The sequence below is a fragment of the Struthio camelus genome, chromosome 17 (assembly GCF_040807025.1).
Source record: "Struthio camelus isolate bStrCam1 chromosome 17, bStrCam1.hap1, whole genome shotgun sequence".
Lineage (NCBI taxonomy): Eukaryota > Metazoa > Chordata > Aves > Struthioniformes > Struthionidae > Struthio > Struthio camelus.
In genome coordinates, this window is record NC_090958.1 from 18,596,302 (window position 1) to 19,109,070 (window position 512,769).

At 52.2% G+C, this 512,769-nt stretch overlaps 17 protein-coding genes and 1 long non-coding RNA gene across 64 annotated transcripts; 9 read left to right on the forward strand and 9 right to left on the reverse strand.

The window, feature by feature from the left end:
• The first annotated feature begins 5,147 nt into the window (after nt 1-5,147).
• On the forward strand, nt 5,148-66,014 carry RPH3A (rabphilin 3A). 2 transcript variants are annotated; one of them, XM_068911105.1, is made up of 21 exons: nt 5,148-5,386; nt 34,740-34,835; nt 34,918-34,932; nt 37,921-38,064; nt 45,311-45,440; nt 45,661-45,747; nt 45,964-46,129; nt 46,318-46,359; nt 49,030-49,185; nt 53,000-53,068; nt 53,172-53,228; nt 53,302-53,508; nt 54,897-54,976; nt 56,674-56,748; nt 58,740-58,849; nt 59,502-59,628; nt 60,378-60,434; nt 60,673-60,824; nt 63,180-63,261; nt 64,120-64,216; nt 64,605-66,014. In XM_068911105.1, exons 1-21 carry the CDS (start codon nt 5,163-5,165, stop codon nt 64,733-64,735), a joined length of 2,304 nt encoding a protein of 767 aa, XP_068767206.1. In that variant the 5' UTR covers nt 5,148-5,162; the 3' UTR covers nt 64,736-66,014. The 2 variants fall into 2 exon arrangements, with proteins under 2 accessions (XP_068767206.1, XP_068767207.1); XM_068911106.1 differs by lacking the exon at nt 5,148-5,386 and adding an exon at nt 24,316-24,334.
• A 33,018-nt stretch (nt 66,015-99,032) lies between these two features.
• WSCD2 (WSC domain containing 2) lies at nt 99,033-125,669 on the forward strand. Of its 4 annotated transcripts, none has more exons than XM_068911154.1 (10): nt 99,033-99,090; nt 108,826-109,774; nt 114,259-114,373; nt 114,751-114,935; nt 115,787-115,908; nt 116,709-116,883; nt 118,808-118,972; nt 121,815-121,922; nt 122,507-122,657; nt 125,171-125,669. In XM_068911154.1, the coding sequence occupies exons 2-10, from the start codon at nt 109,402-109,404 to the stop codon at nt 125,637-125,639; spliced, it is 1,863 nt and encodes a 620-aa protein (XP_068767255.1). In that variant the 5' UTR covers nt 99,033-99,090; nt 108,826-109,401; the 3' UTR covers nt 125,640-125,669. The 4 variants fall into 4 exon arrangements, with proteins under 4 accessions (XP_068767255.1, XP_068767256.1, XP_068767257.1 ...); XM_068911155.1 differs by having other exon boundaries at nt 122,507-122,707; nt 125,171-125,649; XM_068911156.1 differs by lacking the exon at nt 121,815-121,922.
• A 9,925-nt stretch (nt 125,670-135,594) lies between these two features.
• CMKLR1 (chemerin chemokine-like receptor 1) lies at nt 135,595-216,504 on the reverse strand. 17 transcript variants are annotated; one of them, XM_068911047.1, is made up of 5 exons: nt 188,953-189,151; nt 188,025-188,099; nt 185,060-185,278; nt 138,197-138,287; nt 135,595-137,485 (listed from the first exon to the last, which is right to left on the reverse strand). In XM_068911047.1, the coding sequence occupies exon 5, from the start codon at nt 137,411-137,413 to the stop codon at nt 136,328-136,330; it is 1,086 nt and encodes a 361-aa protein (XP_068767148.1). In that variant the 5' UTR covers nt 137,414-137,485; nt 138,197-138,287; nt 185,060-185,278; nt 188,025-188,099; nt 188,953-189,151; the 3' UTR covers nt 135,595-136,327. The 17 variants fall into 17 exon arrangements, with proteins under 17 accessions (XP_068767148.1, XP_068767151.1, XP_068767149.1 ...); XM_068911050.1 differs by having other exon boundaries at nt 135,595-137,482; nt 188,860-189,105; XM_068911048.1 differs by having other exon boundaries at nt 188,860-189,086.
• Nucleotides 216,505-217,279: 775 nt separating this feature from the next.
• Nucleotides 217,280-222,498, forward strand: FICD (FIC domain protein adenylyltransferase). Of its 5 annotated transcripts, none has more exons than XM_068911417.1 (3): nt 217,280-217,332; nt 218,392-218,733; nt 219,757-222,498. In XM_068911417.1, exons 2-3 carry the CDS (start codon nt 218,442-218,444, stop codon nt 220,830-220,832), a joined length of 1,368 nt encoding a protein of 455 aa, XP_068767518.1. In that variant the 5' UTR covers nt 217,280-217,332; nt 218,392-218,441; the 3' UTR covers nt 220,833-222,498. The 5 variants fall into 5 exon arrangements, with proteins under 5 accessions (XP_068767518.1, XP_068767515.1, XP_068767519.1 ...); XM_068911414.1 differs by having other exon boundaries at nt 217,302-217,354; XM_068911418.1 differs by lacking the exon at nt 217,280-217,332 and adding an exon at nt 217,399-217,464.
• Nucleotides 222,499-223,423: 925 nt separating this feature from the next.
• Nucleotides 223,424-241,467, reverse strand: SART3 (spliceosome associated factor 3, U4/U6 recycling protein). 2 transcript variants are annotated; one of them, XM_068911413.1, is made up of 19 exons: nt 241,215-241,467; nt 240,077-240,203; nt 238,804-238,908; nt 237,152-237,336; nt 236,095-236,200; nt 235,191-235,315; nt 234,525-234,680; nt 233,296-233,434; nt 232,770-232,877; nt 232,318-232,395; nt 232,031-232,089; nt 230,714-230,823; nt 230,321-230,433; nt 229,762-229,838; nt 229,155-229,323; nt 227,932-228,380; nt 227,028-227,180; nt 225,119-225,306; nt 223,424-224,495 (listed from the first exon to the last, which is right to left on the reverse strand). In XM_068911413.1, exons 1-19 carry the CDS (start codon nt 241,404-241,406, stop codon nt 224,315-224,317), a joined length of 2,820 nt encoding a protein of 939 aa, XP_068767514.1. In that variant the 5' UTR covers nt 241,407-241,467; the 3' UTR covers nt 223,424-224,314. The 2 variants fall into 2 exon arrangements, with proteins under 2 accessions (XP_068767514.1, XP_068767513.1); XM_068911412.1 differs by having other exon boundaries at nt 227,932-228,383; nt 241,215-241,466.
• Nucleotides 241,468-242,357: 890 nt separating this feature from the next.
• ISCU (iron-sulfur cluster assembly enzyme) lies at nt 242,358-245,297 on the forward strand. The gene is made up of 5 exons (XM_068911419.1): nt 242,358-242,489; nt 242,581-242,694; nt 243,477-243,587; nt 244,262-244,340; nt 244,742-245,297. The coding sequence occupies exons 1-5, from the start codon at nt 242,406-242,408 to the stop codon at nt 244,837-244,839; spliced, it is 486 nt and encodes a 161-aa protein (XP_068767520.1). The 5' UTR covers nt 242,358-242,405; the 3' UTR covers nt 244,840-245,297.
• A 3,742-nt stretch (nt 245,298-249,039) lies between these two features.
• On the reverse strand, nt 249,040-252,180 carry TMEM119 (transmembrane protein 119). The gene is made up of 2 exons (XM_068911511.1): nt 251,929-252,180; nt 249,040-250,581 (listed from the first exon to the last, which is right to left on the reverse strand). The coding sequence occupies exons 1-2, from the start codon at nt 252,178-252,180 to the stop codon at nt 249,964-249,966; spliced, it is 870 nt and encodes a 289-aa protein (XP_068767612.1). The 3' UTR covers nt 249,040-249,963.
• Nucleotides 252,181-258,280: 6,100 nt separating this feature from the next.
• SELPLG (selectin P ligand) lies at nt 258,281-260,525 on the reverse strand. The gene is made up of 2 exons (XM_068911657.1): nt 260,198-260,525; nt 258,281-259,571 (listed from the first exon to the last, which is right to left on the reverse strand). The coding sequence occupies exons 1-2, from the start codon at nt 260,229-260,231 to the stop codon at nt 258,556-258,558; spliced, it is 1,050 nt and encodes a 349-aa protein (XP_068767758.1). The 5' UTR covers nt 260,232-260,525; the 3' UTR covers nt 258,281-258,555.
• LOC138061433 (uncharacterized) lies at nt 260,477-265,333 on the forward strand. The gene is made up of 2 exons (XR_011135185.1): nt 260,477-260,609; nt 261,331-265,333. It is a non-coding gene; the product is annotated as an uncharacterized lncRNA (long non-coding RNA).
• On the reverse strand, nt 262,652-328,793 carry CORO1C (coronin 1C). 4 transcript variants are annotated; one of them, XM_068911655.1, is made up of 11 exons: nt 315,783-315,956; nt 295,668-295,867; nt 281,830-281,952; nt 274,341-274,470; nt 271,601-271,782; nt 270,932-271,051; nt 270,161-270,265; nt 268,195-268,340; nt 266,853-266,910; nt 266,515-266,760; nt 262,652-265,614 (listed from the first exon to the last, which is right to left on the reverse strand). In XM_068911655.1, exons 2-11 carry the CDS (start codon nt 295,860-295,862, stop codon nt 265,495-265,497), a joined length of 1,425 nt encoding a protein of 474 aa, XP_068767756.1. In that variant the 5' UTR covers nt 295,863-295,867; nt 315,783-315,956; the 3' UTR covers nt 262,652-265,494. The 4 variants fall into 4 exon arrangements, with proteins under 4 accessions (XP_068767756.1, XP_009681283.1, XP_009681280.2 ...); XM_009682988.2 differs by lacking the exon at nt 315,783-315,956 and adding an exon at nt 328,705-328,793 and having other exon boundaries at nt 265,085-265,614; XM_009682985.2 differs by lacking the exon at nt 315,783-315,956 and adding an exon at nt 323,340-325,383 and having other exon boundaries at nt 265,085-265,614.
• A 3,475-nt stretch (nt 328,794-332,268) lies between these two features.
• SSH1 (slingshot protein phosphatase 1) lies at nt 332,269-375,789 on the reverse strand. Of its 7 annotated transcripts, XR_011134997.1 has the most exons (16): nt 375,607-375,774; nt 370,371-370,411; nt 353,156-353,259; nt 351,071-351,135; nt 350,289-350,410; nt 348,771-348,839; nt 348,266-348,331; nt 346,733-346,927; nt 346,372-346,465; nt 345,133-345,261; nt 343,518-343,564; nt 341,876-342,022; nt 340,938-341,138; nt 339,312-339,939; nt 339,108-339,235; nt 332,269-338,850 (listed from the first exon to the last, which is right to left on the reverse strand). XR_011134997.1 is itself a non-coding variant. In XM_068910746.1 (15 exons), the coding sequence occupies exons 1-15, from the start codon at nt 375,670-375,672 to the stop codon at nt 337,570-337,572; spliced, it is 3,255 nt and encodes a 1,084-aa protein (XP_068766847.1). In that variant the 5' UTR covers nt 375,673-375,789; the 3' UTR covers nt 332,269-337,569. The 7 variants fall into 7 exon arrangements, 6 of the variants coding, with proteins under 6 accessions (XP_068766847.1, XP_068766851.1, XP_068766852.1 ...); XM_068910746.1 differs by lacking the exon at nt 339,108-339,235 and having other exon boundaries at nt 375,607-375,789; XM_068910750.1 differs by lacking the exons at nt 339,108-339,235; nt 370,371-370,411; nt 375,607-375,774 and adding an exon at nt 356,155-356,746.
• Nucleotides 374,434-385,030, forward strand: DAO (D-amino acid oxidase). 5 transcript variants are annotated; one of them, XM_068910756.1, is made up of 13 exons: nt 374,434-374,583; nt 376,408-376,470; nt 377,050-377,168; nt 377,538-378,142; nt 378,496-378,610; nt 379,017-379,093; nt 379,238-379,303; nt 380,065-380,119; nt 381,017-381,121; nt 381,570-381,652; nt 382,960-383,077; nt 383,805-383,903; nt 384,793-385,030. In XM_068910756.1, exons 4-13 carry the CDS (start codon nt 377,676-377,678, stop codon nt 384,922-384,924), a joined length of 1,317 nt encoding a protein of 438 aa, XP_068766857.1. In that variant the 5' UTR covers nt 374,434-374,583; nt 376,408-376,470; nt 377,050-377,168; nt 377,538-377,675; the 3' UTR covers nt 384,925-385,030. The 5 variants fall into 5 exon arrangements, with proteins under 5 accessions (XP_068766857.1, XP_068766858.1, XP_068766859.1 ...); XM_068910757.1 differs by lacking the exon at nt 374,434-374,583 and adding an exon at nt 376,123-376,309 and having other exon boundaries at nt 377,050-377,492; nt 377,863-378,142; XM_068910758.1 differs by lacking the exon at nt 374,434-374,583 and having other exon boundaries at nt 376,343-376,470; nt 377,050-377,492; nt 377,863-378,142.
• A 4,140-nt stretch (nt 385,031-389,170) lies between these two features.
• Nucleotides 389,171-420,896, reverse strand: SVOP (SV2 related protein). 3 transcript variants are annotated; one of them, XM_068910753.1, is made up of 18 exons: nt 420,801-420,896; nt 420,552-420,658; nt 418,599-418,719; nt 411,335-411,495; nt 409,605-409,690; nt 408,385-408,483; nt 406,216-406,287; nt 405,537-405,661; nt 402,677-402,740; nt 401,349-401,474; nt 400,398-400,526; nt 399,095-399,168; nt 398,734-398,810; nt 397,529-397,636; nt 395,821-395,932; nt 394,450-394,531; nt 394,122-394,211; nt 389,171-393,114 (listed from the first exon to the last, which is right to left on the reverse strand). In XM_068910753.1, exons 3-18 carry the CDS (start codon nt 418,688-418,690, stop codon nt 392,908-392,910), a joined length of 1,704 nt encoding a protein of 567 aa, XP_068766854.1. In that variant the 5' UTR covers nt 418,691-418,719; nt 420,552-420,658; nt 420,801-420,896; the 3' UTR covers nt 389,171-392,907. The 3 variants fall into 3 exon arrangements, with proteins under 3 accessions (XP_068766854.1, XP_068766856.1, XP_068766855.1); XM_068910755.1 differs by lacking the exons at nt 420,552-420,658; nt 420,801-420,896 and adding an exon at nt 420,311-420,413; XM_068910754.1 differs by lacking the exons at nt 418,599-418,719; nt 420,552-420,658; nt 420,801-420,896 and adding an exon at nt 417,828-418,148.
• A 273-nt stretch (nt 420,897-421,169) lies between these two features.
• On the forward strand, nt 421,170-434,777 carry USP30 (ubiquitin specific peptidase 30). Of its 2 annotated transcripts, none has more exons than XM_068910855.1 (13): nt 421,170-421,261; nt 421,583-421,692; nt 422,717-422,899; nt 424,197-424,300; nt 425,170-425,268; nt 426,026-426,068; nt 426,334-426,428; nt 427,174-427,233; nt 428,348-428,434; nt 429,025-429,105; nt 430,147-430,366; nt 431,003-431,111; nt 431,781-434,777. In XM_068910855.1, the coding sequence occupies exons 1-13, from the start codon at nt 421,191-421,193 to the stop codon at nt 432,043-432,045; spliced, it is 1,527 nt and encodes a 508-aa protein (XP_068766956.1). In that variant the 5' UTR covers nt 421,170-421,190; the 3' UTR covers nt 432,046-434,777. The 2 variants fall into 2 exon arrangements, with proteins under 2 accessions (XP_068766956.1, XP_009681276.1); XM_009682981.2 differs by lacking the exon at nt 421,170-421,261 and adding an exon at nt 421,384-421,489.
• Nucleotides 434,778-435,876: 1,099 nt separating this feature from the next.
• On the reverse strand, nt 435,877-437,727 carry ALKBH2 (alkB homolog 2, alpha-ketoglutarate dependent dioxygenase). The gene is made up of 3 exons (XM_068910856.1): nt 437,418-437,727; nt 436,519-436,717; nt 435,877-436,372 (listed from the first exon to the last, which is right to left on the reverse strand). Exons 1-3 carry the CDS (start codon nt 437,671-437,673, stop codon nt 436,063-436,065), a joined length of 765 nt encoding a protein of 254 aa, XP_068766957.1. The 5' UTR covers nt 437,674-437,727; the 3' UTR covers nt 435,877-436,062.
• Nucleotides 437,728-437,813: 86 nt separating this feature from the next.
• On the forward strand, nt 437,814-443,237 carry UNG (uracil DNA glycosylase). Of its 2 annotated transcripts, XM_068910857.1 has the most exons (7): nt 437,814-438,027; nt 438,641-438,841; nt 438,921-439,016; nt 439,856-439,953; nt 440,551-440,639; nt 440,901-441,079; nt 441,630-443,237. In XM_068910857.1, the coding sequence occupies exons 1-7, from the start codon at nt 437,938-437,940 to the stop codon at nt 441,768-441,770; spliced, it is 894 nt and encodes a 297-aa protein (XP_068766958.1). In that variant the 5' UTR covers nt 437,814-437,937; the 3' UTR covers nt 441,771-443,237. The 2 variants fall into 2 exon arrangements, with proteins under 2 accessions (XP_068766958.1, XP_009681289.2); XM_009682994.2 differs by lacking the exon at nt 437,814-438,027 and having other exon boundaries at nt 438,505-438,841.
• A 1,456-nt stretch (nt 443,238-444,693) lies between these two features.
• ACACB (acetyl-CoA carboxylase beta) lies at nt 444,694-481,763 on the forward strand. Of its 5 annotated transcripts, none has more exons than XM_009682979.2 (53): nt 444,702-444,766; nt 447,569-448,212; nt 453,727-453,859; nt 454,926-455,064; nt 455,451-455,560; nt 455,758-455,839; nt 456,346-456,444; nt 456,807-456,916; nt 457,348-457,458; nt 457,712-457,921; nt 458,484-458,654; nt 458,980-459,141; nt 459,410-459,573; nt 460,357-460,507; nt 460,609-460,712; nt 461,564-461,645; nt 462,164-462,309; nt 462,414-462,564; nt 462,774-462,908; nt 463,503-463,649; nt 463,829-464,017; nt 464,190-464,290; nt 464,460-464,548; nt 464,640-464,764; nt 465,514-465,627; nt 465,704-465,817; nt 466,239-466,328; nt 466,506-466,624; nt 467,684-467,821; nt 468,355-468,454; nt 468,555-468,662; nt 468,850-468,906; nt 469,370-469,411; nt 469,523-469,738; nt 469,941-470,096; nt 470,805-471,008; nt 471,623-471,778; nt 472,230-472,352; nt 472,560-472,829; nt 473,198-473,295; nt 473,481-473,601; nt 473,847-473,957; nt 474,560-474,703; nt 474,803-474,923; nt 475,109-475,205; nt 475,453-475,549; nt 475,806-475,941; nt 476,446-476,623; nt 477,141-477,253; nt 478,192-478,346; nt 478,736-478,906; nt 479,776-479,912; nt 480,159-481,763. In XM_009682979.2, the coding sequence occupies exons 2-53, from the start codon at nt 447,578-447,580 to the stop codon at nt 480,283-480,285; spliced, it is 7,359 nt and encodes a 2,452-aa protein (XP_009681274.2). In that variant the 5' UTR covers nt 444,702-444,766; nt 447,569-447,577; the 3' UTR covers nt 480,286-481,763. The 5 variants fall into 5 exon arrangements, 4 of the variants coding, with proteins under 4 accessions (XP_068767189.1, XP_009681274.2, XP_068767187.1 ...); XM_068911086.1 differs by lacking the exon at nt 444,702-444,766 and adding an exon at nt 446,400-446,595; XR_011135060.1 differs by lacking the exon at nt 476,446-476,623 and having other exon boundaries at nt 444,694-444,766.
• An 838-nt stretch (nt 481,764-482,601) lies between these two features.
• FOXN4 (forkhead box N4) lies at nt 482,602-489,951 on the reverse strand. Its single transcript, XM_009682980.2, has 8 exons — nt 488,956-489,951; nt 487,997-488,112; nt 487,786-487,899; nt 487,519-487,646; nt 486,981-487,077; nt 486,680-486,887; nt 485,261-485,644; nt 482,602-484,608 (listed from the first exon to the last, which is right to left on the reverse strand). The coding sequence occupies exons 1-8, from the start codon at nt 489,014-489,016 to the stop codon at nt 484,358-484,360; spliced, it is 1,359 nt and encodes a 452-aa protein (XP_009681275.2). The 5' UTR covers nt 489,017-489,951; the 3' UTR covers nt 482,602-484,357.
• Between the last annotated feature and the right edge of the window lie 22,818 nt (nt 489,952-512,769).

Sequence of the window (512,769 nt, forward strand, 5' to 3'; positions counted from 1 at the left end):
ATTTTAGGTTTAAATCTCTCCTTAACTGGATGCTCTTCTAATAGTATTTTGTTGCTTAGTCTGTGCTGTCCAAGTGCAGACCTTATGGCTGGTATGCCTGTGCTGCCAAGGCATGCTGTCTGCTAGTGTGTTTTGTCAAACAAAAATTGCTCCCATGCAGGGATCTAGGTGTTTGTGCTGCAGTCTGTGCAACTGTCCTTGTCCCAAAGCTTTCAAGTGTTCTAGTGAAATGAAGCCAGCCTTAGTCGTAAAATTATTATGAAACAGGAAGAAAGTCCTGATGTTTCTCCTCTTTGGAGGTGGCTCACAGCACTCTGACGGTAGCGGATATTCATACAAACCGAGATGGTTGGTTTCGGTTAAGGTCATCTCTGCTCTTTGTTGAAATTTTGGCTGGCTTATTCTTAGTACAGACTCCAATGCAGTTAGTGATTAGGTTAGATGACTTCTGAAACATATCTTCTATTTTACAGGAAGATGTATGCACCACTCAGCTTTTCTGAGCCTGTAACAAGATGACACGTTTTCCTGCAGCTTTCCTGCTGCTTCTGGCATCCTTTGGCAGTGGCTGATCATACTCCTAGCACTGTGCTAATTTAGCGTAGCAGAGAGCTGTTGTAATTGGGATATCTTTTGTGTAGGCTTTTGTGTAAACACTAAACCTCTCTGGGACTTAGTCACACACGTGCTATGCTTTGCAAATCCGTGTCCTGTTCGTGGCCCCCCCTCCCCCCCCAAACCGTCAGGATGTGAGTTTCTATGTTCACTTATCTGCATTGCGATGCTGTAGGTTGTACCAGTTTGCTCTCTGCTTGTGCTCCTTTGATCTCTTGGAGGCCTTATGTTAAGCACAGGTGTCTGCAATGACTTGTGTTATTGTAATTAATGACCTTTTTGTACATTGCAGTCAATTCACATTTCTCATGGTTCATGACCTCAGGAATATGCAGTACTTGCAGAGCATCCAAGTTGGATTTCTTGGCACTGTTGTTCCGGGTGTCCTGAACTAACTTTCTCTTCCCTTCTCTTCAGCCTTGTCATTTATGCAATGCTGTGACTACTGTTGTCCTATAATAAAGAGATTTGACTAAATGTTGTATGAAATTTGAAATCAGTCTCTTAAGAGTTCTTGCACAAAGGTCTGTCTAAAAGTTAACGTGTTGATTCATAGCAGTTCATAATTGTACAAATCATCAGTGGATGTGCTGAATTTCTGTTGGTTTTGGTGTGTTTCCCAGGCTTAGATCTGCATGGTAATATCAGTGTCTGGACGATCTGTTCTTAAAATTCAGTTGAATCAATCAAAAGGCTGAGTTCGGTTGCAAAGTTGTGTTCCTATGTAACTTAGCTGCTGGGGGAAAAGCAGCAGACTCTGGTACTCAGGTTGCTCTTCTCAGGCATGGGTTGCTGAGTGGACTCCATCTGGATAGTGACGCCCTTGTGAGGGGCAGGAGAGGTATGAAGCTGCTCTCCCAAATACGCGAGACCTGCTGTTGATGAAAACTGGCCTCACCAAAGGATAGAGGCAGCCTGTTGTGATCCTAAAGAACAGGTAAGTGTTGTTTGCATGATTAGGTATGACAGTCTCTGCCTCTGTCCTTCCCAAATAAATACTTCTATGTAGATGATCAGGGTCCCGTTCCAGTTTGCTTTGTCTTGCCCTCAAAAGCATGAAGCTCTTTTGGATGGATTATGCAGTAACTGAATAGGGAGGGCTTAATGGGTAACGCAGCTTGGCAAATAAAAGAGTAGGGGGGAGCCCTTGTCTTGCCCGCTACCTAGGCTTGCCCTCAGTCAGCACCACTGTCTTAAGCAAACCTGAGGCTCGGAGGATCAAAGGAGGGCTGAACGTTTTGAGTGCAAGGCTGTTCCTCCCAGGGGCTTGGATCCTTTTTTCTGTTTCATGAAGGGACTTGAGACAAGAGCCTTGGTGGTGGTGGGATTCCTTCTGCGAGGCTTGCTGCCCTGCCTTTGGCCTGTCACTAAGTGTTTCTGACAGGCAGCGTGCTCAGGACTGTGGCACGGGGTCAGGAGCAGCAAGGTGAGGCTTTGTTCCCGTCCGTGCTGCAAACGGGCTGATTGCTGGAGCGTGAGCGCCTGGAGCGAAGAGGCGCTCGCGTAGCTTGGCTGTGGCAGCCTTTGTCTCTGTGCCGAACCCGTTCGGCCCCTCCGTGCTTTGGGGCGCTGGGCTGAGCTGAACGCGTTCGCCGGTAGGCGCCGGGTTCTCTGGTTTTGACCCTCTGAGATGCGGGGAGTAATAGACCGTGCTGACTTGTCAGGGTATATTGTGAAAATAAACACCGTGGAGCTCTCTGGCCTCTCAAATACTGCCCCAGTGGGAACCGTAAGTACCGAGCACGAGACGGACGCGTGCGCTTCACCTGGCGAGACTGCAGAGCTCGCGCCCCGAAAGCCCCTTTGCTGGAGGGAAAAGGTAGCTCTGCCCCTCTGCGGCGGAAAGTCTGGCTCTTCTGGGCTCTGGTGTTAATTATTGGTGTGCCAAACGGGCCAAAGCTTGGAGCATGGGCACTTGCTTTTTGTTGCTCAGCCTTATTGAACGCCACTGGCTTTTCAGCCCACGAGGCTTTATCTGGAGACTGTTGTGTCCGTGTTGTCCTCGGTGTTCAGCAGTGATGTGCAGGCACAAAAGGTAGCCAGTGTAGCATGAGTCTGGGGATAATACATGCTATCTCTGTTTTATTTCTATTAATAGTTATTTCCTCACTAAGCGTTTGCAGGCTTCCGTGCGCTTCGGGAAGGTTGCTTTCAGATTCTCTTCCCATCACTCACGATAAATGATGTGTCAGTTCCAGGATAAATAGGCAAGATGGGAAAAGTGTTGCCTTAGTAACGGAGGGATTTCAGTGATTGGTATCCATGGCAATCGTTGCTAAATTCCGAGCGATTTTAAAAATGCTTTATTTAAAACATAACGAGCGGGCGGCTGCCTGCGGTGCTGGGCGTGCTGGGGAGCGCGCGTGTATGCACACATGCGTGCACACGCACGCACGCTTTCAGGGGGAAGCTTAATCGTGCATAAGGAACGAGGGAAGTTATTTTAAGGCCGTTCAGATGCTGCGTAACGTGGTGGCAGGAGAGCGTCAACGGTCCTGTTCAAGCCTGCCTTAGCAGAGCCCTCGGCGGGCCTTGGCGCCCGGCTGCGCTGCGGCGGGGGAAAGCCGGGGTCGGGCCCCTCCGCAGGGGCTGCGAGTGACCCCCTGGGGCAGTCGTGGCTGCACGGTGCCCCGACGTTGGGATCGCAGGGATCGGCGGGGCCAGGAGCGTCCCTGGAGGTCTGCAGATACCCATAGCTCAGCTGCATCCCCCGGCCTTTTTGGCCGTTTCCTGCTGGCACCGGGCTCTCCGCCTGCCCTTGCTCCAGGCAGCCCGGTGCGGGCGGCCCGGCACGCGCCCGAGAGCGGAGAGGCGGCCGCGCCGCCGCAGGGAGCCCGGCTGGGCTCCGTCCCTGCAGGAGGGACACTCGGCTCCGCTGTTGCCACCAGCAAAGCAAGCCACTTTGTGCCCCTAAGGCGCCAGCGTGGATTAGCTGTCCTGGTGCCGAGCGGGGCTTTTTAGGCTCGGTTGCCTTGCCCTAGGGAAAAGAGGGATGCGATGCTGCTCTGTTTGGGAGGCGTGAACTCACTCCTGCGGCGCCTCGGCGTGGTGTCTCTTTTGGAGAAACAGTCTGGGTGGGAAGTCCCTCTCGGAAGTGAGAGGCTGGAAGGGGGCTCCGGGCCCCGTCCGGGTCCCTGCGGCACGCGGGCGAGAGCAGGGAGCGCTGCCGCTGCCGTCGGGCTCTGCTTCCCCTTCGGCGGGCCGAGGCTCGGAGCAGACGGCTCTGGCTCTCGGCGACGTGGCTCGGCCATCCCTCGTGGGCTCGGGGAGGGAAGTGCAACTGCCTTCGTTTGAGCCGTGCAAGGACGGCTGATTTGGAAGTAATTCGCTACTCCTGGGTTTTAAATCTCCCTCTAAGGGTCTGAGCCTCTTCCACAGCAGTTTGAGTAAGTTGCTGCTAAGGGCGAAGCCCATCCATCCTGCAAGGCTGAGGTTTGAGGAGGGCTGGCCCTCTGCATCGTTTGGTTTTGCCCGTTGGCGGATGGGACGTCGCACGCAGCCGGGCAGGCTTCGTCCCGCGGGCGCTGCGCGTTGCAAAGCGCCAGCGCCCCCGCGCTAGGACTGGAGTGCTGGGAAGGGAGCTGCAGGGGGCCGACCGGAGACCCCGCAGCCCGGTGGCAGCTGAGTGCTCGGCTCCGCACTGCCGGCCCCGACCCCGCGGCTCTTCGAAGCGGAGCAGCAGCAGCTGCCGGCTCTGTCATTGCACATCCCGTCCTAGCAGGGGGCTCGAGAGCTGCTGTAACAAGAGCCAATTAAATGTCTCTCTGAAACGATCCTGGACCAGCCAGGAATTGTATTTTATTAGCAGGCATGGAAGGCATCGGAAACTGCTTTCTCAGGGACCAGGCTGGTGGCAGTTTGGTGTGTTGTTTTGTTTTTTTTTCCCCCCCTCTGGCATGCAAACATGTAGCGTGCTCATTGAGAAAAGGTCTATGTAACTCAAACAAGGGCCAGGCGAGTCCAGCCAGCTGTGGTCTGCCGGGAGGCCTCGGCCCCCGGCTGCTCTGGCCGGCGGGCAGGCGTTTGCGCGTCCCCTGGGACTGCTCCCGCTGCCCGGCGGCGCGGCCCGGCCCTGGCGCCGCTCCGAGCTCGGAGCTGGTGCCGCGGCGGTGGCTGGCTCCGTGCTCCGTCGCCGCCGCTCGGAGCGAGTCCCTGAGCACCCGTTGGGTTTTTTTAGAAGCCGTTCAGGGAAGAGCCCCTGATGCATGTCCAAGTGATAAATGCCGCTTCGGTTTAATAAGCGCAACTTTTCTTTCCTCCATTGGTCCAAATACCCTCTTTCTGAGCCAAAAAAATTCCGCTGTTGTTTTTCTCTCCAGGCTTTTCCTTCTGTTGGACAAACATCTGCGACAGGCAGCAGCGAGAGGGAAGGCTGAGGTTTTTAATCAACTTTAGTTTGTGTAGCAGTTGCTCATGCAAATGCCTCAGTGTTTTTTTTTGGCAATGATGCAACTATCTCCTTCCTTTTTTGCATTTTTAGACGTGGAAGTAAGAAGCACTTTGTAGGTCCTATAAAATAACACCTTTATGCGATTACGCTTTAAGCCATGATCTTGCAAACACTTCCACATATGACAGATATTTCCAGTGTAGGAAGCTTTTTCCTTCCTGACACTTGTCTGTGTTGGGGGCGAGTCTGCGAACTGCTGAGAACGCCCAGGAGAAAATCTCCTTTCCTTCTCCATGTGGTTGTGCCAGAGATTCGAACACTAGCGCTGAAGTTTTCATTGGGGTCTGATGGCTTGATTTCGTTAGTCCTGCATGCTGCCTGGTACGTAATGTTGTATTTTGTGTGTCCAACCTCCTCTACCTTTGGTGTTTTGCCTTGTCCTGGCTCGTGGTCTAACGGGAAGGCTTTCTGCTGCGATCCATCGCTTCTGGGTCCGTATCAGTGGTGGCTTCAGATCAGGCTGATGCCTACAGCTGCCGCGCTAGAAAACCGCTCCTCCTCGCAGCCTGCTCGGCTCTCCGGGATGGTTAGACGACAACGGCGAACGCGGCGTATAAACAACGTAAATCTGGGCCCGAAAGGACGCGTTAGCGGCGCTTCGTCGGCCGCTGGTGTAACTGCGGGGGCAGTCAGCAGCAAGGGCAGTGGTTTTGTACCTGGCTGCGATATTTAATTAATTCATATTTCTGATGGAAATGTAACCTCAGTTTTACGTTTCAGCGCCCAAAGCAAATAGCGCTGAAGCACGTCAGCTGTTGAAAATGAAAAGGTCCGCCGTGTTTTTGGCCGGCCGGGCGCTGCCCGTGTTGGAGGGAAGGGGATCTCGGGCAGGCGGCGCGTGGCAGAGCGAAACGCGCCGAGCGCCTTCCCGGCACAGCTGCTTCCCCGTGGGAATAGCTCGGCTCGGGCACGTGCTGAGGGCCAGGCTTTCTTTTTTTGTCATCTGGTGCTGAAAAATGAAGTGTATCCTGGCAGTCGTTACCATCTTCACAGAGTTTGTTAAAGGATCTTTTTATTAACCAATTTGCACAACTCCATTTCCAGGCTGCTGGGCATGATAAAATACGGACGCTCAAGCCTGTCAAGGGTATAATTGGTTGGCATTATGAATCGTAAAAGTATGTTCCCCCTGAAATTTTATCTTGACATTTGATTTAATTTTTCTTGACATCACATCCATTATGTTGCGTTGGCTGGCTCTCGGTGTTTGAATTTGCATGCTTGGAATAAGGACCAACAGGTTATTTAAAAAGCAAAGCTGCTGCTAGCGGGGTGATTTGTCCTGTGCAGAGGAGCTCCTTCCTCCTCTTCCGAGGAAAGTTAGCACAAAGCGAAAACGTTTTAGCAGCGCCAGTGAGAGGGCAGGATCCTCCCATCCGCTTGAAACCTGCCAGCAGGAGAGGAGAAGGCTTTGCCTTCTGACAGGCACGCGGCGCGGTGGCTGTGTTTGAGCTGTGCCTGTGTCGCAGGAATGCACATTAATGGGGGTTGCTCCCTCCTGCCCGGGCTGTCGGGGAACCCCAGTAAGAGCCGGTTTCGGTATCCGAAGGGGGCAGAGGGGTCCCTGTCGTGTGGTGAGGGAAACCGAGGCGCAGGCTGTGTCCTGCCCCAGTCCGGCGGGGCAGGTCCCTCGGACTCGCTCTTGGCCGAAACGAGCGGCTTCTCAGCCCCGAAGGCCGCTGTGTTGCTCCCCTCGGAAGAGTTTCTCGCAGCATGCACGACCGCAGCGAGCGGCGGTGCGAAACACCCCAGTTGCAAAGCGTAACCATCCGGTTAGCGGCGTTCAGACGCAACGAGAGTGGCAGCGATTCGGAGGCAGGCGGTGGGACGCTGCATGCTGACCTTAATGGGGAAATCAATTTGGAGCTAGCAGGTTATCCCCTCGGGCAGAGCTCCGGATGAGAGCTTTTTATTCCCCCCCCCCCCCCGAATGTTTTTTCCAGCCTCACTCGCTATTTGGCTGCTTTAAGCAGTCACGAAGCAAGGAGACGGTGCAAATTCTGCCACCGAGGAAATGGAGCAGATGCGTCGCCCTCGATGCCCAGAGCTGTGCCCCAGGCCCTGGTGCCCTCGTTGCGCCCGTCGAAAGCCTCTGCGTGTGCACGGTGGGAGCTGAAGCCCGCGATACCTGGGGAAGATTGTGCTGGGCTTTGGAAGAGAATCAGCTCCTCCCCGGTTTAAGGCTCGTGCAATTCCAGTGCTGCGGAGCAGCCTGTCCGGGGACACGCGTGATGCATGCTCTGGCCTGCTGCAGATGTAATGAACTTCGTGCAAAGCAACAAAGTTGAGCAAGCCCTGCTCTAGCTTTAAAATCAGGATTTGGGACCTCCGGAGGCCCCTTCCCACTTAAATTTTGGCATGATCCCAGATGGGAAACCCTTGGGGAGGGGACCCTTGCAATAGGGCGCTGCGGTGGGGCTCCGGAGGCGGCCGCGATGCTGGATGCTGCCGTGTGCCGGTCGGTCCCTCCCGGCCGCTCCAGCGGACCCGCAGCCCCCGTCTCCCTGCCGGGGAGCCCCCTCTCCCGGCGCGTCTGCCTCGTGCAGGCTGCTAATTAGCGTGGGTGTGGGATCCTATTAATTGCAGCAATTGTGATGTTTAGATTTCTGGGTTAATTGGTAATATGTGGTGTAACATTTTTCCCTGAGGATATTTTTGATCACAGTAATTAACCCTCCCCGTTTGGGGGAACAGGCATTAATCATCTGACTTTTCAGCAGCCCTCCGCAAGGATCCTGGTGGGATCCGCCGCCGCCGGGCGCGCGGGAGCCGGGAGGCAGGTGGGGAGTGGAGACGTTGTCCCTCCGCGGTCCCTTCGCAAGCTCCTCTCTGGGGATTTCAGTTTTGCTTTTTGTCCTGCACCGGGGGGAAAAACACATCGTGTCCAGCGCTGGTGGCTGGTGCACGGCCCTTTCCTCCCCTCCGGGAGAGCGGTGGGACCCTGCTGCGCGCGAGCCGCGACGTGGGTTCGGGTTTCATCCGGGACGATGGACCCTGAGCACGGATGCCCGAGATCACGAATAGCCTGCTGGGCACGCGCCTCCAGCGGGGTGCCGAAGGTGCCAAGGCGCCGAGCTGCCCTGGCCCCGGGACCCGGAGCGCAGGTCCTGCCGCGGCCCCTGGGCGCCATCTCAGCGGCTTCCGCAGGACGCCTTCGGTTAAAGGGGGCTTCTGCCCCAAAGCGGTTTGCGCGAAGCTTTCAGAGCCGCTCTGAAAGTTTCCGGCCGCGGCCCGTCTCCCCGTCCCACCTGCGCAGCGTTCGTGAAAATCGCTCCCCTGCGCGGACGGAGGGGCCCGGGGCGGCCGGGGAGCGCCGCGGCGGAGGCGGCCCCGTCCCGGCGCCCGCGGGCCCCTTCCCGTTCCCGCGCCGGGGAATGGGGCAGCGCTCCCGCTCCCGTTGGCTCCCCACGAGGGGCGAGAGAGGGGCCTCTGCTTGCAGGGGGGGGGGTTATAGGTAAAACGCGTTTCGCCCAGCGGCGAATGCGCTCACGATCAGGCATCTGCAAATTCACCCGGTTGGGAAGACAACTGCTCTTAATCTGCCTCCTTACGGTCTCTTGATGGCGCATCAGGTTCCTCCCTGGAAGGAAAGATGAGGACAAAATGCTTTTTCTTTTACTGGAGAGTAATCCCAGCTCCCTCTGGGCAGGGATGAATGGTTGTGGAGCAAGTGGAAATATTTCTCGACTGTCGCAGTTATTGACTTTGCAATGATGCTGTGATTATTTCTGTTTTTTAGTTAGAGAAGAGAGAGAGGTTTGATCTGAGCTGACTACAGATTCGTGTTCTTCTAAGGGCCTATTTCCGAGCTGGCTTCAATCGTTCCAGGCATTAGGGCTTTGCATGTTCTCCCACTTTTCTTTCTTCCCCCCCCCCCCCCCCCCCCAGCAAAACTCCCCCCTCCACTTCAGTTAAGCTAAAATGATGTTGAAAATGTAATTGGTGAATGGCTAATTAATTGCACAGATTAATAGAGCATGCCGGAGGAAAGCCAGGCGGTGCCCTGGGTGCTGGGATGTCGCACGGCCGGGAGCGCAGCTCCTCCGCTCCCTCTCGCAGCCGGTTTCTGGCGTTTGCTCCTCCGCCGCAGCCTTCCCTCTCGGACTCGCTGGACCGCAGCGCTCAAGTCCAGTTCTCTCCTGGAGCATCCCTCGAATGAAAGCGGTGCCTGTAGACGCAGCGGTAAATCTGTGGAGGAGACACGAATAACCCATTCGCGGCTTCGCTGCAGTGAGAGCGCGCGGCAGCGCGTCCTTCAGCGTCAGCCCTCGGGTTCGTCTCGTTTTCCAGCTGCAAGGAAAACGAACCGGAGCCAGCAGCGTTTCCCCCCCGTTTGAGTTAACTGCTGCCTCCGGAAAGAAGAGCGGGGAAACGAGTGTGATTCCTCCTGAGGTTGTTCCCGTCCAGTTTAACGGAGTCTCTAATGGCTCCGTTCCCCTTTCTCTTGGGCTCCCCTTTGGAGAGCCCCTTGGGAGCCCCTTTCCCGTGGGCTCTGAAATCAAACGCGGGCGCCGCCTTGAGCTGCGGGAACGGCGGGCGTTTCGCGGCCGGCTGGATGCGGCCGTAGCGGTTCGGCCCGTTGCAAATTTGTTACCGGCAGCGGGTTTGCTCCCGAGCAGGTAGGAGGGAGGCAGCTTCGGGCTGCAGCTCGTGGGCTGCTTATTCCTCCGCGGCGAGCATCGCCCTCCGGCCTCGGGGCGGGTGGAGGGGATCTCGATCCGCGAAGGGGATCTTCGGTCCCGCCGAGCGGGGGCGGCTCCCGCGCCCCAAAGTCAAAGGCACCGGCTGAGCTTTCGGGAGCCGTGGAGCATCCTCGGCGTCCTCCTGGCAGCTCCTGCGCTTGGCCCCCGACCTGGAGGCTGAACCGCTGGTGGTTTTTAGCCCGGGGCTCTTGGGAAGGCTTCTTGTGCCCCCCTCCCAGAGCTTTGGAGGGGGTCTGGCCGTGCTCTTGTCCCTATCCTGCTGGTTTTCACCCCAAAGTCAGCCCCTCCCACGGCCGAGGGCTGCCGCCTGCTTCTCGCGCACGAAGGCGAGCGCTGACTTTCCTCTCCCCGGTGAAGGTTGTTAAAGAGACTTTGCAAGGGGAAAGAGGTGGCAGGCTGCCAGCGAGCAAGGCGTAGGGTGGGTGTCTCCTGATTTCGGCACGTCCTTCCTCTGGGCATGCTTTTGGAGGGGAGCAAAGGGTAGCACGTGTGCCGGAGGCACCTTGCAGCTACAGCCAGTCACCAGAGCAAGGACGTTTTCCGCCTGCACCAGTGACGGTTGGGGGCTTTGGTGGGTCCGTAGCTTGGGCAGGGGCCTCGGCGTCTGCAGCTCGAGGGAAGGGTCTCCCCCACCTCCCAGAGCCTCGCGGCCGTCGGAGAACCAACCTCCGCCTATGCAAAGCGAAGGAGGTTTAGTAACGCCTGCGGTTCGGGTCGGGTGGAAGTTGGCCCCGGTGCGGTGATGGGGCTCGGTGACTCCTGCGCCCTCGGCCCGGCGGCAAATCTTTCAGGACGAACGCTGTGCAGAGAAGCTGCTGGGGACCCTCGGAGCCCGGCTGCTCTCGGGTCCCCCAGGAGCCTGGGCTGGCTTTGGCCGTTGGGTTTTGCCGTCCGGGGGTCCCCGGCTGAATCCGATGCCCTGTCGCACCTGGAAACTCATTTTAGGCTCTCCTAGCGAAGATCAGGTTGGTTTAATGAAACCTGGTTTTTGGCCCGAATTAAACTGCGCTGCTTTATCAGCCGAGTCCTGCTGCAGCTATCCCGCTGCTTTGCCTGGCGCCAGTGTCAGACCACCAAGTCTAAAAACAACGTGGACTGGTTTAATGTACTTTTTTTTTCTTTTTTAAAACAAAGGGGTATTGTTAATTTTCCTCTACTTTCCTAAGATCTCTCTGGTCTTCCAAGACTTAATAAAAGTAAAAAATAATAAACTAGAACGAACTCCTTGGCCAGCTTTTTCTAAACTCGGATTCAGTTGCTGCAGATTCGGCTGATTTGTAAAAAGTTTGGTGTTAATGGTCTCTGTTTATTAGTTTCTTTTAGTTGGTGCTGCATTATGAAATGTTTTGTCATACTATCATATCAATACACCATCTAAGTCTTTCTTCCATATAAAATAAACTTCATTTCTGCATTATTTTTGGGAGTTACTGGACTGGCACTATTACTTGTTTTTTTTTTTTTAATATCTGACAGGTGACCATAGATTTCTTATGGACATCTTCTCTTTCTCTCGTGGCTTTTGTTCACTTTCTAATTGAGCTGCTAGCCACTGCTCAGTTTGATTTTTATTTTTTGTTTTGTTTTCTGGATCTTTTTGTCTTTTTTTGTTTTTGGGAGTTTTTTTGGCTGTTTTGGGGGTTTTTTGTTTGTTTTTTAGGTGGCTAGTAGATCGTTTTATTGGGGGTAGGGGGAAGACCATCTCTTTTGAGAGAACGTGCTGTGTTTCTTAAACCGTGCTCGGAGAGTTTTAAATGCGCTTTCAAAGGGATTTGCTCCGAGATGCCGCACTTGGCTCGTTCCCCTCCCAGTTTCTCTCTCCTTTTGGCATTAGGAAGAGAGGGGAGAGGAAACGCTGTGCTCTTTTTGGCGCAGACTGCTTTTCTCAGGGTTTCCTCGCGTCCGGGCAGGGATGCGGGTGCGGACGGGGCTGCCGGCACCGGGGCAGGAGGCCTCCCGGAGCCTGGCTTTGCTGCTCTGGGAAACGCCAGATGCTTCTGGCTGCTGGAGACTATCGTTAGCTGCAGTTTTGACGAAGGGGGTGTCCGGAACGAACGTGCCGGCGGGATGCTGGGCGCTCCGAGCAAGCGCCGGTGCCCGACCGCGCAGGGACCGAGCTGCCCTGCTCCCCGTCGCCCCTTGTCTGAAGGCAGCCGGCTCCACCTGGCCTCCATGGTCAGGGAGGGATCGTCCTCGTCCTCGTCCTCGTCCTCGGGTCGCGGCGGCAATAAGTAACGGCGCCTGCTGCCGGCGGCGAGCTCAGCCCCGGCGCAGCGCGGCAGCTGCTCGGCGCTGGTGCTTCCGGACAAAACGGCTGGGAGCACGTGCGGGACTGTATGTTTAATATAATAATAATAAAAGGGCGAACAGCAGAAGCACCCGGCTCGCTTTCCCCTCTCCCGCTGACCGCAATGCCTGTCCCACCTGCTGGCCCCTTCTTTCCCGCTCCTTGTTCTGAGCAGCTTCTGGAGCGCGTTTCTGCAGTCGCTGGGAACCGGTGGTAAAAGAGGGGAAAAGTTACGCACACGGAGCGGCCGGCGAGGGTTTTGTCGCAGTGAAGCGTCCGAAAGGATAAACGCCAAAAGCAGCGGCGCGGAAAGAAAACACAGCGAGATGTTTTGACTGCACCGGAGCTTATTTCTGAGAGTTCATTCGAAACCTTAGAGCATCTCTTTCCGTCCCCCTTTCGCTGCGAAAAGGCTCTTGGCGAGCACGGAGGCAGCCGGGGGCTGCGCAGGCGCTGCAGCCCTCGCCGTGCCGCCCAGCAGCCCCGCGGCCTCTGCTCGCCTCCTGCGTTGCAGCCGGCGGCCCCGGTGCCCGTCCCGCCGCGCGCTCCGTCCCCCCAGGGCTTCGCTCCGGCTCCTCCTCGGCCGCGGGAGAGCAGCGCCGGCGCCGCCCGTGGAGGGGTCGCTGCGTCGCCGCGTCCTGGTTTACTACCGCCCGGCTCCCGCGCCGCCGAGCAGATGGAAACAGATGGGCCTTCTGCTCCCCTTGCAGCTCCGCAAACGCCCTTTTTTTTTTTTTTTTTGCCTTAAATCCTTCCGAGTGGGGAAGCTTCAATGCATTTTAAACAACCTCTTGAAGCGGTGCATTAAAACCTAACGAGCCAGAGCATCAATCACGCCAACATGAACGAGGAGCAGCTCCGTGGGCGGAAGTGGCGTTGCCTCGGCCTGGCGCGGGCGCCCTAAGGAGCGGGCGCCGGCTGAGCGACGGGGGCAGCGTTACAGCTGCTTTGCCGCCCCGATAACCGGAGGAGCCGAGGGTTTTGGCGCGGCGGAGGATGCTCCGCTCTTGCTTCCGGCTCTGCGGCGCGAGCGGAGGCCTCGCTCGAGCGTCGTCGCTCGCGCCGCCCTGGGCCCCCGCGCTCGCCGCTTTGTCCCTCCCGCGGCTCCATCCCCGAGCGCCCCGGTGCGTGCCGGCTCCGGGGAGCAGAGCCGGCTGGGCAGCCGCCCCGCAGACCGGCGCGCCGCGGTCGTTATCCGCCCTGCAGCGTCCCCGTCTCCTCTGGCTCCTTCCCGTCAGCTCTGATTAGAAAAGCGGAGCCACCGATTTCCCTTATGAAGCTCCTGCCTCTGGCTGACTCGATGGGGGCTGTTCACGTTGTGTTTGTCCTGGCCGTTTAGAAATGGAAGAGCACTTAGTCCTAAATTTCATCTTCTTAACTGCTCGGCGTATTGTTTTCGTTCCAGCTAGATTTCCCCTCTATTAAGTTAATAGCGCCTGCTGTTTTCTTTAATGTAGCAATTAAAAAAACCTGCATGCAAATGCCGATGGGGGTTGGTCGGCAGTCAGGAAGAGCACGGCGACGGCGGGGCTCTTGCCCGCGCGCCGCCGGCCGGAGGGGGGCAGCCGGGCAGGATTTTTGCCGTCACCCCGTCCCGGAGAGGGGTCCGCGCCTGCCGCCCCCTTGTCCTGCCCCGAGAGTAACGCAAAGGAAGGGCTGAATCTCAGCCGGCGCCGGCGCCTTCGTTAATCCCTCGGCCGACGCGGCGATGGTTCGTGCTCGGCCTGGTACCCGTGCCGTAGAGGAACGCGGGGATGGAGGATGGAGATGGGCGTACGCGGGGATGGAGGAGGAAGCTCTCCCTCGCTGGCGGGGCGCACGCGCGCTTGTCTCCCGTGCCTAATTTGCCTGGCACCCGAGGGCTGGCTTTTGGTTTCACGATGAGACCCTGAGGAGGGTCCCGTCTTCTGATCGAAACGTGCTGCGCAGCTGGGCGTCCGGCCGCTCACAGCCCACACGTCGACGCAGCCTTACCGGCTGCGGAGGGTAATTAGGTTCCTGCAAGCTTGGCACACGCAAGCGGAGGGAAAAGCGCTTCCATCGAGAGCTGTTGGCAGAGGAGCACAGTCCGTATTAGACACTAGAGAACCCCCCCCGAAACACCCCTCAGCGGAGGGGGGCGAATCCGCCGGGGGAGCCGCGCCGGGGCCGCCGGGCACAGCCAGGCTGCCGGGAGGGTGGGAAACACGGGAGGAAGCGGAGAGACGCAGCGTCGGCGCTCGGCACCGGCCGGGGAAGAGCCGGAGCCGACCGACCCCGTGAGCAGGAACGAGTTTGATCCGGAGAGCGAAACGTGGGCTCGGGAAGCGCTGCCGGGGGGAAAGGGGGCCGCGGGCGGGCGCGCTGCCGCTCCCAGAGGCTGCTCCAAAACTGCCCTTTCCCACGCCTCCCGAACTCCTGTATTTTTAATCCCAACGGCGGACTCTGCAGCAGATGAACCCAGGGCACGTTTGCAAACGCTGCACCGCCGGCAGCCGAAAGCGCCGCCAAGCAGCGGGAAGCAGAGAAGGCTCCGTGTCGGGGTTTGCAGCCCCGGGAACAGACGAGGCTGCAGCAACGGCTCGGGCGGTCGGGGAAGGTGCCAGCCCTGTCACCGGCTTTTCTCGCGGCGGCAGCCGGAGGGAAGGGGGATGACGAGAGAGCGCTCGGGGCGGCGCGGCCGGGCGGCAGCTTGCTGACACCCCTCGCCCCCCCGAGCCCACGCGAGCTGGATTTGCGGAAGCAGCTTTGCTCCGATCAGACAATCACGTGCCCTATTGCTTCTTTTTTTTCCCCCCTAATTTTTTTTTTTTTCCCCCCAATTTTTTTCTAGCGGGTAGCTTTTATCCAGACCAGCTCCCCGCCGGAGCAGCCGCTGTCTCACGGGAGCCGGCGCGCGCCCGGTGCCGCAAGCATCACCCCAGGTGGCTCCGGGAGCCGCGTGGCTTTCTCGGGGCTGAGCCCCCACCCGCGGATCTGCTGGGGGGACGCTTCTCCCCGCCGGCAGCATCTGGGCTTTCCCCAGCCAGCGCATACGGAAAGTTTCCCTGGCCGCTCTTTCTACCCTGGGCTGGAAGTTGGAGAAACAGAAGGGCACAAAGATATCCAGAGAAGGGGGCGAACTGCGCGGCGGGGGGAGAGAGCAGAGCACCGGGCAGGAGTGCGGCCGGTCCCCGGTTCGGCGCCCGGAGCCTGCTGCTAGCTGGGAGCTGCGTCCCGACCTGCCGCGAGCTGTTTTGTCCCGCGGCGCAGGGCCGACTCGCTGTTTTCTGGTCGGGGTTCGGCACGTCTAATTTATTTCGCTGCAAAGGCGCATAACGACGCAGCCAAAAGTGACGGATTCGGTCGTGCCGGCAGCAGCCGCCGCGTGCGGTCGAGGCGCTCGGGCCCTGCCGCCTCCCGGCGCCGCTCCGCCGCAACGCTCTGCCCCGACAAAACGTGCCCGGGTCCGCGCGGGGGCGTCCGCCGGAGCAGCCTGCCGACAGCCACGTGCAAGCTCGGCCAGGGCCTCGGGGGACGCGCGTCCCCCGCTGGGACCCCCCGTCCAGGGCTGGCGACGCGCACAGAGGCGGGGATGCAGGGATGCAGCACGCCGCCGAGCCGCTGGGCCCCAGACCCGTTCAGCGAGGCTTTTAACTCTCTTTCGCGAAGCGGAGAAGGCGCCTCCCGCCCGGGGCCGCCGCGGTCGGGGCCAAGCGGCGGCCGCCTCCGGCCGCGAGCAGGATTCCCGCTCTGCCCCCCGCAGCGGCTTTGGAGGCGGCTGCCCGGAGCGCTCTTGCCAACCAGGTCGCTGCAGTCCGTTCCTGGGGGAAGAGGCAGTTTTAACCCCCGTTTCTGCAAGCAGCAGGCGCGGGAACCGGCACATTGCAGGGGACCGGCGCGTCCGTCCGTCCGTCCGTCCGTCCCGCCGCGCCGGCTGCCTGCCCAAAGGGAGCGCCTCGGCGCCGCTGCCCCTCGCCGGGGCCGCGAGCCCGCGGCAGCGCTTTCGCTTCCCTAGCGAGCCTGCGAGCTACCGCTACCGCTGACCGCGCTTGGCCCGGCCATGGGTAACTTGTATTTATTGGTCTGTTTTGGGTGACTTTCGTTGCCCTTCTGCTGCTTCTCCTGGAAGACAAATCGCACGAGTGTCTCCGGCGAGGATGCTCAGTATAAACCTTGCGTTTTTCACTAGGGCCCTTTTTAATCCTGGTTAACAGAGCTGCGCACACGAATGCAGAGTTAACAACTCGGGACTGTTCCTCAGCCTGCTGTCTCCTCCGAGCGTTCGTGTATCAAAAATATCAAAGCCGTTGGGTTTTGTTTTTTTCCCCCTCTCTTTAAGTAGCGGCGATAAGACTCTGCAGCGCTAGAGATCAAAGCGTCCAGCCCTGGCGCGTCTCGGGGACGCTCCCCGCGGGCCCGAAGCGGGTGTTGGCGGCAGCAGCCACGGTGCCAAGCGTAACCCTTGGCCGGAGCTTGGGCCGGGCAGCGCTGGGGGGATTTCGGCAGGTTCCTCTTAGCGCCGTTAGCTCCGTGGCCGGTGCCCTGGGTGGGCTGAGGAGGACGGCCGTTCTCCTCCCCACGCCGGCTGCAGCGAGGGCAGCAGTGACCGGACCCGTAGCGTGTCCCGGGGGCGCGGGCTGAGCCCCGAGGTTCCCTGCAAACGGTTTCTTGTGAGGAAGGCCCGCTTCTGCCCGCGAAGGGGATGCTCAGCTCGCGAGTTGGAGCCCGCCGAAGCCGCTGAGCGACCTGCCCGCGTGCCAGCGGCGCGGGAAACGCGGCGGCTGCTTTAACTTCTGCAAGCAAACCGTTAGCCCGCGGCGCGGCGGCCTGAATAACGAGCATCCCGCGTCCTGCGGGCTTTGCTGGGAAAAACCCCAGCTGTTGGCGCCCTCCCTGCGCTTCCGGGCGGTCGCTCGTGGCTTCGGGGCAGTCGGCTCGGGGCCGCCGCCGCCTCCGTCCCGCTTGGGCTTTGCCCGCGGGAGCAGCGGCAGCGAATCGCGCCGCGCTGGGGAGCTTGGCACCGCAAGCCCTTTGCGGCGGCTGCCCGCTCGCGCCGTCGCTCGGACAGGACTCGACGGCAACGCTGATTTCGAGGCTTGTTAAACGAGCTGCGCTCGCAGGTCCCGGCCCGCGCGGCGGTTTAATTGCGGTGGGGAGGACGGGGCTTTGGGGCAGCGGGACTTACGGCCGTCCCAAACTGCCGTCCGGCAGAGGGAGAAGGTAGGACGCGGCGCGAGGTCTCCCCGAAACGTGCGGCGAGCGCGCAGGGGCTCAGCCCGGGGCCTCGGCATCGCCGGCTGCTTCGGTCCGCGAGGCGCCGGCGCGCTGAGATCGGCCCGGGCAGGCGCCGCCGGCAGGGCGCTCCTGCAGTCGCTCCACTCTCGCAGGCTGGTGGTGTATTGCACGGATTTGATTTTTCTTTTTCTTTCACGATCACGCCCTGCCTATTTTAGAGACGTTTTGGTCCCCGCGTTAAGTTTAAGCGTCAGGGCTCCCGCTCTTCCTGCCCGCCGGCCGCCGCTCCTGCGTCGCTGCGTGGAGCGCGAGAGGGATGCCCCGGTGCGAATGTTTGACTCCCTCGAGTTGAAAATACCGATAACGCACATATGGCCTGCTGCAGGGTCGCAGGCAGCCTCGGGATTTCCAGCGTCCCGGTTCAGCGTCTCGTTGACCCGGCGGCGTCCCGGGCGCTCGCCGCGCTTCGGGTTTGCACCCCGACGTCTCGCGGGCGGCTCCCGCGGCCATGCCGAAGGGACGAAGCCGGGCCGGACTCCCCTGGCCGGAGCAGGGGAGGGACGAGCATCCCGCTCCGCCGGGCAAACCCGCGGCCTCGGGGCAGTAACGCAACTGAAAATGCAGTTTTGAAGCTGCCGGGGAACAAGATAAGACTGGCGTGTTTTTTTTTTTTTTTTAATTCGAAGCGGAGCAGCCTGCCTTTCCGCCGGAGGCCGTCCCCGACGCCTGCGGACGGCGGCAGCGTTTGCTGCCGGTTAATTATCGCGGGTCGAACAAGGATCGCCGCCGCAGGCTGCGCCTCCCAGGCCGAGCCCTGCGGCTCGGCGTTGCTCTGGATTACGTGGTTTGCACGAGGTCCCGGCACGAGGCAGCGGCGGTGCCCCGGCCCCTAGCCCACCGCCGCGGGAAACGGCGCAGAGAAGCCGCTCTATTTTAATGCGCCGTTGTGGGCTGGTGACCTAGAAAGCCGGCTGGGAGGGAGACGGGAGCGCGAAGTCCAAGCTGCCCCGCGCCAGGCGTCATTGCCGCCGGGCGCGCGCGCTGCCCTACATAGGCAGCCTGGGTGCAGGCGCCGCCCTGCGCTCCCCACGGGCGAAGCGGGTCCGGGCCGACGGTCAAAAGCGTCGCCAGCAGCAAAAACGGGTTTTATCACTCTGTACCGCCGCTGCCGTAGTCAAGCCGGCGCTACGTGCAACGGCCGGGAGGGAGACGAGGCTCCTTCCTCCCCCTCCCCACCATGCTCACTCACAACCAGCAAGTTTCCGAAATGCTGCATTCAGCCAAGTAGAAGATACGCCGATTCATTAAATCAGTAAATAAGTTATACTAATCCCATTAACAAAAGAGGAGCCGGAGATTAAATCTTTTATGGCACTTATTTAAAAATTAATGCAGGCCGTCTTTTAGGAAATGTATTCTTCCCCTCACCTCGCCAAGGATAATCGTGCAGTTATGTAGGACGGAGCGTTATCAGAAATGAAAAATGGATGTAAAACCAGCCCATATCTTATTAAAAGTGTGTAATGAACTGACTGGCGCGTCTACGCGACGGGATCAGGCTGCGCGCTGCTGCCGGGGCGGCGGGCTGGGACCCCGCGTGCGGGGCTGCCGGAAGGACGCGGGGGCCGGCGAGGAGGGTTTCCCCTTGGGCTGCAGCAGGTGGGACGGGATGCTGAGCTCCCCTGGCTGAGCCGCCGGTTTCGGTCCTTTACCAACCTCATCCAAGCCTTTTCCTCCTCTTTCCCCAGCCGTCGCTCTTACCTGTCTCATTTGGGGCTGCTTCAGCGAAGACAGAGCAGAGCAGCCGGGCTGGAGGCTTGTTCTGCATTGGCTCCTTTTCTTCGCTTCTCTTTTCGTCCCTGGCTGCAGCTCGGCAGGAGCGACGCTCCTCACTCACCGCTCCTCCAGCGGCGATAAATCAGGCTTAAAGAGGCGGCTAAGAGCGGAGCCGGGTAGAGCCGGCTGCGGGGCGCCGAGCCAGGCAGGGCTGCTGGCGTCCCGCCAGACGGGGCCGGGGGACAGCGGCTGTCCGTCCCAGCCGCAGCCCGCCCGCGAGGCTGCTGGGGCGAGAGCTGACGCCGGCGCGCTACCTCCGCAACTCGGCAGCCCGTTTGCTCCACGGCGTTAAGCCTTGGCGCGGCCGCGCTGACTCGGCGGCAAAGGCGAACGGGCGGCAGTGAAATCGGGTGCTTTCCTTCTGAGGAAGAGCATCCCGGGGGCGCTGAGCGCCGCCGCACGCCTCTCTCTGCCTTTGCAGCTTGCTGGAGCCAAGGCGCAGGTAGAGCCGCCGGGGCGAGCCGGCCCCCGTTTCGCTCTCCGGCGGATGCCAGCTCCTCCCGTGCCCGCGCCTGCCTCGCGGAGTCGGCCGAAAGCCCGTGTTTCCTTGGAAAGGCGCCTCGCCTCGCTCCTCAGAAGACGCGCTCGCCTCTCTCGGACGTCGTTACGGAGGTTTCTCGGCTTCTGCACCGTCTGCCCAGGGTGGCCGAAGCCCCTCCGCGGCGGCGGTGGCGGGCCGGGCGGCTCCGCCGGCGGCAGGGGAGGGCAACGGGCCGGCGCGGCGGCGCGGGATCCCTGGCCGGCGCTGGGCATTCAGCGTCCCACCTGGCGCTGAATTTAATAAGGAGAGAAGCTGCCTTCTGCGTTTTCGTGCGTCCTCCCACCGGCCGCTTTTTGGAGGCGTTCACAGCGCCCCGGCTGCCGGCTCCGAGCTGCCTTGCGCGGGGCTCGCCTGTCTCCTCCGGCCCGCGGCCGACCCGCTGTTTTCTGTGCCAGCGGGAGGCCGGGCTGCAGCGGGGACGAGGCGTTAACTAAAGGGCTGGACGGTGCCAGGTCCCGCGCAGGTCCGCTGGCCGGAGCGCGGGGCCGCCCGCGCCGACGGCCACCGCAACGGGGACGCGGCGGGCCGGGGGAAGCGAGCCGCCCCGCTTCTCAGCGAGAAAAACCGCTCTCGTGGGCCACCGAGCTGAGCTCAATCATTTTAATTTAACCGCTGCAACCGTGTGTGCGCTTGCAGCTGCAAGGGGAGGGCTTGGCGCCAGCGTCGCCTGTTTTCCCCGGTAACGAGTGAGCTACAGCTGCTGCTATTCATCCCTGAGCTCTCGCGCTCTGAGAGTTTAGGCATTTCCATTCGGTCCCCTGAAACGCTTTTAATCCTAATTAGGAACATTGAAGAGAAAATGTCTCGTAAAGCTAACGCTCATGTTGCTTTGCCTGCGGGGCTGCCTTTGCAGCCAGCGCCGTTGCTCCAAGCCCGCGGGCGCTCCGGAGGCGCCGGAGCGGAGCGGGGAGGCAGCCCAGGCCGGTGACAGCAACGTGCTGGGGTCTGAAGGCAGCCGAGCGCCAGGGAGGCACGGGGGGGACCGGCCGGCCGCGCTGCATCCTCTTTGCTCAGGGACTCTGGCAAGGGGGATTTTTCCGAGCCCCTTCTCCGTCGGCGATCGTCCCGGCCCGCGAGAGCGGGGTGCCCGGGGACCCTGCTCGGCTCCGTCCCGCCGCGGACGCCTCCGCTCTGCCCCGCGCCGGCTGCTCTCCAATTCCCTCCGCCGCCTGGCATTTGCAGAACTTGCAGTTAAACACAGTAAGGTGTTTTGGGGAGAGTCTACGACTAATGGTTTCGCTCCAGGCCGGCAAGCGCTGCTGGGCTTCAGGCGAGCGCGGGCCGGTGGCGGGAAGAGCTCTGCCACGGCACCGCGAAACCGGCCGTGCCGCCGCCGGCTTTCAGGGCGCGTAGCTGAAGCTCCTCGGAGCGCATCGGCGGCACGTCGCGCGGTGGGCATTGCACTTTCGGTACCTTAACTTGCCGGTACGGCTGTATTTTCAGCAGGAAAACACCGCCGGGCAGCCTGGGCACGGTGCCGGGGGGGCGGCGCACGTGCGGCCGAGCTGCAGCCGCCCGGGCACGGCGCCGGGTCGCGGCTCCTCGCGGCCGAGGACGGGAGACGCCTGAGGGCCCCGACCTGCAGCCTCGGCGGCTGCTTCGCTGCCCGTTCCAGGCCTGGGGCCGCCTGCAGTCGAGCGCTTGATTTTACTCCCCGATTAGCCCCGCTGAAATCAGTCTCACCCGAGACCTTAGCTGTCTGCAGCATCAAGGCTTGCTTCAGGCGATGGTGCCCGCAGGTGCTTCCAGCCTGCGTTTGCTGACCTAGAGGAGGGAAACGTTGCGTTGCTCTAATAACCTCCAGGATTTTTGCCTCGGCGCTTGGCCGTGTCCATCCAGGTTGGAGCAGAGTCGTGCCCTGGCTGAGCGCCGTCGACAAGCTTCACCCGAACCTCCGGGCAGCGCCGGGGCTGGGCTCGAGCTGCGAGCGCTTTGCTGCATGCTCAGTTGGGTCATAAGGTGGAAAATAACGAACCCTTGGCAATTACAGCGCCTGAGAACGGAAAAAATAAACCGAAGAGGCAATAAAAAGTAAAACTCTCATGCTTTGATCTGCTGTATGAGATGCCAGACTGCCAAAATGTATTTATAACGCAACAAGAATCAAGCTGGCTCGTGTATTTTTAGAACACAGGCTGTCTTGGCGTCCCGGGGAACGAAAGCGCCGGGTAGTTCGAACACATAATTGCAGGTGCTCCTTTGCTTTTCGGAAAGCGGGTTTTAGGTCTGATTTTCAAATTTCTGCACATGGTTTTTCTTTTCCTAATCTTCACGGAGAGTGTCAAGACGTATCGACTTTAAAGTGCTGTGCTCATCTCTCCAACTGCTGTGCGTCAGGGAGGCGTTCTTTCTCTAAATAAAAATACAGAGTTGAGCCTGGACGGAAGAAAATGTCCATCAAGCATTTTTATGGATGCCAATCAAGATTCAGCCGAGAACTGTAAAATAATTTCCTTACTGAAGGCAGAAAGATGATCCATCCTTCTGCTCTTCTGTCTCTCCAAGGATTTATTTTTAAAGGCAAAAAAGTAGAATTTTCTTCAAAGAATTGCTTCCAAATGGTTGAAAACTGTTCACAGGTAAATGGTGAAATCCAGCCATAGCAATCAGAAACTTCCTTTCCTGCCCTGACTCAGACATCACCCTCCGACCCCTCTCGAGGCCGCTGCCGTCGGTGGGTGAGTTTGCCCACACCACCCTTTTTTCGGCCAAGGAATCTCCTTTTACCTACCTCGTATTATCACCTTTCCCTTCGGTCTCTCCCAGCGGCTCCGATTGCCTCGGCAGCCCCCAGGGGCCGAGGCATCAGGCGGCGCCGGTGTCGGCCCCCTCCGTGCCGGTTCGCCTGGCCCGGCGGTGCAGGAGCAGCGGGACCGAGAGCTCCTCGAGAGTCATTCGGAGCCGCTCGCGCTGCCGTTCCCCGCTGAAACGTCACGAGCGGGAAAAGCAGAGCCGACGAAGCTGGGGAACTTGGCGCTCAACCGTTGTTGCGGTCGAGGCTCCTTCTCGGCCCGTCTCCAGCTCGTTCCGGGCTGTGAACCGAGTCACTTTGCCCTCCGAGCCCGCTTCCCGCTGCGGAGGGGAGGGAGGGTCGAAGCGCTCCAGTGTGGGCAAGAGAAAAAGCAGAGGGCAAAGCAGGCCGTGTCCTGGGGACGTCGGCCAGGAGATGGGGAGGGAGGAGACTTCAGGGACGATGAAGAATTAGACAAAACAAGCTTGGATCCCCAGGCAGGAGATATATCCGTTGTCTTCTCCTTGGGTCCAGGACCTTCCCCCTCGTCTGGGACAGAGGGGAAACCTCCGTACAGCCCCAAGGCTGGTGGCAAAGCTGACGTTCTCCAGGGCAGCTCTGATCCCTGGGACGGTTTGTGCCGCAGGGAGCTGCGACCTGCTGCGGTAGCTCTGCCAGGCTCAGTCCGGGCAGCAAGAGCAACGGAAGTGCAGCAGGGCAGCATTCAATGCGTTATCCACCTAATTCCCTCCTCGGCCAAGTACCGGGAGCCCTGCTGCACCTGCAGGGCTGCTCTCACCGAGGCCCAGGTGGGCTGTGACCTCCTCGCGCCGCCACGTAGATGAACCCCCTACGTTCATCATACTGTTGCCCATCATACTGTCGCCTTTGGTTGTACTTCTAATGGAGCTGGTGCCTTAGGGCAGTTTTGGATCCTGGCCCTTTTTGGTTTCATAAAGTCGTGGAACATGGTTCTCTGTGTTTTAAATCATCTGCTTTCATAGCTCTCTACAGTAATTGTCTCTGCCAGCAGGACCTGCTGCTCCTCGGAAGGTGTGCGCAGCACTAATCCACGCAGAGCTCGGTCCAGAGAGAGTGTGTGTTCCTCGCTTCCTCTGTGTCTTTCCGGGGCTGCTCAGGCCCTGTGTGACTGAGTGCCGGGAGCTAAAGGGCACAACAAGCACCTCCCAGGACACCTTGTGCATGTAGCTCAGGTTGGTCTTTAGGGTTAACGTGGGCAAGGCCAGTCCTTGCTCGGGGAACCCCAAGGTGTGGGGTGCAGGAGGGTGTCCGGTTGGCCGCGTCTCGCGGGGGAGCACGCTGCATGCTGCATGCACGTGTGTGGGTGTTGCAGCATTGGCGCGTGCCATCGGGGACCCCTGGCGCAGAGGGCTGCTTGCACACGCAGCAGAGCGCACCCCCTTGCTCGGGGCCTGCGGGACCCTCGGGGAAGAAAGCAGCTGGAAGGAAACACAGCCGGGAGAAACTGCCCTGCCAAGGTGCGTTGGCCGGCGCCTCCCAATTTAAGAGCCAGCAGCAGGGAGAGCCCAGCGGCACGGACTCGCCTGGTCTCGGCAGGGCGACGTGCGCTCCAGCCCCGCGCTAGGCACCCAGGAAAGACGCGGGTCCCTTGGGATGTCTTCTGCTAAGCAGCGCGGAGGGGACGCGGGGCAAAGGGGCGTCCGCGGGCGGGGAGCCCCGAGCCCCCCCGGCGGTGGGGGTGCCGGCGTGTGCGGGGGAAGGCTTGCGGCGAGCCGCCGCGCTGGGGGCCGGCGTGAGGGGCGGGGGGGGGGGGGCAGACAGCAGCCCCCAGCGCGGCTCCCGCTCGCAGGGGCGGGGAGGCGCCCGCCCCCGGCCCGCCCCCTCGAGCCGCGCTGCCGCCGCCGGAGCCGGAGCCGGAGCCGCGGGGCGGGAGGGCGCCGGGCTCCGGCAGCCGCTGCGGAGCGCTGCGGCGCCGCTCCGGCCCCGCTGCCAGGTAAGGGCGCGCCCGGCCCCGGGCATCGCGGCGGCCCCGGGGGAGCGGGAGCAGGAGCAGCCCCGGCGCTGGGCTCGCTGGCGGCGGGGAGCTGCGGGGTCCGGCGCCGAGCAGGGCAGGGCGGTGCGGTGCGGGTGGCTGCGAGCCTGGCAGGAAGCCGGGCTTGAAGCTTTTCCCTCTTCACCTTCCTCCCCTGCACGCCGGGAGCCCCCCGGTCGGCCGGCCGGCCACGTAGGGAAAGTTTCCCGAGAGCGCTGCTGGGTCGCGTCCGCCCCGGCAGCTGCTCCCCCGCGGGCCGAGGGGTCGGGGCGGCCGCGGGGGTCCCGGCCCGGTCCAGCCCTGCTCGGGCCCGGGGACGCTGGGGCCGACCGAGGGCTGCTCTGGTCGTGCGCGGTGGCTTGCTTTGTACTTGGCCATGTGCAGGCAACTTTTGAGCATGCTAGGCTTTTTATTATTATTATTATTTATCTATTTAACCCCCCCCCCCCCCCGAAATCCTCTCTCGCCCCTTTCGCTGGAGCGTGAGCAGCGAGAGCTGTCATGGCACCGCCGGGAGCTGCGCTCGGTTCCCGAGCGTGCGGCGGCTGGGGACGCAGAGCCGCCTTCGCTGGCTGCAAAGATGCTCTCTGGGTTTTCTGCTCCCCCTTGGGGCTCGGAAGGGGGAAGGGGCATCGCTTCCCAGCTCAGAGCTGCTCCCGGGGTTTTAGCGGGTGCCTCTGACCTGAGAAATCAGCAAAGAAATCTTGTAAAGGGCATTAACGGCTAGTTGGAGTTGTGATCTGGTTCCTCCTGTAGGCAAAACCCAGCTGCCTCGGAAAGTAGGTTGAGCCTGGTAATGTTTTTGTTCCCAGCGCAGGACCAGGTCATTTTGAAAAGGGGGCTCTGGTTATCTTTCTTGCCTGTGCCTTTTTATTAATCCTGATCTCAGACAAGCATAAACTAGAGCAGCAAAAAGTCTTTGAGCAATTAACGCTTCCCTACCTTACTCGACAGCTCAAAGCGAGGTGGCTGCGCTGAGCTTGGCTCTGCTTTGGGCTTGGTCCATGCTATTGCTGCCAGAACTGTGTGTGGATCGGACTGATCCCTGCTTCTTGGGCAGCTGTTTAAAAATAATAATAATAATAAAAGGCTTCAAAACATGGAGAGTTGGCTCCTGGGATGCAAAGAGGATAACAGATGAGCCATTTGCTTTAATTGCTGCTATCAAAAGCCCAAGCTGTAGCTTAGCCTGAAAATAAATATTGTTAATGTTATGATACTGGGGTTTATTTGATGATGCATCGTTCATCTGGTAGGGATTTGTCGAGCTGCTGGCTTTTGCTGTAAGGGCTGGTTACGAGATCTGCGCTCAGCCCCCTTCCTGCGGGGATCAGCCTGGGGCGAGCGAAGAGCTGCGGGCCCGAGCCCCGCGTGGGGGATCGGGGTGGCCGTGGCCCTGCCCGCAGGAGGCCCGGCGGCCGTGCCCAGCGCTGGCACCGCGGGCGGCAGCGGCAGGGGAGAGCCCAGGGGCTCTCGTCCCGGCTGGCGTCCCCGGGGGATGCAGCCCCCAGGCCGCAGAGGTGCCGAGGGGCCTCGGTGCAATATGGCCAGGAGCTGTGTCCCCTCACTTGCGTTCACGCGTGTGTCTGTGCACCGTCGGGAGACACGTTTGCAGCGAGGCTGGCTTTGAACAGAGCTCCCGACCCCGTTAGGCGCAGCCCCGTTGGGTACAAAGCCCCCCACCCCCGCCCGTGCTTTGCACTCGCTCAAGCAGGCTGCTTTGCTCTTTGTCCTCCTTCATAATCCTGTTTTTTGTGCTGCCTGTTTAAAACTCCCCAGGAAAGTGGAGAAGCGTGCTGAATTTGGAGAAAAGCATAGTGGTGTTTTTTTTTTTTTCTTTTGCTAAGTACCCTTTTCAGTGGGGTGAAACCCGAGAGCCCTTTGCTGGACACCGCTGCCCCTCTGGCGGTGAGTATGTGCGTGCTGGCATCCGAAGACCGTTTAAGCTCTTCCCCCTTACTGAAAAGGGAATCGCTCAGCAAAGATATGGGGCAGATTTACAGATCCAGGCGTGCGGAGTTTCTTTCTGCGCCTAACTTTTGAGGGCCTTTCCCTGGGAACTGCCGAGCCTGGCGGGGCTCTTTGCCGAGTCCCCCTCCCCGCCTTCCTGGCGGCCTCGGCCGAGCACCCGCCTCCTCCTGACAGACAGGTATTCTTCTCGGAGACAATGTCACTGCAGTTGTTGCCAATTAGCGATAATAATTAATTAATCGCTCCGGGCGGTCTCAGCAAAGAGCTGCGGGTCTGAGCGGGTAGGATGCCCCGGCGCGCTCTCCTCCCGGTGGCAATGCCTCTGCCGCCGGCTTGATTAATTGCTGCGCTCCTCATTAAGCTGGAGAGTGGGGTGTGGCCGGGGCTAACGACCGTGATGGTTTATCATGTTTATGGGCCAGAAAATGACTCGGCTCCTGCCGGGCCCCGTCTGCGCCCTGGGAGCGTCGGAGGAACAGCGCTCCTGCCCGCGGTGCTGCTGAGCTCTGGGTGCGGCGGCCCAAAACGAGCCGTTTAACGAGGTTATGTAGCAGCAAAGAGGAGATGCGTGCAAGGACCGAGGGGCTGGAGACCCCAGCCGGCCGCTCGCAGGGGGTGCGGAGTGGGGCAGCCGGTGGGGGCTCGGTGCTGGCGGCCCCCGCAGCCGGGCTCTCGCGAGCGCCGGCGCAGCTCCATCGCGTGGGTCCGAGCGCCCGTGGCCGGTTCGGCTCGGCGTTTCCCACCCGCCCGGGGGGTGCAGCATCCCTTGGCCCTGGCTGGGGATCCCGCTTGGGGCAGAGGTCCGCAGCCACGAGCATCCTCCGCCGGGGCGGCCCCCGCGCGGGCTGGGCCACGCGCCCCGCTTCGGCCCATGCCGCCGCGATGCAGCGCGGAGGCGGCGCGTTCGCGTCTTCTGCGCTTGCTCTTCATCCGGCGTCGGGGAAACTTTCCTGGGTTGTTTCACCAGGCAGCACGGCTGCAAGCAGGGCACCCCCGTGCAGGGGGGAGCTGCGTTCCCCTCCTGCCACCCCCCCCCCCCCCACCCACCCAGCGCGACTTGCCTCCCCGGGTCCCGCTCGGCACAAGCCGGAGGCACGGGCAGTTCTCGAAGTTTCCCTGCTGCTAAACTTCCCGGCTGCTATCGCTGCGTCGTGGCACGCGCGTCCTTGTGCCGCCGGCGAGCCCGGGGCCCGGCGGGCTGCGGCGGTGCCCGAGCCGTTGCTAAGCAGCGCTCCGGAGCCGGCACCGCCGCAGCCGCGGTTGCAACGCTGCCGCTGCATTCAGTGGGGTAGCGTAGGCTGGCGGTAACGCGCGGCCGCTGCCTCGCTGGCGATGCTGAGAGCCGGGGATAAGTAATACAAACGGAGGAGTGATTTTTTTTTTCTTTTCTTTTCCTCGTTGTTGCCCGCAATTAATCAACGGGAGTAAATCCTCCTGACGGGCTCCGAGCAGCGTTGGGTTTGTGAAGGAGCTGTCTGAAGAAATGTCACTGCGCTGCTTAAATAAAATGGACTGCGCGCTGCTGCCGTTGGATATATCGTCGTCTAGAGAGCGGCAGGGAATCAAGGGGGAGGAGGGGAGAAAGGCATTTTTCAGCGCGTTATGTGGATTTACAGGGAGCAGCGGCATCAGCCCGGCCCCAGGCGCCGAGAGGGCTGGCAGTCCCGCTGCTCCGGGGGGGCTGGCCGGAGCGCGGGGCCCCGGCTGCGCAGCGCTCCCGGGAGCGGACCCGATCGGGGCAGGCGTGCGAGCGATGCGTTTTTGGTCGATGCCTTTTCTCCTGGTTTAGGAAACGGCTGGCGGTGGGCGGCGAGGGGCCGACCCTGTCGGACGTGGGGGTGGCCCGGAAGGATGCCGCGTTGCCTTTCCCGTGGTCTGTGGGTCGCTCTCACCTGTGGATTGCAGGTGTCACCATCGTTTATCTGCAGGCCATGTTTCACCTTAATTAACCAGCTAATGCTGAGCTGGCCCATGAAATCATGGGCCAGTGTTTTCCAGGGAAACATCTTTCCAAGGGTTTGGCATGCAGACGGAGGAGGAAATGACTGTGGGTTGAGGGCTCCCGGTTTCTGGGTGCTTTCCCAAAAGCCGAACTTCCCAGAGCCCTGGGCGCAAGCGGGACAAGAGCTGGGTCCTGCAGGAGACGTGCAGACCCGGCAGGGGAGGACGTGGCCAAAGCTCTGCTCCTTCTGGTCCAGTTTTCATCCCTCTACCTCCCAACCGCTCTCCCCTGCGCTGGGAAGCAGACGCGGATGGAGCAGAGAGCAGCTTCTCCTCGGAGCCGCGTCTCTCCCGGGGCTGGAGCCGTGTGTCCGGCAGGACAAGCTGGGTGTTTGTGTGGCCGGGGGGGCTTCGGACCTGCCTCCCGCTCCCCAGTGCTGCGGTGCTGGACCTGTCCGGGTGTCCGCGGGTGCTCCAGGCCGGCCAAGCTCAGTCCACCGCTTACACAGAAACACGCTGCCCGAGATCTCTCTCTTCTGTTCTTTAGTGTGGGCCGTTTCCTGAAGTGCGATGCATAAAGCAGCTTGTCTAGTTCTGCCCGAACTTTCTAAAATGATTTGCATCCGAGACGAGACAAAGCGTGAATAATTTCCGCCCTGGAGGACTTTGCAGTTTGAGGCGGTTGTGATGGAAAGGAAAAGCGGAGCGCGAGGCCGGCGGCTCCAGCCGCGCCGCTCGCAGGCCCTGGATCGGCTTCTCGGCCGCTTGCTAGCTCGTTCCTGGGGGGTAGCTCGCTGGCAGGTCCCCCTGATTTTGGTCTCCTGCGTTGCACGGCTCCGGCCCGCGAGGCCGGGTGTCGTGGTTGTCGCTTCAGCTTTCGGTCTTCCCGCTGCTTGGCTGGGGCAGGTTTGCCAAGGTGGGAGTTTCTGCCTCGATCGCTGTCAGCCTGAAACGCGCACCCGAGTATCCCTGGGTGGGGTGGGAGCTGGGCAGCCCGGCTCAGCGAGCGCGTGCTTGAACCGTACTTCCCTTCCCGTCTCCAGCTGCTGTACGGCTGGGGATGCAAACCCTCACGCGTTCCCGAGCTGGCTTTAAAAACCCCATCAGCCTGACACGAGATGGTGTTTTGGATCCGTTCGAGTTCAAAACCTCCTGTTTGGTGATGACATGCAGCAATAACCTCTTCCTTGGCATCCCAGCGGCAGTTTGGGCTATTTGTTTGGGGTCTGGTTGCTGGCGATGAAAAATAACCTGCCACCGGTGCTCTGTTTGCAAGTGTGTTTCCACGAATGAGTGGACTGGCATTAAAACCTGCTCTTTCAAACCAGATTAATCGCGTTAGGCTTTGTCAATGCAAAAATTACCTCATCATTGGCACTGGCAGGTGGTGTAGAGCAGCAGACTTATTCAATATTTAAGAAAGCTGCATTGCAGAGCTGAGCAGGCTGGAGAAATAGGTTGCCTGTGTCAGTGTCTTTGCTGGTGGTGAAGATCTCTGCAGGCGCTGTGAAGTGCGAAACGTTGAGCCCACCGCAAAAGCTTTGATTATTGCACTAGGAGTCTTTAAAATATTGAATTTGCTGTTTTTAACCCTGATAGAGTAGATTTCTGGATTGTTACGCCAGCGTTTCTGGCCAGCCCCGTGACAACTTCCCTTTGCAGATGCCCGCGGGACGGGGATGGTGCAGTGCATCTGCTGCACGCGGCTGTTGTTCCCGGCCTCCTCTGGCGCTCGGGCTCCTGGCAGGCGTCCGTCCATCCTGGGGACGGATGCTCTGGCGCGAGTTTGCAATTTGGGGCTTGTGGGACTGGGCTATGTGGGCATCGTGGGGCTCCCAGTGGCTTCGTTTCCCTGCTCTGCCCAGGGAAGCGAAAGGGACCTGAAATCCCGGAGGCCAGCGAAGCCTTCGACGTGGCCCAGCTGGGGGGATAAATGGGGACAGGCTTGGTTCCCGCGGGAATCCAGGCGGAGAAAGTGGGTCGGATGCGCTCAGGCTGCGGAGCGGAGGTGCCAGCCCGCCTCTTCGCCCCCGAGCCCTGGAGCAAGGGGCGTCTGCGCGGGGGCGCTGGCGCCGGCTGCTCGGCGGCCCTCGGGGAGAGGCCGAGTGATTCCTGGCGACTCGCAGCTCCTTTTTATTAAGGCATGATGAGATTCACGGGCTCTGTCATACCGAAGTAATGGAGCAGCGCGACTGCAGCGCGTGCTCCTTCCTCCAGGCCAGAAATGAAGACCTCGAGTCTATTCGTGGCTCTGCCCGGAGCCTGTCGCCTCCCTCTTCCCGGACTTCCTCTGCCTGCAGACCTGGAAGCTCCTGCACGGAGCGGCCAGGGCGCCGCGGGGGCGAAGGGGGCACACCGCGGCCAGCGGCTCCTTGGGGACAGCTGGGGCACGATGCTGGCACTGCCACGGGAGCCGGTGGGTGCACCAAGCTTTGCAGTGCTCGGAGACCTTTGAGCTGACGGTGCTGCCAAAGCCGTGAGCTCCAGCAGGGATTTCTGGAGGAAGGTAGAAAAGCTCCTCCAGGAGAAACTGGCTCTTCCCCCCCAGATCGGGAGCTGCTGTAGTGCCCTGGTTTTGCAGGAACAGCTCCATCCCGTAAACCTATCCGAAATCCCAAAGCACCGTGGCCAGGAGCGACGGCGCTCGCCCGGCGGGAGGAGCAGAGCCCTGGACGCGTGTAGGGCTTGGTTGTCGCCCAAGGCTGAGTTTTGGCCTGATTAAGAAGCCTGGCTGGGTTGTGCCAGTGATTTTCACCACCTCTTTGGACTCCCGAGCGCTTGGCTGGGAGATCACCCCGAACCTTCCCGTTTAAGGAACCAGCAAACGCTGAAAGGCTTTTCCAAGGGGGGCCTTCCTCTACTGAAGGAGCTGAGAAGTTAGGAGAGGGGCAGGCGGTGGGGCTGGAGGCAGGGCACAGGCCGCGGGGCGGCGAGGGCCGTGGGCGCGCAGCGCCGTGGTGGGACCTGCAGGGCCAGCACCGGTCCCCGTCGCCGCAGAGCCCGCGTGCGCGATGGGGCCGGCCCCGTCCCGGAGGGCAAAGCTGCTCCTTGGAAAGCGCCCCGTCCGTCCTGCCGCTGTGGAAGATCTCAGCAACTCGAGACTGAATATTTCCATTTCATTAACTAAATGTTTCTGGCTCCCATCGGTCACGGCTTGGGACTCGATCTGCCAGGTGCTTTTGCTTGTGGGCAAAGCTTTGGGGGGGAAAAGCCCCCAGGAGCCGTGGTGTTCTTCACCGCGAGCTCCAAGGGCATAACCAAGCGTTAGGAGACGCGAGAGTAGTTGCTGGAAGTAATGCAAAGTAGATCTTTGAAATCCATTATTTATTTGTGGAGAGAAAGGCTCGGGTGGTCCGTCCGGACGGCGCTCGGGCTCTCCCGCGTCCACAGAGCGAACCACCCCGGCTCTCCGCTCTGGGGGTTTTCCTCGCTGCCGAGACGCTGGTTACCTCCGTGCCCTCTTAGCTAGGAAAATCCGGGAGTTTAGGGGTTTTGGCTCTCCTTTTGCTGGGCCTGATGTGGAGGGCGAGGAAGCCCGGGGCGCCCGGGGTCCGAGGCTGGGGAGCCGGCTCCTGCTCCGCTGCGGGCTTCCCGCCTGCCCTTGGGCAAGTCCCTTAGCCTGGCCGCGACGGCGATGATGGCGGTGGCGCTGCCCTTCCTCCCGGGGGTACCCTGTGAGTCAGCGCTGGAGAGGTTTACGAGGCAATCGGAGACCAAAGTATCCGAGGATCATATAAATATGCCACGTTAGATGAAGCACCGCAGAGGTAAATAGCCTGCCTGCTTATCATAGATTTTTAATTTACGGAGCCTTCTAGAAAGGGGTTGTATTTTCATTAAATATGCGCGTGGCGTTTGACCCGGCGAGGCCCCGCTCCCGCCTCCGCGGCCGTAAATCGCCGGGAGGAGTTGGTTGCTGCAGTGCAGATTCTGGAGGTGGCTTTGGGGAGTTAAATGAACAAGTGGCTTATTTAGCCGTCCTTGTCAATCAGCGCCTTCTGTTTTGGCAAAAGAAGAATCGCTGTATGAAACCAGCAGAGCACTAATTACCCCACGTGCTTCGCTTTTTTTTTTCCCCCCTCCCTGTTTGTTTCTTGAAGTTGTCAGTGCAACGACGACGATCCTCAAATCTCTGCACGCTCTTCGGGGAGGGTCATCGGGGACTGACGGAAAACCCCCCGCAGTAACGCGGAGCGGAAAGCAGGGCATGGGGATTTATTCCTTCCCCCCTTCCGGGAAAGTTGCGCACTTTTCTCATGTCTCGCAGTTTGTGCTTTCCACGGGGCAGTTTTGCAAGCTTTGCTTTTCCAGGCTCTCCCCGGTGCAGCAGAGCAACCTGCTCAGGGTCCCCAGCTGGATGTTGGTAATAGCGGGAGCTCCTTTTTACCCTTAAAAAGGAGGTAGGTGAGAGATGCCAGATGCATTCAAAGGGGGAGTTGTGCCGCTCCGCGGGGCCCCTGCCATCGCGGCCGCGCTGTGCCGTGCCGGCCCCGCCGCAGCGAGCCCGGCTCCCTCGGGACGATGGCGCGAGGTCCCGCGGGAGGCAGCGGTGCTGTGGGCACGTCCTCACGCCGCGTTTGGGCTGCGCTTTGGTCCCGCCGGCTGGCCGAGCGTTGCCAGCCCTTCGCTTCCCCCCCTCCCCGATGCCTCCGTCCTCCTCCTCCCCAAGGCAATGAGTCTGGTTTGATTCCTCCTCTCGCGCCTGGCGCAGGCGGTGTCCCCCAACGCGCCCCTGTCGGGTTCAACCCGGCCTCGCTCCTACCTGAATTGAGCTGGCCAGGCTAAAAACCAGCGTAATTGCTTTTTTTGACCAGCTCTGCTGGGAATTTGGGGCTGTTGCTGTCCGGCGGGCGGCCTGCTGCAGCCATTAGTGCTGTCAGCAGCGATCCCGGCCGCGGGATCGATGCCGCCAGCGAGGCCGTCTCGCCGGGGCTGCCGTGCCGTGGGCCGGCCCCGCTCCGCGCCGCGGAGGGCAGCGGTGGGGCTCGGTCGTCCCGGCGGAGGCGGGCGGCGCGGATGCCGAGATCGCTCCCGCGGCTCGCGTGAGCCGTCCCGAGCCTCTGTGCGGTTGTACCGCCCGGCGCGTGGTTTAGGGAGGGGATCTGGCGCGTGAGAGAAGGTAAAGCAGCCGGGCGAGCCAGGCTCTTCGTGGTTTGCTTTGCGGAGCAGCTTTGGCCCTCGTTCAGGCCTTGCGCGGCTCTCGCCGGCGGCTGCCGCAAGACGCCCGGCCGCTATTCGCCTTTGCCACCGAAAGCAACGGCAGCAGCCCCTCTCCTGCCGCCCGGCCGCCAAGTCGGGACGCGGCACCGAAACCCCGTCGAGCTAACGGGGAGGCAACGCGTCGGTGGCGGAGAAGAGGACCCAGGCGTCCGGCTCCCCGGGGAGCATCCCCCCTCGCAGCAGCGCTCCTGGCTGCGTCGTGTCCCGTTCAGCTGGTTTTGGGCCCCGTCTCCTTCGGCGCTGCCGTTTGCAGCCCCGGGGCGCAGCGGGTCGAGCGGGACGCGGGTGGTGGCGGCACGCAGGGAGCTGCCGGGTCCCTGCTGAGGGGACTTTGTGTTTAGTGTCTTCCTAGATAAGCAGGTTTGGGAAGGTTAACGGTGTCTTTGCAGCCCGGCCGGGCTCTGCAGCGGCGTTTGGGGTTTTTTCAGCTCTGCTGCAGCCAGGAAAAGGCAATTCAAATGCAAGTGCTGCGAGCAATGCAGGCGCCGGCGGGGAAGGCGAGCCCCGCGGGTGCCCCGTGGGGAGGGGACGGATACGGGGGGGGGGAAAAAACCCTCCGATGGGGGATATTCGAGCTTGCAAAAACTTCTGGAAGGCGCGGGGGCCCGTGGGGCGGCCTGGCGAAGGGACCGGTCGCCTCGGTGCCTCGGGGTCTCGCCGGCGCGGGGCTGGAAAGCTGCCGGCGGGGAGCCAGCCTTGGGGCTGAGCGCGCGGTGCTGCGAAGCCCGCAGGCGGCCCGCGCGGCGCGGCGCTTTGCTTTGCAAGGGGAGCTGTCGGCGGAGCGCGGAGGCGTCGAGCGGGTGCCGCTCGCGGAGACGAGCAGAGAGCGCGTAGCGTTCGGCTCCCGGCGCCGCGTCCTCCTTTAGCATCGCTCGGTGTTTCCGTTCGGAAAGACTCTAGCAAACAAACACGAGAAGGGAGGAGTTTGATTCGAAAGGAAACGTTGGCGGGGAGGATGGGGAGACGTGCTATTTTTTGGAAAGTTTCCTAGTTTGTAGATTTTTCTCTCTTTTTTTTTCCTCTGCACTGGAAACGTCCACTTTGCTCCCAGCTCCAAAGCTGCACAATTACCGTGAGGTCGGGCGTCTCGTTAACCGCGCGCTGTGCTGCGCGGCCCCGGCAGGACGCGTCCCGAGTTAGGACGGCCTGGCTGCGCCCAGAGGCCGGGAGGGCGGGCGCGTGCGTTCCTCTCCCCCTGCGATACGTGGCTCAGCGGCGCTCTCTCTCCCCGCAGGTGCCCGCGGCGGCGAGCGATGACCGACACGGTGCTGGGCAGCGGCGCGGGCCGGTGGCTGTGCCCGAGCGAGCGCACCATGTCCCTGCGAGCCAGGTAAGAGGAGCGGCGCGCCGCCGGGCCGCCGCCGCCGCCTTCGCCCGCTAACCCCTCTGCCTCTCTCTCCCCACGCTGCCAGCGGCGAGAAGGAGCCGTGAGTATCTCGCGCGGGTTTCGGCCCCTCGCGCTTTGCCCGGTCTTGACGAGGGGGGAAAACTTGCTGCGCGTGTAACGCGGGCCGTCGCTTTTGGCGGGGGGGGGGGCGTCGCTCAGGGGTTTTATCGAATTTCAGGTTTTCTTCTTTTCTCTCCCCAAAAACTCTGCCGCTTTGGTGCTCCCCTGCTTGTGGCCGCGGCGCCCCGCGAGCCACCGTTTCGGTCCGTCCGGGGCCGACGGGCGCTTTCCCGCGCCGGGGGCTGCCGGGGGGGCGGCTGCTGGCCGGGGTCGCCCCGGGGCTCGGCCGCGAGGCCTTGGCTGCGCCGCCGCGAAACGGCTCGGGACGCCGGCGCCTTCTCCAAAGGAGCATCCGAAACGGTGTCGGGAAAGGCAAAGTCCCGCGGGTAGCGAACCGTCCGCGGGCGAACGGCTGGGGCCGCCGGGGCCGCGCGCGGGCAAGAGCGGAGCGGGAAACGCGGCCGAGTCAGTCAGTCGCTTAACTTGAAAACGATGAAAATATTTTTGAAAGGGAAATTGGGAAGTTGCTTTTCTCTTTGTGAAACAGGTTTCTCTCGCTTTCTCTCTCTCTCCTCTCTTTTATTTTATGTTTTTTGCAAGTGTTCATCTTGCCTGGCTATAAATGAGCTGTCACCCGCTCAGCGCCGCTGTATTTGCTTTTTGCGCTATGCAAGCTGCAGTTGAAGGAGCTGCTAATGTAAAACCGTGACCTTCCGCGAGCAGCTCCCGGCGGCGGCTGCAAGAGGCGCAGCCGTTCGCACGATGCCCGCGCGGCCTGCAATACGTTCTGCCCAAAGACACTATTATAAACTGGGAATTAAGGGCAAGGCCTGCGTGGCCGTGGCGCGGCGCCTCCCCTCCCGGCCCGGAGCCGGCGCAGGCGAGCGGCCGCGGTTTTGGCGGCGGGGGTGCGGGTGCCTGGGCTTCCTGGGGGAGCCCCAAATTTGCAGCGTTTTTGGCCGCGCGCTGCAGCCCTGTTTTCCGCAACGGGCCGCGGGTCGCCGGCTCTGCAGGAGGGGTCCCGACGGGCCGGTGAGGTTTTTATACAGTGTTTCCTATGCGTGTTTTAAACGGCTCTTCCCGCCGTCATCGGATGGCGATGGAGCGCCTGGGCGCTGGCGGCCCGGCGCGCGGGACCAGTTTGCCTGGGAGCATCAGCTTCGCTTTTCGTAAGCACGGAGGACGGGAAGGACGGACATCCTGGGCAAAGCCCGACCTCCAGCCGTTGCCGTCGCTGAGAAATATAATCCCGTTTGCAAAATCCGTAAGCTCCAGCTGAAAAGCAGTCCGGTTCCCTGGCCTCGTCAGACCTGCGGGGAAGCTGCTCCCGGACCTGCCGGCTGCGGCTGGCAAACCCCTCGTTTCCGGCCCGCGCGAACTCGCCGCCGGTTTATCCCTGTTACTCCTTGCATCGGCACGGCGATCTCTGTTCGCCGGTCCCGTCCTTCCCCAGTGCGCATCCGTCCTCCTGCATCCGGCCCCGGCTCGGGTTTACGGACGGCGACGTGCCCCCGCTCTGCGCTGTCCCGCCTCGTCCCGAAACCTCCCATATCCCCCGGTCCTGGGTGTCCTCAGGCTGGCGGCGGCCGGCCCACGCTTTGGTACGTCTTGCTAAGCACCCGCTTAGCAAACCCCGCGCAGAAACCGGTGCGTGTCCGAAATTCCCGGGGAGGGGAAGGGAGGGGGCCGAGCTCTGCTGCGAGGGTCGCTCGCTGCAAACGCGAGCCGCCGTTAAAGAGCAGGCTCGTCCCGGCGGGGGGTTCGGCTGAGAGGAGCGGGCAGGAGGAGGCGCCCCGTGCTCCCGCTCCGGTGAGATGCTGCCGGGGTCGGGAGGCTCCTGCCCCGCTGTCCCCGACTGCGACTTCCCTGTATTTCTGACGCCGCCGGGCTCTGGCCGTCGCTCTCTCATTAACGTCCCCCCCCCAAGGGCCAGCAACGGCGGGACGCAGCGGGAGCCCCCTGCGAAACAGCCTTTGGTCTTGGAGCATCTGCATCTCCTTCCTCGTGCGGCGAAGGAGGAGTACCCGGGGGAGACGGGGCGGGAAAGCAGCCAGCAGTAATCCTGAAGTTTCCCGAAATGGGCAGCGTGGCAGCGTTTCGAAGCTCCTGGTGGCTGTGAAGCAGCTGCAGGCAGGAGGAGGGGAAATACTTGGTTGCAAAACAGCTTGGAGGCAAAGCGGCACGTTTCTGCTCGGCCGGAGGGCCCGGAGCCCGGCTGGGCGGGAGCTGGCGCGGGGCCGGGGGCGCAGGGGGGCCGGGGCCGTTCCCGCTCTGGGGGTGCTCTCCGGGGTGGAAGCGAGAGATGCCGATGGGTCGCGCTGCGACTGGTGTTGGCTGGATGCGGTTTAGTCCACAGCAAAAAAAAATCGGTTGAATGCTTTTAAAAAAGTGTAAAAAGTCAGGGCCGCGGCGCGTCGCGCGTCTAAAGAGGAGAGGGTCGGGCTCGGCGGCCGCCGCCGCTCCCGGCGGCGGGTCCTCGAGGAGCGCGAGACCCGCGGCGTCCCGCGTCCTGGTGCTGCTACCAATCGCTCCCCTGGTTTGGCGGCCTCGCGGCTGAGAGCGATAGGCGGTGACGGCGAAGGGGGGACGGCGGCGGGCCCGAGCTGGGGGATGAGCCGCGGCCCCCCGCGCCGGGAGCCGAGACCCCGGGCGCTCGCGTGGGGGATGAGGGAGCCCCAGAGTGGGAAAAGCAGGTACCGTACAGCGCGACCCCGGGAACAGCGGAGACGCTCGCTTGTGCCCTGCTGGGACAGGGAGGGAGGATGGCGAGGTAACGTACCGATTTTTCCCAACGCTCGGGAGTTCGGTGCCCGGCGGTCGCCCCGGGGGAGCACGCGTGCAGGCACGCGGACGCGCGCTCAACGGGAACCTGAGCGCCGCGCTCCCCTGCGGGCGCCGCTCGCCCCGTCCTGCCGGGGCAGGTCCTCCTTGCCCCCCCGCGCCCCTCACCGCCGCCTGTCGCCCGCAGGCTCCCCGCGGGATGGGCGGTCCGGGGCGCCCAGCCCGACCGGCAGCGGAAGAACGAAGAGCTGACGGATGAGGAGAAGGAGATCATCAACCGGGTGATCGCTCGAGCCGAGAAGATGGAGGAGATGGAGCAGGAGCGCATCGGGTAAGGCGACGTCCCCGCGACGTGGCCGGGGTCGAGGCAGCGCCCGGCGCTCTGCGCGGGGACCCCCCGGCCGCAGCCTCCGACCTCTCTGCGCCTCCGACGGGAGAAGGGGTTGGGATGCGCCCGGGCTCACGGCGCTTCCGAGGAGGCGCCTGGCCGAGGCTGGGGCGGCGCATCGACCGGGCCGCCCGGGGTCGCGGCGCAGGGTGGCTCCTCACGGGGAGGAGAGCGGCGCTGGCCTGTCCTCGCCGGGCGCTCCTCCGTGCTCGCCACCGAGGAGGTGGGACGCATCCGCTCGGCGACGCGGGCAGATCCATCGCTCCCTCCAGCCGCTCGTCGCAGCGGTTAGCCGCTCCTGCAACCCGAAAGACGAGCCCCCCGCTGCCGGAGCGGGCGCTGCCGGGGTTCTCGGCGCGGGGGGCCCCCAGACCTCCCCGGCTTCAGGGGCTGCCAGCCCGGGATGGGGGTTCGAGGAAGCGCGGAGGCGGGATGCGACGCTGCGCGGGGTGTCCCAGGGCGGGTGGCGGAGCGCCAGAAGCAGCCCCGTTTGCTTTTCATGTGTTCCTGCCTTGCCTGGACAAAAGTACTGGGGAAAATTATAATTAGGTATCGACTTGCTCCGCTGGGGGCGGTTTAACGGCGGGGAGCTCCATAATCCTGCTTGTCAAACGTCACACCGGGTTTCATTACAGAGCATCGCTTTATTCTTGCTGGGCTCGGACAGCCGCAATCGTTTCCCTGCAGGGAACGTGCTCCGGCGCCAGCCAGTGTGGGGGGCGCAGCGAAGGCTGGATCTCCAACAGGGATATCGTTGCGTGTGCTAGGACGTTATTGTATGCGGTTGCTGGTTAATCACACGCCGCGGTAGCGGCGATGCTCTGGTGGAGCGCGGCCCCGTGGTGCTCCGGCGGTAGCGCGCCGTTTCGTGCCGTAGCTGCAGCCCCTTCCCTCTCTGGAGTGGTTGATTTATTTACGTATGTCTAGAAATTTGTTTGTTGGAACGGGTCTGCAAGTAGCTTTGCCAGCTAGATATCATCTCGAAGCCCCGTCCCCAGTTATTTGAGCTGACCGGTGCCCAGCATGTTTTGGGTGAGGCTGCCGGGCTCGTTAACACGCTGCTCGTTTGGGCTCAGAGTGGCTTCCAAGCTGAAGATGATTGTGCCAAAGCTACAAGCGGATGCTTGCATTAAAACGTGCAATGCTTCCAGCTTTCGCCCGGAAATTGGTTTAAAGCAACTGTGAATGGCAAAAAGAGATCTGTGGTGGTTTGTTCTCAAAAAGTGCTTACAAACAGTATTTGCCCAGCTTTGCGCATTTCCAGCCCAGTAAGACCTCCTCTCAGACGTGATGCTTTTTGGATTATGCTTAAGTGAACTTTCGCGGTGGATGTTTTCTTCCTGTTTAGGAGCTACTGGGGCATTATCTGGAGTAGCTCCTTATACTACAAAATAATCCGGGTTTGCCAGGGTGGCCTCTTTTGGGGATGCATCGGTTGTAAGCATATCGCTTGGGCTGACACGGGGCTGCAGACGCCTGCTCGGTGCCCGGCAGCCTGCTGTGCGCGGACCACCGGGGATTTCCTATCCTAACCAAAAAAGGAAGACCCATTAAAAGACTGATTTTGGTTAATACAAAGAATAGCTTAAATGAAGCAACTGCTTTCCGAAGGGGGAACGCGCGGTAAATATTTGGAGTTGTCTTCATAAATGGCAGTGGATGTATTCGAGCTTCACAGATAACACTTGAGCGATCGTGCAGGCGTCAGCTGCAAATGGACCTCCTTGCTCCTTGAAGTCCTTCCTGACTTAGCCTCATCCGTCTCTTCCTTCCTTCTCCCACCCTCTTCCTTCCCCTTGCCCGCCTTCGCCCCGTGAAGCGCTGACTTTGCCGGCCATTGCGGCACAGAAGCAAATCGATGATGTTTGTTGAGAGGGTGTTGGTGGAGTGGGGCTTCGTGTCAAATCCAGCTCAAATTAATCTAGCCAAAGATTATTTTTAGCACTAGTGTGGACGGCTGCCTGCAGGAGATGTGATCTGGATGCTTATTAGAGTTGTAGGACAGGGACAATTTTCCTTGTTTTTTTGCTGGGTCATTGTCTCACAGCATGGAGAGACCGAGAGGACAACGGCAGCCGAAACTCATCCTAAGCAGCAATACACCTTGCGTGCGTTGGGCTCGCGTTTTTGAAAGTCTTCACAGCTGCCGGGGGATTGGGGTAGTCCTTAGGCTGGTGAGGGGCAAAGGAGCTGAAAGTCTGCAGGCCGATGGGTGGGTGGACGTGGTGCAGGGCGAAGTGCTGGGGGGGACGTGGCTGGGTGCCGCCAGCGGTCTCCTGCGTCCCCTCTGCTGCGTGCCGAGGGCGGTTGTGCCCCCAAGGGAGAGCCAGCCTCAAGCAAAAACTCTTGAGCCGCCCGAGCATCACCGAGACATCGCCGTCGTGGGTGACCGCATTGCACCGCAGAGCGGGTTCTCGCCGGAGGGGATGCAGCGCCCCGCGCGCGGGTCTTGCCCGGAGGCCGCTGAGCTCCCTTTTCTCTGGGTTTCTGCTGGTGACTCTGGTTATTCTCTTTTCTTTCAATCCCCTCCGAAAGCGAGCTGCTTCGGCTCTCCCCATGGGTCACAGCCCCTCACCTTTCCTCAGAAAGCACCAGCTATCAAGCAGGATTGCATTTTAATTTGGCCGTTTATTGCCTGGATGACACGTGCGTAACGCTGGAACAGATGGCCAAAATCACGGGGGATTAAGTCATTAACCTCCGTGACCAGCAGCGGAGATGCTCTTTGGGGACCGCAGTCTTGTGTTTTCTTCCTTGTGTTCAGACAACACAAAAATAAAAATGGGGCAGGGAAGGGCAGGTCGTTGCCGGCGGCAGACAGGAACGTCTCCTGAGATGGCAGCTTCGAGAGGAGGCGAGGTTAATTCATGGCCAGAGACAACTCACGTTCTTCTTGAATTTGGGGTTTGGGTTTTTTTTTTTTGGTCTGTCTGTTTTTCCAAAAACCTGCTGTCTTGTTTCTGAGACCTGGATGAACCTGCAAAATAACAAACCTACTGTGAGGCAGCCCAGGGGGCAACAAGCACCTGGGACGATGCACCAGCATGAAGCAGGAACCCCCCAAGCATCTCAGATGCCCTCCCACCCTAGGGGAGGGCTTTGAAAGCAGACCTGGAAAAGCTCAAACGATGCTTTACCTTCAGTTACCTGTGCACATGTCAGGGAAAAAAAATGGCTTCTAAATTTTTATCCTGATTTTAATTATGTTTTTTTTAATCTGTAGCTCGGCTTTTTTCCTTGTCTTTTTATACTGTTAAAATTAACTTTAATTTAATATTCAGACCTTTAAGGCACATGATTTCCCCATGGAAGCAAGTCATTGCTTAATTCCAAACTCAGCTTCTGACCTCTTTTGTGTTTTAATTTCTCTTTCCATATAAACTGTGGCTTAATCCCCTCCCAGGCTCGTTCCCGCGTCAGCGCGGCGAGGCTTTGCCTTGCAAAAGTCAGGTCCTTCGCCCTGCCGTCCCGTTTATGGTGTGCGCTGCCCAACGCCGGTTAAAAGCCTCGAGGTTTGTCTTTAGCCGTTAATCTTTGCATAGCGGCAATGAATATTTAAGCACAGCCGCCTCTTTCTTGCCTGCTCCAGCGTTACGGCTGGTGCCGCAGGATCGGCAGCGCTTCACAACAGCCCTTCCCTGTCCCTCTCCGGATTATTGTTGTCCGAAAGCAGACCACAGTGACGCTGTTACGCTGTGGTTTCTTGGCCGCGTGCCGCCCCGGCCCACCGGACCTCGGTTGCTTCCCTGGAGCATCTAAACGTGTTTAATAGCCTGTCGGCTGTCGCTGCGGAGAGCTGCGTGTGCCCGGCGGCGTCGGGGTTGGTGCCGAGGGTGCCAAAAGTCGCCGGCGGGAGGGGAGGTTTCCTGCAGCCTTGCTGCCTCCGGGGCCGCGCTCGCTGCTGCTCCTCCGGACTGAGCCCCGCGTCTTCGTAGAGCCGGGCGGATACTGTATTAGCAGGGGGCTGTTTTATTGCTGTTATCGTCTCAGGTGCGCGTTAGGAGTTCGGGATATAGCGTGTTGCCTGGTTCTTATCTGTCGCTCCGCTCGGCGACTGACGCCCGTTTCTCTGGCAGGCGGCGGGGCTGTCCCGGCGGAGAGGGGACGCCGGGCTCGGAGCCCCGGCTTCGATGCCCCTCGTCCTCCTGGTTCAATAGCCTGGAAAATGCTTCTCCTGCCGTTGGAGGCTAGCGTTGCGGAGGCCACGCGGGTGGGCGCTTCGGCCCGTGCGCAACGGTCGCGAAAACGCGGCTGGAGTCCCAGAGAGGTGTAATGGAAAGCGATGAGTTAGACGGTTAATTCCTACGTGGACCAGAAGGATGGACAAATGGCACCTGGGGGAGAGGGAGGGAAAGCCTTGGGAAAGGCAGAAAGCTTGTTGCTAGCTGCAGACAAAAAGGAGGTGGTTGCTCCCCAGGCAGGAACGGGCGAGAGCAAGGGAGTCCTGCAGCGGCTCTGGGGTCCGCGGCCGAGCAGGGGACACCAGCAGGACGCCGTGGAGGAAGCGAGATGATCTTGCTTTAAACGCTATAAATCCCCTTAGCTGCGTGCGAGCAGCAGGGGAACCGCCTATTTGCATGGGCTCCGACACACGTGCAACGTGTCGCTTAATGAACTCGCCGCGAGAAACCCCGGGCTCTTTGCTCCCAGCGGTCGTTTTAATCAAGAGCTTCCCAGGGCCTGGGGCTGGTGTCTGTCTGGACCCGACAGCCTGCTCCTCCGGTGCGTGGCCGTGGGCTCCTTCTCCAGGTTCACGCCAGGACTTGAATATTGACTCCTTGTGCGCTTCTTTCATGAAAGCACTGCAGTCAGAGAAAAGCCCAATTTCTTTACCTTGAATGGATGTTGTAATTCGGCACGTGCACTTCGTTTTAAGCCAGTCGCAGGTGTGGGCATGGGCTTGCTGAAGTTCCTCCATTAGTTAGAAGCCAAAACGGTCTGTGCTCTTTGCTGAGGAGCTGCTTGTGGTAAACGAGGGACTGGGAAAGATTTTACAGCTAAATAATGAAGCACTTGAAATGCAAAGGCTGCTTTTTTCTTTTCTTTTTTTTTTTTGCTTTGATTGTGCCATTTGTTCTAGTTTCTATAATAAGTTTGTTTGGGCTTGCAGATTTCCAACTGGAAGCTGCCTCGCTTTGGAGCAGAGCTCTTGCAGCACGGGGGAAAAAAAGGCAAAAGACGCAGACCTGTACATGTGCTTGGTTGCTAGGAAAATAAAGGATTTTGCCCCCCCCTCCAAAAAAAAGTTTCCCCTGGCCAGGTGGGTCTGGGTGGTGCCCGCGATGGACGATGTGGCGTTCGGACGGTGTCCCCGGGTCGGGAGCTGGCACAGCTCTCCGGCAGCAGCGGTTGATTTAATTTCGTTTAAATACGAAGTGTCGCGGGAGCGGCCAACGTCCTGGTTTAAACCGGCTCTCTTGGAGGTCGCGGGGCCGGCTGGCGTTGGCGGTGCCGGGTGCTCGTGGCTCTGCCCGGCCGACTCGCCGCCTGGAAGGAGCGGGCGCTCGGGGCAGGGCTGGGCGGCCGCGGAAGCAGCGCCGTCGTGGAGAGCTCTGCCAGAAAACAGCTCCCAGGTGGGGAGCGAAGCGGGAGGGCGTTACAGCACCGCGGTGCGCTCAGAGCGCGCTGTTTTTCAGCAGGCACCGTTTTCTTTGGAAAGCCCGTGTCGAGGCTGAGAAGCGGGCTCGCTCTGTTTGGAGCAGCCGTAGTCGCGTCGCTGCCAGGACTTTGGGCAGCGTAGAGCTGAAAGGATGCACGAGCTCTGGCCCATCTGCTGTCTGTTGGCGCCGTCGCTGCAAAACTAGACGCTTTGCTCTTGCTGCTGGCTGGGTCCAGCCCCGCGCGCGGCGGCGGCGGCGGCAGCTCCCCGGCCGGCGCCAGCGCCGCTTGCCTGCCTGCCCTGCGGGGAACGGCTCGTGCGTGCGTGGACGGCCGCGGGGAGAAGCTTCCTCCCGGGCCGGGCACGGCGGAGCGCTGCGGGGGCACGGGCGCGCGGCGGGTTTGGCCCTGAGGTTTCGGCAAGGCCAGTGGCGTGCGCCGAAACGAGGCGGCGCGGTAGCGCGGGTTTGCTCCGATAACCTCCGCTCGGACCCGCCGCGACGTGCCGGTGGCGTGGGCTCGATGCAAGCGGCGCCGAAGCGACGGGGGAGACTGTGGTCACCGCAGCGGCTTTCCGCTGGGGCGTTTTATGGGCTTCAGCGCGGGACGCCGGCTGGGCGCTGTCCTGCGGGCAGCGGGCGCCCGGCGCGCGGAGGGGCTGCCGAGGCCCCAGCAGCGTTCGCCTCGGGTAGGCGAAGGCTCCTCTAAGACGATCCAAAGGTGCTGGCAGCAGAGCCTTCGTGCGTCTGAAGCTGTCGGAAGACATGTGGGAAAACGTCTTTTAAATGCCTTGGTTTTTTTTGAAACGCGTGCCGTGTTAGCAGCCTTGTCAGATTTGGGTCACGCCGCAACGGGAGCGGATAAAAGCCCCCCGCAGGCAAGATTTTCTGCGATCCTCTCCCGGGTGGTTGTCTCTTTTTCCTTCTTTCCTTTCTTCCTTTCCTTCTCCTTCCTTTTTGAATATAATAAATAATGCATTTTTTTTTTTTTCCATTCTAGTGCTATTCTTAGGGCGAGGATTTTGGGCTAACTGCCTGTGTAATTCGCCACCAGATCTCCTGTGCTTGGCAAGCGGGCTGCTTGCTCCGGATGGGCTTTGCAAGCTGCTTCTGCTGCTCTCTCAGAAGTTGCTTTAACTAGTTTTTGTGGTTTTTTTTTTAACCTTCATAGTAAACAGATGTGTTTGTGTAGTTTGTTCTCTGGTGGGCTTTTTGCGTTTTCCTCAAGGCGCTAAGAATTTCCATCAAGTAAACCATGTTTTTTTTTTTTTTTTTTCCTTAGAAAATGAGAAAAACAATTAATTCATTCAGTCCTCTCCTCAGGACCCATCCGAGATCTCTTCTCCCGTATCTTTTTGTGGGCAGTAACGAGAATTGGGTGAAAAGAGCCGTTTCATTGATGTCAAAGCGCTCTGCAGGAAAGGTGCCGACCCCGAGCGTCGGCGCGCGCCCAGAGCCCGAGGCGCCAGCGCCGCCCGTCGGGTTTGCTCGTCGGGCCGGCCCCCGTTAGCGCAATACCCCACGCGGGGGTCTCGCCGGGGCGCGGGGGGGGCCGTGCCCTGCCTGACGCCCCGCTGCTCCCTCCGTGCCAGGCGCCTCATGACCCGCCTGGAGGACATGCGCCGGAGCGTGGCGGGGGACGGCGTGAGCCGCTGCATCCTCTGCGGGGAGCAGCTGGGGCTGCTGGGCTCCGCCAGCGTCGTCTGCGAGGACTGCAAAAAGGTGAGGGGGCTGCGCGGGGGCAAGAAACGCATCCGGCTCGGTGCCTTGGTGCAGCAGAAGCGGCTGCGCCTGCAGCATCCTTCTCCCCCCAAAGGGGAGTTTTGCCGGGGGTTTGGGCCATCGCTGACGTTTGCGCGGGGAGAGCTGGGCTTAACCCAGCTCCCGAGGCGGGGGACGGCTGTCCCGCGGGCGGCCACGCGGCGCTTTGCTCTGTCCGCAGAACGTGTGCACCAAGTGCGGCGTGGAGACCACCAACAGCCGGCCCCACTCCATCTGGCTGTGCAAGATCTGCAGCGAGCAGCGGGAGGTGAGCGAGCGCGGCCGGCGCCGGGAGCCTTCCCGAGCCCTGGCTCGCTGCGAGGCCTTCCCGAGCCCGCCTGCGCCTCTCTGCTCTCCCCCAGCCCCTCAGCACCGGTGAAAGCGCAGCGAGCGGCCGGGCCCTTTTGCAGGCTTTGCAGCCAGCTCCGCTGGCGGGCTGCGGGGCCCCGGCGAGCCCGGCACCCATGCCCTGCCGCCTCCGCAGGTGTGGAAGCGCTCCGGCGCCTGGTTTTTCAAGGGTTTGCCCAAGCAAATGCTGCCCCAGCCGATGCCCGTCAGCAAGAGCAAGGTGCCGCAAGCGCCGAGCGAGCCGGCCCCGGCGGAGCCCCCCGCTCAGGACCCGAAGCTCCCGGCCCGCGCGCCGAGCCGAGGTGGGTGAGCGCGGGGCCGACGTGACGGTTTGCGGGGGCGAAGCCCCGGCGGGGAGCGTCCCGGAGCAGTCCCGCTCGGGGCGGCGGGTTTTGTGCAAGGGCGCGTCGACGGCGGGCGATGCTCGCGCCCCGCTGCCGGCCTCGGGCTGACGTTTCGCTGCCTGTCGCTTTGTGTTTGCGTTCCCCAGGCCAGGCAGGTGCTGGACCCCCGGCCGAGCCGGACTCCGACGGTAAGGACCGACGCTTGATCGCTGCCCCGTGCCGCTGCCCCGTCGCTGCCTGTGCCGCGTGCCCTGCCTGCGAGCTCCTGGGGCCGTGCACCAGCCCGCGCGTCCCCCTCGTGTCCTCCCGCTCGCCACCGCCCCCGGTGCGCGGATGCTGCTCCCCGTCGTTTCCCCCTTGGCTGTTTTTGGTGCGATCCCTGTGCAAGGGCAGTTGCTGGCGGGGATGGGGACAGCGTGCAGTCCCAGGGGCGTGTGGGATCTGCAGAGATGCTGCCATCACCCAGGCTTGGGGCTCGCTGGAGGATGCCCAGAGCTGATCCCTGGCGAGGCAGGGACCTCCCCGGCTGGATTTGGAGGCAACCACAGGAGAGGAGCTTTCCTGCTCCTCAACCCTGCTGCAGGCACCCTGGGAGCGGGCCGTACCCCCGGGAGCAGAGGGTCGGAGCGCTGCCGGCTCCTCCGGTGCTGCCCCGCCGCTGCGGACGTTCGGACCAGGGCGCCTGGGGTAACGCGGTCGCAGGGACTCGTCGTCCCTCTGCCCTCGTCGTCCTCCTGGTTCAGGTGGGGAAATCCCCGCGCGGCACTTGCTGCTGGAAGGAGGCAGCGTCCTTTCCCTGCGGTATTTTTATCCAGGGGTTCCTGCTGCCTCTTCCGCCTGGGAGGAGGGCTGCGGAGCAGGACAGCTTTCCGCTGATGCCACCCACCTCGCGGGGACCGAGTTATTCTGGGCCTTTCCCACCTACTGCGCGCTCCTCAGCTGAAACGCTGTAATTTCAAGCGCTGAGAGCAGAATTGTCTCCGTAGGTGTTATTTCCTGATGCCGATTTACATGTTCTTCACTGTATTTTTCTGGTTATTTAATGGAAGTCCTTAGAAAACCTCCCTTGGAAACTTTAGGAGGTCGGCGGGTAGCCTCCGACCGCGGGCCTGCGGTTTCCACCGCCAAAGGTCCCGGGTGCAAGTGCCAGGCGTGCGAGCCCCGTCGGCCGCTGCTGCCCGGTTGCACCCGGAGCTTCGTTAGGAGCAATGGCCCCCGTTATGCCATTCAGCGCCGGAGCAGCGAGGCGAGGAGAGGACCCAACCCCGCTCCGGCGGCAGCTGCTCTCTCAGGCCGAGGCCATCGGCGCTGCGAGCGTCCGGGGCGCTGGAGCAGCAGCTGGTGAGCCGGCGCGGAGGCCTTCCTCCCCGCGGCTGCAAACCCTCCTCTTCCTCTTCCCTTTGCCCCAGAGGGAGGAGGCAGCAGTGGGTGGAAAAGCAGGTTTGTCTCCAGACCGCGTCGCTCCGGAAGAGTCCCCTCCATCCCGTCGCCCGTTCATCCGGGCGGCTGTCAAACCGCCGTCGACGCCGTTTGAGGGGGCTTTAATGGTTCGTGCTGAGGCCGTGAGCCAGGTCGCAGCCCGGCCGGGGGGCTCTGCCGAGCGCGGCGGCGTGCAGCAGCGCGTCGCCCGGCCAGGCCGAGACGGCCCCGGCACCGAGCCGTCGGGCAGCTCCGTGTCTCCGCCGGCCGAGGCGTCAGGCCGGCGCAGTCGCGGGGCTCGCGGACGGGGTCTGCGCCGCGCCGTCCCTCCGACGGCTTGCAGCCCGGCTGCACCGAGGGACGATCGTTATCCTCCTGCACAGCAGTAGCTGGGGAAACCACTTAATTAAGATTTTTTTTTTAAATGCAGTGGTAGCTCGTGCTGTTCAGCTTTGCGGGCTTTAAGCAGCCTGCTGTTGTTAAGCCGCTGGCTGGCCTGCGAGTCGGGGAGGGTTGATCGCGGCTCTGCGGGGCCGCTCCTGGTGATCAGCGTGCTCATAACATGCCAGTGATTTTCCTAAGGCTCCCTTGGAAAATTATTTATTGCATTGCTGTTTTGAGTGACAGGGCTCCTGGTTTTCAGAGCTTGTTTCCCTTCCTCCCTCGTGTTTAGCACCATGGCGTTTTTATCCCTCCCCCCCCCATCCGCAATCTGTTGCATTTTGCTTTCTTCTTGTGCCCGGTGACCCTGAGAGCTCAGTCAAGGATAAACATCCCATTCATGTCACGGCAAAGATTTATACCTGCTGTCTCTGGCACGCGCCAGGTGAGCGCTGAGACCTTTCGCATCGCATCTGTGGGTTGCAATTTATCAACAAGAAGTGGGCATCAGCATCCTCGCGTGTGTGGCTGTGATTTATCCGTTCAGACCGCCGGTGCGAGATGGATGTAAATGAAAGACAGAGGCAGCTGTCATAGTTGTCTCTCTAATAAATAGAAGATGATAGGGACAAAAAAAATATGTGGCCCTGTCCTGGGGCCTGTGCGGGTTTAATGCCATGCGGGTTTGATGAGCGCTATGGACCAGCTTGCTGATGCCTCTGTCCTTGCTTTTCCCTGGTGCTCTCGTGTTAGTCCTCTCGCCTTCCCTTTGGTTTGCCTTGCCCTCTGGACTTTGCACATCGTCCTGCGCGGGCTCAACGGTGCGGAGACGCTTCTCTGCCTGGCTAGGTGCTGCCCCACGTGCATTGAATGGCTTGAAACGTGTGATGCTGCAAAGCTTCCTCTGCCTTCTCCTTCCTCCTCCCGCCGGTCACACCAAGGCCAGGCACCGTCCGAGCAGCTCTTCTTGCAGCCAGTTTTGGGGTGCACGAGCAGGAGGTGGGGACGGTTGCGCGAGGCAAGCGAGCCTCACTGGTGTTTTATTGCTCTCCCTGCAGGCCCCGAGGCGACAGCCGCCGCTGCCCAGGGGAGCTACCCGGCGCCCAGCCGCAAGCCGGCCGAGGCCCGGATGGGGCCGTGCGGCAGCGAGCACGCTGGCGGCGACGCCGAGAACCGCGACTTCTCCGCCGAGAGCGCCGTCAGCAGGAGCCCCGGTGAGAGCCGTGCCGGGCGGCGCTCGCGGTCGCGTGGCGTGCCCAGCCTAGCCGGCATCTCCCCTCCCGGCATCGGTCTGGCTGCCCCCCCTGCCCCGGCACTTTCTCCTGCAAGAGTCGTCAAATCCTTTCACAATGCAGCAGGGCAAAGCTTTTTTTGGGGCTTAGCCGGTCCCTCGACCCCAAACCAGGGCCTTTGCGCGGCAGCCGCGCGCAGGGCTGGGGCAAGGAGCTGCCATACGGCACGAGGGGAGGCTGCGGCGGCTGTCTGTGCTCCGGCGCCCGCCGCAGCGGGCAAGGAGAGGGCAGGGGAGCGCGAAGCCGGCAGCCGTAACGCCGGGTCTGCGCACGCTCGCAGCGCGCCGCAGAGCGACCCTGAGCGACTGCACGTTGCAGAGTCCTGGCGCCCGCTTTTCTGGCGGGTCGCCTGCTGTTTCGTGCGAGCTGTGAGCAGCCGCTCTGCAGGGTTTCCTGCAGGGAGGAGCCCAGGATGCTTGCGGGATCCAGGGGACGTGGTGGAGGAACGTCCCGGTCCCCAAGGCGGGGGGACGGCTGAGGAGGGGGGCTTTGAGTTTGCACTCAAAGTGAGGGGCTTCTTGCCCACAAGCTCCCTCTCTGAGCTCCCCTCCTCTGAGCTTTGGGCAAAGATGCACCCTGAATCGCAGCCCCGTTCACGGAAATGGGAGGTGGGTAATGCTGGGGCCTGAGCCGCAGCGGTCGCGTGCAGGCTGCAAGGCACGGGGATGGGCTGCTTGCATCGCAGGTGGCCCCAGAAATGCCCGGCCGGTGCCAAGCAATGGCGTACCCTGTCTCTCCGAAGTGATGGGTATTTTGCAGTCTTGTCTGCGAAGGGTTTGGAGAGATGCTCACTCCCGGAACAGGACGTGGCTGAGCCTGTGTCTTGGGATGGAGACAACTCGGTCTGTTCTCCGCTCTGCAATAGATTGAAATAGGCCTCAAGGTCTTTGGTGACAAATAGCTTATTCCGCCTTCAGGGAGGAGGGCAGGATCCTGCTGCGCGTGCTAAGCTTTCCTCTGCGAGGGGGTCTATTACAGCCCGTAAAAGGGCACAAAATTGAAAAGCCCTGTGTGTGATGCAAGAGCTCCAGGTGAAAAGAGGAGTGGGCTCAGCTACTTACCAGGCTAATTTTAACCAGAAATGAAACGCAACAGAGTTGGGCCTGTAAGCCAATGTGTTTTTCATGCTGCTTTGCCTCCTCCTCATCTGCTGAGGTGGGCATGTGCCAAGCAAGGCCCTGCTTAATGAGCAAGCGTGGGCCAGCCCCCTCCGTGCGGGAATCTCAGCACTTCACTTTTGGAGGCCTGGCTGTTGATGCTGCTCAGTGTCATTTCTTGTTTCATGAAAATTTAATGTGCTCCGAGCTATTGTAAATTGTTATGATATGAGCGGATGACTGACAGCATATGCCAGCGCCTGTCAAGGCCTGAATCCTCCCTAGGTGGTTCTGTAAGTTGAAAGGCAGTTTCAGAGACCGCTTCTCATCTAGGAGCTGAGCTTGCAAATGTATTTGGTAAAGCTAAAAGTGTCTGGAAAATGTCCAAGTCCTCTTTAATTCCTTGAGTAAGAAAGGAATCTTTAATTGCAGAATAGTTAATAGCTGGAGAGAGGCGTTTTGTGCTGCCCTGGTTTCTGCCGGCAGGAGTCTGTGTTTTGCTTTGTGCTGGGGTGGATAACAGCCACCGGAGCGGAGGGACCCGGAGGAGGCAGGCAGGCAGGCTCCTTACGCAGTGCACCACAACAGCCTCGGTCTCCCCTGTTGCCCTTGTAGCAATTACTCCAAACTCTTCCTGCGGGCAGTGAGGATTGCAGCAAGAGTTGCCGGGAGCTGGGGCTGGCGAGCGTGCAGAAAGCTGCACGGGGCATAGTGCTCGACCCGGTGTTTGTCCAAGCTTTGCTCCAGACTGCAGCTTCAGATACCGGCAAGCCTGATGCAGCTGTGGGATAGCTCTGGTGGGGGCTGTGTGGATGCTCTTAGTGTGCTTCAACCGAGAGGCGTGATTTCCCCATGTAGGCATGCCCTTGCTCTCAGTGTAATGGGTCTGCTCGCGGACATTGCTATTTTTAGGCAGGAGGCCAGGGAGGTTGTGACTGGTGAGGATGCATCCTTGCCTCAACACATGCATGCACACCTGAGGCTGGGTGAATACTATGTAAGTTGTCCTGAGGATACCAAGACAGGTTTGGAGATGGATTTCAGTATGGCCTTGTTTTGAATAGCTGCTTAAATCTATCCTGATGTGAAGAAGCACCCTAGACCTTACGCATGTGCTTACGTTCAGGCGTGTGTTCGAATGCCTCTCTGAGGAGGGATGCTGTCCTGACACGTGCAGCCAGTTGGGGAGCAGAAATGCCACCAACATGACTGGTTGCTCCAAGCTGATATAAGGAGGGAAGGAGATCAGTCCTGAATTTTCCTTGAATGCCGCCTGGGGGCTGAAAATAAAAAAAAGGAAAAATAATGCTTCCTTTTTAAAAAAAAAAAAAAAAAAAAAGGTAAGAGACTGAATCAGTTGGGCCTTGCTCAGGGACAGTGCTCGGAGCAGGGCCAGTGGTCATACTTGGCCAGTGAGTTATTGCTTTCATTGCACTCGCTCTGCTTGAGCTCCTGCGTCCTGGCAAGGGAGACGAGGACGGTTGAGGGCTGCGTCGCGCAGAGGGAGCGGGGACGATGTGCGAAGCGTGGCTGAGAGCAGCGCGGATGCAGAGGCTGCCAGCCCGAATTAGGCTCTGGGTCGGTGCTGCTGCTGCTGCATTGCACGCGTGGCAGCGCCTGGCAGCAGGTGCCTGGCAGCCGAAAGCATCCTGCCCGTCTCCGAGCCCCAGGCCAGCTTGCCGAGGCCGGCGCGCGTCCGTAGAGGCGACCCATGCTGCCGTCTTGATCTGATGGGAGACGAGCACCCGCGTGCCGGCGGACGGCAGCGCTACCTGCTCCTGCTGCGCTCCTGCCAGCTCGTTTGGTCAGCACGGGCTCGGTGTTTGCCCCTTTTATCCGACTCCGGGGCACGCGCTTTTCCGCACCCCCTGGGTTGGGTACCGCATCCCGTGGCAGCGCGGCTCCGGCTGCGCTGCACGAAGGAGCCGCCTTTCACCGCTCGGGAGGCTGGGCAGCGCCTGTCCCCCGGCTCCCTGCCCGCCGGGGCGACTTCCCCGGGCCCCGGCGGAGAGTGCCGCGAGCCTCTGCCCGGCCCTCTCCTCCGCGGAGGCTGGAGAAGGGCGACCGTGGGCTGGTCTTTCCTGGCCGGGTGGACAGGTCTGCGGGCAGGTCCCTGCAGCCGTGATGCCCCATGTCCTCCAGCCTTATTCCACCTCTTCTCAGCTCCTCTCGCCCTGGTCTCTCCTCTCCACGGGAAACCTGCTTTCCCCTTCCCTCCTGCCCGGCCTGGGCAGAACATCTCCGCTGGAGGATTCGGGCTCTTTCGCAGCCAGATCGGTGCAGCAAGGCCTCCCCCTAGCGAAGCGTCCGTGGCGAGAGCCCACGCCGGACCCTCTCTGTGCCTTGCGGGCCCCCAAAGCCCGCAGGGGACCCCGCAGCCGGCAGGGGCTGAGCGGCCGCCTCGGCGCCGACCGCGGCCGCCCGTCGGCCCGTCCGTCCTCTCCGCCGGGAAGGGGCGGCGGCGGGAGCTCCCGGCGGCGGCGTCCGCCAGCTCCGGGGCCGTCGGGCTGGCGGAGGCGTTTGCTTTTGGCGTGGCGTCGGACCCCTTGCGCTGCCCCGGGGCCGTGCCGAGGGTCCCGGCCCCTCCACGCCGCTTTCCCGGCGGCCTGTGCCTGCCTGATGCTCCCGTCTCCTTGCAGGCGTGCGGCGGACCGGCTCCGTCCAAGCGCCGCAGCCGCCCCCGCCGGCCGGTCCGACGGCACCCCCAGGTAGGCAGCCGCGGCGGCCTGCAGGCCCGACATGGCGGCGCCCGGGGTGGGGATGGGAGGAGGGGGGGGAACGATGGTGGCTAACGCCCCCTCTGTCCCCCAGCTCCGGCGGTGGCCAGGCCGGGCCCCGGGGCGGCCGGACGCTTCCCGGAGAGACAAGGTAAAAGGCGGGTGGGTGCGAGGGGGCCGGGGGCAGGCGAGGGGGCCGGGCTCTGATGGCGGCTCTCCCGCAGCGAGCCCGCCGCCGGGACCCCCGGAGCCGGCCCGCGCCGCCACCGCCAGGGACGAGCGAGGAGGGGGCTACGCCGTGCCCGCCGCCAGGGACGAGCGGCCGCCGCGGCAGCCCCCGGCCTTCCCGCCGGCGCCCGCGGCCCCGCTGCGGCAGCCGCCCCCCGAGGAGGAGGAGGAGGACGCCAACAGCTACGACTCTGACGAAGGCAGTACGTACCCGGGGCTGGAGGGCGGGTGGTGGTCACGGGCAGGGTGCCCCGCTCCTCCGCCGTGGCACGTTTTCTTGGGGTAAACCCCAGTGTTTTGGTGTTTTTGGGACAGTGACTCGAAGGGTAAGGTCGCGGGTTTCCGGCAGGGAGCGTCCTGCTGGAATCGCTCTTTCCTCCTCCTCAATGTTTTGTACCCGAACCGGCGTCCTTTCGAAGTAAATGACTGCAGCGTTGGTCTTCTGGCTCCTTCGAGTTCCTGGAGCGCTTTTAGTGCCTGGCGAATAAGTAACTGGGAGAGGATTGGGCTGTTTTGTGACTGTTTTTCACTACGTGACAACAGCAAACCCTCCGCAAAAATCCAGCCTCCGATGCTTTGAGCAAATCGGCGCCGAGGAAGGAGCGCAAAGGCTGAGAGGGGTCTTCAGCCCTCCAACGCTGGGAGTCGGCGCAGCTCGGCGAGGGCGACGGCTGGGTCTCGCAGGCCTCCTCCAGCCTCGTTCCCGCCATGCAACTTGCAGGATCGGGTCTTCAGTCACTTTTGCACCAAATTATTCAGCTCTGACGCATGCTGCTTTGGGCTGTGTGCTAACATGACCTTCCCACCTCAGAAGATTTCCGAGGGTGGTTGCCTTTTTCTCTCAAAGCATCCTTAGCTGCCAGGAGAGGCCCCTGGATCCATCTCTATCAAAGGCGCGTTGGTTTGGCTCATTCATTTGCTCCCCTAACGAGTGAGTTAGCTGAGTGAGGGTGAGTGTCTGTGAAAACAGCAGCGCTTCACATTACCAGCCTATTTTTACCGAGGAAGGGAAGAGCTGTTCAAAGACAGGAGAGGGTGCAGAAATCTTGCTCAAATAGGAGGGAACGTACTTAGCTGAGGTTCTGTGTTAACCGTTCGTCCCTTTCATCCTCTTCGGATGAGCACGCAAAGACAAGTGAGAGCTGGTTTCCAGCAGCTCAAAGCTTGGGCCAAGCGCTGATCTCTAAGCCCTGGGAGATGTCCACCAGAGCTGATACACTTTTGCAAGGTGGAGCTGGATGTGAGGGAGGGTAGCTGCCTGAGCTACAGCCACAGAAGGCTTTGTTTATACTGTTGCATCCTTCCTTGCCTGCTGAATATTAAAGGCAGCTAAAAAGCCACTAGCTGCCCTTCCAGTATCCTGGGCTATTCTGCCTTTGTAGTGATTTGATGACCAGAGCTCATGAATTTGGCTAGATTAATGTGTGGCAGTTTAGTTGATGCCAGTACAGTCTCGCGTGCTCTAAATGGCTTTTTAATTTGAACAGCAAATCTTTCTAATTGTTACTAATCAGGGCTGATTATTGAAGTCTCAGCCAATATCTGTATTTAAAGTCATATCCTGTATTCTCTCTCTTCTCTCCATCCTTAGCTACGTTGGGAGCACTGGAGTTCAGCCTACTGTATGACCAGGAAAACAGCTCTCTGCATTGCACACTCATCAAAGCCAAAGTAAGTGCATGCTTTGGGGAGAAGATGCCTTTCTGCCCGCTGTTCAGAGGAGAGTCTTGTCACCCTGCACGCTTGTAATTATCTGCTAGATAGTCCCCCTCTTTCCTTTCTTTTACAGACCTAAGCCTGTCTGGTTCCCAGCTCCCCAAGTACAATAGGATTGACAGCAGAGTGGCTGCTTGCAGAGACTGCCCTGCTGGGTGCCTCAGCCCAGCACTGCTAACAGTGACGGGTGGTCTGTATTTCTCTAATCGTTAGGCGCCGGAAGGGCCCATTCTCTGCAGTTCTCAAAAAACCTGGGATGGATTGGTTGCTGGGGACCTTGCTGAAATCTCCCAGTTTTGTAGCCTTAGAGGTTGTGGAAGCCTAATGGATAAATGGATCTGAAAAGTGCTAGAATTCCTTACTCTTTCAGGCCACGCACACGTGGGAGAAGATGTTTATTCCTGGCATCAGAGCCTGAGCTGTCTTCAGAGGTGCCATATGCCAGGCACTGACACTACGTGTTTGACTCCTGCCTGAGACAGTCTGTGCTTGGGCTGGCAGATCTCTGCGCCAAACAGGAGTGCAGCAGAGACCCCCTGTACGCTGTAATTGACCCACCGGTGTGCTGAGGCATAACCGGCTTCCCACAACTGTCCTGTGGGGCTGCCAAGATAATGTCTGCCCAGGTGCAAAGGGTGGATTATAGATTCCATAGCCCTAACAGTTACTTAAGCTCCTCTGCAAATCACTGTGGCCATTAACTTTATCTCCTCTATCTATCTGCAGTAGGCATTAGTACAGAGCCAGTGTCTGCCACCTGCAGAGTGGGGTAGGACCTTGGCACTAGAATTCCAGGGATCTGCTGCAATGTTTCCCATGACCTACCTGGCTTTTGTGTGGAGCACAAAGGGAAGAAAGCGCAAGCCACAGCTGCTATTCTGTGCACAGTTCCTCTGCTTTGCAGTCACACGTGTGCTGGCAGAGCGGCAGGAGGTCAGAGAGCCCGCTGCCTGCTGGAGGCTCATCTCTGCTGTCTCTGCTGCTCCCAGATATTGACTGACCACTTCTGAAAGGCCTCCAGTGATGGGGATGCTGTTCCCCCCCAGCACGATGCTTTGTCCTGTTTCCCCTGGACACAGAGAACAAAGGATTTGCTTCAGCTTTGCAGCAGTCTGATGTGGAAAGGCTGTAGTGTGTCTTTCTCCTCCTGTCCCCAATTTTTTTCGTAGGCTAAGGAACCCCAGTTAGGCCCTGTCTGTTAATTGCTTTTGGAAGAGCTCCTTCGGGCTGTTTCTCTAGAGGGCTGCCCCAGGTGCATGTGAGACGTTCGGCCTCGAGGTGTTGTGGGGAAGCTCAGCTCTCACAGAGCATTGTGTGCAGATGTTTGCGTCTTGGAGGTGCTTGCACTGCTCAGGGTCTGCCCATCAAGGGTGGCTCCTTTTGTGGGGTCCCATGTGATTCCTGGAGAATGTGAGCAAGTCTAGGGTAGAAAGGACTGTTCTGGATTACTTTTTCTAGAGCTGGTTTGATTTTTCAAATGCATCTTGGCACCCACACTTATTCAGGGACTAGAACGAGGCTTTTTGCTTTCAAAACACGTTTTCTGTTCTCTTTACTAAGTTGTTTCATAATAACCAGTGGATAGTTTTTCCCTCTCCCCTGGCTCTGCTTAAAGATGATTCACACCCTGTTTTTCCTTTATTATCTTTTAGGGCTTAAAACCAATGGACTCAAATGGCCTGGCTGATCCCTATGTAAAACTGCACCTCTTGCCTGGAGCCAGTAAGGTAATTCTTTACCTGATGTGGATGCGTTTGACAGTGGGGTCTGAAAGTGGGACGGAGGTTTTTAAAAGACCTCTGAGATGCCCAGAAATGAATGGAGAGTTGGGAGAAGATCACTGAAGAGCTTTGGGAATCTCAGTTCACCTGGAGTGCTGTGGCTAGCGTGAGTTTGTATGGGTGGGGGGGTAGCTGAAATTGCAGTTGTGTGGGAGGACAGGGACAAATTCAGTGCAGTACAAAGAGAGCAGGTCTGGCCTATTCAGAAGCTTACGCTTTCTCCCCTTGATTTCTCTGTGCAGTTGCTTACTGCTTATTTTTTTATTTATTATATTTTTATTTGAAAGTCTGGAAGCAGGCAGCCTTCATGGTATCTCTGAAAACAGATAATACTTGCAGACCCTTTCACATAAACCGGAGAGGTAAAGTGCCCAAGCTACAGTAGTTCATCTGAGGTACACAAAGCAAAATGCTCTGCTTTTCTCTGGAAGACGGGCACAGATGGGCTAGTTTGCTGCCAACAGCTATTCAGCAACATGTACAGGATAAATACTTCATGACTTGCCTCATTGAAAGAGTAGGTCTTTTCCTGTATACCTATCTGTAGAGATACCATATGAGCTTCGTTTGGGAGGGATGTGAACCTGGAGGCAGGTGAATACAGAGCGCAGAAGTTCACTTCAGTGGCCTTTGTGACGGTATACGAGCCTTTTCTGACTGTTCTGTGATTCTTCCTGTGCCACAGACGTGGTGAAGAAATGAATGTGGCACAGTTCATCTCGAGAGACAGGAATCTAGTTAATGAGTACAGAGGAACTTCAGAAAAGGTGACACTGTTAATGCATTGCAAAACATCTGACACAAAATCTAATTATTACTGAAGTTTGAAAGATCGGTTTACTTTGAAGTTGCAGCATGCTCTAATTAGAGCTGTGAAGAAATAACCATTAAATGAGTAAATGCTGCTTTCCCCCTCCCCCCCCTCATCAAAGAAAGCTTTATAAATCTCACTGCCCAACCCAGCGAAATTAAACTCAGTGGAGAAATCTTTTAGGGAGAAATGAACAATGCCGGCCCAGTGCCTAAGGAATGCTGTCCTTTTGCTCTGGGGATGCCAAGCTCTCTCCTATAGCTGAGTTTTGCTCAAATGAAGCAAGTGCAAAATGAGGGAAAATGAATATTAAAATCATTGAATTGAGATTTACTGGTTTACTTTGTACGTGGAGACTTTTTGGTCACCTTGTCTCATAGACAGTAAGTCAAGAAGTCAAGATCTTGGGAATTGCTTTGATTTCTATTACTTTTTTGTTTGCTAGGGTTCCCCCCCACCCCACCTGCTAAAGATGCTCATAAAAGACATATGAATAAATGATAGTCACCCAGAAGTCCCATTTCACTGGCTGTTTTCTTACTTCAGGCCACAAGGGCTGTTATCCAAGCTCTGCTCAGCCTGCCCTGGTACTGTGGGTTGCATCTCTGGTGGGAAGCACAAGCAAACACAGTCAGATCAAAGAATAAAAAAAGAATTTGAATCTCAGGTGACATTTTAGTCCGAATGCAATTCATTTACTAAAAATAGGTTAAGTTCTTTCTTAGACAAGTCTCTTTGGGTGAGTAGACCCCAGACAGTCAAAAAAGCCAGGAGGCTAAGGCTCCTGGCCACTGCAGGCACCCAAGTCCCCTGGGTTTGTATAAGGTCTACCTTGTCTCCCTGGATACTCATCTAGTGTTTGAACCTCACTGATATGATGGCGTTAGCAGGTAGCAGTGAAGTCTTACAAAGTCCTCCCATGAGTGTGAAATATATGTCTCTAGGGGACACTAGCCTTTCTAAGAGAATCCCCAGTCAAATCAGCTCTTTTTCCCATGCTGCTTTGTAGTGAGCCAAAAGTGACGGAGCTTCTGATTTATACCCCTCTGTTAGAAGCCTAAATTTAGACGTGGAGGAATTCAGGCCACTCTGTGTAATTATGCTGTGTTTTATTTTCTTGCAACAGTCAAATAAATTGAGAACAAAGACTCTGCGCAACACCCGTAACCCTGTGTGGAACGAGACCCTGGTGTATCATGGCATCACAGACGAGGACATGCAAAGGAAAACACTCAGGCACGTAGAGGAGATGTGGTATCCCACGGTGTGTTGAGGTGGGACAGGGTCTGTGTGTCTCCTCTGCACAGGAGAAGATTTCAGCTCTCTGTGCGGAGCATTTCAAACTAGTCCTCCTCACAAACACTGGAAGAGGGCACTGGCAGCAAAGCACAGGTTTTTGACAGGGCATCTGGAAGTGCAGAAGTTTGGGTCAAAACAAAAGCCTTCACATGAATATGTTGATTTTAATAGTCCTTTTAAAAAGGAAAAGGAAAGTCATTTTGACACTCTCACTTAATATTGAATTATTGGCGTTACTATTATTCTTATCAGTATGTAGATTTATATATCCCACATATGTGTATTTCTGTGCCTATGATTTGACAGTATCCCAGCAAAATATTTAGATGTTTCTAAAAATGTTCAGTATTTCCTTTCTCTAGGCAATATCAAAATGTTGATTTTTATAGCAAACTGGAGGTCCTGTTTTCTGAATGGCTTTGCTTAGAGGAGAGCCAGATGCCTGGAGACTTAGATGTTACATTGCTTTGTCCACCCCCCCGAGCAGTGATCTCATAAGAGTGTTTTCTACATAGATGCGTATGTACTCCAAAATCAGGTGTTGCTCCATCCTGTTTGATGTTCACTCTCTCTTTCTTGTTCCCTTCAGGATCTCTGTGTGTGATGAAGACAAATTTGGCCACAATGAGTTTATTGGAGAAACTAGAGTTTCCTTGAAAAAACTGAAACCCAATCAGAAAAAGAACTTCAACATTTGCTTAGAGAGAGTAATACCGGTGAGTTTTTAAGAAACTCTCCTGTTACCGTTAGTTCTGAGCTTGCTAACAAGTGGCATGGGAGGGAGCTAGTGGTGAGTTTGAAACTGGTACAGTCCGAGACATCTCCATGCCTAACTTTCATTGACATCTTTGGGAGCTGGGCTCCCACCCACATCTCAAGGTCTGGGCTGATGTGACATATTAAGGCCAGGAGACAGGCATGAGGTGGGAATCCAGGGACCTGTTTCCTGATCTCGGTCAAAATAGTATGAATCTGAAACAAGGAGGTCAGCAGTCCCTTGGATCCAGTGACGGAGGCAAAAAGCAGAACTTTGCTCTTAGAGAAGTATCCTAGATTAGAAAAAGCAAATGGAAGAATCTGACCTTCTTGAATTTAGAGCGATTAATAGTTAATGTGAAGAGCTCATTTCAGAAAGTGACTCAGCCCTTTGGGGAGCTCTGTGGTGGCTGCAAATCTTCTGACATTTGCCAGCCTGTGCTGATTTGTGTCGCTGTAGAGGAGAGGGCAGCTTGTTCCCTGTGTGTGCTTTGCTCCCTGATGCCCCGGGTGATGTGTTAATTCTGCTGATGTGAAAGTTATTAGAGTAAAAGAATCTTGGTCTGAGCCCCCTTCCACTCCTGAGGTCAGTGAAAGAGCTTAGCAGGGCTCCCGACCTCCACGCAGGAGTGTTCCTGCCATAGGGCAATGCTTCTCTTCAGCCGCAGTTACTCATGGAAGTCTCCCTTTGTTCCCTTCCTAACCCAAGATGAAGCGTGCTGGAACGACCGGCTCATCTCGCGGGATGGCACTGTATGAGGAGGAGGTAAGAGGCTGCCCTGTCCTCGGTTTTCTGCACGTTTCACCAGTCATCTCTCATGTGTGAGCCGCCTTTGTCTCCTCATGAAGGTTCTGCAGGTCTCTTGCAAGTTTTCGTCTTACTGTTTCCTCTTGTCTGCTCTGCAGAGATGACTGGCTCTTGCTGCTGTATTTCCAGAGCTGTACTCCTGGGTGCCCTCGCTTCGGGCCTGTGTCCTGACACCTCCCTTTGCTTCCTCTTGCAGGTAGATCGTGGCGGGGATGTGGAAGAGCGTGGGAAGATCCTTGTGTCCCTCATGTACAGCACCCAGCAAGGCGGCTTGATTGTAGGCATTGTACGCTGTGTTCATTTAGCAGCAATGGATGCCAACGGATACTCAGACCCTTTTGTTAAACTGTAAGTGAAAGCCGGGAATGGCTTGATGTCATAACTCGTGGTCGTGGAGTCACCTGCTATCCTTAGGCATAAGCTGATGCTCTGTTGCTGAAACCTTCTTCCAAAATCACGCAAGAGAGGGGTGCGTTTCCGAGGATGCAAGATCTGAGTCCTCAGCAGAGAGAAATGGGTTGCCCTCTGGTGGTGTCTGTCTGGGATGACAAAGCTCCTGCCTCAGACTCTGCGCGGTGGCTGAGGTTAGGTGAGACAAACTCAGGCCTTACACGCATCTCTACCCTGTGTATTCACAAGTGCACCAAGGCAAACAGCTGCCCTGCAGCTGCAGAGCGGGGGGACAAGAGAGATCCTTCTCCTTTGCTCGAACCCAGCCTGGCTGCAGGGTGGGGGCAGCTTGACTTCCCTCGGCGCGTGACAAGGAGCACGTGCCCCACTTGCTGCCCCTGTGAGTCTGTGTGCGGTGCTGTAACTGGAGAGCCCTGGGATGGCACTGCTGTGTCTGTAGGCTCAAGGAGTACCTTCAGCATGCTGGCGAGGTGGCTGAACCCGCCGGCCCTGGGGTACAGTAGTGAGCTGCCTCCAGCGCCGTGGGGCTCAGCCCCGCCGCAGTGCATGCAGCTTGCACTGAGCTTCCTGCTGATATAGCAAAGTTGCCACCCACGCTGACTACTTAAAAATGTAAAAGGTGCCTGTCTTTATCCATTGCTCTGTGGTCACTGCTGTGACAATAACCAGACAGACTGACAGGCAGTGCCTGTGGGTTTTTGGGGTACCTGTGCCAAAAGCATGCCAACGCCAGGGTCTGACAGCTTTGGAGGCAGGAAGGGGGGAAACCTGACCCCCCCCCCCCAGGCAGTTCCATCAAAGCGCACTTGGTGCCAGGCAGTCACTGCGCTGGCTGGGGGACAGCGCCAGGCTGCCAGGCAACCTGCTGTCCCGTCTGCGGCTAGCGGGATCCAGCCCACGCTCTCTGCTGCAAACGAATCAGCTTAGTTGATGCAGACACTGGTGGCTGCTGCACTTTGTGATGGCAGTGCCTTGCTGCAGCGTGGAGCATGTCTCCTTGAACAGTAACTCACCTGTCAGGGGTTGAGAGAGTCACAAAGGCTGTTGCAGGCAACAGGTAGATGAGCACTCGTCGTCACTTGGCTCGTGAGAACACAGTGGACTGAGGACATCTTAATTTGAAGCTCATAAACTGCAATACATACAGGACCCTGCAGTCATTCCAGATTACAGTTGCAGGACATGGTGGCTAAAGATGGGTTTTCCTTGCTGTTTTCAGAAGAAAACTTCTTTTCTCCCTAAAAGTCCAGTAAGACTCTTGATAGTTTTTGTACATCTTTTTGCTGTTGAGTGGAACTGAGTGTTTTTCCTCCTTAGTCTCTGGGTTTTTTTTTTTTTTTGTTTTCCTTCCCCACAAATAGAAAATGGTGGTTTTCCATATTTGAATCAACTTCCAACAAGGATCTAATTAATGCCAACTGTACAAGTTAGTTTTGGGTCTGCAGCCAGACTGCAAAGCATGAGCCGCTAATTTTTTCCATATTTTCTAGGTTAAAATACCTTGGTTCAGCATACGAATCTGCACTTTGTTAAAGGCTAATGGACTATTTTTAGCATTTTTTTCATAAATCTCTTCATCTCTGTATGTGTTCACACATTCTTCGTTGACTTTTCCAGCAGCCAAGGCTCAGTGTTTAGAAACGTGGCTTGCCTTTGTGTATCGACAACTAACCTGTCTGCTCATTTTCCATTTCCTGACTATTTCAGCTATTCCACGCTGCTGGCCTCAGGAGTGCCGATGTAGTTCCTTTTGACCTAAATGCATAGTTCAACTTTGCCCTCTTTCCATTGGTAAAAATCCTATAATCATTTTACATGAGCATGGCTTTGGAAAAAAAAAAAACAAAAAACTAGCGTGCTTTTTGAAAGGAAATGTAAGAGTGCAAATGCCATACAGCAAAAACTGAGGCCGAGGCCCTGGATGGCAGGCTCTCTGCTTCCTAGTTTCTAAACGTTACCTAGTTGCTCTGAGCAAGAGACACGGTCCCCGCAGAAATGTTTCTCCTGCGGTCAGCATTCAGTGTAAAGCAGGTCTTTATGGATTCCCACGTGTAGTCTGGCAATCTGGAAAAAAAAAAAAAAAAAGGAAAAAGAAAAGAATATTTGGGATTTTACTCACTTTACGTTCGTTTTAGATAATTTTAGAAGGTGGGAAGGGTGACTGGCTAACCCATTTCTTTTCCTTAAATACCTTTAGTTATTTTTTTCCAGTTCAAAAACTCACTTTTTTTTAGCTTACAAGCTCATGCTGTTCTTTCACTTGAGTTTAGAGCTGTTTTCTATTGCCCCCAGTTGGCTGAAACCTGACATGGGAAAAAAGGCCAAGCATAAGACACAGATTAAAAAGAAAACATTGAATCCTGAGTTTAATGAGGTAAGGATGGATCTAATTTATGTATTATTAAATCAACCTAACTATTATTAGATTATGTGAATGAAACTGAAGACAAGCTCGCCAAGGTTTGGTTCCTCTCTCAGGCTCCTTTTCACCTTCTGTATTCAGGAATATTTTAGAAACAAATGAGAAGGGTGTTAATGAAAGCCGTGAGGGCAGCCTAATTGAACCGTTCGCGTTTCTGGCCTTATCTCCCGCGTAAGAGGGAAATATTCACGCTCAACTGATCTCAGTAAATCAGTATCTGCCTCGACAGATCTCGGCAATTCATTATCACGTAGTACCGTTGCACACTGAAACCTCTCTGCTGACTGTGTTGCAAATTGTGTGTAACCCTAAATAATGTGGTGTGGTCTGAGCGAGCACCTGGAGGGGGTCCTGTGGCTTGGCCCGGAGGACACGACTCCCCTGCGCTGAAATCCCCACTCTCTCTCCGCTGCCCTGCCTTTCAGGTGTGCCATGTTCAAAGATCAAATTGGCTTCAGCAATCAACCCTGTGAGAAACTCTTGCCAGGCTCTTCTTGTGTCTTTCGGATGGGAAGTGCCATATTTAGAGGCTTTGTGATTTAGATGCTGCCTCGACAGAATACTTGCAAAACGCTGAGTTAGATATAAGGAGTGAAGTTGGCTTATGTGTTTGTGAAGTACACTGGGAGAAGAGGTACTACAAGAGAACAGCATTTACTCTTCATTAGTGTATTTGAAATATCCTCTCATTTGATTTTGAATTCAGGTGGTGCAGAGAGAATAGCTGCAGTTCCTTAAGGGCAGAATTGTCCTTCTGTCTTCCTTGAAAGCTGAAATCCTCGGGGTGACATGAATTTTCTCCTTTTCCAGGAGTTCTTCTATGATATAAAACACAGTGATCTGGCCAAGAAATCACTGGACATATCCGTCTGGGATTACGACATTGGAAAATCTAATGATTACATTGGTGAGTGAAAGTCTCTGTGCTCTGGGATGTGGTTTTGATGCTATACACAGTGCTAGTTGTATGGGAGGGATAAATTAGTCACCTGCTCTGTGAAGATCATCTCCAGGCTGAGCTTTGAAGTGGGACTCTGCAAGTTGGCTGGGAGCTTGTGTCCAGCCATCAAATAGACGATCCAGCGCAGGGGCCCACCACACGCCCCTTTCCCAGCATCCCGGAGGGTCTCTTGTGTGGGCAGAGCAGCTCTAGCTGCTGCCTTGAGATTTAAAATATGGGGGGGGAGGAGAGAGAAAAGTGCTGCAAACTTGGACCTGTCCCCATGGAGATGGGTTACTGAACACCAGCATCATCTCTGAATATAATAATCTCCTATCTCTTTCCTTTCTTCCAGGTGGATGTCAGCTTGGCATTACTGCTAAGGGCGAGCGCTTGAAACACTGGTACGAATGTTTGAAGAACAAGGACAAGAAGATTGAGCGCTGGCACACCCTCCAAAACGAGAACCATGTTGCCAGTGATTAAAGGGAGCCACTGCCCAAACCTCCCCAATCGGCACATCCTCTGCCGATTCCCTGTAGATTTCTGATGTCTTGTCTTCCAGTGCAGTCACGCCTTGTGCTACCCGCCTTTGATCCCAGGGCAGCAATGCTGTTCTGTCTCCTCTCCAAGCATCCTCTCTGTTCCCTGCTCTCACCTCCAAGTGAAACCTAACCCAGATCTTTTGTATTCACCTCCTTTTTTTATTTTGTCCCATTCTCCCCCCCGCCCCGAGTTATCCTGGTGTGTAATTTTGTCAAGCAGTAGTTACCCTTTGACAGTTTCATTTGTCTCTTCCTCAGTAGCCTCACGCAGGTCATAATAGCATTGCTGTTCTGTTGTGTGTGTGGCGGTATGTATTCTTCCGCTTTTCACTCATGTGGCTCACCCCATCCTCACCAGCTCATTGCTCCTTTAACTTCTAACTGGATGCACGGTCACTGGACCTACTGTGTTCTCATTGGAGCATGGGGGGTTGAGCGTTGGTGTCAGAGCATCGAACAGTCCTGTTTGTTTGATATCGATACCTCAGTTGCAATAATGAAAAAGCTGTTTAGCTTTGATGTGGGTTATGAACATAACTTGGTATCTGCGTTGTCATGATTAGGCTAAAGCCTGTGTCACAGATGTAATCCTGCGAGTACTGCTTTGGCTTTTTTTTTTTTTTTTGAGTCTGGTACGTTTAAGCAATGTTGTGGTATGTGCCTCTGAGTTTCTGCTGAGAAGATCCACTGATAACGCAGCATTCAAATAGATAACTAGAAATAAGGAGCTACTCTGCATGCTCGCAGGGAAGCAAGAGATTTAAGTTGGTACACGTTTGTTTCCCGTTGCAGTTCATTTTAGTTCTAGGAACATGCCCACTCCACTAATATAGGAACACACCCATATTTAAAGCTTGTGACTACCTCCTCTTCACTTTGTAGCTGCGTAGTAGTGAATAGATGAACTTTGAGGGCAGTTTGTTAGGCCCTCATGAGACTATACCTTCTGTTACTCTCTGTGGTCCGTTTACCATAGCACTTGCAGGAGGGAAGCCGATGGAGAAGATACTTCCCACCAACCAGTTGATATGTTCAAGGATTATTGCTTTAAAATACTACAGATAATGAAATTAGCTGGTTAGAGGTCTTCCAACATTTTTTTTTTCTTTGCAAGTCTGCATAAGAACCATTGTCTTCAACCTGTGCTTTAATTATTGTCTGGAGGTGTTTTATTTGTTATCGATAAAAGGAGAGTCAAGAAGCTCTCAAACTGATATTGATCTTTTTGGGTACCTTTCTGATTCATCTGCTGTCTCTGGACGACCTCAAGCGTAGCAGTGTCAATATTAGCACAATAAGCGCTACTGGAATATGTTGTCGGTTAGCCACCAATTAGGCATGTTGTATGAAACCAAAACCCCACACCGCTGTGGTTCACGCTGCTGCCCCATGACTTCTCTTGCAGCTCGCTGCTCTCGTTGCTGCTGGTGTGGTATTGTGTGGTGTGCTCTGAGTTCAGCTGTGCCTCAGAGGAGGTTTTTTTGGGTTTATTTTCCTCTTCTCCATCTCTCTTCCCCAGCCCCTCTCCCTCCAGCAGAGTTCGCTCTGACTAGTTATTTGCAACGAGCATCTTTACAAGGCTGCGACTGCTGCAGCTAGAGGGGGCTTTCTGCCGCATGGGGGTTTGCAGTGAGCTCCCCCCTGCCGCGCTCCGCAGCGGGCTCTGCTCAGCACCCTTGGCCTAGCACCTCTCCGGCACCGATCGCTTCCTTTCCTCCTGCGTTTTCTTTTTTTTTAAGAGCCCCGTGGCTGCGGGGGGCAGTCCCTGAACACGAAGGAGGTGCATCACTCGCCTGAAAAAGCCTTGGCCGGTAAATGTCACAAGGCTGCGGGCCCCGTGCATGGCGTCTTTGAGCCGCTGTTTGTGAAGTGCTCCTTGTCCTCTCGTGTAGCGCGATCCTTTCCTGCTTTTAGGACATAGGTGCATATCGTAACCGGGAGCATTCACGCCTTTGTTCCTTTAACTGCCTGCGGGATAAAATCTAGACGAGTATTCCTGTGCGCGCTCTCGCTTTCCCTCCCCACCGTTAGTTAATGTAATGCTGCTTGCGTCGCTCTGACGAGCGCCCCGGAGGCTGGCTGCCGCCGGCCCCCTCTCTGCGCCGAGAGGTGCGAACGCCCCGGAGCAGCAGGTCCCCAGCGCCCGCCACGGCGCGGGTCCTGCGCTCCGCGGCCGCCTGCGGACCCGAGGGCCTTCCCGCTCCGTCCCGGCTGCGCGTTGCCGGCGCGTCACCCGGCTCTCCACAAGGAGCCACCCTTGGACCGCGGATGCAGAATGGAAACCTAGACGTGCTCCCTGCATCCTTCCCGCTCAAGCTAGGGCAGCTCCTCTGTCACCCTCACCGCTCGTCCGTGCTGTAGCACCACCAGCTAGTTACCCCTTCAAGAAACAGGGGGTGGTTACATGAAGCAGCTCGGGATCTGATGCCCCTAAAAGCATAATGGGAAAAGATGCTTTTAAAAAGGCCTTATCTTCCTTTCGTGCGGTTCTCGACTCGGCACTAGTTAGTGCGATGTCCTGGAGGCCCAGGGCTGGTCTGTCCGTACAGTGGGCTGTGCAGAGGACCCGTATGAAGCTGGCCTGGTTCTTCTGGACCGTTTCCGACATGCGCCTGGTGCCACCTCGGGCTGGCGGTCCTGCTAGAGGATGCGGTCCTGCTAGAGGATGCTAGAGGTTGTAGGATACTGCCGTAACCCGTTCCAGCACGGTGAACCTGACCAAAACCTTTGCGCACTGCTTTTCTGTCTCTCCCTGGTGTTGTTTAGTCATGACACACATCCGAGCCGTGATGGGGAGATGTTTGACTGGCAATGAAATTACCTTTTAAAAAAAAAAAAATTTCTAAGCAATTTCTTCATTTGTTCCACACCCGCAGCAGCCAAGCCTCCTTTATGTGTGCAGAACAATTAAATTCAGCTTGCCGTTACCTAGGTAGCTTCTTCCCATGTCCTGTAGTGACATTCTCTGCTCAGTCTGCTTTCCTTTCAGCGAAGCTGTACTCAAGTCATCTCTTTGCACCCATACAAATTAAAAAGTGCCACTTGCCAGTCCCACCCTCTGTACTGTGTAAATCACAGTCCTTGTCTCCATTTGCCATCCTCTTCTGAGTTTTTCTGATGGTAATTTCTGCCCTGAACAACTTCCTTCCTTTGTAAATAAAGCATGCACATATGGATTGGGAGTGGTGCAAAAAAAAAAAAAAAAAAGCCTCTTCTACTGCTGTTTGCATTCAAACTTGCATGCAGTGATTTTACAACAAAATACCAGTTTACAAATATTAAGAGAAAAAGGAAAAATGTTACACAAACTAGAAGTACTCCAGTCTTCCGCTGCATGCAGCACAACATCCTCTCTCTTTATGTGATATCTAATAAAGTGAGACTATTGTAAAAGAAAAGAAGTTTCTTGGCTTCTTTATTCCTCAAGGGAGCACAAGCGCCGGCATGCGCGGACACAGGCAGGCCGGCTTCCTGGCCGTGGAAATTCAGTGTGTTGGAGAGTGTGCAAAAGTTATGTTGGGTTAAAGGAGCTGAGGCGGCGTTTGGCAGGGCAAGTTGCGTTTGCCTCCTCTGCAGGGCGAGGAGGTCAGTGCGTTTCAGAGGTTGGGTTTGGGTTTTTTTTTCCCCTTTTTCCCTGGTGAATAACGTGGTTTTTGTGAATAATCTGGGTTAAAATCCTAGGTGCTCTGTGGGAATCGATCCTCCACGCACAGGTGAGAAAGCAAGGGGCTCACGCAGCTCCTGGAGAAAAATGCCCTCTCGGGGTCTCATTTGCCGGCGCGGCATCGCAGTCCCTTGACGGCACGTGTCCCCGTGGGCACGCATTGGCTCCTCGGCTGCTCTTGGGGGGCTCAAGGAGGATTTTTCCATCCTGGACGAGGCAGAGCAGCCTGCAGGGTGGGGATGCATCCGGAAAGGCAACGTCGTCGGCAGGGCTTGCTGATGCCCCAGGGCCGTCCTGCCCTTCCTCGGCAGCCAGGGTGCCGCGGCCCCCGCTGAGGCTGCTGCGCTGCCTGAGCAATTGTTCTCGCTGCTATTGTTGGGTGGTAGTTTGGGGCATGATTTCCAGCTGCCCGTCAGGTGCAGGCACCAAGGAAGGGCACGGCGTTGTGCTCAGCACCCGGCTCGCGCCCCGGGGCAGCAGTGGGGATGCAGCAGGGCAGCCTTGTGTCTCCGGTCCCCTCTGGGTTTCTGGGGGACGGGGACACCCCACAGAGGATGGCTGTGCACTGGCGCCAACGCCCGGAGACAGCAACGGATGTCACTGACACGGCAGGTATGGAGGGGGCTGGAAGGACACCCGCCACCTGGGGCTGTGTCCCCCCTGGCTGCTCCGCAGGTTTAATGTGCCTGCTTGTGCTCTCCATGAGGTCAGGCCAGCGATGGCTCTCCAGGAGGGGTTTACAGGCAGTTAAATCTCCCTAAGCATTTGCACTGAGGAGGCACCATCACGCTGTGATGGTGCATTGCAGTAATTCCCAATAAGAATTGCACAGAAGAGGACTTTCGCCTTGCAAAACTGCAGGCTTCCTGGCCACCCCAGGAAGCATCTGTGGCCCTCTCCTTCATGCAGCCTTCCTCTCAAGGAAGGTGACTGCCTCTCATGGTACCACGGGGCAAGATAACGGAAGCACAGAAATGCTAGGAGCCTCCACGGCTCTGAACGGAGGCCAGGGGCACCTTCCCCCCAGACGCACTGGCAGTCAGGTGGACTGACCTTGACGCAAAAGGGTCAAATGTGTCCCTGGCAAGTTAGCTACCTATTCGTCGAAGTTAGGTCTTGATGTCTAAGAGCCAGCCGCAATGATTGGTAAAGAAAATCTCAAGGGTATTTAAAATTGTCTTGTGATGCTGACTGTATGTACTGGGTCTGCTTATGTTTGCCTGCTGGATGAGCATCCTAAATTCTCCCACCAGCCAGGAGAAGGCCTCCTGTTCTGATGCACCCTGGTAGGGGGTGCGACCAAAGGTTAATTATGCACGGCAGCAGCTTGAGCTATCCAAGGAGGTCTCCCCTTTGGAGGAGGGCTCGAAGTAATCGGGAAGAACGATGTTTGTGAGCTGCAGGATGTGTTATCGTTTATTTAAAGGAAAAGGAGAGAGACAGCTTGGGAGGACAACGATCACGAAGCTTCCCAGTTATGTCACGCTACCCACTGGATGCTAAAAGGCTGGGGCAAAGAAAATGGGTCATTTCCAGAGATGGCAAAGCTGTAAGCGTGCTTGCTGGCGGTAACTGCCAGTGGTGGTATTTTAGGTGCAGTGGATGGAAGAAAGAGCAAGGCGCTGTCTCGGTAATTACTGAGGGAGCTAAAGAACAGCGGGACCAATTGAATTCTCCTTTTTCTGTTGATAAAGCTTGTTCTCTTCCAAACCTTTAGTAGCAGGAAATAGTTGGGTCTTTGTCCTCTGAAAAATAGCAGCCTTGAAATTGAGTTTTAACTTCCTTTTTTTTTTTTTATTTTTTCAGCATGAGAGCTTCGCATTGATTTTTCTTTTCTGCTGTTGCTTGGCATTTGCACTCCAAGTGGTCAGACGAGAGCTCCCAGCCAAGAGGCCACCCAGCTCCTGCAACAGGGCTTCCACCTTGGCTGAGCGCTCAAGTAAGAACTCCCTGTATCCCATGTGATTAAGATGCCGCTTTGTTTAATTGCGGGAGAGGCAGCACCAGCTGTGGTTGACTGTGAAGTCCTGAATGGAAAGTGCTTCAAAAGAGAGAAAGAAGCATTTTGAGAGAACCCATGGGGACAAAAGAAGGTCCTTTGTTCCACTGATTGATATTTCTGCTCCTATTTTCTGCTCAGCCTCTCTGAAAAGGAAGCCCTTGGATTGCAAATTACGCTTGATCAGGACCATTATTTGCATGTTCTGCTTTTGTAGGTAGTTTTACCGTTTTAATTACATCTCAGAACATCTGAATTGTTCTGCGGTTCCAATGAGTTTCCTTTCGTGCTAATTAGATTTAGACCTTCGGTGCAATCAATAGATTCTCATCTCCGTACTGGCCAAGCCAGTCATGACCAGTAATTTACAGCTCTAGTTGTTCAGAAATCAATACAGGTTTGCTCTTCATTGAGAGGGCTGTAAAACACGAGTGACAGCAGGCACGCTAAGCAGTTGACATGGAAGCAGATCCCTCGCTGGCCTTGGAGAATGGCCAGTACAGTTAGACAGGAACCACTACAGAAACAGCGAGGCGAGTAAAGCAGACCTCTCCAGTTGAACAAGTGCTGGGCTGAAGACATTGACAAAGCGTTCAGCTCTTGCCCCGTTCCTGGAGCAGGAGATGAGTAATACAGCTTATGGCCAACTGAGAGCCTGCAACACTCAAGGAAGCAGGCGCAGCAGGTTTGCTGAAGCAAGTGCTTTTCCAAGAGGAGACAGCACATGCTGACTTGCACTGCAAACCGTGACCTTCTCTGGAATGGAAGCAGCAGAGACAAGGCTGGTGCCTTGCCTGCAGGGGACAGCTTTCCTATCAGCTGTTTCCTCTTCAGAATGCATTTTGCCCCAAAAGGTCACAGCAGGACCCAATGACCCAACCCATGCCATTGTCTTCTACTACCCTCTTCTAACATCTCTCCTTAAAATTTATAAAAAGAACATGTTTATTGTAACGGAGCTCGCATCTCCAGCCCTGCATCTCAGAGAGCCCTTTTCGTGTCTCAGCATTGTTTTCTCAGGGACTGAAGAGCAGCGAGTGATGAAGAAGCGGTGAGAGATGTGTAAGGATGAGGGACGCCCACACAGTGGAGCCTTGCATCCCACAAGTTCTCCTGGAAAGTGCTTGGAGCAATTTGCAGAGTAAGGTCCCGAGGATCTCCGCAAGTCTTGTTCCAGTGCAATTCCTAGTCACTTCAGTTCAGCTTTCTTCAGTTCTAGCACACTGCAGCTGCACTCCTCCGAGAGAAAATACAGTGCCAGCATTGCTACAGATTGCTTATCATCTGGGACTGCCCGTGTCCTTGGCTGGAGGTAAACAATGCCACTGTGTTGAGCTGCAAAGGAAGGGAGAGCCAGCCAGAGGTGAGACCCTCGTGCTGCTCCATGAGCTCCCTGTGTTGGTTAGGAGGCCAGCACAAGAGAAGCAGTCTCAGCGACTCAGGACGAAATAAATCCAGGCCTCTGCAGTCAGTGAGAGGCTATTCTAATAGCTGATTCCTATTCTGCTTTTTCTCAGTTCCTGATATTTCTCAGACCAGACCTGTGATTTATGCTTTTGTCAAAACAAAAGGAAAGACCCAAGCACCTGGCTAGGGCCTCACTGCAGTGGCTGAAGACAGCGGGGGCGGCCCTGGGCCTCAGGTGTTTTAAGGAGATGAGGAGGAAGTTCACACATCTATATGGTGGACGGAGATAGGCCTGAGATCCTCTTGCCACGTCCCCAACCTGGTCAGGGCTGAGTTGCACCATTCATCTGCCCTAGCAAGGCGCTGTGCCTGAGCTATGAGCTCCGCTGTAGCTCTGTCCAGTGTTTTGGGTGGCATCCCCAAGGGATGCCCAGTGCAGTGGGGTGGGTTGAGCAGGGCTGGGAGGGGTAAAAGGACCACACAGAATAATGCAGGCAGAGTGCCTTCTTGCTGGCTGGATGGCACCTGCCTTCCCTTGCATTTCCTGGCAGAAGCTGAGTTGAGCTACCATCGGCCGGTTGGTTGCAAGGGAAAACGTAGCCGTCTGCACAGAAGTAGCAGAAACAGCCCTTCCCGGCCATCCTAGCAGGAGCTGTTGGGATGCCCAGACCAGTGAAAACTTTAGGGGCTTTTTTTGGCCTGTCTTCCGGGCAGACACACGTCCATGTGGAGTGTAGCAGCACCAGCCCCAGGGCCCGTAGGGAGTGTGCTGGCTCAGAAGGCAAGTCACAGCCATGCTCCCGTGCACACTGTGCTGGACTGGGCAGGAGAAAAACCTTCTACGGCTTTGGGTCTTCTTCAAGAAAAGAAAATAAATAAAAGCAAAGCTTTACTATTTAACATTTCATTTAAAAAGTAGAGAAGCTCAAATAAATAAATCTCTCTTCTATCCGCTTTCAGGCTTGGCTTTTCAAAAAGCCTGCAGCTAGAAATCTCTTTATCTCACAGGGCACAGATAACGATGTAATTATGAGCTCAGATCAATGGTTTTCATGCAGTTGGTGCCCAGTCTAAAAATAAACTATTATTCTTTCACTTGGATGCAAAGAGCTGGGGCTAGCATCTCTGCTGAGCTGCTGGCCCAGTGCAGAACCATTTATGAGTGGCTGTGGGGGCTGGACACAGTCTGAAGAAGGGTTCAAAAAGCCTAGAAAGTCTGCAGTGAAGGACAAGCTTTTCCCTCTTCCAGGCCTCCAAGACAGTTCTGCCCAAGAGGCCGTCAGCAGCCAGGCCCCATGCAGGATTTTTCCCTGGAGCGCAGGTACCAACGGGAGCTGCCCACAGCACTGTCTGCTCCGTGTGTCTTCAGAGACATGTCAGGGTGACTTCGATTAGCTCAGAAACACGGGCACAGTCACTGGTGTGTCGTGTCCAAAATGACTACTGAGCAGCACCGAAGCAGTGGAGATATTTGTGCGTGCTGGGGAGAAAATGCCAGATCGGGAAGGAAACCTTGTGTAAGAACTGTCATTTTTAGTGTCTTAAATTTAACTCCATTATAGATGTCTTTAATAATGGATTAAACTCTGCCCTGCTGCTCAGCCTGGATTTTGCCTGGGCCCAGCACTGCAAGCTTGGGAGACAATCTGGGCTACAGGAAAAGCATTAACATGCTGGTGAGCCGACTGCTGCTCCTTATGTAGAGATTGATGCTGATGGTTTCGGCTTGTCTCGTTTCTGCAGGGTTGCACTTGGATGCTGATCTAGAGAGACCAGTGAGGATCCCCCCGTGATGCTCACCTCCTCCTGACCACCTCGCAGGCTGTCAGGTGCCACTTCCATATTCCCGCAGTGCCGTCAGCTGCAGTGACATTGCCTGTGAAATACGGAACCACCTTTTAGCCGCTGTGTGAGTTTCTCAGAGTTTCTTGGGAAAGAAAAATCCAAAGAATAAATATCAGCCTTTTTTATTGCGTGCTGCATAATAGGAATATAACTTATTGCCATTGGAGAGCTGAGCGTTTGGCAGCTACCATAAATCCCCAATTCCAATTGACTCTGTGTGCACTTAAACAAAAGTAAAGGACATACAGCCAAACAGCAAGTGTAATTGGAATAGGGAATGGAGTACTTTGATTAATCACAGTTTGAATATTAACTGGGCATAATGCTGATTTTATTGTAAATATAGTCAGAAGCCCCAGCATGTGTACCTGTCTCCAGCTTACAGCATGTGAATAACGAATGGGCTAAATGCTGCAGTATTTGTAATAGTCTGGGACTGAACCTAAGGTGGCTGGCTCTGCTTCTCACCCCTCAGTGGAGGGCAGCGCTCCCACCCCAGGCAGTGGTACAGACCACAGCTGACCGGCTCAGAGAGGCTACGTGGGCAAACACCTCTTCTCTGCACAGCTGTGCATTCTGTTGCAGATGCAACGGGTGGTCACGGGTGCTTGGGAGCACTGTTTCCGGCTGGGCGGTGGAAGGCAGCAGCCCCTGAGGTTTCTCCCCCAGCACCCGCGGGAACCCTGTGCGTTGGGGTTCGGGAACCCTCTGCACTGCCATGCATGCGGGGCAGCACCTCCTCCCCAGGCGGGCCCCGTCTCCCACAGCTTCCCAACCGGATACGTTCCAGGCTCCGCCATAATAAAATCATGCAACCTGCTAATTATGCACCTAGCCTATCCGCCCGCACTGGCAATCGCAACATTACCGAATTGTCAGGCGGAAACGGCATTTAATTAGAAACATGCAAGCAGGTCTGATCTTCTTCACTGTGCTGTTCTTTGATAGGATATAATCTCAGCCAAACAGCAGCTCTGTGATACCATCCAGCCCAGAGGCTTGTAGCTTTTGCAGGACGGAGGCTTGTTTGCTATCATCACGCAGTTGAAAGCACGGGAACCAAGGAAGAGAAAAAGCAAGTGGAGTTGGAGAGAAGCAAGCCCCTAAACAGGCAGAAACTGCCTCAAAGCCGAAGGGTCTGGTGCCCATGGGGACCTTGCTGAGGTCTGGTGTTCTCCTTCACCCATTGGAAGGAAAGGAAAATCAGACTCAGATATCAGCACCTTCCTCAGCACCCGGCCCTTTCAGTGAGGGAAGCGTTGGCCCCTGAGGCTCACGAGCTGCTCAATCTCCGTCACTCCGTCAGACGGTGTCAGGTCAATGACTTTGCATTTTTCAGACCAAAATCGTTTGGTCAAAAGCTCTCGCTCTGCTGTCACGCTGAGCTCATCTCAGCCACCAAAAGCTAGGTCCCCCTGGGGACTGGGTTTCCAACGAGCAGCGTTTTGTGTGTGTTTGAAAGGCTGCTCTGCTCTGGCAAAGCAGGAACACTGGAGCGTTCGGGAAGAATTTGGCAGGAGGCACGAAGAGGAGTCCTCCAGCTCAGCTCAGCTCCGTGGCACCTCTGAGCAGCAAACCGCTTAATGGCCCGTGAGGTTCGTTTCCCCTCCGGCTGTGACGAAGCTCAACAGCACAGCCAGGCACTGGGGACTGGGATGGTTGCGTACCTATACGAGCCTGCTACATCCCAAAGGAAGAGGCAAACGCACGTGCATGTGATGATGCCTGAAATGAGACGACTGGTTCCAGCTCATCTTTCCTAAAAGCATCATCTGGAAGGATCAAGGTGAACTCTCTTTGTTGTTTGTCTTGGTGAAACTTCTGTGAACAGTCAGCTGAAGGTCCTGAAGGAGTGAGTGAAAATCATACCAGGATGTGTGGGCTTGGCTCCATGGTTATTGGTGAAAAGCTCTAATAATTTTCACGGAGAAAACAGGGCTGAGGGAAGAGGCAAAAAATCTATTGAAGGCCTGAAAAACTAAAACTTGAACTGATAAGTTTCTGCAGTCCCAAACACTTTTGGTATGGCCAACCTTTTAAAGAGCTCAGATGAAAACACTCTAAACTAGGAACAGATTTGGATTAAAACATACAGTTGTAAGTGGGCCTGACTTTGCAGAAAGCAAGCGAAGGAAGAAGGGAAAATACTGACTGTGAATCCTTTGCAAGACTAAAACTGAGTCCCAGGCACAAGAGCAGCCCAGAGCCACGGCGGGGTGGTGGGAACACGAATCGCCCCCACCCGCCGAGCACCTACAGGAAGGTGCCACGCTGAAAGCCCTGCTCAAGTCGTGCAACCGCTTGCAGCTGCACTGAGTCAGAGGTGGAAAATTGCACCTTGTTGTAATCCTGATGGAGCTAATATCAGCTGCGAACAGATTATTACAGATCCAGGGCCTTGCAGGAAGGTTGACGGGAGCTGAAAAACAGCAGGACTTCCTAGAGGCTTAGTCAAGATTTCATTACTACAGAGATTAAGGCGAACATGTTTTTGCATCCTTAACCCAAGATGTAGGCAGCACACACAGGGCACCTTTTGGGTTTTGTTCCCTGTTGGTTACAAGTGCCACTGGCTGGGGGATTATACTATTTTCCTAGGTGGAAGCATCCAGACATTCAGCCCTTGGTGCCAGGCTCCAGTCAAAGACAGACCTGGGCTCGTGGGAAGGCGGATTATTTGGGGACTCTAGGAAATGAATTGAGGCCTCTCATCCAGCGTCACGTGGAGAGCCGGCTCCATTCGGCGCTGCCTCCCCGGCTGAGAGAGCAGGCAGAGAGCCGGCCGAAGCTCTCCGCCGGCGGCAGCAGCAGGGCGCGATGATGACGGTGGAGCGAGGCAGAAGAGCTGCCCTGATGCACTAAGCAGATCAAACAGCGGGGGCCCAGCGCTTGCCTTGAGAGCTGAATTAAATAGCCGGAGCCAAGATGGTAACTGAAGTTCCCTGTCGTTAGCGAGCTGAGCAGGTTTCCTGAATCCACGAGGGTTGCAGAGATAACTGATTTCTCAGTTTTTCTGGCAGGGCAGTTAAAAATCTCAACAAACTGTCTCCTTCCAAAAACTATCAAAGCAAAAAAGGCTTGTTTTGACCGAATCAAAACTGAAAAGCTGAAAAGATTTGCTGTTGGGTCAAACGGAGTTGCCATTTAGATGAAACATTCAGGGTGTTTTTAAGCACAAGATAGGCTGTATTTTCCTGTGATTTCATCTTTGGGTGGATCCCAAGCGCTTTGCTTTGTTTTGTGCTATGCAGCTTCCCAGAAATGTGCAGAAAATGAGTTAAAAATGAAACAACGTTAAGTTTCAAAGCTTCCTTTTGCCTAAAAACCCCCGAATGCATTTATTCAACATATCAGAGCAACGTGTTACTGCTGAAAGTCCTTTCTCTTCCATTGCAATGCAGATGTTTCACTGCAACCAGCCCTAACTACTGTAATGTTTCAGTTGAGACAAACGCACAGGTTTTTGACAAAACGGTGTTTTCGATGGTAGTGAGCAGTCCCTGATCAGGAGCGGTCAGGACTCGCGTGTCGCTGGGGCAGGGAGCAGAAGCGGGGGCTGGAGCAGGACTGCTCAATGCAGCCCCTCCGTCGCCCCCGGTGTGGACTGCACCTGCACGGCTGCTGGGCGCAGAGGGGACAACACTGGCCCTGAAGGCCTTTCCCTCACAATCCTGTTGTCAAAACGTAGCAAATTTGTCTTCAGAACAGGAAGGACCGGGAGGCCAACTTCAAAGCACCTTCTAAAATCCAGGCAAAGAGAGAAATTAAACCTGAGTCTCAGCTTCAGAGAAAGAGCCTAAGGAAGTCACGGGTGTCTCTATCACTCGTCTTTGCTCCCTGGAAGAGGTAATTATTAATTAAAGGCCAGGTAGGCAGAGCTGAATGGCTGATTGTTATCTACCTGATAAGAGTCCTGCCATGGAAACCCCTGATTATTTTAGAAAAGATCTCAATAGCCTCAGCAAATCACTTTGGGATTTTTTTTTTTTTAAGCATGCTAATAAAGACTATTTTCCTTTTAAAATCTAAATGATTCAGATATGCAAGATAACTCCTACGTGGTTTTGAAAGGTAAGCACCAAGCAGCTATATGCCTTATCTCCAGAGCTCTGCCTGTCCCTAAGGACAAGCTGTTAAATGCTAGAGCCCCAGGGAACTGTGTCCTCACCTTGCTGACGTTCAAGCGTAGGCTTCGTTTTCATCCTGAGCTGTTTGCTGGAGTCAGAGCCCAGTGGTCTCGGTGTATATTGAATGACTTGGCCTTGCAAACTTGCTGTGATCATGCGGTTGGAAAGTTCTCAGAGAAACAGGTCTTCTGAGAGAACTATCCAGGCTGCTGAGGCTCTGGGAAACGTCCAGCCCATTCAGCGTGGAGCTGTGCATCCCCATCGCAAACCCGCACAGCAGCCCCCGCCAGCTAGCGATGCCCTGTCTGTGCCCGGCCCTACTGCACTGGCCAGACTGGTGGGCAAATGGCTTTGAGACCATGCGGCTGAGGTGTTTGAGGTGCTGGCTGGCATCTTTCCCTCTCTGCCCGTGCACCAGCCCCTCCGCTTGGCCCCAGGCCTACAAGGAGAAAGCAAGAACAGCTGCTTAGGAGATGCAGTGCCTTGCAGGAGGGGCTCCTAGTCTTTGTCTGAGGAGTGTAAGGCAATAAACAACCGAGTCCCTTAATCGGAGAGCACCTCCGGGAGAGTATCACTCCTGAGCCCTGAAAGGCTGGTCTTACCAACGGGCAGGTTCCCTCTGAGCGGTGCAGAGATGCCAGGAAGCCTGGAGCCTGAGGCTGAAACAGCAGGGCCGCGCACAGGGATTGCTACAGAGCAAGGCTCAGCAAGAAATCTGGAGCGTGAGAGGTCTCCGACGAAGGCTGCCTCAACCCTGGCACTTGCCGTTGGAAGGAGTCTGGAGCAGAGGAGAACGTGCTGCGTGGCGGTCGGGAGGCAAAGAGCGCACCGCTGTGATTTACCCCGTGCAGGGCTCTTCCCCTCCGCAGCCAGGCAGCTGCTGCTGGAGCAACCTGCAGCCTAAGGAAAAGCTATTCTGCCTGTCAAGAGAAAAGAAAAGTTGATCAAAACATACTCTCTATATGGAATATACAGTATTTATACCTAAGGCCCCCGAATCCAATCTGCTCCATGCAGTCACTTTCAGCAAGTAGTGAAACACGAGTCTGTTTTCCACCCGTTTTCATAGGTGCGGCAGTTTTAATCTATGAGCTGCTGCATCACAGTCAGGAGGCTTGGAGTTACCCAGAAGTAATCATTTCCTCAAGAGCTGCTAGTAAACCTCCTGCCAGTGTGCTACGCAGTCTCTGCTGCCCAAATAAATCAGTTCGTCGTGGAGATATTATACTGAGCGACGCAGGGGAGTCTGGGATGTTGCAGTGAAGCCACCCAGCTGGCTGGGCAGCAGCAGGAGCAGGGACACGTGCCGGCCCGTCTCAGGAGGGGGAAACCTCTCCTCTAGGGCTGGGAAGATGCAGGGATGCCTGCGTCATGTCTTCCCTGCCAAGGAAGCTTCATGGCAGGTAAAGGCTTGGCCTTGCTGTCCTCCTGAAGACTAGGACTTCACTCCAGGCTTGGACCATAGATGGGCTTGAAGTGGTTTCAGGATATGGGGACCTTATTCCTCCTGCTGCCCTGTTTTGCCTGACAGGGCTTGGACCACCCTCCTTTCCCAGGACGGCACACAGCCAGGCTCTCGCAGAGGCCAGGTTTTGCCAGGCTGAGTTTGCAGGGATGCTCTTGAGATGCTCTTAGCTGGCCGACCTGGGCAGCTGCGTTCGTTAGCGCCCTGGGGTTCTGGCTGAGCACGTCGTCGGCCGTCTACCACAGCAGGGCTGTGCGTTAACCAGGATAAAAGCCGAGTTTGTTAGCACAGACCCAAGTGGAGTTCATGAGCCGTTGGAAGGCAACGGGGCCCAGGACACGCTTCCTACGCTGTGGACTGGTCCTCTGGCCAGAAAGCCAAGGCTCACTCGCGTGGGGGTGATGCCACCGACCGCGTGTGCCCTGCACATGACGTACGTGCTGGGCAGAAGGTGTTCCCCATGTCCTGGACCCCCTTCCTCGGCCCTCCTCTTCCTCTCTCCATCCGTCTGTGCTAACTGGGCAAAGGAAAGAAAAATACAAAAGCATCAACTTATTCTTTGGTGAATGACTTGAGCAGAATTGTCTGGAACAATGTCTGGAAAAAAAGGAACAACGTTTCCCACAACAGCAGCTTTTTAATATTAGTGAAAATAGAGCCAAGTGTGAATAATTCATTCAGAGAGACATGAGCTCAGTTTTCTTATGCAATGGATAGACAAACAGTTGAATTTTTGTGGCCGCGTTTGTTCAAAACAGCATGCAACGAGCAGCCTTTACGCAGGTCCCAGGCAACCTCTGGCTTGCTTTCAGCATATGACGTTGGAGCACTGCTGCTTGCCTTTGGCTGGATTGTCCAAATAATGGGATTTTTTTTTTTCCCCCCGTCACCTTAAGGAAACAGCTTTCCTCTCAGTCACAGGAGCTGGAAACCCAGCTTTCTCCCTACCATCATCTTGAACCCTGGACTGCTCCGATCTGCAGACATGCTGGTTGTGGCTCTCATGAGAAAGCAGAATCAGCAAGAAAAGTGCATTAACCGGGTGTCAAATTAACAGCGAAGCAAAAGGAAAAACAGCAGCCTACAAAACCGCTCTCTCAGAAGGCCCTAAATCCAGAAATGCACGGCTGAATGCTGGCTGTGGAGCCAGGCTTGCTCGGGTAGCGTGTTTCAGCGCACGTGAAAATAATTCTGGATTGGAACGTCTCTCCCAGAGTAACAAGAGATATATCGTTATTGATTGCTTTTGTTTTTACAGCCGTCGTTTATGTGATAATATTTGGCAGCAGCATTAACACTGAAATATGAGCTGCACTTGGGTCTCTTTATATTTAATCATTTGAAAAATGATGCAGGGAAGACATTCGCGACCTCGCAATCTGCATAATTGTCAGATGCTGCTGCCGGCGCCGTGGGGAGAGGCCGTGTGCTCAGCGTGGCCGCGAGGGCCGCCCCGCGCCGGGGAGCCCGCGGGCGCAGCGTCGGCCGCCCCGCGCCGGGTGCCTCCCTTTGCCTGCCCGACAGCCGGGAGACGCGGGGCGAGCAGCAGAGTTGCAAGGTGGAAGGCAATCGCCGACAGATGGGGGAACTCGGCTGCCAGGACTTGCCAAGCGGGGAGGCGTTAGTGTCTGCTCTTGCAAGGCCTCGTAGCTCTGCGGGCTTCTCCGGCTCTGAAACACAGCATGCGGCAAACCTCTGATCTCTTCCCCTTTCCGAGTCTGTAGCTTTTAGACGAGACCCCCCACGAGAAGAGATTCCTCTTTCCTCTATCCGTGGCATCCCACGTGGTTGCAGCTCGAGTGCAAAATTAACAGCGCCGATGCTTTGCCAGGGAGAAGCAGAAAACCCTCCAAGCTGGAGGCCACAACTGCTGTCCTTGACACGGAGTGTGACGGGGATGGAGTCACCCTGGGCAGCAGCAGGCTGCGGTAGGAGCAGCCAAAACGTGGCCCAAGGCACGTCGGCGACGCCTGCCCGGTGCTTTTTGTGTAGCGACAGCGGCTAAAGCCGGTGGTGGGACAGCGGCGCCGAGCGGAGGCAGCTCCATCACTGGCTGCCCGCGGCCGCCCCATCCCCTGGCTGCCCGCTTGTCCGTCCCAGTTTATCTTCCGTGTCTTCCCGTCCCAATCAACTCGCAACACTTGTCAGCATCCTACGCGGGGAGGGCGGGAGAGGGAGAGCATGAAGGAGGAGGTGGAGTGCACTGATCGTTTAATTCAGACGAGGACTCAGGCTGAAGCAGAGTTAAAAATTGCTACCTCGGCACCAGCCAAAGCGCAGGGAAGAGCATGGGAGCGCCGCGGTCGGAGGAGGGCTGGCTCAGCTGCAGCGCCTGGAAAGGGAGGCGTGGGGCTGCGGGGGCAAGCCGGGCTCTGTGGACCTGCCCCCCGTGCATCCCCGGCGTGCGCGGGGACGTTTGCCCCGGGGGTTCAGCCCGGTCCAGGCAGCGCCTGCCCTCCCCGGAGCCGCTGCAGCTGCCTGCCGGCGGGGAGTCGCCGGTGCCTTCGGCCAGCGGCCGCCAGCATCGTTATCCTGGCAGCGTCGTTGCAGGAGCCGGCCCCGGCTGCCCGGATCAGCGCGGTCTTGCCATCTGGCTCCTGCTGTTGCTGGAGAAACTCCTCTTTTGGAAAAACAGAAGTACAAGACCTTTCGGCTTTTTTTGTAGCACTCTGGGTCCTGCTAATGCCTCCCCGTGAGACCGCGCTAATGCTGGGGGCTGCAGGCAGCAGAGGGATGGGCTTCCCTTGCTCCGGAGGTTTCCTGCCCGGAAAGGGCCCGCGCAGCCCCTGTGCCACGCGGCGAGGGGGCCGGGACCCCGCGGCTGGCGCCTGCTTTTGGGATCGCGGCCAGAGGCGATGGGAGGGAGCAGGGGAGCCGGCATAAGCGTTTTTGTACAGGTCTGGCCAAAAGGTTAATAAAAAGCACCACGCGTGTTGCCTTGCCTGGGCCTGGAGGACCAGGGCGGACGTGCTCCGTGGAGCTTGCCCGGGGGATGGCACGGGCCAGGGTGCTGCCCAGAGCCTGTGGCTGTTTTGGGCTGCAAGACACCCACTGTGTGCCTGCTTGAGTGCTTCGTTGGAGGGGGGCCAGCATCTCTCAGCACCGAGCAGGATGGAGCTTTGAAAGCTGCTGGCAGTAGGTTCATTTAATCACTAAATTGCGGGAGAGAAGAGGCATGACAGGTCACCTTGACCACTTGGCTGCCTCTTGCAAGGCCTTCCTCCATACTCAGCCTGATCAGACTGCAATGGTCCGTCTTGCACCATCGCTGCATCACCCCCTGCTTGCCCTCCTCCCCCAAGGTGTCCAGAGAAGGTCTCCTCTCATTCCATCACCCCTGTTTAACCTCCCGACTTGACAACTCTCTTTAGCCTCAATGGTCAATGATGCTTGAAGAGCAGTTCCCTCCACCCACTCCATCTTTTATTTGCCCCTGAGATGTCCAATTCATGGTGGTTTTATTATGTTTGTTTGAAAAAGTCTCGTAGCATAAATCAGAATCCACCAGGCCGGTCTTTTATTGCTCTCCACTGAATTCCCTGCGGTTGCTCAGCAGTGTCCTAATAGCAGGAGGGCTGCAAACAGCTATGTAAGAAACGCACTCCTGCTCCCAGCAGCTGAGAGATGTGCCGGGCCAAGACGTGGTCTGTCTGCGGCTGCTGCTGGCTCTGCCTCGCGTGGCTGGCTGCAGAGCAGAGCACCCAGCATGCCCCAAACCCTGAGGTGTCCTGTCTTCCTACAGGGCCTCCAGCAGAAGGAAAGAAGAGCCCGGACCTTCGCCGTGCCTGCCATGGGCTGGAGGTGGCTCCAGAGACCTGCCCACGGGAGACGGCTTGGCCCGCTCGCAAGAACGGTGCGGTTGCTTCCGAAGAGCGTCAAAGACCAGCTCAGCCTTCCCTTGGGCACTCTGCCCCCTCCGGGTAGACCCTCCCCAGCAAAGTCTTCCTCCCAGCTGTCGTGCCCTCATGGTTTCAAGCCATGACGTGGCTGCGTTTCTGGAGGGCTGAGGGAGGGAGGGAGCTCGGCGGCGCCCCCCGCCACCATGCACCTTTGTGCGTGTTTAACCTTAGCTCTGCCCATGCGGAGATTAAAAATAGCAACAGCCTTTCGTATCGCCCCAGTTTTGGCTGAATGCAGCAAAGCGTAAACAGCCAGGAGGGTGTGAGATGAGGTCGTGCTGGGGAAGGGGCAAGCTCTCCTGCGTGCACTTGTTCGCCGCTGCTTGGAAGAAGGTTTTGCACGCCTGCGAGCGCGCTCGGCTCTCCTGGTGTTCGCGATTACCCTGCGTCCCAGCACCAAAGCAGAGGCGTGACCTCGAGGGCTGCCGGGCAGGGCTGGGGGGTCGCAGCTTGACTGCAGGAGAGCAGCCATCTCTTTTGCAGCAAGATTGGCTTTTAATGCACTTGCCAAGTTAAAACCTCGGCGGGTTCCCAGGGAGCCTCGAGCTCCACAAAGCCTCGAGCAGACGGTGGGTGAAAGGAGGCAATATGCGTGTCCTGGCACGGGCTCCCCGGGTTATAAGCACAACCCACAAGCCTGAAGACAGCAGAAATCTATTGCTTGGGCTGGTATTTATTTAGAAGCCTAATTATTTGGAGGGGTTTGATGTGGGGTGGGTGGAGGCACAGCGTTTCTCCAGCATCGCGTGGGGTTTTAGGCGCAGTCCTGGTGGGCTGCCCCCTTAGCAGCCTGTCCCCAGCGGTGCCGCAGAGGGGACTGCATCCCCAGGGCGACAGCGGAGGTGACAAAGGCAAAGCCACAGATTTAGGGCTTGGAAGGATCTGTGCAAGAGGCAGACCTTCCACAAGTGCAAAACCAGGAGCCTTCAACATCCGTTCAAAGGAGAGGACTAAAACAAACCAGACTGAAGCCTGCGAGATTTTCCTGGGCGCGACGGGCAAGGCTGCCGGAGGCGTATGCTGGGGAACTGTTCCCACCTGCAAGCCAGCATTTGCTAGCTCTCCCCAGGGACTCGGGAGCAACCAGGGTGAGCGGACAGAGAGCTTTTCCTATGGGGCTGTGGATTTTATCCGGCTCCCATTTTCCTCCCAAAGTCGGGCAGAACGCTTGCTGTGACAGCGAATGCTGGCAAGCCGGGTTGTGCTCGGAGGCTGGCGTCTTTCCCCTTTCCAGGCGCTTTAATAGCGTTAGGCTGACAAAAATTGTTCTAAAAGCCACTCTTTTCAGCTGCAGCATTTCCATCTCCATCAAGTTGGAGTGACGTTAGCCCAGCACTTAAGTGATTTGGTGAATTAGCAGTTCAGGCTGGACCCTGGCAGATGCTTGTCTAGGTTGATTTTCAACCCTTCTGTGCCATCTATCATGGATGCATCCCAATAAATCCTTGTGGACAGCTGTGATCGGTGCTAGCAGCTTTGGGGCTTGGCAATGCAGTCCATATTGAGATGTCACCAAGGCCACCTTGAACTTATTGATTGCCACTTGAAATGTCATAGCAATGGCAGGGAGACAAGACAGGTCCTTCTCCTGGGGGAAGGAGCAGGTTTTGGCTGCCGGGGCTGAAGCTGGGCTGGGGTTCAGTGCAGGGCTTGGTCCACTCTGGTCACGGATATTGCTCCTGGGTTCACCACTGTGGGCCCAGATGCAGGCCTGGCCCCAGGTGATGGGAACTCGGGGCTGGGTGCTGATGTCCAAACCGGGCATTTTCCAGGAGTCTGCTGCTTTTGGCAGTGCTGGGAATAAGCCTTCATTTCTGTATGTTATCTCAGGAGTGGCCAAGACACGGGACCTCTCAGAGCCTCTCCCAGAGTCAGAGAGAACAGAAGCTCTCCAGACACCAAGAGACGAGACCCGGGACAGTGTGGAAACTCATGGCACTGCTTTAGCTTACAGAAAGGTCAGTTTTTGCCTGATGGGGAATGTAGTGACCTAAAATGCACTTTTAAAAAATGCTAATGAATTTGTGAAATTAGCTAAGGTGCAGAGCAAGGAAGACATGTGCCGAGGGTGACTTTTTAAGCATCAGCGTGAAAAGGAATGTTTTTAAATGCAGCAATTTATTTATGTATTTTTCCTCCCAGATTTTTATTGGTTTATTTTAGACAGATGCTTTCCAGGGTGAGGTGCAACTGTTGCTCTGGTTCTATTACTGTTGATAGTAGCATGTGGCTGGCGGCTTTGGTGTTTCTCCTGTGCAGTGCTGGTGCCATGAACCGGATCAAAAGCTAGAGAAACCGACGTTTGCTCGCTGTGGGTGGGACAGGGGCAAGCTGGACCCCGAGCTGCGGCTGAGCCTGTGCCTGTTTCCAGGTATCGATCAGGAAAAGGTTCTTGGCCTGGCATGTTCAGTTGAAAAAGTGCCTCTCAAAAAGCAGTATCCAGATAGAGAGGCCAAAGCTAATTGGATTTTAAGTGATTAAAAGCCAGAATCTTAAAGAATGAACTAGGGCGAGTGCAGCCGGTGGTGGTGTGCTCCTCTGGGGGCGGGAAGTCAGGGCACGGCGCTGAGAGCTCGCTCGACGGAAAGTGCACGGTTTTACGCCACCAATGCAGACGGCTTCAGCAGAGCGCGCAGCCCAGCGTGTCCTGCTCTGGCACGACCACAAGTCCTTGCTTGCTCCATCAGCAAACGGGCACTTCTTGAGTGGAATAATTCAGTGCTTTGCAGCGGCTCCCGGTCCCACCGAGCGTGCAGCACTGCCGGAGAATGCCAACGAGTCGGGTGCTGCGGAGCAACATCACCCAGCTGCAGTTTGGGGCCAGAAAGCTGAAAATCTGAATTCTTCCTACTCACCCAACTGATGCCACCCCGACTGCTGGGGCATGTCCCCTTTCCAGAGGAACAGAACTGCATTTTGAAACTTTGGGAGCCAAGCTGCGCAGTTCAGGACATGGTGCCAGCACAGTAAATCTGCTCCTTGCTGCCTCCCCACGAGGTCTCCGGGGAGATGCAATTCGTGTCGCGACCTCGGGGCCACAAGCAACCGGGTGAGGCTGGTTCAAGACAAGGAGTGCCCAGAAGGGCTGGCAGGCAGGAAGAGCTCGTCGCACGGTGCCGGGCGCTGAGGTCCGCTCTGAGGCCGGCGGAGAGCCGGGGCTGCCCCGGGTGCTCCCCGCACCAGCCCAGCCTCTTGCCTCCCGTTGCTCGGCCCCAGCTTCTCCAGGGCTGTGGCTTCGACAGCTCTCCAGGGCAGCCTCCATCCCTCCCTGCCCTGCTCGGGGCAAGGGAGAGCAGCCGTGGACACCGACACACGGGTACGTGGTGGAAGCCAGCCAGGTTTATCGATTCAAGGTCACCCCGTGCAGCTGTTTCAGCCAGCAAACGCGTGATTCGCGCCGGCACCTCCTGTGCACGGGACGGGCACGTGGCCGGCCTCGCGTCCCGCTCTCGCAGTGGCTCCGCGTGCCAGGAGGACACCGGGGACACCGACGGAGCTGGTCCACAGCCGGGGCAGGAGGAGCACGGAGGCTACGTCTGACGGAAAGCAGCTTCGTGCCCCCATTTTGCAGTGCCCCCCCCCTCCATTTTGCAGGGGGGGCGGAGGGCTCCCAAGCACCCGTTGTCAGCTCCAGGAGACCTTGCAGCTTTAAGCAAAACCAGTTGCTTCCGAGACAGATGAGGAAGTCGTGCGCCAGAATTAAATGCAAAATAACAGACTGGAATGGAAGGAGACAGAAATCATCCATATTCTTTAGCGGGCCTATTCCTGCACGCCTGCGAAGCGCAGGGGGAGCAGGGAGCGGGGTCCGGAGCAGAGCCGGGAACGTCTCGCATCAGGGCTTCATGCCGCTGAATGCTCCCGGATTCGGGAGCTGTACCTCCCGCGCGTCGTGCTGGCTGCGGGCTCCGCGTACTGGCGCTGACTGATCTGTCAGCATTAATGCTCCATTTTCTGGATTAACCGGGTTGTGTATGAAATAATTTACTGAGAATCATTAACCTAATGATAGAGGCTTTCTATAAGCTGCTTAGCCTGGCTGCGGGGAAAATGGGCTTAATGGCTCTGGAGAAACACACACACACACACACAGAGGCACAAATCCTGATCGGCTCGTGAAGGGCACCGTTTGCAAACCCACTGGGGGTTTCTGCAGGCGGACACGCAGGGGATGAGGTGTCGTCCGGCTCCCTGGGAAAGGCTGAGACCTGCCCGTCCTGCGAATTTGCATTTGAAGTCCTTCAGCCTCATCCTGTATTGCCTTCTCCTCGGGCCTGGAGAAGGGAGAGAAGTGGAAATGAGGCATGAGCAAAAATACAGCCTATCTTTGCACCAGAAGCCTGCTAAGCTGTAGGATTCATGGATGAAATACCAGCACCGTATCGCAGCACTGCTCAAGGGCCTCTGTGGCTCTAAAGGGCTTATCTACCCCCAGGAGTTTTGCGGTAACAGCTAGTTTCCAATCGCTCCCATCTGTGGACAGTCCATGTGTTAAGATGGTCTCTGCCAGCACATCATTACCAAGCGATAAAATGTGCGTGTTTCTCTGCAGATAGCAGCGAGACCTGGTTGCAAGTCCCGTTCCGGCTCTCCTCCAGGCGTAGCTGGTGTTGGGAGGGGAGCGCTTGAGCGAGGGCTTGGTGGGGATCCCGGGCGGCTGCTGCAAGCACAGAGCAAAAGAAAACGAACTGAAAACATAAAGGTCCTGGCAGAAAACGTCCCGGAGGTCCGAGCAGGCAGGAGCTCTGCAAAGGAACAGCGCCAAGGTAGCAGCTTGAAGGTGAGCCTCGAAAGGGGCTTTATAATGCCCTACCATAGACGTGTGGCGAAAGCCAAACTAAAAAGCAGCTTCAGGGCTGCAAGTATTGGACGAGACTTTCTGCCAGAGAAAACATGGACGTTTTCTTTTGACAGAGCTGAAATATTTTCACAACAGTGTTTCCTCTTGGCCTGAGAGCCAGGTTTGCTTGCAGATTGGATGGAGCAGTCACAAAAAGACTGAATCGCCCTCAAAATCAGTGCTGGGGCCTGGGGCAGCCAAACTGCTGCAGGTTACCTGTTGTTTTGCTCTCTCCCTTTGCCTCATTCTCGTTGCTCTCTTCCCTCCCAGTTTTATCGGGACATGGCTGAGCTGCGGGGTCCTCTGCTGCCTCCACGGCTCTGCGAGGAGGCAAGGCAGGCGAGATCCCTGTCGCCGCGACCCCGCGCCGAGGAGCAGGGGCAAAGCTTTCCCAGCTGCTGCCTGCGTTTCCAGGCTGCCTCATCCATATCCTGCTTTTCCGATGACCAAATGCCCTGATATTTTCCAAGGAGACGGTAGCTTTTCGTGGAGCCAGGGAGAGGAGAGGTTCCTGGAGCGAGGAGAGAAGGCCAGGAGGATAAATCATCTGGTACCCGCCCTGCGGGTAGAGGAGTTTCCAGGACCGTGGTAGTCGTGCTGCTGCAAGTGCGCGGCGAGGACCTGGAGGAGCAACGAGCTGCTCCTGCACTCCCATTAATCAGCCCTGCTGCGGCTGGAGAGTGAGAAGGTGTTTAGACCTGTCCTGAGGGCGGTCTCAGGATTGCTGCTATATGGATGCTCTACAGTTGGAGCAACTAGGTCCATTTCCCATCCAAGGCTGTCTGAAGGTAAGCGCAGGACTCCTGGGCCCCCTTGCAAAGTGTACAGAGGTGGGAGCTCTGGTCTCTCAGACCCAGGGGAACGTCTCCCCTTCCTAGGCCAACCGCCTAGCTGAGGAGCAGCTCCCGCCCGCCCCAGCGGCTGCTCGGGGCAGGCCGGCAGGAACGGCACGGGAAGAAGCTGTCCTGGTGCCTGCCACAGCCTATTTATCATGTGCTCTGCCAGAGCCCTTCGCAGACTGCAGTTCAGCAATGACGGATCACCCCTTGCCTCCCAGGTAAGAAACGGCCTGATTTAAATGGACGGATCGTTTGCACGTTTCACTGGTTGGTTGGGAAATGCAAACAAGGCAATTTGCTCAATGGCTCTTTTGGTATCAGAGGAGGTCAATGATGAATCATTTCTGCGCTTTATGATGGCCCATAATAAGGCCATACGTCTGCCTATTTTACGGGAATTGTAATCCGTGGAAGGGATCCTGATTAGTCCGGTCAGCAGTGATTTACGTGGGTGACAGGATTTATTTGTGCCTTTCATTGCTCAGATCGGATTGACCCTGGAGATGAGTCCCAACCGGCAGCGGTGGGAGCAAGGACCAAATCTGGCAGCGCCCCGGATGCTGGCCCCCGCCACCCACCCTGCTGCGCCCCGAGGCCGAGCAGGAGCTTCGGTCCCTTCCCCTCTCCCTTTTCCTGAATAAACTGACCTGAAGCCAGGGCCATGGTGACATCCTTAATGACATTACAGACAGGGCTGAAGCCGGGTGCAAGTGGAGATGTGCATGAAGCGTGAATCAACCTCTGTTGTTGCATATGCTATTGACACTACAATGGGGTTTTCTTCTCCCCCCCATTTTTTAAACCTATCTCATGATGACAAGATGAGACTTATTTAGGCCTGATCACACTAAATGTGCTTCAGAAAAAGGGCATCACAAGCACTGCTTGGAAGGATGGGATGCCAGTGAGGACGCGAGTGTTAATTGCAAGGGCGACAAGGAAGGACAATCGGGTAGATCCCAGCAGAACACGCAGCCCGCCCAGTCGCTCGGTGCCATCCTGCGCCCCGTCTTGCAGACCCCGCTCAGCAGCGGCAGCCGGGGAAAGAGGCTCCAGGTAAACCATGGCTCTCCTGCCCGGCGTCCGGTTAAAACCATAACCCACGAGGGCAACGGTAAGAAAACCTGCCGCAGGCGGCAGCGGATGCAGTTGGCCGCGGGCCGGCGGCGGGCCGGGGGCTCGTGCTGCCCCCGCAGCGGCACGGTGGCACGCGCGCCCCGTGCTCCAAGCATCGCCTGACCCGGCAGCCGGGTTCGCAGCCGGCTCCTGCGCCGCGGCAGCCAGAGCCTGCCTCGGGGAGGCCGTTTGTGGCTCGAAAGCGGCGTTTTTCTGGGAAACGGTGACATTTCAGAAATTTGCTTTCGTTCGGATTTGCAGTGAAAACACATAAAAACTGCCTGGTGAAAGAAATGCCGGAAAATGTTTGCTCAGCGGCTGCAGCAAGAGCTCCGCGGGCGCTTCCCAGAGCAGAGCTGCCCGCAGCAGGGGCCGGCGGGAGGCCCAGGGACGTCCCCAGCGCGGCCCCCGCGGTGGCACCCGCCCCGGGACCCCGGCCGCCAGTGGGGCGAAGGAGGCTGGCATCCGACGGCACCCTTGCCCTGCAGAAACCGCTGGAAGGTCCCTCAAGAGCAGCTGCTTCTGCCGGGCGCCCTTCTGTCGACGCTTCGGCATTTGCCGGCGAGCTGCCGGAAAGGCTGCCGAGCGGCCCCTTCTAGAGGTTCCCGTGCGGACGCGCGCCCCGAGCGGGGAAAGCCGGCGCTCGAAGGAGGGCGTCGAGCAATGCGGCCGCCTGGCCGGAAGCGAGGCGTGCGTCCGGCCGTGGCGGTTCCTCCGGCTCGTGCAGCCGCGCTCGCCGGCGGCAGCGTTTGGGCCCCGGCGCCCCGAGCGGCTGCAGAAAGCCCAGCGATGCCGCAGGCAGCTGCAGTAACTCCGTTGTATGAATCAGCGCCAGGCAGGAGTAAGTTTGGGGAGAAGTATTCCCATTTATGTACAGAAATTGTGCCAGACAAGCAGGTTTTGACAAGGAGCTGTGAACACGCAGCGGGAAGAGAAATGCCATTGGCTTTCCTGTTTATGTCTTTTTGCAGTTTTTATGTCTGACTGGGAATTAGCTCCTGAGCTGGAAAAGCACTAACCTCTGATAATGAAGCCCAAAATGCATTGGTCTCAACATCAGGTGTCACCCACCCACCCACGTTTAGTCCCCAGCCCTATTATTTTAAATTGATGCAATTATTCATCTTACGGAGTAATATATTTTTGCTCTCTGGTGCCCAGTAGACCTTAAAGCAGAACAAATGCTCTAATAAAATGGAGACGGTGCATCCTGGAAGCCAGAACGTTGTATTATTAAGAATTGCAGCGAGGCAAACAGGTTTGGGAATCTTTAATAAATTATTGCCTAATATTTCTTTCTTGCAACATACCTATATGATTAGTAAATGTTTTCTGTTCACTGATTAACTTTGTTTATTTCTTAATTAGGTTTAGCATCATCTGTCTTGTGGTTACGAAATAATTGTTAGATTAATGCGCCTGAATTTACATTTTCATTAAGCCCCTGAATCAGCTCTGTACCAATTAGCCGCAACGTCACATGCAGATCTGGGACGTGAGGATTACAATTTTAGCCCATTAAGTAATAACTGCCGTATTGATCGGTGACCATGGAGCACAGAGAGTGAACGCACCCCGGGCTGCGATAGCGCGCCGGCCGCAGGCTCGGGCGCTCTGCCGGCCGCCGCTCGCCCCTCGGGCAGCCGTGCCCCCGCTCCGCCGCCCGGCTCCTCTCTGTCAGCCGAGAGCAATTAAGTGGCTTTAATTGATTCTCCCCGTTTGGGCTTCCCGCGGGAGGACGCTGGGTTTAGAGGTGGCGGATCGGTTTCGGAGGGACGGGGCGATGCTCGCAGCCCGGCGGGCGGCGCGGGTCAGACCTGCAGCGGGGGCGCGCAGCCCGCCGGCACCCCCCTCCGCCAGACTCTTAATCAGCGATTAGTACAGACGCCGAGATTAGCGCTTGCCTTGCGATAGCGAGGAGCTGCCGGCCCCCGCCGCAGCTCTACAGCCCCGCTCGTCTCCTGCTCCCCGCCGGGGCGCTGGGTGCACGCGCCGGCCGCCAGCCCGGGGCACCGCCAGCCGCCGGGCCCCCCTTTCTCGCGCCCTCCTGTTTCTTAAGCCGGTGATTCATTTCCTCTTACCGGAGGGGAGAAACTAGTCCGGACGACAGCGCGCTCTCGGCTCGTCTGTAATACATAAATGAGAAAGCGTAAACAGCAGGAAGAAATAACAGAGGCGGCTTCTGCGGCCGTCGGCAGCCCCGGCGCTTAGGGATGCTGCAAGATGATTGTCGCCGCCTGATAAAAACTGTTAGGTGAGCTGCTTGGAGCAGTCGCCTTATTAAACCGCACCTAAGTGCAGCTGTAGGGTAGTCAGCAGCACTATCAACGTGCGCTCCAGGCGCTGCCGGGGGGAGCGGGCCAGCGGGTCCGCAGCCCGCCCAGCCTCCGACACAAACACGTTGACTGCGTCCGCCGGGCCGGCCCGCTGAGAAGCGCCAAGTCGCCCGCGGAGCGACGCGCTCCCGGCGGCGGGCTGCTTTGCAGCCCGCGTTGCTGCCTCCCGCCGCTCCGTGCGCGTCCCTCCCTCGCCCGCTGCCCCATCGGCCCTGCTCGTCCCAAGGCCGACCTCAGCCCGGCCATGCCCGGGGGCCCTTTTGGCGCTCGCCCAGGCGAGCTGGGCGTTTTAGGGGCGCTAGCTGCAAGTGGCACCCAAAGAGAATAAAGTTGGGTGGGAGGAAGAGGCTGGTCTTAAACCCGGGCGCGGAAGAGCTGCCTCGCCGGCGCCAGCGGCTCTGGAGCCGGCGGGAGCTTCCCGCGGGAAAGCGCAGGGCGCTTTGCCAGGCCCCGCAAGCCCCGGTGCCGCGGCGCCGCCGAGCATCCCTCCCGCCGCGCGGGGGGAAATCCCTGCCCGTCGCCCCAGCAGGGGAAACGGGGGCCGGCGTTTTGGCAGCGGCTCTCCGGCCCCGAGCGACGTCCCCGGCCCCAGCGCCCCGGCGAAGAGGAGCGGGGCCGGCAACGGCGGCAGGGCATCGCACCCCCCCCGCCCCGGATTTCCTTCCCCGTGGGAAGAAGGGAACCTGCAGTCGTTTCGGGGGGGGGACGGTTTTGCTATTCCCGTTGAAAAAACCGGCTCCTTCGTGTTTTTACCAAGCGGAAAATTTTACTGGCTGCTAATTTGCGAGGTACCTGCAGGCCTTCGTCGGGCCGGAGGGCGCCTGAAATATCCGTTCTCTTCAACACGGGAACAAGCGGGCCCAGACTTTATGGGCTTTATTATCCTTCCAATGCATTAACATCAGCAGGAATTATCCGCAGAAGTCTCCCGGGCGTCATTTGGAGGAGGGCAGCTCTCGCCGAGCGCTGCGGCAGGGCCTGCTGCTCCCGGCCAAGTGCCGAATAATAATAATAATAATAATAATAATAATAATAATAATAATAATAATAATAATAATAATAATAATACAATGCTTGCCTTGTGGATAAGGGCGATGGGCCTGGCCGGAGCCGGGCTGCAGCTGCCTCCCGCCTGGAGGAATTTGGCTCCGATGGGCAGCAGCTTTGGGGCTGGGGCGCAGACGCGGTGGCGGGGCGAAGGCGTCCGCGCCAACGAGCCTTGCGCCTTCCTCCCGGAGGCTTTCGCTCGGCCTTGTGACGGAAAAAGGAGTCAGAGCAAATCCCGGACCTCGGCCTCGGAGGAGCCTCCCGCGCTTTGGGAGCTGCCGGGGGGGGCGGCAGGGCGAGCGGCGGCTCCCGGTCCCGCCGCTCAGCCGCAGGCGCTCGGCCCGGGGCAGCGGCCGCTCGCCGGCCGGCGCTGAACGAAGATGCTGAAACCCCGCAGCGGAGCCAAGCTAAACGATGTAGCCCGGAGCTCCAGCATCGGGCCGACCCGTTCCCTCGCCAGGGTCACAGCCACGGCACAGCGGCAACTGGCTGCCCCGGGAGGCCACCCCTGCCACGTCCGCAGCGCCACGGCAAGAAGATTAATGCTTTTCTAAAGCTAAACAGTTTTATTGCAAAGCATCCAGCCGCGGGGAATTGCGAGGGGGTGCGAAGGGTTCGAGGGGGGGCCAAGCCGGGGCGGCACGGCCAGCTCCCATCGCGGGAAGCGATGCCAACGCCCCGGGGGGTTGCTCCGCTCAGGACACCCGCCGGGCTGCACCGTCGGCACCTGCGGAGCGCTGACTCGTGATAACGTGTGCCCTGCTCCCCGGGGACCTGCTGGCAAGTGAGGTGTTGTGCGGCAGGAGTTTATCCCCGGGGGGACAAACAAGCAAACAGAGAAACAGAAACCTCATGAATTTCGTAAAGAGCTTACCAAAATCTTTCCCCCCCCCACCCAAAGCAAAATGGCTAAAAGGGGACATATCTCCTAGATCTGCATTCCCTGCACTTCTCTCCCCTTTAATCTCTTAATCCTCTCGCTCCCAGCGTTAATCCACGCGGTCGCCTCTTTCTTGACCGTTTTGGGTTTTGTTTTTATCCCCCCCCCTTCCCCAAATAACCACAAAGGCCCGCCGGCCCGCGCAAGACCCCCGTGAGCTGCATCGCCCCCGCCGGCGTCGTAAAGCCTTGCTTAAGGAAAAGGAGGGCGAGAGAGGTGGAAGGCAAGAGGCGGCCCGCGGGAGACGAGGGCGTCCGCGGCGCGGGGCCCGCGGCCGCTTCCCGGGCGCCGGCAGCTGAGCCGCTCGGAAGAGGCAGGCGCCGCGGCGGAGGCGCCGGGAAAGCCCCGGGCGCAGCCGCCCCGCGCTTGCCGCCGGCCGTGCGCTGGGCCCTGCCGCCGGCCCCGGGCACCCGCGAGCCGGTGGAAGCCGCACCGATGTGGCACGTCCCCGGGGGTGGCACGTCCCCCGGGGGGCTCTGGGCGCCCCGGCACCTGCGCCGTTTTGCCCAATTTGCCCTCGGCTGGCAGGAGGAGCAGTGGGTCCGTGGCGGGGGCGCAGGAGGCTGCGCCCGTGCCCCGGCGGGTGCCGAGCGCGCCCGTGCAAGCGCTGAGCGCCCGGCAGGGCGAACCCGCCTCGCTCCCGTTTCGGCTCCTTCTGCTCGTTCGCGCCGAAGCTGCACCGGCACAAAGCGGCGATCGGAAAGAAGACGAAGGAGGGAACTCGCGCTGCCAACAAAAGCGCGTTCGCGTGCCGCGCTTGGTATTTCTGAGCTCCCTCTCGCTCCTTTCTGGCCCACGTAAATCCCCTCGGCCGAAGGGGAGGCAAGCACCCCAAGCACGAGATTTGCTGAATATTGGCTTGTAACCAGCCCCGGGCACCCCGGCTTCAGGCGCCCAAACCCTCCGGGAAAGCCGCGATTTCAGACACCTCCACCTGCCCGTGCTCTCGTTTCGGGGCCCGAGGAGCTATTTTTTGCCCTCTTACTGCCTGTCCTGGCCAAGGCACCGCTGCGGCATCGCTCGTCCGGCAGCTGGGGCGGCTCGCGGGGACGGGACCGCGGCTCGGCCGCAAGGTCGCCCGCCGTTGGGTGCCCCCCCGCCGGTTTCGGCCTCCCACTTGGGGGCTGCTGGGCCCCCGGCCAGCCGCTCCTCGAGCCGCCGGGCTGCGGTGGGAGCAGCGAGGAGCCGGGGGCCCCCCAACGCTTCAGGCTCCCCCCCCCCATAAAATTTTGCTGCTCAAAAGTTGACGGTTCGAATCACAAAAGGGCTGACCAGTTGCTTCAAAAACAAACTTATTTTTACCCAGCCAGGCTCATTAGTGGCACATAGCAAGAAAGCAGCAAGCCACCCATTTAAATTGTAGATTCTGACCTTTATGCTTAAGATCCTTTCAGACATCCTGTTTACAGCTTTTTTGTGCTGGCACTTCATAATCCTCAAAATGAGATTTTTATGCAGTCTTTTTTTACTATTATAATGCGCCGCATCCTCTTTTTCCCCCCTTGACGAGCCCTCCTGAGACAGCCCTGGTAATTAGAAGTTTTTGAAAAGACCCATAAATTAGCGCTGCAGCTAGCTGCCTTGGCAGCGGCGGGGGGGCCGGCTGCCGCTCTCCTCGCCCGCGGCGTCCCGGCGAGCGGGGCGCCCCCGGCCCCGCGGGGCTCTCTCCCGGGACAGGCTCCCCGTCCCCACCTTGCTTCGCACCCAGCACCTAGGTGGAAGTCACCTTGGTGCCAGGCCACAAAACGGCAAGGGTGCTTGCTCCGCCTGATAAGGCTGTTCAAAGAAACCTTAGCGGTCGCTTTTGTCTCAAAACCCCATATCCTTGACGTGGTAATTTATTTGGTGACGTTGGTACTTGGGGACATTTAAGGGCAAGGGCAGAAGTCCCCAAGCAATGGCCTGTAGGCCCATAGGGTGAAGAACACCCCTAAATCCCTCCTGAACGGGGCCTTTCTGCTAAAGCAAAACTGGGACCGGCTCAGGGTCCCGAGGGGGTGGCTGTGATTTGAGGTCACATCGTTTGCATCACGTTCAATAAATTGCAACAAATATATTTGATGTTTCTGGACTTTCCAGATCAGGAGGATCCCTGATTGCTCCCAGTGCAGGCCTAGCCCAGAAAAAGCAAAATAATATATTCGCTGGAAGTTATTTTTGCAAGTGCTATTTTAAATCAAAGACTCTAAATTTTCCCACACACCAGTCAAAATGGCTGGGAGCGGCTCATCCATCAGAGCTGGCCAAATTCTTGCTTCTCTGGTTTGTGTGTGCTGCAAAAACCCACAAGCATGTGCTTGCATTTTTAAGCTGATTTCCCTTGCCGCTGCCCCTTCCCTGACTCCAAGCGTCCCGTGCTCCCGCCATGAATATTCCAGCCCGTTCGCTCGCTGATGGTGCAAAAAGAGGGTTTTAAAGAGAAGACAGTTAGATGTTTGCAGGAAGCAAACTTTCTCTTAAACGATGACCAGCCAGGCGGGGAAACGCAGTGTGCATCCAATTAGGAGACCATGAATTGCAAATACCCCCCTACGGGAGAGGGGAGCTGCAGGAGAGACATCCTGGTTGTTACAAAATGCAAGGCCGCGTTGCTGTTTCTCTTGGGGAGAACAGGACTGTTGGCAACCGGGGAAACCAGTGTGGCCTGACGCTGCTCCTGCCCCCAGGTGATGGAAAACGTCGTCTCCCTGAGGTCCCCCCAAACCCCTGGGTTCCCCAAGCGGCGATTTCTGATGGCAGCAAGGGGGAGACATGGCCTCTGGGGCTGTTCCCTGCTTGGGCACCCGGTGCCACCCCAGGGGACCGTCCTGGGGACTTGGTGCTGGGTGCACAGGGAGGGACACACGAGCGCAGCCTGGGGGACGGTGCCGCTGGTCCCGGCGGACACTGCGGCGCAGCACCGGCTGGGGGGAACCGCTGCCGGGGCGTTTGCACAGCCGAGTCGGAGAAACCTTCTAGTACCAGGAAGATAAAAATAGTACAAACACCTCTTCAGCTCTCAGCCTCAAGTTCAGCCAACGCTTTTCTAGCCTGGTTTCCTATGGAAACAAGCCTCACGCGGGCTCGTGGGCTGCGTGTCGGTCTGGCTGCACGCCTGCCTCGGGGTGCTTTCTGCCGGCTCCCTCGCACACGGCTGCTCCAGCATCCGGTGAGGATGGCGCTGAGCCTGCAGGTTTCCCTCTGCAGGGCCGTGAGCGGCGTCAGCGGCTCCCCTCAGCCGGCATCTCCCTGAAACTTGCGGGGAGCTGGCACCCCAGGGCCCCAGATTTCTACTTTCATCACTTTTTTAATCATTTCCTGACCTGGAGGTGTTCTGCGGCTCGGGTTTTTCCAGGAGACCTGTCCTGGCGGGATGTGAAGCACCCGACTGTTCCCGCAGCGGCGCGCACAGCTCTGCAGCCCCCACGTCCCGGGTGCCGACGGGGTCCCGCGGGCAGCGGGAGCAGAAAGCGCGTGCAGCTGGTGACTTCTGATTTTTATTTCCTTCTTTGTGGCCTATTAGGGCAGATTATGTAGACTAGGAAATAGCCCCCTGCAAAGACTGGCTTACGCAGCTCCCCCGCGGCAGGGGCCAAGCTCAGCCCGGTGCGCGGCGGCAGAGGGGCAGGTAGCCGGGTGCGTGCCCGCTGCGGCGGGTGCTGGAAACACCAGCGGGCAACGGGTTTCCCGGCTGCAGCTGCCAAGAGCAGCCCCTGAGAAAACCCCACCCGACCACCGGCAATTTTTAAAGTTGCCAATAGAGGGGGGAAAAAACCCTCTCACTTCAACCACTTTAAAAATCATAATTTTCCTGCTCCCAGGGTCCTGAAGTTTTCAAGCTCATCTGTTTTTTCAATTGATCTGGGCACAAATACAGGAGCAAACGTGTTCCTTTCCTGCTACCGCTGCTCCACACACTGTCTATAGGCATAACTCAGGCGTCGCTCCAGCCAACATATCTGCCAAGGGTTAACGCGTGCAAACGCAGGGGAACGGGTGGAAGCAGGATGCGCTGGAGTCGCGGGGCACCGCACAGCCGGTGCGGAGGCAGTGCAGGGGACCGGCCGGTCTCCTCGAGCAGCCTTCGGGGCGGGGGGCAGCGAGGCCGGAGAGCGAGGCTCTGGGACCGCCCAGTCTCTCCGAGCAGGGTTCAGGGGTGCAGCGAGGCTGAGGAAGGGGACAGGTCCACCTCCCCGAGCGGGGCTCGGGGCACGCAGAGAGGCTGGGGAAGCCGGGCCTGGCACCAGCATCGCTTTCAGCTCCATGAGCAGGGTCAGGGGCCCAGCACCTGGCAGTGCAGGGGGGTGCACCACGCAGCGCCTCCGTGGATGAGGCTTTTCAGAAAACCCCTTTTCGACTGCTGAAAAAGCACCATTTCCAAAAAAAAAAGAAAATAAAATAAAAGAAAGAAAGAAAAAAGAAAAAAAGGAGAAGGCTTGAAAGTGCCTTAAAAGCCGGAGCCGGGGCCGGGCGGCAGTTAAGGAGTTAAGCGGTAGGCAGTGCTGTAGGCCCGTGAATAGCGCGGAGCCGCCGCGGGAGCGAGCTGGATAGAGATGTTAAGTAACAGCGCTCAGACGCGGCTCCCCGCGCTGCGGAGCGGCACCGGCAGCCGGAGCCGCCCGGCCGCGCTGCGCCCTGCGGCGCCCGGGCGGCACCGGCACCGGCACCGGCACCGGCACGGGCGGCGGAGCGGAGCGGGCCGGGCCGGGCCGGGCCGGGCGCGGCGCCGCCGCCGCAGGCAGCGCTCGGCGGGATCGGCGCGGGGAGCCGGAGCCGGAGCGGCCGCGGCGCAGGTAGGAAGCGGGGGCCGCGGGCGCAGGCACGGCGGTTGCCTGGCAAAGTTTTGCTGCCGGGGAAATGGGTTTTGGGGGGCGGCTGGTGCTGCAGGAGGGGTTAAACCCCCCCCCCAAAAAAAAATAGGGCGGCGGGGGGGGGGGGAAGCGCACCCAATGCAGCTGCGATGCCCGGCGGCTGCTTCCACCCGCGGCGTGGGAAGCCCCGGCCCCAGCCCCAGCCCCAGCCCCAGCCGCAGCCCCAGCCGGCCGCGCGTTGCGGCTCTGCGGGGGAGCGCAGATGGCATTAATGGTCGCGTTGTTCAATATGCGTGGTAAGACCGGCGCTGCGTGCGCTTGGAAGTTACAGGAGGACACGTGAGAGCCTCCCAGCTCCCAAAGGGTTAAAGATGCTTCGCAGGAGCTGTTAATAATTCCAGCCTTGGCAATGATTTTTCGCTCTGTATGCTGCTGCTGGAGAAAGGGCTTCTTGATTCGGAGATGAGGGAGAGACAGGCAGCCAGAGAGCTCTCGCCCCCTCCTTAGACTTTGTGCAAGAACATTCACGGCGAGGGATGTTGGAAAAGATGGTAATCCTTTCAAATAAACTTTCCCTATTCATTTTCTTTTCTTGGCATCCACCCTAGCAAGTTATTAGAATATTTTAAGATAGAGTTTTAAAAAATGTGCATGCAGGAAAGAGCGGGATGCAGTTAAAGAACCGTGTGAAGGTTACCTTGAGCCTAGCATTACAAGAAGAGAGTCCCTGTTTATTCGAGGAAGGCAGGATTAAATAAAGTTTCTCGGCAATCCGCCACTGGGAGAGCTGGGGGAGGAAACTTTGCTGGGGGGAAGCTGGTGCAGGGATGCTTCGGGGTACCTGCCAGGGCCGGCCTGCTGCTCCTCGTGCTGCCGGGCCCGGTCTGCATGAGCATAACGACGCCTGGGACCGGGGGGATCCCCTCGCAGCCGCCAGCCCCGGGACCCTGCTCTGCAGCCCGCTCACCTTCCCCTCCGAGCTGTGCTGTGCAGGAGTTTTGCCGAGTTCCCCTTTTTAATGGGCTGCCCCTTTTGTGTGCTTGGGCTGAAAACCGCTGGGCTGGCTGAATTGCGAATGACGGGCTGGCCCTCGTTGCATCTGCTACCGTTAAGCATAAGGGGCTCATGTGAGCCTGGGTTTTCATTAGCAGTTATTATTATTTATTGTTCATGCGGCTTGCCCTTGGGTGGCAGGAGGGGACGTGGCGTGGGACCGGAGGGGGCGTGATGTGGGTCCAGAGGGGGCGAGTGGCGTGTTGCAAAGGCAGATTCGCTGCTCGGTTTTGCTCAGGGCACTTCGGGTGTTTATCGGCGCCTCGGAGCCGTGTCCAGCCGCAGCCTCCAGGGTGCTGGGGCTGCCAGCGCTGGGGTGCAGCACGGCTGTCCTCTGCCTGGATTTCCCATCTGGCTTTGGGGTCCTCAATGTGCCGGGTCCCCGGCCGGCGTGGCAGGTCCCGGGGAAGCCCCATGCGCCCTCTCCCTCCTCTCAGCCCAGCCAGGGAATGAGGCTATTTCCCCTCATCCCCAAGACAAAAATGTCTCATCCTTATCCCAGAGGCCTTTTCCATCACCCCAGCAGAGATGCGGGTGCCTTGGGGCCGCAGCGCTACAGCGAGCTGCCCTTGCTCTCACCCTGGCAGTGACTCTAACCCTTGGCTGCTGGCCCGCTGGCTCTGGCCAGCTGGGGACAGGGGTTACCCGATCCCTGGTTTCCAGCTGCACCGAGCTCTGCGGTTTCCTTCTCCACTATTTCCGCTCGGTGCTTGCTGCAGACCTACGCTGGGGCAAAGCGTCTGCCCCACTTTGGGCAGCCTGTGGCCTCTGCCCGGGAACCCGCAGGCCGGGCTTGGCTGGGTCCCCGCGGCCATCCCGGGGCATCCCCGGCCCTCCTGCCTCCCTGGGCTCCTTCCAAAGTCAGGCTTTCCAGGGTGAGGCAGGATCCTCTTTCTTCCAGCTTTGCTCCTGTGTGGGATACAGATTCCCATCGTTTTAGCATCTCTCCCACGCAGCCAATTCCCTTCCCCGCTCCGTTCCTCCCAGCTAGCAAACCCCAGGAAGAGCTTTGTTTTTTCCAGCTGCAGCTCTCTTATCCCAGGCGAGTCTCCTGAGCAGCCTTGGGTGGGTTCCCCCCGGGGTTGTCCTGGAGCTGGCTTTGCTCCCGAGCCAGGATGCTCCAGGGAATAGAAATCCCTGTTCTTTGGGACCTCCTTTGCTGCATGCTGGCTGCCCCAGAGCCCGGAGTGCAGCCTGGGGCGGGGGGAGTGAGCACAGGGAGGGTGACCCGCTGCCCACGTGTCCCAGCTGTCCGTGCATCTCTGGGAAGTGAGCGTGGGAAAGGCAACTCGCTATCCGTGCCTCCCAGCTGTCCATGTGTCCCCAGGGAGCGAGCAAGGGGAAGGCGACCCGCTGTCCATGCGTCCCTGCTGTCCGTGCATCCCTGGGGAGTGAGCATGGGGCTGTCTGTGTGTCTCCGCTGTCTGTGCATCCCTGGGGAGTGAGCATGGGGAAGGGCAACCACTGTCTGTGTGTCCCTGCTGTCCATGCATCCCTGGGGAGCGAGCACGGGGAAGGGTGACCGCTGCCCCTGCGTCCCTGCTGTCCGTGCATCCCTGGGGAGCGAGCACGGGGAAGGGTGACCGCTGCCCCTGCGTCCCTGCTGTCCGTGCATCCCTGGGGAGCGAGCACGGGGAAGGGTGACCGCTGTCCGTGTGCCTCCGCTGTCTGTGCGTCCCCGCTTGTTGCAGTGCACGTTTCAGCCTGCAGCCCCGGCTCTCCCAGCCCCTCAGCCGCGAGGCCTGAGGATGCTCCCGCGCTGCCCTGTTCGCCAGCCACCATCACAGCTCCTCGCGCCGACCACGTAAAATCACAGCTGCTGGCCAGCGAGGAGCGAAACGTCCATCCCTGCATCCCAGGATTTCAGTCTCCCTGAGCAGCAGCTCAGGGATGGAGAGCTCTGCGAGTCCACGGGGAGCAGGGGTTGGCTCTACCTAGCATGATACTAGGCAATTTTGGGGGGGGGCCTATGGGAATATATCAGAGGTTTGGGGCGCAACCCATGGAGCTGACTTCTCCACGGGAGCTCGGATGCGTAAAGGCTGCCGAGAGCAGCCGGCAGGGCCAGGCTCTCTGTGCATTTGCATTGCTTTCCGGGTGCATCCTCTGAAGTAAATAATCCGCGCGGGCAGCGCTGATTGCTTTCTGCAGGGCTGCAAGGGACGGCGCCCCTGAAGTGGCAGGACCTGGGTTTTTTCCGTCTCCTCAGCTAGTTAAATTTGGAAAGCGCTCCACTGTGACTCTCCGAAAAAGAGCCTGTGATGTGCTGCGCGCTCGCCCGCTCCCGCCTGTCAGCCACCCTCTCGCAGAGCCTTCTGCAAGTGGCCTCGATTTAGCAGGAGCTGCTGAATAAACTCGCAGCTACAAAGAGCTCAGGCAGAATTTGGCCAAGGGCGGCCCAACGGGGGCAGCCCGAGGTGCAACGCAGCGTTCTGGCGCGGCAGGTTCGCCCTCGCTTCGTTTCTGAACAAACACCTCCTCCCTTGCCCTGCTGGGTCGCGCTGCTCGTGCGCTGCCGAGCGCCGTAAGGGATTTTTATCCCCGCCGTGTCTCTGACGGTCTCCCCGAAGCTCCGCGTCGCTGCAGAGACGGTCGCCTGCCAGCCCGGGCGAAAAGCCGCGTGGGGCTGGCGGCGAGAGACCGCCAGGAGAGGCCCCCGCTCCTCGGGAGACCACCCTTGAAACGGACGGCTGCAAGAAATGATCTTGCTCCTTATATTAATTTAAATCACTGCAGAAGGTATTGTCTGCGGCTTGAAAAGCTGTTTTTGCTAATTGCCCCAGGGCTGTGCATAATCCCAGATTACTGAAGGCTGAGAAAAGGCTCCGTGGCAGAGACCTGGAGGAGATGAGCGTGGGCTTCGCAGCGAAATTACTTTTGTCTCTTTGCCGCTGGGGAGACTCGGGGGGGATTCATCGCGGAGCGAACTTGCCCGGCCTTCCTGCAGCGCTGGGGTTCAGCGGTGCCGCCGGGGCCGAGCGAACCTCGGGGTCGTGTGCCGCCCGAGGATGGGGTCCTGGCCCCGGCGGCGCCCGGACACGGCCGCGGGCCTCGGCGTGCTCCTTAACGCCCTGACGGCCATGGATGTGTCCCGAGCGGATTTGGTCCCGCGGGTTTTGCTGCCGGGAAAGATGCTCCGGGCTGCAGGCGCGGGGCTCCCGGGCGCCTCCGTGTGCATCGCTCCCATGCCGAATTTTTTCAGGCTCCGAGAGGCATTTTGTGCAAACGGGCGCCGGGTGCTGAGGAAGCTCCCGTGTCCGACAGGACGCGGCCGTGGCCACTGAGCTCCCGGGGAGACCGTGGGACGAGCAACCCCAACCCGGCACCGCTTCCTAAGGCTCCAGGAGCTCCTCGGGGCGCTTTGACTGGGAGAAGCAGGATCCGCAGGGAATGGCTCCGCTCGGAGCTGATGCGGATTGAAGGGGTTAATTCCGCACCAACATCGTAGCTGCGTTTGCTGCCGGCTGGGAACGCGCTGGCCTGGACGGCGCGTCCCCGGCTCGCGGCGCGGGCAGGTCTCCGCAAAGCCTTGTCCGCGAGGCCGCTTGCCAGGCGGGTGCCGCAGCCGGGCTCGGTGCCGGAGCCCGGCGCGCCGGGCCGGGTCCCTGCGTGAGGCGTCGGGAGCCGCCGTCCTCGGGGGTGAAAGCGCACCGGCTGCAGCCAGCTGCTTCGGGTGGCTTTTCTGAACCCAAGGGTCCCGCTGGATGGCAAGCGGCCGCGGCTCCGTCGGGGCGTTTCGCCTTCCTCCCGCCCTCCTCTTCGTCGGCTGGCCTGCGCGTGCGCTGCCCCTCGCTAAGGCTGGCTGAAAACCCTAACTGGATTTTGCACATGGGGCATAAAATACCTAGAGCGTAATACGTATTAAAACTCATTAGGTTAAGCCAATTTCCGGATACCCGGTGTCGCCTGAATGAAATTAAATCACCTTCTTCGCGGGGCTTAAACGTTGCGGCGGTGCCCCGGGCGAGGAGGGCTCCCCGCGGCTCGGGGAGAGGGTGGGAGCCGCGGCGGCCGGCGCGACCGGAGCCCCTCCAGGCCTTCGCCGAACCGGGCTCGCCAAGCCGCCGCTGTCGGGCCGAAGCAACCTGGAGCGGCGGCGGCCGGCGAGGGTCTGCCGGCCGGCGAGGAGCGGCGCGCCGAAGCGCGGCCAGAATAAGATAACGCTGATGGAAAAAGTCAGCTAGCGGGCGCGCGCGCTGGCCGCGGGGTCGCTGACGTGCTACTGCGGTAGGACGCGGGTGCGTTTCGGGGGGGCCGTGCCCGTCCGGCGCCCCTGGGCTCCCGGCGGCGCTCGCCTCCCCGAGCTGCTCCGCGGCGACCGCTTTCTGCCCGCGTCCCTGCAGTACGCGGCTGTTTGCCTGCTCTGCCCTGGGCACCGCCGCTTGCGCTTTTGAAGCGACTCGTGGCTTCGAGCGCCTTGCTTTGCGAGCCGCTTCCCCGCTTGCCAGGGGAAGGGACGGGCGCGGAGGCCGGGGACCCTGGCGCGGTGCGTGCGGTGCCGCCTGGAGGCAGCGGCGCCTTCCTCCGCTGTTAGCGGTGGCCGCGCGAGCGAGCTGTTCGCGTGGGGCCGCGCTGCCGCCTTCCTCGGCCCCAGATCCAAATGCACGGCGGGCGTTTGCTCCTGCGCAGCAAACGCCGGGGGATATAAAGCTTGGTTAAGTGTGGTTAAATCAGTGCGGTTAAATACAAGAGCGCTGAGGGGGTGCGCGGCGGGCTGCGCTGGCCGGACGCCGCGTCCTATCTCAGCCCTTGCAGAAACACGGCTGTTGCGAAGAGGTTTAGCCCTCCGGAGGGGAAGAGGAAGCGCTAATAAGCGGCCGTGCAATTACTACGGCACCATTTCTGGGGCTCTCCGGGACTTTTTTAAAATCAGTTAGTTCGGGGCTGGCTCGTCCCTGGCGGGGAAAGGAAAACAGCGAGCGTCGCGCCCGCGCCGTGTCGCCCACGCGCCGCGGCGCCCGGCTGGGCTCCTGGTAGCCCCCCCCGGCCTCGGATAAGCACTAAGAGCATCAGTAAAATCTTCTGCAGAATATTTAAAAATCAGCTCCTCCCCACGAGCGAGAAAGTCAGCCGCCTAATTTCCGGCTAAAACCCTCCATCGATTGCCGGCGAGGAGGAAGGTTTGCAAACCTGCAAGCGTGTTTGGAGGTCCTGTGAAAAAAATCCATCAGCAGACGGCCAGATCCTGCTCTGCGTTTACAAATCAGACTAATAAATCCCAAACAAGAGGTTTCTTTCCCGTTACATATCTTTCTGACTTGGCCTACAGAGGGGATTTAACTCCCGCCCGGCGGTTTCGGAGCCTGTCTCAGTGGGGTTCGCTTTCCAGGCGTCGCTTCCCTGCAAACGGCTGGAGGAAGAGATTTTGCAGCCGCCGCCGCTGGCAGCCCCGAGGGCCGGGGGCTCGAGGGAGCGAGTGAGCGAGCATTGGCTGCTCTGCAGCCTGCCCCGCTGCGCCTGAGCGGAAACCTTAATTTTTAATGGCCCAGTTTTGCTGAGTTTCTTTCCTAGCAGTAATGCTATTTAAATTTAATCAAACGCACCTCATTTTCTGGCTCTGTTTCGAAGAGCGAGAAGGGGTAAGAATACATTTTCGTGGCAAGTGCAGAAGATGGAAGATTTACCTGGGAGCCCGAGTTGCCCAGCTGCTGCACGGGGGCAAGGCCGAGCCCCCACGGGCGTACGCTCCCGCGGGTCCCTTCCAAAGGCAGGAGAGAGGGAACGCTGAAGGGCTCGCGGGTGTGAAGCGAGGGCACCGATACCCCTGTGTTTCAGTGCATGCCCGGCCGGCAGCTCTGCAGAGCGGGACCGGTGCATCGTCCGCTGCCCGGAGCAGGGCAGGGCCACGCGCTGCCAGCGCCGGGGAGGCTCGAGGGTGTGAAATTGCAGGAGCCGCTCTGCAACGGCAGCAGTCGGCCGTCACCGGCACCCAGGGAGCTGAGGGCTGGCTGGGGGAGAGTGGAGGGACGCGGGGCTTTCTGAGAAGGGACTTGGTCCCTCACCAAACTGTGGGGCTTTGGTGTGGCACCAGGTCCAGGGAGCACAGCGTGCATTGGATATTGCACAATATGTACTGGGTATTGTGCATGATGCACTGCATCCTGCGCAGCGTGCACTGGATAGTGCACGTGATGCATTGCATCCTGCCCAGCATGCACTGGATATTGCACACTGTGCGCTGGATCCTGCACGCTGTGCTCTGGATGCTGCACAGCGTGCACTGGATACTGCACGTGATGCACTGCATCCTGCCCAGCATGCACTGGATATTGCACAGCGTGCGCTGCATCCTGCACACTGTTGCCCTGGATGCTGCACAGCGTGCACTGCATACTGCACGTGATGCACTGCATCCTGCCCAGCATGCACTGGATATTGCACAGCGTGCGCTGGATCCTGCACACCGTGCGCTGGATCCTGCACGCTGTGCACTGGATACTGCACACCGTGCCCTGGCTCCTGCGCTCCGTGCGCTGGTGTCTCCCAGGCAGATCGTCTGGCCCCTTTTTGGACTCTAGACTCCATCCTGTCCTTCTGTATTTTAAAGACCTATTCTTCCTCTGTCTCTCTGATAAGAAATGCTAATGATGTGGTGAAATTGGATAGTTCAGTCGCCTTCTCCTCCTAATGGAACTCTTGTGTTCGTTAATTTGCTGTTTTTAATGGGCTGATTGTTCTCCTGTGCTCGGGGAGCCACGTGAGCACTTCAGTGTGTTTTGCAGTGGTCAGATGTGAGGTGGTGCTTGAAGGCAACTGAACCTTGTTGCTCAATAATTGCAGAGCAATTTGGAGACACGACTGAAATGTATAATTTATCGGCGCTTCGTTCATCCTGGTCACAAGCAGCTGCCGAGAGGCTCCCGCAGCGCGGAAGAGCCCCGCCAGGGCCGGTGGCCACCGGAAGGAAGATAAACCTTGACGATTAACGGGGATTTGTTCTGCCCCATAGCGAATAACTCCGCAGCGCCGGCCTCCGCGGGGGCGAAGCTCGCTCGCTCGCTCGCTCGCTGCCTCGCTGCGTTGGTCGCGCCGCCGCGGAGGGAGCCGCGCTGGGCGCGGAGCGATGCTGCCTGCGGGGTCCCGCCGGCAGCCGCGGAGGTGGCCGAGGAGCCGCTCCCGGGCTCCGGCAGCGCCCCGCCGGCGGGCACGGCGGGTAATAACCCAGCGAGGGCAGGGAATAAATCACTTCCGTCACGGCGCTCGTCCCCGGGCGGGAGCAGCAGCTTGCAACCCGGCGCGACCGCCCCGACGGGAGCCGCTGCTCCCGCCGTCGAGTTTCAGCCCGTCGCCCCGAAACGCCTGATGAACGTGCCCGGTGGCGTCGTTATTTTGGCTGGGCAAGCGTGTCCCAAGCGTCACTCGCTCCGCGTGCGGCTAGGAGGGTCCCCGCCGAGCCGCGGGCGCACCCCGAGGGCTGCCGTCCCCCCGGCAGCCCCCCGCCGGCGCCGCTTCCCGCCCGCGCTGTCTGCAAGCACCGGCCGGGGACGACGCGCCGAGCGCGCCGGCTCCTGCAGGCGATTAGCCGAAGTATTAACGGCGTGTATGCAAACGCGCCGTGATTGACCTGCGGCTCGGCCGCGCCGGAGGGGGAAGGCTGCGCTCGCAGATGGCTTAACGACAGTAACTGCCGCCCCGTCTGCGTATGCCGCAGCCTGGCGGAGAGGCGCCAGGGCGGGCAGGGGGCCGCGCGGCCCCCGGCGCTCCGAGCCCCTAGGAGGTCTCCGCGAGCCGTTGCGCAGCGCAGAGCGGCAGCTCGCCGGACCCCGGAGCGGCCGGTTCCCGCGGGTGCCGGCCGGCGAGCGCGGGACCGCAGCCGAGCGCGGGGCAGGGGGGCCCGGCCGGGGCATCCCACCGCCTGCCTCGCGCGGGGCGCGGGTCCTGGGATAACCACCCTGGGCAGCCGAATTAAAATATCGATGTGTATAATTCATGCCATATGTTCCACCGATATTTTTTTTATTTAATCGACTGAAGACAGATGGCGGAAGCATAGAGGCCGTTAAACTAATGGCACTTTGTCTTCCCGTTTATTTTTGTCTCCTTCCCTGAAAGCAGAGGAGCGCGCGACGGGCAGTGCGCCCCGGGTGGCGGTGGGGGGCCGGGGGCGCGCAGCAGCCCTGCCCGCGCCGCCCGCTCCGAGGCCGTGCCGCCGGCGCGGGCTTAGGGCTCGCCTCCCTTTGCAGAAGGGAAACGGGGCAAAACGACGCAAAGAAGCATCTTCCAAAAGCCCCGGGGCAAGGCGGCAGGCCAAGCAGCGCCCGCTGGGGGCCGGGCGGCGTTGGCACGCGCCGGCCCCCGGCTCTGTTTGCATGCACGGTGGCGGCGAGTCGCAGTTGGAGCAACGGCTCTGCGAGGTGCTAAAATCAGCTCCGCGCCGGGCCGTTCCCGGCAGCGTCGGGCCCCGCAGACCCTCGCCCGTAGCCGTCCCTCTCGACTCGAGCTGCAGGGACCCGCGGGTTTTGCAGGCGGCCGCGTCCCCCTGCACCGCCGTCCCTCGCCCGGGCTCCCCGGGGCCGTCATCGATGCCGCAGCGAGAGCGCTCCCGGCTGTCCTAGATTTCCTAAAACAGAGGGTGTCTTATCTCGCCCGCGACCTGGCGCTTGGAGCGGGTCCGGAAAGCTGCCGAGCGCCTCTCTGACGGGTCCCTCTCTCTCTGGCTTGCAGGTGGAGATCTCCGGCCCCGGCACTGCGGCCAAGGGCGGGCGTTGAGCAGAGCGGCGCCGCGAGCTGCGGACGCCTCCGGGGCCCCGGCATCCGGCGCCGGGCCGGCCGACGGCGCGCTCCCGCCGCAGAGGGGCTGGCCAGAGGCCGCGCCGCGGAGCTGAGAGCCGAGAAGAGCGGCGGCAGCTGATGGGCTTTCAAATCGCCCTTCCGGCCCTGGGTTTTCTGAGCACGATCCGTCCGTCAGCGGGGCACGCCGCAGGGGCTTTGCCGGGAGAAGGATAAACGGGAGCCACGCGGGAGCAGCCGTCACAGCGTGGGAAAAAGACGCCTCCTGGCCGCGCGTGCGCTGCCGTTGCCTCCTGCGGCCCGCTGGCCCTTTACGGAGATCGGCGATATCGGTAGACGGCTTCCCTCTGCGGCGCCCCGGGCGCCTTGGCGGCTCCTTTCTGACCGCCGAATAACGGCAGCCGCCTTCAGCCGGCGCGGCCCCGCTTTCCCGCGCGGCCTGCCGCCGGGCTGGGGGACGGAGAGCAGCTGCGGCGCCCTTCCCGCCCCCCGGGGCGGCATGACGGCGACATGGCCAAACTCCTGGTGAAGCTCCAGCGGTATTTCCGGCGCAAACCCGTGCGCTTCTTCACGCTGCTGGCGCTCTACCTGGCGGCGGGCAGCCTGCTGTTCCTGCACGCCGCCTTCGCCGGCGAGCCGGGCAGTGCGCCCGTTCCCCTTCCCGGCGCCGGCGACGCGCCCGAGCTGCCCTCCCTGGGCGCCGTGCCGCCGGCCCGCGGCTTGCCGGCGCCCGCCGCGTCGCTCGCCGGCGCCCGCCGCTACGGCCCGTGGTTGAAAAGCGCCTCCAAGGAGCCGGCGGAGCGGAGCAAGGCGGGGGACGGCGGCGGGGCGCGGGGCCGGGCACCCGGAGGCAGGGCCACCCGCGAGAAGGAGGAGGACAGAGGTGAGGCTCTCGCGGGGCGCCCGGAAAGCCTTCCCCCCCCCCCCCCCCCAACCCCGGTACCTTCTCCATCCTCGATACCTTCTCCATCCTCCTGGGCAAACCGGGCCAGCCCGGAGCGCGTTCCCCGACCGACCCGCTGCTCCCTTCCTCCTCGCCCGCTGCTTTTTTCTTCCGTTCTCGCTTGCTTCGGCGCTTCGGGGCTCCCGGTCGTGGCAGGCGACGGGGCTCGAGCCCCCCGGCTGGACGCGGCAGGCTGAGCGCTGGCTGCCGGCTGGGGGGGGGGGTTCCCCCTTGCGGCCCCCCCGCTCCCGCCGCCCGCCACCGCCGGGATCGCTGCGGCCCCGGCGGGCTGCCGCCCCCCAAGGCGCGCGGGGCGCCGGCCGGTCGGAGCCTCCGTCACGAGCAGCGGTAAGCGAACGGGGTGCTTCTCCTGCATTTTTTTAAATGTCGTCTATTTATGCCGAAGGCAGCCGTAGGCAGACAGAGCTGCAGGCTCACGGAGATGCTTTCCGTGTGCGTGTCGCCCTGCCTTCCTCCCTGAGCCAGCGCGGCGCCGAGCCAAAGCCCGTCCTGGGGCTTCCCCAGAGGGTTCCCCGGGGGGTTCGCCCCGGGCATCTGCAGCCGCGCGGGACGCCCCGGTGCAAGGCAGTGAGCGTCTGCCCGGGGTCGGGGTGCCCGGGGGTGAAGGTGCACGGCTTAGTCCGTGTGCAAGGCAGCCAGAGCGCTCGCGATTCGCTGCCGTTAATAAAGCGGCCTGGCGAGAAGGAGCAGCAGAGCGGGCTGCTGCGCTGCAGCGCGCCGTGGCAGCAGCGTGATGGATCGCCTTGGCTTTTAGGGAAGCAGCTGCAGCGTTATCTGTTATAGGAAAGCCGGAGCCGCGGGCAGGCGGCCTGGGAGGTCCCCCCGCGCCCGGGAACGGCAGCCCACCCTCAGCTCGGCGAGTAACCGGGGGAGCGTTTAATTCGGCACAGAGGTACCCTTGAGTGGAAACGCTCTGCCCTGGAGCTGGGGATGGGGTGCACCGAGAGAGGAAAGAAAAAAAAAACCCACCAAAACGCCGAACCCAGCAAGCAGCAAATGCACCAACCTCCCCCGGCAAAGCACGATCGCGCAGCCGCCGGCACGCTGCCGCTGCAGGTTGCACCCCGAGACGCTGGCTCTCCGCGGCCCGGCTGCGGGCAAGCTGGGCCAGACGCCTTTCTGGAGGAGGAGAAAACATTGCTTGCGGTGTTGGAGGGACTTTCCCATCCGCTAAAATGAGACCGAAGAGAAGCCGCCACCATCAACAAGTCGCCTCCTCTCCGCTCCTTCCCCGTCATGTTCTTGCACCTGGGTGCGTTTGGGGGGGGGGGGGGGGACCCGTTTCCGAAACGCGCGTGGCCGTGCGATTAGATTAACGCGAACTGACGTTTAGAGCATCTTCAGCAGATGGTTAGCGAGAGTAAACTGTCCGTCACCGGGAAAAACCCAAGCAGCGCTCCTGCTCGCGGCCGTATGCGCCGCGTCCGCAGCGATTCCCCTCCGCTGACGGGAATCGCCCGCGCCGGGCCGGGGGGCGCGTGCTGCCGGCTGCCCCGGAGCCGCCCCGATCGGAAGAGAAAGACGTTAGGGGAACGTACCGGGTGTTTGCTGGGGGGAGCGCGTGGCTCGGTTCACACCTGCGCTTCCAGCATGGTCCAAACGTCCTCTGGGCCCAGTGAGAGCGGCGCGTTGGGCCGCGTCTGAATTTGCCTGCTCGGGTCATTTATGTAGCAGCATCCCGTCGTTATCGCTGGATTTGTCGCTCCGGCCGGACCGGGCCGCGCTTCCTCCAGCACGTCTGCCTCGTTCGCTCCTCGTTCGCTTGCTGTCCTTGCATCTTCCTAATTATTCCGGTTGCCTTCCTAATGAGTTGCAGTACACATATGTCAAGAGCGACGGATTGAATGTAATGCACATCAGCCACTGGCGCTGTGAAAATTACTGGAGTAATCCCGCGCTGGTTAGATCTATCACGAACAAAACTAGCTGACCTTCGGAAACCTGCTCAGCGCTGTGGAAGCGCCGCGTTACGCTGAGATTAATTGGGAGCAATGAGTTATGACTATTTGGTGGTTAAAGCCAGCAGACCCATTTCTCTCAATCTTCCTCCTCTTCCAGAAGTCTTCTGGCTTGGGAATAGAGTTTGCAGTGCCGTGCCAAGAGGTAGTGATGGGTGCAGCTGGATGGATTTTCAGTGTGGAGGGCACAGCTGGAGGGCTGTTTGGTGTGGAGGGCACAGCTGGAGGGCTGTTTGGTGCCGTGGGCACAGCTGGAGGGCTGTTTGGTGCCGTGGGCACAGCTGGAGGGTTGTTTGGTGTGGAGGGCACAGCTGGAGGGCTGTTTGGTGCCGTGGGCACAGCTGGAGGGCTGTTTGGTGTGGAGGGCACAGCTGGAGGGCTGTTTGGTGCAGTGGATGCAGCTGGAGGGCTGTTTGGTGGCATAGGAACAGCTGGAGGGCTGTTTGGTGCCATGGACACAGCTGGAGGGTTGTTTGGTGCCGTGGGCACAGCTGGAGGGTTGTTTGGTGTGGAGGGCACAGCTGGAGGGCTGTTTGGTGGCATGGTCACAGCTGGAGGGCTGTTTGGTGTGGAGGGCACAGCTGGAGGGCTGTTTGGTGCCGTGGGCACAGCTGGAGGGCTGTTTGGTGTGGAGGGCACAGCTGGAGGGCTGTTTGGAGCCATGGACACAGCTGGAGGGCTGTTTGGTGTGGAGGGCACAGCTGGAGGGCTGTTTGGTGCCATGGACACAGCTGGAGGGCTGTTTGGTGCCGTGGGCACAGCTGGAGGGTTGTTTGGTGTGGAGGGCACAGCTGGAGGGCTGTTTGGTGCCGTGGGCACAGCTGGAGGGCTGTTTGGTGTGGAGGGCACAGCTGGAGGGCTGTTTGGTGCAGTGGATGCAGCTGGAGGGCTGTTTGGTGGCATAGGAACAGCTGGAGGGCTGTTTGGTGCCATGGACACAGCTGGAGGGCTGTTTGGTGCCATGGGCACAGCTGGAGGGCTGTTTGGTGCCATGGGCACAGCTGGATGGATTTTTGGTGCCATGGGCACAGCTGGATGGCTGTTTGGTGCCATGGACACAGCTGGATGGCTGTTTGGTGCCATGGGCACAGCTGGAGGGCTGTTTGGTGCTGGGAAACCCCCTCCGCAGGGCTCTGTGGGGCTCCGCTGCTCCAGGGGCCCCGAATGGGCACGAGACTCTCCTTTCGCGTCCCCATCTTGGGACTTCGCAGCAGCAGGGCTGTAGTTCGAAGCTCAGATAGGTGAAGGACCCACGCCAGCGGGGATGGCACAAGGTCTCCAGGCTTCCTCCAGGGGAGGCTCACCCCCTGCCAGCCTCCTGCGGAGGGCGACCCAAAAGCAGAGAGTTAATTCTGAAAAGCTCTGCCGTTTGCCCCAGGAACCGGCTGTCCGGATAACCGCGGCCAAGCTGGGCGCCCGCGTGTTCGGCAGCGAGCCGGGGTGCATTCGGCCCCGCGTGGCCCCAGGCGGTGCCCGTCCTGAGCGCCGAGCCGCGCAGCCTCCGCCGGGGCTCGCTACCAGGCATCCCGCTCGCTGGTCCTGCCCGCCCCGCTCCCCGAAACCACCGCCTTTCTCCTCCTGCTCGGAGGGACCTCGGAAGGAGCCTGCTGAGCTTCCCGAGCAAACGGCGCCGCCGACTTGCCATAGGTTTTTCCAGCGGGACGTGCGTTTTGCACCGGGGTGGCACCGCGCGGCTCGGCGCCTGCCTCTCGCTGCCGACCCCACGGCAGCGCTGCACGCGCAGAAGGCACCCGAGGAGACCGCTGTTTGCTTTCCCGATATTGGAACAGGCTGCGTCTGTCCAGTAAAAGATGTCGTCGGCGTCATTTACTCAGCTCTGTCCCCTGTCTCCCGGCGTCTCCGTTTGCGCTCGGCGCAGGCATCAGCCTTTGCTTGGCCAGGCGTTAACGCTGGGCAAAGATCTCCTGCCGGGGTCAGGTCGGGGCCGGGCTGGGAAAACGAGCCGCTTGTGCAAAACTGAACTCCGTCGCAGCTTTGCTCGCTTTCACAGCGGGCAGAGTTAAGGGGATCGCTCCTTCTACTGCTTCTCGAGCCACTTAGCTGGTCTCTTTTCGGGGCTACTTTGCTCACTTTTAAGACCGAGCAGATGGAAGAGGATGCAGGGGGTATCGCAGCCTCCGCTCTTGCCTGGCGCGAGGTCTCCTCCGGCCCGCGCCAGCCCGGCCGCTCCAAGGGACAAACCCATCGGGCCGCAGGGACCCGGACAGGAGCCGGTGGGAAGGACCCCTCTCTGCACGCCGCCGCCAGGGCTGCAGTTTCCTCCCTTTCCTCGCTCGCCTTGCATTTCCAGAGCAGCTGAGCTCGTTCGTGTTGAAAAGAGTGAAAAGGAAAAAAAAAAGCCTCTGCAGGGGTTAGGCGGGGGCCGCGGCTCGGGAGGGAGAGGCGGGCGGCTGCCTCTCCCCCTCCTCTCTTGTCTCTCCTCAGCAAAGTACGTCGGCTGCTACGTGGACAACACGCGCCGGCGGGCGCTCCGCGGCGTCTCCTTCTTCGACTACAAGAAGATGACAGTCTTCCGTTGCCAGGACAACTGCGCCGAACGGTAGGGCGGTGAACGGGCACCGCCGCGCACCGGCAGCGCCGCGGCTCCCCGGCCCGGCTGCTCCTCGCCGGCGCCTTTAGTTTTCTTTAGATGTTTGCACTGCTGAGCTGTTTTTATTTTTTCCCCTTCCCTGGGTCTTCGCCACTTGTTTTTCTCCCCGGGATGGGAAGCTCGGCTCGTTTTCGGCCGGCCTGGCCGGGGTCGGGGTTGCACCTGGGTGAGCGCTGGGTGCGGGTTGCATCGCGGGGGTCCCTGCGAAACGCGTCCCGTCCCCCCCGCCGGCTGCCGTTCGAGGGGCAGAGCCGGGTGCCGGCCGGCTGCCGGGGCGGCCCCGAGGCCGGCGGGCGGCTGCGAGCCCCGCGCCGCTCTCTCCCTAGGGGCTACCTGTACGCCGGGCTGGAGTTCGGCGCCGAGTGCTACTGCGGCCACAAAATCCAGGCGGCGAACGCGAGCGAGGCCGAGTGCAACATGGAGTGCAAGGGCGAGCGGGGCAACGCGTGCGGCGGCGCCAACCGCCTCTCCGTCTACCGCCTGGAGCTGGCGCAGGAGTCGGCCAGGAGGTGTAAGCGCGCGCGGCGGGTCGCGGGGGGGCCGCGCTGACGGGTTGCGCCCCGCTCGCCTCCGCTCTGCCGGCGGCCGCCGCAGTCACTTGGGAGGGAAAAAATCAGCCGGAAGATGCCTCAAATGGAGAGTTGCTGCCCGGCCGCCTGGAGACGAGACGGGAACGGGTGTAACCGGCTGCGTTACACCCAGGGCTTTCGCTCTCCCTTTAAACTTGACTTCGTCTATCGGGAAAGGTTATCCCGTGGGAGCGGTGACCTGACGGCCGGCAGCGGAGGCCGTCGCGCTCCGCTGGCCGCTGGCGCGTCTCCAAGCCGCCGGCTTGCCTGCGCTCCGGCGCTCCTCGCGACGGGCCGGGAGCAAAGCGGACCGGCCCTGCCCGCGGCTCCGAGCCGAGCGAGCAGGGAGAGCACCCACGGGTGCTGCCCGCCGGGTGACGGGAGCTAGCGACCAAACGGGGTAAAAGCAATGGCTTTTACCGATTTTTTTCCCGTTTGCGGGCGAGCAAACTCGCCGGATGGTCTCTGGGCGGCGGGCGGGCGAGCGATGCTCGGCCTGCGCAGCGTCGGGGCTGCTTTTCCGCCGCGGCCCCGCGCTCGGGCGCCTTGCGGGACCGGGGCTTTGGAGGCCGGAGAGGACCCGCGTCACCCCATGAGCCCCTCCGGGTGACCCTGCCCAAATCACCCCTGTCGCTGGCGTCACCCCGAGAGGAGCGGCAGCCCGGCGCCTGCTGCTGCGCCCTGGGGGAAGCGGGCTCTCTTTAGGGCACAAACCTGCTGTTTCGGCTTTCGGTGCCAACGCGGTGGCTTTCGGCGCCGGTTTTAGCGCTGACTCAGCACCTCTCGCCCGCAGACGGCAGCGCGATATTCCGGGGGTGCTTCCGCCGGCCCGACAACGTCTCCATCGCCCTGCCCGCGAGCCAGACGATGCTCAACATGTCCGTGGACAAGTGCGTCGACTTCTGCACTGAAAAGGTACCCGGGGGGGGGCGTTGGGGACGTGCCAGCCCGGCCGGGGCACGGGGCAGCTCCGGGACCTGCTGCGCCGCGAGCCCTCCCTGTGCCCCGCGCTCGCTTCAAAATGTTAATCAGCAAAAAGAGGTCACCCTAGATAAATTGTGACCCAATTTAGTGCAATAATTGCATGCATCCAAGCTGATCAAATTTGCAGCCGCTGGAGTCCTGGGAGACCCTGTCCCCCCCCCCCTCCATGCCAAGGTGCCCCCGGCTTCAACCATGCTGGGAGCTTGTTTTCTTGCAACCGAGCGGTTTCCGTTTTCTTGCAACCGAGCAGATTTTTCCCGGCGGACGCCAGCAGGAGGCCGGCGGGCCGGGGCCGGCGCTGCCCCGGCGGGGGCCGTTGCCTGCCGGCCGCCACGCTCCAGCCCTGCGTGAAGGAGATCTCCTTCCCTTCACCCGCCCGAGGCGCTTTGCCCGGGATAATCGGCGTCCCCGTCGGAAGGGATGCGGAGGGCGCAGGGAAAAGCTTGTCCCTTTTCCGCTGAGGCTTTGCTGACACCGCCAGCTCTGGCAGCTCTTTGAGCAGCCAGATTTTTGTACCCCCTTGCCAAAGGCACGTCGTTGCATGGCCGGGACCTTGGCGTGGGCTCCCGGCCCCCGCCAGCCGCTCGGCACCTCGGTGCTCCCCGGGCCGATGCACGCGGCTGCGGGCAAGGTCTGCGGGCAAGATGAGCAGCCGGGCATGTTATACCCAGGGCGCGCGGGGCGGGTGGCGCGGCGGTGCAGCCGGCGGCGCGCTGACGCCCCGGCCGCAGGAGTACCCGCTGTCGGCCCTGGCCGGGACCGCGTGCCGCTGCGGCTTCCCCACGACGCTCTTCCCCCTGCACGAGCGCGAGGACGAGCAGCTCTGCGCCCAGAGGTGCGCCGGCGAGGAGTACGAGAGCTGCGGCACCGCCGACTACTTCCTCGTCTACCAGACCCAGGTGCAAGGTGAGGGCGGCGCGGCCCCGCGCGGCGGCGGCGGCCGGCGGCGCTGTCCCTGCCTTCGCCCCGGCGGCGGGACGCGGACCCCCCCACCCTCCCGGGTTCGGGCCCCGCGTTCCCCACCGTCCCGTGCCCCTTCCCGGAGGAGCGGAGGTGCCGGCCCCCTGCCACCCTGCAGAAAGTGACAGGCGGCTTGACGTATCTATTCGGCTTTCATTAAAAATTACCATTTATTTTAATTGCCCAGGAAATAAATCCTCCCCTGAACAAACAGCTTTAATTACTGCTTAAATCAGATGCGAGAAATAACAGTTTGCCATCTGCCTCCAGCAGGCTCCTTCCTCCTGCTCTTTTCTCTCCTTGTCACCGTTAATAACCCGCGAGTCGGAGCGCGCAGCCGGCAGGTGAACCTGCGCCGCCCGCGCCGCTTCTGCCAGCCGGTCCCTGCTGCTTGCAACTCGGGGCAGGCGGCGGCGGGCGGAAGCACGGCCCTCTGCTGCCGCCGGCAGAGACCCCGAGGCAGGCCGTGTGGCTGAGTCCCGACAGCTCGTTACACTGGTAGCACTGCGAGTAGCCACGAGCGTTCTCCCAGGGGACTGGGAGAGAGTTAGAAACGAGTGAAGTTCACAGTGCGAGGAGTTTTATTGCAGAAGGACGTACCGGCTTGGGCTCGAGGGCCCTCCTCAAAGCGCCTGCGCCTTAGTTAAGCCACGTCAAAGAGCAGCAGCCCTGCCGGGGCAGCAACACGCGCCGGGCGCCCTCTCCCCATGCTGCATGCCCGGCAGCCGCAGCCGCGCGGCGTCCCCAGCACTGGAGGGTGCAGCCACCCGGGGATCTGCGTCCCGCCGGGAAAACGGCATGCCCTGGTGCAGCCGCCCGGGGATCTGCATCCCGCCGGGAAAACGGCATGCCCTGGTGCAGCCGCCTGGGGATCTGCATCCCGCCGGGAAAACGGCATGCCCTGGTGCAGCCGCCCGGGGATCTGCGTCCCGCCTGGAAAACGGCATGCCCTGGTGCAGCTGCCCGGGGATCTGCATCCCGCCGGGAAAACGGCATGCCCTGGTGCAGCCGCCTGGGGATCTGTGTCCCGCCGGGAGAACGGCATGCCCTGGTGCAGCCGCCTGGGGATCTGCGTCCCGCCGGGAAAACGGCATGCCCTGGTGCAGCCGCCCGGGGATCTGCGTCCCGCCGGGAAAACGGCATGCCCTGGTGCAGCCGCCTGGGGATCTGCATCCCGCCGGGAAAACGGCATGCCCTGGTGCAGCCGCCTGGGGATCTGCGTCCCACCGGGAAAACGGCATGCCCTGGTGCAGCCGCCTGGGGATCTGCATCCCACCGGGAAAACGGCATGCCCTGGTGCAGCCGCCCGGGGATCTGCATCCCACCGGGAAAACGGCGTGCCCTGGTGCAGCCGCCCGGGGATCTGCATCCCACCGGGAAAACGGCATGCCCTGGTGCAGCCGCCTGGGGATCTGCATCCCACCGGGAAAACGGCATGCCCTGGTGCAGCCGCCCGGGGATCTGCATCCCACCGGGAAAACGGCATGCCCTGGTGCAGCCGCCTGGGGATCTGCATCCCACCGGGAAAACGGCATGCCCTGGTGCAGCCGCCTGGGGATCTGCATCCCGCCGGGAAAACGGCGTGCCCTGGTGCAGCTGCCCGGGGATCTGCATCCCACCGGGAAAACGGCATGCCCTGGTGCAGCGCCAAGCCAGCACTCCCAAGCCCCCCGAAGCCTGGCAGCAAGGAAGCAGCAGCCGCTTTGTGCCCTGAGCCCCGGCTGGGGCGGCGGGGCCGGGTCCGGGCTGCAGGTCGGGACGGGGGGGAGGCGGGAAGCCCCGGCCCTGCCCCAACCCCGGCCCCGGCCCGACGCGCTGCGGATGAGCAGCGTTTCGCCCCGCCGCAGCCCGCCACCCCTTCTCCTTGCAGACAACCGCTGCATGGACCGCAGGTTTCTGCCGGCTCGGTCCCGGCCGTTCGTCGCGCTGGCCAGCTTCCCCGGGGCCGGCAACACGTGGGCCCGGCACCTCATCGAGCTCGCCACCGGCTTCTACACCGGCAGCTACTACTTCGACGGCTCCCTCTACAACAAAGGTGAGCGGCCGGGCTGCTGCCCGTTTCGTGCCGTTCCCGGGCGGCGGGGAGCAGGACCGCGGCCGTCCCTGCGTCTCCCGGCGGCCTGGGGAAGGAGATGGTTTGCGCCAGGCATTTTCCCGACTCAAAGGGTGAGGGAGGGAGCGAGCGCCCTGGGCTCGAGCGCACGCGCGCCTTGCCCTGCAACCGCCCCCGTCAGCCTCTGCAAGGAGCCTTTTGGGGTAGAACTGGTGTTTTTCCTTTGCACTGATCCTTTTGAACCCATGAGGGGGTTGAAACTTTCTGGATCAGGAGCCAGAGCGGCTCCATCCTGCTCAAACGTGGGAATTCTTGCGTTTTTTTCCATCAACAAGAAGACTGGGTCTTGAGCAGGTTTAGGGAAAAAAAAAAAAACAAAAAACCCATCTTTCGGTGATGTCTATGAAAATCTTTCAACTCCACTGTCCCCAGCCCAGGGCTGGCGGTTTCCTGCCCTCGGCGCTCGTGCCTTGCTCGCGGCCGCCAGCCGGCCGGGGGGCCCTGGAAAGAGCCAGCTCACCCTGTCGATTCATGTTTAATTAGTGTTTTAAGCGAGCTCACCAAAACCAGCCTAGTGGAGAAAGCTCTTTGCAGCCGTCCGGCCCCGTAACCTCCCCGGCGCAGATGCCAGAGCCTTGCGCCAGCCTGGACCCAAACGCTGGAGCTGCCAAAGCGGCCCGCGGTTTTGCAGAAAGGAGGGCTTGTGGGGTGAGAGCGTATGTGGCCCGAAGAATCGAAGATGAGCTGGTGCTCTGAAGCTTGTCTGTTATTTTCCAGCTGCATCAGTCCAGGTAGCCAGGGATATTACCCCTACCTGCGTGCCTTGGCCGTTCCCGTGGCCGGGGACCACCACGGCGGCAGCAGCGGCGCCGCGCCGCGGCCAGGGGATCGCCACCGGCTTGGCAGGGTTAAACGCAGCCTTTGAGCATCAGCGTTGGGAAGCGGCTCCCGCTCGTGAGAAACAAAGCCCCAGTTTGGTGGGATACGGGTGGCCCCACGCTGGTCCTGGCTGGACCCGTGTAGAGCTGGCCCCAGAGAGCCCTCCAAGCCCTCCAACTGGGCTTTCAGGTCCTACCAGCATACGTGTAAAAGTCCTGACCGTGTCAGGGAAATGCTGATATTCCTGTTAATGCAGGTTAGCAATTGAAGAAAAGGGCTGTTGAGCTCACGGGTCTCTGGAAACGGGAGCTGATCTCCTTTGCAGCATTGTTCACACGTGATCAGTTGATTCACGTCATATCATTAAGATCAGCTTCTTGTCTGGGCAATGTCCAAAAAAGGAGATAATCTGAAAACAAATTATCCACTTCATCCACCCCCATCACCTCTCATCTCAGCAAACTGTTTTCCTGCAGATTGAGGGTTGAGCGCAGATTCAGCTCAATTTGCCCGCGACTGGGTGCAAGCTGCGCTAATCTTACCGTGGCACCGGCCCTTCCGGAGAGCTCGGTCTCCTCCAAACAGCACTACATCTGCTTTCTAACCGCAGCAAATCCCCCTGCCCTGTGCTGCGAGAGGCCAACCTCTCCATTACAAATGAGACTTTTTCCAAGCCGGTGGTGTTGCTCGGGGCACGCACGGGAGCTTAGCCGAATTAGCTGCCAGCTCCCGGGGAGACGCGGTGCAGTCGGCTGGCGGCTGCCCGCTGACTCGGCGCACGTTCTCCTTGGGCTGAGCCGTTCCCTGGGCGTCTGTCTGCCGTGCTTTTCGCGGAATATACTGACTGAGTAAATATTTCGGAGAAAGGGCAGTTTTGCTCCCGCCGCCGCGGCCTCAGGACCTCTAGGCAGAAGAGCAGCATCGCCTCCGTCGTACACATGTCGACGGCGCGGCCGGGCTGGAGCGGGAACGGCAGCGGCCCCGGCACCGCGGCAGAGCCGCCGGAGCCCCAGTGAGGCTGCGGGCTTTTGGGCAAGAGCAACTGCGTCCTCAGTGGAAGAGCAAGGATAAATTGCAAAAGCCTGGGGCAGGCATGAAGCTTTTTTCCAGCCAAAGCCAGCTTCCCTGGCAGCTCCTCCTAACAGCACCTGTTGGTGCAACGGAGGGCGTGGGGAAAAGACCCCAATTTATCCCATTTTTATAGCCCTTCACATTAGCTTTATTTGCAGACCTTGGAGGTTTCTCTTGCTTTTTCTCTCTCTTCGGCGACTCTGAGGCGTAATCCCGGCTCCGTCGGGAGCTGGGCCGGCAGCGCAGGCTGCAGGTCGGCGCGCGGGGATTCGTACCCCGAACGGCCCCCGAAGCCCTGCTCGCCGCGAGAACTGAGGCAACAACATTTTTCCCCTCCTTCCCCCCTGCCTTTTTTTTTTTTTTTGGAGATTTACCAATTTCAGCCTTTTAAATGCGGCGATGCTTTCCACCGAGTGAGCAGATCCCAGACCGTACCTGCGGGCACCGCCGGGAGCCGCTCCGGGTCACCGGCATTGCCCGTGCTGCAAACGCCCGAGACGTGGGCTTCATCCCACTGCATACCCGCTCCGGGTTTTTTCCGGGCTCTCCGCTCATCGGAGTAGGCCAGGAGGTATCCAGGCAACTGGTAGATTAGCCGCCCTGTCGCTGTGTCGTGCGGCGTTAACTGCGGAAAGCCAATTACACATCTCTAATTGATGTACTGCAGCTCCTTCCATCCGATCTCCGGCCTGGGCCCGGCTCCGCCGCGGGTTTCCCCGTGGGCTGCGGCGCGCGGGCGCTGCCGGACGCCGGGCCGGCGGGTCGGGCTGCGGGCGGAGAGGGGAGAGCCGGCGCCGCGTCCCCGTGCCGGGGAGCCGCCGCTCCGGAGGGGGCCTAGCCCTTTCCCCTGGGTTTGGGTTGTCACCTTTAACAGCCCGGCGAGGGAAACCCATTTACGAGCAGCAGCGAAGACCAAGGCTGTTAACGCCGACGAACGCCCTCCGCGCGCCCCGAGAGCTGCCCGCCGGCGCTCGGCTGCAGGGTGGGATTTTTTTCCCCTTCCTAATTTATTGGGAGAGTTTAAACGCCGTGGCCAGGGAGGTTATCGCTTTAAAAACGTGTTCTTGACCGTCCAACTCAAGCGCAAGCTCGGGTGGGTCGGCCAACGCAGTACGCAGCCGGCGGCGGTTATTTAATGCCTGCGCGTTGTGCCTCGGAGGCCCTCCAGGAAAGCCGGGATTTGAGGAGCGGGGCTGCTGGGGAGCGCGTTGCTGACCGCAGCGGGCTGCGAAACGAGCCCGGCCGCGAAACGCCACCATCTCCGCCCGGCTCCGTGCCCGCAGCGCCTCCGGCCGGCCCACGCCATTCCCACGCGCTGTCGACCCCGTGGTGCATGCGTTTTGCATGAGCGCCTGAGTCGGATCGCAAGCAAATAGATTATTTCCATCTGGGAGAGGGATGCAAATACTATCACAGCACCAGCTGCTCTCCTCCAACCGTGTTTTGCAACCTGATATCCCCCCTGTTGTTTCCTTCCATGGTTTTTTTTTTTTTCCCCTCTCTTTAAATGCCGGCACCGACCGGCTCTCACCTCTCGGCTCGCTCCATCCCGTCCTGTCCCGGCAGGGTTCAAGGGCGAGCGGGACCACTGGCGAAGCGGGAGGACCATCTGCATCAAAACGCACGAGAGCGGCCAGAAGGAGATCGAGTCCTTCGACGCGGCCATCCTGCTCATCCGCAACCCCTACAAGGCGCTGATGGCCGAGTTCAACCGCAAGTACGGCGGGCACATCGGCTTCGCCTCCCACGCGCACTGGAAGGGCAAAGGTAGGCGGCCGCCCGCGGGGCCGCGGCGCCGGCGGGCTGGGAGCAGCGCGGCGGGCCGAGAATAAACCCGGCGAGCCGCAAAGCCCTGCCGCCGCCGCGACGCTGCCGGCAGCCCAAGCTCTTCCCCTTCGGGCCAGGTCGGCGGCAGCGTTTTACTGCCGCGCGCCCAGCTGCTCCCAGGAAAGCACCTTTCCCACGCGCAGGCACGTGCTGGAGGCTTGTTAATTATAGCAATTTACAAATTGCTGTTGTGCGATTGACTTCATTCGAAAGAGTTAAAATATTTAGCTTGATTGAACATCTGCTACCCTTAATTCAGAGTTTATTTAAGGGGCTCTTTTTCCGCCGTTGCGGTTATGTGCCTGGGGTTCGTTATCGCGCTCGCGCTCCCTGCACCCGGCCGAGCCCGGCTCCCGCCGCCGCGGTCCCGGCGCCGCATCCGACCTGCGTTTCCCCCCAGGCGGGTCCTGCCTGCCAGCCCGCACCGCTCCGCTGGGATATGGCAAGCAGCTGCTCTCACTTTTTTCCCAGGTTTTTCCCCAGATTTTTGGCTGCTGCTATTCAGCGACACCCATGTTTTTGCAGAGATGACGCCCCTGGGACGCTGCAGCAGCCGTGGTCCCTGGAGAGGGCGGGCGGCTGGGACCGTGCCGCCGCCATCCCGACATCCCAGAGAGGGCACAATTTTCCATCGCTTGAGCATTTTAAACCGAGTTTGGGTGTTCGCTGCGGGCTGTAGTTCACTCGGAGAGGGGGGTCAGGGAACGCTGGGTTTGCCGTCGGGCTGCCGCACGGGAGGTCGGCTCGGCGCGTCCCTGCTCGCCTCGGGTCCGCAGAGCTCTGCCGTCCCTCCGTCCCCGCCGGCGCTCGCTCCCCGGCTGCCCTGCTCTTGGGCGCAGCTGCACCACCGGGATTTGTGTTTTTGGTCCTTCCTTCTATTTGCAACTGTGCTTCCAGGAAGCCGAGGCTGAAGGCTCTGTAAAATCAGTATTTTGTTCCATGACATTAATTTTATGATATCCCTGGAGTGGGTCCAAAGCAAAGTTTTATGTGATATGATTACACAAGGTGAATTGTCCTGTATCTGTTTAATGAAACAGATACTGTGTTTAATGATTCTTTGGGGAATTAAATACAGTTAAGCTATTAATCAGGCATTGGTTTCTCAAGGAGGACAAGATGAAGAAGCAGATACCCAGAGCTTTTATGCGTCATAAGATACACGTATATTCCACTTTCAGGAGAGTCATTGCTTATTATTGATGTTTCATTATCCTTTTTATCACCTGATTTTTGTGTGAGGATCAATTAGCTAGAAACCTTGGGGATAATTGAAAGATGTTAGTAGGGAGCTCAAGTGGTTGCCCTAGGAATCTGCTGGCAAACGGGTCTCGCTCGGGGGTTTATTAATCTCCGAGCCAAGAGCTGTGCTGACCATGTGCAACGTGCAATGGCAGTGTGCAATGTGCAATCACTGTGGGCACTGTACAGTGGCAGTGTGCAATGTGCAAAGCCAGTGTGCAATGTGCAATCACAGTGTGCAGTGTACAGTGGCAGTGTGCAGTGTACAGTGGCAGTGTGCAATGTGCAATGGCAGTGTGCACTGTACAGTGGCAGTGTGCAAGGTACAGTGACAGTGTGCAATGTGCAGTGCCAGTGTGCAATGTGCAATCACAGTGTGCAATGTACAGTGGCAGTGTGCAGTGTACAGTGGCAGTGTGCAATGTGCAATGGCAGTGTGCACTGTACAGTGGCAGTGTGCAAGGTACAGTGGCAGTGTGCAATGTGCAGTGCCAGTGTGCAATGTGCAATCACAGTGTGCAATGTACAGTGGCAGTGTGCAGTGTACAGTGGCAGTGTGCAATGTGCAATGGCAGTGTGCACTGTACAGTGGCAGTGTGCAAGGTACAGTGGCAGTGTGCAATGTGCAGTGCCAGTGTGCAATGTGCAATCACAGTGTGCAATGTACAGTGGCAGTGTGCAGTGTACAGTGGCAGTGTGCAAGGTACAGTGGCAGTGTGCAATGTGCAATCACAGTGTGCAGTGTACAGTGGCAGTGTGCAGTGTACAGTGGCAGTGTGCAATGTGCAATGGCAGTGTGCACTGTACAGTGGCAGTGTGCAAGGTACAGTGGCAGTGTGCAATGTGCAATGGCAGTGTGCAAGGTACAGTGGCAGTGTGCAATGTGCAATCACAGCGTGCAATGTACAGTGACAGTGTGCACTGCAGCTGTGCAAGGTGCAGCGTGCAAGGTGCAATGGCAGTGGGCCTTAAGAAACCTGGGGAAAAAAATCAGCACGGTTAGATGGCACACGTGTCTCTGGTCATGCTTAGCACAAAATGCCTCGTCTTTGGAAAGCTGCCGTGGGGCCGGGAGCCAGCAGCCCCAGGGCGACTCGCGGGGCGGCCGGCGCGCGCGGGCACCGGGGGACGGCTGCTAACGGGGCGCCGTGCCTCTTTCAGAGTGGCCGGAGTTCGTGCGGACCTACGCGCCGTGGTGGGCCACCCACACCCTCGACTGGCTGCGCTTCGGCAGGAACGTGCTGGTGGTGCACTTCGAGGACCTGAAGCGGGACCTCTTCGTGCAGCTGAAGCGCATGGTCGGCCTCCTGGGCATCGCCGTCTTCGAGGACCGGCTGCTCTGCGTCGAGGGCCAGAAGGACGGCAACTTCAAGCGCTCCGGCCTGCGGAAACTGGAGTACGACCCCTACACGCCCGAGATGCGCAAGATGATCAGCGGCTACATCAAGACGGTGGACGCGGCTCTGAAGCTGCGAAACCTGTCCGGGGTCCCGGACGACTACTACCCGAGGTGATGGCGGCGACGGGGGGGACCGGCTCCGCTCGCCAAGGAGAGGCTCGGTTTGCCCAGCCTCCACCTCCTTCCACCCCGCGGGTGGCTTTCTTTTCATTTCCCATCTGCTGCTATTAGCTGTGATCGATTCCCTGCATGAGAAACGGAGGGCGGCCGGTCGCGGCGGAGGAGCTGGCTCGGCGGACGTGCCCACGGAGCCGAGCGCGCCGGGGGTGACGGCGCCGCGAAGCGGGGGCCGGCGAAACGCCGTCCCCGCCGTGGCCGGCCCGGGTCCCCTTCGAGGGAGCCCTCCGGCAATGCAACTATTTATGTCTCCACGTCCCGCAGGGTTCGGTGGCCTGGATGCTGCATCGCTTCTGCTGAGCCTAATGCGCCCGCTCGGTGCTGGCCCGGGGCTGCATTACTGAGCTCACCTGAGCGGGAATCGCCCCAAAATCTGGCTGCTCTTTGCCCATCCCTCGAGGGCTCGCTCTGCTCTCCGGCTGGAGCCGCTCCTCCTTCCCGGGCAGTGAGCGATGCCTCGCGCCCCCGTGCCCGGCTTGCAGGGCGCCGTCCCCCTCGCCGGCCACCCGGGCACGTCCGTTCCTGCGCCCGGAGCGATCCCACTGCCTCCGGGGATCCCTGTGCTGCTGCCTGCGTTTCCCGGCCCCGGTGCCGGCACCCCCCCCCCCCACCCTGGGGTGCTCCCGGGGCCGTCGGGGCGCTGCAGGCGCTCGCTTGCAGTGCTGCAAGGAGGGAGACGGGTGCCCCGAGGGGAGCGTGCAGGGGCTGCAAAAGCTTCGCTCCCTCATTTCCCCAGCCGGGGAGCCCCAAAAGCCCGGGGGGGGGGGGGGAGCTGTTTGGGAGCGCGGCGGGGAGGCGTGCTGCGGCGCGGGGGCATCCCGACGGGGCGGGCGGCAGGGCAGCTCGCAGCCCCCGGCGCGCCGTGGGCCGGCCGGCGCCCGCCACGTGGCCCTGCGTTAGCCGAGTCCGATGCAAAAACCTCGCGGCGGACCGAGCGGTCGCGCGGCGGCCGGTCTGCTGGGCTCGTCCCCGCCATCCCTGCCGCTTCCCCCCGCCGCTGCTTCGCCGGGAGCTTCGGGGAGCGGAAACCCTCCTGCTCGGCGGGCGTCCGGAGACGGCCGCTTGTGCAGCCCGGCAAGTCCCCGGCCGCCGGCCCCGCCACGGCTTCGCTGCCACCCTCCTTCCAGCCTGCGAGTCCCCTTCGGACGTGGGTGCAAAAGCCATATGTCGTGCGCCGCCTTTTCTATCGCTAGACATTTGAGGATTGGCTTTTAGCTCTTGGGTCTTGATGGAAATACACGCGCGGTTCTGAATTGCAGAGCGCTCGCTGTACTCCAGGAGAGAGAAGAAAACTCCACTGAGAAAAGGAGAATTTAAATAAAATATATTTTTCTAGCGCGCGTGGGAAACGCCGTCGGCTAGCGGGCCGCCGCGCACGGAGGCGCCGGGGGCTGCCGGGAGCTGCCGGGAGCCTGAGCTCGTCGCTGAATGTATTTCGCACGGCGTAGCGACCGTGTTTTTAAACTCTTCCTTTGACAAAGCCTTCGAGGTTTTTCTAGGTGGCCAGACGAACCCTCTCCCACTGGAGGAAAACACACACACACACACAAAAAAATAGAAAAAAAGAAAAAAAAAAACATCTGATTTTGCTCTCTTCTGGTTGCGGCGGTCCCGGGACCGCCAGCCTCTGTCCCAGCGAAGCCTCAAGTCGAGCCGGCTATTAAACGCGCGTTTTGTTGCTCTCCTGCCTCGGCGTGTGTTTGTGGAGCGGGTGGCCCGCGGCGCCGGCGTCCCCGCGGAAAGCGGCCGCGCGAGGTCTAGGGCGGCCAGCGGCGAAGACCCGGCAGCCGGAGCGGAGGGGGGGGGCAATGGTTTTTGCTGGCAAATCGCGGCCGCGGTGCCTGCCGCCGCCGGGCTGGACCGGGCGCGGGAAACCGAGCCTGAGCCAAGGGACTTGCACGTCGCGGCCCCTCCGCCCCTTCCCCAGCATTAATCAGTGATATTATTCCTGGGTCTGAACCGCTGCGGATGGCAAGACTTAAAACGCCACCAAAGCGGCTCCTTCGTGGGTGTTTTACCAGCTTTGCAGGGTCCCCAAAGAAAGGGCTCGGCGGCGGTGGCGTGCAAGCTGAGTCGTGCTTGCCGCTGCCACCGCCGCCGCTGCCACCGCCGCTCACTTTATTCCGGGTCCCTTTGCCAAGCGCCCGCGTACCCGGACTTTTGGAAATACTTTTTTTTTGCTCAGCTCGCCTTTGCGGCAATACAATGCCTGCTTTGCTCCGGGATGCGCACACATCCTGCACGGTGCTGGGGGGGGTCTGAGGTGGTTGCCTTAGCAACGGGGTCGACTCCGAAACTCCCTGCTTTTCCCCCAGTTGGGCTGCGGGCCGGGGAGGAGGAGGCGGGAGCGCAGTGGGAGCGCTCCCCGCTTTCCCGCGGCTCGGGGGGCTCCGTCCCGCCCGGGGTGGGGGGGGTCCCGACCCGGCGCCTCCTGCCAGCTCCTGGCACCTGCCTCCTCGTCGCGCCCCCGAGGGGTGGCGGGGGGCTGCGCCCCGAGCCGGGTCGCCGCGCGCCCGCAGCCCCGGCACGGCCCCGGCTCCCGCCCGCAGCTGCCTGCGGACGGGGAAAAGCGCCGGCGGTGCCGACCCTGCGGAGCAAAAGTGGGAGCAAGAGGGTCCCTCCGGCTCCCAAATCGAATGGTGCACCCGGTGCATCACCCTAGGTAAATTAAGGGGGGGGGGGAAATCTTAGCAGCATAATAGAGAAGCCTGTGACAGCACCTTTACAAAAGCCATAAAACGTATGGGAGATGAGAGCTATAAATCTGAGCAGCAGTAATATTCATCCCCTACAAAAGAAACATGTTTATTTATCGTTTTCACTATTTTCCGTAAAATTTACTGTTGACAATCTGCCTGAATGCGGCAGAGGTAATTTAAACGTGGCCCCAACCAGGCTGGCATTGAGGGAAGAGAAATGATAAAATATTTATTCTTTTTTTTTCTTAAAGCCAATTCCAAATAAAGGGCGTGATTTATCGGAGATGCAAAGCACAGCTTTATTTCGGGGCTGTGACAGCTAATTGAAAAAGAGCAGTCATTAAGGGCTGCAATGTGCTCCACAGAAATGATTTTTGGATCTTCTAGAGGAATTTCCCAAACACTCGTGTGAAATGAAACCCGACCCAAAGTCACCAGGTCTCGGCGAACGGCTTGTAATTACAGCGAGAGCAACAGCAGCACGCTCGGGGACAAATTACCGGGGAGCGGGCACGCTGCGGCGGCCGCATGATGGGACCGTGCCCGTGGCGAGCTCCTGGCACGCGGCGGGGCCAGGTCAGCCCAGGGCCCGTTGGTGCTGAGCTGGTGCTCAGGGGGTCCAGAGCTGCGGCAGCTCCAGGGCTGGGGACGGGGTCCTGGGGCTGGGGACATGGTCTGGGAGCTGGGGGACATGGTCCTGGGGCTGGGGACATGGTCTAGGAGCTGGGGGACATGGTCCTGGGGCTGGGGACATGGTCCTGGGGCTGAGGTACATGGTCCTGGGGCTGGGAGACATGGTCCGGGGCTGGGGATATGGTCTAGGAGCTGGGGGACATGGCTCTGGGGCTGGGGGACATGGTCCTGGGGCTGGGGATATGGTCTAGGAGCTGGGGGACATGGTCCTGGGGCTGGGGACATGGTCCTGGGGCTGAGGTACATGGTCCTGGGGCTGGGAGACATGGTCCGGGGCTGGGGATATGGTCTAGGAGCTGGGGGACATGGCTCTGGGGCTGGGGACATGGTCCTGGGGCTGGGGATATGGTCTAGGAGCTGGGGGACATGGCTCTGGGGCTGGGGACATGGTCTCAGAGCTGGGAGACATGGTCTCACAGCTGGAAGATGTGATCCTGGGGCTGGAGACAGGGTCCTGGGGTTGGAAGGCATGGTCTGGGGGTTGGAGACAGGGTCCTGGGCCTGGGGGACATGATCTCAGAGCTGGGAGACGTGGTCCTGGGGCTGGAGTTGAGGTCCAGGGGCTGCGGACAGGGTCCTGGGCCTGGGGCACATGATCTCAGAGCTGGGAGACGTGGTCCTGGGGCTGGAGTTGGGGTCCAGGAGCTGGGGACAGGGTCCCGGGGCCTGAGGGACGTGGTCTCAGATCTGGGAGATATCGACTTGGGGCTGGGATAGGGGTCCAGAGGCTGAGGAACATGGTCCTGGGGCTGGACAGGGGTCCCGGGGCTGGGGGACATGGTCCTGGGGCTGGGGACATGGTCTCAGAGCTGGGAGACATGGTCTTGGGGTTGGGGGTCCCAAGGCTGGGAACATGATCCTGGGCTGGGGACGGGGTCCTGGGGTGCCAGCTCCCAGGGCAGCTGCTCTTCTCTCTGCACTGCCCCAAAACCTTGACCTCAAGTTCAGCCTTAGCTAAGCTAAGCACAGCGCTTAATTGCGCAGAGGGGAACTCGGTGCTGAGTCCCACGAACCCGGAGCTGCTTTGCTGCTCAGAAAACGTCACCGCTTTCCCTGGACGCTCGCCCAACCGGGCTGCAGCCGGGGCACGGCGGCGCCCCGCTCGCTGCCCGCCGTCCTGCGGCCGCAGCGAGGAAAGACGCTCCCGCGGCGTTTTTTTTTTTTTGCACGTTGAGCTCAGGTTTCTCACGGTCTCGTTAACCTGCTCGACATGATTTATTCAAAAGGACGGAAATAATTCACAGCGAAGGCCATCTCGCAGCTTGAGAGTGGGGCTGTGCATCACCGCGACACGCGGGAGCAGGGCAGACCCGGGGTCGGCGGGACCCTCCGGAGACCCCCGACTCCAGGCACCGGCCCCGGGGACCAGAGCGCCGCAGGACGAGCTTCCCCGCGTGACCGAACCCACCGATTTTTGCAGAGCGAAATCTCTGCCGCTGTTAAAGCCGGGTGAGCCCGGCAGGACACCGGAGGGGGGGTTCAAGCATGGAAAAGCATTCCCTTGGAAAAGGCCTGTGTTTGAGGCACAGTTTGGCTGTATCTCTTTGCTGCTCTGCCAAAAAGCAAACCTCTGCATTAAAAAGCACCTAGGCAGCGAGTAGCTCTGCCGCTGAGGTCTCCTTGTTAATGTTTCTGCCCTTTTCTGTTTTGTATGCCTGCGTTTTTAATGCTCTCTGCAGGCTCTGCTTGCCGCCCACCAGCGCGCCCCGGGGATGCTCAGGGAGCGGCGCGGGGACACAGCTCGGCTTTCCTTCGCTTCCCCCGGCTCGCCCGAAACGCGGCCGGGCCAGGACAAAGCGGCGCGGCAGGAGGGGAGCAGGCGCTTCGCCTGGGCGCAGAGAGCAGCCCAGCCGGGCGGCTCGCAGCCCTTGAGGAGCAGCCCCAAAGGCCAAAGCAGAGGAACTCAGCAACTCGCTTTCCCTGAAGTTACCGTTTGGTTAAAAAGAAGGGAAGCAGGCGGGAAAGCAGCGCTGGCGGCCGGGCTGGCAGCCGAACGGGCGGCCCGGCCGCCGCGGCTCCCGGCGCTCCCGAGCCCGGCAGCAGCATCGCCCGGCAAGGGCGCTCGGCGGCGGCCGCCGGGAGAGCGGCTCCTCGCAGCCGGGCAGGACGGCGCCGGAGCACAGCGAGATGCACATTGCTCCCGAGCAGATACCGATCTCGGTGCTGTCATTAATAATTGTTTTTTTCCAAATAAGTGTAACAGAGCATTTGCCAGATCGTATCCGACAGCGAACACGCCGCGCTGACGGCGACCCAGAGGGAGACGCTGTCGGCTGCTCGCTGCCCCGATTAGCAAATTAGGCAAAGGGAGCGGGGGACCATGCAGACCATGCTGCCTAATTATTCGGCAACCTGCAGCCGAAGGCAGCTTTGAAGGATGGCCCTTAGCGAGAGGGAGAGGTTTGCAGGCGTCTCGCAGCTTTTGCCCGCGCGCCTCCTGGCCGGCGCACGAAGCACTGCCCCGAAACAGCCGAAAGCCCAGGCGAAAGGCTCTGCGAGGAGCCGAGGCAGCGCGAGCGGAGGGACGGCCGGAGCGGCGGCAGCTCGGCTTTCCCCGCTGCGGCAGAGCGGGCTGCGGCGCCGGCGGACGCCTTCCCCGGCAGAGCCAGACGCGGAGGCCGTCCCCGTCGGAGGACGCACGTTCACGCGCTCAACCAAACGCTCAGGAGCTTTTTCTCCTTGTCCAGAAACAGGATCCCGGCTCTGCTCCAGGTGCTGGCAATACCGAGACAACTCGGCAGAAAACTATAACCCGGAAGAGCGATGCTGCAGCGCAACGCGGCTTCGCTGGCTGGTGACACGGGACGTCGCCGTCCCCCGCCGTATTTTTGGCTGTTGCCAGCGGTCCCGCGCTGGGAGCTCGAGGCGGCACCGGGCAGCCCGAGTCCTCCCTTCTCCGCTTAGTCTGGGGTCACGAATTCACACACTGGCGCGCTGGGAAGCGAGCGCTTGATGAAAAGCCCCGGGAAGCCTCCCCGCTCCGCGCGCCGAGCTGTAGCACGCATGGGTGCATCTGTATGTAAAACAGGTTTTATATTAAATAGGCAAACAGCTACAAAGACGAGCTCAAATATTAGGTTTCCAAAGCTGTCATTATAATGATGATTTAACCCAAGGTTATGTACCAAGCCATCACTTTTTGGAAAAGCTGTTTGCAGTAATAATAGACGGGCTGATGAAATCCAGCCACCGACGTTAGCCAGGCGCGTGCCCGGTTCAGCGCCGCCCGGGAGGGTCGGGCTGCCGGCGGCCGGACCCGCGGGAGCCGCTCACAGCACGGCCCAGCGCCCCCGGGGCTCGCCTGCCGCCCCTCGCCCCGGCCCATGCGCCATCGCCAGCCGCAGCCCGCCCTGCCGCAGGGGACGGCAAAGCCCTGCAGGTTTGCACCGTCAGCCCCCCGACCCCTTAAGAGCGCGGCCCGTTGAGGGACAGAGAGAGAGACAGGCGGAGAGTCATGCATCAGGCGCGCGAGCTGTGCGCAAGGGCCCGGGTGTTTGCTGCGACCGCGCGACGTGCCGGGAGCGACCCACCGGCGTCCTCGGAGCGGTTCTCCCCAGCGAGCCGGGATCCAGCGGGGTCAGGGCCGCGTTTCTCCCCAGTCAGCTGCACTGTTGGAATTACTGCTTTTCTCCTGCAGAAGGGGCTGCTCGCTGGGCTCTTCCACCCAGCACGTTGCCAGATACTGCCCGGGCGCTGCTCCCTGCCCTGGGCGCTGCAGGGCTGGGGCCGGAGCCGGACGCCCAGCGTCTCACCCCAATCTGCAGGGGAAATGCAGCGGGAGCCCGGGCCCCATTGCTGCCCCGACCTCCCTCTGCCCAGGCTTCCTCCCTCTGCATCGTGGGGGTGCACGGAGCGAAGGGCCCCAGCGTTCCCACGCAGGAGAGCTGCCTGCCGCGGGGGGCACCCGCCGGCTCCCGGAGGAGCCCTGCCGGCTCGGCCCCCCAGCACCTCGCCGGCGGGTGCCCCCCGGCCCGGCGGCCGCCCGTGCTATGGAGAGCAGCACCCAACAGGTGGCAGTCACCAATCTGCTATTCATTTCCCTTATCATCCCCACCATCCCGCTGCGCCGCCCTTCTCGGCTCAGGCTGAACGCATGCTGTTTGCGGGTCCCAAGCCTTGCCCACATCCACCCCATTTTTACCAGATCGGACTCGTGGGCTCCTGTCTTAAATCTGCTCTGCAAAGGCAGCCCCAGCAAGGCCGGGCACCTCTCTGCCAGCGGCGCGCCGGGGGTCTCCTGCCCGGCCGCGTGCTGGCGAGGGCGGCGGACGAAGCGAGGACACGGGGCGCTGCAAAATCATCCCCCTAGCCTGCCGGGGCGGGAGACGGAGGGCAGACTGGGAAGGTGCAGACCCTCGGGGGCGATCTCAGACCCTTCCTGGTCCTTTGGGAGCCGAAAGGGCGAGTGCTGCCGGCTGGGCCGTGCCACGGGGCTTGCAGCACGGCTCATGTCTTGCTATAACGCAAGCATTTAACGGCAAGCCCAGAAAAAACAGCCAAGTCTCCATCCCCTAAAAGACAGGAAATAAAGGAGCACAAGACAGACAGCTCTGTTTAAGGGCTGAGTTAAGGAGAGCTTGCCCGAGCAGGAGCAGAGCCTGCCCCTCACCGAGGCGAGCGAGCCCAGCCTTGCCGCGAGCGAGCACCAGCCTCCCCCGGGAAAGGCTGCATGTGGCACCCTGGCAAACGCGGAAAGCGTCGAGAGCTGGACACCAGCCCCCAGCATCAGCCCAAAAGATCCCCCCCCCCATGCACAAGCCCAGGGGAGCAGCCCCAAGACGTTCCCCAACCCAGAGCACCCCAAAGCCTTCAGCCCTGCCCCTGGCAGCCTGGGCAGGGGGCTGCCAAACCGCAGCGGTGCCAGGACACGGTGTTTCCCCTCCTGCCGGGACCCCCGTCGTGTTTCAGCTCCGTCCAGCCCCGGGAGCGCGGTCCGGGGCTTGTGGCACAGGCCCTGCGGGGTTTTGCCGGGGCCGGGGGGCCAGGGCTGACCGCTGCAGTGCACCCGCAGGGGAAGCCTCCGACAGGCTGCTTGAAGGCCAGCTCGCTTCGCCGTGCTCGGCGTGAGCTGAGCAGTTCCTGCCGCTCCTCGCTGCGGCTCCATCGCCGGCCTTTGTGAACCCCTTCAGAGCTGTGTCTAGCTCCAGCTTCTGCTGATAGGAACCCGTAAATAGCTTAGTGTCTTTTTCTGGGAGCTTGCCTATTCGCTTTTTGTTTTCCCCCTCCCATTTTTGCATTTAACAAACAAATACATAAATAGCTTGGGCTTTGCAGGTGCCTGTGAGCAGACTCTCAAGGACTGCAAGGGCGGCCGCCGTGCACCAGCCACTGCCCGCCGGGGCGCCCCGAGACGTCGCCAGCGCTGGCGCGGCCGGCCGGACCCAGCACCTCTGAGCCGCCCGGCTGCAGCCCTGCTCCGGCCTCGAGCGCTGGCACCGAAGGACTCGACCTTTCCTCGCCTTCCCCCTTCCCGTGGGAAGGACAGGAGAAGCCAGCACATAAATAAGCATGACGCTGGGGTCCACTTGCTCGCCGCAGCCAAGAAGCCCAAATCATGAGTTATCTCCCAAATTAACTGTGCGTGAAATTGGATAGAGCCCCTGGCTCAGCCTCTCCTTCAGAAGAGACCTGTCCGCGGGCGGCGCGGTCTCGCTGGAAGCGGCCACCCGCCAAGGGCGTCTTGCTTGATGGCTGATAAGAAAGAGAAGAAAAACCTTCCGCTGGGACTGATGCATTGCGAACTCCAAGCCCCGGGCCAAACTCGGACCAAACCCGCAGCAAGTAAAATGAAGTGGCTGAAATCCCAGATCCCCCGAGGGCAACGCGGGCTGAGCTGCTAAGTGCAGGAGGACCTGGGTTTTTCACCCACCGCTGTTAGCAGAAAACAGGAGGTTTTGGACACAGTTTGGGAGTCCCAAAGGAGCAGAGGAGCTGGGGAGGCCCCGAAGCAAGGCGCTGTCGTTGCTCCTGGGACGGTTTGGGTGGCCGCTAGCCTCCCCGGCCCCTCCGCCGCCGCCGTCCCGGGAAGCTGGGGCACCGGGAGGGCTGGCCGGGCACGGCGCCCCGGGCACGCGTCCCAGCGCCCCGGGCTAACTCCAGCCCGCGGCATGGGCTGCAGAGCACCTGGCCTAGGGCTCGGTGCCCGCAGCGGCCCCGAAATGCGGGGGCTCGGCACGCTGCTGCAAAGTGGGTTTTGTCCAACAGAAACTTCGAATGGGTCTTTCCTCCTTTTCTTCCCCCCCCCAATTCATCAGTTTGCCATTTTGGTGACGCTGTGCACAAGGCCAACCTCCCGCCCTGCGCAGGCGGCCGCAGGTTCGGGCTGCCGAAGAGAAAAGCTAAATTTCCAGGTTCAGCAGGGTTGGGATCTGCAAACCCTTCTTACGGAGACGCTCTGCAGGGGCTCGGTCCCCTCCACGCCGGCTTGCTGGGAGCGAGCCAGGACGACGCTGGGAGCGACCCAGCGGGGCGGGCTGGGATGCTCTCTGCCCCACCGGCTCCAAAGCGAAACCCCTCGTGAGCCCCGCGCGGGACCCCCAGGCAGCTTGGGCCAGCCCTCTTGTCCCAGATCAGTTTGTCTTTGACAACTTGCCTGGCACAGAGGGTTCACAACACGGTTAAAAATAGCTTGGGCTAGTACCAATATATTTAAGGACTTAAAAATACCAGTTAAGTGGCTATACGCGTACATAGGAGATAAGAAGAGTGCGAGCGTTTTGGCCGCTGCAGGCGGCGGGTGCCCCGCCAGCCCCGGCTCACGGGCGGCCGGCAGCAGACGTGCCTCCTCAGGCACGTCCTCTGTCCACCCTCGCTGTCTTAATGAGCGATGCACCAGCTTTTCCCCCTTTTGGTGGTTCTCCCTTTGCCATGAGCGTCTCTGGCACGTGGGGTCCTCACGGACCTCCGCGTAACTCATGCACAGCACAGGCTCTCATCTGCACGTGTGTTAAAACCGCTGCGCAACACAGTTCCTCTAAGGGGGCAAATGTCTCTGGAAGCCGCAGGAGCGCCCTTATCACAGCATATAGGCCAGACGATGCATAGGTTATATAGGAATGTCAGGAAATGTTTTCTTAAATAGTTGGAGAGCGCTGGGACAGCTCAGTGCAACCGTCTTTCCAATTGCCAAGAAAAGCTAAGGGCAGTTTTGTTTTCTCCGTATGCACAAAGCAGTGGTCTCCAACTTCTGCCAGCCCCCAGGCAGCAAAGCCAGTCAAAGAATATGCTGCAGGACAGCATCAGACTGTGCCCTCCCCTGCACCAGTGGCCACAGCCAGGGTGGCCACCGTTTTAGCAGTGGGCATGGGTAACACCGGAGGACTGTGACTGCCACAGGCATCCAGGCTGAGTTTACAGTACCGTTGTCTCCTTCTCAGTCATTGAAGACATCTTGGAGAAGCTCCTGTGAACAATGCTGGAGTGGCCCGTCTCCTCGCTGAGGGCATTGACCAGTCTGGAAAAGATGGCAACCTTGAACTTCTTGAAGTCCTGGCCCATGAAGACATAGAGGACAGGGTTCATGCAGCTGTTGGAGGCAGCGAGTGCCGTGGTTATAGGAATGCCGATCTCAAACACGGAGAATGGGACTGTGTGAGGCTCTGTTTCCAGGAGGTTCAGCAGGTGGTAGGGGCTCCAGCAAAGGAAGAAGGTGATTATAATGGTGACGATGATCTTGAAGGGCTTTTTGGATTTGGCAAGGCGGTTTCGTCGTAGGTTGAAGACGATGGCGATGTAGCAGAAGGTGATGATGGTTATGGGAAGGATGTACCCAGCGAGGAACCTGGTGATGGTCACTGTTCTGTGTCTTGCTAAGGCCAGCGGTAGATAAGATTTATTGCTGGATAGGGAAAAATTGCTAAAACAAATCACGGAGCTGGAGGCTTGCGCCGTGTCTCGGAAGATGAGAGAAGGGCAGCTCATAATGATGCCGATGGTCCAGATAATCAAGCAAACTAAATATGCTAGGTTGGTTGATCGATGGTTTTGAGACCAGACAGGAAAAACCACCGACACATAGCGATCGAAACTGATGGTGGTGAGCAGAAGGACGCTGGTGTACATGTTAAGGATGAGAAGGAAGGAGTTTAACTTGCACATGACTTTCCCAAAGATCCAGTGGTACCTCATGGCAGTGTAAGCAATATTTATGGGCAGGAAGATGTTGAAGAGGAAGTCAGCAACAGCCAGGTTGAGAAACCAGATGGCATTGACTGACTTCTTCATCTTTAGAGTTATGATTGCAATGACGAGGCCATTCCCTAGTAACCCCAACACGCAGGACACACTGTAAATGACAACGGAGAGGATCCTAGCAATGTCTTTTCCATCGTGGGATGGGTTTGTCTTCAGGCTGTCAAACTCATCATAGGTATAATCTGAATCGTCATTATAGTTATGAATATATTCAGAGTAATCAGAAAAATTATGCAGGCCCATTGTCTGTAAACAGATCACAGTCTTGTCAGTACCGGGGGAGTCTCTGACCGATGATGCCTCTGCTTATTTCTGCTGTGCAAACATATGAAGTTAAATGAGACAATACAGACATTGGGGAAGCACCAAAGCCTGCTCCAGAGGAGGGAGCCCCCCACAAAAGCTGCGTGGGCACAACAGGGCCTGGGAAGAGCCAGCTCGGTATGTGAAGCTAACAGCAGCACCTGAGCAGGTGAGCCGGGGCCCAGGGGAAGAAACACAGCCAGAGATACAAGCGCTGATGTCAACTCCAAAATGACCGTGGGGCAAGTTCCCAGGCGCCTGGTGGCTTTTTGCCACCTGCTGTTTGTGTGCGCTGGGTGTGGGCGGGCTGGAAGCTTGCAAACCCCCAGGCAGAAGCTGTTCTCACGGCTCCTCTGCTTGGATTTACAGCCCTCTTACCAAGACAGAAATCAGATCTCTGAGCCACAGGACATGATTCAGAGTCATTTGTCATCACTAGGATGTGGTTGTAGCCTCATCCTGCAAAATAGGTTTATTACCCACCTACCTCCAGGGGAAAAATCAGCATTATGCTCATTAACAGCTCCTTAATAGCTTCAAGATCCTCCTGCCACTGCAAAACATCATGGCCCTTCTCTTTTTTCTCCCGAGCGCTTAGCAAATTGCAAGCTTCTGATTAAATGCTGCATGCAGTTGAACATGCACCTCCGCTGCTGCCAGGCTGGGCACAGCACGCAGCCGGGGCTAGCATCTGGCCCTGGAAAAACCAGCGTTAAATCTCACCTTTTCTCTCCTGTATGATGGCTGTATTTTCAGCTCTGCTCCTAACGTCCCTGCAGCAGGGCTTTATCCGCACGCTCAGCAGCTGGAAACCCTGAAACAGCAGGAGGAAACGCAGGCGGTTTAGTATCCCAAGGCAGCCAAACAAAGGGAGCTCCTTCCTTACGGAAGCATGTTTATGTACGGAGCCGTAATATTAAGGCTCAGATCAAACAAAGGCCATTCACCCTTGGAGGCTGGGGTTAAGGGAGGAAACAGATACTCGGGCTAAAAACGAGCAGTAGCTGCTGTGATTTAACCCTATGCATATGCCATGGAGAAGCCTTTGCCAGCATGCCAGCACCCTCGGGGCCGGCGATTCGGAGGGCCAGGCCCTCGCCAGTAGCCCTCCCGCGAAGGAACGGCTGGAGCCCGCGGCGCCGGCAACGTGCAGCCTCACGGGGGCCAGGATGCTCTTCTAGGATACACAGACCAAGCGCTGGGTTGCAGCATCCCCCGTACCCCCACTCTGGCTGGCCTTTCGCAACAGCTCACGAGCGCCCGAGCCCCTGGCTTTCCCCTCCGGAGAGCTGCAGAGGCTCCTCCAGCAACTGGGAAAGGCCACCGCGGTTCCAGGGAGCTTTTGGGAAACCCCAGTGGAGAAATCCTCCTGCTGCCGCTTTCCAGCCGTGGGGCATCGATCTTCCCGCTGCAGCTGCAACGCACCTCCCAGCCCACGGTACGCTTGGAGCACGTAATAAGCTAAAAAAGGCTGGCGAGAGCCAGCATCGGTATGTACATACAAAGAACCCCACGTTCAAGCCGATAGTAACATTATTATAAATAATTAAAGCCATAAATATCCGTGAGGTGCCTGGAATCCAGCACGGTCCTTTCTCTGATTAAATAGGTGCCCTGCGTGTTTTAAAATTTTAATTGTGGTAACTAACAGTGCCATTTGCCATAACCAAAAGCCCCTCTCCACCCGGCACTTAGAGCCCCTGCTTAAACGGGTTCAACAACTCCCTTGCTAATACTCACGGTGGGTTCAAGCCAAGAGCCACCGAAGGCAATCAGCAAAGCCCGATCGCGCCGGAGCCAGCAGCGGCGTGTGAGCCGCTCGGTGCCACGGCGCAGAGGGTGGTCGGTGTCTGTCCCCACGGGGCGGGCGACCCCGAGGTGCGCGGGTGCCCCATGCTTTGGGACCCGCTCGCTCGAGCCAAGCAGTGCCTGGAGGCACCGGGATTCACTGAGACGCACTGGGAGACACCGGGAGGCACCAGGATGCACCGGGATGCACTGGGAGACACCGGGAGGCACCAGGATGCACCGGGATGCACTGGGAGGTACCGGGAGGCACTGGGAGGCACCAGGAGGCACTGGGAGGTACTGGGATGCACTGGGAGGCACCAGGAGGCACCGGGAGGTTTGGGCAAATAGCACCCTGGTGCCAGGCTGCACTGAGCCCGGCCGCCGTGAAGGCTCCTGTTCCTCCAGGAAGGATGCGGCTCTCGGCTTTGCCCCGAGCACTGGCCTGGCACTCGCGGACAGGCTGGACCCTGCTGTTTTCCGTGAGTTTTAGCTCAAAGTTCACACCGCACCGAGCACCATCTTCCCTGGCAGCGCCGCTTTGAAAGTCCATCCTGGCTGGACTTTAACCTGTTGTTTCTCCCTGAGCTTTTCCTTCTGCTCCTTCCGGCACGGGACCCCCCCGCTCCTCTGCCCCTTCCCGCAATGGCGGTGGCCACTGTCGTGGCGCGGCCTCGTCGTGGACGGCCAGGGAAGGCGCCCGTCGGGCCAGCGGTTGGTTTCTCCAAGCAGGTTTCTGCAAACCCTGCTCAGGCGGAGCCGAGCAGCCCTGACTGCCGGGGAGGGAGGCTGCGGGCTCCCGGCTCCGCTGCTCTTTCGGGACCGGAGCCCGCGGTGCTGCAAGGAGGAGCGGCTTTCGGGGGGCAGCTGCCCGACCGCCAGTCCCGGCTCTGCGCTGCGGCACGAGCGTCGGGCACGCTCACCCCTGCGGCGCGGAGTCTCCTCTCTCCAGCTGCACTTGCACTTCTTCCACAGATAAGCGGCTTCACGGAGTTTGAGGCCAAGAGGGCGCTTAAATCATCTCGCCTGCCCGTGAAATCACTGACCCCTCACTTCCCCTCCTGCCCTCGCACCGAGCTCATCTTTGACCCTCCGTGGCGGCGTCCAGTGGACAGCCTGGAGACCTCAAGAGATGGAGACTCCACCGCTTCCATTGATATTTAATTCCTTGCTGTCAAAAATGCCCAGTTTGGGTCTGCCCGGCTCCGGTATCCAAGCCCTGGCTTGCACAAGCTTTCGGCACGGCCGAGAGCGCCGCAGCTTTCACGCTTACGCCCCCGCCGGGAAACGTCGCGCTGGCGAGGACCGAAGCCCCGGCGCCTTCGGCATCCCTCCTCCCGGCGCCTCCCCTGCCCGTGAGCAGACGCGGCCCCCGCGGTGCCCCCGTCCCGGCGGCTCCCTCCCGTCTCCCCGCGCCCCATGCCCGCGCCGTCCCCGGCCCCAGGCCCAGGCGCCCGCAGGAGGTACGCGCCGCGGGGTCTGCCCTGCCCAGGTGGGACCAGCCGGGCCGGGCCAGGCCAGGGCACGGCGCTGCTCTCTCGGCCTTGTTCCCGGCCTTGGTCCACGGAGACAAAAGCGGCCAAAATAAATAAGGTTTTAGGACAAAGCTTGTAAATTAGCTTGAGCTGGAAGAAGGCCTTGCCCCAGCGAAACCTCGAGCACCGAAAGGATGAATTAAAGTTGATGATGCAGTGGAAGTAACGGGATCAGCAGAAGCGGGTGCTGCACTGCTGACTATTCATGTCCGTGGGTAATGAGCCGTTCCGGCTGTTCCCTCCATGGACCGGCGCTTTTCACATTGTCACCTTCCGAAAGGCGAAGCCACCGATGGGCGCGAGGCCGGCCAGCACGGCACGGTCCCCCGCGCGTTTCCCGCGGGGCCGCGCGTCCAGCCGGAGCCGCCGCGGGGCTCCCGCTCTGCCGCCGCCCGGGAAGCCCGGACGAAGCCCGTCCGCGCGTTTTCCCACCCCGGTTTCACCGCTCCGAATTGCAGAGGGCTCCGGAGGAGGCGTTTGTGAGTGACTCAACGCCGTGAGCCGACCGGCCCGGACCCTGCCACGTCCCTCCCGGGGACGGCGAACCGCTCACGCCGCCCGCCGCCGAGGCCCCGGCAGCTGCCAGCCCGTGCAAGATCGGTCAGAAACGGGGCAGGCTGCGTTTTTCGTGCTGCTCGGAGCCGGCAGCGGGAGCAGGCTCTCGTGCCCCGGCCGGCGCGGGAAAGGCACTTCTGCGGTGCTGCAGCCGCGTCCCAGCTCTGCCCGCTCATACATCTTCAATGTAAAATCTCCTCCTTTTGTTTTCAATCACTGCGCCCAGCGCACGCGATGACATTCAGCTTGACATTTCAGAGGGCTGTTTAATGGATTATTTACTTGACTTGCCTGTTTACTTTGTTCTTCCCCCCCCACACACTATTTTTATATTGGGATTTAACATTTGCACTTCAGAGGGCGAACGGACGAGCCGGCTGCCGGAGGCGAAGCCCCCGGACCTCGGCCGGGCCGGGCGGCGGGAGCGGGCCCTGCACGAACCCCCCCAGCGGCGGCCGGGGCGAGCGCGGCGGCACCGGGAGCCCGCCGGCCTCGGCGTGCGGCAGCAGCAAGGACGGCGCCCGAGGAGCAGCCGGGATGCGGGAGCAGCCCGCGGCCGCATCCAGCCCGGGGCTGGCCAACCCGGCATCCCAGCGAGCGCCCGGAGACAGCCCAAAGCCGCCGGCCACCGGCCAGCAAGACCTCACCTGCCCTCCCGCCCCGAAGGGGAAGCCGGGGGGGGGGTCTTTCCCAGCCTCTTCCAAATGAAACATCCTCCTTTTTCAACTGCAAAAAAACCCAAGTTTTCCCCTGAAAAACCTGCATAACTGCGAGAGCGTTTCGATATTCCACTCCAAAAATATTTCCCTTGAGCCAAAGCCATTTTATTCCTTGCCTGGTCTAATTCATCTCTGTCCTCCCGCCTCCGCCGAAACGGCGGCAGGAGCCACCCGAGACGGCGATCAGCATTTCTTCAGCCAGGCGGGTGGAGGCCGCTGCGTCGCACAGCGGTGCCCACCTCTCCGGCGACCCGAGGAGCTGCCCTCGCCCAGCTGCTTCGCATTTCTGCTCGAGGGTTTTTTCCCCTCCCACCCCCCGAAAAGAGCAGCTTCCGAGGCCCCCGCTGCATCCCCTCTCCTGAACCCGCTTCCTCCGACATCTGCGAGCCGAAGCCGCTGCCGGCAGCCTGGGAAGGCTGCCCACGCCGCCCGGCCCCGTCCCGCGCTGGGAACACAATTGCAGGCAGATGTTTGGGAACGTGCGGTTGCTCGTCTGAGCCGTCCCGGCCTCCCGCCGCCGCCGCTGCCGTCGCTGGGTCGGGCAGCGCCTGAAAAGAGCTCGGGGCTGGGGCAGGTCCTCTCGCCTCCGCCCCGGCCGGGTCCTCGGTTCCCGCGGCTCCGTCTGCCGCCCCGGCAGCAACGCCGCTCCTCCGCGAGGGTGCAGCGGGTTCAAAACACGACCCCTGCGCGCGCGCTGGCCAGGGGCGCCCCTCGGGAGGGGTGTCCTCGCTCGGCGCCGGAGGGCACCAAACCCGACCCCCTGCGTCAGTTTTTCCAGTTCACCCGCTTTTGTCCCGGGGGGGCTCAGGGAGCCGGGGGCACCGGCCGGGAGCGTCCCCTGCTGCCGCGGGCCGGGTCCTGAACGCAGCAAGCGCCCGGCGCTGTCGGGGGGAGCACGCCCCAGCTAGGACGGACGGACAGACGGACGGACATTGCATCAAAGCCGTCACCCGAGGCTGCTCCATCCGCCCCGCTGTCACCGGTGCTTTCTAAGTGTGCAGCTTCTCCAGCCGCGGGTGACACGCGGTGACCCGACGGGAGGGCAGCAAGAAAACACAAGGAAAGGGGCAAGCAGCTGCCGGTACCCAGCTCCGGCTCGCCCTGATTTTAGCCGGCGGTCGCCATGGTAACGGCTCCTGCAGGGCCGCGGCGATGCCCCGGTCCCCGAGGACGCCCCCGGGCGGGAGGCAGCTCGGCAGCCCCGGCGCCCCGGTGGGGACGTGGGAGCGGGGAGAGCCGCGACCTGCTCGTCCCCCGGCGCTGGCAGCAGAGCGGGGCGAGCCCGACCCCCCCGAGCGGATCCGTCCCCATCAGCGGGGCTCCTTGGCTGCTAACGAACCTCGTTTGTCCCCGTTGTGCACCGTGCAACACATGCAGGTCCCTCCCAGGCGCCTTCCACCCCCCCGTCCCTCCGGCTCACGGTCAGAGTCCCCGACCGGGCCCCGTGCAAGGCCCCGAGGCAGAGCGAGCGGGGCAAAGCCAGTCCCCAGAGGGGAAACTGAGGCAGCGGGCGCTGCCCGGAGGCTGGCTGCACCACAAAGGGGGTGTCCCGGACTCACAGCCCCCCGGCGTCCCCCTCGCCCGCGGAGGCTCAAGGCAAAGCATCACCGTGGGGGAGCCCGCTTCTTACCTGCCTGCACGGTGCTGGGGCACATCCGCGCTTCCTCGCCGCTGCCGGAGAGAGCCCGGGGCCCCGCGCCGCCCGTGCGCGGCCGGCACCCGCAGCCCCTCGTCCTCAGCCCACGTGAGCCGGGGAAGGGAAAAAAAAGAAATAACTGGAAAAGGCAGCCTTAAAAAAAGCCCGCTTTGCCCAGGGTGGAACAGAATAACAGCATGAGTCAGTGTTTATCTGGGCAGAGCTGGCCGCGGCCGCGGGACGCTCCGGTCTCCGCGAGCCGCCGCCGCCGCCTCTCCTCCCGGCGCAGGTCGCGCAAAGCTCTCCGCCGGGCGAAACCGCTGCAGGAGGCGCGCGAGGTGCGCAGCGCCCCGGGGGCCACGGGCCGCCCAGGCCGCCCGGCTCCCCACCTCCCGCGTCCTCTCTGCTCCTGCAGGAGGTTTAGTACTAAAGAAGGGGAAAATCCTGGGATTTTGCACCTTCAAAGGCAAAGGTTTTCTTTAAAAGGGCAGTTTATGTTTCTGCCTTGCTTGAAATGACTCGAGCTGCTTCTGAGATAAGAAAAGTTCTTTTATCTTCTATTCTTTTTTCTTTTTATAGAGGTCACTATTAATTTTAGACTCTCTTGGCATTTTGCAGGCAATAAAAAGGCCCATAAAAACCCCCCTTTTCCTGCAAACAGTGCCTCGCCAAGATCCTCCTCTCCCGCCAGCCCTGCCGCCTGCAGAAGGCACCGCGCGGCGCACCGCCGCGACTTCGAGGATGCTAAAGGGAGCCAAAGCGAAAAGAGGAGGCGCGTCTGTCCCTGCTGCCACCGCCGAGGGACGGCGCGGCTGCGCCCGAGGGGAGGCTCGGCCCCCGCTCCCGCCGCGGCAGCGCAGCAGCCCCCCGGCAGCCCCTCCTCTCCCGCGGAGAGGGAAAAGGGCAAAAGGAAAAGGAGGAAGCGGGTGGTGAAAGGGGAAGGTCGGAGGCGGCGGCGGCTGAAGCCCAGCCCGCGCCGCCGGCCCAGGGGAGCGCCACGAGCTGCAACGCCGCTCCACTGCGGCGGGTCCCAGCGCTCCCGCCAGCCGGCACGCTGGTGCCGCTGTCACCTCCGGCGTCCCCAGGCCGTGGACCAAACCCCCCCACCCCGAAGCGCTTTGCAACGACATGGGGGAGAAAAGCCCCCGGCGCGGGCTGGCTCCCTTGGGCACGGCGCTAGACCACCTGCCGGGCACCTCCGCGGGATCCAGCGCACATAACGCGGCGGGGAGAGTTATCGGGGCCCGCGGGGCCGCCTGCTGCGGCGCCTCCGCCGGATGAATCCCTGCATCCCGCGGGAAGGGAGCCGGCGCGACCCGCGACCCGCCGCGACGTCATCGCTGCCCCCCGGCCGAGCAGGCTCCGCCGGCGATGCCCCGACCCTTCTCCTTCGGAGAAGGATGTGCGCGCGTGGTCGAGGCGAGAACAATGAAACCGCAGCGTTTGGCACCAAAAAAAGGCTCTGGGCTGGTGCAGAGACCGCCCCGGCCTCGAGACGAGGAAGTGACACTCGGCGGCAGGACGTGCCGACCCTGACCCTGGTTTCACTGCGCTTTCCTGCAGCGTTAGGCTGGATGCGGCGGGCCGGGGGAGGCCGGGCATCCTGGCACCCGGCGCCCCTCGGGCAGGACGAGGCCGGGCATCCCGCCCGGCTCGGGGGAATTTCGGCCGTGCCAACGCGGCACCGGTCCGGGAGCTGCCCGGGCAGGGGGAGGGCAGCCGAAGGACCCCCCCTCCCCGAGAGCTGGGACATCCTCGCGTGCTGCTGCACGTCCAGCCGGGTTCGCTCTCGCCGCCCGGCCGCTGTCCGAGCCTCCGCTCGCCCCCGCGCCGGCGCCTGCCCAGCGCCGCGGCCCTCGCGGCCCAGCTGCTCCTCTGGCTTCGGATGCAGAGCGGGAGAGAGAAGCCGCCGGGAGGAAACCATCTGCCCTCCGGCCATCACCCGCGAGCGCAGCCCAGGGGCGCAGGGGAGGCAGCAGGACGCCTGCCCAGCTGCCTCCGCTCCCGGGGCCTCGGAGGATTTGCAGGGAGCCACGAGGCCGCCCAGCGCGGGGCAGCGGGGACCGCTGCTGCCGGCCGGGCGCAGGAACGGCCTCCCCGCTGGGACGCCACCAGGGACGGCGGAGAAAACCCCGAGCGTCCCCGAGCCGCTTGAGCGACGCAGCACCCGCCTCGGGAACCCGGGCACGCGCACCTCGGCCTCGAGGGCGCCCGCCGCGGCGCTGGCGGTCCCGCGGCCGCTGCCCAGGCGCCAGCTGCCCCTTGGCTTTCCGCCCCCTTGCCGCGCCGTGCCGTGGCCCCCCCCGCCGGCCCCGACGCTCTCGCGACGTCGCTCTGGCCTGGCCGTCCCCAGCTGTTCCTCCAGCTGTGCCCAGCGAGCCCCGGGGCGGGTTTGGATGCTGCAGCGGATTCCCAGGGATGAGCCAGCCTGGCCCCGGCTCGGACCGGGATCCTAAGCGATACGATGCCCGGGGGCAGCCTTCGCTCGGCGCGCGCCAGCCCGCGACTCCCAGGCCCGCGCCGCGCTCGCCCCTGGCCCCGTGCAGCCGGGACGCCGCAGGGCTCTGCCGCCGGCCAGGGAGAACGGCTCCCTGCACGCCTGCGCAGAAGGACGGCCGCGGTTAACAGACGGCACGCGCGCCGGGCCGAGATCCTGCCCCCCGCACGCCAGCCAGGAGCATCACGCACCAGTGCGCTGCTGCTGCTCGGCCTCAGCCCCGCAGCAGGAAGAGATGCCGGTTTGCTCGGAGCAGGTTGCGCGACGGCCGCCGCGATGTCCCGGCTGACGCTGAGCCTCTTGGCTGGGGACGCGCTCCCGCGCGCGGAGGGGCAGGACGGCCGCGGCGCCGCGGTCCCCAGCCCCGCGCGGAGCCGGCTTGCGCCAGCCCGGGCTGGGCAGAGGAAGGCCAAAGCTGAAAAACAGGAATTGGACCCCCGATACGAGCCCTGTCTTTGCATAACGGCATGTTACAAAATCACCCAAAGGTCGAATCATGAGAAAATTTGCTGACGCGCCGCGTTCGGAGGGAGCCGGGCCGGGGGAAAGGAGAAGAGGCTCCTCCACTTCTGCTGCGAGGCGGCAGGGAAGCGCAAAGCCGGACGCCTGCACGAAGCAGCGATCCGCCAGCCCGGGCGGCCCGCGGCCGTCACGGCAGCGCGCGACGGGACCGGCCGCGCCGCTCGGCTCGGCTGAGACAGCCCTTGCCCCCGCGCGGCCGAGCCCTTTCCAAACCCGGACGGGCGCAGAGACCCTGACTGCGAGACGGGCCGGCACGGGCTGCAGCCGGCTGCCGTCGATTTTGCTCCTGGGAGGAGCGGGAGAAAAGGAGCAGCAGGTTTTGCCTGGGGAAGGAAAAATTTAAAAAAAAAAACAACAAAAGAAAACCCCTGAACCAGGGCAAAAAGTGTTGCAGAAAAAAGCTGGGTGGGCAGGGGGGCAAGGGCGGCTCAGCCCCCCTTGCTCCCGCCTCCTGCCCCTTTCCCACCCTTTCCATAGGGAAAATACCTGCTGCCTCGGGCGGTCCCGCACCTCCGCCCGGAGCCGCCGCCGCCGCGCTGCGCCAGCAGGGATGAAGTCCGGGGTCCCCGGCCGCCCCGGTGGGCTCAGCCGGGGAGGAAGAGGAGCTGCTCCGCACAGGAGGAAGGCTTAAAGCAAGGCTGGTGCCTCCCGTGCGCCGCCGAGCCCTTCCCGGAGAGCAAACACGCTCTCATATCCTAGCAGACACCCGTGTCCAGGGAGACACGCGCGCGCGCAGCGCCTCACCCAGCGGGTTTTAAGGGAAAGGGGAGGGGGAAGGAGCCACCGCGGCATCGCTTGGGGTTTCTTGGCACTTCGCTCCGCGAGCAACAGCTGGGAGAGGGTGTAACGTCGCGAGCTAGGAAAGCTGGCTGGGATCCTGCTGCGACCCACGGCGAGGACGGAACGGGCGGCTTCCCGCGCGGCCGCCGGGCCGGCCGGCCCCCAGCGCCCCGGGGCTGGCGGCTCCGCCGGCCGAGGGCTGCCGCGGGCCGCAGGGCTCGGGGCCGAGCGCCCGCGCGGTGCCATCGCCGGACGGGGCGCCGCAGCCCGCGCCGGAGCGGGTCGGCCCGCCGCTCGCCGCCGCGGGCTCCCCCTCGCCCGTCCTCCCACCGCCCCCAACTACTTCCAAGACGTTGACTCACTTCCCTTCTTGAAATCTGGCTTCCAAACGGCGCTTCTGCTCTTTCCGGGCTGTTTTCTCCGATGCCTTTTATTACCATCAGGAGCGAGCAGCTGTTTCGAAGCATCCTTCCCCCCCCCCGCCCCCCCCCCCGGCCGCAGCCCCGGCTCGCGGGAAGAGCCCGCGGCGGCCGCCGGCCCCGCTCGCACGTGCAGGGGTGCCGGCAGCAGGTGGGCGAGCGGGCGCTGCGGGGCCAGATTTCACGCCCGAGGCCGCGGGAACACAGCCCCAACGGGACAGGCGGCCCCGAAGTTTCCCCCGGGGGAGTCCCCGGTTTCTGGGTGTCGAACGGTGCAGCCTCCACCCACGCCGAACCGGAGGTTCGGATAAGCCAGGGTTTGATGTGGCGTGGAGAAACTCCCTTTTCCTCCCCCTGCCTTCCCCCAGCGCTCCCTAACTGCTGCCAAACCCCGCGCCCCGGGCCCGGCCTCCGCAGCAGCTCGGGGACCGCGACCGCGCAGCCGGGTGAGGAACACCAAAGGCGTTACAGAAGATAACGGGGACGGGGACGCACGCTCGCAGCCGCAGCCCGGCGCGAGGGACCCTCCCAGCGCCTCTCCAGGCCCAGGCCCAACATTTCCAGCGCTAAGAGCCATCGCTGCCGAAGGGTTTGGTTCCCCCCATTTTGGGTGCAAGGCCGCTGCCTTGGAAGGACAGGGAGCTTTGAGGGAGATGCCCCCCATTTTGCCTTCCTCCTGCTGGCAGGATGCAATGAGGGAGAGGAGCAGGAATCGCAGGAATTGTTGGTTCAGGACAAACCAGCACCGTCACCTAGTGCCGCCTCCTGCCACCAGGCTGGGATCCTTCCTGGAGAGGGACCCGGCCAAGCGCAGCGTGCACCCCGGCACCGAAGGACCAAACTTCTTCGCGCCACCCAACAGCCAGTTCAGAGCTGAGCTTGCAACATTGGCGATGTCCTCAACTCCCCTGTCTCCCGGTCCGTTCACCTCCATTTGGCTGACGGTGGTGGCACGTGAGGCGCGGCACAACCCCTCGCCCCAGCAGAAAGAAAGTTCATAAATCAAGGTACTGGGGACTGTTCTTTTCTTTAAAAGCAGTCACAAGCTCAGGGAGCAGGAATTGAAAAGAGAGCTGCCTCCCAGGCAGGCACGCATCAGCTCTCCCCAGGCCATACCCCAGCCAGCGTGTCGGCAAGCGCCTGCTCTACCCCCCAAATACTCCGTTTATTCATCGGCAACACGCACGCAATCTGCTGGAGACGTGTTTCTGGAAGCGACGAGGGAGCAGGTAGACCTCTGCCTGTTCGCTATGGACGGGGGCCAAGCCGCGTCGCAGGGGGAGCAGATCTTCTCGGCAAACTTCTAGGAAGGTGACAGGCCCTCAAAGAGTCCTGCGAGCCGAGGCAATGAAGTGGAGGGGAGGGGGAAAGGCAAGCTAACTTTCTCTCCTTCGATGCGCTCTGAGTCAAACAGCGCTACTGTGGACCGTCTCCTGGATCAGGCCCGAGCTCTCGGTGCCAGCTGAACTGTTTGACTGAGTTGTTGCTATCAGCAGGGAAATACATCTGGCAGCGCCTGGCCGAGCTGGCGGGGAGCCAGCCGCGGGCTCTGCCGACGCGGCGGGAGGACCGGAGGACGAGCGCGCTGTCCCGGCTTTGCTGCATCTCGCAGGACGTGAGGGAAGCATGCAAATCCTGGAAAGACTCAAACCCAGAAGGATGCGCGACCTTGGCAGTTCCCGCTCGCGGGACGGGACGGGACGGGACGGTGCGAGCCCGCCAGCCTCGCCGGAAAGCGCCGCCGGGGCGGCGTGGCGGGGCGCCGGGGGCACGCGCGGGGACGCTCGGCCGTGGACGGTCCCTGCCCGCGGCCGGCAAAGGCTGCTCTGGGAAGGTGAAGACATGCCGACTCGGGACAAAACGTTGCATCCCGAATGTTTGCCCAGAGATGCACACTACGCGATTTGGGGTTTTCACTCTAAGCAACGCAGCTGAGCGCCGCTCGGGCAGGGGACGGCTGCCAGCAGCAGCCAGCGAAGGCAGCGCGGCCACGGCCCGTGCCGGGACCGGCGACCTCGCAGAAAGGGCCCGGCGGTGGGCGACTCGGCGCGGCCGGCAGGGCTGAGCAGGAGGACAAAGCCGCGGGCGGACGCGGCACGCTCGCCTCCCGGCCCCGCGCTCCTGCTGACCCAGGCGCCCCGCTCGCCTGCCTCCCGGCCCTGCTTCGCGTCTCCAGACCCCGGGGCCGACCGGGCCGCGCGGCCCCAACGCCCCAAGCGCTCCCAAGGATGGAGATCAGCCAGCGGCGCCGCGGCAGCGCCCGAGCACCGCTCGCAACGGGGCGCAACAGGACGGTCAAACATCCCCGGGATTAAAAACTGGCGGGAGCGGGAGGAGGAGAGGGGACAAACACCCAAATCGGAGCCCCGCTGCACCCAGCACGGCAAGGCGCAGGTCGGGGCCGGGCAGGGACGCCCCCGGCTCCCTCCCGAAAACGCCGGCTGGAGGAGAGGGGGGGAAGGACAAAGCCCCGGCCCGAGGAGCGAGCGGGCTGCCCGCCGCGGTGACGCCCGCCGGCTTTCGGGCCAGCTCCTCTCCTGCGGCGTTGCACCAGGGCGGTTTGTCCCCGTTTCCTTCCCTCCTGCCGCGCGCCGGCGGTTCAGCGGCTCGCTGCGTCGCGGCTGCTGGCGAGGCTTTTTCGAAACCTCCCAGCGCCGCTGGGCCGGGGCGAGAGGCTGCGGCATCCCGCTTCGCGCCGGGCTGCGCGCCGCCGGCGCCCGCGGGCGCTCCCTCCCTCTCTCGGGTGAAAACCCGCCTGAGTCATCTTCAAGCAGACGTCACCCTCCTAACGTGGAAGAAAACGCAAGAGGTGCTTTTCCTTTTTTCGTCCCGCTGCTCCGCCGCCCCTCACAGGGTGACCGAGTCCGGCCTCTTCAGCGGCACCTCGGGCTCTGGGCGCTGCAGCTCCCGGCACCGCGTCCCTCCTCGCCGCGCACAGCCCCGGGAGGACCAAGCCGGGACGACCAGGGCCAAGAAAGGAGAAGCCCACGCGGCCCCGAAACGAGTCTTTTCTTTCCGTTACTGCAACGCGAAAGGGGCAGGTGAAGGCCAGGAGCAGGCAGGGACCGGTCTCGCCCCTCGGAGCCGGGACGTCAAGATGACACGCAGGCTGGACTGCTATCCCAGCACGGGTAAGCGGCCTCTTAACCGGCTTGCAACCATCTTCTGAGCTGACACGGCTCAGCCTGTGCTCTACATAGCTCAGCTCTGTAGTTTCTTCACCCACAGCACTCGGAGCTGCATTTTGGCTGAGCAGCATCACATCCGACCGGACGGACGCGGCCAGAGGAGCGGCATCATCCCAGCTGGAGATCCGGGCGTGAGAGTAGGCATCAAGCCAAGAAAGACAGACATAAATTACCCTTTTTTTAAGGCTTATAACAAAAGGCCGTCAGCCAACGCACAGACCACGCATGAGCCTAGGCCGCACGCGGGCGCCGTCGTTCGAGGCGCGCGGGGACAAGGGCGGCAGCGAGGCAGGACTCTGCGCGTGGCCTTGGAGCTGCAGGACCGTGGCCTTTTTGCATCTTCATGCCCTGAAGAGAGCCTCCCAAGACGCTCTGTGACCCCCTCGCATCCCTGCAGAGATCGGAGGCCGTTTCCCGCGTGCCGCACACGGGAGCGCATCCCCCGCGCTCTCCGCTTCACGGCCTGCTGCAGTAACAGGCTACGCGGCCCATTACCGCTTTGCGAGCCGAGTGGAAAGGAAAGATCATTGCAAAAATAAAAAGCCCACATACAGGATGTCAAAGAGACTGGTCGCTTTACATGTTTCGCTGATTTGATACAATCACGGAAAAAACAGTTCCAACCTTGTGCAACTCCTGCCTTATAAATAGCAACCAAACAAGGAAGCCGACACGGCGTCCGCGCAGCCACGGCCGGGCTCCGACGACGCTGCCAAAAGCCGCTCCAGTCCCACGCGCTGGGAACGGCGCTGCCGGCTGCAGCCGCCCGGGGCTGCCCGGCGCGCGCTGGGGACGCGCTGCCAGGGCGAGCGGCGCCGGTGCCGCCGGGGAGGGAGACGCTCCAAGGAGCGGGGCACCTCCGCATCCCGCTGCTGCCCCGGCGGCTCCGAGGAGCAGCAAGCGTCGCAATGCCCGAATGCAAATTTTACTCCAAAAGCGTTCGCCTTCAGGAGAGGCTCCCTCTTTTCCCGGGGTTTGCGTTGCTCCCTCCCCAAGCCTGGGAAAAGGGGCAAGGACGGGAGCCTCCCGGCTCGGCGCCCGGCGCGCCCCTGCCCTGCTCCGCTCCCCGCCGGAGCGCGGCTGCTGCTCCGAGGTTCCCTTTCGGCACCGACCCCCTCCCCGCTCCGGCGGCGCGCGGGCCGGGGCGCTGCCTCCGCTGCGGCTCCGGCGTTCGGGCGCCTTCCCCCTCCCTCCCTCCGCTCTCTGCCAGATGTCCTCAGTCCTGCGCCGTTTGTCTCTGCTCCCCGGCTCCCCCCCGCCAAGCTCTCGCACGGCCCGTTTTAACCCACCTTCCCGGGGGGCACGGGGCTCGGGCAGGAGAAGTTGGCAGCCTCGCGCACCTCCGCTTCCTCCTGCGAATTTTAAGCGTGTTGGACAATTTCAGACAAATTCGGCTCAGAGCCTCAAGGAGATGATTCCCTGCAGCCTCCTCGAGGAGCAAGCCGGGGAGAGAAGAGAGCGGGCCGGCGGCCGCACCATCGCTGCCGGGACGGCGACGGCCCGGTGAGACACGAGCTCCCCGGCCGCCCCCCGCACCCTTCCCTGGCCCCGAGAAGCCCAACATGAGCTTTCTAACTTTGCAAAAGCCTCAGCTTGAACGCAGGGAAGGCAGCGCCCGGGCAGCTCCTCGCCATCCCAACGCCTCGGCAGCGGCGCGTGCCCAGGCGAGCGCAGAGCCACCCCTCCGCGGTGGGATGGGACAGGACGAGCTGCCCCCAAACCCGCTCCCCAGCGCCCGTTTCCCCTCACAGGGCCTGCGGGCTCCTGCCAGCTGCTAACGAACAGGGCTGAAACGAAGCCCAACGACACAGCTGTGAGGACAGAGGGAACAAGCCTAATTAAACAGACTATTGCAGCACTGCTGCCCATGGCAGGTGTCTTCAGCTTTCACATCCCCTGCGTTTCTTGCTGAGAAACGAAGCAGAAAAGGGGATGTGGATGTTCGCTGCAAGGGCTCGGGTGAGGGAAGCTGGGTTTTGGCAGCCTCTGCTCTGCCATCCCCGGCAGAGCCCTGCGGGGAGGGGAGCCAGAAAGCAGGGGAGGGGGTCCCATGGGAGCAACAGGGAGCTACTGAGGCTCCCATCTCCAGACGAGCTGCCCAGCTCAAGCACAGCCATAAATCCCCACCCAGGGATGTTTCTTTGCTGTATGAGGCAGTGATTTTTGTGTTTCCCTGTGGGAACAGGGCTCAACTCATCATCCTCATTAGCAATTGCAGCCAACCATCACAGCAGGCTTAGCAGCTCAGCCCATTGCCGAGTTGCTTCACAGTCCAGCCAGGACCTCCAGGAGCAGGAGGGAAGGCTGGTCCCATCTCACGAGCAAAGGGAGAGGTGCTTCATTAACAATCCCTTCGGCTTGAGCAAAGGGATCAGGCCATGGTCAGAGGGTGAGCTCAGGGCACCCGCCACGTCCAGGATCTTGTCTCTCCAGGAGAAGCTGGAGAGACCCCAGAGTGATGGAAGAGCCCCACTGGCCACCCTCAGCTCGAGGACAGCCGGGGGAGAGGAGCCACCCACCAGGCTGGGCCGCCATGGCCTTTCCATGACTTCAGAGCTCCAACTCGGTGGGCGATGAACATTCCCAGCACCATGGGCCAAGCGAAGCTGGAATCACATCCCAGGGAAGAGAGTCGTTTCCCATAAATTGCTAGTTTTCTTCAGTCAGAAGAGGTTTGTGAAGGTTACTTAGGCTTTCACAGCATAGTTGACATGCAGAACTGGTCTCTGGCCAAGGTAAACGTCTGCAGCTGAAGACATGCGCGGCAGTGAAGAGTTATTTTGGTGCCTCTGCAGGGCCCACTGGCAAGCGGTGGCCTCGGGTGCCGGCACGGCCAGGAGCAGGGCCGGCGGTGGGCGCTGGGGCAGCAGGAACACACAGCCAGAACGGGTCAGGTCTAAGCCCCCTGTGCACAGCACCGGTGGTGAGGCCAGTAGCACAAGGCAGGGCTGCTGCAGGACTCGGACAAGAAGCACGGGACAAACTGCGGCCCAGCCAAGCCAGCCCGAGCATCCCTCTCCCATCACGCAGCCACCAAGAGGGATTTAGAGGGCACTGTAGCCAAGTCCTTGAAGCCTCCATCCCTTCATAGCTGTAATAAACCCCCCAGGTAAACGGGAGAGTGGGACAGCGTGGGAAAGGCCAGCCAAATATCGATGAGTTGGCCGTTGCTGCAAAGCCGCAGCATGGGGCAATTGCCAGAAGCTGGGAAAGGCTAACGAGGAAGGGGCAGGCTGGTGTCCTCCTGTGACAGCCATTCAGCACCAGAGAGTCACCCGACTTGCCATCCTGCCGCACGACAGGCACGAGCAGCCCCGGCCCGCAGGAAGCCTGGGCTCAGCACTGAGCTGCGGGAGGAGGTCAGCCCCACGGCAGGGAAACCTCCCTGGGGAGGCCCCGACACAAGGGGCAAATAAACCCCCCCAGCTTGGGGGGAGGATGAGCCCACCACTTCTTTCTGACCCGGTTCAGTGGGTCTTTTCTGTCCTGCTGTGTAATGAGTGACACCAAGGCCAGACCCCAATGCTGCTACAGAAAGCCACCCATGGGACTGGCCCTGGACAGACACTGCAAGTCCACGGCTTCCCACGCCACGGCCACGCAGCTGCAGGCTGCGTTGAGGGCGGCTGCCATGACATGCCGCTTCTCTCCTGTGGGACGCAAGGCAGATTAGTTTTAATTAGAACCAAATCCATCCAACCCTTTCCTTAGAGGCTGATTACACACATAATTAGCAGTTGATCTCGGTTGCCCGGCTTTCCCTCCTGGAGCCGGGCAGGCTCCCAGGTGACCCCTGCTATCTGGGAGCTGGCCCTGCTGCTCAGTGCAGCAGTCAGAGGGGCAGGCAGGGCCACCGCAAGGCAAAACCCCAAATTTACCCACAGACCTAAAGATGCTAAAGGCAGCAAAACACTAGAAGACTCAGTCCATCCTGCAAGGTAAAGTGCAGATCTGCACACAAGCTCATGCCAAGACCGGCATGCCTCCCATGCTGGTCGCTCCCCAGGTTTGGCCCAAGAGATGAGCTTCAGCAGGCTCCTGCCATCCTGTGCTACAACGGCCAGGAGGTTCTGCAGGAGGCTGAGCTCACACGTACGTACACAGCCAGTGCTCCTCCTGAGAACACATACTTGCATCCCGTGGGTGCATTTCCTTAGCAAGGGAAGGCTCCAGCCACCTCCAGGTGCTCCCTAGGGAGCAAAGAGCACCTTCCGCCTCAGGCTGAGCACATCTCCCCTGGAGTGAGAACAGCTCCTCTTGGCAAGGCCAGAGAGACTCACTTCAGTGACCAAGCCAAGGTTTCAATGCAGGTGGAAAGCCCTCCTGGAAGAGGAGATGGAGCCAAAGGCGCCCCTCTGCAGCCAAGCCTGCTGGCGGCTCATCTGTCCCAAAATAGCACTGGATCCCTCCAGCAGATGCTGATCAGACAGTCTGCACAGCCACCCATTCCTCCGCTAATTGCTCTCGAGATGGCTTTGGTACCAAGCAGAGCCCTCTGCCTCCTGCCTGGGTGTAAGCACAAAAATCAGTACTGGACATCCTATTCTAGGCAAATGTGCAGGTAGAAAAGAGGGATCAAAGCAAAAGCAGTGGAAATGAGACTGCAGACGCCACCACAATCATTTCGAACCAAAGCATTTCACTGGGGTCCAGTGCTAGATTGACTTTGCCATCCTGCAGTGCCAGGGGCCTGCAGATTGCAGCATGCTCCTCAAGGCCGGGAATGGGATGCTAGGCATCAGCTGGAAGATTTCACGCTAGCAGGTGTCCCTGCTACCCTTTGAAAGCATAGTGTTCCCTGTCCATGCTAGAGACTATTTGTATTTTCAAATCCAGGCTGAGATTTGGCAATAGCTTCAGAAACCCTTGACCCAGCCAGGAAAAGGCTAGGCTGAAATCAGTCTCTCTCCAGGGGAGAGGAGGATTTTCCGCCCTGTTGCGCTAACAATACCACCTCGGCCGTCACCGCACACTGGCTTTTATGGCAGGCAGTTAATTCAGCCTGCGCCGAATCTGCATCTGTAGTCAGGCTCCGTGCTGGCAGGGAACACTCCCATTAAGCAGGGGAGCCAGGGTCATAAATACAAGGTAAACACTCCTTTGGCCCACATTGGGCCTATAATGCCATGCAAAAGAGGGATCTTTAAAGCTAATATATCAACATTTGATTATATAGCACCTTTTGCATTCAAAGCATCCCCAAGGGCTCTACAGAGGAGCGAGTTAGGTACTCGAGACGCACTCAGAAACAAAACCGGCACACGCCAGGAGAGCGATGCACCTGACGGGCACAGCGCTGCCCAGCTCTGCCGCCAACGCAGTAATTCATCACCCTCGGTGCCCAAAGAGCTCTGCTTGCAAGTGAGGCCAGTGCGACACAGAAGTGACAGGTTGCAAACGCTCCCGGAGCGGGCAGCTCCCCACCAGTGTGGCCCTGGCGGGGCAGCACCAGCCTGCCCCGTCCCTGGCACCGCAGAGACCGCGGTGCGCCGGCTGCTGCCTGCCGCTTTCCACCCCAGAACAGGCTGGAGAGAGAGCGCAGGCGCTGCGGGTCGCATCCGGCCTCGAGCCCCGTCCTCACGTCCAGCGGAGCTGGGCCAGCGTGCGGCTCGGTGGAGCTGCTGCGGCACTGCCGGGCAGCCGCCCTCCCGCCCCGGGCACGGCCGCAGCGGCGATGCCGCGACTGCAGAGCGCCAGGGCTCCTTGTGCCAGGGCCTCGCGGCAAAGGTCTGCCACGATGCCAAATTAAAGCTCGGCTCCTCACGCGAGTTGCTCAGCTCACCTGCACCACGAGGACGACCGCGCGGCCGTGATCCACGCTCACACACCGGGTGATTTATTGGCCGTTTCCGATTTATGCGGGAGCTGTCAAGCGCCATTTGAAGTTCCGGGCACAGAGCATGAGGGATTGCCAGGCACGGGCAGTTTGTTTTATTTTAAAACCTCAGCACAGGACATCCTTTTCTGCATTATCAAGTAACTTGTTTCTTGCCTTCAAGCCCCCCCGGCGGATGACAGGCAGGACATCACCCTGCCGCAAATTTACGAGCGGAGGCTCTTCCTCTGCACCGTATCCCGGCGGAAGCCAGAGCTCGGTCTCCAACGGGCAGGGAGACCAGCGCTTAGGAGAGTCGGATCCAGCCGTGCTCCCTGGTGAGTCTCTCCCTCCTCCCTAGCTCCCAGGAGCCTCTTTCAGGGGCCAAGACGTTAAGGCAAGTTAAGGCAGGGCCCATGGGATGCTGAGCCCCCTTGGGGCTTCCTCGCCCCAACAGCGAGTCTGGGGTGGCACCAACACCCAGGGCCCGGCCGAGGGGGCACGGGGCTAAGCCAGCGTGCTCTGCAGCGGGCCGGCCTCCCTCCCCGCCTGCTCTGCCCCCAGCCCCGTGGCCCTGCAGGAAAGCAGACTTCCCTCCGCAGCGGGCCACGGTGCCGAGCCAGCCAGCCCCCAACACGACAGGCATTGCCAGCCCCGTCCTGCTGGCAAACGTCCCAGGGGAGCGTTTCCCAGTCCGATCTGCCCGCTTCCACATACACCCGCCGGGCAGCATCTGCCAAGGAGGCCAATTAGTCTGATAACGAGCCTGGCATCAAAACAGAAGCCAGGCTCACGTGATCTCCAACTGCTGGGGCAGAGTTAAGGGCTGTTGTATGTCCAAACTGTGCATTTACTAATTTTTAGTCCGGATTTCTTTTAAGCAAGGCTTAGTCCTAAATTCCTGCAGTTTGACTCAGCAGCCATTGCAAAGTGACTGGACTGTTTTTTTTTTTTTCCCAGGGTCCCCCACCCTTAAACACTGTGGCTGCCTGGACTTCAGTCTCACCACCGCGGTGAGCCCCGACCTCGGGAGCACACGCACAGGCAGGCGGAAGGCAGCGCTTCGCTCCCCGCAGCGGGGTCTGCGCTGGGGGCCGGGGCAGAGGCAGGCCTGGTGGGAGCCACGTGCCCAGCCCACGTGCTAGCTCCCACGGGTGGGTGACAGTAGGGCCACGCTGGCGGCACCAGGCTGGATGAAAGCATGTGCCCTCCTCTCAATCCCTGCTGCGAAGACACCAAGCTGCTCTCGTATTCCAGACAGGCATCGCTCTGAGCCATCCATCATCTATCATTTAATGAAATCTTGTGCTCCTTCGGCATCCACCCAGATCTGTGTTTGCCCCTTCTCTGCTAATACTGTGGGTGCTGCCTTTTTTGAAGGTATTAAAAAAAACCCAACCCTCTCTGCAATCAGTCACATGTTCAATAACCCTTTAGTGAGGGATCAGAAAGACAAACAGAGATCCTGGGGTTTGATATTCATGGATAGTCCTACTATTCCCAGGCTCATCTACCAGCCCAAACATGCAACAGATACCACACAGGCAAACTACAACTTCTGCACAGCACAGTGAGGCCCTAGGAAACACAGACAGCAGCAACACCAGATACCACCCTGGCCCTGGGACAAGGAAGAGAGGTCCCCTGGAGATCCATCCCCTGGGGATGAGCCCACAGCCTGGGGCAAGGCATTGCCAGCAGCACCTGCCCCCACCAAAGTACCTTCACACATGACCTCAAGCCACTCAACCTCACCCCATGGAAAGCTGCGCTAAGCCTGGGCTTGCAGCCCAGCCACAGGTTTGGGAGCCTTTAAGCAGAGCAGAAATCCTTGACCCAGCTCCATTTCAGGTCATCTTCACAGAGGGACGTTCACAGATGGTCTCTCCTACCTCATTCAAGCTTCACCCCTCCACGTGGCATCTCCAAGCTGCCTCCTGGCCCTTTGGCTGGGCAGGAACCACAGTAGCAGCAACATGCCATGAGCCCCCGCTGTCACAGCCCTGCAAGGCTGGCACAGCACCAGCCCTCTGCAAGAGCCTGCGCTGGCTGAGCACCAACTTCCCAACTAACTTCATTGCCAGGGACAACCACCAGTGCTTGGGAGAGACTACGCCCTCCTTATTAAGGTCTGCAGGGTTAATTAGCACATGCTGTGCCTTTCCAGGGAGATTAATTACTAAGGATACAAAAGGGTAAATTACTCACTAAAACACAGCTGATCTGTCAAGGGATTTTTGCTTTAAGCACTCCAGCCTGGGAAGAATAGAGTTATTTAGTGCATTTTAAATCTCGCACCTAAGCCCCTTACTCTTACAGGCTGATCACAGGTGGACCCCCCCCACCGCCCCACGGGGTGGTACGACGCCCAACTTCTGTGCCTTTCTCTTGGTGTGGCTGCTCGGCTGTCTAACGGGTTGGGGGGCTGAGCTCACGGGTCACCCTTTCCCGGCGGGGTGGCACTAGGGAGAGCCTTTCCCCTCCCTCCTCTCCCACCTACTTCCACACCTCGCTGGCGCTTGCTATCTTTGAGACCTCTTCGTCTTTGTCACGTGGGGTTCAACCGGCAAAAAGACTTAAAAGCTTGGTGGGAGGGAGAAAGTAAGAGGTGGATGCACGGATGCTGTGCCGGTGCACGCTCTTCATTTATTTAGGATAGCGGGCTAAAAACTGCCTCGTACCCTTACGCCTGTGCACGGGGGAGGACGCTGAAGAGCGGAGGTGGCAGAAAAGCCACCTTCAAGTCCGTGCTGGGAGGTCGTGTTGGATACGGCAGCGCCGGAGGATGGAGCGGGAAGGAGAAGGTGGAGGAGGCGCGCGGATGCCGCAGGCTCTAGCGAGGCGCCCAGAGGCCTCGGCCGGCGGGAGGTGCCGGCGAGGCGCCCCGCGCCCTCCGCTCGGGGACCCGCGCCCGGCCCCGCCGCTGCCGTGGCCCCGGGACGCCCGGAGCGGCCCGGCGGGAGCGGGGCGCTGCTGCTCTCCTGCTCGCCTCGGGCCGCCACCAGCGGACGGGCGCAGATCGGCCCCGGGAAGAAAATGCTTTTTATTTCTCTTCCAAGGACGGCATTTCCCCCAAAGGCTCGCTCTCTCTTTCTTGCCTCTCCCCCCGCCCCGGCGCGTTACCGCGAGGCAGAGAGAGCGCCGGTCGCCCGAGGCTGCAGGTCCCATCCCCAGGAGAAGGCGGCTGCGGCGCCGCCCCGGCGTCGGGGGACAGCTCGTTCCAGCCAGCGCCGTCATTTATATGCTCCATCATGTTTTTAATCTCTGGAAATTTAACGGCCCGGCCGCCAGCGGCAGTAAGGACACAGCTGATCCGCTGTCGGTAAATCACAGGCTCCGAGAGACGCTTCGGGATAAGCCTGCAGCGGAGGAGGCTGTAGGCTCGCCGTAAAGTTCAAGCACAGCACAGATGATAAATCTAGGTAAAGGCGCGCTGCGCCTGTCGCTCGTGTTCGCCCCCTTCGCCGGCCTAAGGGTATATTTGGGGAGAGGCACAGCAGAAGCGGGGATGGACCGGCCCAGCCTGGTGGGAGGTGCAGGGGCTGCAGCAAAAGGGGTTACGACGCTCGGGAAAAAAATCCCACCTCCCTGCCCGCCAGCCGTCACCCGGCGGCCGCGAGCGAGGAGGCGCCGCAGCCCGGTCTGAGCCCGCAACTCAGTCGCGGCGCCCGGGACGGTTCCCTTTTGCAGCCAGCTCCGGCCGCCGCCGCGCGGCACCGGGGCCCCCCGGGGCGGCCGCGTTTCGGGGCAGCGACGGCTGGGTCCGAGCGACGCGGCGGCGGCAGGGAGGGCGAGGACCCGCCGGCCGGGGTTTCCGGCTGCGCCGAGCCACGAGGCGCCGGGTCTTCCCTCCCGCCGGTCGCCTCCGCCTGCCCGATCCCGCGGCGGGCCGCAAGCAGCCTCACCAAACGCTCTCCTCCAAGGGCCCTGGGATGGCAAAGAGACTTTGCGGAGCAAAACAGCACGCGACCTCAGGCGAGGCTTCTTCTCCTCGGCCCTGGGGAGCGCGAGTTGCCGCCGGAGGGCCGGCAGTGAAAGAGGAGCTGGCGGGCAGAAGGCAAAACGCCGGGGAGGGCGGGCAGCGGCTTTAAGCTCCGGCCGCCCACGGGTGTCTGCAAAGCTCGAGGAGCCGGCGGGCCGAAGGCTCAGCTCCCAGGGCCCTCGCGAGGCAGGTCGTCCTGCTGGCCGGGAAACGACGCCTGCGCACCGCGGGGGCCCGTGCCGGGCAGGGGAAGCGGCTGCCTGAGCTCCCCTTCAGCGGAAAGGGCCCGTCCGAGCCCCGCTCGGCCGCCCTCGTCCCGGGCGCCAGGAACAAACGGTTAGTGGTTGTTTGCAGGCCTTTGGAGACGAGTACCGCCTGCTGGCGACCCGCCGGTGAACAACACGCGTTTTGAAGAAATAAGTACCGCCGCCAGAGCCAGCACCGGGGATGAGCTTGGCGCGGCTGCAGAGGGGCCGAGGGCGAGGGGGAGCCGTTTTCCTCCTTGAGCGCGGTCCCAAAGAGCGTGTCGTCCTCGCGTCGGTCCTGCTGGCCGAGGCAGCGGGGCCGGCTGCTTTCTGCGGCCAGGAGCGCCCCGGCTCGCCCCGGCTCTCTCCAGCCTCCGCCGGTTTGCGTTACCGGGCTCTTGCGGCCGCCGCTGGAGAGCCCCCGCGCCGGAGAGCCGGAAACGCGCTTCAACCGTGTTTATAAACCTCCACAGCTTCGCCCATGTCCTCCGTGTGCGGGTCCCGTAGAAACAGGTGACATCTGCATCATCAGGCACATCTGCAGGCTCGAGGTCTCAGCGGTTAGTGGTCTTAGTGGGTTGAAAGCATGAACAGCTTAGTATGGCATTTTTTTAGAAAAAAGGTTCTTTGAACTTCTCCTCAAAGTGTCCGGTCTTTTACAACACAGATGAAGCTAACAACAAAAATCCATGATTAAAAATGTTTACAGAAGAAGAAAATGCCTGTTTCAAAGAACAAAGAGATTCTGGTTCCGGTTGGATTTTTTGCTAATAAAGGGAAAATTAGTTTGTTTTTTTTCCCACCAAAGAAACAGAAAATCACAGCCACGATGATGACTTTCTGCAAATATTTCATTCGGATGAAAAAGTCATCTCCTCAGCTGCTGGCCCGTTAGGATGTGGTGGAGACGGAGAAACAAGGCATTTCTGGAACAAATGACTGTGAAAGGTGGGGTTTCGGGCAGAAGAGAAAGAGCTCTTGAGAAACAAGTCGTGGGAGACTTGGAAATACTTTCCTCATGTTTAACCTCAATTTTAGCGTAGCTGAAACCCTGGCAGCACCCTGCTCGGTGCCCTCTGACTCAGGACGGGGAACGCGCTCCTCTGCCAGGCTACGGGGGAGGTGACTGGCTCCTGTCCCCAGCCCCGTCCCCGTCCCCAGCAGCTCGGCCCTGTCCCCATCCCTGTCCCCATCTCCATCCCCAGTGGCTCAGCCCTGTCCCTGTCCCCATCTCCATCCCTGTCCCCAGCAGCTCAGCCCCATCCCTGTCCCTGTCCCCATTCCCATCCCCATCCCTGTCCCCATCCCCGTCCCCAGCAGCTCAGTCCCATCCCTGTCCCTGTCCCCATCCCCATCCCTGTCTCCAGCAGCTCAGCCTCATCCCTATCCCTGTCCCCATCCCCATCCCTGTCCCCATCCCTGTCCCCAGCAGCTCAGCCTCATCCCTGTCCCTGTCCCCATCCCCATCCCTGTCCCCATCCCCGTCCCCAGCAGCTCAGTCCCATCCCTGTCCCTGTCCCCATCCCCATCCCTGTCCCCAGCAGCTCAGCCCCATCCCTGTCCCTGTCCCCATCTCCATCCCTGTCCCCTGTCCCCAGCAGCTCAGCCCCATCCCTGTCCCTGTCCCCATCCCCATCCCTGTCCCCATCCCCGTCCCCAGTGGCTCAGCCCCATCCCCGTCCCTGTCCCCATCTCCATCCCTGTCCCCAGCAGCTCAGCCCCATCCCTGTCCCTGTCCCCATCCTGTCCCTGGCAGCACAGCCCCGTTCCTGTCCCCATCCCTGTCCCCTGTCCCCAGCAGCTCAGCCCCATCCCTGTCCCCCATCCTCGTCCCTGTCCCCATCGCCGTCCCCAGCAGCTCAGCCCCGTCCCCAGAGCGGGGTTTTAGAGGCCGGGAGCACACGTTACTGCCCGACGCGCGGCAGAGTAAAGGAAGAGAAGAGCATAACAGACTTCTGCTGCTCGCTGAGGGTTACGTATTAGTTCCTAATGCCGCTATCAATTAATTTGAATTCCCCACAGGATCCTCGCCATGTGTTTTGTTGTACAAGATTAATGGTGAATATAAAATTACTTTTTCACCTTGGGACATCACTATAAATCTGGAAAAAAAACATCTAGCAGTTTTCCATAAATATTCAGAGATTTAATGTATTGCCACGTCCTTTGTTACAGGAATTTACTATCATAAACATTTTTCCTCGGGCCGGTTTCACGGCTGGCGGAGCCCAGCGCAGAGAGTACCACTGCGCCGCGTAACACACTCTTCTTGGGTCTTCTCGTCTCGGAAGGTAATTTGAAAACGTGCCATAGCGGAGGGCCAGAAAGTCCAATATCCGACTTTAATGTCACGCCAAGGTCTGGAGCGGGACATGCAGCGCCCTCGCTGCCCGGCAGAGGCAGGAGGGGCAGGACGGTGCTCGAGGGCCCACGCGGCGCGGGCGCCGGTGCCTAGCAGAGCAGGGGGGCGCGTGCCAATAGACAGTTTTGATCCAGTCGTTCCTATCCTTCAAAAGCAGCTTCTTGGCCGGGCAGCTGGGTCTTCCCAGCCAGCAGCGCCTGTTGCTCCGCAAATCCAAACCTCCCTTCAAATTTTTCATTTTTCAGGACCTTGTGTTTTCGGCGGCGGGTCGGGACCCCGGCGGGCGGGCGGCTGCCGCGAGGCTGCTCCCGTCCGCTCCCGCCTGCAGCGGCCACGGCTCACCTACGGGGCAGCCCTTCCCCACGCTGCTTTGCCTTGCAACCTTTTCCTGTGGAAAATGTGACATTTGTCGCTTTTTCTCCAACCCAAAGTGTTTTTTCAATGCGAGAGTTTTTGTGGGAAACCATTTCCACTTTCAGGCCAGCTCGGCTTGTACGGGCATCTTAGAAAAAAAAGCAGCTCTGGGAATGAAAATAAGCAAATTCAGACATCTGTGATAGCGTACAGCTTACTGACTTCTCCGGCGCCTCGTGTGTTGGTGCTAGGACGCGGCTCAGCGCCGGCACCCCTGCCCTCTCCCAAGGTCCCCTCTGTTCGTTTGGTGACAAAATGGCCAAAATGCTCATTACACAAATCTCCAGCCCTGTGATGTGGGTAGGAGAGCGCGTGCTCCCCAGCGAAAGGCGCACAAAAGGAATGCACTCATACATCCTGCTAAAACGTTCAGAAATCCAGATGGAGCGGTTCTCTCCGGGGAGGGGACTGCAACCCTGACACGAACGGCTCGGCAAGGATTTCCTCGCTAAAAACAGTATAGCAGAGGAATTCAGAACAGATTAGAGAGAGTCCCTTCCAGGGTCAAGTATTTTGATGCTCATCAGACCTACCAAATAGCCAGATCACTCAGCAGATTGGAGGTGCAAAATTGGCCCGGGCTAGGCAGACCGCTACGTCCAAAAGCCAGTTTGGGGCAGTGAGATTAGATTTTTACATCTTGGCAGATATCCCTGCCTCCTCCACTACCCTGTTTCAGAAGTAGCGCAGCAAAAAGCAACCTTTCCTCTGACTGCACCCACCGCGGGGGCTTCCCTGCAGGAAGGAAAGGGTGTAAGGTGGGAGCAACATACTGCCCTGCCTGCAAACACCGAGAGCCTTACCCTTGGGGAGCTCTAGATCCATTACTTCAGCCCAGCCCGTGTGCACACGGGAGAATTATGATGCTGATTGCTCTTTAATGGCTTGTGTTGTCTACAAAATTGCTGAAGCTTAATATGTGCCTATCTTTTACGCTACACTTCAGAGTCCACCTAAAAATCAATAGGTTATGCTTCTTTCATAGACAATTTTCCATGTACCGAGGAAGAGAGCCTATTCTCTCTGCCTCTCGCTTCTGCGCGGAGACCTGCACACCTATAAACACAGCCGCATGTTGCTGAAAAGCACGCTTGCTTTCTCCTTCCCGGCCCGCAGAAAACCCGCGCTGATTTGGTTCCCGAGCGTTGCAGTAGCCCTCAGGCGCGGAGGAGAGGAGGCGAAGCCGAGCGTCCCTGCCCCGTGCAGAGCGGCTGCCACTGGGGGCCAAGAAAAGGAAACTCTCAGCTGCTGGTTCGGCTCTGCTGGACAGGGAAGCAAAGGGAAGCGCTGGGGCTGCTTTCGGCCGCTGGGGCCGCAGAGGCGGGCTGCCGTCCCCCTCGGGCGAGCGGGCGGCGAGGGCTTGTCGTGCGCGGGCTGCCGGAAGCAGGCTCGGCGGCGCGGCCGGGAGCTCGGCCAGGGCCGGTCCCAACCCGCTGGGACGCGGGTTCGGTGGAGGCGCAGCGGGCGCCGGTGACGGTCCGAGGCGCAGAGGGACTCTGGAGCCCCAGCCCTCGCTCCGAGCAAGGCGAGCGCCCACGGGGGCTGCAACATCCCGCGCCAGCGAGACCCCGCGCCCGCCCACCCGCCCGGTGCCCTTCTGCCCTGTGTGCAGCCGGAATCGCAGCCGGTGCCCGGCGCCTCCGAGAAGAGCCCGGCTCAGCCCTTGCCGTGACCCCGGGGAGGCAGCCGCCCTCCTGCTCCGGCCCCGCCGCCTCCGCGCTCTGCTGGCCTCCCGCCAGCGCCTCGATCCTTCTCGGCTCCTGGGAGACCCTGAGCCAGACCCTGCCAAATCCAGCTAGATATGTATATTTTTGTAATCTCGTTGCAAAAACAGAAACGTTGATGTGACACGGCTGGTGCCCTTCGAACCCTCAGCAAACGCACAATTACTTAAGCCACCAGCCAGATTGGTCATAAGAGCGGCAAGGGACTTGGATCGTCACCACCACCGGCGATAAAACCTGCTTTTTGCTTCAGTAAATTAAAAAGAAATCAATTTTTCCTTGCAATTAATTTCTGGGCAATTCACTTTCCGCTACAGGCTTATTTGCAACGCCAGTCGGGCCGAGGGCGAGCGCGGTGCAGAGGAGGCCGCTCCGCCGGCGCCACCGTTCCTACCCAAGGGCGTTTTATAGGTCGCTTGGGCGCTTTGCTTTGCTTCCGGGCTGCGCGCGGGGCTCCCCGGGCGCCCGTCCCCACCGCCGGGCACGTCCCGTCGGGCGGGAAGCGGGGGCCGCGGTTTATTTCGGGAAGCCTCAGCAGCCCTGACAGGTTTCAGCCGCTCCCGTCTGCTGGCTCCGCGCGAGCGATGCCGTTTTTAGCCTCATTTTTGGCCCGAGCAGGTTCATCAGCGCCCCATCGAAGGGAGCGGTGGGAGGTCGCCCAAGTCACCCCTTCCCACAGCCACCGCTAAATAAGAGCAACAAACGTCTTCTTTTCCGAGATATTTCGGGAGCTCTGAGCCGCCGCCGCCGCCTCGGGAGGCCGTGCCGGCGTGGAGCCGCGGGGACGGACCCGCGGGCGAACCCGGGCGCTCGGGCGGCCGCCGGAGCTGGGGAGCGCTGCTGGAGCAGCTCCAGGCAGCGCCGGCGGCGGCGGCCGAGCCCCGGCACGGCGGGAGCGGCGTGCCCCCCGAGGCCCTCCGAGCCGCTGCGGGCACGGGCAAAAGTCCTTCCCGGGGCCCGGCTGGGGGTCCCGGGGGCGAGGAGGCCCCGGCGCCCACGGAGGCGCCCCCCGCTCCCGGGCCGAAAGCGCCAGCCGGCTTACTCCGGTGGCGGAGCCGCTCGCCGGTTGGACGCCGGTCTCCCGCCCCTCGAGCGGCCTGACTCCCGGACCCGCCACGTGCCACGTCGGCGGCAGCAGCCCGGGCCCCCCGAAAGGCTCTGCCCCGGCGGCGGCCGCGCACCCTCCCCGGCCCCTTGCAGCTCCCGTCGGCAACGGTGGGAACCTCAGCCCTGCGCTGCAAGCCGTCCGCCCCCGGGCTGCCGTGACAGATGAAAGTCTGCTTCCTAACCGAACTCGTTCTCTGAAAGTTTTTCTTTTTTCTTCTTTTTTTTTTTTAAATGCTGGAATATACAGAAAAGGATTAATTAGCACTGTTGATGGAAGCCAGATCCAGAATTTGCCTTGGAAAGAAAACAAATCAGAGCCCAAAAGGGAACACAGGGAGCGAAAGCTGTGCTCGAGAGCTGTACGCAAATGTTGCGTGTCACATTATACAGAATTAATGCTTCGGCTTGTCTCCGCAGATGAAAAGGCTTTAACCTAAAGAATCAATTAAGTTTCCTTGCAGACAGTCTAATCTAACCCATGGGGAACTTTGGAGGGAGCAGATCCCCTTGCCTTTACTGAAGGCAACAGTAAATCTCTCCTCATTATGCCACAGATCTTCAACATACACATAGCGAGATGTTTGTTATAACTCTTATACGGTTTATAACAGATTACATCCATCTGGAAACCACTTAATTTAAAAAAAAAATCCATTATCTGTATTACCAACGAGCTTCGGGGTGAGAAGGAGGGAACGTGGGGTGGCAGCGGCTTCGCGCGGCGCGGGCTCCTTTTGTGCCGCCGGCCGCCTTGGCGCGCGGAAGGGGCTGCCGGAGGGGGCTGTTCGCTGCAGGAGGTCAGGACCAAACCTCAGTTTAAGATAACTCTGTAATTCCTTGGATTTGAGGGAGGGATGGTGAATTACTTGTCCCAAAGTTTCAACAAGAACGATTATGGCTTTTGCTTGTTTCTTTCCATCAAAATTTTGCCGTCATATTTTCCATGACATTTCAAACGCTCTGAACGACTGACTCTTTATAGCAACGTTACTGGGAAATTTCCTCCCAAGAAAACTTCTGACTGCAAGTTTTCAAACCAGCGGCAGACTCCCGCCTGCCGGCCTCGGCGCCGTAACACTGCCTATTCTCCGGCGTCATCGAGCGCTACCCCAATGCCCGCAACAGCTCTGCAGCCACCTCCGAAGCTCCCCAAGGCAGCAGGGCGCCCAGTCACACGCGCTCTCGCGCAGGCAGAGCCCGGATCGATGGACGTATGGGTCAATGCCCAGGGTTTAGCAGCCCGTTCAGTACCTGATACCGGATTCACCGCTTTGCAGCGGCACTGCTGAGCTTGGATGCTCCACGGCAAGGACGGACCTGGTCCACACTTGGCTGCCCCAAGTGGGGGCTACACGCCAGCAAACCAGCTGCACCACCGTGCCAGCACCTGCAGCAGCCGACACCGGCTTTGCACAGCCCAACATTCACACAGCTGGAAAAAAACCCTAGGAACTAACACATTACTAAAAGAAAAGGACTCACTGGTTTTCCACTGCAGGCTCCAGCCTGCGGCGCTGCGACGCAGCCTCGAGCGGCGCACGCTCCCCGCCGGGCCGCCCCGTGCTCCCGGCCAGGCCCGCCGGCGCGGCCCGACCAGCGCGGACCGCCGCAGGGTTTGGCTCTCCGTGACGCGATGCCAGGCAGCCCCCGCGAGCCGTCTGCACCGGACTTTGCAGAAGGGAACAAAACCTCCCTGGAAAGTTATTTCGGTTGAGAGGCGTTGTTCCAGCCGGGCTAGCAGTGTCCTGAAGTAACCTGCTTCTCGGCATCGCCAGCCAGGGAATTAATGGAGGCCAAGAACGTGCTCGCTTTCTGAAGTGAAGCAAAAAATCAGCTTGTCTCCTTGTAATAGGTCAGGGCCGGTAAAGGATGGGGCAGCCCGGCTCTCCCGAGGTGCCTCGGACCCGCGCGGAGTGGTCTTTCCTCCGCGGGGAGAGGAGAGGAGAGGAGAGGAGAGGAGAGGAGAGGAGAGGAGAGGAGAGGAGAGGAGAGGAGAGGAGAGGAGAGGAGAGGAGAGGAGAGGAGAGGAGAGGAGCCTGCCACAGCCGCCAATGCGCAGGACCCTTTGCGGTGTTTCCAGCAAGCTTCACTGTTTGCACTAAAGGATTTAATCATCTCGGTGAGATGACTGCCCTGCACCCACGGGCATGGTGAGAGACCGGGGGTTTGCTTCGGGGATGCTCCGCAGAGTGCTTGCAGTGGCTGTGCCCCCGGCTCCCCAGCCTCCCTTCCTCCTGCTCGGACCTTCCCAAGCAGAAACTCCCTGCCCAGTACGGGGACGAGGCCCATCCTGGCTCCGTTAGCATCCCTCTGCCTGGGCCGGCCGGCTGATGACAACCCCTCAGCTGAGCACTGCTCTATCTGACCAATTTGTGTTGTCTGCTGCATTTTAAAGTACATGGCAGAGAAAATGAGAGTGTGAGATTGGCTTGAAGCTAAGCAGTGCCGTGCACAGCCTGGGATAGTTTCGATGGGCCTGGAAGATCTGGCTGTCAGTGCCCTCTTCTGGTGGACCACACCGAACCTGCTCAGACATCAGCTGTCCATCCATCCGTCCGGACCACACCGAACCTGCTCAGATATCACCTGTCCATCCATCCATCTGGACCACACTGAACCTGCTCAGACATCATCTGTCCACCTGTCCGGCCGGACTGCTCTGAACCCCTTCTGACATTGCCTGTCCATCCATTTGGATCACACCGAACCCACTTAGACTTCATCCATCTATCCGTCTGGACCGCTCCAACTCCATCCACCATCTGGGGGAACAGAGCTGCTCCTCTGCCCATCGCTAGTCCTGTGCGCAGGCAATGGGCCCGGGACCCCTGCCAGCACTGTGCCGATGCCTGGCTGAATCCAACACAAGAGGACGCTCTAGATGCAGCAGCCCGGCGCCCCACAGACCCTCGTGTACCGGCACCGGGGGTTGGCACCGTCCTTTCCAGTTGTCAGATGGGTCCGTAATCGAGCTCTGACTCTTGCTCTTCCCTTTATTCCCAGGCGCAGCACAGAGGGCAGTGGGGCCGTGTCACCCATGCTTGGGAACAGGTCCTGACAGGCAGTGAGTGCCTGTCTCTGGGCTCACACCTCCCGTCTCCTCCTGGGAAGGGGCACCCATGGGCCGGGAGCATCCCCGAGGCACACAGGTCCTCCTGGGAAGGGGCAGTTTGAACGGGCCAGGAGACGGCAATGCAAAAGGTACCAGAGCCTCGTCCTCCACGGCCCCATGGCTCACATGGTCATTTATGGCCCAGCTGAAAAACACCACTCTTTCCTATTGCAGATTTGAATCCAGGGTGAAGGTTTGAAATATTGTTATGATTTAAAAGTGCTTCATCCTGCATGGAAGAAGCATCTTCAAGATTGCTCTGAACAGAATAATTCTATGGTGCCTATAAACCTGGCATATTAGTAAGAGACAAGAGCTCATACTCTGAAATTACAGCCTCAGTCTATAGCTGGTGCAAGGCCAGTACAGTTCATCTTGAATGCTGTCAAAATTGCTCTGTTTTTAAAAATGAGAAGCCACCACTGCAGATGAGATCTGAGGATGTGGGACAGGACTGCTGCAAGCAACAGGACACTGTGGGTACCACAGGCACATGCTTGCAGAGCAGGGGCAAATAATGAATAATGTATTTTTAATTATGGAAGAAATAACTTCAGCTTTGTTCCCAGGTGCACAGCTCCTCCTAAATATGAGAGGGGAACCAGCATGAGCAGTAAGTGCATGAGATTAGAAAATGTTACTGACAAACTGTGCTTTGGATTTTCAAGTGCCACACTGCAGGTTGCAGCACTGAAGTATTGAAGCAGGGAGTGATTCACCATTAGAGGACATGATAAAAACAACTGGCAACAGAGACAAATCCAGCTGGAGCTGCGCGCTGGCGAAGCCACTGGGTCAGCCCAGCCGCACCAGCCAGCGCCAAAGTTCGTCGGCTCCGGTTTGGGGACGGCAGCGGAAAGCGAAGGGGCGGCGCGGGCTTGCAGGGCTTCCCGGAGCAAGGACGGTGCTCCGCTCCGCCACCGCCTCCTGTGCGCAACCCTGGGCAAGTCCTTCAGCCGCGGGGCACCCGCTGCTCCCCGGGGAGCCCGAGCTGGACAGCAGGAGAGGGGCACGATGGCCTGCGTGCAGCCCCTCGCACCGCCGCGCCCCACGCATCGCTGACACCCTAGATGGCATCCCACACATTTCGGATTTAGGCAGGATTTAGGATTTAGGGAGGAGAGCCGCCCCTGCCGCCCGCCCTGCCGCGCGAGCCTCGGCAGCCGGGCTCATTCTTGCTGCGAACAGTTTGTTCCCGAGCAGCTCCGGAGCTGTCCTCCCAGCTCGCCGCCGCTCCCTGGGACACAGGGAATGAATTGCTCTTGTTTATTCAATGTTCCTTCCGAATAAATCGTATCACAGGCACATAAATATACAGAAAACATTTTAATGTGGGTGTTGAATAATAACAGACGCTCCCAGGGAGAATACGAAGCAGCTCTTGCCTGGAGACCGCCTGGTGCGGCAGCCAAGGTTCGCTCAATGATGCGCGGTGATGCCGAGCGGCACCCGGGGTGGCCGGGGCCGGGCTGGCCCCTCGCGCGGGCTCCCCGCGGCCGGGGCCAGGCACCCTGCGGCTGCGGGGCTGCGCGCCCAGCCGGCCCCACGGGGCTGCTGCCCCAAGGGCCGATGGGCGAGGTGGGACAAGGTGGGACCTGCCCTCGCTCCCAGCCGGCCGGGATGACGCCCCGCAAGGTGTGCGCTGGCCCTGGGGGTGCACGGAGCCACTGGTGGCACGTCACCAGGGACAGGGACGCTGCAAAAGGTGAGGAGATGCTGCAGAGATGCGGACAAGGATCTGAGAATTAATGTAGGCCAGGAAAAATCCTTAATTGTTCCATTTCCAGTGCTAAGCAGTGATACAACAGCAACGAGGGGAAGGCGAGCCTTGCACAGGCCAGGGCGCTCGGCGGCCCTGGCTGACACTGCGAGTCCTCCCTTGCGGGAGCCGGGCTGCTGCTTGCTTTTTAAATCACAGCCGTAAGTGCCAGTCTCGGCACGCACGGTGTGGGTGCCCCAGCGGCAGGGGGTCACCGGGAGGCAGCCGGGGGGACGGTCGCGCGGGCCAGCGCTGGCAGCGGGGCCCTGCACCGCCCCACAGCACCGCGCTGTGTCGCGGGAGAGCCCTGAGGCTGCGGTCCGGGAGGGCAGAGCCCGGATGCAGCCCGGGGAACGGAGAAGGGTCAGGGTGCGGAGCGGCTGGATGGAGGAGTTGCGAGCGTGACAAGGAGCCGGTCGAGGGAGCGGAGAGCGCTGCTGGCAGCACACTGAGCTGTGGGAACTAAATGATTCAGCTTTCCAGCTCGCATTAATTTAACTCCATCCAGCAGGCAATTATTTCATGGACTCAGCCAGAATATGTTCTGCAGAGATATTTCTGGGGCATGGTTAGCAGATCCGCAAGCTGCTTCTGGCTCCCAGGTGGCTTTGGAAGCCAGGAGGGACGGAGGGGCACTGCGGGCCGGCAGCGCCCTGCAACCAGGGCTGCCGCCTGCCTCCGCGCCACCTGCGTCCAATGAGCTTAGGGGGTCTCAGCTTGGACCCTCAAGTCCTGCATCTTCATCACGACAACCAAGTCAGAAGTGATGGGAGACAGCAGGGTTCTGGCAGCATCAGGGTCCAGCCCGGGCATCCTGGCACTGGCCTGTCCCCGTGTCCAGCACCGGCCCCGAGGGCCCAGCAGCAGCTTCACCTCTTCCCAGCTGATGTGAGCTGGGCAATGCTCTGGGCTTTGCCGTCCTTCCCTGGAAGGATCTCAGGATCGTTTCATCCCAACCCCACCAGGGATTTCTCTCCACATAAGAGACCAAGATGAGGGTGAAAGAACTCAGCTTTGACTTTAATAGAAGCAAACAAAAGCCTCTGCTAATTTTATCTCCAAGGCAGGTTACTATTAACATGTCATTACTCTTCAGAAAATTTTGATCCTGCCCAGCCCAAGATATATAAAGTCTCCATAAACTCTACTGCATGATTTATGGTTTGGCATCAGGAGAGAATAGCAAAGTAATTCAGGATTGTCACTTTTTGTTCCTATTTAAAGGCTTGCTGCAATTAATGTTTACCTGATATGAGACTTGCAGTCAAAATGGGATCTACTAGGTGGGAAAATCATAGTTTTCATTTGACAGAGATGAATTACTTGCAAACATTTTCCCCAGCTGAATCGGAAAACTACCTCCAAGACACAAGCAAGGATGTTTGTGCTTTTTCTACCTAGTCCTGCTGCAGTGCCCAGCATTTCCACTCTAAGTAAACCTGCAGGACTTTTCCAAGCTGCTGCAAATTCCCTGTACACTTTGGGCAGGAAAATTCATCTCTTAAATTCAGCTTGGAAGCTCTTGGCCTGGCTGCACAGTGCGGGGACCAGGCAGCTGAGTCAGCTTTATAAAAAAAGCAGATGCTCTAAGACAGGAAGGATGAAAGAAATGGAGCTTGTTATCCTCCCACTGCTTGGAGGAAAGGGCCCAAGGAGTCCTCCCACTTGCAGAGATGGCTGTGAACGACAGCCAGACCACGCTAACTGCTCCCATGTGCTTCGGGGACCAGGTCCTCGCCTGCCCTCACCTCCCAGCTAGTGCTCTCAGCGCCTCCTGCCCTTCCGTGTGGCTCACGACTGGGGCTTGCAGTGGAAACCTGGCCATGTTTGGGCACCGGCTAAGGCATGTGAATGCCCTTACTTGTCCTTTTTTTAGCTTGCTGGTCACGGGGAAGACAAATCAGTTCGACAGATGAAGATAATTTCCTTCTGCTTTTCACTCATACCAGAGAGACCTCCTCTGCGGGACAGACACGGGCGAGCAACGCTTGCAGCAAACCGTGCCGCGGAGCTACGCTGGACCCCCCTCGCTCAAACCCGATGCAGATCCGACACACGAGACACGAGCGGACTCCCCTGTTGCTTCTCAGGACTGTCAGTGCCTCTCTGCACATCATAAGCAGGTCTCTGGACCTGCGGACGGCAGACGGGCTGCAGCGCGGGCACGGGCTCGGCGAGGTGCGACGGGGTCTGCAGGAGCGCCCTGGCCACGTCGCAGCGTCACACCACCCCAAATGGACTTATGCGCTAGGGCACATCCCAAGATCAGGGCAAGAGCCAAGGGGATAAATGACACCATGTAGCTGTGCTGGCGCCTCGGGGACCTTGCAGGTCTCCTGTGCGGGGAAATGGAGAGCGCCACGTCCCCGCGTGTTTTAACGGGGACAATTGGGAAAAAAGCCTGCACAGACCTGCCCTTCACCGGCCCCCTCCATGTGGCATCGCCACCCAGGGAAAGGCTGGGGGCTTCCAACAAGAGCTTTTGTTTCTTTTTCCTCCTCTTTCTAATATATTTTTTGTTGAAGGAATCCAGGCCTTAGAGACAAGGGGCTCTTGATGTGTCAGTCAAGACAGCAAGAGAACAAGGGGGAGATGGGTCCCAGATGTAGGGCAGCTGTTAAACAACAGAGACTGGGACGCCACCACCCGTGCCTGATGTCAGCAGCCCCCAGCGAGGCCCAGGCACCTAACAAAGTGCTCAATGTCCCCCAAAGATGACCCCAACTCCCCCAGGCCCCAGCGCAGGGCGGTAGGTGTCTGAGAACAATTCAGGAGCCGCCAGCAGCGCGATGCAGCCTGATCCGGGCAGTGGGGAAAGGGCAGGCAGCTCCAACAGCATGTCCCAGAGCTCCTCCGGCACTCGGAAGCGACATTTGCATGGCTCTTCTCCCTGCAATTCCTTTCTTCTCCCTCCCTCCTGCTTACGACCTCCTGATGTGCCCAGGCAGCTAAGTAGCAGGATAAAAATATATGCGCGCTGAATTGGAGCCTCAGCTGCAGGCAAGGAATGGGGGGTCTGTCAGAGGGGTTTCTCCACTGCTGCTTGATTGCTGCTGTCTTCTTGTCGTATGCAAATTAAATTGGCTGCCACTAAGATAATTGCTTGCTTGCTTTGTCTTTCTCCCTCCCCCCCCCTTTATTAAATGAGAGCCAACTCAAAGTCGAGGGCAGCGGGGAGGGGAATCTGTTGACAGTGTCACCCAGATAATTGGGAGCAAGAGGGACAGCATCTTAAAAGTGCAATTTTAATCAGGCTAAATATGATTATAGGAAAAGTGCCCTGGCTGAAAGCAGAGCTTCCTCCTGTCAGAGAATAAATGAGGTTTGTGTGCTCCAGCCCAGGGTGTTTGCAAAAGGCTTTTCAGATCCACTCCTGCCTCTCCATCCCCGGGGATGATGGAGAAAGGGAACCCGGAGCCTTCTCCACGCGGCAGCTTGGCATGTCGCTGGAGGCGGCAGCGCCCCGAAGCGGGGTGACAGTAGGTTTTGTTCATTGTTTGGCCCATTTATGTCTAAGAAGGAAGCAGGAGAGGGAGGGAGAAGCCACCTCCATTCCACAGGGCAAACCCAAGGAAAGGAGAAAATAGGAGTGCTTCAATATTTAAAACCTAAATGTTTCAGGAGAGGCAAATTAAACTGTTTAATTGCTGAAGTCCTTTGGAGTTTGGATAATCAAAGAAGGAAGGAAGTGGCAGAGGGGCAGCATCGCTGGGGACGGGTGACCAGCCCATTCCCCGCCGGCTGCATCGCCGACGCTGTGCTGGAGAAGCGAGGGTCTTTGTCGGCCTGGAGGTGATGTGGGGCTGCAAATCCAGCCGAAAACCCCACTCCTCGCTCCCCCTGGTGCCTGCTGGAGCTGAGTTCTCCCACTCCTGGTCCCCAAAGCTGGCCCCAAGTCCCTGGGGTCAGTGATAGCACCACAACCAGCTCCTTAGGAAGAAGTGCAATCTGGTTTTTGGTTGCTCTTTTTTCCCAAAATTCAAATCAAACCATTATGTCGGCTGAGGCCTGATAGGCCCCTGCTGGAGGACAGGGAAGTCCAGCCTCCTGCACATCCGATTTGGCCGGAGAAGCCCCAGAGCCACACCAACCGCGAGGCTCTGGCAGGAGCAAGGTGCAAGAAGCACAGCAGAGCTCCGTCTTAATTTGAGCTGACTGGCAAATGAACAGCATAAGGCTCCCTATTCCAGAAGAAAAACATCATTCCTCTGAAGTGATTATTCTTAAACAATTCTATTATCACTAGATGAAATGATTATAAATTAATCGCACAAAGAACACTGTAAAACCCCAGATAATGCCTGCACTTTATTAGTTTTCTATCCTTCCTCAAACAACTTCTTCGCAATAACAGTGCAAGATTTATCGAGCAGGATTCTCGCATTGTTTTCCTATTAAGAACTGGTTTTCTGTCCTGCAGGACAGAAGTGCTTTTCTTTAAAGACTGACTGTCGAATCATATCGAGCCTCCCCCGGTTTGGAGGCGCAGCGCTACATCGCTGCCACGCTGCAGCTCGCCCACCTTCCCACAGCCCGGGCAGGGGCTGCGGGTTTTGGGTGCAGACCGCCTGAGAGAGGCTGTTTCCCCATTGCCACTCCTGGCAAACCAATAACCCTAGAAAAACCGGCGTGTTCCCTGGTGTAAATCCAGAGTAGCTCTGTTGGGAAGTAAGAAGTGGCACCCATGCCCCGCAGCAGGCGCCCGTCACGCCGGGACTGCTTGGCCCACAAACTTTTGTTCTCAAATCTCTACACATAAAAGGAGCAGGCAAGGCAAGAATTAGGGCAGTTTCCCCATAGCCCACGGAGCAGCAGGACTATCGTTTCTAATGTTTTATTCTTTTGCACTGTTAATGGAAGGGATATTTTCTTTCTTTCATTTTTTATTCCCAAGCTGGAACTAATTCCCATCCTGCTGACCCCGTGGCACAGCCAGAGAGAGCCCCTCTCGTTTATTCAGGCAGCTCAGCGCTGGAAACTTTTGTTGAATTCTCACTTTAATTACATGCCCTGCTAGAGGTATTCTGCAATTATCCAGCTTTAATTTCCTGTAGCAACATGTCCTCTAGACCCTGAAAATCTCCTGATCAGCAGCACAGGCCTAGATGAATTTCCAGTCTGCGTGCAGTACATCTTTGTCACACTTTCCTAGCTGGGCAGAAAATCAGCAGAGAAACAATTCTGAGAGCTGGGCTGTTGGGATATTTTTCCCATTCCTCTTTAGACCCATTGGAGATTTTTAACCACGGCTCTCTAACCGTCTTCCAGGAGGCTTGTGGCGAGGCTGCAGCAGGGCTTGAAGCGAGGGGTTTCTAGCACGCAGCTTTCTCACTCCTAATTAGGCTACAAATGCATCTGACTTGCATCTTTTATCCAGGATGTCGGAGATGATACGTAATCCCATTTTCCCTGCTGTGTGTTGGTAGGAGCCTGTGTAAAACAAATTGTTGTGCCTGGCCATGTTGGGTACTGAGAGAGGAATCAAGCTGCTACCAAGCATAGGTGTTTGTCCCAGCCTTTTGTGTGACTTAACGGATTTTTCCTCCCTTCTTTTTGGAGAGGCTCCTCCGCGTGGACCTATTGCTCCAGATGACTCAAACCCAGCACTAAACGTAGGAAGCACTGGGCCACCAAAGAGCTCCAGGCCCAGAGCAGACAGAATTAACTGATACTCGCTGCCAGGCAGAAATAAAAGGGAGAAAATCTGAGGAAATCCTCAACCGCCTACCATCTTGTTCTTACCCTGCAGCGGCAGAAGTGATTTAGCATGCTGAAGTCTGAGCCCTCCTGAATGTTATATCCTGGAAAATCCAACACCAAGCTCATAGGATTGTCTGCAAAGGGACTGGAGGGCAAAAACGCAACAGGAGACTGCAGGCAGAGAGGAAAACCGAGCGAGCAGGCGTCTGTGACAAAGTTTGAGGAGAGAGAAGAATGGAAATCATGCTGCCTGATGCATGTTGGTTGGGCTGGAGAAAGGCTTGTGGGTCACATTAGCTAAAGAAACCAGGCCAGCTCGAATCCTCCTTTTGAAAAAAATGAGATAAAATGAGATGCCGCACTGGTAGGAGCAGACAGTTGGGCAGGGGGCAGCCTGCTGCTCTCACTGCAGAAGGTTTATGGTTTGTAGGAGGCTTTATGGCCAGGGCATCCCCGAGCGGCCAGTCCCGTGCTGCTGGGAAGCCGGCAAGGTGTCGCACGGCCGAAAGCCTCCTACGGACTGCTCCCAGCCCACTGCTCGCACCGTCGCTTCCCTCTTCCTGAGCAAGAAACAAGACTCAGTCTGGGAAGGGTGACTTCCACACAGCGCATCTCCCGCTGTGTTTAAGGGCAGAACTGTGCTTCTGCAGAGTAACCTCATTTCTTAGAGCCTCAATGAGGAACCAGCAGGAACTGTGGGGTTAATCCGCCTTGGTATTCCCACCATGGAGGGCCCATTCCGACCGACCGACCGCCGCTCCTGGAGCCAGCCAGCGCAGGGACACGTCGGCGTGGGACGGCCAGGAGCCCTCCGTGCCCGCACGCACGGTGCCGGCACCCCGACACCCTTCCTTTCTGCCCGGAGCTGGGAGCTTCAGAGCCCTCCCGGAGCTCAGCCGGGGGCCGGGAGCGCGCTCCGGCGGCCGCGGCGCCGCGCGGGGCTGCGGGCAGGGGTCCTCGCCTGCTCCAGCCGCGGGCGGCCCTGCCTCTTGGCACTCACGCCACGCAGCCAGGCACTTATATAATTTATAAGGAACTTGGATCTGTGCCAGGAGAGCCAATCAGCTGGTGCAAATTTGCATATTAATGAATCTCATAAATAATACATACAGCACCAAACAGAGCTGGTGATAGCTACTGGAACACAACAGCATAAACTGTCTTTTTAAATTATTTCCATTTTGCTTTTTTTACCTTGGAAGAAAGGGCTCTAACTTGAGCCCTCTGAACAATACGTATTAAACCACACTGGTGAATAATACATAAGCACATTTACTGTATCCATTATCAACTGGGGCAGAAAAAGGAAACTCCATATATAATTTTATCGCTCAGGTTCACAATTGCCTAAAAACACGGTTTACGGGCGACGTAACGTCAAAGAGAGGTCGTCATCTGCCAACACGCTACGCTCGGCATTCGCTACGAGGACGCGCGGCGCCCCGGTCGCGCCGCGCTCCTTGTGCGGGGCGAGACGGGGCAAAACGTCTTTTAATGCTTGTATATATAGAGCACATTTTGGTATATATTTGCCTATATATATATATAAAAAAATGTCTGAAAATGTAGTTTGAAAATGTCATTACACCTCAGGCAAAGGAAAGCACAGCTCCCGCTGACAGCGCCATTTAGAGAAAAGGTATTTCATAACGCAAACCCTACCTGGGAGCCAAAAGAGACCTCCCCGCCCCGGGGCCCCGCAGTCGGAGCGGCGAAGCGCAGCCCGGCCACGACTCCCCGTCGAGCTCGGCGCGGGGGCGTGCGGCCCCGCTGCCCCACCGCGCTCGCGGCCAGCCCCCGGCACAGCCGGGCACCTTGGGCACGTCGCGGAGACGCCGCTGCCAGCCAGCGCCGGGTTTATCGGCACGTCGGCCGCGCGGCCGGCGCAGCAGCCCGGGCTCTTATCTCGGGAACGCTCTCCTTGGCAGGGTTGCTGTTTATTAACGGTGGCCATTATTCCTCAGCGGACGTGAAGGCCAGCGAAAGGGTGGCGGACAGGCTGCACAGGAGCCGAGGCGCCCAGCCCACCCGGCGCGGCCGGTCGCGCAGGCCGTCAGGCTCCCGCGGGCCCGAAGCAGGTAAAGGGGGTTTGGGGGCAGCTTGATTTCGGCAGCGAGAGGAGGCGGCAGCCCAGCGGAGACCCTGGCGCCTGCTCTCGTGAGAGAGTCCCGAATTCACCACGCACCCGAAGGTAGGAGGGGACGCTTGTATGTCCCGGTGTTGTCTGCTTTGCTGGGCGACAGGCCGGCAAGCGATGCGCTGCAGCGGAGCGGCGGCGGCGGCGCGGCAGGCGCGCGCCCCTCCAGGCAGGCTCTGAGGCCAAACCAGCCGGCGCGGCCACGACACGAGGTTCGCTTTTCCCAGCGCCGGGGACAAGTGGCACGGCGTCAGCGTTGCTAACGGCTTGGGTGACGAGCGCCGCCTCCAGGACCTGGCCCGGGGCTGAGCTCTGTTTCAGCGGCTGCGGCCGCGCGAGGCTGCGAGCGCCGGGAGCGGGGCAGAGCCTGGTCTCAGCGACGCCCGCGTGCGTTCGGGTTCACTTCGCTTGCAGCAAGGCGATCTTAGAGGAATTATATCGGATTACTAACGGCAGAAGGGCGATTGAGGCCGGGTGCCCTTGGGCCACGCTGACTCACTCTGGCCCCGCTTTGCCAGGACGAAAAGCCAGACGAGCGCGACCCGCTAGACCGACCCGCCGCAGCGCGCGCCCGCCGCCGCTCCGCGGAGCAGCCCGCAGCCGGAGGCCAGGCGCCTGCTTTCCATCCTGGACCCACCGCGGCTTTTCATTAGCTCTACTTCTCATTAGCGTAGCTTGGCTGGGGTCCGGGGGGTTAACTGTCTCCCCATCTCCCTTGCACTTCCCAAATGTCCCTGGGGTGACTTCTCCAAAATCCCAGCCAGCCCACTGTATTCCAAGTCCCAAAATGCAGTAATAGTCCCCCCCACAGCACCCTCCTTGTGTGGCCGGCAGCACCGAGCAAGGGAAGACCCAAAACTTCAGCTGGAGCGGCTGCAACCCCGGGGCAGCCCCAGCCGCCTCTCCTGGCCCCCGGGGCAGGGCTGCATGGACGGCGGTTAGTGGGGAGGTACGGAGGTGCCAGCCCCACCACGCAGGTATGAGCCCCAGGGCTCAGGTACTGACCCCACAGCACAGGTAACTGACCCCACGGTACCCGTACCAGCCCCACGGTGCAGGTACTGACCCCACGGTGCAGGTGCCAGGCAGCAGCCAGCCCCAGAGCAGCCCCTCCACCCCAGGAGCTCTGCGCAGGGGGCTGCGCAGGCTGCGCCGGGGCAGAGGTGACCCGGGGATGGGGAGAGGAAGTGAAGGATGTGGGAGCTGCCAGATTTCTGCTTCAAATCTCCCGGCAGGTATCAAAGCCTGCAGTGAATACAGGGAAAGCCGTGTCCCTTTCCTAGACAACAGATGTAAGGATGAGACATCATCTTAACCAAACATCTACAACCTGCTTGCAGCGTCTCCAGAGATTGTCTTTCAGAGCAGCCCAGTCCTAATTTCCTTCTTGCAGGGAACAGGCTAATAGATTAAAAAGCCTGCTCACTGCCGCTTCTGTTAGGGGAGCTGCAGCGTATTCAGCTCCTGCAGAAGCCTTCAAGAAAAGGCCTTTTTCCATCACATCATCCTGTCGCTGAAGGCAACAACTACAAAGCACCTGAAAGCACCGGAGTCACATTAGCGTTGCAGAGAGCGCTGAGACTGCAGGCGGCTCTGCTGGCGAAGGTCACGGACTTGCTCTGTGGCAGCTGTTAAAAGCTTGCTTTATACCAGCCGTAACAGCTTGGCCTGCTCTGGCCTGTCGCAGGAAATGAGGAACAACATAAATAATGGAGCTATCTGTCTTCAAAAGAGAAAAACAAAATTCCCTGCTCTGACAAAGGAGCCCAAACAGCCCCAAAGAGAGGCCTCAAGGTTAAACCACCCGGTCCCGCTTGCAAAGGGAGACAGGACAAACGGCTCCGACTCCAGCCCCGATGCGGGGACAGCCTCTGCGGGCAGCATCGCCCAGGGCCGGGCACAGGCTGCCTCGGCCCTGCCGCACAGCGGGATGGAGGGATTCTGCATCACGATTTGTCCCAGTGCAACATCGCACAGGGAAGGGTCCATGCCAGGTACTTCTGATACCATCTATCGGCTCTTTTAGGATTAAGCTGCTCCAAAGCCCCCAGGAGCTCTTGGCCATGGTGCACGTGGCCGTGGCTGATGGGTTTGGGTCAGTGGAGCCAGCCCAACCCAGGCAGCAGGTACCATGCACCGCCCCTGCACCCCATCTTGCTGGCACCTTGGGGCAAGCGGCCTCATGCCCTCCAGCCCCCAGGGCTGCTGAAATCCCCCCCATGAACACCTGGCCACGGTAATTAGTCTAACGACACCAAACAGCAGGCACGCAAGCCCAGACACGCTCTGTTCATGGGGTCTTTCAGCCGGTCGTTCATTATCTGAAAGAGTCCAGGTCATCAGCTCTAGTTAATTAGCTAAATTATTTAAATTCAGAGTGGCTGTTTCTCAGTGCTTCACTTCTTGCCTTTCAAAGTGCAGCCACGTCCTCTGCCTACATTTGCCCCAGCCAGACTAATTAAAATATCCTCTTTATGGCACATCAATTAGTGTGCGTTTGACCTTCCAAATGAGAACAGCGTGGGAGAGAGGCAGAGAGCAGGGATGGTCCCACCAAGCGACCAGACAAGGTGGGGACAACTGTTTTGTCCCTGGTCCCTGCGTTACTCATCCTACATAGGATAGAGCCTGCAGTCCCTCTTCTCTTCTCTTCCTGCAGCCCAGGGCAGAAGGAAAAGCCGCAGGAAAAGCTCCTGCCGAGAGTTGCCACAATTTGAGCAAGAGGCAAAACCCCCGGCAAGTCCACTAACAACTCCCGGCCAGCGTATGCAGGATACGGAGTCGCTCCTAACACCCATGTTCAATGGAGATGTCTGTCCCTGCTTTCAAACAGCCCTGACCATTGCGTGAGGAAGCAGGTTGCTGGCCTCAGCTGAGCACAGCAACCAGCTGCGGCCAGAGCAGGAAGATCTGACCACGCTTCCCCCTGCAACAGGGAACTTCCCTCGGCAAACAGAGCACATGTTTCTATTTATAAGCACAGAAATAATCACATCTCCCCTCACCAGACAGCCCTGGAATTGTGATGGGGATCAACACAGCACACTAACAAATGATGAATTCTGTGCCAAGGTCGTGTTGGGGTTCTCCATCTCTTTTGACTGTCAATGCTTTTAAAGCGGCTGCTCCAGGACTGCGGGCAGGAGTTTTGTTACTTGGGGGACAGCATTTGCCTAGTGCCATTGACGTACCGACCTGAGCCAGCGCAGAAAGCGCCACGGCGCTCCTCCTGCCGGGCAAAGAAGGGGGTCTGGAAACAAGAGCGCTGGTTCTTCCCGGCCTGCCTGGGAGGTTTGCTCTGCTCTTCTCAGCCCTGTTGACTCCAGCTCCTGGCCAAAGCCAGACCACCCAGTAGAGAGGAAATTCTTCCTTCAAATTCTCCAAATTGGGGAATTTGGCTAAAGTGAGTCTCAGATCCCATCTGCCTCTGGCTTTGTGAAATCCAAGCCGGATCCCACAGGGTTTCTCCCTCAGCTACAAGGCGCGCTCTCCCCTTGCGTTCCGGCCAACCACCAGAGTAGAGCAATGTGCTCAGGCCCCAGCCCTGGTTCTGCCAGGGAAGTCACCAAAGCCCAGATCTCTGCACATACTGAGGCGCCTCATTCCCATGCCTATGATCACAGCGTGGAGGGTCGGCGCTCTAGGACAGTCCTGGGTGGGCTACACATGCACTGACAGCTCAAGAGCTCACAGGTCTCTGCACTGAGACACTGCCGTGGGCCATGGATAACAAACAGCACCTTTTTGGTAGCCACATCTGCACAGACAGGTCCTGAAGGCCTCCTCCACTGGGTACAGAGCCAAACTCTGCGGCTGGGCAGCGCGCACCATGCCTAGAGAGCATCGCTCTGCAGGAGCAGTCCCCCTCCTCTCCTCTCCCATCCTCTCCAAAAGCTGCAGGAACTGCTGTTGGGATTTTAGAAGTAGACCACATCAAAGGGATGCAAAGGTATTTTGAAATAGCAAGTGGTGGAAAGCAGAGTCAGCAACACAGATGAACAGGAGCTGGTCCTGGGAACAGTGCCTGCTGCCAGGCAGCACCGCGAGGGTGGCCAGCCCCGCGGCTGGGCTGGCAGCAGGGAGCAACAGCCACCAGTGGGCACCTTCACCACTGCCGGCGAGACAGCACCCAGTGCCTGCCCAGCCCTGGAGCCCCGTGTCCACCAACCCTCTCCCACATCTACACTAACAGTGAAAAACTTCCCCCGCCACCTGGCTCCGTGGGATACACAGGGGCTGCTGCACCCTGACAAGTCCAGTGGGAGAGGGGAATGCTGGCAGTATCAGCCCCTGGGGCCCGGAGCAGCATGCACTGCCCTAGACTCCTTGAGCATCCCTGAGCAGAGGGGCCACCACGCACACTCCCACCGGACCAGCTCCTCCTGCTTCAGCCCTGCCCAACACCAAGGCTTTGTCCTTACTCGACCGGGAGCAGCAGGGGAAATGGGGTGGGTTTTGCAGAGACGGCGCCAGCACGGAGCAGCCGCCCTCATCATCCTGCTCCGGCGGCACAGGAGTAAGAGCTGGGAGAGGTGCATGTTGCCCGTGCAGCACATGGAGCGACTCCTGAGAAACTAACTTTGCTGAACTTGGACTGACTAAAATATTTCCAGCGTGGTGCCTTTTTATATTTTGCTTTAAATAGCACCAAAACCATCCTCCCCTCCCCCCTTCCTCATGAAGGCAACACTTTCCCTTTTTTCCCTTGCAGATCGCTTCACTATTAATTATGGACCTTTAAAAATCTGGCATCAGTGAATTTATTTTCTGTTTTCTGACAAGGCAATTTCATGGACAAAATAGCAAGTGCATTATCCTGTTGTTTTAATGTCACTTCAGTTCAGCAGCACACTTGGAGGCTGCATTAAGTTAGACTGGGGTGAGAGCTCTGTAAATGAAGTGCCCTTTAGAAAGCGTTGAAATTTCCCTGGCATCTGCAGAGCAGCAGGAGCACCAGGGTCCAGGTAACAACCTAAAGGGAGCTCAAGGCTGCAGATCCCAAAAGGCAACACTGGCTCAGTCTATCCACAAAGACAAGGGCTATCTTCCTCCTTTTGTTCTTCCCTTATTTCAGCCTGGTCACTCCAGAACAACGCATGGAAGAGCAGCACTGAAGGAAGCCACCAGCCACTGCTCCCTGCTGGAACCCAGCAAGCGAGAGCTCTCTCAAGGCTCCCAGAAAATCCCCAAACAATTATAAAGCTGCGGTGGTGGGAGGCTCACTGTCCTTGCTAGCTCTGGCCCTGCCTTTGAAGGAAACATAAAAGGCACAAGGCATCGTCCCCCTGGGGAACTTCAGATGAAGGAAGCTCTTTTCCTCTACAGCATACAATTCACACAAGGAACTCGCCGCAGGAAGAAGGTGTGGAAGACAAAGCTATGCACGTGTTCAAAACGGGATGAAACAAATTCACGGAAGAAGGATCTACCAATAGCTGTTAAATATGATGTTCTCTGTATAACCCCCCACTCAGAAAGCTCCTAAAAGCTTATTTCCAGAAGCGGGGATGATATAATCATGGGCCAGGCATTTGCCTGTGTCTCGGGCACAGTGGGGTGCTGTCGCAGTGGGATCCTGGTCAAGACAAACCTTGAGCTGCCCAATGCCTCTTCCTGCAGGAAAGCATGCTTCTGGCTTGAGTGGCCTCTTCTTGCGCTGCTCGCTGCAGCACACCGCTGGCCGCTGCTGCGTCCCACGAGCCCAACTGCCGCTCCGAGCAAGGCGCGCTGCCCCGCTTGCCCCCAGGCTCGCTGCTGCCCCAGCCGACAGTCACCCTGAGGTTGCAGTGCCCCACAATAGCCTGTTTATCTGAAAAGCAGACCCAATGTTATTGTCTGCTGTATTGAGTGCATTTTAAACATGTCCTCTGGGCTATTGAAAACTCTTCTACAAAGCAAAGTAGACCCATTTAAGTTTTATTTGCATGATGACAAGTCTTTTCTCATTTTGTTGTTCCACTCTCTGCCAATGTAATCACTATTTCACTCTATATTCTCCTCTTTAGTCTTTCTTTGCTCCGGCTCTGAGCAGTATGCAGTGATATATGCTTTTAAGGTGGAATGGAGCAGTGCTGACGACAAACTCCCCGTCAGTGATGAAGTTAAATGTTCCAGATGCTTTGGCGACATAAATTATGGATCATTCTTAAGCAGTTTTGACTAAGGTGCATGCACAGCACAGTTACACAGGGCACTGCCTTCATTCCAGGTAAGAACAGGGGCTGATCAGTGTGCACACACCTTCAGCTCAGTGCTTGGTTTATAGAGTAAAACAGGCAAGTTTTCTTATCACTTCCTGCACACGGGTTGCACCTCGGTTGCAATTTTGACAAGAGAAGATCGAAGCTGAATAATTTGGATCCCTTGAAAAGCTTGAGGAATCATCGGGATTGGGGCAAGGACATGGGGAAATTTGAACCAGAGGGCTCATCTGAGGAGCAGCATGACGGGACGGTCCAAGCCGAGGCCAGGGCATGGTCTGAATGACCATTTGCATGTTCTCCCACCCAAAGGCTCCCTCCCCTTCCTCGGAGTCCAGCCCAGCCACAGCACACCAACAGTGCCCATGGGTGGCTGCATCTCCACCAGGCCAACACCACCAGCTTTGCTGGAGGAGCTGTGTGCGGAGAGGACAAGTGTTGCCCTGCACGCTCACCCAGAGACCTTCCCACCGAGCTCCTGCACCCCTCGCCCAGGGATGTCCCTAACATACAGCTGAGATGCTGCGACAGGTGCTGCAGAGACGCCCACAGAGGCAGCTCGGGCGAAACAGAAAACGAAAACCCCATTTTTCTGCTCGAGCTGGAGGAAGCTGATAAATGCCACGGTTGAGAGCTGGAGTGGAGACTCAGAGGAATCAATAACAACAAATGAGTCAAGAGGGATGGAAGCGAGGGGCAGGAGCTGCCCTCGTGGCCGCGGGCTGTTGCCTTGGCAGCGGTGCTGCAGAGCCACGCGGCCCATTTGCACCCCAACATTTGAATTTTAATTACAGCCCCCAAGCCGTTGGGAAGAAAAGTTGCTTTTGCGGTCTCTTCTGCACAGGAGAGCTCCTGGGAGGCCTCTAGCATTGCAGGCCCGTCTCACGGCTCTGCAGGGTGGCTGCAAACCCAGGTCACCTCCCGTGAGCTGGGACTCTGGGAACCGTAATGGCCTCCAGCAGCCCTGGTCCCACATGTGGACAGACAGCCATCACACTGCTGCTCCTGGCACCACAGCCCCTCTGGCTCCACTGGCAAAGACCCTCCAGCATGATGCTCCAAAGCCCAGAGAGGTGCTGCAGCCATATCCCATAAGTGCCACGGAGCCGAGCTCTGCGAGACCCAACCCTGACCCCTGGAGATGCTCACGCTAGGAGGAGAGAAGGCGTTGGTGGTCAGCTATATCGCTTCCAATGCGATAGGCAACAGCAAAAATAAGTACCTAACCCAGCACCCTGGAACTAAACCCTGCTGGGGATGCAGGTCCCTGTGGGAGGTCTGAATCTGGCCCGCAGCAGCAGGGCTGCCTCCAGGCGGATTTCAGGCTCTTTGCTACCCAGCACGCAGCGTCTGTCCTGCGCGAGAACAGGTTTCTCCTGTTACCAGTCGCTCTGCTCTCCCCATCCATCTCCCAGCCCACATCCTTACTGCGCTTTCCCATCTCAGCTGCAGGGAGGCAGGGGCAGTATTTCTAGGTAATGTAATTAGGCTTCCCTCTGCTTTATGTCCCATGACATAAAGACATAATGAAATTTTAAAATGCAGTAATTTTACACCAAAAGATTATTAATACTCTAACACAGTTGCTAGCATGAGAACGTAAAATGATCAGGCGAGAGCTGCCCTGTATTTGGGTAGATTTCTGAAATTTATGTGTCCCTGCCGAGAGCTGTTCCTGTCGCTATCATGGAGACGTTTTCTGCCTGGCAGCGCAGGTTTGCCTCCCCGCCACGCTGCCGAGGCGCCGCTGTGCCTGCGCCTGGGAGAGGACACTCGGTCGAGGTCCCCAGGCTCGTGGGACTGGCAGAAGCAGTGATAGAGAGGCTAGTGCCTGGCGGACGAAAGATGGGAGCAAAAAGCCCCAGGGCAAGGCAGGCTCGCGACCAGCCCGTGGGATCACTCCACTGCCCATGGCAGGAAAGCAAGCCACAAACTTCTGGTAATTACTCTTCCAGTAAAGCTCTTTCTCTTAGACCATCGCCATCTCAGGGCTGGGAAGCGCAGGGCCCAGGAGCACACGGCGACGGAAGGAGAGGATCTGCCAAGCCCCGGCTGCCGGCAGCAGTGCCGTAACCGCTTTGCTTTGGCAGAGGCTGGAGCATCCCGAATGGCGCAGCGCTGGGGCCCTGCATTCAAAGCCTCAACGGGCTGACGTAAGCTCTGGGCGGTGAAAGCAAGCACTGCTGGGCCCAGTTATGATTTTAGTGATTGCTGGTTACCCTCAACATTGGCAAAGGCATGGCAGATCTGCGGGGTTTTTCCTGACTCCGCCAACTTGAACGCTTGAAGGGGTTTTGGCATATTGCAATAACACTTCTGAACTTCTTGATGTTCAGCAGGCAGGCAGCAAATTACCTGACTGAGCTGCTCTCCCACCACCGCCGCGGTCTCTTATCTTCCCCTGAAATGTCTGGTTCAGACTGGCAGCTCCTATCAGAGTCACAAAACAGAGCGGACAGCCAAAGTTCAGCAGGGAGAGAAGTTCTCCAGCTCATTCTTACCCACATATTTTTTTAATCTACAGCTCCCTCAGAAATCGCCCAACCATGCTCACACAATAAAAAAAGAGAAGAAAATTTAATAAGATTTCAAATTGCCTTCTCCTGAATTCAAATTGCTTCATATATTATGTTCATGATAACTACTGCACTTCCTATTTTCCTCCAGTCTTTTCTTTATATAAGACAAGTTCTTGTGCTAATGAATTCTACATTTTCATTTAATAAATGTTGCATAGGAAATCCTCATTATTTGTGTCTTCATCAATCTAAACCAGAGACAGAGAATGCCCCTTTCTAAGTACCTGGGATCGATAGAGTATGAAGCTCACGTATAGTTACTCTGCACGCTGCCACCAAGAAGAATTCAGTAATTGAAAAGACCTTATAAATCAATAGAGCTAAATTGAAAACTCAGACAGAACTCCACATAATTCACCTGCTCGCTTGTTAAGACTCCTCTGTACTGTTAGAAAAAAACATTGGTAAAACTGAAAAGAAAAACTAGATGTTTTCCTTTGATATCAGTTGTTTTGCGAGGAGATGAGGCTTCACCCCACCATAGCCCTAGAACTAATTTGTTCCTTTTTCTTTTAAGCCTCACTAATTATCTGTAAGTTTTTACTTAAAAAGAGATCAGTTTGCAGCTCTATTTGTCTTTCCTCTGCTGTTTTGGAGCACTGTTGACTCACATTAAGGATCAGCTGTGCTTCAGGAACCCAGCTGTTTTTCTTGTCCTGGGAGCATGGCGACAAGGGGAAGAAATAACAGGAGAAGCTGCTCACCAAAAGCCCAGAAACCTCCGGGGAGCCGCAGGGGCCGGCGGATCGCAGCGTCGGGCTGGTCCCATCGGCCTTTCCATCCTCCCGGAGGATGCTGCTCTCCAGGGACAAGCCCTAGCCTGAAGTCGTTTGGAGGTGACCCTCGTTCTCCAGCCTGCTGGGGCAAGGCTTGCGGCCGGCAGCAGCAGGGGCGGCCGACGGCACGGCTCAGGGAAGGCGCAGGGCGAAGGGCTCTTTGGAGGGAACCGCCCGGGAGGCACGCTTCGGAGGTGATTTTCTGCGGGGCTCTGAGAGCCGGGTCACTCCTCTCCCCATGCCACAACACAGACTCCCCGCTGGGGACCTGCAGAGTTAAAATCCTCATGCAAAACAGGAGTTTCCAGTAATCAAAGTCATTTCTTTAATTTCTTTATATATGAAAACCAAGAATCAGCCCTCACAGAGCCCCAGAGGCCACAAGTCACCTCTACATCTCCGCTCTCGAAACAGCCCCTGGCTCGGGAAGGAAGAGCCTGTCCTGGGCTCCTGGCCGCAGAGGGGATGAGCTGGAAGAGGTCAAAGCTGGACGACAGGCAGAGTCCCCGTCGCCTTTTGGGGATAGCTCTGCCTCCCCCATTGCGTCCAGCAGTCCTCCCGCACCCAGGGATACTGGGGAAAAATTCACATCCAGGGCAAAGCTCCTGCCCTCGCGGGCACAGGCTGGAGAGTTAAGAGCAGAGCGTCGTGTTTGGCGGTTCATCTGCACCCAGCAGGATTTTCAGCAACGTCCGGCAATAGGTCCCTAATGACTCCAGAGCCCCGGCGCTCTGCTCTTCCCCAGCCCAAAGCACAGCGCCCCTTTCATGGCACTTAGTGCCAAGTAGATTTTGTGCACACAATTAATCCCACGTGGAGATCGTCTGAATGTTAGGCGACCCTTTTTTTTCCCCTGTCCTTCAAGCAGAGGAAGAAATTACAGCTGTGGGACTGACTGATCGCAGAAAGCTTCTCAAAAACCTTTTATTGCTTGCAGAGAGCACAAACCAGAGCAGGCCTTTGAAGCTGCCTTCAAGGAGGAATGACAGCACAATAATTCCCGAGAGAAAAGGTAATGCATTTCCCTGGGTTCCCCTTCTTCCCCGAGCGCTTTACAGCTGTCGCATGAACGGATGTCTCTCTGGACATGTTAGGCCCCCATCTGGTAGATCTCACCTTGAAGGGTTTGAAGTCTTCTAGGAAAGTTCTAGGGAAATTTTTTTTTTCCTTTGGTTGCTTGTTTGTGGTTTAAAAAAATACCTATTTTCAGACTCGGGTTAATATCTTTTAGGTGGCAAGACAATATTCACAGACTCAGGGAATTTACTGTGAAGGCCTCTTGGTCTGATACCACTTGGATTTGCCCTGATGGAGACTTTGCTGTAAACGAACAACGCCTTGCCCACCGATCAGCGACTCTGGCTTGCAGCTCCAATAGCATTGTACAGCCCAACATGATCTGCAAATCTGAATTAATTCAGCCCTCTGCCCCCCACTGCACAGGTGCACAGAGAAATTGGAGGCTCGGCCAGCAGAGAGGGGCTGCGAACCTGGATGTCCTGTGAGCAGCACCACGCGGCAGCGCTGGCTGCCTCGCCGCCCTGCCCGGCGCCGAGCAGCCTTTGCGGGAGCCGCAGGGCCGGGCTCGCTCGCCCCGCGCCTGCCGCCGGCCCCGCTCGGCGCTTTCCAAGGCGTCAGCTGCCATTCCAGCCCATCAGCTTCCAACGCTCATGGTTATTAAATTCGCAGCAAACTCAAGGGATCGCTCGAGAGCAGTTGGTGCAGAGCTTTTGCCAAACAATTTGCAAGCCATAGAAAACACCAAGCTAACGGTATTTAGAGGAAGAGGAATGAACAGTTGTATGTAATCAGACCCAATTATGATATTAGTAGATGGGTCAATTAAGTGGGGCGTCCACTGGCAGAGCCCGGCGCTACCTGCCTTTGGAAAGGAGGGCAGATTGGTGGAAAGATGAAAGGTAAAACGGCGCTTTCTGAGCTCCGGACCAGGCCTGGCTGCAGAGTACTCACCGGCAGGGTAATTCTTAGCATCTTTCCTCAGGCCGTACCAATGGAAACCTCCCGCCGCTCCCTGCACGCTTCCTCCGGCGTTTCAGCAGGGATCTCCATGTGTAAGCTCAGCGCTACAAAGTAAATGCATGCATTAAGCTCTGGCCCAAGGATGCTAAGAAGTGCCTGTTGAATCAGGACTTCAAGCACACAGACAAATCTTTGACTTCTCCGCACTCTCTGTAACACTGTCCCTTTCTCAAGCCAGCCCAGTCCCTCCAGCAGTAAAACCTCCTAGCATGCGATGGGAAGGGACTACCAGAAATTAAAGCTCGTGCAAAGATCCTGGAGCAGCACACAAACAGATTTAGAGGAATGATTTATAGACAGCAGCAGAGGCTGGCAGAGGCTCACTGACAGACGCAGGAAATATGTTTCCCAAGCGCCGACCGTGCACAGTAGCTTTGCGTTGCACGCTCGCCAACGCCGACGCGGCCTGGCTGAGGCAGAGCGAGAACGAAACGCAGGCGTAAAAATGGCAGCTTGAACTCCTGGCAAGAGCGTTACTCGCTTAGAGAGACCTAATATTCATGGCTAACTGTTCTCCTGATTACACTTGTTTTGGAAATTTTCAAAAATAAGTATTTAAATGAGTCAGTTATCAATTAAATATGTGATTTTGCCAGGCAAATTAAAACCCATGCTCTTGTTTAATTAATAGGACAGCTTTATATCAGACAAATTAGGGACAGTCTTGATGAGCTAATTTGTTAATTAACAGAAGCCTTGAGGCTCCTGTTTTATTAAACTTTGGTAAATCATTTAATGTGAAGTGCTGTTTCTCCTCCAGACCCCTCATCTCCCCTATGCATCAGGCCTGCCCTTCCCCAGTTGCATGCAGGTCCTCTGCTGCAGCCGGGCATGGCAGGTGCCCCCCGGCCGCACCAGCCCGCGAGCACGGGCTGGGCCAGCCTGGCTCGGCGCCTCTCCTTGCCACCCCGCGCTCTCAGGAGGCACCAGGCGCCGTTCTCTGCTCCCAGCGCTGTCCTGGGTCACTGCAGCAAGCACAGAAGAGACTCATGAAAAGTCTTCATTTCTGGCAAACGCTCTTGTTCCATCTTGTGGGGCTGGGTTCCTCGGGCCGGGGGAGGTTATGCTGAAAAACGTTTGGCCTGCTCAACGGGAAAGCTCTCACAGGCACCGAAACGCATCGAAAGCCGAGGGGACTTCAGCTGCCGACAGATCCCGTTGCTGCGGCAGAGATCTCTGATCAGCCCTGGCTTGTTTGCAGACCGCGAGGGCCCACACCTGGGGCAGATGTGCAGCCCACGTGGGACGCGAGGCCCTTGCAAAAGGCCAGCTCCAGGTGTTTCTTTGGGGTGTCCCGGCTTTTCTTCCTCTCAGCCACATTTTGGCAGCGCTGTCCATGGGGTAATGCCACCACTGCTGCCACCCAGCCCTGCGCTCGGGTTGCCAGCCACCTGGATTTACAGCCAGCAGCTTGACATCAGCGTATTTCTCTGCCCCTTTCCTTCAGGAGAATTTATTTCCGCTGTCGAGGAAGAGCGTGAATTCTCCGCAGCCGAGATGCCAGCTATCTTTGCAGAACAAAGTTCAAGCCTTTCTTCAGGAAAGGGAAAAAAAAAAAAAAAGGAAAGAAAAGCTTTTGACCCAGTTCAGAGTGAAAATTTCACTTTTTTTTTTCCCCCAAAGACAAAGCTCCCCGTGTGCAGAGTTAATGAGTTAATTTACTTTAACAAGCGGGTTATGTTGCAGGAGGTCTGTAATGCAAATAGCGGGATGTAAATTAGTAACACTCCTGCCTGCGGACAAAAAATCCTCCATTCGTCTGGACAGACCCGGCCTCAGCAGGGTCCCCAGCGTGGCACAGGGGCAGGAGATGCACAGGATGGTACGGGGGAGGCGGGATAATGGCTTCGATCCCCAGCGCGCCCGGCAGGACTCGGCTCATGCCAAGCCGAGGTGAGTCCGTGCCAAGCGGTGCTGACGTTCCGGATGTCCAAGAAAATACAGCTGGCAACTTGGAATCGAGTCCAAAGAGCGACATCCAGATCAGTAAAACAGAAGCATCTGGAGCAAACAAAATTCACCAGAAATATGCAAGCGCTCCTCAGGTCCTGCCGAAGGTGCTGCCCCCGGCAGGAAGACACAAGCCGTTCCCAGCAAGGCAGGGCTGAGGGCCACCCTGTCCGGCGGGGTTCCCCAGGAGATGCCCCCGTGTCGGCACGAACCTCGCCGGCACGCACGTGCCGTGTTCCCAGCTGCCCCGTCCCCCTGCAGCCAGAAGGATGCTCTGCTCTTTGCAGACCCGGCGGAGCCACGGCTGGATAGGGACTGCTGACCTAGAAAAGGCTGCTCCAAGCTAAGCGCTGGCACGGGTGGCGGCACCACGAGATGCGAGGAGGCACTGACTATCGGGGCAGGGAGCCCCAGGCAAACGTGCTGAAACCAAAAGCTCATTGACTGCCTGACCAGTAACACCAGCAAGAGCGGCCATGGTGGAAAGCACACCCGCACTGGCAGTACGTGTGGGAAAAAAGTACCACTGCACAATACGCCTTGTGATAAATATCTCATTACAGCTGCTCTTTATTTATACGGCATGGTACTGCAAATTGTGCTTTACATTAAAAAAAGTAGTGTGATTTACTGAGATTGCACTCTGTACCATTTTTCCCCAAACCAGATTAACCCAGAGCCTGAACGAACAGCTCCCTCATTTATTTTTAGATATTGGTGCCTGCTGCGCTAGCCATCACGTTATCAAGTAAATATGGGAAGCCAGACGACTGCCAGCAGAGAGGCACTGAGAGACTCTGTTATCTTTGTTTTTAATGGACTGTCAGCTCCTGGGATGTATTTGCTTTCAGCCTTTAAAAAGAAACACTAGCTTCACTTTATACTGCAGAGGTTTGCCAAGTTTCCAGCTTTCACAGCAAACTTATTTCACTGTAGCAGGCCCAGAATAATCAGAGAGCACCTCAAGAGAGGGCACAGCTCTTTCAGATGGAGAAAAAAGCAATAAAAAAAAATCCACCTTGAATGGCAAATACTTGTCACAGTTTCCACGAATACTTGGTAAAAGAAATGTTCAAGTTGACCCGGTTTCCGTGCCTTCTCCGTAAGGGCACTGACAGTTTGCACTCTCTTATTCAGCATGTCTCTGCATGTTGCCTAGGCTGCAGCGCTCAACAAGAACGTGAAAGCTGGAGTTCAAATTAGGCAGAAACACGTTCGTATATGGAGCTATTTTCATTAATCAGAGACTAATTGAGATCGGAGTTCAGGTGGCCCAAGCCCCTGCTCGAAGCACAGCCAACCTTCCCGTCAGCTCAGGTCCTTCTCCAGATGGGTGCTGAGCATCTCCAAGGATGGTGATCCCACCACCTCTCTGTCCCAGGGTTTGATCAGCCCTGCTGCAAAGGATCTTTTCCTTATGCCCAACAGGAATTTCCCCTTCTTTTCTTGCCTTTTGTCTTTCACTCTGCACCTCCAAGAAGAGCTTGGCTCCATCTTCTCTATAACTACTTATTAGGCTGTTGCAGAGAGCAATAAGATCCTCCTTCATCTTCTCTTCTCCAGCTAAACAAACCAGCTCCCTCGGCCTCTCCTTGTACATCATATGCTTGCTATGGGCCTGCTTTTTAAGAAAGTCTGTAATTCCCTTGTCATGACAGGCAATTCCCCGAATATGCTGCAGAGCGTGTTCCCAGACAGGAGCGTTCATGTAAAAAGTGGGTTTTAAGCCATTACCAATTATTCGGTGCAGGCTGCCAGACCTGCTTTGCAAGTACAGTGAGAAACACAGCCCCAAGGAGTTGCGATGGCCGTGGTCACTGCATCTCCCCTCTGCTCCTGCGTCAGGGCCACCCCGCCAAGTCAGGAGACAGGTAAACACCCAGAAACTTCTGAGCGCATAGAGAGATCAGTGCCCATCTGCAGGCTAAGAACCTTTATGGGAATGACCCAGTTGGTAATTTTCCACCTTGAACGATTAAGGTATCATAGTCTGCAATGATTCATGTGCAGCTTTGCCTTGCTGAATCTGGCCTTTCCGCCCACTTTTCTGCTCCACGTTTGTGTCAAGTCAGCAGGACTGAACCCAAGCCACGGCCAGAGTTCTCCCAGAGCAGTGAATGGACATGGCATTCTTCAAAGCACAATATCCTTCAAAGTATCCTTACTCTTCCTTCCAGGCTGTGCCAAGGAAGCTCTCGCTTGCTAAGGCTATTGTCCCCACAGCAGCTTGCAGCAGGCCACACACTCACAGCAGCTGAGCAGCAGAAGTATTTTGCTGGTACTGCTGCTAACCACTCTTAGGGCCTGGGTAGACCCACTCCAACCACAGGCTGTCCAGCGCGTCACACTGTGAAGGGAGAGTTTGCAGTCAGCACCAGGCACACGTGTTCCCAGGCACCTGCAAGCTGCTCTTTCTGGAGCATCAGATGCCGCTGGGGAAGGAAGGACAGGGAGTAATCCGAAGCTGCTGATGCTTCAGCACATCAGCACTTCTGCTTCCACAAGCAACAGATGTTACAGCACGTGCATCAAAGTAACTGGCCAGGCAGGGCCATGAGACGCGGGCAGGTAATGTGGCAGGTCGGCCTGGCTGCTTCTGCAGCAGCACTAACCACTGCAGACGTAGGATGCTATAGATACCCGTGTGAGCTCTCGCCAACATGCTCCTTAAAGATTTCAGCTCAATGAGCCGCCTGGGCTGAGCTCCTCTGAACTTGCTCTCACTGACTAAACTTTAACTGTGAACAAAGGGGACAATTGACAGGGCTCCCAGAAGAGCAGAGGCAGCACCAGGCTGTCCAGAACGCCGGCTGGCTCTGAGGAGGGGCTTTCCCAAGAAAACCGGCAGCAGCTCCCCCCACCGGCACTTACGACAAGGCCGGACAAAGCGCTCAAATCCAGCTGTCCCCAGCGGCGAGCAAGGCTGAGCAGGAGAACACCTCCGGGCTGCTCTGCTCCCCGCCGAGCGGCTCTGGAAGGCGGCTGCGAGGTGCACACGCAGCGAGCGTGCAGCGGGCCGGCCGACTGGCCAGGGCACGCGGCCCCCTCCGCACCGGGCACCCGCTCTCCTTGGCTGCTCCTGCGCCTCCACAGCCAGCTGACGGCACTGCCCTTGCAGCTAGCATGGCCAGTTTCTCAAATCAAATGGGTATCCATAAAATTGCTGCTCCATTTCCTTGTTTATTCAGTAAAAGAATTGCATGTGTTTGGGGATAAAGTGCCATCAGTTATTTTTCCCTTCTATTTCGTAACACTCCAGCCCAGATCAATAAATTAATTCAAAATCATCTAACGAGCACTCAACCTGTAATTTATTTTTCATAAGTGTTAATTCAATTCCTTCCAAACGCCATGCCTTTGGGACCCTCACAAATTAGCAAGCTATTCAAGACGCTTCTCTGACATTACTTAGGCAGAAAACAACATTAGACTGAAAATAATAATAATGCCAGGCTCTTTCTAAAGATGGTTTTCAGAGACCCAAAACATGTTTCATTTTATTTGAGCCTTTGCTTTCTCTATTTACTGATGTACCCTGGGGCCCATCCCAAAGCAGTTCACTTCAGCCTTTAATAACCACTATAAAATGAGCTTTGCCAAAAGCCTTGGTCTGATGTGGCTTTGTGTCATCCAAAATAATACTTACTGGGGGAACAACTTCTGTATTAGCTGTCACAGACCCATAAAATACAAGCTGATTTCAATCTAGGGCTTGAATAGCTTTTAATTCCTGCTTGAGTCGTTGTAACTCTTGCTTAGGTTTGGAAAGCCAAACAGATTCCAAGAAACATGAAGAACTGATTCCAGGCTATTTTAAGGATAGCTTAAAAACAAGAAACTCTACGGCTTCTCCAAGGACTCCAGAAGCCAAGCCCTGCCCAAACTCCAGGCCCCTGACCCCTCACTGGGGAGATTAAAAATGCGAGAGGCCAGCGCAGTTTGCAACTCGAGCAGGAAGGTTGGGCGATTGCTCCTCTGTCGAGGGTGCTCCCCTGCCCCATGTCCAAGGGCAGTGTAAGGACCCGTATTTCTGCTTCCTCAGCAGGTGCCAAAGGACCTGCTCTCCGGTGCTGCATATTCAAGCTGCCCTGTCCCTGGCACCCCAGTGGCACCAGGCCGCCGCTGGGGAAGGAGACGTGCCTTCGGCGTGGTTAGCAGCCTCACGTGAAGAGGAGCGGCTTGGCTCCGTGCTTTGTCACTGCAGGAGACGCAGCCGGTCTCTCCTCTTCGAGGGCTTGTTAGCAGGCAGGAGCGTGCCAAGCGCACGCGGGCGCCCTGCGCGGCTGCCGTGTTGCACAACTCATCGTCCATCCGCGGGCGCAGCGTGGGCTGGCGGCGCCCGGGCTCCGAGAGGCTGGTGGGGAGCCCCGGGCGGCAGGCAGGCGCCAGGCTCTGCCCTCCGCGCGGGCTTTACCCCTGCCGTGCTAGGAACGGTTTGACACCGGCAGTTTTGGGACCAGCTCTGCCTTGGTCTGTGGTAAACACGGGGTTTGGACGGGGCAGGGGTGGCCCAGTCAGGTAAGAACGACGGGCAGCTTGGTGCCCGTGCCCCGTCTCTGCAGGGCTCGGCAGGTGCCGAGGTAGGAACTCCCCCGCCGGCGGCACGGCCTGATTTGGATGGTGGCAGAGGGCTCAGGGCCTGCAGCAAGTGATGTGATCGGACCTCCTTCCCTCAGGACTCAAACCAGCCCCGGTGGGCCCCGACTCCCCGAGCTGAGGGTCATTTTCTATCCTCAACATTTCTATCCTCCCGGTCGGGAGCAGGAGATACTGCACTCTCGCATAGGTCTGTTGCATTCACACAGCCCCATTTCCGAAAAGCATCTCTTGTCCTGCCAACTCCTGCTAAGAGAAGATTTAAATCCCTGCTGGTCAGTCTGTTCCTGCACCTGGAGAGCAATGCTCAGCCCTTCTGATGTTCATTTCTGAGCCCTTCTCAAACCACAAGCATCATGTCTGTGACCTTGTAAGCCCGCAGGAAGCCAAGCATCTCTGTGGCCTCTCCGTGCAGGTACAACATGCTCACGTGTGCTCCCGCGCTCCTTGGTGCAAGGCACCCACGAGCTCACTGCCCTTCCCGGGGCATCTCTCTGCGCGCAGGACTCTCTGCGCTTCGGGAACAAAACCTCTCTCCCTCTGAGGTTCAGGAAGCCTCTCGGAGGCCTCCCAGCAAAACGGCCACCTGACACGCTAACCCCAGCCTGGCGGGAGCCGCCGTTCTCCCGTGCATTTGCCCCGAGATAGTCCCCAGGCTGCTAGGCTGGGGAGCCTGGCACGGCTGGGCATCTTCCAGCCTCCCCACTGCCACCCCCAGCCGGGTCAGGGCACAAGGAAGGCAAGTCTCCGAGAGCCGCCCTCGAGTCCCTGCAGCCATGGCACGTGCTGGCTGCTGAGGCCTCTTGGGCACGCAGCTGAAGGGAGGCCAGGCCATGTTTGGCCCCCGTCTCCTCCCAGCACAGCGAGCCCTGTGGATCACACTGCTGCCCTCCTCCAGGGCTGCTTGTGCCAGCCCCGTCTATGCAAATACCCCTCTCAGAGCCATGAAGTCATTTTAATGAGAAGCTACAGTGCTAAACTGCATTTCTCCAGCCTCAGTCTCCAGATACAGCCCCAGCCCTAATGAGATTTCCCCTGCTTAGCACATTTTAAGCAGCTCCACAATGAAACGCTCATATTCAGCTCCAGCAAAGAGCATTGCTTGGCACAGACAGGAAGGCAAGAAGGCACCCAGCAGAAATGAGCTCTGTTTTCCAGGGCTGTCAGGAGGAGCAGGTAATCCAGTTGACAAAGAGACATTCCCTAAATCCTACTGGAGTGCAACCACCAAACACTTTTGCATTAGCATGTTATTGATGATGGAGATGTCCACCCGCATGGAGACAACATAGCTCCTTGAGACGGGGACAGGACAGAGCAGGTCTCTCTTTGCAGACAGATAAACCTCCTGAGCCTGTGTGAGATGCTCGAGATACCGGCAGTCTGGGGCAGTTTCTGTTCAGGACAACTCCTAATCAACAGTCTATTGCAAAAATAAGGACCAGCATGAAGTCAAGCACAGGCCACCCAAGGATCAGGCAGTATGTCTCTGGATCCCATTGTAATTACAAGGTATAACCCAGCCACCCATTTCCACCCAGCCCAGCGAGGACAGTCCTTGAGTCTGGTGTCCTCTCATACAATGGCAGAGTCTCTTTGCACTTTGCATTGCACAGGTGAAACATAAATGATGTATGAAGACCTGGAAGGTGCTAATATCTTGAAATATCTTATAGAGCTGCCAAACATTACTGTCATCCTGCTTCATTACTTCCAGAGCCAGAAAACGTGAGCAAGATACTCTCAAGCCCACAGGGCTGGGAAGCGGAAGGCAGATGGGACAGGTCAGACCAGCTGCTCTTTACGGGCCCGGACAGTAAGCAGTGTGCTTGTCCACTGTGGTTATATCTAGGACCATGCTGCATCTCAGGCACTCCCTCATTCCCTCTTCTTCCCTTGTGTAGGTGGGATCTGAGCATTTTACGTTTGTCTAAGGATGCCTAGCCACCTGGCCAGTTATTCTCTAGCATCCCCAACCACACACCTCTCTGCAAATCCAGAGCCTATTGCATAGGCACGGCTATAAAACAAGCACCTGATTCTGCATGAAAGGCCTTCCAGAAATATAGCAGCCCAAATGTATCACTTGTGGAAACCTGATGCTCTTCTTGCCAGGCAACGTACATTAGCAGGCTTGAACAAAAAGCAGGGGTGAATGCAAAAGGCTGATGGTCCTCTCCAGGACTTCATCGTTGTCCTGCCCTACGCACCCAGCCAGTACCCCCTGCGTGAACATGGGAGGATGCATTTACCACCCTCTGCCATGGTTCTCCACACATTTCATGTCCCTGCTGTATGGTCCTTCAGAGAAACTTTGATGCTGACAAACCAGGTGCCTCTGTTCCTTCTCCAACAGCCAGAAAGAGATACTCCTCAGAGCTGTGAGATTAAAAACGGATGCTTTTCCCTTGTGGTTTACATAATGCATTTCTCCTTCCACTTACTATCGAATATGGTGCACTGGGCCCAAAAAGAGAAACAACTTGCAGTAATATTTACAAGCTAATTAGGCAGAGAACTGACTTGAACATCACTAGAATACCAGAAAGGAGCCAGTTGGGCTGGGAGGGCCTTTGCTGATTTTCTCTGGAAATTAAAGCTGCAACAGGCTGCTGTTCAGCTACACCAGAGACCTGAAGCCGCCCCCTTCAGAGCACAGCCTCATCCCCAGCAGCAGATTGCCCGTCAGGAAGAGCAGATTGGGCCAGATGCTCCAGTGCTGCTGGGATACACCGTCCTGCCTGGCAGCCAGCAGCCCCAAGGCGGCCCCGGGCTGCAGCCGAGCTGTTTGCTTACCAGGGTGCTCGTTCCAGACATGGGTGCCCAATCCAGCCCTGTCACACCATGTGCCGGAGGGACACGGTGACAAACTGCACAATCACAGTGCTGCAAGGAGTGACGTGCCTCCAGACCTGCGTTGCAGGTGCTTTCCGGCTGCATCAGAATTGGGGATTCAGGGGATTCAGGCGTGCTGCAGTCTTATACCCCCTGCTATGTAGAGCTCTGCTGACCGAGGGGCTGCACTGCTCTCGTTCCTCCCTGCCGGACCACAGCGTGTGCCAGGCACGGACCTCTCAGACCTACAGCTGAGCACCAAGCACTGCTTTAACCCCCTCCTGCAAAAATCTCTCCTTACTGGGTGCTTTCTGTGGGAGCAAGGAGCCAGTGGTTCCTGCTGTCCTAGGAGTTGAGCAAGGTTTGGCTAGAGGAGACTCCATCCTTCCCAGGAACGGTCAAGCTCCAGCCAACATCTGGCAGACCTGGAGCCGGCCTGGGCTGAGCACTGGACTTTGACAAGCGGCAGCAGCACCCTTGGCAATACCCTGTATCTCTGCCCAAAGGCCTCAGTGATACTGAGCACCTCTGCCCGTGGGCCTTGGCAGATGCTGGGCCTTTCCTCTCTTGCTGCACCTTGCAAGGTTGGGGAAAAGGAAGCTGCAGGCTGCAGAGGGCACGGAGAAGGCCGAGAGCTGATTTAAAGGAGGTCAGCAACAGCACTGTGGCAGCTTACCGATAACACTCTTTGCCCCTAAACCTCAAGATTTCAGCATGAAAGTGCCAGTCAAACACTACGAGAGAGAACACCTGGGTCCTTCACAGTCCTTAAAGGCCAGTACACAGGGCTAAAAGCGACCTTAAAACAAGGAAACCACAACTGGTCCAAAGCGATGGAGGTGCACTGAATCTTGAGGTGCTCTGGGGCACGGCAGGGGCTAGAAAGCCTCAAAAGGACCCTAGGAGAAGGTCAGAAGTAGAGGTCAAGGACACGTGGCACCAGGATTATGCCCCTCTCTCCAAAGCAGAGCTGTCATGGGAGCCAACCCACTGAGCCCATGCCAGCTCTGCCCCACACCGAGCACATGGCAATCAGATGCTCTCACTAGGCCTCTGCGGAGGAAAGCGAGGACGAAGGAGATGCTTGCAAGGACAGGGGATAAGAAAGCAATATGCGGACCTAGTGCCTCCCCCACTAATAACTCAGGCAAGCGGCTATCCCTGAACTAAGCTGGCCCTGCGACAACGCTGCCCCTGCCCCGCGGGCTGGGGGAAGCCACCTTAAATGGCGACTCTGCGTAGCAGGAGGGCCTAAAAATAAATACAGCTGCTGCAGCAGGGATTCAAGGGACAAAGCGTAGCCTCCCAGGTACTGAGCCTGCATCCCTGCCCATCTTCAGCTCCCTCACTTGAACCACTCAGTCCTGAACGTGAACGACACAGCAAGAAGCCTCCACGCGATGCTGAGCGCCTGTGAAATCTGCCTGTGGTTCTAATTCTATAAAATTACTGTTGAGAGAGGCAAGATAAATCGCATCTTCTCTCACCACAACGGAGAAGGATTTGAATTTCTGTGCCGTGGGATTAGAGGAAAAATTAAAGCTATGCTTGAAAGAAAAAACAATTGCCTTTTATTTATATTTAGCAGCACTCCTTGCACAAACCCCAGCCAAAATGTAATTTACAATAATACAACAAATTTTACAGTACATAAAACTCTACGTGCCAAGGGGAAAAAAAAACGCAACAAGGAATCGCATGCTCCTTCCACGCATCACTTGAGAGCAGCACTATTTCCAGCCTCGCCAGAGATGACTTGGGAGTGACCTTGCGGGGCTTCGCTCCCTGCCCTCCCCGAGGGGCCTGGGCCAGCGACAGCCGGGGCAGCCGCGGGGCACGCGCGCATCTCCCACCTCGGCCCCGCCAGCAGCGACCGGTCCCACGAGCGAGGGCTGTCCACACGCCAGGAGGAGGCATCTATCTACAGCCCCAAGGATCAACGCAAAAACACCCCCTCTCAGGGTGGGACTGCTCCAGCCTGGAAACCCACCTTCCCTGGAGAGGGGCCACACAGTGTCCCAGCACCGCCAGGCCCGACACCGGGCGCGCGGCTGGAGGGAGCGCTCCCCAAAGCGGAGAAACACCCAACAACCTGGAGAGGAGCGATCTCCGAGCCCCGGCGGCAGCCTGGGCGGTCTCTCCCTGCCGCGCTGATTTAGTGCTCGTCAGGCGGTGGCAGCGCTCTGTGCCAACAGATCATTGTCCCCTTCATTGCCCCAGGTATCCATCAGGGAGCAGCTCGCTTTTAGAGCACTAGTCCCCTGTCACTCAGGAATTATAGATCAGCCCAGCAAAGTCATGGGGAAATAATTGTTTGCTTGCTGCTCAGGCCACAGAAATTCAAGGAGAAAATGAGATTTTGTTTGCTTGCTTTAGATCATGAGGTTTTTGTTCCTGCTGTGCTTATTTCAAAATCCCCACTCCTCCCATTCAGCAGCCAAACAAGTACATGTAGGTACAACCAGTATTACAACAGGAACGTGCTGATCCGGAGGGAGCACCAGCCCTTCAGCAGGCTGGCTGCCAGCCAGGCTCAGCACAGGGGAAGGGTTTGATGAACCCAAGAGGGAAACATCTGCCCCACTTGGTGCAAAAGTTGGAGAAGGTGTCCACAGAGATGCAGATTTGCAAAACCTCAGGACTTCAATTCAGGATTTAAATAGTGTCTGGACAAGAAGCACACTCCAGACAAATAGAGATGTTCCACTGGATACATTTAATCTCATTAACCCAGGAGTTGTTTGTGTGTTTTAGTTCCGTCACGGCAGAGGGGGGAACCCAGGCGCAGCAGCAGTTATACACAGAAGCCAGCAGAGAAGCTACATTCAAACACAGCTGAGATCAACCTGCCTGCTTTTACTGCTCCTGGAGCAGCAAAACCAGTGCAAAATAAACTACTCCAAGCAAATTAGTGTTTCCTTGTAATGAGGCAAGGAGGTCTCAGAAGTGCTGAATCCTCGAGCCGGCGATGCTCGGCACCATCAGGAGGCCAGCAGGGACAGACGTTAGCCCTGCATCGAGAGGCTCTGGCGGAGTCTTGGTTACGACCTTTTCTCAGAGCCTGCAGTACAGGGGCTCCAGGACCCCAGCTCAGCCCACAGCACGAGCACACAGCCTCACGCGGCTTCAAGTAAAAGGCAGCTATAATTTATAAGGTCTCCTGTAGGCCAGAAGATGATTGCTCTACAATTCCTGCCCTGAGAACCTCCTCTGTTTCTGGAGAAGACCAGAAGGAAGGAGCTAGAAGAGGGTTTTGACTTCAGAGATGGGGAAGACAGAAAGCACAGGGCCAGCTCCAGCTCTGTAGACAGCGGGATTTACAGCTCTCTGCTGAAGTCTTTTGCACCCATATTGCACCTCCATCCAATTCAATTTAATTGAATTGATTTTTTCAAATGAGCAGCTGCCTGAGCCACGAGACTTATTTACAGCAAGATCTTTCGAGTGACAGTGCTAACAAATGCCAGCAAAGAGGAGGTGTGCATGACTGACGGAGCCTTGGTGCAGCATAGGAACAGCCCATCTTCGCTAAAACTTGCTCTTTTCCCATGAACAAGATTGAGCATCATCTGAACCCCCCTGCACCATGTAGGGTGGCCTTTGCTAACGCCAACCTGCAGCAACCCCACCGCTTCCATTTGGCACAAGGATGAGCTCCCCATAGGCACCAGGTGGGTGCCAAAGCTCAGATCCCAAGTCATCTGGAAGCAATGAATGATGGGCACTGCACACTTCTTCAGAGCCGGGTCCAGCGCCTTGGCCAGCAAAGGGCAAATCTGTGCGCTGGTGGAAAGCTTCAGATCAACACACCTGCAAGCGCTGAGTATGGTCCCCTGAGATCACCCAGTGTGGGGAGGGCCAGAGCTGAGCTCCCTCTGGATCCTGCTGACATTTATGAGCAGGCAGGAGGTGGCCCTCTGCCCCTAAGGCCCGCTCCTCCCTTGGCTGTGCCAGGGGGCAGAGAACAAGAGGCTGTTCAGAGGCAAGAGAGCCTCTGCACATGGATTCAGTGCAAGAGCTGCAGTCCTAGAGTTTTTTTTCTGCCCCTGCCTGATTCCTTATCTAGTCTTTAATGTCTTGCTGCTAAATACAAGACAGTTTAAAGCAAATGAAGAAAATAAACCCTAAAACTCTATTCCAGATGATCTGGAGGAAAAGAAAATTCATATCTTCTGCCAAAAAACTAGGATTTTGCTTTCACAGTCCTGAATTTCAAGCTCAGAAAGGTCATACCTCCCACAGAGACAAATGCAGTTCGTGTTACTCTTATCATTGCTAGATTCACAAGGTTCACAATTCCAGTGCATTATAGAAATCCAAGACGATTATGCTCTTCCATCGCTCTCATCGTAAAAACCACTGCCTGCTTCCGGTTTCTCTCTCTTTTCAAGTTTGGATCATGTACCCAAGACACTTGGAGAGGCCCAGGCTGTGGCTGCAGAAGGGCACGCAGCAGTAGCTGAACTTCGTCCCAGCTTCACACTGCATGACTAAAGTTTTTCTTCTCGCTCCCCAAGCTTCACCTTCCCCAACTGCAAAGTAAGTTTTATTTTAGGAGAAGGCAGTATATTGAGGGCATTTTGTTAGCTGATGTCTGAATGACGCTGAAATCTCTGGTGCAAAACACAAGAAAAGAGCAAGCAAGTTCTCCCTTGAACTTCAATATCACTAGAATTAGTCACACTGGAGCAAGCCTGCGAGGACACGTCTTGGCCAGCCCAGGCAAATACCACCGTGTGTCTCCAGCAACACTACCCCTGCTTTTGCCTTCTCTGCTGCCTCAGTCTAAACCCCCCTTCAGTCCATGAACGAACCCGAGCCCTTTTGGCCTGTGTAAAACTAACTGCTTGCAAGAACTCTCCTTGGGAGCCACAGCTGGATGGTTTTTGAAGACTCACTTCTTGAAGAGATTCTGAATATTTCTCACTTCTCTCACACCTGGAAATAGTCAATCTCCTTTTTGGTGCTATTACTGTTTGCATTCCTGGATTATCCAAACACTATTTGGATGAAGACGTGAATCAGAAATTAAACCATCTTGCAAATGTCAACAATTCCTGCCAAACGCTTTTCAGTCACCTTCTCCCAAAGCTATGCACCATGAGGCATCAGCTTAATTGAAGGCCAGTCCACTAGCTCATTTACATTTACAGAAATGCATCCTACAAAGCTTTTATACTGTCCTTCCAGCATTTTCACTGGCTCTTAGAATATCAGTAAACAGGCTTATCAGGTGCAAGTTAGTCATGGGTTATGTTTTAGCAGCTGCTATGTTATCGTTGACCCCTCCCACCTTACTCTTACATGCTGCTTCATCCCTGATCCCAGCAATCAGCCCTGGCAGAGCACTCTGATTTCACTGACAGAGGTGGAAATGCTCCAAGTTGCTGGACCTGCTACTACTCTAGGGCTTCCCACACTTAACACATGAGCAATTGCAATCTGCATTTCCCAACTGCAGACAAGGTCTCAGAACAATTCCCCTGCCATAACCCGCTCTGTGCATAGCTGGTTTCTGCCTCCAACACCTTGCACAAGAGGTGAACAAGAGGGGACTAAAAAGAAACTGAATATAAACACTGCAACCCAGTTCTGAAGCCAGCTTTAGGCTCTGAGGACAAACGAAGGCTTAGAAATAACTTTTGCCCACTTGAGGCAAGCTGATCAAAGAGCAGCTCTCTGAAAGGAGCTGGTTTACTGCTGGTGTTGTGTAATCCAGAGTATCACGCTGGACATGTCATGGTAACGAGGGCTAGAGGAGCTTCTCATGGCAGAACGCTATTCAGAAGAGCCAGCACAAAGGGACACTGGAAAGGCAACAGATATTTCTCATCATCTAGGCAGAAGGCTTGCTACAGACCCCAGAGGATCCTGAGCGCTGGTATTAAAGCACTTAAGAAAGATTGCAAAGATCTGCTCTAATTGTTCATCCTAGTGAAATATAGGGAAAATAAACTTTTAGAAATCAAAGGCTAATGCATGAGGCAGATGTGCCGGCAATGATAAGGCAAAGCAAGGCTTTTAGAAACCAAATTTGAGCTTTGCACAGATTAGTCATTAAAATGAACTCACTTAATTTCATGCCATATGCAAATCTTTACCAGCTGTCAGCTCTGTAATCACTGGAGACTAAATGTAATAACTAAACAAGAACAAAAATGCAGCAAAGATTGGGTTCTGCAGAAGTCCGTTTATTAGCAGCTTTATGTTCTGGGAAGCCAGAGAGCATGCCTAGCCTACTGCCCACGTCTAGGGATGCATATAACCCAAATACCAGCAGAAGACTCAATAAAACATCTGCAAATAAAGTAACTAAAAATGATGAGGCTACTACTTACTCCTGACATTTAAGGGTTCCCAGAGGAGCTGTAACTGCTGCTTTTGCATGATCCGACTCCTACTAATTTGGTAGCTGGACCAAATGAGTGACCCAGCTTTCCCGGAGCAGATGCTAGGTAAGCATCAAGCATCTTCCCAGACCGCAGCCGGATGGTACAGCAAATGGCTTCCTCCATCCTCAGGCTTTTCTCTTCCTTTGAAGCCCTAGATATACGAAGCATAAGTGCCAAGACTACCAGGAATCCACGAATGCAGAGCAAGGAGGAACATTCCTGCTTCTCCTAGCGCAAAAAGCCTTTAAATGCCAATTCTCACATAAGTGGAGAGTACCACCCTGGCTTCTGGTAGTACTGGCCACACAGCTATGCAAGGCAGCGCCGTGAGGCCACCGCTAGGCTCCATCCCCTGAGGCAAAGAGAGGAGCTGTGCTGAATTATGGCACAACGTTGGCCAGTTACTGAAACATTCAGCAAGCATCACTTCTACTGGAGTAATTCCACAGAGCTCTTAGCTCTTGCCTGAAACCATTTGCCACATCCGGGAGAAATGGCAATCTCTTACAATTGCTTCCAAAATGCACAAGCCTCTGAGAAAAGGGAAGCTCTTCGTTCCTTTGTGCAAAGGCACAGTGCTGGCCCAGCCAGCAAAAGCAACAGATGCATCACTGGTTTCAGGATCTGAATGGCATCCAGCTGTCAACAACGCAGGATGTGGCTTATATTCACCTGGCATTAGCTGATCATTAGCTACGAACAGCCCAGATGTAAGCTGCAGTTTTTTGGAGATCAGTGAAAAGCAGGCAAGGAAGCGGCAGCAAGGGACAGCAGAAAGCAGCTCCGTCTGTGACAGGCCGCCAATCACTCGCCATGGGAGCTGCAGGAGGGACGGCGCACAGAGGGGCAGAGGCGTTAGATCCAAGTACCAGAAAGCAGGTAACAAGTTGGCTACAAGGCAAGAGACAATAACAACAGTGCTTCATCAGAAAGGCTTCCTCAGAGCTAAGACAGCAACAGGTTTAGACAAATCACCTTAGCTGACAGACAAGACACAAACGCATGTGTGTGTGCGCACCAGCATCACTGTATTTGTTTCCCTGGGGAATTGCACACCCTAGACCTGCTCCACCAGCACGCCGTACCTGCATTCCAGCAGGAAGAGCTCCCGGAAGGAGCATCAATGCACCACTCAAATTTTCACACCCCTTTACCCAACCTGAATAAGGAAAGGAGTATGTCACAGCCCATCCCAGCATCATTCCTTTTGTGAACATGCAGTTAGCAGGGAGGGCTCTGGAAACAGACGGTGCGAGCTTAGCGTGTGGCCAGGCTCTGCTGGCAACCCCGGCATCAGGAGAGCGAAGATCTGAACGTGAACGACACAGCAAGAAGCTGCCACGTGATGCCGAGCGCCTGCGAAATCTGCCTGCGGTGCTTGCCCTACATCCCAGCACAGACAGATTTACACGCAGCCCCTGCTCCGGCTCAGCCTCTTCCTGGTGAAAGCCATAAAGCCCAACAGAGGAGATTTAACATTCCATTTCCAAAGTAATTAAATCCAGCCATATAAAGTGAAATGTTTAACAACTCCAATTTTTGCAGAGTGCTGGAGGAACCTGATAAAGATGGAGCTACACTGCTAGTAATAAACAGGGGCTGTTCTCTGTTCCGCTACTGGTAACGGGTAGAGGGGAGTCTGAATTTTAATTTGGAAGAATTTCAGAGGACACATTTTATTTAGCAGCACGCAGGGAAATAAGAGTCATAGAAAGCTCTGAACCACACATGCCCTCTTTCTCCATATTTTCAAGAGGGCTCTCCAGCCAGTAGCTAAGCTCTGCTGAGGCCCAAAATGGCAAAGATTGCTTTGCAAATCCATTTATTTTAACTGTTGCCTTGTTTGTTTCTGAATGTAGTTGCTGAGAAGACGGTCATGCAGAGTTCCTGAGGTCCGATTTACATTTCAGTGTTACTAACTACAGAGATGTTTTATAAGGATGCTCTGCCTGTTTTGGGTTGTATTTTTAACACTAATCAACACACACTAAAAGCCATGTGAATATCCCAGTCTCTGGGAGCCTGTGGAAACAGATTCATGGAGAAACAAAGCCAGAGTAGCTGGCATTTATCGAGGCCTCTGCTCCAGAGCACCTGCCAAGATTTTGGAACTTAAGGAGCTCTCAAAGACTGCATTTAAGGAGCATCCTCATTATCAAGCGCTGCTCAGGGGAGCCCAGGGCGAGCAGAGACCCTGGCAGGCGGTCCACAGTGATCAAAAGACTGAAATGTTAGAACTCAGTAAGAGAGCAACTCCCAGCTCTTCCCACTGAAAACAATAATAGAGGACTTGATGGCTGCTGATGGAAGAGTCGGCCTCCAAAGCCGATCGGCAGTCCAAGGCCTTCGGCCGAAAGCAGGAATTACGGACCCAGCCACACTGGAAAAGCCTTATTTTCCCTAGAGGCCTGATGGCCCCAGCTTCAAGAGCCAGGAGGGAACAGGGAGTGCCCCTTCCAGATGAACGGCTGGGGTATGGTGCCAAACAGAGTCCCGCTATCCCAAGACATATTCCCTGCCCTGAAGAGACAACAGGTAGCACAAAGATGGCTAACATACAGCTGCTTTACAACTTCTGTCTCCAGAGCAGGAGATGCGCTTGTGTGGGGGTGTGCGCGTGGTTGGACGCTTGCAGCTCTGCGATAAAGACTGCGAAGGCGGAAGAGAACTGCAATAGGCAAATTATACTTGCTGCTAACAGGTGAGGAAGAGAAGGGAGCTGACAGGCAGCGGCGAGCATCACAGAGGGCAAAAACGGCTCTGCTGCGGGGAGCGCCCAAGCCGTGCCAGCAGAGCCCGCCGAGCCCTTCCCCGCGGAGGGCTCCTGCTCGGCGGAGCTGCCGGGGGTGCCCGTGCCCGCCCAGCATGCTCCGTAAAGGCCACCCCTTCCCAGCTACGGCCCACCAGAAAGGCTGCTCCGAGCCAGCGCTCCCATCCGCACCTCCACGCCATCCCTCCACCTTCTCCAGAGACCCCTCCGCCATCCCCCGGCCCCCACCGCCAGGGCTCCTGCCACCCCGGCGGCAAGGGGTGGGCAGCGGGAGCCACCGTGCAGGCGCCCAGGGGCCAGGACGCCCTGTGCACCGCGTCTCCCTCTGAGTCCCCCCCCCCCCGCCCCCCAAACCACGCGCAAGCCCCCCGCTAGGGCAGCGGAGGCCCCCAGGGACCTGGCTCGGGCCTGCCGCACCGTTGCCATGGTGATCGCAAACCCTACCCTCTCCAGGCGCTTTTATTTTATTCTTCGGGTGGTCTGGAAAAAGCCTCCCATCAGCGGCCACCCGCGGACCTGCCACGGCGCTCGGCTGCCTCCAGCCCGCCAGCTCTCGACTTCGGCCTCGGTTTGCGTCGCTCGTGACGAGCGGACGCTGCCCCGGTGGGAGCTGCAGCTGCAGGGCCCGCGGGCATCCTGCCCCCGGGGCTTTGGCAGGCAGCGAAGAGGCGTCCCCAGTCTCCCGGGCTGAGGCGGAGGCCGTCCCCCGAGGGGGGACGGGGACGGCTGGCCGCCTCGGGGAAGAGCCTCTGGCCAGGCAACAAGGCCCGCTTCATTCTCCAGCTGCAAAAGCCTCCTGCAGCTGAACAGCACTGAGAAAAAATAAAATAAAAGGGAAGAGTAACGAGGATCTCGTCGTTCCCAAACGCGTACGAAACAGAGAGGGCATTCTGAGAAAGCCCCCGAAGGGAAGAGCCGGAGGGCGGCCAAGACGAGAAGAGGCTCCCTCAGCACGGAGAGGGCTCCCAGCCCCAGCGCGGTGCCAGGGCCGCAGCGCCCTCCGGGCCGCTACGCCGCCGGCGCAGGGGTCTCTCCCGGACCCTCTCTCCCGAGGGCGCCCGACTGACGCCTCCTGCCCGCGAGAAGGGCTGCCTTCAGCCTTGCGCCAGGCAAGCCAGTCCCACCTTCGCGTCAGCGAGGAAACGTGCCACCTCCAAGCCTCAGGAGCCGCTGCCTTGTCCTCCCAAGTCTCTGGGAGAGACTGACAGCTGTCAGTACCTCTGCAGGGGGCGAGCGGAGAATCTTACACAGTAAAATAGCTCCTTTTGTAATCTGCTCCTACAAAACTCCTACCCTCTTGCCTGTTTTAGCCCTCCTCGTCCTAGATTACAAGCCCTAGAGAGACTGCAACTGTACAGATTTTTAACTATTGAGCGACGCGTCTTGCAAACAAGTTCCCAGGAACAGCGTGCTTGCTGCAGTACCTCTTTTCTGAGGCACAGACGAGCCTTCCCCCTTCTCTGCCGAACCGCCTGCAACAGTCTGCGCTGCAAGTGCTGCCCGCAACGGCCTGATCCATCCGTGACGCCTGGGGAAGAGCTGGAGCTGGCTCGCACCCCTGCGTGGCCCTGAGGAAGCCACTCACCTGGTGTGCTGTGCCCTAATCAGGCTTCCTCACTCCCTGAGTGTCAGAGGCTAATTAAGCTTTGTGCAGCGTGCCAGGATGAAGGGCAGCAGGAGCATGCGCCTATATTGACATTAAATCCCTCTTAACAAGCATCGCTTTAGTGCGTTTTTAGCTGAACATCACCCCCCACCCCCATTCGGCCAAAGGAGCAGGGAAGTAGAAGCAAGAAAGCATCCAGCTGAGCATCTTGCCCCAGAAGACCTCCTTATCCCACGAGGTCTCGACTGCCTCCTGGAATCAATTAAATGAATTGGACTTGGGGATACCTGGCACTTCACAGGATCAAAATCCAGGGAGAGGAGCCTGCAGGAGGCAATTTCCCTTCTGTTATTGACATGCAAATCATCAGTGCAGTAGCTCATGGGTTTAATATATTTCCAGATTGCCTGGCGCGGAGTCACATTAGTCAAGTGTATGTGGCAGTTAGTCCAAAATGACTCTTATTATAGAGTCAGCATTTCTACATCGTCTTCAAGGACAGGCTGGAGACAGGCGTGCAGCCAGTCACTTGCCTTATCCCGCTCTACGCCCCTTTGAGGCGGAACCGTCACAGAGTTTGGGGGACTGCATACAAACAGCAGCAAAGTCCCTGGTGAGGCTTCATGGTACAAATAGACTGAGATTCCTGAGAAATTTCCTTTCCAACCTTGGCAACACACAAGACTGCAGTTTTCTGCCCATCAACTTTTGAAAAAATTGATCTTTTCACTCAAAGACAAGACACCTGCTGAGAATCATGAACCACCTCAAGAAACAACATTGTTCTCTCCCCCCAAATACGTAATCACTTTGAAAACCTGAACATGCAAAAGCTTTAATTTTTGAGATTTTTCAAGTCTGCTCTGTTTTCCATAGCTCTCAGCACCGTGACTGAGAAAAGGCTTCACAAATATTAAAACAGGGAGGTGTCCCAAGCTCTGCTGTTTCCACCTTGACTCCCATCGGGGAGACTACCGGCCTAGCAGTATTCACCACTCCACTTTGAGAGTTATTTCTGTGCCTTACTGCCTCTCAGATGTTCAAACCTGTAGCAACGCACAGGTGATTGGAAAACTGTGCTGACTGCAAGTGCAATAATGAAAAAGCTTTTCTTCCACACAGATGGGACTCCTTATTCCCCTCTTCCCCTCTTCCCTCTAAATTGTATTTCTCATTATACACCTACAAGCCAGGGTAGCTTTGCTTGGGACCTGCTGTTTGAAACAAGCTTAGCGTTCTCATGTTAAAATAGCTACGAATGGCTCTGTCCCAGCTTAGCTGAAATAATGTTGTGCTCTGCTGCAGTATTGCTTTGAAAGTTTTCCTTTTGTCCATTTATTCCCAGTGCCGCAAACCAATCTGTCTTAGAACCTCATTCCTCATTATTTGTTAAGAGAGCCAACAAAGCCCTCTGTTTCTGCACTCGCTTGGAGCTTTGTTTTCAGCTGTCTATTCAGCCTCGCATTTGTGTATGTTCAGCGTTTGCACTGAGAGCTTTAAATTGTTCACTTAGCCTTGAACCCCCTTGCTCAGTGTCTTTGGTTTGCAGCTAGTAGAAGTAATCACCACAATGCAATCTGGCACTTGCTTTTTGCTTACCCTTCTATTTTCTCTTTAATTAAAAATCCCTTTGGTCTTTGTAGTGCTTGCTAACAGTCGGATCTGGGACATAGCTTCCATTTGCCTTGTAAGGAGCGCAGCTGAGAATGTCAAAACCGTTTTTCACAACAACCTTCCTTTGACCTGGGTGACAGCTTTACCACCAGGCATTTGATCTCTTACTTGCCCATCTGTTCATTGATTAAAATCCCACACTTCAATATGCAATTCCGTCTCTGCAACCAGGCATTTCTCCTGCCAATAAGACCCTTAAGCAGACAACGTGCCTTTCCCAAGCGATGCTCGCAAGCAGATCACAGCATTCTTTAGCGTCTCAGGCTAACCCAACAGCTCAGGGGCAGCCAGCTGCCAGCAAGCTCCTCCAACATTGCCAAAGAGTACAAGAAAGAGATGAAACTGGGACTAGAGGGGGACAAAAAGCCCACTAGCACACACAGCACGCCAATGCTCTCGGAGGACGCTGGCCTGCAGTGCACCATCTCCAGGCTCTGCAGTACAACTGGCAGATGCAGAGGCTGGGCGGGGGGAGGCAGACAAGTCCTCCCTTCCGCAACGATATTTTTTCTTTTTAACACGTTGCTCAGGAAAGCCAGAAAGAAATAACACTAAAGTTTGTTTTTTTTGTCACCTCCCATAAATTTGGGAGATGCAAGATTATCACAAGGTTCAGCCTAATAGCTACTATCAGATGCAGCACTATGCAAGCTTTATAGAAATGTAAGATCTATACTGCCAGCAACAGCTATACCCATCAGGAAGAGATCCTAAAAGCAGAGCATACAAAAGCAATTTTCACCCAGCACAAACACTTCCAAAGGCAAACCAGAGCCTTTCTCAACCTTAAAACGTTTTTCACGATCACTGCCTCTGAAAGCAGAGAGGTATAAAGGTCCAGGGAAGAGACTGCAACACACGGGGAGGTTTCTACTGAGCAGCAAAATGAGTCACTGCCATCTACTGGCTGCAGGGATCCTTTCGCTTCCAGATTCACTGAATTTGGCCTCAAATATTATCAAGCAATAATAACCACCAGCCTCTTCCATGTCATCTCCAGTGACAACTGTAACACTTCTAGCATATATCTGCACTGGCTGTAGCCAAGTTTCAAATGCAGATTCCTCCTAGAGGCCGAGCGCGCTGACCAAACCGTTCTGCACTGCCGCTGGAACTGTGACTCCAGGCGCTGTCACTGCCCAGCGAGGAACCGCTGGGCCATCCACAGCCCCGGCGCGAGGCTGCCGCTGCCGGACGACACTCGTGCGAGCAGGCTGGGCCGAGCATGCAGAGATACAGGAGCGCTCTCCGGATCAGGACGGCCCACGGCCCGGCAGCAGACCTGTGTCTGTGGTCCCACCCTTTGCTTATGGGCTACAGTGTTTCACGGCTCTTACCTCCTTAAAATCTACTAAAGATGGGATCTCTTTGCTATTCCAAACAAAATCATAAATAATTGCAATGCACAATGTACCAGCAATGGCAATCTGTGAGCTGGCACTGATCTGCACCGAGGAAGTGTTACATAAATGCTAGAATTTATGTATTTATGTTTATGTAATTTATGAAGAATCAGCAGCGCTAATGACTTTCCTGAGGGACAGCAAGGCATCAGACAGGCTCAAAAAAAGCACTTTTCCAAGGCTACTGAGGGGCATCAAAACCAGGATTAGATGCCAGGCATTCCTGGCTACCAGTGCTGCTCTCTTCCGTTACATCACAGCCTAAATGCTCTTCTCACCATTTTTAAAAGAAAAATACACCATTTCTCTATAATCTTTCTGTAATTATGCTTGGGTGCCATATCATTGGCATTGAGGGAAATACACGTTTCTGTTGCAGCTGTCTCTTGAAGGGCAGCTAGAGTTGCTCATCCTTCAAATGCTTATTCCAAAAACTTATCCCTCTGCATTAACAGGCTCTGGCAGGCTCCGGATGGCTAGAGGACATGGCAATTTCATGCCGCAGGAATTGCCGTGGGCTCCAGTTGCTGCTGAGTGGTCTCAGAGCTGAGGTGCTGTCAGTCGCTTTTTAGGGACGCTGCTTGAACTGATTTCATCAAGCTGCTCTTGTCAATCCCGGTAAAATCAATAAACATCTGAGAGCGCCCCAGCACTGAGAGTGGTGACTGCTTTTCCCACTGTTGCCTGAAAACAAGACAGACAAGGAAGACTCTCTCTGGGCATCCAACTCTTACATGGTAAAACATGAGATTTTTTTCACAGGGAGCATGGTCAAACCCCGGAGGGGCCCAGAGAGGGTGAGGAATCACTGCCCTTGGAGATCATCAGAAAGTGGCTGGCCACAGTTAGCAACCTGGCCTAACTTTAAAGCTGGGTCTCTGCACAGTTGGTCCTGCTTTTAGTGAAGGGTTGGACCAGATGACCTTCAGAATTCCTTCCAAACTGAATTATTCTGCAAGCCTGTAATCCTAAAAACCTCCATATAACATGACAGCAGCCCTAATTCTGAGCTGACATAGAAGACGCAGCACAGCCTAGGAGCAGCACAAAGCCAACCTGGATCGCACCGTTGAGGTCATTGCTCTAAACTTAGAGGAGAGGTTCCTCTTAGTGCTCTTACCTGAGGGCTGGCAGCGAGTTCCTCGGTCGTTCGGGCACAAAGGCAGCTTGTTTCCCGTTCTTGGAAGTCCACCATCTGAACAGACGTCATGGAAAAAGTAGTTCTGAAAGGTCTGTGTTCCAGTTGCCATTCAGGAAAAGGGGTCTTGGTCCTCCATTTTGGTAGGGGCAGCAATTCACTAGCATGCATTCCCAACTGGAGGGAGGGAAGAAGCAAGGCTTTGAGAAGCACCACCAGAGAAAGAGTCCTATATCTGTGCTCCGATCATCAGGAAGGATCTTGGAGCCGGCTCCTTTCCCAAGCTTTGCGATAGACAGGTACACATGCAGGCTTCAGGGATGATGAACGTTCTGCTGAGGGAGCATCATGCCAGCTTTTGCCATCGCCAACACAGGTTTGCCTTAATTAGCTCTGAGTAAGTGTCCAGCTTCTGCAGGGAAACTGCTCTAGCATTTAATATCCCTCTCAATTACTCTTAGCAACTTAACTCTTCTGCCTTTGTATATTATGGCCACCCTTTTCTCCTCTTTCCCACTAAACACACCAGTTTCTTTAAACTTTCCTTGCAAGTCACGTTTTCTAGAGCTCGTGGCATTCTGGTAATTTCCTGCACTTTCTTCAGTCTCCAGTGCAGTACCCAAAGCTGGACAGAGTGAATTAACTTCATCTGCCTTTCCTACACTCCTCACCCACAGCCTCTAGAAGGGCAGTCACTTTTTTGGCACGGCAGCATGAACCCACCATCCATTTCTGAGCCATTATAAGCCCTGGATATTCTGCACCAACTTCCCCCAACTCCTGCCCTGACTTCACCTTCCCAACAGCAGTACTTGTCTTTCTTCCATGTTGTATTTGTTTGAGAAACAAACAATTGCTTCATTTTATCAAGACTGTTCAAGTTTGCCTCTTCCCTCCCCCCAGTCCTGTCCCATTGGCACGTCTTAGATACGTTCTTCTCTCCTTCACCCAAGCGAGCCCTAAAACACTAACCACGAGCAAAGAGATGCAGGCAGACTCTCCCAGTGAAATACTACCCTAGAGCAACAGAGAGCGGTACAGCTGAAGAGTGCAGCAGTATTATTAGAGAGAAATGCAGTATATACTGCCTGCAAAGGAGCAACCTGGACACGTTGCCTTCAGCGTTCATCTGCACGCTCCATGCGGGATAGCGCCAAGGCCGTGCTACTTGTGAGCTGTATTTGCTGCAGCCCCTTTTGCACTACTGTCAGTTACGCAGAAGAAACTGAGATTGAATGGCCACGATTGGTTTCTGACAACCCAGATGATTCCTTCTTCTGCTAGCGATGCTTCACTGCGCAAGCAGCCGGAAGGGGACTGTCCGGCATCACGCTGGGCACCGAATTATCTGCAACACCCCAAAATGCGTCCTTCTCCGCCAGCAACACTGCCAGGCCCTCGTGCCTGGCGTGGGGCTGGGCGCCCAGCGGAGCTCTGCACTGCCGGACATGCTCGGGGGGGGCGACATAGCCGAGCCGAGGGGACAGCAGGGCCGGGCCGTGGGGGCGGCAGGACCCCGCCCAGGGCCCCAGCAGGCCGACGGCCACCCCAGTGCGCCCAGGCCCCGCGCGTCGCGTAGCAACCAGAGGAAGCGGGCGCCACGCGCTTAAATAGGGACTGACCCGCCCCCTCCGCCTGCTTTCCCTCTCCATTGGCTATCCCGCTCAAGATTGGCGTGAGCTTTCACCAATCATCTCCCTCCACGAGCCTCTGCCGCGCCGGGGGCGTGGGGCCATCCGGAAGACGCCACAGGAAGCCGAGTGCAGGAAAGGGGCGGGACACGAAGGCGAGGAATCCGCTGTGAGGGCCAATGAGAAAGCAGACGGGGCGCGGTTCAGCCAATGGCAGGGCGCGTTGGGCGGGGCCTGGAGGAGGTGGGGTTACGAGGCGGTAGCCGGCAGCCGGTGGGTCGGGGCGGCGCCAAAGGTGACGGGTGGGGGAGGGGGAAATCTGGGGGGGACCGGGCCGAGGGGGGGGGGGGGGGAGGCACGGGGATGAGGAGGACCCCGGGCTGGGGGGAAGGAGCCCAGGCTGAGGTGAGACTGGGGGGTGAAGGGGACCCTGGGCTGAGGGGGGAGAGACATGGGGTGAGGGAGACCCCGGGGGGTGAGGGGGGCCCTCTGTTGGGGGGATACCAGGGGGTATTGGGGAACCAGGCCCTGAGGTGAGACTGGGGGCGACCTAGAGGCAAGGGGGGGCTGGGGGGTTCTGGGCTGAGGTGGGACCCCAGGGGTGAGGTAGGGGGACTTGGAGCTAAGGGGGAGCTGGGGGGATACCAGGCTGGGGAGGAGGGGTGGATGGGGGACACCGGGTTAGGGGGTACTGGGAGATGAGGGGGACCCTGAAGTGGGTCTGGGGGGGACCCTAGTGCAAGGGGGGTTGGGGGGGGTCCAGGTTGGGGACAGTTGGGGTGAGGGGGGCCGGGCTGCAGGGGAGAGACCTGGGGAAGGTGCTGGGCAGGGGGAGAGGCTGAGGGGGACCATGGAGGAAGGTGGGAGATGGGGGACTGGGGAGGGGTACTCGCCCGCAGGGGAGCCCAGGAGTCTGGTGTTTAGGAACGGGGCTCAGCCCCCAGCTTTGGGGTACGCAGGCCTGGGGGAGCGCCGGGAGCTGTGCGTGCTGCCCCCCCGTGGCGGGGAGGGAGGAGGTTGGCAGGTGTCTGTCCCACCTCGAGGAGATGGGGCTCCTTCAGCGGGGCAGAGCTGGCTCCCCTCCTCGTTCCTCTCTCCAAAAGCTGCGTCTCCTCGTGCTACCTGTGTTGCGTTAACGTATAGTGGATCCCCCTGGGATATGTGTAATGCCGAATACTGCACGTACCCGTGCAGTCGGCCCCTGCCCTGATACGCTTAGAGGCGAGGGGGGAAGGTGGGTGCCCCTAGTAACTGCGGCAGAAAACCGGAGGCCAAGCCCCACGCTGGGCCCGTGACACAGAGCTCTATAGATAAGGCTGTTTCTGTTTCCAGGTCAGAGCAGTGAGAGAGGACATGTTTCTCGTGTCTGTCCTGGAAGCAGGATGAATCTTGTGTCTATGGCGACAGATCCTGAACTGAAATGGATAACCTTGTGGGTCCGCATCAGGTGGGCGGCTGTGGCCGTGCTCCTCCTGGGCTCTCTCTTGATGCTGCTGCTGCCGCTGGCTGCTGTGGAAGACCAGTGCCAAGCAGTGCTCAAAGGACTCTCCTTCCTGAAAAGTAAACTGGGGGGCAGCTACTCGGGGATCACCAGATACACAGGACAAACGACTGGACTGAGTGTGACCTCAAACGGGCTAGAGCTGCTGGTGCTGAAAGGCAAAGCCTCTCCAGGTAAGAGTCTGTCCCTGCATGGATGCAGGGGAACAGCTGAGTAACTATATAGTGATAACTTGCATCTGGAGATCCACAACCCCTACCTGGTGATCTCTGCGTACCCTCTAACGAGTAGTGAACTCTCACTACCCAACTGCAAATTAAACTCAGCTGTAAATTACCAAGAGGTCACACATGCTATTGCCACCCAGCTTCCAGGCAGCAGGCAAACCACGTTCCATTGCTGTGAGCCACAAAGGAGTGATGGACTGGTGTTTTTTTCCAGCGCTGCTTAGTCTCTCAAAAGTTTCTCTTGTTGTTTTATATAGCAGTAAGCGCTATTAAGATAACTGGAGGATGGAGTTGTGTTTTAATGCACAGTAACTGCTACACAGCATTACCCCTGAAATCCTGGTGGTCATTTAACAGCTGTAATATTCACTTTCTGCAGTGTATACTGGCTGCAGTTGTTAGCTTTATTGGACAGGGCATTCCTCAGGAAAACATTTAAAGGAGTCATTACGGTTCTAGCACTGTATCTTTGATCACATTAAAGCTATTATTACTGGGAAGATGTTTAATACTTCAGTGAAAAAACTGATAGAAGTGCTGTAGCTGCTGTAATGTGGACTCTGCTCATATCAAGAGAATTGGCATTAATGCCATAGGACTTACTTAAGACCATGTATCCTCTCATGCAGAGCAGTCTGGTAGCAAAAGATAGTTCTGCTAGCGAAGCTGCACCTGCACTGGCGTGGCCAGCTTGAGCTGTGTTGGTCACGGATCGTGCCTCACCACGCTTCCTGCCAGAAGCAGCTGTGCCGTCAAATACGTGGTATGTAAACATGGCCCAAACCTCTGGTGTTTACAGACACCGGAAGCATCTACACCTGAGGTAAAGGCTGGAATACAAGTTCTTTGCTGCAGTTCTTATGTATTTGCTTTATTTAATTTTCTTGTAAGTGAAAAGTGACAGGCTCCAGAGGTTTTCAGTAAAACCCACTTCCCTGTTATCTAACTGCTTGTATTGTTGTATTTCAGAAGTGAAGTCAGAAGCCAAAGCTGCCCTGAATCAAGCCCTTGAAATGAAGCGTCAAGGAAAGCGGGAGAAGGCCCACAAACTCTTTGTATACGCCCTCAAAATAGATCCCGATTATGTGGATGCCCTGAATGAATTTGGCATCTTTTCTGAAGAGGAAAAAGACATTCTTCAAGCAGACTATTTGTACTCCAAAGCGCTGACCATTTCTCCTTGCAACGAGAAAGCTTTGATCAATCGGGACCGAACGCTACCTTTAGTTGAAGAGATAGACCAGAGATATTTTAGCATTATTGATAGTAAAGTTAAAAAAGTGATGGCAATCCCAAAAGGCAATTCCGCCCTGCGCCGAGTAATGGAAGAGTCCTATTATCACCATATTTACCACACAGTTGCTATTGAAGGGAACACTCTGACGCTGTCAGAAATACGGCACATCATTGAGACCAGATACGCTGTTCCTGGAAAAAGCCTAGTGGAGCAGAATGAGGTAATTGGCATGCATGCAGCTTTGAAATATGTAAATACCACACTAGTATCACGAATAGGCTCTGTAACCATCAGCGACATTTTGGAGATACACCGGAGAGTGTTGGGCTATGCTGACCCCGTGGAGGCAGGCAGGTTCAGGACTACTCAGGTGTTTGTAGGGCATCACATACCACCACATCCTCAAGATGTTGAAAAACAGATGCAGGAGTTTGTCCAGTGGCTTAACTCCGAAGATGCCATGAGCTTGCACCCCGTGGAATTTGCTGCATTAACCCACTATAAATTGGTTTACATACATCCATTTGTAGATGGTAATGGAAGGACCTCACGTCTATTAATGAACCTCATATTAATGCAAGCGGGCTACCCGCCCATCACAATCCGCAAAGAGCAACGGGCAGAGTATTATCACGTCTTAGAAGTAGCCAACGAGGGTGATGTGAGACCTTTCATACGCTTCATTGCTAAATGTACTGAGACAACTCTGGACATGTTGCTCATTGCCACCACGGAATACTCCGTAGGTTTACCTGAAGCAGATGGCAGCACTGCTGGATGCAAACAAACTATCCCAGTCAAGACTTGAGCGTTGGGGGACATTCAAAAAACAGACAAACGTGTAGGAGAACAGAAAGCCACTCATTGCTCCTGCCGAGAAATAACTCAACAGGAGGTGTCACTCTTTAGCATTTCATTTATTTAAAGTCTCTTACATTTGATTAATTTAATTTATTTATATACATTATGCCAAGCTGACATGTGAATTGTTGATGTTGAGTGTGTACTGTAACTTGCCTGTGCTACTGGAAGGAGATGGGGAGGAGCCAAGAGGGTATCCATTTGCAGATGTTACTCAACAAGCTGCAGTAGAAATAATTTTATTTTCTCCTTAAAACAGAGTTTTGAGAAGCCACTTCCATCACAACCCTTTACCTAGTTTGTTGACTGTGTTGTCGTACCTTGTAAAATAACTGCTAGACGAGACTGTCTTAACTTTGTGTTACCCCTTCCTTGTCATCCAACAAAACGTGCAGTTACAACACTGTCCTAGCTGTGTTAATCAGACTTTCCCCCTTCGCTCCTTTTATTTATTACTGCTAATGAAGGAGACTAACTTCAGCAAAGGCATTTCCATTTCTGTTTTTAATAGCACTTTGCATGTTTACTTTTGAGTTGCCTTTCCTGTGGTGAGTTTGTGCAACAACTGAGAAATGCTTGGTATAAGATTACAGATCATCTGACTGGAACAAGTGAAGAAATGCTCTCTGGCTCCTTATTTAAATGCTCTCTGGCTCCTTATTTAACTGCAAGATGCTTTTGCTGTACCTTAGTCAGCAGGACCACCTAGTGCTCTGAGGCCACCCCACCAAGCAGGATCCTTGGGAAACTGCAGTTGCCTTTACCCATTTCAGTCGAGGGTTTGAAGAACAGCTTCCTTCTGCAACACCGTGGGCAGAAACAGTTATCATAAACGCCAGTGAGACAGCCCTCATCGGCCTTGCCCTTTCACTAAGGATTTGCGTAGCGAGTTCTCTACAGCCTAAAAATGTTTACTTTTAGCTCCTTCAGTCTACACAAGAGAAGTTTTAGCAAAATCGTATTAATTACTATTTCATATTATTACTGTGATAACATGTTTAAAGCCTCACGAGGCCTCTTTGTGCTGCCGTGTCAGTGTGGCTGGAAGCTGCTGTCCAGTTCAAATAATGGAAAAGTTATATTGGCGGTGCTAAGGATCATGTTTGGACACTTAAGATATCTTATCTTTGCTTTTGCTTTGATGGTAAAAGCATCTGCCATCTAATTTATACAAGAGTAGCTCTCTAGGCACTGCCTGCCCATTGTGTAACAGCATAACTCCAAACGTAACAGATCCCAACACCTCCAAACCTGGATTGCATCTAAGTTTTCTGAACTCAGAAAGCTGTTAAGCTTAATCCCTTTGCAGAACAGCACGGGTTGTTACACTGTCCTATGCCAGTATCCCTTTCCTCCGTTCTAAGTATTTCTTACTTGCAAGATAGTTATATTTTATAGAACAAGCAGACAATGAACAACAGATAGAGTTACCTATATTCTGTAGCACCAGTATCAATTACTGCTGACAGGGAAAACAAAAAGGGGAAGTTGTTTAGTTTTTACAAAGCATGCTTTATTTTTGTAGTGCAAGACGAGTATAAAAAAATGCTGCACTTTAGAGCTCTGAAAAAAATTATTTTAGTAACATTAATAAAGTATTTTAATATTAAAAATCTTTGTTTGGAATAAGCTATTCTCAAAACACTTTTCAACTGCAGTAAACTAAGAAACATTCACAACTCAGTTCCTAAAGCAACAAGTTAAGTGTTGTATAGTACACATCCTGGTTCCCTATGCAATGCCAAACTGCATCTCTACTACAGGGCCCTGCATTCTGCCCCTCAGTGAAGTAGCAAGTCCAACCCTAACAGCCAAAGTAAACACAGGTCATCCCTGCTGTTTTATTAGTTTTGTGTACATGCTTGCCTGAAGTGAAAGGGCAATGCAAGCATCCAGCGGCAACAGCCTTAGCAGTTTCCCCCCCAAACTAAAGATACATTATTAAAACATTGATTAGAAAAAGTTGGTTTTGCGATACAAAGGCCATTAAGCAATGCTGAGCGGTTGTCTCCAAGCTTCTGGCACAGAAGAGAGGGCATACAGTACTGTGGGCAAGCACTAAAAAACTTGGTCCCTCAGTGTATCATCCACAACCACCTGTTGCATCTGGTTCAAAGCTACGATGCTAACTCATTAATTTCAAAGTAAAGCCAAGTCAAATCAGTACCAAATTCAAATACTGAAAATAGTATTTATTTGCGGCAGTACTTGCATTGTACAAGTGATCTCAGTACTGCTCCTCCCCCCCCCATTCAGCTCCCATGTATGCCGGCTTCCAAAGTTAGCAGCAGTTTTAGCCAGATAAGCACTAATATTTCTATCCAAGATCGTGCACTAGATTATTTTAAGTCACCAGGGTGATTACTGAAGTGGTTTCAGGATACTCATACTAAATGGAATGAGGTACTTAAACATATAACTGATACTAGGTATCTCAGTGCACCTGAGAGGGGAGGTACATCAGTATTACCCAGCTGCCATAGGATAAGTGCAATTCAGTCACCCACATTTAAACAAAAGCAACAGTATTTATAGAAAACCTTTGAGAACTTGAGTTTAATAAACCAAGAAACTTCAGCTTGCACTTCACATTTGTACAAAACCATACAGAAACCACCTGCAAAGACATGTGAGCTAGCTAGCAACCAAAAACAAAAAATGGTCCTCAGCAATAGCATGTACAGCTTTTATGGGGGGAAAAAAAGTGACTAGTTCTAGTATTATCTCATGACACTTAAAAATGATAGTTTGAATGTCATTTACAAATACACAATATAAAAAACAGGTCAACTTGAACAGAACATTAACTGAATACATATATATGTATGTATATTTGTATATATACACATATACACACATATGTATAGAAACTCTCCCAATACTAAAATAGGCCATTGTGGTGAAGTTACTAGCATTTGCCATATTTTTTTAAATGGAAAGGGGCGGGCGTGTGTGTGTGTGTGTGTGTATGTATGCATGTATTAAAAAAATGTTTGTCGTCTTGTTGTCAGAGAGAATGACTTCAATCACAATCTGAACTTCCGACCAGCACAGCTTGACAAGGTTATCACTAGGCTTTCACATAGCATCTCATTCTTTAATGAAAGAAAAAAATTCATGAAGTATTCATAAAGTTTCCTGTGGCATCCAACCCATAAAGGAAATATTTCTTCCCTCATTACCCTCAATATGAGGGATCATGGAAAGCCATTTTACCAGAACATAGTATAACTCTTTTGCTCTTAGAAACAGAGGAAGAAATGGAATTGTACCATTCTACACTGATCTTTATGAATGTAGTAGTCCAGGACATTATTTATACATGATTGTGACTGGCGCTCTCTCCTTGCTAGCACAAGTAAGGACACAACATGGCTTCCAAAAAGGCATTTCACATTTTACCAGACCAGCTGACTGCAGACTTTTTGCTCACTTCTTGAGCAGCATCCTGGCAAAATCAGCATTAGACATCTTCTTAGGCTCCTCAGGGGGTTCGGATGAAGTTGCTGGTGAATTCTGGACCATCCCGTTCTCCGCCTTAGTCACAGGATGATTCTGGCGCTGTAACGCACGAGGCATCATTGAGAGCTGCGTCCTTCCCTTCCCTCGCCTGAAGGACAAGAAGTCACAGTTAAAGATATTCCAATTCTCTTTAGATGTATTGTTTTAGTCCAGGGAAACAAGCAGCACTTTGTTCACCACTAGGGACACTCACTCTTCTCATTTGTTTCAGTAAAAAGCTTTGTGCGCTGCTTATAACTGATGCCCTTTGAAACAGTATACCTAGTCCTGGCAGAAAACAACTGTCCAGCAGTCCCCAGCAACTGAAGCTCCTTGTTTTTCTGCAGGACACGTACAACGCAACACCAACCCACCCAAGTAGAGGGAGCACTCGGAAGGATCAAAGAGCAGCCTTAACGCTCATGGTGAACAGTGGCTACTTCCTCAGAACTAAAGGATGGGGAACAGCTACTAGCACTGGGGTGCTAACATCACATCACAGGATGTCCAGCAGAGGATACTTTTAATCACTGCTGGACTCTTTAAATTGTTAATCCAGAGGAAAAAGAAAAATTGCTTTTCTTCATCAGTCCAGCAATCCAAATTCTTACAATTCAGTATCTTTTAAACGTTCTCTCGTATCCTACAAGAGATTCCTACATTTCAGTGTATAAAGAAACCCAGTGCTTCCTTTTTAAGCACTGCCAAGGAATCTCCCACATGAATACTTACGCTCCATAAGCCTGCCGTGGCGCTGCAAACTGCGAGGCTCGGCCTGCCTCAGGCTTGTCTGGCAACTTTCGGAGAGGCGGGTTACTGATCGCCACCTTGATGACGTGTTCTTTAACTGTCAGGCCATCCATTTTCAGTACAGCCTGAGAAGCCTGAGCTTCGTTTTCATATTCCACGTAGGCCAGGCCCTAAGTAAGGAGGGAGGTGGCCATCCTTAGTTTTAGTGCACCTTTCTCTCTAGGTGACAGCTTTTACAAAGAACTCTGCCAACTGAGAGGAAAATCATACAGAAAACAGACCTAAACACAGCCAAGAGTCCAAGTGTTTTTCAAGACTAAAAGATTCATATCTATGCAAATCTACATGGCAGATTATTATTTTTTTCAACTCTCATTTTTTTAAAACTTCTTTCGTCGTACCCTTAGTTGCGGAAGGAGTAGTTTCTGAACCAGAAAAAGATGAAGAAAATGGAGATTCCAGCGTTAACATCATGAAATACTGCCCCAGTGACAGTTCTTCATTTCTAAACACACTTCTATCCAGGCTGAATCTGGCATTGGACAAACCTGAATTTACAGAGGAGGGTGGGGGCAATCTATGGCGCTGGAAAAGGACGATCCACACAAACTCTTCTGCAATTCTTCACTAAGCTGCAACTCATACTCAAGGAATTGAGTCTATTAATACAGGACCAGAGCAGTCACAGTTTCGAGAGCAGCAAAACTTATCTTAAGCAGCTCTACAGAACTGAATGATAGAAACTGTTTCTAAAGCGTCTGGAATTGCTGCCCCAAGAACAGTGACTGGTGACAAAAGTGTTCTTCCCTGGGAATGAATCTGTGTGGATTTCGTGAGGTAGCAGCTGCTAACCACAGCGCTGCTAGTACACTCCAAGTCCCTCATTTCCAGCAAAGCAGATGAAAAGGTAGCCCCTTGGTATCTACGATTGCAGACAGCTACAGCGAGTTCGCTAAATGAAAAGCGCCACCTCCCCATTCTGCTTTCGTTACTCTTCCACATGACATTCAGCCCCCAAAGCTGCGTTGTTTGGATTATCCAGCTTCACAGAACTGCAGATATACATCAGGTTTTATGCAACACATTCATTTAAAGTACATTTATTCATGGTTTGAACAGAATCTCTGCTCACATTAAGCTGGGAACCTGGACTGCAAGACCTGGGGTACCCACAAGAGCATTCATTATGAGATATGCATAAATAGAAACTGTATTTTAGATATCACCAAGGGTTGGGGGAGGGGGGTAGCGAGGAGAGGACAATTTTAATACATGCACGTCACCAGAGTGATACCTGTTAGAAGCACCTAACATGCAGGCATGCCAGAGGTTTCACACAGTGTTTCCGCAGAACAGCGGCTGGTTCCAAATCTCTTATCTAATGAGCACCTACTTATTCTAGGATGAAAATAAGCCTCAGAGAAAGGTAGCTAATTTCTCACCAGCAAATTCAGTACTGCAGCAGGTGTTATGAACAATAGTGGCAAGAAAGTGAAGAGAGGGAAGAGGGGAATCACTTCTATCACTTGAACACTACCAAGACTACATTTTAGGACACAAATATTCTTTGCAGACTTACTAATGCCTCTTCTTACCAGACTGAAGCTGCTGCAAACACCTTTCCCTTCACCCCATTTATAACACATTCTTCTCACTCAAGCTAAAAGAAGCGTTTAAGAAAAAAATCCTTTTCCCCTCTTATTTCTCTTTTGTTGGCACAAAGCCACACTGGGCCGTATAAATCTATGAGTTGTAATGTGGCCAGCCTGGCTTTGCAAACTACTTATTCAAGTTTGGTCTATTTTTAAAATACAAGATTTTTTTCATGCCTCATGAAAAGTGCCTCTTTGAAGGTTTTCCTCAAAACTAACAGTGCGTTAAGGATGCTTACCTTGGGTTTTCCAGCTCGATTGGTGACCAGCCTAATGTCTTTCACATTTCCATGTGCTTTACATACATCTTCCAGCTCTTCCTTAGTGCAAGAAAATGGTAAACCAGATATAAACAGTTTATGTTTCTCCAATGTGGTGCTATACCTGAACACCTACAGAAACGAAAAGGATGTTAGTTCTCCAACAAGTGAGGGACTCCAAGGATTCCAAGCTCTTATACCTCCTAAAGCTCCATCAAAACACTTCATCTTTTGTGCGACAAAAAGGTTAAAAGCCGCAAGTAGCATCCTGGAAGATATTTGCATAGGCCTCCTTCCCCCCTCCCCAAAAGCATGCACTTCCAAAGAATCACAATCTTGGAACTGAGAAGTTTCTATGCATCTACGTCTGCTTTATGAGAAGAGCCACTATTAGTGGGTTTTCTTGCTCTCTTTTCACCAAGTACTACTTTTTTCTGTACAATAATCCAATAACACAAATTGTATAATCTGCGTGCATGTGATTTTCTGTATCTAGTAGGCATCATTAACAAGAACCAGCGGATCCTATAATAAATGCCTACCGCTATAAAAAATAAAACCAAGAAAAGCACTTTACAGATTACTTAACAGAGATGCACAATTAGCAGCCTGGGTACACACCGTTAACAACTTGCTCAGATTGGCTTAGTCAAAAATTTGAAGATATCTGCTAACGCCAGTTTAGTTTACGGCAAAAAACGTAAGATACAAGAACCCCTGGAAAAAGAGTTTTCCTGCTGAGACGTAACAGGTACCATTCCAAACTAGCAAAGTGTAAATTCATTAGATGCAAGCACTGTGGAAGTAACATATTCTGCTCAGTTTTCTATGCAGTCCCACTGTTCTACCTACTTCTAGAAAGAGTAAGAAAAGAAAACCGTACCTTGAAGTCTGGATTCTTGTTCTTGTCAACACAAGGAGAAACAAACATGGGTCTTCCCTCCACAACTTTGCGATCCAATCCAAGAGCTTGGAGAGCCGATTTTTCTTCCTTGAATTCTACATAGCAGTAGCCCCGGAAAGTCCCCTTGTTACTGAACACTGGCCGGATTTCCGCTACCTCCCCACAGCTCTCAAAGAGCTCTTTCAGTTTTGCCTCAGGGTCTGCCATGTTGTAAGAAAGATTGCTGACAAAGACTGTAACATTATCTTTACTGCTGTCATGGAGAACTTTGGGTATGTCTTTTCGACTGGTAGATGCCTTTTCCTTTTGGTTTGGTGGGTGATCGGGCCTTTCCGGTCCGCTCCTTCCAAATAGGCCAGTTTCCACCTCCATTTCTTCTTCAGCAAGTAAACCATCACCATCTCCCTTATGTCTCTTGCTGGGCTGCTCTGCTGATTAACGGAATGGAAAGCCTTACTAGAAAAACTGGACTATTTCTCAAGTTTTTTTTAAATTAAAGACTGCCCTCCATTATCATGATAGCCTTTGAAAATTGTATGCGAAAACAAGGACACAATGACAGGTCTCAAAGACAGGACATAAACACTTCCCTCAGTCTACTAATAAAGAAGAAGAACAGGTTGCTTGACCAAGACAGAAAGGATTTAGGTGAAATCAACACGGATATTCTTCCACTTCTCTGTCAGCTACAACTACGTACTCGAGTTAGTTCTCCGCCTAATGGGATCTAACATTTTTTCGCCAAACCAACTGAAAGTTTTAAAAACCTCCCAGGGTGGCAATCTGTTAAAAGTCTTCTCTTTCTGCCCTCCAAGAGACTGTTACAATACTGAATAACCCAATTTCGATCCATGCCTCTGCATCGTTTGACAAGTCAGGAAAATGAAAACATTTTTACTTAAAGTGCACATAACATTGATATGAAGCAAGAAAGAAAACTCTTAAAAAAATCTCTCTAAACGTCATTATAGCCATATACTTCTCTTACTCAAGAAGTAGTTAATCTTGCTTCCATTTCACTGTGACTGACAAGAATAACATATAATGTTTCTCCACGTGGAATGAAGGCCTCCTAGGAGAAAGAGACCCTGAAAAGACAGCAACTCTGAAGACATTAGCGACAGCTCTTCCTCATCTACCTCTAACTGAAGGGAGGCAACCAAGAGCTCTGTTGCCAGAGGACTGAAGTCTTAAGTTTTTACCTTCCTCTTCTTGCCCCCATTCTCCCTCATCATCATCCTCTGCTTTGCGCTTGTCTCCAGTCCTGGTTTTTTTAGCCTTTTTGGAAGCTTTCTTTTCAGCTCGAGACTGCTTTCGTTGTTCAGCTTTCTCCTCCTCCAGCTTTGCCAAAGCAGCTTCTTTCTCAGCAGCCTACAAATAAGCAGGGTTTTTTTGGTTTTGTTTTTTTTTGTTTAATAATTAAAAAGAGAGAGAGAGAGACTGTGGATCGCAGAGTATTCCTAACACGCTATTTTCTAGAAGCGCAGAACCAGGAGGTTTTTCTCCTCAGCTACGCAAAATACAGCATTAACAGGATTATCATTTAAAGCATATTCCTGTTGTTCTTATAGCTTTCTTAGAACGCTCAAGGCAGTCTTGTATCCATCCAGGTGTCAAAAGATGGAAGAAGAGAACACCATCAAAAGAAACTAACCATGCTTTTAAACTAAAAATCAATAGTTCTGAGGCTTTAAGACACTTCAGGCTCATCCATGGAAACTGATATTAGTAATCTGACATTCAGACAAGGATGGTCTTAAAATTCATATTTCCTATAAATTGCTTACATAGTTCACAGAGAGTTCTGACCTTTGCTCTTTGTTCATTAACTCGAGCTAATCTGTTTTCTGTTTTTTGAACAGCTGCATCCCAGTCTTCCAGCGTTCCTAAGGAATGACAAAAAAAAAAAAAAAAAAAACCCTTGTGTTTAGCCTTCCCATACTTTGAAAATACAATTCCAGAAAAATGAGTTTACATATCTTATTCTTAATATTAACCATTATACATGAAAATTCTAAATAAAACTAGGGGCCTTCAGAGAAGAATAAAGCAAAAGCCAGGCAGAGCAAAAAACAAAAACAAACAAACGAAAAAAACAACCTCTCATTTGTGATACAAAGTTCCACTTTTCCATGCCTTTTTCGTATTTTGGCAGGCTCTAAATCAGGACAGAAATAAAAGAACCGTTTCTGCACACTACAGTAGTCAAAAGGAAGGTTTCCTTTCTTAAGTATAAAGATGGGGACAAATGCATTTTGTACAGGGTGGGGGGGGCCACTAGAAAACAAAACACTAGATCAAAATTCACTCTACATCATCGTACAGTAACTAGACTCGGTAAAACGACAAGCAGACAACATGACATTACCTTCTATCCTCTCCAGCGTGAGCAGCACCTCACAGACGTGCTCTGGATAGTCACTTGTGCACTGTACAGCTCGATGCAAGGCCTTCCGACAGTGCTGAGTATCACCGTGCGCTCTACATCAGGGAAGTCATAGCAGTAAGAAGGAAATCCTCCGTATCATAATTTCAAAACAGAGATGACTCCATTCAACGCAACTGCTTCTGCCCCTTCCCCAGATAGCGCACACTATCCTTTGTTGTTGTAGTATTTCAGAGATATTAGAGCTGCTGTAAGACTCTCCAAAGCACATTATAAACTCATATGACGTATCGATGCTAAACGTATCAATCTCTTCACGCACTGATGAGAAAACTAAAAGATCTAGTTATCTCTTCCACCCAACCAAGCTCTCACCTTTCTAGGTTATAATACTCCAGCCACATATTGGCATATTTGGCATTCCCTTTAGTCATAATGTTGTCCCAGAGTTCTCTGGCCTTCTGCATATTGTTACATAAGCGAGCCTGAAAAACAGCATTCAAAGTACCCAATATAATTTAGGATAACTTGACAGCCCCCACCTCAAAAAAAAAAAAAAAAAAAAAAAAAGAAAATCCACCATCAAAGCTCATGCACAAAAACCCAGGGAGATATGGGTTTTGTTTGTTTGTTTGTTTTTAAGAGCCGTAAAATCGAACGTGTAATGCAATTATACCATGAGCAACATTACTCTGCCCAATGGTTATACCAGTCTTGGACTCTGGTTCCCACATACATTTCACTTTAGTCATTACACAAAGTCTGAGATTAATTATTTCCGAACTTTTCATTCTGTCATTACCCCTGAATACATCTACTAGTGAGAACTGGTTTTGTGCTTCAGCACCATCTAAAGAAATATTTCGTTTCCTCTATTATTACTCTAAGCCTCTTCAATTTGGGTGGGGGGAATTCAAGATGTCTAATTGCAGTTCATCTGATCTAACTTTAGAAAGATACATGGGCGTTGCGTTATACAGTTGACTTCATACAACTGCTTTAGCATAAACTGAATCACACCTAGAAGCACCTACTTTGCTCTCCACTAAGCCTACAGAAAAGTGAAAGATAATTAGTTCAGATGCAAACCTACATTTAGTCACAGTGACTTTAATATCCGAGACTTCGGCAAACCGTTCTACGCATCATGCCCAGAGAAATCAGAGCACAGAAGTAACGTGACTTTTCCAGAGTCACGTGTGCGTGGCAAAAGGAAAAAGAGAATGCCCGCTCTCATGTGGCAACTGCATTAGCATGCTAAGACATCAGTACTAATTTGAAACTAGTTAGCGTAGACAGCATTAAATCAAGCAGGATTCACCATAGTTTACTGACTTGGTTAGGTTCAGTTCCAAGCCACTGTGGCTAGCCTGTTCATACAGCAGTTAAACAAGTTACTCAAACATGTTTATACTGTATCACAGTGACAGACCTATGCAAACAGACCCAACTAGCTTTCTCTAGCAGAACGCCGTTTCTTATTCTGGGGTGCCTTGCTTTCAGGCTGAAACCACACTCGCTGTGCTTGACTAGTCCAGAAACATAAAAAGGGGAAAAAAGATTTACTCACTGAAGTTAGAAACAAAAGGCCAAACATTACAAAAGGAGGACTGCCTGTGTTCTATGCTAAGAATGTTTAAAAAGATACATCTCCTCTATTCTAGCAACTTATATGCAGCAGACAAACATCACCTCGACTCTCGCCCAGTTCTGCATGATGGTGCAGGATGGATCCCCACTCTCACTGAAACCTTGGGATGGAAAAAAAAAAAAAAGTATTGTTTGTGAATGGCTCTTGGAAACAGATTATTTATTAGACAAGTAAGTTCTACACTGTAGATGAAATATCCGTAGCTTATCTTCAGAAGTTTCAAACATTTTAAAGGAAGTTAATATAAATATGTTATGTAGAGAACTAGTTTTAATTAAAAAATAAATCACTTCAACAAGAAAAAGATATATTGGATGCTTTAACTTACGCTCTTCTACTTCCTGTTTCAAATACTCCACAGCACGTGCAAATGCAGATCTCAGCTCTTCTAGTTCTTTACTTGAGTCTGACAAAGAAAAAAGGTGGAAAGAACTGCCTTAACTATAACGGCTTTCCTCTCTCATCTGCTACAGCTTCTTCACTAACATAAAGATGATTACATTTTGAAGAAACAAGACGACTTCAATAAAACTCACTATGAGTGTAATATAAAAACCCTGGTGCCTAAAACATAAACCAGGGCGTTTTTGTGACAGCACAACCTGTCCCAACCAAGAGCTGCCCTAAAATAAACAAGTTAGTGTATTTTATAGGCACTAATTGACCAAGAGCAATTTTTGTGAGAGACATAAAATGACTGCTAAGTATTTAAAAAGTATTATCACTGCTTCAAAGAGATACATAGAAAACAGTCTGAACATTCATTCACACATGACATACCTTGTGTAAAATCCACCCTTCTTCTTAAGTAATCAAGATAGGCTTGCCAGATTTCTACATAGTCTGTTGCCTGAATAAAACCTGCATTCAGAGCCTTCTCAAAAATTTCTGAAAGAAGAGAAGAGACAAACAGGTATTTGCTTTTTAATTATTAGCAAAAGTAACAAGCTACAGTGTGGAGGAGAAGAAAGATGCACAAGTTATATGCCTAAACAGACAAGAAAATACACAAAAATCCTACATACAGTAAATTGGTTTAGGAATTGAGCGTAAAAGGCTAATCCAGCAACGCTCAAGCAAAGTTAAAACAAGACTTTTCTTCAGAAGGCAAGCTGTTCCACAAAAGCAGCTTTACTCTGGAAGCATAAAGCTGGTGGAACTTACAGCAGCAATGCTGCTGCACAAGGACTACAAGAAATCATATCAGTATCATCCAGGTGACCATCTGTCACACACACATCCTTATTCAAAGTTCAGAAAGCAGTTCCATGTTGTGAAAAGTTTTGCTGAAGTGGTCCTTCTTTACCGGAAATAGCGCAGTGATCAACCTTATGCCTTTCCATCGCTAAAAGATATCGAATCCACAGCCCAACCGTCCAGGGACAGTTCCGAACAGCACGATCATGAGCAGATAAGACCAGTTCTTTCACTTTCAGTTGCCGGTCCTGAAATAATCACAGAATGAAATTTAAGCTTATATTAGTCAGGAGAGCCCATCTGAGACAAATGTCAGCCTATAAAGAGCTGACATCTGAAAACAAAACAAGAAGCCCACACCCCTTTTCATCTTATATTTGAAGAGTTAAGACAAGATGGGTGTTTTCAATGCTATATCCCTAAAAACCCAGTGAACATGCTCCAAATAAGAAAGTCATGCTCAGAAGAAGGGGGGGGATGGTGGTGGTGGGGTGGAATTGCATGCCACATTCAAGTCCACAATATTTAACTGCTTTGTTCTAACCAAGCTAGATTTTCTACCAATGAGATAGGTATAATACAAGTACCAAGTAAATTCCCAGCTCTTCTTAATACTTTAAGAGGGAAGGGAAGGATACAAGATAGAGGGTGGACACATAAGTCTGCTCCAGGGAGGCATTGCTCTACCTGCAACCTGCTGTCTCAAGCTGGTGAGATAAGTCAGAGATGATGGAGCAACTCAGGCTAGACAAGCCTCCGGTACCAAGTTACACTGAGCTCTTAACAGAGCCACCTTCTGTCCATGCATAACACCCTCAAACATTTTCAACAGTTTATCTGCACCCCCTGAAGGCCAGGCAGGTACCCCAACAATTCAGACTGAGCTGAAGAACCACTTTTCCTACAAAAGTGGAAAGACCAGGACGTGCATCCTCAGATACAATGCCTCTGGACGACTAACTACCAGAGACAACCCCAGGGCTTCCAGTAGGGCTGATCCCACCCAGTCAGTTCTTTACCAGGTAGCCCAAACCTCAATGTCCCCCGCCCAATGCAATTCTGCAGCAAAAATACACAGCTGGAAGGAGAGCTACACAACTGGATGAAAAAGCAAGCAAATGCTCACTTGATCAATAGGTATATCGCTGGTAATACAGGACGGCATGAAAGGTAAGAGTGGAAATTGTCTTGACATAACTGACAGGTTACTTGGCTACCAGCTTCTTGAGAATTTAAGACCTAAGGAGCAGGACTGAGGTATAACTTGCTAGTCCTTTATCAACCACCAAGATAAAAACCAGGATAATAAAACCCCAAACCATTTGTCGTTTTTCTTACCAAATATTGATTGTAGCGTGCCCAAAGATCTGGTACAAGGCAGTTCTCTGCCAAAGCCCTCTCGTAGATCAACTGAATGCGAGCTGGATCACCTGCTTTCATTTCAAAATCAATGTAGGCTTGATACTCTGCTAGCTTCGGTGTTTCAGCACTCAGCTATAAGACAAACAGGGATACAGAAAATAAACCTCTTCCAAACAAAATACGATTCAAGCACTTCCATTCTCACTCATCCTGCAAAACGGTCCCATGCAAAACTCCAAATAAGAGCTTGGCCTCTAAATATCAACAGCTTCATTAAGAGTTTTAGCTTTGGGAACTAGATTCCAGCTCTTCATTTTCACAGATCTCTGAATACCACCCTGGTTCTAAAGTCAGGTTGAGATCCCTACAAATTCCTCTTAGCCCAACACATACGTCAAGTCCTGAAGAAACAACCACAGAACTAACATGCACCTCAGGTTTGGCTGACACAATACAGTGAATAGATGATCCTGTTTCTACAGCTTCCGATAAAATGATTGTTCAGTTTCTTACATGCTGCTCACAATTAAGAGTCACCTAGTAATATACTGAGAGCTACTTCATCTCCATGACTAGAGACAAATTCATGCCAAAGCAACTCGTTAAGTCTTAGTCTTAAAAGAATGTTTAAATTACAGTTACCAGTGCCTCTTCATATGGTTTACACTTCTCCAGTTGCTGCAGAGCCTTTTTGTAGTTCTTTATTATTGTTTCTGGTATTGGTTCTTCTGACCATTCTTCATATTCAGCATATGAAGCTTCCATATCTATTAATACAGGCATGAAATCCCATCGTTAACACATTCATTGGACTAAGCAATCAGAATTCAACCTACATTTGACGCTAACACATATGCATATTTGTTTACACTTTCGTATCTTAACTGTCACACTACCGCATGCTTAAAGGGTTTAAACACTTCATCTCATACAGCACGTTCTAAAACAAACCTGGGACAAGTTACTCTAAAGGTAACTTTGATTTAGACGACCAGAGCAGCAAGACTTTCCCAGGGTTTTAAAGAAAGAGACCAACCCAAATTCTTTCAATATATAAATGAAGCCAACAAATTGTGCTTAACTTTCTCCTATAATTATAGCAGGCAAAGAGGCAAGGAAAGGGACTCAGGAAATTGGAAGTATGAACCTGATATGGCAAGATTCTAATGATCCAGCTGCCAGTATTTATCACCCACAAATCAAGCTTCTTGATGATCTTGACAGTGGAATTCCTTGCTCTTAATGGCCTTGTTTTGTGCTAATCACTTGTAGCCTAAAAAAGCTTAGATGGCTTCAAATCATGTACTAAAAAAACACACTGATAAAAAAAACCTAAGTTTCAATGAATAAGAAGAATTATTTCTGAACAAAAAGGATCCATGCATCATTCAAGAGTCCCTCGAGACAGGCAAGTGTCATTGATTAAACAACAGAAACACTCAAGCTGCAGTTGTCACGGCACTATCAAAAGAACAGCAACAACTAATGCTTGCCTCACCATAAGACAGCTTATCCGTGCCATGTTTCCAAGTGCACAGGCTCTTACCTAACAGCGGAATCCCCAGCTGGCGCCTGAACAGAGCGTGGATCTTCTCAAGCTGGCTGCAGAGCATCTGCTGCTGCTCAGGCAGCGGAACGCTGCCAGGAGCTGGCTGCAAACAAAAGGATTGAAATTTAATCAGTTCCCTCAACCCTGAGCTGCTGAACGTGATGGGATATTGCTTATGTGGCAGGGAACCGGGCTCCAAATGACTACTTGATCCTTATAGAGCAGACACAGCAAACCAGCATCTCAGGTGACAACCGTAAAAGCAAAAACCTGGAAGCTGCTAGACTCAAAAGTTGGATGAACGCAAAAAGCCTTCTTTATCGAAAGCTGACATAAATATAGGAAAATAACAAAAATATGGCACACGTCCATGCCAAATAGGACGCTGGGCTGCCAGATAGGTTTTCAATAAATTCGGTGCTTGCACAAGCAACTTAAGACTTCCAACTTCCTTCCCATTTATGAAAGAGAGAAAGGGTGTTCTCCAGTTACTTTTTTGTTAGAGCTTCATTAGTGACCGGTTAACTTCTACATCTTACGTAGTAAACCACCAAGAAATAGGAATACTGATGTTCTAACCACCTTGTATTTTTTGTAGGCTTCAAACCTGTATGTGCCAGAGATAATATACTCTAACCAAAAAGTCACAAAAAGGGTGAAATAAGGAATGAATTCCAAGATGAAGTAGAAAGACAATTATCATCTTTATATTTCTAGACTACATGGACAAATACTGAACAACAAAAACATTACTATTTAACAATGAAGTTACTTAATTTAAAGCTATTCTTGCCAGTTGAAGCTAAAGCAGCACACTTTTGCTTCTGGATATGAGATTTTTACAGTCTGCTTAAACACAGATCTATCACCATATCACCTAAATGCACACTTTGTTCAACTCTAGGAAACTGATCCTTTGGTCTAGGAAAAAAAAATTAAGTGAGACTGCTTTGTCTTTTCTAGGAAGAGACTGATGATGGAGCAGCACAAGTTGACTACAGAAACCTACCACCACCACTTTTAAGTTGACAAGAGCCCAGGAAACTGGCCTTACCTGTGCTGTTTCCAATATGGCATTCTCAAACTCACGGTATGCTTCCCATAATGCTGTTCCTTTTGTCACATGCAGTCCAACAGCAGTCAATGCTCTCTCAAATATTGAACGAACTTTCTCAATTCCTCCTTCCTGTCCGATGCCACCAATTGAATACTGGGCATATTCCAGCCAAATTTCAGGACCTATAAAGATTCGTGAGAAACAGATAACCTAACCTCCTCAGACAAACAAAAACATGCCTCTACTTCCTGAACACCCATCACTCACAGCATACAAACAGACCAAGATACGTGAATTGTCCTTATCACCCAACGTAGCGGGAGGGAAAAAAAACCCTAAATTCTAGGGACTTGTATCAGCACCAGCAGCTAAAAATTTCTCTTCTGAAAGAGGTCACCATTGTGGTCATTACTGGCACTGACAGACTCCATTTGCCACCTCTGGCATGCAAGCTACATTAAAGAGGTACATCAAGAGTGCCCGACAGCACTTCTCTCGAGCACGTGCACAGAGCTGGGACCACGAAGCTGTCACACTCCTAGAGAAGTCAGAGATGAAGGTAGGTCCTCTTTCTAGACTCCCATAACTGCCTGTTCAGCCACTGCTTAAGCAGCATAATTATGAAGGCGAGGAGGAGGTGCCAGAATGGCCTTAGCTTGCCCAGCACCCATCCCTCCAATAGCAGTCCTCGAGCAAATCAAGGACCCTAGTAGAGATGATCAACCAACAGATGTTACACTGCAAAACTCAAATTCCAAAAAAAGAGTCTTTCCAAACCCTAAGCACAACCCATTCAGCAGATGGGTCTCTACAGTCCTTCTTCCTGAACCATCAAAAACACCCTGCAGCGTCAGCTGCGCTGGTGCAGTAACGTGACACTTTATGTATAGCTTCTGCAAGTGATTTTCCTCCAATGCTACCATGTCCTCCCTCTACTACTCATTTCAGGCTACCTGTTTTCAGGGGATTGTCACCACAACACCCCAAAAGAATAAGATTCTTCAGTGCTTCAGCTCGGCACACGGCAGCAGTGAGGTCCTGACAAGTGGAAAGACAAGGCCCCACACACTTCTCTCCTTCTTAATGAAAAGGCACTAGCACTGCAGCATGGCAAGAGTCACCTATTTAGCAGGGTTTTGAGAATGCCGTCTCCAAGGCAGTATCTGCGACCTGTTCCGAAAGAGCTGTCACACAGTGGAAACAACAGTAAGGGCAGCAGTAAGCAACACAGAAAATGACTGCAGAAGCCAGCCTTTTAAAAGCATTCTTCTTCCAAAAAGGAAGAGCTAAAGAACCCTTAATGGGTAACACAGGAGGCACTGTCTGCAGGTAAAAAGTTGATGAAAAGCCAGCAAAGTATGCATAATATTTGCTGCTTTTTGAAATCAGAGAAATGTGAAAAAAGCATTTACAATTTTTTGCAACATCTTTCTAGAAAACCTTAGACTGCAGTGGTACATGAAGGCCATTTAAAGCCAAGACTTGTTAATTGCTTTGCTACAGAAAAACTGAGGACTATTTCATACTAATATTTTGATCCATTTTCTGCATTATAACAGCAACAGGAAAAGGAAGAAACTCTCCTGGAAAAGGAAAGCCATAACCCAAATGCAACACTACACCTTTTGTAGGATATATTAACAACTTACAGATGTAGTCCTTCACGGCTCTCTCAAACAGCTCATAAACTTTCTCTCGCTCAGAGCTTTCAGAAGCCATTTTTATCTCATCCTTCAACCAGTCCAGCCAAATTTCTGAAAGCAAGAAGTTTAGAATGCATCACCAGCATTCAGAAAGATTAAGTCAAACCCACTTGTTGAATATTGTGGACAGATTTTAAGTCACATTCCTTAAAAAAACAGAGGGAGGGAAGGGGGAGAAGAGAGCGAGTTTGGCCTCCACAATTACTCAGGCTTAATTTAAATGAGAAGTCCGGTACAGACTTTTCCAACTTGGTACTAAAAAAGTACATTTGTATTTTAAGAAAGCAGAAGATGCAAACAGTGACTCATCAACACCTTGGGCAGAAGATCAGCGTGGTGCCAGCAACCAAAGAGGCATAAAGAGATATATCTTTCCTGAAACTTTAAGAACAAAAAAGTAACAACAACAACAAGCACCACCCCCGCCACCAGTAACCAGCACTACAGGCTGCAGAGTTCCTGAAACATAAAGGGGAAATCTTCCCCTGCCTTTGCTAAAAGGAAAGTGGCAGAACAGCCTCTGCAATGTTTATACCACCTCGGAATTTGTTACGAATTTAAAAAGGGGGGGGGGGGGGGGAAAGACACACACACCAAGGGCTATCTACAGCTTCCACTAACATAAATTGCACAGGAAGGAAACAAAAATATTAACTTTTGACAGTCTGTCTAGGCTCTGAGTCACATTCACTGAAAAAATGACTACAGCCATTTCCGTACCGCCATCCCTCAGCTGTATGTTACCAACCCCATAGCAAAGCGAGCACAAGCAAACACGCGCCTGCTCCTGGGCTGCAGCAGCTCACACCCTGGCAGCAAGTCATCTTCTCCAGCAGCTTAGGCTAACAGGCCATAAACTGGAGTAGCTGGGCACGCATGCATGCGCGCACAAACATGGACACGTACCCTCCCACCAGTTCCGTTATACAGCAGTAACCTCTGGCAGAGGACAGCACAGGCAGTTGCAAGCGGTAAAAATTTGAATTCCTGCAGTGCATCTGCCAGAGCCCAAGGTCAACGCTGGCCATCAACACCAACACTGCTCAGAGTTTAAAGAGTCCCCAGTCTGCTCTTTTGGGCTTCTTTGGTCTGAAACTTCAGTGTCGAGACCTGACTATTTCACTACTGAAACTGAATACTGAAACATTTCACTACTACATTTCACGCAGATGGTGCTTAAATAGCAGTAGCTGCAACATTAGCTGAACACGTTCTATACCTTCAGTAAGCGGGAAGAGTTCACTCATCTTCTGACGAGCTCTTCTGAGCTTTACCAGCTCTCCCTCCTGGCGGAGCAGTTTTATCAGATCCAAGTGACAGTTGTAGTCAAAAGCATTGATAGAAAGCTTTAAAAAAAAAAAAAAAAAAAAAAAGCCTTTTTCAAGAACTGTTAAGTGATGGACACGTAGAAGTCAAAAAACGCTTAGCAGAACAGAACACCATACCTTCTTTCCAAGCATATGAATGTCATCATCTGTTCACACAAGAGATACAGCACCTACCTTCCTACAGATAGTGCCAAACTTCGCTACCAATTGCGAGATACTTTCCATTCAGAGAATTCATAAAAAACTGCCAAGTTAGGCAAACCTTTAAAGTTAAGTTTTTAGGGCTAATTTACTGTTGAATAGCGCATACTCTGGGGTCAGAAGCACAGGACCACTAGCTGCAAAAACTGACCAAAGACATCATTGCCATTGCAAAAGGCGACAGCACACACCTAAACAACCTCAATGTCACCATCCGTACACAAAGCAGATATTGACCACAAAGCCTTCTTCAGTAAGGAAAGGTTTTCAAAGCGTTTTTGTTTCTTCCATGGCAAAAACAAACAAACAAAACACGCGGGCAGCAAGAAGAGCTTTTTCGATGAATAAAGCTGTTCATTCACCAAGACTCTCGTTCGCAGTCTTTTTGAAAAAACCTTCCCCTCCCCCCCAAAAAACAAACAATCCCCCCTCCACACGCATACTTTAGACTCCAAATACTCCTGTCTAAACAGAATCTCAGCACCGCGCTACATGAGCGACCCTAGATTTTTTTTTTCCCAGCATCGCTGCGGATGTTTCGTTAGCCACAAAAGGGAAAGTCAGCGCGCAGGGGGGCTCCGCGCCCTGCTTGCCTAGAGGGAAGGCGCCAGTTCCCAGGGACGAGCCCCGGCGCGGCCGCCCCTCTCCGCCGGGCCGCCCGCGGCCGCCGCGTCTCTCATGGCAACGCGTGCGGCGGAGGCGGGCCGCCCGCGCAGGGGCCGGCCCGGGCGGCGAGGCCTGCGCCGCTCCCCCGCCGGCGCCGGGCCGAGGAGCTGCCCCGCCGCCGCCGCCCCCTCCTCACACGCCGCCAGCTCCCGCAGGCCTCACCTGCTCCTCCAGCCGCTGGATCTCGGCCTCGTTCTCCTTCTCCTCATCCTCCCCGTCGCCCGACGAGTCCGAGTCGCCCCCGTCCTCCGAGTCGCCACCCGACTCGGGATCGCCCTCCGGTAACCGCTTCTCCTCTTCCTCCTCCTCTTCCACCGCCGCCGCTGCAGCCGCCTCGGCTCCCGCCGCCGCCATCTTATGCAGCTCCCTTCGCAGCCAGCGCCGCTCCGCCAGCCGCCGGGGCTGCCCGCGCCGCGCCTAAGCCGCCGTCACGCCCTGCCGCCGGGCAAACCCCGCGGGGAGAGGGGCGAGCCGCCGCCCGCAGGGCCCCGCGCTCCGCCGCGCACCGGCACCGCTCCCGGCCGAGCGACTCCGGGCCGTCCCGCTTGCCGGCTGCTGCGAGGCGCAGGCATCGCTGCGGCCACCTCGGGCCCTGGCCGCCGGGGGGCCTCCGAGAAGGTCGGCGCGGGCCCGGAGCGCGCGTGCGCCGCCGGTCCGCCATGTTGAGTGTGGCGGTGGCTGGCGGGGAGCCCAACCCCGCCCCGGCCGCCAACGGCTGCTGCGCCACACTTCGCGGCCGAAAAAATAAAAAAAAAAAAACACCCCGAGCTACTGTTCATCCGTTTTAGTGACAGCGTTAGGGTTCTTGAAGACGGCCCAAAGCGTTCCCTCTGTTTACGAGATGGCTTTCCTCGCGTCCGGGTTACATCACCGGCGCGCTGCCCGAGGCGGCCAGATAACGTTCGCGTGGGCTCGGCCGCCTATCTTGCCCGAGCACGCGTCCCCCGCGCCCTCCGCCAGGCTGCCACACCGCGCGCCTCTCCCGGCACCAGCCCCGCCATGCCGCGGAAACAGCGGCGGACGGGGCGACCTGACGGCACCTGAGGAGCCTCCTGCGAGGGGGCGCGGAGGGGCTGGGGGAACCGCCGGCAACGTAACCGTCGGCTGAGTACTTGGGGGGGGGGTGCACCGAAGCGTGGGCCAGAGCCAGCGTCCGGGGAGAGACGACAGCCGAGAGGGGAAGGGGCTCGCCGGGAGCCGCCAGGCACGGCCCGCCCGCCCCGCTTCTGCCAGGCCGCTGGCCCAGGCCCGTGAGGAGCGCGGCCGCCCGCGCAGCGCCCCGCGGCCCCGCCCCCTCCCGCCGCCACACGATAAAAGGGCGGCGCGGCGCGACCCGCCCCCGCGCGGACCAAGATGGCGGCGCTGAGGGCGGCGGGGGCCGCGCTGCTGCGGCCCGGGCGCGGCGAGGCGGCGGCGAGGTTGGGCTACCACAAGAAGGTGAGGGGCAACGGGACGGGACCGGGGTGGGGGGGAGGAGGGCCGCCGCCGCCGCGGCGACGGGCTTTGGTGACGCGGTGCCCGCCCGCAGGTGGTGGACCACTACGAGAACCCGCGCAACGTCGGCTCGCTCGACCGCAACGCCAAGAACGTGGGCACCGGCCTGGTGGGCGCCCCCGCCTGCGGGGACGTCATGAAGCTCCAGGTGAGCGGGAGGGGAGGGCCCCCCCTTTCCCCCCCCCTTTCCCCCCTTCCCCTTTCCCCCCCTTCCCCCCCTTCCCCCTTCTCTTCTCTTTTCCCCCCCTTCCCCCCCCTTCCCCCTTCTCTTTTCCCCCCCTTCCCCCCCCTTCCCCCTTCTCTTCTCTTTTCCCCCCCTTCCCCCCCCTTCCCCCCTTCTCTTCTCTTTTCCCCCCCTTCCCCCCCCTTCCCCCCCTTCTCTTCTCTTTTCCCCCCCTTCCCCCCCTTCTCTTCTCTTTTCCCCCCCTTCCCCCCCTTCTCTTCTCTTTTCCCCCCCTTCCCCCCCTTCTCTTCTCTTTTCCCCCCCTTCCCCCCCCTTCCCCCCCTTCCCCCCTTCTCTTCTCTTTTCCCCCCCTTCCCCCCCTTCCCCCCCCTTTCCCCCCTTCTCTTCTCTTTTCCCCCCCTTCCCCCCCCTTCCCCCCCTTCTCTTCTCTTTCCCCCCCCTTTCCCCCCCTCCCCTTCTCTTCTCTTTCCCTTCTTTTCTCCTCTTCCCCCCCCCCCCCCCCCCCCGACTTGTGACCTTGGGGCTCCTCGGCCGCAGCGAGGCCTGCTGCAGTTTGGCCTGCCCCAGGGACGGGCCTGGTCCTGTCTGTCCCCCCCCCGCCCCGAGCCCAGGCAGGGCTTGTCGCTGCTCCCCCGGGGATGGGTGTGAGTCAGGTGCTGCCCCCCCCCCCCCCCCCCAGGGGTGGTTCAGGGGTGCCCGGTGAGGCAGAGCCGGCCCCTGAGGTGCTGCTGCCGACGTTCCCGCAGGTGGAGGTGGACGAGAACGGGAAGATCATCGATGCCCGTTTCAAGACGTTCGGCTGCGGATCGGCCATCGCTTCCAGTTCGCTGGCTACGGAGTGGGTTAAAGGGAAAACGGTAAGGGTCTCTGTGGAGGCAGTGCCGTGGAAAGCGTTTGAAGTTTCAAGCCCCACTGTGTTGGGGCCACCGAAGAAGCGGAGGCCTGGAAAGCGCTCTGGAGAAGTGGTGCTATGTAATGTACTAGCTTAGAAAGCTGTGCCTGAGAACTCTGTCCTTGTCAGTGGCCTGGCTTCTGGGGCAGTAGCTGTCTCCTCCAAGAACCTGCACTAATTTGCAGAGAAACGCTTTGTGGATTATACAGCAAGAAAAACAGATTGCAAGATCTGGAAAAAAACTTTTAAAACCACATTTTTCAGATTACTTACCCCCTTTTTTTTTTGGTGAGTTCATGGGTTTCAGTATTGTGCGGAAAAGGTAAACAAACTTAAAACAATTCCTTAGTCATGTTCAGTCCATAACACTAGCATGTTTTGGTTAGTTAACACTGCTGCTTGGCTTGAGGCATTCCTTGAGATTGTTACTTGGCTGGCACAGAAGAAAACTGGATAGATGTTGAGGGTCTTTCTCGTGTTAGCGTGTTGTCCAGCGTCCTTTGCTGCCAGGGGCAGTTGAGATATTCTTTGTGGATTCTGTTGGCCTCTGGAGCCTTAAAGCGCTCTTCTCACAAATACGTTTGGAGCCTGTATTATTTATCAGATGACTAGTATCTTCACACTAACTGTATGTTTCAGGTTGATGAAGCTTTGAAGATCAGGAATACAGATATTGCTAAAGAACTTTGCCTTCCTCCAGTCAAACTGCACTGCTCTAGTAAGTAAAGGACTAAGCTATTAAAGTCCAAAGACAAGTTTGTGGGAATAAGACTTCTGGCAATAGCACAGATGCTTCCAAATGTTATTGTCCAAATCAAATACCTGTACCTGGAACAACTGAGGCTGGCCTGCAAGAGAAAGTAGCTTATATTCGGGCTTTGGGGTGACATTACAAGTTTCCAAGTCTGTCATCTTTTGGGTTTTGTGTAGCTCAGAAGACTGGTGACAATAAAAGGTCTGACTCCTGACTGTCTGCTTCTAAAATACTGACCCTGTTCTCAAACTCCTACGCTAACTTCTGTGGGGTTTACTGCTGCTGGTTTTACTGCATATTGTGTTCAAAATGACTTCTCGCCTCTCTTGAAATAGTTGTAAGGCCTCGTTTTGTTTTCTTTGTAGTGTTGGCTGAAGATGCAATCAAGGCCGCCTTGGCTGATTACAAGCTGAAGCAGGATCCAAAGAAAGAAGAGTCGGAGAAGAAAGCAAACAATGCCTAAACTGACTGTAGAGCTTGTTCTCATTCCACTTAAATTTGCAGTGCAATTACTCTAGCTATTAGTAGGATCCTGTGCACTACTAAATGAAGCTGTAAGATACGCACAACTTACGCACAATGTGTCACTGTTCCATGTGTGTTAAGACACTTGTAGTGCTTAAGTGACTGGAATGTGGGTATTTCAGCAGTCTGTATCCTATCGTGACTATTCTTGGAAATATTTGGGTGAAGGAGACTGCTTAACTGCAGACAGCTATAGTGGCTTCTCTCAGAAGTGAAAATTCTGGTGTTCCAGTGCTGGAATGGCTGCACTTTTTGGAAGATGTATAGTTTTGCCTAATGTTTTACAGAGTTTAGTGGGAACGTTGCCTTGGTCTTAATATTTATGTAAGAACTGCAGGTCAATTTATATATCAATGCAGTATACAAATGTGAGGCAGTTCATCTGTCTGCAAACTACAGCTGTGTCGGAAGTTTCATTTCACAATCAGACCTGTTCCCTCTCATGTGCTTTCTCCTGTGCTCAGTTCCTCCTCTCTGGGAGGTACTGGGACAGTTCAACGCTGAAGGGGGAGGGCAGGAACAGGCACTAGGGGGCAGTGAAAATACGCTCATGGGAGATGCAGCGAATACTGACTCGGGAGCCACAGCTCCAAAAAGTGCTTGTGTGTACTGAAATGAGTGCCTTCACGGGGAATGAACGCTGTGACTACAGTTCCTGAAGACCCTTTCAATCCTGTCATAACAACAGGCCGAGGCTAAAAGTGCCACTTTGTGGCGGTGGAAGCAGAACTGTCTTTTTTTCCTTTTCTGTTTAACTTCTGAAAGGCTGTCCCGAATGGAAAATGGAAAAACAAGATTCCAGCAAAGCAGCAATGTTTTGATGCTCATCTCCCTCGGTACTAAAGGGGCCTGAAGAGCGTGGCCAAATCGGTGTATGCCCTAGTACCCACCAAGGCCAGGCAGTGAAGAAGAAGCAGTGCAGCCACTGAGGTCTGAGGGTGTCCCCTGCTCTACCTTTCCTTGCCCTCCTGGGTTCTGCTTCTGCACCCTTCAGCTCTGCTGGAAAAAGGGACGGGTGCGAGCACGTCTGTTGGAGAGAGAGCAGACAGCAAGGGGCAGCCCGCAGCTCAACGTGAGCACCGAGCGGGCAAGCTCCTGTACCGCCTTCCATGTGGTTTGTTCTCAGCTTCGGTTTCTAACAGATGTGGCTGTTTGGGTGCTCCGGTGCCTGGCACAAAGGATCCCAATGACACTTCCAGGTCACATCTCTTGAAGCCAGCCACATCAGAAGTAGACCCAGGGCGTTAACAGGTATTATTTCTGCTCACATGCCACCAGGACAAATGCTTTTCTTTAAACTTCAGTCAGAGGAACAGTCTTAGTTCTGGAGCATCTTTTAAAAGATTTAGTCCTTGCATTTGCTAAGTATGCTGTTGCATAAGTACATCCTGCTGCTTCCTGGGGAAGGTTACACTCTGAAATGGCAGCATTCAGCATGTATGCTCTGCTTCCCTCAGATAATAAGTAGCTGATCACTGTGAAGTTCACGCAGGCTGTTTTATGCCCTTTTAATTGTACTTAATTTGGCTTAATTAACCATCAGTTTCCAAATTAAAAGGTTTCATCTTCAATACCCTTTCATCTATGCTGCTGCATGTCCCCTTCTGCCCTTCCCTTATGAGCTAGTGACCAATGCTCCATTTACCCAGGTCATTAGAGAAAATAGATCCTGCTGCTTCTCTGGGGTAAGAGATTTTTGTTGTGATATTTCCGACAGTCTCTATGGCCTGCTGCAGTTTCAGGGTTGGCTTCCCTTCGTTTGTGGAAGGAAAGTCTTAAAGACGTGGTCCAGCAGATCTGTCTCCTGAGCGCTCCTGCTGTTCACAGCTCAGGCAGAGGAGTGGGTCGTGGGGAGACTGAGGATGTTGGGGGCCCCCTGGGTTTCCACAGCAAGGCAGAGGAGAGGCTGGTAATACCACACAGGGAAAGAGCCCACGCAGTCCCCAGCGCATGAAACTTCCCAAGGACGCCAGCAGCTCTGCCCTCAGCCTCTTTTCCCTGTGCCCCCACTCCAGTGGGGTGTGATCCAGGTATCAGTGCTGCAGCATGCACTCATGAGACCTGGCCACTTTAAAAATAAGACATAAGTAAATACTGACATTAAATATTTCTGTTACAATAAACACATCCATGTAAAATTGTAAGTAAATGCAACAGTAAATATGCAACAGAGCAGCTGGCTCTTCCAGTTTTTCTGCTGGTCACCAGCACCTCTCGCAGCAGGATGCCCTGGTGCCACACCAGGGCAGGGCTCTCCCCACCAGCCCCGCTTCTTTTGGCATTTGCTTCGTGCGGCAAAGAGCTTCAGCCCACGAGAGCCCTGTTCTTGCTCCTGCAGCCCCTCCGGCGGGAGCACGCTCGCTTTGCCCAGACCTCCAGCTTCACCATCCCAACAACGGCACTCGTTTCCTTTTTGCTCGTTAAAAAAACCCCTGTGCTTTGATTTCAACTGTTAAAAACCGTATTCAGCAAGATGCTTGTTTATAATCTTGGCTACAGACAGATCTTGGCAAACAGGATATTGGTTTAAAAGTGTGAACACCCAGCGTTCGAACATTAAATGCTTTGCAGTGATCTGGCATGGCTTTGCCCGCTGGTCTCCAGGCCACCGCGCTCTCCTGGGCCTTGCAGTGATTGCTGTTTTCCAGGGACATGTTTCCATAGCTTTCCAAAACAAAATGAAAAATGCATTTGAAAACATTGCCTGCTCATGTAGCTTTAAAATAGAACCAAATACTCCAAAAAAACCCTTGCCTGCCTTTTTTTTTTTGTACCTAGAGCGTTTCACAACTGCATTAAAACCAACACACTTAAAAATAAGAAGTGGCTCATTCTCATATCTCTGTCCCCAGCTTTGTGTTTTTTTTTTTTTTTTAATGCCCCAAAATGCAAAGCAGGAAACATGTCCTGGTTAGCAGGGTTCATCACTGTCACAGGGCAACTTTTGTGGGTCCCCGGCTGGGCGCTTTCCCCACGCCGCCGCTGGGCTGCGGCCGCGGCCCTCGGCCGGGCCGGCCGCCGCTGCGCCCTGCTGCAGCGAGGAACGTGCGTCGCTCCCTGCGAGCGGCCCTGCGGTTTCGCAGCAAAGAAAATAGGGAAGTTTCAGACGCCCACGTCTGCTTTGGGGGCAGAATGGGCTCATTGTGCTCAGAGGAGCCCCCGGGACGGAATCCGCCATGGGCGATAGCACCGGCGCGGGGGCCAGCTGGAGAGGCCGTGCCGGCGTGGGCTCGGCCCCGGGCAGGGTCCCGGCTGCCCCGCGGTGGGTGCCGCGAGGGCAGCGACCCCGGCCGGGATGCTGGGGGGGCAGAGACCCAGGGCGGGGGGAGGGGGGAGCAGGCTGGAGCCCCTGCAAAAGGCTGTCCCCCAGGCAAGGGCAAGGATGGGGGGGATGCACGGGGCTGGGGGTGCAGGGATCTGGGGGTGCAGCGATAAAGGGAATGCAGGGATGTGGGGGGCGTAGGGATACAAGGATGTGGGAATAGGGGGTAGAGGGAGAGGGGGATAAAGAGATGTGGGGATACTGGGGTGCAGGGAGACGGCGGTGGCACGCGCACAGCCTGCCGCTTGCGCCGGCCCCGGCTTCGCGGGAGCAGCACGGCTTGCCAAAGCCCTGCACGAGAAAGCCGTGGTGAAAGTTGCTTCTGCCACGGGCGCTGCCGAGTTTCTCAAGATAAAAGTTTCTCAGAAAGCGCACAGCTGAGTGCAGATTTTTGCAAATGATAACTGCACCCCCCCCCCCCGGCTCCCAGGGTTTCGCTAGCAAAGATAATCTTTGCTAAAGCAAGGCCAGGCCGCTAAACACCAGGGCAGGGAATCCCCCCCCACCCCCAAAATCCCTCCGGGAGCCGGAGCCGGGCTGAGCCCAAACACCAGCGCGAAAACGGGAGGGCCCTGAAAGAGCAGCTGCCCCCAAAGGAACACACAGTTTTGTGGGTTATAGAAAGAGGAAGAATCCCTTAATCGGCCCCCTAAGCAAAACATTTTGCTGCCTGCTTTGGAAAGGACCGTGCCGAGGCCGTGACTCACCCGCTCGCTTTTCCAAAAGCCGTGGAGACACACACACACACACACACACACACACACACACACACACACACAGAGGGGGAAAAAAAAAAAAAAGAGGGAATTTGCATAGGAAATGTCTTTATTACTAGCCGAAGGGGGGGGTTAGGAAAACCGGACGAAACTCCACCTCCAACTGATGGCCATTCAGCTCGTTGGGCTTTTTGGAAGGGGGTCTGTGACATTTGGGGCATAAAACCGCAAGGCCGGCTCCTGGCCACGAGCGCCGCGTCCCTCCTCCCCGCCGTCGGCTGGGCAAGGCCTGGCTCAGGTTTTCCCTTCTTTTGTCCCCCCCCCCCCGATGGAGACCCCGAGCGAATACGAACCCGCCGGGCGTCAGGCTGCCGCCTCCACGGGGCGGCCGTGGCCCTGGCCGAGCTCCAGCGAAGCGTCCCCCTCCGCCGGCCTTCGGGACGTCAGGAGGTCGTTCCCCCCACCCACCCCCCCCCCCAAAAAAACCAAAATAACCACAGAAAGTCATAAATATCAACAAAGCCTTTGCCAGGGCAGGCACAAAGCCTGAGGTTGCGGTTCGGGTGGGAGCGTCCGGCTCGGCGGGGAGGGCGCCGTCCCCGTCCACCCGCGGGGAGAGGGGTGCCGTGCCTCGGCCAGAAGTCCTTCATTCGATAATGAGGGGGGAAAAAAAAAGAAAATAACGACACTCGCAAGGGAGCGCACTGGGGGGGGCCTGGCGCGGCGGCGAGGGACCCCGGGGTCTCCTCCGCGCCCCGTCGCGTCCCCCCGCCAGGCGAAGCGTCCCTCCGGCTCCCTGGGATCCGCGAGGATAAAGCGGCGACGGGCCTTCACCCCGCTGCCGGGGCCCTTCCCCACCGCCGCGGCCCGGGCGGCGACCAAGCGATGGCGGGCGGCCGGAGGAGGAGGAGGAGGACGACGGTGGCGGGGCGGCAGCGGGGGGGGGCCGCCTCCACCGCCCACGTACCCTGAAAAACAAAATGGCGCCGTGCCTCCACGGGACACGGGCAGGAGGGCGGCGGCCCTAGACGCCGGGGCAGCCCTGGCCGCCGGCGGGGACCCCCTCGACGGCGGCGGCGTCGGCCCCGGCGGGGGGCTTGGCCTCGGCGCGGGCGCCGGGCGGGCGCAGGCTCTGGGCGGCGGCGAGGATGTCGGCCTGGAGCTGGCGGGCGCCGTCGACGGGCTCCTCGGCCCGGGGGTCGGGGGCCTTGTCGGGCACCTCGCTGAAGGCCCTGGCGCCGCCGGCCTTGTCGCGCTGGTCCACGTACTTCTTCTTGGGGAAGGAGGAGGGGTAGTAGGCGGCCGCCTTGTGCTGCCGGCGGACGAGGAGGGCGGCGCAGACGATGAAGAGCAGCACGAGCGCCAGGGAGCCCACCACGGCCGCCAGCAGCACGTACTCCCGCAGGAAGGCGGCCAGGCCGCCGGCCGCCGTGCCGGGCACCGCCGCCGCCTCGCTCACCGCCGCCGTGGGCCAGGCCGTGGGGCTGGCGGCCGGGGCGGCGGACGACGCGGACGCCTCCTCGCCGTCCCCGCTGCCCCCGGCGTCGCTCAGCCCCACGGCCGCCGCCGCCGGCCCCGCCGCCGCCGCCAGCAGCAGGGCGCCCAGCGCCAGCCGCGGCACCATCCTCCGCTCCGGCTCTGCCTGCGGGGAAGCAGAGGTGTTACAGCTGGCGTCATGGGTTTACCGGGTTGCATTTCTCTTAAAGAAAGCCAAAAATAAATAAATAAATAAGAAAGCGAGGTTTGGGTTCCCCTTCCCCGCAGCAACGCTTTGCACGCTCCTCGCCCCGCTGTGCACTGCAAGCAGCTGGAAACCGGCTGGATTTAGCGACGAGCCTGCGTGCGTGCCGGCCGAGGCGCCCGGTGCAAGGAGCTGGCCGCGAGCAGCGCCCGTTTGTCCGATTAATAAACTCCTGAAAAACTGTTTTTTTGGGTTTTTTTTCCTTTCTTTCGATGGAAACTTTGACTCGGCGGCAGCAGGCCCAGCCCCCCCGCCCCGTCACCAACGGCGTTTCCCCACCGTTATTCCCCGCGTGGACGATTCCCAGCTCCAGCGCCGCTAAAAATAGTCGTCCGTCCCCATTCCCACCCCCCCCCCGCCGCCGCCCCCTTTGCAGGCCAAACGCGCGGCAGGCGGCCAGCGCGCCGGGGCATCGGGCAAAGTCTGCGCCCGGCCGCGTCCTGCCGCCCTGCGCCGGCCACGGGGCTGCGACGCGCCACGTAACGGCGCCCAGCGGCTCCGGCGCTCCCACCGCCGGCTCCTGCCCTGGGGGGGTTTTGCACGGGAGGCGAAACGGCTTCTTGCCCGGCTCCGTCCTGGGGTTTCCCCCCACATCCCAACCCAAAGGGCAGCGGTGTCGCGCGGGGCGGCAGCGCTCCGCTTCCCGCCTCTCTCCCCGCTGCCAAATCTGGTTTGCATTAAAACCGAGCGCAGAAATCGCGGAGCGGAGGGAAGGCCGGGGCGGCTCCCGGGCGCCCGCCGAGCCGCCGCCGTCCCCGCTCCCCGGTGCGTCGCTGGCGGGGAAGCGGCGGCTCGAGGACGCGGCCGTCGCCGCCGCCCGGGACGCCTTCGCCCTCCGCGGCCGGAGCGGGGTGGTGGTGGGGGGGGGGGGCCGAGGGACGGCGACGTCGTGAACGGGGCAGGACGGGGGCGCCCGCGTCCTCCCCGCCGGTGGGGCCCCCGCGCGCGCCGCCTCCGCGTCCCTCCCTCCTCCTCCTCCTCCTCGGCCCGCCGACGGATGCGCCCGCCGAGGAGGCCCTCTGCCCCGAAAACCCCGCAGGGGCCGAGGGGATGGCCGGGCTCCTTCCCGAAAAGTCCCCGCCCGGCGGGCGGCGGGACAGCGGAGCCCGCTGCCCTCCGCCGGGCTCCCGGGGGGCGGCGGGAGCTGGGGTGCTCGAGGCGCAGCATCCTCCGATGGGGAGGGAGAGGGTCGAGCCGAGCTCGCCGGGGTTTGGGGTGGGGGCACGACGACGACCACACAGACCTCACCTCACCAGCCGCGGCGACGTCTGCCTGCCCCCCCCGAGGGGTGCGCGGGGCCGGCGGGACCGAGGGCGGCCCGTCCCGCGCCCCTCGCCTCTCGCCCCCTTTCTGCCGCCTTCCCGGGGAAGGGCGCGTGCCGGAGTCCAGCCTGAAGCCCTCCTCCTCCTCCTCCTCCTCCTCCTCCTCCTCCTCCCGCTCCTGCCGCTCCTCCGCCCCGAGCTCGCGGGATGCGAGCGCCGCTGGCCAGCTTGTTCTCATTAGGGCCGGTTTGGGGATGGAGCCGGGGGTGGGGGGAGGCCTCCCCCCGCTCCCTCCCGCCGTCCCACGCGCCAGCGGCCGCCGGGGCGGCCAGGGGCCTTTTTCGGCCTCTCGCCCCTTCCAGCCAAGGCAGCTCTCCGCCGTCCGCGCCGCGCAAACGCCCCGGCTGCAAGCGAGGAGGCGGGGGGGGGGGATTGATTGCAAAGGCTTTATTTACCCCCCCAAGGATGGAGCTAAGACCCCCCCCCACCATGGGCCGCCGGCCGCGTGGCTGAGCTGGGCCGGGGGCGCCGGCGGCCCCGCTCGCCGGACCCTGTCCTCGGCTCCCGGTGCAATCCCCAACCCTCGCCGCCCCGCCGGGGCGTGAGCGCGCCGGGAAGGAAAGCGGGATGTCCCGGCTTGGGATACGGCCTAAGCGGAGTCAGTCGCCCCGGAGGCTTTGGCACGGGGCTGCGCGCGGCCCGCGGGGCTCGGCCAGCGCCCGCCGGGGCCGTGGGGCCGTGGGGGGCCGTGGGGCATCACAACCCCGGCCCCACGCCGCCCCCCCCCCCGTGCCCCGGCTCGACGGCACCCCGGCCCCCCCCCCCCCAGCCGGCGAGCGCCCCTCCGCCTGCCGCAGCGGCTGACGTTGCTCAAGACGCGTTCGCAACTGTCTGCGGGTGACCTCATCCGCTTGCTATTTCCCACCCCCCCCCCCCAACCCGAGGGACCTTCCAAAAAAATCCCCCCCCCCGAAAAAAGCCATCGGCCGAACCGACGCTGGGCAGCGTCCCCGGCCCGGCTGGCGTCCCCGGCGCGGCGGCGGGCGAGGGCAGCGGGGGCCCCACGCTGCTGCTGCTGCCGCTGCCGCCCTCCGTCCCGCGGGAAGCGGGAGGGAAACCGGCGGGTTTCGGATTTCACCCGTGTCGCCAAATGCAATCAGAGCCGTTGCTTCCAGAAACGATGCGTCCGCCCTTCGCAACGGCGTGCAGCGGGCCTGCTCCCCGCAGCTGCCCGCGCGGCTTTTCCGTGCCCCGAATTAGCAGCATCCCCCCCCCCCAGCACCCGCGACGTCTGCGCAGGTTTTAAAGGATTTGCTCCCGTTAACCGGGGAGCGAGGGGCTGGTTTTTTTTTGCGTTCGCGCCCCTGCCGGGGAATCGGCCAGGCCCGCTGCAGCGTCGCGTGCAGCCCCGGCGCCGGGGAGGGCGAAGGGGGCTCCGAGCCGCCCGCCCCGCTGGCGTCGCCTTGCCGCTCCCGGCCCGTTGCGCCTGCGCCCGCTCCGGGCTGTGAATTCCCCGTGATCTCAGGGAGCAGCCGGCTGCAGCTGGCGGGGCGGCGCGGCGCGGGTGTCCGGAGCCGGACCCCCCCCCCCCCCGCCCTCGTCACCACCGCCGGCGCCATGTTGCAAAACGCAGCGGGGCGGCCGGGCGCCAGCGGCACGGAGCGGGTCGGGCTGACCTGGCCCAAAGCCCACCGGTGGCGTGTCGCCGCTGGGGCACCCGAATCTCCTTCCTCCGCTGCACGTTTGCAGCGTGTAGGCGCGGGGTCTGCACCGTTCCCCTCGCGCTGCGTCCGGGGGCGCCAGAAGGAGCGCTGGCGGCGAGGCCGGGGAGCCGGATGCTCTGCCTCCACCTCGGCCTCCCAGGGTGTATCGGAGGGGGCTCTGTCCACCCTGGATGGAGGGTCCATCCCTCCCCGGCAGGATCTCCATCCCTCCTTGCCCAGGGTCTCCATCCCTCCCTGGTGTGACCTCCCTCCCTCTTTGCCCAGGATCTCCCTCCCTCCTTGCCCAGGGTCTCCGTCCACCCCAGTGGGACTCCCTCCCTCCTTGTCCAAGGTCTCCCTCCCTGCTTGCCCAAGGTCTCCATCCCTCCCCGGTGGGATCTTCCTCCCTCCTTGCCCAGGGTCTCCATCCCTCCTTGCCCAAGGTCTCCCTCCCTGCTTGCCCAAGGTCTCCATCCCTCCCTGGTGGGATCTTCCTCCCTCCTTGTCCAGGGTCTCCATCCCTCCTTGCCCAGGGTCTCCCTCCCTCCTTGTCCAGGGTCTCCGTCCACCCCAGTGGGATCTTCCTCCCTCCTTGCCCAGGGTCTCCATCCCTCCTTGCCCAGGGTCTCCCTCCCTCCTTGCCCAGGGTCTCCATCCACCCCAGTGGGATCTTCCTCCCTCCTTGCCCAGGGTCTCCATCCCTCCTTGCCCAAGGTCTCCATCCCTCCCCGGTGGGATCTTCCTCCCTCCTTGCCCAGGGTCTCCCTCCCTCCTTGCCCAGGGTCTCCATCCCTCCTTGCCCAGGGTCTCCCTCCCCCCTTGCCCAAGGTCTCCATCCCTCCCCGGTGGGATCTTCCTCCCTCCTTGTCCAGGGTCTCCATCCCTCCTTGCCCAGAGTCTCCATCCCTCCTTGCCCAAGGTCTCCATCCCTCCCTGCTGGGATCTTCCTCCCTCCTTGCCCAGGGTCTCCATCCCTCCTTGCCCAAGGTCTCCATCCCTCCCCGCTGGGATCTTCCTCCCTCCTTGCCCAGGGTCTCCATCCCTCCTTGCCCAAGGTCTCCATCCCTCCCTGCTGGGATCTTCCTCCCTCCTTGCCCAGGGTCTCCCTCCCTCCTGGCTCCCCGGGGAGGTGGCCGAGGTGCGGAGCTGCCCGGGCCCCAGCACGCCCCTGCCGTTGCGATGCCGTTTTTGCTGCGGCTGGGCCGGCTCAGCCCCTCGGCGCGGGGCAGGGCCGCGCTGCCAGGGCCACGCTTTGTAATTTAGGGCAGATGAAACGTGGGGCCGGCAGGGCTCGGCGCTGCGGGCTGCTGGGCAGAGCCAGCCTCAACCCTAACTTGCAATTAGAGACATTTTGGCTCCCCTCGGCTTGTAATTTGCTCCGCTGGGCTGGTGCTTTGCCGCGCCGGCGAAACACCGCCGGGGCTGGCCTGAGAGCTGCAGGGAGCCGCCGGCAGCAGCCCGGCGCCGGGCTGGGACGTGGTCCACCCCGGGCGGCCACCCGCGAGCGCCGGGCCCGGGGGGCACGTTTGGTCCCACCGCTGCCAGGCTCCTCGCGCAGCACAACCCGCCTGCCGGCTGGCAAAGCCTTTGGGGCTGAAAGGGGCTGGAGGCGGCCGCGTTGGAGCCGAAAAACCCTGGGGAAGACGGTGTCCTGCTGCACAGGGGCTGCTCGCCCCCCCGCTCCCCAAAACTGCCCGCAAAAACGTGGCGGGGGGGCGGTGTGCCGCCCTTGCAGCAGGGCCGGCTGCAGGTGTGCCTGCAGCACCGGCGCCGTCGGCAGCCCCCGGGCTTCCCGCGGCGGCAGGGGGCTCGGCCGCGAGCGTCGAGGCCGAGCAGGCGGGAGCGGGGGCCACGGCGCGAATGTAAACAGCCGGCCACCAGTGCAGGGCTGCGGGGCGCCCGCCGGCGGCCCCCCCGGCAGGACCCCTGCCCTGCCGAAACGCAGGGGCTGCCGCGGGGACCCGGCGCGTCTCAGCACAGCTCGGCACCCGCTGGCAGCCCTCCGCCTGGGGAAAGCTCCCGGCCGCGCTGCCGAAGCCCGGGCCCCTCCGCTCCGCTGGGGCCGAGCCCCCTTCGTCGGGCAAAGCCGCTGCTGCCGGGCTGGAAACACCGGCGCTGTGCCTCCTCCGTGGCCCGAGGGCTGGGTGCTTTGGGCGCCCGCCGGGGCCCGGGCTGGGTGCAGGGCTGCGGTCGGTGCCGCCGGTGGTTTGGGACGCCGCACGGCGAGGTGCTGCTGGAGCTGGGAGCGCCCAGCCGGCCTCTGCGGCAGCTCCTCCGCCGCGGGCAGCACCGGCACCTGGGGAGCACCATGGTGCCCAGGCAGAGCTCGGGCCGGGATGGGGACGCAGGGACGGGGACGCTGAGCCCGGCTCGGGCAGGGATGGGGACGCAGGGACGGGGACACTGAGCCCGGCTCGGGCAGGGATGGGGACGCGGGGACGGGGACGCTGAGCCCGGCTCGGGCAGGGATGGGGACGCGGGGACGGGGACGCTGAGCCCAGCTCGGGCAGGGATGGGGACGCGGGGACGGGGATGCTGAGCCCAGCTCGGGCAGGGATGGGGACGCGGGGACGGGGATGCTGAGCCCAGCTCGGGCAGGGATGGGGACGCGGGGACGGGGATGCTGAGCCCAGCTCGGGCAGGGATGGGGACGCGGGGACGGGGATGCTGAGCCCGGCTCGGGCAGGGATGGGGACGCGGGGACGGGGATGCTGATCCCAGCTCGGGCAGGGATGGGGACGCAGGGACGGGGATGCTGAGCCCAGCTCGGGCAGGGATGGGGACGCAGGGACGGGGATGCTGAGCCCGGCTCGGGCAGGGACACACCGTGCTATTCCTGTGCTCCCTCTGGTGGCTCCTGCCGCAGGCCTGGGAGCTGGAGGAGCAGCAGAGTCCCAGCAGCAGGGAACTGGGAGCCTGGAGAAGAGGCTGCGACAGGGGATGGAGGCAGCCCCACGGAGCTGCATGGGCAAGGCGGCCTGGGGGGGGCCTCGAGCAAACCCGAATGTCCTGGGAGCAAACCTGCAATTCCCAGGAGCAAACTCACGTGTCCTGGGAGCAAACCTGCAATTCCCAGGAGCAAACTCACGTGTCCTGGGAGCAAACCTGCAATTCCCAGGAGCAAACTCGTGTGCCCGGGCGTCTGCTTCACCCTTTCGGAGCACACAGGAGAGGGGGGACCCTCAGTGGCTGCTCCCGGCCAGCTCCCTCCCCCCAGCTGCTCCCCAGGTGGAAGACGGACAGGATTGCTCCCCCCGTCCCCAGCCACGCACCGGCTGGGCACAGCCTTGGATAAAGCCGTGCCCGCACGGTCGAGCATCTGCAGCCACCCTTCCTTCCCCGGGGGGACAGGACGAGCCCTGGGGCTTTGTGGTCTCGCAGTGCCTGGTGGCGTTTGGGGACAGGGCAGTGCCAAGAGGCAGCAGCGGTGCTCAGCACCGCCCCGAGGGAGCCAACTGGCCCCGCAGGCACCGTCTCACCTCGCTGCAGTCAGCCGCGGCACAGGAACACATTGTTCCCGGAGCGGCTTCAGCGTTTCCGCTGCAGCACGGCCGCCCTTTCTGGGCCCCTGAGCGGGAGGCACCAGCCCCGATGCGGCGGGCAGGGGGCTGCAAACCAACCCGCCAGCCCTGGGGCACCCACCGCCTCCCCTCGCCCCAGCACCGCCAGCTCGTTTCGCTGCTGCCGCCTGAGCGGGGCTGTCGCAGCCGGGTCCCCCTTCCCCTCCGCCAGCTGCTGCCGGGGGGGAAGAACAGGAGTTTCCATGGGGGCATGTGCGCGGGCGCCTGCCGCTGGCTCTGCACAGGATGCGGCGCTGCATGCGATGCCGTGCTGCACGGGATGTGGTGCTGTATGGGGCACGGTGCTGCACGGGACATGGCGCTGCACGGGATGCGGTGCTGTATGGGGCACGGCGCTGCACGGGACATGGCGCTGCACGGGATGCGGTGCTGTATGGGGCACGGTGCTGCACGGGACATGGCACTGCACGGGATGCGGTGCTGTATGGGGTACGGTGCTGCACGGGACATGGCACTGCACGGGATGCGGTGCTGTATGGGGTACGGTGCTGCACGGGACATGGCGCTGCACGGGATGCGGTGCTGTATAGGGCACGGCGCTGCACGGGACATGGCACTGCATGGGATGCAGTGCTGCACGGGATGCGGTGCTGTATGGGGCACGGTGCTGCACGGGATGCGGTGCTGTATGGGGCACGGTGCTGCACGGGACACAGCGCTGCACGGGATGCGGTGCTGTATGGGATGCGGTGCTGTATGGGGCACGGCGCTGCACGGGATGCGGTGCTGTATAGGGCACGGCGCTGCACGGGACATGGCACTGCATGGGATGCAGTGCTGCACGGGATGTGGTGCTGTATGGGGCACGGCGCTGCACGGGATGTGGTGCTGTATGGGGCACGGCGCTGCACGGGACATGGCGCTGCACGGGATGTGGTGCTGTATGGGGCACGGCGCTGCACGGGACATGGCGCTGCACGGGATGCGGTGTTGTATGGGGCACGGCGCTGCACGGGACATGGCGCTGCACGGGACATGGCGCTGCACAGGACGCGGTGCTGGGTGACACAGCGAGAGCCGCAGTCCCCGTGCCCGCTGCAGACAGACCACCACGTACAGAAAACAGGAGGTGCTTTAATGGGGCTCGGTCTGGGAAAGGAGCATCGAGCAGGGACCGCTTACACAGAAAGCTGCTTTTCCCACGCGCGGTAGTATAAGTTAAAACCCAGACGGGAGGCGGCGGAGGACACCTTCCCGCTCGCCCGGCGCCGCTGCTCCGCGCAGGCCGACGGGTGCCGGGTCGGGGCCCGGCAGCATGCGGAGCGGCGGCTGCCGGCCCAGCCGGGCGCGCGGGCCGCCGGCGGCTCCGGATGGCAGCGCGGCCGCCGCTCAGGCGTGCTCGGGCAGGAAGCTGCTCAGCGTCAGGTTGTCGCCCTCCGCCTCGGAGCCCGTCTCCGGCAGCGCCTTGGGGCGCTTGGCGGGGCCGGGCCGGGCGCCGTTGGCGGCGGGCTCACCGTCGGGCAGCAGCGAGGAGATGCACACCATCTCGGTGCGGCTGAGCCGGCGGCCGGCCGCCCGCTGCCGCTGCCGCCACAGCAGGGTGCCCAGCGCCGCCGTGCAGACGATGAAGGTGGCGGCCACCAGCGCCAGGATGCAGATGGCCAGCAGGCACTTGCCCATGAGGACGTCGGTGCCTCCCTCCCAGGGCGTCTCGCCCGCCTCCGCCGCGTCCCGCTGTCCCGGCCCCGTTGGCGCAGCCGGAGCCCCGGGTTTGCCGTACGCCCCGGTCCCGGCCGAGCCCGGCGCGGGGGACGAGCGCTCCCGCTGCCCGCTGCCGTTGGTGCTGGGCGCCGCCGAGCTGGGCAGCAGGTCGGCGTCGGGGGGGTCGGTTTCGTCCAGGGGATCCGCCGTGGTGCTCAGGGCTGCAAACGCGGGCGGGAGGCTGCCGTTGGTGCTGGGCGCCGCCGAGCTGGGCAGCAGGTCGGCGTCGGGGGGGTCGGTTTCGTCCAGGGGATCCGCCGTGGTGCTCAGGGCTGCAAACGCGGGCGGGAGGCTGCCGTTGGTGCTGGGCACCGCCGAGCTGGGCAGCCAGGCCGCCTCCGGGGAATCGCTCCGGCCACGGGCAGCCACCGCCACGGTGCTGCTGTGGTACCCGGCCATCACGTCGGTGGCGTTGGGCGGCCACCCGCCGTCGTCCCTCTTCCTGCGGGCGAGCGGTGGGAGCTTGTGGTCGCCCTCCTGCTCGGCGGCCGTCGCCCACAGCCAGAGCGGGCCGGCTGGCTCCCCGCGGCCCGGCAGCGGCGGCCCGGCCCCGCGCGCCCGCAGCGCGCCCAGCAGCAGCGGCGGCAGCAGCAGCAGCGGCAGCAGCAGCGGCAGCAGCACGGCGCCGCGCGGAGCCATCGGTCCTGCGGGAGAGAGCACGGGCGGCGGGTGAGCCACGGGGAGCAGCCGCCCCGCTGTGCGCCCACCCGCCCCGGGCCCCCAGCTCGGCCCCCCCCCCCAAACGGCGCCGCTTCTGAAAGACAAAGCGGAGGAAGTTCAGCGCCTGGAAATGGGAAACGAGCGGCGATAGAGACGCGCCAGGGCCGGGCCGGGCGGTTGCAGGATGACGCCGCTTGCAGAAATGAAATCGCAGCGGTGTGTTGCACCCGCTTCGGATCGAAGCGGCCCCCTCCCGCCGGCCCCAGGCTGCCTTCCTCCTCCTCTTCCTCCTCCGGCACCATCCCAGCCAGAGCGGGCTCCCAGCCACCGGGGGGTACATCCGAAAAGCCTGCCCCCCTGCTCGGGTGCACCAGAAAAGCCACCCGGAGCGCCCTGTCCCTCGTGCCTGTCCAGCACCCAGTCCCCCCACGGACGGTCCCAAGGGTTAACGGCCAGCGAGCTCTTCGCCCCCCAGCCCCAGGGGGCCCCGGCACCCGCGCAGCACCCACCCGCCTTGCTAAACCCTGCGTTTTAGGTGCTGCCGGTGGCATCCTGCCCGGGGCACCCAGGTGCATCCCGAGGGGCCCCCGAGCACCGCTGTCGGGCTCACCTGCGCGGGAAGGCAAGCGTCCGGCGAGCGTCATGGCCGAGGGTCCGGCGGTGCCGGCATGGGAGCTCGACGCCCGGCGCTGCCTCGAGCGGCCTCCGCAGGCAGCGGCACCGTCGCGGGCCTCCCTCCGCCTGCGCCTCGCTACCTGGGCCGGGCAGGAAGCCGGCGGGCGGAAGAGCCGCTGCGGTCGCGGCGGTGAAGGGCGGCACCGGGGGACCAGCAGCCTGGGGGGCCGGGGGCCGCCTGCCGCCCTCCGCCGTGCCGGGGCCGCGATGTGGCTGCTGCTCGAGCCGGGAAGGTGGTGGAGCAGCGACCGGCCTCCCCGCGGAGGAGCTTTCGGGGAGGGCGGCCGGGGCGGGGAGCGTCGCGGTGCAGCAGCTCGGAAATCGCCTGCCCTGACCGCAAGCGCCTGGTGAGGAGCACGAGCCCGGGGCGGGTGCTGCGAGAGCACATCCTCCGCCAACGCCCTGGGCTCGTCCCCGTCCCCCCCTGCCCTGGCCGCTGACCTGCCCCGCACTCCGGTTCCCATCACCTTTTCCCAAGGTCGCCCTTGAGCCCAGCAAGGATGCTCTGCCCCAGACCCCCCGCTCCCGAATCTGCACCTGCAGAGGCCCCTCCGTGGGGCAGCGCTGCCCCCCGGGGAGCTCGGCACCCAAACGCCTCCTCCGCCGCCGTGGGCCCGACCCTGGGCAGGAGGCAGCTCGCCCCGCGGCTCAGGCCGGGGCAAGCAAGCAGGGAAGATGTAGCCCTGCTGCAGGCCGCCGGCTCGGGGCGCACGCAAGGCGCGTCGGAGCACCCCCTCCGCGGGAGCATCCCTGCCGCAGGAGCATCCCCTCCGCGGGAGCGTCCCTGCCGCAGGAGCATCCCCTCCGCGGGAGCGTCCCTGCGGTGAGAGCGTGCCCGCACCGTGTGCAGGTCCGGCCAGCCGCGGCCCGCGGTGCTGCTTTCAAGGCCGGGGCCGGGCAGGGCGTCAGAGCACACAGGGACGCGGCTCAGGGCAGACGTGAAACGCGCCGCAGCCCCAGGGGCTGGGCCAGCGCGCCGGGGACCGCACTCCGAACCGCACCAGTTCAGCAACACTCTTCGCAGCCTGCTCTTTTTCTGCCATAACAAGATTTCTTGGGTCTTTGCAGCAAGCTCAAAGTCGATTCCATCGGGGAAAGGTAGAACGAGTGGCCCGAGCCCAAACGCAGGCCCGCGGGCGGTCCGGGTCCTCCGGGACGCCTCGCGCCGCTCTCGCTGCCTTCAGGGAGCCCCAGCAGCGCATCCAGGTGAGTACGATCGCTGGCTTGCAGGGAATCGCCTGCAGGCGCGCACGGAGACCCGGGGCCCGGCCCCGGCTCTCCTGGGCACAGAGGACAAGGGGTGGAGGAGCCACAGAGGACGGACACCTCCCGGCCCCAGTCCCGTGCATTTAGGTTCGTATTGCTGCGGTTACCGGCGGCAGCATCGTTTAATAAACCAGGTAACCGTGAAACGGGAAGTCATCTGCTGACGGAGCTTAGCCACCCAGCACCAACCCCGGCACAAGAGGCCGCAGGGACTCGCGGAGCCTGCTCCTGCTCCCGCGGTGTCCCGGGACCCCTTCGACGGGGTCGCGACAGGGAACGGAGAAACCCAGACCTGTGGGCAAGCGGCTTCCGCTTGCTGTTAAGGGAGCGGATGGCACCGTCGCAACGCTTGGAGGGGCCCGCAGCCGGCGAGCCGCCGCGAAGCTTCGGCTGCCGGCGGCGCAGGGCAGCCTGCGGGCAGGCAGGCATCAAGCCGGGCCAGCCGCTGCTTTACGGTGGCATCGGGGGGGTTTGTCACCATTGCCGCTAGCAACTGTGAAAGAGGAACCGGAAAGAGCTCCTGCAAATCCACCCCCTCGGCTGCCCCCGGCCTTTGCCTGCCTTTCTGGCCCAGCCTCGTACCTGTGCCTGCCAGGCGCTGCTCTTTGGGGCACGGGCATGGCACCACTGCTGGCTTTTCACTCACCCATGGCTAACGCTGAGCAAGCCCCTCTCGCTCCGCCGGTAGCTACCGGCGTCAGGAGGGAAAGGCAGCAGTCCTGGAGACGCCGGCTTCTACCAGCGGCGCCAGCGAGAGCAGCTGCAGCGGAGAGGTCTCGGCCCAGACCCGTGCTGGGTCTGCAGGACCACCCGGCCGCTGAAGCTCCTTCCCACCACGCCAAGACGGTGCGGACACTGCAGAGCCCGGCTGCTTCGCACAGGGCTCCCACCGTGCCCAGCACCCCCGAACCCTGCTCCAGGCCTGCTCCACCCGCAGGGACACGTCCCAGGAGGGGACTCAGGCGCACCAAAAATACAACATTTGCCCACTGAGGGCATCCTATGCTTTCCTGAGCGGCTGCTTACACGGAAATCTCCGTCCCAGCTGGCCCTCGCCGCGACCCGCTCACCAGGAAGCGGTCCGCGCAGAACACGGAGTCAAAGAAAAAACAAACAGAGGAAGTTTGTAATCAATGACTTTTATCTTTTGAAAATGGAAGCAAATATTTGGACAGATACTATGGCCGCTCTATAAGAGCGCATCTCTCAGGACTTCGCTGGTTCTCTTCTGGGATATCACGGCTACAAAAAGCTTCAGGCACTGACTCTGTTTGAGCCTGGCTAGGCATCATCAGTTCATTTAAATAAAATACAAGCTGTAAACTAAAAATCAAGGTGGACTTTTCTCCACCCTCCTCAGACCATCTACCACACACCAACCCTATCTGGGCATTTCAATCCAGCATTTCAGAAACGGATTTCCCTCCAATTAGAAAAAAACAAGAGGTCCCCAAGCACACAGCCCTGAAGCCACACATACAAATCAACACAGAGATCATCATTTTGGGGAGCGTTATGTTTGGTTTTGTTTTAAAAAAAAAAAATACACATCATCTCAGCCATTTACTGCAATACAAAAACATCACCAAACATTCAAATAACCCAGAGTGTCTGGACTGCAAATCCAACATTAGTGGTAATTTCCACCACCCCCCGCCCCCCAGCTATGCACATGGCAAGGAACACTTGTCCCTTCTGTTGCGCTCACCACTTAAAACAAAAAAACCACTTTTATGAAACTTCCATGCTATGAAATTATAACACATTCTCTGTCTTTTCACATCCTGTTCTTGTGCCTCTCCAGCTACAACTTCACTTAACTGTCCCAACGGTATGATTTCACGTTCTATCACAAACACAGACATCCTTCCGGAACAGAGAAGCCTTAATCTGTAAGTTTTGAACATGCAAACACTAGAAAAATGGAGAATTTGAGGATTTCTAGCTAACCTAATGGAAAAAGACCACTTGAGCCTGGATGACGGGACGCCCGTTCCCCCCCATTCAAAGGCAGCCTCCTGGAGGGGCTCCCGCTGGGCAGTGGGAACGGTGCTCTGGTGTGTCGGCTCCCAAGCACGCAGATGTGCATGCACACTAACGTGGCAGTGAGCCGATTCAAGGACTGAACCCCAGCTGGGGGAGGAGTTTAGGCCCATCAGCTGATGGTCTAACGGACTTCATCCTGACACCCTGATAGTCTTTGCCCACACTTGGATTTCACAAGGGTAGCAAACATTTCCCAGACAGTGCTGGGATAGACTGTCCTGATATGAGCAGCACCAATACAGCAAACAGGCAAAACCAAACACCTGGCACAGCTTGCCTGGTACGGATCCCGCTCCCACCACTGGAAGCGGCCTACAGACATGGCTAGGGCCCAGCTGGGAGGCTGTGCTTGCCCCGTTCCTAACACAGGCATCCCCTTTCACAATGAAGACGCCAAGTGAGCAGAGGTTTGCTGAGTGGAGGCATAGAAGAAATTTCAAGATGCGCTATTGAGTGCTGTGAGCTCACTGGGTCTTTCACCTGAGGATCTCAAAGGACAGCATGAGAAATCAGTTCTCCAAACTGGGACCAAAAAAGAATAACCCTCCCCTAGCCCTTCCACTCCAAAGGGCTGGGATTGCAGTGCACCTCAGATGAAGGTCACTTATCTGATCCGAGAACAAAATATTTCCTGCAAAGTTTTACTGCAGGGGCGGGGTAACGAGGCAGGAATGATAGAGGGAGAAAAAAAACCCAAAAAACAGAGGAATTTCGTTTCTGGAGACCTGTCACTATAAAATCACCTAGCTATTTCTAATGGTGCTTTGGAAGCAAAGTCAGGGCAGAAATTTCTAACAGCAGCACTAAAGTTGGGGGCCAAAGAATTGCAAGCTCACAAATTTTAAAAGCTTCTTAAAGTAAACGAGCCAAAGATCCTGGTGTTGCAGCTCTAGTGCAGAAACAAATATTTACAGCAATGCATACAGCTGAAACGGACACAAGGGAGAACCTGGTTACATGCGAATGTCCCACCGCTCGCAAACTGGCATTTATCTTTCATTGCACGCCCTAAACTTTATAGTCCACGGATAAATGTAAAAACATTTTCTGCATTAAGGTAACTTTTGCCTTAAAATAAAAACAAACTCAGCAACTAAAACATGCCCATTTGGACATGGCTAAAATAATCCAAAACACTGGATTACTTTGAAAGAGCAACATGAAGCTAGTTTAAAATTTCTGTAGGGTGCAGAGGGGCAAAAGGCATTTTGTGGCATGAATCACCTCATTCGGAATCGTGTTTTCTACCTAACAGGAAACAGTGACCAGAACACAAGGCAGGAAAGTCAACTAGCATGGATTTATGAGGGGTCTCAGCAGCAGCCTTGGCCACACTGCAAACGAAACTGATCTGATTGTTCAAAATCGAAGATTTATATAAAATAGCTTCAGTTTTGTTCTCTAAACAGTATAAACACCCACCACACACACATGCGCGCACACACACGCACACACACACAGTGCCGTCCCTTTAAATTTAAAACACAAATACTGCAAAGTGGCAAATAAGAAAAATAAAAAGCAACCTTTGTTTTTTTTTTTTGTTTTTGGCAACTTTAAAAAATGGTTAAGAACAATGTGGCATTGGTCCCTAAATCTAGAAAAAAGATATTTGGGCACAACATTGAAAGTCAGAAGGGGTTTGTTTTCAAGAATTCATAACATCTGGAAAAAAGACTGTAAAAGTAGCACTTATTCTTTTTGACTTGTTTGACACAGTCACATAATTCATTAAAACATCAGGAAAAAAAAATCTTTTCACTAAAAAGCTTGGCTTTTAATCATCCGCTTTCGTTGACGTTAATTTAGGAGAACAGGAAAGCTCGTATTGGAATGCTGCACGCTGCTGCTTGCCGAACTTGGGAACTGGAATGTGTTCAGGGCTGGCAGCGTGTGCCAGCCGCTGCTCTCGCCCTCCGCTCAGTCTGCAATCTTCGCCATCTGCTGTTCTAGCTTGGAAATGCGCTCGTCTTGATTGGTGATCGTGTCTTTTATAGATTTCAGCTCTTTCAAAATCTCATCCAATTTGGCTTCATTTTGCTGGAAAAGACAACAAAATATATATTTGTTAAGAGAGCTGGAAGGATCACTTCTTCAGATGCAAGTTTTCAAAGCAAAGGAATTCTCCGAATGGGATTCTCACAAATCATAAATGTGCCACGGTATGCGGGCAAATGCGGATGAGCTGGCTGAAAGAACGTCTGGCACAGGCACTGCGTTAACTGGGGGGCTCATGGCATAGAGCAGCATTTCCAGAGGCATCAGTGCAAACTTCAAGGATGTACAGGGCCAAGACCTGCTCTTTAACAGCATTTAAAGACACACTTGACTGACAGATGTCACTTCAACATCTCCACATATTATTATATCACTTTGTTAGAGCACCTGTTTGCCACAGCCCCCAGATTACGGACTTTTATATAGCCTTTTTCTGGACCTGCAGAGTCTGAGGTTAATTTGTTCCACTGTCTGTGCTAGGTTTTAGGCAAAATATAGGTGCACAGCTCAAGACCTCATGTTCCTCTAACTCCCTATAAAACATGGCATCCACCACCTGTAGGGATGAGCAACGAGCTGGATGTTTATACAAGTTGTTTGAGTACAAACGACTCAACGTTATGAAAAACCTTCTCCGCAGGCAGATCCGGGCTGAACGAACACAAGTCCTCTCAAGCAGGTGTCTGGCCAGAATGACAAGCCAAGTTTTCCTTTATGGCAAAATTCACTGCAATCTTCAACAGCTACAAGAAACCTCGTGTATACCACTCATCCGGAATGCCACAATTCACGTATCACCTCAGCTCCAAGTTACCCACCTACACTCAGCTCCAAGATACTTGAGATGCATCCTTTTGAGCTTTGTTAAAACTGCTTCTGAAGATAGAGCCTGGTAATCAAGTCTCAGGCAGCCATTCCCAGAAGCTCGTGAATTTTACTCACAATGTTTGAGGCATCAGCTGCTTTCTTTGGAGCATTTATGAGATCACTTTTCTTGTTTGCTGCAGGCTTGTTGTCCAGTATATTCTTCTTGACCACTTTGAGGTCCCTATTCTTGCCTGGAATGTACCCGTGTTTCAAGGAAATGAGCAGGGGATCAGCATTCTTCCCCTCAAACCACTCTTCTGCTTCCAGAGCTGCTTCAGGGCCAGCTGTATCAGGGTACAGGTCATCCTGGAAAAGGTCCGACTACAAGCCAGAAGAAATGAATTGGTCAAGCGCGTTGGAGCTGGAAGGCATACAGCTGGCTTCAAACCACACAAACAGCAGGTAGCGCTCACCTTTCGAGGGACCGTCATGATGATGGGCTCACATTTCCTCTCGTGAAGCTTGAAGAACCTTTCAAAGAAAAGAGTAGTGACTTAGAAGGGAGGAGAGCCAATACGCTAAGCAAAGGAGGCCTCGGTTCTGCTGCTCATGCACAGCAGCGTACTGAGAGACAGAGGCAACAGGTGAAAAACGAGCAATCCTAAGGAGTCACAGCTAGGCTGCGCTAGGACTTGCAGGGCCCTCGTAAGGGCTGGAGAAAACTACCTGTGTATGTGCAGAGCTCCCCTCTTAGGTACGGGGTGACTTCAGAGAGAGTCGCACTTTGGCCAGAAGGGGCTGTCAGTGAGGCACAGCCCACTGCTCGGACTGTGGAGACAAGCACCACAGAAGTAATTGACAGGTAACACACGAGCCAGCGTCCTGCTCACTACACCCAGGGGGTCTCCACGCTCTGGTCACCCCCTTGCAGTCTTTCTTTGAACAAGTGCCACAAACTCCAAAGCCCTCTGCTTGGCCACCAGGCAGCGCTGCTGAAAAACTCATGTGCTCCAGGCAACTGCAGACTCTGCTCCCTCTCAGCAGCTCCTCCTTTCATCACTAATGAAAGGAGCATCAAAAGGCTTCACGGACAACGTCCAGCACATTCCCTATCAACGGCGGGCGGGTCATAGGCTGTGGCAGTAACACACACCTGCTTTCTCGAGGTGCCTTCTTATTTTGCCCTCTTTTCAGTACCAATTCTACATCTTCACTGCACTGCTGCCGTTAAGTATTCTCTAAATTCCTGAAAGTTTCCAATCTCCCTGCTACATACAAGCTGAGATTTATATCAGACTTTGGCACCACAAGTTTATCACCGATTATGCTGATTACTTTGGCTGTAACTGAACTGACCTGATGCTAAGTTTTCAGCAGGTAGCTTGCTCTGCTAGATATCACTCATTCATTTATTACAGATTCGGCCTAAATCCCAGCACATCCTCAGGTTTTATCATGTTATGCCCAGCAGAAGTATCACTTCATGTCACAGGGCCCAACAAATACTGTAGAAGTAATGGTGTGGCACAGAAGTCTTTCCAACAGCGGGATCTCTAAACTCAGCAGCACTTGGTTTACCAGTGGAGAGCACACACACCAGTTTTACAGAGGATTCCCAGCCCCCTTGCCTTGTGCCACATGCCTCACTTCCCTGCAGAAAGCTGGCTGATGGTCCGCTGTATGAACTTGGCTTGCACGGTCTAAGTGCAGTGGCAAAAGCAGCACTTTCAATTTCTGAATGGCTGAGCTTGCGACTGGTGGGTTGCTAAGGTGGCACCAACCACCCACCTGGCCATTTACAGCCTCTCCCCTTACCTGGCAATCTCACACTTGTTCACATCCAGGCCCCTCTTTGGCATGAACCCCATCCCCCTCTGCGGCTCTTTGCTGCTGAAGGTGTTGAGGTAGTGAACATATGGGGATTCATCTGTGATCTCAAAGTAGCGAATGCTGCTGTCCCCCTGCAAGAAAAAAAGGACCATTCCAGAGACTGTAAGGGCTGGTACTCTCGGTGCAGGCACATTCTGCTCCCTGCTAGGCGAGGCAGCGAGCATCAGTCTCTCCTGATGCCCTTTTTCTTCAAGGGCCACCACCAGAGAAGAGACAGGCTGAAGCTTACTGCTGATCATCCTCTCTGGGGAGCTGAGGTGACCATGCCAATGCACAAACAGACCCCAGTCACGCTGGGGCTGTAGAGACAGCCACAATGCAAACTGCATGAGGCTGCCCCAGACGTCAGCAGGACAAAGTCAGGACAACTGAGGCAGTGCTGCAAATGGACTGCCCTGGGGTGCCCGGTGCACAATGCAGGGCTGCAGCAGTTAACGCAGTGACACAGCGAACAGACATTTTAAGGGAAGCAAGGGAATATTACTTCTTAGCAGTACAACATAGCCTCCCCAAAACGCCCAAACCAGTATTTTTATGAGTAATGCACAGTTTATCGTTATTTTTGTCAAACTAAAACTTCCATTGTTTACCAGCCTAACATGTTTCATCTCAATTTGCTCACAAGAGTCACTATCACACAGTATACAGTTCTGTTCTCAAATATCCATCAGGCATTAGCAGAACTACCATAAAGCAATTCTCTAGTGTAACCCAAGTGCATTATCTGAACAGGCTCCCAGTGGTAAGTGCTATTTCTTCAAACTACTGTGGTACAGTGATTTGAGCACATGCTTCAAGATCAGGGGTGTCAACTTCCACATTTTTTCTTGTGGAAAAGTTACACTCACTGCCTCAGTTTCCCCAAAGTACAGAGAAGATTCCTGCTTTCTAGTGAAGTGACAGAAGTGCTTATTTATCAGCACAATGCTTTGAAAAGAAAAAATATATATATATACACATCTGTACTGTTGTACTGTGAGTAAATTAACTGCATGACAGGGAGTCTTCTTGCAAAGAAAATGATTTAATTTGAAAGAAGTGTGCACGAGCAGGAGATTTATACCACAACATTGACAAGGACAAGAAGGTATCCACACCCACCTGACCCTGGTTAGAGCTAAAGGGTTGCACAGAAAGACTATACAACAGTTTCTCTTTTTAATTACAGACAATGCTGCCACACCAGCGTCTCTAAAACATCAGAAGAGGTAGCAGAGATATAAAATAAGTCTCTCATTAGCAGTTTAAAAGATAGGATTGTTGAATGCAGTTGTATAGATCCTCCTCTGTAATTACTTGCTCATCTTCTCTGTCCTTGGTTCCTGTTTGTAGGAAGTCTAAAGCTGTGGCATTCAGAAGTGGGTACTTTAGAGCACTTAATGCCTACAGCAAATTGCTTTTAGAAAGGAAAATATAGGTTTCCAGTTTTCTATTATTTAACCTCACAAAATTAGAGTTGGCTTTGCTTCATGCCCCATCATCTTCAAGTGCAAGGAGGATATCGTCTAACACATACCTTCCTCCCACCCTAATGCACAATCATTCAGGTCAAAACCAATATAAGATGCTTTAATGAAGGTATCTGACTTGATGCATTAAGAGCAGCTTTACTTAAGTAAACCCATCTGAAAGAAACATCCAGTTACAAATCAAACCTTCACAATGCAGGCTTCATGGGCTCGCTGCACAGTCCTGCAGTGAGGGTCAAACTGATTTCAGCACAGTTCAATTTTCTCATAGATTTATCTACAGCTCTGACCATCGCTGCAGTACTAAACTTATGATTCTATCTTTCTCCGTTGAGACACCTGAGGGGCAGTTCACAGGAATCATTCATTCAGCAGTAGTCTACCTCTGCACAAGCTCAGTCATTCTAAAAGCTTCTCTTTACCTTGCCACACAAGTAAATAATGTTGGTGTCTGGATCATAGAACGGCAGCAGGACCCCATTGCTCGTGTCCATCTCATGAAGGGCTATTGGCTCTTCCATGTTCTTCTGAAAATAAAAACATCAAGTATGTTAAAGAAGAACTGAAAAGCTCATCTTAACATACGATCTCAATTATTTACAATTCTTTGTAGTTAGTGGAACGTTCAGCAGTGTCTTCATCACCCTGAAGGCTTTGGCATTCTACCTGTTACAATAGCGGTCACTGTAAGTGTTTACAAGCTCATTCATTCCTCAACGACACTTTAATCAGAAAATGCATTAAAACAGCACCCAAGATAATTCACAAAGTTGAGGGGAAGACTTGGCTTGAGTCACGTTAACAGGTGTCTTATCCCAATGTGGTTGAGATTGCCGCTGTCCTGCTCTGCACATGACACATTTCAAATAGAAGTGACCTTCACAAAGTTACTCTGCTGCGCTGTGTACATCTCCTCATACACCTCAAACATGCAGTTGCCACTGTTTCATTGCTGCTTGCAGTAAGGCAGGGATTGATGGAAATCATTTCCTGTACTGAGAGAACGTCAAGCCTAAATAACATGGCAATACTTCCTGGCATAGGAAGTTTGAGTAGGATCAGGCAATAGAAGGAAAAGGGAACATACTCAGATATGTGAACTATGAACGTAGCAGGAGGATGCAGGTCTGGGCTAGTAAGTCATCCTGACAACAACATTACAACAGCAAAGTAGTAATGGGACAGGAACCTACTGGATTCCAAAGGGCAAGCTGCCGCTCACTCATGCGACTGAAGCCAGTTGTGAAGATGTTCCCATCAGCAAGGAAAATGGCTCGCATGGGCCGGGCTCCCTCATGGGTTTTCTCTTTCTCCTGAAATAGATTTAGAGATTAATCTCTAAAAAGGAGCAGAAAGCCCAACCGATGAAGAGTTCTCTAGCTCTCCTCTAGTCACACGGAATACATGGCAGAAAGCACTGCTCCTCCAAGCAGGATGCCAACTACACAGAGTAACATCCAACAATCTTTGCCCAGTGCTCCAGGGAAGAAATCAATTACTAAAACACAAAAGAAGTGGTCACAGCTGCTTCATTTCAGCTTTGCCTATCAGATTCTTACAAGGTTAAAGGAAGACTCCTTTGCAAGCTATAACACGTATGCTGGTTGCTAAATCTCCATTTTGCGTACATGAGTTTGGAAAGGTAATTATGTAAAAGGATTAGATGTGGAATTACACTGCTGCCGGTTTTAAAACTGAGCCCTAAAAATCACAGCTCAGACACTACTTTCAACAAACCCAGACAAATCCTTCAACCAGTGCTATCCTTCCTGTAATTTTTTTTCTTACTTTGAAAAACGTGACTTAAGTATGGCATGCTGTAGTGAAATCCAATTGCATTTTCAGTTATCATACAAACTTACAGCAACGATTTCTTGTTTCCTGGGGTCAATAACTCGAACTTTTTTGTCTTTGGAAGCTGTACAGATTAGGCTGCCATTGCGATTCCAGCTCACATTGTAAATCATATCCACATGCATGTCATCCAAGTTGATGAGGGCTTCACCTGTTCCCACATTCCAGATGATGATTGCATTATCACAACCTGAAAGAGAAGAGCAGGTCAAAATCACAAGAGCAGTGTAAAAAGGAAAAAGCCAGCAGAAGAGAACAAGGAATAAAACCGGCTACAGCTCCAATGCCTCGGATGCCATCTCTTAAATGCGCACTGTGAGATAGGCAGAGTCCCAGGCAGCACCTTCCCAGTCAAACACCAGCTCAGAGTGGGATAAAACAGCCAGAGAAGGTAAGAAATTCTTCCCTGACAGCATGGCCAGAGCCAGCTGGCGAACAGCAACCCTTTCTCCTGAGGGGCAGCTGGGCACAGGGGTCCTCCAGTCACCATACGTGTATATAGCCCATCTCCCAGCATTTGTCTCTGTGGGTGCAAAATTATGAGTACAGCAGAAGTCCAACTCAAGACGGAAAGAGGGAGCAAGGAGAGGTAGCAGGGATACCTGGCCAGAGCTCAGCAGGGCTGGAGCAGGGCCTGGAGGGGAGCCACGCCACCTCCCGGCTTGCCACGCACTCCTGGACCCCACTCCATGTGTTGAGACACTGAGAGCAACTGTATGGGTGAAGGGGGATAAAATCAACTCGGCAGAACTTGCCAGGGAGGACAGGTGGACACAGAGACTACTAAAACTGGACTTCTACTCTCCCAGAGGTGCTCTGACTCTCCGAAACAAAGACAGAGTACAAACACCCCAGCCCTGCAGGCCAGAAACAGGCTGCTCAGTGAGGAACTGATGCCCAGAGAGTATCTCTTGATTCTGACGGAAGGTGTGTGGTATTGTTTCAAGCAGAGAGCCTGAAGCCCCAAGGCATAGCTCTCAGCCGTGCTATCAATGCTCTGCACACTACTTAACTAACCTATGCAACCTAACCTTGCATGCTCCAAAGGCCAGCCAATGCTCAGCAACTGCTGGCAGAGAGGAAGTTGTAGGTTTTTGAGGAGGAAAAAAAAAAAAAAAAAAAGAAAAAGGCCCATGAGTTACAGATACAACTGAAGGAGGTCTGTGAAAGGGCACGCCTGGGGTTCTGCTGCTGCTCTTTGTGCATTCTATGCAGGAGCTCTTGGGTCTTGGCTCAACTGCAGGACTCAAAAATAAGAAATGCCAAGGGCAAAGAGGCAATGTTCTTACACCTCCATAAATGAAAATACTGGCTGGCAGCCAGTCGTTGCCTTCTCAGCTTATAGAGATTTGCAACAGAGAGAGTAAGAATAGCATGAATGAAAACATAGGTAAGCAACAGCACCGGCAGAAGAAACAGCAGAACAAAGGTAAAAAGAATGACAGGCATCAATAGCTGAGGTCAGCAGTTCACAAGGACCACAGTCATCAGGCAGGCGGTTTTGTTTAAGGACCAGACAGCAAGAAGACAGGGAATAAAGCCTAGGATAAGAGGACAGCAAGATTAAAAAAAAACAAAACAAAAACCCACAGGACTGGAGCCATAAAATCACCAGGTGAGGAAACGAAAGCACAGTGTGCAACTTGGCAATTTTTCCTAAGACTCAAGACGGATAAAACCGTCTGAGGCAAAAGATCACAATCACTGTCAACTCTCAGAGGGTATAAATGACATTCAAAAACCAGTTTGTTGTCACAAACCAAGAGGAGCCCAGGTGACAGTGAGGATCTGACAGTCAGTATCCTTTCTCCTCCATGTCAGTATCCTTTCTCCTCCATGTCTCTTAGGAGTAATCCTGGCCAAACTGCCTGGATGCACACATCTTGCTGCTTGCAAGTACAGGAGCGTGAGCGGGCAAAATCAACTTTGTTAACTAACTCTGTTGTCTTAAGTTAACTATGAAAAATCACCTTCTCCTTTTGTCTGTTCTCACATGGAGTTCCACCACATTAACTGCTACAAGGTCTGCAAATCAAAGCATTGTTGGGGAAACCAGATCAAAACCAAACGGGTACCTCAGAAGGCATCTGCATCCACAGAGAACACATAGCTTATCTGACAGCCCAGCTGAAATGATTTGCTGCTTTTACCAGGCTCAAACCTAAATGTCATGTAATGAAAACCTCAGACTGTGCTAATGGATAATGACTTTTCTATTTTATTTCCATCATAATGTGACTGTGTTTCAGTGGTCAAAAGAATCTCATTGCATAGACTGTACCAGTCAAGGAGATAATTTCGCAAATGCTGAAAATGAAAGTTTGTGGAAGGAATATCCAGGCACTAGGATACCTTAACAGAGATCTGTGAAAAGGGAGAAACAGTTGGGCCTCTTATAAAAAAGCACAAGAAAACAGGGATGAGGGGAAGGCATATGCAAATAGATGTCAGCTGCTGATGAAACTTGCAGATCAAATAAAGTCTGGAACAATTTTAATACTGTAAATCATGCCTTCGGACAATTTCCTGGGTCTTGCCCCTGTAAACTGGAGATAGTAAAAGGCTATAAGGAATGGGCTGAGCCATGTGTCCCAGTGTTATTAGGCACTGTAATTACAGTCTTGTGATTTCACCAGCCCTAGGCAGCTGGGAGAGGAAAGGAGTCAGTAGCTCTACTCCAAAATACCTGGTGTAGAAGTGAAACAAAAGAGAGGTGTTTATTCACTGCACAATGGTGACACATCATACCTGCACTGAGCAGCACATTACGTGCAGTAGGATGCCAAGCCACAATGCCGACTCTTTTCGAATGGCCTTCTAAAACTACCACCGGCTCCGTCAAGGACAGGGTGAGTCCATTCTCGGGAATCTGCCACACCTGAAAAGGGGAAGTGAAAGACGGTTAGCCAAGGGCCATCCCCTCTGAAGAGCACGTTACTCATTCACTTCATGCACCCTATGCCACAGTAAAGTCTAAATCGACACTTCTTGATATAAACAGGAAGACAGAAACAGGGAGGGAATTGTTCCGAGTTACCAATAAGCCTTTGGCCGGGCTGCGCGTAATATCCTTCCTAGCTCGTGCTGCCAGTATCCAACCACTGGCTAGCTATACTTCAAATTCCCCGTTATCTCTATGTCCAGAGACCCAGTCGAGTCAGATACTGCCCGAGAGGGATTCAAAAAAAATTGCCTCACTGTTCAAACGCTGTCTGAACAAGCTGGTGTCTTTTTAAATTATGCTCGTCGTTTGCAGGGAATAAGACGCACTTATATTGGAGCTAATTTTTGATATGCTGTCAGTTAGTTTTCATTTTACATTTAGAACCTCCTTTCAAACGCCAGTTAACTGGGGAAAAGCAGTTTGGTCCTGGTAAAAGTTAAAGCAGCCCAAGTTAGCACTGCAGAAACTACCTTCAGATGCAGCAAACTGTCTGCTTCTTTTCTAATTGGTTACACAACCCTTCTGTTGCAAGTGTCTCCCTGCGGTTAGGAAAGAACTGTCACGAGGAGGAACAACCCAAGGATTGCAGATCACGTGCCTGGAATTTTAGCAGCTGAATCAGAACAGGTTTATCTATCGAAGGAGGCGCTTCTGCAACTGGCAGAGCTCAGGGATGGAAGAGACAAAAATCCACCCCCCATTGCCCCAAGGCAGGATCAACTCTACCAGAACTATTCCTGCAATTCAGGATTGGACAACCATCTTTGAATCAAATTTGACCTACATACAGTGTATTAAAAAATTAAATTAAAAGCCCATTACTAAGCAACTACAACTACCTATAGATAGGTGGCAGCATTACAGCACGTTTGCTTTGCCTTCTTTTGTTTGCTTTTTCTGGAGGAAGAGAATAGAGATTGTCAGACCCTGCCTACAATGCTCAAGCAAGCTGTCAAAGCCAGCAGGAGATGCAAACCAAGAGGATTTCGGAAATGAGGCAGACAGACATGCACGAGGGCAACATGGATTTCAGCACTAATCCCAATTTCTCTCCTCTCACAGGGATGGCTGCAGCTTAAATAAAAATCTCCGAGATGCAAAAAATTCTCACCTCAAAATAACCCTAAACTGACTCTCACTTCATTGATGCAGCTGTCTCAGTGTTGTCCCTTGCAGTGCAGATCTCCCAGCATCCTCAGCCCCTCAGGAGGAACAACCAGCCACACTTGGACGTTCACCATTACGGACACACATGCCTCAGCAGAGGATTACTCTTCAAGGGCTTAAATCCCACTTTCTCCTCCTGCCTGATGGAACAGGGCTAGCAACAAGATGACCCAAACCATGGCTTTTACCAGCAATCTCATTTTAAAATTGGTTACAAGCCACAGCTATCCACTCTGGAAAAGCAGGATGTCATCCTGCTCACTTCCAATTCAACATGAGCTTTGCTTGTGACTGCAGCCACCGTATTTTATCAGAGGATTGTGTTAAAACACAACAACGCACCTACTGAATTGCAACAAATTGTTTCACTTGCCCATTACAAAATAAGACTGGGTTACAAAGTTGTCTGTTTTCATAGAGGAAGCTTTGATCATGCCCCACAGTGAATAAAACCCTGACAGCAGCAACAGTTTAAAATGTCTCTGCTGATAGGAGTGCAGAACTTTAAAGTCAGTTTGCTAAAACTGGTATCTGTTTTTAATATAATAATTTTGCGTAGGGTCTTTCAGATGAACCATCTCCAAATTCTCCACGATTTTAAGCACTAATGGAATGCTGCAGATCATAGATATGACCTAAAGCAATTAGAAAGCTGGGAAGAGAGCATGAAAATTAAGAGGGACTAGCAGAAGAGACAACGCAAGAGATATGTAGGGCCTTTGAAGCAGAGAGGTATGGGAGTTGCACAGAGGGGTGTTAAATGATACACACCTTGGTAGGTGTCCGAACTGGACCAAGACCAAACTCATCCTGCACTGGAGCCAAAACCAGCTTCAAGCATTTTTCTCACTGCCAATCCAGACTAAATCTGAACTAGTAACGCAAGAGGTTTCCACACGTACCACATTCCTAGGCTGCAGTTTCAGCAGTTAGAAGGGTTCCCTACCACAGAGGGCCCTGCTTTTGTTTTGCATTTTCCTATGCGGGTATGGTGGGGGGATTCTTCTGTGGAATCTCCGTTTCACAGCAAAGTCATTTGCTTGCCAGAGAACTCCAGCACCAGGTCTGAAGCGAGCCAGGTAGTGCAGGGGGTGGGAGAGGAAGGGGGGGGGGAGCGTTACAGACAAAATACCAACAAAAAGGATTTAAAAAAAAGTGGCCTCTGGTGTATAAACACCTTTTTTTTTTTTTTTCTTTAAGGGGAAGAGGGGAAGCCCCTATACTTTACAGCAGCTGCAGACCAGTGTAATCCTCTGCAGATTACAGAAACTATTGACCTAATGATTGTGCTTCATATTGCAAAAAAACCCCAGGAGTGTAGAAGGTCAGAGTATGCTCCCAAGCGGCCTGGCCCACTCATTCCTACATAGGGTGGGGTAGCTTTTCAGCGTGGGATGAAATTAGATTCATGGGGCAAAGTAAGGAACTTGCAGTGTGGATGCAGAACCCAGCCTGCTGAAGGTGAAGACAGAAAGCACTCACTCAGGATGAGCACACAAAGGAAACCTTAAAACACTGCAAGATTAATTGGACGCCACTAAGTTTCTATCGACTCTCTCTCTCTCTTTTTTTTTTTCCGTTAACATTTCCAGTCTCCTTGCAATAGCGGAAGTGAAGTCACACCATGGCGGCGTGTAGAAGTTTGGCTCACAGAGGAACAGCAGGAGAGGGAAAGGTTTTGCACAAACAGCACAAGAGAAGGAAGATAAAGCAAATGTTTTTCAGCACTGCTTTCATTATGCCCTTTAAAGAGAATCAAAGACTGCCTCTTCTCCTGGCCTTGCATCAATCAGCAGAGAAGGTTAAGTCAATTTCTAGAAATAATATCAACTCCCACTTTCATTGCAGGTGAGGAAATGAAAGGGTTGGAGCCTGAGGTTCTGCATCCCCGCTCTTCTATCACTGCAGGAAAAGGGACTTCGTGCATCCATTTCCATAGATGAATTTCTCCACAGCTAATCTTTCCTAGTTTATCCTGTTTTGGTACCATGCCATTCACTACGGTATCTCAGCAATTCATTCACTGTTGTTGGCAGACATTAAGTGCTATAAGAACACTAATACAACTGACCTCGGGGTCACTGGCATTATTTCCAACAGTGCCTGCTCAACTGTCTGGTATCAGGTTGGTGTCACAGGTCAGCAAGGGGCTCTGGTTTAATTTTTAAAACAATTTGCTGAATCAAACTCACTCTTCTCTGGCCTTTACACGCAAACTTATTAGTATTCTCCTTATGACAAAGCAGATTTCCCATATCTGAGAACGGCCATCTGATACCATCTACAAGCCTTTGTATAATCAAACGTTTTCCAGTTGAATTAAAAAGCCTGAAGTACATTACAGTCATTCGGAAGAGTATAAAGCATGAATATTTAAGTAATTCCTTATTTGTTGGCACAAGAAAACCATTCTTCAAAGAGAACATCAAAAAGAGGCCACAGAAGGTATTGGCATGCCACAGCATTTTAAAGGAAGTTTTTCTGAAAGCAGTTAAAAGCAGGCTAGAGATGGGGACTCCTCATTCCACTCTTTGCAAAAGAGCAAAGAAATGCAGCAACATATCAGCAAATGAGCAGAGAAGGCTACTGCCATTACCTACGCCACACCATTTGTTTGATTAGGGTACTATCGTGTTCCATTGGACAAGAGTATAGGCCCTGTCCTGAAGAGCTTAGAATAAAGCATAAAAAGGAAATACTTACGAATTAACACTTGCAGATTACAAGTACTTCATTGTACGTCAAACTACTTTAAATTGGCTTTATTTGCCAACTGACTCAAAAGGAATCTGTTGGCTTAGCACTCCAACTGGCAAGGACGGGAGGTGGACGGAGGCCTGCGCGTGCCCCCGGGGAATACCCGACGCCGGACAAAGGAAGAGCCTTCCTCCACCCTGCAAGAGCCCACGCTTCGGCAGAGAAGAAAGATGGTGGTGTTTTGGAGAGGTCATTCTACTTTTTCTCTGTTGGAGTCAAAGACAGTCGGGTGTTTCTACCACTGGCGCAGTGGCTTTAACAAAGAAGGTTTTGCAAGGAGGGGGCTGTCCTAAATGTTACCTCCCCACACATCTTTTTCTTCTCTGCCTCCAAATAATTTCTGAATACATCAGGTGCAACAGCCAAGTATTCATTAAATCATGTGGACCAATCCAGTCACATAGATCTAGTGCCTCTCATCAGAAAAATTTCAGTGCGTTCTGTACATACTTAAACCTCTAAAGCCATCCAAGTTGCAAAGCCCTGCAGTATCAGAAAAAGATGTCTTCTCTCCCAGTCCCCTATTCCAACCTCTAGACTAATGATCTCAAATACTGTACCTGTTCAAGGCTTATATGGAGCTTACAGGGTATTTCCAGCTCCTACAGATCTGAGTTTTTATTTGTATGGAACGCTTCTAGCTTTTGAAAGTGCCAAGTTAACCTTCCCTGTGAAACACACACAGTCTGCAGACAGTTCAAAGTCATGGCTGCAGGGAATCAGCCCTCTTCATCTCAGAGACATAACTAAAGCTTAGCAACATTTCACTCGGCACAGTATTTGTTGATGATTTTATCTGAGGGATAATCCCACAAATGCTTGAACTGTTAGCAACTGCAGGCAAGGAAATGCAGACAGAAAAACAGAGGAGAGACAGGAGAAAAAAAGACATACGGAAAAGACGGAAAAGCTGGAGGAACACAGGGCAGAAATAGCAATGCTCCTCGGCATAAGGGTATTCTACTATTTGCTCATGATGGGTATATGACCTTCCTCATTGCTTGGTTGGGTCTTATCTCTAAGTCACATTCTCCTACCAAGTGCTATACATCTAATTGATGTTGATGAGACCTGTTGTGGTGGAGAGTAAGTTTCTAAACCCTTGAGTGCCAATGCAGAGATAGTCTTTAAAAACTTAAGTTTTTTTAAAAGCAACCAGCACTTCTACAGAAAGCCACAGGGTTTTCCTCAAACACATCACTGTTTTTCTCATTTCACCTTGGTTAGTAATGAAGAGTTCACAGCTGATGAACAACTATATCTCCTTTAAAATAAAAGTTGAGTTTATTCAGTGACAGGCTGTTCAGGAAACAGGACTCTGAAAAATCTTTAATAAAGAAAACAGGATGCTAAATTACCCGTGCCAAGACAGAAAAGCAATTAAAGATGGGAAGGCTCATTAGCCCATCCAGTTCCTCTCTCAAATAATCCAGGCCAGACTTGTTCTTTACACTACTTTCTCTAGCTTGCTGACCAGCCCAGTTTATAAGTGTCCCAAATGATTTGGAATATATCATTTCCCCATCGGAAACTGTGATACCTAACATAAGACTCGACTTATCCTGTTACCCAGTCCTCTTTGCTTTCTTCATCACTATTGTCTGCATTTAACTTCACTGCATTTTAAACCTTCAGCTAACACACATTTGGCATTTTCAAAACCCACTGTTAACACACATCGCACACGTATGTTTTTTCAAGTGCAGCAACAACTGACCTACACCACCTTCTCAGCTACTTGCCCCCTTCCACTCAAGATACTGTCACGCACAGAGGTCCCACATGGGAAGACCAGCGTGTGGACCTGCGGTCAGCCACGCTGCGCTATCTGTCCACACGCACGCTGTCTCAGGGGACAGAGGCAGCCAACCCCCACCTTCCATGTGTGCAACTGCAGAGCGGACAACATACTGTGAACCCATGCCCTGCGGGGCTTGTTTGCACAGTTGTAGGCTGAGATTCTTGCGGATTGTTTGTCTCTACATTAGCAGCATTTAGACAACTTGTAATTGAACACTGTTGGGTTTTCTACATAATTCAATCCCTCTGGAGCCTTACAACATACTTCTCATTGCACTTGGATTAGAGATTTATTTTGCCTCCAAGGCGGCAGTTATGGACCTTAGCATCGTCTGCTTCTGCTGATGCTCATGTTTCAGAGCGCATTCACTCCATTTCACAGGCCTTCTGCATTCTAGTTTCTAGAGGAACATTCCAGCATCCTTCACAGCTTAACTCTAGTCCAGTAGTGAATTAGTGAATGTTACAAACACAGAAGCTTGTTGTTTCGTTTAATATTAAATATAGTACATTTTGTTAACATGCTTCGGCTTCCAAGACCGAGAGATCATAGGCAAGAGCTGTCCCAGGATAAGCCTCTTGGGATGAATCCCCTCCCAAACATTTTAACGATGAACAGAAGCAAAGGAATTTATCTGACATGATCTATAATAAGATTTCAATATAACATTCAGCCTACAGCATTTCTAAATATGGCCAAAGATCACTGAAGTTATTTGGCATTATTTCATCTTACAAGGATTTTCTTTCACTTATTCTGCTGTGTTTGCATACACAGGATTCCACATCCATCATTGAGCAAGGTCATCTATTGTTCAGTGGGCTCTGGCTGAGGTAAAATAGGACTCGAGACCAAGGTTGGCAGGTGCAAAATTTGGATTTTTTTTTTTTTTTGAAGTTTTGACATCTACTTATACCATGTACATTAGGGAAAAAAAATGAGAGCATCGCCCTTAAATCAAGGGCTGAAACAATTCTGAAACCAGATGGGTATGTCCCCCACCTCCTTCCAACACACACCACCACATCAGCTGGCATATAGGAGGTAGGGAACCACTTCTGTCTTCTGCAAAGCACTACAAATAACATACGTCACGACTGACTGGCAATTTTTCTTCTCCTCCCTTTTCCCAAAAACCAGATAGATCCCCAGTGGAAGGAAAATGCAATAGTATTTTAAGACAAAACCAGAAAGATAAAAGGCCAAGCCAGTTACACAAAGTGGGATCTCAGTACTAAAGAGACGAACTCTTCTCAGAGGTCTGAGGTTGTGTCTTCCCAAATAGTAATATGAAAAGAAAGTACCAACTGAGAAAGTCCAAACTCTGCTGTTACACAGGTAATAAAACTCAGTTTTTGCTTCTAACGCTCCAAAGCTAGTTAACATCTTTTCTTAAGCAGAGCCAGATATACAGAATGCCCGTAACTACTCTTAAATTAACAAGGGCACTGCCTTCAGCATCGTTAACAGGAGATACTCATTTGTCTTTTGAAATACAAGTGCCATTTGCAGCGCCACTTTTTAGAGTGAAACAAACCTTGCACCAAAAGGCAAATGTACTAACTCACCATGACAGTGCAGTCCTCAGAACCGCTGGCGATGACCTGGTCATTATGAGGACACCAATCTATGTCAAGCACCGGTCCAGTGTGGCCACAAACTGTTGGATATGACTTGTCAATTCTGCCCGTCTGAGCGGAGAGGAAAAGAAAAAAAAAAAAAAAAAAAAAGAGAGCTGTAACACACAGAAAACAGAGCACAACATCTCACCGAGTAGAAGATACTTCCTAATTCTCCACTAGTTCTTTCAATATTGACAATTTCATGACATTTGGAACTAATCATCTCATATATCGACAGTGGATATAAACCAATGACTCTCTTCTCCAGCACTGGCCAAGATGTGCTGACTAGCTGGAAACTTCTGGCTGTGCAGGACAAATGGTCAGAGGTAACAGCACACGAGGGCTTTGCTTGCTCACCAGTGCACAGATGCTTTGCTTGCAGCTCATGTCCTGTTGACATTCATGGGAGAAATTAGGGCCAAGAAGTTGGCCCTTGGTCTGTTCACGGCACTTCAGGAAGAGGGCTGGCAGCATCCACTGAACGCTGTTCCCCACATAACGAAACTCTGATTTTATCTATACGTTTTCACGGCATGGCTATTTGAGCTAAAATTTTAATTGAAGGGTGTTTCTGGTCATTTGAATTTACTAGGCTTACATGTTTTATGATGAAAAGCATTTTGCTTAGGTGGAAAATGTTTAAGACACAGCTGTACAGAGTAAAATACTGTTTCCAGGAACAAATACTGCTGATACACAGACTACCACAGCCACAGCAGCCCACTCCCTCATCTGTGCCCGACTCCTTATGGAAAGGGAATCGGGGCCTCTAGCAGGCTGCCAAAGGCCAGCCCACTGCATGGATAAACCTCCAAAGACAACGAGCTAACAAAGTGCTCCCACTTGAACTGCCAGGGACAAACCCCGTGATGCTCACGCAGGTCTTTCAAGTATACTGACTTTGTTGACTGGATCTACACCTTACTGACAGGGTCCCTTTAATATCCTGGCGTCCCCCCCCCACATACACATACACACACAACTAGTGAAGCATGCAACACCTGAGCTTCCTCCACGGGAGAGGAGACACACATTCACTCTCTAGCTAATCATCATCAGCTCTCGTTCAAGCCTCGCACACAGGAACAAGGGAAACGTTTTAAATAATGGGAAAATACGTCAGTAAAATCAGAGCGAGCCGGGGAGTCCTGTAGTTCCAGTGCTAGAAAGTGCTACCCTGTTCGAAGGGACTTTGTTTCCAGGGAATGACGTGATGACCTTTATACAGGATCGGTAAACCATAGGTGAAGGGAGAAGGGGACAGGGAGGGAAAGTTCTGGGATAGATTCTTCTTCTTTTGTTTTCAAACGTGCAGGAGAAAAGGCTGGCATTCTAGCTCTGCCATTTGCTGATAACGCTCCCCAGCCTTGGGATTTCTGTCCCCTAATGTATGCCTCCTACCGATTGCCACGCAGAAGGCTATTCCTATTCAAAGTGTCCCTACATACAAAGGATCAGAATAATGCTGGACACTGGCTTTTGAAGACTACTGACCTCAAGACCTCTACTAGAGGGAAAACAAGATATACATCCAAACAGACTCGGACTTAACTTACAAAAACAAGCAACAGCCATTACTTAAACGATCAAATGTATACAGCTGTAGAAGAGTGATGTATTCTCTCAATGATTCACAACCTTCTGAAATCGTTAAAAGTGTTGTAAACAAAAAGCTATAAAAAAGATATTCCAAAATTAAAGCCTATCTAATCCTTCTTGGATGCCATAATGTGCAGTAGGATTTAAAAAGTTAATACGCCCAACTAACATGTATAGTTCACCCGTTTTAATTTGATCAAATTAAAAAACCAAAACATGCAGAGTACATGTGTATTTCAGAAGTCACATTACAGACTAAACACAAATATAGAGCTAAATCAAAAGAGAAAATATGACTAATATTGCAACGTGTCAGTGAATACCTGCCCTGTTCCCAGGCGGGGCTTAGAGTAATCTTTAAGAAGAGTCTACAGTAATTATGTGCAGGCTGCACAAGTGCTTGTCAGTTTAGTTTAGAGTTCTTACAGTAATTTGTTATGGGGGGGGAGGAAATTAATTTGAACAAATTAGAGCACAAATTTCATTTCTCAGTTTTGATCAAGATAAACCTTAACAGCACAAGTACAGTCAACTGACTGTGACAGCCATCTGACCACAGGGACCAGGCAACTCCATTGCATGCTTTTTGATCAGCTAAAATGGAGCTCATTTTTTAAAGCAGCTATCTTGTTCTTCCATTAGCTCAATAAACTGCAGCACTCCGAGGGCAGCACGGAAAACGGCATGACGGAGGCTCCACATGAGCTGCCCATCACTGCCTGAAGGGTCGACGGCGCTGCTTCCAACCGAGGGGTTTTCCTCCGTGCTGCCGTACTGCAGACCGGAGCACTCAGCCGGGAAACAGTCTCTTTCCTCTTTTGGCTATCGCTGTCCCTGGAGCAGGCCGTCTTCTGCTCACCTCTCTCAAATTAGCCTCAGCAGCAACCTGCCAACCCGGAGACCGAAGGCAGCCTTCGTTGCGGCTGCAAGAGGGAACTGCCGGGGCCTGCAAGCGGAGCTAACAAAAGCAACAGTCTTTCCGGTGCACGCGGCGGAGGAAACCCACTGCCTCATCCCTAGCCTTGGCAATTCTGAGAAGCGCCAAGCTGCAGTAAAACTCAGCCTTGTCACTAAGCTGAGGAGCTTGATATCCACAAACAGGCATGGCTATTTTGACAAGAACACCAGGCATTTGAGGCCAGAGCCATCTGAATCAACATGAAATAGCACATGCACAAAGGAGAAGTTAAACCAAATTGAACAGAAATATCTTTGCGCCATGTTACAGGTGAACAGCAACTTATAGCTATCGTTTAGGAAGCAAACACCTTTCCTGCCTGGATGTGGATTGTGAGATTAAAAAACAAACAAACAAACAAGGGAACAAAGAGTAAGAAAAGGGAAAAGGAGAAATGTAGAAGCAATGAAGGAGATGCAGACATTAAGTTCAAGCAACCTAAGGCATACCTATTCACAAAAATTTATAGCGTGCAAGCAAGCACAGCACAAGTACGGAAACCGCATGCCACACTGCCTACAAACGCAGCAGTTCCTCCTAGTCTGGCAGAGGAAGACGACGCAAGAGGAGGTGCACGGGCCCAGCAATGTCCGCAGCTCAAGGTGTCAGCTTTTACACCGGGGCAATGCTATTGCCGTGCCTCTACTACATTAGATCAACTTAGCTACTCACTAAAGTCCGCAAAGAATAACGTCAAAACAGCATAAATGAAAATAATCAAGACAGCGTAAATGGACAGAATGCTGCAGTGCTGCTCAAAACTGTAGTTCAGCTAAAAGAAGTCAAACCACTTTCAGAGACTCTACTGAATTGTGGTCAGAAACAAAAAAAAGCCTGTCTTTACAGCACAGAAGCAGCCTCGGTGCTTTCCTAAACCCTTAAGAAAAAGGAAGAGCTCTCCTGAGCAATGCTTCCAAATGCAATTCATCTGCTCCACTTTAAAAAACATTTTTTATTAGAAAGTGTTACCCTTCAAATGGGATCGCCAGGGCTGTCACAGGGCAATAACTCATGTCACTGCTTTGGAGTGTGACCCAGAACACCTCTCCCCCGAGCCAGCTCTCAGAGGCAAAGCAAGCAGCAGCACTGGTATTGCTGGCCAAGAACCTTCAAAAGAAAACTCAGAGCTGCCATAACACCACCTCTGTTACCAGCACTCCCGCGGCAGTAATGAGCCCAAACTGAATCACCCAGCAGGGTGAGAAACGGGCAATTTTCAGATAAGATCTTGTGTTGGATGTGTTATTTGATTACCCCTCTAAACCAGTTTTGCAAACGTTGTCAGTACAGACTACATCACAGACTTCCTCTTCCCAGAGGTGTTCCCATTTCCAGAATGGGAGAGATCTATTATTGTGCATAACGTGGGATTAGCTAAGCAGAAAAGTGCTTTAAAATATATTTGGGGGGGGGGGGTTGCCTGGCTTAGCCAAAAGGGAATTCTCATATCAAAACACCCATTTTGCAGAGCTGCTCTTGTGAAGTGTCTCAAGAAAAAATAAGACAGTCCGATACTGTATCAAACTGCACACATACGGTCAGAGTAAGCAGCTCTCGAATCCTACCGCCAGCTCTGCTGAAGACCTGATGATTCACTGTGTGGCTTTGGAGTCAATTCTGGTTCTCAGCCTTGCCGGCAGCAGGAAGGCAGAAGTGCCTTAAGCGTGCTAGGCAACATCTGCAAATACCCCAGTATTGTGAAGTACGTACTGACAGCACTATGATCAAAGGGTTTATATGGAGAACAGCCTTCGGATACAAGCTCCCCAGTCGGAGGGCCAAGGCACAGGTTCTGGACCAGTAACACTGGAGTATGGCACAAAAAAGCCCAACCTGTGAGATCCCTGAATTCAAAGTTTTAAAGACAATTCTTTTAAAAATATACTCTTCTGCTGCAAGTTAAGCATGCCATGAAGCTTGCAACTTCAGTGCCAAACGGGTGGGTTTTCACTCTGCCATAATCCTCTTTTTTTTTTTTTTTAAATGTAATCTTTTAATTAGTTAAGGATTTAAAATAAATCTCAAGTGCTGATACACAGCTTAAAAGTAACTTGGTATGACTACAAGAAATTAAATCCTTCTTACAGTCCATTACAATTCTGGTTGAGCAACAGATCCCAGTACCAACTTCTGATACTCTAAGAGTTGTAGGTTTATATACGGAGCATAAAAGTTAGCCTAAAAAGGTGAATTTGAGAATCTATATTAATATGTTGGATGGTGTTGACTGGAAGCATACTCAATATTTGGGTCCTTCAGCAGGTGGTAAGCTGACCTTACCAAATGAATTCGTTTGGTCGTTTCATGTATCCCAGATCAGAAAAACTGACAGATGAGGAAAAAAAAAAAAAGTGATTAAATTCAGAAGGAACAGATAAGAAGCACAGAAAAATAGTTCCTAAAAGTGGTAACTTTATGAATTAATGCTAATGTCCTTTATGATTGCTTCTCTGCCAGAAAAGGACAATTGGTTGTACAAACAGCTCACGGATTATGGTAAAACAAAAACAAAAAACAAGAACAAAAAAACCACGAACAACAGCTGCTTCCCCCAACTCATGGTTGTGCTCATTACAATCACCATTTGAAATAGGGAAGTGGCATCAAATTGCACCAGCAAAAGCAATTCCACCATCCTTACTTTGCAGAAGTTTGAAGAAAATCAGGTTACAAAGGCTTAGTCTGGAATACAAACTAGTATCTTTTCTGCTTTAGAGAGGATGCTTGCTTTTTCTTAGCTAACTGTGTATTTACCTTATAACAAACAAGTTTCACAAACTAGGATTGAGTGATGAAGTTTAACATGCTCTGGCCACAGAACCTCCACCTCTGGTTGCGCCAGCTGGTCATACAGGAGGCAGTTGGGAGAAAATAATACGGTAGACTATAATGAAAGTGCATTGCTCGCTCATGACCATGACAAATAGACATTAGTCACCCAGTAAACCAATCAAGGCATCCATAGCTAATTCAGAAGATTATGAAAAGTGTTAGTCCCAAAAGGCCTACTGTACTGTCATACAGTGAGAGATTTTTAAAGCATTCTAAACTACACGCTTCTTCCAGACTGCACCACTACAAACATGTCTTGCACTCTCCAAAAATTCCTCAGCAATGCTCCTCTTCTAACTTAAGTTTTATCACCAGTCACCTTGACAGCTGCATAGCAGTGACATTACAGTAGACATTACAGGCTTTTATAGAATTGAGACAATGGTCCTTGTTCCAGAGTGCCTAGACCTAAATGGATATACAGACAAAGAGGAGAGAAGAAAGAAATGCAATGACAGACAGGAATCCTTCACAAAGCCAACTCAGTCTGAGCAGTGAGAATCTGCAAGAGATACGGGGCTTTAAAAACCATGGCCCTGTGGGGCCCCAACAGATTTGGCATTGTTGCTCAAAGTACACTTTGGAGGGTTTCAGGAGTGTCATCAGCTTGGTGTAGCAGGCAGCAATAACAAGGTTCATTTCGTGCCCACTGGGAGGTGGAGATGTAGCAGCTGGATGACTTCATTGTTTGCACCATGTGCTCACAGCTGACCAGAGAGCAGGGGAGAGAGCAGAGCTGGTTACGATGGACCTTAAAATCGCAGCAGTTTCCAGGGATGCTTCACACTGGAAAAAGTGTACATTCATCCCCAGCATCCTCCACAAAATTAGCTGCAACAATCAGCTACTCACATGTTGGCTTTTAAAAACAAAGCAAAAAAGAAAACCCAAATCCAAAGCAAACTGTTAACTTCTATTACTCTGAATTTAGTGCTCAGAACGGCTCCTTCATTGCAGCTAACATCCCTCCCAATTTATAGAAAAAAAAAAAAAAAAAACTGAACACACTTCAAAAATTAAATTTCTGTCCCAGCTGACTTTTAGTTTGTTGAAGCCCTTTGGGCAGAAGATGCAAAGATTCAAAACAAAAGAAAGGAACCACTGCCTGGAGATTACGTTACAATGCACAAGATAGGGATTCACTCTTGTGTTCTGTCCCTAAAATATGATTTTGAAAGCACTTCATTCCCCTATCAGTAAAATGGGCATACTACCTTTCAAAGTGAGGGAAAATTAATCAATGTCTTAAGCTTGTAACTCTCTTCGATGTACTGGCACAATCATGCTGTAGTTGAAGAGGGGCGTGGAAGACAAACACACATCCAGCAACTGGTAGAGCTGCTGGACAACGAGGCAGTGCCCCAGGGAGGAGCCAGCAGGAACAGCCTTGCGTCATGCAAGGGCGCTCATTCCCGGCGAGCTGGGAACAACGCTCGTGGATTCCAGCATAAGCCACGCTCAGCAACGGCAAAACAAATTGGGACTACTGAAAATGCAGACACGGATGGAGGAGAGAAAAGGAAGAAGAGGGTGAATTTGAACAGATCCCAAAACAGAATCCACTATATTCCAACTATTTCTGTTAAACTACTTTTGTTGCTGGATCTAACCAAGATTTCAGCTTAGCTGGAAATTTTAAATGTCTAAACCAGGATTTTACCTTCCACTTGTAGCAATGCTATGCTTTTATATACATGGTTAGCATGCGTGTGGATGATACCCTACATAAGCCAGTGACATTAGGCCACGCAGTCAGCCCCTCAGAAATGCATGCTGCTGGTAGGCCAGCATTATCCTTCATCTGTATATGGGACAAATACATGACTTACCAGGACTTACCCTGCTCCACATACACTCCCACATTTTAACCACTGAACACATCTAGGAGGGCAGATGGAGAATGCTACAGGACCCACAGGCCAGTAAACTGCAACAATCTCTTTCACGTCTGCTTGCAAATATAACTATCAAGTGCTGTTTCTATTTTCATTTTTTCCACAAGGCTTTAAAAGTGCAACAATCTTGCCTTGATTGCCACCTTTGTACAAACCACTGGTTGCTTGCATGAAGGGGCACAATTTGGTTGCACAGTTTCCTAGAGAAACGAAATAAATGCAGTCATACTGTCTGCCCCTTCCTCCTTAACATATCTGGAACCTGGCCATCCACTGCAACCAAATTTGACAGCAATAAATATCTCAAAGATACTATTTTTTTGAAGTCAGCTTTTGAGATAATCTAAGGTAAAATAAAAGAAAGAAATCCAAATTAGTGCCCACCAGGGAAGAAGTAGTTATAACAGTTATAACTCAAGCCGGATGACCAAAAGAGGGAAGATACAGGACAGAGCTGGGGAACACTTGCTCCACGCTCGCACAGGCCAAGTAGATAAATAGAATAAACTGCAAGAAACGAGGCTTTGTTAGTTCTGCTGCTTGCAGAATAACTTACAGTTTTAAAGCTACCAGTGTCTCTGCAACAACTGAATAACAAAAACAAGCTGTCTTTAATTCTAGTCTCTTCAGTCTAACATACAAACCTATTCAGAGCGGTGTTGAAATCTGACCAAAAGTTAGGAAAGACCCCCTTCCTTCCTTCATGATCTCCGACCTTGCATGCCAAACTTCTAGCACAGAAACATCGCCACAAAACAGACTTACAACACCGACAGAGGCTCAATGGTAGCATAACTCAAGGAAACAGTATCTCATTTTAATTCAGATCCTCCATCCACACTCCACCCAAAATTGCCAGAAGGGCTCAATGGATCCCTCACAGCAGCAGCTCCTGATTTTATGTTACACAAACAATTCAGAAAAGCACAATCTTTCCAGTCTTTCCTGGAGGAATTAGGATCTGCAACAGGTGATTAACAATTTACATATGCCATGGCTGAACACCAAGGCACGTCTCTTGCAGAACAACATACTACTTCAAGGAGATCACCTCTGAGGTGCGCACTCACTCACCCACCTACCCACCCACCCGCTAATTGCCTCTCAGGGCACCCATGTGATCACAGGTTCTCTCTACAAACGCTGCCTGTATAAAGAGAGTGCAGTAAGAGGTCAGGCATACAAAGGGCAAATCTAATAAAAGGTATAACCAAAAGGGACCGAATAACCCTTCAATCACACTAGGAACAGAGAGCAGGTCCCTCTTGCAAAGGCCTTACATAACACAACTTTCAGCTACAGGTAGCTTTCTTGGAAGAGACAAATTGAAACAGCAACAACAAACTCCTTTGTAGCAGCTTTTTTCTTCATAGATGCAAACTGCAAAGATTTTGTGAGGAGGGGGGGGGGGGAAAAACTGTATTTGGTTCCCTTGCAGCATGGACTCAACTCCAGAACAAGGCACCAAACCCAGCTATTTACAAGACACTTTCCCCAGCACAGGAAGAAACCCACAAGATTTTCCTCTCGGCTGTAGACCAGGGATCGCCCACCAAGCTAGGTGAGCCCACCCCACGCAAGCAAGGGAGGCGGGGTGCTCTCCGGCCCGCCGCAGCAGCCGTCGGCGGGTGGCAGATAAGGGCAGGGAGCACTGCGTAGTGGGGGGCAAAGTCCGCTCCAGCCGTGCCCCCAGGAGACGCATCGATGTCCTGAGATCAGCTGCTGCGAGCAACATGTGGAAACTGGAGGATCATGACTCAGGCCATCCGATAGCCAGCGGACCTGCTCCATGGGGCCGGAGCAGGGGAAGAGGGAGCGCTGGGGCAGCTCCTCGCACGGTGCTGTCAGGAAGCTCCTCGTTTCCGTGGAGCAGCGCGCACAGATCCACGCAGGCACGTTCCTGCTGAACCAGAGATCTCCCAGGCCCAGAGCAGGAGAAACACTCGCTCCTTATCCATCCTACTCTTCCTCAACTCCGCCTCAATGGCAACTCCCCCTACCATGCTGGGGGCAATTTCAATCTGATATAGCACCACACGCCCCCAAGAAAGCAAGGGCTCCAACTGGTAGAAATAAAACTGTGTTAAATTGGGTTCAGCAAAGACTCCTTGCAGCAGACTGAGAACTGACATGGATGAGCAAAAGCACCTGGATATCCTGGTGATGGTGGGCACACATTGTCTGGCTAAATCTCATGGTTGAAGATGAAGCCGGAAGATCTGTTTATGGGAATCAGTGGAAAGTTTTATCCTGGGGTTCCCTCCCTGTGTACCCACGGTTTTATCTGGGATGAGGACCAAAGAATATTAACTCTAAAAGTCAGAAAGCTTCCAGTTTAAAGGTGACATTCTACACTTTGCTCAGTACCAATCACCACAGACCAGAGTAAATGGGCAAATTTTCAGCAGTGTGTTTCCCTGATGTGTGCAGCTAATGCTCATTAGTTTGATTCTATAACCTATGCACCATAATTGATATGAATTAGAGCTTTTTCATCTGGGGATTCTTTCCGAGGGAGGCCTGAGGATTTCTGAAGACCAGCTAACCTGTGGGAATCCCAATTTTTAGCAAGTCAGAAGGGGGCCGACACTCCTTCTGGAGCATGGGAACAGTGAATTCCTGGCAAAGACCCCACATACATGCATGCATTAAAAAAAAAAAAAAAAAAAAAGGACATTGGAATAAAGCACTTCTACAGCCGGCTCGAAAGGATGAGCTACACAAGCCCGGCCGCCGCCCCGCTCCGGCGAGCCCGCCCGGCCGCTCGCAACACAACCGGGAGAGGCGTTTCGGGGCGCTCTCGGCGGCGGCTGCAGCCGCCACCCGCCCGCCCGCCCGCCCGCGGCAGCGCGCGCTCGCTCGCTCGCCCCCGCCGCGCCCCGCGCGCCCGCCAATCAGCGCGGCGGGCGGCCCCGCGGCCCCGAGCGCTGCCATGCCCATATAAGGTAAAAAGCCGCGGCCGCCGCAGTGCCGCTGCGGCGGGAGCGGGCGGGAGCGCGCGCGCGGGCGGGCGGGCGCCGGCAGCGCGCGCGCGCGGCGCCGGGGCAGCCCAGGCGGCACCTGCAGCGCAGCGCGGCGGCGGGCCTTTCCTGAATCGCGGTGGGGGGAATATACAGGTACACACACACACGCATATTAAAATAAGCACACACATATAAAAATATATATGCACACACGCACTTTAAAATATGTCTCTGTGTGTGCATATTTTTATTTATATACATATTTTTATATATACATATTTTTATATATACATACACTTTCTATACATATGTATGTGTATATGCGTGCATGTGTGCCTGTGTCCTCTGGCCAAAGCAAGATAACATTTTTTTCCACAGACACATCAGCTAGCTGGTCAGAGCTGTCCGTGAAGATACAAACTCGGGAAGAAACCAACCCCTTCATCTTCCTTTCCAGCACATCAGATTTTTGGATAAATGCAGTCAAAATGGTTTTTACCCAGCTCATAACTCATCCACCCCACCTCAAACCCAGGCGTTCCTGAACCCCCTGTGCTGTCTGCTCTGTAAATGGCCCTGTGTGGCAGCGGAGAACCACTTGAGGGGAACCAAAAGCCACTGCCACACCAAAAAAAAAAAATTATTATTAAAACTTGGAAACGAAAAAGACATTTAAAATAAGTAAACTCGACTTCTGTGATTATACAGGCCCTTTGAAACATAGGCTCAGCTAACCCTTTGCAAAAGGGCAAGCCGCATGAGAAGCGCTTTACAGTGACCCACTGCTGAATTTGAACAGTCACAAGGCAATTAAGGTGCAAGAGGGGCACTTCTCTGCAGCCGCCTTAGTGTTCGGAACTGCATCAAGTGCATTTTTATGGTTCAATGATGAAACCATACCAAAACCAAGGTATAAAAATCAACCTCCTTTTTCCTGAGCATAATAGCAAAGATCTTACTGTGAGAACTCAGCAAATACTTCTGCTAAAAGGGCTTAGTGGCGCTCTAATACAAACATGTTGGTGTGTTCGGGGAACTGAAGAAACAATTTCATGAACCCAGAATATAAAAATAAATCAGGAATACAGGAACTGGCTAGAGCAAAGCCAGCAACATGTTCCATAGCAAAAGAAAGCGTCAGGGTGAGAGGTTTAGCAACAGAGTTCCTCAAGGTCCAGCTTTCCATCAAATCTTGTCATGCATTAATATTAAATAGCTGCAAAACAAAGAACAGGAACGCTGCTGAGGACAAAGGCAATGATGACAAAGAGGAAGGAATAACTGAAAAATTGTAAAAAAACAAACATTGGAGGACACTCAGCACAGAATGCCAGATCACACACACGGGATTAGCAGGAATTTCTGTTCAGAAATAAGAAAAAAGAGGGGTGAGCGTACCCCCCGACCATAGCTTGATTATGCCTTGCCATTGTGCTGCAACACAAGTGTAACTGTATCGTGTTGAGCAAGGAAGGAATTTCTTCTAGAAATCGGTGCCATCGTACAAGGCTGGGGCAAGACCAGGACACACGTTCAAAAGATGAACACCAACCAGGATTCTTGCAAAGGGCTGCTAATAAAATGAGCAAAATGGAGAGCTACGTAAGAGCAGACTAGGAGCTTGGCTTGCCAGGTTAGCACAGCTAAGGCGTAAGCGGGGACTTGCTGCTTACCTCAGGATCTACTTGTAAATGCCATGGAGGGGGAAAGCAGTCACTTAAATTAAAGGATAATCTTGGTACAAAAGAAAGTGGAGCTGAAAAGCCACATTTACGTCAGAATTAAGAAAAAGATTCTGGCCACGAGAGGAGTGAGGTTCTGGCATAACTTTCCACTGGAAGTAGTGGGTAAAGAAAAAAGGCCAGTTTTAAAATAGGGCAGTTTATGAAAGGAATTCACATTGTGGTGGCCTGCTACAGCAGAGCACTAGACGAACTGGCCCAGAAGGTCCTTCCAGCCCTCTGCTCCCCTAATGCACTCTCCACCTGGAACGCCTTGTTCAATTCTGGTCACTATTTCTATATACAAATAGGGCAGATCTGCAAATGGAGCTAGAAAAAAAGGACAGGGCTGATGACATAAGGGAAGACATAACGGAGTGTTTAGATAAGAAAGAAGCTTGAGGGTGACAAAGACATAAAAATAACATTACAGAGAAAGAATATAATTTTTTTTTTAAATCTTATTCATGGAGAATCAAGAAAAACATTTCAAAAAAGGGGCGGGGGATTTTTAAAGGGATATGGAAACACTTTGTGAGACTCCTGGAACACTCCATCGCAACATGCTTCCCGATCTAGTACCAGTCTATTGGAAAGAACCATTTTCCTAAAGGGCTTTATAACTGCTGTGATTCACAACATAAGCCAACTGCTAACTGCCTCTCTAAACCAACACCATAGTCAAACACAGAAATACTTTTCCTAAGTTCTGTCAAATATCCAGGATACTAATCTCAAACATGGCAATAATTACATTTGCACCTAACATGTACGTGAAGCTAGACATGTAATTTTAGAAGCATCAAACATGCATATTTGAGGATCCTAATAAGAGCATATCTTGCTCTCCCAAATCATTCGTAGGGCCACTTGTTTCCCTTATATTTTACCAAGCTACTTGTCTTCAAATTGTAAAGTTTCATTAAAGGAAGTGAAAAAAAGTTATGAAGGGAAGTGAGCATCTAGGTTTGATGCTTTTTTTTTTTTTTTTTTTTTTTTTAAAACTATGAGAACAGGGATCCGGTTGTAATCTTTTAAAGTGATATCCGGGGGTAGCAGGAATTTATTTCAGTCTGAGACACTGCTCATGCTCATTCATATGCTTTTACACCACAGAACTTTAAGAAGCTGTCATGAAAGCTTCTGCATCCATCTCTTCAGCCAGCCTCCCTCCAAATCTGTCACTCAACCATTCTCATAGCTACTGATGGACAGGAACCTAACTTTTCCGTGTGTTTTGCAAAGCACATCCCTGGGATTCTACACACAAATTCAAAGCAGAAGGGGAAGAAGCACAGCATGTATACAGCCTCACTGCAAGATTATTTATTGGAGCCACAGCAGCGTTTCATCTCACAGTAGAGAACTTAAGGGCTGCTTCCCTATCTGAGATGGGAGGAAGCACCTGATTCTGGTCTGCAAGGAGTAACTAGGTTCAGGTCCATTCTTGAATTAAGTGACACTTGCAGAGCTCAGAAAGCTAAATCCTTGACAGTGAAAAAACTGAACACTGCTATCACAAGTAGAATAGCTTCATAAGGAGTATCTTTCTACTTAGAAATTTCTGCCATATAGCATAGGTTTAGATTACTCAAGCAAACAACTTTTATTTACTGTGCTTAATTTACAGGAAGCATTAGACTGACTGCAGAGACATTACATGCATTTGTACAGGGCACTACTGAGCAGCATGTGTCATTCACAAGCGGCAACACAGCAGAGATTTCTCAGGCTTAATGCTATTCATAAACAATTGCTGAAATGACAAAGGAAAGCTGAAAACGTAGTAAGGAGAAACTTTCAGAGCACTTACCTTGTGCAAAGGCAGCACCAGGAATGCTCCGCCACCACTAGCTTCTACAATTATTGCAACAAATTTGGGGTTTACTGCACAAAAGGAGCTATCCCAAGTAACACGGGAAACGCGGATGTCATCGTAACACTGATCATTTTTCACTGCTTGTCCAAACACATGCCGAAATTTGCTCTGTCGTACCACTCGCCTCATTGTGTCTGCAGAGAAGAGGAATTTCAAAAGAAGGTGGTCAGTTATGCATGGAGGGATCTGCATGCTCTGCTACAAGACACCTGTCAAGGACCTCTACACAACCCCCTCTCACCTGCACTATCCCCCATCTTGCAAAACCACAAAAATACAGTTCCACTCACTACGCCTACGCTCACAGATGACTTGCTTTAGACCTGCCAAGTTTTCAACTAGTTTTACTTTTCTTGACCCCTTTTTAAGGAGCTTTCAGACTGTCCTATAATACGCACAACTGAACTTCACTTTAAGAGGGTTTTACAGAAAGCGTTCCCTGATAAGTGTCAGTTTCCCAATTGTAAATGTATTTTCTTATTAAAGGAAATTCCTTATCCTACAAGAAGTTTTTAGACAAGCCTCCACATATTTTCAGGGATAAATCTGGTCTCAGATTGAACTTGTTTACTTTCAAGTCAGACAGGGTCCAGAAGATGTAAATAAAAATGCAAGTTCTCAAAATCCGGTGTGCCTGTGAAGTGGTTCCACATGTTAGCTAGCTTCTACTCCTTTCTTCTAATTCCAAAATCTCACTGAAAAATAATAAAATTAGTTTCCTAGGCAGAAAGGAGTAATGGAAACAAGCTAATGACTCAAATAACTTAGTGTGTCTGTAGCACTTCTTCTCTTGAGAAAGTTTTCAAGAAAGCTTGAGTCAGAATAGAGAGGAACCGACTGGCATGGAAAATTCCAGCGCTGTGAATCCTGGAAGGAGACATGGGTACAACACTTCACGTGAACGCTAACCCTGGAGGGTGCCCTCGCCTCTGCGAGGCAGTGACAGAGTCTTCCCGTCATACAAGATCTCCCTCAATCTGTGTTTGCAGGAAAAAGAGGGGCCTCCATATAGCATCTTGCCTTTACAGATGAGAAAAATATTTCTACTCCAGTCTCTAAGGAGAGCAAAAGAATCAGAGTCCATCTCCTATCTTGCCTCCCAGTAGGTCCCCAAGCACAGGCAGAGGCTGGGAAAAACCATTCTGCTTTCCAAAGCTGCTTGTTGCAGAAACCCCAGTCTGCCATTCCCAAGCAAAAGACTTTGAACATGGCTTGAGCATGTTTCTCTCTGCACAGCCTGTCTACAAGCGAAAGTGATAAAAGGTTGTACATCCATCTAATGCAAAGCCTTTGCATGAAAGCATAGCAAAAAAGGTTTCAGGAAGATCTCTATTTTGTACTCTGTGAGGTTAAAAAAAAAAAACAGCAACAAAAAGCTGAATAACTAGAGTAAAGCGCTCATCAGAGCTGACAAATAAGCAGTCACATAATATGTTTGAAGAGGAGAAAAATGTTACAACACAATTAACAGAACAGACAGCTATATCGTGAAGAACTCAGGTTGCCACATATACATGAAAAAAATATTTACAGTATTTATTTTCCACAAGCCCCCTCTATGACCACATCTAACTAGAGCACTCGGGAACTGGTGCTGGACACCTCCACAGCCGTTCCACCTCCAGCCAGGAGGGTCACTGAGGCTACCGACCATAGCGTCGAAGTGAAATCGCAGCGTTACAAATGTCTTCAAACCAGAGCATGGCAGCCCAGGCAGCGAGTTATCCAGCAGTGTCCCCTTCACATCTTAGGGGCAAAGAGCTGCCGCTACCAGAGCCACGCTAGTTTCTTTGCGGACACAGATAATAAATGCACCAATTAGGGGGTCATTTCTGTGCTGTGGACATCTGCCCCCCCTCGATGGAGGGCAGAGGCCACCAACTGCTTTCTCGCAGGCCAAACAGCTGTCAGACAGCAATGACTTCCAGGCACTGGTGACCTGAACTCTACCCAAGCTGGTGACATAGCAGTAGAGAACTCTTCCCCCCCCCCCCCCCCCCCGTAGTCATCCAGAATAGGCAGGTTTTTTGCAATGTTTCTCAGAGTATCATTTCTACACTTTCCTAGTTTTGTATGACTGCTGAGTAGAGAACAGCTCTGAGTAAACTCTTTCCTGCCCGGGGGAACTGCAGAGGATGTGGCATACCTCACTTCTGCTTCCGACGCAGCAGATCAGACAGCGCAACCCCACTCCCGTTTTCACCAGGGGCTGCCACGACAGCTTAACACAGTGCACCAGGTCCCCCTAAGTATGTAAGGCTGCTTCTGAGGGCTTGTTAAATTTCCCATATGAACTTGGCCATTTTTAAACTACGGACATGCCACCAGCACCATTTTATTAAGAACTCATACCACTTAAGAAAAAACAGCTGTAATTTTTAAATGCACAATTTTGTGAATCGGGGTATTTAAGACTGCACAGATGAAAAAAGCTTCATGCATGTTGTTAACGATTACTGTCGTGATTATAGATGAACTAACGCTTCCTCCATATTTAAAATCAGTCAATGCAATTGCATGCATTTGCAGACAAATATTTTACCTACAGCAAAAATAAAAAGCCTGTTCCAAACTGGACACACCCAATGACACCAAAGTGCAAGAGGAAGTCAGAAACCAGTAGCTTCTCTTCAGCTCAAATTAGCAAATAAGAGTACAAAATACAGACCCAAAACACTAACTTCTTTTTATGCTCACAACTCACAGCAAAACCATGAGAGGTCATGTCAAACTCTACAGCAACCTCGATGGAGCGGCTGAAGCCCTTCATGCAACAGGACTCTGGAATATTAGAAACAAGCCAGTAGACAAACAGCACAGATATTTAATCATCCAGCTTTGAAGTGCACCCATATTTGGGGTAAAATATCACAGCTACTCTGCCAGCAGTGCTACACAGCTTCTTGTCTTGTTTTCAGAGAGAGGAAGGGAAGATGAAGTCATCCAAGAGTGAGGGGGCAGAAGGGATGGGAGAAATTTTGTTTCAGCAGATGGTCCATAGTAACTCCGGGTGGAGTTCTGCCAGAACCGGCAGCCTCTCCAGCCTCCCAAGAGCAGCGCCTGCGAATGCGAATGTCCCCCCGTGGGAAAGGGGGTATGATGGGCAGGGGAACAGCTGGGTCAAGGAACACCAGACCCTGTCCCAAAGCTGCCACTGACTCACAGCATGACCTCAGACAAGCCTCAGCCTCGCTGAAATGCGCACAAAGAAAAGGTGAATTTCAACTAAAATGAAGATGCCTTAAAGAAAGGAAACACATTGCACTAGTAAGCTGCCTGAGGCCTGATTAAGATATAGAAGGGGGGGGGGAAGGAAGTCCCACAGCCCGTTACTAATTTATAGTATAGACTCATTCAGCGATCCGTCAGACATTTTCATTCTGATATGGCTTCTTTGAGGTGTTTCCAGGTGCCACAGCAGGCACTGCTGCCCTTCCAAGACTTTTTGAATTACTGCTTCGATTCTGCTCAGTCCCACTGTCCCCATGGGCTACAGTTCTGGGTGAACTCCCCATCCCAGAACACCATCTCCTCCTTTTGCCCTCCCAGCCGCCTCAGCCCCATGTTAGCTCGTGGCGTGGAGGGCACACCAGCTTACGCATAAGCTCCCTGATCACCTGCAGCCACACGCACGGAGAGAGGACTGGCCTGGACCGCAGGCAGTGCTGCCTTAACAGTGTGTGTGAACCACAGCCTTAGTCACCAGCTCCCTCCCTTTTCAGGACATTACCCAAATCACAGGGCTAGAGGAGAAGGAGCAGGGCTGTTCTTGTAAAGTCGTATGTATTGCAATACCTAGGTACAACAGGAAGTCTGTGAACAGTTCAGCCCTTTCCCTCTTAAAAAGACACCTCACAGGTCTTTTGCAGCAAAATTCACTCACTCAGCTGCCCCTTCCAGGAGAAGGGAAAACTATCGTGCTTTGGGCACAGGCCAGTCAGTTTTCGTAAGCATTCACCAACTGGATATATTCCCATCCCACTGTGCATCAAGATTAAAATCTGATGTTTTAGAAGAAGATAAAGTGAGGCCTTAAACCTGCCTTGCTGAGTTAACAAGCACCAAATTGCCCAATGTCAACATATCATGTACACAGGGGTTTTGCAATTTGTCTGCTTTAAAGCTGGGAATGTGGATATGATAGTTAAAAATAAGAAGGATTATTTGTATAGCTTAGATGATTATACCTTTCCTTCACTTGATCAGCACCAGAATATGACCCCCCCACAAAAAAAAAAAAAAATCAAAACCCAAAAAGCTTATCACATGAATCAGATAGTAGGAGTTCTAGCACCCCTTCCAATCTAATGGCAGAGAAACACCCTTTACTCTACAGTGGGATTCTGTTACATTATTTCCCTTATTTCTACCATTTGTTGGAATTTCCCCCCTCCCTTATGAATGCCTTTTTAAAAATGCAAAGAGTCAGATGCACCCCAAAAATATCCTTATTTGTTCAGAACTGATTTGTTCAAGCACACCTTTGCTGCCCTCTTCCCCCACCTACAGCTCATCATTCTTAGCAGGAACTCTCTATGATGAACACATGGTGAACAGCCTCCAAGTCCTCATTTCCATAGCAAAGGGAGTGATTCTTGGCTTTGGATCACAGCCATTTTGATCTGGCTGCTTTCCAAAGAGAAGGGAAAAAACCATGCAGACTGTAGTTATAAAGAGCACTCACTATGGATCTCTCAGTACACCACAGAAAGTGAGCAGGTGAAAAACAAAACAGGGTTAGCTCGATCCTGAACATCAAAAGAAGAGTTTTCTTCTCCCTACCCCCAGCCTCTTGTTAAAATGTGAAGAGCATTTAGTATCCTAATTTGTTTCTCAATACTGAAGTGCAAAGGATCCCCTCCTCCACAATCTACAAGCTGAAGTTGACTGCCACCGGTTCTCTTAAACAGGGACAGTTTGCAATCATCAACTGAGGCATGCTGCAGATAGGAGAGCAGTGAAGGAAAGCAGCCCTGTTCTGCAGAACAGCGAGGTTTTCCACTTGCAGGATTATTAGGCGAGACTTCTGCATCTGAAATGATTCACCATTTGAAAAGACTGATTCAGCCTTTACCATATATGCAAAATACAGTAAGACCTGGCTAATTCAGGCTAATGACTGGGGACCCTTCAGGAATGATTTAACTTAGTACATTTCTTAGTAGGCAGGGAAGAGCATCACAAAGTGTTCTTTATTCATTTGTTTCACCGGCCACAGTTAACTATGGAGATGCTAAAGATTTACTCATAGAAAAGGTCTTAGAATAGCAGTTTTAAGAAGGGATGTCTAATTAGATCGTTGTCTCTGCTGTTAAATCTTAACTAAGGAGCTGGAACCATCAACATATACTTGCTAAACAGGAAACGTCTTTCTTAGCAAGTACAAATTTAGAGGATGTAAAACTTCACCACACAGAGTTGAAAGGGGTTTAAATTTTACCAAAGTTACAGCCCTCAGCAAAATTGAAACAGAAGCTTTAGACACCCTGCAAAGACAGCTACAATAGAAGTGCTGACATCTATGACTACGCTGATCTCCTGGATCCTGCTTTGTGATATAGAGAGCATCTTACAACATGTCCTGTATGGGGCCGTACGAAAGATCCTTTTTTTCTCCCTCCCTCTAAATGTCAAGTGACTTCCAGCTGAATTTTACCTCACACTGAACACTTCATCTCTCACTGACTGTGCCCGCCATACAGTTCAGACTCTGGCCTTTGTGTCAGCGTTTAAAGGGATCTTGGAAATTGAGAATGCCATGAGACATGCTTGCACAGTGCTACTTTTCATTCCATTTCTTTCTGATCTTCCATCATGATGTGTCACAAGAGTTACCAGGAGTTTGCCCATTTTCCTGTTTATAAAGGATTTATCTGTCTAAAGAATCCAACAGATGTATTTCTGCGGCTTCGCAGGGTTTTCAGCCTGCTTATGCAAGAGGAAACGCATCCTGCTAGGGAACACTTACAGGAAAACCCCCCACTAATGGCAAAATCCTGCTCAGCCCATGTGATTGCGATGCTTTCTGGAAAGAGCGACATTTGAAATAAAAGGCTAGTTTAAGTCACAATCAGCCGGAGGCTACTTTAAAAAAAAGGAGGGGGGAGGCGAGGGAAGAGAGCTAAATCAACTAGATAGGGAACTATACTTCCTTATAAAATGGTAGTACTTGGTACAGGAAAGAACTAGAGGTTTTCCTTAAATGGAAAACTTCAGCAAGATAACAAGAGTTGCATCTGTTTATGGTAAGCCCCTCAAACTCCATTTAAATTAGTGTCTTACTGAAGAGGTACCATACACTTCAAGAGCAGCTTTGAACTAAACAGTTTACAGTCTGAGATAACTATCAACAAATGAGAAGCAGATAAGGAGAAAAATCAAGATATACTATCGGCAATGCCACTAGCACCAATTACTAAAGATGCCTGATACCAGAGGACATCTGCCTCATCAGCAATGAGGCCGGGAGTACAGAGGGAGCGGGAACAGTCTCCCTGGTAAACAGCTGAATGCTTCCCTGGAGTATGGGATTTTCCACACCTCTGTCACAGGGGCTGATACAGGGAAGTCCAGAAGTACAGATGTTTATCAAGTACTGATGCATTGACTGCACAGTCCAAGGTTTTTCTGAACATCTGGATTGAGATTCTTGAGTCTAATCTGCAAAAGTGATGAGTGTTCAGAGCTGAAAGCTTTCTCTAAAAAAGAATAGAAAGTCTTTATAATCCTAAACCAATAATCAAGCCATAGATATTTCAACCTGGGTTTGCAACCTGAGGACCTAGTGCTCCGCACAGCACAGAGATAATAATTACACTCTCTCTCTGACAGCAGTGCTCAGCCACATCTGTGAAGCAGTTGGACACTATGGAGATAAGCACCAGAGAGAAACCCACAAGGAATCCAGTAATTCACTCTTCAGAGCACTTTGAACATCATATGGTAAATAAGGTACAGGACCACATATGAAACTGAGGGTAAAACATTTGGGGTTTTAAGGCCTTAAAAAGACCACCATCTCGATGCACCTCCTGCTTAACACAGGCAGTGAGAATTCTCTCTAGCTGCATCAGCCACTGCTCGGGGTGAGCACTAGCTGTCTGCATGCTGAGCAAAGCGAGAGTCTGGAGAATGTGGGACTGGAAGCAACAGCCATATATCCTAATGCATACAAAAAGGGGAACAACTAAGTATTACCCAGGTATTTCCTAATTACTTAATTTTAGCATTTCTTAACTTCAGAGTGTTTAGTTTTGCAACATCCGGATGTTCTCTGTAAGCTACTTGTGTACACACTACACTGCACACAAGCACAAACACACATCTGTACCTGCAGAGAGACACTGCCTTATGCTTAGTTTAATCACATATATTTCACACTAATGTTTCACAGCCTTACCATACTGTATAGCTAATATCTTAAAATGTCTCAGAAGAATCATTCGTCTAGAAGAAAAGGGCAGAAGTTTTACTAATCATTTTAAGGAGGACAAAGCAAGGAAAGGGAGAAAACACACATGGGGCAAGCAAGGAGGCAAGCATTTGTGATTGACCCCAGCTGCAGAGCCACACAGATAGCGAGGACAGCGGAGAGAACTGGTACCAAACACACACAATTTGATAAGCCCAAAACAGCGAGCTAACCACTACAGGAAACTGAGGCAAGTACATGTTCTGCGAGCGAGGACAGAGAAAAGAGACTACATATGCAGTAAGTGACAGCAGTTGTTGAAGTGGAGAACCAGTATGTCGCAAACAAGGCTGAAAGCGGACTTCAACTCCCTCTCTAATATTCCTTCCAAGTATCAAGTCAATCAATGAACTATGTCTCATGATATTAAGTCTTGCAATATTTGGGCAGGGAAGAAGCGGAAAATTCACGTGATCACAAAAATCTCAGCTCACTCTCCTAATTCACATGAAACCTATGGCAGAAAAAGGAACAACCATGAATACCTTGATTCAGTCCTATACTTTTAAACGTAATAGTACTCCTTCTATGGTGCACCATTTCAAATCAATCCATATTAAGTCCATTACTGACAGAACTTTTGTTTTCAGATGTTCAGAATTATTTAAACCAAGGGTGAACACTACTACAGATGGTCACAATTCCAAAATACATCGTATTTGTGCACAAATTATTTTTGGTCTTTGGTTACTGAAGTCTAGGTTGAGCAAGACCCTGCCATCTGATTTCACTTCATTTTAAAGACAAAAAGCTGAAATATGAAGTTAATACTGAAATTTCCAGCTGTTCTACCACTGGCAAGATTCTATTTTGGGATGGGAACCTAAACCACAAACTACCAGGGAATTTGATTATATCTCAACTGGGGAGCACAGCACATTCAGAAATGTAACACAACCCCAAATTAAAATAGACTAAAATTGCTATTCTGGACAAAGTGCAAGGTGTTGGTTGTAAGCTGTGAAATATCTGATATGATTCTATTTTTTAGAGCTGCACCCTGAAACAATCAAGCTGAGGTCACTATAATATGAAGAATTCTAAATCTGAAATGTCCATAAAGCTTCTGTCTTCTGGACGTCACCAAAAAGCACATTATTTCCTAAGAGTTTATCCTATGCATGCTAGTTTGAAGTGCACATCTCCCATGCTGTGGCTGACAGTCTTTTCAACTGCACATGGGGATACAGTGGATATTTTCACTTGAAGACTTCCGAGTATGCAATTCATCTTCTTGGGGGATCTTACTGCTCATACTGCTTTGTAGCTTATATATTACAGTCTCACATTAGCTCATTTACCATAATTTACAGTGACAAAAGGACATTGTAGTTGAAAATCATTACCCAGAACAGAACATTGTCTGGCTTCATTTAATCTGTGTCATCTACCATAAAGCTATAGCAACGAATGCACAGAAAAATCATTACACAAAATAATTTATCAGGAGGACATCAATGGGATGGGTAACTGGCAAAGAGAAACACTGCAGTAGTTACATAAACCCTGGATCTGAAAAGGTGAAAAGGAGGCGTAAAGCACCTCCTCTAAAGGGCTCTATGGAGGCAGCTGAGGAGGAGGAACACGTGCTCTCCTGTCGCCCTGCCACAGCAACAACCTCCAACCTCCAAAAAAGGCCAGGGAGTAGCAACATCAAACCCCATAGAAAAAAACTGTGTCACACCCCTTGGAAACAATCCTTGTAATGAACTAGAAGCATTTCCTTAGTAGACTGTTTTTTGTTTTTTAAAGTCGAATGGACCCTGAAAATGAAACTTTAAGCACATACAAAACAACTTTGTATCTTACAAACTCACACCATAATCCACAACAGAAAGAAGGTAGGAGAGCACAAGAAGATATTTTGTCAATTTTGTCAAGCCTCATACCTTGCTAGTGTTAACTATTTCTTAACTACCAATATTATAAAGCAACTGTTTTTTATTTGATCTTTGCCTATTGTTTTCAACATTGTGGTAGTGGTGATTATAAAAACCTTTCTACATTTTTGATTCCTAGCTTTGCATAAGAGTTCCTGAAATTGAAATAGAAGAAAAATTGCCTGAACTGCATGGAAATAACATGAATGAAAATACAAGCATAGACCACATAAACAGGGGATAGAAGTAGTTTTTAATGTGTTTTTTTTTTCCAGTTTTAGTAACAAGTGCTTTGGATCCTTTTTGGATACAAAAGAGACACTGTTTTGGCTTTACATCTCTAATAATGCCATCTTCCAGTTGACATTAAAGCAGCCAGTCTCATAGGCGGTGATATGTGCTGCACTCGGGGAAATCTGGATGATGCTTATTTAATGAAAATGGCACTAAAAAGATGAGTAAAAATAAAAACAGTGCAACAATCAGAAGGCAAGAAGAGAGAGAGCAAAGTACAGATGACAGCAATAAGACCCAGGATAAAACTTTGTAAAGGCAAAATAACATGCAGAATACATGCACAAAAGAGCACAAGGATACTTATGGATTAAGCATCCCAGATGCCTGAGCCCATCTCTACATTTCAGCTTCCACTTTTGCTGCTACCAGAGATAGATTAGAGTTACACAGTTGGAGAGCACCAGCCAAGCTTTATTGGATAAGCGAAGGAAAACCCTGAGCTAGGGAACACAAATTCTCACCTTAGGGTACTGTTGCCCCAGCAGCCGACCACAGAAGACCTTAGCCTTCCATCTGCTCCACTGCAAGCACCTTAACTGTCCTCCACTTTCTCCACTGGAACAAACACCAGAGATACTTCTCTGCACACTGTATCCTTGTCTACTGCCAAGAGACAGAGCAATATACTTCCAGAGCTGAACAACAGCCCTATGAACTTCAGCCAGAGACATTACACCAGCGTGATGGAAGATGCTACTTACACCCCTGGGGACTGACTGCATCACCCCTACTGTAAAAGCAACACATGCCACAAGGAAACAAGCAATAGGGCTTCAGATTACACTTTGACCCTGAGGAAAACATGAGACAGAGAGCACAACCCCCTGTGCAGAACTGCAAACCAGCAAGTCTGTTACAACAATCAAACTCCAGGACTCCAGTTAAGAGAAGTATGCAGATAAAATGCTTTTTCTGTAGAGCTGACCTAGTTCTCTTATCAGCGCGACAAAGCTAACAAGGAAGTATCAATCTGTTCAAAGCCGCTACTCTAATTTGCTGAATTCTTCTACTCTCTTAAAAGGTTACACACATGCTTCTTCCAGCATGTATTCTTAAGAGACACATTACGTGCTATATTTGTTTAACCTGGGAAATGAATTTTGGGAGAAAGCATAGTACCAGCTAAGGATGGTAGTCATGAAGGGAGAAAGAGCTCTTCCCCACCACAGCCTCACTAATTTCTCATCAAATCACTGGTCTTATAATCCAGTCGGAGTCCACCAGGTCCCACCTTTTCCAGCTAATTAGCTAAAGCATAAGCACTGTTTCTCCTGGTAGGACTCTATCAGGTTAGAAAAGGACTTTATTTTCTCCTGCAGCTCACAGCCATCAAACGTACCCAAACGAAATAAACAGGAAACGTAAGTCTTGCTATATATGTGACAAAATAGCTCACCAGCAACCTCTAGACCTGAAACTTAGCTGCCAATACAGGATACAGTCTGTCCTCTTCTACGATAAACTTCAGCTAGCAGCCAAATAGACACAGAACCCAGGTGCTGGGAGCTGAGTCTAACATGAAAGCCCAGACAGAATAACATGTTCAGAGTTTCTTATTCTGCAAAAGACAAATGGAGGTGCAGACATGAAGGTAATTTGATTAACACGGTATTTTCTAAGATAAACACATTTCCTGTTAAATTCCATTGGCTTTAAGACATTATTGGAAACATTACAATGCTTCTAGTTGCTTACAGTCACTTGGGTCATTCCCTAAAATAAGACAAGGAGATTTAACAAAAGGAGACATCTCAAAAGGATTTGATAAACAGTTTTCTGCTCTTCCTAAATTACAACGTGCATTGGTACCCACAGGAAGAAACTATAAACATTGCAGATGTTTTAAGGACAAAGACCATCTCACAGATAAAAAAGGTCACAGGTAACAGTTCTTCCAGTGCACTGCAACACTGCTGTCTGAGAACCGTCATGATACCAAGACCTGGAGAAAGCCCTCCATTATAAACATTAAGTTAGCCGGGACACAAATTCCTCATAACTTAGAAATAAAGCAGAAACAACAGATCAGCACAACCAAGGCTCACAAGTAGACCAGCCAAGTGTGAGTCAGACTGACCAAGCGAGGATGCAGAACTCTCCAGATGGCCCTGGCTGACCACAGACCAGAGTCTGCTGGTCTGCTAGATGGAAGCATACATCCAGCACCGATGGAGCAAAATATCCAAACCTTCAGGGAACCCATTATAAAAACAGCACTGCCTTGAGGAATATGATCAGAAAGGAGCAAGAAGGCCAAGTGATAACAGCAATGCCTGTTGGACTAACACCACAACAAGACACAGTCGTCGTGTTGTCTAAAATTTGATTCCAGCCCAATAATGGCAAATACGACTACCCAGGGACCTGAATGTCACAGCCAGACTGGAGCGTTCATCAACGTGGTCCATCACAATACCAAACAGTGTGATTTTAAATTGAGACATTCTATATTCCAAAAAGCAGTAATGGACTTGGTTACTGTATTCTGAGAAATATTTTCATCCAAATGCTAAGGAAATTAGAGACCAATTTAGTGACTTTCGCTTCTCAAGCTAATTCCCATCCAACAGGTGAGGCACTCACATGTGGAACTACTTTTGCTGTTCTCAAAATAAAAGGAACAATGATTAACGGTCAAAGACAAGACAATATCTTTGACATAGAAGACATGCAGGAGGTTCAAATTGGACAATGCAAACACTGAGTAAGCACATGACTAAGCAATTTCAGATTTTAATGCTGAACAAATAAGCTGCAAAATGAATCTCAATTCTCACAGTTGGAACTGGCACATATTTCTCCAGATTTCCATTTACTCTCCTGCCAGCTCTTCTGGCCAAACAGCCTATAATTCAAAGAGTACCATTGTCATTCTGTCCTGTTTCCATAACGTGCAATTTGAAATCAGGGTTGGGGGAGGGAGGGAAGGAGGAGGCTAAAACTGAAATCCAGATATTTCAATCTGCTAACTTGATTTTAAATCCGTATCTTGTGGTACCAATTACAGTCCCTCAAACATCTGTTTTAACAAAGGTTCCAAGTTCAAACACATTTCCTCTGTCTTACAGATGTTCTTTATCGCTGATCCTTTTCAGGCCAAAGTTGCTGTCCTGTGCTTAGGCACAAAGCCCCACCCGCACGCTCCAGCCATCACTCACTGTATCAGAGAGGACACCTACCTATGCAAGCTGGTATCAAAGCATCAGTGTAACACAAAGCCCGTTTATCACCGCTCTAGGTGGGCAGGAAAAAATTTAACTTACGAAAGTGTATTTAGGTAGGACTGCTCAATAAGCAGCTTTTATAAACATTACTGGTACCCTATAAAGAAAGATTGCAGAAGCAAGAAACAGAAGAACCTTCCTACACCCACAGGCTCTCTGTGCCAAAGACATGCAGAGCATCAAACTGTCCTCAAGAGCTCTCAGCACTCCCACTGCCTCGCTCTCCTTACCTGGCAGGGAGAATCACACTCTGACATGCTCTGGGCAAAGACTGATTTCTTGGGGAGGGTGCCTGCACCTGGCTGTTCTCAATGGGGGACTTTCAGTTGGGGAACTTGTTTTCTGTAAGGGGAATGAAGAATTACAGCCTGTACTTGATGACCTTTAAGCTTTACTTACCTGTTCGCTTGACAGTCACACTACTACGCATACAACCTAAACTCTCAACCCTTTGAGAGAGTTCCTGTGGCATTTACAGGGCTACTGGATGAGACCAAGTGAAACAAGAGGCAGTATTACACTGAGACAAGCCCCAGCTGGCTTCTATGTGATTTATCATAACGCTTAAGCATTCCCCTAGCAGACCAGAAGATCAATGTGGTAAGTACTACATAAAAAGAACAAAAAAAGATAACCTTTACCCCCAAAGGAACATTAGGGAGCGATGTGAAGAGTACAGAGATTACACACACGCATCTAAAGCATGGTGAAATAGGAAGCCAAATTAGGGCAACCTACCTTTCAAAGAAAACATCTTAAAACACCAGGCAGAATTTTAATAGATTGCTCCAAAAAGTAGCAGTGGCCAGGAAAAAGATGCTAAAGAGCACCACATTCAGTTAGAGCTGTTTTGTGCAAGGACGTCTACACTTCGTGCTGTACTAAAGCAGAAGTATATATTGCTGAAGTACCTCTGGCAACTAGTGTTCATCTAAGCTGGCTTAAGACCTTTTCCCACCTTGCAAAGCAATCTCAGCAGATCCAAAAATTAAAATAAACTTTAGTTAAAAAAAAAAAAAATCACTGCAAACTCCAAAAACTCAACTAATCCACCTAATCAAGACAGCTTTGTGCCTATCACTCCAACCTCCAGCATACTGCAGTGCTCTTTACTTATATTATACTCTGGAAATTAACAGTTGAAAAGCTAAATGGCACTTTCTTCCTCCCCCCCCCCCCCACCTCCATCCCATGATAATGTGTGCAAATATATAAACCGTCTGTAAAATGGGGAGTATGCTTAGTATTTCCAGCTAGTATCTGAAGGACCTTGAGCAAATTACTTAACCTCACATTGCCAGTTTGGAAGCAAGGGTATTGATCCGTTTCACCCAGGTAACTGCAAGAAACACTTGTAACAGTAATTGGAGATAATATGATGAAAAAAGCCAACTAAATGCCAAGCATATACCCTCAATCAGTCAAGCATTTAAGATCCCAGTATGAACTAACACATGTTGAGGTTTTTAGGTAAAGTGAGGGGGGGGGGGGAAAAAAAAGTAAGCCGTTTCAAAAGGTAATGCTAGCATTAAGCTGGGGACCTTACCGCCTTACCGTTGATTCTTGCTGATGACTATCTTTCATATCAAGTGATCATCCGCCCAGAACTGCCAGTTTGCCTCAACACCCAAGGGGCAGAGTACTTGCCATGGTTTGAATCTGTTACTGTCTGCGAATCTCTAGTGGGGCTAATTACACCCACTATTAGTTTGTCTGATTGTGTCTGACACATGTCCAATATCCAAAGTTGCAGTACCATAGGGTGTCAAGTGCCTTATCAGATTTGCATGGCAAGAGAATCCTTCAAAATGTGATGCTTCAATACAGCACTTTTATATATTTATGTGAGATAAACAACGGATTTTCAAGGACTCACGAATACAGTAACTATGGCAACTATATGCAGAACTAGGGGGATGAAGGGGGAGGGGAGATAAGTTCCCACATTTCAAAGTACTCTGACCAAAGTGATCTGAAATCTAATTTCCAGAGATTACTCATAGTAGTAATTGCAGATGAAATGTATTCCCTAGGTTCATACATTGATGTAAACAAGGTTTGGTTTGGTTTGGGTCCCCCCCCTCCCCCCCCCCAACTTTTAAGAAATTCTGATCAGGCATATTTGATAACAATTCAGAAGTGGTTGCTTTAATATTCAGCCAAAAGGAACTGTACATAGATTAACTATTCAAAAATAGACACTATAGACAGCCAATATTTAGAGAGGACTTGCGCCTGGTTTTGGCAAGCCACAGGAAACCCATGACCCTTCTTAAAGGGAACATTTAGACACAAATCAACAATATTCCAGATGAAAGCTGCTAGCTTATCTTCGTGCACTTGATCACATCAGACTGAATTTTAATGAGTTTAAGTCAGATCCCACCATTATTTTAATTTTATTTCCATTGCTTTTTCAAATTAAATTATTAAAAGGAAAACAAGAAAAACTAATTATGATGGATTGAGAGGCCCAGCTCAACGTCAAACAGAACCACTGCAACTGATCTGACCACATTTAGCCTCTACCACTCAGAGCTAGACTTCAAAAGAGTATGTACTCATAGCAAAAAGCATATATATCATTCAAGGTATAACAACATTTCGATAAGAGAAAGTAATAATGTTGAAGAAGCGAAGCAATGTTTCCTCCCTTTCTCCAATGCAGGTGATTCCACCTTGGCATCTAACTCATTAACGATTTTACCCTCTTTTTGAAATTACCAAAAATTCCAGTCCAAATCCCACATAATCTAAACTAATTCTTGTGCACTTTCTTGATGCTTGTTATGTACAAAGGCAACCAGAAAGTGTTTCTCCCCTGCTTGCTTCCTCTTTTTTTTTTTTTTTTTTTATTAATAAAAAACACCCACAATCTCTTTGCTTTTAGTATTACAAATTCAGGTCCTGCCTGTCCTATAAGATTCTGAAGATGTCTGGAGAAGCAAGTGACCTCCTGACAGACAAGAGTATGACAACAACAGAGAAGAACTTGCTAGTTATTGCTCACTTTTTTCCTTGCCTTTAATCTCTAACTGCGACAACCAAGCAACAATTTGGATTAAAAAAAACAGTATTAAGAACTCAGCAACCACTTCCTCCCAGCACAGGCAGAAGGGCTCCCCACACTTGCATTCTGCAAAACATCAAATGGCAGCCAAAAAAATCTTAGAGAACCTGTAAGGATAAAGGGTGTAAGTACAGTTATAGTTTAAATTTTTAGGCCTATTTGAGCATATAGCAAAGAGAACAAAAAAAAGGTCGAGGAGGCCATGTTTTATTTGGTCACTTTTAAATCGAGGAGACCTTCTCTAGCAGTGGCTATGAGAGCCCCAGCAGGCTGATAGCCTCCTGAACAGCAACTGGGATTTTTCCCCCCTTAAGAAATAGGAACAGGTTGCAATTTTCATTATTTCCCTGTCAAGTTCCTTGCTAGCACCTGACCTACACAGCATGATTTTAAAGCGTTTACAGTATTCCATCACAAAAGCAGCTCCCATTTCAGGAGCACTTTGTGACTTTTTTACAAAAAAAAGACTGCTGTAAAGAGATTACAGCTGTCTTATTAGCATTCTTGAAAAGACTGAATTTTCAGAGTAAAAAAAATTTCGAGTCTGAAGAGTGCTATGGGAGAGGTGTAAAGTAAAATTTTCTGTTTGAACAAGCATGCAACAGGGTCCAAACAGCCACCGTTATTTTATGCCATATCACTACCTCACTTCATATCCGGCCATTAGTTTCAATCATATTTATATTCCTTGCAAAAACATATATACGCACATAAAAAATTAATTTACAATAGAAAGAAAGTAATGATGCCATAAACAGGAAGACTTCTACGGCATTTCTAATTTCTGATTATTATTGAGGAGCGACCTTCAATGTAGAGATCGGAAAATATTACAGGATGGCATTTGCTCGCTTACTTCGATGCGGTGAATCACTGTCTTGGTATATTCCATTACGAGCCACTGCAGTTGATTTGCTCCTCTACAGATCATCGGTGAGAGACTCTGGGCATCAGAAGGTCCTCCAGAACAAAGCCAAAACCTGCTGCTGGGACCACTTTGGCTGGTCACTGCTATGTCCAAAAGCTGGATAATTCTGGTGTCACCTGATACTTTACGTGCCCCACGCTATCATCTTTTAACATATATAAAGTCATGTACTGAATGATTACAGCCTCAAAAAGAGACAAATAATCCATTTTTAGTGCAATCACTCACATGGCAGAACTAGAACAAAACAATCCTATCAGTAAACAAAAAGAAGGGGCCCAATAATTGATTCCTAACTACCTCAACATATTCAACACATCCAGAATAACCACTTGTCATTGCTAGCTTTCTCGGGTCTCCTCAGTTAATCTAAATCTCTTTTTGCCTTAGTTTTGACATGGCATTCATCCCAGTAATGCCACCATCACCTTCCTTTGTGCGCATCATGACAAAAATATCCATTCATGCCCTACTAGCCTAAAGCCACTGACATTCTCATTTTTCAGATATGGCTACGTAACCCATGCCACTATAAACTGAAGTTGTAAGCAGCTTCAGATCAGACTAACTTCACACTTAAAAAACAGAATATAACCGGACCAAAAATACTGTGTGGGGGAGGCTATAGAGAAGGAACTAGAAGAGAGCACAGACATTTAATTCTTGTTCTTATGCCCTGTAAATGCTTAAACTGGGGCACTTCAAATCCTCGGTGAGTTTCTGTTCCAACATATCCTTAGAGGGGGACTGAGATTATCGTAAAAGCCTCAATAAAACAAAATCTAAACAAATAAAACCCTACTTTAAAAGTCAAGAGAAAATGTGCCTGTGAGCTTGCATAAAAGGACATTCCTAGCCCTGGGAGTGGTGCACTGATGACCTCACCAAGTTGAAAACTCAGGCCAGGAAGTGTTTTGCTCATGTCTTCGAATAGGAAGCTGGCACCCAAGTTAATTATATTTCTTGGAATCAATAATCAAATTAAAAACAATAACATAAATGCTCTTACAATCAAAATGCAATATTGTGCTTTAATGAGCCATTTTATGAAGCAGTCATTAACCTCTTAGTATTAAAACTTTAACATGATGCACGTAACACACAGTTGCTGAGTATAGATCTCTCGTACTCCTTTGCTATATCACTAAAGAAAGCTGATATTTTATCCTTCTGTGCATTCCATTTCACTGCCATTACACACACTGAATCTCTGCCTTTTGCCTTGGAGTGAATCCCAGAAGTGACAGATGCAATAAGCATGAAGATTTAACTTGAAAAATCCAATGATGTTTGAAAAGGCAGCTCACTAGAAGACAGAGTAATGCCAACAGAGAACATAAAAGAGACACACAAATGCTGATTAAAGCAATCTGTGTAAAAGGCTACAAATGACCATTAAAAATTTACCATCATGAAGTGCTGTATTAAAGCAAATACAAAACACATGCTCCCTCACATATACTGGAGTGTGTCAGCTCTTACCATGGCTACTGAAAATACTAAAAAATATACACAACAAGCGTGCGTTGGCTTTATCACAACAGTATTTGAACTTCTACCATTGTGTACACAGTTTTAGCAAACATGAATATTAGCTGCAATAAAATGTCTCAGTGAGCACATGAGAAATGTTTCTTCTGTTGTATAAAAAAGAAGATTCAGTGCTTGCTATTCAAAAGAAAATCAAATATATCCTCTCCCACCCCACACACAAGATACCGTCTGTTTTCTCCAGCCATCACGCGTTCAGCACATATGAGCACACTTCTTAAAAGATGGACTGTGCCAGTTCACACCATTTTCCCACACTTTCAATAGACACAGAGCTTCTCTCCTGCATGTGCACATAAAGGCACATGAAGACAGAGGATAGCGTCAAGTAATTCAGATATAACCTGACCTAAAATTAAACAAGAACTGGTACTAACAAACTGAAAAATAAGCTACAGGCCAGGATATTCAAAATGTCACTCCCTTATTTTGCTAACATCCTTGGCCTTGCTTACACTAATCCACACGCACATCTGCTTGAATAGGCTGAATAGATGCACTCAAACAAACATTTACAGTATTGGAACTACAGCTATTATATTAAAAAAACACACTAATGCATATCACTTATCTTTAACAATAAAACTGCTGTCAATCAGTTTTACTTTTGTTTCCAGTCAGTTTTCAGTCTCGCCTCCTTTTTTTTTTAAATCTGTGTCTCATGCACAGTCACAGCATCACATTGTCTAGATTGAGATACTACAGCTGAATGTTTATGTGCTTGCAGGCTGGAAGTATTTCTGTATATCAAGACCTAAGAAGAAGACGATTTTTACAAAGTAAAACAAGCAGCAACCTTTAAATTCTGACCTTTAACACGCTGCTATTAAAACAAAGTGTTTTTTTTTTTTTTAACAGAAAAAAAACAAAGCCTAGGAACATGTCATGCAATTCAGGACTTTGTATATCTTCCAAGTGGACTGCGAAGAGCCATTAATAACGGCATGACATCTGCCAGGTCAACATGATGAGTGTAAAGAGAGAGGGGGAAAGGAAAAAAAAAAAAAGGAAGGAGGGGGGGAAAAAAAAAACCCTCGAGTCATCTTTTGTCCTCTCTCTCTTCCCCCCCCCCCCCATGGCAGCACGGCACCGCGGAAGCGGCAGCGCACAGGGTGACACACGCCCGCGCTGCACCGCCGAAGCCGGGCGGAACAAAAGGGCCCCCCCGGTCTGCAGCCGGGCGCCGCGCCCCGCAACGCGCCTGCTCCGCCGCCCGCGCGGCCGACCAGCAACCTGCTGCCTCCTCCCGCGGCCGCGGCACCCCCGGCCCGGCGGAGCCGCTTCATCGCCCCCCGCCAAGGCGCGGGGGTGGAGGGGGGAGGAAGGAGAAGCCCGCCCGGAGCGAGGCGCCCAACGGCCGGAGCCGACAGGGCGCGTCCTCCCCCTCAGGCCCGGCCGCTGACAGCCCGCCGCCGCCGCCGCCGCCAGGGCCGGCCCCACCCGGGCAGAGCCCGCCCGAGCGCCGGCCGCTCCCAGCGCCCGCCCGCCCGCCCGGCCGCTGCCCCCGCCGCCGCCGCCGCCGCCCTCAGCCCTCCCGCCGCCGCAGGACGCCAGCCCGCCCCCGCCGCGCCGCGCCGCTCCCCGATGTTCCTTCCCTCCCTCCCCTCGGCCCCGCCACCGCCGCGCACCGCGATCCCGAGCCGCCTCCCCGCGTCCGCTCCTCAGCCCGGCGGAGCCGCCGCCGCCGTCCGCCGCCGCCCGACTGACTGACTGACTGACTGACTGACCGCCGTGCAGCGGGAGCGGGAGCGGCAGCGCCGGCCGAAGCCCCGCCCCCTCGCCGGGGGCACCGCCTCCTCGCTCGGGCGAGGGGGTGGGCGGGGAAGGGCCGCGGTGAGTGGCAGCCGGCCTAGCCAATAGCGGCGCGGCGCTCGCTGCCTCGCGCCTTCTTTCCCTCTCTTCCTCACCCGCCCAACCCTGCGGCGGCGCGAGAGCGGGAGGGGGCGGGGGCGGGGGCGGCGCGCCTATATAAGCCGCGGGGCGCGCGCTCCCGGCAGTTGCCCCTCAGCGGCGGTGGCAGTTGGGTGCGCGCGCCTGTCGCCGCTAGCTCCTTCCTGAGGGGAGCCGAGCTGGAGCCTCCACCTCAGTCCCACAGGGCACCGGCGGCGCGCCAGAGCGGGGTTTCCCCCTCAGACCCGACCCCTTGCCCGTTCAGCACCCTGCGGCCGGTCCCCGCTGCTTCCCCAGCCTGGCTTGGCCTCTTTCCTCACAGGTTTGCCCATGTCTCGCCCGACCCTCTGCCCTGCTCTGTCCCTGCCCAACTCTCTGGTTTATCTTTCTCAGGCGCTGCTCCTTGCTGCGGCCATCCTCCTTTTCCTGTGCTTTGGATGTTTAAGGCACAAGCAGCTGGAGAGTGGGAAGGTGCTTGGGTAAAGGGTAGGGCTGTTGTGACAGAAGGGTAAATTGCAAACGCTGATGCAATGAGCGAAGGGCAAAGAGCGCAGACTGGCCGAGCCCCCGAAGGGAGGATGCTGGCGTCCTTGCAGCCCAGCAGCGCCCAGCCACCGTCCTCTCTCCCGCTGAAAACACGACAGTGAAAAGACCCAGCGCTTCCGCAATAAAAATGATACTTGAACAAAGTTACCTCATTTTGTCCTGCCAATCTGCTGGGTCCTACTGGCAGTGTGGAAAACAATGCTGCCAGCAAAACAAGTGACAAAATGAGAACCTAAGCCTCTATTACAAGTCACACCTCAATGAGCGAAGTACCGGGCGGTAGCTGACTTGAAGATTTGCCCTGCTGCCTTAACAGTAAAGCTGCTTTGGGGGGATGCTGGCTTATGTGGTTGTAAAGACTTTCTTTATCTCCGCTTCTCAATGAAAGAGACTGACAGAATAATATAGTATACAGTAAACAGTAAGAAGCTTAGTACCTGTGCAGCAAATATCTCAGGGTACCTAGGAGAATATAACTTCCAGAGACCGTGTGTTTCTCTTCCTCCAGGGAACATCAAGCACAGACAAATGATGCTCAAACATACCCATATCGCTCAGTATTTGCCATACATGGCCAAATGCAAAGGCTAGTTTGGCCTCCTTGCATATTTTGGCTAATATTTGCCAGTTTGTTTCCATGTCATTAGACGGTTAAGAGGCCTAATTTTTCAGGACACACCCATAACTCCCTTTATAATCATTCAGCGCTTGGAGAAATATGTCTGTAGTGATGAGTTGAGATAAGAACACCCCTTCCCCCCATGAAACTTCTACAAGACTGTAAACTATCCCATGTTAAGTGATAGACGAGTGTTAAAACATGCAGAAAGCCTCTCGGAGATATATTTGCCATGGTTTTGCTGGTCTAACTGGAATACAGCTAATGGAAACACCAGATGCCACAGTAACTCCAAATTAAACAGACAAATGTTATTTAACATTTGCTAAACCTTAACACATTTAACTACTGCTTCAGCAAGCCAGAAAGTCTCCCTTGTGTACCTAGCAACACCTTGGTAAAAACCAATACACCCAAAGATTAGAGTTACAGGTCTGCATCCCTGCCGTGAACTGCCCTCAAACACCGATTACGGAGAAATTACTTTCTTCCTTCTGAAAGTCGGCCTAGCACACTTACTCTCTAGCCTCACCCCTCAAATAATCTCTTTAAAAAGAAAAAATGAAAACAAAAGCAGTTTGCCAGCCTCTCAGCAGAATTGCAGGTAATCTTTAGTTTAGTGGATTAAAAATTGTGATTCATATTTTCTACACGGATACGTGACTTGCTGAAGGTCACACAATGAGTCAGTGATAGAGGAGTGTCTTGACTGCCAGTCCCACTGCCATTAATTTGTTAGTTTTAAAGCTGTGCATATGGGTTAAAACTTTGTAAAAGTTATTAATGCAAACATATAAAACTGTACTGTACTCATAAATCAAAAATAATAGAATCTTGCATATGTGTAGCTCCTTCTCCCTCAAAACAGTGGGCAAGTTTAAAATGATATTTTAGGTACCAGCCAATGTTTTAGCCAAGTCTGAAGACGTACCCAGCGCTACCCAACAGCTTAGAATAGCGATAAAGTAAGATATTTCCATCCAGCTAAAAACAGTGGTATTTCAAGTACGCAGGACACACAGTGAAATTTGTCCCATGAAATCTGATTGAAACAATCATTTCAAAAACTGCCACATGAATAATTGGCTCTGGCTTTTACAGTTTTACTGAAGGCTCTTCCAACAGCATCACTTTCTTGATACATCATCTGAAGAGTCACTCTGGACTGACTCAGAAGGAAATGATACCTGTTGACTTTTCACTAGTGCTTTCTTACATGCTTGGATGGAAATGCTCCAAAGATCACTCAGATTCTCACCTGGATTAATGAGCAGTTTAGATCTCAATAGATCACCATATAAGGTGATGAAGAAACGACATAAATCTCAGGATGAAGCCTTCAACAACAGAGAAAGAACGGGTAGGATTTTTTTTTTAATGCCTTTTAGCTCCAGCCTAAACAGCAACCTTCATCATTTCCGCGAAATAAAATTAGTCTAACAAACAGCACTTAAATTCAAGCCAGAGTGATGTTAGCATAACAACATGCCAAAATATGTCACATATTCTAATTTTTGTAAAGAAAAATATCCTATTACTAAATTCTTCCAGATACAAGGAACTACGAACAAAGCTAGCGCTTGCAATTTACCATCAGTACCATGCCTGATAATTTAATTTTGCAGAAAGGGTTCAGAATTTATTCAGTATATTTCACTAGTCTGCCCCACATATCTTACTCTCTACAACGATGCACAATTGCTCCAAACAATCTATTTCATAGCCTTTATACGGAAACAGCACCATATCCACAGACTCCACCTCTGAAGCTTATGTCAGCAGCTAAATTTAGCATGTTGCAAAAATGCATCTATTCCATCACTGCAATAAATCACGCTGGTTTGTTCCTATGATGATCTTAACGTGCCTTAAAGGTAATGCACTCATTACGCCCCACAGCCTCCTTTGCCAGTGCAGTATTAATAGCCCTAGTTTAGAAAAAATGAAGAGAGAGACGCATCTAACGGTATAGGTACTGCTTTCAAAGGTCTGGAGCACAGCTCCTCTTTATCTCCTCAGGAGATGCAATATTTAACACTGCTGGAAAATGACTTCACTTGCCGCACATCGTAGCACAAATCAGTCACAGAATTGGAAACAGATCTCAGGAGCGCGTGGCTGTGTGTGAGTCCTCTCCCCTAACACTGTGTGGGCTCTAGACTAAAAGAATAAGCATTTTAAGACAACTGATTAAGACATTAAAATGTACCCTTCATGGAAAACAGTGTAGCATAGACTGTTTGCTTGAGGGACTTCATTAGGACCTGAGGAGTACTCCAGGGGAGTTCCTAAGAGCAGGACAGATGTAAATGCCTGAGGCACCTCTATCCAGGAGATATTCTGTTGGCTTTCTGGACCTTCAGCTGATATAATACAACTTGTCTTGGTGTCTCGGAGCAGTCTTAGACGGGAGGCAACCCAGTCATTCAGGACCAGAAAAGTTACTTGAGGGATGAATTTGCCTCAGACATTTCAATTTTCTTAAATCCTCATTGCTAAATATATTCTGAATGAAGGAAAATGGCTTACAGAGGGTTCAGAGAGATCAGCAATTTAAAGTCCTGTTATTTTGCAGCTTAACTTCTAAGTTACACAAAATGTGCCAGACATGACAGTTTAGCTTTAGGACTTCTGGACTGCGGACATCTCAAGTTATACAACTTTCCAAAACATTTATGATGCTATTTATTTTGTGAAACTTGTTGATTTATTATTACCTTTAAATAGCACGGAAGGTCAGATTGCAGTAGACTGTCCTACCTGAAAGTTGTGTATTTTTATACTTCTTCCCCTAGCTCCTCATGATTTAGATACACAAGACCAAATTCAGCAGTGCTGAGAGGAGCTGCTCCCATTGGAATTGGTGATGTGATCCTACATTTCACTTAATGTTATTGGAATGTAGTTTTGTTTTTTTTTTTTTAGTGCAGAGAAATCTATCTGAACTGATTGCAATGAAAAAAAAGACCCATTTTCTGTGCATGTAATAGCATTAGGTTATTCTTTCTGACTTGTTTTCTCAGCGTGCATTACGCACATATTGAATGGCAAGGGTAGCTTTATTAAACTTGTAACACAGCCTAATTTTTAGGGCACATTTCAGTGATCATCAAATGTTCAGCAGCTGTCGAGATAACATTGTACTAACAGCCACCATGTAACTGCTCTTGATTATGGTTAATTAATTTTATGTATTTTAGGCAGGATTATGTAGTTTACCCAGGGAAACATCGCCTTGTGATCTGTTCACCAAATTTAGTAAAGTGTTTGTTCAGAGAAAGAGCAAACTCTGTTTGGTTTGGCCTTATTCAATCCTTGGCCAGAAAGGGGAGCTGTAGAATTATGAAATGAAGATAGCGAGAGCAATATATTCAATTGGATTTTTAAAATAATAGCTAGAAAGGAAGAAGTGTATACGAGTATTTAAGAACAAGCGGCAGGGAAGAAAGATGAATATGTGAATTAAAGCATAGGGTTAGGAGTCAGAATTCCTTAGTTTTATTCCCAAATCTGCTCCACCTTGCTGTGTGATATCATACAAGTCACTGCACTTCTTCCAGACACACTAAATTGGGGTCATATCTCAAGCCTTCTCCCCAAAGGGTCATGAAAATCTGCTGTGGCAAGCAAGCACTTGTGAGGACATCGTTTATGTACTACTTGCATTGGATGGAAGACACTGGAGACTGACAGGTAATAATAAATGAACATTAGGTCAGGAAGGTTATTAATAATTTATATTATTGTTATTAATGATTTAAAACATGTTTCATAATGCACGTTTATTACTATATATACAGTCTCATGCATGATGTATGTAATAATATAGATGTCACACACATCCCTACCAACTTGTCTGTAGGAAAGGCACAGAAATACATGCTGCCTGCAGTTTTTACAGTGAAAGGAAATCTCTAATCAAATTCAAGCTACTCTTTTTCCTCATATATTTTTGTTCTCCATCATTGTCCAGGATCGTGAAATATTTTTTTTTTCCTCTCTATTTTTGCAATAAGAGAGGGGATAGATTTCAGTTCCAATACCTAATTAAAATGTTGGGACACCAAATAAAAATGAAGCAATTAGTTGCAACAGATGGGATTTTCTTTGTTGCTATCTCCACTATACCAGATGATTAACTAGGAAAAGAGAGACAAGAAAGCAGAACACGGAAAATGAAAAAAGCAAGCTGTATTTTATTTACAAAATGAATATCCTGGGGTTGACGCTTCCTATCGTTCTGAATAGTAGGAAAAAAAGCAGCCAGGCACCACAGAAAGAGCGGGGGCTTTGAGCAGTGATCAGTAACGTGAGGATTGGCGTTGTGATTCCTGTAGCATTCCGTGTTACATTTATCACATATCCTAGTCTTGTCCTCATTATTCAATAGTTTTGAATCCTTTTGTCATCTTGTTCTGTTTCTCTCCCTGCTGTCTAGGATCAAGTTGGACCAAAGATGCTGGAAAAATCAGAGGTATAGAAAAAGGAATCAAATATAAGCAAGATCTCCTTGTTCAGCTAGGCAACGTGAGGCTTGGGTAGACGCCTGTTTAAAAACAGAGTCAGTTTTTTAAATGGACTGCATCACAGGTAAGGCAAAATGAGACACTATTCCTACCGTTCTTTGTTGCAACATTTTCACAGTTCAGTACTGGAATAGATTGTCTTGACCCTCCTTCACTATTTTTCTGAAGAACAAGTAGATAAGCATCTCTCAGGAATTATTTAGTTGTAGCCGGTATAGCCTTAGGGATGGAACGTGATTTCTTGTTGTCCCTTCTAACCCCATTTTTCTGTACCGTCACCTATTACATCCACCTGCTCTCCCTCTATTCCCCACAAAGAATGCGTGCCTCATTACTGATGAAAACATCACTCCATCTGATCTGGCTGATTAAAACATGCCATATCAGCTGTACCATTTAATCAGACAAATCTCCCACTCAATGAGGAGCGGAGACACTGGGCCTTTAGAGTATAATGCCTGATAATGGCCAGTACTAGCAATGCTTCATGTACAAAACCTAAATCTGTCAGATTGCAGATAGTTTGCAGTGACAAATCTGTTTCTTTACACTATGAGAATGATAATGTGACTTCAGATGCTTCCTAAGAGGATAAGATCTGTTTCCCATTGCTGTAGGCTTTGTGTTGTCACTGACACAAATGCAAACTCTGTGGCAATGTTCATATTCTGACTTGGTTTCATGACTTCTCTGATTAGGTGTAATTGACAATATAATGTACTGAGCATGGTGGGATAATCACACCTATTTTTTTAAAGTAAATATATTATTCAATTCAAAGTTAGTATAGTTTTCCTGTGCCTTAGCATGTTTATTTTCCCTTATAAGGAAATCCACAATAACCAAGCAGATCATCAATAAACAGAAGATGCAAGTTAACCAGCATGGGTCTCCAGTGTCCTTGCGGGATCCAAACTTTCAAACAAACACGTTTCTAATCTCTCCCTATTTCTGCATAACTCTACTATTTTATCAGTACAATTTCAACAAAGTGCATTTATCCATAGTTTTTCAGTGAAATGGTTTCCAAGTTGATGTCATGCTCCTGAAAGACTTATTCAGCTAGGTCACAACACGGGAGAAAAAGAACCTAAAGGAAAATAAGGCCTCCTTTCATATGAAAATTAAAATAAAAATTGTATTGGATAGAGAGACAGAGGCAAATAAGCATACATGAAAGTGGGAGAAAGTATAATGTAGGTACTTCTCCATTGCGTCTATTCATGAAAAGCAATATAGAAGAACTAGATAGCACACTTATTTACTATTCAGGAGAGTCTTCACCTACCAAACCCTCTTTTCACAAAACAGCTTCACTGTAAGAAGTATTTTTACTAGACGGCTAGTAGACTTGAATCAATGCATGATTTTCTTCCTGCCTCATTAGGACCAGAGATCTACTAGATCCCAACGTGCCTTGAGTAGATCGTCTGTTGCTTGATTATTACAAGGCAGGTATTTCCTGAAAAGCTTCACAAGTACAAACTCACCTCACTGTTCAACTCTCACCTGCAATTTGCCTTAAATCCAGCCTTAAAATACAGCACTATAACCCAGATCAGCATTTTGCAAGCCTGCCTCCCAGCTGAGCTGTCACACCTCACCTTTTCTGGCTGTGCTGGGTGGTGGTGTTGGTGCTTTCCCCTCTGGTGGCTTATGCTTTTCAAAAGTTTTCTTTGCGTCGGCAACTTTAAGCACTTTCTCATCCTCCTGATTCTTCCTCCCCTTCCGTTCCTGCTCCTCCGGGCCCCCTCCTCCTGGAATCCTTCCTCCAGTTAGCTGGTCCGCGCTGTGCTCGGCTGCAGCTGCTGTCTGCTTCTTGGCAAGCTTTGCCGCATCGCTGTATTGTTCCAGCAGCACTTCTGTCATTGCCATAGTCTTGCTAATACTTAGTGCTAGACTCTCTTTGCTGTGCGACCTGGCTGGAGGGGCTGGTGGGGTGTTTTTCTGACTATACAAATCAAGTATTCCTGCATCTGCTTCACCTCCGAGCTGTTCCCAGCTCTCCAGGAGCTGGCTGCTGTTCTGTCTCGAAAGCTTTTCGGTGTCTCTAGCCACTGAAGCACAATTTGCAGCCGCAGAGACCATTATCTCAAGGCTCTTCACAACCTGCTTATCTTTCTCTGGCTTCCTGACTGGATCCTCTTCACTAGTCTGACCGTTCTGGCAAAGGTCTGGCGAGTCGTCAGTCTGAGGGGTGAAGTTAACCGTCTGCCTAAAGCTTTCAGCTGGCTTGCTGCTCTCTCTTGGGATGTGTGAAGCAGATGTTGTCGTCTCCTGTTTGTTTTGCAAAATGTAATCCATTAGCATGGCATTTCGCTCAAAGCTATCCGACCTGATTGGGACACTTGGTTTATTTTCCTCTGAGGGAGAGTTCAATGTCAGTTTATTAACTTGTCTGTTCTCTACGCTGCTTTCGGAGTCTGAACGGCTTATCTGCTTCCTCAAGGTTCCTTGGAAAGTGTTGATCACATTTACATTTGGACTTGCTGCCTTCTCATTCCCTGGGTAACCTTCCTGGTGACTGAGATTTTTCTGAATCAAAGGTATCTTGTATTCTGTCATTTCCCATTTCCCTTCACATTCTGCTTCTCCCTCCTGGATCAGGCGTCTGTATTCACTTTCCTCCAGCCTATACACAACAGGCTTCACTGTCCTGCTCGTGCCTGGTCGCCTCTGGCCAACCTGTATTTCATACACCTTTGGAGAGACTTCCCCCTCCTCATTTCTCCTGTGCGCTTTTGAAACAGCGTGTTCTTCCAAGCACAGTTCCTCTGCCACCAGCCCCCACTGCCCTCTCTCACACAGACTTCTGCTCGTCTGCAACTTGGTAGAGACATGCAGATCACACTCGGGGTCGGGAAGGTTACCTCTCTCCATCCTGTGCCCCAGGCCCTCTTGGCTGAGTTGATTCTTATCTAGCAAAGTATAATCTTCACACGTCACTCTGGAGGTTCTCTGGGAAGCAGTGCAGTCTCTCCCGTTTGCCTTACTTGTGTCATCCAGTAGATATCCATAGTATTGCCAGGTAGAGGCTTCCATGGCTGGGAGCTCGGTTACCTTAATCCCTGATCCAAATGCTTTGAAACTGGCCAGCCAAGATTTCTTCCCACCTTAGGTCTTAGCAGGCTTTCAGCACCGCCTTCTCTTCCCTTCAGTACTCGGAGAGACCGAGGCAGCTTGGAAATCTCTGTGCCTGGGTCATGTGAATCAGCATTTTTTAGCCTCATGGCCAGTAGAGATGGAAAATGCATGTTGGCATGATGCAGTCCATTCTCTGTGGCAGGGCAGGGTGCTGCCTGCTAACACAACAGCTGTCAGACTTGATGCTACACTGGTCCCTCCTCAAATATATCCCACCTGAACAACTGTAAATGCAACCCCCAACTTCTAATTGGCTGGTCCATAGCACTTTACAGGCAGGATTTGTTTCGCATCCACATCTTCCTTCAGGGACTCTCCCTTTTTCCCCCCAACCTGTTGCAGCAGTTAACTCCCTATGGGTCTATGCAGCGATTCTCTATGGCTTCCCTTTGATGTTACTGCATCAGCTGCAGCTCATCTGGGCAGGATCACCCTCTGTCAGCTCCTCCGTGGATTTTACGGAGAGCTTGAAAATCCACATCCATACCCCTGGCGCACTTCCCTCCCCTGCACCGTGTTCTGACATGAGACCAATTGTCCCAAACTCCGTCTCCCAAACACTCCTTCCTTGGAAGCAGCGTGCAGTGCTGACGCTGGGCCTTGGTCTGGATCCCAGTGTATCTGGGAAAGATACTGTATACACAAAGTATTTAGGGCAGAGATAGATTGGCTGGAATTATCTGCAGGAATATGTTATTGTTCAGTGAATTACTGTGACATAAAAAGTATTCCCGAGATAAACAGAGAAGCCTAACGGCAGCCTCAGAAACAAGTTTCCCTTAAGAGACTCCAAAACATAAATTATCAAAAATCCCCATTAATGTGCCGGGCATTTCTCTAAACAAACCTTCATGCAGAAAGTTCCTCCCTCCAAGCAATAATTCTGCCAAACAGGCTCCTGTAAATCCTCCGACAACGGCGGTGGAAGGGAGGGGAAAGTGAGAGAGCTTGAAGGGCTCTAATCCGTTTATACACAGCCCCGGATGCCTGACATTTCAGCAAGCCGTGGCACCAGTGGCCGGCTCCCATCCCAGAAGCTCTTCCCCAGTGCTTTGCCTTTTATGGTGTACGAGGTGCTGGCTGCCCTATTTGTATCTGCTGAAGAATCCCAAGGCGGGATGCAGGACGCTACCTAGACAGTCCCTGCAGAGAGGGCAGCAGCCGCGCAGCCTGCTCAGGCGCTCAGCCGCACCGGTGTGCCGCACCAGAGCCGGGCGCCGCTCCCTGCGGAGCCTGACCTGAGCCACGGCCCCGCCGTGCCCCGGTGCCAGCCCTGCGGGTCTGCAAACAGCGCCCACAGATCTGCTCCGTTCTCAGCCAGCCCGTAGCAAGAGACTTCCTACCCCGTCCGCTGCTAGGCTGCAGGCGTCACGCTGACGCTCTGCGGGGCTGGAAACCCTGGGCTACCCGCAGACCAGCGGCAGGCCAGGGTCACTGGTAGGAACCGGCCTCATGCACAGCCTGCAGGGACCCCAGCACCCTCTGAGCACGAGGCCTGAGCGCTCCCGCAGGCTGCGCGGGTGACCTCCGGGCTACGGTCTCTTGTGGGTCGGTGGTGCCACAGCTTCCTGCCCTCCCCGTGCAAAATGCTCCAAAAGCCAGTGAGGGAAAGACCGCTGGCAATGTGAAGAAGAGAGACGACTTTTATCCTAGTCCTTATCAGCCTACGAGCCAGCCAGGCCCACTCTGAGGAATACTTATCAATGCACGTTGCAGAGCTGCCCTGCAGCGAGACAAAACACGGTTTGTTACCGCTGAAAGTTGTAAATCCACGCTGAGGCTGTCCAAAGCAAACAACCGCTTCAGCAGGACCAGGGGCCCGCGGCCCTGCACCTAAGGAGGAGCAGGGCAGCAGGAGATGCTCCCCCGCTGACACTGTCGGTGACGAGGGGCCCTCTGAGCAACGACCCCCTCAGTGGGCCTGGGTTGAATACTGCTGCCAGCCAGGAATGAGGCAGGTTTCTGCTGAGCTGGAAGCGTCCCCTCTGCAGGAAGTTGTACCATGAAGAGGACATGCTGCGAGCCAGGTGGGACGGCAGCCACGCTGCATACCTGCTGCCCAGGCGTGATTTGCCTCAACACAGTGTGATGCAAACAGGCTTATGTCGTTGCCAGAGCCCAGGCTAAGGTATCTGCAAGGCTCTGCACTGGGCCGTGGACATGCACTCCGTCTCAGGCCAGGAGGTTTCTCCTTGCTGCTCAGCACTGCCCTGTACCAGCTGTAACTTGGTCAAGAAACCACTTGGTTACAAGCCTTAAAGCCCCTGGAAAAGCAGAGGACAGCAGGAGAAGGGTGCTCCAGTCTCTGCTTGCCAGTGATGGGAGCCAACAAGAGGGAACGTCATCACCAGGTGACGTTAACTCCAAAGCTGGTTACGACGCACTTATTATTTTGCTAATTTTCACTTAGCTCAAGTGGAGAGGCTGAATAGGAAATACTGAGACAGAGGCATGCGCAGGGCTGAGCTCTATGTGGAAAAGGAGTGTACAGGAGGAGAGAGATTGTTTTAGAAGAAGAACAAGCTGAAAACCCACACAGTTTTGGGACAGATTCAAGTGAAGGATGGGAAGCCCACTACAGCTCACACCCTGGTCAGTAGAAAGCTGGAAACAAGAATGCCAACACTGCTAGAAGCAGATCCCTGGTGCACAACTGTGTAAAGAGGAAGATGAATCTAGACTGAAAACTAGAAGTGGCAGGGAAATGTGCTCCGAGAGCTGAACTCCAAAAGTGATGCAAAGTTGTCAGCCTGCAGGTGACTGCACCCTGCTCCTCCCCCTCCCTTCCCAAAGGTAATGAAATTTTGCAGCAATATTTTCTGACAGTCATTGTAAGAGTGACAAACCCTAACGTCAAGTCACATCTTCTTGGGATAAACTCATCACATTCACGCATTTGCTTTGGCATGGTGACCTGATCCATCATTCATGGTTTTTCCCCTTGAGCCATCCTTGGTCTCCCATGCCAAAGCCAAGTTCATTGTGTTTTTTCATACAATCTATCGTAAGTAGGAGATAACATCTTGATTTCTTGATCTTGTCCTATGCGTAGGTCACAGAGCCCAGGGCTGGTGTGAAAGCTGTACAGTAAGGTCAGTATTCCCTGATTCTTTGTCATCTAGAAAGGGGATAGGTGTCATCTTCCACCTACAAGGAGAAGTTTAACAAAGCTAAGCTCCCAGCTAAATTTGCAAAGACGCTTACTCAGCTCTGCCAGCAAAACTCTGAGGGGGCAAAGAGCCCTGTTGCCCTGAGCCCGGCAGCCAAGCACAGCAGGAGCCAACAAACGTCGGTACCCTGCGCTGGCCTGGGCTGGGCTGCCCGGCTCGGCAGTGTTTTGCACCCGCTGCTTACTTCAAAGAGCTCCTTGTTAAATCCCAGGGAAAGTCTGACAAGGGCTCCTGCGGAGCAAAGAAGCAGCTATTACTGAACTGTATGCATAAAAGGAAATGGCAATTGCAGCAACATTGCCGCTGCTGCCCCATCCTTCATGCCAGATCAGAGATACTTTTAGGGAATATGCTACGCCCAGGGTGAGGGCTGAGGCTGGAGCAAATCCAACAGGCTGCTCATCAGCTCTGCAGCACCCCCCCATCCAAGGAGCTCTCAAAGCTGAAGCAGTAAATAAAGCTACCGCTAGCAGTGTGAAATGCCTGAGTATGTACATACATCTATACACACACACTCAAATTGCATTTATACACAACAACCTGCCTACAGCACTGCAGCCAGACCTTCCACCACACGTTGTCACAAACACCGTGCCGGGGACAAGTCCCCAGAGGCAGCATGTTCATAAACCGCCCCGTAAAGAGCAAGCCCCACCTGCAGCACACCACAAGCCACGCCTGCTGCTGTCTCTGATCCCAGTATCTTGGAATTCGTTGCAGAAACCATCTCTTGTCTCTCAGCAGCAATGGCAGCTCTAAGCTTCTGCTTAGAAAAATATTTACATTTCTACCTCTTTAGACTGCCAAAGTGAGCTGTCCAACCACGACCCAATATAAATAGATACAGAGTCATCTTCCTGAGTCTGCAGACAGCTGAAAACGCATTGGAAGAGCGGCAGATTACCGTGTTTGTTGCAACAGGCTGCTAGCTTTAAAATGCAACTGTGATCCTTTGAGTCCTGTTGCCTCTTTCTGTGCATTGTTTTGGTCACCTCATGTCCCAAAAGCAACCTCGCTCACCTGCCAGACCTTGTACCTTCCCACCACAACGTCTCCGAAATACCTGCTCATCACCCCTGCGGTCACCCAACCCCAACATTAAACTGGGAAATACCCGCTAGGGAATCATCCTCCTACTGTCAGGGGCAGAGAAAAGAGGTAGATGATCCTTTAGGATCCTGGCCTCTGACTCCAGAAGCACCATTCGGCTCAGCGGCACTCCTCCGCCACGGAGGCGAGGGAACGCCGCACCAGGCCACCCTCCCCGCCGCCACCGCCAGGAACCGTCTGCGGAGGGTTCAGGCTCAGGCGACTCGTTTTGCCAGCAAGTCTATAAATAAATTCTCTGACGGTCATCAAAATCAGAGAGAACTCGTGTTGCTCCAGATGTTGCCTGGTTTTGCCATGGCAACATCACAACAGGATGTTACATTCAATCATAACAAGAACAGAAAAAGACTTAATAAACTTACCGGCAGTCACAGAGCACGCTTCAGCCATTTTATAGTCCTGTCTCGTGATGCCTCTTAGTGTGCTACTTTTAACAAGCAAATCTTACAGATGCAAACCTGCAAACAACTACTGTGTAGAGATTTCCTTCTTTGGGAAACAGGGATGAGCAGTGAAAGCTGTCTTTTAAATCAACCAAGGAAAGTTTGAACTAAACCAACTAACAGCAAACCACTTGGAGCTTCCTTGGAGTCTGACCCCAAACGGCCCTGGTTAAGGGACGGACCCTGTCCCAGGATCCCCGAAGCATGCTGCAAAGAGAAAGCTTTCGTCTTTCCAGACAGGAGGTCTCACGGCCGGGAGCCTCCGGGACTCCCGCTCAGCGCTAGAGAGAGTTAAACCCCAAGGTGTAAAAACTGCACATACGAGCACACACGCTCCCACCGTTCTCCTTCGCGTGTCATCGCGCGAGCGTGTCTGGGCAGATCTCGGGAGGCCTCGACACAGAGCCGAGCGCTCAGCGCCGAGGCTGCTCGGCGCGGGGTCTCGGTCTTCGCCCGGAGGATGGGACACGGGCCCCGGCTGCACGTGCCGGATGCTGGTCCCTGTTCGTGACGAAGAGGAGGCGTCTCCGGCCGCTGCAGCTCCCCCGGACCCCTGCCCACGCGGGGCAGAGCCGGGCCAGCACCGGCCAGGCGCAGCACGGGGCGCAGAGCTGCGCTCAGAGCTAAGGAGAAACGGAGAGCGGCCAGGGCCTGCGTTTGCAGAAAGCCCTCGTTCGGTGAGCGGCGGTCCCGAGCGGGGACGGGCAGAGGACGGGAGCAGCTCCCCGGCAGCTTACAGTGTTTCTCCAGCCCCCGTCTCACAGCGGTGGGGGCCAGCGTCCCGCGAGCGCGGCCAGCCCGTCTCGCCCGTGGGGCCCCGCGCTCCGGCGAGGGTCCTTCCCCGCTTCCGGGCGCCGGTGGCCCAGCTGGCCAGCTCCTGCCCCAGCGGCGCGCGCCTCCGAGGGCCAGGCCCAGCAAGCGCCGAGCTCGGCTTCGGGACGCTCCTTTAGAGAGCTGCCAGGTCAAAGCGAGACCCTCTCCTGCCCCTCGCTCTCGGGCAGAGCGTTGCTGCCTGCGTTCACCCCGCGCTCCGGCACAGCTCCCGTTACGGCTGTGGCGTAGGTCACTTGACCCGTTCCAGCGAGCGGTGCAGCCTCAGCTCCCGCCACGTGAGACGCTGGCAAATTAACATCGGCCAGGTAGCAAAGCGATCGGCGAGCGCCGTTTCTTCCCCCGCTGCAGCTGGCACAAGCCGGGTGCCAAGCAGGCGGCAGCGCGAGCGCCAGGCCCGACGGGGTCTTTGCTCTCCTCGCGTGGGAGCAGCTCCCGGAGAAGGGCAGCACTTCCCACCTCCCGCGGCCTGCCGGAGCCCGGCGCCCCGGCGGCAAAGCGGCAGTTCACACCCCAGGCCACTGCCCAGGCTGCGCTTGACCGAGGGATGACGGACAGCTGCCAATTCAAAACCAAATCAGCAAACAAACAAAGCATTGTTTCTTGTGGGGGTTAATGACTCTTCGAGGCAATTAGCAAGTTTGTCAGGGCCAGAGAGCATCCCCAGCCTGTGCTTTGCTCCTCTGCCAAGGTAAACACTGACATGTTCTTCCCCCGGGCGGCTCTGAGAGCGCGAACAATTCCAGGCAGCAACAAGACTCCTCGCAGGCACAGGAGACTGATGCTCACTGTTTGCCTTTAAAGGCAAAATTTGGTGAATGCCCAGGACGGGCTGGTCCCACATTGGGTGGATCTTGGGGCTGCAGCAGAATCGGCGCAGGGCAGAAGAGCCGCAGCCTGAGATTTAGCTCATCTGCTTTTATGCTGGTTATTTGCTCTTCAGAGGAGACAGTGTAGCCCAGGCCTGTGGGAATTAAGGAGCCCACATGACTCTTGTAACACCCCAAATAAAGCACTTCTCCATGCACTGTGCAGGGATTGCTTAGCACAGGACAGGCATCACTTTCACGTGCACAACCGCTGTGCTGCCAATATCTGCTCAGCACTAGGGAACATGCTCCAAGACACTAGAAGCTTCTCCTTAAATCCAACCTGAGGTCTCCGGGAAGTGACGTGCCAGAGAATTACAAATTGCAGTCCTACACCTGCCTCTAAGCATTACACCTGTTTCCATTCCATTCCCTTTCCACCTTAAAAACCACAAGTGAGCCCATGCCATGGCTCAGACGCGTTTCTGCCCTGCTTGCTCTTCCAGCAGTGCAGTTGAAGCACGTTCAACAGCGCCAAGGATGCAAGAGGGATAAAGGCATTACTCAATGTGGCCTTTAGGGTACACAGAAAGCGGCCAGGACCAAGCAAAAGGAAAGAGGGTAACACGGAGCACAGCCAGGAAAGACAGAACAAGAGATGACAGGAGCAAGGAGCAGCCACTGCTTCAGCCAATTCGTGCTTGTTGTGACCTTTCCTTTCCAGCCTCCTCCACGGGACTTGCTCCCACGGCTGGGCTGATCCTTCCCCTTTCCTCATCACAGGGCCAGGTCCCCACCACAGTCTCACCAGAGCGACTTCGCTGCCTTTGGTGAGACAACCTGGCTTTGGTGAGACAACCAAGATGAGAATTCGGCTCCAGCCTTTCAGGTGGGTCCTGCCCCAGCGCCACCTCGCCACCGCACGGGATGGCGGAAGGATGGAGGCATCTGCTCTGAAACGCAGAGCTTGGGCTGATGGTCTTTATGGCCCGGCCTTCCCCACCTCCAAAAATGCTACAAAGCTCATTTGTAAAAGGAAAAAAAAAAGTTTATTTTCCTCACAAGAAGCACATAAAATATACAGTACATTTTTACAAACAAAAGTAAAAAAAAGTGCATTATGCATCCCCTACCGCAAACGTACAGTACAAAAGATACTGCATATTTAAATATAAAATCAGAATTAAGAAATACAATGAAATAAAAGTAACATTGTTATCATAGAGTACAGCAATGCATTGAAACAGCTGCAAGTTACTCACCTACCTACCTCCTTCCCTGGATTTATGGTCACTATCTACCGAGGATGGTCTCTGCCTCCCAGGTCCGGGAGCCGACTCTCCACGCGGAGAGCAGACAAACGTTTGCATCATGAACAGCGTGACATTACTGAGTTAAAGAACACTTTTGGAGAGAGGACAACCAGAAGGATGGCTATTGCTGTAACATGGACCAACAAAGCATAGACTGGAAATAAGGTGCCAGTTTTGTGCATTTCAGGTTTTATCAGAATGTGACTTGGTTTGGATTATACCTGTAAATCCACCGAGCAAAACGTGGCCGTCCGTCTTTGGAATGTCTCGGCAGGCATCCCCTGTCTGCACTTCTGCAGCAATGCATAGATAAATCGGAAACGATGGCAGTGGGCACCAGGAGCTGCAAGCTGCATGGCATTTTCGTAATACACCCCGTTGTTTTTGCCATATACAGAGCAAAAGGGAAGTGGTTAGCAATTCTGAGCTCAGCAGCGACGGGAGGACTGAAAGGTCGATATGCAGAAGTAGCAACGGTCTTACTGCCACTGGAAACACCAAAAGCACCAAAAAATGAACAGCAAACAGCAGTTTAACAGCTCAGCAAAAATACACAGTATTTGTAAACTATTATTAAGGCACTCAATTGTAAAAGAACAATTACGATACACAAGAGAGGAAAAAAACATCTACCTTCTCATGCAACAAATCTAACGAAGTCTGCAAGCATCATAGGTTTGGCTATAAAACCTTTGAAATGGCACGCTAGTGCTTCTAACACACGTTGGCCTTAAAAACAACTGATAATAACCTATGTCTCTATCCTGACAGTATCGTGTTGCACCAAGCAGCAATAGAGCTTCAAGTCTGATGAGCTAAACTGTGGGATTGGCAACACAGTCATGCTCTAATGATAGCTGAGTCCACGCAACAGGTTTTCGGTATCGCCGCACAGGAAAGGCGGTCTACACAGAGCAACGCCCCTGGGAAAGCAGTAGTTTGCTTGCAGCAGAATTTGGCAGGCACTCAAGAAAACAGGAAGAAATACATATGTTCACTTGCATCATATAAGACCTGGGAATTTTTCTGAACTTGTTCAAGTCAAAGTCCCCACTTCTTCCCTTGGCTGGTGAGCAGCGGGAGAGCACAGGAGTGTTATCTGCAGCACCGAGAGGTACCGGCATGTCGGCATCTGTTCCTCCTGCTCAGAGCCGGGTCTCTGCGGGGCGATGGTCCAGTTCGGCCTTCCTCCCCCCTAAGCAAACTGCTACGCTGGGGCAATGCGCCCCGCGCGGGAGCCGGGGTGAGGCACCCCGGGGAGCCCCTGCCACGCGAATGCTCAGGCGGGCCGTGCCCACGGGGCAACGGTGACAATTCAATGAGTTCTTCAGCTCTCATGCCTGGGGCCTGAGCAGCCGCCCCTCGCTGGGGATCGAGGGGTCGCCGCAGACGCTCAGCTAGGGGCCAGTCCTAGAGCAGTGCTGCCTAAGGGCCCGGCACACGTGCCCGGGGGAAGAGGAAAGCAAGAAAAAGGAGGGAACTACAGCATGGGAAAACAGGCAAGAAAAATGCAAGCCAGGCTGGGATCTGCCGCACTGTCCCAACTCTGCCAGACAGCACCAGCCCAAGGGAGGACGCGCATCGCAGGGACAGCTGTTCTTCTGGGAGCAGCCGCCCTAGAGCATGGATCAGTCTGAACGCAAGCACAGCTTGTGCACAGAGAACGTGAACGACTCTGCAACTGGCCCTTGCAAGCTTCAAGGCTGACCGCTGCGCTGTGCCCCAACCCGAGCGCAGTGCTGCGAACTGCGGAGGGGCTGGGAGCAGAACAGCAAATTAAAAGAGCCATCCAAGGTGGCTGTTCTAGCAAACACTGCTGGCAACACCCTCAAGAGCCCTGCAGGCATCAGAGACAGTGCAGCGGCCTCCTAGGTGCCCCCCACCTCTTTGCCATCACTTATAAACAAGAATATAGGTACAAACAGAGTAAAAACTATACAAATACAGGAAATTTATTACAGCAGATTTGGGCTGGCAAATGCAGTCCTAGTACTTTGATATCAGGGAAGGCTATTTCAGTGAAACGTCTGACCTGGGAAGAGCGGCAGGATGTGCGCTTCGGGGAGTCACAGTGTACAGAACTGAACCAGCCACTTCTGATTTCCAGAATATGCAACAAAAATGGGGGGGAAGCAGTGAAATCTGTCAATCACGGGATCCAAGTTCAAGATATCTCAGATTCCTGGTAGCCTGGAGGCAACACGCGGAGCAACCAGGGAAGGGCCAACTCCAAAAATGACCTGGCATTTTCTCAGCTCTAAACGAAGCAGAACACAGAACTTCTGCACCTTCTCCAAGGTCCCTCACGCAGGAGCTTTTGCTTCAAACCATCTCTCATAAGTGAAATAGGAAACGTGCCCCAAGCTAAAGGTGCACATAAAATTGAAGACTCTTTAAGGAGAGATATTTATTTACTGATTCCCAGTCCATATAATTCCTCAGACTGTTAATACAAAAATGTGAGGTCTTATGGGTAAGGGGGGGGGGGGAAAAGGTAAACGCTAGGTATTCAGGACAGTAAAACACATGGCTCACTTTCTCAGGACATTGAGTTTTTGATTAATAGAGGTTCTGAGTTTTACTATTTGCAGTCCTGGTCTCCACCCCACCCCAAGAAGTGGATTTGTAAGAATGGCTTTCGATGGATATTTTAAAACTTTGGAGAGCTCAGACACACAGCCCGGTTGTTAAATGAGCAGCATGGCAAACTGATCAGTTTGCCATCGTTAAGCTCTAAGGTCTGTTCTGACCCCAAAGCCTGCTTCAAAACACTATCCTGAATGAGCAAGCAACCACCACATTTTCAGAAGCGCCCACGTCACTGCAAAGTTTAAATCCGATTCGCATTCGGCGGGACTCCGAGAGCACCGACGCTTGGAGCGTGTCCCCTGCAGCTCCCTCCTGAGCTGGCAGGAGCACCCAGCGCAGAGCCGTTCTCGAGCCATGCTCTTTCACGTTGGCTGCCCAAAATATTCTAAGAAAACATGCATTTCATATAGCATCAGTGAATTGCTGTGTTTCAAGCATCTCCTACTGCATGACAGTAAGAGGAAGAGCGTACCGCAACACTGCTCCGAGACTGATCTGTGAGAACGGCCGCCGGCCAGGGAAGGGAAGCGCTTCCCCAGGCAGCATCACTACGCGACACAGGGCGGGCCACGGCCCCGGCTCTCTGCAGAGCCGAACATGGTCAGCCTACGTTTACTTGCTTGCTTTTCTCTGGAAGGAAACCTCACCCATATCTTCAATATTCATTTCTTTTTGGAATGACCTTATTTTTCTGTTTGACTGCCAGGGACTGAACCCTGAGGTCCGTGCCCGAGACTTGCGCTCAGGTTCCCAGGGGCTCTCCCAGGAGCTGAGGAGGAACAGACCATTTCTGAGTTGGCCCTCAATGTTGCACAGGCAGCAGGTCCCAGGCAGCTGGCGGAGGACGAATGGTCTCTGTGGCAGGACTTTGCTCTAGAGCAGCCAAATCCTGCCCAGCAGAAGCCAGTGGTTTCAGAGGGGCAGGACTGAGCCTGTCTTACCAGCCGTACAGCTGCAGTACTGTGCAGAAGCACTGAATGATGTTTACCTGCTGAGCGGGGAGGCTAGGCCAACTACTACCGCCTGCCGTGCCTCGGCCCGTCCTGGGTACCTAACCACTGCTTCTCCCATGGGATGCACACAGACCCCAACGAGAGCAGGATTTACACGTCTCTCGCTGTTGGCAAGCGGCTAGCGCAGCCGTGCAAGAGCTGGGACACGCAGACGCAGCCTCCCCGCTTTGGGGCCACGCAGCCTCCTGCCAACCAGCGTAAATAACTCCTTGGACTTCACACAACACACAAGTTTGAAAACAGCTTCCTAGGCTGCTGGGAAACCTAGGATGCAAGAACTGTTCTACCAAAAACAATACCAATTATCAAAAAAGTTACACGTTTGCCTATTGCCTACTCAGATTTCAAATGCATAGCGCATCACAAGAGCTGCCGTCTTCCCTTGGGGCAGGAGACGGCTCAGTTATCTCGCCTGCAACGCATGCCACCAACAGCCCGATGAAGAAGGGTCTCCAGCACAGGAACCACAACACTGATACAGCATTACACAATGTTTCACTAGGGTTCATGGTCACTTACTGGCCAGGCTTGTCATTATCACCAGGACATTACAAACCACAACAGCAAAAACACCCAAAGAACAAGACATCTGTCCACTTTAACATAAGCCTTCAACAACGACACAGTCTAGATGTCATTCCATTATGAACAGAAGACTATGACAATTCACCTGGTTATACAGTAAAGGAGGACTAAGGTCAGCAGATCACACACTCAATACAAACACAGCTTTATACTCCTTCACTTGACTTCATAGCTAGATTACTCAGTGCAGAAAAGCCTATGTCTCAATACTCTTTCAGGTCTTTACAGTTAACACTAAGGTAATACCTTCAAAAAATGGTAAGTATTGTGGGAAAACCCTTTAAAAAGAAAACAAACCAAAAGTAGAAGTCAGCAAATCAGAGGTAGTGTTCATGTCACCATTTTAAGGATTTTTCCACAAGTGCCTGTTTTAACTAGAGACTTGTGTTTGTTTCGTTTAAAAAAAAAAAAAAAGTATAAGAAAAGTTATGTCTAATTACTTTGTTGAGAATTTCAAACAGAATTTTCAGCAATTTATATAGATAGATAAATAGATAAAGTATCTATCTATATATGCACATACACAAAAACACATTATTATACTTGGCAAACAGTACTAGAAATAACATCCTGCAGGACAACAGCCAGTTCACACAAAGTCCTCTTCTAAGCCATGCAATACATTTTATTTTTTCTTGTGCCTTTCATCACGATCCATTATGTTTCTTTTTCTCTCTACTTAGGATACAAGGAGGGGAGGAAGAGGTGGCATCAGATGAACTACTGCCAGCCAGATGATAAAACTGCATTGGTGCCATGAATAAATGCCTTAAAAAAAATCAAAAAATATAAACCATCCTCACCCCTCCCCCCCCCCCCAGACAGCATCAACTTTTGCCCATCCAAAGTGTATTCTTCAAGTTTCCCACAGTTGACTTTGCTACCAGTGTGGAGCTGACATCTGCACTCCTCAGAGTGGTTTGTGGCTCACAGAGCACGGAAGACTCGCTTGAAACAGCTTCTTTTGAGTCCGTTATGGTTGACACATCCATGTCACTTGATAAGTCCTCAGAGGACAAGTTAAGACATCCTAGCTTGGCGAGAGAATTGGACCTCTTCAGAGGAGAGGACACAGTCAAACCAGCCAGCCGCAGCCTGGTCTCGATTTCCTGAGTTCGCTGCTTCACCAGGCCGGGCTTCCCCCGCACGCTGTGGATACTGTCGCTGCTGGAGCTCCGCGTCAGGTTGGAGCTCCGGGAGGACGATGGGGTGTAGCAGATGGTCTTTAGAAAGTCCTTTGTGAAACTGCTCGTGTGCTCCAACCTATACGTGACAGGCGTGGAGGTTTTCTGAGAGATTCCCTCCACAGTGCGTTTGACCTCTAACTTCTCCACATTGTTTTCTGCGTCTTCAGGTATCAGCGGTACCGGCCCCAGAAGAGGTACTAGGGCATGATGTGAAACCAAACCCTGGCTTTCCTCCACAATGCCAGAGTCAACTCTGCTCATGGGGCTCTCTCTGAACAGCAGAGAGGCTTCTGACGGTATGCTTTTCAAACGCTCTAGTTCTTTGGTATGTTTTCTAACCAAGCCTGCTTTTTGCAGCTGAATAAGAGACTCCTGATGTTGCATCAAGTAACTGTTTGCACTTGGCTTTTCCAAGTCTTTACTGAACAACAAATACTTCAGATCCTTTGTGGGCTTGCTGTCCTTTCTGGCTAGAGACTCTTCCTTTACTGCTTCTGCAGTAAGGGGGCTCTTGTCACAGTGCGAGTTGCTCTTGGCCAGCAGAGTTTTCACAAGGGTTTTTGGTGCATCTTTTCCTTTCTCTGAAATACTGTAGTGTTGTTCAGCCATTGATTTGCAAGTACCAGCTTCCAAAGTACCAGTTCCTGCTGACAGAGGAAGCGGAGTCTCATTATTTTTAGTTCTGATTACTTCCTCTGACTGTGACTTGCTGGGCAGGTGGTCTGCCAAGTTGGAAGTGATGTGGGAGAGGAGAGCTGGTTGTGTGCAGATGGTAGAGCTGCGACGTGCAGTGCCTGGATTCAGCTTTTCACACTGCTCCCCAAAGGACTCAGGAGACAAACTGGCCGAGGAATACATGCAGTCTGTGCAAGACTGATAGGAAGGCTTGACTTTACTGAGGATCCCAAATACGACATCATGCTGCAGAAAAGAAAACAGGTACAGATAAATGTGCACAGAACAGCACATCAACAATCAGCAGAGCGAAAGGCACAGAACAGAAGAAATATTTACAGCTGAGCAGATCTGAAAGATTTCCACTTCTCTATTAAGGCCCTGAAGCAGGAACAAAAGTCACATACTTTCCCAGCAGTCGGTAACTTCACTAGAAAAACACCTACCATTCCAAGTGATGGTCATGCAAGCAAGTTGCCCAAAGCAGTTTATAGTGCACTCACATGTGTGCGCTCTTTCTCTGGCATCTAAATCCACAGCTTGGGCAAGCACAGCCATGTTCAGAAGCACTTCGAAAGGGAAGAAGCTCATCATGGAATGAAAAGGTTTATCCAAGTCAAATGAAACTGTGCTATGAAGATGAGAAGAGCAGTTTCACTTGCAGTAGTCAGCCATGCAAATCATCTACATTTCAATTCCATACGCACCTCAAAATCCTCCGGGCAACTCCTTTTGCTGTTGTTGTTATTCAAGTTCTCTCTATTAAGCCTGCTTTCCTCCTTGTGCACGGATAAGCGACGCTTCCACTTCTCCATAGGATTTTCCTCCCTGACACCATCCTCCCCTGGGTCCCTGGGGCCTGGCACTATCCTTCCCTTCCGGGGGCTGAATTCTAGTTTCTTCTTCACTTCCTTCTCGCAGAAATTGCTCAGCTCCGTCACTGGCTCTGCTGTCTCTTGGACTTTTGCTGTCTCCACCCTCCCATCCAAAGATGCAGACAGAGGCTGTCCCGTCAGCGAGTCAGTATGCTCTGCAAGCGCATCCCGCTCCAACTCCTCCACTTGGAAAAACCCCTCCCTGTCACTGGGCATCTTGTTCTCCAGCAGGGTGTCCGAGAGGCGCCGGAAGCAGTAATTGAACCCCACAGCCACTTCTGTGCTGGCTCGGTTGTCCAGGTACGCCGACTGCGAAGGTGTGTCCAGGTCAGCTAGGCGATTTTCTAGGTCAATGTCTAAGCTTTCGAGTAAGAAGTCACCTGGCCCTGCGGTGCCATCCGTGTTCTGCGGTATGTTGCTCTCTGCCTGCTGTTTCCACAGCTTATTGTGACGCTGCTTGCTGGGGAAAAGAAAAAGACACAAGTGAGTATAGTTAAGCTGCTGATGATGTGATGGCTGCAGTGCGAGCTGAGGACAGCGCTCAGTTCCAGACAAGTCCCCCCATTTCTACATATGGGGGAAATTCACAATCCGGAATTGAAAGCCTGACTGGTGGGTCCAGCCCTGCAGTCCTACGTTGGCAAAGGTTCTCCAGCATCAGGATTTGGTCCATCACACCTGCCTGCTCCAGAGTCTTTTTGACCCAGCAGACCCTCAGCAGTGCACCACACTGAACACACAATGGGAACAGCCCTTGTGCAGAGGCCCTTAGGGCAGAGGGGCACAGAGCCCTCTTTCAGGGAGCCCTCTTTCTGCATGTCTCATGGCACAGTTTCTGCTGAACCAGAGTGACAAATTTTCATCCTCTTCCCCCACTAGAGCAAAGGCCAAGTCAAGCACGCAGAAACCTTTATTACATACTACAGCACTCGTAACGACAAAGAAACCTGATTGGCGTGGTCACCCAGAACTGTAAATGATTTGCCTCCAACACTGCTTGAGCTCAGTTCTGCTTCATAAAACAAGAACAAGCTTTTGCTGAACAACGCTGGCTGCTGAGAAATACGAACACGCTTCCAAAGAAATGCAAAGAAATCCTCATTGAATTAAACCAGAACAGATCTCCCTAGAAGACAGCTAATTTCCATCCAGGGAGGCCTGGCATAGACAAGGTTTAGAAAAACATGATTAGCCCAGGCTTCTGCATCTGCCCTTTAAAGATGGCCCTTCTGTACGGTGGTCTCCTTCAGATTACAGTACCACACACACTTTGTCAGTGTCTGTCTTGCATACACACGTGCCATGCGCATCAGCAGAAGAAACTAATGCCTGAACAGAAACCCATGGAACTTGATTAAATTCAAGTCAGTGAGAGTCACCGATATTTTAGAGTCACTGCCTCTAATTAGCTCCTTTTATTTCCTACAAGTCACCTTTCCATTCACTTTATCACCTTACCTCGCATCTAAAATGCCTTCATATTCCAAAAGCTGTCTCATGAAGCCTGCATTTGGTCTTGCAATGCTGCGTTTTTGCTTCACATAATTATAGGCTTTTTCCAGGGACCAGCCAAATTCCTTCATTGCGTAAGCTATAACAGTAGATGCTGACCGGCTAACACCCATCTTGCAGTGCACCAGGCACTTGGAGTGATTCTTCCTGGAGAAGGAGGAAAAAGGAAGATCTCTTACATCTTTCCGGTTATTATATTTGTCTTTAATGTTTTAAATGGTGGATGGACAGTACTTTTGTCCTCCTGACCACTCTCAGACCACAGGTCAAGAGGTGGCGAATACTTTGGACTTTTCAGTAAGCCGTGAAAAGAACCTCTCTCTCCAGGGAAGTCAGGCGTTAGAGAAGGGCAGCCTCAATCATGCTGCCATTTCAGAGACCACCATGAAATCCCCTGCCTGCGCACTCATGTCTTTGGCTACAGGAATAAGCAGGAACAACTTGAACATAGAAACCCTGCAGTCTGACAGGCTCTGTCACCACCTCTTGCCTGCAGAGATAGCTTGGGCTAACCTAATATGGACATGAGTTGGAGTATTTACAAAGTTTCTTGAGAAGAGGAAACGTTCTCGTTTCCTCTTGCAAGCTAAACAACAAATATAAGAAAATAGAACCACAGGCTAGAAATGGGTTAATCCCTGATCAGCGCAGGAACAGATCAGGTACATGGAAATTTCAGGGACACAGAAAACTCCCGAGAAAAGCAGTAACGCAAAACCCCTGCTGCCATCCTCAGCTGTGGTGTCGCTCCAGGGAGTTCTAGCTTCAGTGGCTGGATGACATACGCAGGGCACAGCTTCACTCTCTTCACCCAGACCTCAAGCAGTTCTTAGCCGTGGCTTGGATACGCTCCCATGCTAAGTCACGTCTCCCTGCCCACTTACTTGGCCTTATTTATAAAGTGATACGCCTCATTCCAGTGAGCCAGGAGGTCTGTTGTCTCCTCGTCATACACTCGGATATTATGATATGCAAACAAACCAGGAAAAAAATTATCTATTTCCCTGGTCACGTTCAAAATGTAGTCAATGCTGTGGAGAATGAAAAGAAAAATAGAGAGTTGAACTGCCACGGCCAGGAAAGGGGAACTGATACACATTGTGAATTACATGAAATCTGACACAGTATGTGCTGTTAGATTTTATCAACAGCCCAAATCCTGAACTCCTGGGACACCTGGTGAAACAAGTCACACACCTCACTTGCAGGGCCTGTCCATTCACCCATCTCTCGCCACTGGCATACCCCTTTCAAAGCATTGAGGCCTTGGGCACAGGAGGAAAACGTTTAGGTTACAATGTCCTGGCAGACAGGGTAAAATAATCAGGAACTCCTCACTGTTTGGCAACACAGCTCCAGCAGACTGGTCTGCCTCTTAATCCAGAAAAGCAAACCACAGCATTACTGCGGTGCCTGTCAACCGGGGATCTTGCAGCACCTTGCAAAAAAGAATTTAGCCGTCCCCATGAGGCAAGCAGGTTTCCCACCCTGTACATGGGGACGCTGACAGGAGAAAAGCGCAAAGACTGCAAGTGGTTCGTTTGGGCAGAATCTGGGAACAGAACCCAGGAATCACATTTTTCAAATGCAGGCTTTTGCTACCAAACCATCATTTTCTCTTCTTTCCTACCAAAAATATGAAGTGAGAGCCACATGATATCTCTCAACTCCTGCCAAATATTACAGCAGGGTTTACAATGTACCAAGGGAGAATGAATGCCCATATTGATTTATTCATATCACTCAGACAAATCAAGGACACAGAATATTCATTTCAGAATTCGTCCAGCTTTGACTTTCAGAAACTGCATTTCAAGATGCTTTCACTGTAGATCAAGGTATTAATGTGCTGCTTGATTTACTTGTTCAAAGATGTTCAGACATCTATTCCCAAGGACTCCAAACTAAACATTTTTAGTCATGCTGTTAAGCAATATTTTTCAGTTTCTCACATTGGGGTTCGTGTACGCCTTGGGCAAGCAGCAAATATTTATATGCAAAATTCTCACTCGTCTAAAAAGCGTGAAAGTAAATCAAGCCAAGAAGTGGTGCGGTGATGAGAGTGTGGTGAAAGACAGCCCTGCAGCTGCCTGCCTGGGCAGGTGAGATGGAGATTGCGCATCCACAGGAAGTTCTGCTCCATTTAGACAGAGCTTTTTCCTAAGCTTAGCGCTGTAATATTTACTCTATGCAGCCTGCAGGAATTCACACTTGACGTTACAATACGTCCGTCCGTTTCACACTCGGCTGCTACCCAGTGGGGTATTTTTTGGAGATCTTGACGTACGTTACAAATGAGAAGCTTTGTTACCTCCACTCTATATGTGGTGGAAATGAGGTAGAGAAGATTTCTTGACCAAGGTCCTGACAGCAAGTTACCCACATTGGTGGGAACTGGACCCAGACTTGGCCCTATGTTGGTCTATGAACATCGTATGTCATCTCAAGAGACCTCAATGCAAATTAAAGGTAAATGATCAAAGGTTTTGCAGTCTAACATGAGTGTTTGAAAGATGCAGTACTCACCCAGAGCCCTGCAGTTCCTCGAGGTTGGAGGCGTTCCACTCAGACCCCTACAACAGTCGCACACAGAGACACAAGATACACATTTCAAAAGAGTCAAAATGCTGCTATCCCCTCACTGCTCCAACAGAGCTGAATCCACCAGGACACACTGCCTGGAAACATTATGAACCTGCTTTCAATGAGGGTTTAAGAGCAGGTCAATCAAACAGCTGGCAGAGATGCCATAGGGCAGAGTTGATCCTGCAGTGGGCCAGAGGGAGAGGGGCTATCGTGGCTCCGGAGACCCTTCCTGTTTTCTAGGATTCTGCAATCCCACTGCCTCAGCAATATTCCTTAGCTGCCAAACGAAAGATTTGTAACCGTTTCCGAAAAGGGTACAGTTAGTGTACCAGCGCCAGGGCGCTGCCGAGAGCTGCAGCATGCTGGCTGAATCCAGACTAGTCCTGATAGTCTCAAATACGGGCATGCAAAAAGTTTAGAGTCCCTTTGAAGTTAGAACGATTAAGAATGAGGCAGAGGGGCTGTGCAGGAAGATATCTGAGGTGTGCACAATTTATGGTAGCGGTTGTTAGAGACAACAACAGTAAAATGGCACAACTGCAGCCAGCACTGTGGCTTGCCATAAGGACAAGTACTACCAAGGACCTCCTGAAGGGTTATCAGAAAAGGGACATTACATCTTTGTCTAAGGAGTTAGTTCTAGGCCAGCATGGGACAGCGCACATCCCAAATCACTGCCCGCTCTGCATCTTTAACAACAAGATAAACAGAGCAGAGAGGTGAAATGATTAGGTTCAGCATGGTTGGGATCACAGGTATTTGAGAAGTGAGGCAAAACCTGAAAGTTATAGGGGTAATTATACTTTGGATCCCTCCTGCCCCTGCAGAACAGGGCAAAAAGGGTACATAAAGTAAGCTTTGCCCCCAAATATCAACATTTCCTGTGAGGCTCTCAAGAAAAAACATGTCCCAGGCATAAAGGGCACAAATATGTTCATCTTAAGTAAGTCTTTGTTCCAGATGGCAGTGCCTGGTTTTGCCTGGAGTACCATCTAGTGGCAAAAGACTACAAGAAACACACATCTTTGCTTCCGCATAAGCTTGAAGAGCACATCACCTTCAGCCTTATTCTTCATATAGCTTTCGCCATGTATAAGGAATTGCTAGGCGCGACCAAGAAAAAGAATACAGCGACGCTAGTCAGTCAAAGGGCAAAGAGTTGTCACAGCAGGGCAGCATCCAGAGCTAGACCCTTTCTCTATCTTAAAAGAAAATCTCCATTGCCAGAAACACAAAATGAGCGTACACAGAACTTGAGCTATGCCATGGTATGTCCTGAAGCAGGGTGAACCTGCCAGAAAAGAGCCGCTACGTAAAGTGCCAGAAACAAGAACTTAGCTAGAGAAAAAGGGCTTCTGTACTGTGGGCTTTTGCAAGCAAAATGGGCCCAGGGGTAAAGACTCCACACAAAGGGCTAGATAACAGGCTGTATCTCTTGCTCATGCTGCACAATTCAGCCTTGACACCAAATCGAGCTTCCCTTAAGCCCAGTGACCTGCCAGATTGCTCCCACCAAGCCTCCAGCCTTTCTGGAACTCCTGGCACTGCAGCTTACCAGATATAAGTGATCGAAAATCAGAGATGGTTTGTCCATCTGACCCAAGATAAGCAGCATTTCATTGTCTATAAATTCCTTGAATTCTTTCAAGTTGCAATTCATGTGTTTCTCCAGCTCATTTCGTATCTGCAGAGCAGAAAAGAAAGGATGCCACCTAGAATCATGTCTGCTCAGTAGAAACATTTGCTGGCACTCCTCTGCCAGCAAGGTTCCAGTATGCATTCTGTACTTCATTAAAGACAGCAAGAAGGATTCACCCTTTTGGCCACAGGCCAGTATCTCAGGCCCTCACATTTAACATCCCAATATACCCCAAAATAGGGGAGGGAGCCATCTGCATCGTAAAAATAATTTAAGCAATAATAAGTCAGTCCTTGGAGAGCAGCTAACATACAAATGTGAAACCCATTAGAAGCAAGAGGTGAATGATGGCAGCATCACTGGTGAAAAGAGAATCTAGAGATTTCCAGTATTTTCCCTTTTTAAAATGTCAGGGCACAGGTATACAGTTCTTTTACTGCAGCTCAGCTTGAGGAAGGTGCACATGCAAAGCAGATCCAGTCTAGCTTTAGCCTCAACCTGTGACTCTCCATCCAAAGAGTCACTTGCAAAATTTTGCCTGCAAGCCACTGACTGCTCACAAACATAGAAAATAAAACCTTAATATTGAAGCCAACAAGGAGAAAGACACTGCAGCACATAATTTGCTCTGCACTGTCCACGAGTGAGTGAGTATCAGGTCACTCACCTAAAACAACCATGTATATTCACAGTTGTGAGGGCTCAAGCCACCAACTGCATGTTCTGAAAATGCTACCTTTGCTTGTGTGATTCACAGGGATGCCCTGAAAAGCAAAAGTGGCTGCAAATTCATGGCTTGGACATGCCTACATGTGCTACAACCAGCTGTAATGCAGGTATCATCTCTAATGCCACTCTGTTGGCAAAGAAACAGGCACTTTGCACTTCAGAGTCAAATACTTGTTACTAAGGACATGAAACATTCACTCTGATGTTGATATTACCCTAATTTTCCTGCTGGAGACACAGAGGCATAGCAAAGCTTTTAAAGGAACAGCTGAAAAGCCACTCACTCAAACACCAACAGCCAACACTCAAAAAAGCCAACACTCAAAAGCCAACAACACCTAGTCATATGGCGTCCCTTTATCAATGCAACACTCCAGAAAAGGAGTCTAGCAGGAAGGATAAGATAGCAGCCGATTTTATACTTGCCTCCTTGGAAGTCACATTTTCCAGGTCTTTGCTCATCATGATGCTCCGGAGCTTGGCTTTAATGAGCCGTTCTGTTCGTTCCCTTTCAGTTGGCCTAAAAGGGAAAAGGAAAGGATGTACCCAGTCAGGCAGTAAACACACTCTCCTGAGATGTGCAAGTTGTGCACTACAGAGGAATGCTGGGAAAGACTCACATTTAGTAAACTGACCAGAATAACAGGGGGAACAAAAAAATAAAAACAAAAAACATTAAGACTTTTATGAAATGAAAGGAAATGAACCACTAGAAAAAACAAAAGGGAGAAGAAGAGATTTTTCTTGTGAGCCAAGCTAACATTTTCTAATAAAACTTAGAACTGACTTGTCAACAAACAGAGCTGGAGAGTCCGGGCGGGTGGACTCCAAGTCCTGCATTGCATTCCACTCATTGATGCAGCTCTGATCAGAGCTGATGCAGCTTTCATAGTACGTGGCCCAGACCAAGGCCATTCCACCAGGGAAGTAGTTGTACCTTCTTGCAACTTCACAGGCTTTATGGAGGATCTGTAAAGCAGACCTGCCAAGTTTGGAGAACAAAGTTATACAGGTGTGAGCAGCAGGAACATACAGAGCAGGATCTCAAGAGATTTTCACAGAGGAAAAAGGTTTTTTTTGCCTTTTTTTTTTTTTGAGAGCAAGCGAGATAGAGAGAGCGAGAGCAATGCAGGTTTATTGCATGCGAGTTCAGAGAGGGCACAAGCTGTATCTTGGAGGCTTATCAAGCGCTGGTCCAAAGCAAAGGCTAGCATTTTCTTTCAATCAATGGGCAAGAATGAGGCACAAGTCACTCTGGGATCTAATCATCAGCTAACTTGCAAAGCTAGACTAAAGAAAAATAAAGAACATGGACAATTTTCAAACTACCTTCAACAAGGAGTCCAATGCATATTTACCAGCATTCTTGGTCCCTGACGTGCTCCAGGGACAGAGCCCAGATTGAGTCATTTGTTTTTGTAAATTCTAGCATTAATTTTTCCTTTTTTTTTTCCCCCCCTCTCCTACCTCCTCCTTTTTTCTTAAGGCTCTACTCTGAAGTTATCATTATACTGAATACATTAACTACATCTAAGGCTGCCAATAGGAGGGCCACGTTCAAAAATGGCAGGAACAAGCATTTCATTTGTTTCTGTACCAAATCATCCCTAACATGACATCCTTCTCTACATCTGTATCTTCTCCCTATCAGAGGTTACAAGAACAGGGATCTCATTAAGCTCCAACCGGAGCTCCACCGGCCAGGCCAAAATACATGCATTTGTTATATTAGGGGCAGGGGAGCAGTCTCTTCAGGAAGGAATTTTCTGGCACAGCCGCTGCTGATTCAGCTGTCTCTGCTTCAGTGTTTTGGAATCCCTGCGCACGGGAGAGGCGACAGGAGCCGAAAGGTGAACGCGAGCCTGGGGCGGCACGGAAAGTTTTCACGCAGCAGGAACCCCGGCCTGGCTGCAGAAACAGGGCAGAGCCCTGCAAATGCCATCAGATTGGCAATGGCTCATCAGACTCCTTTTTCAACCAGTTAGAAAAACAGACACAGAGAAGACAGACAGGGTTTGCAGCCTGAGGAATTCAGGTTGGTCTTTCATGTTTATTCACCTCATTAGTGCCATTTCCCATCATCCTTATATTAAAGGACACAAAGCTGCCCTGAACAGAAGCAGCCTACTTTTGGATCAGTACTCTCACAATCCCTTTATAGTGTTGCTACCTGCTGACACAGGGAAGCAGTATCTCTACTGCAGCTCACCAAACACTAGTTATGGAGAATGTTAAAGTGCACTTTGCTTATTTAATTTACTCACAGAAAATTTATTCCCAGAAACGTCTCTTTCTCAGCAAAGCTAATTAACATACATACCACATGGCTTGCACTGACACTGGCTTGAAGATGTGCATTCTCCCTGCGGTGCTCACACTGAAGCCACTAATGGAGAGAAGAAAACAGTCACAAACTGCTCCTCTGCATCAGGAGCTGCGCTCTATAAACAGCTACTGCAAGGAAGCTACAGGGAAGGTGGAAGCCAACACTCACAGTCAAACAGAATCAGGGATGAGAATTTGTATCACCTGACTGACTATCCAACATCCTCCCAAATAAGAATGTCAAGTGAACAGCTTTCCCTGCTGTACACCACAAGGAATTAAAATTCCACCTGTTGGGTGGAATTTAAGAAAACATTCACTGGGTGTTACAGGTTTCACTAGCAGCATGGGGGCAACAAGAGAAAAAAACCCAGTGACTAAAAGGACTGCAGTGATGAATCCAGAATTGGAACTTCATTTGCAAGGTGACAGAGTCTCTCCTAGAGCGGCCCCCGGCAGGAAAGGACATTCACGTTTATCCTTTTAATGTGGTTTCTTACCCATCACCATCAAGATGGATTTTAGTATCACTCCACAAACGAAGAACCATTCCTATAGTGCAGCTTTTACTGGAAGAGAAATTGTTATGCAGGATGTTAAATACAGGCCACAACATGGTCATGTCGATATTTTAAATTATGAATACTCTTTTCATTTTTAAAATTCCAAGTCTTGCTCTAGTAATTCCTAGTAATATCTTAGACCATTTAACACCTCAACACACAGGGAGGTCAGCAAGCTGAAACCTAAAGATCTACTCTTATATTAGTACGCCCACTGCTCCACAGGGCTGGAGAAACAACAGCACAGCAGCAAGAGTCACAAAGCCACCTCTTCTCTCCCCTCCACACCAATGGTCTGCCAGGAAGTGCTGTGGCATCTGCCCCATCATCTTTACTCCTCTCACCCTCATAAGACCAGTGCAAGGAAGATCCCTCAACAGGATACAAAGGCAGATCACAGTGATCTGGCTGCAGAGATTCAGCTCACTGAAGGGAGGCAGAAAAAACCTTGGTAGGTGGCAGAGCAGCTGCCTGGCCTTCCCAAAGGGGACCCAAGGGGCCTTTCAAAGGACTGCGTTCAGTTTTCACTTCATCACTTTGGTGGTAGAAAAAGACTAAAAGGATTTTATGAGTTTACCTAATCCAAAGGACACTTTCATTTCAGAGAAGCAATCTGGCAAGAAAACTATACTATAATGGGTACCAGTAACTTTCAACTAGTAAATAATTAAGCTGCCAAGATATTAAACTTTTAAAGGAAATCAGTATGCATACAATAACAGCAAGTTAGCAAAGAACTCGGGAGCTTTTTTGAAGCCTTCAGCCTCTTTCTACCTCAGATCAAAGGAGCTGACAGGCCCATTTGAACACACGTGGGGACAATGTGCACTTTAGAGCTTTGTGAGAAAAAATGTTTTTTATTAAATACATGTAAAAGGAATAAAACCCACAAAAGTGCCTGACTGCTCAAACTGTCAGCAGTCAAAACACTAACAGCTGAGCAGTGACACTTCAGCCAGAGCCATGGAGTCCCTCAACAAAGCCGCGAATGCCAACAGACTTCATTCCGCATGAAGCCTTTCCTTAATTAACAAAAACTTTAGCGTTCAAGGGAAACAGTAATCGAAACAGCAGCCAACTGTACAGTTAGAATGGATTTGTCGATTGGTAAGTAGCCAGCCCCCTAAGGAGAATTACTGTTAGCTGGGGGGAGAGGGGAAAGAGGAGCTGGGTTTGTTTGCCTTTAAAAAGGAATTCATATCTATTTTGTTATTTCCAAAACAAAGTGCAGCGTTTCAGATCTGCAAAGATATCTAGGGCTTTTGCTTTCATTCCCTACTGTGAATGGGGAACATTTCAAAACGTACATGCATTTGAGGAGCTGAAATTTGTTTTCTGGGTTGTTCTACCTTATCCTTTCCAAGAATCACAAAAGTTATACAGGAAATTAGGGTCTCTCTTGTTAAAAAAACAACATTGGGCTGTATAGGAAGCCCAGCCTTGCCTTAGCCATACCTCTCCTTGCTGGAGAAATCCACTCCCAGCAGAATGTTCTCTTCTGTGTCCTGTCGCCCGCTGCTGTATACAACCACCATGTACCGGACTCTGTCAGTCCATACGCTTTCCAAACGGACAGCCTAGAACAGGATAACCAAGCTCTGCAAACCAGCTTTTGGATGAACATTACTTCCATTACTGACTATCATTTTTTGAAGTGTAGCGGAGAACTTATTACAAAATTCAACCTGAAGTTTTTTCCAAAGCAGCTGAACTAGCAAGTTGGCAAATAAGCTGTACTGGAAATAGAAGCAAGCTCAAAGGATTCTTCCACTCTTAGGAGCCTCCACTGAAACATGGCAGTGATGCTAGAGGGGATAGTTAGCAAGGACTCTTCTGCAGTGATTTTTATACCCTCTGCAGATGTCTTTAAAATACAAAGCCCAGTCCTATTTGGATGCAATTTCAGGAACGATTTAAGACAAATTAACCACAAAGTATCCACTACCAGCAGCTCTTCTCCTGCATTACTGTTTGTGAGCTGACTGGAAAATTACACTTACCAAAAAGAAAAAGTTTCAGCTAGCTCAGCTTCCTGACCTACTCATCACCTAGATGTGAGCACTGGCCCAAAAGGAGTGGGCAGGACCATGCAGTAAGGCTGGCAACCAGCACAGACTTCCTTTGGTTTAAGCTAACTGTGAAACCTGGGATTCGTGAGCTGTTTTCGTGAACTTCTACAAAGCCTATTTCAAATGCCTCCAACAGAAGGGCGGGCAGGACAACGCATCACTTCCTACCAGCTTGATTCTGTCCTCACAGCGAAGGAGGTTGATCATCACCTGGAGGTGCTGGGGCAAATCACCTGCAGAGAAAGCAGAGAAATAATGAGAAGGGGTCTCTCACTTGCTGCCCTAAGAATGGGCATAGTTTTGACTTTCGGGGAAACTGGACATTTCTTGAAGTCAGAAAATGCCACTTAAGGGAGGCCAGTTAAGCTTTACTGTCCCAGCGAATCCTAACGGAAAGAAGCTTCTTGAATGAGTGTAATCTGGTTGTGTAAGAGAATGAAGCTATACAGTATTTGGCAGGTACTACATATATTGTGACCACTTGTGCCTGGCACAAATAATGATATTCTTCCAGCTACAGCATCTTGCAGAAGGCAGTAAAATAAGTGCACTGAGGATGGGGGAGGAAAAGGCAGGAGGAACAATTCTGATTAAAAAAGAAAAATAAATTGCCAAAGGACAAAAAAAGATGTGACTTATGAAACACGTGCAGTACCATGGGTTCAACCCCACCGGCCTACCAAAGGGCATATCTGAACATGAGAAACTTCTGAGGAACAAGGGCTGCAGGAGTGGCCCAGTTTAGGTGATGAATCCTTTCTGTTTCTAACAAAGGGCCATTCACACAACAGGTCCCTTAGGATCTAAAGTGGTGGATGCATTCCTGTTCAGTAAAAATAAGCTAAAGGAACAAAGAATCTACAAGAAAACAAAACAAGTTCACATCTAATAACTTAGTACATCTAATAACTTAGTAATGCACTCATAACTTTCCATATGAGATAAAATTCCTTCCGTAGGATGTTTTCTGGGTATATGAAATTGCTGACAATCAAAGAAACCCAAAGCCAAGCTTGGCATTCAAACACTCTCTTTGTGCTTGGAGTGTTTACTAAGCAGCAGACACACAGTACCACACTGTGCCTTTCCCACATGCTCCTTCACTCAAAATGCCCCGATGATCTTATTTCCACTTTCCCAGTAATCACTTATTCCAAAACTGTCAACGACAGAAGGCATGAAAATACAGGACAAGTAGAATCCACTTTCTTTAACCCCATCTGCTTATCAATCCTAATGTGCTTTCACTGTACAATTTTCTACCATTTCTTCCCAAGAGCTTGGCCCACTGGGAAGAAGAAAACAAACAAAAACAAAAAAGGTGCATTCTTAAACCATGATAAATGCTTACAGGCCAGGTTTTTATGAATTCACTGAAAAGGGGATTTCCTGAAACCAGGAAAGGGAATATAAGGAGCTAAGAAGCATGTGCCTGGCCAGAGACCAAGTCCTGTTGAAATGTTCTTCACTCTTGGTGACAGCATCAACCCCCCCTCCAGCAACACATAGTTTCAAAAAAAAAAAAAAAAAAAAAGGTGGTAATAATAATTTTAAAAAATGCTGTCAGTTCTTCACACAGCCTGGAGTCACGATGTGAGACCTGACCTGGAAGCTGTTGTGGATGCTACAAATTTACTTGTAGGATCCCAAAAGGAGATAGGCAAGTTCACAAAACAGACCTCTGGGAGCACTGGTGACATGGAAAACATCCCTGATACGAAGTCCTGAGCCTCCAGTTATTGGAGGATGGGAAAGCACTCAGGAGAAATATCAGTACCGTGCTGAACCAGGACCTCAGTTCCCCAAGAAGAGGCGAGAGAGCCAGTCCAGCTAATTTTCCTCCCCAAAGGCCAAAGGGGAAGGCAAAGATCAAACCACTGAAGTAGAAACAAGATCCATTTCTTCATTTGAGACTGCAGAAAACATGGATGCATATTCCGTAAAGACTCTGGCTCAGCAGGTTTTCCGGGCTAAAGAATGCTGTGCTGAATGCCATGATGTCTGCAGAGAATAAATTTCTGCTCCAGTCACAATTCCAAGACAATGACAAAAAGTTTAAACAAAGATCCAGTCATCATATGTTCCCATTGAAATCAAGCAGGCTGAAAACCTGGTTTTACTCAGCAGGTTATACAAGGCCCACTGTGGTAATTAGGAGTCATCCACCCACCCATGCGTGCTATTAGCCTGCCAGCATGGACAAGACGAGCAGGAAAGCAAGGAGGAGTTTCAGGACATGATTTAATCCATTACCTGCATGTTTGTGAGGATGCTGAAGACTTCGCTGGCCCTGGGAACTGTTTCCTTGCTGCAAGAAGAGGGCTGCTCCTTTTACCATGAAAAAGCTCTCGCTTAGGCTGGAAAATAAATGGCACAGGAAGTCAACTGAAAGGAAATTGCAGCAAAACATGGGTTAAGGTCAGTATGCCTAGGAAAAGGAAAGGCTTTTTAATGACCAAAACATAGTAGGATTTTGCCATGAGAAGCTGTTCCTAAAGGCTGATTGTGCCACCTTGCAAGGCATGCCTCCAGGGTTCTTCACCACAAAGTGTGTCCTTTTCCAGCAACGCTGTAACTTGGCTGTTACAGGAGGTATTTACTTGAGCTGTCATGTGCTAGAAATGACTTTATCATTCGATTATCAAATTCTGCAACTTAAAAACAGTAGAGGGTAAGACATTTTACAGGCTTAGACCTGTAAAATGACTTGAGATCAAGTTCCAAATCAATCACTTCCTACTAATTTCAGTTCAAGATTTCTCTGGAATGCAAAAACAAGAACGTGCAGCTATGACTTCTCTGTAGGTTTAAGGGGGAAGGGAGGGGAGGATGAAACCTGCACATCATAAAGAGAGAGAGAAAACTGCAGGGGGAAGAGCGACCAACACGATAGCAAAGATGTGGCTTTACTCCGGCTAGGTACAACTGTCCCGGGAAAACGGCAGGTCCTAATTTGTGCAAACACAAAGCTATATTTCCACAGAATCAAATGAAACAGGCCCAAGAACATAACTAAAGAGAAAGATGAATAAAATCAGTAGCTACAGTAAGAACCAGGACAAATCTAATTACATAGTACCATAATGTACTTGTGAGCATTTTAGAAATAGACTTGGACATAAGCGGTAAACTTAGCATTTCCCACAAGACTGAAAATCAACATCTAGTAAGCTACCTTTTAGTTGCCACAGTAACTGCTTACACTGCATTTCTTACACCACTCAAAACATCAGGCAATGACCATCACAAGAGACGTTCCTTGTTTCAAACCTAAATTTACTGCTCTCCTACACTTCCAAACATAGATCATCATTAATTACTGTCTGCAATCTACTAAATATAAATGCTCTGTTGTGAGACTGTGCTACACAGAGTTATACATGCTACAGAAAACGTTCCCACAGGAGTTACTACTCCCAGCACTTCGCCCTGTACTTTATCTAGAGGCTTTGCCCCTTGGTGGAAGGGAGCGCTAAGGCTCCAGTCTAGCCCTGCACTTTTCTGAACAAAGACATGAAGTTACAGCACTCGGCTTTTGCCTTCTGTGAGACTACAGCCAAGGTCCTCTAAGCTATGAGGGTTTTCAGACAAGGCTTCCTAACTTTTCAACTAAATCTTCAAGGTGCAAAATTCCCAGAGAAGCTGAACCAGGTTTAAATTTGAGATTTCAGTTGATTTAAAAAAAAAAAAAAGCGCAAACCCAAATTTTTGCATAGGTTCCAGGCTTTCCAAGTGCTATCTCAGATCAATTAAACGCCCCCAGGCCAGTTATGCTCCGGGCTAATTAAAACAAGCTTTTCTGCGTTTACGCTCCGACCGCGTTCTAACACTCACCACTTCCACTCGCTAGCAAGCGCGTTGTTTCTGAACGCCAGCCCTGCAGCGATTCCCTGCGGCCCGCAACGCGGACTCAGACCTGAGCGCACGCACCTACAGCGAGAATTTCTGTAAACGGGAATTTAGCTCATTCCGTCGGTCTCCCAGGAGGAATCTTGTTTCCCTCTCACATCAGATCTTTCATGCTAACAGGAAAGTGCTTTAAAAGGCCAGAAGTTATACAAAAACAGTGACATCAATACAACGTAAGGATACATCTATACAGTTAGATACCAGCTTCACACACACTCACCTAATTTTTTTTTTCCCCCCCAACAAGAGAAAAGGAATGGTTAGGGAACGCACCAGGAAATAATTCACAGTATCCCTGTCTCAAGAATTTTGGGAAGGTGATAAAGATATCCCAAAGAATATTCTTTTATCCCTAACCAAATAACGACTGAGATTTCTACAGAAAAAGCAAACATGGAAGAGACACGACTCTTTCCACAAAGGCATCAATAACTGATGCTCTGATGGGTCATCTGGTCTGACGTTCTCCTCCGTTGTGGTCAGAAAATGCAGTCAAAGCATCATTTACAATAAAAGAGAATATTCCCAGTTGTAGGAGAATGAGAAAGCTGCACTGCCAGAGCAGAAAGTGGTTGCAGGAAAAAGATAACCCATCTGACAAAATTTTTGTCACCATGTATTCGCCTGCATGGAAATGAACCTGAAAACAAAGCCAAAGAACGCTTATTTCCTAAACCGCGCGCTAACCTTACAAAAGGCAACTTTCCGTAAGTCACGCTGCTCGTATTCCCCGGGCTACCTGCGCTCCCCGATCTCCCCCAAGCCCCTGTTCAGCTATTACCAGCACAGCGCTGCACAGAGGTAACACAGCAGCAAGCCCGAGCGAGCGCTCCTATTTCAGACGACACTGGAGCAGCAGCGTTACCCGACACTATCCCTTATCCACATTCTAGGAACATTCCTCAGCCCCAGTCATCTCATGCAACCGTTCCAGAACAGCTAACAAAACAAAAGTGAGAAAAAGGCAAAGCACAATATTGCAACTCAGTTCTTAAAAACATTTGTAAATCACGCAGTTCCAGTAAACAACCCAGCTCCTTTTTTTTTTTTTTAAATCTCCTAAGAACAAAAATTCTCCAATCGCTAAAGAACATCCCCAACTTCCAAGCCTCAGAAGCAGTGATAAATACTCTAGTAAGCAGCATTTGTTAGCAGCATAAAAACGAGTGGCTTATACATACTAATTTGGACTGGTTTTCTTTGAACAGCAGAAGCATTGTGCTGGCCCAAGAGTCAGACAGAAGTCAGTAAATTTGAAAAGATTCATAACTAACTGTAAAACTCACATCCTTTTGCTTCTAAACCCATAAAAAAAAAGAAAAGAAGAAAAAGAAAGGGTTGACCGTATATTCTGTGAGGAGCAGAGAAATCGCGTCTGTTGATGCTACCCAGGAACTGGATGACTTTTACAGAACACTCTGTCTTCCACTGATATCCTGGCTTGAAAAAGCACTTGTCCTAACATATCCTGATGAAAGAGGGCCATTCAAAAGGGGAAAAAAACAGCTGAAGCTCGTCTAATCATTTCCCTCCTCCAGCCTTTCTCTGTTTGTTTGTTTCCTCTCGCATGCTCTGCGGGCAATGCAGCGCGCATCAGAAAACCCAAAGCAAAACAGCTCGTCTTTGCAGAAAGTCCATATTCGTTTGGACAGGACTAGATAAAAAACATCATATTGACCAACGCCTGTTTTTTTTTTTTTTAAACAATTAAAACACTGCATGCCCCCACTGTAATACATCTATAACCAAAGCATTAGCTGTCAAATTAAAATCCTTCTTCACTTACAGTACGGCTACCCAGATTTGACTCGTGCTTTTTCCAAGTGACTCATGAATTACTGAGCTACTACTGAACAAGAACGTCTTTCAGGTGCTTGGTATTTATTTGTTTGTGGCTGGTTATGATCAAATTCACTGATGACTGTTTCTTACAGATCCTTGACTAACGCCTTCTCCAAGCAGGAACCACAATGGCATACTTGCGTTTCACAAGCACCGCTAGACCAACCAGAGGAAGAAGCAGCTTTCTGTTCAATTTTTATCCTGCCCAACCAGCAAGCACAACAAAAACCACCGATTCCCTGGATGCCCTTCCAGGAATCCTGACCAGCACCGTTACGTTACAAGGGTCGCTTTAAGCGCTGGAATAAACCCGCGGGGTTTGCCACGGCCTCAGGACACTGGTGCGCTCTAGGGCTCCGGGACGGCCACAGAGCGGTCCCCCCCTTCCACTCCACCTCTCACCTTACCAAACCATCTCAGAGGGACCACAGCATTGACCCCCCCCACCCTCCGCCAAGGGAGGTAACAATCTACATGGCAAACAGCTGGGAAATGCCGAGATGGCCGGGGAGCAAACAGGCACGGCTCCGTGCTGGCAGGAGGCTGTCCAGAAAGCAGAGACCCTTCTGCACCCAGCGCTGTGGCACCCCGAGGCCAGGACGGGGAGGCTCTCGAACGGTCACAGCATCGCTGGGAGCGGACGCCAGCGTCTCCCGACTTCGCTGTCCCTTGCTCTATCCACTGGCTCCGCACTGCTTGACTTTGAAGGGAAATATTTCTTCCCCTTTGAGAAACTTCCAGAGGAACGTGGCTGCAACACACATCAATCACATTTCAAGTTGTTTAAGCACACAATAGGCAGTGCCTTTTAATCATTTCAAAATGCCGCTCCCTGGGTCCACAAACGCAAAAAAAGCAGTCTGTTAAAAATACTGGTTTTTGGAACAAGAAGCAGAACTGCTCGTGTTACTGGACAGACAGACAGAGCTGGAAGCCGGTTGCTAGTTGCAGAACAATTTTCCCTAACCAGCTTGCTCTGCCATTGCGGCTTAGGCTGTGGCACGTCCCAGGAATAAAACTTGTATGCCTAGGGTGTGCGAGTTCCCCTTTCTAACGGGAAATCTCACATAATACGTAGCAATGATCACGCATTGCGGGATACAAGAAAATACCATATTAATGCATTTTATAGCTGTCTACCTCATTTGACCTCAGAATAAGCGTCCATCCGCAGAAGTTTGTGCAGAGAACACCACTTTCACTAGGAAGACGCAGCCAAGCCTAGGGTAGATTCAGCAGTCTCTTACTAGTCTAAGAATTTAAAAAAATCTCATCGAACTAAAATAGGAAGAAGGTGGCAGAATAGAGAATCGCCAGTCTGTGATTGCCCAGGTATCCTTGCTCCTCGCAGATCTATCACGAGGCTCATTTAATGCATACAGCGCTCAGGGAGCCTGTCCTTACGACCATACCTGCAAAGAACTGGGCAACATCTCCTGAGCCAGAATGAACTCATTATCTTTGTATTTGCTGTTGACCACTAAGAGGAGTCCATTTCATGTAGCCAGTGTTCAGATCTGCTTGCTTATAGCTCTGTTTTTAAAAAGTATGCAAGTTACTACTGAGTTCTTTAAACCATCTCACTTAGTGAACAAAAGCAGACTTCCACTGTGCCCAGGTTTGCTCTGCCATTTTATGTGAGGACAAGGATAGTCCCATACTCCACCAAAGGCAAGTTTGAGGGCAGAAAGCTAAGAAACTACAACGGTGAATTCACAAATACGTTCGCTCCTTGCACACCCAGGCAAAAGGGAGCTGGTTGTTTGCACCCAGCATCACCAGAAGACCAAGGTACATACACCTGATGGCTCTCAAAGCTTGCCTCAGCTCACACCTATCTGCCTGACAATTAAGTTAAATCATCTTCTCTCAGAGAGACTATATTCCAGATGCCCTTATCAAGCTATCTGAAACCCAGTGCTTGCTTTGCTTCTGCTTAACCTTTCATCTTCTACTTTGTTGACCTGTCGCGTGCTGGAACAGTTCGGGTGCAGAGCTGTGTTGCAGAAAAGCTCTATAATAAAGCCTTGCCTAGGCACCGAGCCATGCTTTGCTCTCCTGGCACTAAATCTTTGTCAAATTAAGTTTCTTAATTTCCCCCTCATTAATGGAACAAAATATACATGTGGTCAAGGGGCAGAGAAGGTCATCTATCCATTAGGGCTGTGCTGGAGCTCTCAGGAGACACAGGCTGCCTCCGGACTCATCTGACAGCACGCTCCCCAAACTATGGCACTAGAACAGGAACGTCCCCACACCCCCGCACAATTACTTCCAGCATTCATCAATGCAATGGTTAGTCACTCTGATCCTGCGTTTGCTACATACTACACACAATCCACTCGTGCCCCAAGAAGCTGCACTGCTGCAACCAGCTCCATGTTTTAGACACACACACCAAAAATAAATAAATGAATGAGATTCACTTCTCTCAAATTTGGTCCCAAGATTACAATGGCATGAACATCCCAGTGCATATCAGCTCCTTGTTTTCACGGCATCTTCTGCCCGAAGTTTTGCCAAACTGATAAAGGTCAGGGGAAAAAAAAAAAAAAAAAGTATTCCAAGCTCCACAAAATTAAAAAAACACTTCCTTTGCCACAACTCCTTTGATAAGGGGGACGAGAACAGATTTTTTTTCTTCACCCTCCCCACCCCCAGTCTTCTGCTCAGTCTGGAAAAAGCCCAGCCATCTCAAAGCAATTATGCAACAACATCAAATGGAGCCCTGAAACAGAGTCACTCTGATACACCTCCCCAGTCCCAGTCCCAGAACACGGGTTACAGCCCGGGCCCCTCTGATGCTCCCGCAGCCAGGCCGGGCCCACAGCATGCCAGAGATAGTGACTTTTAAGACAAGCCACCAACGCAGCGAGCCAGAGGGCAGTCACGCAGCCCTACTGAAATAGCAACATAAACTAAAAACTGGAAATTAACACATCAAACACAAAGGAAGATTCGGGGAGAGAAATAGCAGGAAGACACAGCAGCAGCTGCACGGCCCCTGCTTCTCAAGCCAAGAGGACAATTACAGAACACTGGCTGCTTGCTTTGGCCTGATACGAGGCACATCAGATAACACTTCCTGACCAAGAAAGGGGCCTTCAAAAGGGGTCTGAGCAGCACAAAACAGCACCAGTGAAAATTTAACTTCCAAGCTACTCGCTCACGTCCTATTGTAAAACGGGAAGGTGGAAAAGAGCGATCGATGGTCCTACGGTTTTTGCCAGCGCTCTCCCATCCAGAGCAAGCTTAGCCCCAGAAACGGGACCCTTTTGAAGCAGCAGCAGGTCATTTCTCCCGCTTTTAAAAAAGGACTTCATGCATTCCCAAGTGGCCTTTGCAATGTGTCACACACCAGTCATGCAGAGAGTCTAGTGCCACCGCAAAATAAAATGAAACAGGAAGGAATCACCTTTACACACATAGCTGATAGCACGGCCATGACCAACACAGCACGGAGGGGGCTGCCACGCAGAGGGCCCAGCAGAATACCTCTGGCACCAAGCAGCACGGGGGCAACGCTCTGTCTCAACATGTGCAACTCTGTTTTAAAATGAAGTGCTACCACAGATGCACAGCGGCTTTGAGATATGCTGACCAACTGACCAGTGATACTACCTTAGGTGCCCAACACATCTGCTAAAGCTGGTGAGGGCCGTTGGCATTGCCAGGACTGCAGTACTCTACCTCTGCCAAAATCTCTCTGATGTGTCTCAAGTTGAGGCAGCTGCATGCAGGGAACTTTTGGAAATGTTTATCTTCTGAAATACCATTTTACTGCAGAAACGGGAGGCAGGAAAGCTCTTTCCATACTCGTGGCCATGCTAGGGTGTGGCTTCGACGGGCTATGAAAAATCATCATACTCAAGACTTCCTGAGCTGAAGGAAAGTCACTCCAAGAAGAAACCTAAAACGTAGGCTGCAAACCACAGCAAGGTTTGGAGTTCCTTCAGACACATGGAAAACATCTCCCGTTTCTAAAAGGCAGCAGATCCTCCAACAGCCAGGGCACCACCATGCAACAGCAAAAGGTTCTCCGTAAGGAGGCCTAGGGCAATAACTGCAGCCCCCTGCAGCCAGTGGGGACAAATATCTCCTGATCTATGTCAAAGGAGAGCGCAACGGTTAGGCAGGCAGGAAAACCCAGCAGGCTTCACTCTAATGTTTTAGCACTGCAGCAACAAAAGGAGAGTCTAAGCGTGTATTGTTTGGCTGGAAGGCGTGGGCCACATTCACAGCGCAAGAATGCCGAGAAGGGTTTGAGACACTGCAGGCCATTCACAGCGCCAGATACAAACCCTCCTCAAGCACAAAGAGGAAAAAGAAAAATGAAATCAATCATGAAGCCCACAAAAGCTAATTTCCTAACATAAATAGACTGCTAATGATGTGCCTCCAGTCACTCCCGCATACCTCGTGAGCCCTGCATCACGCTCAGACAGCTACAAGCAGACCCAAGAAGCGGGGTGGGAGCGTGCAGGGCTGTGGTTGTTTGATGGTAATGCTCTCCTGCAGGAGGCCGGGTTTCACAAAAGGCAAAACAGTGTCTTGCACTCTGTCACTAAGCTGTGGACCACAGGAACAGTGGGTTGCATTTTAGTGCTGAAGTTATTCCAGAACTAAATCCCACTTCCCAAAATGACACGTGCTTGGGAGCCTGTGCTGGCCTTCGTTGAGCCAGTGGCTCCCAGGTCACGTGAGGCACTTTGGCCTGCGTGTTTAAGACGGCTGGCAGGATGCTTGCGCTCTGCAGAGCATCGCGGGGCTCTGGGAACGCTCTCCGCTCACCTCGCTCCACAGCTTGAGAGCGGCACAGCGCCCACAGCCGCGGTGCTGTGTCGGGGGGAAAAGGAGGATGCTCTGCCTGGCAGACAGGCGCTTACAACCCTTCTCATTCTTTCTCTTGTGCTGCAGGAGGAAACTCATCACTCGTGGGCAGTGGCAAGGGGAAACCGGCCTGTTGGCTGCGCATGGCACCAGGGTGAAGGCAGCAGTCTTGGGGGGTTAGAGAAAAGGCTATTGACAATGCAGCCAGCCACACCAACGAGCCACGGCTCTGGGCACCAGGCTCGCCTCTGACCCTCTTCCTCCTGGAGGAGCAAACAGCCGGGGCACATGGCTCCGCCGCCAGCAAGGAGCAACCCAGGCTGCGCCTGCAGGCAGTGCAGAGGCAGCCAGGATAAATTGCTGGAGCTGTGTCCAAGAGAAAGAGCAGGAAGAGGGAAGCGAACAAATTAGCAGGATCACTCCCCATTCCAGCAGAGATTTGCGCAAAATAAGTTAGCAGAACAGCTCCCAGATGGCCAGGAAAGAGAAAATTCTAGGAATCCCTAGTACTTAGTACTTTGGTGGTGAAAAGCCAAATAAAATAAGAGATTGTTTCACAAGGAAAAAAAATCCTATTTGCTCATCCCATTAATCACAGAGTTCAAAAAGGCACGAGGCTGATCATAGCATCAACCAGCTATGCAGTGTACTTGGACCTAATGTTTTAAATTGCAATGAGCATTTCTGAGATTCCCACTGAAAAATGATGTCATTTCTGTGATAGCCACCATCTCATGAGTCCAGGGTCAGATCCTCTAAGGACCTCAGCCTGCGTTATTGCCCATTAAACCACTATAAAGAAACCCTTCTTCCACTCTCAAGAAAGGAGCATTACCCTAAAGACAATATCAACATCTGTGCCTGCAGCCGTGTGTATGGAGCTGTGTCAGGGCTCTCAGCAGGCTGCGGGCAGCGAACAGATCTGGACCCTGACTACCAGCCCACTGCTTCGACCACATATCGACCACCCTGCGATAAGGGAGACAAGTAATTTTCATACAGCTACACACAATGTCTCATGTTTCTTAGACTCACAGGCTGCCACGATTCCCCTCAACATGCAATGCTAGGGATGACGGCAGCCGGACCAGGGACGGGCCCGAGGAGGACGCAGAGATCCCAGCTCTAGCAATGGCGTGGTTTTCCTGGCTACGGCACGCTCTGCTACGTGGCATCTGGGTGGTCTGTGAAAGATTGGCTACCCCCATGATGCCGCCTTCCTTCTTCCTTCACTAGATAGCATTTAAAGAACCAAAAACACATTCTGTGTTTTCCTAGAAGTCACTTTTTTTGGTTGTTGTTGTTGTTGCCGTGTAAGCCATCGCCATAGCTGCCAAAGAGACGTTAGGTGACCGCAGGTAGGAAGGGAGGACAGACCACAAAACCAGGAATGCCGGGGAGGTGTCTCCGAGTTGTGGCCCACACTAGGCAGGAGGTGGAGAGCTGCCGGCTCCCACTGCGCTTCAAAGGGAGCCTCGAGCCCTTGCTCCTCAGCGAGAAGCCAACTCCACTCCCGCCTTCATCACCAGCCGAGCTGTCGGCACATCCACCAATCCCACCTGCATTCCTCCTGTCAACTCATTGTTTCAATCCAATAAACTACTTTATTAAGTCACCCCTCTTCACCCACTCACCAGCATCTCCCAGAGACAGGCAAGAGAAACAAGTAGAAGCTCTCCAACAGGGGAGGGAGGCAACACCATCGGAAGAGAAAGAGAAGGTAAATAATAGTTTCAAGGATTAAGAAACCAGCTTGCAAAAGGAGTGAGTGAAGGTCAGCCAGGACAGACAGGAAGTACGACTGAAACCCTACAGACAGCAGCGGCACAACAACCCAGAAAATACTTAGCTGCTGGGTTTCAGAATGACTCCAAAAAAGGCAGCAGAGACCAGGGAGTACTTGACACATTGGTAATGTGCAAAAATAAAATAAAATAAACCTAGACAGATCATGCAGGGTAAAAGCAGAACAAGAAAAGCTCCAGCTCATCCCAGACACCCCCTCTAGTGTTTGGCTGCGCAGCATAAGCCTGCCTTGCAGCTCTGAGCATAGGCAGCCAGCAGGGATGAGGAGCACCCCAAAAATCAAGACAGTTGGCAGCCAGGGGCTAAGCTTGCTCTGGATGGGAGAGCGCTGGCAAAAACCGTAGGACCATCGATCGCTCTTTTCCACCTTCCCTCTAAAAGTGGACTATCTTTTAAAAGCAGACTGAATGTTGCAGAGAGAAACAAACAGCCTCAGTCCAAAAAGCTTTGCAGAGCTGGGCGAGGGAGATGCCCGCACACCGGCACGCTGCGAGCGGCCCCAGTGAAAGCGGTCTGCACATGGATGTGAGCATTGGAAGTGACCGTTTGGACAGGAAGCAGGCAAACAAGCAAACTGGCAGCTTTCTGGAAAATCTGAAAGGGACGTTATGTCTCATTCCCTGAGCTTCTGGATGCCCTAGCCCCCGATGCTTTCTGCCCAGTGGCCAGTATCACATTGCTACAGATCTCTGAGCAGCTGCCTTCACTAGGGATTCTTGCAGCACGGATTTCTTCAAGAAACTAGGTGAGCTGCTGTGATTTTGGCAGGTTTGTAACTCAAGCACTAGCAGTAACTGATAGCTTAAGAAAAGGTGTGCCTCAAGAAGGGAAGTTCAACAGGGCCAACAGGAGCACCTCAAACCTTCCATCTGCTCTGTTAAGGGAGTAGGGGGCTTCCAAGGTTTATGGAACAAAGTTCTTCCTCCTGCCACCTACTTATTTCTGTATGCTATTTTAAAAATAAATAAATAAATCCTGACTTCAGCCAACCAATGTTAACGCAGTGCTACTGAGTCCCCACACAGCCCCCTCACAGCCTAGCAAGCACATCTGAAGGAAGCTCATCAGTGGGGTCACAGTCCAGTAACTCACCACCTCCACGCAGTCACCCACAGAGGGCACTGCAGGATCAACACCTCTGAAGGAAGGGGCCACTGGTAAGTCATTCTCTGCAGGGTCTTTGGACTTGCGAGATGAGCGCCAGAGCCAAGGTACCATCAGGTACAGACTTCAGGGCCTACAGCAAATGCTATGTCAGTACTAGGGCTTTGGGAAGAGTTTGGTCCTATGGGCAACCTTCTTCCTGGAAAGCAGTGACATACCAGCAGCTAGGACAAGACGCAGTGGGTACGAACACGCAGGGCACCAGCTGCTCTGCAAGCAGCACCTTCTGCAAGGCAGTTAATATACTGTCGGGTCACCCCCTGGCTACGCTGCAGCTGCTTATTTATATGTTCACACTTTACAGAGAGTTGGTTTTGATCTATTTGGGCTGCACAAACTCAACACTGTGGACTTCTGCTTGGGCTGCAATTCTAACAAACCGGCAGAGAGCAAGCTCTGCAAAGAAAAATCCTTCTGTTCCTGTTCAAGCCTAAATAAATAATCGATGCAGTCTGCATCCCAATCCATCAGAGGCTGGACCAAATTTTGGCCTGTTTTGCTTTCTGATCCTGTGTGTACTAGTAGAGTGCTTCTGCATCAAGGTTTCAAATGCTACAGAGGGATGCTTAAATCTTTGAGAAAGAAAAAACTCTATGTGTCATCAGAAGCAAAGCCATGCCTATGAAGGTGTCCTGTCTATTTCACATTCCCCAAAAACATCTTAAACACACTTGTCAGGCAGGCCAAGGCTCAGATTTGTATGAGAAATCCCTGACTCACAGATCTTGGCAACTGATTATCAAAGATTAGGTATTTAAAAATCAAGAGGCATTTGGAACCAAAATATTTTTCTGACCCTGCTCTTTAATGCCTAAATAAACAGTAAGCGTATTGGTCTTTTACAGAAAAAAAAAAAAAAACACATTCAGCACAAAGCCAGTACCTTTGAGAACAGGGCCAGCGGGGGTTTTTGCCAAACTGCTGAAGTTTATGAAAAAAATAAAAATAAAGAAAGGAGATTTATTTACAATTCCTACGGGTACGATCACCACAACTTCAAACTGGCAGGCCTCCTGCTGTTACTTTACCTACATCCAAGTAAACTCATCACATTGCTCAACTTCAAGTCAGCAACAGTTTCCTGGAAAGGCCAGATCCTAAGTAAGTGTCAATTAAGTGCATGCTTCCTCAGCTCCATGTTCTTTGAACGTCCCCACACAACCCACCACAAGATGTAAAGGCCTAATTATATCTTTATCTGCTTCCAAGGCCACACCTACAGGCCAGAAAGTTACTGAGGGTCACGGGCCTGTGAATTTGCCTCCCCATTGTATGGAGCACGCTAAGGCAGGATGCTGCAGCCTTGCCAGGATGTGATTCAGCGTCCTGTTTTGAACAGTTAATAAAGTCAGCAACTTCTGCCCCAAGATCTCCCACCAAATAACTGTGAGACAACAAATACTGGAGTGAGCAGGACTTGTCAGGTATGTAATGAACAACTGTCCCCATAAATAAATCCTCAAGACAGCTGCCCCAGCCTACCTCGAGCCTCATGTACCTTCCCGACACCATAAACACGGTCACTCACAGCTCTGGATACAAGTCATTCTTACAGTACATGCACATAAATCCCTAAGAAAAAGTTTAAGGTATTAATAAATGATTTAAGGAATTAAAATATAATATACAATCAAACACAAGACCAACGTCCCCAGTTGGGGTGGGAACTTAGTGCAGCACAGCACTAGCATGTGAGAAGGAGATGAAATAAGTCTTTCTTCCATTCCTGCGGCTGGGAGAGCACACGGAATAAACACGCAGCCTCATGGAAAAGAGTATGAAGAGTGCACTGGCTTTACATATGCTCTTTGCATTGCCATAACTGAAGAGGCTAGCTATAGCACCAGCAAGGAATCTGTTTTATTAGAAAGATTTTAACTGAACAGCCTCCTTATAATGAGGCCCTCTACATGTGCCAGCCAGGATGCTGTTTAAGGAGTCTGTCTGTAGTAATTACTCCTTTTGCTGATCACAGAGCTATAAAGGGAGTTCTCATAAACCTGAAGGTTCCACCTAATTCCTGCAGCCAATGCAAAAAACAAGTCAAACCGATGCCCAGTGTAACTCCATTGCCTTCAAAAGAGAAAATTACCTTACTTCATTAAACTGCAACAAGAAAGCAGCAGCAAAAGAACCGTACAGCTGGCTGTCAAGCCGTTCTGGTGGAGCGTGTTCGTTCCTGACCTGGTAATCATGCAAAGCACAACGGCAAGTAAGTGAGGTGGAAAGAAAGGGGGGACGTGGTACCTTCCCCTCATCACATTTTTAAAACAAGAATAGGTTCCACAGAGCTCAAAAGTGATACAACTCTCACAGTTGAAAGATTTTTTTTTTAAAACACTGAATAAAACTAACCAGGCACAACATCCTTTACTCAGAGTGTTTCGGAACATGAGGAAATAACATCATCTGCCAGCCTGCAGATGGGAAAAAGGGGCTTGGGAACACTAAGTAACTTGGCCCAGCTCACAGGGAATGGCATTGGCAAAGAGAGGAAGACCCCCAGTCTTCCCCTCCACCAACATTTTCTCCATTCAGCAGGACACGGAGAACTCTGGGCAGCTCTGCACAACACAGGTACTACATTTCACGTTCTGTTAAGGACACGAAGCATATAGATACAGAGTAGAACAGCATATGCCATTAAAAGACTCTGCGGATGTGTACAAGCCCAATCCTGAAAATCTCGACCTCCCACAACTGCTCTTGCCAACTCTTAGAACGGGATTTAGTACTGCCAAACAAGAGCAGTTCTTTCCATAAAGATCTTCAGACTCAATCAGAGGTCTGAGACAACTAATTTCCAGGCCCTTCTGCAACAGTCTAACCTTCATTTCCCTGCAGAAGGCAGCGAGTGCCTGAAAACATTCACCCAGCGCTGTCTGACCGCATTCAGACTGTGACTGAACGGTTAATATTGGCAAAGATTATGGAATGACTGGATAAACAAACCTACTTATGTTTGTAATTAAAGACAGTGATTATCTGACTGCATTCGCCAATCGCATCTGAGAAACAAGCCAACACTCACAACATGACTGGCTATTTGTGAAATATTTCTTTTGACTTAGTGCTAGAGACCCTACAACAGTGGGTGATAAAACCAAGCAAGCAAAATGTAATTACATGAATTATCTATTCTGCCGAATTCATTTTAAGACTTTCCAAGTGATAAGCCTTCTCAGTTGCTGCATTACCATGCAGGATATTGCTGGAGAACCTGTTCCAGCTTTAAAGTCATAAGCTAATACATACTCCCATGGATCGGACTTAACCTTGCAAGTGGTTTTGTTAAGATGCGGATAAGATTTTTCAGGATCCAGTGGGTGCATGGCATCTTTAGAGAAAAGAAGGAATCATGCCACAACACCCCATGGCTGATCTGCATTCAAGAAGGAACATTTTAGCAGATGGCCAACAGCAGAGGAGAATTAGACGTACAAGCTTTTGTCTGCACCAAATGCATTGAGTGCAACCGGGCTGCCAGAACTGAGCCTGCTCCGTCACTTTTTCTCCTGGTAGGAACTTTTTCACAGATGGGAGCAAAACAGACTCCTGGTTATCTACTGGAAACAGCGTGGATGTTCTAATATTAGAACTTGCAGAAAATGTTTGAAAAGTGAGAGAAGGGGAAGACATTAAAGCACATCAATGCCTATGAAAATGCAGAAAGTGACAATATCTTTGAAAGAAAAGCTGAACTTAGAACATGCCCCCCCAGTCTATTTTAGGGTAGAAGCTGTTTTCAGGGAGAAAATATAACTTAAAATGAAAAGAAAACCATTTTGCCATGACAGAAATCATAAGGAAACTAAGGCCAAAAAGAAGTAAGAGGTACAGCTGGTTCTAAAACGATGTCGCAGACCACACTTCCTCCAAGCACTTCAGAGAAAGGGGAACGCACAGCAGACAGAAAAAAAACAGGTCCTTCATATAACCAGACCCAACTACCCAGTGCAGAATGAAAATCCTGGGAAATTTTGGAGTGAATAAAAATAATCGGTTCAGCAAGTGGATGACAAAGTTATGTCATAAATGTGTAATAGCACATTCATCCTGTATCAATGAAATGCAGTTTGAGCTGGCAGCAAGATGGGCTCCTGTTTCCAACAACTCTTCCTTCTTCTAAGCATTAGGATCTTTGAGATCTACAAAGTCACGCGCTGCCCTGCTGACCCCTACACGCAAGCAGGGCACACCTAACCATGCACACATACATCTCTACCAAGGCTGGTCCAGGATTTAGAGATTCATGAATAACGTCATAGCCAGTTCCTGCATTTTTTTCAGAGGACACAGACTGAACTTTCAGCTATTGCAAAAGCAGAACAATGAAGTTGAACAATTCTGCCACCCCATGGGCACTATGCAGAGTCTCAGTAAATTGTTCTAGAGTTGCTCCTGGCAGGAAGCGGGGACAAAAATCCATCTACCTCTCTGTGCAGAAGCGCTTCATTTATTATCCAAGCTATGCCCACATTAGCACCACAAATTTTCTTCAGTCCTTGGCTGCGCCCCCCTCAGAACAGGAACTGCTCTGCACAAGAGCCATCCTATTCTCTAGGCCTATCCAGCAATTAAATTATCAGATTCTTATCCTGGAAATCGCGCAGGCAAGAGTTAGCTCCAGGAGGCTGGAGGAAAGAGTCCGGTTAACGGGATCACGGCATATAAAGTTAGCATTGCAGCATTTTTTAACGGCCAGTAAAAAAAAGCATCCATCGCTGCAGCGATGCCAAATCACCTCTGTGCACAGGAAAGGTAGGAATGGAGAGGCCTGACACTACCCCGCTCCATGAAGAGGTTTTGATTTTTCTGTTCTCTGACTTCACTTGCAGTATAAAGGTGGTCAATGCCCTAACTCACTGCTCTCGGTACTGTAAGGTTACACAGACTCGGCATCAAACCAGCTTTACCCTAGTCTCAGTCAACCGATCCATCAGGCTGTGACAAAACCTGACTGCCAACAGTGTCTCACAGTTTTATATCTCTGAAACATTATATCTCAAAAAAAGGATGGAAACAGCAACAACAAACTCCAAGCAGCAGCATTAGTGGCTTTGCTTTTACCTTAAACCAGGACAATTAAAGTAGGAAGCAGTAACAAGGAGAAGAGCACAGGCCTGTGGAACCCCCGCGGTGCTTTTATACTTTATCTCTTGGACTGTGGTTTACAGGCTGGGGGGCAAGAGTTGTCTGCCACAGCTGGTTTTAGAGTGAACCAGCCCCATTTGCCGGCAGCCCCGATTGCTCAGAGCCCCATTAGGCTGGAGCCCACCAAGCTTGCTTAGGTACCTGAGCGATCCACTCAGTAGGAGGAAGAAATCCTGCTTCAGCTTCTGAGCAATGCCCCTATTTACTGTTATGATCTCTGCACAGTCTCAGCAAGGGAAGCCTTTCTGGCCTCCAGCAGGCCACCGCAGCGCGCTCTTCCTCTTTTTCGTCCTTGCGTGAAGAAAGCAGCTGTATACGTTCCCAATCCCAATGTCAAATTTGTAATTGTTAAATACCCAGGAATGAACAGAGCTTTCTTCCCTACCCTTCCTAGCAGTGTAGCCCTCCAAATCTCCAATCTCAAAGCAGCGGAGAAGACAGAGATGTTGAGATAACAGTTTTGCGACCACAGTTGATAAGCAATTTTCCAGTTTGCGCCCGACAGGAAAAAAAACAAGTCCTCTTGTATGCTTTCAGTTCATTAAATGCTCATCTCAAAACTAAACCGATAAGGGAAAGACCAGCCCCAGTTTCTAGACCTCTGCTTGTTGCAGGCCTGACCACGCAACCCACTCCAGGCAACCATACCTGCTCCCGGCCAAAGCTCTGTTCAGGTCCTGGCCAAAGATCAGAAGACAGACGTTACACGGCAGACAACCAGAAACAGTGGAAACAATGTTTTGGGCCGAGTGGCTCTGCTTACCTCACGTTTAATTTACGTTCTTCATCACTGCCAACCTCCAGCTGAGGGGAGAAAAGAAGGAAACAGAACAAGTTACATGCTGTTTGTTGCCATGTTACAACTTTAAAAGATCCTCATGCACCATCACTGGTGCAATCACTGCAATAAAGGGGTTTGGGTGGCTGGTTTTTGGACTGCTTATTTTTTTCCCCAGTGTCTGAGATAAATGAAACTCCTCAGCCATATAAGCAATCAGCACCCAGTGCTGGGTGACAAAGGGGCTCACAGGGATTTTAAAGTCTATGGCCCTAATCCTGCAAGCTGGTCCTAGCGTGCAGATCAGTTTAAAGGTCGCAAACCTAGATGTTACCAAGAAGGCACGTATCACTCCTACTGAGCGCACACGTGCGAGTAGAATCTGTCCTAAGTGAAATACCATTAACAAAGAGTGGGGCATAAATTAACACTGCAATTCATGGTGTGCAGTGACAGCACAAGTGCCCTCCAGTGGAAGCAGCCAAAACTGCCTATCTCCGTCTCTGTCCCAGCCTCCAGCAGCTAACTCCTGGCCTTCCCCTGGCCCAGCCTCAAGGGAGCAACCCCGCACTAATCTGCAGCTCACTGGGTCCAAGGGAGCCTTCGCAAGTCAGCAGAGCCTCCTCCACCATCCCTGAGCTGCCAGCTAGCCGATGAGGCCCACCTCCGCCTGGAAAGTGGGCTCCTGATCCCTGGCAGAAGACACGTCCTGAGGCTGGGAAGATGTGGTGGGACTGCTCAGCCACCAGGAGGTTCTACAGCTGCAGCGTTCCTGATAAATATGCTATTTTGAACAGCAGGGATTTATTAAAACAGTAGCTTTTCCACTAGACAGTAGTGGAAACTTTGCACCTGGAAGCAAACTTGGCTTTTCAGGTGACATTACTGAGCCTTAAGTATTATTTACTTTCCTTAAAACAGAGCATACTAGCTGACTTAAGCCTGCTTTTCCAGGGAAACATTTTCACGTAGCTCTGCTTTCCAACCACCTTCTTCAACTTCTCTATTAACTTTTGGACAAAACGTATATATAGTGGCTCATTTCTTCCAGAGATAACCAGACAGAAAAGTCCAGGCAGTATCCCTTCAAAGCAAAAGGTTGTCCTGGGAGGCTGGTCAGCTAGATCTCAGAGAGCCCACAAAGCAGAGACTTCATAGATGGGCCTGCAACAAGGAAAAACCTTCATTCTAAGTTGCAACATACTGGACACCAGAGCCTACTTAACCTGGAGAGACACAAATTTGTTAGAAATCAGGTTCCCTCAGGTCTAGTGCTCAGAGCACATTTTGTTATTTACAACAGCACAGCTTAAAACCCACATCAAATAGGGCTACAATAAGGGTTCCCTGTCTCCAGGTGATTTTGTAAAACGCAAGAACAAGCAAATATTTTCATGTAAAACATTCAAAATTAAAAGTTTTGAGTGTGTGCATGCGGGTGCAGGAACTGGGACGTCCCACACGCCCCTCGAACTAAGGCTCAGCAGGTCAGAGCTCACAAGAGCAGCACTGTTTACAATGCACAAGAACAAATAATGCTAGAGGAAAACAAAAGCAACTGTGCAGCCCGGATGCTATATAGCCCTTTGGAGGAAGAGATATATACAAAACCCGTGTAAAATGACTGCAGCTGATGGAGATCTGGAGAAAAATATACCGCCTCTATTTTTAGTTTGTTTACATTGTGCATTGAACACAGCTGAGTGCAGCCCCAGGGAGGCCCCCATGCTCCCGCCCGGACGGGGCGGCAGACCGAGCCGCGAGGACATCGAGGCATCCCCAGTCTCCTCGAAGGGCAGACCCCTGCCCTGGGAAGGCCTGGCAGGGCTGTGGCCTTCCTGAAGCAGATCTTGTGTTTGTTTGGGTCTGTCACATAGCAACAGGGGAGAGAAAAAAACTTTTTTAAACAAATGTGACCGTGAAATCATGAAGATTGTCAGTAGAGATTCCACAGCAGAGACCGTCTCCGAATCTGCTTCAGGCTCATCTTTCGCAGAAGCTGACCTGGTTTCAACTTGACTGCCCCTTTATTTTAATTTAAAAGGCTGCAGTAAAAACCAAAACAAGGCAGGAGCACTCAGCGTTACAGACTGCAGAAACCTCAGCAACGAGGTTCAGCTTTTAGGTCAGAACATCCCTCCGAGCTGCCAGGTTTTACATTATAACATAACGTTGGTCTGCTCTGGAGCTGCAGCAAGCAGCCCCGCTGCAGCACGCCCTGTCGGCACGGGCATCAGCCAGGTCTCCGGAGGCCGCGGCGCTGCAGATGGCTTCACCCCAGGCCCCGCGCCTGCCCTGGGCGAAGCTGACGGCCGAGCCGGAGCAGCGGGGACGAGGACCTGGCACGGAGATGTAGCGGGTGTGGAAGTGAGACGGCAGCTGAGCTAATTGAGTGCATGCAAGTTTGCAAAAGTGCATTAACTACTCTCTCCTCAGATAAAACACCCCTGAGAATTTTTGGCATGCTACACTGGCACGACTGCAAGTCTCTTGAGGACAGCAGCATCCATTTATAAACTCTTTCAGGTTTATGAGTTAAGACAGGCTGCAAAAAACTTACAGTTAGGAAGGATATTTGGTCTTCACTTTCTGTTTTAAAAATCTTCTAACAATTTTTCACACAGGCTCACACCCTGAAGGGCCTGTAAAGCCATTCTTGCAATAAAGATCATAAAACATCAGGGAAAACACTGACATTTCTTGATGGGATTTTTCTTTTAAATAAACTTTATAGGAAGAAAAACAACATGTTTAATTTTCAAAAGGACTGTTTATAGTTTTATGGAATTTTATGCCAGAAAGAACGATTCAAACAGAACGAGAGCTGATGCCTTGCTCTGGGTGCCTCCGAGGTATACCTGGCCCGCAGACGCGTGCGGGCAGGAAGCGCCTTGCCGCGCAGAACATCAGACGTGATGCTCAGGGCAAGGTTTTCTACAGAGCAAGGGAGACCTCTAAGGTCACCCTAATAAAATAAGTAAATAGCACAGTGCTCCTATACAAGCAGCACCGAATGCAGGTGTATATGAAAAGGTAGGGACATACAACTTTGATTACTTTTCCACCTGCACCAGTCTAAATCCAGCCTAATTCCACTGACTGCAATAGGGTTACAGCTCATTTACATTTGTGTAGGTCAGATGACCAGTAGATCTTGTCCCCTTCAATAGTTTAACCTGTAAGAGCTGTCTAGAACAGAACCCAATGCAATTCCTTAAAAGAACTGGAAAAGCACAAATCTCTCTCGTAACGTCTCCAAGTTTCTCAATGAACACAACACGTTTCCAATACTCTCTCCCTGCAGCCTCAGAAACCCCAACTACGTAGCATGGATCTACAGGAGAAAAATTAGAGAAAGGAAGGGATGAGTCACTGCCTACGACACGAAGCGCATAAAGCAAACCACGGGCACCTCTCGGCGAGGGAGAGCCTCTGACCCTGGCAGCGCTTGCCTCCCCCATCCTCAGATGAGCTAATCGGGGGAGTCACAGGGACCTGACAGGTGACAAATAGGATTGTTTACCTGATGGAGAATGGATGCAGAGCAAAGCCAAGGGCAGTGAGCACCGGAGGAAGGACAGGGGAGAGAGGGATGCACAGGAAGGACAGGGAGAAAAACGCTGGGCCTGCCTTTGGGGGAATCACAGAAGAAAGTCAGGCTACGTGGAAAGAAAGGGATGCACAAGGAAGAAGGAAAATTATCAAAGGGGGCTGCAGCGTTTGGACGGCATATGGGAAACGCGATGAGGGAAGAGTGCTAACCTGGGCCGCGAAGCCTAAGGCAGGGAAAGGGCTTAGCGAGGCAGAAGCAGGAGAACGAGCTGCGGGGGAATAAGCCAGAAGAGAAGGACAGCAGAGCGGGGGTACAAAGGGTTTCCACCGCAACATGAAAAAACACAACGGGTCAGGGCCAGGGAGGCGCAGAGGAGCGTTACAGGTGCGGCGGGTTACGCGGCACGTGCCGGAGGGGCGGCAGCATCCCAGGTACGGGGTGGAGCGCGACCGAGCCGGGGGGACCGTCCCGGGGGGGGGGGCGGCAGGCAGGGGCAGGCCGGGCTCCCCTCGCCGCAGGAGCGAGGGCACGCTGCAGCGCCTGTGGAAAGAGGAGGCATTACCGCAGCAGGGGCTGCGCAGCAGCAGAGGCGTAACGCAGGGCGACGCGGCCAGCCGGGCCGAGCACCGCCGAAGACAGCGCGAGGTGAAGAGCGGCAGCAGCAGCGCAGGCGTCGGGCAGGGAGGAGACGAGGGGCCAAGCAGCGCGGACCGCTGGGCGAAAACCTGCTGCTTGGTTGGGGGGGGGGACGGAGATGTAGCTGACCGAAAACAGAGCGCAGCAGGCTGCCCTGGGTTTTAGCAAGCCCAAGTTGCTGGCGAGCAGCAACCAGAGCTGGGGACAACTGTCTAGGGGACGGGACGGGATGGGGGGAGCCAAGGGGGGGGGGCCGAGGAGGGGCACGGGGGGGGGCCGGGACGGTGGGGGGGGCCGAGGAGGGGGGACGGGGGGGACAGGACGGGGGGGGGACAGGATGGGGGGGGACAGGACGGGGGGGCCGGGACGGCGGGGGGGGGCCGAGGAGGGGGGACAGGACGGGGGGGGCCGAGACGGACGGGGGGGGGCGAGGAGGGGGACGGGGGGGAGGACAGGACGGGGGGCCGGGGGGGGGACAGGACGGGGGGGGCCGAGGAGGGGGGACGGGGGGGGACAGGACGGGGGGGGACAGGACGGGGGGGCTGAGGAGGGGGGACGGGGGGGGACAGGACGGGGGGGGGCCGAGGAGGGGGGACGGGGGGGGACAGGACGGGGGGGGGCCGAGGAGGGGGGACGGGGGGGGACAGGACGGGGGGGGGGCCGAGACGGACGGGGGGGGGCCGAGGAGGGGGGCCGGGGGGGGACAGGACGGGGGGGGGGGCCGAGACGGACGGGGGGGCGCTGAGGAGGGGGGACGGGGGGGGACAGGACGGGGGGACGGGAACGGACGGGGGGGGGGGCCGGCCGAGGAGGGGGGCCGGGGGGGGGCAGAGGCAGGAGCAGGGGGCTGCCAGGCGAAGGGGCAGCGGGGCCAGAGCAGAGCTGAGGCCGGGCTCGGGAGGGCGGCGGGAGGCCATGGGGCGGCCCGCGGGGCTGGGAGAGGGGGGTGAGGGCGCTGCGAACGGGCCCGGCGGGCTCGGGTCGGGCTCCACCGCCGCCCGGGGCCTGCGGGGCCGGCGGCGCCGGGCTCACCTCGCTGGTGCTGGCCGAGGAGGCGGCGCTGGGGGTCGGCGAGCGCTGCAGCGTGACCAGCGCCATGGCGGCGGCGGGTGGCGGCGGCGGCGGTTACAGCGCGGCGCCGGCCGCCTCCATGCGCGGCGCCGGCTGCGCAGCCTCGGCGCCCGCCGCCGCCCGGCCCGCACGCCGGGGAGGGGCTGCGGCGGCCGCCCGGCCGGAGGGGAGGGGAGAAGGGGGCGGCCCCGCCGCCGCCGCCGCCTCAGGCCTCCTCGGCCGCGGCCCCACGCGAGGCGGCCGCCCCACGGCCACGCGCGTAGCACAGGCCTGGCCGCTGCGGGGGCGTTGGAGGGGTTTCCCCTCCGCGGGGGTCTCCTCCACGGAGCGGGGCGGACCCGGCGGCCCGAAGCCGCCTTCGTCGGCGCGCAAAACGGGCGCGTCGTCCGGGCGAAAGAGCGGCCACGGCGGGTCGCGGCCCCTCGCACGGTTCCCCACGGCCCGGCTGGGCCCCCGCGCTCGGAGCCGGCCCGAGGGCGCGGCGGGGGTTCGGGCTGGCGCCGCTGGGGCCCAGCTCAGGTCGCCCCACGCTCGCGGGACGCGCGGGTGCACCCCGAGCACCTCGGCTTTGCAGCGCCGTAGCAGGGAACGGGCATCGCACCCGGCCCAAAGAAAGTGTGAGGGGGTCAGCGGTGCCAAAAGCAAGAGGCGGGCGAATAATAGGGTAATTAGTATAATAGGCTTTGCTGATTGTATGTAAAGCCCTTAATAATTCAGGGCTCAAAACAACTGCTTTTTCCCCCTCCTCTGTCTCTGCAACAGCAGGGAAATAGGGAGTTGGGTGGCGACACGGCGGAGCCCAGGGCCGGACGAGGCTTCACCCAGGTGAGCCTGCAGACTTCACCTCCCCTCGCCGGGCGCCCGCGGCTCGCGTCTGCCCAGCTCCTTCCGCGGCCGCGTCCTCCCTGGCGGGGGTCAATGCGCCGCAGCGTTTGGGTGCAGCATCCCCAGCCGCGCGCGCTCCTTCCCGGTAAAACCGCCACCAACGCTGCAACAAAACACCTCTCTCCCCAGATGGAAATCCTGGGCCAGGGAGTCCAAATACGTGTTTTAAACTTCACTATGTAGATTAGTCCCCGTTTTTTTTTTTTTTTTTTACCCTCATTGCCACTTTTAACAAAAGCTTCAGGCAGTTCCTGCAGCCCTCAGCAAAATCCCTAATTGCAGCAGCTCGGTCCAAGCACTGCCTGTGCTTCCAGGGCTGCCTCCTCGGGCAGGAATTGTATCCGCGCAGAAAGAAACCTGCCTCGTCAGCCCAGAACGCAAAACGCTGGCGTTCAGGAAGGGAGAAAAACGAGCGTAAAAATGAGAAATGAAGCCCTTGAACCCTTCAGAGCGGGCAGCAGGATGGCACGGCTCCGGGGTGTCTGTCTAGAGGACGCAAGGGCTATTGCTCTCTTGCAGCACGAAAACCGAGCCCAAAGCATCACGACTTCTCCTGCATCCAGGGAGAAGGAGCCCCGGCCGCGCGGCCCCTCGCCAGGCCCCATCTCCTCCATCCCAGCAGTGAAGTACCCATGGAGGCAAGTGCCGCCACGGCCCCTTGCAGGGGACTGCGGCCACCCCCTTTCCCTTTTGGAGCAGCGGCTCCAGGCAGGTTTCCAGCCGCGCTGCGGGCACCGGGGCTGGCCGGCGCGGGCGCTCCACCTCCTCAGCGGGACCTCCCTTGGCAAAGACTTTGATCCTGTTGCCCAGTGCCGGGGGCGGATCGTGATCCCTCTGCCTGAGGCAATTAAACCTTGGACTGGCAATGACTTTTTGGGCTGTAAACAAGCTGCATGAAGAAGGTCATTTGTAGAAGTTGTGGAAAACTGCGGAGGTTGCCCTGAGGAGCACGTAATCTGGAGGTAAGTTGTTGAAAAAGGTGCATTTTTGTTATTTATTGACAGCAGGAGACCTGCAGAGGCAGCTATCCCCTTGGCTCGCACTGCGGGGACAGGGTGGAGCTCGTCCTGTGCTGCATGTAGAGGAGGCAAAGAGGCTTTTCCAGCACAGATTCCTGTTATCTCTAAGTTGTAAAGCCGTAGCAGATGGGGAGCAGCCTGGCTGGGTCCTGCCACCTCTGGTGCTTCACCATCCTGATGACTCACCCTCAGCCCGAGCAGGTCTCAGTCCCACGCGGGGCTGGGTTTATGGCCGAGATCCTGGGCTGCACTTTATCCAGATCCAGCTGTGGTCCAGAGTTTACTAGAATCGAGAGCATCTCGGGTCTTTCAGGAGCAGATCCCGAAGCCCCGACCCTTCCCCAGAGCTCCCTTCCCCGGTGCTGCCGGCGGGGCCTCCCGCGCGCCCACGGCCGAGCCATGCGTGTCGCCGTGATCGGGGCCGGCGTGATCGGGCTCTCCACCGCCTTGTGCATCCACGACCAGTACCACTCGCTGGTGCCGTCGCTGGAGCTCGCCGTCTACGCGGACCGCTACACACCGCACACCACCAGCGACGGGGCCGCGGGGCTCTGGCAGCCCTACGTGCACGACGACGGCAACCTGCAGGAGATGTGAGTGCGAAGGCTCGTGCTGGCCAGGGGCCATCTCCGAGGTGGCACGGGGAGAAGGTGGCCCTAATTTGCAATTAAACACAAAGCAGTTCTGCACCAGCTCTGCCTGGCCCCGGGACCCAGCTCCCCGGGGCTGCGTTAGCCCGCAGCACTGTCTCGCTGGGCGTGCAAAGTCTTCCTGCCTCTTGTCGGGCTTCCCGGGTTTCTCTGCGGAGGCTCAGCCGCAAGCGGAGCAGCGTGAAGCAGCCGTGCCGCGGGCAGGCTGGCTCCCGTGTTGCTGCCAGCCCGCGCGAGCGCACGGCTCCCCAGCCAGGCGAGCTGCTAGAGCCACGGCTGTCGGGTTTTTGTTTTAGGCTCTGGAACAAAGAGACCTTTGACTACCTGCTCGGACACCTTGGCTCGCTGGAAGCAAAGGAAATGGGACTTTTCCTGATTTCTGGCTACAACCTGTTTAAACAGCCAGTTCCGGTAAGGAGCAAATTATAGACGGGGGTGAGAAGGGCTCCAGGCCCAAGGCCAGTGCAGGGGTGGGCACGTTTGTATCTCGTGCTAAAAAAGGCTTTAAACTCCTCCAAATAATTCCAACAGTTCGCCTGGTGAGCATTTTGCCTGGGACTTGATATTTTCTGTTTTCCTCAATGAAATATTTGTATAAAGTGAAGGCTAAGCCCTCCAAGGGTGGAAGCTGATTGCAGAAGGTCTGTGATTTGCCCCAGCTGAACGTCTGGCCCTGGTCTGTTTGGAGCAAGGCTGTGCAGTGAATATGCTTCGTTCTCCCGCAGCTTCTTTCCTGCATCACGCCGCGACGGCACCGCGGCTTGACTGCAGTGTTTAAACTCTGTCAATGAGATTGGAACTTTTCCCCCTTTTGCAGGACCCATCTTGGAAAAACATTGTCCTGGGATTTAGGAACTTGACACCAAAAGAACTTGAACTCTTCCCTGGCTACAGGTATTTTTCAGTCCCATTTCCCAGAGCCAGCGACGGGCTGCAGAGAGGGAGCTGGGGTGCCGGGTCCTGCTGGGGCCGGCTGCAGCTGCTCTCGCAAAGATGCTGTGCACCCAAACTGTTTTCACTCTCCTTGTCTGGTTTCAGCTACGGCTGGTTCAACACAGCGCTGGTGCTGGAGGGCAGGAGCTATTTGCCGTGGCTCACCAACAGGTGAGCATCTCATGCTTCCTCTGCTTGGAGCCACTGGGGCCAGCTGGGTGCCACAGCTGCTTGGGGGTGCCACAAGCTGAGGAATAAGAACCACCTTTTTCTGCCCAATTTATCTGCCCGCCAGAATACGAGAGGCAGGTGTGAATTTTCATTCTCCACATTTAAGGCTTCCCTCCCGAGTCTTCTCTAATGCAAAGTTGGTGGGTGATTTGAGGCAGCACTGAGGATGCAGGGAAGAGAAACCAGGCCCAGAGCTGCAGTTGTTTGCAGCTAGGGCTGAGCTCTAGGGTCGGTGCGGTCTCAGCAGACATGGGCTCTGCCCCCGACGCCTTGTCCCCTAGGGGAATGGGCTGCCCACTTGACCCGTGAGCCCCCGAGCACGCCTCTGCACCAGCAAAGATCGTGGGACGCTTAGGGACGGATTATCAGAGACACAGCTGAGCTCTTTGCGGCTTTTAGCTATGGAAATATTTTGGGCTGTTGTTCTTGTCATGGCTAATGTGCAGTGGATGCCCAACCGAATGCATAAAGTCTGGATTTGGGTGTTGGGCTTAGCCAGCCTGACCTTTGGTTAGTGGCAGCTCTGGGCCATCGAGGAGCTGAGCTGATGGCTGGAGACGGTTCGAGAACCACTGAGGAGACCACGGACGTTTACTGCAGTGAGCAATGAGCCATACCTGCTCTGGGTATCGATTGCAGGGGCTGATCTGAACGGCACGTTTACTTTTATTTGCCAGTAACAAATGAACTTGTTCTTCAAGGTTAACGCAGAGAGGAGTGAAGTTTTTCCATAAGAAGATCCAGTCTTTCCAGGAGGTGGGTTGGGCACGTAGCCGTGAAGGCTCTGCCGCGGCAGGGGAACAGCCCCCTGCAAGCGCGTGTTGGGCTGGGGTGCTCTGCAGCACCCGGCCGGGGCTCTTCCAAGCACACCAAGGCTGGGACAGGTGCAGCATGAACCAAGGGCCTGAGGATGGCAGCAAAGAGGAGCCAAGAGCTGGAAAATAAGTCCTACAAGGAAAGATAGAGTCGAGTGGGGCTGTTTAAAGATGAGAAGGCTGAGGGGGGATGTGATAGCAGTTTTCAAGGATGGAAAGTCTGCTGCAAAGAGGAAGAGGGATAATATCTTTCCCAGAGTGGGTACAGTCATAAGGAATGGGCAAGGAAGATTTAGTTCGGGTATCGTGAACGATCTTCTAGTGCTGGGGAGAGCGAAGGGCACTTCTGATAGCGGAGCCATATGGGAGCAGGCTAAACGGACGCCCATTGAGATGGACACAGGAGGATGCGAGGAGGATGGATGGGAGGGCCTGCTGGGGCCCCTCATCTCAGATTTCTGCCGCAGGAAGCGCTTGGGAGAGATCCTCCAGCTCTTAGGGTCAGACCGTCCTGCGCTGGTGCTGACGCAGAGGGCGCACCTGGCCCGTGCGGGGCGAAGGTGCAGGCGCGCATCGGCCTCGGGGCTTTCCCCGAACGGGAGCAGCGGCAAGCAGCGCCCCCGGTTTCAGCGGGAGCTGTGCAGGGGAGCTGGGCGCTTCTGTTGTATTCATTACCAGACTGCTGGAGCGAACGCGTGGCTCCGCTTTGGTGCGGGAACACGCGCGTGCCCCTTGCAGTGCGGCGGCGTTGGCAACACGCGCGTGCCCCGTGGGCCGTGCCCCTTGCAGTGCGGCGGCGTCGGCAGCAGCTCACGGCTCCGCGTCCCTCTCTCCCCAGGTGTTCGCCCAGGGCGCGGACGTGGTGATCAACTGCACCGGGGTGCGTGCGGGGGACCTGCAGCCCGACCCGGCGCTGCAGCCCGGCCGCGGGCAGGTCATAAAGGTGAGACGGGCGCAGGACTTGCATCGCCCCCGTTTCTGCTGGAGGAGCCGTTCGGTAACTCGTCTCATGGTGTTCATCTACGTGCACGCGCTGGGGCACGGCACAGGCTCACAGCTGGGACCATGTTGTGTTTCGGTCCTGATTCCCAGCGAAAATCAGTCACCAAAAACCCCCTCGTACCCGCAGGCCCCAGAGCAGAAAACTGGCGTTGCTTCCCGGCTCTGCTCGGGAACGGCTGTGGCACCCCCAGCCTTCGGCTATTTTCTTCCTCGGGAGGGACCCCAGAGGCTTAATGATATAATAAAAAGACTTAAAATGCTTGGGAGGAGAGGATGATGGTTTGGGCACAGCACCGTGCGGCCGGCTGCTGGGGCGGCCACCCGCCGAGCCGGGCACGTTGTCCCTCCGTCCGCTGGCGCCCGCGTGACTCTGCCTCCCTCGCCCCCAGGTCCGGGCTCCGTGGGTGAAGCACTTTGTCATAACTCACGATGCCGAAGCGGGCACCTACAACTCGCCGTACATCATACCGGGGTAGGTAGCGGTTAACGCCGGAGGCAGCGGCCGCTCTCGCTCCCGTGCCGTCCCACTCGCGTTGGCTATGAAGCTCTGCCTCACGCGCGCCCCGCTGCCGACATCGACCACGCGCCCTCGCTGCGGCAGCCCTCCAAGAAGAAGACGTCAGATATTAAGCCAGGCCCGGGTTTGCACCCGGCCGGAGGTCTCTTGTTCGCTACAAAAGGTTGCGGATGTGCCAGCGCAGGGGGCACGAGCTCTGCAGCCGGGGCCCGAACGGGCGCCGGTTCCCATCCTGCTCCGCTGAGAGCGGCCAAAGCACAACTTCAGCCCCAGCCAGAGCCTCCGAAGGGCCGAACGCTGACCCCAGGGCAGATCTCTTTGCGGAGATCCTTGCAGGAGGCTCAGCCTTCCCCGCGCCGGCGAGCGGCAGCGCCCGCAGCTGCGCGGAGCCGAGCTGCCAGCACCTTCCCGGCGGCTCCGCTGCTTCCCCGGCGGCTTTCTCGGGGAGCCGGGACCCGTTGGCGGTGGCAGCGCACCCAGGGAGCGAACGGTGATCGCGTGTTGCTGTTCACCCAGCTTCTGCTCCCCTTTGGCAACGGGCAGGTTTTCTTTAAGCTCTAACTTGAATGCTGCATTTCTGGCACTTCCTGTTGCGCTAATATTTCGGGATCAGGCAATAAGCCATTATGTAGATAGCGACGTGGTGTCCTCGCAGCTCCCCGGGAAAGTCGTCCGAGCGATTCCTCATCACAGCCCCAGCCGCCTGCAAATCCCCCTCCGTGCGTTTGTTTAGCTCGAGCCGGGCGCCGGGCCGCTGCCGGCGTTCGCGCCGGGAGAGCGGCTCCGAGGGGCGCCCGGCGGAGCCCGGCCCCGGCAGCTCGGGGGCTGAACCCCTTCGTTTGGGCGCTCCGCGGGGCTGAAACGAACCCCGGGCTCTGGCCCCCCCGCGGAAGCGTCGGGCCGAGGGGGTCCCCCCCCCCCGTCTCCTGCGCGGCCCCGGGGCTCGCTGTCCCCCCGCTTGCCGGGCACCCAGCGCAAGCGGGGCACGAGAGGGGAGGAGGGCGGCCCGTCCAGCACCGCCGCCTCCGCCTGCCTCTCACCCGCCGCCAGGCCCCGCCGGTGCTGGGAGGGCGGCGGTGGAAAGCTGCTTTGCTGCCCCCCGTTTCTTCCAGATGAGATCAGCGGTTCGCTTCGCCCCAGCGCCGGCTCCCGGCTGCTGGTAGATGCAGCCCGCGAGCCCGAGCCGAACCCGGGGCGAGAGCGCGTCGCCGGCGCGGCCCCCCCGTCTCACCCGCCTGCCTCGCGCTCTGCTCTCGCCGCAGGAGCGAGGTGACCGTCCTGGGAGGGGTGAACCAGCCGGGGAACTGGAGCGAAGAAAACAGCGCCCAGGACCACAAAGCCATCTGGGAGGCGTGCTGCCAGCTGCTGCCCGCTCTGCAGGTGGGTCCCGCGGCGCGCCGGCACGGAGCGGCCGGGCAGGGGCAAACCACCGAACCGCGCTCTGTGCGGCGGCGGCGGCACAGAGGACCTTCAGCAAACTGGGAGACCTACAAGGATTTCTTTAAACCGGCCACTGCTCGCGCTTAGAAACACGCCTGCGGGAAGGAGGGGACCTTTTTTTTTTCACGTGCGCCGCAAAGTGGCCCATCGCACGTCGGGAGAGGGTCAGATGCGGGCCGGCGGTTTTACGCCTGGCAACGCTCGTCGTGAGGATCTCGGGCTCTGGGCAGAGCTGGCTGGTGGAGACGCGAGGTCTGTGTCCGGCGTCACCCCGAGACAAGCTCTGTAGGCAGAAGTAACTGCTGAAGCAGCTGGGTTTTGTTTTGTTTTTTTAAAAAAAACGAGCTTTTAGGGGCCCCAGTGCTTCTTTGGGTCCTTGCGACTCCTGTCGCGGTGCGAGGCCCCGCGGCGTTGCGGAGAGGCCGAGGTGCGTTTAGGTCGACCCTGCGCAGCGGGAAGGCGGCGGCGGGCGGCTCGCAGGCCGCCGTCAGAAATCACCCGGCGCCGGCTCGGGAGCGGGAGAGCGCCCGTCTCCGCTCGGTCCTCAGCGAACGCTCGCTGCCGGCGCCCTCATCGCCGATGCGGGGTTGCGACCCGACCGCCGCGCGGCGGAGCGATGCTGCGCGGCTGCCGACCCGCTTTTATTTCTCCCCCGCCCCGGTTTCAGAAAGCGAAGATCGTGCAGGAGTGGAGCGGCCTGAGACCGGTGCGGCCCAGCGTTCGCCTGGAGAGGGAGGCCGTCCGCCGCGGGCGCGCGCGGTCGGAGGTAGCGCGCGCCGAGCGGGGGGCAGAGGGCCGCCGCCGAGCCCTGGCGCCAGGCGCTCGGAGCGCAGGACGGGTCTTCCCGAGGTTTCCGGCGGCTGGGGGCCCGCAGCGCCGAGCGGAGCGGGGCGCAGCCGGGGGCAGGCGCTGGCGGCGCTGCAGCCGCGGGGGCTCGGGCAAATCAGGCCGCCTCTGCAGGGGACAAGCTGTGCGTCCGGCTCGGGCACCCGGCTGCACGCAAAACTCCCCCAGGCGACAGCCCTTGAATTTGCCTTGCGCTGCTCACGTGCCTTTTAAGACGAAGGAGACCGAGGGTGGCACAAGCTGAAACACGGAGCCCTTTATGTAGGACCCGTCACCCCGCAGCGCTTTCGTCTGCGTGCTCCTGAGCAGACCTGCAGGGGAAAGCCTCGGTCTGGTTGCAGGCGTGCGTCTCTGTACGGCTCCGAAGAGCTTAAAGCTCCAGTGGGGACAGAGGCTGCAAAATGTAATTACATGCAATGAAAATATATTCAATTTTTAGCTAGAGAGTCTTGGAAAGAAAGCAAATTTAGCAAATTTAGGCAAAGCCTAGTGCGTGGCTCAAAGCGCCGCTGTGTTTGAACTCGTTTACGGCTCGCTCCGTTCCTTTACCGGCACCGCACATTGGCGCGAGGCGCTACCGAGCCCCACAGTGAGTCAGGCTCCTGCCGCAGCGGTGATTGACCTCGGCAGCGACCGCCACCGCGGCGGCCGGAGCGTGCTGCCCCCAGGAGCGCTGGCGCAGCGGGTGCCGAGGCTGCTCCGGAGCCGCTCGGCTGCACCCCAGCGCCTGCTTCGGCCCCGGGGGGGAGGCAGGGAGGAGGGTCCCCGGCGCTGCTCTCCCCGTGCCCATCCCTTCTCCCCTCCCGCAGGTGATACACAACTACGGCCACGGCGGGTTCGGCATCACCATCCACTGGGGCTGCGCCATGGCAGCGGCCAGGCTCTTGGGCAGCGTCCTGCAGGAGAAGCGGCTGCTCGGGCCGCCGCAGTCCCGCATCTGAGCTGCCCGCTCGCCCTGCGGCGTGTTATTAGCAATGGCTTGGAAATCATAGCAGAAAGGCACAAATAAATCACACATGGGCGGTTCGGGCCTGCTGGCAGCTTCAACGCTGGTTTGTACCGTCTTGTTTTCACACTGCTGCCGCTTCTGTCACTGCCAGCTGCCAGACGGCTGGCTTTCCCCCCTCCCGAGGCTTGCACAGCTTGCACAAAGGAAGTACTTAAAAAAAAATGGACTAATTGCCTGTAGTAAAGTGCACTTATGTCCCAGGGATCAGTCTGCAAAGGGCAGGCAGGGCTCAGCTGAAATCTTGACAGTCCTACGGTTCATCTACAGGATGGGGCAGGATCTGAAAGTGAGCTGGTGCCACCTGAGGTCTCCCTGCCTGCTCAGACACCCAGCACGTAATGGGATTTGCAAGCTGCCCCCAGGAGGTGAAAGCTCCTTAGCAGGAAGAAGCACTGAAGCTCCCAGGAAAGTCAGAACAGTCCCAAAAGCACATGCTTTGGGTACGGTAACTTTTCTTACGTTCACGCCAGGGCAGAAGCACGGGGCTGCAGCGCCTGCTCAGCGTGTCAGGCAAGAGCCAGCAGCACGGCTACCTAAAATGGGCTTCCCAGATGATGCTTTTAGCAACAAAAGGAAGCACGTTCAGGCCCTGTGCATTTGCCAGAGTCTATATACAGCAGAGAACATATGCAAAATACCTGCTCTCATCTCTAAAACTCCATTGGCACTGCAGTTTCTCATCTCCTTTAGCCCAGAGAGGCGGCCAGAGCATCAGTTGTGCAAAAGGAGCTAACCAGGGTCAGCTGTGCCTCTTGCAGGGATGCTAACCACTCCGGGAGGGCAGGGCTTTGCGGTGCGCAAAGGACGAGCTGTTCAGGGCAGCAGCCAGGGACCTGCTGCACCGTCCTGATGACGTGCTCTGGCCTGTTTCTCTGTGCCTTCCTGCTCTGAAAGACATCACAAATGGAAAAGGTACCGTAGAGTCAGGAAGCATTAACCTCCCATTCAAAGGCTGCAGGTTTTCCCAAGCTGAGCGCACAGTGCCTGGCTCGCTTTCCTCCACGGAGGAACCAACTGCTTCTTACTCATTTGCAATGCAGCACCGCAGCCTCTGTCTCTCCCTCTCTGACTCGATGTGCCAGAAATAGCTCATCAGCCTGATTTGGGATGTACCAGGCAGCTGCAGCTAGTGAACGAGATGCTGCAGTGCAGCTGGGCTTGCGCTGCCTCGGGAGCCCGGCCCGCGGGAAGGCACGCCTGGCGGCTGCAGCCTGCCCTCGGCAGCCGGCCCTCGCTCCCGACGCGCTGCTTCCCTTTCACCAAGGAAAACCCATCCTGCGAAGGCTTTGCAGGATGTGCTCGATGCTCAGTGCTGCTCGAGCTGGGCCACGCACAAGGGATCTGCTGCTTCGCGGGTGCATGTGAGACTTTTCTTGCTTTCAGAAACACCGCGGAGGTCACCGTGCCAGCACGGCTGTGGCCCTGGCAGACCGTCCAGCCAGATTTTCCCCTGAACGCCGAGTCCCGTGTGTGCTGTGAGCTTCTCAGCACTTTGCACGTCCCGAGCAGTCAGAGCGCTCTGACAAGCCTCACTGAGCCCATCTGCTCATTGCCCTTTTGCAAATGCTGCTGCATTGCAAAACCCCTTCCTTTTGTAGAGGGGTGGCAAAGTCGTCGGTGCCGGGCGGCTGTGCCACCGGCAGGGCTGCCAGTGCCCGGGCACTTTGCAGCCCGGGGGATAGACCACAAGCGAGAGAGCTAGCACCGGCATGGGTGAGGGCAGGTGCCAAAGCTCAGCCAACTGCGATTTTGGCCTACCATGGATGCTCCTAACATCCGTGGAAAGTGTAAAACACCTCACGACAGCAGCAGTCATTTATGCTTTCTGGTTGTCACTCGACTGCAGAACAGAGTCGCTTAGCACAGCCTGGAGCGGTCACTGGAGCAGCGTCACCCCGAGACCGGGAGGAAACTCTCGATTAGCTACTACAGCGTTCGGCCACAGAGACGGGCAGACCAGTTCCCATCCGCAGAAGGCCCTGGAACGTGTACGTACATTAGAGCGCCCCGTGTTGTCTGGTAGCTGACGCAACTCTGCAGCGTGCTTAAAAAACAAAGGTAGACATAGGAAAATAGGAGCCCCTGTCCTGTCCAGTCTGCCTGTCAGAAGGGGTTCCCACTTTAACTGGCCGCTTACCTGGCAGTTGCAGCCACTGTCAAGGGGGTATAATCAAAAGGGTGGGAAAAAAAGACAATAGCTGGAGAAAATTTATTATTGATTACTGTTAAACCTAATGGTCTGTGATATCACCTCAGTAGAAGCCACTTAGTGAAATAGCATCCACTCAATTTCACTTAATTCTAAGTATGAGATATTAAGGGCCATATTCTCCTTCGACTTGCACTGCTGCAAATCTGAAACCACTTAGATGACTTTAAAAGAGTTAGGCTGGATTAGTGGTAGTGTAACAAATCACTGCATTGCTTGCAAGAAATGGTTGATTCTTCTCATCTTAGAGCCTAGTGGAGCAGCTACCCTGCGTGGGTCAGGATGACAGATTCGATCTTACAAGGCCTCTTAGAAAACATAAACATTAGGTGTGTAATTTTCTTTGCAGTCTAATTTTGCTTATTTTCGTAAAGGCCACAGTTTAGTATGAGTGCACAATAAAAGTCATATTCAAATATCTCCAGGTATGATGCTTTCTCTTATTAATGATGGCGTGGGTAGGGCCTCAAATGTTTATTTAATAGAAACGTTCCAGGAGATCATCATTCCGTATCTTTCCAGTGTTTAACTCTACACGTTTTTTTCCCAAACATTTCCTATTGCAGGAAGAAGAACCATCATTTATTTTCTGAGTAGACAAATGAGCCTGAAATGCCATAGTGTGAAATGATGTGGTTGCCTGCATGTTGTTGCTAATAGCTCCTGGCCTGTTAAAAACTCACAAACGTTTGGGACTCTGTCATTCAGTTCAGTTGATCACTCTGTTTTGAGCCTAGCATTACAGGAAAGTTATTTTATATCGTTGGCAGCCACAAAGGAAACACCGTGGGACAGAAGAGTCGTGGAGATTTAAATTCACTTTTGTGGCAGGGTAAGGTAAGAGAGAGCCAGTGGCAAGTTTGGACAACTACTGTATATACGCTTTTGACGAGCAAAATACCCCGTCTCCAGCGGCCAGCATCAGCACATTTTAGCAACTCACAGTTCTTGACAACGATTGCCTGTGCCACAGAACAAAGCTGGAAATACATCAAGTATCAGTAAAGTTATCCTCTGTAAGCAAACAGCAGCTCTGGTATTTTGGAAAACAGAATGAGCCTTAGAAATGCTGGAGACGCCAAAAAGTTCAGAGAAAACACTGAAGAATGAATACGCTCCCATGACACAAACCCTTCCGTAGCTATCGGTTGCTCCCGTCCCCAGAAATACGAACCTCCGTCCCCACGGCCTGCCGCCGTCTGCGCCCGCTGCGAGAAATGACGACGGCTGCCCATAGCGAGGGGCACGCGCTGTATTAGCCTACCAAGGATTTGCAGATCATCAGTCATTTTGACTCAGACATGAACCACCTTATGTTTGTAAGTTACTGGACACCAAAATCAGAATATCACTTAAAGGGTAGAGGAATACTGTCAGGATTATGAACTTAACAATTATATTTTGAAAAAACAAGACAGATAAAAGTTTACATTAAATAGGCAAGTAAATAGAAACAACAGAAGTCCGGACACAGGCTAAACTACTTCCTCTCAACATACCTTTGTGATCTACAGTCATATACTGCAGCACTAAAGGCACTGCTAGAAAATCACTGTAGGCAAAAAGCAAAACTGACTGTTTTTTAATTGTCCAAACTAAATGAAATGCTAAAAGCAACTAAAGATCTTAAGATAATTTAAAAATATTCAGCTGTAATAATCTATGAGGTTATAAAGCGGACAGGAAGCCTGTGATTTTTCTCTATGCCCAAATGCACGAAGCACATACACAGAATGAATCAGATCTGCAAAGCGCTGAGCCCTCGCGTATCCGGCTGCGTCCACAGAGCAGCTAGACCCTCTGAACAAAACATGAAGTTGTTGACCCTCTGTAAAAGTGCCATAGCAAGCCAAAAGCATTTTTACTGTAAAAACTATTTATTTATTCAACGTAAAATATCTAGTGTGGAATTAAACTATCCAGTGTTGCGTCAGTAACGTAAGAACAAAAGGAGTATTTTACAACAAGCTTGATACACACAAAGTTTTTAAACATTAAAATGTATCCAGCTTAGAAACTGTACATTCAAACACAAGAAAACATTCAACGTTCTTTCGGCAAGCATTTAGGAACACGAAATCATTCCATCAAAGCACACTTGGAGAATTACTTTTCCCACAACAGCTTTGCACATTAATGTATTGGACAGTTAGCAAATCTCTGAATCACACAGTTCTGTTTGCTCTCAACTTTAATTCAAAATTATCTCGTGTTATTGTTTTAAATGAACCTTTAATTCCTTCATCAGTGAAAAATACTCAACAGTGTAAAACAATCTTTGGAAGCTTATTATATACATCAATGGTGTTGCCATATTAACAAAATATGACTTGTGATTATTTGTGGGCTATTGTGTACCAACCCAAATGTTCTTCAGTTTTCAGTGAACACTCTAAAATGTCCTTCCATTATTAATAACATTCAAGGACCTGCCAAACCTGAATTTCAGTTTTGCTTCTTAAGAAACCCAATAGGCTCCTACTGATTTCCATCAAGTGGGATCAGCTGCTGAGGGCTCCTCCCTGTCTTCCTCGACTTAGCTGATCCAAAGCCCATGAACATCAGTCGAAGACTCTCATAGACTTCAGTGAGTTTTGGATCATGCTTTCAGCATCACTGTCTTTAAATCAAAAACCCAGAATATGAAGTTGTCTCAGCAGGACCAACCTTGGCATTTGTATCTTTATATACATTTTTCAATGCAGAATTCATATAAAATGAAAAGCAAAAAATGCCTTCAATTTTTTTTTAAAATACTGTAAATGTCACAGGTTAAAACTGAACTACTCAACAGGATGAAAAGGTTTTGCATTACATATAAATCTTTACCTGGAAAATATTTTATTTGAAGTATACATATGTGCAAGTTTATTAGACATATATACTTCACCTAAAGCTCTCTGAACGCACATTTTGAAGGCCATTGCAATGCAGTCCTTTAAAACTGTTGAATACTGACTCAAAAAAATGAAACGATATGCGCACATTAACACTGGAAAAGCAGAGTTTTAACTGAAGGTGCTCGGGAACAGACAGACAAACTTAGCAGCTAGTAAGATGGCATTCTTTCAGGCCATGGATTTCGTGCACTTTATATTCACTCTCTCTTGCCATGCAGGCTTACACCCTGCCAAATTCTCCTAGAGGCCCTCCAGTTTTGGGGGGGGGGTACATCCACCTGTAAGCACAACTAAAGGCAAGCATGCATGACAAAAGAGGGACACACAAGCACCTAGATGTGTCCCCAGGCAGGTATGGATTGGCTTTTTCTCACGAGTGTCTGTAACCAGCAGGAGGAAGGAGGTGGCAGTCAGAACTGTCATAAGGTTACTAGTCCATACTATGCAAAGCCAAAGCAGGTTTTCTAGCTATCTGGTTACACGTATGGTCTAGATCCGCTCTACACCCATCCAGGGAGTGCTTCTTCAGTAAAAAACGTGCTGTCCATCTCTCGCAGACTGGAGGGACAGTCCAAGGGAAACAGGTCATTATACCTCTACTTTGAGGCAGCAATGAGCTACCCTAGTTGCATAGTATATCAGGGAGAATTATCCAACTGCGGCCTGACAGAAGGAGGTGAAAGGGAATTATTTGCCCTGGCTGTCAGCTCCATGACAGTCCTGTCTGTTTGTTGAGGACTGACTGGAACTTGACCTTCCTGGAGATTCAGCACTCAGGGTATAAAGAGAGCAGAGACAAAGATAACAAAACCAACACAAAGCGATAGCCATCGGAACAGACAGCGTGTTTCTGTGTCATCAGCCACACCTGAAGCGGGATTCCCCTAGGAGCTGAATTACATTTTCATATTACTGTGAAAATGAAATATTTGCCTGCTCATATCGACTGCTTCTGGAGTCCTTCTTTGCAGTCACCATCATAAAGTGGCAGATGAATAGACAGATATTTTGGTGCCTTGTCAAAATATAACTTTTCTCCGCAGAAGATACCCCCCCCACACAATGTCAACAACCTCTTTGGCCTTTTTTATTAGTCTGAGGCTCCTCAGTTTCTTTAAGGAATTATCCACTTGTAACTTTCCTTCAGTGCTATGAACAGCCTAATGCACCTTGAAGCATTATACTGCACTACAGTGTTGCAAATCCCTAAGTGAAAGCTGAACCTCGACTGTGTTCATGTATATTGCACCCAAACGTGGACTCAGTGACCTATTCGTGCCCCAGAGAAAAGGGGCCCGGTTCCCAGAATACCTTAAATATTTCACTGTGCAAAATTTGTTGCACTTTTATCGATATTTATGTGAGACAACTGACCACACATATCATTAAAAATGTATTGCTTCCCACAGCCTAGTGATTAGCATTTAGTCCATCTCGCCTACATTTGGTTGCGTGTTCCATAGTCTGGATTCCGAGACGTGTGGATGAGAAACATCTCCATTTCCTTATGCATTTCCTCCCTGCATGTCCACAAACTCTGAAATCTGACTCCCTGCATAGTGACAGATTTCTGACAAACAAGAAGTCCACACACATATGATGTGTACTTATCCTCACTTGAACTCTGTTACATCCTCCAGCAAGAGCAGGATCATCAAAATCACCTCCAGGGGCAAGATCTGAAGGAGTGAAGTTGCTCATCTAAGGATGATTGTGGTACAGCTCTTCTCAGGATTTCTGTTCGCTTGTGACATGATCCCAGCTACATTCCTGTGTTACCAGCTTGACTTTACAGTCGATGTACAATCTGCAGCTACAGAAAAGTTCTGCCCAGCTGTCAGGAACCAGCTTCTGTTAGGAGACACTTGAAAGCAGCTCCATCCAAACTGCTACAAGCAGCTGTTGAGATTGAGGCATTTGTATCAAAAGTTTTGGCTACACCACTGCAGCAACATACTTAGGCAAATTGAGCAGAAACATTTCTGGACCCATGCAGAAAACCACAACGTGCATCTCCACGCACAAAGAGACATCAGTGCAGCTGAAGCAATCTTCACCAAGCAACAGACAAGAGTGCTCAATGTTTCAGGCAATGTTAGAAAAGTCAAATTCTGCTCCAAACCATTAGAATTTATATTTCTCTGCATCAAGTACCACTCTTCACTGACTCAAACTACCTGCCTTGGATGGGAGAAACATTCAGAAAGCAGATTCCAAGCAATCTCTTTTACAGTGCCTCTTAATTCCCGAGGAACAGAACTCATAAGCAAGGGAACTACAAAGCATTGATTGGTTTGCTGCTACCGCATTTTGTTGTTGTTGATGGCTAAAAGTGCAAGGCAGGTATCTAATTCATAAAACCTATTCTGTAGTGTATGGAATCCACCGTGTTCGATGCCAGGTACACAATAAATATTAATCTTTTGCTTTTAGGCATCAAGAGTACATTATTTTAATTACAGCTTATACTGAGTTGCATTCAGTTAGCTATTTGCTTGACACGGGACATTTTAAGCTGAATAGCTGACCATGCAAGCACAACAGACTTAAGAAAAACCCTTCCTGCTAAACTTCAAATGATATCTGGATCAAATGCCTCCAAATTCAGAAATAAAACTTTTATGAGCGTGAGCAAAGAGCAGTAGAGACACAATTTGCTTAGGTTCAACCCAAAAGTTCCTGCAGTTGGACACATGATATCAGCAGTGACAGTATGGCCAGCTTTCTATGCTCCAGGGTTTGATTTTTTGTGAAGCACATCTTGCTCATATCATCCATTCTTTCAGCAGGATTTCATGTCCCATCATCATTCCTGTGATCCAGAGTTTGACCTGGTGACCTCTGGTGAATGAGATCCTCTCCCAACCATCTCTTGTCCCCATTCTCTGTGGCTGGACTCCTGTAAGCCACGACCTTTTGTTTCAATGGGCAAGAAGCAGGAAGCCACAGCTGCCAGCAGGCAACATCCACTGTAAACCACCAGTGTTAAATAGACAGAAGATTCCAGCATCACCTGCAGGAGAACGGCAGAGAATACGAAAGAGTACCCTTGAGTCCATAACAGAAAAAACACAAATACTAATGTAATGGTAGAAATGTTAATTTCTGTATTGGAAAAAGTATTTAACATCCACTGCTGCAGACTTTTTTTTCCCCTTCAAAGACTACATATAGATATTAAACACTAACAAAATATCCTGGATTACAGGTGCCATCCAATGCTGCTGTCCTTATGTGCTAGACAAAATTTAAGGAAGCAGAGACATTCAGAAGTCCTTGAAAGAGCCAGTGTCTGGGTAAGGCATTTCTGGCTCCTTCTCTGTTGTAGATCACCATATAGTCTCTTCCTAAAGAGTTACACGAGAGTAATTTTCTATCAGTGCATCAAGAGCTTCCTTGATCTGACTTGTGCTGTTCCCTCTGCCTAAGATCTCCTTCTTCCTTAGTTCAAATTTCCTTCTCATTTTTTCCCCCAATATCCTTTCCTATCAGCAATATTTTTGTCTGATTTACAAAATTCAGGAATTCATGAATTTTCCAGCTAGCCTTCTGCAGAGCCACTGCTTCTGAGACAGACTTCCAAGTCCTGTGCCTGCAAAGCCTGACTCCCCCAAACTTCCTGCCTAGGTCTTTCCACAAAATCCTTAAGGTTTTTAGCCGCCAGGACTTCAGCCTGGGATCTCAAGACAAAGGTTGCACCGCATGACCCACAGAAACCCCCACCTCCCGCAAATCCTATCTCCAGGTGCGTGGCCCCCCAGGGTTTGTTCCTTAATTCCCCCCAGCAGCTGCTTCTTGGTCATACATCCCCTATTATATATATGCCCTTTGGACTAAGAGGTGAATTCACAGACAAGCCTGAACTCTCTTCAAGGGATAGCTCATTTTGTGTCATGGCACCAACATCCCTCTTTCAAACCCCTCAGGCCCAGATCAGCCTTGGTTTGGCCCTTACAGCAGAAAGGCAGGTTCTCCGTCACCTTCCTACATCAACAGTCTCCAGAAGAGAAGGGGTTTTACCTGTGCAATGAACGGGGTTATTAGGGCTCCCACTCTGGCCATTCCGCTGCAAGTTCCCAGGCCCAAAGCACGAGTGGCTGTTGGATAAACCTGTGAACAAAACATCAGCCCATTAACCCTAGCGGACATCACTCTCCTCTTCCCTCCAATCTCCTAAATCAATGGAAATTAATGAGTGGTACTAGAGAAAGTTCTGCTAGACAACTACAATGAGATCATGAACTTATATCCAGGGTTAGGTCCATTGTGAAGAGGTCATAAAAAAATGACTTTCCCACCATGTTCTCACTCCCCTTAAATATTCCCATTACAAAAACAACCTCCTTACCTCAGGAGTGTAAACATAAGCAGCCTGAAATCCTCCTGAAATAAAAGCTCTTGCAATGAAGAGCAGCACAGTAAGAACATTTCTGTGAGAATAAAAAGGAGAGCAGTGTTTGGGATTGTTCTGTACAATCTGTTTGTTTAACTTGGAGGCAAGTGCAATAAGAAAGCTAAATTTTGTTAGAGAGAGTCCTTTTGTATTTTAATGAACACTTTGTATTTTTTCTGGACCTTTAGCATAGCAATGATGCCAAACAATCTGCATTCCCACAAACACATCAGTTTTCTAAGTGTATTCATTCTAACAGACAGCTGTGGCCCACTGAAATAAACAGCACATGACTAAGATATGAGTGGTGCTAGCATACATTAGAAAGCAATCAGATTGATTAGAAAGCAATCAGATTGCATGTTTCCTGTTTAAAAGACATGAACCTAGGTATCACCTGAATATTTGCAGCTTTGTAAGGTTTCCTATTATTCATAGAGAGCCTGAAAAAGGTTCAATTCAGAGAGCTCTCCACTGGCTATCATGTCATTTCCTTGTTCTTCAGTCCCAAGGTACAAACATCATTGGATCATTGCATTTGTCACCAAGGCCATATGCAGTCAGAGACAGACTCCCAGAACTCAGCTGGAAATCTGGTACCTCTCTGATTCAAAGGCAGAGCTGCCAACAGACTTGCCCTTTGGAAAATCTGTGTGAAGGGCAGGAGGTGTCGAAGAATACAAAAATGTGAACCCAAGTTCTTGTGAAAGTCATGCCCCACATATCCACAATGCCAGCACCAAGTTCCACCAGTTGTGCTGTATACAACTTCTAGGTTATGTGAGTTTTCTAGACAAATACTTCTGTCTCCCCAGTCTGTGCCTACCGCTTCTCAGGTAATTGCACCTTAGCGCTCAGACCAACCATGGCAACAAGTGAAGCAGCTGAAGCAGCTGAATGGGAGGCAGAGATAGGACCTGGCTGTGAAGCATTACCTTGGTGATTATTATACAGTCAACCTGAGGAAAGCCTAAGTAATGAACGGCAGAGACAGCAGTGCATGAACCTTTTACCTAGGCTCATCACATAAGATATGATTTAAAAATTGTCCAGGGGCTACTCCCTACTCATATGTAAGCTCTTATTTTCCCCTTTGGATTGTTCTTTATGCAAAATTATAGAACAGACGGGATTTCTGCTCTCCTGCTTCTTTTACCTTCCTTACAAACTCTGGTGAGAAAAACCTAACACCATCCTTTATTCTTTTCCCAGTAGAACTTGACCAGCTCCTGGCTTTTCAAACCACCACTTTCAGTTCTCCTGCCACAACCAGGAGAGAACATGGATCAGTCAATCAGGAACAATTTTTGATTGTCTTTTACTTACCTTCCAACACAAAGAAACAGCAGAAGACTACAAAACGAGAAGACCAAAAAGGACAGGGCCATGGTTTTCTTGCGGCCTATCCGATCAATAATCCAGAGCGTTACTAAAACACCTGCAGAAGGAGACAAATTGACTGTTGGAAATCAAGCACAGGTGGAGGCTGCTGCAGGTAGCTTTTAAGCCTGTGTTATACAGATTTCAAATTTTGTTCTCTCCTTCTTTAAAATACTTCGCTAGCAGAGGCATTAGGCAGGGGTGTAGGATGAACCGGCCCAGCCACTGGTGCTGTGAGCAAGACAAGTTCTGCATCCCAGCCAGTGAGTCTTGCTCCATGTCCACTGCCCCAGCCGTCCATTCACCCACATGCCTGCCCACTCAGGGGCTACATCCTAATGGAGGAGCGGGAAATCAACTCTGACTTTTGTTGCACTGATTGCTGCAGTGGTTACTCAACTTGATTGCTACAAATGTCTGCCTTATGTCTCACTGAAATATCTTTTGTTCAACTTCCAACCATTGTTCCCTGCTAATCTTTTTACTACTAGATTTAAGGGCTCTTTAGAATCTAGTGTTTTCTTCACACTAAGTTATTTATATGCTGTCATCAAGTAATCTCTCACCTGCTCTTTGACAAACCAAATAGACTACACTCTTTAAGTCTCACAATGTTAAGTATTTTCTCTTCTGTCATTTCCAGATCCTTTTAAAAGTGGAGGCACAGCAAGCATGAGGATTATTCAAGTATCTCTATTGCCAATGTCTTATTCAGAGGTATTACTATTAGTAATAGGTGACCAGGTAACACTATTACTAATGGTAACAGAGGTTACTATTCCTTGCCTACCTTGGTATGTCTCAGGATCAAAGCAGTCCTTTCAGCTATAGCATCAGTCCAAGAGCATATACTATCTTTTTTGTCCACTGTGCTTTTACATCCTTCCAGAATGACTGTTATGCAGGATAGTTCTCACATTAAGCAGGGACTATGTGTATACGACAGTCATAGACTTGCCACTTTCCACCTATTAAATGGCTTCTCTTTGAGCGTTTGTCCCTGAAACTACAGTTCAGAGCAGTGAAAATATCCTGAACGCTACCTCACAGTATTGATTTCAAACAGATTAATACTTAGAGATCATCTTCTATATCTGAAGAAACAACGGCTATTATATACTAACTCTTGCTTGTCCTATGTCCCAATATTCATTGAAATTCAGTGAGATGATTAACTGAAAATCATGGGGCTGATTGCTGGGGACACACAGAGCTTTAGGAAGCAAGTCCTCCATTGATTCAGTATACCCAGCTTCCTTTTAAAATAGCTCTGGAAAGTAATTTATGGATAAAAGTTCGAGTGATTCCGCCCCTTTGATTTAATTGTTACTCTTCCTCTGAATGCCTGACATGTTGCTTGGATAGAAGCCATAGTCAGATGGGCCACAAAGCAAGCTTCACAAAGCAATTACTAGTGATTTTATCTGTACGGATCACATGGGCAGTGAAGACAGCTATAGCTACTGCGTGTTGGGGCTCGCCAAATGTATTGGGACCCATATATCAAGCTGTCCAAGCAAGAAGCCCCAAAGCTTCAGGACATACATTGGCATTAGGCCAAACATGAGGGCACATTTCATTGCTTGTTCCAGTGCCCGTCCAATCATCCTGAGCTACTGGCAATGAAGCACTTGGGCTTCTTATTGCCACTTACCTGGGAACTCTGACAGGGTCGTCCAGAGCAGATCAGTGTAATCTTCCTCCGTCAGATACTCACAGGTCAGGCTGCACTTTGCTTTAACTGCTTTCCTTCTACTGGAAACTATGAGAGAAAAAACAAAGAAAAATTAAGCATATTTTGAATAATGTCTTCTCTGCTCACCTTCCTCCACTCCTGCTGTGCTTTGTTACTCCTGCTGCTGAAACTGATAGAACAGATGTACTGAAAAGACTCTGCTGCACAGCAGGTATGTTCTACCTCAGAGACAGAGTTGGAGCTGAACAGTTCATAAAGGGTCTTATTTGTGGCAGGACCTATGCAACCATCCTTATCAGAATGAAAACTTATATTTGCTCATCACCTGTATAAGCTTAGTGATTTTTCAGTCCAGGGCTATAATGACAGTGAGCAGAATTACCATCTATAATTCAGTTTCTCCCTATATAAATGGGATTAACACTTAATCTACACTTTAAGAGGACTGAACAATACTATTTATTTGTAAATACAAGTATTTTTAAAGAACGCATGCCCCTTTGGGGAGGCTAACCAGACTTAGACCTCTAAATAGCTATTAGACTGTTGTAAAAGCTCTAGATCTGTGTCTTCTCCCAGTAATACTCACCTTTCTATAATTTTCTAACTGCCAGGCAGTTTTCACTAATCACAAGTGTTCTGAATACATTCATGCCTCCCCTAGGGAATCAAACTCTTAAAGCCTCTTCTTGATGCAGGGAAAGCACTTTTTTAACACAAAAACCTGCAACAGAAATGATGCTGGTTTACCAGCATTATCTTTTCTCAGCAGGTATTCACATCTTGAGAACCTGGCAGCTCCACATCAGCAGCAGTTATCTCTATTTCAGAACTAATTAGGCCTGTCGAATCTGGAAACTTAGGATTATTCAATCACCCTTTTCTCAAGAAAGAACAATACACTTTCTAACAGCTTTCCTTTGAGGGTTGCCTTGCTGTTTCATGATTTGGACTCAGAGATACTGCAGGACCTTTCCGCACTCTGCAGGAAACACGGAACAATGAATGAATAATGTTTATAATAAGCAACCTTTTAAATGGATGTCTTAAAATTTGGGCTGGCAGCCACAGTCTTTTCCAAACTCTCAGCAGAAGGTGATCCAATAAAAGACATCCCATCACTTAACGGCATATTTAAAAAGAAGAGATGGACTAGTACTCACTGCTGCAGACGTCTCCAGCTTGGAAGAACTCTGTAGTTAATAAAACTAACCCATAATATGAAAAAGCATTGGAAAACCTGCAAGGAGGAAAATGAGAGGGGAACATGAATCAAAACGGAACCCACTATCTTATGACTTTCACTAAATGCTAACTCAAAGCTATTTCCTATCAGCATTTACAAAATGAAAAGGCAATTGGACTTAGGATGTTAGTGACAGGGTGGTTTAATAAATTGCAAATCAATACATGTTTCGGTTTTTTTGAGGAGGAAGTCACTGTATTTCAGTGATACTGTAAAGCACCTCCATTAAAAGCCATTTAGAACTGTGCTGGCACTGAGCCATTCATCTCTTCTCTTACCATATAAACCAGAGTAACAATGTGGTCCATCTAAAATGGGGAGTGAAAAGGTCCCTCATTTTTCCTCGGTCTTCCTGTTGGAAAAAAAATGGAAATCAGATCAAGGCATTGACTTATCCTGGATCGGAGGAAGCAGGATGGCATGGGATAATACACATAATACTGCGTACTACAGCTCAGGACAAGTGTTCGGCAACCTGCTCCTTCACAAGGAAGGTGAGAATCTGTCAAAAAACAAGGAGGAGCTTGAAAAATGTAGAGCAAAACTTTGCCAGCCCATGGCTGGCACATGATTCATGCGACTCACAGAGCACAGAGGGGTTAGAGCAGCCCCTCAGGGCCTCTGATTTAGGGTAAGGTATTGAGAAACTGCAGGCCACCCCCCTGGAGGCAGATTGCTCTTAAAGTGAGTGGTTCTTAGACCAAGAGAGTGGCTGGCTCAGCCCATAAACTTGTGGTTAAGGAGAAGAGCATTCCCACCATACCCTGAAAAGAAAACCTTCCAAAACTTGCAGAGCAATCCTGCGCAGCCCATCAAAATCATCCTGACTGAACCAAGCATTTGCAAAAGGCACAAGAGCTCTAGCCCTCAGTGATCCAGACCTCAGAAAATCAAACCTGCATCACTGATCAGTAAGGTGCTGTCCTTATCCACAGGCTCCTGCCTAGCTCTATACTTCTGCTAGAGTTCAACTCTACAGGTCTCCCTCTGCTGTCTCTGCTTGCTGACTAACTTATTAATTTTCTTTTCTTAGAAAAATTTACTTTGTTCTGTAAATGCACAGCTGCTTTGTATGTTCACAGGGATGCTGAAAAGTTGGCCACACAAAGCTAAAATGAAAAGAAGCCCAACGCGTTGGTCTGTTAGACAGATTTACACAGTAACATGCAGCTCAGAAGTAAGAACCTGAACTTCTCCATTCATTGAGAGTAAACAGGAGCTTGTAGCATTCCCACTCTAGAAAAAAAGGCCTAGACTCCAACTAAAGATAGCCAGCTAAAGAGTCAAATTGCACGTTGTCTCAGTCTTCTGTAATCTTAAATTTTGATTTTCTTTAATGGTAAGGCCTTAAAGTGAGGTTAAATAACATTAATGACCACTTTAAAGATCCTTTTGACTTTCAGAGTTCTTCATGTAAATAAAAATGAGATGGATTAAATATATATGACAATCTATCAATTTTATTTTTGGTTGAGACATTAAAATTAAACTTAATATTGATTTGCTCATAAAATTACCTATGAATGTAGAACAGTTTCCATTATATCCCACCTTATTAATATGTCTGTTACCTGCACATACCTGCCTAGAAATAATTAATTTTCCCAAAGGCATTGGAGCTCCATTTTCCGTTGCTATCCGCTTTAAAGTGGCAATTGCTTTTTCTTGGTTTCCAGATAATACGTCATACCTGGCGCTTTCTGGTAACCACTAAGAGAGTAAAGCAGATCAGATGCACAATGATGTCAAAAGCACAGCGGTAAACAAACTGGGGCCTTTCTTTGTGGGCTTACAGAGGGTAATCTCATTGACTCCAGCAGACACATGAGAAAGGATTACAGAACCAGTCTTAAATGATTCAGAGAACTATCTACACTATCTTTCTGCCGAGTGTCAAAATCGCCATCAGGCTTTAAGAAACTGCAGCGCACCACTATCACAATAAAGTCGGAGCCCCAGTTCAAAACCTTCCCCTTCTGTTACCTCATTTTTATTCCTGAGAAGTTTGGCTAGGCTTTTTTTCATGTTCTTGACATTATACCTTCTCAGAGGGAATGGCAAAACATTCAGGGCAGATAACTCAAGGCATTCCAAAATTTGTATTTTTAAGCTCTTTTCAAAAGCAAGCACGTTAACATCTGTATAACTGGTAGGAGATATTTCTGAAAAACAGTGACAGTGACTAAGGAATAGTAAAAGCTGCTAAACAACCAAATTATTACTCAGATAAGGATACTGAGCTTGGAGAAGACTGAGTGATACTATCTAAGAGTGCACTGAAGCTCAGGTTTCACTCAGATAAATCCTTATTTAAGAATGTGACCTGCATTATGCAGCTCTTAACCATGATATGGAGGGATTTTTTAAAAGAAGAGTACTAGCGCCCCATTAAAGCAACAGCATTTTTTCCATTATTTCAGAGGTGCCAAAAAAGATACCAACAGAAAGCTCAAAGCGGTCACAGCCTTCAACCAGGTTACACAATAGTAGAGAAGTGGTAGCTCATGCACTCATCTTCAGAAGAATACCTACAAAACATAAGACAGCGAACAGCAAAAGTGGGAGGGCAGAAAGAATGAGAAGCCATCGCCAGCCAAGAGTGGGCATCACCAACACTGCTAGGAGGACTTCAAACACAGTCCCAATGGCCCAGAAGACCTGCCAAAGGGAAAAGAAACAGTCACAAATAGGAATAAGACTGCTGAGCTGCATGAGTCATGACAGCATGGAGCGGGAAGGGGAAAAGGCACAACTGTATTAATGGCTCCTCCTTCTTGACATTCCAAAATGTGTTCTCCAGAGACAGTCAGAGAGAGAAATGGCAGAGACACTTCAAATACACACCACCGCATGCAAACAGAAATCCAGTCATTTTAGAAGGGTTTGCTCTCACGTGGCAGGAGCTCAGATTTGAAAACCTAGCATCGACGGTCTCTAGACACTCATGTTTAACTGTAGGTAGCTTCTCATAAGGAATAGGCTCATCATAGGGTTTTCTTAAGCAAAATGACAATTAAAATCCCTCTATGGGTATAATCCCAGGTACCATGGCAAGATTTACGGTGTTTGTTTTCCTTACCAAAACCAGGCTACCAAAGTCACAGAGCTTGGCCTGCAGATGAAAGAAGGAATTGACACCTTCCTAGCAAATAACGGAGCTGGCAACCTGTTGCATATCCTGCTCAGGCAGCATTATTCCCCTTTGCATTAGGTATCTGCACAAGGACTAGTTTCCTTTTCCTGTTTCACCTCAGAAAGCAGGGGGGAACGATCCTGACCCACCTACGCTGGCTCTGCACACAATAAACTCAGAAACGCTGGGACACAAAGAGCTGGTTCCGTAGGCACAAATCCTAGCAGGACTGAGAAATATAGTGCAGGCTCTCCTGATCTGGCTCTGCATGAGCCAGATGAGGTTGGGAAGCAGCACAGCAGTAACTCACGCAAAGCTGCATGCGAGGTGATCTGCAGAAAGGTACATTCAGCAACAAGACTGGAGCATTGCATAAATGCATGATGTTGCTTCTGGACTTGAGCTAGCACTAGTGCAGCTAGTGGATTTACCTTGTGCTATTGGACTTGCTCTCTTGGGTCAGGGTGTTCTGCACACCACTATTCAACAACACAGGCATTTTTCCGCATTACACTTTGATTGCATATGTTAGTCACCTAATCCAGGGAGGTCTTGCACTCTCTCTGCTTTTGCTTTATGAGGGTAACCTCAGCTCCACACTAACTTGGATAATCAAGATATGACAGTATTCGGGTGTGAGATTTCTATAGTCAGTGGGATCGAACGGATGTAACCAAGAGCAGAATTTGGACGTCTAGGGACCAGTACACATAGCCACAGCGCTCACCTCTATTAATAAAATGCATTTTGCTCTGGCTTTCATTGGAAGGAATTCAGCATATAAAGTTACCCTGTAAAGAGTAAACATTGAGAAAAATATGTTAGCACATTGAGAAAAATGTCATGTTAGCACATTGACAGATGTCCAGATATTTGTTCTACTTTTTATTAAAATTGCCAAACATATAGTCGTAACACAAAACCCTTCCTAGTCCTCAGAGCCAATAAGACTGTGGACACTGCTTCAGGGTCCCCTTTCTACATCAGAATAATCATCATGCATCACAATAATCCGCTTTACTTTACCATTGCAACAGAGGAGAGAATTTGCTCCTTTCATGTGACTTTGCAACCTCATAGTCAGGTTAACTAAATCTAGCAGTTCTTGGTGCATTCGTTTTCATAACCCTGCTCTGGTTAGGATGGTGATTATCCCTGTATTTTCAATATGGTCAGCATTCAACACATAACTCTTGCCGAGTAAAGTATTTCTTCAGGGCTTTACAACTGGTTTAGAGAATTTCACATTGATCTACTCTGCCAGGTGTCAGTTCTCCAAGAGGTGAATACTTTCAAGTATTCTGATTGTGTTGCTGGTATAAAATAATTTGCATTCTTTTATTGTGGGATTTTAAAAAGAAATCATCTTAGTCTGTGGAATCTTTGTTTCGTGATTATGTGAACGGGTAATAAACTGGGATGGTACAGCTACTGTGTGAGTATTTCCTGAGGATGAATGCAAGGGCCAGCAGCCAGCCAAGGTTCCCGTGTCTTCTTCAAAAAGTCTGGTAAGACTTGTAGTTCTTTGCTCCTACTCTATTTGCATTCCATTGACTCATCCTGTTTCTACCTCTAAACTCTGTGGGCTTCCTTTGATGTTTGTGATAAAACTCCTGCTAACTTGACAAGTGGTGGACTGGTCTCTGAGTAACTTCCCAAAACTCACTTTGTCAAAGTATAAAGCTGCACACAATATTACATTAAATCAGTGATGAAGAGGAGAAGGAAGTAGAATCACAAGTCATGAAATGTAGAGCAGTCCCCTATACACTGTAGTAGAAAAAGCAGAGGGCAATTGATGCTGTATAGAACTGTTTTTTTTAAGAGAACCTCTGTATCTTTGCAAGTCTGGATGTTGGTACCATGAATACTCATATTCAGTGTTACATAGTATCTCATAGAAGAGTCCCACTGGAGGCCAACCATCGATAAGCTTTTCAGGTGCACCTCCTACATGTGTAGATAAAAAGATAACTGCTATAGTCACTTAATTTATTATTGTAGGATGCATTCTTGTTAATATCATCTTTCATAATATCTCTATCTCATATCCTTTACTGAATACAATAACACAATTTATAAAGATACCCATGCCATTCCATCCAAATTCAGCTACTCATATCCAATGTTACGTAGCCTACCTAAAAATATTAAAAATGAGACATTTTTACTGTTTCATATATCTTTTTTTGTCAAAGGAATCACTATTATAGCAAGAAACGGGAGTCATAGGAGCAACAGAATCTACACTGAGTTCTGTAACTGTCTCTTCTCTGACTCCCAGAAAGTCACATAGCCACTGTGTGTTATCCACTCCTCTGCAAAAATGGAGTTAGTTGAGATGTAACTGTTCCAGAGTTAGTTGAGATGTAACTGTTCCATTCGGTCTCTGTGGAACAACACTCAAATGTGTTTGCGGTACAAGGCATTACTAACTCTGACGCTTTGTCTTTGTTGTTCTACCTCGCTCCAGTTGTGCTCACTTGAAACTGCATGGCAGAAACTGCCTCATCGTTAGTCAATATAAGACAGACTAAGGACTCTCCTGTTTTGCATACACTTTGTTCTTTCATGCATCTCCTAAAGAGGGGCAGGAAAGCAGTAAAAGAAAATTAGTAATATGGTGATGCTCCCTCTGAGCTCTGGATCTTTTACCTGGATTACTGGGAATGGCAATAGAAAAGACAGAATATTGACCTGCTTTGTGAAGAAGTCTGTGAGCCATCAATCAAAGGTAGACTCTGATTACTCTGAAATAGCACCTCCACAGGGCAAAATATCAATTATTAATAAGGATAAAAGACTACACAGAGAGGGAATGGCTATACTCTTCCTTTTCCATTTATAATTAAAAGCCTAGAATAGGGTTATTTATTGCAAGTGGAAAATTCAGAGATCCTCTGCTTCAGTGAATGGAATGATGGAGTTAATAGAGAAGTATCCTGATGCTACATTCTCATTAGGGATGTGTCTGAGCCATCAAGATATCTCAAGCGCTCCAAGTGTGTGTGAGCTGTTTGGTTTTGGAATTCTAGTTCAGGTTCATATATGAAAGTTCAAGCTCTGATTGAACGATAATCCAAAGTTTTACAAAGCACCAGGAGCCCTGGCTCAGCTCTACCTTTAATGATTAGTGTTTAGGTCATGACCTATCTGCAGCAAGTCTATGTCCTCCCTCATTGACTGCCCTGATACAATCTGGAAATGCAGTATTTAAGCACAACTACAAAATGTTATATCTGTTGTATTTTACCCACTGCTAGGTGGACTATTTGAGCCTCTCAATTTCATGTCGGTTGACCTGAGGGAATGAAAGCAGCTTAACAGGATTTAGGGCATATACATTTTACATATTTCATTTAGCTGCCCAGCTTTTTCACATAAAAGTCACTGGAGATTTGAATCGCCTCACTGATGTATCAGGTATCTTCAAAGTCTTCTCAGAGTTTAGTATCTTAGTTCCAAAATATTTAGCAAAAAATTCAGGTTCAGGGGCAACTAAATCTTCAATTGGACACAAGCATTTATTGAAAATGAAATAAAAAAGACGGAAAAGAGAAAGTTTGGACTTGTGAATATTTACTTACGACTGAGGCACTCCTCCAATCCCAAAGCCCACCAGGCCCCTCAGCACCAAGATCCAGCTATACACCGGTGCAAAACCACTGAGGATCCCATAATAGAGTGTCCACAACACGCTAATCTTTAGCCCCTGTATTTAACAAACAAGCACAGGGAAAAGAAAGTCTCTGCTGTAAGACAAAAGCACAAAATGTAAACCAGAGTTTCAAAACTAGAAAGTGCAGAAAATCCTCTAGGACACTACTTCTGTAAGCCTAATAGTTAAAGGTTTCCCAAAGAATGGTTAAAAGTGGCAGTGGTCGTCTCAGAACAGTTACATGATGTAACAGTAGACAATGTATGTACGTGCCCGAGCATAAAATCCATCCATTTGTACAAGCAATCCACTTAAGTAATTTGCTGTATTGCACCTAGACTCTAATAGAAACTTTTACAACAAAAACATACTTCACTTTGTAACACAGTCAAGCCATTGTTTATTTTAGCCTTTATTTTTCTCACTTTTGATTTTCTGCTGCCCTCTCCCAAATTTCTGTCCTTCTATTTCTGTCCTTTTATTTCACATTCTGTATCTACTTAGCTCTGCTTCATGCATGTGGACTATGGTATTTGTGAATATCATGCACTGAAACACGCATAGTGCAGCAATACTAGAATCTATTCCAGTAGGACCCAGAAACTTACAGTTTTTCTCCCATACTGATCTGAAATGTTTCCCCAGAGAGTGGAACTGGACATCATTCCCACAAACACCACCTATGAAACACCAGAAAAAATCTTCCCCTTAACAAAAAAACAAATTAAAATTTCTATTTGACAGCAAGGAGGACATAACTTTACAATGAAAACAGAAAACTTAAGCACTAGCAATACAGCAAAATGTTCAGGTGTTTTGGGTCCATCTCCTTTGCAGCAGAGACTATCAAAGATAATTATTCATATCGGGGGATTTTTCCAAAGTTACTCAGCATTAGGCTATCTTCTCTTCTACTGACTTGAAAGGGAGTTTCCTATTGCCCAGCAGGGGGGATGAGTGTCAGCGGAGCACTCAAGACAAGATCTCTCAACTATTTCCAGTGATGGCCCCATTTCCAGTTGTTACTTTGCTTCTGTTGAGGTCAGGAACCCAAACACTACATAAATAAACTGAATGCCTGTTGGGCTACTTGCCATCGTCTCCCCCTTACTTAAGGTCTCAACTGTTAACTTGGGAACTACTGAACTATAGCAGGTCTGAATATTTTCAAACTTTCGATAAATGGAAAGAAAATTAATTACAAAAAATGACTGGAGAGTACAATTTGCTACTAAATGGAAATCTTGTCTTGCTTTCTTCTTTTTTTTTTCTCCTGAAGGGTTTTAATATGCCACAACAACTTTTTCATCTGCTTCACAGCAAGGCCCCATAAAGAGTTTCATTAGTATTACTGAGGGGACAGGTAACTGTGCTGTGGTGACATGCAGAAGTGCCAGGGCTGGAGAGAGGAAGCAACTAGGCACCTCTCAAGTCATCTTTGCAATTAAAAGATCCATTCAGTGAAAAAACAGTCTGAATGTGCACTCTGGTATTATACACATGGTGAGCCTAGTCCTGCAAGATGCTAAGTTCTTCAGTTTCAATGAGCCTATTCCTGATTAAAAGCTGATCAGTGCTGCTTAAGGTCTTTGCAGGAGAGAGCCGTTCTAGGAACCCAGTGCTGATGCAGTATGTCTCAGCCAGCTCACCTCCAGTCTCCTATTGTCAGTCTCACCAGCTGCTTGTCTGAGATTTGAATGGAGATAAAATTAGATCTCACAACCTTAGGAAAGTCTGAAAAAAGACTGAGGTGTCAAACAAAACATATCGTGCCCTCTACAGTGGTGACACCAAAAGGTATAGTTTATTCTTCAGACAGAGAGAGTAATGAAATCCTGCCCAGTTAAGGTAATGTCAAAATCCCCATGGTTCCCCTATCAGTGCACTAAAACCACAGGAACTTTGTCTGAGAAAGAAGTGCATACTCAAGTGATAAGTGGGGTAGGAAGCAGCGTCTGTTTGTCAAATTGCTGGAACGATCACCTTTCTCTCACACTGTTTGCCTCTCTCTCTGACTTTGCTCATGAAAAACAAAATTGTGCTGAGTTGAAAGAGGGAATAAGACTCACCTTCAAACGGGCTGGCTGCATTCAAGTATGGGAAAGGACCTCATTTTAAGTGATTTAAATCTATTGAGCATTTTGACCAATTAACATAATAATACACCTGGCATCAAAAACTACAGGAAAAAGAAATGTTTTATGAGTTGAAGTGCATGCTGCACAATAGTGCCATATACTAAGAAAAGGTTCCCAAAAATAACTTTTTTTATCTCGAAAGGCGTAGCGTGGTTCCAACATCATAGCACTGTTCTTACTGGTAGTATTATAAGAGCTCTTGGTAGTATTATAAGAGCTTGCAAAGGGCATTGGATCATCCACCTCAAAAAGCAATTGCTTACTCTCTCTCATAGCTCCCAATCTGTCTATGTATAAGGGAGCTTAAATGTGGTGAAAGAGAAAGATTTTCAAAAAAGATGGCCAGAATTTACCAATCATTTTTTCAATTGATCAAATGGTTCGAATTTTGAGTCTGGGTCAATTTCCTGGAAATTACATGAAACATGGAACCTGAAATTTGGAAAATCTCCTCAGTTCTCACTTAGTTTCATTTCTTCAAGCTCTGGCCTTTAGAAAAGGTTCCTATGTTCTTCTGAGCCAAAGGCAATCTGCAAAGGCCATGAACAGGTTTAACTCTGGAATATAAAGCATAATGTCTGAATAACAATGAGTGGAAAAACCTTACAGAACACAGGAGCTGTCAGTTATTTTTCCTACCGATGTGAGCAATGCAACCTGCCAGCTTGGTAATCGCCACTCACAATGAAGCTGAGGAGCTAGGATACTTAGAATCATCATTTCCATAGCATCTGCCATCTAGAAGGGTAAAAAAGAAACAAAAATAAATACCTGCCTGAAAATTAGACTGACATAGTAGTCAATAATACACCTTCTTGAAACTGGCCTTGTTTCTCCAGGTAGCATTCCCACTCTGTGGGTGAAACAAGACAAATGTTTGCAAGGTAAAGTGCATGTACACAGTGCAGAGAAAAAAAGCACCAGGAGCACTTTTAAATTGATTTCTAATTGTCAGAACGTTTAGTTACAGTGACAGAGAGAAAAAAAGAGTGATTCATAGAGCCAAATGAAATGTGATCTGTGGGTGATCTGAGGGAGGCAGATCCTAGCGTGGTCAGTCATTTAGGTGTGTTCACTTCCCACTATTTAGGATATGGCGGGAATGAACTTTCAACTCCTTTATGCAAAGATTCAGTCAGAACTTTTTACCACCTTATAACTTACTCTTTTTCCTCCCTTACATACCACTTCTGAATTCATATCAAATGCATTGATACCTCATCTGTAGATCATACTCCACTACTGACATAAGATCTGAACGATGGCAGACCGTAATCTTCTGTATAGACAATAGCTAGTAAATGCAGACTCCAGACACTGCTACCCTAAAACATACCTCAGCAGATGTAGCATTTAATGTTTTAGAAGTAGCAGAAAAAAGAAAGCAAAGCCTATCTTTCTGTTCCTGATACCAAGGTTAAAACTAGAAGTACTGGGCTGCTGTTCAACTGAAACAGATTACAAGAAAGATATATTGACTAACACAGAAAATAGAACTTAGCTAATGTGATGGAGGTGGTAAAATCACTGGACGAAAACTGAAATATGCTTCTGTCGGAGTAGCCTAGTACCCGTTCCATTTAAAACAGAATTCTCTATTTGGAATAGAGAATTAAAATTATTTTTTTCACACTGATTTATAAGACGTTCAGAGAAAGAAAAACCAATCACTTTTTCATTAACCCCACAGAACAAGTTTGAGTCCAGCTGTCATTTTAGGATTTCAAATAAAATTCTTTCTTCATTGCAAATTGGTCTGCTGGGGACTTTTTATCTGCAGAGAATGGCTACATTATTTGAAATCACTGGGGGGTCCCTCACTGATGATCATGCAATTGACTTTGACAACAATTACTTGCCCATGCTAATCCAGTAATGACAGAGAGTTTCCACTGGAACTTTCCAAATCCAATGGCTTCCACCGCATCTTCCACCATAAAAGTATCTGGAAAGAAAACAGTTCTAGTGCAGAAGTGTATTCCTTTCCTAGTAAAAGACATACCTTGAGACAGCATTTTCTATGAATGCAATTATTTATTAATTGGGTAATCTACTTGGACATAAAATAAATAAGTGGGAGATCTACTTAGCTTTCATACAGTTCCTACTCAAGCAGATCTCCTTGTTCTTCAGGAACTGTGCTAAAGACAAAACAATTCTAAATAATCATAGAACGTTTTATTTGATTCACATAGCAGTAAATCAGTGTAGCACCAATGACTTCAGCACACTTCCAACCTTCTGTCCTGGGAGAGATTTCACTAGCCACTGAATTGCAGCTTCCTCTGGTTAGATGTATCTGAGCTGTTCAGCAGCGCATAGCAATACCATACACGCGATGGAAAGCACAAACAAAATTTTATTGAACTAAAAGTCAAACTGTAATTATTTGAATCAAGAATTTTCTCAGGACACATACATCTTAAAGCATAGTTTTGTTTAAAATGCTGGTGGTTGTTGTTTCCCACAAACTATCACGACCCCGTTATTTTGTTTTATCTGAAGAATCTGAGAAATCTCAAATTCATTTACTCAAATGCAAAATGAAAAATATAACAAAAGTACATGTTCATCTGTTAGTGGTTTAGATCAATTTAAGTCTCAAGGTTTTAAGCGTTCCAGCAGTTACAATACAGCACATTTGCTTCATTAAAATTCTGCTTTTACTGAAAAGCTTTATCTAGTCTTATACCGCTAAGAGTTGGAAATCCCCGCAAAACAAAAGACAAAAACGTAAAACAAAAGGAAATCAAACAAAATCCAACCAATAAAACAAAGCAAAGACTCCATAAGATCTCAGGCTGATTTCAAGCCCAGGCATTTGAGGTGTTGGTACTGCAGCCCAGCATAACGGGATTTTGCATCATTTGCACTTTTTTCGGGTGAAAGGCTAACTGAAATTCTCTCCCTAGCTGCACACATCTCCAGACTTGCACTGATGCATTGAGTTCTTTTGAGAAATTCACCCAGCTCACTCCATGGTATTCTGGCTTCAAATTGCATCAAGAGCTTAATAAGTCCCTGGGAAGACAGTCATCTTACCAAATTTAAGTATGCCTTGGGCTAAGACAAAAACACCACTTCTGACATATTTTAAGTTGGTGTTGTCTTCAAGGCAGTCAGCACTTCTCTCCTAGGCAGAAGGCAAAGGTTGGGGTGTTCATTCTTTCCCTCTTGTCCTCTAGGCAAGTGGGACACAGGAACACTGCAGAGGCTTCATGCTCAGCCTTGAAGGTGCATCACATGTAACTGCTCCAGTAAACTTGGCAGTGTTTTAGGAGCACTGATCGGTTCTAAAGGAACTAATCCAAACTTCCTATATGAAACAGGTGATGACAACTGGATATATAACTCCTTAAAAGGGTCTAGTCCTGATAACATCAAAACAAACATATAAAGCAACCCTCAGAGGACAATGCAGGTAAATCATGATTTTCAGGTATAACATAATTTGCCTGTGTTACTGCTTCCTTCTTTAGTCTGGGGATATTTCACTTCTCCAAGCCCAATCCATTCCGCCTGGCTGACACATGACTGAAATGAAGAAGCCACATCTTTTTCCTTAAAGGAAAACCAGAATCCTCCTCACCATCAGTTGGATTGGCAAATTCCTTTGGCACTGCAGCTCCATCCTCTAGCTCAATAGCCTCTAGTTCTGTCCGAACACCTTCAATCTGAATTTCATGTTCTCCTGAAATTGCATCCTCATCTGACCTTGAACTCTCCCCAGTGCGGCGAAACTTGACCACCCTAAGAATAAGAATAAGAAACAAGATTTAATACATTGGTGGGTCTCTTCCAGGCTGAAGCTGTGTTTGGTTAGTTTTGAAAATATATTTAGTCAAAGAGAAGCCAGGTTCCTCTCCCCACTCCCCTCCATCTCACATTCACAAAGAATGCTTAAATACAGTAGCCTGTTGGTTGCTACTAGTTTAGGAAAAACTGGGAGGTACATTGCTACAAGATGCAGCCATCATTTGTGTGCAAATAGGATGTTATCCAGCCTTACTCAAATAATCTCTATGGAGCCATTACCGTGGTAACAATACCCTTCTACCGTAGAGCTTAAAACACAAAAAAAACCCACAAAAACAAATTAAAACAAACAAACAAACGTTAATCGAACTCCCAGCAAAACAGATGTGTTTTGTACCATATTCTGGTACATGAGCTGTTTTCTTGGAAGCAAAAACGCTGACCTAGGAAGCCTCACTTTCAAATGAACCAAGTACTGGAAATCAAAAGGTTTCTCAAAATACAGGTATTTAGTTAATTACATAATGTTAAAGACTCCAGTTTAGTTTAAAACATTCAGAGATAATAGCAATCGTATTTATAGCTACAGCATCATCATAAACATCAAAGCAAAAACTTAGTCAATTTACTGAATTATCTTATGAATCCCATTTCATTAAGTAATGTTAAACTACCTGCCAAATTTCAGGACTTCTGCTTCTCCTAGGACACAAATCACTCATATGGAAACAGTGTGGAAAATTAAAATTGGGTTCTTCCTACAAGGACAAAGCATCTGAAATTCGATGACACAGCTATGTCTAACTCACAATAAATGTCTAGGCACACAAAAAATGGTTCACATTAAATATGTATCATTTCATCATATTTTTATAACTTACATGTTCTTATAACTTTATATGTTAGCATGAGCACTTAAATGTGAAATGAAACATATTCACACGGTGGTCGCATATACTCTTGCCTATGTACAGGTACACTTTGATACTCATGTGCTGCCTTAAAGACAGACAACACACAATGTACGGATGGGCTGAGAGTCCAGTGCTGAGAAGCTCTCTTGCATAGAGGATCCTTAACTTCCAAAGAAATGATGAAATCTCAGCGCCTCCCCAGCATCAAGAGACACTTACACTAGCCATTATCTTAATTCTTGATAAAAATTCGGCAAATCAGGGTAAATTACTACACTGTGCCATTACTTCTACATGTGGAACTTATCCTCCATTTCAACTAGGTCTTTAGTCATTCCATAGTCTGACATACTTCCAGGAACGCGCCTACATAGAGAACGTGAAAAGAAGTAAGGAGAGCTTAAGCGTCAATCTCTGCAGTAGGCCAACTTAAAATCTGCTCTGTGGTTTGGAGGTGTCTCCCGGGAAGAGGAGTGGTCACAAGTCTCTTCTGCTCTATGTGGCAGCAGGCAAGATCACCCTTGCTTCTGAGATCCTTAAGAATTAGGACCATTTTAGCACAGGCAATCATCTCAGTGCTGCAGAGGCTGGCTGGGAATTCTCATCTTCACAGAAGAAAATCATCCAGGAAAGTTTGGTTTTCAGCAGGAAAGCAGGTGACAACACTTTTTCATACTGGCCAAAAAGAAAAAGCTGTTCCGTTCCCCTCCTTTTCCCACGGGTACAATTAGGCAATAGAAGTAACAACTATAGACAAATTAAAATAACAAACCAATCAAGCAGATGAAAGTGAAATATTCCAAGCACATTTGCAACAAATACCACTAGCATACTGATAAAAATCACAAATTCCTTTTTTTCCCAGAAGCAATTTTTTAATTTCTAGAGTGCTCATAATTGCAAGGAAATTTAACTAGCACGTTTAGATAAAAAGTAAAGAATTTGACTCCGATCTCAGATTTTTTTTTTATATAATGTTCCCCAACTAGTGAATGCAATACTAAAAAATAGTGCTATGAGAACCATTGTAATTACCTGCCATATTGCAGGTGTAAGAATACAGCTTTTCTGAATTCTCTCTAGGGGCAACCAGTTAAGGTTTGGACATTTTATTTATGTAAAATTATTTCATACACAGATCCCATTGGGATAAAACTGCTTCTGGAAAGAATTGTTCAGTGCAGGCCTATAAATATTAACACCATATAACAAAATGTAGATATATGTAACAAAAGTAAAATAAACAAAAGAATAAATGTGCTATTGCAGGATTTACAGTTCGTGATGTATATATTTTTTACAGAACAAAATATCTTTACAGAATAACTAACGCATGTGGGAAACAAACACTAAAATCTAAAAGTTTTTTTTTTTTACAATCATCTTGGAAATTACTTTATGCATTATTTTTCAGTGTGAGAAATAGATTTTGACCAGATCTTGAAAGTGGAAATTTAACTTTCCATCACTTGTCTCTTCTTTCAATTAATACGGTTACTGTGCACAAAAATAATTTTATGATCCCTGGTCACTAAAGGTTTGGCCCTACATTTCAGAAGTGCAAAATAAATCCAAGTCAGAGTGACGAGCAAGATTAGGAATGCAGAGGAACCTAAGCCTATTTCAGTACTACGCAAGGCCATTGCCAAGTTACTCCTGCCTGTTCAGCAACAAGTACATGCTAATGGTCACAAGTATGTCCACATCTTCTCAGACACATCCATTTTCTCCCCATGCTCCTCATCTTCTTACGTGTGTATTTTGATTGGTAAGGCTGCGCTGCACAATCTATGAGACCTTCATCCAAAGGTATGCCTACCACTAACATTACTTGCATCATTACTTATCCTTCGCCTACTTATTCTTTTTCACTGTAGTTCAAAAACTTTACATTCCCTGTTTTGCACTGCACAAGGAATTGCAGAATGAAGGTTCAGATACCTGCAGCTGATATGGAACCTGGTAAGTAAAGGGCCATATATTACATATACACATTCCTAAGCTCTGATATTCAGCCTTGACAGTGAATATTCAATATTGAATACAGAATAGAAAATATTTGGTTTTTTTTTTACAGTAGAGAGATCAAATGTCCCTCCATAACTTCATATACTAAGTGGAAAGGCAATATTTACTTTACCATTCATATGGTGACAAGCATAAATTATGCCAAAAGTCAATTGCAAATATAGAGCTAAAACTGTGGTATCTCTTTATGCAGGAAGCATGAACACCAAAGTCCACCGCAGAGGAATATGTTATATATGCCTGAACGTGGTTCACAGCGATTTCCACACATGTTCACAGTGGCTTCCTACATAGCTACACTGATGTCTTCTTGGCTTGACCAGGGCTTGGAGACAAGATCAACGTCCATCTTTCATCATTTAACGTGGCCAGACAAAGATTTTGATACAGATCTACAATATTTCATATAACAGACTCCTCAAGCTTCCTTCACTTTATCTGCAGGCTCTGTAATATCAGTGCAACTTTTTCACCTTGGCAGCCGACAATTTATTGGACTTCAGCGAAGCAGCTCTTTGGAAATAGATTAAATTAGTCTTGTTCCTGCCTCTTCTGACTTCCAATAACTAAATATTTTAATTTTACCGGAAAGACTAGCAGAGAGCATCTTGAACTTCAGTTCAATCCTTTGGTTTAAAGGTCAGCAAAACCAAACTATCAGCATCCTTGCCAGCTGCAGCAAACTGACATGCATGTATGACATTTTTAAAGGTGATCCAAAAGACTTTTTGTATTTGGCAAGACCTCAACTCTGATTTTCTCTTACAAGTCCTGGTGACATAATCAATACTTAATATACGGGCAAAGTGATGGGCAACGTACAGAGCTCCTATAAACGGATTTTGGTCCAATGATAAATAAGAGAGTGGTGGAAGAAACTTCTCAGTCATCCATGAGGTTGTCTACAAATAGGCGAGTCCTGGTATGGCCAGCCCTTGACTGCAGCTCAGGATTTCTCTCTGATAAAACCATAAGGCGGAGGGATTCACATTCTTTTGTTTACCAGTTCTGGCACATACAGTATTTCCCTGACTACATCCCATCTGGGAAATCGCACACACTAATAAAACCCTGGCAGCATCCTGGAAAGAGAAAGAAGTGTAGTGACCAGTTTGTGAGGCTATCACTCATTCTTAGGATAGCTGATCTGCAGGCTTTGGAGATGTTTCAGAATGTTTTTTTTCAGGTACACAGAGCACTTCAAGATCTGTATGGGGTAAAAATATTCATTGTACTACATCAGTAATGCTCTCAACTGCAGCAGGACACAGAAGGCTTTTCTCTGGCCTTTGTTTCTTGGCAGATATACAACAGTCATACATTTTTGTTTTCAAAGACAATGTTTGAATGTCTTAAACATAAGCAAACAGAACAAAATCCCAGGCCTCTTTGAAATCAACAAGAAAGCCATGCTGACTGCAATGGAGCTGGGATTTATCCCACGTTCTGATTTGGGATATGTAGAGGATCCTTCGTTCAGTTACAGGAGAAGACAAAACAAAGTAAGTCCTCTGAGTTCAGGTTCACATTTAGTTCCATCCAGAAACTCAATTTTAAATTCTGTTTTTTCCTGTCTGATTTTTTTTTTTTTACCTCAGCACAACTACCTTGCTCTGAATTTCCTCTTGCTGACCCTACAGGACGAACATAAGTAATTATTATTCCTTCTATTCTTACTTCAGAGCTGTCACTGAAGGTATAATATTTATATGACCTACAAAATACATACTCTCAGCAAGCAAACATGGAAATTTATATGCCCACGGGATGCTATTTTATTATAAAAGGCAACTAATATGAAAGTACCATTCATATATTATTTACAAAAGCTTTACAAGCACCTGGTTTAACTATATGTGAAGTAAACTTTTGTATTTGTGTCTTAAGAAGGACTATTACTGAATTTCAGCAGTCTCAAAGCTTGCTACAAGGTCCACTGAAGTAGATAGACACCTTTTCCCCAGACTTCAGGGGGTCTAAAGTACCAACTACTCCATAGGATTATGACTAAGAATCATTCATACAACCTATGCTGGTAACTAGTCAGTGTCCTAACAAATCACAAGCAAAATAAACACACTAATAAGAACCTTCCTGTCCGTAAAGAACCTGATCATGAAACCCTTGTATCACCGTTTTTCATATTTTCGAATAAGTGTTGAAGTAGACTTTAACAACTGACCGTTTAGGAGACGATGATTCTGGATGCCATGCAAAGCACGGTAAAGCTCTAAAATTTGTAAATACTTCAATGGCAATTTGAGCAGAGAGCTACCTGTCCCCTTAAGAACCTATGAAGCAAATTAACACAAATGAAGAAGAAGACATGATGGTACTTACTGTTCCATATCTCCAAAATTCTTCACAGATAAGATACCTCAGAGACCTGCATTTGTTTGCAAGATCTCACAGTAGTAAGTCTAATTACACCTACGTGGAAAGGTACTTTGGAGCACTCTTGTGTGCTTTGTTTTTAAAAAAAGATTGGGGAATAACGTTCTAATGAAATCTTGCACCTTTCCTTTTCCTGACAAACTGAATGCATCGGAACAATTATTTAAAAATACCTGGAGTTCATGTCCATTTTCCCAACTTATTAAAAACATTTTGGGATTGTTTGCTCTGTCATTGACATGAGCTTATTAATATTTAAGACCAACTTTAAGTATTTATTCCCTGCCTTGCAGAGTCAACGACTTAAAAATATATTCACATATATTTTAAACCCTGTGATAATGGAGTATTAGGAGGAATGTACTTATTTTTAAAGGAAACATTTTGCATTCATGAAAAGGAAAGGAAATGTTGCTGTTAAAGGCAACAATGCTTTTATCACCTTTTTGTAAGATCTAGGAACCACATCCCAACAGCAAGGAGTTTGTTACACAAAACAGCATTTTGCCTGTGCAGCACGTCTGCTTCTTCAAAACATACAGTTAGCAAATATTAATGATACTGCAAATACACCTCTGCAAAAAAGGTTGTGATATGCAATCAGTTCATGGCATGAAGCAGAAAGCCAAGGAAGATGCCTTCCCTAGCACAATGTTATTTACAGATGCAATCCATCTTGCAAAGGCAATAGTAGTGTTTCCTCTCACAAAACCTTCTGCCACTTCCAAGGTTTTATTCCATCCCTTCTTACTTCCCCCACTGTAAAGTTCACGCCAAAATAAAAATTGAGTAAATTTATATAGCAAATGAATCCCTTGATGCCCCCAGGATGCTGAACTCGGGCAGCTATACAGGAAAATGGCCTGCTTCCTGGGGCCTAGGACACTTCCCATAAACAATTTCCTTAAAAATCACCAGGATTCACAACATTCCTGCAGCCTGTTTAGAAGAAACCCTGCGCATCCCTGCTCCCCTGTCGGCGCTACTTACGGCAGCTGTCTCAGCTGGAATAAATCATCCTCCATTGCCAGGCTGCGTCTGGAGGAGCTGCTCTCATTGCTCTCGCATGGCGGGGATGGCTGGAGCTGCGGGGAGTCAGGCGCGGGGGGCTGGACAGCTCCGGCAGCTGCAGCCGGCAGCTCGCACTGAGCAGCCCGGGTGCTGCACGGTACTGCACGGTACCGCACAGCACGGCACAGCACAGCTCGGCACAGCACGGCACAGCACGGCACGGCAGGGCGGGCAGAGCCAGCGGGGCAGCCGCGGCCCAGCGGCCCAGCGGCTCCCTCCCCTTCCTGTCCCTTCTCTGGGGCTGCTATACTGCCACTCTGCCCACAGCTGGGACTCAGCTCCCACGTCCCCTCTAATCCTCACCCTCTCGGGGTTGCCGTCCGGTGATCAGCATCTAATGACGAAACACCTGCCCTTCAGGAGGTTGTAGTCACAGGGACTATTATGAGAAATGAGACTCACAGTACTGAAGACATCCACAAAGAAAGCAATGCGGAGTTATTTTAGATGCATCTGCTCCCAAGAAGATAGCAAAGGGTCTTTTGAGGAACTAGACGCCAGCCAAATGAGCTGCAGAGCCACTTATTTTGGTGAGGGGCTTGGCAGAAAATTCTATTGCTACAGAGAATGCTTTAGGAACTTGGGGAGAGTTCCTTTATGTGAACTCATGTAACAACGTCGCAGGGTCTCCAGGTCTGCCCACCCCAGACTCAGAATGAGATTGCTTAGTAAAAAATCTACATTGCTTACCTGAGAAAATACGCTGTCACCCAGGCATGTGTGGCCCTGCAGACCTTCTCCTTCAGTTGCAAGGGATAATGTATTTGAGCATATGCCTGCATTTCCAGAAGAATCCTTTGCAGAGAAAGGCCTGCCAGAGAAAATTAAGAGGAAAAATGAGCCAGGAAGATGACCAGTAAACATTTGACAAGATTAAGACAGATTTGACAAATTAGAGAAACGGTCTGAAATCAACAAGATAAAGTGAAACGAAGATAGGTGAAAAGTGCTGTAGTGAGGAAGGAGAAATAAGTTGTACACAATCAGGTTGGGAACAATAGAAGATGCAAGAAGCTTGGGCCCAACTATGAGAAACCAAGCGCACTTCAGTCAGTGAAGGGGAGCTGCGCAGTTAATCACACAGATTTAGTTTGTGATGCTAAACATTGAAAATGTTAACAGGCTTTAATACCTATAAAAAAGGACTTGCAACTGACCTAGCTGGAGTTTCAGTTTTCCAAAATATATTGAGAATACTTGTTTAATGCATTATTTGCACCTAGGAGTGGAATTCAGATGCCTACATGTGAGCATCTGCTCCATTTTAGACAACTGTGTATCCCACGTGGTCCACAGCTGTGGATTTCACCTAAGACCAGCATATCATCTAGGATCACACAGGACCATGTGGATGTCTCAGATACCTTAGGATTATCTCATAAGGATCTAGATGTCTGTGTTTAGGCAACTGAATATCACTCTGAAAGTGTGATGAGTGCTTAACGGCATGAAATGCATATACATGTTCTGTTATATCGTCTCAAAAGCATAAGGGAAAAAAAGGCTTTTTCAGAGAACAAGTTTTACAGAACCTTTTCAGGATGCATTTGGTATCTCCCTCTGCTCTCCATTCTTTATCAGCTCCTTTGGTCTTTTCTGCTTATCCTTCACAGACACACAAACTTTCAAAAAGAATACAGCTCTTCAGTTGTGCACCCTTTTACTTGTCGTTGATTTGGGTGGTGATGTATTTGGGGCGAAGAATGTCATTGTTCCAGCTATCCATTACCATAAAGGAGCTCAGCAGTTTATTTCGAATGAAAGGCAACCTGACCCATAACAATCAAAAAACAAAAGGCCTCAGTAAATAGCACTGGTCTGCCAAAATATTCTTGAGTTGTTGATTTGTTTACTGTTCAGAAAATATGAGTAAAAGCAACCAAGATCCAAGATGATATGATCTTCCCATCCAAGAAGCCTGTTATGTTCCACTGGTAAAATATTGTAGATAAAGTCAGTACAAAGATAGGAGTTATTGATCTGAAACTTCTAGTGGAAAGCAGCCATTGCTGGCCTTAATTAGAACAGTCTCCGCAGAGCAGCCTTACTGAATCCAGGATGAGATTTACCTACAAAGTTGCCTGTATAGACGAATTCACAGAAGCTCTGTGTTGCTTCTCCCAAAATCTTAGCAGAAGATGGCATTTCTCAAATATAGATTTAGTTTAAAAGGTCACTGTACAGAAGCAGTAACTTTCTTTTTGGAATAAAGTGGCTATGTTACTTTTTTACTAGATAAACTCCAATCTTCCAGTAAGTTAAGGATGTGAGATGTGGTCCTCTAAGTGTGTCAGCTCTTTTCTCTCAAGTACTTCACGGGCGTGAGACAGCGATGAGAACGGTATGTCCCATATGCATACTACAGCTGTTGGGGCTACTTTTTTTTCCCTCACATCTCTCACCTCTCTTCTCTTCTGTCTTTAGCTCCCCTGCTCCTCGCAGCTGCCTGCTGCCTTCCCCCTCCTCGCCAGCCTGCTCTCCTCTCCAGGAACAGCCTGTCCTGTCTGCTGTCCTGGTGCACAGGGAGCAACGTCAGGCAAGCAGGGACTCAGCCAGAAAGGCACACGGATGTACACCAGACACTCAGCCAGCAAAGGTCGCCAGGATTACTGTGGGAAGGAGTGAAGAGGGAACGCCCGTTACCTGTCAGACCCACAGACACGATCAGCAGCTGCCATCTCGAGGTGCTCTCATAAGCTGCACGTGTCACTCTGCCTAGAGGTGCTGCCCAGATGCCTCCTCTCCCCGCCCTGAGGGGAAATATTTCTGTCACTAAACAATCCCCAAAGTAAATAGGTTAAAAAACATATATATATATATAATAATAGCAGTAGGCAGGCAGCAGAGCGAGGTCCTCAGTTCTCAGCACCCAGCTCAGGCACAGGGATGCACCTGGGGAGCGGGATTTCAGGGCAGTCCCGAGGCGCCTCAGAGGTGCTTAGGCAGCGCTGCTGGCCCGGGACGCCGCTGCCCCCCCCCCGACCCCCCACCCCGTGTCGGGGAGTCCCTTGGGCCTGGCCCCGCCAGCGAGCAGCGGCCGGCAGCGGCGGGCAGCCCGCCCCGGGGCCGGGCCTCTCCCCCCCCCCCCGACCAGCCCCGCCGGCCATAGCAACCAGCCGCCTGCCGGAGCCCGTTGCTAGGGGGCGGTCCGCGCCCTAAACGGGCCCGGCCGCGCCACTTCCGGTGTCCGCGCCGCGCCGTCCCCGCACCGCGCCGCCCGCCCGCCCGCGGGTGCCGGGTTCCGGCGGCGGCGGCGGCGGCGGCGGCGGCGGCGGGCGGGGGATGCTGCCCGGCGGCGCGGCCCAGGCGGACGGGGCGCTGCGGCGGGTGCTTCGGGCCGGCGCGGCGGCCAGGTCAGCGCGGCGGCGGTGGCGGCCTCGCCGGAGGCGGGCCCGGGCGCTCGGCCGCGGACCCCAGGCTGAGGCCCGGCCCGGCCCTCCCCGCCGCGCCGCGCCCTTCTGCGAAACACCGAAAAACGGGAATAAACCCGCCGGGAAGAAGCTCCGGAGCGGCCAGGAAGGGCGCTGGGCGCGATATGAGTCGTCTGGCTGCGCGAGTCCTCCCTCTGCTGAGATATATATGCATGCATATATATTTATATTTAAATATACGTGCTTCGTATGTCACTGGCTGTGTGGGCAAGGATAGTTATCCCCTTGTTTGTTCCGTTTCAGGTATAAAGTGATGAAGAACTGGGGCGTTATAGGGGGGATCGCTGCCGCTCTTGCCGCGGGCATATATGTTCTCTGGGGTCCCATCACGGACAGAAGGAAACGCAGGAAAGGTAGGGAAATACCCTGATAGCTGTGGCGCACCGGAGAAAATGCGCGCTCGTGGGTCGGAGAAAGCGTTTTCCTCGTGTTTTCCAGAAAGCGTGAGAAGTATTTCAGAGACTTCCATCTTCTATGCGTTTTTTTTCTTTGGATTTCTTTTCAGCAGTCTCCTAGATTAGAAATGTTCTTAATTCTATTTTTTATTATTAGTTTCAGTAAAATCTTGTCTCTTACTAAATATAAAATTTTGGTCACTGTGTCCTCACACTGTATGTAACAAATTAATGAATTTGTATCAAATAAAGGACTTACGTTGCTTTTGTAATTTATTAATTGTATTGGCTGAATTAAAGAAAAATTAGATGTATTAGGCAGATTTTGTGTGTCTGTTTTGTGTTAAGCTCATTACTGAACTGCTGTGAATAGAAATAGAATAGAAATACTTATCCTTAAATAAGAAAACACTTATTTTGCTTTTCTATTTAACATTAGCACGAGATAAGTGAAAGTCTCTTGCTAAGCAAAGTTGCATAGAAATACCTTTTATTTACCCGTGATAACCCAAGAGTTTTCATAACAATATATTAGTCTCAGCAAAAGAAAAAACTTCACTGAACTGAGATGAAGTATGTAACAGTGCAGCAATGGCCCTCTTTAAACTTGCACAATAAGCCACCTTATGAGTTGGAAGTAAGAGAGTTACAGTTTTAAATCCCTGTTTGTACAGTAATTTTGAGATAATCCTGAACCTTGATGTTGGTAATGAAAATACATTCCTATCAGAAAAACATTTTTTAGAGAAAATTGAAAAAATATTTTACAATGATGTATTTCTCAGAAAGTACCATGTATATGAACACTTTATGTTGCGATAGTGTAAGTATGGGGATCTTTTAGTTTCTTAATGTGTGCAAGTCTAATATAAACTGAAACAATTTCTTAATGTCATTTCAATATATAACATAACACTTTCTCCTGAAAATAGTAATGTTTTCTTAGACTTTATGGTGTAAACTCTTACGTATATGTTTGCAGGGCTTGTACCTGGCCTTCTTAACTTAGGAAACACCTGTTTCATGAACTCTTTGCTGCAAGGCTTATCTGCATGTCCTTCTTTCATCAAGTGGCTGGAGGAATTTACAGCACAATACAAGACAGAGCAGAATCAGTCCACTGAGCATCAATACTTGTCCCTTACTTTGCTACATCTTCTAAGAGGTATTATATACTTTTAAGTTTTTCTTGTTAGGATAGACTTAGGAAAACACTTAGCATAAAAGTTATTGTTTCCAGCCTTGTTTCCTAAAGAAAGGAAGATCGTGTAGTCTTGCTGTCTTCTTTTTATTATTGTCCTCTGCGAACTCGGAACTCATTGGCCAGGTTCAAACAAATTTCACAGAAGAGTAGAGACCGAAAAGGTGTTAAGTTGCTGTCCCAAGCCTGAATAACATATGGCCCAGGACTGCGTGCGTCCCCAAAGCTGTTTCACTGGCCAGCAGCTGAAAGGTCTCAGGTTTTGTTTGACCTGCCAGGCAATCAAGCAGTGGGCAGACAACCAAGGATCGTGCACATTTGACAGCAGGTCAGACAAATCTGGCTAGAGGACAACAGGGGTGCTGAAAATGTGTTATGGTCCATGTTGCCACAAGAAGTCTGGCTTTACTGAGTCTGCTGTTCACCAAACGTTGCTGAAACATGAATTTGGATATAAAATTGAAGAAATTAGGACTACTATTACAACAATTAGATGGAGACTCAGAACCCTATGTAAAAGAAGATTAATGTATTATAATTTAACTTTAGCATTTTTTCCAAGCATGCTATTTTATAAAAAATATGGAATATCAAGTGAGATACTGTATATAATGTTGGATAAAGATACTAAAACCAGTAAGTCCAGTTTGGTAACCAGTTTCAAACTAGTCCCTGTGCTAAATTCATTTACCAGTTATATCCTATTTAAACGTTCAAAACGATAAAACAATTTGTTGGCTATCCCTGGCTTTCCTCAGAGGACTGTTTTTTGAAGGAAATTCATTGGAAGTTTTGGTGTCTCAGATATTGTTCATACTAAAAATTGTGCCAGTTAAACGTGTACTTTTAAATGAGGAAAGGCTGATGCTATTTTCATACCGGTGTTTCTGTGACATGTAAAGTACCTATTTTTATCCAATCCACTAGTAAAAATTTTTCTTTTCAGACAATGTTTGTATCTTTTACTCTCTTTGTATCACTTAGCTGAGACACCTTTCACTTAGTATTAGAACAATTTTTCTTGTAGAAGAACGTATACAGTCAGTTAATCTGTGTCAGATGAGAATGGTAATTTCTTAATACATACCAGTTTGATTGATTGTGATTGTCTAACTATACCTGTAGACCTGTCTTAACCAAGAATAACTCTGCTGCAATCAATTGCATTATGCCTAAGTAACCTAAAGCCCCAGATAAACAGATTTGTGTTCTAACTGTTCTTACTGGCTCCTTCTAACAGTTTAAAATGCAATGTCTCTAGCTTTATCTTGCCAAGAGGTAACAGAAGATGATGTCCTGGATGCAAGCTGCTTATTAGAAGTATTAAGAATGTACAGGTGGCAGATCTCATCGTTTGAAGAGCAGGTGATTACAGAATTCAAGTTAGACTGGCTGGTATACACCTCATTGCTTAGATACAGGATAACAGATAACTTTTGTAAGTTATGGTACTAATAGCTCCAAATGTCAAATCTGAATCTTCATTGCAGTGAAAAGTTTACTTGAAAAAGCGAGGGAAGAGCGCCGTGTGATTGATGAATTGTGTTATCAGTTTGCTTAGGTATTTGTCATGGAATCTGTGGCACCTTTAAAACCTCTTTCTTAATTGCCATCAGTTTTGGTGCAACGTAGCCAGTAATATTAAAATAAAAGGGGTACAGCCCTAACCTCATTATAGATTGTGGGTCTGTGCTGAAGTACTTTTCTCATTCTAGGGATGTACTCTGCTTCGTTAAGGTTTCAAAATTTAGCATACAAAATTTCTAGCTCTTGTTATTAGTATTTTCAGCCCCTACCTAAGTGCAGCTGGCTGATGAACTTGATCAATTGTCTCATTCATAAAATGTGGTTTTCTCTCTCCTTTATCTGTCAGAGGCAAAGCAAATAGCATTGATTTCAATTACATTGTCATTGAAATCAAGGAAAGCAGGCATTTGTGAATTCACTTTTCTTTTTTCTGCAATTATTTTGGTATCCTTTGAGTTTATATGGCCCAGAATATTTTAAATAATGTGTGTTGTTATAGGGCTTAGCTTTGCAGAGAAACTTTTTGGCAAAACTGCAGCAGGTGCACAAATAATTATTACTGCACAAACTGGGTTCTAAACAGTATTTTTTTCTTTAACTTCCTACTGCAGTGATAGATTCATATGTGCGTGCATACTCCTGAGATATGATGTCTTTTGATGTCTTTTGTTCTGGCTTCCTCTAAGTCTTATGCCTCTATTTAATAGGATGCTCATGAACTGTTTCATGTCCTTACTTCTTCATTAGAAGATGAACGGGAACGTCAGCCGCGTGTCACACATTTGTTTGATGTGCATTCGCTGGAGGTAACCAATGTTATTTCCTTATCAGGAGTGTTTGCTTAAGTACTTGATAGTCTGCCTAGCTAAGTGTATAAAGTATAAAGTGTCTGTTTAGAAACTGAGGATACTTTCATTATGTTTACAAGGCTATTAGTATTCTGATAGAAATGAATCAATAGTCCTGGCAATCAAAGAATAAGAAAATGTTTGAAAGCAATTGTATTTTAATATTTTGTATTTATAGTGATCCCAGTTTCATGAGGGCTTTTGCATCCCTAAACCTATTGAATGTAGGGATTGCAATGCTGGCTCAGAACAGTAGTCCATGTAGGCAGTTATTCTCATTTATAAGCTTTGACACATGAAAAAGTTTGAAAACTGCAAAATGGACATTTATGGACTAGTCCATTCAGAGGTGAAGTTGTATCTTACCCCTCCAGTATTAGTGGACAACCTGATGCTGAAGGAAGGTTGATATGTCTTATATTTTTGGTGTAAAATATATAGAAAAAGTTTATGAAATCTGTATTTCAGTACTCTGAGCAGAGAATTCCACAGGTTAATTGCTCGTTTTATAAAAAATGTTATTTTTGTCAATTATCAGTTTGTTGTATCTCAAGGTTTTTTTGGCCGTCCTAAAATATAAAGCGATAAAGAGATACAACCCCCTTTCACAATTGTTCAAACGTCAGAAAAGCATATCAGGGATGAAATAAGAGCGTATTTAATACTAAAGGGTTTCTAAGGTGGGATTACTGAAATCTTTTATCTTCCTTTGTAGCAGCCAGAAATAACCCAAAAGCAAATAAGCTGCAGAACAAGAGGTAAGCTTTTTTCCATCCTGAAATATGACTATTTAGTTGTAGCATAGTCGCTTTGTCTGTTAATGGGATAATATTAATTGATCTTTGTTTTGATTGGACTCGAATGCATCTTCCACTATGAAATACCATTGATTGTCAATGGAACAGAATATGTTTTAGAGGTAGTTACTTTTGTTACTATTGGCCAAAAATGTGGAAGTATAGTGAAGAACACAGACGTATTGGAAAAAAAAAAAAAAAGGACAATTGCAACTTTGTATTTCAGGTTCTCTTCCCCCTATGTCAAACCACTGGAAGTCTCAGCATCCTTTCCATGGAAGGCTGACAAGCAACATGGTTTGCAAACACTGTGAACACCAGGTATAAGAGTGCGTGTCTCATGATACATATACATGAAAACAAAAGGACGCCCAGTGCTCCGAGCACTGAGGTGAAACCATCTCACATAGTTGATTTACGCTCCAAGGGATTGCAGGACTGAGACTTCAGGCTGTTACTTAAGTACTTATTATAACATTAGTGAGGAACAAATGTGTATCACAAAATATACTGAAGAAAATTAATTGTGATCTACTTTGTGAGGATAGTAACTGCCTTATTAGACAGAATAATAACTGTCTTACTACGTCTGGTATTCAGTATGACGGAAGTCATACTGAAAACTCACTCACATGGGTAGCATTTTAGGGCCAGCTATTCATTCAGTACTCAGTATTGAGATGGCAAACGCAAAGAGCCAAGTTAAGTTGCAGTCCAGTTATCCAGAGTAAGGAGATGCAGATAATGTGGATAAAGCAAAAATACAGAAAATAAATCTCATCAGTAGATCAAGCTATAAGGGTATGTTTAGTACTTTTACTTTCAAAAACTTGAAAACAGATTTAATAGCAGGGGTAGCTTCAGCAGAAGCAGGCAGAGTAGCAGCTTCTATTCTACATTGAGCGTTCCCTGGTACTGTGCTGCGGAAAGTGGGGTTTGCTGAGCCTACTCCCCCAGAGAACACCTTCATGAATAACTGAGAGCATATATTCATCTTGTGTGACACTAATTTTTTGGGCTGTCATAAGACTTTGGCTCAGTGGATATGTGAAATATTTTCCTACAGAGTCCTGTGAGGTATGATACTTTTGACAGTCTCTCACTGAGTATTCCAGCAGCTATGTGGGTACGTATCTCTTGCTGACGCGTGATCCAGCTAGTCTATCTGCGGCCTTGTAGCCGCAGCTTTATCTTAGGCTGTATTAATGTCTTTTTCAGATGCTAAAGATTAAGTATCAATGAGTAACCACAGTTTATTTTATTACCTTTACAAATGATCTTGTTGTGCTAATATAGTACCTTATTGTTAACAGTTGGGGGAAATTACCAATTAATTAATATGACAAGCATGACTTTGTTGGCATCAATAGAATTTTCTGTTTCTCATTGTGGAGTATTTGGTCTTTTCTGCGTAATTTGAACAGACCAGATCATGCCCTGAGTGCTGTGCGTTTCCAGCAGTCTTAGAAGGTGGCTGTAGGTGCTCTGTCTCTGTGGTCATGATATGCAAGTTGCACAATGACAGGCTTTTGGATCAAGTGATTTCAACAGGGAATCGTTTGTTTATTTCTGGACTTAGGAAAAACTGCAAATGACTAAATATTTTAGCTTGTTTTGGCAAAATTTGTGGGACCCTTGTTACTGTAACATTTAGGTACCTAACATCTGCTAGAGATTTGTCTTTTCAGACAAGGAACAACTAGCTGTATTCATGGAAAGTCTGTGACTCGTATCTACAGGATGTACTCCTAGACTGCTAGGATTGGGATTCTGACACACCTTCTGCTATCTGTGTTTTGTGTTATGCCATCATTAAAGATTATGCCATTCATGCCTGGAGTGAGTAGTATAATGTTCAAAGGAAGACAGGAAGAACTGACTAAAATACAACGAAAATGCTAAATTCCTGCTACGTGGAGGGTCAGAGTGCATGAAGTGACCCCTGAAGCACTGCAGCTTTGGAGGAAAATGATAACAGGGCTGGAAATCTGTAGTTTAAAACCCCACTAAAGGATTCATACAGGGAGTCATAGCTATTATTCTTGTCTACAGTATTTTCCACATTTATTCCAGGCCAAGAAAGAATTCCCACGGTTAGTTACATTACCTACTTTAGTCAGTTGTGTCAAGAAGTCGGTCCGGAATTTTTCAGTTCCTGTGAAAGAGAATTTTTCCTTTCACAGAATTAAATGGAACGCACCTCAAAATTTCTGCAAATAACTTTGTTTTTTCATACTAAGGGTCGTCCTATGACACTGGATCACTGTCTCCATCATTTCATCTCCTCTGAATCTGTAAAGGATGTTGTATGTGACAATTGCACTAAAGTATGTCATTTTAATTTTCTATAACCTAGCTCTGTTTCAAACCCACTGATTGATAATCATGGCTTCAGTGCTCTCCTTTCTCCTTTTCTCCTCTGTGACTTCAGGAGGCCTCTAGCCTGCCTGGGATTCCTTGTGTTTAAAGTGGGTTATTATCTCACAGAGTATTTTGAAGCTTTATTTATTCTTAATATTATAAAATTGATATTTTTTCTGTACTTGCCAAGTATTATTTAGATAGTATTTGGGGGAGTTTTTTGTTCTGACATTTTAAACAGTATTTTACAGTTGCCTGTAATTTAATGATAGCCTAGAGCCAAAGTGGCTTGTTTCAAAGCCAACAGAAAGGGCTTAAGGGCTAAACTTAAATCTGGAATCTGGGTTTTTTTCTTTAAATGCTCATTTCTACTTGATTTTGCTTTTTAATTCTGATTCTGAAAAAAGTTGGTGGGAAATTGTAAATGTAATTAATGAACTGAGCATAGTTCTAGATAGTAAATCACTGTTTGCAGTGTGCAAACCTGCAGTATTGTACTCTGTAAGATGACAAAGCATGTAATCAAATGGCTGGAACTTTTTCCCTCTGATTTCAGATTCAGGCAGAAGGGACTTTGCATGGACAGAGCATAGAAAACCAGAGAACAACATTTGTTAAGCAATTAAAGCTAGGAAAGGTGAGGCAAGTTAACCTTCAAAATCAACTTTTAAATCCTCTTAAACAGGAATTTCTTCCTTCAGTCTTTTTGCTTCATATCCACTTCTTGGTATTAAACTTCTTTTAATGTTTTACTTGAAAGAAGTGAGCTCATTTGTCAAATATCTGTAGGCACTGAGGCCTCAATTCAGCAAAGCACCAAAGTCTGTAGCTTAAAGAATGCCAGTATTCTACTGTTATTCAGCAAAGCACTCGAGCATGGTTCGGTTGCGGTTCATACGCAGTAATTTTTGATTTCTATGGTAAGTGAAGCGATACACATATATATCTGTTTGCACATTGTTTAGCAATTGCACATTTCAAAAAAATTAAAATATTCTGAATACAGCTGGTTTAAACAAGTGAATATGGTGTTACACAGCAGGTGCAATTTAGATTAGAAGCCGTTATTATGAGTCTCTCTTTGTTCTGTGATCCTATAATACAGTGGACAACAGGGCCCTGGTCTGTTATTAAGAGCCTCAGGTTAACCCTGATTGACAGAGGTTAACCCTGCTGTTACTTTTGAGTGTCAGCTACTTATAACTGTGTGACTTTTTTTCCCATGGCACTTTCACTGTGCAAAACTGTAGCTTATTAGGTATTGGCAAATGTCTTACAACAATTCACTCCAACTCATTCCGATCCTCTTTTCTACCTCACAGATCAACAAGCTAAATGAGATTGACAGATGGGTTGTTAAGGAACATGCATGTATTTTTACTGATTTTTCTCCCATATGGAGAAAACTCTGTTAACATTAGCTATCCTACCATCTAGAGAGCAGTAGTAGGAGTATTAGAAATCGACTCCAAGTTCCTGTGTTTGTATCGTCTTTTAGAGATACTATTGCCAGTAAGCTTACATGCAGATAAAGCAGCACATGAGGAAACAGGTCAATGATTTATTTCCTCATCCACTAGGCTTCCCAGTTCCATTAGTACGCTTTTAACTTTAACAGCTATTTCTCTTCCTTTAAAATGTATTTTGACTTTCCTTTTCTTGCTGAAACTTGCTGAAGCTCCCTCAGTGTTTGTGTATCCATCTGCAAAGACTGAGCTGGTCAAACCAAGGCGCTCCTCTGAAACGTCACGAACATGTACAGTTCAATGAGTTCCTGATCATGGACATCTACAAATATCACATTCCTGTTCATAAATCAAGCCAGAATGATCTGAATCGGAAAAGCCCTGAAGAGACAACCTCTGAAACAAAGGATGGGATAGCAGTAAAACCTTCAGGTATTTAATTTGAAAATAAAATATACCAGGAATTTCTACATTTCACTGATAAACAAAACATTCTAGTCTGCAGCATCTTTGTTGGATGTGTGCAAACAGGACAGGTAGAGTCCTTTTTCTGGAAAGCATTGAGATACCCTGCTCCAGGTTTACAGTTCAACTGTTACCGTTTAATTAGATTTTGCTAAATATAAAAACAAAACAAACGAAACAGTGTAAAGCTGGCATGTTTTAGGTCCAAAGGATGAGTGCACGTTGAAGTCGGCAAGTCCTTCTAAAGATTATCTTGTTAGTAATCTCTTCTAAGGCTTCAGCACAAGCGCAGAAAGGATCCTGGGAATGGTAGCTTCTTAAATTATTACAGATAGATTTTCTAATTGTATGTCTTTCATTTAGACAACTCTATTTCATGTAGTGAGGATTCTGCAAACACGGCCATTGTCATATTTCTGACACGTAAAAACAACTACTGCTTTCTTTGGATATTATATTCCTCTGCATCTCTACAGCATTGTGATATGTAATTAATTAAAATGCGTAAAGTACTCTCATATTCTCTGATGAAAGGTACTATAGAAACAGAATCACTGTTACTTGTAATACAAAAGCTAAATCACTGTCTACTTTCTTTGGCAGATGCAGAGCAGCCATGTAGCACTAAATCTCTCTTTATGAATGGGGCCTGCTCCCCTTCATTTTTAATGTCCTCGGCAACTTTTCCACTTGCTGCATTCCCTGAATGCAGGTAAGTTAGAGATTTGTACCTATGTTATGATATCTGTCTCCACAAACTTTGTTTTCCTTTATTCTGTCTTTATCTTGAGGTTGTGTGGTCATAGAATTTAACGCGCATCCTAGGTCCTGAACAGAAATCATGTGCTCATCTCTTTGGCTGTCTTTGTGGTTGTCTGTGGCTCCGTTTCTCTCTTGCTAGAAAAGGGAGTAGAGCATGTTATAAGCAAAATTCGGAATCTCTTGGTTCATGTTGCAGCAGTCATCCTTCTGAATAGCCATTACCTTATTCTTGCTGTTCTTCTCTATCCCTCCTTTTCATTTTATCTTATTCCTCTTATTCTTACAGTTTTAAAAAATTATTACAAGAAATTCTAGTAGATTTCTTTTTTTTTTTCCAAATGTTATATTTAACAAGCTTAATTTCAGTTGGAGCTGCCGCAGTTTTACTTGTTGGTAAATCCTGCCTTGATGCTTCTCCATTTAAGAATGTTTACTCATTTTCATGCCTGTGACCGATATATAATACAGTTAGTTCTCTTGGAGAACTCTCTCATGGAGCCATCTATTTGTTCTAAAAAAAGCCCCTATAACTAAAGACAAAGCAACTGGGGCTTCTTCTGGTACATGTGCGATCCACAAGGATTATTGACCCCTTCCTTTTTTCTCATTTGCCCTTCAGTTCCCCTGTATACCTTTACCGTCTGATGGCAGTTGTAGTTCATCACGGAGACATGCATTCTGGACACTTTGTGACTTATCGCCGCTCTCCACCTTCTCCTAAGAACCCGCTCTCTGTCAGCAATCAGTGGCTATGGATTTCAGATGACACTGTTCGCAAAGCTAGTTTGCAGGAAGTCCTTTCTTCTAGTGCTTACTTGCTTTTTTACGAGCGTGTTCACTCGAGGGTACAGCACCAAAGTTTGCAGCTGAGGGCTGAAGAGTGACTAAGAGAGCTGAAGAAGGACAAAAACTGACAAAATCCCTCTAATGAGATCTATGTTGCACCTCCTGTCTGTTATGCAAATAACCCACCACAGGCCCTTTAACTTTCCCTTTCTTCTATGGCAATGGCTAGCTCCTCCTGGGAGTTGTTTCATACCAAAACGATGCTACCAAAAGTCGGTCCGCTAATGTTGTGCAGTCCAAAGCGTATCTGCATTAGAGAAGCATTTACTCTGTTTAGGTAGTATTTTGTCTGTATCACAGCTCTGAAACAGACATTTCAAACAGAGACTTGCCAAGGCCACGTTCCTTACCCTGATACATATGTAAGTTTTCAGATGGAGATGCTTAATCCTATACATTTCACTGCAGACTTTTCTGAACAGGTGAGCCCCAGAAGTGGTTGATAGGAAGCTACTGTTATCAAAGGCAATGGTTTTAAAAACAATAAAGTGCCTTGAGCTTATTTGAGCGGTTACGTCACCGTTGTCTGAGTCTGCTGCATGTCAGTTATATTCTGATAAATGCCTCTCAAGATGATGGGAAGAACTACTGACTGAATCAGATTTAATATCCTGGCTAATCAATAAAGCAAGGCATCTCTATGTAACATGCATGATCCAAAAAACTACTTTCCTATTTATGTTGTTTTCCTAATATTTCAGTTCTTTCTATGTCGTAGAAATACCTCTACTGATTCAAACTGCAGTTTTCTTTTTCCAGAAAAAAAAGATCAAATTTTTTATCAAAAGGTGAGAAGCTTGCTTTGTTGCTCTCTCTCTGTGGAACTTAGGTGAAATTAAGAGACAGAAGCATTTGCTAGCAATCAGTATTGTAATTTCCTTTGTCACTGTGAAACTGTTGAATAATATTGCTTGTGGTATTGACCACACCTTTTAATGCTCTTACTTCGAGGCTACTATGATTGGTGTTCTAGACTTTCCCTTCCTATTTTAATGCTGAACACTGCCGTTTTTCATCATCCATTCAAATATATGCTGTCTGGCTTGCAATATAGCTTGTACTGGTTGTAATTGTGAGCTGAGATGTATAGCAACCCAAGCATCATTGTAAGTTAGAAGACACACAGTTGAATCAGGACTAGTAGGCACTTGTCTGGTGAAGTAGTCTGAAAAGACTGGTGTCTATTTATATGAAGGTCTGTGTAAGTTGTACTTTGCTGCTCTAGACTGTTTGAATAAAAAAACAGAAACCACGGAGGGACCAGAAGCAAAAATTACCCTTTTGACTGCTTCTGAATTATCAGGAATAAAGTATGTAGGCTATTTTTAGCTCTTTTCTATCCTTGTACCTTGGAGGCAAAAAGGATTTATTCTCAGACTAGCTTTTTCAGTGTAAAACAGCAACTAAGTTTTCAAATGGTAACAACTGTCTTAATAGTTTTTTAGAGCAACTTTGTACCTTCTGTATTCATATCACTGCCGCAAGCTCACAGGCATTCAGAGTTCTGTAATGGGAGGCTTGAAACCCACTAAAATAGGAATAGTAATGAATATATATGAAAACCTATATATTATACTTCACTCACATCATTCCAGAGCATGGATCACAATGCCTGCTCCAAGTAATGCTCACAGTATATAAAATAGTCTACATAAATCCACTGACATAATAGTTCCTGAGAAGCCTCTCCCTCTGTACTAGGGTAGCAGTAGCATGTTTTTAACCTTTCTACTTTAACTTATGGGAAAAATAACAAAAAGGCAAAAAAGCCCTAAAAGAATGCAAAATGCCAGAAACGTTCTGGACACATAACCAAGATCTAACAGTCTTGCAAAAGGTAAGAGAAGAGAAATTCCTCCATTCTGGATAGCAGAAGCGTGCAGTAGGAGCTCTGTAAAGCAGTGCTGGGTGTCACCTAAGGAAAAATATGCAAAGCACATCTAGCTCCAACAGTTCTACCATTTGTACCTCAGAACTTCAACAAAACATGTCCACTGCTAGCAGTATATATTCTGCAATACCTACTCTCAGTGCAGTCTGTTTAGAGGTTTTCCACTCTGTGACTCTTTGAAGTTCATGTGAACAGGTCACTTTGTTTAGAAAGCAGTAGTGCTGGAGGTGAGTCAGAACATACGCACACAACAGACTAACATGTCTTAAACTCATCAGCCTATAACAGTGACATGAAGTCACCTACTACCGCAACTTTGCATGCTGAACATTTTTCTTTTCCTTTTGCATAGAGCTGCTTTCCAGCAGGGGCCAGTTTGATGAGGATGAAAGCACAGTCACTGTAAGACATTGATAAACCGCTCTTTTTCAGAGATGAGGGTTGAGTAGAGAGCATTTGGTCTAGCTTTCACTGTAAGGAAGGAGTAGGTGGTCTTGGCTTAGCCCTCATTGTGAGGAAGGAAGCAAGTGTCAGCACCTTGGTCCTGGTCTATTTGCCACCTAACCCTCACCTTTTGAATTCAGTGGGCTCTGTGCAGGCACAGGAAGCTCATCGAATGCTGTATTTGTTACTCACAAGCTTCCATGGTGGAAGAGGTGTTAAAAAATGTAAAAGGTTATAAAACATCAGATATATGGGGAAACAGACCTCCAAGGTGACATCTCTGTATTTGGATTATTCTTGTGTTATTGTATGCATTATTTAAAAGGTTTATTAGAGTCAAACCACTGCACTGCCGTTTGAAGTTGTGTTTTCACTTCAGGGTATTTTTGTAATTGTACAGTAGCAATAAAAGAACAAACTTACTAGTAAAAGTAACTGTTTATGTCTGGTAGTATCTTTAAATAAATATCAAGCTATAAGCCAAACCACATATAGTATATCTGATAAAAGCAGCCCTCGTTCACATTATCTGGATAAGAAACATTCCTACAGGAGTTCTTCATGCTATATATAGCATTTGCTGGTACTGAGAGAGGATAGCAAGTCCCAGATTGTCTGAACAGACCTTAATTCCATGAAGTTATGCTGGGAGACAGCCCAGATAGATCTATCACTGAAGGCTGAAGCCAATCACTAACTAATTGAGATGCTTGTAGCCTGGTTCACGTTTTTGCTTACTACTTACGTTGCTCGATTCTTCAATATCTGTTGTTGACTTTGGAAGGTCTTTCCTCGTTTCAGTAGGATTCACTGTGAGCGTGGGAGGTAGTGGCCCTTCAGATGGTCAGAATGGAATCCCTAGGGATAATTATTTAGAAAAGAGCAGATACTCTCAGAAGTTACAGCCTTCCAACTTGTGCTGTCCGTACAAATTCTACAACCCCATCTTTCCCCATGATGTTATCTTACGCTCCCTGGCATCTATACAGCTGTAGGACCTTGAGAAGAGGCAGCCCTCTCCCTGCACTGTAGCACCAGCACCTCATGCTTCCTCCTGCCCCAGCACGCTACCGACCAAAATAACCCAGTCTCCCATGCAAGCGGAAGATGTAGAGCAGCAGTGAAATATATGCAGACAAAACTCATAGTCACTGTAAAATACATAGCCAGTCATGCTGCACTCACTATATCCATATCTCCCTACCCTTCTTTTTCATATCAGAGTCTTGTTTGTATTTTATTTTTAAAAAACAAACCACATTTTATTGACAGAGCATACAAGAACGTGTAATCTATTGAACAATATCAACTCTAAATGATTACACCTTTTTGTACTTTATAGTATTTATAAAGCACTTTGCAGCTATTTCAAGGATATACCAGATTTTGATCTTTTTGAAAAAATGGTTAGATTAAGATCAATTGAGAACAAAGTTCTTCCTGAGCCAAAGAAAACAAGGGTATCAGTCATCAAAAATAATCTGTATCGGCAGGGCTGTAGCAACGCTTTACTGAGAGAACAATAGTCTTGTCATTTAAGATGAGCAATTTATTTGTTAGCAAATTACCAAGCACACTATCCCCTCTTCTGGTTTAACTCCCTCATCCAAATACCTTGGATCATCTAAGATGGCGTTTGAAAGAGAAATCGACAATTATGTCAGAAAAGCGAGCTCTCATTTTCGAGGTCAAAACAGCAGGTGCTTGACTGCTAAATATTTCACTTTCTTGCTAGAGTCATCACTTTCCGAAATGTCAGGTTGATTCTTGGGGCAAGTACTCTCTTGCGGGTGGGCAGGCTGTGATACCAATACACATTGGTGGGATATTTCATCATCAGCAGACTACCATGAGCTAGCTGCAGTTTGATGGGCTTGATGTGGCGTGTTGCATTTTTCCCTCTGGAATCACAATGCCGGAAAATAAAGTCCCTGCAAGCTCCAAACGACACAGATGCAATAGGACTGCGTGGAACCAGTTCTCTCTCATCATCTCGATGTTCACCTATGTGGTCCCAACCATCTTTATATCTGTAAATAGAGCACATTAGTTAGTTCTTCTAGCAATCCAATGAAATGAATGCCAAATGACTCCTCAGTGATCTCTCAGTAGTGTTGCACAAACAATTTTTCATTTGAACAAGAAGTTGCTGGATGCGATCAGAAATCAGACATACCTGTTAATAAGGACAAAATTAAAAGTATGTCCAGTGTGTAAAGCAACGTGGTCTCTGATACGGTTGAGAACTGGGATCCACGGCTTAGGGGAAAAGGTAACGCCTGAGTAAGTGTATGTTAACTCAGGATCTCCATAGGTCACCTGCTTCCTTGGAATGCTATGCCATTTGCCAAACACATGCAATTTTGTCAGCTCACCTGTTTCAATGAGAGAGGAGAGAGATCAAAACTAACTCTACGTTCCAGTTAGTGTCAGATATTTTATCTTAAATATCAGGGTATGACCAACAGCAATTAACGATCAATCACCTTCTGCCATTCACAACTGCAACATACTCCTCGATTTGGAGCTCCTACGAATTAAAATTACAGCGTGACAATAAAAACGGCACGTTGCTGCTCACACCCCAAAGCTGTCATCTGTGTTCAAGTGTTTCTGTCCCATCAAACTACTTAGCGCCCAAGTTCAGCGCCACCTTACAATCAAAGGGATAAACGGGACTAACGTAACACCTTTAGTTTTCCCCCATCATATCCTGTTGAAGGAACACGACTCGGAATAGGTAAAACACTGCTACGTCTACCGACAAACTCCTATCACTGTTTCAGGATTTCGCCAATTCTTTGAAAACGTTAAAACGTGGATGAACCTGCTTAGCACACGTGCTTAAAGCTATATTAAACTACTTAAAAGCTATATAAAACTTATCTCTGCAGGATCAGACCTACGTTTGCTCACTGCTTCTCCAGGCCTCATCTGGCAAACACCGTGCACCGCCAGAAACCCCTCCACCGCCAGAAACCCCTCCTGCCCTCCGCCCACGCCGCTCAGGAGGGGCTTCAGGAGGTTTTTATTCCCGCCCTGCACCGGCGCAGCGCGGACAGCCGTTCCCTTCACCTTCGAAGTATTCCACCTCCTCTTCCAGCCGCTGGAAGATCTCGTCGGCCTCGGCGGCGCCGAAGAGCACCCCGTAGTCGCACCTCAGCCCCTCGGCCCGGATCTCCCGCCAGGCCGGCGGCGGCGGCTCCGCGCCCGCCGCCTCCAGCCGCGGCCTCTTCCCGGGGCAGGCGCCGTCCCCCGCCTCCGCCCTCGGCCCGGGGGGCTCCCGGCCGCGCTGGCCGCCCGCCGCCCGCTTCAGCACGTATCTGTCCATCGGGCCCCGCTCGCCTCGGCCCGGCCCCGGGGCGCTGCCGGGCCGCCCCCCCGCGCCGACCGACTGTGGTGGTGGTGGGGGGAGGCGGGCAGGTGCGCATGCGCTGCGGCGGGCGGTGCCGCCCCCCCCCCCCCCTACCGCGGGGCGGGTGCCGCCCCCTCCGGCCCCCTCTTCCCCCCACCCCGCGCACGCGCGCGCTCTTGGCGCCAAACTCCCGTGCCGCCGCCACAGCCGCCGGCGCTGCCGCCGCCGCCCTCCCGCGCCATGATCGGGCAGAAGACGCTGCACTCCTTCTTCAGCGCCGCCCCGGCGAAGAAGCGCAGCCGCTCCCCGGAGCCGGCCGGCGACGCTGAGGTACCGCGGCGCTGGCGGCCGTTGGAGGAGGGGGGGCGCGTGGCGCTGGCGGCCGTTGGAGGAGGGGGGGTGCGCGGTGCTGGTGGCCGTTGGAGGCGGGGGTGCGCGTGGCGTTGGCGGCCGTTGGTGGTGGGGGGGGGGGGCGCGGGCGACGCGGGTCTCGCGGCCGCTTCGGAAAAACCCGCGGTTCTGTCACGCCTGAATGAGTTGCTCATCGGCACCGCTCTCCACCGCTGTCCAATGAGCGCGTAGAGAGGCTGCCTCGTCCTGGTTGCTAGGCGGACGGGCTCGCTCCCGCCTGTGGCAAGCCAATAGGGAGGAGCGGAGTCTCTCTTTTTGACCAATGGGGAGCGGGAGTTTGGGAACAAAGCTTGTGGGCGTGGCCCTGGCGGCCGGGCGGCCAATGAGGGAGGCTCCGCCGCTGTTTTGCCGCGAAAGAGCCGCGTGCGGCTGCCTTAGGAGCCGCCCCGCGGGGAGGGCGGCGGCCGGCATGGCGGCGGCGGCGGCGGCCGCCCGGCTCCTGCCGCTCGGGCGGCTCCTGCCGCTCGGCCCGCGCCTGGGCCGCGGGGCGTGGCGCCCGCTCTGCAGCCACTTCTCCGCCCGCGATTCCCAGGCCAATGCCGCGAAGAAGCAGAAAGCGGCGGAAGCCGAGCCGGGCCGGGCCTCGCCGCTGAGCCCGGAGCAGCTGGAGCGGATCCGCAGGAACAAGGAGGCGGCCCTGCGGCGGCTGGCCGAGCGGAACGTGCCCCCCGGCTTCGGGGAGAGCTGGAGGCGGCAGCTGGCCGGCGAGTTCTCCAAGCCCTACTTCATGGAGGTGAGCGCCCCCCCTTCCCCTTCCCCCGCCGCCCCCGGGGTCGCCTGGGCTGAGCCCGCCCGCTCTCTCCCCTCCGCAGCTGATGGCCTTCGTAGCCGAAGAGAGGAAGCGCTGCACGGTCTATCCGCCCCCGGACCAAGTCTTCACCTGGACGCAGATGTGTGACATCAGAGACGTGAGTAGAGCCGCAGGTGCTGGGCGGAGATGGGGATGGCTGCTCTCTGCCCGCTGCTTGCTTGGAAAAAGAAAACTCGGTTACTAGGATTAGATGCACGGGCATGCTTGTTCGGTCCTCTCTTCAGCTTCAGTCCCCTGTGATGTGGATGCTGCTGTTTCTCTTGCGTAATCTGAAGATCCTGGCTCCCTTTTTTCCGTTACTGAGATATGGCTTTATTGTTTTATTGCATCAGTAGCAGTATTTTCCTTAACGCTTTAGTTAGACTTTTGATCTTATTTCCTGTGTCAGTAACTTTCTGCAATGCCTGATTTTTTTTTTTGGGGGGGGGGTCTAAACACTTGACTTTCTCTTGGCTTTTTCACAATCTGTAGTAGATTAATTATAAAAAGATATATATATATATATATATATACACTATTGCGGTTAAGTTAGTCCCTTTTCTAGTAAGCTGTGTTTGCAGAGATAATTATCACAAAGGATATGGCATAAAAATAAAACCTGAGGTAGCTTCCTTGGAAAATATTTTCATAAGCTGTTTTATTGGAGTTCATAGAGAACTTTAGTCTCTTGCGCTCACAACATCTCTGTGTTCTTGGCAGCGTCATCTGTGGTGATGTTAGTCCTTAGTCTTAGATAGGAACTTTATTCTTTGATGTGTATTTGGTGAGAGATGTCAGTGGCTTAATTTCAGATGTGTGGGGGTATGGGTTTTTGCTTTGGGGAGCAGGTTTTTGAATAAATTTTACTTAGGAGCTTTTTTTCTTGTGCTTTTAAGAAGAATTCTGATTACAGTTACTGGATTGGCAGTATTAACAGGGCTCTGGGTCTGCTTTCAGGTAAAGGTTGTCATTTTGGGGCAAGATCCATATCATGGACCTAATCAAGCTCATGGGCTCTGTTTCAGTGTCCAGAAACCTGTTCCACCACCCCCCAGGTATGGTAGCACTCAACTTCCAAAATTCATTCATTTACTGAGTTAAATTATTTGCAACCCTGTGTTACTTGTTGTTGTGCGTCTGGTAAGTGATAAGAAATATGTTGTAACTACTGAGTCTGAAGTTCTGCGCTCCCCAGAGAAGCAGCGCTACAAAAACATTGATAATACTATGTAGTTCAGTGGTATTCTGACAAGCACACTGGACTCAGCCACAGCTGAAAATGCAACGAGGCCTTTTGAGAAAGCTTCCAGCCGGGCACACAAAGAGGCTTTGTTGCCCCGCTTCTACAAATGGCTTGAATATCTTAAAGGATTGGATTAAAACTAGTTTACTTTTTTTGTCCAGTGCAAGTGGCTCTGTTTGCTTGTATCTTTAAATGGGCAAACTTCTAGGAGTGCAACTGTATCTTTCGTTAATTGTCTGTAGTGAGTTTGTCTCATCTGAGTGCTGGTAGAAATGCTTGCAGGATTAAGGCCTACTAGTTAGCTGATTGCCTGATTACATAGGTTTTGTTGAATATCTGAATACTGGATCATTAGACTGTTCCTGAAACCTAGTTTAAAATCTACTCTTGCTTTTTTTTTTTTTTGCAGTTTAGAAAATATTTTCAAAGAGCTGTCTACTGATATTGAAGACTTCACTCATCCTGGTCATGGAGATCTAACTGGCTGGGCCAAGCAAGGTAAGTTAATGGAGATTTTAGAAACACTTGCATTATGGGTCACAAACAAGCCCTCAGGCCTATCTAGAAAACAGATCCATGGTTTGAAACAGTCCCTCTGTAAAAGTAAGTATTTCTTCTGAGTTCTGACTGCTTAGCAGTACCTTAGAAAGGAAGTACTTGAATTACTTGATCATGTATTGGGGGGGAAAGCAGGAGGGAGCTGTTAACACTTGATTTTTTTGTTTTATCCTCTATCCCTTTCTTTTGTTTGTTTGATAGGAGTGCTCCTCCTCAATGCTGTCCTCACAGTGCGAGCTCACCAAGCAACCTCCCACAAGGAGAAAGGCTGGGAACAATTCACGGATGTGGTAGTGTCTTGGCTAAACAAGAACCTGCATGGAGTTGTCTTCATGTTGTGGGGAGCATATGCACAGAAGAAAGGCAGTTCTATTGACAGGGTACAAGTTACTTTCCATAATTCTATTTTTTTCTTAAGTTAAAGGGTGGACGCTAGAGGGGGGACTTTCCTTATGGAGTTGGGCTTTTTTCCCTCTCTTAATTGAGAGTTATTTGCCACCAAGTTTAATTACCCTTCTGTTTCAAGTTAGTCTTTACCAGAATTAAGCAACAAAAGTGGAGAAGGTGTAACCTTTTGTTGTGAGAAAAGCCTCCAGTAGATAGAGCTGATGTTTCTAGGAAATTTCCCATGAATAAGTATAAAGTTGCTGTTAGGATTACAATGACTTAGAAATACCTTGGGTATTACTGCTTCTTTAGAATAGTCCATCCTTCTTCTCTATTCAGTAGGACTAAAAATCTCAGTGCAAGAGTGCAAGATTCTGGCTGAGTTCTGTTGTTTTTTTTTTTTTTAAGACCCTTCTTTCTCTGTTTGATTACTGAGGAAATATAGAAAAGAAATTGCATCTGCTTAGTAACAGAACTAACCAACCTTGTCCAAGGAGCTAAAGCATGCAAATCTAACGAGCTATTTCCTTTAACGTTTTACAGAAACGCCACCATGTTCTGCAGACAGTTCACCCTTCACCTCTGTCTGTGCACAGAGGGTTTTTCGGCTGTCGGCATTTCTCTAAAACAAATGAATTGCTGAAGAAATCTGGCAAGAAGCCCATTGACTGGAGAGCACTCTAAGCTGCAAGCATAAGCTTGAGGGTTTAATAATCAGAAATAGCCCCTGTTTCAAGGGTTGTCTTATTTCTGAAAAACGTTTGCTGACCTGAGAATCATTCTTTGAATGTTGATCAAGTCAATGAACGAATGACCTAACTTTCAGAGACTTTTTTTTTTTTTTTTTTTTACTGTTTATATGTATAAATATCCCAGATGTTTTTAAAAGCAAATTGGAATGTTATACGGACTACTTTGTTACTACTTCTTGAACAGATCTCAGCACAGTGTGAAGGAAAGAGAAAAACATTCATATTAATTTGTGCTTATTGTTGTGATGGGAATATATTTGAGGGCTCTTACGAATGTTTGTGAATTCTCATAGGTTAAGCTATTCAATTTCTGTAAATACCCTAATTTGTCTCCTCTCACTCTTTTGCTTCACGATGTGCAAATCTAGATTTTGTATTTGGGAGGGGAGGGGACTGGAGGCCCTCTGATTTATACAGGAGGGAAAGCTGACTTTTTGGTTTTGGGGTGTGTGGTGGTATGTGGGTTGGTTTTTTTTTGGCGCTACAGATACAAGATTTGATTAGAAATATACTGGCCTCTGTGGCTTTAGAGATTCTAGAGCGTGAGGAAGGTTAGCTGAGTGCATCTTTGCACACTCTCAGCAGGTCAGGGTTGATCCACCCCCCCCCCCAGCAGCTGAGGGGGAAATCGTGACCAATGCTTTGGTTGTATTCTGAGCTTTTTGTTCCCAAAGGAAACATGACACTGAGGGGAAACCCAGCAAGCAGCTCAGTACTTTTATGTTAATCACCTGGATGACAGGTGAGTTGTGATGACTGCTAACTCCGAGGTGATCCTATGCATAGTGCTAGTGAATCTGGATCACTGGGAATTCTGCAGAACCAGAACATATAAGACATGAAACTGGTTTCGCACAAATAAGCTCTTCTGTGCTGGTGGTGGGTTTTCCTGCAACTCTTGGTCTGTTTGGTACCTGCTGATTTCAAAGGAGAAGTTCTGTTCAAGATCTGCTAATTGATGGGTTGAAGATTTCAGTTTATTTTAAGATCTAGTGAGTTGCAGTATGGAAGTGAAGATGCAATATATCAGTGAAAAAAAATCTGCTTAAATACAGAGATGGCTTTGTGCTTTCCTTTCAAAGGAGCAAAATGAAGTTTTTAGCCTCTGAAAATAACTATTGCTACTTCTAGGATGAAAATAAGGTCTGACTTCTAGCTTTGGATTTCCAGTCCACCTTTGAATTGATAATTTCTCTTAATGAAAGTGAAGTGGCTTGTTCCTTCTGAAGTTACTTAACTTTTTACGTTAGATTCATACATCTGAATACCCATGTAAACCATGTTTTGTATTTGTTCCAGTAGGTAACACTAGTACAAGTGCAGTTCTACACTTTCTTTGAATGTGTTGTTCCCCCCTGCCGCCAAGCAAATTGTTTTTAAATAAAAATTACTTTGTTTATGTTGTACTGTGATCTTCCTTAACTAGTAGGAGAAATGCGGTGACTGAGGGTGAGGTAAGGAGCCAGGCCATGCTCGGGGCTGCTGCCTGCACGTGAGTCTCGGCCTCCAATCCCCAGGCCCGCACCCTGCTCCAGGCCCCGACTCCGGGACGGGTGCTGGGGGCATGCGGTCCCCGTGCCCTCGTGGTGAGCCCTGGGGTTTTCCGCCAGCTCCCTGGGGAGACGCAAACCCCAAGTGTGGTGAGCAGTTTCTCCTTCTCCTCGGTGTCACCCTTGTTACCGTTAACTTGCAAATGCGTTCCTCTGGAATAGCAGCTTTTGTGATAATGAATCTTGGACATGGCGTGCTCTGCAGTATGAACCAGCCCGAAGGTTTTAGTTGGGAAGCTTCAGACCCAAAAAGAAATCGGAGCAAAAGGCGCCGGGGAGCGTGTCTGGGGCCTGCAGTCGTGCGCCTGCAGCAAACTGCTCTGCACGGTCGAACGGTGGCAGTTTCTTGCTCGATACCTCCAGCAGGCTGATAGAAAAGCAGGCCTTTATATAAACAGGTATGAAAATAAGGTATAAAAAATGCTTTTTAATAGGAAGTTTCACAGTGACCCTTGCATCTGCTTTTGTGGTGCCTCGTCGCTGTGCGAGCTGGCAGGGCGCGCAGTGCCTGCGTCCTTGGCTCCCGGACCCTTGCAGGATGTGTCCCAGGCCAGCTCGTGGCAGCGGGCTGGCCGCGGCCACCGGGGCTCCCGCCAGCCGCTCGTGCTGCGCCGGCCCGACCCTTGTCCCACATGGATCGGGTGATCCCGGCGCAGCGACGTAACCCCTTGCTCTGCTTGGGCCGTTGCCGTGGGCTCGGATGTTTTTCAACCTTGTCTCTGGCAAAAGTTTTTTCCGAGCAAACTAATGTGGAGCTATTTTTACTTTGATGTTAATGTCACATGCAAGAAAGCAAACGTAACGCGCGGTAAAACAGTCTGAAACGTGACACCCTGCAGCGCAGTTGGGTGACGCTGGCTGTCACCTGCCCCGGGAGCCTTGGCAGGCGCTGCGCAGGCAGGGTTCGAGCGGGGCCGAAATCGGGTACGCTGCCGCGGGCGCCAGGGCAGGAGTGGCACGGCGTCCCCTGGGTTTCTCGGGGCGTGCTCCAGCGTTGTCCTCGCGCTGGGGTGCCTGGCACGGTGCTGGGTTTCAGGCCAGCGCAGGCAGGTTGTGACTCCCAGAGATAAGCACATCCGAGGAACTGTACCGAGTGCCCTCCTGCACTGAGCACGGCCGTGTCCGTCTTGTTCTTCCCAAGGGTTGCTCGTTCCCTTTGGTCGTGCAATAGTTAAGCTTGAATACAATATTTTCCTGCAGCAGAGAGGGGTTAATCTGAAGTTTGTTTGTCCCAGGAACTCCTGCCAAATCCTGCCTCTAGCACGGCCACTTCTCCCGTCTGACAGTGCAGAAGTAACGCAGTCGCTGGGAGCTTGGTGATGCAGCGCTGCTCCTCGGGGCATGGGACGTGCGGCAGGCGCGGAGCTCGAGCGGGATGGTAAGTGGCCTGCGTGCACTGGATGCGACTTTGCTGTGTACAGGAGGAAAGCTGTTGGTCAGGAGCTTGTGTCTCGCTGCGGGATGCTGTGGGACTCGCGAAGAAATAGCAGTAAGCGAGGATTTCTGCAGGGACTGTGACTGAGAAGGGCTTGTGTGCCCTGTGCAGTTCAGAGAACCTTAAAGACCAAGTGAATGGGGCAGAGGATGCCTCCCCTGAGGTGGGTCGTTATTGTTAATAGCCATGCAAATGCTGTTTATAGAGCCAGTTCTGAGTGATTTCAGCGCCATTCAGGCTTTTTTAAAGCCCAGTTCTGAATATAGAGGCTGTACTTAAAAATTAGTGTGCTTAGGTTTTAAATTCGCGCTTCATATGTTGTATTATTTTAGCGCTTTTTGCCTGTTGTATTTAATGCTTCTTTGGCTTCACAGTGGGATCTCATTTTCTACCTCTTAATGTTCAGAGCCTGTAAATGCCTGTATATGTGCTTGGCTGTAAAATGGGAGGATTCCCATTAATTTCGTGCTTAGGTGACACACTGCACTTATATTAAGAAGCCAGGCTGTGCAGGGCTCTGCTAGGGCTGCAACATCCAAAGCAGGCTCTTTCTTGAGTGTTTGTTCACAGACAAGGCGAGTAAGCCAACAAAACGAGCATTTTTTTTTCTGGAAACGTTTATTCAGCCAGAGAGGTTTTGCCCTGGCTCAGAGGGCTCTGTATCGCTACCACGGTTGCTCAAATATTAGCTTATGAGCTGCTGGGATGGGGACAGGTCACCAGGTTTCCTGGTCTCTTGGTCCTGCCCTGCCCTCCTCCTGCTGCATCATTACTTTGCCGTTTCTGGAGGCGAGATCCACGTCCAGCATGTGCAAACGGCCGCCACGCAGTGGTTCCCAATACCACTGGCTGTAGCGTCCAGAGCAGTAACCGTACTGAGTACCTCGGTGCGAGGCTGTCCATGCACCCCCGCGCGCGCGGGGCTCTGCCCCCAGCCCTTTCTACCCCCACAGGACCCTGTTTTCCAAGCGCGCTGCCTGCTGCAGCAGGTCACGCAGCCGTTGGCCGCGTCGTGGGATGTTTGTAGGATCAGTGTGTCCTGCTTAAAAATGAACGTGCTGGTTTGCCTCGGCTGTCCCAGTGAAGTGCCTGGCAGGATGGAGGGCCCCGGCACTGTCCCCGGCCGCTCGGGCTGGCTTGGCCCAGAGCCTCGCCTCGTCCCTGCTCGCGGATCTGGTGCACGAGGGAGGCAAAGGCCGAGTTCCTTCTCTCTGGCAACAGGACCCCAGAGGATGGAAAGTTGATTCGTTTGCACAAAACAGCATTATTTTCCACCCTCCGCGTCCCTGTGACGGGTGGTGTCTTGTGGAAGTGGAAGGCTGTGGCTCCGGGGTGGCACAGGACGAAAAGGGCCATGGGTGAGGGGATGGCCCTGTTGCGGGTGCCTCGGCCGGGGACTCGCTGCCTTTGTGGTCGGACACGCTGGGACTGCAGAGATGCTGCTGAGATGGCCAAACCGGCTGGAAAAGGCTTTCTGTAGCCCCAAAACACAGGGTAAAAACGCACCTTTCAAAAAAACAAAAGGGGCAGGGGAGGGGGTGAAAAGGGACAGGGGAGAAGAGTGTGGCAGGGATGGTGGCGGTTTCCTTCCCCTTCTGGCAGTCACTTGAATTCTCTATTTGTAGAGTCAGATGCTCAGTTTTAATGCTTCTTCCCTATTTGCATGGGATGTTTCCGGCTGTGGATCTGGCCTCAGAAATGCTGCTGGTGTGGGACTGGTCTACCTGAGCATCCTCTGCCCTTCCTCGCCGCGTTGGGGGGAGCTGCCCCAGGTCAGAAACGAAACACCAGCTTCTTGCTAGCGCTTTCCCGCTGCGTGCTTTGGGTAACCGTGAGAGGTGGTGCGCAGGGAGCAACTCGGACAGGCTGCTAGCTCCCACAGAAAACGTGACTAGTACGCTGATTTTAGTCCTTTTAAAGGCAGTGATGGTCCTTGCAGGTGGCCTTTCCCATTGCCTGGGATGTGACATAAGAGCATAACCATAATTTACCTGCAGAGCAGGAATTACCTGTAACAGCAGTGTGGACACGTGCCTGCTGCACTGCCGGAGACACGTGGCTCCGGGGGACAGGGCTGCAGCCGTCTCGGGAGAAAAAGCTGCTGCTCTCCTGCACTAGCACCGAGAGGGGTGCTCGGGGCATATCTCTGCTCGGCTCCTGCCAAGCTTCTGGTTTTGGAAGTAAAAATAGCTCTGGCTGAGCGTGTTTTCAGTTTAGCTGTAACGCACCGTGGTGCCGAGTGACGGACTGAGCAGAGAGGATTTTCACTGGATTTTTATGGGGCAAAGCAGCGATGTAGATCACAGTTCTCCCCGCGGGTGTCCACGAACGTGAGTGGGGAGCCCTGCTATCGCCCTGCCCTTCCTCCAGGCCTCCCGGAGCGGGGCAGGAGGCCTGCTGGCAGCTGGCCACATCTGCTGACTCTCCGTGTCCCCCCTTTGCTGCCCTCGTTCCCCCGAGCTGCTGGCCGTGGCGGGGGCTCTGCGCTTTGGGGAGCGAGGATGCAGGCTTTTCCCAGCCTCTGGCTGTAGCGCTCCCCAAGCTTGGCAGGCAAAGCCCCACGACTCGCGCGGTCACGGGAGCTCGAGTACCTCCTGGCAGGCAGGGAGGGATTTACTGTGTCCCCAGCCCTTCCCCTGCCCATCTGTGACCTTCTCTCTTTGCTACACAAAGATGAGCAAAAATGAGCCACTAATAATGAGCAAAGCAAAGACCCTTTACTAATAAAGGATCTCTCTGTTCCAGGCTGTCTAAATGGTGCTGGTGACCTTATACTTTCTGAAACTGATACTGTTCATTTGGACCAAAATGGCCAACTCTCGGCCTGCGAACAAGGAGAAGTCCGAGCCCGATCTGCAGAGCCCGGCATCACCGCTGACCACTGAGAGCCAGGAGAAGCCTGTGGGCCAGCGGCAGGTTGGCCTGGAGACACCGACCCCGTTGGCTGAGCCTTCCCTGGCCGCCTCACGCGCCGAAGGTACCTCCGTAGTGGGCTCAGAGCAGCCAGGAGCCAAATGCAGCCAGCAAATGCCTCCGGCCGCCGCCTCGGCCTGCAGCAAGGCACTGCCAGCACCGGGCGCTCCATCAGATGGGTCAGGCAAGCCTCAGGCGCGGGCTCCCCTCCCTCCCCCAAATCTGCCCCTGCAACTGAGCAAGCCCACCAAGGAGGAGCCGGAGCAGATCGTGGTGTATAATCCAGCAACGCTCAGAAGACCAGCGTTGACCAAATTTGTTCTGGGCTCCTTTGAGGACAACTCCTCCGACGATGAGGTTGTGGCCGGAGCCTTTAAAGTCACCAGCCGGCGGAGCAGCCTGGCGGTCGCGGGCAACGCCACGGGCGCTGAGGCTATGTTGCTGGCCTCCTCGATGGAGGCAGCCACCAGCATGAGGTAACGTAAGGTGCTGGGGCCAAGCAACTGCGGGAGGCTTAAAATGAAAAGAGCGCAAAAATTGGAGCCTTGGGCGGGCATACTCTGTGTGACATGTTTCTCAGTGAGCTTTTTTTGGCCGTTTTGTTGTTATCCCAAGGTCTGTGGTAGAGTAGGGCCTAGCTAACAAACCTCCTGCTCCCTGGCTCCGTTTCTGACTCTGCCTGCAGTTTTGGTGGTGTTGGAGTGGGCTCAGTCCCTCGGGTATGTCCGTGAGGCTCTGCCAAGCTCAAGATTTTATTGCGGCGCTGCAAAAGCTCTGGGAGGCTTTTGCTAGAATAGTGACCCTGCTTCTAAGTTAGCCTGAGAGATCAGGAGTCAACACCTGTAGGGGCTGCTTGGCTGAGTTCGTTGCCTCCATGCTGAGCCTGTGAGTGTGGAGCGCCCTCTGCATTAGAGGGGCCTGAACTGGGACTCGAGCCTCAGGAGTCCTGTTGCTGAAATCCAGGTGCAAACATTGCGCTTTGCACGCGTGTCTGGTTTTCGACAGGGGCTAGGAGGAGATGCGTAATGGCAGTTTTAACTCAAGGTGATTATCAACTAACTGTTGCTGCTTGGGCCCCAAACCGGCCTAGGCAGAAGGTTGCTTTCTTTTCTAGGCTGAGCAAAAACCACGAGCAGAGCAGTGCTGGCTGTGCAGTGATGTTGGGACACTGCTCGCTGGTTCAGTCACACTTCATGTTCTTTGGTCATGTTTGACCTTCTGCATAAAAACGCCATGAGAATAAGGTTAAAACAACACCCTAGGAAGAGCAGATGTGTCGGAGCAGCTCAGTGTGACAGCGATGTCAAATGCACTACTCCACCGAGGAGGAACGGTGGGAGGAGGTTGCTCTGTTATAACACTTTTTGACATTAAAGAATAGGGTGCAAAGTGCTTTTTGTTTGCATGCTGCTCCTCCAAACACAGTCACCAGCGCTAATGGCAAATCCTTCCTGTTTTTTCACACCTTCTTTCATTTTGCTTTTTCTCCCTTTACCTGCGCTATCTACCGGCACCGGGGAAAGCCATGCCAATAAATCAGCTGCAGCTTTGGCTGTCATCAGGGTGCGTGTGGACTGGAGTTTTCCTTGCGAGATGAGGGGGCGTTTCGCTGCGGTCCGTTGCAGTGGTGAGGCCGCAGGACGCGTTAGGTGTGCTGGGCGCTGCTGGTGTCTGCTCGGCGTGACGAGAGCTCGCGTGCGCGGCGAGGGCCGTTCGCTGTCCGGCTGCCTCCCTGGCTGGCTGTCGGCCTTTGCTAATAAGAAAAAGTGCAGTCAGGGGCACCTGCACAGCAGGACCCAGAATAAGGGGTCCATGGCAGAGTTTGGGCCCAATGTTGGGGTTCGGTTGCCATTCCAGCTGGCACCCCTGCTTTGGCCGTGCATAAGGCATTGCTGAACGCCTTTCAGCAAGTTAAATCGAGCCTTTTGATAGGGCTTGCGTGACCGGCATGAGGTGAACGGCTTGCGGCGCGGGAGAGGGAGGTGATGCCCTCTTCTTGCCGCAAGCGTGCCTGTGTCTGCCGCCAGGCAGCGGCCAGGGATGCCTGCGTTGCTGGGGAAGGATAACGCTAGCAAAAGGGTAGCAAGCAGCATTGTCTAAAACAGTAAATGAAACCTGCTTTATTCTCTAGCTCTCCTCATTTGGATGGTTTTGTTCAGGAGCTCCTCGGACTGCAAAAGTGCAGTGCACACGCAAGGGTCACCTCGCGCCCTTTGGAGCCGAATCACGCGAGGGGCACGGTGGTCCTCTCGCCTGGCTGTGTCCATCTCTGGTGACTCTGCCGTGGGCCAGGATGGCTTTATTTCAAGAGGGAAGCGTGTGGTCACCGAAATAAAGCTTCTGCAACGTGCCACATGGTGATGCTCGAGAGTTTGCAGTGATCCCTGGAGCTGCTGGGGAGGAAGGGAGCAGAGAGGAGGAGGAGGATGCAGCAGCGGGCATGGCTGGGCAGGCTCCGCGGCCAGACCCTGCGTAGGCGCCGGGGGCACAGGGCCTCGCCGCGGCGCCCGCCAAGGTTCGTGTGGGAGTGGAGGGAGGCCGGGCCGGGAGGCAGAGCATCCCGTGCTCGGGGACGGCGGCGGGCGCCGCTGGCGGGTGCGGGTCCCCAGCATCCCCGCGGGTCCCCGCTGCCGGCCCTGCCTCTGCGGCAGCTCATTTCTGCTCTCTGGGGGCGAACGCCACCGCGCTTCTGGTCGGGCGCTTTGGAAAACGGAGCAGCCCCCGGACGAAGGGGTTACGAGGTGTTTTTTTTCTTGTCTGCAGTGTTATTTTTCTCCTCCTTGGCTGGCAGCGAGCTATCTCTGCGGCTGATCTTGGTGCAGCAGGAGACATAGGGCGCTTAACTGTGTTTTTACTGCTGTCTTTGGAAAAGCAAAGAAGCAGCTGCCACCTTGTCCTTGCTCTGCCCTTGCAGCTATTAGGGATAAATTATTAAAGGGGGAGGAAAAAAAGTAGCTCTTCGGTCGTTTAGCTATGTGATGAGTCAGTGAAAAATGGATGAGCTTCGTTCTGTTGATAGCTTTCGTAGCGATTTTTGTCCAGCCTTAGTACTGCCTGGGCTGCAGGGGCTTACTGCGTTGGACTTATTCTTGCTGAATTACAAAACTAACACTCCTTTTTTCCTCTCTGGAAGACAGAGAACTGAGGGAGCGGTTTTTCCTGTTGGCAATGTCCGGTTTCCTAAAGCTGCTGTGACTTTTATTGTCAAACCTTACTGTTTGAGAAACAGCCTAGACTGACCTTAGCGTGCAAGAATATGTTTTGTCATTTGCGTAAGGGAGACGGTAAGCATCTAGTATGTGTGTTTGCACCAAAAAGCCTAAAATGTGAATGCCAGTGGTTTAAATCCCGAGCAGGAAATGAGGAAAGACTACAGGATTTTGCTTAGGATTTTTAAGGCAAGCCTACTCTACCTTGTGTTTCCCCCGAAGGCCGCCGCTCGCCTCCGAGCATCCCTGGCCCCACCAGGTCTGCTGCTGCGTCTCCCCGAGCCCGGGGGCAGAGAGGCCGCCTGGGAGCAGCCCCGCCGCGGGCCTGGCGTGCGTCAACTCCTCATGCGACTGGGCTGAGCCGAACTTCGAGGTCCCGAGCCGCTGCCCCCTCTCTGGCTCCGGCGCAAAGCTGCGGATCCATCTGCCTCGCGCCGTTTCCGTTGCCCCTTCTCCATGCAAAGTCGCGGTGCTCGCAGGAGTTTGCATCCTTTCTGTCCCGCTCTGTCCTTCCCCGCGCGACCTTGCAGGTTGCACCAAAGCCCCTTTCGCGGGAGCGGAGCTTCGATTGCACCGGGGACGTGGGTGCCGGTTGCCTCCTGGGGTTTTCTCCCCGGGGCTTTCCCCTGCTCAGGTTTTCTTACCCCGGAGCATCTCGCTGCAGTCCCTGGCCGGTCGGGCGGCGCAGAGCAGCCGCGGGAAGCCCCGTGCCGCAGCCTGGGCTGTGTCCGGGCTGGCATCACCTCGGCAGCGGGGACGGACGTCCCCCCCGGGCCGTCCCCGGGGGCGGGTGACGGGGCAGCGGCGTCCCGGGGCGGCTGGCGGGTGCCCTCGGGCCGCGTGCCGGTGGGCTCTGCCGGCCGGCACCCTCGGGAGCGTTCCCGTTTGCTCTTGCGTGCCCGCGAGTATTTAGGCACGGTTGGCGACAATTACAAGTAATTGGAAACAGAGCATCGCTGCCCAGCTCCTCTTGGCCGCTCTCCTTCCGCTGCGGTTAGAAATAAAAGACCTTTGGCCGCAGGGGTGCGTTATGAAACCGGACAGGCCATTCACCGCTGCCGAACGAGCTCGGCCAAACGCTGGGTTTTTGTGTAGCTGAAAGTTTGGAAGCTTTAACGCGCCGTGTTGCCAGCGCCGTCTTGGTCAGGTTTTCATTCGCGTTTTAACGCGGGAGGAATTTTTCTTGCATCGACGCCCGAGCCGCGCCGCTGTTAACGCGGTTTGCACGCGCGATGGTCGCGGTGCGTCCGGTCCGGGGCGGCGGGAGGGAGCTGGGCTGCCGCCGGCGGGCTGCCTGCTCCGACCTGCCGCCGCACGGCGTCCGGCCGAGCGATGCGCCGGGCGCGTTGAAAAAAGCGGCGAAGCGGCTGCGGTCAGCGCGGTGCTGCGGCTGTGCGTAAGGCAGCCGGCTCGCGGGGGGCGATCCTGCCCTTTCGCGCTCCCTTTCCCCCTGCCCCGCGAGCGAGGCTTTTGACACGCGTTTCCCGTTATGCCAAGTCCTGCTGGTGTGAAATCTGAGCTGCCAGCTTTCATTTTTTTTTCCCCTTGATTATTCTTCCGTTTGTTATTTAAAAATAAGCAGAAGTTCAGAATCGCTGGATGCCGGTGGCTGAGTTTACCAAGGGGCTGCGGCTCTTGTGTTTGAAATAAAAAGGGGCTTAAAACTCTGGATGGAGCAGCTGGAAAGAGCACCTGGGGCTGGGCCGGGGAGAGGGGGCGCGAGCCGGGGACGGGGGGGCGCCCGCTTCTCTTGCTGCCTGGCGGGCCGGCCGGCCGGTGCCCGTCTCGGAGCACCGGCTCGGGGAGCCCTTGGGAGCGGGGGGCCGGGCCGGACCCTTGGGGCTCCGGGGCGCTGCGGAGGCGCCGCGTGGGGTTTGACGGGCCGTCAGCCCGCGACGGGGTGAGTCCGTCCGTCTGTCCGGCTGCGCGGGCCTGGGAAATAACGCAGCGGCCGGGGGACGGGGAGGGGAGAGGCGGGTCGGGGATCCCGCCGCCTCGGCCGCAGCGCGGAGGCGTTTGCCTGTTCGCCCGTCCCCGGCGGTTCGGTGGGAGCGTCCGCTATCAGCGCCGTGTTTTGGCTTTCCTGTTTCTCGGCCTTCGGAGCAGAGCGAGGGCGCCTTTCCAGCTTTAACGGCGCGGCGGGCCGCTGTCGGGGCGGAGGCGGGTGCGCGTCCCCTGCGGCGCCGTGCCCCCCGGTCGTACCCCCCCTGCACGCGCAGGCCAAAAATCCTCAGCAGCTTTGAGCTCCCCGAGGTGCAAACCGCAGGGCTTCTGTCCGGCACGCTGGGCTTTCAAACGGGCCTCTGCGGCTGCGAAACTTCTCAATGACGGGGACCCTCAGGTCTCTCCCAGGCGCGGGGGCTTTTAATTGCGAAACACGGTTAATCCGGAGTCCCTTGTCCCATATAACTCCGTTGCAAACAGGTTTCCTCTGCGCTCTGCCTAGCGTGGTCGCAGGGTGTTGCGCGTCCCTGGGGAGGTCCCCGTGCGTGAGAGGGAGCCGGTAGCGAGGAAAGCAGTCCTCGCGTTCCCTGGGTACGTCAGCAGGGCCAGGAGGCTCGATGGCTTTACCGCCTGCGTGCGGGGGAAGAAACTGCAGGAGGGGCAAAGTCTTATCGCTGTTTGTTTCATATTAAGCCCGGGGTTGGCAGATCGCTTGCAGAATTGATTCCTTCTGCAAAGCCCGAGCGTGCGGAAGCAAGCGCGTTGCTTCTGCTGAGAACTTGGCATGCCTTGCGGCGTTTCTGTGTTTACTTAATGCTGCTTCTGTCCCCGCCGCAGGCCTAGCATGTCAGGACTGCATCTGGTGAAGAAAGGCCGTGAACACCGAAAACTGGATCTGCAAAGGGACTTCACCGTTGCCTCGCCGGCAGAGTTTGTGACCCGCTTTGGGGGGAACCGTGTGTTTGAGAAGGTATCTTTCCCCGTGCCTGCTGGAGCTGGCATGGCGCCAGCGGCTGAGGCTGTTTTGCATGTCGTGGGGCATCGTTACGTCTTGTTGGGGGCTTTGAACAGGTCCTAGGAGGACATTGGAGCACCTTGCTGATATTACCTCTGGGACTTCTGTCCCAGAGTCTCTGTTGGAGTCTCTGTTCAAGTCCTTTCTGGGCTTCTGCTGCTCGGTTTGTCTTTCCTCGGTCTGTGGGGTCCTTGGGTTTTTTGTGGCAACAACCTTGAACTTCCTGTGTCACCTGCCTCACCGCTCCGGCTGGGGTCGTCCACCTGGGTGGCATGTGCTGCACACCCATTCCTAGCCCCTCATCCCGCTTCCAGAGCTTGCTCTCCCACCCCTGCTGTTCCTCACGTGAAGTGCAAAAGCGCAGAGCTCCGAGAAACGCTGCTTAATTCTCGTTTTGGCACGAGGGAGGACTCGCCGAAGCTGGGGTCTGGCTCGATGCTGCTGTGCCCGGTGCGGACCTGGAGGTGCTCCCCAGACCCAGCAGCCTTAGATGAGCTTCAGCTTGGAGTAACTAAGAGCAGATGTTTTTCTCTCTACTTCACCTCTTTCTCACTAGTTTAAGAGAAGAAAAATTTAGGGAGGGCAGCACTAATATTGTTTTTGCACAGAGGCTTTCTGCAGCAATTCTGTGTATCTGACACAAACAAAGGCCAAAGTCTAGTTCTTAGGTCTAGTGCCAGGTATCAAAGTTTTTGTTAATAAGGCTCCTTCTGGTTTGCTGGCAAAGAAATCGGACGGTCATGAAGCTCCCCTAATAATAATGCTTCTTCGCTTGCATTAACTGACTGTGCGTTGCTGCCAGCTGAAGCTGGTGGTTTTGATATATTTGCTAGAGGTACTCCGTACCTTGTTCAAAATCCTGCCTTTTTACTGTTCGCTTCCAAGAATAGTAGGGCTGCATCCCACAAGACGCTGTGGTCCCATCTCCTGCTCTTCAGCAGCAATGAGAGGTTTCAGCTCTTGCGTCTTTGCGTGAGTGCGTGTTTAACGTGCCGTGTTTCCGTCCTGGCTGTGTTTCCAGGTCCTGATCGCAAACAATGGCATCGCTGCCGTGAAGTGCATGCGCTCCATCCGCAGGTGGGCCTACGAGATGTTCCGAAATGAGCGTGCAATTAGGTTCGTTGTCATGGTTACCCCTGAAGATCTTAAGGCTAATGCAGGTAACTGCTAATTCCTAAAACCTTCTCAACCAGCGATGTTCTCCCTCTGCCCTGGGGGTGAGCTGGGACAGCCCTTTTCTTCTCTTTGGGTGTTGCCTGGGAAGTTTGGTATTCTGCACAGCTGGTGCCTGGGCGTTGCTGGTGTCCCCTGCCTTTTTCTGTAAGGACTGTGCAGCCAGATTCAGGAGTAAATAAACTTTCTTCCCTCTCTGGTCTCACCTGCGTGGAGGGGTTTTGGGAAGGGAGCAATCCATGCTGGAGCCACCGTTAGTGGCGATGGCAGCAGCATCGGAGTTGGGGCAGCCTTGGGTGCTGCCTGCCTCTGCGCTGCTGGCCCCAGGGCCTCCGGCAGGGCCGGGTCCCACCGTCACTGCGCGGTCTTTCAGAGTACATCAAAATGGCTGATCACTACGTGCCTGTTCCTGGGGGAGCCAACAACAACAACTACGCCAACGTAGAGCTGATTGTGGACATTTCCAAACGAATCCCAGTCCAGGTAAAAGCTGTTCATGGGCCTCTGACCTTTGCAGGCTGGACTGGCTGCCCTGAGCCTTTGCTCGGGTTGCCCTGATGATCTAGGGGATGATTAATCCCAGGGCCCTCTGCTTGGAGAAAGCGTGCATGATGTTGGGGCCAAAGGGAGGGCAGCAGTCCGGGAGGTAACGGCTCATGCTGCTCCTTCTCTCGTGTCAGGCTGTATGGGCTGGTTGGGGACATGCCTCAGAAAACCCCAAGCTGCCAGAGCTATTGCAGAAAAATGGAATAGCTTTCTTAGGTAAGGTCTTGCCTTCTTCCAGTTGCTGGAGGGAATAGTGTGCATCGGGCCGGTGTGTGCTTGTGCACGCTCTCGGTCTCCAGGTGGCACCAGTTACCATGCTGTGCAATGCCCGCTTTGTGCATCTGCCCTGTTTGTCCTGTAAGGTGGCAGCTCCCAGACTAGTTGCCTGGGGAGATGTGCTTTCTGCTGTTTCCCCCACAGTGTGTGTGTGCTGTTAGGCCATTCACCGAGGAACGTGGGGTGGGAGCAGACCTCGGGGGCTGGCTGGCTAGGGGACATCCCAGCCTCCCCTTTGGGAGAAGGCTGAGCTCTACCCTAAAGCAGGTGGTGGGTTGCTGGGGGATGGCCCTGTGCTCCTGCTGTTTGCAGAGGGCTGACCCGTCGCTGGCTGCCAGCTCGCGGGAGAGCGTGTTTCTGCGCCTTTCTCGAGGCATTGGCAGCATCCACGTGTTCGAGACAGGCCGGCTGGCCCCTTCCTGACCCCCCTCCCTCCTTGTTCGAAGGCCCTCCCAGCAATGCCATGTGGGCGCTGGGGGACAAAGTCGCCTCCACCATCGTGGCCCAGACGGTGCAGATTCCCACGCTGCCATGGAGCGGGAGCGGTGAGTGCCTCCTTCCCCAGCCCCGCGGCTCCTCACATGCTGCCTAGCCCTGCATGGTCACCTCTGTCCTCCCGGCCTGGCCCCACGTGCCTGCCTTTCCTTTTTCTCCCCCAAAAAAACGCTGGGGCTGGGGCTCTGCTGGCTTGGCTGGTAGCGGGCGGTGGGGTGGACTGCGGATGTTGGGGACCCTGCTGTAGCCGAGCTGCGGTTGGTTTGGGCAGGGGCAGGTTCGGAGAGGCACGGACCTGGGGGAAATTGTGTCTGTGCCCGCATGGGCTCCCCAGCCCGCTCCGGGGTATGGCCAGCATGCCGTCCCGGCTGTGGCAGTGCTGCCCCAGCGGTGACCGCAGCCCATCCTGCAGGTCTGGTGGTCAAGTGGTCGGAGGAGGACCAGCAGGAGCAGCGGACGATCAGCATCCCCCTCGAGACGTACGCCCAGGGCTGCTTGAAGGATGTGGAGGAAGGCCTGGAGGTGAGGCTGAGCCTGTGGGCTGCTATTTCTCTTGCACGCCGTTAACTTCTCTTTGGAGCCTGGCCAGGATGTGGCTGGCCCAGGCCCTTTTGGGGCCCCAGCACATGGGACAGTGGTGCAAAGACGTTTTGGCAGCAGTCGGTTCCTCCACAGCGAGGCTCTCCCAGGCGGATGCAGCTCTAGTCCCTGTGCTTTTCGCACCCCGCAGGCACTCATAGCATAGGACTGGTGTAATCTGGGAAACTGGGTTTTCTGCAGCTAGCTTCCCTCCAGTCACAGCTCTCTTGCCAGCACCTTTCTGCTGACTGAGATCCTGCTCGGGGCCCCACTGAGCTGGATTAAGGTGGACAGAGCTGCTGTTGCTGTCAGGGCAGCGGGCTGGGGTTGGGAGCTCTCCGCCTGTGCCGATCCTGGCCCCTTGTCCCGCTCAGGTTGCGAAGAGGATCGGCTACCCAGTGATGATCAAGGCATCGGAAGGCGGTGGGGGCAAAGGGATCCGAAAAGTGGAGGCTGCAGAGGAATTTGGTGCTTGCTTCAGGCAGGTAAGTGGTGCTGGGGAGCAGCCCGACCCCTCGGCCAGGCTGGAGCACAGAGCAGGCTCCTGCTCCCACCCCGTGCCTGTCTCATGGGCTCGTTCCAGTATCTTGCACCTTGCCTTTCCCACTACGGTGTGGCTGCCTCAGGCTGGGGACGGCTCTGCCTGGGCTTGCTGCGGAGGACGAGAGGCCCCTGCCTCTACCCTGGGATGAGTTTTGGAGGGTGATGCCAGAGTGTGAGTGCTCTCCTACACGGCAGGTGCAGGCGGAGGCACCCGGGTCCCCCATCTTCCTGATGAAGCTGGCACAGCATGCTCGGCACCTGGAGGTGCAGGTCCTGGCTGACGAGTATGGGAACGCCATCTCTCTGTTCGGCCGTGACTGCTCCATCCAGCGCCGGCACCAGAAGATCATCGAGGAGGCGCCCACCACGATCGCTGCCCCCTCCGTCATCGAGGTGATGGAGCAGGTGGGTTGCCCAGGTCGCCAGGTGGTGTGAGGCAGCTTGAGAAAAAGGCATGGGATTTTAGTGGAAAAACTGGCCTCTTCCTTGCTGAGTTTACTGTGGTTTTTAGCGCTTGAGGCTCCTAAGGAAAGGAACAGGAAAATAGAGGCTCTGCCCTGGGTGGCAGGACAGAAAAACCACTAGGGTAGGCTGTTGGATGCACATATACAACATAATGTGCATCCCTTATGTTTCTGCAAGTGCTTAGGACCCCACCATAGGAGACCATCTATCCCTCCTTGTGCAGTGTTCCCATCCTGCCGGATGGCTGCTGGGAAGGGAAGGACCCTGAGCTGAGCAGGGATCCCCCAGCCCTGCTTGGCTGCATGAGCATGTTGGTTCAATGTTCCTCCCTCTCTCCCCTCCCCTGCCCTGAAAATGTCCGTTTGCCATGTCCTTGGATCTGTCCCAGGATATTGCTGCTGTTTTGCTAAGGAAGACCCTGACTCTGAAGCCATGCCCTTTGCAGCGGTGAATTAGGGGGTGCCAGTGTTACTCGGAGCACGGTTTTGCATTCTGTTTGCAGTGTGCAGTCCGCCTGGCGCGGATGGTGGGCTACGTGAGCGCCGGCACCGTCGAATACCTCTATAGCGAAGACGGGAGCTTCCATTTTCTGGAGCTGAATCCCCGCTTGCAAGTCGAACACCCTTGCACAGAAATGATTGCTGATGTGAACCTCCCAGCTGCCCAGCTACAGGTACTGAGGTGACGCCACCGTGCATTACTGCTGCTTTGGTTCGTAAGCCGCTGTGTCACGTGGATGACTCTGCAGGAGTGAGAGGTAGAATTTGCAACTTAGGGAAAGGTGCTACGTTGGCAGCCTGGCAGAGGAAAGCTTTTCCCATTTACTAGTGTGCAACGTGCACCCAAAAGCAGTACAGCATCCCTCCTTAGTCACTGGCTCCTCGCCTGGAGGAGCTGTCACAGCATAGCTGCTGTTCCTGTTGTTCTTTGCTCAAACTCTCTATTGCTGTTACCAGGCTGTAATGTTGATGCTGAAGTCCTGCTTGTTACTTGTACAGATTGCAATGGGCATCCCCTTGCACAGGATAAAAGATATCCGAGTGCTGTATGGCGAGAGTCCATGGGGCGATACAGCCATCTGCTTCAACAACCCCACCAGTACCCCCGTGCCCAGAGGCCACGTCATTGCCGCTCGGATCACCAGCGAGAACCCTGAGGAGGTGAGCTGAAAAGCGATTTGCTCTTGCGCATCAGCCCAGCACCCTGGGGACAGCAGGCTCCTATTGTCTGCAAGGTTGAACTGCCCGCAGTCCTCCACGAGGAGACAATATTCACAGTGCTTCTATTCCCAAGCAAAACCCGTGGGAATAGTGGAATTTGTGTGTAGACTGCTAAGACGCACAGGGATTCCCTTTGCCCTAACTACATCTCAAAGATTTCAAGCCTATTTTCTCAATTTCTTCTGCTCTGTCCTGTGTGTGTGTTTAGGGTTTCAAGCCAAGCTCTGGGACGGTGCAGGAGCTGAATTTTCGCAGCAGCAAGAATGTCTGGGGCTACTTCAGCGTAGCCGCTGCTGGAGGTCTGCACGAATTTGCTGACTCTCAATTTGGGCATTGCTTCTCATGGGGAGAGAATCGGGAAGAGGCCATATCGTGAGTATTGTGATATGGGCTTGAAAGTAGCTGTCCTTGGAAAGATTCAAATTTAATCCTATTTTAATGGGTTTATGAGCCGAGAAAACTGGTCTCCTCCCTCAAAGGACAATGACTGCCTTTGTACTGGGCAGCTTATTTGTGTTGTAGAGGTTGTCTAGCTGAAGGCAAAGTTCTCAAACTGTGGTGATGAGGCCCCGGTTAATAAACACGTTCCTTAGATACGCCTGTGCTCTGTGCCATTGAGATGCCATATTCATTCAGTAATTAACTAAAGCAACACGTGATTAATCTGCTCTTTTAGGTGTTTGTGTTTGGTTAAGTCAAGGCTTTATATTACATTGAAGAGCATTTTTCTCAGCAAACCAGAAAAATTCCTAGAAACTAAAGAGCCGGAGAGTCTTACTCAGCGTGCAAGCTGTCCTCTCCCCTCTCTCCTTGATTCGTAGAGGTATTTTATCCAGGTACCAGGATACCCAAGGCCAATATGTTCATCACGCCAATTGTGTGGCTTCTCACTGTAGCCTTTGGCTGCTGCGTAGCAGCTTACTGCTACATTAATGTGCTAAATTGAGAAAGAGATACTCAAGTAAGGCACAGGAGGAGCCAGTTAACACCTGCTGTGCATAGAGGATGGAAAGCAGGAGGCCTTTTTAATATCTGAAGTGTCTGAAGACAGTTTTAAAGGCAGGAGAGTGTTGGGTGCAGGAGAGCCCTTGGCCACTCTGCTGAAAGCCAAACACTGCCTGATCTATAATCAACGGACTTCCTTTTCTTTAAAAGGAATATGGTGGTAGCTCTGAAAGAGCTGTCTATTCGCGGGGATTTCAGGACCACAGTTGAATATCTGATTAAGGTGTTGGAGACAGAGAGCTTTCAGAACAACGAGATAGATACCGGCTGGCTGGACCATCTAATTGCAGAGAAAGTGCAGGTGGGAGAGACTGGTCTCTTGGCTTCTCCCCTTTGCTCATTCCTTGAATTGCCTCACCCATTATGTTAGGAAACCTCGTTATTTATTTCTCCCTTCCCTAGGCTGAGAAGCCAGACACAACGCTGGGTGTCGTTTGCGGTGCCCTGAATGTTGCGGATGCCGCGTTTAGGACGTGTATGACCGATTTTCTGCACTCACTGGAAAGGTATGATGCTTGTAGGGCAGAGGGAGATGCACCAGGGGGTTATGAAACCCAAGGCGGGTTTTGCCTTTGCCCTGTGTGCAGTGGGAGCATGGGGAGCCCATGCCCTAAAGGGCTGCTCCCAACAGCTGGCGTCTTGCAGGATCTGGCCTGTGACTGTACAGACCTCACTCTTGCCCTTAAAACCTTGCTTCATCTCTCTGGGCCGTTTTCCTTTCCCCTGCTCCTCCTTGTCTGGCCAGGCTGTAAACACTACACGAGTTAAGAGGCAGTGCCCACCCTGAACTTCAGCCGCACACCAGGTCCACAGCCAGGCTGCGCCTCTAGACAATTTCATAGAAGGAGAAATAATGGTATTTGCTATAGATCGCAAGGCTTTGGTATCTCAGATATCACTGTATCTGTTACATGGGAAAAAACAGTTTCACACAGTTATGAAAATAGAGCTTTCAAAGGGAAGTGGCTCGCTTGAGTGCCACTTGCTTTTGTTTTTGTACACAGGAGCATCAAGGTTATTCCTCTGGCCTTGGAGGACACTGGGGACTCTCCCACATTTCACTATCTGAGTGTGTTTTGTCAGTGTCTGGACTGACTCCGGATGCCTTTTTAAGAAGCAGTCACGTGGGTCACTGAAAGACCCTCCGCGGTCACCTTCGCGGCCTTCCCTGCTCAGACCCGGGCGGTTCTAATTCAGCTCTTGGCTCTGAGCGTGCTGAGTGTCACAGCAAGGCATTGCTTGAATGTGCTCATGACATCTGACATACTTGGCTCCTTGTGCTTGCTTTAGGCCAGCACTTAAAAACAAAAAATACTTCCAAATTCTTCTGGTGCCGGACTTTATCCTTGTGTTCCAGAGGTCAGGTGCTGCCAGCAGCTTCCTTGCTGAACATTGTCGACGTGGAGCTCATCTACGAAGGTGTGAAATATGTTCTCCAGGTAAAGACAGTATTGTACCGGAGGATACAAGGACAAACACTAAGGACAAATGCTACAGTATGGAAAAATGCAGTAAATAAGAGGTCATCCTTTAAAAATATGTAATCTAAATATTAGGTTAATCAACCTTTTGCACCTGACAGGCATTTTCATATACCCTGTTGCCCTTGTTCTTGAGTTTAATAAGATTCCATTTTCTTGCTTTTAAACCCAGTAAGTCTAGCTTTACTTAAATAACTCCTGACAATGAAAGCAGCTGTTTAATAAACAGCTCAGCAGATGCAGAACAAGGCCACTGTCTCCAGCCTTCTAAGGCTAGGACTGCAGTCAGTGAAGTGCAGGCCCCGTCCTGCTGCTGCACATGGCAGAGCACGGCTCTTGCGTAGGCCATAGCAGCGATGCGTGTGCCACGTGCCTAGGAGACGCTCATCAACAACCTGCCATCCCCACCACCCTCAGTGAAGGTTGTTGTGTTTTAGATGTTTGCATTGAGGGATCTCTCCGGGTGTTACTCACAGGTCGCCCGCCAGTCCCTGACGACATATGTCATTATAATGAATGGCACACACATAGAGATAGATGTGCACCGGCTGAATGACGGGGGGCTGCTGCTCTCCTACGATGGGAACAGCTACACTACCTACATGAAGGAAGAGATTGACAGGTACATCAATCTCACTGAGCCCTCACTTGCTGGGCAAGGTCCCTTTCAAGCTAGTGAGCAGGCGGCCAGTTGATCTGGCAATGAGAAATTTCCCTGTCCTTAAGATACCGAATCACCGTTGGGAACAAAACATGTGACTTTGAGAAGGAGAAAGATCCAACTGTGTTGCGATCGCCCTCTGCGGGGAAGCTGCTACAGTACACAGTGGAAGACGGAGGCCATGTTGCAGAAGGGAATGTTTTTGCAGAGATAGAGGTAAGTGCAGAAGAGCCTGGAGAAGTCCCTAGGACCTGGGGCTTCCCATTCCCATGAGCCTTTAAGCCACAATGGGTCAACTGCATGATTAAAAATCAAACTGCCAGTATTTAACATCTGCAATGAAGTTGTGTCCAAGGTGCTTTGTGGTACATGTGTGGTGCTTGCTCGTTGTGTTCTGTGAATATATCCCACTGCTCCTCATGCAGGTGATGAAAATTATTATGACCCTGGCGGTAGAGGAGTCTGGCAGTGTACGCTACGTAAAGCGGCCAGGAGCATTGTTGGAAGCAGGCTGCGTCATAGCCAGGCTTGAGTTAGACGATCCCACCAAAGTGAAACCTGTGAGTACTTCTGCTGGGAGTGAACAGTGTTGCCTTACTGCTTTCTCCTCTCTCTGCTCTCTGTGACCCTCGCCTGCCTCTGCTTCCAAGGCATTTTGCTCACTTGGCACCTCAAGGCAGCACAGTGCCATGCAGAGACCTGGCAGACGCTTGCTCAAGGGCCAAAAGCAGAGGAGCTGCATTAGGCTAGGTCATGCTGTGGGGGGCCACAAGGAGCTGTGTGACTTCCTTGAACCAGCTGCTTTAGAGCTTGACAGCTGTTCTGCGTGTCATAGCATTGCACTTCTTAAGCATCCAGTGAACACACTTAACCTGTATGTAGAAGTTGCCATGAGGCAAGTTTTTTAGTATGACATTCTGTGCACATCTGCAGCTCTCCTGCATCTTTTTTTATGATGGGCTCAATGGCTGAAATGTGAATGCTGACCATTAGGAGGGAGCCTCCTTGATCGAAAGCAGAAACCAGACCGTTTTCTCTGTGGCCATTAGACAGCTGCAGCTTTCTGGCTGCTCATTTAACTTCAGCAAAGATCTGGGTCCGCTTCACTCCTCTGATGCTCATGAGTGCCTGTTCTCTCCCTGCGCCTGGGACAGGCTCAGCCTTTCACGGGAGGCCTCCCGACCCAGCAGACCCTGCCCATCACAGGGGAGAAGCTGCATCAGGTCCTGCGCAATGTGCTAGACAATCTCATCAATGTCATGAACGGCTACTGCCTGCCAGAGCCCTACTTCAGTGCCAAGGTAGGTGCCTCAGAGTGCTGCCTTCTCCTCACGAGTCCCAAGGCAATTTTTAATGGGGATGCAGTTAACTGTCAGCGGTCTAGTCTTCCCGGCCTGTTTGCTGGGTCAGCAAGACCTGCCCCTTGACTTCCTGGGGAGCACTGGTGGGTGCAGGCAGCGCAGCCCTTTGTGTCCTGTAGGTAAAGGAGTGGGTGGTCAAGCTGATGAATACCCTGCGGGATCCCTCCCTGCCTCTCCTGGAGCTTCAGGAAATCATGACGAGCATTTCTGGAAGAATCCCCCTCTCTGTGGAGAAGTCGATTAGGAAGGTGATGGCGCAGTACGCCAGTAACATCACCTCTGTGCTGTGCCGGTTTCCTAGCCAGCAGGTGAGTGGTACAAGGGGAGTCTCATCTCTGTTTCTCGCTGACATATCACAGCTTACCCTAAGTTGGTCCATCTACAGCTTCGCTTTGAGCCCTGTCCGCTGCCTGAGGCTGTTGCGTTCCTGTGACCTGGTCATTCCTAAAAGCACGTCTGGTTGTGTCCTTGCTCTGGCAGATTGCAAACGTGCTGGACAGCCATGCGGCCATGCTCCAGAGGAAGGCAGAGCGGGAGGTCTTCTTCATGAACACACAGAGCATTGTGCAGCTGGTGCAGAGGTGAGCCGTCCTAGGGTTGTGTCCTGCTCCACCGTGGGGATATGCCCGTGTTGCGATCTGTGAAGCCACTGTTAATTGTGACCTTTCCTGCTGTTATCAAGCTGTCTGCTCTGTGCAGGGAGGAATGGCTCCTCCTCGCAGCATGATTAGACCCTCCTGCTTCCCCCAGGTACCGCAGCGGCATTCGGGGCTACATGAAGTCAGTTATGCTGGACCTGCTGCGACGGTACTTGCAAGTGGAGACACAGTTCCAGCAAGGTCAGGGAAGGGGAGACTTGTTTGCCCCAGCTGGTGCTGCATGGTGGCAGGGGATCAGGGCTAACAGCACGTTGCCCGCTGTCTTCCTCAGCTCACTATGACAAGTGTGTCATCAGCCTGAGGGAGCAGTACAAGCCCGACATGACCCCGGTCCTGGAGTGCATCTTCTCACATGCTCAGGTGGCAAAGAAGAACTTGCTGGTGACCATGTTAATTGTGAGTAGACAGGGCAGGAGCAGCCTGTGCCCAGAGATTCCAAGAAATAAAGGCTTGCAGCAAGTGTCCTCAAAGGCTCCTGTTCTGCCCAGGCTCCCGCTCTGCTGTAGCAGAGGTCCCTCAAGATGTTACAGAAACAAGAGTGTGTAAGCAGCTTCCTGGGTGAGGAGGGTGGACAGGACATTGCACCCTCACTCAAGGGGTGGCCTAGAGTGACAGCAGGGCACAGCGCAGCAGGCACGCTATGTGGTGCTTGCTGCACACTGAGACTTTCAGAGGCCATGACTCCCTCTCCTTATTTCATCTACTTCAGACAAGTAAGCCAAGGCAAGCTTTAAATCCCTCCTTGCCCAAGGCATTAGATTTGGGATAGAACTTGGTTGGTCCTGGTACTCGTCTGACTGCAGCCCTCAGGCTTACCTCCCCTTGCATCTGTGCTTTGGGCTCTAAAGCTAGCAGATACTTGATGAACTGTTTTGCTCTCCTCTGTTTAATATGTCCCCAGGGTTTGCGTTTTGTTTTCAAGCTCCTATTCTTGATGTGTTTGGCTGCTTCATTAATAGGATGTTATCTTCCCTCTTCTGCGTTGTACTTCTGCACTTGGCTTTCAGAACAGCATTTTGCCCATTTTCAAGACCTGGGTTTCTTCCCCGTTCCCTGTCGTGCCTCAGCACGGTGCCGGGGGAGGTTTTATTCTGTGCTGAATGGGAGGGACCAGCTGCTGGGAGGTTTTGCTTCTGCCCTTGCAGGAACAGCTGTGCGGCCGGGACCCCACGCTGACGGACGAGCTGACAGCCATCCTCAACGAGCTGACGCAGCTCAGCAAGGCAGAGCACTCCAAAGTGGCGCTGAGAGCCAGGCAGGTCAGCAAGCGCCACACTGGACCCCTGGTCCCAGCAGGTCCCCCGTGCTCTCCCAGCCACCATCTCCCCCTTGCAGGTGCTGATCGCGTCTCACCTGCCGTCCTATGAGCTGAGGCACAACCAGGTGGAGTCCATATTCCTCTCTGCCATCGACATGTACGGACACGAGTACTGCCCTGAAAACCTGAAGGTTGGGAATCTCACACTTTCGAAAGAGGGAATTTTGCTTTCCAGACAAGCATTTTGGCTAGCTTTGGTGAGGAAGTTTTGTCTGCAAGCCACTTAGTTTTAAAACTAAGCCTGAAAGGCATTTAAAGTCTTGCAGCATTGGCTAGTAATGTTTGTGTGGGTGCAGACCAGAGGAGATGATGTGCCAGATTGTTGCTGGTGAACACCATGTCCCTATCCCATTCTGCCCCCCTGTTTGGAGGGAGCGAGGATCTCATGAGGTTTCCTCATGGCAAGCTGGTGCTGGGTGTCTAGAAGTATCTTAAAGTGCTGGCCAATCTCCATCCTTCATGTCTGAACCAGTGGATGCGATGGGGTTTGGGGCGGGGGGGGGGGGGATGTCCCACCTCATCCTTGCCCTGAATTTTACTTTCTCCCCTCAGAAACTGATCCTCTCGGAAACCACTATCTTTGATGTGCTTCCCATCTTCTTCTACCACACCAACCAGGTGGTACGCATGGCAGCACTGGAGGTAAGGGCTGGAGGGCTCGTTGTCTTGATGAGCTATGTGGGGCACAGCAAGAACATGCCTGCCACCGAGAGAGCCGTGCTCTCATCATGGCCACCATGTCGTATCAGGGTTGATGCATGAATCCCAGGAGAGGGCACCTACAATTTTAACCTTCCTCCCTCCCCATCCTTTCTCCAGGTGTATGTGAGGCGTGGATATATTGCTTATGAGCTGAACAGCCTGCAGCACCGCCAGCTCTCAGATGGCACCTGTGTGGTGGAGTTTCAGTTCATGCTGCCCTCATCTCATCCAAATAGGTAGGAGAGATCATCATGCAGTCTCTGACCTGGTTCTGCCAGTCCCTAGCTTTGCCAATGGATGCAATCCTCTTTGCAAAGCTGTGAATTCATTGTTCTTTTCCTGCTAAGTGGCAGGGCCCTCAGAGGAAACTAGTAAACCTTCTTCAGGTTGAGCTCATAAACCTTCCTGGACTGGCTTTAATTAAAGCCTCTCTCAGCTGGACTGTTGTGGGCAGGCAGTCTAGTTGTTGTCTGTGTGAATGCCTGCTCTTCGTTGCTTTGATTTTTGGCAGCTGTGGTTCTCCACTTTGACCAACTGGAGAAGGGGACTTACTTTTTGGTGTGGGAGGAGGGATTCCCCCCCTCCCCCTGCCCCCGCGCTGGCCAAAGTGCTTTACCAAAGTGACTGTTGTATTCTTGGCCTCTGGCAACTGCGTGTTTTCCTCTTGCTGGCAGAGCAGGATGCCCCCTCTCTAATGGAAGATGTCAGCTAGCTGGGCAACAGTTGTGAGTTGTGCCTCCCTCCTCCAGCTGACTGGATAGTGCTCTGGAGCCTAAAATCCTAGCAAAGAGGGGTAATGAGAGGAGTAGCAATGCAAACTGGCATAGAAGGCAAGAGGAGAGCTGTTCTTGGCTGGGCCTGATGGGAGATAATGAGCAGGCTTGGCGTGAGTTTCACCTGGAGGTGTTGTTTTAGTCTGTGTCACCAGGCACCTCAGCATCGCCTGTCCTGCAGGCACCTTTGCCCAAGCAGTCTGTAGGCCCAGCTGTCTGGGATGAGCAAAAGCCAGGCTCTTGCTTCCTCTCCCTTTGGCCTAAGCTGTCATAATTAGAGCTCTGTCAATGCAGACAAATGGCTATTATTTAGTAACTTCAAGCAAAACTGTAGATAGAAGTTTATATGCACAGGATGCTGGCAGAGCAGAGACCTTCCAGTCCAACAGAGGGATTTTTGGTGGCTAATCCTTTCTTTTTGCTTTGCAAAATGAGTTTCACGAGTTCTTGTGACAGCTCTGGTGTTAGCAGAGGAGTGGTGCCTCTCTCCGCGTCTGATGGCTGCCTTGTTCCCTTGTGCAGGCTGTCTGTCCCCGTCAGCATCTCTAACCCGGACCTGGCCCGGCACAGCACCGAGCTGTTTATGGACAGTGGCTTTTCTCCCCTGAGTCAGAGAATGGGAGCTATGGTTGCCTTCGACAGATTTGAGGATTTCACAAGGTAGGCAGGCAGAGAATCAGTGCCCAGCCAGTCATTGCATGCACCTTTTAGGTGCTGCTGCAGTCATCGTAGAGTAGAAGTTGGAGGAAGACTCAAAGTCGCTGGTGGCTGGGCAGCGCTCGGAGCAGCTCCCTGTTCTTGCCACAGTCTCGTCAGGGGCAGGCGATGTTTTCAGCATGACAGTTAGTGAGGACACAGTATGTCACTTGGGAATGTGTGGAGGTGCTCTTTAAATTCATGCAGTTCCTGCAGGCCTGGGGAGTGCTTGCCTGGCATTCATGAAGCGTTTCTGTGTCATAAAATACAAGCATTTCAGAGCTGTGTTCCATGATTTTGGGCCTTGCTGCTTGCTGGTGGAGCACAGTGCTCAGTGAGGGAATCCAGCTGAGCCAGCCCATGACCCTGGGATGGTTTGTTAGTACCTGAACCCCTCCTAGTGTGGGTCCTTCAAGCTGTTGCCTTTGGCACGACACAGATATGGAAGTGCTGACTTGTCACCCTGTCCCCCATCCCCTTGGTTTGGGCCCTGGCAGGAACTTTGATGAAGTGATCTCCTGCTTCGCAGACCCGCCTTTAGAGAGCTCCCTGTTCAGTGAGGCACGAGCCACCATTTATGATGAAGAGGATGCCAAGGTGGGTGTGACACTGTTGCTAGCTCCCCCGGGAGGTACAGGGACAGCAGTGGTGCTGCTGAGCCAAAACATGAGGATTTACTGCGAGGTTTTGTTGCCAGAACATCCGAGAGGAGCCAATCCACATCCTCAACATTGTGCTCAGATGGGCAGATCACCTGGAGGATGAAGAGCTGGTGCCGATCTTCAGAGCCTTTGCCCAGTCCAAGGTCTGTTGCACAGCTGCAGACCTGGCACGCATGTGTAGTGCATGTGTTGCCCCTTTGAAGGCTGTGCTAGCACACCCCTGACAGCCTGTTGGATTTTGTTTGCTTCCTTAGTGAAGGCATTTAAACCTCTCTTGAGGTCGGTGAGTGTCTTCCCTGTGGCATGACACTGTCTTCTGTTTCCACGTAGAAAAACGTCCTTGTTGACTGTGGTCTGCGGAGAATCACGTTCTTAATTGCCCAGCAGGTCAGTGGATACAGGACTGCTAAATGGCAGTTACTTTAGGCATGCTGTGCTTCTGTGTCCCTAAAGGTCAACTCGTAGTTACAAGTACCTTAGAGACATAGTACTGAGTGACAGCTGTAGCTAAGCATCAGAAGGAAAAGCTAGGAATTAATTAATAAAGGGGCCAGTGAATTAATAAAGTGAATGATTTAGCTCCTGCATTAGCATTTATGCAGCTAGCATACTTAGTAACGTGTGATTCTTGCTTTGTCGCTTCATAACTTTCAGTTGCCTTTAAGAGGCATGGATTATTTCCAGTTTCCTCCTCTTTTGGGGAAAGAGGAAACCTACAGGGTGTGAGTGTGTTTTTTTTGTTTTGTTTTTTTTCCCTTCTCATGAATTCACTGAAAATCAGAAAGAACCTCTGTCTGTCTCTAGTGCTAGGATTCATGTGCCACTGTCTTGTCTTTTTCTTTTGCTCTAGAGAGAATTCCCAAAGTTTTTTACATTCAGAGCGAGAGACGAGGTAAGAGCTGTTGACCAGAGATGTAACCAGCTTCAAGACCTTTCTGGAAGCAGAGTTTGCCCCCACGCCACCTGGCTAGGAGCTTGCTCACTCCTCTCCACTGTGTAACAGTTTGCAGAGGACCGCATTTATCGGCACCTAGAGCCAGCCCTGGCCTTCCAGCTGGAGCTGAGCCGCATGCGTAACTTCGACCTGACAGCTATTCCCTGCGCCAACCACAAGATGCATCTCTACCTGGGGGCTGCCAAAGTGCAGGCAGGCACCGAGGCCACCGACTACCGGTTTTTCATCCGTGCCATTGTACGACACTCGGATCTAATCACCAAGGCAAGGTGACAAAGGGTCCCAAACCCTGGTTGTGCAGTGGAAAGAGAGGTGTCGCTGCTTTGCTGGATAGCTCTTGGGAGACCTGGGGGCGGGGGGGGCGGGCCATAGTTTGCTCGCCCTGGGTACTTGGACGGAGGTGGTTGCACCTTGGACGTAGAAGTCTGTCTTATGCATGAGCTCCCTCGTGCCCCGTGCACTGCAGGAGGCCTCCTTTGAGTACCTGCAAAACGAGGGCGAGCGGCTGCTCCTGGAAGCGATGGACGAGCTGGAGGTGGCCTTCAACAACACGACTGTCCGCACTGACTGTAACCATATCTTCCTCAACTTTGTGCCAACGGTCGTCATGGACCCCTCCAAGGTTAGTTTCTCGGCAGTCCCACTTGCCTTTGTGATTACTGGGCTCACCTGCCCCTTTGTAAAGTGTCTGTGTCCGGGGCAGCTCCAGGCCGTCTCACGGAGGTCATATAGCCAGAGGTGTCTTGGTGCAGCACTGATTTGAGGATGGAGATCACATCTTCCCTCATGCCACTGAGCAGACAGGCTGCTGGCCCCTCACCTCCCCACCACGCTGGGAGGTCCTGCTTTGGCTGGGGGATGGATTCAGCAGCTCCCAGGAGGCCTCTGCAGCTTATTTTCTGTGTTGCGCCTTTGCAGTGGGCAGGGGACAGAAAGGCCGTTTGCTGAGGAGGTGTTAAGATTTCCTGCTTAGGAGTTAATTGGCGCTTTACACGAGGACTTGGACAAACGGGCAGCTTGGTGGTGTGAGGGTAGGCAGCAGGCTCTTCTTCCCCAGCAGGACACAGCCTGAAAGAGGGGGGTTGTGTCCACTCAGGCAAATGTAGAGCACTGGTTTTCCTTATTCCCAGCAGAGAGGCTGGATGGCAGCACCAGCCGCCGGGGAGGGATGGAGAGAAGGAAGGGGCTTGCCCAGAGCAAATCTGAAATGGCTCTTTGAGATGGAGATATGATGGGGTGCTCGGGGCTTGAATGCACCGTGTCCTGAGCCGTGCGAAGGACATCGGTTTTGCTGGTGCGGGGACCCAGCCGCCTGCTTTCCTGTGCCCAGATCGAGGAGTCGGTGCGCTCCATGGTGATGCGCTACGGGAGCCGGCTCTGGAAGCTCCGGGTGCTGCAGGCCGAGGTGAAGATCAACATCCGACTGACGCCGACCACAACAGCTATCCCCATCCGCCTCTTCCTGACCAATGAGTCTGGCTACTACCTGGACATCAGCCTCTACAAGGAAGTGAGGGACCTCAGCACTGGGAACGTGAGTAACGTGCAGTTGCTGGTAGCAAGCAGAAACCCGACCGTGAGCGCCCAGCCCCTGAAATGCTCCCGCCCTGCAGCACCACTTCAGCTGGTGCTCCTCTATTCTAGCCCAAGCGAGTATCCCCTACAGCAAAGTGTTCGGGGACTTCTGCAGAAACCATCCCTACACCTGCAGTGCGGATCTGACTCCTAGAGCCTGGAGACGCCACCCCATGGCCCCAAACAGCAGTGTTTCTAAGGCCTGTCAGATTTCGTCTCCTTGTGTGCTGCAGCCATTTGGGCACCTCAGAGCGATGCTCAGCTCTGGAAGTGGTGCTGAACCCCAAGGCTACTGCTGGTGTGTAACCAGGTGGCTTTCAGTCTGGGACACAGAGGGCAGCATTAGGGTGTTGCTGGTACTTGCAGCACACAATCTCCACACCACACCTCCTTATCGAGGTGACAAAATCATGTTGTCGTTTGATCAGGTAGAGCCATGGACACAAGCAACTTAGCCAGGCAGATCTAGCCAGCACTCTGGGCCCTGCAAGGCTCTTGCACCTTAACTTTGCAGAGAGCGATTTGTCCACGTGCTGCAGGAAAAGAGCCAACTCTCTCTGCCCTTCTTCCCAGATCATGTTTCAGTCCTACGGTGATAAGCAAGGGCCGCAGCACGGGATGCTCATTAACACACCGTATGTCACTAAGGACCTACTTCAGGCCAAGCGGTTCCAGGCCCAGACCTTGGGCACTACTTATGTATATGACTTCCCAGAAATGATCAGGCAGGTGAGTCCAGGCTGAGCAGAAAGAGGTTGCAAATTAAATAATTTCCTTTTCTTCCCCTCCCTCCCTAGATTTTCCTATCTGGATTAAAAATGCCTTTCTCCTGAGCTGGTAAAGGGGGGAGTGGGGAGAGGAGAAGGAAAACCATGAGCCCAAACCCCCATGTTTTTGATTGTATTGAAGTATTTCTAAACCAATTCCTAACTCTTGAAATTTGACATAGTTGTACTGTTGGAGGATGTGAGCCAGAAAGCTGCATGCAGGGAGGACTGCAGCAGGCTGAGGGCTCTGTGTGGCTCTGGGGCCCCCTCCTTCTTTCTTTCTTTTTTTCTCTTTTTCCCCTCCACATGAAGTCCCAAATTGCTGCAGGAGTGGACGTTTGCATTTGTCAATAGCTTTGGAGCTGCTGCAGCCCCTGCGTTTTGAACTTGTCCTACGTGTGGTGTCTCTGCAGGCGCTCTTCAAGCTGTGGGGCTCCACAGAGCTGTACCCCAAGGACGTCCTGACTTACACTGAGCTGGTGCTGGACTCGCAGGGGCAGCTGGTGCAGATGAACAGGCTGCCTGGAGGGAATGAGGTAACTGCAAATGAACTGGGAACAGAGAGAGAGAGCTGGGTGGGGGGAAGCTGTGCTATGGCAAGGTGCAAATTGTTGGAGGGCTTCCCAGATCCAGCTATGTTTAGCTCACAGGGGAGGCTCTTCAAGTAGGAATTGTGAGGTTCAACTCTGACCTTATTTCTCTGGAGCAACCTGCCCCTGTGACCTTGTGCTGTTTGGGGACAGGTCGGGATGGTTGCTTTCAAAATGAAGCTGAAGACCCCAGAGTATCCGAAAGGCCGGGACATTGTGCTCATCTGCAATGACATCACGCACAAGATTGGCTCCTTCGGGCCAGAAGAGGACTTACTCTTCCTTAGAGCTTCGGAGCTGGCCCGTGCTGAAGGCATCCCCCGCGTCTACATCGCTGCCAACAGCGGTGCCCGCATTGGCTTTGCGGATGAGATAAAGCATATGTTCCAGGTGGCCTGGGTGGACCCTGCAGACCCGTACAAGGTGTGTGTGCACCTCCTTTTCCACCATTAGAGAAAATAACGGACTTATTTGGGGAAGGTCAAGAACTAAACGGGGAGTTAAAGCTCCCACTGTTGGATCAACTGAGACCAGGTAGTGCTGGGGGGTGAGCACATGTGCATGCCCAGTGCCACGGGGAGGGTTCGCTCTGCTTTCTCCATCGAGGTGGGAATAAAGGTGCAATGCCGGAGGAGCCGTGCCAGCAGAGGCTTGTCTAGCCGCGTCCCTGACTGCGGTGGTGCTGCACAGACTGGGTTTGGGTTGGGGTGTGAGTTTGGAGTGAGGCTGTGTCCCACATGAGTGCATGTACAGGGGGTTCTGCAACTCGTCCTCCTCATCTTCCTTTTCAGGGGTTCAGGTATCTGTACCTGACTCCCCAGGACTACACGAGGATTAGCTCCGCGAACTCGGTGCACTGTGAGCACGTCGAGGAAGGGGGAGAGTCCAGGTGAGTTGTCACTGTCTCGCTTGGCTTGCGCTCGAGGCAGGCAGGCTGCGGCAGGGCCTTGCCCTGTGCCCACGACGAGATCCAGGCCTCCCGTGTCCTGGCTCAGCGTCCTGCTGAATGAGACTTGGCAACTGAGTGGTTTCCTCTGTCCTATCTGTGACGCCGTGTCTCTGCCTTCCTTGCAGGTACGTCCTCATGGACATCATTGGGAAAGAGAACGGATTTGGGGTGGAAAACCTGAGAGCTGCCGGTACCATCGCTGGGGAATCTTCTCGAGCTTACGAGGAAATAGTGACCATTAGCATGGTACAGCCTTTGAACCCTTTCCCTGCTCCTCTCTTCCTAGAAAAGGACACGGCTCTTGAGCTTGCCTTTAGGATCACCCTTGGGGGAATAATGGGATGTGACAAGTGACCTAATGAAACTGAGTCGCCCCACTGTGCCGACTCCTGCAGAGTCGGAAGGGAGCGCGTAGTTCTCCTGGCACTTGCTGATTATTCTGCAGCCCATTTTCCATGGTAATTCTGTGTATCCTCATGTGTGTGCCCCAGGTGACATGTCGTGCCATTGGGATCGGCGCTTACCTGGTGAGACTGGGCCAGCGTGTCATCCAGGTGGAGAATTCCCACATCATCCTCACTGGAGTCACGGCTCTCAACAAGGTAATGTGCGCTCCGGGCATGGTATCTTCCCTGAGTCTATCCCTTCCACTGCTAAGGAAGGGTGCTCCTTCCCCGCACGAGCCCTGTCCCATGGGAAAAGATCATAGCTTAGTCTACATCGCTTCAGGGAGCCTGCAGGAGAAGTACACCTGGGCTTGTTTTGGTGATGAAGGAATTGTAAAATGCTGCCTAACACCTATGTGATATTGCTTTACTGGCCAGGTCAACCTGTGTCCCTCTGTCCTGTGTCGTTCCCAGGCAGAGAGGCTGAGCAGCAGGGCTGGGTCACAAAGCTGCTGCAGGGACTTGTTCAGCTCCCGTCCCAGGGTCCTAGGCCCTCCCGTGGGCAGGACTCGTCTCCAAGCAGAATCTCACTAGTTGGAGTGGAGACCTTAGTTAAGCTGATCCAAAAGGCACTTGCTCTTTAGCTCTTAAACTAAGGAGACCCTACGTTAAACATCCGCCTTGTAGGTGGAGGTTCAAATTCAGCCTCAAACCAGTGGGCATGGGCTTGTGCAAAAATTTGACTTAAAACAGACAAGGAGGGGTGGCTTCTGCTTTAGCAGAATGATATATGTGTTTCTGTTAATAATTTTGACTAGGTTTTGGGGCGTGAAGTTTACACATCCAATAACCAGCTGGGAGGCGTGCAGATCATGCACAATAATGGTGTTTCCCACGTCACGGTCCCGGATGATTTTGAGGGGGTCTACACCATCCTGCAGTGGCTTTCGTACATGCCAAAGGTAGGTGGGTGCTTCAGGATGGCAACGTAGGGGTGTAAATCTTCACTGTTACTGGAGTTCCTGGCTGATGACCTGCACTTTGGGGCTTTCTCCTTACAGGATAACCATAGCCCAGTGCCTGTCACTGCCATAAGTGACCCCGTTGAAAGAGAAATAGATTTTGTCCCTTCCAAAGTCCCCTATGACCCCAGATGGATGCTGGCAGGGAGACCACATCCAAGTAAGTGAGGGCAGCCTGAGACCTCTGCAGCAGCTCTCCCCTATGCTTTTTGTGGCTGTAAAATCCTCCCGACCCTTTGCAGATGGTGGTTATTGCTGCGTGTTGCTGGGCAGGGACCCGCTCTGTGCTCACTGGTCGGTTTGTTTGTTTGTTTTTTTTCCCCGCTCTGTACTCTGCCTCTGCAGCTCTCAAGGGAACCTGGCAGAGCGGCTTCTTTGATCAAGGCAGCTTCCTGGAGATCATGAGGCCCTGGGCTCAGACAGTTGTCGTCGGCAGAGCCAGGTACAGAGGCAAACGTGGCGTTCCCGGCGGGGTGCTTGCCACCTGGGCCCACGAGCTCCCACCGAGCTCCGCTGCTCAGAGAGGCTCACGTGCGCAGCAGCCGGCCCTCAGCCAGCCGCCTTCTCCTGGGGAAGGGGCACCAGCTGCTGCGGGGTGGGGAGAAGGGGGATCCCTCTGGCTGGGGTGCAGGGTCAGGGGGAGAGCCAGCCCACGCTGTGGGTGCTAAGGCCACCCTGCCTCACCGCAGGTTGGGAGGCCTCCCTGTGGGTGTCATCGCCGTTGAGACTCGCACTGTGGAGGTGACGATACCTGCTGACCCTGCCAACTTGGACTCGGAGGCAAAGGTGTGGTGGGAGACCTTAGGAGGACCAGGCTCCAGATGCAGAGTATCCAGGAGGGAGGCTGGGAAAAAAAGGAGAAAAGCCTGCTTGGTGTAATCCTTTTGAGTCTTGATTCTGTTTCAAGACTGGTGAAATCAATGGGGCTTGGTCAATTTAATTTTCTTCCAATTTTTGCATGCTATGTGTTAGTGACCTGCCAGCACTCGGTGCCAGGAGATGCCAGCACTGATCTGAACGTTCCTGCTCGCCTCTTTTTCAGATAATCCAGCAGGCCGGACAGGTGTGGTTTCCAGACTCTGCTTTTAAAACTGCCCAAGCTATTCGAGACTTCAACCGGGAGCATCTGCCTCTGATGATCTTTGCCAACTGGCGAGGCTTCTCCAGCGGCATGAAAGGTACCTGCCCCTAGGGGCAGCGACTGCAAAGCCCTGGCCGCGCTGGGGCCTGTCGCCCTCCCACTGCCCCGCGTGGTCCAGGGGCTCCCAGATGCCCAAAGCAGCCTGTCTAGGCTCCCCTCGCTTGCGCCCTTCAGGGATGTGGGGTCGGGCTGGGGGAGACCATATGACATTGCTGGGACATGGGTCCTGGGACTGGGTGACTTGCTGCTGGTCTGGTTTTTGGGGCTTGTTTGGCTTCTCTGATGGAGAAAAGAGCTTTGGGCAGCTGGACGAGAAAGGCTGATGTGCTTTAGAGTGATACCAGTGTTCCCTGGTGCTCCTGGGGAAGGAGGAAAGGGGCAACAGTGGGATGTGAAAGAGGCAGGAGCTTTTGTAGAGAACAGGGCAGCGTGGCCCACGTGTTACACTGGGCACAGCTCGCTGGCCCCCACTTGTCCTGGTGCCAGCAGTAGCCCCAGTGGCCGCGAGAGCACCTGGTCGCTGAGTCCCCTTGGCTTTCAGACATGTACGACCAAATGCTGAAGTTCGGCGCGTCCATTGTCGATAGCCTCAGGGATTTTAAACAGCCTGTCCTGGTCTACATCCCACCGCACGCAGAACTGCGGGGAGGCTCCTGGGTGGTCATCGACTCCACTATTAACCCCCTGTACGTGGAGCTCTACGCGGACAAGGAGAGCAGGTCAGCCTCCCGGTGCCTCTGCGTGACATGTGTGAAATGCCTGCGTGCTCCCTGCAGCCTACGCATGGACAAATGAAAGCCAGTGCATGATCTTTGCGGAGTCATAATCTTGTGTGCAGAGACCTTGGATCACTGGAGATTGGTATTTTATTACCCTTCAGTTAATAACAGCTAAAAGTTCTTGAATTCTTACAGAGCAGCTTGCTAGGTATTTTACTGGGGATGTCGTCCTATGTCTAGTGAAGGCTGACAGGGGATAAATATATCACTCTTTTATCTCTTCTTTAAACTGAACTAATGTGCACTAGAACAAGTTGTAAGGAGTGGAAAGATAGACAAGAATCCCACAGACTGGAAAGAAAACCACTTAGGTTAGGTTTTCTCTGTCCCTAATTCTTAAAAGTGAGAGTTGTCTACCACAGCACTTAGCTGTCAGCAATGTGGAACGAGGAAGTTTGTCTCAGGATTTATTTGTCTCGTGCAGGCCAGTCCCTGCTTCACCAAACTTTTTTTCCAGGGGCGGCATTTTGGAGCCTGGAGGAACAGTAGAGATCAAGTTCAGGAAGAAAGATTTGGTGAAGACCATGAGAAGGATTGATGCAGTTTATGCCAGGCTTGTTGAGCAGCTGGGTAAGGGAAGGGTATTTCAGCTTGTGTTGCTAGCTAGTGATATGTTCAAATATGTGGCTCAGACACTATGGTGGCATTGCATACCCTCAGGAACCCCTTTTTTATGGTTCATATCTTCGTGAAAATTTCTTACAATGTTTCTGATAATGAAACCCTGTAAGGGGACATAGCAGTACTTTACAATACCAGTATTTACCTGCCCTGGCTCTGCAGAGGGTGCCGGACTCTGTCCTGGAACTGCAGCAACTGCTCCCATGCTTTGAGATAAAGAACAGCCCTGATGCATCAGTGCTGAATAGGATGACAAATAATCATTTCAGAGCTGGACAGAGGCTGCCTTTAGTGCACTCGATCTCCTTTTGCCCTGTGTGGTCAGCTTCTGTCTGCAGCAAACGGTGGAGAGTGAGCGGCTGAGTTGGAAGGTCCTTGCCTGCATCCCTCACATGCTCCCTTCCACCCTGCTGAAAAGCAGTCCCCACCAAAGTCTGAAGTCCTCAAGCGTGGCGGCTGTGAACACCATCTCCTTCCTCTCTTGCACTGGACACAGTACAGCCCTTTCACAGCCCAGGATTTTCTCTGGCTGGCCTCCAGGCATGGGTCTAAATGTGCCAAAGCGAAAGGGACATCACTTGGGAAGTCCTGTTCCCTCAGGTGGACAGTAAGGATAGAAGCAGAGTAGAGGATCCCAGATCCTGTGTTAGTCTGCAAAGCTGCGTGGCTGCAGGAGGTGCCTCCTACGAAGCTGCCTGGAGCATGGGCAGTGTGGCTGTGATTGAGGTCACTAAGCGTTTTGTTCAGCAGTGGAATAAAGGTGCTTTTAAATAAGCTTTCTATTGGAACAGCAGCAGAAAACGCTGCTGGGCTGGCCACTGTGCAGTGCCGCCATGGCGGCGAATGAGACCGGCGGGCTGCTCAGTGCAGTGTGTCTTCGGGTGCAGGTACGCCCGAGCTGTCGGACGCAGAGCGCCAGGAGCTGGAGAAGCAGCTCAAGGCCCGGGAGGAGCTCCTGCTGCCCACGTACTACCAGGTGGCCGTGCACTTTGCCGACCTGCACGACACCCCGGGCCGCATGCAGGAGAAAGGCGTCATTACGGTGAGCGAGGGTGCTTGGCTCGCTCCTTTGGCATCAGTGGGGCTGGCTGCGTGTCAGTCCTGGGGGAGGGCATTGGCACGGGCTGGTTTTTGTGGTTTTTGTTTGTTTGGGATTTTGTTGTTGTTTTTTGGGGGGTTTTTTTGCTGCTGCAGCATGAAGGTGGAAGGGAAATTCCCCTCTCATGGAGGCCAAGGTTGCCGCTTGATGTGCTGTTTCTGCCCCAGGTGTTGCTCTCTGCTCAAGCCCACGCTGGCTTGCAGACCTGCCCTGCACCCCCTTGGCGCCGGGTCAAGACCTGTGAGCGAGCAGTTGCTGCTCATCAGCTGTTCTTCCTCCCAGGGCCGTTTTCTACAAAACGTGAACCCAGGCCCTGACCCTCCCTTCTGCAGGACATCCTGGAGTGGAAGAACGCCCGCTCGTTCCTCTACTGGCGGCTGCGACGGCTGCTCCTGGAAGAGGTGGTGAAGGCGGAGATCCTGAAGGCAAACAGCGAGCTGAGCCACATCCACATCCAGTCAATGCTGCGGCGCTGGTTCATGGAGACAGAAGGAGCTGCCAAGGTACTGCGAGCCTCGGCTTCCTGAAATGCCTGTGTCCCTGATGCCCGGGTGGCTGCCACGGTGGTCCCGGTCCCACTGAGGGCAGCTGCCTCACTCTCGTTCTCCTGGGTGTTTCACCTCTGCTTCCTATTGGGTTTAAACATGCGATAGGGATTGCTGTTCTGCAGCTTGTGTCAGGGCGAGGATGCAAGCAGCCCTGAAACTGGGGCTATCCCTTCAAATTAGGTGATCTCAGTTGGATGCAGGTGTTCAACTGTAGCAAGATGGCCCCAGAATAATACCAGCATCTTAATTTTTTGCCATCAGATAGGGCTTCCCATTGCAGAAATGAGACTTCAGGCATTTGCATTTGAGCAGTGCTGTCTGCCCTCAAGCGTATGTGCAGTGGCTTACAAAGCTCACCAGGTAAAGAATACTTTGTGAGCTGGAGAATAAGTGGCCAAAGGGCAGGCACAAGTAAACATTTTAAACAGGCCACAAAGCTTTCCTGAGTTTTGATTTCCAAACTGAACCTTTTCTGCACTGTTACATTGGACTAGGGGAGAGCAAAGAGCCGAGGAGGGAGTGGCGCTGTGCTGCTGGGCGGCATGGTTAACTCTACCTTCCTTAGCTGTGCTTATCAGAAGCTCAGTGGCTGGGAGGAAGATGAGACGGTGGTGACCATGAGAGAGGGCTTTCAGGGAAGGAGTTAAAGAACTGGAACCCAAGAAACAAGCACATATATGCAGGACTGAGAAGAATAGTCCAAACGTCTGGCTGTGTAGTGAGAGGAAAAAGCCACAGGACACGGTGTAGAGGAGGAGGGAGAGGCAGGCTGGGCTGGGACCTGGGAGTCCCCACAGTGCTCCCTACAGTGCTGCTCTCCCCAGGGCTACCTCTGGGACAACAACCAGGTGGTGGTGGAGTGGCTGGAGAAGCAGCTGCAGGAGGACGACGGTGTCCAGTCGGCCATTCGGGAGAACATCAAGTACTTGAAGCGGGACTACGCTCTCAAGCAGATCCGGAAGTGAGTGGCTGAGGGCGCTCGGGAGCTGTGTTGCGAAAAGCCCCATGAAGCATGAGAGGTGCTGTTGGCTGCAGTAAGGCAATGTCATTGCCTCCTGAGCTGGGAACAGTGCGTGGCCGAGGCAAGGTGGTTCTTGCTTAGGCTACAAAACCGTCTGACCAGAACGTATCACTTCTGAGCCGTGTTCAGCGACCGGCACGCTGACCGTGCTCCAATGACAGCTGTGCTCTCCTGTCTGTGTTGCAGCTTGGTCCAAGCAAACCCCGAGGTCGCCATGGACTGCATCATCCAGATGGCTCAGCACATCAGCCGTGCGCAGAAGGCCCAGGTCGCCCGTCTCTTATCGACAGTGGATAATTCCAGCCCGTCCTGACCCAGGAGGCTGCTGTCGTGCAGGGCAATCGCTGCAGGGCAGGAGGGACATGTGGATAAGCTGCTACTCTGAGACCAGACATCGCTCCCTACCCGGTTACTCAGCCCAAGACTTGAAGCCTTAGACTCGTATCGTGTGCCTAAATAAAGGGTGCCAGTGTTTATATTTTAGATTATGAAGACCATCTCTCTGTCCATGTGGCGGTCCTTCTGCCACTGGAGGTGGAGTTGATACAAGTTTACAGGGGTAGTTTTGCAGAAGTTAAGGTTGGCCTAAGCCAGTTCTTGCAGCCTTGTACCTGGTGCAACTGAGGGACAGACCAGACGTTGGTTTTAGAAAGAATTTAAAATCTTTTACTGTGTTTTAATTGCAAGCACTGGCATTAATCTTTAAAACAAACATCGGAGTCAGACACGTTTCACAGGTGAATGGAGCTGGAAGCACAAATGGAGTGGCACAGGCATCACTGGGGAGTTGTGTCAAGGAAGAGGTCTCTGTGCTGCTGGGTGTTGTGGCTGACCATGTACCAGCACAAGGAAATCTTGTTTAAGAAACAGTCTCAAGCTGATGTTTTAAAAATAAACTAAGTAACTGTGAGGAGCAGTTTGTCTCATTCTTCCCCTTGTTTGGGAGTGATCTGTAGATGCAATTAAGAGTAGCTGATGGTGAGGAAAAGACTTGATCCAGAGCTGTTTTCAGCCTCTTTCTTTCACCTGTCACCAGTGGACTGTATTTGTAGCTGTTGCAGTGGAAATATCAGCAGAGCCACCACAGTTTGACCAGGAAACAACAGAGCAACTGAACTGTCTGTTCCTCTCCTCAGTTTCACATCCTTTTCTGTCTCATGCCACAGCTCCTTTGGATGTTCTCCGTCTGCATCTGCCGCGGGTGCAGGAGAGGAGGGAGGATATGGCTCCAGGTTCACCTGCACCGGCACGTCGGAGTGACCCCTCCTCCATTGAACCACGAAGCAGTGGCGAGCTTGTTGCCTGCTTGCAACCATACCTCGTTCCCAGGCAGCCTTTAATCAGTTGGTTCACGTAGTGGAAGAGTAAGTTGAATCTGTACTTTCTTAATGTCTTTAGCTGTGCAACCTCTCGCTGCAGGTGCACCGTTTCACCCGAGTAGGCTTAGCTTTGGCTCTCGGAGGAAGATGGGGAAGTGCTATGGCAACGAAAGGCACGGATGCCTGTTTCACGTACAGTGCCGGTATGCCCGTGATGTGGCAGTGTTGCCCACCTCCTTGGTCCCTTTAGAGCAGACTGAAGGGAAACAGTTGTGCTTGTTGGGCCAGGGGCTCCTGCCAGTGTCCCAGTGAGGTTTCTCTGCTGTGGAGGTGGAAAGAGGGTTACTGAATGCTTTCTGGTTTGAAAGGTGTTACTGCACTTTGTCACGGAAAGGAGGGTGCAGAAGCGCACTGTAGGCTGGAAACACCCAGCTAAGCTACTGACAATAAAAAGACCACAGTTCTCAAGGAAGCTTTCCTGACTTTTGTTTCTTCTGTCATGGTATAAAATACGGAGGATCTGAGAAGTGGATGTTGAACCGTGTAAAGCATCCAGAGCAGAGACCTCTGCCGCTGTGTGGTGTGTAGCGCTCTTTCCTGGAGCGCAGAAACTATTTCAGTGCAGAGCATAGTGCCCCTCCTGTGAACTCCTGTCCCAAAACCAGAGTCCTTTCATGAATTAGGGTACAGAGCTTTTTCAGCAGCATGTTGATGAGTGGAAAAGAGCACGTGCATTAAATACCTCTAAAATGTTATTCTTCTGGCAGATTTGAGCCAGGGAAAAAGGCAGAAACTTAGCAGCACTTCTGTCACAGGGGGTGTCCTGAAGGGAACTTAGTGCGGTGGCATTTCGTTACCTACTGAACTGTCAGTGGAAAGGAGCAAGGCTCTGGGGACTAGGACTCCTGCAGTGTTTAATTTCTGGCTTGCTGAGTGAAATGAAACAAGTACCTCAGCTTTTTATAACTTTCTATTCTACCTATAGTTGTGAGGGTAAAACACATCCTAACCCTCGGCTTGGACGTTGTATTTACAGACATGATACTATGAAGCCTGAGGAAAGGTGATCTTTTAGAAGTAAACCCTTCCACTTGCAGTGGGTGCCACAAATGCTCTGTGAATGGGTGAGACGCTTTTCTTTTAGTGGTGACTTGCAAACAGCTCTTGTGTTTAAGAGAAGCATCTGCTCCTTCTCAGCACACTTGGACAGTACAGCTCAAGTCAAACATCTGAGCTTTGTCCATTTGTCTACATTAGTTGGTTGTATGAAACTATTTCTCTGCTGGGTTAGTTTTTGGGTAGTGGTTGCCTAGGAATTACTGTTTAATGCTGAGGTGCAGCGTGCCTTTTGGAGTGGGCTTGCTTGGCACCAGAGTAATCATAATGCAGCACATCTAGAATGACCCAGGTTTAGTGCTAAGAAATATTTATTGAAAAAAATGAAGACATCTTAGATGATGCCAGCAAATGACAATTAACCACATTTGTTCTTGAATAATAAGTTATTTACTTGGAGCATTGTGCCCTTTTGGAAGAGCTCCCATGTTTGTGTGTACTTGGGAAGATACAGGCAGGTACATGTTCTAACCCTCCATCTTCCCAACAGTGATTTTCAGCACGACTGTACCCTCACAGGGGCAGCTCCAGCACCCTGCACCTTCCTGGCTCACAGTGGAGATCTGTGAAGGCCTATGCAATTTTGTCTTTGTTGTCAGTTTTTAGTAGGTGGACTTAACCCAGTGAGCCATACTTAGTATGAGAGAGGAAGTCCTGTGAACTGTGGATACGCTATTGGGAAATGACAGACTGAGAAATGCTGTTGATGCACAGAAACAGACAAAAAACAAAATATAAATATTATTTCACAGTCACAGAGGTATAAGTAGACTAAATGCTAAATTCCAACATACTCTTACAGTTTGCTGTTCATATCTTGGGATATTTCTTCAAATTTTTTGCAATTTATATTACCAAATATAAAGCAGGCTTTGAAAAATTAATCTACAGTAGAATTAATTTTACTTGGATTAATTAGGAAAGAAAGACTATTATGAATTGATATGGTACAGTTACATTATTTGGTCTCTGAAATTTTTAAAAAAGCATGAATTTCACAGTATCAAAAGTGCTCATTTAAAAGAAATGTAGTGTTGTTGCATTTTTGATTATGAATAACTTAGTTGATGTAAACCAGATTACTGCAGCATTTAAAAATTGAACAGTGCTCAGTTTACATAATTTCTCTTCATAACAATAAATATAAATAAATTTACAAATAGTAATACTGCCTAGCACAAGAATAGACAGAAGCACAATACACAGGACTATAAACAAACCTATTTTTTAATCCTAAAAAAGGCATAACTCCTACAACATCTAGCCAGTGATCAGTTTAATAATTCAGTAGTACTGCTTCCTTCATCAGGCAAGGACTTTGTTTTTAAACCTAGATATGACAGCTGTCTCCTATAGGTTTGATTTTTCATTTTAGTTTTTTGCTCCTTTTTTCTTTCTGCATGACAATAAATTAAAAGATAGCTATGTCAAAAAAAGTGTTAGTGTTGCAAGTATCTCCAGAAACTGTGTGTGATATTTGTTCAATGGCAATAGCTATTTGGCAATTTAAGAAAAAAAGATACATAGTACGTGATAATGAGTTTTGGGACTTGGTGCTGACTAGTGCATTGTCTTGTGTTCACTTCTGTGTGTGTGGCATCAGTGCAACGGTTCAGATCAGTGTCATTAAATGTGATTACCTTAACTGGACTATTTTTTAGCTCAATTGCATTCTAGTAAAGGTTCCTATTGACTGATGCCTTCCAGATCCTTCTTTTATGAGCTCACTAGTCCCGTATCACAATTGTCCACATCCCTTCCTCAGTCTTGGCGTGGGTGAAAGGGATTCTACTGGTTTGGTTTTATTTTGGCCTCACGTGCTGTGTCCCCGTAAATAGCCAACACTCTGCAAGTGTCTGCAGGAGGAGCTGTTTTATTGCTTTCACATCAGGTTTTAAGGGTCAGGAGAAACTGGCCCCTGAGTTAAAGGTCCGTGGAATGGTGCAGAACTTAGAGCAGAGCGATGGGTTTGTTGCCTTGGGTGTTCATGTACTGAGCAGACGCTACGTTGTCCAGTGTTGTGTAAGTGGTGTAAAGGCCTGTGACCTGCAAGTCTGAGAAGGAATGATCGCTGCCACTGGAGATGGGGGTGAGGCCAGGAGTGGCCAGGTCACAGTCTGAGAGGTGAAGTGGGGAGTTGCTGAAGGCACCCAGGGTATCAAGGCTGAAGCTGTCGTCTTTCATTTCCTCCCATATGTTACCTTTAAAAGATTAAATTCCAGTCACAACAGCACACCCAGCCTACCCTAGCTCTGTGCATGCAGGGGCTCAGTCCATAACTGAAGGGTTTTATCTGCTGCTTAGAAATGATGATGCTTGGGGATGGGTACCTTTTGTAGTACAAAGGCAGTAAGAGTCTCTGGCCCCCAAAAGATTCCAGCAGGAGTCTAGACCTTTACCATCTACCATGACTGTGCTAGCCCGACCCCTCTCCCAGGGCTAGGCATCTCCATGAGACACAGAAGTTCTCCTTTTACAAATGGGGAAAAACTAAGGCACGAGTGGCACTGTGGTCCCCAGGGGCAGAGGGGGATGTGGTGTCCCAAATGCAGTTAGCTGGGTATCCCTGCTTACATCTACTGTAGCACCTGTGCTTGAACCATGCAGGCTTGCCCTCCTCACATAGGACAGAATTACACTGAGGAAGGCTGGGAAAGTCTTGCCGCACAGGCCAGCACCCAGCACATGTTTTTAGCTCAGTTACCTCCCACCCCAGCACATCCTGCTGAGGTCCCTGGTTATATGCTCAATTGCCTACTATGTTCAGTTGCATACATATGCAATGACATAATTCCAGGAACTATGTCCTCCCTTACATTCCCCTATGTCCTCCCCAGCTTCCTTCTCCCATACCTTGCAATGCAAAATCCATAATGCTTGGGTCAAGAGCATCCACCTCAGTGTTCATGTCTACTGTCACGTTCAGGAAGTCTGGAGGTGCGCGGCCCATAGGATGGTGGGGAAGAGGGCTGTGCCTTATGTCAGGCAGAGTATGGAGAGGCGGCGTTTGGGCAGGTGCTGGTGAGTCTGGGGCAATGCAAGCCTGGGTCTGGATCTGGTGATGCAGGGGGATGGACTGCAGCGAGAGTGTCATGATCGGCTGGGGCTGCAGCTGGGAGATGGAGATTCGGCCTTGGGCTGCTGCCATGTGATTCAGAGTAGAGACCTCAGACTCTGTCTGTTTACCAGGCCGCCTGCAGTTCTCAGGTCTGTCAGTGATCAGCTTGTCTAGCTCCTCTGCACAAACAATACCCATTCCCAAGGAAGAAAAGAAAAAAGTTTAACCCATTTGTTCAAGCAGAGCCCTGTCAAAGCATTTCACCAGTGAGCACAGCCACACCATTATACCATAAAACTGAAAAGCAGACAGTGTCTTTCACTGCACAAGAAGCAGCATAGAAGGCAGGCTTTGAATGTTCAGAGAGCAAAGAAATGCCATCTCTTTCCTTGTCCTTAACCCTAACCAACTTCCACTGTTAACCCTAACTGAGCCAAAGAAATGATCCTGTGAGCAGCCAAGCCACTACCAATGATAGCTGACCTTTAATTGCTGAACTAACACATCCTTGTTAGGTATCCTGCTCGAGAGGATACGCTGAATTCTGTTGTATCTTCCATAAGTTTTGTACAAGAGCTTCCTGACAGTTTCAGTGAGAATAGTTGAGAACTCTCAAAGGAGAACATTATTTAGCTTTGACTGTATGTTGCAGATTTTGCAGCAAAAACTTCCATCGATTTTGCCAATATCAAGTTCCTGAAAGCTTCAAAAAATATATATCTTTATAAAAAGAAAGTCTTAGTAACAAGAGAATTTTGCAGAGTAACAAGCATAAAAAAAAAAAGGATGTTAAAAGGTGATGCTATAAAAACTAACATTGAGGTATTTTAACTCCTCGGAAGGCCCTGGATATGCTAGATATGTTACTATGGGAGGGGAAAAAAGGCAATCCATTTTGAAGTTGGGGATGACTTTGTACTGGGGGCCTTCCAGAATAACTCGGTTCAATTAACTCTTCCTGCTGGCCTGTATTGTCTTGTTGTGTGACCTTGGGCCAGCAGCCTCTGTGTCGGCAGCAGCAGTGACTTGATGCAGTGTGGAGCATAAGGGGTATTTCAGCCCAGCAGGCCTGAAGAGAAATTGAAAGGCCTGAGAGCTCTCTGCTCGCCAGCCCTGTTTTGCATAACTTAAGATTAATGCATTCCCAGCCAAACTGTATTTTTATATCCTTGCCTCTCATACAACAAGTGGCTAAAGCACAAGACGAGCCCTACCTGGGTTAGCCATGCTCCTGTGAATAGCAGCTAAGTCCTTCCGCTTCCACTTCTGCATCTCCTCTTCCATCTTGTCGATCTTGGCAGGGTTGAGAGCCCACAGGCACCCTTTGCGGGAGGTGCCACTCATCTTGTTCTCCACCTTCTCAAAACACTTATTCAGGGACAAGTTATGGCGCACAGAGTTCTTCCAGCCATCAGGCGCTGTCTAAAGGATGCAGAAGGATGTTAGTGAAATAGACACAAAGTATGAGCAAAGTATTTGAGATGTTCTGCTTTTGCATTTGAGGTATATGCACACCTTGAAGTAGGGAAAGTGCTCCTTCATGAAGCTGTAGATCTCGCTCACTGGGAGACTGCCTGTTTTGCTGTTCTTCAGTGCCATTGCAATCAAGCAACTACAAGACAGAGAAACTCAGGAAATAATAACGGGTTGTGTATACTTAGCCATCATGCCTTTTTCTGGTCTAGCAATCTTGTACCTATCTCTGTTAAGATGCAAACACTTGGCCGATTGTGGGTTTCTCACAGTGCTCTGTTTCCCCTGGGAACCATAGTCAGTCAGTTTTCAAGTGTTCAGAAGTCACCCTGTGATCCTGCAGCTTTTACTCTTTTGTGCTATTGCTCTACCTCTATGCTGATGTCCAGGGGCCAGTTTGCTTGTTCATTCTGCTCCTTCCCTTCCCCCACCTAAGTTGCAGCTTCCACAGAACTCTTGGGTGGAGGATGGGGTTTTGTTCCCTTCAAAAGGAACCAAATACTTTTGCGGTACCACACCGGCAGCATTTAAAGTCATCGCAGCACAGACTGGGCAACGCGCTATGCTGTTCTCTACTCACCTATATGAATAGATGGGCTTGGGGTAATGCTTGGGATGCAGTTCTTGAGCAGCGTGAGGAGCCAGGCGGGGCTGAGAATAGTGTGGCTGGGTCCCATAGGATGTGTTATAGATTGCTGCTGGGTTGCACTGCATGCAGGAGGAAAGAAGGAAAATGTCACATACAGAATGTCTATGGGTATGTAGGTTTAGGCTTTTTTTTCTTTTAATAGTTCCAGACATGATCTTTGTAAGGACTTTAAGACAGAACACAAGCAAGTAATGGTACCTGTTGCGTGTTCTGTGCAATGGCAAACACTTGCTGTGAATGAGGAGGAGGGAAGAGCTGTTGCTGTGTTTGTAAACTGGGGGATGGCTGCCCACCTACAGTGTACTGGCTCATCTGTTGAGATAAAGACAACAGACGTGTCAGTCTTGAAATTACCAGCATCTTTTCCTAATAAGTGTTGCAATAGTAAGCCATCAAGGCCTGCTCTTACATTTGCTCCATGTGCTGAAATAGAATTCAGTCCCAGAATTCCCTGTGGCAGGCTGGCCTGGACGTGAATCATTGCTCCAGGTGCTCCTGTTGAGTGCATATTGCTTGCCACAGGACCTATTTTGGAAAAAGCAAATGCAATGAATGTTCACATGAAAATACACTTCAGAAAAGTAGGCTGATATAGATGCAGTTGAACCCAGCTAAGCTCTGGAGTGGATAATCACACCTCTATAGAGCTTTCCATTGCAAAAGAACCCGGAGTATTTCACAAATTGCAAAGATGACATTAGCTGCTTCTAAAACTTATTATGCAGGGAGAGAAAGATGACAGCTGTTTAACAGTCCATAGTGATGTTACAGATATAGTATCTTACAAAAGAAAAAAACGCTATATTCAACACGATCTGTACTCTAGAAGGATTTCTGCTCTAAAGCAAGCAAGATGATACACTGAGCTCCCTCAGCACAGTGCCTTAGGGAACAAGTGCCTTTACCTAAAGGATGTTCGCAAACAAAAGAAAGGCATTTGGTGAACGTATGCTGTAAGTCTGTATGAAGCAAACAGGTATGGGGTAAATAAGATACTTTTAATTTTATCAATGTTAAAACAAAGAAGAAATTAATTACCTAATTCCAAAGCTGTTGAAAACCTCTGAAATGCAAGTCTTAAATACCTTGGCCCAAGTTCATACAAGATGACAGTAACTATGCTGAGGAGAAAAGTCAGTCAGATCCTAAGATCTCTGTTGTGACTGCTAGGACTGTCTGCCTCTTGAAATACAAGAAATATACTATTAATATCCTTATCAGAAGGCTCCAGGTCTTCTGGCAGGAAGCGAAATATAACGTCCTTAAAATGAATCTACAAATAGGAAAGCTAATATGTGTGGAGGAAAAGAAAGGGGGCAGTAGGCTGTGTCATTTAAATAGCAGTCATTTAACATCCTAACAGTTTACCTGTCTGCTGTAGCATTGCATTCTGGGTGCCAAGGCTAAAATCCATTCTTCCACTGGCCATCTGTTGTAACCGAGGAACATCAACAGATGTCAGCCACGACAAGGACTGTAAGTCACTCGGGAGGTCATCTTCACTCAGCTGGGAGCGGTCAGAAGCTAAGAGTCTGGAAAACAGTATGAAAGGTTAGCAGAGAGTGGAGATACTGATAGACTGTCCCTGGTAAGAAGCAAGATGACTGGGATGCCTAAGCTCCCATAGGTCAGCAGGAGGAAACGCATCAGACTTTGGAATTCAGATGTGACCTTTTGTTTCACAGCTAGCTATTTGTTGTTTACTTTCTGATCATGAATTCCTTTGTATGATTTGAAACATTTTACTTAAGATGTAGTGAAGTGTTTCTATTTTGAATCAGGACCAATTTAGGAGTCTGTTCTAGACAGGTCTGCCAGTAACTAATACAGCTGTGAGCTGAATGTTATGCAATGCGTATTTCTACTTAAGAGAGAGACCTAGGTCTTTTCAGGACTGAGATTTAGAGATTGAATCTGAGTGTTTTATATGCACCTTTTCCATTGTTTAAAAGAGGGAGGAAGAGAATTAAGGCAGTAGTTCCATTGAAGTTAAATTCATCTGAGAAACTTAAAATCAAGTGGAAAAACAAGTAGAAGAATCTAAAAGGTTCTTTGTCTGTTAGCGAATGCATACTGCAAGGCCAAATTTGACCGAGTTGTTAAGATGACACAGAAACATGCTGCACATGAAACTTAAGATAATGCAACCAGTTCCACAACCTTAAAAAATAAAAAATCCAAAGAAAACTTCTCATGCAGTGTTTGTAGAGGAAGAAGGCATGAGAACCTAGAAGAGAAACTGCCTAGAAACAAATTCAAAGCTGATTAATTATTTTCACATTTGTCACAAATTTCCACTTGTTTGGCCTCAATGTGGAAGCAGCCTTTCACGACTTTTAACATTAGTTTTGCATTAACTTTGAAATACAGCAACCAGCTAGCCTTGGAAGAAGTTTCTGTGCCTGGATCCTCAAGACCCTGTATACGCTGCTGTCTTTGATACCTGGAGAGAACTTTTCCCAGCCATGGTATCCCATTGGTGGGGAGAGAAGTGGAGATTTGCTGCATAATCAAAACTTGATAGAACGAATTGTTGGTCTCTCCCATTCAAATGTATGAAGTTATTGATACATAGCAAGGAACCATGAAGTATATGAAGCTAAATTTTTTTATTCAGTCTTTGACATACTAAGTAATTCAAATGAAGAGCTAGTGAACAAATACACAGCACTGTCCAGCCTATCTCTAGCTGACAGAGCCAAGGCATAACTACAACAGACCGGTTTAAAGTTCTGTTTTGACATGTTCTGCATGCTCCATCCTATCTATTTGTTTTGCTTCTGAGAGTGATACAAAATTGAAATACTGAAATATATTTGCATTACTCATCAGGTCCTATGTATTCAAAACTCCAATTAAAGTCAAAGAATTATTGGAAATGAAGGGCTAAACTGTTTTTACCTGCATTAAACGGTATTATAGAAATCATGGGTGTCTTGAGGAGTAAAGCACTAACTGGAAGCTATCACTAGATAGCCCAGGGTAAACCCAAAGGGATACAGGTCCAGAAAAACATCTTTCTCTTTCAGAGAACGTAGTTCAGTTGGATGTTGTTGATTCTGCTTTTAAAGCAAAGACTTTAAAGAGCCCTCTCATAGATGCATTAAAGACAGCTGTGTGGTGCTAATATGCAGTCATTGCCAAATGACAGTGTAGAAGCATTAAATAAATCTGGTTTCTTGCTGAAGCATCTTTTATGCCTTACAGGAGTCTAAATCAGCTTAAAAGAACAAGCCAAAACTCTAGTGCATGGCTAACCAGGAACTTTCAGCTCCTCTATTCATGATTTCCAGAAGCACATATCAAAGTTCCTAAACTATTATCTGGGAGATCTTTAAAGCAGAATGTAATTTATTTGTTTGTAAAAAGATGTGTAAAGGGGGAGGGAGCGAGGGGGACCCACGAACGGAGCCAAGAACCTAAATCCTGGCCAAAAACGTCTTCAAGTCTCTCTCCCAGCCTACCCTGTTTTCTTTCTCCTACTGTAGTTATAGTGCAATAATTAGCATTGCCATGGTTACCAGTGTTCAGTTATTTTGTGAGGCTTGGGACTTAAATACAGAAAAAGACCATCAGGTGACCGCTCTCCCGGCCCGGAGATTGGCTGGATTGGAAGTAAACACGAGCATTAAGTGATTTGAAAACTGGGCAGGCTCATGTCGTTTGCAACAGTTGGCCCCATTCATTGTAAGCCGATAACCCATTGTGGTGCAAACGACTGTTGCCCAGTGGCACGTGGCCTCCATTGTTTTTGGGATTCTTGCTTAATTGTTTTTTCCCCCCTCCTCCTTTTTACAAACTTCACATTAATCTGGCTGAATGACAGCCGACACACAACACACACACACATGCCATCTGGCACCCTGGGCCCTGCCAGCCTTTCCAGACAAGTCAGCTTCCCCAACAAACAGTGGGGTCAGGGGGCGGTGAGGGTCAGCACCCACCGCACACGCCTCCTGTCAGCCACATGCCCTCACCCCACGCCGTGCCACCCGCTCCCCTTGGGGACCCACAGAAGTCAGTTACCAGCAGGAGCCTTCCTAGGTTTATCTTTTTTGGGAAACAGCTAAAGGCTTCTGCTTTGCATTAATCCTAAGTGCATCCATGAACAGCTCTTTTGAGAAGTCCCGATGACTAGCAATATGCTTGAGACAGATGCCATCAGAAACTACCTGCCATCCTCCTGCTCTCCAGTTAGCATCACACAGCATATCTCATTCAGCATCCTTATTATACAGAACCACGCACCTTCCTCTTGCACAAACAGTGTGGATCCAAACAGTGATGGGGAAGGTGATTGCATTTTTAAATTGATACAGTAGTCATCAAGCTCCGCGTTAGACACGTGTGAAGATGCAATAAAAAAAATAACTAGAGGGTGTGGATCCAGCACCTTTTCTAAGAGAAAGGTGTTTTCTTCCTTTCTCCATCCTAGCACGGCATGGTTTGAATTTGACTTCACAGTTCTTTTAAAAATCACCTCTCACCATCCATTTACAGTGTTCTGTTTTTTTGAAGAAAAAAAAGCATATTTAATCAGAGAAAAAGTGAGTATTTCATGTTGAAGCATTATTCTTCAGGTTGTCTTCCAAACTAACACTTCAATTTCATTAAGCTTAAAGAAGGAGACACTGCTTAAAGTATGCCCGTAGCTGTCCAACTGTGGCATTTTAAATGCCCAGATATATTATGAAGCATAAAACCAGTTTAGCATTTTTCAGTGGAAGTAGGATGCATATTGAGCCTGTTTACTTTGAGATAATCTAACTGTCTCTGGAAAGAGAGCTATGCAAAGTAATACTTCGCATTTTAATCTCATAGGTTCAATCTTTCTGACCCGAAAACTTGCCTGTGCCAAGCCAACTACAAATATATAAATGCATACTGTAATATTGTGCACTTTGAGTCTATTCCCCTCCACTGTCCTTTCAGTCTCACATTTGAGGGTAAACATTAGGAGTCAGAGATCCTGTCTTCAGATGGGTGTGCACAGCCCCTGGCACAAAGGGGCACTGTAGTAAAAGCAGCCCTTTCCTTTCAATGCATGTAAATGAGATAAATAGTGATACGCTATAATTAATGCACACTACTGAAAATGCCCCAGCTGCACATTCCCCAGGGCTGTCTAGTGTATATGCTGAACTACTAAGCACCTATGCATAAAAGGTTACCAAAGGTAGAGCAAATATGATAGTATTTTTTAAAGGGGTGGTGAAATTTTGCAACCCTATTTTTATCCCACTGCTTTCAAATCCCTACAGAAAAAAAAATCTCTTTCTGTGCTAAAAAGGCAAATGCACTACTAAGAATCCACTTGCCATTGAGGATTTATGCCTCAGTTCTAGTCTACATATAAGAGGATGCTGGCCTCCTCTGAAAAGTGCTTTGAGATCTAATGATAAGTGATACAGAAATGCTGAATGGCAGCATTAGTCATTGCTGTCTGCTCTATCACACTCTGCCCAAAATATTTATCTAATCAGGGAAATAGATCTTGGCCACCAGCCAGCCCATACAAAGTTTACACTTCCAGAATCAGGAGAAATACTCATTGAAATGCCTCCCCTTTCCAGACCTCCTTATGCAGTGCTACAGACTCTCCTGCCCTGCAGTCACTGAGAAATTGGACTCTTGCATTAGCTGCACCTATAACTAAGCTCATTAGAACGTGTCAACAGTGCAAAAGTGTTTGTTAAACGCATCTAAGGATATCTTCATTTTCTTTCAAGCACGTACTGGTGGCACGTGTGCTATGTAGAAACAGTTAACTAAGGATTGTAAGGAAACACTAACAGTGCAGCTAGCTATATGGAATGCAATTCATTTCTGGCATAGCCTTGCAAATGCCTGCAACTAACATTAGAGTTAAATTTTGGATCTATGTTCATAGCTCTAACTTTACTATCTTTTCTCATATTGAGCTGCTCAGGATCTAACGTAGTTCATTACTGCAACAAATACTGTCAGACTGAACTATCTACTTCCACATTCGCAAACTCCAAGATGAACATTCAGGAGTTGCATGACAAACTCATCACTGAGACTTGAGGAACCATCTCTTCAATGCTATTACAGAATAGGCTGTTAAACAAGTTTGTTGAGGAAAGCTTCGTAGTGACGAGCATACCCTAAGATATTTTATCTCCAGCTAGTTTAGATAATAACTGGGGGTTCCGGTTTTTAAAAATGGTATCTAGAGTTATATCTATTATGTATATGCATCATTCACACGTTGAAGGACTCTGCTTGTTTGCATTGGCGTCTGTCTCTAAAAGATGTAAAGCATTCAAGTTGATTGATGTTGTAGGGTGACTCCAATGCTACAGGCTCCCTCAAAGGCATTACTACATGGTGGTGACTTGTGATTAAGTCTGTTATAAACAAAGTCAGGCTGAAACATTATGGTTGCATTTGACATAGTCAACTTCAGCCATACTGTTAAGTTCTCCCTCGCTTAATGGACAATTTTTACTGCCAGCCCTGACATCTGAGCTTTTTGCCTATGCTTAAGTAATACAACTGTTTAATAGATAGGAGTAATCAGAGATGATCGATTCTTAATTAGCTCTTTGCAATGCCTTGCCCAGTGAGAGTGGCAAACAGGACGAGTCCTATGAAAATCTGTTATTGAGGTGGTCATGATAAACTGTTTTCTTTTGTTTGCAATTCCGTAACATCCTTAAAAACAGCACAGTGATTTCTTACACTTAAAACAACACATGGCAAATATTTGTTTTGTGATTTTTCAGCTGTCTCCATGGTGAGAAGTGTTCTCTGTCTTATTAAAGGAGTTAACTTTGCTGCCTCCTTTTGCTCCTCATTCCATCTGTTCTGCTCTTTCCCTATACAAACTTCTGTTCCCCCTTTCCTCCTTTGCAGGTGCTTCCTTACACTAGGTTCTGTTTTCCACACTGTACAACCATCTGCCTCTTTCCTCCCTGTTCCTACGCCAGTTCCTCTCCTACTTAATAGCCAGCAGCTCTCTCTCTCTCTCTCTCTGCTGGTTTCAGTGTCTGATACCACGTTTCTTTTTAAAGTCACACTGCTTTTTCAGTTCCAGACTGCTAGCCTGGCTTTCTCCTCCCTATCTTCAAGTTCTTTTAGTAGGATCTGGGCACTGGATATAAGAACAGAAATCAGGAAGCTTTCCAGGGACAGTCAGAAAGTTCCTCATCAAATACTGCTTACAAAACTTGGAGTTAGATGAACCAAAGCTAGTGAGGAAAATACAAATAACACGATTACCCTGTCAGGTGTTGCTGCTCTCCTTTTCTTACACTGTGGTTCAGATGAGAAGATGGTTCTCCAAAAACCTGCAGCAAAGATACTTATGCTCTGACCAGAATGGGCTGTAGATGTGCTCTTGGAGACTTTTATACATTTCAGCTCTGAGTTTCACAACACCCCATTACATCATTTTTGTATGGGATGAGGGGAAACTGAATTATAAGTAAGTGACCTACATGATTTGCTCAAGCCTAACAGGAAGTTAGCAGCAATGCCAGCACTGAACTCCCAGGCACTCACTCCCTGCTTTGCTTACCCCCATAACCACCCCTTCTTCCTGTAGGGGAAGATTTGTCATATGCAGCAGTATTACCTTACTATACAATGTCTTGTTAAAAAACAAACAAACAAAAAAACCCTGACTTTTGTTAAAATAAGCTTCTCCTTGATGCAAAAACGCATTGAAGTATCTGGTGCTATAATCTTTTTTACAGAGAACATTCATAATGTCATCTACCTGGGCAGTTGTTTTTTTCTTTAATATTGTCTCAGGTACTGCTTATTAGCACTGAACTGATTTACTTGCTTAGGGTCTTATGTGGTTATTTACACCAGCATAAAGGGAATATAAAATATACTATCCTTTGTTTTGCGCTATTGTGAGCACCTATCTCCCTTACATTAGTTGCTGCTGCAGTCACGCAGCAGTTCTGCCCTTCACACACAGGAGACCTTTTTCATGGTAAAACAAGAATGTTGTGCCATGAACAGTTTTCTCACAGAAATGCTGAAAAAAATCCCAATTCCTTTTCTGCTTTCTTTTTTTGAACTGGAGGTCAATCTCCTTTTAGGAGGTAATCTACAAACTCAGTTCTAATATCCCTGGAAGCAAAATAGTCTCAGAAGCTTGCAACATATCGTCTAGATACAAAACAGTCTTTTCTAGCTCTCTCAGTAACTGCAAAACAATTTGAGGAGCAAGGGCCACAATTTTTATTAATACTGATTAGCACATTTCAGGAACCGCATAGGAAACAGTTCAGCTAATCCACTTAAATCAATCCATAGTGGCCTGAGTTTGACTGATTCCTAGGAGGTTTCTCACATTTTTTGAAAGAATGAAGCAACTACTGTGATGAAATTCCTCCGACACATCGGGTCATTATCTCACTCCCTGTCAGACACACATGGTGTCAAGGGAATGGACACTGACATTTTCTTCAGGAACAATTATGGTTTTGTTAGTTATGCATTTGTAACCTTTTGTCTGCAGAAATTTACTTCGTGCAAACTCCCAGACTCCATGTATCCCCCATACTGACTGTCAAAAATATTCAACTGTAGCTTGCTCTTCAGAAACCAAAGTTCAAAACCAGATGTGTGACTACCACTTAGGAGACCTAAAACGTGCTATGTACTGTAAAAGACAAAGACTTTCCACCTTTTTCACCACTGTAATGCAGCTACGTCTGGAACATATGGAATACAGTGGTCGTATGTTATAAGGGATTTATATACATGACTAAATTATATACATGACTAAACGTTCACAAGTTTTCAGAGATTTATTGCCAAACTTAGGGTAATTGCTGAACCAGTGCTTATCAAAGAAAGTAAAATCATAACTGCTTAGGACAGGAACTGAAGAATATCTCGCATAAAGTAATTATCACTATAGAAATTTAATCAGAATATCTAATGAGCTAACAAATATAGAGCTACTTATCTAAGAACTACAGGGACTCTTAAAACGGGATGAAAAGCAGCGCTAATAATCTACTAATACGTTGAATGATTTATGATTGAGTAACAACTCTCGACTAGAAAGATGTCTATTTAAAAACTTATTTCCAGTCTAACATGAAGGCTTTGCAGTGCATTTTCTTTTCAAAATACTACATAAGGCTCCTATCAACTATAAATATATAATAATAGAAAGTTACAGTACAATAAAAAAGAAAAGTCTTCACACAAAATGCTGAGTTGCAGAACATGCAGCTAATTTATCTAGCTGATCTATGTATTTACTTGGCATCGCAATAAAAAAGTTATTTATTCAAAAACAATTATTCATTGTAATTATTTCTTGAAAACATAGATGCCATATTGATAGATAGGGCATTGATTTGATTCTTTAAATCTGAGTTTTCATATATGCCAAGTAACCCATAGCAACTTACTCTTTGTTTCTTCTCTAATGGCCCATTTTTCATGTTACGATTTATTCTATAATGTATAATAACTCTATATATTGTATAGACATGACTATATAATTTAGAAATGGGACAGTGCCTGAGAAAAAAGCATGTATTTTAAAACAAAGAATGCTGGAGACAGCAGTAGGAGACAACAATATTAAGTCTTTTTTGGGAGAGAACTTAGTTATGTCCCAAATTTCCATCAATGTTATTGTATCATCAATATTATTGTCCACGCCCACCTTGGCCAGGCCAAAGGTAAAGTAATATTTCTTATTTACTTCTCATCTGCATATTAAATCTGATTTTGTACTTGTATACATCACAGTAGATCTTTTACTTCTCTTGCATCAGTTATGAATGTTGAATCAAACTGGACTGCAAGAGGATACATTACAAAGTTCAGCAGAAAATATTGTTTGAAGGCCACAACATTCATGAGCTGAAAAACTTTGTTTCTCAAAGACAAACTCCAAACCTTTTGAAGACCATGGGAGCTCTCTGCTGATTTAGTATTCTTTGAGTTGGCTCCTGTAACTGATATAGCGTTTTGCTGAAATAACCACAAGTGCACCATTACATGGTAAACTTGTACTTTGCCTATTATTTTGATTTCAATATCAAAATATTTGTACTAAAATGTTATATTATTCTTGTTAATTATAAAAACAAAGCGTTAAGGGTTTATAAATACTAGACTGTTAAGACTCTTTGCCTTTATTCCCTAAAATGCAAAACAAAAGCTTTAGAAATATGTCACTATTGCAGCTACGAAAATACAAAAGGCAGCAGGGTTTTCTCATTCTTCCAAAGAAAATAATCTGCTAATATGAAATATTACTTTGCATTAATAGCTAGGCAGTGACAGCTCCATAAAAACATAGGGATTGGGGAAGATATAAGGGCCCTTAATCATTCCTAGATAGTATTGCGTTTTATATCCCATAGCTGCATCCATGGAAAAGATTTCTCTGAAATCATTTTATTATTCTGTCCTTCCCTGGACTTTGCATAGAAATCTAATTCTTATCACTGCTCTATCTGCTAGGTCAAATTTACTTGGGAACAAAAGAGTTTAAAGATCTGCTAAAAATCAGGGATTTTTTTTTCCCCTTCTTGTCTTTTTTTTTTTTTTAAACATAGAAAATCCTATAAAGTTTCAAATGTTATTCATAAACTTCCTGACAAGTTTTTGGTATTTATTGATTTCATCCTCTGCTTACATGCACACATGCTGTCTCTCTTTTGAATGTTTCTTCCTGTATGCTTGCTGGAAAGTCTGGTCTCCTCTAAGTCCAACTGTCCAATTGAAAGACTCTAAGTGAGACAGAAGAGTATTCTCAGCACAGTCCCAGCCTCCCACTCACTAATTGGAGGCCATTCCCCATTTTGTGGAGCCTTGATGCTCCCCCATGGAGAACTCAGGACTGTGGGTTCCAGTCTTGGACTGTGGTGACAGCAGGAGAGTAAACAGAGCTGATAGAATTTGACAGGTCTATTCTTTTCTTAAAATCATTCAGTCTAAAAGATTTTCTTTTACATAATCCAAAGTGTTTTCTCATGAAGTAGGACAAATACAGCTCTGCATTTAGGCGCAATTCAGATTTTATGCATTTTTAATCAGAATTTGCCACTATTAAATGAGGTCAAATAATTAACTTTAAAGCTACATTAAAGAAAAAAGTCACAAATGGGATTAAAAAAAACTTTAGAGAACTGGGAGCTCTAAGTGAAGAATGTCTGACAGAGAATTAAAAGTAGTTTTAAAAAGCAACTGACCTCCAAATAAAAGAAGAAACTCTTACTAGCAGCAAGATAAATCCTATCTTTCTCAAAAAGAGTGTTTTTTCTGCAGCTATGAGTTAAGAATAGTTCTTTCCATAATAAGGGTCTTTGTTAAGATTGTATGTTCTTCAGGGCACTAATACTGACTTATATTTAAGTACTCAGAAGTCTCTCTCATACACACCCTTTATTAAATACTGAATAATTTCTTTACAAATATTTACATAGCCAACAAAATGTCTAGAGCAAACAGTGCTTTAGTAAACAGCAAAACAGAGTTCCACAAACCTTTCTCCATAGTGGCTTCAGAGAGTATAACAAATCACTTGTTGAGCTGTAAGAGGCTGCAGTGCAGTGTTTGCATTTTGAATAGAGAGAGGCTGATAGAAGAATACCTGCAGCTGACCACTTTTACCCATAGAAATATGGGAAAATACCCTCAGGCTGGAAAGGAGGTGATAGTCTCCCACTCCTCATTTTAAAACAATAACAATAAAAAACCTCTTGTATTGTGAGAGCTGGGTCATGTTCTGCTATTATGTATTTCATGGAACTTTGCATCATGTGACAAGATGTAACCTAACTTAACCCAGTGCACTGTAATTCATGCATAGCTATCCTGTGACTTCTAACAATACTTTTAAATACTGGTACAGGAAAATTATCAGAGACACCCACCGATATTAAAACTTTAACACATGCCAGTGCTTTGAAGTACTAAGTAAGTACTTGTTTTAATGAAAATCTCTTCTACTGTCTATCGAGCATGATTTAGGCTTTCCCTGACTGCTTCATTTTGATGCAAAATGTGATCTGAAAGTGAACTTTGAAGTAATTTTTAGTTAGTAAGAATAGCCTTCTCTGTCAACACTCGTACAGCAGAGAGAGCGCACTAGGTCAGTCTGAGGCTTTGAGGGAATATTTATCAAATATGATTTAGTATCAAAAGACTTTAAGCAGGGATATTTCTAAATAAGCAATGCATGGTAACCAATCACCAGCTTAGAAATCTGACCTAGAACAGAGAAAAACTGCAGTTAACTCGTTCTTAAAAAGAATTTCTGTAAGCCTAAATTTGTTAGGACATCGTGAGCATCGTTAACATGGCATCAGTTAGCAGGCTGCTCTAGTGCGGTGCTTATTTTTGAATTGACAAATGCCTCACCTGTACTCCTGTGGTGAAGGGTGATGATTTTGCCCTGAACTCCTAATGATTCCCGACATTATGGATGGGATATCACTTTCTATCATCTCCTTCGCAAAAGGCAAAAACCAAACCAAAAAAAAAAAAGACAGAGAGAAACGTTCATACAGGTACGAAGTAGCTATCCAGCATTTCAGCAACGGGAAGGGAACAAAATTCTAAATGTCGAAAAACCTGGATTATAGGGAGATATAATCAAATGTAGAGTTATTTCCCCACCCCCCCCACCCCACCCCGTAAGGGCAGCGTTTTTATTCAGGCCGCACAAGGACCGGAGACGCCTTGCAGAGGCCGGAGGGCCTCAGAAGGGCGCCCGCGCCGCGCGGAGCGTTGACGGGGGCAGCTCAAGTGTCAAAACCCGTCAGCTGCGCGGCGCGGACGCCTGAGGCGGCCAGGAGAGCGCAACTCGGGCCGGCGGCTCCTCCGACGCCGCCGAAAGCGCCTGACCCACCGTTCAGGAAAAGCGGGAAGGGTTTCAGAGCCCAACGCGCCCGGGCTGCTCCCGGGGAAAGGGCGAGCGGCGGGCAGGGCAGGCCCCAGAGCCGCTGTCGCCCGCGGAGGAGGGGGGGGGGGGAGGCCGGGGTCCGGCTCGCCCTCCAGCCTGGCACCCCGCGGCCGAGGGAGGGAGGCTGCGCCACACCGCGCCGCGCCCCTTCCACAAACCTGGAGGGCCGGGGCCCGGCGGGAGCTCCGCGGCTGCGGCCCGGCGCGGGGTGTGGGGGGGGCTTCCCTCGGCGGCGCGGCGCGGCGGCTCCGTGCGGTGGCGGCCCTGAGGGGACGGAGCCCGGCGGCTCGCGGGGCTCCGTGTGGTGGCGGCGGCGCGGCTCTGAGGGGACCCGGCGCGGCGCTGAGCGGCCCCGGCCCGCCGTGACTCGGCTGCGCGTTCAGGCTCCAGCCCGTTTTTAAATTTCCCTCTCAGGAGCTGTCCAGCCTGGAGCATGCGCGCCGCGCGGGGGCCGCCCGCAGGGTCAGTGCCGGGGCAGGTCAAGGCGAGCGCGGCGTTTCCCGGCAGCCGCCGCAGCAGCCCTGCGCGCCCCCCTCCTCCCCACAGCCCTGGGGGACTTGGGCATGATTAAAGCAAACGGATTTAAAAAAAAAAAAAAAAAAAAAAGGAACTTCGTGCAACTTTCTAGAGTCGTTGGCACCCGAACGGTGCGCCGAGAGGAAAGCGGGGGGGGGGGGGGAGAAAGGGGGGTGGGATCTACCCAAACCGCTCCAGGGCATTCAAACGTGCATCGGCAGTTTGAACGGGGGGGGGGAGGGGGAACACGAGGGGGAGCCGGAGCGGGGGCGCCGCCCCGGGGGACCCCGGCCCTGCTGCCAGGCTCCCCGCGGCCGCAAACCGCCGGCCCGCCCGGCGCTGCGGAGCGGAGCGGGGCTGGGGGCCGCGCTGGGGCTGGAGCTTGGCCCGGGCCCGGCTCCCCCCCGCCGCCGCCTCCGCCACTGCCGCTCGCGGGTGGCTGCGGCCGGAGCCCGCGGACCCAGCCGGGGATCCCTAACGTGGCGGCGGGATAGGCGTGGGGAAGGAGGGCTGGGAGCCGCCTCCCGCCGCCCGAGGCCGGCTCGCTGCTTCCCCGCCGCTGGGCCCGCGCCTCGGCTCGGCCTCCGCCCCCTGCCCCTTCGCGGGAAGGTGCCCGGGAGCGGCGAGCCGCGGGCCGCCAGCCGCCTCCCCTGCCGCCGCCGCCGCCAGGCCGCGGGCCCTCAGGCGGGCCCGGCCCCCCTCCTCCTCCACCCCGGGCTCCCCAGGGCCCTATCTAGGAGAGGCGGCGGGGGGAGGCGGTTCTTCACACGGCCGCCTAAAATGGGGGGAGAGGGGTGAGGAGAGGGAGCGTCCCTTCCCCCTGGGGCGGCGGCAGAGCAGGGGGGGCAGCCGGGAAGGGGAGCGGGTCCCTGCCCCGCTCTGGGGCTGCGCCGCTTTCCCCGGTTCGGCTGGGCCGGTGCTGCTGGGCGAGAGCTGGCGGCCTTGCCCGAGGGGCCGGGGGCGGCACTGGGGCGCGCGGCGTTACCTGAGGGGCCCAAGGTGGCAGTGGGGCGCGCGGCCTTCCCCGAGGGGCCAGGGGCAGCGGTGGGGCGGGCGGCCTTCCCCGAGGGGCTAAGGGTGGCGATGCGGGGAGGCCGTGGGTGAGATGGAGAGCAGGACTTCCAGGGGGGACCAGGCCACAGGGTGCCAGGTGTGTGTAGGCACGTTTATTTAAATATACTAATACGTAAAGATAAATAGGAAATATGAGAAAGGCTATTCATTCTGACAGCCGTCCTTTTACTTCCTCTTTCCATCAGAGGCTTTCCAAGCGTGGTGCACAGATCGAATAACGAAGTCTGACAGTAAAGGCGTGAGGTAAGGACAGCGTCACCTCCAAGTAGTGGAGTGATGGAAGTGAAATGGCTGAACCGAAGTCAAATCCTGCGCCAGCAGAGGAACAGTCCCAGAAACCACAGACCTGGACTTGTCAGATCTTTTCCTGAGTTAGTTTACCAGAGGAGCCTGGATTTTTTCCTCTTAAAGGCTGTCCTCAAACCAGGTACCTATCTTGTCATAAAAAGTGCCTTTAGATAAAAGTGGTTTTAGATCAGTGATGAAACCCTGTGATTTGGGCTTTGCATATAACATAAACGTGGGCATACTTCAAATGTATGAAATGAAAATTCAGAAGATCTCAACAGAAATTTTTTTTGCTTACCAGTTTATCACGTAGTATATAGGGGGTAGAGCTTGAAGACATGGGAGATCTTTTCTCCTGCTCTTAATGAGAATCTGTTCAGTTTAATGATCATCAAATCTCTCTCCCTTAATTACAATCCATAGAAATCAAGAGTAATCAATAGTTCTCAGCATCCAGGCTTTAATATATCAGGCACATCCAGAGAACCAAAAAGCAGCATAAAATATAAAGTAATAGTACTACTCTAGCCTAAAGTATAGAGTTTACATGGTTACAAGTGTACACTAAATTATAGTGATATGCTATGCCATTTTTGTAACTTCTTACAAAGTCCACTTCACTTAGAGTCTTTGTATACTTATGTTTTTACATAAAAAAAAAAGAAACATATTTGAAATGCATTCCCTGTAGCCAAATATTTGTAGGAAGGGTGCAGATAAAACATGGCATTTCTTCTGGAGTGTCTCATAATCTGCTTGAGCCATTGTATTGAACTTTTCACTTGACTGGTTTCCTTGTAGTAGTACATTCGCTGTTAAGAATCATTTCTCCCCCTGGAGTGATTGGCATACCTCCTGCTTGGAAGTCCCAAATGGTAACAGGTAACGAGTGGAAGAGTGGTTTATACCCATGTTGTTCACTAGGGGAGCTTAAACTGAAGTGTGAAGGGATGAAGAGCTTAGTTTTCCAAATACTAAGGAAAATGCTTAGCAAGTTGCAACAGGGAAAGTTCTGATTAAATATTAGGAAGAAAGGTTTCACAATGAGGGTAGTCAAATATTAGCACAGGGACACAGAGAGGTGTGAAATCTCCATCCTTGGAGATACTCAGAGTTTGAGTGGATGGGGCCCTGAGCAACCTGATCTGATTCGGCCCTTTGAGCAGGGGCGTGGATCAGACACCTCCAGGGGTCCCTTCAAACTAAATTACTCTATGGCTCTGTAGCAATGACATCTATTACCCCTTGAAAAACACATACAAATGTTTGCAGGCTGGGATTTTCATTACTGTTAATCAGAGCAGGTGGTGGAGCCTCCCAATTACCATCTGAAGATGCAGTTAAAATTATCTGTGTTAAACCAGAATTTCCTCAATAAGCAACTGGCCTTAGAGGTCACCCTGTACACTTTTGCTGTTATTCCCAAACTTTTTATCAGAATTTCCTTGACTGTTCTGTGATATGTCTTGTTGCCTTGAAGTGTTGAATGCAGGTGAACTGCAAGTTGATGACTGGATTCGGAGAGATTGACTGCACCTGTTTTTTCCCTGTTTTAGGTGTTTTCTCACCCAATTAATATTGCACTGGAGACATGCTGTCTTAAGAGAATAGCATGAAAATAGCATGGAAAAGGATATTGTTGTGTCTTGTTTTCTTGCATACATTAGTTGCGTTCCTATACATGATTTAAAATGAGAGAATACGGTATATGGAGGATTGTTGTTGGCATCTGCAGCCTTGTCCACGCTAAGGAGTGGGGCAAGTCCACCTAACACAATTGAAGTTAGTTTTACAATGAATATCAGCCAAAAAACAAAAAAGTTTAATAGCTTTCTACCCCTCCAATTTCTATCTAACTTATTTTGGGGCATCTAAAGTCACGTGTAGCCTTTACAGTAACATAATGTTCAGAGATTAAATTCTGCCTCTGTTTGGAGTAACTGGATTGTAGCAAATAAATAATGAAATAAAGCAACAGAGCCAAAAGAAAGATTTTCTGTGTAAAGGCATTGACTTCCTTGTATGTTAATTTCTCCTAAAATTAGCTTGAATTTCTATATCGTTTAAGCTATAGTGAACTGAATTTATTTTGCTACCAACTGAGGTTATCATAAAATATCTTCATTTTATTTTCCCCCCTCTCAAGTTGTATTTTAAGAAATAGGTCCAAAAAGGAAAGGGAGAGTTGGGGAACCCTTATAAGCAGACATTTATGAGAACTCCATCTAGACTCTGATGACCTCCGTGTTCCATCCAGTCAGACAATAACATTAAAATATTTCCCCACCTCAAAGCAGTTTCTGTGTTCAGTCTGGCATGGCTGAAAAGCTGCTACATTTTACTCATCGTCTTTTCTGTTAAATGACATTAAAATATCCTGACTCTTGATCTTCTTCATCCTCATCGTAAGACATGATTTCTGATTATAGCTATCATCCTTCTTTGTTTGAATATCTAAAACGTGCGAAGAAAATAATGATGTGCATTAAGATCAATGCCCTCAATTTAATGAAATGGGGTGCTTCTAATAGCAGTGAGTGCTTCTTAAAAAGGAATCATTTCGTTGCCCACTTCAAGCCAGCTTTGTTTTATGTGAAAGGGTGGATTCCCTGGCTCCTCCTTTATTTACCCAGTGCCTTTACAATTCATTCCTCTATTCCCCTCATTACAAAACCTAAATATTCTATTTACGTTTTAAACTGCAACTTCTCAGTCCCTGAACAAAATCAGAAGAAATTTGTTCTTCATCTCCCTATCAGTACACAGATTTTAAGTGTGGGTGTGTTCTTTCCCTCAGAAGTTAAAAACAGCTATTTCAGTTACCAAAAAAGATCTTTTCCCAAGACGTGGGCATTCAATGTCTAAATGAAACTAATGTGAAAGTGGACTCTGTACAAATCATTTTAAATACAGCAAACTTCACAAGCTTCCTCCTTTTATTACAATGCGACAGCACTGACCGTTTTTATTTTATAATACTGTATCGTAACAAATTATACTTAAAAATCATTTAGTGTGAAATTGCAGATTAATCCCATAGGGATGGGGTTTTAGCGCTAGTCTAGCCACTTGGGAGCATACAGATGGTGAATCTGAGTTTTACAATAGGCACAATCACTGATTACATGCATGGATGTAACGGACAAAAAGGCCTTCCTCACAGCTAAGGTAAGGCAAATATACTGGAGGTCCTAGTGCCTGACTTGTTCAGAATAAGTGACATTTTAAAATGCCTTTACTTTTGAAAAGTTTTGTAATATGTATCACAAACAAAGAGAGACCTGCTTTATAAACCCTTTGGAATTTTTACTTTCTAAGGAGATTACTACTTTACTTTTTTATTTCATCTTTTTTTCTGTGTTGCATCTTTAAGTAACCACTCCTGTGGTAGGAGTTTGGCAGCTTCCATCAATGTCCTTGTCACTAAAACTAATGCCTGCTGTTCTCTATTCAGCAGGGAAAAAGTTGTCTCACTTTTCCCCATGTTTCGCTACATGAAGCCTGGCCTGTAAGAAATTAGTCTTTATCATCATGAAGATGATATTGCTGCCCTGTATATCCATGAAATTTAAAACTGCCCTCTGACCTACTCACTGATTTTGATATAATATTCTTAATACTTTGGAACAAAATCCGTCATACTTAATCTGGATTTCTTGGAGTAAGGCACATCACCATAAGGAGAATCATCTTTTCTGGTTTCTCAACTTATTTTTTTTTTCAACAGGCATCACTTTTTAGCAGTGGTAATAGAGTGATCAGTGCCCCCATAATTTTACAAGTTATGCAAGATCCAGTATTCATGTATGTGCTATTTTATGTATAGATGCTTTCATCTGATTGTCACAAATTTTCACTTTCAGTTATAGGCGGGGAGGAATATATACTAATGTACTTCAAATATGAATACATTCCTTGAACAGTTTTATAGACAGTCTTATTCCGACAGAAAAAGGTTTAGATTTTGTTTTTAATTACCTCAAAGAGTTAAAAAGTATAGCATGTAAATACAAGTTAGGTTTTGCGTGTATTACAGACTAAGATGTAGTTTTAGAAAACAGTATTATTGAATAATTCTGAAGTTTAGAAGAAAAATAGTTGTGGATAACTGCTCTATTTACCTAAATTCATGTCACTGTAATTTTATGTATCTTAGAATTGCTCTAAAATACTAAAAACTATGCAGTTGGCATGTAATCTCTTCTGAGGCTGAAACCCTCACTACTGTATATTTACACAGTGCCTGGAAAAACGGGCTTTATGCTTCTAAATGCCACTATAATGCAAATAATACATAATCATTATTATATGTGCTTCAAGAGCTGGCAGAGCCACAAAAACACAAAGCCTGACAATCTGTTCATAATTTACCCACTTAAGCTTAACCGTAGCTGAATTTTATCTTTGTGAGTGGACTACAAGAATACTTTGCCTTGATATGTGTCTATTTTGGGGCAAAATATAGTCTATAGATAGTGTAATTGTGCACTCAGTGGTCATTATATAAAATATTATGAAGCAAGTGTTGTGACAAGAGAACTCTGATTGGCTGGTGTGTTTTCCAGCACTTCAAATGTCCAACATAATTGCTCTTATCACAGTCTATTAGCAAATTTTAACCCTCAAAATTTCATTAAAAAGAAAGTGATCTCTCAGAAATGTGATTTTATTGTATTTTTACTCAGCCTCCAGCCAAATAATTACTTGCAAGACCTAATACAAGACCACAGAAACGAGAAGAATCAGGACTGAAGCTAAAACTGCTTCCTTGAGCCGTTTGTATTTTCTGTAGATATTATACATTATTATGTGGTGTATATGGCAATTAGTATCACATATGGAAGGTAATGTCTTCTGTACTTACATGTACGACTTACAACATGTAGGTGTAAAAGGCTGGGATAAAAACTTCCTTTTTAGTGTGAATTTTGAGTATCCTGAATTTGTGAAGTTAAAGTAAACCCTTGTACTATGTAAAGAGAAGCATTAATGCTTTTATTTTGCGTTTTGGAGGTAAAATGTATACTTCAGCAATTCACCTTTTAATTCAGATATAGTGCTGCTGGTTGGTGGATATCATTTATGAAAATCCACCTGAAAGAGTCTATTCAGAAACAAAGAGCTGCAGACTAAATTGTCAGTTTTAGTCCATTTATTGCTGTTTTGTAGACTACTATTTGTTTACAGCCAAAGAACCTTAGCAAGAATCATGTATATCTATTTCCTTGCAATAATAATGAGCTTTTCCAAAATAATATTTGTAATAGTTTTGAGCAAATCTCCGTGGACTGTGTGACACAGATAAGGATAACAAATGCTTTCATCCATAGTAGCTTTCACGTAATGTTTTACCCTTTGCAGGTAAAAAGTTAGGAAAGAAGTCAAATGGAAACCTTTCTGGCAACCCTTTCTGGCTACCTGCTTTCAGCTTCAGGTCAATATACAACTTTTCATCATCAAAGGTAACAAACATTAGTTGAGTGCTTAAGCACTTCTGGAAATTTTTCTCTGAGGGACTATTCATTGCCTCTGTTGGAGGCATTGCTGAATCTTTAGCCATTGAAAGAATAAGTCATTTGCTTCACACAGCGACAGACACCTGGAGCATAACTGATTAGCTTCAGAAGGAGCTGAGCCTAGTCCACCTTGCTTCCCAGCAAGGCTGCTGTAGTGTCTAACCTTGATATAGTGGAATTAAACTTGCCCAGTATGTTACTCGCTGTGCCACACAGAGACAGACAGGAATCATCTGAAGATCGCAGTCTGGACATGTTAAAACTGATGTTTGCTATGTAGAAACGCAGTGAAAACACAACAGCTAAAGGAAGGCCAAAGTCTCGTTTAGAATTTAAAATTCTGCAGAGCTAAGATCTTGATCCAGGGGTTAGGGATTACTTTCATAACCGGTAAGGTCTGGTTTTGACTCGTTCCTTGTATGTTGCTGCACTAGGCTTATTAACCATGGCTAGAAATATTTCAAGCAGAGTATTCTTTAAGGTTTCTGGAGAAAAATGTTAATAGCAAAAACACATTTTTTTTTTCTTGATTTCTATTTCTGTGATATTTTCAGCATATAAACTGACACATTTCATCTCAGACAAAACAATAAAACCCACATGATGTCAGGGAAATACTGTAAATGTGTGAAGCCCAAATACAACGTGGCAAAGGACAGTAGACAAAACTATCATGATCAGGGACAGATTGATTGATTTCAATTTTCTTTGTAGCTTCTTTGAATCTTAAGTGAATATATAACTAGTTCTAAGCATTTATCAAGCCTCATAAAAGCAAATCTACTTTCCTGCCAGTCATTCATGAAGACTGGGTGTTTTCTGGAATCTCTAGTTCTGAGTATGCAAATATTTGCACAACTTTAACTTTTCAGGTGTAAGTATCCTACAGAAAACACCACTATGATGATTCCTATGAAGTCAGTGAGACTGTTCGCATGAGTGAAGATAAGCATATACGTATTTTTCTGAGGATCTAAGACTGAAAATTTAAGATCCCTTCTGTTAATAAGGCGTAATCAAATTAACATAATCAAGAAGTAGTCACTTCTGCTTATCAATAGCTTATAGAGCAGATATCCTGCTACCTCAGCATCTGTGTTCTAAACAATATCCCATTTTAGACAAGTGTTATTTCATGTTTACGTGACTCAGAAATCTAATTAAACCATTTCTGCACCTTCCCTGACCAAAATTCTTAATTTCAGTAATTAGAAGACACTAAAGTAAAGACACGCTGTTTCATCAGATTTTAGGCTACGAGACTTAAAACTAACATTTTCAAAAGCATTTCATGGTTTGAGAGAATGGTCAATTAACCTTGAGTTTCCTGTGGGGAACCCTGCAAAGAACTGTCAACAGTTCAGTTTAGAGAGATTTGTCCAGTGACCTACAAGGCCACTAAGTTCACGAATGCATGTAACAGTGTCATCATAGATTTGTTTCCTGGGTTACTATCGCAAGAGAATAAACCAATTGTTTGGCAGTTTCTGCTACAGTACATAGGTGACCCACTGAATGATGGGAAGTGCCCCAGTGCTATGATGTGCTCCAGTATAGCCATTCAAAACTGGAACCACTCGACAGGAACGAGAAAATCTTTGGTATCTCCAAGATGAATTATGTGGCTCTTTCTCTCCTCTCCATAACATTTTTTTTTTAAGATGGGGCCAGGAGGAATTCATAGGCTGCCTGCTGGGTTTCTTTGTATTTTAAAACCTTTTCAAATGCTAGCGTAAGATAAACATTTGATCATTCTAGTGGTGACAGTCTTCAGATTTAAAGGATAGCAACATCTCACTTTTTATTCCAAATTAAGGTCATTCTGTGGAGCAATAGAAATTGATTTAGAAGATGCACCTGCTGAAGAAAGTCAGACTTGCACATTCTGAGCCCTTTAGGAAAGATTACACCGTCAAGCTACAGTGGCTGCATCAGTGGCCTGATTTTATTGTGCAACTGAAAAGAAACTCAGGGTCTAGCCCTGGCCATTGAAGACAAAAGAATGTTTGGTTTCACAAGGGAAGCAGAATTAGCCATAAATAAAATGATCTTCTCTGTAGGATGTGATACATGTAAATGCAAACTGAAATCTAGCAGTTGGCGTTTGGCTTTGCTTTTACTGCAGTGCTATATAAACAGGAGTGTAGCACCATTGTGCAAGCTGAATGAAGAAGTGATTTTTTTTTTCTTTATTCAGCATCAGAATGTTATGCCTGGCCGACTCAGCAAATGAAGGTTTGGTGTGTTGGTTCTTGTCTCTACTGGATGCCAGCTGTGTGGATTATATTCAGTGCTTTCCTACATGCGACATTAAATGTTGATTCTGCTTCTCTGAAGTTAAGTATCTAACTTATAAATACTAGGCAATTCTAATTTATAGCACGGTTCCATAGAGTGAAATGAAAGTGGTTCAGTGGCTTGAGAACAGGGAGTTCCTACATTAAAACTGATTTTCCTGGCTTTCGTCATTTTGTCAGATCCTTACCACTTAACTTTCCCAAGTGCTGTCAGGGTTGTTACTTCATGATTGTAACTGTCTTTAATAGTGATACTTCAGCTGACGCTGTGTGATGCCGCAAACTTAGAAGTTCAATATATAAAGTAATTAGAAGTGTTTGTGTAGGCATTGTTTTGAATACACATCTATGTCTTTGGTTAATGTTTTATTCAATAGTGCGCATTATTGTCGAAGTACTTCGGTTAATTACACAGGGCTCTGATTAGAATATATATTTTCATATTTTTGCCCTTTAAGGTAGAAATTTAACAAAACATTTTTCTTCTTTAAATTGAAAAATGCTTACATTTTAGTGTGCCTTAAAAGCTAAGAAGTTCCACAATGTTTACTGAATATCTTTTAGTGTTTTTTAGGAATTTTAGTTGTGTTAGGAATATTTGGGTTCCATTATCTTCCTTTCAAATTATAATTGAAAATCCAAAAGCCTTTTCTTATTGTTTCCCTTGAATATGGACAATTGATGCCAAAGGTTATGACTTAGTCCTTCCAAATATGTATGGTAGAGGGTCATTTTTAAGAAGCTGAGGGAGTCATATAGTTCACTCGTTCTCATTGTTTTGATGTTCTATATGCAAAATGTGAATTCAAAAAATTTGGACTACTGTCGTGTTCTAGTCTCCAGGCTGCAGCAGCTCAGAGGAAGCCGACTTTCCTCATATCTGGCTGTGCTGCCTGCTCTGATCTCACAACATCCCCTGTTGCTCGTACCAGGCTATTGCACTAGCACGCATCCGGGCAAGCCACTGCCACTTGTCCTCTTGCAAGAGTAGCTCAGGACTAGGGGAGGTAGGGGGAAGACAAATGAGCTTTTGAATAAAGAGCAAAAATAAAAAGGGGAAGGCAAAAGTTTTAAATTTCCTTATAGAAAAAGATGTAGTATACACCAATTCAGCTTGGCCTGGTTGCACAAATTCTAGTCTTCCCACCTCCAAAAAACAGGCTTTAACTCTGAAAAGTTTCAGGCACTGAACTGTAAGCGACCTCCTATAGATCAACTGTCTGGGAAATACAGTATCTTTTTGTTATGAACACTGTGAGCTCCCTTCAAAGTTGTGAATTTAAGTCAACCACATGTTTAAATACTTCAACACGCTAATCCACTTTAAATATCTGACATGATGAAGTGAGTTTCATTGTTGTTATAACTTTCCATGATGCTTACATTTGTCCTTTTGAAGTGTCGTATACCTATGAAAGTCATAGGATAAGATCAAGACAGAGGGATATAAAAATTTTACAGAATATGCCTCTTGGCATGGATCAAAGTCATAGAGCTCAAGTGAGAATTAAGCTAGCAAAACATTTGCTTCTTCCAACTGAAGGGTGCGACAGTTAATATATTTAATGATATTTGTTGTTTTCTATTTAAAAGTATATAAGTATATGTACATACAAACATGCATGTATGTGTGTACCTATATGAGGCATTGACTGTGGAAAACTGAAAACTTACTGTGCAATTTCGCACCCAAATCCCCACCAGAGAGGCACTGCTGTGTACCCTAGGAGCAGTTTTTATACTGAGTGCAGATAATACAGACTGCTATGGATAACAGAATTCTCAAAAATCTTTCAGTACCTCTGTTTTCCCTTTTACTGCATGACATGAGCTGGATGGATATACTTCATACTAGAAGAAAAGCATACATTTTTTTCTTTTTTCTTTTTTCTTTTTCTTTTTCTTTTCTTTCTTTTTTTTTTTTTTTTTAATCTATAACATTGCTAAGGATTGTAACAGGAATCTATGCTCTTTTCTTCCAGGTGCTACACTGATGTGCAGATAACCATAGCTCAAGCTGCAACGATCTCCCTGCCTATGGTAATTCTCACCCAGGTACTTCCCAGTCCTTACAGGCAATTGAGTGAATGGATGTTTGTTCAGGCTTTTTGCCTGAAGTCTGAGTTGGCTCAGTGCACTCAACCAGGAGGAGACACTGCAAGAAAGCAACAAAATTGGTAACCCTGTGTTGTATTTTAGTAGTTGTGTTTATGATGTTCTAATATGGCCATAGGAAGTCGCCTCTTGAAGTCCTTAGTGTACAAGAAGGAAGTATGAGGAAAAATAATGGGTCACATTAAAAATTTGCATATATCTTTCAGCACAAAGACAAGAAAAGTCACATGGGGGGAAGCACAAATGCTCAACTATTCTTTCTTTCTTCAGAAGTCATAGAGAACAGATTTAAAATGCAAAGCATGACTTTGCAGGCTGATACATGTAAGGGGGGAGGGGAATGGGATAAAATGCCATTGGCAGCACGTTGCAGGAGCATCGTTAGACATTGAGAAAGATATCATTAGATTAAAAAAGTGTCTTCACAGAGAAACAAAAGGCAAGCCATGGCACAGCG

Coding starts and splice junctions, on each gene's coding strand:
- SSH1 (XM_068910746.1), bottom strand. CDS start 375,672: ATGGCGCTGGTCACGCTGCAGCGCTCGCCGACCCCCAGCGCCGCCTCC. Junction 351,136..353,155: donor GCATCCTCACAAACATGCAG/GTAATGGATTAA, acceptor CTTTCTCTGCAG/GTGATTTGCCCCAGCACCTC. Junction 341,139..341,875: donor CACTTTATAAATAAGGCCAA/GTAAGTGGGCAG, acceptor CTCCTTCTCCAG/GAAGAATCACTCCAAGTGCC.
- RPH3A (XM_068911105.1), top strand. CDS start 5,163: ATGATCTTGCAAACACTTCCACATATGACAGATATTTCCAGTGTAGGA. Junction 46,130..46,317: donor GGCCCGCGCGCCGAGCCGAG/GTGGGTGAGCGC, acceptor TGCGTTCCCCAG/GCCAGGCAGGTGCTGGACCC. Junction 58,850..59,501: donor ATGCAAAGGAAAACACTCAG/GCACGTAGAGGA, acceptor TGTTCCCTTCAG/GATCTCTGTGTGTGATGAAG.
- ALKBH2 (XM_068910856.1), bottom strand. CDS start 437,673: ATGGACAGATACGTGCTGAAGCGGGCGGCGGGCGGCCAGCGCGGCCGG. Junction 436,718..437,417: donor GGAGGTGGAATACTTCGAAG/GTGAAGGGAACG, acceptor TCATTGAAACAG/GTGAGCTGACAAAATTGCAT. Junction 436,373..436,518: donor AATTTTGTCCTTATTAACAG/GTATGTCTGATT, acceptor CTCTATTTACAG/ATATAAAGATGGTTGGGACC.
- SART3 (XM_068911412.1), bottom strand. CDS start 241,406: ATGGCGGCGGCGGGAGCCGAGGCGGCTGCAGCGGCGGCGGTGGAAGAG. Junction 238,909..240,076: donor ACTCTTCCCGCTTACTGAAG/GTATAGAACGTG, acceptor TCTTGCTTTCAG/AAATTTGGCTGGACTGGTTG. Junction 234,681..235,190: donor AACCATATGAAGAGGCACTG/GTAACTGTAATT, acceptor TTTGTCTTATAG/CTGAGTGCTGAAACACCGAA.
- ACACB (XM_009682979.2), top strand. CDS start 447,578: ATGGTGCTGGTGACCTTATACTTTCTGAAACTGATACTGTTCATTTGG. Junction 458,655..458,979: donor TCCCAGCTGCCCAGCTACAG/GTACTGAGGTGA, acceptor TTACTTGTACAG/ATTGCAATGGGCATCCCCTT. Junction 475,206..475,452: donor GTTGTCGTCGGCAGAGCCAG/GTACAGAGGCAA, acceptor GCCTCACCGCAG/GTTGGGAGGCCTCCCTGTGG.
- SVOP (XM_068910753.1), bottom strand. CDS start 418,690: ATGCAGGCATATGCTCAAATACATTATCCCTTGCAACTGAAGGAGAAG. Junction 411,496..418,598: donor GTGACAGCGTATTTTCTCAG/GTAAGCAATGTA, acceptor TCTTATTCTTAG/GGTGGTCAAGTTTCGCCGCA. Junction 401,475..402,676: donor AATGCATTTTATTAATAGAG/GTGAGCGCTGTG, acceptor TCCCTTTGGCAG/GTCTTCTGGGCCATTGGGAC.
- DAO (XM_068910756.1), top strand. CDS start 377,676: ATGGGGAGCAGCCTGGCTGGGTCCTGCCACCTCTGGTGCTTCACCATC. Junction 380,120..381,016: donor AGATCCAGTCTTTCCAGGAG/GTGGGTTGGGCA, acceptor CTCTCTCCCCAG/GTGTTCGCCCAGGGCGCGGA. Junction 383,078..383,804: donor AGCTGCTGCCCGCTCTGCAG/GTGGGTCCCGCG, acceptor CCCCGGTTTCAG/AAAGCGAAGATCGTGCAGGA.
- WSCD2 (XM_068911154.1), top strand. CDS start 109,402: ATGGCCAAACTCCTGGTGAAGCTCCAGCGGTATTTCCGGCGCAAACCC. Junction 114,374..114,750: donor CAGGACAACTGCGCCGAACG/GTAGGGCGGTGA, acceptor CTCTCTCCCTAG/GGGCTACCTGTACGCCGGGC. Junction 116,884..118,807: donor CTACCAGACCCAGGTGCAAG/GTGAGGGCGGCG, acceptor TTCTCCTTGCAG/ACAACCGCTGCATGGACCGC.
- TMEM119 (XM_068911511.1), bottom strand. CDS start 252,180: ATGAGAACAAGCTGGCCAGCGGCGCTCGCATCCCGCGAGCTCGGGGCG. Junction 250,582..251,928: donor ACGTCGCCGCGGCTGGTGAG/GTGAGGTCTGTG, acceptor GCTTCCCCGCAG/GCAGAGCCGGAGCGGAGGAT.
- ISCU (XM_068911419.1), top strand. CDS start 242,406: ATGGCGGCGCTGAGGGCGGCGGGGGCCGCGCTGCTGCGGCCCGGGCGC. Junction 242,695..243,476: donor GGGACGTCATGAAGCTCCAG/GTGAGCGGGAGG, acceptor ACGTTCCCGCAG/GTGGAGGTGGACGAGAACGG. Junction 243,588..244,261: donor AGTGGGTTAAAGGGAAAACG/GTAAGGGTCTCT, acceptor TGTATGTTTCAG/GTTGATGAAGCTTTGAAGAT.
- USP30 (XM_068910855.1), top strand. CDS start 421,191: ATGCTGCCCGGCGGCGCGGCCCAGGCGGACGGGGCGCTGCGGCGGGTG. Junction 421,262..421,582: donor CGGGCCGGCGCGGCGGCCAG/GTCAGCGCGGCG, acceptor GTTCCGTTTCAG/GTATAAAGTGATGAAGAACT. Junction 426,069..426,333: donor AATAAGCTGCAGAACAAGAG/GTAAGCTTTTTT, acceptor TTTGTATTTCAG/GTTCTCTTCCCCCTATGTCA.
- FICD (XM_068911417.1), top strand. CDS start 218,442: ATGAATCTTGTGTCTATGGCGACAGATCCTGAACTGAAATGGATAACC. Junction 218,734..219,756: donor GAAAGGCAAAGCCTCTCCAG/GTAAGAGTCTGT, acceptor GTTGTATTTCAG/AAGTGAAGTCAGAAGCCAAA.
- CORO1C (XM_009682985.2), bottom strand. CDS start 324,777: ATGGAAGCCTCTACCTGGCAATACTATGGATATCTACTGGATGACACA. Junction 271,783..274,340: donor TAATGTGCTGCTCAGTGCAG/GTATGATGTGTC, acceptor CTTCTCTTTCAG/GTTGTGATAATGCAATCATC. Junction 266,911..268,194: donor AACAAGTGTGAGATTGCCAG/GTAAGGGGAGAG, acceptor TTTCTTTGAAAG/GTTCTTCAAGCTTCACGAGA.
- FOXN4 (XM_009682980.2), bottom strand. CDS start 489,016: ATGGCCAGTGGAAGAATGGATTTTAGCCTTGGCACCCAGAATGCAATG. Junction 488,113..488,955: donor TGCAATGCTACAGCAGACAG/GTAAACTGTTAG, acceptor TTTCCAAAATAG/GTCCTGTGGCAAGCAATATG. Junction 487,900..487,996: donor TTTCAGCACATGGAGCAAAT/GTAAGAGCAGGC, acceptor TTATCTCAACAG/ATGAGCCAGTACACTGTAGG.
- SELPLG (XM_068911657.1), bottom strand. CDS start 260,231: ATGACGCTCGCCGGACGCTTGCCTTCCCGCGCAG. Junction 259,572..260,197: donor ACGCTTGCCTTCCCGCGCAG/GTGAGCCCGACA, acceptor TCTCTCCCGCAG/GACCGATGGCTCCGCGCGGC.
- UNG (XM_009682994.2), top strand. CDS start 438,518: ATGGCGGCGGCGGCGGCGGCCGCCCGGCTCCTGCCGCTCGGGCGGCTC. Junction 439,954..440,550: donor CCTGTTCCACCACCCCCCAG/GTATGGTAGCAC, acceptor TTTTTTTTGCAG/TTTAGAAAATATTTTCAAAG. Junction 440,640..440,900: donor AACTGGCTGGGCCAAGCAAG/GTAAGTTAATGG, acceptor TTTGTTTGATAG/GAGTGCTCCTCCTCAATGCT.
- CMKLR1 (XM_068911049.1), bottom strand. CDS start 137,413: ATGGGCCTGCATAATTTTTCTGATTACTCTGAATATATTCATAACTAT.